Below are 493108 nucleotides of genomic sequence, written 5' to 3'. Positions count from 1 at the left end.
CTCACTTCCTAGGCTCAGAAACATTGTTTTGTATAGGCAGGAACGATGGCTGGGGAATGGAGACCAGACTTTCTCCAGGGAGAGCCATTGATTCTGACTCTAGAATTTGCTTCCCCCTTTGATCTAATTGAACCTAAGGACCTGATCCGCAGCTTTCCCAGAGTTCTGTTTACTGCAGATGACAAGACAGAGAGGGTAAAAGAGGCTTTAGCCACCTTTGAGCTTCCTTGATCCCCATGGTAACCAGTGGCTGGTTAAGCCCTCAGCATAATTTAAAGCTGCCTTAGGGCTGCTCTAAATCACACACTATTGTAATAATCCTTAGAGGCTGCAATGCTGGTTAGGAATCAGTGAAATGGAGCATGCTTCAGCCACAGCTCCTGGGAGGTGGTGAGGTGCCCATGTTGTTCCAATGTGAACGAAAAGTGGAAAGTAACAGATAGTTAAAGAAAAGGGGTTTAACATTTCAAAGCTAAGATCTCACTTAGCTCAGAAGTGTTTTCAGTATTTTTAGCTGCGACTTTCAAACTTCAGCGAGGCTGCCAAATGTAGCTAAAAACTGTTGAGCAGGATGACTAATACTTTCAGCATTTCTACAGAACTCGCTGTTAATGGAACTCAATGTGGCAGCATACCAGAATCACTGGCAACTATTTCATTGTAAATTTCAGCTGGCTTACATGTCTCTGCAGCTTTTCTTCCATCGTACATTCGCTGAATAGCCTCACTGCTAAAATTAATGGCAGCACCATCGAAAGAACACAGTGTTTGTAGATGACCTTTACTTCCTACCATATTTTCAAAGCTCGCCCCCTTCTATTGACAACAGACTGGCGCTCAAGTTGGCTACTGTGCATTACCATTTAAATGCACAGAGGGCCAGGATGAAAAAACAAACACAATCCCCAAATCACCAATACAAACACAGAAAAGGAAAAGCCATGAATATAACTTTAGGCTCATAGCGAAAAATGGTACGACTGGGAATGCATATGATTCAATTTTTATTTTTGTATCTGTGAGCCTGTGACTCAGCTGGTGCAGAATAAAGATGGATCTTTTAAAATAGATCCCTCCAAAGTCAGTTGTGTGTATTATTTACTTGGTTAAAGCAGGAAACCAGTACAGGAGGCAAAATTCTCCTTTGTAGGTCCACTGAAACCAAATGAAGCTGGACTACTTTAAGTCACAGAGAGGATCTGGCCTTATTTTATATGGCATTGTGGATCATCGGATTTTTTTTTTCCTGATGCAGAGTTGAGTTGTTTCAGTTGAGAACGGTGGCTTTTCATGTTAAGATATAAATCGGTGTTGCTTAGCAGTGGTGGATATGAAAGATTCCTGATAACATCTTATTCAGCCCTGCTCGTTCTGAAAGATTCTCGATAAAACTTTGAAAACAGAAACTGGCTCATGCTTCAGAGAGAACCTGTCAAGGCCCTTTGAGAGAATGATCAGATGTCATAAGTCATGGGGGAAAGAGGGGTTATTTCACAAGTCACCTATGGCAAACACACCACATTTCATAGTGTCACTCCCCTCCTGACCATCAGTGGCATAGAGTGAGAAACATATATCTCCAAAAAAAGCATCCTTAGCTCTATTAACATAAGGGTCTTGATTCTGCAAACAGTGGTGTTCCGATTTATGCATGTACTCAATGGGACTACTGACCTGAGTCAGGTGAGCAGGATCTGGTTCTACCTCAGACATTAGATACCAAGAATTCATATAGGGTTTAAGGAACTCTTTATTCCAATGTCCAGTAAGAAAACCAAGTAGCGCCCAGAATGACCAGCATGATGCAAAATTACATGCTTCTGACATACACAGGAAAGCCCTTGTGGAAGGGGTTTTTAAAATACATCATTCCGAAGTCAGTTGTGTGTGTTATTTACCTGGTCAAATGTAAAGCCTATATCACATGGTGACTCAAAAATGACTTATGAAAGAAAATGGATAAAAGTTTACATGGGGGAGATATAACACCAGCATTGCTGTATTGGCCACATACTGCCCTCAATCCAAGATGGCAGTCCCATTCATATCAATGTTGGCATGGGTGTAGGGCAGTGGTATAGCAGACATTAAACCACTACTAAAAAATCCACATAGCTATTCTTGAAGTGCCAGCAAGCTACAGCCGCCCTTGTATTTCCAGGTCTGCACAATTCTACTTTAGGGCCATCATCTTAGTAACAGATGTGTGATGCCTACTGCACAATGTATCTTGAGGAATCTGCTACTGATGTTCATAACACATGCAATAACCCAGGGATCCCTTTGGAAAGGACAACCGAGAATAGAATCTGGCTTCTGAAAGAACCAGCAAGAGGTAAAGCTTTTTGTTTTGCAGCTGTGGAAGGAAACGAACAGTTGCTGGGCAGTGCTGCCGAAGTGCTGCAGACGGATGCCCATTGAGCATTCTGTTCACTGCCTCCCTCCCTCATTCATGCACTGCACACTTCCTGACAGATCAGCAGGCAGTCTTTCCAAATAAGCGTTCCTTGTTAACTTGGTTCATTTAAAACTGCAGTGTCCCACAAGAGGAAATTATAGAGTCCCTGTCATCAAAAAACACATGTTGGCATGTCAGGAAAAAGATACAAACCTTCTTTCATACAGCGATGTAGGTGTACTTAAAATATCAATAGCCGTAAGCAGGATTTTGCTATACTCTGTATAGTAAGAATAAATATGTTCTATCAGCATGTCTCCCTTCATGAAGGAGTTTTCCCAAGCAAAGCAGTTATTAGAAGATCAGAGTGTGATATCACATAAGACAAGATAACATTGAGGCAGAAGTGCCTAGCAAGATTCACAAAAGGATTAGACATTTATATTGATAACGAGAACGTCTGTATTCAGAGTGGCAGCCGTGTTAGTCTGTATTCGCAAAAAGAAAAGGAGGACTTGTGATACCTTAGAGACTAACAAATTTATTTGAGCATAAGCTTTCGTGAGCTACAGCTCACTTCATCGGATGCATTTGGTGGAAAATACAGAGGGGAGATTTATATACACACACAGAGAACATGAAACAATGGGTTTTATCATACACACTGTAAGGAGAGTGATCACTTAAGATGAGCCATCACCAGCAGCAGGGGGGGGAAAGGAGGAAAATCTTTCATGGTGACAAGCAAGGTAGGCTATTTCCAGCAGTTAACAAGGACATCTGAGGAACAGTGGGGGGTGGGGTGGGGGGGAGAAATAGCATGGGGAAATAGTTTTACTTTATGTAATGACCCATCCACTCCCAGTCTCTATTCAAGCCTAAATTAATTGTATCCAGTTTGCAAATTAATTCCAATTCAGCAGTCTCTCGTTGGAGTCTGTTTTTGAAGTTTTTTTGTTGAAGGATAGCCACCCTCAGGTCTGTAATCAAGTGACCAGAGAGATTGAAGTGTTCTCCGATTGGTTTTTGAATGTTATAATTCTTGACGTCTGATTTGTGTCCATTTATTCTTTTATGTAGAGACTGTCCAGTTTGACCAATGTACATGGCAGAGGGGCATTGCTGGCACATGATGGCATATATCACATTGGTATATGCGCAGGGGAACGAGCCTCTGATAGTGTGGCTGATGTGATTAGGCCCTATGATGGTATCCCCTGAATAGATATGTGGACAGAGTTGGCAACAGGCTTTGTTGCAAGGATAGGTTCCTGGGTTAGTGGTTCTGTTGTGTGGTGTGTAGTTGCTGGTGAGTATTTGCTTCAGATAGGGGGCTGTCTGTAAGCAAGGACTGGCCTGTCTCCCAAGATCTGTGAGAGTGATGGGTCATCCTTCAGGATAGGTTGTAGATCCTTGATGATGCGTTGGAGAGGTTTTAGTTGGGGGCTGAAGGTGATGGCTAGTGGCGTTCTGTTATTTTCTTTGTTGGGCCTGTCCTGTAGTAGGTGACTTCTGGGTACTCTTCTGGCTCTGTCAATCTGTTTCTTCACTTCAGCAGGTGGGTATTGTAGTTGTAAGACTGCATGATAGAGATCTTGTAGGTGTTTGTCTCTGTCTGAGGGGTTGGAGCAAATGCGGTTATATCGTAGAGCTTGGCTGTAGACAATGGATCGTGTGGTATGATCTGGATGAAAGCTAGAGGCATGTAGGTAGGAATAGCGGTCAGTAGGTTTCCGATATAGGGTGGTGTTTATGTGACCATCGCTTATTAGCACCGTAGTGTCCAGGAAGTGGATGTGTTGTGTGGACTGGTCCAGGCTGAGGTTGAGGGTGGGATGGAAATTGTTGAAATCATGGTGGAATTCCTCAAGGGCTTCTTTTCCACGGATCCCGATGATGATGATGTCATCAATGTAGCGCAAGTAGAGTAGGGGCATTAGGGGACGAGAGCTGAGGAAGCGTTGTTCTAAGTCAGCCATAAAAATGTTGGCATACTGTGGGGCCATGCGGGTAATTACATCTGTAATTACATTAGACAAGATACAAAAACATGCTCAGAGATATAAACCTCAAACATCAGGACAGAAGGCAACTGCTAACTGATGTGTTGTGAAGAAACTTCCCCTCTCGGCAGGTTAGTCTATAATACTCCACTATGAAGTTTCTTACAACTTCCTTTGAACTATCTGGTGCTGGCCGCTGTCCGAGCCAGGGCATCAGGCTAGATAAAAGCAGTGGTTCATCTGACATGGCAATTCCTATGTTCCTCTCAATGGTACAGAGGTGGATGTAGGTTTTGGAAGCATGTTATTTACTTGTGTAATTTGCTGTGTTAAATGGGATTTGGGATTGACATAGCTGCAAACCTCTTTGAAAATGCACTGTACTGTAGGCAGACGATTCAGATCAACAAAATATTTTGCAGCAAAGTCATGCTTTTTCAACCCAGGCATTATAATGACTTTTCTCCCCCCTGTTCTGCTTCATAATGCACATACAGAACAATATTTAATAAAATATGTACAGCTTGTAAAGTCCAAAACCTTGAATTTTTTGATCATTCAGTGCATAAGCATATAAAGCATTCTTTGGACAAACCTGTCTAGAGGTTGACATTGATTTCCAATGCTGAAACTATATCTAGTTGATTTAAAACACACACACACACACACACACACACACACACTGATATACCTCCTTTATAGAAGAATATAAAAGCTTTCATTAAGATCTTGCTATTATTTAGGGCCTGATTCAAAATCCACTGAAGTCAATGGAAAGACTCCCATTGCTTTCAGTGGCCTTGGATCAGGCCCTTAACAACAAACTCACCATTTTGATTTACAATTCTCCATCCCCTTATTAGATTCAAATACTGTAAGTAAGTCTTTGTATTTTGTGAGTTGTATGAGTGATCCTACAGACATCAGTCCAAGGACTGATAGTCATGTGAATTTCTGAAAAAATATTCCTAACTAGAATCTAAATGCCAAGGAGATGAAATAATTCGGCATTTACTGTATTGATAGCAGTTTGAAAGAGCAAAGAGAAAAGAATTTGAAACAGAAGCAGCAAGGCTTAGGGTGTGATTCTGATTTCTCATCAGTGCAAATCAGGAATATAACGCCACATCAGACAATGGAATTTCAGATCTCATGGACACCATTGTGTCAGGCCTACAGTGCATAGACCAGGTACACTAATTTCAGTATATATAGGGCAAGTACTTTGTTACCAGAATACCATGCACCAGGAGCCATGTCGGTCAGATTTCCAATCCAAACCAGTTTTGGATGATGAGTAGGTTTAACTAACCCTAGATTTCAGTGATGTTACAAGCTCTCTATTATTTGCTGACACTGATGACAGCTATTTCAGTGCACCTCAGACTGTGGGGTAGAATTTTTGTCCCTATCATGACCCAACCTGCAATAAAAAGTCACATGATTTTATACACCTAGTGAGAAAATAAATAATATTTTGTTCTCTGCAAAACTTCTGCAGTACTAGGCTCATTTGCTCATCCTGCAACACAAATGCCAGTCAACAGAAGAGGAGTCTCCTCGTTTGCAAGGGGAAAACACTGACTCTTGTGAGAAAAGGCCATGAAAACAGATAGTAGTCAAGATATTGCAGATACAATGGCAGTTTGAAAAGAGAGAGAGAGAGAGAAAGAGAAGGTGGAAAAATTGTTACCATTTCTGAGTCTGAAAAGATTCTCCTCTCCTCCAGGCTTTGTAACAACCTGTACGATGGAAATATTCTGACCCAGTGTGGGAGATACCATTGACTAGTAATTAAAATGGGAAACAGACTCAGGCTAACAGACCCTGCCTCTAACTTACTGTGACCTTGGCCAAGTCACTTAACTGTCTGGACTTAGTTCACCACCGGTGTAATTCCAGTGAAGTCAATGAAGTGAAAAGAGTAGTAAATTTGGTTCTCCATGCTCATTTTACCCACCTGAACATGACAGAGGCGTCATGAGGCTAAGTTAAGTTTGTGTAAAGTGGTTTGAACACCTCGGATGGAAGGTTTTAAGTGCAAAGTACTTAAAGTGCAAAGTACTGTTATGATTAAGTGTATGAGTAGAACACCACTCTTTGGTTGCGCTAGTGCCAAATCCGAGCAAGTAGTGCTGTGTTACATGGTGGGCAGTTGCACATTTTCCAACCCTACAGCCCCAGGCAAACATTTCATGTAATTCCAACCAGGCGAACTCCACCCTGTTTTCATCTATCAAATAGGCTGGGTTCTGTCACTGGCAAAAAGAATTCTGATGGTAACTGATGGTCATTCTGAAGGTAATAGGAAAGAGCTTAACTGAGGGACTCAGTACTTGGTCGATCCCATCTATTGAGAGCGACTAAGGGCCTAATTCTCAGCTATGACCAGAAGAAGAAGAGAGTGTGAAATGTTCATTCATTTGTGTTCCTACGTTGCAAGGGTATTGTGAGGTTTTAATGAATTAATGTGTATAAAGCTTCTGAGGTATCTGCCAGGAAGATGCTATATATTAATTATATTATATTATATTATATCATATTATATTATATGTATAGAGCCAAAAATGTGCTGTATGCTTTACAGACTTTCAATAAGAGAGGCTACACTGCTGTAAACATTTTAAAGTATAAAATAAGTAAATAAACGGGGGTGAGGGTTTTTTTTTTAATTTGTCTTCTGGTTTCTGAGCCTTTAGGGTGCACCCATGGGTCATATTTTAAAGCTTTTCTCTGCAACCATAAAAGCTAGAAACTTGCTTTAAAAAAATGTAAGCTGAGGTTCTCATGTAGTTCCCTTTTCCCAAGCGCTGGGGCTTGAAGTAAAATATGAAATATCACATGATTCATGATGAAATCAAGGAAGCTGGCAGCACTGACATATCTCAGATGAAAGTCTTTCAATTGCAAAGACTCTTAGGATGAAACATACAAGTAAAACACCAGACTCTTCTGCAGCACATGGCTTGAATCCAAAGCAAGTGAACCTGTGTTAAATGGCATCCGCACACGACAATTGCACATGTTCCAATCCTATGTCCCACTTCCACAAGCACGTGCTTAATTTTAAATGAATAAGTTGCATTATTGACTTCAGTGGGGTTACTCACATGAATAAAATTAGGTCTGTTCATAAGTGTTTGCAAGGTTAGGGGACTATTGTCCCAGGAAGCCATATTCATGCAATTGCTGTTGGTAACAAACACAAGGATTGAGTTACATATCAAATCCCAGTGTTCTACTTTCTGGTGATAAACTGGGTAAACTACTGAAAACAAAATCATTGCTAGGGGAATGAGCACTTAGAAGATGATTGTATAGAAAGAATCCACCTATACCACCAGTCTCCGTATCAGGGCACAAAGAAAGAGATAACTCTGGCCTCATTATCAGCTACATCAGCACAGTAGAATAAATATGTTTGTGAACCAGATTTTAAGACATTAATTTTGCCTGCAGTGATGTATGTGGACAGATTGGAAGTTTTTCAGGAGTGTCCTATATGCTTTAATGTACAATACATGCTAGAGGATTTTTTTTTTTACATACTGTTATGATATAAGTCACCAGATGGCGCTGTTACACACAGTTTTACAACTAAAAGAAAAGGAGTATTTGTGGCACCTTAGAGACTAACAAATTTATTTGAGCATAAGCTTTCGTGAGCTACAGCTCACTTCATCGGATGCATTTGGTGGAAAATACAGAGGGGAGATTTATATACACACACAGAGAACATGAAACAATGGGTTTTATCATACATACTGTAAGGAGAGTGTTTCACATTTGGGGACAATGTATACCTTCAAATCAGCGGCACTGCGATGGGTACCCGCATGGCCCCACAGTATGCCAACATTTTTATGGCTGACTTAGAACAACGCTTCCTCAGCTCTTGTCTCCTAATGCCCCTACTCTACTTGCGCTACATTGATGACATCTTCATCATCTGGACTCATGGAAAAGAAGCCCTTGAGGAATTCCACCATGATTTCAACAATTTCCATCCCACCATCAACCTCAGCCTGGACCAGTCCACACAAGAGATCCACTTCCTGGACACTATGGTGCTAATAAGCAATGGTCACATAAACACCACCCTATATCGGAAACCTACTGACCGCTATTCCTACCTACATGCCTCTAGCTTTCATCCAGATCATACCACACGATCCATTGTCTACAGCCAAGCTCTACGATATAACCGCATTTGCTCCAACCCCTCAGACAGAGACAAACATCTACGAGATCTCTATCATGCAGTCTTACAACTACAATACCCACCTGCTGAAGTGAAGAAACAGATTGACAGAGCCAGAAGAGTACCCAGAAGTCACCTACTACAGGACAGGCCCAACAAAGAAAATAACAGAACGCCACTAGCCATCACCTTCAGCCCCCAACTAAAACCTCTCCAACGCATCATCAAGGATCTACAACCTATCCTGAAGGATGACCCATCACTCTCACAGATCTTGGGAGACAGGCCAGTCCTTGCTTACAGACAGCCCCCTAACTGAAGCAAATACTCACCACACAACAGAACCACTAACCCAGGAACCTATCCTTGCAGCAAAGCCCGTTGCCAACTGTGTCCACATATCTATTCAGGGGACACCATCATAGGGCCTAATCACATCAGCCACACCATCAGAGGCTCGTTCCCCTGCGCATCTACCAATGTGATATATGCCATCATGTGCCAGCAATGCTCCTCTGCCATGTACATTGGTCAAACTGGACAGTCTCTACATAAAAGAATGAATGGACACAAATCAGACGTCAAGAATTATAACATTCAAAAACCAGTTGGAGAACACTTCAATCTCTCCGGTCACTCGATTACAGACCTGAGGGTGGCTGTCCTTCAACAAAAAAACTTCAGAAACAGACTCCAACAAGAGACTGCTGAATTGGAATTAATTTGCAAACTGGATACAATTAACTTAGGCTTGAATAGAGACTGGGAATGGATGAGTCATTACACAAAGTAAAACTATTTTCCCATGTTATTTCTCCCCCACCACCCCACCCCCCACTGTTCCTCTGATATTCTTGTTAACTGCTGGAAATAGCCTACCTTGCTTGTCACCATGAAAGTTTTTTTCCTCCTCCCCCCCCCCCCCCCCCCCCCGCTGCTGGTGATGGCTTATCTTAAGTTATCACTCTCCTTACATACATCCGATGAAGTGAGTTGTAGCTCACGAAAGCTTATGCTCAACTAAATTTGTTTGTCTCTAAGGTGCCACAAGTACTTCTTTTCTTTTTGCAAATACAGTCTAACACGGCTGCTACTCTGAAACCTGTCAGTTTTACAACTGCTTTTCTTCGGCTTGTGAGCACTGTTCAGTGTTTGAATAAAAGCAGCCTATTTGTTAGTTGGGTGATGCAGTTTCTTTTTGAGAGTTATTTTTGTAAGCAGTAGGAGAGCTTGCTCTCCTCTCTAATCTCCCTGACAACAGTGAATTCTTGTGGCAGAGCTTCTCCTGGGGAACTGGGTGTTGGCGTTTTGTCTGAGTCTCCTGAAAGAGAGGTTTACCTGACTGCCACTTGACCTCCCTCTGTTCAAGGACTGATATATACATAGCATGAATAAAACAAGTTACACAAAGAATACCCAGATTCCCTGTCACTGATTTCTCTCAACCTGCAAGGCCCACCTCTGGGCCGAGAGGTGGCAACTGTAAGTACACCAATGCAGACAGTACTGATGCTTTCATTGACTCATTTAAATCAACTTTCTCTGGGCAACATGATTAGACATCAGCACGTCACAAGATTACAGTCAAGCTATCACTAGTGTTTATGGAGTTTCCAGCTGATATCACAGTGATTATTGTCTTCCCAGCTGTGCTGATGACGTATGGATTACTGACAGTTTGATTCTCAATTACTGCCTTGAAATTTCCAAACTCACTCCACACGCATTCACCACGGGATATTAAAACTTAGGTGCTCTCAAAGAAGTAGAAGTATAAGAACACAAAACAAAAGCTCCGAGTCTTGGTCTGCTGCTGTGTCAGATATACAGACTGTCTGCCAAAGGCACCTCAAAGACATGCCAAGAAAATGACATTGCATTTTAGGTTCAATGCAACCAGTTTGCTTTAAATTGTTATTTATGGTCAGGATAATTCAGCCAGCTGTACTAGAAATATGCTGTTGCAGGATGTCATAACCAAAATACTTAATTAGAATAAGAGTGATGAGATTATTACCAAAGCAGGATTTAAAAGGTCAAGTCATTCCCACAGGGAATAAAAATCTCTTCCTACTGCAAATGTTAGTGTGAATAGAAGGAAAATTAAAAATCAGAATAATAGAATTTAGATATGGAGAAGGCCTACTAGATCATCCAGGTTGCCCCCTACTTAGGTAAGCTCGATCCCTACAACACATTTCCTAGTGTTCTGACCAGTCCAACTTTAACAGCCTCCAACACAACCCTTAGGAATATATTCCATGGCTTGTTACTTCTTAATTTCATCCCATTAGTTATAGCCATTTGATCAATTCTAAATAATTCCTTTTCCTCTTTGGTGTTTATAACCTTCATGTATTTGTAGACTGTTACCATATTCTCTTCTTTTGTCACCAAAGGAAAGCTGTGTATATTCATTCCTCTTAAATCAATCTTCTTATGACCCTAGTCATTTTCGTTTTTTGTCTCTGAGCTCCCTACATCCACTCAGGATCTTTCTGGGAGCAATGATATAATGTCATAGGATAAAGGCACCCCATACTGGTGCTCCCTGTCTTAGTTTCCATTCTGGAGATGGGTCTCCAGAGTCACCACATACCAGACTGAGCTGGAGATGTGGCCTAGCCCTCCAGCCCAGTCACAAACAAATGTAACGCCTTCCAGGGTACCAAGAGAATGATAAAATGAAAAAGTTCCAAGAAACAGAAAGATTCTTCTGCCCTTCAGGGACTTCTCTTCAGCCCCACTTTGGACCATGTTCTCTGACCCTTTCTAAGCTACTTCTGAGAGTCATTCTGGCTCTGGGATAGAGCACTCAGCCCACTGGGCTCCATTCCTGGCATCCTTTCCTGCTCTGGTATAGAGCACTGAACTTCCAGGCTGGTTCCCACAGAGTATCTGGCCACCTAGCTCAGGGCCTTCCCCAAGAGTTTACCTGCATCCTGTGGTTCCAACTTCCAGCCTGAGCTCTCTTAGCCCTTTCCTAAGGCTCAGCTGTCCATTAAGCTATCCCCCATCTCCTTAGTTCCACCTCCTGCAACAGGCTGGGATGCAGCTAATTAATTGTGGCCTGGCTGTGGCTGCTCCTATATCCCTTTAAAGGGGCCAGTCACCCTGTGACATGTAAAAAAACATGCGTTAAAATTACAGAGAAGGAATAGGAACATGACAACGATGGTTGTTAAAGCTGATTGGTGCCTTATTTGTATATCGATTGTAAATGCTTGTGGTATTCGCATAAGGACTGTTTCTTCTGGATCAATCTGCCTCCTGGCTTGAGATATCTCCATGCATAGCTGCTTTGGAAGCAGAAAGTGTGCTGCAATGGGACTACATTTTTTTTAAAGCTGCTCAATAATCGGTTGTTTGACAGTCCACAAATCTGGGCAACAACATGACCTGGGTTGTCCTGAAGACCTCAAATAAGTGAGGTAAGATAGCTTTGAATGTATACATCTGTGTCATGTAAGATAGGGAAAGACTGGGGAACAGCAACCACTATTTCATGCCTGAATCAGAGAGCAGAGTGAGGTGCCATGGCCACCATGAATGGATTGCTTCTTTGGTTAGTTGTTAAGCAAACAATCATGAGACAAACAGTGTAGGAGAGCAGGACATAGTAGCAGGGGAAAGAGAAATACCATTCTATGAACCAGTAGGGGGAGGCAGACTTCAGTCTCAGGATACATGAAAGGAAAAAACCCAAGCGAGTATTTCTTTGGCAGACAAGAGAGAACTGTAGCTCAGAGGGAACAGATGACAAAAAATTATATTTTTTCAGGGAAGAAATGCAAATAGCAATGCATTTCTAGCAGACCTAGACTCATTTAGAGATGGAGCGGAGCTACAATGTTTTGATGCAAAACAGAATGTTCCCACCAGGCTTGGTTACACCAATGCAAAACCAGTGTAAGTAAGAGGCGAATCAGGTCCACAGTATTTAGATCCCGAAGTTTGATTTAGCCCACTGTGGAGATAGGGATCAACTGTGACGTTTGGATCAGATTGAACATGGAAAGGTGTTAGCAAGACATCTTCTGTAACATGACTGAAGACTTACTGAGGCTCCACTTCAATAAGCTTAGAGGCAAATACGTAGCATTTTGCAATACAATGCATATGTGCAAAGGAACAGAGATGAGACTGCTGTGTGAACCTTAATGCTGCGTTTTCTGACTTCTGTGCAACTAAATTTCCAGGGTCAGATCCTAGTTTCTATAAATCAGCACCACTCCATTAACTTCAGTGGTGATATGCCAATGTATGCTAGCAGAAGAGCCGTCCCTCAATCTCAGTATTGCCAACCCCAAATATTCAACAAAATTAATCAGTCAAGACCCTAAAATCATGAGATTGGCTTTAAAACAATGAGACTTTTAAAAATAATACATTCTAGGTTACCTGAATTTACCTTCTGGTTCCTGGGTCCGTAGGATACACTTGATTCAGGAGGGCTAGAAACTGACCTTTGTTTTAAATGACAGATAAGATTCTCTCAGAATCACATTAATACAGAAGCTGGAGCTTTAAGAAAAGTTGACAATACTACGACTTCTAGTGTTGCATTAATATGAATGTGACTAAATCATAAGTGTGAAGGAGGTGCAAAACTGTTGGTTCCATTGTAGTTGTACCTGTTTTATAACAGGTTTACATTTGGTCCTGGGAGTCCAAAAAAAACAAAAAGAAAAGGAGTACTTGTGGCACCTTAGAGACTAACAAATTTATTAGAGCATAAGCTTTCGTGAGCTACAGCTCACTTCATCAGATGCATTTGATGAAGTGAGCTGTAGCTCACGAAAGCTTATGCTCTAATAAATTTGTTAGTCTCTAAGGTGCCACAAGTACTCTTTTTCTTTTTGTGAATACAGACTAACACGGCTGCTACTACAAAAAAAACAAATCACAATTAAATTCTTGCACCTGTTAAAATAGTCAAGGGACTGCTAAATGAAGTTGTTACATCCATTCTTAAACCAAAAGACATTTTAAATATACAGTAGATGCTGCCCTTCAGCTTGCATATCTTTCAAACCAAATTCTAGCAGCAGCATCCACTTAACCATGTCAGTAACTGTTAATTCATGTAATGTGCAATTGCATAAGACAAATTTTTAAAAATGAACTTTCCAGCTGATAAAGCTAATAGACTACCCAATCCCCAAATCTTTTGAAATATTAATCTTTTGTTTTGTTTGGCTTCAGAAGTTAATCTCAACTACAAAACGGTTCTAGCAACCCAGGTTAATTGTGCATAGTGAAAAGATTATGCATCAAGCAAAAAAGAAAAAGAAAGCCAGATCCCAGCACAGAATCAGTTTATTGTAACTTGACTCAGGTTTACTTTGATTTTTGTCACCTAGACCGTGGAACAAGTAAGCTGATTCTTTTCCATTGGTCCTTTTTGATAAAGCAGAGCGCTGTCTTGTGAATCATTACTGTGGAAATGAGCTAACCGGAACACTCTTAAAAGTCTAGAACACAGGAAGCACTGAATTGTTTGCTTACCTATCCAGAGAAACTAAGCAAGAAACTAAGTCATCTTTTATATCAAAATAATTGCACTGCCAAATTTTTCTCCAAATGCACAATAACTAAAATTCCAACACCTAATCTTATCACCAGTTTCAGTGGGAGTTTCATGGCCATGACAAATGCAATATTCCAATTGTAAAACGACTTTCAAAAAACTAGGGGCTTACACTAGCAGATAGTTCCCAGTTCCTAACTATTTGTCCCAGGAAAGGAAGTGGAGAGAGAAGAGAGAAAATATTACAGTCAACCTTGAAGATTTAGGACCTGATTCTGAAGTCATTGCACATGCAAAACTCCACCTGACTTCAATGGGAGTAACATATCCACCAGGGTTATGGATCAACAGACTTACTAAGAACCACATAGTGTCCTCGATATGTATTCATAGCTGAGAGTTCAAATAAGCACATGGATAGAGCATTACTCTGGCTAGAAGAGATGATCTGTCTGGGGCTCAGATGTTGAACACTGAATGAAAGGAATTCCCCTTTCCACTCAGACTTCTTGCCACAGATTAAAGATCTGATCCTGGAAGGTGCTGAAGACCTCATACAAGGTGCTGACCACATTCATCTGCCTTCGATGTCAGAGGGAATTGAACGTGTTTATCAGGAAGCACTCTGGAGCTCTCAAGGTCAGGCCCTTATTAAACTAACTTCTTTGTTTCAGGTTTCAGAGTAGCAGCCGTGTTAGTCAAAAAGAACAGGAGTACTTGTGGCACCTTAGAGATTAACAAATTTATTTGAGCATAAGCTTTCGTGGGCTACAGCCCACTTCATCAGCTGCATGCAGTGGAAAATACAGTAGGACGATTTTATATACACAGAGAACATGAAACAATGGGTGTTGTCATACACACTATAAAGAGAGTGATCAGTTAAGGTGAGCTATTATTAGCAGGAAAGAAAAAAAAAACCTTTTATAGTGATTATCACCCAGTTATAACCTGTGGTATTGTATAGCCCCATTATAATACTGCTTTGCTCCTTTGCAGGTAGCCTTGCAAGGATTCCCCTAGCAGAGAATTTGACTAGGAGCTCTTAAATTACTGATCCCTGCAGCAGGCAGTAATTTCCCAGAAGATGCCAAGAAAGATTGCTGTTCCTGCCTCCAGGTCAGCATGTACCTACATGGCCCAAAAGGCCTGCATCATTTTCTAATTCCCTGTCATTCAATAGCCCAAATGCCTCTCTTTTGTCTGACTCTCATGCAGGGAGATTCACTGGTATTTTTTTTTCTTCCCCTCACTTCACATTGACTTTTGTGTGAATTCAGTGCTTGTGAAAGGCGATAGTTTTATATCCCCTGGAGGAGGATGTTCTCTGTTTATCCACAGAACAGGAAGAGCACAGCCAGCTGCACAACTTCCCCACCAATCAGGGACACGTGGATGAGACTGCCAACAAAGTTGCCAATCAGTGCCAATGGCGGTGGTGACTTGTGTGATGTGGGAAGGTTTACTAGACACTGAACTGCAGCCATCAATCCCATTTCACACAGGCCATCCAACAGCCAAAATCTTTTGGCCACGGCCAGCAGGGCCTGGTTGCACACAGGCAACCCAGAAGTGAAATGGCATATATCCTATTATCAGTCTCCTAGTCCAGCCAGTCTCTTTGGTTGAGTCTCTTGTGAAGATGACAGATAGAACCTGCCAGGATCTATTGTGCTTCTCATGCAATAACGGCGTCTGTGGGAATCACAGTAGAAAGATGTCTCCATGTACAAAGCAACTTCCCTCTATTTTTTTTTTGAATATTCAAATCTTTCTTCCATGAAATGGAGGCTCTAGCTTCCCCAGTGGCTCAGCTTTCCTTCAGTTAAGTGTAGACATTTTCAACAATGAGGACTAGTCAGTTTGCAGCGGGTGGAGTGGTAACTCTTATCTAAAGATAAGATGGAAAATGGAAAGGGCCAGTACCAGGAACTGCATGTTAACAGACTATGTGACTCAAACCTATGTACACTGAATCACACTCAGGAAGGTCCACTCTTAAATAATTCCCATTTAGAAACTCTAAAAACACAAGTGTTACTCGTTAAAAAACAAAACCCACTGCCACATACTCATGGGAAGGTAGCAGGCCGTCCAGCCAGCCTCCAGACAAGCACTTACATGATACTTCAAGGCTGGTTATTTCTATATGAAGCCATGGCTTTGACTAATTAATAAAACTTCCTGAGTAACTCCACGTTTGGCTGGACTAAGCTCTGCAGCACTTTAAGCCCTTTGTGTTTCTGAAATATGCTAAATAAGTTATTCCTCAAAGACACCAAAAACAGAGTACAACTTGCTTCACAGAGTTCCCAAGTTCAGTATTGTATCTGATTGCAGTGGATGAACAGAAGAATTTAATTAAGTTTATACAAGTGCAGAAATTGAATTTCTTTAAGCCCCTAAATCCATCATTAGGTTGACCTTTCAAATGCACATGACAGATTGCTACTGTACAGCATCATTTGATGTCTAAAAAAAAAGTCTTATATCATGGTGCCAAGAGTGTTCTTTACCTCAAGATGGTGTGGAGTTAACTGATTAAATGTTTGGTAGCTCTCTAAAGACTGATGATCAGTAAATGATCTGATTATACAAACCATGTATTGTGGGCAGCACCAAGCTAGGATAAGTCAAAATGCATTGATCAGAAAATATTTAGTTCTATGCAATACTTTATCATTTATTCTTGTTGCATTTGATTAATATTTATAATGTAACTCCTCATTCTTGAAACACATTGCAATGTATTATGATGTGTGGGCTAGTGTGTACATGTAGCCCTGGCTTCTACTCTATGAAATCAGAATTTCTCACTGGCATATCATAGGCTGAATGCTGCTAACATCGACTGGAGATTCTCCTTTAGTTTAATTGGCAGGGACCCTGTGCTTTTGGAGCTGGAGAATCTGGGCTTTGATCCCACTTCTGCCACAATGTTCCATGTGGCTGTGGTGTGCAGCAAAGGGGCAGCTGTGAAGCTTCTAGCTGACCAGTGGTTAGTTACAGTATCAGAGAGGGACCCAAACCAGAACCCCAAATCCAAACCCTCCTAGGCTTCTTGAATCCAACTTCATCCCTTTAGCTCCAACTCAATAAGTATCCTTGGAACATCCTAAATCCTAGGGGCTGGGGAAGGTTTATATCAAGGCCCAAACCTTTCTCTGCGGTTTTTAGCCCATCACTAATAATTATGTACATTTTTTCTGTATCCTAAAACAAAATAAATACCAGGCCTAAACTGGGGGGGGAGGGAGCAGGTTGTGTATTGGGTAATGAATGAAGCTATTTCTTCTGCTCTGTTGTAATATCTTTTCCACTGCTCTGTGTGTAATATATTAAACAAACTGTTTTATTGTCATCTATAATTGCCTTGGTAGCAGTTTTAGCCTCTTCATTTAACACCACAGAGAGCTCACCTTCATCCTTAGAGGTGGCTCCTCCAGCCTAGCATTGAGACACACGGGCAAGGTAGCAACCTGCCCTGGAGCTGCCCACGCTATACCTGTTCTGTAGCTAAATCAAAGTCTTTGTTTTCCAGGGCTGTCATGTTAAGATTTTCATTGGCACAAATGGCAAGGAGGCGCCTCACTCTCATGGCCTTGCAATGGAATGTAGATCCCCCCCCCCGTACCCTGGCTCTAAATTCCTGGTTTAAAATGTGTTTTTTTAGTAAATTAGTCAAAAAAATCACCCACTAATAATGCAAATGTCTGAAATGCTTTCAATACAGTGGGATACACTAAAATAGAGAGTGTTTTAGAAACTAACGGGCCTGATCCTGGAGGGTGCCAAATACCTGTAATTCTCCTTGAAGTCAATGGAGGGTGCAGATGCTCAGCACCTCCCAGGATCGGGCCCTGTGTGATCTCTTTTGACAAGCATCAACTTGCAATTTCTTTAGGAAAAAGTCTTGCAATAGATTTATATTTAGTCTTGCTGGAAAGAAGCTGCAACATGACACTCACTCACCAGAAGTGTCTCTAAGAGGACATGCTTTCTTTACCTTTCTACTTTGGTTTAGTCCACCAACAGAAAATGAGACCCTCTCAGAGAGGAGTTCAATCATGTTGTCAGGCTATAGGGTGTTTGTAGCTTTGCTCCCTCCAAACTTGGTAGGTTCCTTCATGTCATTCTCTGTAACGCTCTGAGCCAGCGTATCAGAAGTGGGGTTTCTGGGAAAGGCTGAGCAGTGTCTGAACATGGACACCAGTGCCATTTCTTGCAATATTGCCTTCCAGAGACTGCTGCTGAAAACTACATGAAAGCTGCCAACACCAGCTGACTGGGGGGCATGCAGTGTATTTATGAATAAGTTTACCCAGGTCTCTCTTCCATTCCCCCCCGCCCCCAATTATTAATGTTATCCCAAAGGATAACCCTCACAATGTCATGAGCAGCTCTGTCACCTGGTGATGCATTCCAGCCAGATCTCATAACTTAAGCAGGGATGGGACAGTGCTTTCTTGGAGCAAGGTTCACCAAGAAGCACCAAAGATGGTATGGGCAATTCAATAGATGAGTCAGTGCTGAACCAATGGCCCAACATGATACTCAGGGGCACTGCAATGTGGAAGGTAGCATCTTTTCCCTGAGACATATTTGCAATCCTGCTGAAATGTAAAATGTTATTCAAGATTCCACAGTAATTTTAGCGTTGACTTCAGTGTTCTGCCCAAATTTCAGCTTGAGGTAATAACATTTTGGTCTTTAAATTCTCCCTGCACTTTCAGTTGGATATAACATTCTTCTTCACTTCCTCTCAGAGACTGTTGCTGTGTGCTGTTAATCATCATGTTTCACCTGAGAGGTGGCTGCCATTGAGTGGTGTGAGAAGCGTAGGTATCTTTTGTCCACTTTACAGTTGGGATTAGAGATTTACCTCATTACCTCATCAAAGCACTTTGAGCTCTTTGGATTAAAAGGGCAGTTGAAGTGCAAATTATTACTGCTCGTATAAATCCAGATATGCCCTTACTGGCAAGTAAAGTCAAGGAAAAATTTGCTCATGCTGAGATATATTGTACCCTCCTCCTTCAAAGTCAAGGACTACGTTCTTCTCCTCCAAACCAGGGAAAAGGGACAGATTGCAAACTTTCAGCTTGTTTGCTGATCTAACTGTGAAGGCGCAGCTAACCAAGCCAGACACAAAACAAAATGAAACCAACCTTTTCCTCAAAGAAAAACAGCGGAGCCTACAATCACCTCCCACAATGACAACGTCTCATCTTCAGATGGCAGATGTCCCTTGCCTTTGGAATGCGCTTCGTTCTCTGGTCCATCAGGTCTATTAACCTTCTGGACACACTGCAAAGCAAAATTTTCTCTTGAGATTTGGGGAAACAGGTGACTAGGAGGTAAAAGTTATAAATGAGAGTCCTTCGATTATTGATGAGCACTCTGTTATTATCTTCCGTTGTATTTTAATGAGTGTGAATTGCAATTGTTGGGAAAGCTCAAAGGCCTGGCTGGGCATTTATCATTGTTATTTATCAAAATAAATAAATGAAATCTGCGTGGAATGCAGACCCATAGAAATGTGTCCCTGCTACTTGTGAGTTTGGACAGATTAGAGCTTTATCTCTTCCCATTACTCATTATCTGTCTGGTAACCATTTTGAACCATGCATTAGGCTTGAATCCTTTCACAGAATAACCTTGTGTTTATCATCCCTTCTTTGCTACTACAAGATAATTGGCTTTCCCTGGATCTTAAGTATAATTTAAAAGAGGACACCTCCCCCCCCACACCCACCCACCATATTTTGCTGATATCTGTTGCTACTTGCATAAAACTTGCCAGGTTACATCAGGGCTTGGAATGCACAAGGAAGTACTTCCACCTGTTAAACTGTTGAAACAAAGAAAGAACAGGAGTACTTGTGCACCTTAGAGACTAACAAATTTATTTCAGCATAAGCTTTCTTGGGCTACAGACCACTTCATCGGATGCATGCAGTGGAAAATACAGTAGGACGATTTTATATACACAGAGAACATGAAACAATAGGTGTTATCATACACACTATAATGAGAGTGATCAGTTAAGGTGAGCTATTACCTTATACCACAGGTCATAACTGGGTGGTCATGTAAGATCCTTTGTCAGGATGTCTGCTGCTGCGAACAGGTACCAGTAACAATAGCATAGGCTCAGTCCTTAGCATGTATTCTGCCTAAAGTATGCACCAGCAGATCCTATGAAAGTCAACAGGTACTTAGGAATGGGTCAATATCTTGAACCTGAACCCTTTTATATTTCGGGAGGGACTTGGGCTGAGATTTGAATCCCAGAATCTACAGCTGCTCCTCTAGGTCATCTCTTATCAAGTCACTGTTCCAGGGATAAAATGGGGAAAATATTGCTACCCTGTAGGAAAGTTGTGAGGAGCACTAACTAGGAAAAACAAACACTTTATCCAGTACTTATAGAAGTGGTCCATACAAGAATAATATCAAATCCTGACATTTGTCCAGAGCATACTCAAAGACAGAGCAAAAATGTGTGTGTGTGTGTGTGTGTGGGAGGAATATTCATGCATTTTTCAGCCACAGAAATATTGGAACATAGAATACAATTCACTTAACTTGGTCAGATCAATTGTCTTATCAAATTTGATCATCTGTAGTGATAGGCATAGATTATCAAGCATGCCCGCAGAGCCGTGTATTCACAAAGTTTTGGGGAGGAGCTTGAGTCTTGGGGTTTGGTTCATGCCCGCTTCCAGTACCCCATCTATACATGTGGCCTTATACATAGGAGAAAGGCAGCACCGCCCTCTGTCATGCATCCACCTAATATACAATGTTGCTTAAGTGGAAACAACTCTAATCATTGCGACTTGTGATTCTGAATCAATATCAACCGAAGTGGATGGAATAAAGAATGGAGAGCCAGGTCCTGCAAGAGTTGGAGCACACACAGCGCCTCATGAATTTCACTGACTCCCAGGAGGTGGTCAGCCCTCAGCAGGATCAGGCCCCTGATCTCGTGAATCATTATAATTAATAGAACACTCAGTGCTCTTATAGCACTTTGCCACCGCAGAACGCAGTGTTTTACAAAGAGGAGTGATCATGGATAGCCCCATTATTACACGTGGGGAAACTGAGTCACTGGGACATTAAATGACTTGCCCAAAGTCACCAGCAGAGCAAGAAACAGAACCCAGGTCATCAAGTCCTAAACTCTGTTCACTGGACTATCCTGCTTTTTCTACTAAGTTCTGTAGGTAGTGGATATAGATTGAATATCCAGCCAGACTCTCTTAGGGACCTAGATGGAGAGCTTGCTCTGCAAGGAGGCTACGTCCCTTTGGGATTTACCTTGATGATGATGATAATTTTGTTAACTCTTCATAACAAAACAAAGTCATAGTGCAATTTTCTTATCAAATTTGTTAGCACCATCCAAGTACATGGATCAAAATTGATTATATTCCATTATTTAAAAAAAATAGGCTCTTTTAATTTTATTTTAGGCTGTTGTCTCTTGTATGGTCTCCCTGTAGATGTTTCAAAGCAGAATTATGCATGAGAGCACAGTGTAGCATTTCTATATAATTACGTGTTTCCATTTTTCAAACATACTCAAAGCATTAATCACCACAGTATCCATTTTTCAAAACAAATCATAGAATTTTTTCTTAAATTCTGTCACCCTTATTCACCAGGGGCTAGATTCTGCTATCTGTACTCATGTTGAGTAGTACAAGGAGTCCTACTGGAGTCACTGGGAGTACTTGTGAAGCCAACGACTGCCTTGGCACGAGTAATGGTGGTAGAACCTAGTCCTATGTGATTTGCGGAATTCTAGGGTTTATTATTAACAAGTGTCTCAGGTGCACACGCCCCATGAAATGGTTTCAACTGAACAGTTACACACTACTCTGAGAAAGGTCTATAGATGATAAAGGAGGAAAACGAAAAAGCCTGTTGACACGTTGAGACGCTGCTGATAAGGGAAACAAAAAACCCACTTAAAAAAAAAACAGTTGAGTTTTAGTCCATGTAAGCAGCAGCATCTGGGTTCTTTTCTCTCCAGACTTCGAGAAGATGTTTGCAACAATGCTGAAGATATTTGCAATTATAGCAGCCCTTTCAGGTGAGAAAAACAAAGGACATAAATAAAATAGCAGGTGAGCTTTGCCAGCAAAGTGGGAGTACATCAGAGATTTACTTCTAGCTGGAATGAAAACTGTGGAGATGATCCAAAGAAAATATCTTGTGGAATCGTAACAGACAGAATAGTGATTTAGTATTTTGTCTTAGGATACTATTTTAGCATTGCCTACTGTACATTAATGCTTTGTTGCTGTAAATTAAATAGGAGGCAAGAGTAAGCGTTAGAGTTTTCCAGACATCTCAAAAGTAGATTTGTTCACGCTCTTGTCTTGTTTCTATGGGTTATATCTTTGGGAAATAATGACATGGTGACGTTGGGCCCATGTTTCACTTTAAGCATGTGAATAATCCTTTGGACTTTATTGGGTCTATTCCTATGCTTAAAGTTAAATATGGATGCAAAGCTTTGTGAAATCTGGGATTTATATGATATATTAAGGCTTATACATTATTAATGCTTAAAGGAAGTTTAGTTACACTGAGCATTATTTTTAAGACACATAGAAATAGACATTAAAAGCTTGGTCCTGTGAGCTTCCAAGTACCCTCAACTGTTACTGAAGAAAATGTAAGTTGAGGGTGCTCACCACACCACAGATGCACCTTGCAACATAAAAACTTAGATATGTTATTATTTCTTCTGGAGATCACATGAACAATTTAGGCAGTTACTCCTGACTTTTGTTTATTATACACAAGTCTATTTTTCTTCTAAGCATAGCTAGTTACCTTAGAAGTGTTAAGCAACTCAGTGTTAGTAGAGGTGTTCAGTAAAACTATTTGGTTTAAATTTTAAAACTACAGATTTAGGTTTCAAATGGCGCAGATGTTCAGTCTGGAAACTTGGACTGTGTACATCAGCAGTGCAGACCTCTGCAATTGCCAGCATCAAGATACCAAAATTACATTTAGTTTGTTAGAGACCAGGTGGGTGAGGTAATATCTTTTTTTGGGGGGCCAACTTCTGTTGGTGAAAGAGACAAGCATTCGAGCTTCACAGAGCTCTTCTTCAGGTCTGGGAAAGGTAATCAGAGTGTCACAGCTAAATACAAGATGGAACAGATTGTTAAGCATAAGGAGTTAACTCGTTGCAAAAACCCATTCAAATGAAGTGGGCAATTAACATCTCTGTAGTCATAGGACAAAAGGAGAGTGAGGCCATGTCTGTACTACCACTTTTGTGGATATAACTTATGTTGCTCAGGGGTGTGAAAAAAATGACAGAAGTGCCGGTATGGACAGTTCTGCATCAGTGGGAGAATCTCTCCTGCCAGCACAGAGCAGCTATACTGTAAGCTCACTAGTGTACACCTGGCCTTAGTGGGTTACAGATTGTTGTAATGAGACATACTGTCAGTGTCTCTATTGCATCCATGATTTTTTAGCATCTAGCAGAGTGTTTGGTTTCCCACTTAATTTATTTTGTTACCATTAAAAACTATATATTAACTTGGTAGCAAGGAAATCTCTCATAGTTATGCCATAGAGCATATAAACAGATTAAATACTTGTAAGGAAAGGCTTGCAAGATCAAGCACATAAGCTTTCTCACATGAGTAATTCTTACTCATAGTTTGTCTCATTGACTACCTGCATGAGCAAGGGCTTTATTGGGTTTACTTTATTGGGATTGATCCTGCACCTACTGAAGTTAATGGCAAAGCTCCTATTGACTTCAGTCCTGCTGGATCAGGCTCTTTGGGTCCAGCCCTACAAACACAATAGTGAGCACTAGTTTGCTACCAGCACTGGCTAGGAGTAGTCTCAATGGATGAGAAATGCTGGCAGGATGGTGGTTAATAGGGCAGGTTGGAATATTTCCAGCTAAACGTATTTTCATTAAAATACGCTAATTCATCGCAGCCAAAACATTGTGCGGAGATGTATCGATTTCAACAATGGTTTTGACAGGAAGGTTTCTGAAGTCCAGTTCTCTCTGGGCCCTTCTGACCACAGAGACAGAGAGACAGAGATCCAACACCTGACCTTTTCAATCGGCATTTTGACACAAGGCTGTTTTGTGAAAATGTTTGAAAGATTTTGGTTTTGTTCTCATGTAAAATGAAAACCAATTTTAAAATATTGAAAGTTGTCCTGGAACAGAATTGTCCTCCTCCAGCCAGCTCTAAGGGTTAATACCAAAGAGGATAGCTTAACACAAACACCCAGAGTGGTAGTATTATTTAATATTTATTTTATGCTCATAGAGAGGCCCCAGTCAGGATTAGGACCTCAGTGAGAACAGTGCTGTAAAAAGTAGGAAGACAGGAAAGCCCAGCCTTGAAGAGCTTAGAATCCATTTATAAAATATTTTCACTCATTGCAGTGGTTGATGAAGAAAGAATATTTATATCAATAAAATATATCAGAATCTATGGTATTTCTTTTCATACTATGGATCGTATCATACTATGGATTATTTGAGCAGAATACCCTAGTTAGTGAGGACGGAGTTCTGTTTAAAAATTGGTAACCGCCCCCTAAGAAAAAATGCACAAATATTCCTTCAAAATAAGAATATTTTGTACCTGGTATCTTGATCAATTGTAAGTGAAACAAGCCCCTGGGGAGCATTATTTTCTCAATACAAAGTTTTCACACCTAATTCTCACATAGGAAAGTACAGGAACCTTATGTTTTTCTTAAATGTGGAACATTTTAAGAATGGTCAGATGCACCATCAGATTCCTAAAGCTGTAGTTTGAAAATTGGATTCAACAATATAACAAAAACCCCATTATGCTGAAGTCCAGACTGCTTTACTTTAATGATTTCTTTTTGATTGACAGACGAAATTCACATTAGCTTATTGCCTTGTATAACCTTTAGAGACCAATTCCACATTCCTTTCCAACTCTGATTAACTTCAGTGTGATAAATAGGTGCATAAGAAATATATGATCCTTCCTAAGCTTTGAAGGATTAGATTTTTATTTGTAAATGATGGTAAATGTCAATTTCACCATACATGCACAAACCAATGAAAAAAATATTTCCCTCTATACTAATTGAAATTTACTGATAGGTAAAGAAAGAAAAATACTGCTTGAGAACTTATTTTGAATCTCAACATCTACTGTCAATACATAACTATTGTCTGACCTCCCTATAATTTCCCCACAACCGTGGAATTGATAAAAATAGAAAATAAATGCTTATAAATAAACCTCTGTTTTAATTATAATACTTATTTTAAAAAAAAATCAAATTTTGCCAAGCTTATCATACCTATTGTGCACCAGTAATGTATAAATTATACAGGCAAGAATTATTGTCAGAATTACAGGAAAGTATGCAAAGAATTGTGTTCGAACAGCCAGTTATTATTTTTAATTGCAATAGACATCTTTAATGGTGTACTATATATTAAATATTTATTTTTGATCTCCACTCCATTTGTTTCATGTGGTATGTAGGTTGATCAGTTTTACAGAATTTCGTTTACCCCAGAAGGGGAAAACAATTCCAAAGATGATAACTTGACCATAAAAATAAATCCTAGTCTCACTATAACACAATATATCAGCTCACCCTATCCTCTAGAACGGCATAGGCAACCTATGGCACGCGTGCCAAAATCGGCCCATGAGCTGATTTTCAGTGGCACTCTCACTGCCCAGGTCCCGGCCACCGGTCGGGGGGGCTCTGCATTTTAATTTAATTTTAGATGAAGCTTCTTAAACATTTTAAGTAAACCTTATTTACTTTACATACAATGATAGTTTAGTTATATATTATAAACTTATAGAAAGAGACCTTCTAAAAATGTATTACTGGCACGTGAAACCTTAAGTTAGAGTGAATAAATGAAGACTCGGCACACCACTTCTGAAAGGTTGCTGACCCCTGCTAGTGGTAAATAATACTTAGGGTTTTTTACATTTTTAAAGCACCTAATTAGCTCTTGCCACTGTTGCCCCCAGATTCCATTGGGGAACAGCGCAAATACATAGAGGTGCACCAGAGCCTTGAGAAGCACGTCAAGAAGCTAAGCTATTAGAGGGGAAGAACTGAGAAAGGATGCTTGGATTCTAGGAATCTAGGCTCCACAATTTAGAGGAACCAGGTGCAGCAGCGAGTGAGAGTTGGGACTGGCCTATCTGACCCTTGGGGATAAATATTAAAAAGGGCCATACTGTCTGGGGTTGACTGTGCTGAGTGGTACCACTTGGGTGAGGAAGAGCAAGGAGCTATGATGGTGGTTGTGAGGAAGAAGTGCAAGGAAGCAAGGGAGAGCTGGAAAAACATTGATTGCACAGGTGCTGGAACTAGCGGTATGGGGGTTGTGGGAGGGGATGCTGCCACACCCTCTGGCTTGAGGAGGTTCCTATTATATACAGTGTTTACAGTTTGGTTCAGTGGCTCTCAGCAGCCCCACTGTAAAGATTGTTCCAGCACCTCTGATTGAATGATCTGGCTGGGAAATAAGAGTTCACGTTCCAGGCAGCAGTGAGCACTCAGCTGGGAAAAATGTAACTGTGTAGTGTAGACCAGGCCTAGGAAACTTAGATTTATTTTTCTTTTAAAAGAGGGCATGGAATTTGAGTGGATCTGGGTCCTATTTCATCTTCATCCCTCCCCAGCTACTAAATCTAGAACACTCATCCGATCACCAGGGAAAAAGTTTTTGAACAGAGTGAAAAGGGCTATCACTTGTCTCCTGCAGAGCAGGGGGTGGGCAGGGGAACCAGTCCAACAGAACTCAAAGCAGTGTTTCTTCCTGTGCAGCAGCCCCTGACTGATCTCCCTTCACCATGCGTATTCCCTGCAGGCCACATCAGCAGCGTGACTGTGACAGCTCCTCAGAGCACGGTGAACGTCAATGTTGGTGGAAAGGCCACTCTTCTCTGCACATATATATCAGCTGGGTCTCTGGATTCACTTTTCATTCAGTGGAGTTTTTACAGTGCCAAAGAGAAACAACCTCAAACAGTAAGGAGAGATTTGTTTTTTTAAAATGTTTCTATATATGCAGATGTATGTATTGTCTCTCTAATGTCCTTATATGGCCCCTATTGCCATAATATCGGAGAACCTTTAATGGTTTATCCTCACAACACCCCTGTGAAATAGGGAAGTGCTAATAGCCCTATTTTACAGATGGCAACTGAGGACAGAGAGACTGACTTGCCAAAGGTCACGCAGGAAATCTGGGGTGGAGCAGGAAACAACCCAGGTCTCCTGAGTCTCAGGCCAACATCCTAACCCTTGGGCTATCCTTCCTTCTCTGTCTGTCTGATGTTGCTTTCAATGCCATAGGTTGTTATTCTGCTTTCTTAAGATATTGGTAGGATCTAGACATTGAAAAGAACTAGTGGGTCATGTAATAGGAGGCATCTGTGTTCCCCATTTTAAGGGTATAATGAAAGCTCTTTCCCACAGCACTTGTATCTCCATGTCACTATAAGGATGCCTCATAATATTATTCAGTGTAACCCCAAAGGCAGCGTATGCTAACTTCAGCACAGAGTGGGAGAATACTAGTAGGGGTTTGTTCCCTTCAAAAGGACAGAAAACATCTTATCAGCCACTAAGTAAAATTTCATTGGCATGAAAGCCCTGTTAAGTACCTGCCAGCAGCACAAAGGCATCAGAAGAGCAGAAAAATGCAGAGACATAGTCTCATATTGCATAGCAGCAATATTCAGGGACCACCACATCATCTATACATCATACCTACCAGGGTTAAAAGCAAATTACACCTACCCCTCGTTGTTAGGCACATGAAACCTGACAGGCAGTGGAACCAATGAGGTGGAGGGGGAACAGGATGTGGGTGGCCAATGCATTGGTTCTCCAATCTCTGCGTGCCATGGGGCTCCCTGCATCCCAGCATGAAATGTTTTGTGCTGAGGGCACAGATCCAGTCACAATCATGGTGCAGCTGGGGGAAAGGGTGCACAGCAGCCTTTGGTAGCAGTGCAGAGACCATTCTCAGGTCAGGGCACGCACACACACACTTGAACAAACAGATGACACCCTGGACCATGCCTGGTTACTCTCCTCTGCGGCTCTAGCAGATGACCTTGCAGATTGTTTGAGTGGCTAATGATGGGTGCGGACAACTTTCTATCCATGCTTCTGCTGCTTCCCTGGCCTTCTCAAGATGTCAGTTACTCCATCTTCTTTGTAGTAAAACCTAATCCATTCTACACCTCCCTTCCCCCCAGTGTAAAATACAAGGCTGTGGTAGCAGGTGTTTTGTGGCCATCATGAGACTTATTAACGTAATCTGCATATGTCACAGTAACTCTTAGATCAGTGTTTCCTGCTTCACGGTTACGTGCAGGCCCAGTCCTCTGTGTTCCTGAGTGCCCTCAGTTCCCTCTAACTTCAGGGGGAGTTCCCTTTGCTCAGCACCTTGCAGGACTGAACCAATCTGCAGCAGCCTTTTCTCTATACAAAGAAATGGTACTAAATGTGTCAATTCATTCTTTCTGTGCCCATGAAATACCCAGCTCTGGTGCCTTGTCATGGCCACTAGATACCTAGTCCCTTTGTCTTGCACAATTTCACTTTTTCACAGAGTTCTTGCTTTGGTGTTATAACTGAGAGTTGATTTAAACAGATTGACTGATTTAATACAGACCAGTAATATTGTTGTTGTTGATCAGTTTAACTGTTGTATACTGTAAGTGATATGCCAGGAGGTACACCAGCACTGGTAGATCCACAAATAGTACTTGGATCATAAACTCTCTGAGGCAGGAACTGTCTGTATTTTGTGGATTGTACAGAATCTAGCACATCACTGGCATTAAAGAAGAAGAAGAAGAATATACAGGCTTGAAAGAAATAGCAGTTTAATATAAAAATAAGAGAACTATCTGCCATGCTATAGCAGTTAATAATAATTTGATAGCAAATATATCAGTGAGCAATATAAATTATGGCCCAACCCTGCATCCCTTACTCTATCAAGATGTATATACTGTACATTACCAGACTATATGAACTCTAAGAGTGACTAATTGTGTGAGTAAACATTGCTCATACCAGTAATCCTGACCTCGTTAAGACTATTTGCAAGAATAAAGGTTGCTCCTGTAATGGTTGTAGGATCACACTCCATTTGCTAACGCAAGTTGTGTGCATTGCAACCCTGTGTAATATAGTACTGTAATAGTCCATTGTATTCTATTAAAATGTTACTCACATTCAGACAGCAAGCACAGCACTCTAGTAGAATTCAAAAACATCCTTTTAGATTTGCTTAGAAACCACAATCTGTATTTTAGTTCCATTAAATTATTAATACACAAAACCAACAAATAAAATATGTTTTGTGGTTGAAACTAAGAAAAATGAATAGATTGAAATTCAAAGTAACAGCTTTGGGCTTAGGGGCTGATCAGAACCTTTCAAGGGATTCAGACATGTGGAACCATGTGTAGAATGGAACTGGTGGGGAGAAAACAACACCTGAGGTTTCTAATCATAAGATGTTGTGAATGTTCTGAGCTGACAATAACAACAAAGTGACTAAGATCCTAAATGCTCAAGGAACCACAAAGATCAAGCCCCCTTCAGGCTTCATCTGCTCTTATACACTTGGAACTCCCATGGAAGCTTTGTGCCCACCAGGAGAGCTGCATGAAACACGAGTGAGGAAAACTGCATCTGACTTTCGTCCTATAAGAAACCAAATTCATAGTAAATTCATTTTCATGCCATACCAAACCCCCCCCCCCACACACACACACATTTGTAATGGAGGATGTGCAGTTTTGTTACATAGAGTGGAATCTGGAAAGGCCAGAGTTTAGAGGCAAAACATCTTGTGCTTCCATGGTAGTCCAATTAGGGCTTTAGGCACAATCCTGCAAACACATGCAGACTTCCACTGACTTCAGTGATCCTACTCATGTGCTTAAAGAGAAGCATGTGTATGTGCCATTAATGTAAGATTGGGATCTTACTCTTTTTCTTAAACACTTTTAACTGTTTCTTTAACCTTGGATTATTTCGCTGGGGCCCCTCACAATAGCACTATAATACCTTACAGTTTAAACAAATATAATATAAAATTCATCATGCAAATGCAAGTAACAGGGGCAGGAGGAAGGCAGGGAGAAAGGACTCTGACTAAAGCCAGTGGATTTTCACAGAACTATTTGGAATATATATCCTTTTAAACACGCAATTGGTTTTTCAATCTTTCCTGAAGTGTGCATGTATCTTAAATTAAATTTTCACATTATATTTTTATCCTCATCATCTGTTACTGTTAGAAAATGAATCCATGGCAATGATGTGTCAGGTGTGTGTTTTCAGGGTTTATAAGCAGCATATATAAATGGCATAGACTAAGTGGGACAATTTGGGTAATTCAGTTTATGTTCAAAATTCTATAGCGCTAAACTATATCTGTGACACCCCTTTTTGTATAGATTAACCAATTGGCAAAAGTTACCGTAACATACATACAGTAGAATGGTACAATACAAGAGTACATTAAATATACCAGTATTGTAGCTTGTGCTATGCATTATAACAATCACAGAATTGACTGATTGTCAGATTTTAAGTAAAAAAAAATTTCTACCAAAACTTTTTTTTTTTGCACATTTAAAATGGCCTTTTGTCCCCCGAAAAATAATTTTTGTGGAAACATTTTTCATTCAAAGTTTATCATTTTGCAACACCCAACAAAAACTAACCAAACACAACACATAGCCTGGATTCTTTTTTTCCCTCAGTTTTCACATTTTAAAAAAGCCAGAACATTTTTGCAAAAATTTCCCCCCCTTTTTTCAAAAGCATCTGTAGGAAATAGTTAAAATTACAATTGTATGGGGAAAGGTAAATATCTCTGATGTGTTAGCAAATGTTAGATATGGTAGGGGGGACCAAACACCACTGCACTTACTCATGTAGCAGGTCTATTTGTATGAGTAAGAATAGGTACCTTTTGCCTGAAATATATAATATATAGAGAGAAATTATCCTCAGCAGGTGTAAATCAACATAATTCTGTTGATTTCAATGGAACAATGCTGATTTACAACTGGCTCATTGTTTCCACAGTAGCACTGAGTAATAGGACAAATTCTATGGAACTTCAGGAATAATGAAGGCAAATTTGTGTCATGAAACAAGATCAATGTTTCAAGTACATAAGGGATCTTAAAGACCTAACATGATACAGTAATGAGCCATAGCTGCTCTCATTTTAAAAAAGTCACAGTATTTTTCAACAATGGCCCAAATACTACAGCTTACAGCTACAAGGATATTGGAGTGTTTAGGGCTTTACTGTAGAACATCATGGTAACTTTTTAAACTGTAAGGCTGAGTCTGACACTACTCCTAATGAAATCAGTAAGAGTAGGATCAGGAGTGCTGCCAATGTTAATTTAAGGTGTAAGTCTTGTAAGGGTATATAGCCATTATACCTGGCATCAGGGGTACAGAGTGCTGCTGTATCACAGACTATATTCAGAATGATCCTTTAGCTCCCATTGTGCAGTTGCAAGGCTTCTTTTGCTATTTGTTCTGGTGTTTTCATATCCTGTTCTGCATCACCAGCCATATGCAATGCTGGCCACAGGTGCTAGAAAGTTAAAAGCAATGGCAGTTAAACAGGAGAAGATAAAATACCACAAGCAGGCTGCACACAGACAATGCTATGAGTAGGGGTGCAGCAAGCTGTGGAATAACAGGTGTTAGCAATGAGTACTTCATAGCAAAAGCAGCTATATTTAAAGTGTGAATCTAGTTCTCCTTTACTAAGTAGGCCATGGCAAAATATAAAGCCTCACCCTGTTCTTATCCTAAGAAGTTTCTTATCTCTTATGTAGTGTGTTACACCATTGAGTGCAATATGTATGAATAGAAATGAGATGTTGGTTTTTGTACTGATAATATAATTGTAATAGGTTCCCCATATTTCAACCAAACATTGTAAATATCAAATTAACAGTGTGATATCAATGATTCTTCACCTGTTTTTCTCTCTGTTTTCCCCGATCACCATGGCTGCCCAATGACAATACCCTGCACTTTGATAGTGGTTTCCAGGGTATCTTTGAGGATCTGGGCTAGAGTAGTTAACTGACTGACCCCAAGTCACAAATCTTGTCAGCAACACAGCAGGTGTGCAAACCAGAGCCCCAATCCTGCAAAGACTTACACACATGTTTAACTTTACAAACCCTGTGTGTAGCCTCATTGACTTCAACATTAAGTATTTGCATAATGTTTGGAGGAGGGGAACCCAATGTCCGGATGCTGCAATTGGCTCTGCACAGGCAGACTGGATTCTGCCACATGAAGCCAATTGCAGGATCAGGGCTGAAATCTCTTGACTCCAAAACCTATATGGACCTATTCTTAAAGTCTACAGTAATGCCCCAAAACCAGATTAAATATGTGAAAGGTAGAATTACAAAAGAGATTGTGTGCTGTAACCAGTGCAATACTGTTGTTGATAGCAAGTTTAAGTTAAAATATTAGGGGAGTGATGAAAATGAATTTGACACTTGCCATCACATTGCATGTTATGCTATATTTAGTGATAGAGTTTTAATTTTTTACAAAATCAAGCTTGACTGTTTGCAGGTGGTGACATCACTGTCTTTGTAAAGATAGGGCTAAAGGACCAGAAGGGAAATAATTTTAATAGGTGAATTAATAATATTTTACATTTATTTTCTGTATCAACTTTCATCCTGAAAGATAACAAAATGCTTCCTGCATCCCTGCTATGAACAAACACCATCACTAAAACAGAGCCACTTTGGGGGCAAGGGGGACAACTAATTGGTGCACTACCTACTGTGCAATAGCTGGGGAGGGGAGATTTTGATTCAGGACACTGGATTAGGCTCTGACTCCTCTAAAGGATTCCAAGAGATCTTCCAGCAGTGTGCTGTGTGCACATACAAACCACTGAGAGCAAGAATATCTTTCCCCCGACCCCAGAGTGGTAGCAGGGGTGGCCATATCTCCTCCTCCCAAGACCCCATCATCAGTCATCAACTGATGGAGATTGACAGCACTCATTATATAGCCTGTTTGCAGCCTGGTGGGCTCTTTGCTGAGTTACAAGAAACACTCCCTGAGGGGCTAATAATGCTGCCTCCACTTTATGGTCAGTTCCAGTTCAGGGAATGAGACACAACCACCAGGAAATCAGACCAATGTCTCTTGCATAGCTCTGTAGGCAGCTTACTAATTAGGCCCTCTCCATATTATAAGAAAACTTCTCTCGGGCTAAGCTTGAATTTAAAATTGGATTTATCTAATGCAGATTTTGTTGTAATGTACATAGGATTTAGATCACTGAGTTGGCACCCTGGACCGTTCTCTGCAAAGTGGAAACAAAACAGTTTCTAATTATGAGGGATAGGGTCGGATTGGGATCTGAGTTGCAACAGTGTCATTCTGGGATAACGCCACTGCTGGCAATGGAATTATTCTATATTGACACCACCATAACCAATTTCATTCAAACCAGTGGAGTTACCCCTGATTGACACTGGGGGAAAAAGATCAGAATCTGGCCCATAAAACAACAAGAAAAGTGAACCATGGTCTTGGAAAAAAGCAAAAGTACCAAAAGTCTAGAGAGACAGGAATCAGAAAGAGATCAGGACTTATCTGCTGTGCTTAGAGCAAACAATTACAATATGCACTTGGTTTGTGTAATTTTAGACATAACTCAGTAATATCACTATAATGCACCCTCATTCTACAGCTCAAGGTTTAAGACATATTGTGAAACAAGAGTCTGCCTACAAATGCTGCTGAACGACCCCTTTATAACTTTGCTAACTTCACTGACTTATTCAGAGCAGTTGTATAGAGAGGGTGCTCTCATGTTCTGTGCTTTTGTGTGAACATTCAAAGTCACATTAAACTCTTAGATCAGCACATTTCTACTCAAATACAGCATTCCCCATGCCGCAAAATTCAGAGTATGGATGAAAAGTCAGTCAATCATTGTCAAAAGACGGTGTATGTGACAGATGCACGGGGGAGATGTAGCTGGAAACACCAGGTAAGTAAAAATCTTTAAAAATTACATAGTTTCATTTTTTTTACCAGATTGGAGCTAATAGAAACATTGTTCTATATTGAAATCCTAATGTCAATACAAGAACTGAGGTGAAATAAAATAAATGCCCTGTTTTGACTTTTGTTTTTGCCCTGATTTTTATTGCACTTTTCACAGCCAGAACATCAAAGTTATTTGGCTGTAGCTTTTGTTTTTCCCACAGCTCTTCTGTGTGGCTCGACTAGGGCCTCAACTGCATCGTATTCTGTCCAAAGAGCTGTACACCATCAGCCTCCGCACTGTGTCTGAGCAAGCGGGGTTTGAATTCAGATTTCCCTCCCAGGAATCAAGGGTGCACTTTCTGACGAGATAACAGTGCAAGTTGTAAGTTGTGTTGCGTGCTTTCCACATCATTGTGCTAAAGAAAGGCAGGCTTCATCAATGGCAAATGCACAAGAATTGGATGGGGAACTGATGGTCTAACTTTTTCAGTACAATCTATTCTTCAGAACCTTGAAGAGCTGCTGCTACCACACACTCTTGGTACAAATGCTTTACATGGGGCAAGAACTCATTTCTGCTCCCTCCTGCTTACACTCAGAACAGAGCACCATTTGTGGGAGTGCAGTAATAGACACAGGCTGTTGTCCCATGACAATGGAGTTAAGAACATTCACCATAAAACAGGGTGCAAGCTTCACATTCTGCCCTGGCAGAGGATATATATAGAGGAACTCAAATGTGAATGCAGAATTGGTTTCCTCCAAAGTAGCCACAGTAGCTATCCATTGTTCTACCTCCAATGCACACATCTCCAGAACACCATTTGACTTCAATGGGATTTTTCTTCCAAACTGAGCAGGAAATAGCCCACTGTATATCGAAGCTTAATACTAATTTTTAGAGTCCTGCATAGCCAATGTGGAAGAGAAGCCTGTTTGTGCTTGGTGCATTACTCAAGAACATTTCAGCCACAGGTATGTGCTGTATGACAGAGTGAGGGTGAGAAGTGACCTGATCTTCAAGCCTTTCCTGCACCACTGAAAGCTGGCCAAGGGCTGCTTTGATTTACATCGCTAATTTCCAAAGATTTCAGCCTTCCCCTGTCTCCTTGCTGTACTTTATGTTTCCTAAGATGCCTCCCCACACCAATTCTGACAACATGCAGCAGAGACAAGAGGCCTGCAGTCATCATTAATTTTTTTAATTAACCTGCACAAAAAATCTCAGCAATGGATGTATCAGAGTCCTATCATTCTCTGGCAGATCACAGTCTAACCAAAAAATGTGTGGAAAGGAAGCTCAAGTTGCCAAAGGCATTTGGGGCCAGATTTTGATCTCAGGCATGTGATATAAATCCAGAGTAATTCTGCTGAAGTCAAAGGGGCTCTAGTGAAACCAAGGGAGTTAGTGTGGATTTAACCCTATATAGCTGAATTCAGAATCTGGGCCTTGGTCTCTGATTAGCAGTTAAGATCTATGGCATTTGTTCTTTAACTAGTGTGTAAGATATTTAAAGGGAATAATTGCTGAATACATTTTTTTCTTCGCTGTTCTTTAAGTTCTGTTTAGACTCAGACCCTGGAGTGATGCAATGGTGTCAGAATGATAAAGCGGTTGGTATGGGTTCTTCTCTGCCTTTATTTCTGGTGTTGGAAAGAGTCTAGCAAAGTAATTAGAGAAAATGCTAATCAGAAAGTGATGAAACAGTGCAGTGTGGCTGGATCTTCTGAGAGCTCAGTCCTGGAAGTCTGCAGCCTTTGATTATAGTAACATAGATTGAAATAATAAGGGAAGTGCCCCAGTTTTGGTGGTTGTCATCACAGGTAGTGCTGTAGAATGGCATTATCTCGTGGGAACTGGGTGAAGCAAGAGGAAGAGAGTGGGACAAGAGAAGAAAAGTATCATGTCCCCAAGTAAGTCCATAGGGAGCAAAACAGAATATTGGACGAGCTAGGGGTGAGACAGTATAGGGCACATGCCATCCCCAGGCCCCTTTGAATAAATGCTGCAATGTAGACTCAGCTGAGATGGAGAATCTTTATGAATAAAAAATACAAATAAAAAAATGAAGCCAGGGGGTTCCTCCCCTGAAAACAATGAAGTACCTGATGCAACTACTTACATTTGAAGGGAGAGGAAGCTAATGGAGGAAAGTCTCTTCTCTGCTGAAGGGGACAGGAACTCAGCAGGGGTCAGATACACTTGTGAGAGGGAAGAGATGGATAGAGGATTCCGAGCTGAGATTCCTCATTCTCCACCATCGGCTGCTGCTGCCTCTTCTGCTAGCAGGCAGGGAGCCCCAGCAAATCCCCACATAGGCATCAGGTTTGCCTGTTGCCGCAATTCAGATTGAGTCCTCATTTCACTAGCCTTGGAGGAGGGACAGCCAGTATATGGGAGAGATGACTGGCTCCCTCAAGCCAATGCGAGGGAGAAGAGGGAGAAGTTGGGCTTCTCCATGCTATTTTAACCCGTTTGCAGCCCAAATCACATGCAAAATCACAAGGATGAATTGCTACAACAGCCTTGAAAACATACTACATTCTTCTCTCAGTTTCACCAGTGTAAATAGTTCTCTCAGTTCCACCAGCTCCACTGACTTTGGTCAGCAGGGAAGGGAAAATGTTGACTTCAGTTGTGTGGAGTGGAGTTTGGAGAGCTAGACATGAAATCCCTTCTACAGCCGGGCAGATGCTTTCCTAGAACCAGGGTTGTTTGGCAGAAGCAGTGTATGCAGGAATGGACAGATGACAAATATGTCTAAGAGTGACAAATATGTCAGTTTGTTGATTCACAAATGAGTCACCACAAGCATCTGTTCATGTGAAAAGTGGAAAGGCTTCATTTCTATCTGACACTCATATCAGCAAACCAGCCTCCAATAAGAGGCAGCATAAACACAGTGTGTTATGAATGTTTCACTGACAGAGAAGCCATTTCACCAATGCCCACATATTCAGCTCATCAGACCTGACCCAATGTTCCACTGAAGCCTGGTATGGGGCATGCACAGTGGTCTCCTCTAGCTGCACTAAGCATGTTTTCTTTTCTCCTTTTTATGAAAGTAATTAAAACCAAGATGAAGCAGGAAAAGTTGGTGCCCAGCTTGTAGGCACCTATTGCACCACCATGTGGAACAGCCAGCTTCAGGAAGGACCTTTGGACTCCAACTCATCTGATTGGCCAAAACTATCATAGAGAGGGAAGGCCCCAGATTCATGCTTTCTTGAACACCTCCTACTGGTTTATCAGTGGAATGTGATCCCAGGTTTGTTATGTGGCAGCTGATGTGACGGACAAGGAGACAGTGCTCCTACTTCCTGCCAAAATAGGGCAAAGTAGCCTTTGGCCATTTTGTAGCCCAGGGCAAATGCACCACAAAAATGCAGCAGGTTACAGATGTGCCTGTTTTGTTCTTTCATTTTGTTTCTCTGGGAGCTTCATGTGCTCCTGCAGCCACCCCAGCAAACTATTCCATATTTTTTTAGTGGAGAGAATGTACATAATGTCTTGTCCCCCCTCCCCACACACACTGCCTGATTCTCACAGTGATTTTACACTGGTGTCACTCCATCACCTTTATTGCAGTTGTTCCTGATTAACACAAGGGTAAATGAAATCTGAACCAGGCGCTTTGGCTCTGCGTTATGTGTACATGAGATTATCAAATGAAGGGTGAAATTTTATGAAAACTCCATCCTGATCATATAGTTGGATTTAGTTCTTTGAAAAGCCAAAGAAAAAAAGAAAAAGCATATTTTTTCTTATCTATCTCAAGACTCTTACAAAAATATTCAGAACAAGTAGTAGCTTCATTGATTGATTTAGTTAACAGGAATATAAATCTTATTGTATGTTTTGTGGCAGACCAAAGATGCTCTTGTAAGAACCACTATCTCTTAAGGCAAAAGGTCCACCTTCTCCTTGGCCTGGCCACTTTTCCTTTTTGATACTCTCCAAAATGAAGTTTGGCAAGATGCAAGCACAGGGCCAGATTCTCTATGTCACTTTTGTGCTTCCCAATTTCTGGATTTGGCCCCTTGGCTGCTGTAAATTGTGCTGTTTTGCAACAACCCCGTAGGGCCATTATGCTGTTGCAAACATAGACAGCAAGCAGCAAACTGTGGTCCTTTTCTTTCCACAGTACAGCCTCTATTCCACAGGCTGTGGGAAGAGCAACACAGAGTCAATGCATCAGTTCTACACTGCCAAAGGACTCTCCTTATACCAAGGATCTTCCTGGGACCTGGCATATACACAGCAGAATCTAGCCCACTGGAGCAAATTCGGCTTTCAGTTTGCAACAGTAGCCTCAATGAGGTTGCTCCAGATTCACATCAGTGTAACTGAGCATTACATTCATCCCACTAAAGGTATTACAGAAGATTGAAACTTTTGGGTGGAGGTGATCAACATTTTACATACAAAATGTTGTGGGTTTTTTTAATGAAAAATGCCATTTTCATCAAAATGGTAATTTCTGCAGGGAAATGTCAATTTTCAAGGAAATTTTGGGATGGTTTACCATTGAAAACATTAGTCTGAGCGGAAAATGGAAAAAATATTAGCTGGAACAGATGAAAAGTTGCAGTAAAACCAAAACATTTTTCCCCAACCAGCTGTTTTGACTTTCAGTTGCTGAAAACTGAACGAGTTTTTGTCCCCCCCCCCAGTTTTCTAGTTTGTAGTTTTTCAACAAAACCCTGACAAATTTTATACAAAAATGTTGACAAAGAACAAAAAATTGTTTGTTTGTGTCAAAAAATTTCACAGAAAAAAAAAAGAGGGGACCAGCTCTACTTTCAGGTAACTTTGCCATATTAGAAACTTGCCATCAAAAGGGTAGCAGTGCCAGACCAAAGGAAGATCTCAAAAGTTAGATAGGCTGAGATGTACAGTGTGAAATTAAGTTTTGAAAACATTCACATTTGACTTCTTGTAGGGCAGAGATGAAAACCCTGGAAGGACAGCATTAAAAAACAGCATTTTAAAACAAAATATAAAGTACTCATTTTGAATGAACTTGTTTAAAATCAGCAATTAAGTTACAGCCTATCAACTGAATTAAAATTAATTACATTTTAAATGAAGTTTCCTGTGTACAAAATCCACTCATACCTCTGGAATAAAATATAGTTTCTAATTAATCACATTACATAGTCTTTTCAGTATTCATCACCTTTCCTCAGAGTGATAAACAAATGACACAGTTGCTGAGACTGGGAGAAACTGCAGTGAAACTGAGTGCATTTCCTTAGGATCTACAGTTGCATTTATGTTTTACTATAAGAAAACTGAAAGGGTCTGTTCAAATCTGTAAAAAAAAAAAAAAAAAAAAAAAAAAAGTAAATATTCTCGGCTCTGTTGACACCTGTCCCCGATTTTTCTGCATATATAAAATATTTTCTCTGTATTCATTTAGCTACAAAGATAGAACATGGAGGATTAGCTTTTCAAAACATCATATGGGGCTTAGCCACACAACCCCAACTGACTTCAAATGGAGTTTCATTGTTAAAACCACAGCCACGTACAGCAATTTTTAATGTTTACTGCAGAGAATTAATTGTGTGTGAAATTCATGGTCATGTTACTCAAGATTTATTCCTGAGGAAGATGTGACAATGAGGGCACAGAAAGGAGAAGAGTAACTTATACTGATCTGGCATTCTGTGTGGCAACTTCTGACATCATTTACACTGATGAAAATCCTAAGTAGCTCTGAGGTCAACTGAAAGCAGAATTTAGTCTTTTTTTGGTACTCAAGCACTTTGACTGAACATAATGAGTCGGCTGCTCCACTTATGCTGGTGTAAATCAGGAGTAATTCCAGTGAAGTGGTGTAAAAAATAGTGTGAGTGTGGATTAGGCCCAATGTTTCTCATTTTCATCTCACAAGACACTGATGCTATTGACTTAATGGAGCTGTAAAGCCCAGTAACTCCATTAAAATCAATAGAGGAGTGTGAGAGGAGAATGATGTCCCATGCTATTGTTTTTGTAACTACAGCTTCTCAAAGTAAACAATACTGGGCAAAATTTTGTTCTCAGTTACATTGGGCTAAGTCTAGAGGGACACATTTGCTGTTATTAATGTACACCAGTTTAAATGAGGTTGGCCCATTGATACTAGAGACAGGCCTGTATTAAACCACTTTATCCAAACACCTGAACTTTGGGGGCATTAGGATCCGGATTCAGATTCTAACTCTGCAACGCAGGTCTACCTCTAAACATCAGTAAAACATTCTTAATTGTGGTAAAATATGAATCAACATTAGCAGAAGTAGGAAAGCACAGATTCTTCGAGGAAAGCAGGACCCTTAAGGTACGTCTACACTGCAGCTGAAAGCAAATCTCCTAGTCTGGATAGACAGACTCGCACTAGGAAGGGGTTCTTGTCTACTCTCACTGCACTTATCGACTTACTGTATATGTTTCTATCAGCTTGATCAGTTTCCCAGGGATGCCATACTCTCTCAAAACCTATCATAACCCTTTCTACCAAATGCTACCAAAAGCCTGTTTGAAGTCTATAAAGGTGTTGTAGCAGGTTTGGTTGTGTTCTGTGCACTTCTCTGTCTTATCACAAATAGCTGATCTATTGTACTTCATCCTAGTCTAATCTGGTCTCTCCCTCTGCAATCATCACTTCCACCTATCTCTCTAGTCTCCTCTGCAATGCTTTTCTCAGCACTCTCAATACATCGATTTCTCTGTAGTTCTTGCACTCATTCTTATCTCCTTTTTAATAGATTGGTACTATTATAGCTTTCCCCATTCACTCAGCACTTGTTCTTGTTTGTAAATCTTGTTGAATAGCTTGTACATCACGTTTATCCCGTGTCCCTCACCTACCTCCAGCAGTTATGTCATCACTTCTTGGCACCTTTTTCTTTTTCAAATTTCCTATCGAGATCTTTACTTCTAAGAATTCCAGCATCTGCTCTCCCTCATTTGTAATAGAGAGCTTTTCCAGGACCTTTTCATCCACTGTGTTCTGCAAATTGAACAGCTCTTCAAAATATTCTTTCCATTCCTTATTCTTTGCTTATTTGTCCTCAGTTATTTTCCCACACTTGTCTTTCACCACTGATATCTTCAACTCATATATCTTGCTTTGTTCTCTTGTTTTGCTTTGCGTATTCTGCTTATTTACACTGTTCACCAAAGACCGTGTTTTTCTGGATATCTTGCTCCTTCAATTTGTCCATGTGATAGATCTTAGCTCTCAGCACTTTTTTGGTTGCTCCCAACGTCAACCATATTGATGCCAGCACTAATTTATGATCCAATCTGATATTAGCCACAAATGATCGGCACGACAACACACTCAATTTCTATCTGCGAGTCACAAATACAAATTCTGTCATGTACTTCATTTGCCCATCAGGTGATATCCACGCCCACTTCCTCTGCATCTTTATTTGTTGAAATAGCTTGTTGGTTATCACCAGGTTGTTCCTTAGGCAGAAATTTAATAGCTCTTCTTTTTAATTTTCTTCACCAAGTCCAAATCTGACCACTGCTCCAGCCCAGGAATTCTAGGCCGAACCTATTTTCGGATTAAAATCTCCTGTCACCAATAATGTCCGTCTTGAAACGTCTAGTATTGCTTTCTGTAGATTATTATAAAATTTTTCAGTTTCTTCCTGAGTGCTGCTGAGGTCAATGAATATACTTGTACTATTGAGACTGCACAGGATTTGATTCTGAATCCTGCCTTCAACGTACAAGGAGATATCATCTTAAATGCCATAAGAGCCGGTTTGCCGTTGGCTTTGGCACCAATATAACTTTGTCCCAGTGTCCATCATCTTCTCTTCCCAATGTCAATATCCTGTGTTCATTGTAGTAGAATTCTCCTTTGCGTTCCTATCTCATTTTGCATAGACTGACAATTTCCCACTCATATCTTATCAACTCATGCATTATTACTGCAAGGTGCTCCAGCCTGGTATAATGTTCTTACATTCCATGTTCCGATAAATGTCTTCTCCTTTTGAGTCCATTACGTAATTCCCTGTTCTGCATGTAGCTGTGTTTGTTCTGATCACATCCTTTTCACCCCAATTCTATTTCTGAGCAGTGAACACAGCCCTGGTTTGTCTGGGCGACAACCAAGCCAGCCTACTTTTGTTTCTCTTTCCATTTTTCATTCGGTTTGTGTGGTCTAATATTCACAAAGTGTTCAACCACAACTCCTTGGCTTTGTGGTTGACCAGCATATTGTAATCTGATGCATCCGATGAAGTGAGCTGTAGCTCACGAAAGCTTATGCTCTAATAAATTTGTTAGTCTCTAAGGTGCCACAAGTACTCCTTTTCTTTTTGTAATCTGACTGTAACACTGCTCTGAGCTATCCACTAGCTTGCTCCTGTACTGTTTCTGCCAATATTATCCTTTGGAACTTGGTTTGCTGGTTTCACCATAGGAGATTTCATACACTTGAGAGCCAAGCGTGCCCTTTCACTAACAGTTGTTGCCGCTAGCTACCCAATAGGTTTAGCATGCCAGCCTAGGTAAGATTCCAGGGCACTGCAATGCACACACAACTACTTGGATCCACTAGTGAGAGTTGAGTGAGTCATCAGGACTAACTACCAGCAAACCATTCCTTGTGGGTGCAACTGTTTACTACTCAGAGGTGCTACCTTTTGAGCTCACCCCATATACACCCTACTCTGTTACACTGGTGTTAATCAGGAGAGACTCCAAATTCAGTGGCATGACTCTGGTGTGAGACAGGTATGAATGAAAGTAGATTCAAGTTTATGCATGTGCCACCTTTCTTCTGAGGCTATTGAGTGACACTGCAAGGCAGATATGACAAAAGTATCTGTGTTCTGTTGTAACTTGACCTGTAAATATATTTTGAGGAGCTGTAGTAGGTTCTAAGCAAGTACAGTCATTAAATAAGCAGCAAAAATAGAGGCCAGAATGATTTATATGATATATGCACCAGTGGTTTGTGGAGAGAGAGATGTATCGAAAAGAGTTTTCAGTTCTTATCTCACATATATGAATAAGAGCATCTACAGGTATACTGACAGGTTTCAGAGTAGCAGCCGTGTTAGTCTGTATTCGCTAAAAGAAAAGGAGTACTTGTGGCACCTTAGAGACTAACAAATTTATTAGAGCATAAGCTTTCGTGAGCTACAGCTCACTTACTAGCTAAGAGGAAAGAGCAGCAGTCAATGCTCATACTTCAGGGGATACACGTGTAGTCAGGAAGAACTTCCCCTCCCATGACACGGTACTGCAAACGTAGCTATATAATAAGTATTTAAAATCTACCTCTGAAGCATCCACTATTCAATGTCAAACTAGATGCCTCATTAGTCTGTTGCAATAAAACAATTCCTGCATTAATCTTAGTGACCAGGGCTCACCTCATCAGATAACCACAGAAACAAAGAAAAATATTATTTGCATAGATAATGGCCCAGATCTTCATAGATGTTTAATCACCTAAATACCTTTCAGAGTAGCAGCCGTGTTAGTCTGTATTCGCAAAAAGAAAAGGAGTACTTGTGGCACCTTAGAGACTAACAAGTGGGGCCAGGATTTTACCCTTAATGTGTTTTTATCCCTCTTCATAGCTAGAATGAGGATGTTGCATTTATGATAGTGCCATGCTGTGGGAATACAATAGCTGCTATTGCACAGCAGGTACACAGCCTGGGTTTTGACCTTCATTGAAAATCTTATCATTGTATTAAGCAACTGTACTTTGGCAGTTTTGGGGTGTAGCTTGCCTTAAGCTAACAAAGACATCCAGATAACATTGATTAAAGACTTCAGTCAACACTGCATCAGGGTGCACAAGTGTTTGTTTTTTCTTCAAAATACAATCTACGGATCTGCAAGGTAAATGGAATTGTGCTTATTGTCTGGGGGTGGGGATTCATAGCATGAACTAAAGCTGATTGGAAATCTTTGACAAAATAAAATTTTGATGAGTCAGAAGCAAATGGAACTTGACCAAAATTGAACAGCATTTATCAAAGTAGGAACTGAGTAGAGCACTACAAAGCTGTAGCTCCAAGCTGTAGCACTATTATGCAGGAGTATTATTGTTAAACTCTGGATAAAAAGGGCAACTGTTTCAATATGTCTTTCATAGAAGCTGATTTTTTTCAGTACACTGTTTTATAATAGAACTAAACAGGGCTGAGTGTGACTGGTCTATCAGAACTTTGTACATTCCTAAATCACCATGGGGTCTGAGATATCAGTAGTCCTAGATAGTCCTAGATAGACCGAAGGCCTAAGATTCAAACCATCACCATCCACAATGGGCCCAATTCTACATTTCATTCAAATCAATGGAGGTTTTGCTACAGACATTTATGGGAGCAAGTTCAGGTCCATAAGTCTATAGAACCCACTCTGGCTCTCACATTGCTCTAAATCAGAAGTAACACTACTAACGGCAAGAGAGCTCATCTAAATGTACAACAGTAAGTCTCTTATTTGAGGGAAGATGCTGGATGTTTGAAAGACAGATGCAAATCCTCATAATGTGCCCAATATGTCAATAATTTCCCATTAGATGGAGAAGTTATTCCTGACTTACATCCCTAGAGCATATTGGGAAAAGGAAAGAGTTGGGGCCTGCCTGAGGGTCTCTGATAATAGCCCCACCCCTGCATGACACTGATGGGGACAGAAACATTTTGATTGCATGTCTGACACTTTTATTGTATGTATGGCACTCCAATTGCTTATGGTAGATACCTCTGCCTTGTATTGTGATTGCCTCCACATTTACTGCAAACATAGCTGGTCTCTGGTTTGCTTACCCTTGTGTTTTGTCTTTCTGCATTAGCCAGTCTTAACTATCTTTAATTAGATGCACTTCACCTCTTTTACTGCTTGCTTACACTTTCATTTAGAAAGCAGAGTTTTCACTAACCCTGCAAATATCCATTTTTCTTTGCAATGGCAATTCCATTTCTTATGATAATCTTGTAACAGGACGTATTATCAGTTACATTACAAATAATTTGCCCTCTAATTAGCCCTTCTGTTAATTGTACATAACTTAGCTTTATTACTTAGGTGGTGTAACATAATGGTCCATAATCTTGCCTGGCAGTTGGTTTCTTGTAAAGAAAATATGCCTTTCCCAAATATCCCACTCTATTTCTGCAGTTCCCACAGTGTATTAGCTACTAGACACACACCCAGAATGACCCAGTCCTGCCCTGAGGAGCTTATCACCTAAGAATATGATTAGAAATTTAGATTGCAATGTACAGCATGGTTTTAATCACAGCTTTCTTTACAGTGAGGGAATTGGGCATAAGATGGCTTTGCTTCTTTTGAAATTTCTTTGTATTTGACATAGCAACATCAAACAAAATGCAATTAGCTCACTTCTTATTTAACTAACGATCCATTTTGTGTCACAGATCTATTATTTTCAGAATGGACAGGCTTATGAGTATGGAGAGTTCAAGAACAGAATAAATGGGACAACAAACCAAGGAAATGCATCAATAACAATCTCCAACATGCAGCCCTCGGACACCGGGTTCTATACCTGCGAAGTTTTCAATCCACGAGATTCAAATGGACGGAACCAGAAATCTGTGGCTGTCCGTGTACTGGGTAATTTATTTTGCATTGTGTTTTCATGTTGCTTTATCACAGTGTTGAACTGGGATTCAAAAATGCACCACAAGGTACCCAAGAGAATAATGTAATGGGGAGTGGATGTGAACGTTGGCATCTTTTGGTCAGTTAGTTCAGTGGGCCCCCTGGCGCTGTGCGATGCAGTAATCATCATGGTAAAGAAACAGGACTTATTTTAATTGATAGAAAGAAGGGCTTTTTCTGGGCTGCTGGACACAGACAGAGCCAGTGGTGTTCTCCACCTCCCAGACAAACAGCACCTGTGCTGCCTCGTGTAAGCACACAGGGTCTCTGGGTATGTCTACACTGTAGCTGGGAGTAAGCCTCTCAGAGCAGGTAGACAGATTCGTGCCAGAGGGGCTCAAGATGGCATGCTAAAAATAGCAGTATGGACTGAAACCTGTAAGTATGGACATTGTGGCTTGGGCTGGACTTCAGGCTTTCAGGAGGTTCACTCCCAGCTGCATGTAGACCTACCCTCTTAATCCTGGCCTGAATGAAGCAATCATGGAAAGGACTGCTGATTATAGTGCCTATGGAACATTGCTCACCCCTAGCGAATAGGGTGACATGTTTATGCTGAAACCTTTGCTCAACTAATAACTGCACTCACCTGTTCTAATGGCCAGTAAAATCTGAGTCGCCATGGGAGTCCTCCCTGTTAACCTTGCTGCATTATAGAGCCACCTATTATAATGGCCAGAGAAATATACATCCCTCTGGTAGCTGTTACTACCCAGCTTCACTGGGTAGTAATTAAAACACACTTTTAGTTGGGAACCACAACTGCACGCTGAAAACATTACCTGAGCTAGGGTTGCTGGCCTAGGCTTTAAGGCTAAGCCCAATGGTTTAAAATTTGGAAGTCTAAAGCAGCTGTGAAAAGCAGGCCACTTTTTGATATAGTTTTAGGCCCCCACATCTGAAAATGCTGGCCATAGCAACTTGCCTAAGGCCACACAGATAGTCATTGGTGGAGCCAGGAGTAAAATCCAGAAGTCCTGGTTCCATAAACAGTCCAAATACTACCTCTCTATTAAAAAGTCTAATCAATGTAGCTCTCTGTTCTGTGGTGAGTACAGAGTACACATCAGCTGAAAGAAAGCAATAGTTCAACCCTGAACAGATAGTTGAACAAGTATGAAAAGCAATGAGAGAAGAAAAATTTTACTTGCTAACAAGATAAATGTTAATACTAACCCCACCTAACAACTATCCACATACTCTCTGGATAGTTGATTAGAGTGAGGTTTCAGAGTAGCAGCCGTGTTAGTCTGTATTCGCAAAAAGAAAAGGAGTACTTGTGGCACCTTAGAGACTAACAAATTTATTAGAGCATAAGCTTTCGTGAGCTACAGCTCACTTAAAGCTTATGCTCTAATAAATTTGTTAGTCTCTAAGGTGCCACAAGTACTCCTTTTCTTTTTGATTAGAGTGAGAAGTCACTGCATATGTGAAAATGGCTCCAGCTGTACCATTTGTCTATACAGAAGAGACAATTAAAGGCAAATGGAGATAAATCCACTGGAAGAAACAAATTTTCAAAGCACAGATATTAAAACCATCTTAAAAAACAACCCAAGCAGCAGTTACTCTGCAGCAGAATAATAAACAAGAGCATATATGAGTTTGACTCAAAGCTTGAAAAATGGGATTGTAGTTTTCCCTAGAAAAGCAAGCATTACTGCTTGTACTTATACAGACAAAAACTGGGCCAGATTAATCATTGGTGTAATTCCACTGCAGTGGAGTTACAGAAAAGGCCCTCAACAATATGTTTAAATTGTGTTAAATGGGTGACACGAGCAAGCAAATGCAGGAAATTAAAAATAACACAGGTGTAGCTCAGAGTAGGATATGGCTGAGTACCAAAACAGAAAGGTAGCATTTTGCACAGGTGTCAATGACCAACCAGTGAAGAATCAGGCTATAGATCTTTGCACTCATATGGAATAGACTCACTTACACCACATATTACAATCCCATGAGACAGAAAGTGATTTGACTGGGATGAACACTGTGGCCTGCGCTGTGCAGGAGGTCGGACTAGATGATCAGAATGGTCCCTTCTGACCTTAGTATCTATGAAAAGTGACAGTCGTAATATAATTGAAATAATTGATAGTCTTTTCCATCAAGAAGTAATACCTTACAGCCTTTATAAAAGTATTTAATAGGATAAACACCATGAAAGGCAGTAAGAGTTTTCCCCCGACTGTTCACTTTTCTTTATTGCTGCTCAGGTCTATGTGGGAGAGATTGTGGTCAGACTACTGGGCCAGGATCTGATCTATTATTCTGGTGGAAATCTAAAACAACATCACCAAAGTCAATAGATTATTTACACCAGTGTAACAGAGTAGAATTTGGTCGAGCAAGATTTTGGCCCAGAATTTGTACCCATGGTCTAACTATTTTTCCTGCTTTTATTTTACAGTCAAACCTTCACAGCCTCACTGTAGCTTACGGGGAACCCCTGAGACAGGCCACCTTGTCTCTCTCTCCTGCTATTCTCAGGAAGGAATGCCTGTGCCTACATACCAGTGGTATAAAGTATCAGGGGAGACCCTCAAACCCATGACAGAACAACTCAGTGAGTAACATGCAAGACCTAGAGTGTGATGGCTTGAACCGTGCCTTCAATATTCTAGTCAATATAGAAAAGAATGCATTTCCCCCCTTCGTGTGCAATAATGTGGATTGAATTTATTTTTACCTATCAAAACTTACTAATAGCCATTACATAAATGCATTAGCCTGGTTTTGTTGATTTTACAATATATAATGCTGCTGGCCTCAGAGAAAGATAATTATGTAAAAAAAAAAAAATCCCTACCCGTGACACTAATGACACCTCAGAGCATTAAAATGAAAAGAACTACAACAATCTAATTTACTGATTTTTTTTTTTTTTGTAATCTCATTCACCTTGAAGTGAGTGAGATGCAAATTTATACTAAACTTATACTCAGTGGAACTCAAATTGTAGTTTGGTTTTCTAGGCCCCTGCATCATACAGACAGAGAGGACCCTTTGTTTCCCCCCCCCCCCCCCAGCTTTGAAAGTATTTTGTCCAGGTGCCAGTGAGGTTATCTTAGCTTCTTAACCCTTCACAGGTGAAAGGGTTTTTCCTCTGGCCAGGAGGGATTTAAAGGTGGTTAGTCTTCCTTTTATATTTATAACAGCCCCCATTGTGAAAACACTTAAGCATGTGCATAACTTTACACCTGCAAGAGATTCCCATTGGCTTCAATGGTATTACCCAAATGAGTAAAATTACATCCTTCTGTGTTTGCAGGGTAAGGGACCTGGTTCTCATACACTTAATACACAATTGTTTTCAAAGAAGATAAATGGTTCTAAATAAATTTTTTTAAGGAAATCCCTTTATTTAAATGCTGCAAAATTTACAATACAACCTCCCATGCCTTGTACTAATCATTATTCTTATTCAGTAAATACAAGTAATTACCCATATAGTATATAAATATGCATGTTCATATGTTTTCATTTGTCACAGATACAAAAACTGGGTTTTTAATTATTGGTAATCTCACCACCTTTGAAACTGGATACTACCGGTGCATAGCTAGTAACAGCCTTGGAAACAGCAGCTGTGAAGTTGACTTGACTGCAGCACGTGAGTTCATCATACGAATGGAATAAAATGTGCTTTACATACAGCATAATCAGAACGACAAAAAGAGTTAGGTAGACTGTTTTGGAATAAGAACTGGGTTGGTGGTCAGGAGGTCCTCAGTTCTCAACTCAACTGGGCCTTGTGTGGCTTTGGGAAAGTCATTTAACCTCTCTGCCTCCATCTTCCTCCTGTAAAATGGGCGTACTAATGTATACTTAGCAACATATCTCACAGGAGCGTTATGAGGCTTAATTAGTTAATGTTCCTAAACTACTTTAAATAGCTAATACACTATAGAAATGCTAATATAACACCACACCCTGGACTGGGTTGTCAGCAGCAGGGATTTGAATCCAGAACCTCTGGATTTATAACCACGAGCTTCTATAGTATGAGTTAACTGACAGACCTAGCTCTGTTAGATGGAAGGCTGTAGCAGCCTCACAAACCTTTATGTGGTCCAGCCAGTAGAGGGGGACATAGAGCAACACTGAGTAAGCATCCTGAGTTATACACACCTCCTGTCTAGGGAGATCCACCCATTTCAAATCTCTGCATGGATCGCCACTTTGTAATTCTCCATCCCTGGGTGGTTTGTCAGCAGTGAGGATTGAAACTTGTACCTCTGGATCTAAACTCATGAGTCTCTAATTGGCTTTGAGCAACCAGATCCAGGCCTTATATCTACTGACTTCAAGCTCACAATCCCAATGGGGCCTAGAACACTTTACAAACACCATTGAAATGCTCCAGTCTATGGAGTGGAGTGTTGCAGCTGTTTAATAGTGCAACATTAGGCTAGAAAGAAAGAAGAGTACTTTACTCCAATTGTTCTCAACCTGTGACCTATCAGAGCTCTGTGTGATCTTTCCTGGTAGTCAGTAGAATTAAATGTTCTGAGAACGAAGCGATAGGGGCTTGGAGTGGGTCCTTGAGATAATTTCTCTCGTAAGTGGTCTGTAAAATAATAAAATTGCCTTGCTCAAATGAAACTACCAGGGAGATGTTGGTAGATAGACTGTAACAATGTGAATTGGAACTTGGATAGGACACCAAGGCTAACACCCATGAAAATGACCTAGGATCCTTAGTGATCATAGATAGGCAGGGCTTGCATTTTATATCTCAACAGAAAATGGGAGATAGAGGCCATCCAGAATTAAAATCTTGTTTGCAAGGGTTGAAGAACCAAACAGCCCTCCATACTGTCAAACAGCAACCATCTTCTCTCTCCTGTAGCCAGGCATAAAAGTGGGGAATGGATTATTTAGGTTTGTTGAGCCTCTCGCTTCTCTCTCTGCCTGCTTGGGTAGAGAACAGCTAGCAATATAATGCCAGCTAGCAAGAAGCTGGGAGGCAAAGAATAGTGAAAGCCTGACTCACCCTTCCCTAAAAGCATGGATTTTAGTTCTCAGCTCTTTGAGCACAATATCTTCATCTGGTACCCCTTCAATGGGATTATCTCTATACTGGTGGCTTTTTAAAATTAACTCTGTGCACATATTTTTCCAGATTCAGAAGGTGGTCTCATTGCTGGAGCATTAATTGGAGCAATTCTGGGAGCAGTTGTTATCTGCATTATTGTCTGGTTTTTAACCAAGAAAGAGAAGAAAAAGGAGACAAAAGAGAAAGCAGCAAATAGTGAAATGCAGTAAGAATTTTTGTTTGCTTGATTGTAAGACAAACATTTCCTGACCAACCCCCTCAATAGAGATGGTCAAGATGGATCCAAAACCAAAACTACTCTACCGCAAACGTTTCTTTGGAACTAAGTCAAATATGGTGCAATAACATTTACAAAGTAAGACTATTTATTTTTGTCTCACTTTGAAACTGTTATTTATAGCTTCTTGCAGTGTTGGTGTATGTGTATTGATCCCAGGATATCAGAGAGACAAGGTGGGTGAGGTATTCATAGATTCATAGATACTAAGGTCAGAAGGGACCATTCTGATCATCTAGTCCGACCTCCTGCACGGCGCAGGCCACAGAATCTCACCCACCCACTCCTATGAAAAACCTCACCCATGTCTGAGCTATTGAAGTCCTTAAATCATGGTTCAAAGACTTCAAGGAGCAGAGAAGCCTCCCTCAAGTCAACCATGCCCCATGCTACAGAGGAAGGCGAAAAACCTCCAGGGCCTCTCCAATCTGCCCTGGAGGAAAATTCCTTCCCGACCCCAAATATGGCAATCAGTTAAACCCTGAGCATATGGGCAAGATTCACCAGCCAGATACCCAGGAAAGAATTTTCTATAGTAACTCAGATCCCATCCATCTAATATCCCATCTCAGGTGATTTGGCCTATTTACCCTGAATATTTAAAGATCAATTACTTACCAAAATCCCATTATCCCATCATACAATCTCCTCCATAAACTTATCGAGTAGAATCTTAAAGCCAGATAGATCTTTTGCCCCCACTGCTTCCCTTGGAAGGCTATTCCAAAACTTCACTCCTCTGATGGTTAAAAACCTTCGTCTGATTTCAAGTCTAAACTTCCTGGTGGCCAGTTTATACCCATTTGTTCTTGTGTCCACATTGGTGCTGAGGTTAAATAATTCCTCTCCCTCTCCTGTATTTATCCCTCTGGTATATTTATAGAGAGCAATCATATCTCCCCTCAACCTTCTTTTAGTTAGGCTAAACAAGCCAAGCTCTTTAAGTCTCCTTTCATAAGACAAGTTTTCCATTCCTCGGATCATCCTAGTAGCCCTTCTCTGTACCTGCTCCAGTTTGAATTCATCCTTTTTAAACATGGGAGACCAGAACTGCACACAGTATTCTAGGTGAGGTCTCACCAGTGCCTTGTATAACGGTACTAAAACCTCCTTATCCCTACTGGAAATGCCTCTCCTGATGCATCCCAAAACCGCATTAGCTTTTTTCACAGCCATATCACATTGGCAGCTCATAGTCATCCTATGATCAACCAATACTCCAAGGTCCTTCTCCTCTTCCGTTACTTCTAATTGATGCGTCCCCAACTTACAGCTAAAATTCTTGTTATTAATCCCTAAATGCATAACCTTACACTTCTCACTATTAAATTTCATCCTATTACTATTACTCCAGTTTACAAGGTCATCCAGATCCTCCTGTATAATATCCCGATCCTTCTCTGAATTGGCAATACCTCCCAGCTTTGTATCATCTGCAAACTTTATTAGCACACTCCCACTTTTTGTGCCAAGGTCAGTTAAAAAAAGATTAAATAAGATTGGTCCCAAAACCGATCCCTGAGGAACTCCACTGGTAACCTCCCTTCAACCTGACAGTTCGCCTTTCAGTAGGACCCGTTGCAGTCTCCCCTTTAACCAATTCCTTATCCACCTTTTGATGTTCATATTGATCCCCATCTTCTCCAATTTAACTAATAATTCCCCATGTGGCACAGTATCAAATGCCTTACTGAAATCTAGGTAAATTAGATCCACTGCATTTCCTTTATCTAAAAAATCTGTTACTTTTTCAAAAAAGGAGATTAGGTTGGTTTGGCACGATCTACCTTTTGTAAAACCATGTTGTATTTTGTCCCATTTACCATTGACTTCAATGTCCTTAACTAATTTCTCCTTCAAAATTTTTTCCAGGACCTTGCATACTACAGATGTCAAACTAACTGGCCTGTAGTTACCCGGATCACTTTTTTTTCCTTTCTTAAAAATAGGAACTATATTAGCAATTCTCCAATCATTCGGTACTATTCCTGAGTTTACAGATACATTAAAAATTCTTGCTAATGGGCTTGCAATTTCAGGTGCCAATTCCTTTAATATTCTTGGATGAAGATTATCTGGGCCCCCTGATTTAGTCCCATTAAGCTGTTTCAGTTTCGCTTCTACCTCTGATATGGTAATATCTACCTCTATATCCTCCTTCCCATTTGTCATGCTACCATTATCCCCAAGATCCTCTTTAGCCTTATTAAAGACTGAGGCAAAGTATTTGTTTAGATATTGGGCCATGCCTAGATTATCTTTAACCTCCACTCCATCCTCAGTGTTAAGCGGCCCCACTTCTTCCTTTTTAGTTTTCTTCTTATTTATATGGCTATAGAACCTTTTACTATTGGTTTTAATTCCCTTTGCAAGGTCCAACTCTACTCGACTTTTAGCCTGTCTCACTTGATCCCTACATGTTCTGACCTCAATTAGGTAGCTTTCCTTGCTGATCCCTCCCATCTTCCACTCCCTGTATGCTTTCTGCTTCTTCTTAATCACCTCTCTAAGATGCTTGCTCATCCAGCTTGGTCTACAACTCCTTCCTATGAATTTTTTCCCCTTCTATTCTTCTTCTCCCTCCTGGTTAAAAACCTGACAGTAATACAGCTAATAACTCACCCACCTTGTCTCTTTCATTATAGCTTCAACAGGAGAGATTGAGGGAGTCCCACATCAAAATATCCCATAGCTCAGTGGATAGAGCACTTTCCTGAGAGGTGTAGGAGACCCTATTCAAATCCTTTTCCCCTCTGAGGCAGAGGTGGATATTGAACCTGGGTCTCCCATATCCCAAGTGAATGCTCTAAGCATTGGCTAAAAGTTATAAGGTGGGTGGCATCACCACCCCCTCCAACTGAATTCACTGAATAGAAACTGATCCAGTAGGTGGCCTCTGAGCATGCCTACCAGATCACACCCTGCAGGCCAGAGAGGTGCTCCTCTGCCCGTTTTCCTCCCATTCGTGGATCGGGCTGAGGCTCATGCAGGAGACAGGCATCTGGACTCCTAAAGTGAGGCAGCAGTGTGCATGTCCAGAAGCAGAAACTTGGATGCCTAGGGGAACTTTTACCATGAAAATGAAGGTGCCCAGTAGGTTTAAGTGCCTACAGGGTTAGGCAGCAGCCAAGTATGAGCGTTGTGGATCACAGTGCAGCCTAAAACTGGGTTTTAGGTGCCTAAGTGACTTTGTGAATCGGGGCCCAAGTGCTTGACTAAAGCATAACTTCCAGAAAAGCATCCAGTCTTGATCTGATGTGAAGACTTCAGCATATGAAGAATCCCCCACTTCCCTTGGGAGTCTGCCTAATTAGAATTTGTGTAGCTTTAACTTCCAGCCATTGGTTCTTGTTCTGCCTTTCTGCACAAGGTTACAGAGTTCTTTTTGTACCCTGTATTTTCTCCATACAGAGCAATCAAGTCACCTTGCAATCTTCTTTTGAATAACATAAACACATTGATACCTCAAATTTCTCACTAACTCATTTTCACAGCCCTCAAATTACTTTTGTGGCTATTTTCTGTACCCTCTCCAATTTTTCAATATCCTTTTGCAAATGTGGACACCAGAACAAGACACAGTATTCTAGTACTGGTCTCACCGTTGCCATATACAGAAGTAAAATCATCTCCCTTATTCCTACGCAATACCCCTGTTTATACATCCAAGGATTGCATTAGCCTATTTGGCCACGGCATTGTACTTGGAGCTCATGTTCAGTTGTTTGTCCACTATAACCCCTAAATCTTTTTCAGTGTCGCTGCTTTTCAGGATACAGTCCCCCATTCCATTGGCCTGGCCTGCCTGCTTTTTTCCTGGATGTATGACCTTGCATTTAGCTGTATTAAAATGCATGTTTGAATGGGCCCAGCTTACCAAACAATTCCGGTCCTTCTGTCTGACTGCCCTCTCCTCATAATTATTTACTACTCTGCCAATCTTTGTATCATCGGAAAATTGTATCATAACTTTTATATACAATGGGGAGCTCTCGGGGCTAGTGTGAAATATAATCAATCATACTATAGTCATTAGGTCAGGGTTTTCTAGGATGTTCCTTTTGGGAGGCTCTATTATAGGGAGGATTTCGATTTGTTATTAATTAGTCTAACCCCCATCTTGCCTTCCTGCAGACCAATGCCTCAGAAACAACAGGCAAATGTCGAATATGTTAATATACCCACCCAAGAAAATGAGTCTATTGCCACAGCTACACCAAGCAGAGAAGCTAATGCAGCCAATGAATACTCTACTTCTAAGGAAGTTGCTGCCTCTGGAATGCCTGAAAACGATGAGATGCAAGGATTGGAGATACAAACAAGAGCCTAAAAATTCTACTGCAATTTCCTTATCTGCTATGGATCCCATCCTCAAAAATGTTGGTATTGAATTAATGCAGGAAGGAGTGTGGTTATAACCCACACACCTGCATTTGAGGTATTAATCACAAGGCAGGAGTTTGAAGATCATGCCTTCAACCATCCCAGAAGTATGCATATCATGGCCTCATTTTTCAATTTTGTTATTGCACTTATTAACTATCTAGTATGACTGTGTACCAAATATGAATGACAGCATAGCTAATGTCTCCATTTACCCAACCCATCTGAGAATATTAATTTTAAGTGGGTTTGGAAAGACAGACAACACTGGAGCTTTCTTATTGGCTGCTGGCGAAGTTATATGATGGCTTGTAAACACAGGAGTCCCTTTTCTGAAAGAAAACAGTCATTGCCAGCCAATCTGAAGTGTTGCATGTGCTGAGAATGACACAAGATGACTCTCTTAGCAAATATGTTAGTATCTAAGAACCTGATCCCGCACCTTGGAAATCAATGGGAGTTTAGCCACTGATTTCAACAGGTGCAGGAGCAGACTCCTAGAGCATGTGTTCATATCTGCCTGTAGTAGCCAACGCCAGCAACAGTAACAGCCTGCCTCTCACTCGCAGCTAATGCAGTTACACCTTTAACTAAAGAAGTACTTTGGTAGGAATGTTGCTGAAGTTCCTGAGTTCAATTATCACTGATGCTCAGCAGCTGTATGAATGGCTCATTAACCAAAACAAGAGGGTATCAACATTTGAGGCAAACTCAGATATTCAGACTGATAAGGTGCTAATTATGATCTGTACTATAAAAGAAGGTTCCGTTTTGGCCAACTAACATTATTTATGAAATTCCATATCTACCACTTTGCTGTACTCTAGTGAGTTCACTTTATACATACAGACACAAATTCCACAAAGTACTCGGCCCCATTTTTCAGTTTTGTTGCCTCAGTTGAAAATTGACTGGATTAGATGATAGGGGTCAAATCCTGAACTTGCTGAAGTCAATGGCAAAATCTCCAGTGAAGTCAACAGTGCCAGGATTTCACCCTAGCAGGTACCCAAGCCCAAATATCTAAAATGTCTGGGCCAAATCTGAAGTCATTACTCAGAGCTGTCTCAGCAGGCAAAACTCCCATTAATTTTAATGGACATTTTGCCTGAGCAAAGATTGCAGGTTGGGTCCTTAAATTCCATGATCATTATGAGGTTACCTGAAATTTTCAGTAATCTTATTGAAGTTGCCTTGTGAGTATGACAAAAACTACAATACTAAACAATCTCACTAGGGAAAAAAAAAGTAATGAGGCAGTACAAGCTGCTCATTGATTGTCATTCCTCACCACAGATGAAAAGTTTGCTAATGAAATATTTCAAGTGAATTGCCAGACAGAGGGAGCCCTCTACCTAGCTAACAGTAGTATAAACTTTATTAGTAAAAATGTTTCCACTGTAATAGGCAAACCCTATGTAGCATTTTGCTTCTCTTAGCATGCAAAACACAAGTGATTTTATCAGTGACCTTGTTTATAGCTACATGTTTGTTTGTTTTTTAATTGATTTTCTCATGTCTTCAGGTTTGATATGGACATTTAAAAAAACTACCTACTGCCCTTTGGCACTATAAAATAGCATGGTCTTCATTTTTATAAGCATATTGTGTAATCGTATAAATTAACATCTCTTCTTGGTTTTCTTCACCTGATCTCTTTGCTTTTTTTCCTTAACATAGCTTAGTATATTAAGTTACAAGGCCTTATAATGAGAAGAGGTTACTATGATTTCTGCAATAATACAGGTCATTTCAATATTCATGGCACTACCACTAGTCATACATTTGCTGAATATGAATGGGATCTGTAACCTATGTAAAACTAATTGTAAATAAAGTGTGTGACAGCAGTTCTCAGCGAATATAAAAAGCTAACTTCCTAACATCAGCTTTTCTAATGCAGCTCATCAGAATGCTAGATTGACTTTGGGGAAGGGGAAATGGGGGAGGTTTTTCAGACAAAGTAAGTTTACGTGGGTGTATTTTTACTAAGGGAGGTTGATATGTTTCTTACCATTTTGGGATGCACCCAGATATGACTGCAACTGAGCTGGCTTCAACCATATGGGTTATGATGATGTAGGATTATAACTGTGCTTTTGCTTTCCGTGAACATCTTGGCAAATTAAATAAAAAATAATCAATCACGTTTGTACAGCACAGAAACCCCTGAAGAGCTGCATGAGTGGTGGAGGCTATTTTTCAGAACTTCGCTCTGATGCCGTAGACATTTTTTCTTGTGAGACCCAACTATCTTCTTTGGGGAGATGGGGGAACATTATTAGGTACCATGGAGTCACAGGGTCTGGTCTATGCCCCAGCCTGTAACCAGTCTCCAGGGAGTGACCCCTTTAATGGGCCAGGCCTCAAGGACCTACACAGTTCCAAACAGGCAGGTCCATGGCCTCCATGACTCAGCACCAGCAATCCCCGTCTTTCTCCTTGGCTCCCTGCAGCAAATCCAACCAAGCCAGAGTCCGGTGGGAGGCTTGTGCCGGCCCCTTCAAGACACAAGGCTCACAGCAACACAGGGAGCCTTTTCAAACAAGGTAACAGTTTATCATCACCTGGCACAGAGAATCCGAGAGTCCTTATGTTGGCACACAGAGGCAGCAGTTAAGCAACAGTCTATCCTAGTCAAACCAGTGCCCTGATGAGCCCTCTCTGGTCCAGCCACTTGAGTCCCTCTAAAAGACCCCTTCTTCCAGTCCCTCTGTTGATTTGGGTCAGGTCAAGACAGTTTAGTTTTTTTTTTTTAATTAATTAATTCCCTGCTACCCTACCCCTGACAACTCCTGCATTGTTTCAGAGCAGGGTTACCCCCTTTGCACCTACTGGGTAGCAATGCAATGTACAGAGGGAAACTGAGGCATGCCTAGGATTCATAAAATTACAGAAAATTCCCACTTCGTCACACTAGGGAAGCTCCACATAAAAAGTCACACAATGTCTCTTAGCCATTATCTCCTGGCGAAAGCAGAATTCATAGGCTGACAGACAGGAATGCAGCAATGTCTTTGACCTGAATAGATCCCAAGTAGCCATACAGAATTCCATCCCCACCCCTTTACAGCTCAGGATTGCCGTAGTACTACCCTCTCCCCTAGTAGCATGGCTGACGCACAAGTTATGCTATGCTTGGTTCTCTGCTTTCACCCTTGTCCCCACACAGGGGCATAGAAGGGTAGTTGTTGCAATGACCAGCATTAAGCACCTGTTGGAAATACTGCCAGGGACAAAGCAATATAAACCTACTGTCTCTGTTCCCTTCTGTCCTACTGTATCCCATCTCCCCATAGGAGCTGCACCGTTTTGATGACGCACTGGCTTCACTCCTCTCTACAACAGTGTTAGGGGCATTAGAGTAGAATTTCACTCCTTGCAGCAAGGTACTCATATTTATAGATGAGTAACAGACTTCATTATTGACATAAATCCCAAACCAAAGATTACTTTACTGATCTGAAAGCTCAAACCTTGGACATTTTAATACTTAACCCTATCACCACCAAAATCTATACAATGATTTAGAATACGTAATCATTCTGATTTAGTTTGATTCTATATTTCTCTCTATCATAACCCTTTGCAGTAATATTATACAGCTCTGACAACACAGTGGTTAGGACATAAGAACGAAGGTTATAGTTCTTACTTCTGGAAGTTCCTGGAATTTAGTATTTAAGAGATGCAGGTTGAAAAGCATCTTAGCCAAAATCATTGGTTTCTCTCTCAATCAATCAATTTTGCATATCAACAGCTTATTGTTAGAGAGCAAGTTTTGCTTGGACCCTACCACTCTCTCCTAAGAAAACTTAAAACTGCATTTTATTTTCTAGTGTGGAGATCACTTTGTATGAAGTGTTTAGATACAATTTTCTGGTTTGCTTTACAATTGTTGGTAGGAAACTGCAATCTCTTTACTCTCTTATACAGAAGCAGTCATATTGTAAAATTTTTATTATTGTGACTTTTCCTTGTAACTGAAGGATAGACTGATTCTATTTACATGCAGTCTCTCTCTCCCACATCTCAGCTCTGGCAATATTTCAGCTTACTGATTTGTTCTTTTATTTGACTTATGTGCATAAGTGATTTAGCTAATGATACAGATTCTTTTGTTACATATAAGTTTAATAAAGTTTGCCATTACAAAACCTTATTATATTGTTCACAACAGAATTTAGTTAAATAAGCACCCTAACCCCACCCACCCAAAACGGGGGTGGGGGGGGCAGAAAGGGTGTCTAAGAAGTCTCGCTGTCATCTGTTAAACAGTTCCTTGCTGCTAAGTCCTGTGTTCTCAATTCTGTACTTCCCTGATGCCGAGATGCTTTTGCCATCAGTGAATTATGTTAATCATACGCTTCCTAAAGCGGCGTAGGAGCAATGTCAACTCTGTTCAGGAATAACAACAAACTGAACGTATTGGTCACGTAAAAAAGGTTTTCTAATACCCATTCAGTGTTCATCAGCACAAACGTAAGACATAGGACACTGCCAAGGAGAGGAGGAGGAAACCATCGAATGCTTGGTTAGCAGACAAGGCCACAGGACTGCATCACTTCATTGGTTTACTCCTCTGATAAAGAATGGTCCAGAAGGGAGGGGACAGCATGGAATTCATTCACAGTAAAAAGTACTATCTATTCATAGCCTATGAATATAACTTTATGCAACTCAGACGCCCCAAGAAAGGAGAATGTGAGGAGGATACGCTACTCTCCCACTACTCTGAAAGTTCGTATTTAGGAATATGAAATTACTGGAAATTGTCTTGCCATGAAAGTTTCTTTTCATCTGAGTCAAAGCTAACTCCCAGCTAAGTCTGAGGCCCCTCTGCCCCCCAAACAGAAAAGACAAGGAATTAATGGAATGGTGACAGTTTGACCTCGAAGAAGTGTTCCTATTCCAAAAGAGTTCAGCTCCAAGTTATGAATGTGCACTGCTGTGGTCCTCCTAGGAAGAGGAGGACTTTCCAGAAGAACTGGTTTCCAGAAAGACCAGTTTTATTTCATAAGTGTTCATGGGACTAGAAGGAGCTTCTGCTGGAAGGTGCTTTATAGCCATATAATCACAGCAGGGAAAATTCAAAGAAAGCTAAGTAAAGTGATAACTCTCACTATAGGGATGCAACCTCAGGGCACTGCTTGGAACTTTTGTTACAATTATCACCTACAAGACTATTAGTACAAAAACCAGTACATGCCCATGAACACCACGTCTTTCAGTCATACAACAGTTTTATCTTCCTATAACTAAGGAAGCAGAAGTTGCTGCTGGTAAATAAAGGGTGCCCTGGACTATTGATATTAAAAAGGTAAACTGCACATTAAATGTCAGAGATAATATTACACAGTGGGATGCACCAAATCACCAGCATTGACAGCTAAAGAAGGAACTGCAATGAGATTGGAGCTAGTACATCTCGAGGAAAAAATCCAGAACACAGATATTCAATCGGCACAACACCTCTTAAAAGCTGGGATATTAAATAAAGGCACATGATGATAGCAGACAGTAAAATTAGATGGGAGCTTGCAGCGAGACATACAGGGCCAGCAGAAAGCAATGTAATTAGATGACAGTGTCTCTTAGGGGGCATTAGCGAGTCTGCACGTACATTAGTAGACACAGTTTGATCATCTCAGACCCAGGAAGTGTTTGACAAACTGAAGAGAACATCACAGACTAGAGGGCCAGACAGACCAGGCAATAAGGACGTATTGAGAGTGAAGTATTCATAGCTATGCCAAAAGGGGGTCTGACGAATGAAAGGGGTGGCAAATAGAATTAACTTCTAGAAACAGTTGAAATGGTCATGTAGATAACAAGGAGGGAGAGGAATAGTTTAGAGTGGTCTGAAGTGAAATACGAATTGGATTAAACTGAAAAAAACAACTGTGTAATATAAATACCAAGAAGAAAAAAGGAAAAAAAACACCAGCTCCTTTACAAGATGCAGAACTGATTGGAAATTTTCCAACAGAATTTTTTTTTTTTTTTTTTTGAGGACTGTTTTCTGAAGTCCCAGCTCCACTGCAGCCTGCCAGGCAAACTGACCTTGAATTTTGGCTTCCAGAGCTACCAAAATGAGCTCCCTGCGATCCCCATCAGGTGGGCTGCTAAGAAGCCAGCAGCCTGTATGTCCTGGGATCCCCAGCTCCTCGGTAACTCATCTGGGTGGGCAGTCAGGGATTCCAAGAAGCATATTGTGTTTTGGAAACACCTAAAACATTGTAGTTCTATGGAAGTTTTACACAGAACTTCAATTCCATTTTCTGGCCAGCTGTAACAAAAAGCAATATCAGACTGTGGAATGGGCTTCCAAAGCAAACCTCATTTTAAATGGCTCAAGCAACAGGTCTGAACACAATACTATAAAGAAACAATCCCACACGAGGCCCTGTAAAATAGAAAAAAGAGAACCAAATAGGTTGTTCCAATTCCAATTTATAAGAGTAACAATAATTTTACATGAAACAAAACTGCAGGATACTAAAAATACTTAAAAAGTGCTGACTGGTTTAATTAACAGGCAATTAGAAGAAGTGCACTTGGCGGTACAATTGAAGGGTACTGATATATACCACTACATACATTATATATGCACATTATAACAACATTTAAGCCATTACCAGTAAGCTATCAAATATTAAAATAGTCTTAAATGTGTGCATCAGGAATGGCATTCAAGTCATAACTCATCCAACACTGCTAGCCTTCCACCAATCTTTTAAGTACAGTTCCCAGGCCAGCTTTTGACACTTTCAATGGGGTCTTTTCTTCTTTGTTCTCAATGTAAATACTTGCACCATGGGACACCAACAGCTTTGCCTCATCCACTCTCTCTTCATCACAGGCTAAATGGCTGTAACAAGAACAAGAAACCCCTGATTGTTGCCAAATCTACCAAGTTTAAAGTGCCAGACACTAAGGAGTTTATATATAGCCACAATTAAAGAGTCATGGATGTTTCGCAGGGGTAGGAGGTAAAGGAATATGGGGAAAGAACACACAATTCCAAATGTGAACATAGACTTCAAAGCCTATTCCCAGTCATTCCACTGCCATTGGACAGCTTGAGTATTTCCCAAGGCTGCTGTCTTCTCAAGCCCAAGACCATTTCAACACTAGATTGTAGCCCAGCCGAGCAGCCAGCTAGCTTTGGGAAGTCAAAAAAAGCTCCAATATCTGAACCTCAATTATGCAACACACACACACACAGCCTCCACATGCATTGAGATGCCTGCGTTTGGTCAAAAATCCCTCATCAAAAATGGAAAAAAAATACATATTAGCAACTATACCACTTTTATCTGTCTTTGGCCAATTGTCAATTTATTTTTTAAAAATATAATCTGATATTATTGCACAACAATAGCAAACAGAATGCAATTATTCCTTAAACAATAGAAGTGAAATCCTCACTAATATTTTAGTCAAATATTAGTTTTGCCATCAATTTAAATTTTTACTGTAAGAGTTTACATATGGATATTGCCCTAGATGCATGCATTTTGCATTTAACTTCTGCCTGTTTGCTTAATAGAAGGGTTGTCAATTAATCGCAGTTAACTCATGTGATTAACTCAAAACAATTAATAGTGATTAATCGCAGTTTTAGATTTAGACTTCAGATTCTTAAACCTTGTGTCAAGTGCTGTAGCTGTCTTTAGAAATTTCACATGGATACCTCCTTTGCATTTTGTCAAATCTGCAGTGAAAGTGTTCTGAAGATGAACATGTGCTGGGTCATCATCCGAAACTGCTATAAAATGAAATATATGCAGAATGCGAGTAAAACAGCAGGAAACATACAACTCTCCCCCAATAAATTTAATGATTGCATTGTATTTTTACTGAGCGTTGTCAGCATGGAAGTATGGCCTCTGGAATGGTGGCTGAAGCATGAAGAGGGATACGAATGTTTAGCATATCTAACATGTAAATACCTTGCAATGCCAGCTACAAAAGGGCCAAACGAACGTCTGTTCTCACTTTCAGGTGACATTGTAAATAAGAAGCAGACAGCATTATCTCCTTTAAATATACACAAACTTATCTGTCTTAGTGATTGGCTGAACAAGAAGTAGGACTGAGTGGACTTGTAGGCTCTAAAGCTTTACGTTGTTGAGTTTTTGAGTGGTTATATAACCAAAATTTAAAAAAAAATAAAAAAATCTACATTTGTAAGTTGTATTTTCACGATAAAGAGATTGAACTACAGTACTTGTATGAGGTGGATTGAAAAATACTATTTCTTTTATCATTTTTAAAGTACAAATATTTGTAATAAAAAATTATAACATAAAGCGAGCCCTATACGGCTTCGATGAAGTGAGCTGTAGCTCACGAAAGCTTATGCTCAAATAAATTTGTTAGTCTAAGGTGCCACAAGTACTCCTTTTCTTTTTGCGAATACAGACTAACACGGCTGCTACTCTGAAACCTATACACTTTGTATTCTGTGTTGTAATTGAAATCAATAAACATATTTGAAAATGTAGAAAACATCCAAAAATATGTAATACATTTCAATTGATATTCTATTAACAGTGCAATTAAAACTGCGATTATTCGCGATTAATTTTTTTTGAGTTAATCGCACGAGTTAACTGCGATTAATCAACAGCCCTACAGAAGACTAACAGAATAGCTTCGTCTAGCATTTATACTGCTGGCATATTGTCTACTGCAGCGGTTCTCAACCTGCAGCCCAATTACCACACAGCTGTGGCCCAGCTCAGTTGCATGCTAAAGGCTGGCCTGCGTGCCAGGGTCCCAGGCAGAGCGGTCTGGGCTGACCTGCCACCCAATGGGGCGGGGCAGGAGCCGCACGGCGTGGGACAGGGCAGGCATCTAGGGTTGGGGCAGCCGGTCAGCCCTGCAAGCTCCAGGATTGGGGTCTGGGCTGCTGCTGCCCTGCCACCTAGCCCCTGCAGGTCATAAGTTGTGGGCCACATAATAAATTGAGACCATTGGTCTATCCTCTAGGGGCAGTATAGTTGAATTACTGAGTGATTGTTACTGTAACTAGGTTTTATGCTTCACCAGGAAACAAGTCTTAGTATGTATTTGAAAAGAAAAAAAAAAATTAAAACATGGTGACTGGAAATGAATAAGACATCTTGTTACCCTTCTCTAGAGCTTTCTGAAGGAACCGAGAGTTTGAGGATACTTGCATTTAAGTGGAGTTTTCAGTTCAGAGATTAAAAAACAGAAACGTAACATCACTTACAGAGCTGTGTTCCCTTCAGAGTCCTGCATATTCACAGACGCTTTGTACTGCAGCAGGATCTGAATCATTTTTAGGTTTCCTTTAGCTGCTGCTCTATGTAATGGAGTGGATTCAAAGTGGTCTGTTGCGTCAGGATCAGCTCTATTCTGTAACAGCATAACTGCAATCTAAGCATGTGGGGAAATGGGGGAAAAAAATCATCATTTTAATGATAATACAAAGGAAGAGCAAGACCTATTACATATGAAATCATACCTCTTGTCTATTTCTGGAGGCTGCATAATGCAGAGGTGTGCAGCCATTTTGATTAATATCATTCACCTGAGCACCTTTTCCAATCAGAGCTTTCACAATTTCATCATGGCCCGCTGAAGCTGCAATATGGAGAGGAGTCCAGCTAGCCTACAGAGGCAGGAAAAAATAGTTTAAAACCTACAATTGCAAGGAAAAAGCCCACTATAGAGTAAGGTACTAGTCCTGGTAAGAGTGGCAGAAAGGCCTTCTAAAGTTTCTGCAAGTTTATTTTCAGTAGACAGTAGAACACTGAAGAGAACTTGACAACTTCCCCTTCTTTAAAAAGATTATTGTTCTTGCAGTACTGTTCATAATAGACATTACTACTCCAGCTTGTCCACCAACTAAAGGAAAATGCCAGCAACATGGGCTACCCTGAGCACATCAAGCCTATCCTCTGCTCTCTACAACGGCTTCCTGCAGAATATCAAGTCAAAGTTCAAGATCTCAGTCCTTACCTTCAAGGCGCTCAAAGGCCTGGGCTGAGTATATCTAAAAGATCCCCTAAAACTCCAGGATAAAGACAAAGTGGTAGACAATTCTGCTTCTCAGGCACTTTCTACCGTAAGGATAATTCTCCCCTATGCAGCAGACAGCGCTTCTTTGGGGGCTGGTCCAAGACTGTGAAATGAACTCCCACAAGAACTTAGACCTTCACAAACGTTATCACTGTCTGTTGGAGAAGCGACACTTGCCTACCTTCTCCAACACATACATAGCAGCATGTACATTTTACTAAGAACTCAGAAAAACCACACACTACACTGCACAAACAGGTCTCTTTCCAGAAAGGAGATGAGAGAGGCAGAACAAACCATTTGTGACAGATGTTATTCATGTCACTTAATGCACTATATTGGAAGGCAGTCATATATTACAGTAATGAAGAAAACATATAAGTCTATGCAGAATAGAATAAGATTTTAGTTACATAACAAGTAGAACAGTATTCATAGTAATCTATAAATTACTATCCATGGAAATGAGTTTGCTACCAAATCCTTAGGGGGACAGTCTCCTTGTGGAACCTTCCGCCATCACCAGGTGGCTCATTCTTAAAAATGGTGCAAGACTCAGAACTAAACACTGAGAGCACGTAGATTATTAAACCCAAACGATATACCAGCTGTAACAAAGGCATGAGCCTTGGGATCTGGCCAGTTCTACTCACCTCCTTCTCGATTCCTAAAAAATCAGTCCATCAAGCCCAAAGCTGCACAGAACATTCTTCTGCGCTTTCAGGAGTATGTTTCTAGGAATGTACAGAACTTACGTCGTCCTTGTCATTGACAGGCACGCCCAGGCCTAACAAGAAATGCACGACGTCCGTCTGTCCCGCTGAGCATGCCCAGTGCAGCGCTGTTCTGCGATCCTGCAAACAGGAACAAAACACGACATGGGTCAGCTGAGCTCCTAGCACAGGATCCTGAGGGGAGATGGCAGGGCAGGCAGCGGGGAAAATACATGGGAGAGAGCAGGGCCCCAGGTCTCCAGCTGATACAGACTGATAGGACCCCTGTAGTGTAGTAAACTGCTCTGTGTAGGAATGTGCTACTGGCTGCCTATGCCTTTTTGAACCCAGCCCTGGGAAGCCCTGGGATACGGAGACGTACTGTCTGTGAGAGGGGAAATAAAAAAGTCCCTTTGCCCCCCACCATTTTTGCAAACATTGGCGTCTCAGTCCCACTGGGGTAACTCTTGTGCCCCTGCCTGTGCTGGGTTTTGCCCTCTGACACCCCTGCCATCGCCTCACCACGAGCTTAACTCCTGCTCCTCCCGCCAAGCCTTGATTTTGCCCTTTAGCCCCTCTCCTAATGCTGCCTCCAGCTGCTTGACCCCCCTGACCAGTCAATTTCCGCCCCCTGCTCAGACCCGGGCCACCCCGCTACTCCGATTCACCCCCTTTACCCCTTTTTAACCCCGCCAAAAGCAGTCCGCAGAGTCTTATGGGTCGTCAGGGCAGGGTGAAGGGCAGTGGCTTCAGCAGATGTATTGAGCATGCGCAGGACACTCTACGCCACACATCTCCCAAGCCCGGGCCCCTGCCTCCCTCCAACGAGCCGGCCCAGCTGAGGGCCCCGAGCCCCTAACACCCCGCTCCGCCTGACCTGGTCGCTGCGCGTAGCCAGGCCGCGGTCCTCCCTCAGCCGGTCCTGCAGCAACTCCAGCTGCCCCGTGTAGGCCAGGTTACAGACCTCCACACTGGACACCGAGCCCTCCATGCCGACGCCCGGCAGGCGCTCTGCCCGTCCCCTCAGGAAAGGGGGCGGAGCCACAACACGCCCCTCCTCCCCCTCCAGGCAGCCAATCAGAGAAGCAGGTCGGCCCGGAAGGCGCCGGGGCCGAGTGTCCCCCGCCTCACCGCAGAACTACAACTCCCAGCGTGCTCCGCGGCCGCCGCCTTGTTGGGTGTCCGCTGGGAGGATGGTGACAGCGGGAGGATGGAGGCCGGTGAGGGGAGACGGGGCGTAGGGGGAACCGCGGCGGGGTCGAGTGAGGGCGGCGGAAGGGGCGCTGCGGGGTAGTGGCGTGAGGGGCGGGCGGGACAGCGGGGAGGGGGCCCGGCCTAGGGCGCGGGCCGGGTGTAGCGGGCGGTTCAGATCCGGGCCCAGGGCGGCGCTCGCGGGTGGGAGCCCCAGGCCCGGGCGCGTTGCGGGGGGCGGCGGGCGGTGACGCGGCCCGCCGGGCGAGCTCCCGGGAAGGGCAGCGCCGGGCCCCGATCCTCCGCCCGCCGAGCTGCCTTCCCCGGGCGGGGCGGGGTTGGGCGTGGGGCAGTTGTCAGGCCCGCTGTGCCGCGGGCAGGGGCTGCGCTAGAGGAAGGTGGCAGCCGCCGCGGGTCCGTGCGGGTCCGGCGCTGCGACCCAAGCGAGCTGCGAAGTCTCCGTGTGTCAATCCTGCCCTAAGGACACTTCCGAGGGGCTCAGGCCGGGACCTCCGGGAGCAGCGGCAAATCTGTGGGACCCCGGCAGCGAAACCGAGTAATCAGAGCCCCTGAGGGGCCTGCCTAACGCAGGCAGCTGGTCGTGGGGAACTCGCATGGGACTGAAATCGGATTCGCTCTTGGGCCAGCTGGCTGTGGTCAGCAGGTTTCCGTGTCTCCTTGAGTGGTCTTGCCTCACCTCAAACGTGGTTGTCCAGCCAGAGGAAAATAACGTTGATTAAAAACACCACGGAGTTTCCTTAGATCAGTTACTAAGACCATCTTTAGATTATTTTTAAAAAGTGCAGCGTTGATTTCATTTCCAGCCATGCTGTTTACTTTTTGCAGTTCGGTCAATGAAAACACACTTGTGGGTTTCACATTTCCATTTCTGATGTTCTTGACTGACAGTCTTACAGTAGAATGGTTAAATTCCAAACTTTTAACAACAGCTTTAAAATTAAAATATGTTATGCAGTACAGTATTACATGTTTGTGAAACTTCTTTACAGAACCTAAGTATGAAGCCTAAACTAGGTGTTGGTGTCCACTTAATAGAAGTCTTAGGACAAAAAGTAGAGCTGAGTAAATCCACTTGTACAGTTGTCATATTTAGATATGTTTACAGGGTAAATTGAGAAATATTCAAAGCATGTAATTCACCTAAGTCCTGTCACTATACTCATTAAATTGCAGGATCTAGGCCTGGATTTATACTGTAAAAGTCTGCTCTACTGTTGCATGGCTATTTACTTCAAGTTTTTTAGTATAGTGCTGACATCCATTTCTCTGCAGTAGTGAAGCTGATCCCTTGACAGTTGTGACTGCCAACTGGATGGAATAAATAAAATGTGTCAACACAATATGCATTTAATAGATTATGATATCAGAAATCATTTTGATTATGGATGTAAATGTTTGGAATTGCGTGAATCCTTCATTATGGCTCTTGATTTTTCCCATTGGCTCCAGTAGAAGTGTACACGCACTACTTATAGTTAAAGTTCACTGTTTTACAGAAACTAGCAATCATTTGTTCAAGTTGAATAGAAAAATATTATAGATGATGCCTGAATGATAACTTTCTGGTTAATATACCCTAATCTGAGGAGGGTTTGTGTGAAACTCTTGGGTTTTCTAAAGTATAATATTTTTAAAACTGCATGTTTCCTTAAGTATGTTATTTACCTAATATTATTAAAATTAATTTAAAACAGTCAATATTTTTTACTCTTTATGCTGTTTAATGTTCACTCTGCTTACCTTGAACAGTAAAACTTGATCAGTTTCACCTTCTGAGTATAGTCAGTTCTGACTTCTTATTTTCAGGCGCTTAAATGGTGCTGTTTACATTTCAATACTTTAAGAAATGTTTAAATAGTATAAAACTTTTTTTTTTTTACATTTAAAGAAGTCATGAAAAATTTTATTATTAGTTGTGGTAAAATCTTTTTTCTTCAACAAAGAGCCTACATTTTGGACCTAATTTATCTAATAGTTAAAATGGGACTAAGTGTTCTAAAATGTTGGCCAGAATGTCAGCTTTATCTTTTCTGAAGACATTTTGTTCTAAGCCAGTGTATTTTGTAGGCTATTGTGTAAGCACATTTAATTATTTTGCAGCAAGAGAAGTGGTTGGTTGTGTATAGTTGCTATTAATGGCAATTAGGAAAGAAAGACACATGATTAACTTTACACACGTGAGGAGTCCTTTTAAATTCATTGTGATTACTTGCATACAGAAGTGTTTTCAAGATTGGGTCATAGATTGTAAACTCATTGGGACTGGGACTGTATCTTTTTCTGTATTTGTACAGTGCCTAGCAAAATGGGTAATCCTGAGTGGAGCCTATAAATCTTAAGTAATATAAATATTACATGCAACTTAAACATATTTAGCATGTGTGTATATATATGATTTAATTTTTAAACATCAGTTCATTGTGTATTTCTTAAATATGTAATTTGAAAGAAAAAATAATCAAAGCAAATAAAAACAATTACTTAGCTTTACAGCTGAAGAATTATTCCTGTGTTTAGTCCAGGACTGGGACTTAAATTGATTATCTAGACTTTGGGTGAAAGCCTAACCTCATTGAAGTCGGTGGCAAAAACTCCCATATACTTCTGTAGCACCAGGATTTCTTCCCTGGGCTCTAGGGTCCAGGTGCCAGCCATAGTGTCTCCCAGAGCCTCTGGAGAGTTAATATACAAAATTGCAATGAACACTGTCCATTTTAATGGCAGTGCATATTGCTGAGGGAAAACAGGGTAAATGCTGCTGCCAGAATGAAGTATTGGTCAGAAAACCCCAAAACCCTGGACTAGATCACTGGTTGGAGCTAGTTGCAGTATAAGAACTCAAAGTGCTCCAAAAAGAACAAAGGGAGCAAAATGGGGTTTTTAACTTTCTATGTTCCTGTTCAGTTTTATCCAAGTATGAAAACCAGACCACTGTCTTATCGGAATACCTAGAAGAATTTCCAGAAACAGATGGGTCAGTGTGGATCTTGGGAAGGCAATACCACCTTAAGACAGGTATGTTTTATACTGAAAATCCAGCAATAACTTTCATAGTTTATATGCCACAACATTTTCTCAGTGTTCATAACATTATCACTACATAAATCTCTGAGAGCAAAAACTCATTTCTAAAAAGCAGACCAACTGTATACAGTGGTAGTCACCCTAATATGAAATTAGCTGGCAGAAGGTTTACCAAAGTAGGGAGTACAGCATCTGTCACAGTTTCTGCAAACAGGGCATGCTTATCCTGCAGATTAGTCTCACTTTAGATGGGTTATTTCTAGTCATCAAATGTCATGGAATAAATAATTGACTTTTTAAGAAAGATAATATCACAGATATTAATCAATCAATCAGCTATGGAGAAAACATTTTTTACACAGAATCTTCCCACCAAAAAAAGTAAAGTCCTGACAATACCCTTTAAAGTTTCTCCTATAAGAAAGGAGCAGGCAGCTGAGTATCTACTGTAGCTCATCTTAAAATTGGATGTGGTGATGCAGCAAATATCAGACATATCCTTTGTAATTTTGTAAATCAGAAGCATACGCTGAAGTGATAAATTGCATTTTAAAATACGAAGTAAATGCAATGAACCAGCAATTAACAGTATCAGAAGACCAGAAAATTAAGTCTGTACAGTAGTTCAGACAACAACAAATCCACTATGCTGGATGTATGAATTTCTTACAGCATGATATTCTCAGTTGAAAGTTAACGTGGCTTTAAGAATTAAATAGGAAAAAGTTGACATGCTCCCACCTATCCCTGTGGTTAACATTCTCTAAGGTGGTGAAATCCTTGCAAGTGTGAGGGAGACGATACCATGGAAAGTGGGCATTTCACTTTTTCTCCCTGCAAGTCTTGTCCCTTTATATGCAGAAGAGGGTTCAGTGGAGGAAGAAGAGACTATGCACTTAGGTTCATCCTTCCTCCTTCAGACCAAAATTGGTCCCTGTTAGTAGAAATTCTCCAAGATTCTTGTCCTGTGTGTAATTTTGTTCAGAGGGGATAGTTCTGCATAGCAGTAGCTGGTTCAAGTTTATCTTAGCTAATCAAAACAGAAATTCTACTCTCTTAACCTTTGATGGCTAATAATTGCTTTACACTTTCCCAATAGACTTTGTTTAGTTTGTATATATAAAGTGCTCTGAATATTAAAAGTGATGCACATTATTTTTGTATCTGAAAGTAAATAGACATCTCCTGTATATCCTATATGTTTTGTTAATGCCAAATGATCTTTGCAGTTAGAAGTTGGTAGTTTAATATGGCTTTGTTTTTTAATTCCAGACAAATCTAAATTATTGTTGGATGTAAGTGCTCGTCTGTGGTTTACATACAGAAGAAAATTTTCACCAATTGGTGGGTATCTTTAGGGTGAAAAGCCCAATTTTTCTGTATTATTGTCTGGTTGGAAATTAAAATTGTGGGAGGAGTCAAATTATCGTATATGAACTTACTGACTCCTAAACTATTAGAGGACTTAAAGGTATGAGTTTTACTCCTGAAAACAAAAAGGAAATAATGGGCCAAATTCGCTAGTACTGAAAGCTGTGCTCACTTACACCAGTAGAAAATTTGGTCCTTGTGTTTATACTAGCAGTGGAAATAACTTGTGAATATTTCTCAAATGAATGGGAATGCACAGTAGATCTGTTGTGCAAAAAATATGTTTTTAACCTGTTTATTCACACACTAAAAATAAATTTCACATTAAAGGCATTAAAAAAACCTACTTAAATTTTCTGATTAAATTAAATTAATTTCCCAAATCATCACCCAAATAAATGTTTGGACTGAATAAGTTATGGGATTGGTAATGGGATAAAGAGCCTTTACCTTTAGGTTGCCAATTCAAATCTAGCTCAGGTGGGTAGAGTCTCAAACCTCTTATTTCATGGTCTCTGCCACGATTGAAAAAACCACCACCACAATTGGGATGATTGACAACACTACTGGCAATCTTGCTAAAGAGTAAGTACCATTCATCACTAGAGGTAGTCTTTCTACTGCAGGGTTGAGACTGATGGAACAGCATCAAAGATGCTTTCATTGTCACTGTCCATACTCTGCCTGTTCTTTTGATAGATTTCCAGGACAGTCAGTTTAGCATCTTTCTCAAGCACTAAATTACATAGAAACAAATAGAGGAAACTCTTGGAATTTACCGTAGAATCCACTTCTAGATGCAGAACTGTGCTTAAGAATCTAAGCGTTTAGTTTAAACTGATTTATCTTTCTAGCTCTCATGATTGTGAAGACAGCCTTAAAACATAAACAAATAGAAAATATTGTCTTACTGAATCTGCAGATGGTTTGAAGCGATAGCTTGGAGAGCTGTGACCTTTCCTAATAATCTAAATAGGTTTTCATTATTTCACTACATCCAACCAGTGTTCTTAGCTCCACAGATCCAAACTGTGTCCAGTGTTTCACCAGATGCCAAAATCTGTATTTGCTTCCTACCCAAATGCTAAAACCTCCAGCCTCAAATCCTCAAAGCTTATACAGCATATTTACTTATATATATGCACACATATATACTTTTAGTATATTGCAAACTGAAAATGAGGGTTATCGTGTAATATTAAAATTTGGAGGTTACTGTACTGATTGCATTACTCTTTCCATATTGAATTCCATTAGGTCTGCTGCCTACACCTCCATTTTTTGTTTTGGTTTCATAGTGCTCATAGGACCTCACTGCAGAGTTTAGGTCTGGCTTAGCACAGTGTACAGAGTCCTGTGTATAGGCTTGTACATTTTATCCTTGAATTTGGCACAGTTTGGTAAACAGCTTTACATGGTTGCTTCTTTGCTTTTGTCTTGCATCAACAAAGAATTCTGCTTCTACAGAGCTGTGTCAGTACTGGTTTCCATACAGATCTGCTTGGCAGATCCTGAACACTTATCTAGAAGCCTTTCTTTCTGTTTCTCTTCACCCACAGGATGCTTGTTAAAGACCCGAACTTTTCTTGACTACCTAGATTTCAACAATTAGATTTTTGTGGTGCTAATTTCAGTCAAGAACCCATATTAATCTTAATAATTCTTGTTAATAGGAGGCACAGGCCCTTCATCCGATACTGGCTGGGGATGCATGCTGCGATGTGGACAGATGATGCTGGCACAGGCTCTGATTTGCAGGCATTTAGGAAGGGGTGAGCATACTATTACTTTGTGAAATATGTTAGGAGACTCTGTGTTGCTTGGGTGGCATTTAATGTTGGTGTGAAAGCCCAGTACAATAGACATCAGCTGAGAGATGTAGTGCTAAAGTAACTAGTGAAAGTCTCTTCAGAATGATTGGCAGAAATTACTAGTAAATGATGTCTCCAGACAAGAGGAAACTGGTAGTGTTTCATTCTGACCCAGCAGGGGTGAATTGTTTTGGTGGTTAAGCAGAAAAATAAGAACAAAGGGTTTACCAAGTTGGACTCCTGTCTCTATTATTTAATAGAGCTTTGCATGACAAATAACGAAGCTGGTGCCTGGGTGGAAACTGCTGCCGCCTGACTGATTTCCTGTCGTCTTGTTAATTGCTTATGTGGTGCCCAACTTGTACTAATTGCTTTATAGGCAAAATGAAGAATTCTCTGTAGCTTGATAGCTTGGTCCAATAAAAGATATGACCACACCCACATTGTCGCTCTAATATCCTGGGACCAACATGGCTACAACAATACTGCAAATTACAGGCAAATATGCAGATAGCTTCCCTACCTCCATCCTAAGGCCCCAATCCTGCAACAGAATTCACTAAGCGTGGACCCAAACACCTGTATGAGCATTCCAGGATCACAACCAGAGTAATCTTAGGCCTAATATTCATAGAGTTCTTGTATCGATTCAGCTGTTTTGGTTAGGGATGTGAGTTTATACCAATATAGTTAAATGGGTACAGACCCTACTGTGAACACCTATATACTGATGTAACTTAGTCCACAGTAAAGAGTGTGCCACTTTTAACTATATCTCTTTCTAAACTGATACAGTAAAGTGGTACAAAAAATGTGTAGACAAGTTCTTATGGTCTCCTTCTGACTATCAAGATTTTTGTTCAAACATTCTTGGTTCATGTTGTTGTATTTTAGAAAAGCAATCTCTTCCCTTTTTTTTTTTTCTTTGCATTCATGAATAAATTCAGCACCTTTTTTGTGACAGAACACCAAACGTCTTCCTATTGAGAGAAGCTGATGCTATTATTTTACGAAAAGAAAAGGAGTACTTGTGGCAACTTAGAGACTAACAAATTTATTTGAGCATAAGCTTTCGTGAGCTACAGGTCACTTCATCAGATGCATTCAGTGGAATCTTCATGACCTTGTCTCTATTGAATTAAATAATCTCCTGATGCTGCCTCTAAAGAGTTGTTGCCCTCTGGGGCCAAACTTTGCTCAGTAAAACTAGTGTAAATTGTGGGGAAAAGCACCGCTCATGATTGTGTAGTATGAAATGCTAGACAGCGTTTGGAGTATGTTAGTTAATCTATATAACTTTTTCCCTGTAAGACTGGCATTGGGAGAGACACAAAAAACAACCTGAAGAATATCACAAGATCTTGCGATGCTTCATAGACAGAAAAGATTGCTGTTATTCTATCCACCAAATGGGTAAGGGCAGGTATCATCAGCTTTTTATGCCTCAAGTTGCTAATGTGTTTAAGATGTATTAATTTTAAAATATATAATCACAAAACAAAAGAAGGATTGTGGAGACAAAGTAGATAAGTATATATAGAAGATTTAATGCATGCAAATCCAGCATGTATAATAGAAATAACAACTAACTCTGGATAAAATATGTGACTATTAGGGACCAGACTTTAATAATAATAAATTAGTGCTTACTAACATAGATTCTCTTTACTGGCACCCCTCACTACAGTCTATGGGCCAGTGTGTCAGAATGCAGTTTAGAGGCTTCTTTTCAATTACAGAAATTAATCTTCATTGCAGTTGTAAAAAGAGAATAGATAGTATATCAATAATCTGATTATATGTAAATATTTTACAATAGTCTTAGAATGCGTGCAACAAAATATTAATAGGATGTGCCATTTAATATATGTCATCACCTGATATTTGTGTCCTTTTGTGTGTGTTTTGTTTCTAATAAAAACAGCACAGATGGGTGTAGGAGAGGGGAAGTCGATTGGAGAATGGTTTGGACCAAATACAGTTGCACAAGTGCTAAAGTAAGCAAAACATACATATGTATTTAGAATGTACTTACCCTGAATATTTCAATTCAGATGTAGCATAGCTGTCTAAGAGTGATGACCTCCAGTTCTGGATTTTGAAACAATGTAAAGTTTGGAGGCGTTGGCTTAAACCCATGTGTTCTCTAAACTGAGGTCCTGCTTTTACTCAATTATATACAAAGATTATTTGAGTCACAGAGGTCACAAGACTTGTCCATGTCCGACAGGGGCATAGGTAGGACTGTCTCTAAATCAAACATGTGAGATGCGTAAGAAAAATAATGCGTTTCTTCTACAAAAGTTTTATATGAAAAAAATCATGTTTTATAAGTAGGTTAAATTTATTTATTTATGCTGACAGTATGGAGTGATAAAACAAATTATTAGGGCTGTTGATTAATTGCAGTTAACTCACACGATTAACTAAAAAAAATTAATTACAATAAAAATTGTGAGTAATCGTAGTTTTAATTGCTCTGTTAAACAATAGACTACCAATTGAAATTTATTAAATATTTTTGATGTTTTTCTGCATTTTCTTATATTGTATTCTGTGTTGTAATTGAAATCAAAGTGTATATTTTTGCTTACAAATATTTGCACTGTAAAAATGATAAAAGTAGGATTTTTCAGTTCACCTCATACAAGTACGTATTGCAATCTACAAATGTAGATTTTTTTGTTTGTTACATGACTGCACTCAAAAACAAAACACTGTAAAACTTCAGAGCCTACAAGTCTACTCAGTCCTGCTTCTTGTTCGGCCAATCACTAAGACAAACAAGTTTGTTTACATTCAAGGGAGATAATGCTGCTCTCTTCTTATTTACACTTTCACCAGAAAGTGAGAACAGGCATTTGCATGGCACTTTTGTAGCCGACATTGCAAGGTATTTACGTGCTAGATATGTAAAACATATGCCCCTTAATGCTTCGGCCACCATTCCAGAGGACATGCTTCCATGCTGATAACGCTCATTAAAAAAATAAGCATTAATTAAATTCCTGACTGAACTCCTTGGGGCAGAATTGTATGTCCCCTGCTCTGTTTTACCTGCATTCTGCCATATATTTCCTGTTATAGCAGTCTTGGATGATGATCCAGCACATGTTCATTTTAAGAACACTTTCACTGCAGATTTGACAAAATGCAAAGAAGGTACCAATGTGAGATTTCTGAAGATAGCTACAGCATTCAATCCAAGGTTCAAGACTCTGAAGTGCCTTCCAAAATCTGAGGGGGATGAGGTGTGGGGTTTGCATTCAGAAGTCTTAAAAGAGCAACATTCTGATGTGGAGACTACAGAACTTGAACCACCAAAAAAGAAAATCAACCTTCTGCTGGTGGCATCTGACTCAGATAATGAAAATGAATGTGCTTTGGATTGTTATTGAGCACAACCTGTCATCAGCATGACGCATGTCTTTTGGAATGGTGGTTGAAGCATGAAGGGACATGTGAATCTCTAGCACATCTGGCACGTAAGTATCTTGCTACGTTGGCTACACAGTGCTCTGAAACGCCTGTTTCACTTTCAGGTGACATTGTAAACAAGAAGCGGACAGCATTATCTCCTGCAAATGTAAACAAACTTTTTGTCTGAGCGATTGGCTGAACAAGAAGTAGGACTGAGTGGACTTGCAGGCTCTAAAATTTTACATTGTTTTATTTTTGAATGAAGGGTTTTTTTGTACATAATTCTACATTTGTAAGTTCAACTTTCATGATAAAGAGATTGCATTACAATACTTGTATCAGATGAATTGAAAAATACTATTTCTTCTGTTTTTTTTTGTTTTTTACAGTGCAAATACTTGTAATCAAAAATAAATATAAAGTGAGCACTGTACACTTTGTATTCTGTGTTGTAATTCAAATCAATATATTTGAAAATGTAGAAAATATCCAAAAATATTTAAATAAATGGTATTCTATTATTGTTTAACAGTGCAATTAATCACGATTAATTTTTTAATCACTTGAGAGCCCTACAAATTATATTTAATTTTAGCTGCTTTAACTAGAATTTAACAATGAAACCTACATAGCGGTTTACATTGTCAGAGAGCTGTAAGGCGGTATATTCATTTAAGGATGTTCTTTTGAATTACATAAAAATACTATAGCAGACCCAGCATAGTGTCTGTGACTTAACTTTCTCATACAGTTTTTCTTTCTTCACTTGGCTGGGGCTGAGCTTTATGACAGATTTATGGCCTGATCCTACCAACACTTATGCACGTCAGTATTCTCACTGAACTCTGTAGAACTACTCATGCGTAAAGTTACTCGCATGCAAGAGTGGATTGTAAGCTCTTTGGTGCAGGGACTGTCTTTGTTCTGTGTTATACAGCGCCTAACACAACGAGGTCCTGGGCCATGACTGGGGCTGCTAGGTGTGACTGCAACACAAATAATAAAAATAATAAAAAAGTAGCGAGGTTGAAGTGAGTTCGATTGCTTTGCTATTGGGAATAAGCCAAGACATTTGTCACTCAAATTATTTCACCTTCATGCTATCTCTGCATTCTCTTCTACATTATAATTGTACTTTGACTATAAAAAAAATACAATGAATGCTGTTTTCGATAAGCAATTATTTATATATTATTCAAGATCCATCTAATATCATTGAGTGCCAAGCTACAGTTGTGGCTTCTGAATGACAATACAGTTTTTCACTAATTACTATCTTAATGTTTTCAGAAAGCTTGCTTTATTTGATGAATGGAATTCCTTAGCTGTTTATGTGTCTATGGACAATACCGTGGTCATTGAAGACATCAGTAAGTTACAAACACTGGTTCTCACTTTAATTAGAGTTTATTTGCCCAAGTACCCTAAGAAAATATAGTCAAACAAAATGCATTTTTATTTATTTATTATTTATGCATTTTTATTTATTATTATTATTACCCTAACTGAGAAATAAGGTGGGGTGTGTGAGAGAGAGAGAGAGAGTGTGTGAGAGAAAGAGAGTGTGTGTGGGGGGGGGGCCTTGGGATACCTAATACTGTGCATCACCTTGTTACCCCCTCCTCTAGTAAGAGGTATCTTGACCCTAGAAAGCTTAGGGTGCTACATGTTTGGTTAAACATACCTTCATCTAGTAAATTATCATCTCCTAGTCATCGACCTGAGCCCTAACATCTTCTTGTAACCCAGCGCCCTAGTCTGTGCCTACTACAATTACTTGTAATTATACAGCCACAACGTACACACTACCCTCCTTAACATCTGGGACCTTCTGTAAGAAAGATTTCTGAAAAAGCATCTTAATTTCCATTCATTTGAAACATTTATAATATAGTCCTTAGTGACTTGACAAGTCTCTCCTTCTTGGTCCCACAGAGAAGATGTGTTGGTCCCCTCCTCAGAGCAGCAGTGCTGTACGTGGCAGCACACTCTCACACAGAAGTGCTCTCAGTCAAAACAAGAACACAGCAGTGTTTTGCTCAGGCTGGAAACCTCTCTTGCTCATTATACCTCTACGACTAGGGATAATCATATCAATCCGATTTATATTGATGCTTTTAAAGTAGTTGCTGTCCCTGAAATGATTGTTATGCTGCATGTCATTACAAACAGTTTAGATATCTGTGATACAAATATACAGGACAACTAAAATTTCATTTTTCCCCTTTGAATCTCTAGGAATGTTTAAGATGCCACAGTCTTTGGGGGCATTAGGAGGGAAACCAAATAATGCCTACTATTTCGTAGGATTTTTAGGTAAGGAAAAAAATTAATTACAGATAAGTTGATGGCTAAGGAAATGGGCGTGGTCTGAAGAAACATCAGGAAGTGTAAAACTGAAGCCGCTAGGAAATGTAGTTAAGGAAAGAGATAAGGGAGTAGAAGAAATGGATAATTAGATAACTCCAGAATAATACACTATGATCTTTATAGGAAAGGTAGAGTGAAGTTGGTATAGAAATAAGTAACATCAGCAAGAGTAATGTGATATGAAAGGCTAGTTGAATAGTATTTGGCAAATCTATTAGACTGATGTCACTAGTATGTAGTCCTGTATTGTTTCCTAATCTGTAGTCTTACATTTTATTCTTTTGCTTCACATTTTTCTTCAAATGGTATCAATCAGCATTTTCCCTGATTAAAGCTCATTTTTTAAAATTTCTGCTCACTTCTCTAACTTCACTAGATCTTGCTGTCTTTAATGCTAGCCTTGCATCAATGTATTTATCACTTGCCTTTCCTTTGTCAGTTACAGTGCTAGACCTCATTTTTGAAACATCACCCCATTTGATTTGTTATGAATAATTGCTCTATTTATGACCTATCAGTCCATTTTTCGATAAACCTGTGGTATTTTATTCAGACCTCATTATTTCAATCTCTCAGCGAACCTAATATGAAACAATGTTGAACGCCTAACTGAGTTCTAGGTTATATTTGTGGTCATCCTGTGACCTGTAGAATGGCAGAATTTACATTTTAAAAGTTTTAAATGTTATGTTAGATCTAGGAAAATAAGGGTCAAAGTAAAAAGCCTTACAAATCACCACAGTAAGCAATACCAGATATGGTGCCACAATGCATTGCTCTTCCTGAATTTCCCATTTTCAGAACACACAGCTAGCAAAAGTCTAATCTATCTTAATCATGATGATGATTGAAATTCTATCTTGCAAGTCCAGCTTCAATGGTATTACAAACTATTAAATTTGATTAAATATATTTTACCTGCACAGGAAACGAGCTGATCTATTTAGATCCTCACACCACTCAGATTTTTGTAGATTTGGAGGAAAACGGTATGGTTGATGACCAGAGCTTCCATTGTCAGCAGGCCCCACATCGAATGAAGATCATGAATTTGGATCCCTCTGTAGCATTAGTAAGTGTCAAGAAGAAATGTAGCATGAACTTCTATTACAAAACTGCTCATAAGTACTGATAAGGGTAGTTGTGCATTTGCTTGAGCAGAGTCATGAATAACTACACAAATTTTTTCACAAATGCAGACTTTATCTGCACTGGTAAATTATACAGTAATTTTGCTGAGATTACATTAATGTTACCTCCAATAGGAAACTGGATATTTGAGTGGGGGTGGCTAATTATTTTGGTAATAGAGAAGCCTCCACTTTTGCAGAGCCATTGTAGTGTAATGGTTGAAGCAGGGAATTTAAACAGAATTCCTGGATTCTGTGCAAGTTACTTTCTTTCCCTCACGCCTCAGTTTACCACACTAGTAGTAGTTACAGTCCAGGATACTTTACAGGGATATTTACAATGCTTCATGACTCTAATTCTGATCTCATTCCAGTTACACGCACTATTGACATCAGTAAGGTTACTCTTCATTCTCCTCCTCTCTGTAAAATGAGAATTGGCCCAATGTTTATAAAGTGTTTTGAGTTCTTGAATGAAAGATGATGTAAACGTGTGTTATTAATATCACTTTTAGCAGGAAAGTATCTGCTTTTAGTGAGTAACATTTAATTATGCAAATGCTCAAACCATGAAAAAGTACAACCAGTCCATTCAGTAATATAACCAAGAGTTTGATATTCACAGTACAGCCACTCTTGGAAGCGTCACTTATATGGCAGTTCATCCCCGGTGGCACGTTAACCTTGCAGCCAGATGAACAATTGTGGTAAATTGGTATGGCCCTATTGACTTCAGTGGAACTGCAATTATTATTATTTGAATTTTGGTAGACCCTACAGGCCTCAAATCGAGATTTGCTTTAGGCACTGTACAAACATATAATATACTGTCATTGCCTAAAGATTTTATAATCTAAATAGATAAGACAGATGAACAGGAGAGGGGGAAAAGAGCAGAGCATTCAGTATGATGAGTGGCAAATGTCCCATCAATTCCTTGTTTTTTCAACTTTTTTTCCCTGTGCTGTTCATTTTTACTCTAGTTCAGGATCTGGCCCTTAGTCTGATACATATTTTGGGTCTTACAGATGATGATCGTATGTGCTACTGCAAAACAGTGGCTTAATTCTGCCTTATTTGCTAATATTGCATGTAACTTGCAGAGGAAAATTATCTACGTTTTTTTCCCCCTTCAGGGCTTCTTTTGTAAAGAAGAAAAAGACTTTGATAACTGGTGTAGTCTTGTACAAAAGGTAACAATGGGATATTCTTTAATTTGATCTGCATCAGGTTAGGCACATTTACCAACAAAAATGTAAATGAAAACTCCCTGTAAATATCTGTCAGTGTACAGTTGCTAAATGAGTTTTATAGAAGAATATATAAGGAAAGAGAAATGCTGTTGAAGTGCTAAGCAAAGATTATATAGCACTTTAAAAACCAGGATCCCCTAGCATTTGGAAGTGGTGTAAAAATATCTAAAGTAATCTAGTTAGCTGCTAAAAACACACATTATTTTAAAAAGCCAATTCTTACTGAATGACTAATGGTTTGGGCTCTGTCTTGGCTAGTTCCTTTCCTGAGACTTCCCATTGCTGTTTAATAGTGATATATTATTAATATCCTACGCCTTATATTAACTTGCTATACTGAGTCTCTGAGGCCTGATTCTGTGAAGGACTGGATCCCTTTAAGTCATGGGAGCGGAGTGTGTTGTGCACCCTACAGACAGTACTTGGCCCCTTGCAGGACAATGCTCACATTGTGCATGGTCTCAACCAGGGGTGAAAGTAACTTAATGGACTTACCAGTACGCAGGGCAGCTGGGGTTCTGGGTGTGTGTGAGGGGGGCGGCTCTGGACTCCGGAAGAGGTGAGGCCTCAGGCGGAAGGGCCTGGGGCCAGACTTGCGCCGCCTGGTGCTCTGGCGGCAATTTAAAGGGCCCGGAGCCACTGCCCCTTTTGCCCCCGCCCCATCAGTGGCCCTGCCAGTACTGTCGCTTTTCTTACCAGAACGCCATACCAGACAATATCGACTTACTTTCACCTCTGGTCTCAACTTATAGACTCTAAAGCCAGAAGGGCTATCCCATCATACCATCCCCTCCATAAACTTATCAAGCTTAGTCTTGAAGCCAGTTATGTCTTTTGCCCCCACTGCTCCCCTTGGAAGGCTGTTCCAGAACTTCACTCCGCTGATGGTTAGAAACCTTCGTCTAATTTCAAGTCTAAACTTCCTGGTGACCAGTTTATATCCATTTGTTCTTGTGTCCACATTGGTACTGAGCTTAATAATTCCTCTTCCTCCCTGGTATTTATCCCTGTGATACATTTATAGAGAGCAATCATATCTCCCCTCAACCTTCTTTCGTTAGGCTAAACAAGCCAAGCTCTTTGGGTCTCCTTTCATAAGATAGGTTTTCCATTCCTCGATCATCCTAGTAGCCCTAGTAGTAACTTATTGTGGGAAGTAATAGTAGGCTGAAGGCCAAGTAATTCAAACTCTAGAAATATTTATTCCTAAAACCAGTTGATGGTTTCCTCAGGAAGGCAGTTTGTAAACCCATTTAAAAAAAAAAACAGGTTAGAAATAATTCACCAGATTTGAGGTACAGGGAACTTTGTTTAGTAATAACAGAACAAATCAGATTATATCTCAGATCAGAAATTGTCCTTCAAAATCCATTACTTTGTGGAGCTGCTGATTTGTCCTCTGCTCCTATCATCCGACAGTGCACTTAGTAAGGATCTAATTAAGAGTAATTTCTTTGATATATTCAAAGGTAGGAAAATATTTCATGCTCTTAGTGCCCCTTTGCTGCACATACACATACACAAATTATCATTTTGTTTATCAGAGCTAATTATAACATGACTGACAATCTGTGGTAGAGCTTGAGAGATCTACCTTCCATGAATGTTTCTGATCGAAGAAATTCACTATATGTAGATCTGTAAAATGATGACCTTTAATGAGGGTTGCACAAAGTATAACAGGATTTCATTTCATATGGGTATAATTTATTTTATTATTATTTTTTGCATCTTGTAACTATTTTGACTGACCAGCCAAGTAGATCTGTTGGACTTGCCATTAATATGATACATTTTTTAATTAAAAAAGTGCTTTATCCTCAGGAGATTCTGAAGCAGCAGAGTCTTCGGATGTTTGAGTTAGTCCAAATCATCCAGCCCATTGCCTCCTTTCATACCTCCAGCAAAACCAGAAGTGACAACGTCAGGAGCAGGTACAGTGTTGACTTGAGTGGACTGTAGTGCAGCAATATGTTCCTCAATTTACAGGTAGGATAAATAATCACAGCTGGAGCAGCTATGTTTTGCTAAGTGTTTTTTATGCTCAGTGTGATTAGCTAATCCATTCTTTAATACCGGGAGCAACTTGAACACCAGATTTATCAACAAAATGCTAAATGTGATTTCCAGCATACAAAATATCTTGCCCTAAAAAGTCTTCCAAAGTGAAAAGCAATAGGCATGTCTGTTCATATTGTTTTCATTTTTGTTGGCAGAACTTATTGAATCTACTGATAAACTGTTTGAGTTGGAAGAAGAATTTGAAATCCTGAGTATATGAAGGAAGCATGGTGATTCTTTTGTGCTGAACATATTGCATTGACTTTAGACAAACAGCCATTCTAGCCCACAGTGCCTGAAATTATGGACAACAGAGTACAAAATCATAGCAGCACCCAAAACTCAAACAGTGACAGTTTAACCAGATTTTCCCTGGTGGAAGAGAAGCAAAGATCCCATTGTCAGACACTTAAAGGGAATCTCTGCTTCCAGCATGCATCCTATTTGAAGACAAATGGACTTTTTGAGATGAAGACAAAAACAATATATTAAAGACAAGACTATGGTATATCACTGGGCTCTACCTTTGAAGAAAGGGATGACCCAAATGGATATTCTTGCTCTCGTATGCAAATGTGTAGTGCTTAAAGAAAGGCAAAATGGTGTTGAGTTAAGGGAGGATGTTTACTTCTGTTCTCTCCTGTGGCTGCATCATAGGAATAAATTCATCATCTTGTTTAAAAGATCAACTAGATCAGGAGAAAATTGTGTCCTTGTTAAATATTTAACATGTAGTTGAGCAACCACACTTTTATTACAACAATGTTTCTGTAAAAGGAACTATGTCTAATGTATAAATTTGTAATAGTCTTCCTGTTTCTGGGACACCTAAACAACACAGGAGACTCAATTAGTTGATATAGATCACGATCATTGCTATAGTTATGACATATTTCACCTTGACCGTAAACTTAGGTTGATGATTTTGTTAAAACAAGAAGTCAAAGGTGTTTGTTTTAACTGTATCTTATTTATTTAAAATAGATTTATTTACACAAGTTTCTCTGTAACAGCACTTTATCTGTGCAGCTAATAAATATCTTAAGCTTTTCATAGGCTACTTGTTATAGTTTGTGAATTTCCTCTTTGCACAGACCGTAAATATAAAACAAAAAATTATCCCAAACTGATGATACACACAAATTATTTAAGGTCCCTAATTCTGCCTTGTTACCTTATCAAGACTATTTTGGTAAAAGTACCTTAGATATACAAGTCCCTAACAGAGTTATGTGGTTGGATGTTTATTTAAACTGAGGATATCTCTAGTAGCTCTTGAGAACAATGGTTCAGAAATAAAGCCCTTACTGAGTACAAGGGCTTTTAATGAATTCTTGAGTCACATTTTATGTTTCCTAAAAACACAGTTCCCATCTGGATGAGGCCTGGTATGATAGTGCAGTTAAAATGAAAATCTCCCAATTTCATTCTTCACAAATAGATGAGAATACTGGCCTAATCGGAAGATGTGCTGAGTACTTGCAAAGCCCCAGTGAAGTGAGATGCTGATGCTCAGCATCTGAATGGGAAAACATGATTTTCAAACAAAAATAATTACCCAGACCAATAGTTAATGGCTTGTTTGCCTTTATTAACCACAGTTTGAAAACTGAACATTAACAAAAGGAGATGCCACCCCACGCTGTTTTTCTAGTATTCATTTAAGACCATAGCTTAAGACCATAGTGGTGCTTGGTGCCTTCCAGACAAATGAAAATGCAGCCCCTGCTCTGAAAAGCTTACATTCTGAAGGATGACTGACATCTATCCAGAAAAGGGAAGTACCCGTTAGATGACTGAGCAATGAAACTAGGCATAGGTCCTGCTCAGTCCATCCTTTTTTTTTTTTTTAATTGCCCTCCTGTTATCTTTCATTATGTAAACACAAGTCAGAGGGGAAATCTGAAGTTTACAGGCTTCATGGAAAAGTGTGTTGGGTAGCAACTGGAAGGAGAGGGGATAAATACAGGGTTGATTGGAAGCAGCTCTGGAGCCAGGAGTGGAGAAGATCATAGACTGTGGCCCTAATCTTGCAAAGACATGCCTCATGCTTAACAGTACCCATCGGGGTGAAATCCTGGCCCTACTGAAGTCAATGGAAGGTCTGTCACTGAAAGCAATGAGATTACTCATGCCGCATAAAGCGAAACAATTACATAGAGCCTGCTCCTGAAAAGACTTGTGTATTTCAGTCATGTGCATCCAGAGCAGAACCTCCTTTTCCTCACCCTCCCCTCAACATCCAAACAAATAAACTGGAACCAGACCTGATGCTTCTGTTGCTGGCACCTAATGAGCAGAATGAGTGACAAATAAAAATGTTTTCCACAAATATTTGCTCAAATTTTTAAAACAAACACTGGAGCGATTTGAGTTTTACTGACCACAATATTTGCAGAAAGTGAATTTCAAAGTCGCATACCTAAGCATTCACCAAACCCCCATTTTAAATACCATGCAATTTATCAGAGCAGTCCCAACTAAAACATACATTTTTCTATAGTTTTGTCTTTCAATTAAAAAAAAAAAATTTGGAATTTACAATGCCCTTGCTTCAACTCCTCTAAAATGCTGATACCTGTGGGTGTTGTCAACCTCCCTGTAGAAAGAAGCTGAAATTAATAGCTTTAGCCTTAGTTAATTAATTCTCAGAATGGACATACTGTATTTATGGCTCTCTTAATTTCTATTTTCCCATATAGTCTGAAAACCACTGATTGTAATTATAACCTGAAGAAATTGTGTGAATATTTAACAGTGCATTAGAAATACAGTAATATATTTTTTAACTAGTAGAAGTAAAGCCCAGTAGATGATGAATACAAAACAGGTGATTTTAGCAGTAAAAAAATGTACATCCAACAACTGCATGCTTCTGTGTTTCCATAAACTTGATTGCTAAATAATAAGGCTTCTACATTTTAAAATATACACAAATTGAATACTTACAAAAAAAAATTGTTCCAAGGCTACCTCGGAAAGATGATTTCATACGTACATACTAATGAAATTATTCTGTAGGTCACAAATTGCTAGGATGCAAAAGGGTAACGACAAATCTTGAACTGTGTGCTTACATAGAGCACATTTCAATAGTGATAAAGCTGTGCTGAATAATGAAAATGGCTTTAAGTTCAAGTAGAAATCCAAATTTTTCATGGAGGGGAAACGCAAAATCAGTTACAGCTGGTCTGAATTTGGCTCCAAGTTGCTTGTGCATCACTGAAACCAAAGATTATGCCAATTCTTTTAAAAAGCAAAACAAACGAGCTCATCTTTAAGTAAGAACTTCCCAGGGAAGCCAGTTCTCAGTCTCTAATTCTTAATACTCTAAGCACCTCTGCTGCAGTGATTTGTTTTAATTAGTTTAGAGTTAAGTTCCTTTCAGATTGAAAATCCACTTCATTACATATTTTCTCATCTAATCAATGCGTATTCTCCTAGGCCATGCCAAATGCTTTCTGCAAAGACAACTAATCTGTGAAGAGAAAAGGAGTACTTGTGGCACCTTAGAGACTAACAAATTTATTTGAGCATAAGCTTTCGTGAGCTACAGCTCACTTCAAGCTTATGCTCTAATAAGTTTGTTAGTCTCTAAGGTGCCACAAGTACTCCTTTTCTTTTTGCGAATACAGACTAACACGGCTGCTACTATGTAATCTGTGAAGCACAAACTTGTTTAAGAAAATCTATCATTGGCTATAGATGAGTGCATAAAAAGGATGGGTGATATAATATGGAGCGCTTGTCATTCTGCAATCTGAATGAGAAAGGCTCAGAGACTTTCTGAGGTAGCCATGAATAGGAAAACAAACATGAAAGAAAAAGTGTAGCACCATTTTCCACAAAACAGTCAGAGGTTTCAGAGATTAGTCTGTCCCTCCTTCCTTCTGTGTGAAGCTATGTTTCTTATGGATCTAAAACATAATTTCAGTAGTGTTCTGGCTGTTGTAACGTATCCACAAACCACCAGCAGAATGGGTGTATGTGTTTATAGTTCTTCCAATGAATGAGGTTTAAACTCTTAGGTAGCAAAGTTTTATTTGTTTGGGTTCTTTTTGCTACAAGTTCTTCATGCACACTTGGCAACGGCTGACTCGTGTTCGGAGCTGTCCTGCTTTCAGAGTTTCTGAGGGAGGAGCACCAACAAACTGCTGCGTGCGTTCAACTGTTGTCAGCCAGAAGCTGTATTTGTTTGCAAAGTAATGGCAGGTTCCTCTGGCACCATTGCATTCAATGAAAGGAGTAGCACGGAAATCCTCAAGGCAAGAGCCGGGTGAGACAAGGGACTGACCTCCGCCTTCCGCGCCAGCAGCAGTGTGCTAGAATGAATATGGTCATTTAATTGAGTTCCAAAAGAAGGAAATAGGCAGTTACATGGGGACTCCCGGGATACATTTGTTGACATGAACAAAAGGGGGAAATCTAAATTGCTCCTCCAGGACACCTGTAGCTACATGTCACTTGGGTCAGGGTTACGGGGGAAAGCACAAGAATGCAAACCCCGGGTTGAATATAGGATTCTGGTAATATAAAAAAGCAGCTTTTCACTTATGAAGTGAGGAAATTTGAAAACTGAGAAATAATAAAGAACTCACAGTGCTATTTTTAGAATCATTTTGCAATCACACTTTAATGAGCTAGGAAATCTCATTGTAGAACATTCTGGAAAAAGCCATACAGCAGGGAGAAGGGGTTATGTCTGTGCTATAGTTTAATTGCAGTGTTGTAGCCATGTTGGTCCCAGGATATTAGAGATACAAGGTGGGTGGGGTAATATCTTTTATTAGCTCAACTGCCGGGGGTGAGAAAGACAAGCCTTCGGGCTTACAGGCCTGGGAAGAGCTGAAGGAGAGCTCAGCGTAAGCTCAAAAGCTTTCTCTCTCACCAAGAGAAGTTGATCCAGTAAAAGATATTACCTCACCGACCTTGTCTCTCTATAGTTAATTAGCTGTTTCGAGGTTTAAAGGAATCAGTTCTTACAGGCCACTAGTCTCTTTGATAGTATGGAAGTATTCTATTTCTTCCATCCCACCGTAAACTTTATCAATACACTTGAGAAGTTAGCTAAATGGCAACAAAATGGCTGAGGTTATAGTAGCCCTGCTGGTAATACACAAGGAACTCCTTAGATCTGCTCGTTGTGGAGCTTTCAGTTTCTTGGACGCAACCGTCAAAACTAGCGAGCTTAGTGGCAGAGTTTGACTTTGCCACTAAGTTTGCTAGTTTTAACAGTTGCGTCCAAGAAACTGAAAGCTCCACAATGAGCTGACCTAAGGAGTGAATGCTTAGGTTTTAATGCCAATATTAAAACAAGCCTCATATAGCGTGACCGTCTTTGCATTAACAAATTGATTTTCTTACCATTAGGAAAGAGTATCCGATCCACAGGCTGCGCCAGCCCTCGGGGCACTGCGGGATGGTAATGTCCTGGCTATGTACTGCAATAGCCTGGGAAGGTGCTTCACACACTGAGCAATGACTGATGTACTGTGGGATCTCCAGACGGCTCACTGGCATCATGGGGATGGGAGCAGTGGTGGAGAGCCAGTAGGATTTGTCATTTCGGCTGGCATAGTAGCACACCTCATAGATGTTGCAGTAAATAAATGGCATGGTGCTGAAGCGAGGCAAGCAGGAACCAGCAAAACCTGGGTGGGAGGGGGGGCAGGAAGGAGGGGAATGGAGAAGAGAACAAAGGGCTCATCAAGCTGCTGCCAAAAGCAAGAGCTAGTAAAGACCAGACCCAGATGATAAGCAAGTGGCAAGTATCATTGCACCCTCAGTGTCATATTCCACCCTCAGATTCACACCTCTTACAAAGCCCAGTGAAATCAGTGGGAGTTGAGCAGTGCGTACAGGGGAGTGGAATTTGGCCTGCCTCATTTGTGACAGAGACTTTTTGACTCACCGAGATCCTGGTTGTGCGCCTTTTCCTGCCCCTCCACATACAGCAAGCTGTAACCCTCCCAGAGCTTATTCATTCCAATTGGGCATGGTGGGATCTGCTCTGACTGGCTGTGCTTCACCAAAGTGTATCCAACGCCTACACTCCGACCCGGCATTCCGGGCAAACCAAACAGGCCTGGCTTTCCAGAGATACCTGGGAGAGAAAGTCAGTCACATGTTGCAAGTACACTAAAAGTTAGCTGACTTGTGTTTGGGCATTTATGTTACTTCTTTCCTACCTGCAAGCAACTGAATGACAACGTAAAGCTCAAATATTGATGGATGCCATGTGATCGAATAGGCCCGGTTATTCTCAAAGCTGATCAGTACACTATGGTACAGACTCACTTTTCCATACCATTAATTTTTCTGTGTCTCACCCAATCACTGTGGTATGCAGGCACTAGTAACTGTGGTTCATAATACAATAATTCTGCCTTTCCCTTCTGGGTGAGGCCCTCCAGCACTCGTGTTTTACCCGGATGGCACAGAGGTTCAGTAGCTTGTCCCAGGTTACAGAGCTAGTCTGTGGTACAGCCAGGAACAAAACCCAGACGCTTTGACTTTCAGTCAAGCACCAGGATGTGCCTCCCATTCAGCATCCCACTCCAATCACATTTTTCCTCTCTGACTCACTCCTTTTCAAATTCTACAGGGAATGCCATGCTCCTGTGCTTCCAAAGCCTCCTGATGACTCCCTATTTATTACAGCTAGAAAGGTTTCCAGCATCCTATACAATGAATCATCAGTAAGGCCAAGATTTTGTCATGGATATTTTTACTGAAGTCACGGATAAGTCACAAGCAATAAAAAAAAATTCATGGAAGCCCTTGACTTGTCGGTAACTTTTACTAAAAATATCCCTGACAAAATGGGGAGCTGTGGAGTCCCCACACCTCCAACAGCGACTGGGCAGCTGCAGGGGCCCCATCTCAGAGATCTTTGGGCTCCCACCACCTGTGGGGGCTTGGAGCTCCAGGGTTCCCACCGCCTGGGGCAGCCAGGAGTTATGGGGAGTCCCTGCTGCCCACAAGCTTGGCGGCTTGGAGCTCCGGTGGGCCCCTGCCACCTGTACCCAACAGCTCCCGGGCCACCGTGGGCAGTGGGGGACCCTACAGCTTCCAGCCGCTGTGGGCTGAAGTCATGGAAGTCTCTGGAAGTCACAGATTCCTTGACCTCTGTGACAAAATTGTAGCCTTAATCATCAGTAGCGACAGATAGTAATTGTATACGCTAGAGATGCTGCAGTGGGTGAGTTTACTCCCAACCGTCTCACAAAAGGTGAAATTCACATCAATGCAGACACAAGGCACAAGATTCTGGGCACCACATAGGTCCTTCTTTTTTAAGTCTATAATGTAGAATTTCTGTGATGTCTGTGGCCTTGGGCGGCATCCCTGCAATAAGAGACCAGCTGGAATCTTGCTGATTGAGCACTCACAGAATACCAAAAGAACAAATTAAAGACTAAAATTACCTTCCAATCCTGGTGGCCCTGGAATACCTGGGGTTCCTGGATCCCCAGCTGTGCCGTCTGGCCCCGGTAAACCAGGACGGCCCACCTGACCCGATCTGCCTGACAGACCTTTTGGACCTATAATTAAATGTAATGATTATTATTTAATTTGCTTCTCTCATCAAAGCCTTCACTACTAGCATCAACAGGGGGATGTGTCATGATTAGCAATACTGAGGGCTTAAATTTAACAATTCTTGTTACAAATGAATAGCTTGGCACCGTGATTCAATATGACCTACGACATGATGCGTATAACATGTTCAAGCATTACAAATGAACAGAAGAGACAGTGTTCAGATCTGGGTCAGGGTTAGGCTCCAGTGGATTTGAGTTTGAAGCCAAAGCAGCACTTGGATTCAGGTTTGGATATGATGCCACTAAAATTTTATGATTATTTTCATCTGATCTCTCAAGATTTCTGCCATTGTAAACAGAGAAAAGATTACCTGGTCTCAGAAGACCACCACCATTTTTGGGCTAACCCTTACAGAAGCAGCTATCCTTGATTGATTTCAGCCACATCCAAATCAGAAAATTGGCATCCTCCAATTTTGGATCTCATACTCTCCAAAGTTACATAATGGCAAGTTTAGATCCATGGATTTGAATCTAAATTCCCCTCTCCCACCTGCTCTAAAATTCAATTGAATTAGCACTCGAGGTCTCTGTTTAATATTGTAATTTTGTGCTTTAGACCAGCGTGCAGGGAAAAGAGCAGACACCTACTAGGATTCTGTCTCTCCAAGAGCTTGCACCTTGAGAAATTTTGTTAATATTTAAAATTAAGTTATAATCATTTCCCCAAATGACAAGGAACATTCAGCATTGCAGTGGTGGCTATGTAGGACCTGATCCTGCACCCACTGAAGTCAACGGCAGAACTACAACAGTGTAAAATTAGGTTCCTGAAACAATGTGTTACAGTATTTTATGTTGACACAATCCCAATAATTCTCCAAAATGAATCATTCTCAGACTGATTAGATCTGCTGCCAGATCTGCGTTGCCATCATGCCAACTGCATCATGCCCGCTGCTTTCAGTTCCATGAACCTAACGCAAAAGAGACTACAAAATCCCGTGAACATAATGTACAAGAAAATATTTCTAGCTGGTTCTAATAAAAAAAAGATCGATCTGCTGTGGTCATTTCCATTACAAAGCTTCTAAAGAAAAGCATATGAACTTTGACAGCACAATTTACAAAGCCGCTTCCTGTGACTGCAAGAAATCCAGCATTTCAGTTTCACTTATTTGATGCGCTGCTCTTTACCTTGCTGCCCATCTGGTCCCTGAAATCCACGATCTCCAGCATAGCCAGGGACCCCATCAATTCCTGGCAGACCAGGTAGCCCTGGAGGAACTATGACTTCTTCTGGTTTTGGTACTAGGCCTGAAGCACCTGGTAGGCCCGGGAAACCTGTACATATTGCAAATGGCACCCTAAGCACCCCACATAAAGTGCACAGATAGGATGATCTACTAGCACAAGGATGTAGTTCAACAAATTGAGAATGCCCTGTATGTTAGCACTGGGTATATTCCCATGACTTCCCAAGCTCTTGTTAAAAGTCCCTAATTTCCCTAAGTCCTAGCCCCTTTTTTATTTTTTTGGCTACAAATACAGGTTGTTTGGGATCTGGGAAAGAAACAGTAATCCTCCCCCCTCCACCTCCTCCCCAGCAGGAAAGACACAGAGATTGATAGAAAGATCAACACAGAAACAGAGAGAGTTCCAATTTCTGCAAGCAGTTGTCTCCACAGAGAAAACACTAAAGAAGATACATTTTAAGTAACAAAGTTGCAAAGACTGGTTCCCAACGTTCCCAAAGTCTGGGCGTGTTTGGAGCTGGGTTGCTGATTTATGCCCATCCCCATTTAAAAATCACCAAAAGCTCCGGCTTTATACTTGGGTGGAAAAAAGGAACAAACCCCAAAAGAACAGAAACCTGCTCATTGTGCTCCCTGACCTTCCACCCCACAAGCTGTTTGCAAGCGCAGAACAGCTCTCCAAACCATCCTGTGCTCACCTCGACGGCCAGTTTCACCTTTCAGCCCAGGAATTCCAGGGTCCCCTGGAAGCCCATCTTTACCTGGCATCCCCATAAAGCCTGGCTCAGCCTTCACACCTGAGAAGATACAGAGCAAAGAGTAATGGATCTTGAAAACGAATCCCTGGTTTTGTACCTGCGTGAAATACTGGCAGATGCACTGGGAGCAGAGGTGTGGTTCTAAACTACACAGTTGCACCCTCGTGTCAGTTCTGATTCCCAGAACTGACTGGCATCTCCGTGGGGCTGCTTTGTGAGAGCCTCCACTGTAACATTATTAGCGGGGAACCTTACACTGACTCTGAAATCATTGCACACATCATTCCCTCTTGTGGAAAAAGCCATGGGAGGGGGTTTTGGGGAGGAGGTATCTTCCCCATGTGAAATTTCTCCTCACTGACACCCCCAAGGGGGCAGGGTTTGCCCTCACGAATAGGCCCTGGAACCCACCCACAAACCCAGGGAACCTGCCAGAGGCTTCGTGCCCTCACAGCAACTTTGATCTCCAGTGTCCTTCTTCACTTGGTTCCCAAGCTCCATAGCACCCGTAGAATCACGCTTCCTACGGGGGGGACCAGAGGAAGGGTGATGTGCTCCCCCACTGGCCCTGCCTGATTCCCCACAGACCACTCTGTCTCTGCCCCCTCATGGATCCTCAAGTCCATGGTGTGGCCGAGGCGAGGCCCAGAGGATGTGTGGATGGGTAGGAGAGAGCGATGGCAGCAGCTTTTCCTGGCCCACAGAAGAGGGGAGATCTGTATGTGGATCTGGGGATAGGCAATCCCAGCCAACAGCAGCAAACAGCAAGCACAGTGTTCCTGTCTGTGGGTAGCTGTTACCTAAAATAATGAAAAGAAGTGAAAAAATGCAAGGTGGGATTTTCAAGAGTGCTCAGGGCTGGCTGGCCTGTCGTCGCTCCATCCCTGTAGGTAAAAATGGAGTGCTTTGGAGAAACCTACCTTCAGCGTTCCCAGAACAGAAAACAAATCCCAGAGTGACACACACCTACATCAGAGCTGATTTCACAGCTAACATGCTCACAACATGTGACAGCTCTTTATACTCCCAGGGGACAGCTTCAAAACACTGTACAAAAATACCTTTGAGTCCTGAAGCTCCTGGAATTCCAGTTGGACCAGAGAGTCCCATGTCACCCTTTATGCCTGGCAAACCAGGAACTCCAGGTAAACCTGGAAGGCCAGTATCACCTTGATTGGAGGCTGGGCCGGAGAGCCCTCGAGGACCTGGAGGGCCTGGGGGGCCTAGGAACAAAATGGGTGAGAAAAATCAGTTTCTGTAACAGACAGAATGCTGCTGTTATCCTCAGCTGGTCACCCTATGGAATACTCATTCATTCACTCTTTGGCTGCATGGGAGCAAGGTTTCCAGGGTGAGGGATCATCAAAAATATCATTTCCCCTTCATAACAGTCAGCTGAGCAGGCCAGGAGGAGGATTTACTACAAACTATTGTGTTGTAGGTCAAATCTTTATTTATTTTGGTTCCCAAACTGCAAGTGAAGGGAGTTCACATCCCTTCCCCCTGCGAGCGCTGGTGAGTCATGCTGCACTGTGATTGATCAGAGCATTTACAATGATGCTCTTTGCAGCAGGGACTGTCTGTTCTGTGGTTGTACAATGCCTAGCACAGTGAGGGCCTGGTCCATGAGTGGGGTTCCCAGGCACTACCACAGTACAAATAAAAAAGGAACAACAACAGGAATGAGGATGATAACGACGGCATGATGAAATCTGAATACAATAATTAAATCATACTCGTGATTAATGAGAAATTGTTATATTGCATTTATATTGCCACTTTTCACCCAAGGAGCTCAAAGCATTTACAAAGTTGGATAAGCACAGTATTATTATCCTCATTTTACATCAGGGGAAACTGAGGCATAGAGCAATAAAACCATTTACTCCAGGTCAGTGGCAGAGCAAAGAACAGAGAACCCAGACCTCTTGATTCCCAATCCCTCCTCTAAAACACCAGATTAGATTGACTGACTGCTCATAAAATCCAATTTCCCCTTCTCAGCTGTTCACAGGAAATGTATATATGAATGGCAGTCAATCTTGCTATTTCCACAGTTACAGCTACACTAGGGAGGCTCTCATCTCCATACCTGGATTCCCATCCACTCCAGGACGGCCAGGATCACCACGTCTCCCAGGTATATTTGAAGGAAGAGAGATGCCAGGAGGCCCTGGTAAACCAGGCAGACCCAAGGTACCTGGAGGACCTAGAATTACAGATGAATATTGAAAAAAACCAGGCAATGCCTGCATCCCTATTGTGATCATCAGGGATGATCCACGTGGACAGTGTAACATCAATATGGATACAGGATGTTATCCCAAACAATACCCCCTCCACCTACAGGGAAGAAACAAACCCCCTTTCTCATTAGCACCACGAGAGAGCTATAAAAAGCTAGTACAAATTATGCACTCAATCATTTGTCATACATTAGACCATGCCATACCTTTACTTTGTGTTTACAAATCAACAAATCAATGGCCCCTTCACATCTTTATGACTGTGAATTTCCATTATTAAACTACACTGATCCTAAATATACTACTCCCTGCTGTCCCAAGTCTAGATACATTCGATTAGTCAATACAATTCATCTGCTTCCACAGTCGCTATTATTTACCCATGTCTCCTGATGATCCTTTCTGCCCAGGGAGTCCTGGGGATCCTAGGGCAATGCCTGGGGAACCTTCTTCACCCTTAGGACCTGGAAGCCCTGCAGGGCCATTCAGTCCAGCTTCACTCAGACCTAATCAAACATGTTTAAAGGGGACAGAGGAGCCTTTTAAAACTGCTTGATGTAAGTTCGTTTGCATGTTCAGTCAATATACAGCGTTAGCCATTCACCCCTCTGCTGCCTGGAGTTCGGAGAAATCACGGGGCCGAATCTGGTCCCAACTCCAGTCCCTTATATGCTGCTCTGGTGGTGCACAGTGGATGTAAATAAGACCCAAGTGGCTGGGGAAGAATTCTCCCAGCCTAAGAACAGCATAGCCCTATGCTACTCCTTTCATGAGCCCCGGTGTAAGGATGTGCTCATAGTGCTTGGTGCAACAAGGATTCTGGGTTCTAGTGAAGCCCAAAGACAAGCTTGGGAAAGTCAATTTTGCCTCCCATCCCCCTGGATTGTGTCTTCTGTGCCGTTCCTCTCAGGAGACACAATACAGAGTTGAACCCACTGTCCAAAGGATTTCAGACTCCAAGATGGAGGGATCAATCAACATCCACTGCTCAAGAAGATTTGGAGTGAAGCATGAGGTGCTGCAGGATACAGGCAGGGCTCTGGGAGATGCTTCCCATGGTGTGCTTGGCAAGAGCCAATATTATATAGTCTTTCCATTCTCACAGACATGAGAATCAGAAAACAAATGCAAATCATTTGAGTGCTTCAGAAAATATGGCAATTGTCTTTATTTCCCAAAAATAAAGACTTTGAAAACAGGGAAACATGGAGAGCACTAGAGAGATGTTTACAAACTAGAAATTTTATGTTCAGTCTTAATACTGTTTATGTCCAGTAATGGCTGTGCTTCTTTCATTTATCCAGTTACAATTTAAAGTTAAGAAATCTGACATTTGTGATCATTTTTAAAATGTTCAGACTTGGAGGATGATTCTGACTAGATATGCTTCTCTCCCCAAATGTCTTTCCACACCTCTTTGAATTTGTCAAAACATTGTTGAGAAAAAAAAAAGAACTATTTTTCATATTACCATCAAAATATGAAAATCCAGCAGAACATTCCTAAATGCAGCCTAAAGACCTGGTGCTCTTACTCATGTGAGGAAGCCCACAGACTTCAGTGACACTACTCTCATGAACAAGGGCTACAAGCACAGGCCCAGTGTAATTGACATCTATGTGGCAGCTTGTCATCTTTAAGACAAAACCTAACCAAACATCCAAATGTCGTCCGGGTGAAATCAGAGTAACGAAAATGAGGGAGAGAACAGGCCTATACTTTCATCAAATTAACTTCCTAGCGTTTACAGGCTGGTTCAGGTGTTGAGGCAGGACTTACAACCCCAATGGCACCTGCAGAAAACATTCTGCTCTCGTTTTCATGTGTGAAACCCCATTGAATTCAGTGCTAATGCCTCATTATTGAAGCAGAATTTGGTCTCACACATTTAGTAAGAATACTGATGCAAGATGCACAATGTGGATTCCTTGTTATTTCTGTTAAATCCAGAACATGACTAAAATGGAGCCATTTTGTGACAAACTACGTCGTCACTCAAATCCCACCCCTTTAAATATACCACAGCGGCAATTTTTTTACCTGGTGTTCCAGGTGACCCTTTTGTGCCTGGCAAGCCATTCAGACCATTTAAACCAGGAAATCCAGGGAATCCTGAGGAGACATTATAGAAACTTGATTGGACAGTCAATAGCTTGTAGCATATAAGAAGCAGCTAATCTGAAGGAAATATACAAAACAAGGAGACTGTGCATGCGTTTAGTGCTTCTGGAGATCAACGCAAGTAAGATTTTCCTCTAGACACCTCCCATTAATGCAAGATGAAGAGCTTTTCCCATAGTCACTTACTTTTATAGTTTTACCTGCAACAAAACCCTACTAATGACCCAAACCTCAAAAATCAGATCAGAGCCTCTCCCTTTTCAGACATTCTTATGGTTTTGAACAACTGGAGCCAACATTAACACCACTAAGAAATGAGCTGCAGTTACTAATGCACACCAGCCCAAGCACAGTAGACTACAACTGTGCTGTCTGCTATATCCTGCGCACCCAATACACTAGTTTCTTGATTTGACTTTTTCCCCAGTTGGAAAGTTAAAGAAAGATGCACCTTTTGGCCCTGCTATCCCAGGGAGTCCGATGAATCCTACAGGTCCAGGCTGCCCTGGAGAACCCGGGAGACCTGCATTTCCTCGCAACCCAGCAATTCCAGGGAGTCCTGAAAAGAAGTGACAAAATGACAAGGAATGGACTTTCACGCATGTACCAGCACTGTTGAGAGTAAGCATTGGACAACTCTGTTTTACAATTTGCAGTCTTTCACCCTCTCATGGCAATGTAAAGTAGAAGTGGTGGATGAGCAAACTGCTACCTAGACAAAGCAACCCCAAAACGCACACTCTCTATTATCACATATCATCACAACAACAGCTGTAGAATATTTATCAAACAATTTATCTGATTAATTTCACTATTTTTTCCCATATTAATTATTCAACAAATGTGTTTTTCATCATCTGCCCAGATTATAGACTTGGGTAAATAATTCACAGATATATACATTGACTATATACATCGTTAATCATGACAATGGCTGGAGAACCAGCCACGGAGAGCCTGCTGTAAATTACCATCTGTAACTCATACTAGGGATCATTCGAACCCCAGAAACTGCACAGGATCCAGGAGGTGCAAAGCTGGCTAAAACTCAGCTCTCCTCCTCCCCTTTCCCTTTGGCTATATCTTCCGTGCTATGTTACACAGGCGTTACAATGCAGGATCTGCCTCTAGGTTTATCACTACAGAATGTGGTCCCACCTTTCAGACCAAGAACAGAGAAAAATACAGAGTGCCAGATGACAGTGTGTCTGTTACAAAAGGTCTTTTTTGTTTATTTCTCTATTAAGATGAGGCAGCCCTATCACAAGCAACATAAGAACAAAAACTAAAACAACAAAACTATATCTTTGGCCATCCACAAACCTCACTGGTTAGATGCTATGCTCGCTGCCATACCTGGTGGTCCTTCTTGGCCAAGGTCACCTGGGACACCTTTAGGCCCATCCAGGCCAGTGCTTCCTGGGTATCCTGGTTCACCCTTTGGCCCATCTTTTCCTCTCTCACCTTAAATGATAAGAGCGAAAATCATGTTAGACCATATAAAAGACCACAGACCATATCATCATGTATCTGTTATCTAAGGGTTGGGCATGAACTAACAATTCTGCTTTGCAATGTTATGGCCATTGGAGTAGACTATAAGATATTGCTGTTATAATCTCCCAATATCTTTTGTGAGGTCAAGGGATGAGCAGCAATATCCTCTGGATCAGGCTACTGGCCAGAAAGAACATTTGCAACCAATCACAAGTCACTGCCAAGTACTATGAATACAAAAAATAAAAATGGGAGAGAGAGACAGGAAGGTCCTTTCTACTATCAAGAAGTCACAGTAATTTCTGTGTCACTATGGCTCAGTGGGTAACTCTCTCTCCACTGGATCAGAAAGTTATAGAGACTCATTTTAACTGTTTGTGCTCAGAACTTCCGAAAATCAGGCTCTATAAATTCTAACTTCATAACAAGACTTTGCTATCACTGGTGTCCAATGCTAGGTAGGTGCTGCATTTCAGATGAGACATCTAATCACTATCAATTTCTGCCCATCCCTAGAAACTGTGCAGGTGGAAGTTAATGATCCCATGGCTTTTCTTTTTTTTAAAAAATAAAAAAGTGTCCCAGCATCATTCCCACTTTCAGTTGATCCAGTTAATAGTCTTAGGTTACACCAAATCTTAGTGGCATAACAGCTACTTTGTTTGCATTGAGGACTTTATCTCAACGCTCTGTACTGCACTTTGGTTGAGATCCTTTTAGAAGAGGTGCTATGATATATTTCAATAACTTGCCCAAACTCATATGGTAAGTCAGCAGGAAAGGTGACTTTCTGTCCACTTCTCTAACCATAAGGCTACACTGCTTCTTCTCTCTAATCTGGCGGAGAAGCTATACTAGAGAAAGGCCTGAAGAAAATGAGAAGTATATGCATTTCCTGATGCTGCTGCATCAAAGGCCACTGAACAGGGGTCTGGACAATGCTATCAGGGTGCCAGAGTCTGGGTGCTCTGGAACCTACAGAATATGAGAAGTTGGTGGAACCTGAGGGTTGGGATTGAGATTAGGATTTTGGCTGGTTTTGGAGCATTTAGTATTTTTCAGGCTCAGGCATGGGCCAGCTTCTAGTCCCCACATCTCTCATCTGCACGAGAAGACTCAATAAGTGTTTTCAGATAGTAAAATCACAGGCCTGTGTAGCAATGCCCCAGGATAAATCCTGAAGCTTTCATTCCAGAAATTCATAACCATCAAGGGTTACTTTACCTGGGAATCCACGGTCTCCTTGTTCTCCTTTATCTCCTAACCCACCAGAAATTCCAAGTGATTCCCCCGGATCACCTGGTAGAAGTCAAGAAAGGGAAATTTTGCTCTCCGGATTTGATTGTACTTGTAGACCATTCTGTAATTAACCCATTCACTCCTGAATTGTAGCTTTTACATGTTGCTTACTACCCTTTCTCTTGAAAATACACCTTTGCTACAGTTCAAATCCACGGACTCAACAAAGGCAAAACAAATTACTTGCCTGGGGTAAAATAAATCCTTTTAACAATATTTGCATCAGCTTTAGATGCAGAGCTATGCAATGATCCAATAAGCCATATATTAGATCACTGGTAACACCTAGCTTTTCTCCTAGCTTCTAACTTCACAGCTTCTATTTATTTATACGATTGATACAGGATTATTTTCTAGATCTCTGGATGTCTCTGATATTGTGCTATGGACAGAAGGTTCAAAGGTGTGTTTGCTATTTAAGCATCAAATTCCCACTAAATTCCAATGGGAGTTGGGATCCTAATTCCTTTGAAAATCCCAGCCTATCTGCATATTTAGGTAGGTAGTTAAAACAAAGAGCACCATCTACTGGCACACAAGAGTATGTGGCATTGTTCATTGCTTTATGGTCCACTGCAAAAAGTTTCCTGACTGCATCTCTTAACATGTACAACTCTGTTAAAACAACCAGAGCAGGGGACAGTTGAAAATCACCTCGCCTGTCTGCATTGTGATTCTCAGTGAACTAAATGCATTTAAATAACAACAGAGGGAGGAATACACAGAGCAGATTTCTAGCGGATTTACCTCAGAAGATTTCTGGTAACCACTGACTCGTCCAGTCATCCATCCAGTATTTTAAGGGACGTCCCTTATTTGCATGAGAGCTGCTCAGAATATTTACATCCAAGCAAATCAAAAACTGGCAACTTTTCTCCTAACAGTCTCTCACCCACTCTCTTTTGCTGGGTCACACTCTGGAAAAGGCCTGGGGACTGGAAATCAATTTCTTACCCTTTGGACCAGGGAAACCAACAGTCCCTGGGAACCCTGGTGCTCCTGAGATACCCTCTGAACCCTGGAAAAAAAAATATATGATTATCCTCATGCCTACTGCCTGCAGCCTGGGTTATGCTGATAGCAGTGAATTGCACCCCAATCTGTCTGGGGAAAAAAGAAAATTCTGTTTTTCATTTATCAGTGCCAGCTATTACCAGAGGAGAGCTGATTTTATCGATGAGGTGGTGTGGTAGGCAAAAGTACTGCCAGCCTCTGTTGTTCTGATACAGTATGTGGAATTTTTCTAAATGCACTCAGAATGGAAGATGCATATTTACACTTTCTCCTGGAAATCCAGGTAATCCTATGATTCCAGGCTGTCCTTTCTGTCCTGGCAAGCCGGGTGGTCCAGGCAGGCCTGGGAACCCTGCATCACCAGGAAGTCCTCTATCTGTGGCTGGCGATCCTCGTGGACCAGGAAGACCAGGTTGTCCACGGGGTCCAGGGAATCCTTTATCACCTAAATGCATACAGAAAAGAAAAATTTTTTGCCACTTCATCATAAAGACATTCAGCCCAGTCAAGAAGCTTATTCTTCAATGCTCCCTGCAAAGAAGAGGAGGCGATTTCATTATTTCTGCAATAAAGAAGCACAGCTTTGAAGAGCAACTCTTAATTCAAATTCAGAGTGGCTGTGTAGAAAATCTTTGTAGAATCTGAAAGTAACAATACTGCAGGCTGCTAAATGGACAGAACATCCTCTGCCCAGAGCAATCAGAATTATTGGGTGGTTAGTGGTGGCAACTTTCATTTGGAACGTATTCTAATGCTGATAAATACCTCTAGGTCCAGGGAATCCTCTCAGTCCAGCTGACCCAAGATCACCTTTGTCTCCCTTGAATGCCAATGCCAATTCTGGAGGCCTAAGAACTGGGAGTCCAGGGGGACCTCGATCACCCCTGTCACCTGAAGATGTAAGAGAATTAAGCTGTACGAGAGAAGGGTCTCTTAAAAGGGGAGTGTTTAAACTCAAGAGGCCTGGATTTCAGAGCTGCGGACCACCTGTGATGCCCACTGAAGCCATTTGAGCTGTACTCAGCACCTTTTAAAACCAGGCTACAGCTACTTTACACCCCGAATAGATAATAAACTGGCAATCAAAAAACGGAAGCAGCTCTCCTCCCTTGCTGCTCTTAGGCCTAGGGTGATCAGTGAAAAATCAGGACGATGGGTGGGCAGTAATAGGGTCCTATATAAGACAAAACCCCTAATATCAGGATGGTCCCAATAACATCGGGATAACTGGTCACCCTACTTGGGCCCCTTGCTGAAGCAACCCAGTAATTTAGTCACATTTGTTTTTCAGCGCTCACCTTTTAGACCAGTGGGTCCAGAATATCCAATATTTCCTTCCCTTCCAGCTGACCCGGAAATTCCTTTCAGCCCACTCACCCCAGGGATACCAGGCAGGCCTGGCATGCCAGGAAAGCCAATCAACCCGGGAGGACCCTTTTCACCTATTTGGAAAGAAGTTGTAAAACAAAGCGAGAAATTCAGTCTTTACAAGTATTTTTCATACAAATAGAAGTGGAAACTGGGAGCAGGGCAGGTACGGCCTATTGCACAAACCCAGGCAGTCAAAAATCTTAGAGCACAAACGTAGGAGGGATCTGCTAGACGTCTCCATTGCTGTAGTAAGCCTCTATTCACCACCACTTACTCACTAGCTTCTAGTTCACCATCAAGGGTCTATTCCTGTTTCCACTAGAGCACACAATACCAACTGACCCAACTGGAGCAGCGTGTGCTTTCAAATCACGACTGACTATCCTTGTAAAATAAAAGACAGTTACCTTTTTTGTAACTGGTGTTCTTCGAGATGTGTTGCTCATGTCTATTCCACGATAGGTGTCCGTGCTCGCCATGGGCACTGGTGCCGGAAGTTTTTCCCCTAGCAGTACCCATAGTGGGGAGTGCCCCCCTGGCCCCTGGAGTGTCGCCTTCCTGGTGCGGTATAAGGGGAGCTGCGCACTCCCCTCACCCTCAGTTCCTTCTTGCCAGACAACTCTGACAGAGGGGACGGAGGGTGGGATGTGGAATAGACATGAGCAACACATCTCAAAGAACACCAGTTACGGAAAAGGTAACTGTCTTTTCTTCTTCGAGTGATTGCTCATTGTGAATTCCACAATGGGTGATTCCAAGCTATATCTGTTGGAGGTGGGTAGGAGTTCACAAGTTCCCAGGACAGAGGACAGCCCTGCTGAACCTGCCGTCATCCCTGATTTGGGAGACGATCGCATAGTGCGAGGAGAACGTGTGAACTGAAGACCACATGGTGGCCCTACAGATGTCCTGAATGGGGACGTGGGCCACGAAGGCAGCCGACGAGGCCTGCACCCAAGTCGAATGTGCCCTCACAGTGAGTGGTGGGGAACCCCTGCCAGCTCATAACAGGTACGGATGCACGAGGTGATCCAATTGGAAAGCTGCTGAGTGGAAATCGGCTGGCCCCTCGCACGCTCAGCTGAGGCGACAAACAGTTGCGAGGACTTTCTGAACAGCTTGGTCCACTTGAGGTAGAAAGCCAGAGCCCGTTGCACATTGAGTGTGTGGAGATGGCGCTCCCCACTGGACGCTTGGGGCAGAGGACCGGTAGAAAAATGTCCTGACCCATGTGGTAAGCGGAGACCACCTTTGGGAGGAATACAGGGTGTGGACGGAGCTGGACCTTATCTTTATGAAAAACCATGTACGGCGGCTCAAAGGTCAGGGCCCTGAGCATCGAGACTCACCTGGCTGATGTGATTGCAACCAGGAAGGCCACCTTCTATGAGAGGTATGACCAGGAGCACATGACCAGTAGTTCAAAAGGGGGCCCCGTGAGACAAGTCAACCCCAGGTTCAGGTCCCATCATGGGAGAATATGGGAAAAGATGGTCCAATGGCCAGTCATAGCATGGGAAAATACTGTGTGTCCCTGCACTGGCGGATGGAAGGCCAATATGGCTGCCAGGTGCACCTTGACTGATGAAGGTGCCAGGCCCTAGGCTCTCAGGTGGAGGAGGTAATCAAGAATAAGCTGGATTGGGGCGGTCAGTGGAGAGACACCGTGGTCCGCCGACCATCTAGAAAAATGGGACCACTTCGCCAAATAAGAGTGGTGAGTGGAGGGCCGTCTACTTTCGAGGATGCGCTGAACCTGTTCTGAGCACATCCTCTCCTTTTCACCTAACCACTGAGCAGCCAGGCTGTAAGGTGAAGTGCTGCTAGGTTGGGATGGAGGAGGCGGCCCTGGTCCTGAGAGAGCGGGTGGAGTGGCAACAGCCACAGCAGAGCTACCGCCAGGCCCATGGGGGTCCTATACCAATGTTGCCTGGGCCATCAGGAGGACCCGGGCCTTGTCCATCTTTATATTCTCCAGGACCTTGCTGATTAGAGGGAACAGGGAGAAGGCGTAGAGAAGCCGGCCTGACCAGGACAGGATAAAGGCATCAGAGATAGCGCCCCTCCCCAGGCCCCCCTGGAGCAGAACCGGAGACATCGCCGGTTCTCCCGAGTCATGAATAGGTCCACCTTGGGAGTTCCACCAGCTCTTCCAAAGGTGGGGGCCACTTCCAGATGGTGGGACCACTCGTGTTGCGAGGAAAAGTCCCTGCTCAAGCGATCTGCTCTCTTGTTCCAGGAGCCCAGTAGGTGGAAGGCCTTCAGGTGGATGTCATGGGCTACACAGAAGTCCCACAGCCTGAGGGCTTCATGGCACAGGGTAGAGGATCGGGCCCCGCCTTGCCTGTTGATATAGAACATCGAGGCCGTGTTGTCTGAGAGGACCCTGACTACCTTGCCCTCCAGGTGCAAGCAGAAGGCCATACATGCCAGCCGCACTGCCCTGAGTTCTTGACGTTTATATGTAGGGTCAGGTCTTGGGCCGACCACAGGTCTTGGGTCTGAAAGTCCCCCACATGGGCCCCCCAACCGAGGTCCGATGCGTCGGACACCAGCGGCAATGATGGAGCCCTGTCCCTGAACGGGACCCCTTGGAGCATGTTGTGTGGGGCGGACCACCATTATAGGGAGGTGATCACAGAATCCGGCATGGTGAGGACCTTGTCCATCCTGTCCATGGCCTGGGAGAACTTGGAGGCCAACCAGAACTGGAGGGGCCTCATCCTGAGTCTGACGTGATGAACCACGTATGTGCACGCCGACATGTGACCCAAGAGCTGCAGGCAAACCCTGGCTGTTTTCACCAGGAACTTTGAAACCGAGTCAATGAGACCTTTCAGGGTCTCAAATCTGTCTGGCAGGAGAGAGGCTATGGCCGACGCTGCGTCCAGGAGCGCCCCGATAAACTCTGTGCGTTGGACCAGGACTTACGTGGATTTGGTGCTGTTTACTAACAGGAGCTTTGGTGGATTTGGTGGATTTAACGTGGATTTGGTGCTGTTTACCAAGGCGGTCCATGTGAACAGCAGGAGTGCCATGTGATCCCTCACTTGTGACCGGCAGGTGCCCTTGACCAGCCAATCATCCAGAGAGGGAAAAATCTGGACCCCCCCGCGCCGTCTGAGGTAGGCCGCTACCACCGTCATGCATTTTGTAAATATCCTGGGGGCAGTGGACAGACCAAACGGGAGGACAGTGAATTGGTAGTGATTCTGTCCCACCACGAAACGGAGGACGTGCCTGTGCCCCTCAAATATGTAGATGTGGAAGTACATGTCTTGCAGATCGAGGGCAGCATACCAGTCCCGGGGATCCAGGGAGGGTGATGGAAGCAGGGAAACAATGCGGAACTTGAGTTTTACCATGTTCTGGTTCAGACCTTGCAGGTCCAGGATGGGTCTGAGCCCCCCTTTGGCCTTCGGGATAAGGAAGTATCGGGAGTAGTACCCCTTGCCCATGAACGCCTCTGCTGCTCCTAGTCCTAGGAGGTGCCCCACCTCCTGCTCAAGCAGAGCCTCATGTGAGGGGTGCCGGAGTCGGGATCAGCGCCAACTCCATCAGGATGGGCTGGGGCCTAATGTCCCTTTTTCTTTTGGTCCGAGACTTAAACAACTTGCAAATCTTGCACCTTTCACTGATATGGGTTTCTCCCAAACAGCGCAAACAGTCAGCGTGAGGTCATTTCTCGGCATAGAACACCTACAAGAGCCGCACGACTTAAACCCCAGGGCGCAGGGCATGCCCTGGCCTGGGCTTGCTGACTGACTAATCTAACTAAACAGCTAACTAACTACAGGTACTAACACTGAATAAACGAACAGAACTGGGGATCGAGCTACAGCAAAGCTGGAACAGAGTAGTTCTGTCGCACCTTCACTGGTAGCAAGAAGGAACTGAGGGTGCCAGAAGTTTTTCCCTAGCAGTACCTGTAGAGGGGGAGTGCCCCCCCCACAACCCCTGGAGTGGTGCCTGCCTGGCACGGTATAAGGGGAGCTGTGCACTCCACCTCTACGGGTACTGCTGGGGAAAAACTTCCGGCACTGGTGAACATGGTGAGCATGCACACCTATTGTGGAATAGACATGAGCAATCACTCGAAGAAGAACCTATAGCAGTGTCGGCTCTAAATGGCTGTTTTAAGTTTTACTTCCCTGCCAGTTTGTGCTTCGTTTTCTCTTCCGTATGACGTTTCCCAAACTCTTCGTTCTCTCACCACCTATAATTTCCCCCACTCACAATCCCACACTGACTTATCTGATTCTCTACCTATCCCTATGGACTAAGGATCATCTTTTGGCCAGAACTGGGGCTCCCATATGGAATTAAAATGTCTGACTGCTCACCTAAGACACTGCTCCCTACTGAGTGAGTGCAAATCTCACCACATCCATCCCAATGTAGCTCTGTCTTCCCCACCAAGGGGTCACCTGTCTCCTCAGAGAGAATGACAGAGACAGTCAAGAACTTGCCACTCTCCCATTAGGCTGTGATCAGATTAAAAAAAAGTACTGGGTGAGTGGCACTTAAATAATTTTTATCTTTCAAGAAAAATGGTGATACCACATGCAACACATTAGTATTCCTGAAATCATTTCTCCATTATCTACTTCTGATATTTCTGTTGTATCAACTTACCTCAGTTACATGTTAAAAAAAATCACTTCAGAAGGGTTAACTTCTTCAATGTGAATATTAAATGCTATTATAGACGCCCTTTGCTAACAATGACACCAACTTGGATAGTGGTTTCTGTGTGGTGGACCCTAGGAACTGAACTGATATATCCTTTGGCAGGGTCCAATGCAACTTTTAATTAGTAACCCAATCTGCAGTCACATCAGCAATCTAGCAGTGAAATGAATGCATCTGAACACAGGTTCCCTGTAACTTTCCATCTCTTCCAACAAGTAACTTTCCATCTCTTCCAACATTCGTGTTACTTTAGCTGTGCATCTGAATCCAGCCCCGTATGACCATTTCCTAATTTATACACTTACCTTTTGCTCCAAAGAAACCTGGACGTCCATCTCTACCCAAAGGCCCAGGTGTCCCTGGGAATCCTCTGTCCCCAGGTGGTCCTGGAAAACCTTCTAGACCTGGGAAGCCTTTCATACCAGCAGGGCCTGATGGACCAGCATCACCAGTTGGTCCTTTGACTCCAGGAAGTCCTGAATCAATACAAGCAAACTCAATAGCTTTTGTCATATAAGCTTCTGGACAATTTGGTGAACTGTTCTGCATGTTCTTTAAATGTAGCATTGCTTTTAATATGAGAGCTGGACCTCAAAATGATGGCACATGCAGCCTTCTAGCAGGCAGAGTGTTTAGATAGTCAAAAACATTAGTCATCCAGCAAGAAGAGACCTGCCTACGTCACTTCAAAAGTAGCAACAGGGAGACTTTTTGAATTATTCTCCTCCCCCACTTTATCAGCCATTAAAGTGCAGAGCAGCAGCAGGTCTCACCTTTTAATTTCAAGGCAGAAAACCAGACATGGGATAAGGAGCATCAATAATACTAACTTCCAGTCCCTACCACATCATCTGGGTCAATCAAAGGGGTCAACTGAAGAGTGGCCTGTTCTTTCTGCTATTAAGGTGTTACTTCATAAAAGTTAGATCAGTTAGTAATTAAAGGAATGGGCTGCTGAATGTGTTACGATAAAAGCATCTCCAGGATTAACGTTGTTGAAACATTTGTGCACAATTTAGTCTCTACCGATGTCAGAATGTTTCTGGCTGTTTTTACTTCAGAAAAAAACAAACAAGGTAAAGGCTTAAACCATTGAAAAAGGGAATGCTCAGCTACAATGTTAAAAAGAAAAAAAATCAGGTAGCTTCTGAGAAATGGCACATAAAGCACAAATATCAGATGGGCGAGCTTTGTAGTACCCTGGATTTTAGCATTTAAAGGTATAACCTGTTTTTTTAAACATAAAATGCAATAGCTGCTTAATTAAAGAAGAGAAAGACAATGCGTGCTTGAAGTCCAAGAATATTAAAGACTTTTCCTCATGGGCTTTGTTCTTTGTGACCATCTGAGCATACTCGGTGCAATGGTTCTTTGTTCTCTGGTACGGTTAAAATAAGGGGTGCAACCTATAGTCAAGCAATTCTTGTAGCATTAAAAACTAGGTAGTTAGTTCATGACCTTTTATGCTACAGTGGATTTTCTCACCTTGACAGCCTATGTGAAGAACACATAACCAAACAGTATGACGTCAGAAATGGAGAGTTGATGGTAAACAGAATAGAAAAATGGTGAAGGAAAAATAGAAATATGTGAACAGAAAGCACAAGGGCACTAAAGAAATTAATGACTCAGAAAGAATACTGCAGCAAAACCTTAGTCCCTTAAAGTTTATCATCCACCAATTAGTGGGTTTAAAAAATTAATTAAAGGCAGGGGAGTCATCATACAAACTACCAAGAATATAAAACTATACAGAAGAAAAAGCTTCCTCCAACTTAAAAAACAATACTTTTTGGTGTCCACTTTATAATGCTAATCTCAGAGGCAACTCTGAGATTAGTATTTAAGAACACAAGAATGGGCATACAAGGGTCCATCTAGCCTAGTATCCTGTCTTCTGACAGTGGCCAGTTGTCAGATGCTTCAGGCCTATCCTCCCTGAACAGATCTAATTCTCTTTTAAAGCCAGTTATACTTTTGGCCTTCACATCCTCCCCTGGCAACGAGTTGCAGAGGTTGACTGTGTTGTGTGAAGAAGTACATCCTTTTGTTTTAAACCTGCTGCCTATTCATTTCTTTGGGTGACCCCTAGTTCTTGTGTTATGTGAAAGGGTAAGTAACAATTCCCTATTCACTTTCTCCACACCAGGCAGGCTTTCATAGACCTCTACCACACTCTGCCTTTGGTAGTCTCTTTTCTAAAATTAACAGTTCCAGTCTTTTTAATCTCTACTCATTTGGAAGCTGTTCCATGCCCCTAATCATTTTTGTTGCCCTCTGCACTTTTTCCAATTCTAATACATTATTTTTGAGATAGGGCAACCTAAACTGCGCACAGGATTCCAGGTGTGGGGATACCATGGATTTATATAGTGGCATTATTATATTTTCTGTTTTATCATCTTTCCTAATGGTTCCTAACATTCTGTTAGTTGTTTTGACTGCCACTGAACACTCAGCAGTTATTTTCAGAGAACTCTCCACAATGACTTGAGTGGTAGCAGCTAATTTAGATCCCACCATTTGGCACTCCTGTTCTTTTTGTCAATACAGACTAACACGGCTGCTACTCTGAAACCTGCCATTTTGTATGTATAGTTGGGATTATATTTTCCATTATCCATTACTTTGCACTTAACAACACTGAATTTCACGTGCCATTTTGTTGCCCAGTCACCCAAGTTTTGTGAGATCCCTTTGTAACTCTTCACAGTCAGCTTTTAACTATCTTGATCAATTTTGTATCATCTGCAAATTTTGACACCTTACCGTTTACCCCTTTTCCAGATCATTTATGAATATATTATACAGCACAGGTCCCAGCACAGATCCTTAGGGATCCTGCTACTTACCACTTTTCACTGTGAAAACTGATGAATTTATCCCTAGCCTTTGTTTCCTATCTTTTAACCAGTTACTGATACATGAAAGGAACTTCCCTCTTATCCCATGACTGCTTACTTTTCTTAGGAGCCTTTGGTAAGGGATCTGTCAAAGGCTTTTGGGAAGAAGTGAGCTGTAGCTCACAAAAGCTTATGCTCAGATAAATTTGTTAGTCTCTAAGATGCCACAAGTACTCCTTTTCTTTTTGCGAATACAGACTAACACGGCTGCTATTCTGAAATATATCCACTGGATCACCCTTGTTCTCATGCTCTCTGACACCCTAAAAAAATTCTAATACATTGGTAAGGCATGATTTCCCTTTACAAAAGTCGTGTTCACTCTTCCTCAACATATTGTGTTCATCTATGTGTCTGGTAATTCTGTTTTTTACTATAGTTTTAATCAATTTGTCTGGTACTGAAGTTAGGCTTAATGGCCTGTAATTGCCTGGGTGACCTACAGAGACTTTTTTAAAAACAGGCATTGCATTAGCTATCCTCTAGTCATCTGGTACAGAGGCTGATTTACACGATAGGTTACGTACCACAGTTAGTAGTTCTGCAATTTCGTATTTGAGTTCCTTCAGAACTCTTGGATAAATACCATCTGATCTGGGTGACTTATTACAGTTAAACTGATCAATTTGTTCCAAAACCGCCTCTACTGACGCCTCAGTCTGATACAGTTCTTCAGATCTTTCAACTAAAAAGAATGGCTCAGGTGTGAGGATTTCCCTCACATCCTCTGCAGTGAAGACCTATGCAAAAGAATTCATATAGCTTCTTCTTTCTTACATGCTCCTTTAGCACCTTGATTGTCTACTGATTGTTTGGCAGGCATCCTGCTTCTGATATACTTAGTTCTGATGTTCTGATATTCTGATATCCTGTTAGTTTTTGTGTCTTTTGCTATTTGCTCTTCCAAGTCTTCTCTGGACTGTCTAATTATACTTTTACATTTGACTTACCAGAGAGTTTATACTCTTTTCTATTTTCCTCAGTAGAATTTGACTTTTAATTTTTAAAGGATGTCTTTTTGCTTCTAACCATCTCTTTTACTCTGTTTGCCATTGTGGCATTTTTTTGGCTCCTGTTACTTTTTTTTATTTGGGGTATAACTTTAGTTTATTTCTCTCCTCAAATAGTTCTCCAGCTTTGTCATTCTGCAAACCACTGTGTAAGAGACAGATGTTCTCACAGACCATTATTTTCTGCTAAACATCTGATCTCTCCTTTGCTTGATTGTCATAATGTTACATATAGTGCTACCAGGAAAGACCCTGTATAGCGCAACTCAAAAGCCACTGCTCTACTCAGAGTCCCTTGGGCCCATGAAGGAAGGGGAATCAAGATGGTCTTCCATTGTCTCAGGGGATGAAGAAGTATATATAGTTGTGCGAAGAAGCCAAGCAATTTTCAGCCCATCCAAGTTAATAGGATTTTGCCTTCTGACAAGGGTCACTTTTCTAACAATTTGTTATGTATTTGAAATTAAAGCATGAACATCGAGATTCATCATTCATCCAGCAAATATGCAATAACAAAGTAATTTAAAAACTGGTATGTTTAAGATACTTCATTCTATCTTCTCCTCTGATGGCTTATAGCACAACAACACCATTTCTGGCTGCGAGGAATCTATCCCCGAGGCCCAAATTCTGTGATCAGATACACACATCCAGCCCCACTGGGTAGCAACCCCGGGTTAACTCCTAGCAAATAGCAAATCTATTCTAAAATCTTATTAACATCCTGGAGTTTGGTTAAGCCACTCAGCCTCATCGGAGACACTACATACCTGGTGATCCTGAGAAGCCAACTGCTCCCCTGGGACCTGGTTCTCCTTTAATGCCAAATGGACCTCCAGGACCAGGAGGTCCTCGTAATCCATCAATACCTGGGAGCCCTGGATTACCCCGTTCGCCTTTAAAACCCGGTGAGCCAGGCCTTCCATCAACACCTGAGAGTGAGAGGTGGGATGTTACTTCACAGGTGAGAATAAAGTTACCTGCTTTTAAAACTTGTATAAATCATTTCAGAATTACACTAGATGCTCAGGGAAACTTAGTAAATATGGAACTACAAACAGCTCAGAGGAACTGATGAACTAGCCTCAAAAAGATACTAGAAAGTAACATTTTTTTTTGAAAGATAAACAGCTCCAGATTCCAAAAAACAGCAGCAAGGATGCTCACCCTTCTGTCCAGGAAATCCAGGTTCTCCAGCAAGCCCTTTATCTCCTGGGAATCCAGGTCTGCCACGCTCACCCAGGGCTCCTCTTTCAGCACCAAACACTTCACCAGGAGCTCCTTTTGCCCCTGACAAGCCAGGAGCTCCCATCTTTCCAGGGAAACCATCTGTTCCATCAAGTCCTGGAAGCCCTTGTGGTCCCTGATCTCCACGAGGCCCAGGAAAGCCTTAAAGAAAAATCCAGCCAATAATACACAGCAGAAAATACACAGCAGGAGGGAAACAATATCCATATGAATTAAAATGTCTAACAAATGCACTTTTTTGTTTCATACAGAAAAAATTAGTTTTGAAAACAGAAATATTTTTTGGTTTTGAATGTTTAATAAAGGGGTGGAAAAGGACAAAAAGAAGGGAAACTAAATGGAAAACCTTTGGTTTTCTAAACAAGTTCTTTTCATCTTAAATTAGATGAAGGTTTTAGAGCATTTTGAAGTTATAAATGCATACACACTAGCGATCTCTACTGCTTTACAAGTACTGGTTTTACCAGATGGATGTATTGCCTACAACTAAGGCATTACTTACAGTCTGACTATAACCATCGGAGTCTATAAATGGTGTCTCACTAGAAAGGGCAAGTCACAAATGTTGCAGCTGCACTTGTTCACCCAATCCATCTCACTCTATCCTACACTGCAGTGCCTCATGTGTGGCTATCACCCAAAAGCCCTAGCATTTCCAAGGAGAGCATTTGGCACGATGGGGTAGATAATTCAGGAGTCCTAGAACACATTGGTACAACAAAGGCTGGAAAGCATGGTGTGCGGAAGTGCTGAAAGGACACCATCAAGAGTGTTGCTAAACTGCTGCAAGGACAAAACAATTGAGCATTTTCATGTCAGCAAAAGTGTTCACTCTAATTTTTCCCACCCATGTACGGAATTAATTTTGTTATGTGCACAAATATGACGGTGATGTGTCACACATCACCATCATATTGGTGCACATACAAAATTCATGCGCTGGGGGTGGGACCAAGGGGTTCAGAATGTGGGAGGGGGACTCAGGGATGCGGCAGAGGATTGGAGTGCAAGGGGGGGGTGCAAGCTCTGGGGTGGGGCCAGGGATGAGTGGTTTGGTGTGCAGGCTGCCCAGGGGCTACAGCAGGGAAAGAGGACTTCCCCCAGATCTCTCTCCCTGCAGCAGCACCTGGGCTGGGGGGAGGAAAGGTGCCTCTTCCCCAGCCGCGGCAGATCTGTGCTGGGGCCGGCGGGGAGAGGCACCTCTCCCTACCACAGCAGGTCCATGCTGAGGCCGGCACGGAAAGGCACCTCTCCCTACCACAGCCGGTCCATGCTGGGGAAGAGGCATTTCTCCCCACTGCAGCCCTGAGCCCCTGCATGGGGTTTAATAAGCAGCGTGCAGCCGCGCAACTTAGAGGGAATTTAGGTCAGCAATGCCTCTGCAATGATTTCCTCATTTAGGCCAGGTCTCCCTAGGGACAAACAGACAGAAGGAAAACACACTTTAAAAATCCTCTCTTGTGATTTTTCTGCTGTTCTGCATGGCGTATTACTCTGTATGTTTGACTACAAACATCACAAAAATCACAGAATTTAAAAAGCGTTTCAAATATTGTATGCTGATTATCACACTCATAGCCACACCGCCAAGTGACTGGGGTAGCCATGCAGATGCCACACCCATTTTACACTAAAAATCAGTGGTTCCCAAACTGTATTCCATAGAACAAAGGTCACATGGTTGCTGGCTCTTCTCCTTAGTCGTAGCTGCTACATCACATTAAGAACATAAGAACAGCCATACTTGGTCAGACCAAAGGTCCATCTAGCCCAGTATCCTGTCTTCTGAGGGATGCTTCAGAGGGAATGAATAGAACAGGTGATCATTAAGTGATCCACCCCGTCACCCATTCCCAGCTTCTGGCAAACAGAGGCTAGGGACACCATCCCTGCCCATCCTGGCTAATAGCCATTGATGGACCTAATCCTCCATGAATTTATCTAGTTCTTTTTGAACCCTGTTATAGTCTTGGCCTTCACAACATCCTCTGGCAAAGAGTTCCACAGGTTGACTATGCATTGTGTGAAGAAACACTTCCGTTTGTTTGTTTTAAACCTGCTGCCTATTAATTTCATTTGGTGACCCCCAGTTCTTGTGTTATGAGAAGGAGTAAAGAACACTTCCTTATTTACTTTCTCCACAACAGTCATGATTTCATAGACCTCCATCATATCCCCACCCCGAAGTCATCTCTTTTCCAAGCTGAAAAGCCCCAGTCTTATTAATCTCTCCTCATAAAATATGAAAGTCAGCTAAAACACATTCAATACTTCCCAATATTATTTCCCATGTAGCAATGGCTTTAAAATAACAACGATCATCACTAGGATGGGGGAGTGGTCTGAGTGCTCATGAATAGAAGAGACGGGTTTGAGAGCCCACTGATAAAATATTGTACATTAAACAGACAATCTAAAGTTCCATAACTTACTCCTTTCTTACCTGGTGCTCCTGGCAATCCCATTGATCCTGGAATACCTGGTTGTCCTTTGGATCCACGTAATCCAGGTTGACCTGGAATGCCTGGAAACGCCGGGCTGCCCTTGGGACCTGAGGATTAAAAAAATCAATTCAGGATGGGAGACACAAGCATATTATTGTGAAGTGGGATTAGATATTTCATGCAAAGCTAACCACAAAACACCCAACTACTGTACTAATTTAAACTAGTCAATGCCGCCCCAAAGTCTGTGATCATCTCATCAACTGAACAAACACAAAGGGAAATAACAGAATGCCACTAGCCATCACTTTCAGCCCCCAACTAAAACCTCCCCAACGCACCATCAAGGATCTACAACCTATCCTGAAGGACGACCCATCACTCTCACAGATCTTGGGAGACAGACCAGTCCTTGCTTACAGACAGCCCCCCAATCTGAAGCAAATACTCACCAGCAACCCATACCACACAACAGAACCACCAACCCAGGAACCTATCCTTGCAACAAAGCCCGTTGCCAACTCTGTCCACATATCTATTCAGGGGACACCATCATAGGGCCTAATCACAGCAGCCACGCTATCAGAGGCTCGTTCACCTGCACATCTACCAATGTGATATATGCCATCATGTGCCAGCAATGCCCCTCTGCCATGTACATTGGTCAAACTGGACAGTCTCTACGTAAAAGAATGAATGGACACAATTCAGACGTCAAGAATTATAACATTTAAAAACCAGTTGGAGAACACTTCCATCTCTCTGGTCACTCGATTACAGACCTAAAATCCTTCAACAAAAAAGCTTCAAAAACAGACTCCAAAGAGAGACTGCTGAATTGGAATTAATTTGCAAACTGGATACAATTAACTTAGGCTTGAATAGAGACTGGGAATGGATGAGTCATTACACAAAGTAAAACTATTTCCCCATGTTATTTCTCCCCCCCACCCCACCCCACCCCCCACTGTTCCTCAGATATTCTTGTTAACTGCTGGAAATAGCCTACCTTGCTTGTCACCATGAAAGGTTTTCCTCCTTTCCCCACCCTGCTGCTGGTGATGGCTTATCTTAAGTGATCACTCTCCTTACAGCGTGTATGATAAACCCATTGTTTCATGTTCTCTGTGTGTGTATATCAATCTCCCCTCTGTTTTTTCCACCAAATGTATCCGATGAAGTGAGCTGTAGCTCACGAAAGCTTATGCTCTAATAAATTTGTTAGTCTCTAAGGTGCCACAAGTACTCCTTTTCTCTTTGCGAATACAGACTAACACGGCTGCTACTCTGAAAAGGGACAAGTGTTTTGTTTGGAGGAGCTGCATGGAAGGGCAAAAGTTCTCTCCCTCATTAACAATGACTTTCACAGTTATGAATAGGGGCTGCACACATATATATAGACAGCACAACTGTCAGTAGGAATCAAACCCAGCACCTCCAGGAAGCAAACACAAACCCCACCCACCTGAGCTACAGGAGTAATTTATTTAACTGTGATTAAGCAGCAGGATATCTCCTCACTGGAGGGAGACTCATCACAGACAATAAGCCAGTGTATTACATAGAGTATTTAAAAGTCAATCTCCATACCTGGACGTCCTGGTATGCCTGGAGGCCCAGGGGCACCAAACCCTCCAGGAACTACACAGGGCAAGGTGATCCCTAGGAAAAGAAATACGTTGAAACTGCATCTGGCTCCCTTGTAGTTAGCTGGTTATGATGAGAACATTGAATGTCCAGACTAAATTATGAGAAATGATGAGTGAACCTATGCCCTGCAAATCACTACATGTAATGCACATTCACATCTGCCATAGGGTAACAAAATCTAATGTTTTGTGGGACGGTCATGGCTAATGTTGTTGATATTCTAAGTTTACTGACGCTAAACTAAGAAAGGAAGTGTGGGCTAGTGGCTAGAGCACAAGACTGTGAGTTCAATTTATTTTCTAATCCCAGCCCTGACTATGACTGACTGTGTGACCGGGTTTGTGTCCCCACCTGTAAAATGGTGATGAGAACTGAACATAAGAACATAAGAACTGCTATTTATTATTTGTATTATGGTAACACTCAAGAGCCCCAGTCAATGATCAGGGCTGCACTGTGCTTAGCACTGTAAAAACAGACTGAAAAGACAGTCCCTGCCCCAAGGAGTGTACAGTCTAGGTACTGAGTCAGCTTACACTGGGGGAGCTAGTGGGTGCCCAGAACTTTTGAAAACTCAAGTAATTTATTCAATGACAAAAATCAATGTAGGAAGCAAAATTTAGGCACTCATTTTAAAAAATCTTGGCCCTTCTTGACTGTCCCTGTGTTTGTGCTTTCTGCTGGGTCCTTCCACAGGTTTACACTAGAGTTTTGTGTGTGCATGAGTGTATTTGTTTTTAATTCTGCTTTTTCTCCAACTGATTCTTCTATAGTCCATCAGTCTGAAAAGTAACCACACGGCTTAGTTGTTAGTGTACGAGTAGCAAATAGGAATCAGTGGTTGTACAGCTCATTGCGTTCCTTCTATGAGAAACGTAAGTATCTAACTTATCAGTGGGATGAGGTCTGAGTGGCGTTATCAGAGCCATCAGACTATCGAATTTATTTGATAAATCTCTTACATCTGCAATGTTCACCATTGTCAGACTCTGGCAATTTGACACGCCATGGATACAGTAGTGCTAACAACACATGAGGGCTGACATTACTAACTAGGGAGTCCAATCCTGCAGTCCCTTTATATTAAGAAAAAGATCCCACTTTCTTCAAAAGGCATTTGGTTAAGTAAAAGGACTGCAGGGTTAGGGCCTACACTATTAGAGCAGGCTTGGCCTAAAAACTCCTAGAATAAACTAACCTTCTAAAAACAAAACCCTAAAGGATTAAAAAATATATTTTATTTGAATTAATGTCACATCAGAACTGATCCACAGAACACATCAGAGTTAGGTTAAGACCATATTTTTGAGGGGGAGGAAGGGGGACTTTTTTCCTGCCCCTCCCCTTTTGGAGTCTTTCTATACAAAAAGTTAAATAGCTAGTTACTCCACTGATTACTAATACTGGGCCATTAAAATCTGGTGCAATTTTTTCTGCAGGTGCAGTGATTAACCAATCAGGATTTGTGGATTAGCTGCTTCTTGTTTTTTACAACTAATTCTGCAAAAGCTTGCCACTCAATTCCTACTCCCAACCTGATATTCCAGCCCAACTCATGGGCTGCATCACCAGCCAAGGCACTCCAATTCTTGGCTGCATTTCTGCTGCCGTCAGATGTAATGAGTGGACCAGGAAAAGTAAGTCTAGACCTTTTACTGACAGTGGGGTAGTGTGAGCCTAAGACTTCATTTTGTAAACGACACTTTCAAATAATGGCAATTCTCAGATGGCTTCTGAGTTTTATCAATAAAAGACACTGAGACAAAATCATTCCTGGTGTCAATCCAATGAAGACAATAGAGTTACACCAGAGATAATCAATATGGCTCACTTCTTCTTATTTTAATCAACAGCAGGAATAGGGAACCCATGGTGATGAGGCAATGGCCAAAAGAAAGATGAAATGACATAAGTTTTTTATTGATGGGCCAAGAAGGTGGTGTATGGATTCCATTTAGTTTTGAGGCTGAATCAGAGCTAGGGTTAGGGTTCAATCAATGGCATCAAAACCTTGTGGGCTGTTCTCAAGAGAGTCCAGTAAAACTGGCAAAGATCTTGTGAGAGCAGCTTATCTCAGGAGAGGTTCCAGACTGGGTGACCCTTTTCCACTCCTCACCTCTAGATTCCACCCCCAACTCCAAATTCTATGATTTTGTGATTCTGATTCATGTGATCACAAGATGGGGCAGCGGGCGAGAGGAGTGAAATGATCCAAATCACAAATTCTAGTTAATCAGGGCTGCTGGCAGCCTTAACCTCAGCTAATGAGATATGAAGCTGAATGTGCAGGAATGGGGGAGGGAAGGAGAGGTAGAGGGGAAGTGGGGTGTGGAGGTGGGGAAGAAAACCTCCTAGGGCTCTAATGTACTTGTGTTTTGACACTCCTGTGCAAGTACTAGAAGAAACAACATGAGATGTTCTGCTTTGATACTGGAAGACCAAAGGTCAGTGCTCAAATTCATTACTTTTACCTTGATGCGGGGCATTAGTTGATAACAGAATGAATTTCTAAGTGACTAACACCCTGAATAACACACATACAAAACTTTGCAACAACACTTGCATACTGATGCTGTCTTAAAACCAACCACTGCTCTTTCTAGATGGTACCACAGCTCACCTGCATTTTAGACTTAAATCAAGGAGCATAAAAATAGATAAATACAATAAAACATTCACTAGTCTAATTTATATTCAGAGGTAGAGAGATGTGAGAAACAAGTTCTTAGGTTTCAGAATGTTAATGTTCAGTTTGCTGCCTACCTATAGGTACATTTATAGGAGATTACTTTAACTGTTCAGAGGGTAGCAACATTTAAAGATGTGATTTCTCTGCTCAGATCCTGGCATTCTGCATTCCTGAGCCTGACACTGAACATTTTAAAATCCATCTCCCACAATCCCTCCACAATCACAGCATTGTGTAGAATGACATTTTTCAAAAAGGGGATGTCCAATCCATCAACCAGCTCAGAAAGGGCAGTTTAATTAACATTTTTATATTCAAACACATTTTTTTAAAGAGCCTGCTTAAGTGAGTGTCCAGAAAATGACACTATGCAATGCTTTATGTAACTAGCCAGCACTGGAGTGGTAGCACAATGGGAATTGTATTTGTGGAGCAACTGAAGGGCAATGGTAATACGCTAAAGAAATGTTTTTCACGTATTCCTGGGGTCTTGTAGCACAATGAAGTAACCAATGCTTAGTGCCAACCAGCTACTTAATATCCTATGTTCTCACAATACAGACAATGGCCTCCGAAGGCCAGGGGAACAAGTCTATTGTGAAAACATAGCGAGAGGCTTCTGGGAATTGCAACAATGGCACAAAATGGGTAATCCAATAGCATTTCTGAGCAATTTTATAATAGTGCTCACTGACTCTGCAGAAGTATTGTTCTAACACTCTATCCCCTGGTCAAAGACATCAGTTAAAGGCACCTCAAGGAAAATCAATGTGACTACTCACTTGAGTAGCAATTCAGAACATGCAAGAAGGTTTGCATGAACAGGTCCTAATACAGCATTTATTATTTAAATGAGAATTTTAATCTGATCTACTGTAACTGCATTTTGTGTGGTCTTAGGCAAAATTCCTTGATGTTGCCTTGGCAAGATAATTTCAGTAGGTCAAAGTCTCTCTTTAAAAATGTTCTCTGGTCTTCATCATAAAACCTTCCAATAAGTGCAGTATAAACAGCAATCATTTCTTCTGACCAAGCAGATTTCTTTAATGTTAGATGAAGCTTAATACCTCAAAAGTGTTTTTTAAGAAATGCAATGATTTCCAAGTATTAGAGAGATGGTTTTCTCACAGTTTTCTCACAAATATCTGTGCAGGTGTAAATTGAGTTGGCTAATGACTTATTCACACTCATCTACATTCTCTAATTATAGATGCTCTTCTACAAAAAAAGCCATTCATTGTTAGCGAGGCTTTGATGTAACACTCACATAATGTGTTGACTTATGATGCATCCTATTTTATACCCAGTATTCATGAGACTATGAATGTCAGTGCATGAAGCATATTCCCTCTAGTTATCTTATGATGCAATCTGGATTTAGCAGCCCTTGTAAGAGATGTTTTAATAAGCAAGCTATATATACATACTATAGGTTAGCAGAGCTTTTAGCACATGACCTGAGTCAGGAAAAGGCATATATAGAAAGTTCCAATGGGATGCCAGTGTTGGCCATTATAAACCAGCCCATTATAACAACCAAATGCAACACTGGTGTTTTGTAACATGCCATTCTGGGGGTCTGTGCAATGATGGGAAGAATGGGGACTCTTCCCATTGCTATTCTTGCAACCACTAAGGCCTAGCTCTCACCTCCCTCTGTGTCTAAGACTCCTTTACCAACCTTCTCACCGCAGCAGCAGTCACCTATACCAGCCAAGCAAAGGAGCACAGGTTAAACCATGTCAGAAAACCCACACGATCGAAAGCATCTTTTTTTAACCAATAGGCCAAACATGCTCACAGACATTTTCCTTTGTGTACATTGTAGACATGTCTGGTTTCATCCTCAGAGTCAGAAGAATAACTGTATTCAGTTCAATGTCATTTGAGCAGTGACTAGGGTTTTGGGGAAAATATTATGTCTGTGAATATATTTAGTTGTATTACTAATAGTGCAAGCATTGCAAATACAGAAGGTTAAATATACACGAACAAGGTAGAAAACATAATAAAAAGCAGCAGTGGAAAAGGAAAGATATTGCTTTTGTTAAAATCCCCTTAATATGCCAGCTTTAAAATCTAAACATAGGGAATATTTATGTGCAATAGTTTGGTGGTGAAACCATTTTCCAGACTCTAGCATATCTGAAATATCACCTATGAAGCCCAGATTTACTGGATTCTTCACTTGTCATTAAGTGTACCTAGCTCTGTATGGTCCTATCAATTCTATCAAACTAATACTACATCTGCCCTACAACCGTTCTCAAGCTGCACATGTCATGTCTGCTATTTTGGCTGACTCAGCAGGGACTGAACTGGGGAACCGGCAGAGCTAAAAGCATCAACTTCTTCAGCTTGAGCTAAAGAGCTCTGTAGCCAGGGTCTATAGCAACTCATATCTTCTGTAAATTGGCACAGAGTGGAACTTGCAACACACTCATTAGTAGCGTACCACCAGCTAAATATAGGCAGGACTTAGTGAAATCAGTCATAACTGATCCTGGTGTTTGGTTACCATGAAAAGTTCCCAGTCACTGAGTCTTGCAAATATTTTATTATATGTAGCTCTAATATTTATGCCTTTCTTTATCTAAAGCTTTTCATCTTAACCACATCCCTAGCAGAAAATCACTATAGCTATAAAATTAGCTATTGTCAGTCGCCCCATCCTGCACCCCTTATTGGCATGAGTAGTCCATATTCTTGTAAGTAATCTCATTAACTTCAGCAGGATTATGTGGGTGAGTGAGGACTGCAGGATCAGGTCTGACCTGCCTATAGCCTATCCACAAATAATTTTAAAATAGACATCTAGTTTACTGCTTTGAAAATACTAGGATCCCATTATGAAGTGGAGTATTTCTTTGGTTGGCTGGTTTTTAGGGGCATTGCAGCTTTTCTAAATAACAGTAGTCCCTAAAAAGCCTACCTGGAGGACCTGGAAGACCTGGTTGTCCTGGAAAACCATCCATTCCTGGGTCACCTGGAGGGCCGCGAACTCCACTAGGACCTGGGAAACCAATGCCAGGAAGACCGCTTTCCCCACGCCGGCCCTTGGAGCCAGGTAATCCTGGCAGGCCTTTTTCGCCTGGAAAACCTAGTCCACCATCACCCTACATATAGCAAAGACAGTTACAGCTGGGAACCAAGAGAACCTGGAACAATTGTACATTGCCATAGTTTTGACAAGTGTATCAAAATGTTGTTGGGTTTTGTGCTGCTCTAAGTGATTCTGTTGGACACTGTGATGCTAGTGGAGAAGGCTCCAGCCTAAATTCTTAGCAGCAAGTTTCAAATGTGTTGGATAAAGTATATGGAAATCTTGTAAATTTAATGCTCACAATCTTTTCAAATGCAGGAAACTCTACTTACCACTTAAACCACTGCATTATAAATTATATTTGCCAAAATATAAATATTACATGTTTGCCTGTATCTTTCTGCTTAAAATGGTCACGGTCAGCTTTTTCTGTTTTAGTATTCGACTCGTAAAATTTGGTAGATAGTATCTTTTGTTTTTAAAAAGAACAAATCTTAAAATGAAAGTAGTGCCTGTCGCTTGAGAATTCTCTCTCTCTATCATACTTTACCTATAGTTTATCTTATGATTGTGTAATCAGAATTGTGTTGAGGGGCTATTATTAATCTTGAAGGAGAGAGAAATTCCTGTTCAGACGGCGAGAGCCTTTGGAATAGATTTTCCTTAACAAAGTGTCCTGCTTAACACTGCTCAGCTGCACATAAGTGTAAATATTACATCCAGCTGGGCACTTCAAATTCCAAACCAAATATGACTCCTGCTTTGCAATCTTTACCCTCTGGCTCCACTCATTGTCCCATGGGAGCAGTGCCTGAAAGATTTTGGAAGACTAAGAAATTGACTTAATAAGTCAACTTAGAGCTCATGTGCCCTAGAGTTTACTGTTGTGTTAGCTGATGTGTGAAAACATTATTGCAGTCTGTAGTATACACAAGCCTTAACTGGCCAATTGAAGAGGACTATTATTAAATGCATTCCTGTTCCTTCTCTCCGCTACAGTTTATGATAGGTCACATTAGTTACCATGTGTTAAAAGAGGATTGCAAACTGTAGCAAAGACAAGTCCTTAGAAGAGAGCACAGAAATCTTTGTCTGTTAACTCGTAAAGGCAACCAAGAGCTGTCAGGAGTTTGGGGCAGTTTACCCAAACCCTGGGCCAGATGAAGCACTGGAATTCTTATAGCACATTAATCTCATTCCAGATTTGTCACCCTCTGAGTAAGAAGTGTGTGAGGCCCTTTATACTAATTGCTTTGACTTGTTCAAAACACCACCAGCTTGATAGAATATCATTAGCCTGTGCGATGCTGATGGTCATAAATGATGCTGTGGCATCATGCCAATGTGGTTGAAGGGTTAGAGAAGATTCTGCTGCTGTGGGAAACCAAGCCCAGGATTTGTGAGTTGCACTTTCCTTTATACATATACAAGCAGTGCTTGCCACCATCATTTATCCGTCTAATTAATTCCCTGCCATTGGAGGGGCCTCGGCACTTGGGTCTCTCTTGTCCTCTGCCTGTGGCACACAACAGTTTAGTTTCCTTAGGACTGAAATATTTTAGTCTAACTAAAATCACGGGGTTCAATATAGGGCTATCCAAGTAAAATTTACACAGGAGATCAGACTAGATGATCTAATGGTCTCTTCTGGCCTTAAACACCATGAAACGATGAAATTTCTGTCTTGTTAGTATGACATGAAATAAGAGTCTATCCACAGAGTGTCAGTTTATGAATACAAGGCACAGCTTTAGATCTCTGGACACTTAAAGCAGGCCTAATCACGACTAACAATTCAGCCATTTTACTATCATTGTTCCTTCTTACAATTACAATTTTGAAGCATTCTTATTTTTGTTGCATAAGTATAAACTCACTCGAGGACCTGGCTGGCCTGGTAAACCCGGGAATCCATCTCTGCCAGGAGTTCCTGGGATGCCAGAAGGCCCTCTGGCTCCTGTTGCACCAGGATCCCCCCGGAGACCTCTGCCTCTTGCAAAAGATGGATCTCCTTTTTCTCCCTTACGGCCTGGAGAACCTGGTTGACCAGGTGAAGCCTGCAGGCAGAAAGAGAAAAAAGAGGTACATGAACATGCATGGAAACACCTTCACTCCACAGAAGTCTTCAGGAGCAGGAAAAAAATTAATGACAGATAAAATATTTACATAATAAATTAACAACAAATGCATAGAGCTCACTGAAGCTGACACGACTATTCTGAAACATTTAGAGGGGAATTTTCAAAAGTCCTCACAGCTGGCCTATGCTCAGCACTTTGAAAATCTCACTCTTCTTTTTTTCAAAATAAAAGTTCAACTTAAAAATGGCATTAAAGCAGCAGCTAGGGAAGAACTGCATCAGAGAGGCCCACTTACTGTTACTGCCACCAACATGCAAAGAGATCACCATTTTACTGTCTATCTTTTCTTCATCCAAATGCATTTCTCATTTCCAGACCAACCTCTGGTCCAGAGAGAGCTCATAACCCAATACTTATTACTTCCCACTTGACTAGAGTTGTTTAGCCCTATGGTGACTAAAGGTCTCTGCTCTGACAAATGAGTTCTCAGAATCACTACCTTGCATTGGTGCATGTGGTGGTGTTGTAGGCATGCTGGTCTCAGGACAAAAGAGAGACACAGTGGGGGAGGTAATCTCTTTTACTGGCCCACCCTCAGGTGGGCAGAGAGACCAGCTTTTGAGCTTACATAGAGAGCTCTGACCAACAGGAGGTGGTTCATAAAAGAGATTACCTCACCCACCTTCTCCCTCAAACATCTTGCACATTGATGACATTTCTGGGCTTTTACCTTATTCCTACAAATTGTTTTTTGCCTTTTTACCCAACCAAGCAGAAAAAATCATTTAAAAAAAAATCCTTCAGGTTTCAATTTAGACAATTTTGGCCAATGGCTCGAGAACAACGCTTTTTCCTTTAACCAGCGGAGACTGAAGAAATCCTATCCTGACTTACCGGAGGCCCTCGCGGCCCTTGTGCACCCACACTGCCAGGATATCCACTAGAACCCTTAAACCCAGGTTCACCAGGACTTCCTGGTGGACCCAGAGGGCCTGGTGCACCTTTTGGTCCAGCTCCTGTGACTCCTCCATCACAAGCACAATCACCTGGATCCCCTGGAAAATAGAATGAAAGAGAGTCTTTGTCAGCACTGTGGAAACAGATAATTGGATCTCCATTGCCTGAACCTCCGCACACTGCTTTGCACTTGGTGTGGTCAGTTAGTACAAAATGAGCAAAGTGAGCGTAAAGCCACATGACTTTGCACAGGTTTCAATGATGATGCAAGCGGCAAGGTAGGAAAGTTAAGGTAAATTTCACCTTTGGTCCCTTTTAGTCCCAAAACTCCTGGTGGCCCCCGTTGTCCAGGTCTTCCTGGTTCCCCAGGTTCTCCATTGAGGATTTCTTCAGATAGAAACACAGGGAGGAAAGGATATCAGCAAAGACACGGGAAGTCTAAATTTCATTCAGCTCCATTAACCAGCCACAACAACAGCTACTTTGGGCAGACGGCCTGGAGCCATACTGAGTCCTGGTATAAGTGGATGCGACTGCACTGATTTCAGTTCCGTGAAGAACAGAATGTGGCCCAGTACCGTAATGTTGTCCATGTTAAGTTTGCTTTGGCTTGGTAGGGTACCACAGAGACCAGTAGAAGAAGCCCAGAGTATTAATACTCTGGGGTTTTCCTTTTCTCTTGGTCTGCTAGGTACGCTTCTTATTTCAAAAACTAAACAACCGGCACAAGACCAAACCAAGGTGAAACTGAGAGGTTCTGGAGAAGAGTGAAAATTATTCAGGTCAAACCTTGCCTCCCCAAGCCTCCATTTCCACATTGGGACCTGATGTTGAAGAACTCCTGAGGTTTCACTGTACCGAGGAGGCAGGATGCTGGGACCCTACAGAGAGGGTATTCTACGTGCCCTGGGCAGCCATACTTTGCGGGGACTCCCTGCACCCCAATGCACAGGGTTTTTAAGGAGGAGGGGAGAGCGGTAGAAAGGGGGGCAAATCAAGGATCTGTGACTATGCAGTTCCACTGCCATTGCGCTCTTGAGGCCTATGGGAACAGGAACTATCAGGGTTACCTAGTGTTTGTACAGTGGTCTGCTGCTGGTGTGAAGGACTGCATCCCTCACTCCATCCCAGCTGCCTGTCCCCTGCAGAGCTCCCCAGCCTCTCTCCCAGTTACTTTGCCAGTGTGCTGGGACCAGGAATTTATTTTAAAATAACTAAGAGACTGGAAGGCAAATTGGCTATCTGAAGTTAGAGATGAAAAAAATCTGCTCCCTCCCCCCCTACTTCCTCTTCATCACGGCAGGATTATTCCCTACATTGATCTGCATGTAGGAGAAGAGAGTGGAACTTGGGTTAAAGTGAAAACAGAGGGGAAAATTGATTTGAAAATACTACGGTTAAAATCCTTTCCACACAAACTTGGTTTTAGAACAGGGGTGGGCAAACTTTTTGGCCTGAGGGCCACGTCTGGGTATGGAAACTGTATGGCGGGCCATGAATGCTCACAAAACTGGGGGTTGGGGTGCAGGAGGGGGTGCAGGCTCTGGGGTGAGACTGGGAATGAAGGGGTTGGGGTGCAGGAGAGTGCTCTGGACTGGGAACGAGGGGTTTGGAGGGTGGGAGGGGGATCAGGGCTGGGGCATGGGATTGGGGCAGGGGAGAGGGTAAGGAGACAGACTCTAGGCGGTGCTTACCTCAAGCAGCTCCCAGAAACAGCGGCATGTTCTCCCTCCAGTTCCTGCGCAGAGGTGCGGTGAGACGACTCTGCATGCTGCCCTGTCTGCAGGCGTCACCCCTGCAACTCCCACTGGCTGTGGTTCCTGGCCAATGGGAGCTGCGAGGGCAGCACTTGGGGTGGGGGCAGTGTGCAGAGCCCCCTGGCTGCCCCTACGCGTAGGAACTGGAGAAGGGACGTGCCACTGCTTCTGGGAGCTATGCGGAGTGGGTAAGACCCCGACCCCGCTCCCCAGCTGGAGTGCCAGAGCAGGGGAAGTCCCAGTCCCCACTTCCCAGCGGGAGCTCGAGGCCCAGATTAAAACATTTGGAGAACCGGATGTGGCCCCGGGCTGTAGTTTGCCCGCCTCTGTTTTAGAACAAAATTCACCCTCGTCTGACATTTAGTGATTGGCAGGCTTGGCTTTAAGTAGATCCAGTAAAGCCATTTTAAAAGAGCCTATTAGGTCTGAGGTACTGCCTATACTGAACAGCACACACCATCCTAATCGTCCATTCAAACAAATAAAACAAAACTGCTGCAAAAATGTATGAACTTTTTAGCAGCAGTAAAAGGGTCTAATTCTACATATTTGACGGAGTCAATTATTGATAAAGGAGTGGTTGTGCTTTCCCCATTGACTTAATACTGTCAGACAATACCATGTCAACAGACTGAGGGACACCATAATATCCATCACATTTTCATTGGCTGGATTATTCAAGTCAGCCCCATAAAGATCATGAAAGATCAACTTTATCAAGAGGAAGGCAGGTCATCATCACAAAATACCAAATTCCTTACCCAGCATACAAGGCAGTGCTCTAGAATGCAAGATCACTACATAAAAACATAAGAATATAAGAATGGCCTTAGTGGATCAGACCAATGGTCCATCTAGCTCAGTGTCCTGTCTTCCGACAGTGGCCAATGCCAGGTACCCCATAGGGAATGAACAGAATAGGTAATCATCAAGTGATCCATCCCCTGTTGTCCATTCCCAGCTTCTGGCAAACAAAAGCTAGGGACACCATCCCTGCCCATCCTGGTTAGTCTGATGATTGCTCATTAGTCAATGAAATAATCCAAAATGAGTAGACAGAGCTGGTGTTTTACTGTACATGGGGAATGTAGATCAATGCTAGAGTATGTGCTCTTCATGTAACTGAGGCATGTAGCTTAGTGCTAGAGCACATGCCTTGCATGTATGAGGCCCCAGGTTTGATACCCCACTCCTTCTGTTTCTTGGGCCAGTGATTAGAGCGCTAGCCTAGGATTTGGGAATCCCAGATTCAATTCCTCGCTCTGGCACAGATTTCCAGCATGACCATGGGCAAGTTACTTAGTCTCTCTCTGTCTCAGTTCCTCACCTGTAAAATGGGCATAATAGCACTTCCCTACCTCCCAGGGTGTTATGAGGATAAATACATTACAGATTGTGAGCACTCACATATAGTGCTCATGAGGGGCCATATATAAGTACTTAATATAGACAGATGCATATTTTTCAATGGTAAAAAATATACATTTTATATATATATATATATACACATACATACATAGAGAGAGAGAGAGAGAGAAAGCACCCCAGAATATTATTCTGTCTGTTTATATTTCAATCCTGTACAAAAGCAGGTCTAAGAAATGTACATACGTGATGGACCTGGCAGTCCTGGAGGTCCTGGCATACCCGGTAAACCATCTATGCCTGGAGTGCCTGGTAATCCAATTGTTGCTCTCCCTTGGTCTCCTGGTTCACCGGTAATACCTGGAATACCTGGAAATCCCACGAGACCTGGTGCCCCTAAAGAGAACACAGGCATATAATATGTAGTTAGCCAACTCTCCAGCAGCATGTGGATCCAGGTATTTTTCATTTTATGAAGATTACCATTGCACAGTGGGCTGATATTATGTTCATGCAGGAAGTCTTATCATTGCACATAAAGAGAAGACTATTAACAAAGAGCCATCTTTGAGAGTCACATTTTTTTTTTTACTATTATAAAAGGCAGTTGCCTAGGCCAGCGAAAATACTGCATTAGTGCAGAGCCTCAATTAAATCCCTTTGGTTAGTGGAGCATAAATAATTAAGCAAGCTAGTGATTGATTCTGAAAATGTGAAGCACAATATAAAAGCTATATTACTGTTACTGAGTGAATAATGGATAGCGGATAATTTGACAAATATAGATTTTTTTTTCCTTTTTGCAAATTGTCCATGGAGCAAAATAATTTGACAAATAATTCTCAATCTGATCATTTGAGGGCAAGTGTTCAATGTGTGAAATTCAGGTTATATTGATTACTTTTGACTGGACACACCAGATTGTTTCGGTACCATGATTAGCTCATCCATCTCTTAGCTTCGGTTTCCAGGATGAGTACTTACACTCAAAAGTCATTTTTAACAGATTTTCTAGTATTTATTTAGAGTTCTCCATTTCTGTGAACAAAACTGCCAGCAAACTCATTCGCCAGGGAACTCACAAACACAGAAAGGCCATGAACACAGCTGTGTTGCATATTCACAACAAATGCATTAAGATATGCCCTAATTGCTATGGGCTTGATCCTGCTCCCGCTTAAGTCAATGTCAATGACCTCCCAGGGCATCAAATAAAACCCTGCGTGTCTTGCATGGCAAATGAGAAAAAGGCTAGATATTGGTTCTCCCAGGTTATCTGTCTCCATCTCTGAATTAAATTGTTTTCATATAAAATAATATTCCTCACACAGATTACAATATTCTAGCTATTGCGCTTGGCAGAGTGTATCATCAAGGCTGCTTAAGTGAAGTTATGCATGCTGCAATGCCTGAAGTGGGGATTTCAGCACCTTCATTAATAAGCGAATCAACAGCTGATCAATTCATTGTGTCAATAAACAAGCAAAGACAGCTACAAACATGTGGACAAACAGCATGTTAACAGCTTACTCTGAACTCATATTAGCAGATGTTTTACCTCGAACAAGAGCTGAGAGACCTGGGGTGCCAGGAAGGCCTGGTAAACCAACAATCCCTTCATCTCCTCGAGGGCCTGGAGTCCCTGGAATCCCGGGATCTCCTGGCAAACCTATTGAACAAAAATATTAAAAGGAGAAAAATTTAAGAATGACCCTGCAGAGAGAGTACATCTAGTCCGCTCCCCCGTCTCCCACACTGGCCATTGCTTTGTGCTAGCAAAAGGTGCAGGCCCCTTTTTAATATACCTATTCACCCAATACAATAACACAGGCAGAAATTTCTCCCTGTCCCCAGGCAGTGATCATCTTATGCCCCAAAGCACTATATCCAGAAGCTAGCCCGTGTTATTTCTGCCCTCACCAATGGAGCTGCAGACGTTGTTCTCCCCCATGCCTAATTCAGCCCTGGAATTTACTACACTATGCTCCTCAGTAATATCCAGCAACAGCAAGTGAGTGAGAATACTAAAGAGCATTCAGCTTATTTATTTGCAAGAGAGAAAAGGGGGAGTTTTCTCTTAATAGCATTACTACACTGAAATAAGCCCTAGGGGTGGTATATATTTTTCTGAGCTCCAGATACACAGGACCATGCTAACACAGTCAATCACTGATGCTCTAAACACATCACTCCGCCTGTATTCACATAGCATTGCATTTAATTGGGAGAGTTGCAGATATATGGCAAACTCTAAGGCTGCACACACTCGGCCAAATTTATCCCTCTAGTAATACCACTAAGTCAATGTAATTACAACAGGGATGAATTTGGCCCACTGAACAGTGCTGGTGAGTTGATAAGAAAATTTGTATTAACATAAAAGAATAAGAAGCACATAACTCGGAGTGGATTAAAACAGGTGCATTTAAAATTACTTTGCAAAACAAAATCTAAGGAGTTACCTGAGACGAGTCCATCTTCTCTATCGAGAGAAATAAGAGGGCCTGGAGGACCCATTTCACCTAATTCACCCTGTAAATTTAAACAGATTCATATTGTTTTCAAGTTCTTTAAAGATCAGAAAGCAGGGAAGAAAGAGTGCCTGTTATTATGCAAGGATCTGCTTTGGTGGCAAAGTTAATAGTAGTTCCTTGATGTAACAAGGATTCCTTGTTTTAATGAATTATTCCCTTTGCTCTTCTGTTCTTCCTAATGATCTCTGCATTCATGACCTATACACCACTTGTATGATGAAACTAATGGCTGTCCACAGAAAGGTGCTTTTATCCCTTACTTGACTGCATTTTGCTAGCTCTAGAGAGAGCACTGGCATCCTTGTACCATGTTCACACAACATCATTTATCAAACCAACATATGGACCAATGTCAGGTTCATCATCCCTGCTCACCCTGTTCTGTACAACCCCTTGGTAAAAGCCCAGGTGAGTTGTTATTAATACATGCATGTCTAAATCACCCATAACCATCATGATCTACAGTTCCTTCAGCCCTGAAGTTTAGTAACTTTGTGCAGCATGCCAGCCTCCAGCCATACGTGACTTCACCCAATTAAAATAAGCAAGAGTTGGCAATGTCACCCTGCATCTCATCACTAATGCCCTGATGGTTGATGGTTCATCTGCTGATGAAATGTTGTTTTGTTGTCTCTTCCAGCAATAGTGCTCTGAGAGTAGACCAGTATCTCTACTCCTTGTATAGTGAAGATTCACTGGGGTAGATTGAAGGATATGGAAGGGACTGTACTCCCATTTCTCTTCAGCTAGGAAGCATACAGCTATCACACACAAAACGTAGTATTATCAGGACAACTCAGATAAGGCAATTAAAATATGAGGGTTCACCAGAAAACCATAACCACCAATTTAGTACCCTGACAATGAAACAGATGGAGAAGTGACATTAAAGAAAACATCACAATGATACAGAAGAAAGAAAGAGATTTTACTGGAGTAATGACAAATTCTGTAATAGGAGCAGTGCTTTAATGTTGCCATTGGAGAAGTTACCTTCATTCCTTGCATTCCATCCAGCCCAGGAAAACCAGGGAGACCAAACTGACCCTGTAAAACAAACACAACAACATTATCTTATGAAACAAGAAGGGAGGGCCCATGTAGGACTCGTTTTAGTGCTCTCCAATACCTGTGTTTGAATCTTAATCCCAGTATCTTGTCCTGCAGATTGGCCCATGGGAAGAAAAAGCTTGCAGTGGCACTGTCTCAATGGCCCTCTTACTGAGAAACCCATAGTTCCAAAAAGACACTTTTCTTGGCCTACTCAGCTAGAAGGGTGGGGGCGGTGATGGGGTGGAATGTAGGGAAAATCAGGATGTCATCCTCAGGGCTCTGACAGAATTTCTGTGACCGTTGGTGAGGGACATTTGGCAAACCGTGCCCAGTATGTAATTTCTCTCTCCTGCCTCCTCTTCTCCCCCCAAGTCACTTACATTAAACCAGGTAAGTTTAAAATCTTATCTCACTGACTATCCATTTCCCAGTAGTGTATGGTAATACTGTGTATGGTTCAGAGGACTCTGCTCCTGATACAGAGCCACCAAAATTCCCTACTGCCCTTTACTGGAATGACTATCAAACATGCTCCAATGTAGGTCACAAGCCAAGCTGTGGTGGCATTTAAAGGGCATTCTCATAGAGAAAAGTCTATTGGGTTCTATCCCAGCCTGTGATCCTGAATTCCTGGATAGCCACAGACCAGCTCATAAACAGCACGTTTCAGAATCCCGCTTCTCAAGACTCATGACCATTCACTTTAAAGTATAATGGGAAATACTCTCACATGCAGTAACCGTGAAAACAGGGCTAGACAAGAAAGGAGTGAGGATCCAACCTTCCCCTCCGCACCCCCAAGGACCTGCCAACATCTTAGTGTTCAATGCCTGCATATAAGCCGGTGAAAAATGGCTCTGATAGCTGTTCTGTGACCATATTGCACTGGTATAACTGAGGGTGCCAAGGCCTTCACAGCCTTTCAGATACTTAATGCACTGACCATTTGCACCAGTGTGCAGGACACTCTGTGACGGATGGCCCTGACAGAGGAAAAGTGAGAGCGTTGGTTACACTGGGAGGGAGTGTACAGTTTCAAATCTCTGTTGTGTTTACTTTCTAAGCCTCTGGTGGGGAAAATGGTTAGGGAGAGAAAATCTTACATTGGTTTTTAGACATTCTTCTGGCCAACTCTCAATGTCCCAGAAAGGGAAATTGACATGGAGCCCATTAAGGAGGACAGGGGATGGGATAATAGGAGAAGAATCTAGGTGCTCAGATGACTTCTTGAGACGTTAAAAGTATTTCCAAAACTAAACAAGTCTGGTACCTTTCTCCCTGGAAACCCATCAGATCCATCCAATCCCAGAAATCCCTAAAACAGAAAAATACGTGTTATTTAACTTTTATCTTTCTTTCATACTCAAAAGTCACAATCATGTTTAGGTCACAATTTGCTAGGTATTATATGAACACTCACAAATATGTGAATCCTGCTCCTCAGAACTTAACATCTAAAGGTGAAAGCCTGGCCCCACTGAAGTTAATGGAAAACTACCATTGGCTTTAATAGGGTCAGAATTTCATCCTAAATAACTTGAGTATCAAAAGCCATTTCTAGAAGAATTCAATCGTATAAAGGCCAAAAGTTGTCTCATCAGTGTAACTGTTGTCATATTTAGCACAGCTGAAGTGCTTATAAACAAAATCAGTCCTGGTTTCTCAACTTACTGAACCCTTGGTGTCGATTTTCACATTATAAAACTAAGAGATGGGTCATTTTTATCTTGAAAAATAATTTCAAACTTTTGAAGAACAAAAAGCAGCAGAATCCTTTTGGTCTTCATGTTGTACGTGAAAAGCACATCTCTGCAGGCTGTTCATGGCAGTCTGAAGGATAGCTGTGTGACTGTCACCTGATGGGGAGTGGGCAGGTCCTCTTGGCAGATACCATGTTTGATATATATATTCTCAAACCAACAGCACTTCTCAGACTAAGGGACACGGTCACAGGTGATTAGCCCCTTTAAGGGGAGAGAAAGCCAACCACACCTGTGTTAATTAATTAGCTGCTTCCCAGCCTGAGAGAGTGGGAGTAAGGAGGGCCATGTGGAGAGGAACCATGGGGAAAGGACAGGCTCTTGTGGAAGGCTCTGAGCCAGGGTCTGAGAATGGTACACCAGGGGAACCAGCCTGGGGGGCCAAGTGCTCTATACCAGAGCCTGAAAGACTCTTAAAGGTATCCCAGAAAGGTGCTGGGAACAGGGCCCAGAGAGCAGGCTAAACAGAAGCCCCAAAAGGCAGAAGAACCTTTTGTTTGTTGGAACTTATTAGTTTGGACTCTTGCTACCCCAGAAGAGTTAAGTTTGTGCCTTGGCCAGGGGCTAACCACATCTCCAACAGACTAATATGCAGAGATTAGATTTTGAGACCTATCGTTAGCCAGTTTTTAAATCCATGGCAGCGTGCAAATCCAAGTGACCTAAACTGCAGGTGCAAAAAACCTATGGGTTCAAATATCAATGCATGCACAAAAGAAGGCTAGCGAGTAAAGGGTCCTGTATGAGAGGGACTACAATATACAGTGTGTTGGTGCTTATGTTCTTAGGAGAAGAAAAACAATGGGTATTGGTGAAAACAGGAATGTGGGATTGTTAAAATTTAAAATCAAAGAGAAAGGAGGCATGTTGATTTTTCTTTCTCATGATATTTCTTATGTTTGGAGCTACTGTTGTGGTCACATCTATGGAGCAAAGGCACCAAAACTTGACCAGATGAGAAAAGGAACCCAAAGGACCTTATCCTGCCAGCAGAGTCCCTTCAACTCTTACTAACTTCCATTGAAACAGAGGATGCAAAACCCCACAGAAGGTGCTCAGCACTGGATGTCACAGAGCTGTTCATTGTGAATATCAGTTGCCCTTTTCTTCTGCTTGTGAATTGATCTCAAAGGTCTGTCATTTGTAAGGCCAAGGAGGAGACTGCCGTAGTTACGGTCCCAGAATGACTACAGCATGGATGAAAGCTCTGGTGATGGAATTTGTGAGGATTGAGCATGTTCTCAAGAGTCAAGCTGAATGTACATTTGGAAGTATAAATGAGCAGATATGCAAAGTAGGGGAATGGGATTTGCAATGAGTTGAAAACAGGCAGGACTACAGAATAAGAATGGCCAAGTAGCAGTATCTGCTCATGTCCGTTTGAAATGCTGCTGCAAAGATAATTTTACCGGCCTGTCACCTGTGCCATGCCATCCCTCTCTTTGCATCCCTCCACTGGACCCCCTTCTTTGCCACATCTAGCATAAGCTACTTCTCACTTCCAAGGCTCTTCATAGCCTATCCCCACCCTACCAACCATCTCTCATTTGCTGTTTACATATCAACTCTTGTCTTTGATCAGCCTGTGTCACCAGCCTCCATTGTTCATCTGTTACGTTTTCAAACAAGTATCTTCGTGCTTTCTCCCATGTTTGGGAGGTGTGCCTCGTAACACCCACAATACCTACCTCACCATCCTCCTCCAAATTCTCCTTTGCTGTGTGACACTTGTGGAAAAACATGTTAGGCTATTGGTGACTGCTACTTATTAGACTGACCAATATTGTCTCACTGTTTTCTTGAACCCCCTGACCTATCTGTCTGTACCCATCTGTTGTCTTGTGTCTGACACTTAGATTGTAAGCTCTTTGGAACAGGTACCAGCTTTTTGTTCTGTGTTTGCAAAGTGCCTTGTACAGTGGGGGCCTGGTCCAGGACTACGGCTCCCAGGCACTATGATAATACAAATAAAGACACTTTACAAACAAGTTGAAAATTCCAGTCGGTATCTCTCTTGTCAAGAACAGGGTTTTAAGGCCACAGTAAAGTTACCTACCCTGCCACCTGGTAAGCCAGGGATCCCCTTTTCTCCTTTTTCTCCGATACCCGGAAAGCCCTGTGGGAAAAAGCCAAAGTCACATATGTTAACGCCCAGATCTATCTGGAGACAAATGCCGTGTGGACCCAAGGTGAGGTGAATGTATCAACTCTCTGCAAACATACACAAGAGAAGCAAGGTTGGGTTGACACTCTACTGGGCCTCCTAGCCCCAGAAAAAAAAAAAACCTTCCTCACAGACCGCTGACAGTATGTGCAAGCACCCTGCTTGAGAGAGAGTCATGTGTTTTCCTGCTGCCACCTAGGACCCCTTCCCTTATAGTTAGACCTGGATGGAAAACAGAAATTCCATTTTGTGGAGATGTAGTAGGGCCCTTCTCGCTCCTGCCTCTTCTCAAGTCCACAAACAGCTCAGAGACCTTTTTCTGGTAAAACACACTGTGCAATTTATTTACAATAGTTTCCCCCAACCTTTGTACACTAGACAGTCTTATACCTATTGACCTAGGGAGCCCTCAGCTCCAGAGGCAAGCAAGGAAGAATAATCGCTCTCCCCCACTCTCTGCTTCCTCCCATCGTACTTCCTTCCTGTGCCTTTTGTATGATCTGTCTCATGGTCTAATTAGTCTCTGAGTTCTCTTCAGACCATCAATTAGTTCTTCTTAATGAGGTTTGCTCTGAAATAATTAATTAGAGTTTCAGGGACCAGAGGGCTGGCTCAGCAGCTGTTGCCCAGAACTCTGTCACAGGAGGATTTAGATATCTTGAAATTTGATTATTTTTCCATTTAGGAACAAAACCTAAAAAAAATGTCAAAATTCTCTGCAAAATTGCTTAATTTTGGATCAATCACAATATTTTGATATTTTTAACAACAGAAATACACTCTGAAACAGAGAGAGGGGAAAAAACGAAATATTTTGTTTTTTAAATGTTGAAGCAGGATGTTTTGAGATTGTCAGAACTCTCCCCCACAAAATAGAATTTCAGGTAAATCGACACAATTCCAGGAAGCATTTAAACAAAACTGCATTCTCCAACGGAGAACTGTTCTGTTGAAGTTTTTCAGACCAGTTCTACTTATAACCTTAAGGGACAATGGAAGCACTGTGAGTCCATGGTGAATCTTCTTCTCCCTGAGTCCTGTGCCAGGAGAGATCATTAGCAATCATCTGAGTGCCATGTTAAATGCTGCCCACTGACTCACTCAAGGAGAAGAAGTTTGCAGTGATACTGCATCAATAATTCCATGAACAGAAGTTAAAGCAATACAATAACTTAATGAATCATAACGTTACTTGATATTTACCCAGCACTTCTACTTTGTGAATCTCAACGCACTTTAGGAACCTGGGTAAATATCATTAACTCTAATTATGGGTGAGGAGGAGGAGGAGGAAGATGAGGAGACTAAGGCAAAGAGAATTTAAAGATCACAAAATCACACAAATCAGTGGCAAAGTTGGGAACTGAATTTGTCTCCAAACTCCCAATCTAGCAAACTATGCACTGGACTATACTGCCTCTCTTAATAGAAAAAAGTCAACTCTATAAACTATAACAGCAGAACCTTCTGACTGCAATTTGGTATCACATTCACCATTAAAAAAAAGTAGATTCAAATCTATTTCTTAGATGTAAAAAGCTGGTTGAAATTTGACACATAACAGTTCAGTACAGGAATCAGAGAGCCCCTTTGTCATTTTACAGTGGAAAAGAAAACCGACACAGCAGTTTCACATTCAACATTTGAAAACAGCTTTAAGGACTCCCCTTCTCTTCTTCCCCCCCCCCACCCCAAAAGAAAAAAAAACCCAATAGGGATCAAATCCAGGTATGTGCCAAGCCTTGATTTCAGTGAGAGTTGCAGTGGCTAAGAACTTCTTAGGCTTCAATCCTGCAGATGCTTTCCCATATGCTTTAATTTACACACAGGAGCAGTCCCATTGACTCAGACAGGACTACTCGAGGTACACACACACACACACACACACACACACACACACACAAGCTCTCCCTTAACTAGAGGAATGGAATATGTCCAAGCAGGGCTTAAATTCTCAGAGATTATTTTCTGGAGCCCCCCACACCCTTCCCCATTCGGAGCTCTGGGCAACAGCTGTGGGGCAGGGGGTCTCAGGGCTTCTGCCCCATGGGGTGCGCTGAGGCACCCGCGGGTTTGAAAATATTTACCAAAACTCCGCTCTGGATGGCTCCAGCTGAATTTAAGCCCTGTGTCTAAGAAGCCTAATAAAAACACTCTGTTCAGAATAACAGTTGCCTGAAGTACAAATTTTCTTTACACACCATTCTATCGATGTATATTGAAGCGATCTGTAAACAATTTACCCTCTGCTTCAGAAACTTCACAAAATATTTGTCCTTTAAATTTTTACTAAAAAGAGACTGTGTTTACAAAAGGCTGAGGCTGGGGTAAACAACCTCTCAACCGCCTGATAAAGAGGAAAGCTGTTGTTATTCTTCATGCATGACAGTGGGGCTGTTACACAGCACTGAGTGACTGAGTATTAAAGCTCGATGCACTGTAACTTTAAAACTAAATAAAGAAAATCTATGTGTAAGTAGCATTGGGGGGGGAAGAGCGTTTTTAGGGTATTGCAACAGCAAAGAAGGTAGTGATGAGATGGTGATGGTGCCATCTAGTGGCCATATGAAGGGTTGTGATGACTTTATCTTCAGCGTCTCTGCAAACTGCAGATCGAGTGTACAAAATTAAAGCATTTCAGTGACTGTAATATCTGTTGCACAGCAGCACCACTGTCTCAATATCTGTGTAAGAAAGAGCCCCCAGATACATTTCCACTTGAGGGACAAAACCCGCAGGCCTTACAGCAGATTTTCAAAGGCTTGGAGGGGCCTAAAGGTACAAATCAGCATCCAGTGGGATTTTCAAATGCATTGAGGCATCCAGCACCTATTAACACTGAATATTTTTAAAAAAACAGCCTTACCATAGGGCCAAGTAATCCTCTAATCCCAGGGAATCCTTTAGGGCCTGGTTCACCCTGCCAACAAGGAAAGGAGAGACACTGTGAGTGAGTCATAAAAGGGATGAGGTGAAAAAAAGAGGCTTGTCCTGCTCCCTGAAAGTGCATATTGAGATGGACCTTTTACAGTCACCCAGTACACCCTCAGTCAAATGATTTTATAAGATGGAGGCCCATAGCTGGAAGGGAAACTCGAAGCCAAACAGCCAATGCTGCAAAGTGCTCAGCACCCTCATTTATCATGGAAGTTGATAGCAGTTGAGTGTGCTCAGCACCTCCTGGGAGGTAATCAGCTTGGGCAGGATCAAGCCTTACAAACACACATCTTTACAATTATACTTACCATCACACTACAGACAGTGGGACAGAGAAATCCAACAGGAAGCCTGGGTCTGAGCTCACACCAGCATACTCACACCGAGTACGGCGAGTTTCTCCTGACATACAGTTAGAAGTGAGATCAGAATCAGGCCCCAAATGAGACATCCAGGGCCCAAAAATGGCAGCTCTCACTCAGTCCTTGGAAGTTTAGCTGGAGTAAGGACTGCAGGATTTACCCCAGATCCTTATTATATTTGTAGAAATACTGATGAGCTAAATAGATATCTCAATAATTGGCTGGGATAGGAGAATCAAGCACATGAATCTGTTTATTTTGACCAACGTGCAGCATAACAACAACAAAAGAGCTACAGCTTCACTCTTCCTTATTTATTTAACCTAAAAGGATTAGGTTTTCTGCTTGGGCTAATGTGGTTTCACAGTTCACAGATCCAGCAGAAATGAGCTATAGCTCTTTATTTTGTGCATTCATTTTTTTAGCTTTATAAAATTTAGGTAGGCTTAAGATTCCTCTTTCTCGGGGGCTTGGATTCTCTCATCCACTATAATGAACTAAGCCAAGCATCAGGAGATTTCAGTTCAAAAGGATTTAAGGCAGTTTAAAAAGTAGTGCAGAAAAGTATTGATCAGTCCTTCTTCACCTGAAAAAACTAGATCCTAGCTCAGTTTACCATTCATACAGCTGCAGAATCGTACAGCACAGCTAGCTTGAACTGTGTAATGAGTGGCTTTAAAACAAAAAAAACCCCTGAGATATAATCACCAAATTTTATTTTTACTCCAGGCAAACAACCCATGTTTTACAATCCAAAACAATCACAGGAGGGCAAGACAAGTTGCTAATCTTTGCTCTTCCCAAGGGAACAGAAATTAAATAGTATGTTTCCCACAACAGGTGTCTCAACTCTGAGCAAATGTAGCCAATTACTGAAAAAGATTTGACAAATATTGCCAAAGCTGGGCCTGCACCCATGTCGACTGAAGTCACCGGGCGTATCTTCATTCACTTTAATGAGCAACAAATCAGGCCCAGTGTTTGGAAAATGGCTGTTTCTTATTTTGATGAAAAGGTATTCCTTTACACAGAGAATTATTTCCGTTTGAAGAATTTTTCTTCAGGATCCCCAAGGCTTGCTGGGATTGGAAATGGCTGAAGTGAGAGAGAAAACCCACATGTGTGGGAAGAAGAGAGAAATGTTCCCCCCTCGCTGCCCTATTTTGACCCTCCAAGTGAATCTGTAGGGACTAGTTCATTTCTTATCCTCTCACAAACCAAGTCACAGGGTTCAGTCTGCATACACCATCAGGAACCAATCCATGCAGGATGTGAATAGCCCCAGGATTGTCTAGCTGCTTCACTCAGCCTTAGCATCAAGGAAAGCAACAATTCAGCATTGTTTCCAGTAGAGTTGTGTTTACAAACCTTTGCTCCTGGTTTCCCTTTTGGAAATCCCATGAACTCTAGTATCCCAGTGGATGGTGGGGGACCTGCAGGGCCAGGTAGCCCGACATCTCCCTGTTGACAATTGGGGAAGATATTAATGGAAGCAGAACTTCTGAGATCTAAGGTGCATAGCCCATGATTCACTGAAAGCCACTCAACTCAGGCCTTGCATGCACAAGATAAGGTACTAAAGCTGATGTGGATGCTTAGCCATGAAACCCAAAAGGTCAGACTGCAAATTAACAAGAACAAAATGCGTTGTATTAAAGTAATGTGACGTAAAAAAGCATGTAAGTAAAAGAAAGGCCAAGTGATAGAAAAAACAGAAAAATACACAGGAAAGACCTTGAAGCCAGATACAAAAGAGATGAAAATGAAATACAGAAAGGCAAGGCAACTAGAAAGACTGGGATGTAACAAACACAAAACATCATGAAGCAGACGATGTGAGGAGAAGTCACTTCCAGAAGTACAGGAGTGTATTTCCAATCACGTAATCACTCCCCACACTTCCCAACAACCAGGCAGAGTGGGATTTTCAAGAGCACTTAGTGTTGGCCTGACTCTGGTCTCATTGAGGTAAATAGGGATTTTACCACTAGCCACAATGGGAGCAGAGTCAGGCCAATGCTGGGCACTTTTGAAAAATCTCACCCTGTGAGGCTCTAGCAGGTCTAGATTGGCACTTGAGTGCATGCCAGGTATATCCAATGAGGACAATGGGCCTGTACAGAGTTTATGTCAGTCCAGAATATAACCCATTATATTCACCAAGCTAAGTGGGTTTAATTTAACAGGAGAGCTTGCTAAGAAATGGAATGGAAAGAAGGATAAAGATCTGACAGGTGCTGAGGGCCATCATCTCCCAGTGGAGTCCTTCCTTACAGGAGATACTCAGCATCATGCAGGGTCAGGGCATTGAAGAATTTTCTCTCATTCTCTTCTCTATCCAGCACTGCCTTTCCAGCTGTGAGGATTGCCTCCCAAACTCTAACCCCATTCCCTTTGCAATCTTAGCTCTCCTCCTACTCAGACTCCATTTTGTCTTCTAAATATATCTGGATTGAATTCTTGACCATGGTAGTAAGTGTCCTAGTAGAAATTCTTCTTGGGAAATCACCTCCTGTTTGTTTATCTCCCTTCTGAGAACTACCAACACAGTGTCAAATAACAATGCGTAGTGAGCTTCTCAATGCCAGAGCTGAGGACTCATGTCTGAAGGGGATATTTCTAGTGGGCATGTGTAAGATTATGGATAACTATTTTTGTAGTTCTCTACAGAAGTGAATCAGTTCCACTTACCTTTGCACCTTTCTCTCCTTGGAAACCTAATCCCATGTTACCCTGAGGAAAAAACAGTAAGAATTAATGAATAAAGAAGGAAGAAGAAGAAGACGATGACGACAAATTAGCACTTAGGGTCACAATTAGGCAAAGCGCTCAAGCATATGACTTCAATGGGACTTAATCACATGCACAAGTACTTCGCTAAATCCTGGCCTGGGTTAGCACCTTTCATCCAAGGGTATAAAATATTTACATTTAAATGGATGAAAACAGAAACAATGATTAAAAAATAATAAACTCCCCACAAAAAATCTGGAATGTCTCTCTTTAGTACTCAGGTATGAAAAGAAAACATGAAGGGAAGGTACTCACTTTTGGTCCTGGTGGCCCCATTGCACCTGGTGGCCCCTAAACATGAACAAGATCAAGATTTTATTTATTTTAACTTTAAACTTGGCTGCAAACTATGTAAAAAAGTCTGGGTGTTTAACATAATTTTGAACTGTTGCTCAGTTGAGGATGACCCAAGACCCATTGACGTCAGTGGGCCTTGACCTTCAGTGGTTTTAAGTGGCCAGGAAAGCATATTGTCATTGTGATAAATTAAAACAAACAATTTGAAGAAAATTACAGCTCCAAAAAGGGGTGCTGGAACAATTTGTATAGTGGGGGTGCTGAGAGCCATTGAACCAAACTATAAACCCTGTGTATGATGGAAACCACTTCAAGCCAGGGGGTGCAGTAGCACCCCCAGCATCCCTAGTTCCAGCATCTATGGCCACAAATTGTACTCATTTCACAAAAATGACACAGGTATTCTGCAGTTTTTGCATTTTTACATGAGCCAAACTGAAACGGTCTTCTAGTCTCCTGAATGCATCCCTATCACAGGTGATTTTTCAGGTTATTGCATGGGGACTTAGGCCTGAACATGCAAATGCTTAAACTTTTGCTACCATGAGTAGGAACTACTCACATTAATAAATTCAAGCATGCATGTGTTTGCAGGATTGGGCCTTAGGGACTTATACTCCATACAAGGAGCAGAAGTTTTACTCTAGTGCCCGCAATATACTCTGAATTCAAAAATATTCTGTATTTAAAAGTGATGCTGCTGCATTTGCAATCCCTTCTTGTATAAACATGATCAGTTTTGCTCTACAGTGGATCCAACTTCCTCTCCTCCCATTTTGAGTGTTACACCACGCTGTCTTGTCCAGTTTGTACTTACAAGGCCAACTACATATGTTGTTCCCAATATTAGGTTCCATGCAGTAAGTCTGCACTGGAATGGGTTCACCAAGGTGGATGAAGAGAGTGAACGGAGCTTTCCTATTATTACAAATTTGAAATCGTTCCTGTTTTTATTACATTTTCAAAGGCAATGATTTTCACTTCGGTTCCACAGCCATGCAGGTTTTTGTAGTCAAATCACCATTTTCACGTAGGTAATCAAAACAAACAATTTCAGGGATATGAAAATGGACAATGGTGGAAAAATGCCTGTGTACAGCTCTACTTTATTAACAACACTGAATGCAAAGGTGAAGGTTTCCTTACCTGCAAACCTGGCAATCCTATAGGACCCACAGAACCTGCTGGGCCAGGGAAACCTTTTGGACCCTATCATAAAAAGTTTTAGGAAATGTATTAAAGAACTCAACTCTTCAGATCCCACCCTCCCATTTAACCAGATGTCACCATCCTTATCTGCCCTTCACTGATGCCTGATCCCAGTTAATTTAATACATGAGAAAATATTAAGACACAAGAAGACAGACCAGAACAAAACACTGGCTTCTATTCATTAACAAAGCAAATACCCTCACCCCAAAAGCAAACATTAATTTTGTCCGTCACATGAGATAGCAAGTACCTTCGACGAGATGCTGAGTACCTTTAAATTCACTTACTTCCCTGGGAGCTGAGGATGTTCAGCATTTCACAAGACTAGGCTCTTAAAAAGACACTGCTCTGCCATTTTGGAACTTTCCCTCCAAAAAACGTAGGAGGCGGCGCATGGTGACAGATAAGGGAACCATTTCCATTAGCCTTATGTTTGATAAACGTTTGCTTTTACAAAATATTAATTCAAGGCCAAATTCAACTTGGCAGTGTCCCTTTCAGTTCTTCAGTGATGGAATGGGAATCGCAAGGAAGAGCAGATTGAAAAAAATCTACAGAACGACCAGGCCTTTCCTAATGAAATCCTGACAGGCTGAAGGCAGGTGAGTCTTAAAATCATAGACAATATCCCTGGAAAAATGCATCTAATTTAAAACACATAACAACTCATTTGACATTATCAACATTTGTTTATCTGGAAAATCATTGTTACAGAGTTTAGCATTAGAAGGATGTTTGGTTTTAAATGTAAAATTGACTGCAGGTATGGCCAAAATCCAATCTCCTTTGCTATGGTGCAAATCTGGAGTAATTTAACTGAAGCCAGTGGAATTACTCTGGATTTACTGAGATCAGAATTTGGACCACTGAGTAGAAATGTGCCTAAGCTGATTAATGCAAACAGTTAATGTGAGGGAACTGACCTAAAAAACTAAAGTATTATTTTCCTTTTCAGTAATACTCATAAAAACATGATTTCAAAAATAAATTAATTATCTTACAGAAATCCCATCCAATCCAGGAAGACCATTTTCACCCTAAAAATTCAGAAATAAAGTCATGAAAAATACATTATAATAACAAAATATAATTTATGGTCATTATATTTTGTATAAACAGGAATATTTTAGGTACATAAATATTAGATCACGTAATTAGAAAAAATATTTATACTTAAATAATATGTATTTGGATCAGACAGTGAAGGAAGTCCAGAATCCATGAGCCATGGCAACTGCATTCATATATGTCTGAGCAAAGGCAACACTGAGAAAATCAAATCTGTACAGTGAACAGTACAATATTGTATTTTAAAAAATTTTTTTTTAAAAGTGCTGCTTACTGTTAAACATTCGTTTTATTATTAACATTTCAGATGGTGATTATTTTCCATGAACGTCTAAGTTCATGAATAATTATCTATTTAATAAAAATTAATACTTTAGTGTATATAATTGATAGAACTGGTCAGAAAAGTTCAAAACTTTGACCAAAAAAGGAGAAAAAATTCTGTAAAATTTTTTCCACTTTGACTAGTTCTAATAACTTAGTAGTAGTGAGTATCTATGTAGCACCAGAGTACGTATGTACACACACACTCTCTCTCTCGATTACTTGATATATCAAGGGCTGGATGCAGAAAGGTAATGAATGCCTTCAAATCTCTATGGCTTTAATGCAACCCGTTCAGATCCCCACTGGAAGTATTGAGCCCTTTGTAGATTCAGGCCAGATCCTGCATTCCTTGTGCAATCAAAACTCTTATTTTTTACATATATATTTTATATATATATATAAAAAATTCTACTTCAGGTATAAAAACATCTCAGTTCCTCATTAATCACATAAGGTGAAATCCTGACCTAACTAAAGTCAGTGGCAAAACTCCCACTGACTTCACTGGGGCCAGGACCGAGTCCATAATGTTCATGTGTTTAAAGAATATAACAGCTTACCAGTTGGTACATCCCAGTCAAAGAGCAATGGAGATAATAGGTAGTGCTTGGAATCCAACAGCAAGAGTAATGTTAACATACACTAGAGATTTTGCTGGTCGCACTCAATAATGATCCAGTGGCTTTACCTGACTAATGGAGACAGGGTGAAATCCTGGCCCCACTGAGGTCAATAGGAATTTTTGCCACAGGATTTCGCTCTGGAATTCTAAGGACAAGGGCTGCCATTGGCTTTTTATCACAACAGACCTAATGTGAGAGAGAAGGCAACCATGTACCGAGGGGTTGTGGCTGCTACAGAAGGTCTCTTCCATGTTATTCCTGCCCCTAGAAGCTCCTGCCACTGCTTCACACAAGGCAGGACAAGCCTGCAGGAGGTCCCTCATTCTCACTTTGAGGATGGTTGGTTTCTGCAAGTGCAGAAACTGGCATTAGAGGTACCAGGCCCTTAGGTGTGCCCTACAACAATGGTCTACTAACTATACGGGGACAATTGGACATGGTGAGCATGGTCCTGCGGCTGTACATTAGTCTTGCTGAGGGATGAACAATTTGCATCTGTGTTACAAGGACTATGTACTTGTAAAAAGAAAAGGAGTACTTGTGGCACCTTAGAGACTAACAAATTTATTAGAGCATAAGCTTTCGTGAGCTACAGCTCACTTCATCGGATGCATTTGATGGAAAAAACAGAGGAGAGATTTATATACACACACACAGAGAACATGAAACAATGGGTTTATCGTACACACTGTAAGGAGAGTGATCAGTTAAGATAAGCCATCACCAACAGCAGGGGGGGAAGGAGGAAAACCTTTCATGGTGACAAGCAGGTAGGCTAATTCCAGCAGTTAACAAGAATATCAGAGGAACAGTGGGGGGTGGGGTGGGAGGGAGAAATACCATGGGGAAATAGTTTTACTTTGTGTAATGACTCATCCATTCCCAGTCTCTATTCAAGCCTAAGTTAATTGTATCCAGTTTGCAAATTAATTCCAATTCAGCAGTCTCTCGTTGGAGTCTGTTTTTGAAGCTTTTTTGTTGAAGTATAGCCACTCTTAGGTCTGTGATCGAGTGACCAGAGAGATTGAAGTGTTCTCCAACTGGTTTTTGAATGTTATAATTCTTGACGTCTGATTTGTGTCCATTCATTCTTTTACGTAGAGACTGTCCAGTTTGGCCAATGTACATGGCAGAGGGGCATTGCTGGCACATGATGGCATATATCACATTGGTAGATGCACAGGTGAACGAGCCTCTGATGGTGTGGCTGATGTGATTAGGCCCTATGATGGTATCCCCTGAATAGATATGTGGACAGAGTTGGCAACGGGCTTTGTTGCAAGGATAGGTTCCTGGGTTAGTGGTTCTGTTGTGTGGTGTGTGGTTGCTGGTGAGTATTTGCTTCAGATTGGGGGGCTGTCTGTAAGCAAGGACTGGTCTGTCTCCCAAGATCTGAGAGAGCGATGGGTCGTCCTTCAGGATAGGTTGTAGATCCTTGATGATGCGTTGGAGGGGTTTTAGTTGGGGGCTGAAGGTGATGGCTAGTGGCGTTCTGTTGTTTTCTTTGTTGGGCCTGTCCTGTAGTAGGTGACTTCTGGGTACTCTTCTGGCTCTGTCAATCTGTTTCTTCACTTCAGCAGGTGGGTACTGTAGTTGTAGGAATGCATGATAGAGATCTTGTAGGTGTTTGTCTCTGTCTGAGGGGTTGGAGCAAATGCGGTTATATCGTAGCGCTTGGCTGTAGACAATGGATCGAGTGGTATGATCTGGATGAAAGCTAGAGGCATGTAGGTAGGAATAGCGGTCAGTAGGTTTCCGATATAGGGTGGTGTTTATGTGACCATCGCTTATTAGCACCGTAGTGTCCAGGAAGTGGATCTCTTGTGTGGACTGGTCCAGGCTGAGGTTGATGGTGGGATGGAAATTGTTGAAATCATGGTGGAATTCCTCAAGAGCTTCTTTTCCATGGGTCCAGATGATGAAGATGTCATCAATGTAGCGCAAGTAGAGTAGGGGCATTAGGGAACGAGAGCTGAGGAAGCGTTGTTCTAAGTCAGCCATAAAAATGTTGGCATACTGTGGGGCCATGCGGGTACCCATCGCAGTGCCGCTGATTTGAAGGTATACATTGTCACCAAATGTGAAATAGTTATGGGTCAGGACAAAGTCACAAAGTTCTGCCACCAGGTTAGCCGTGACAGTATCGGGGATACTGTTCCTGACGGCTTGTAGTCCATCTTTGTGTGGAATGTTGGTGTAGAGGGCTTCTACATCCATAGTGGCTAGGATGGTGTTTTTAGGAAGATCACCAATGGACTGTAGTTTCCTCAGGAAATCGGTGGTGTCTCGAAGATAGCTGGGAGTGCTGGTAACGAAGGGCCTGAGGAGGGAGTCTACATAGCCAGACAATCCTGCTGTCAGGGTGCCAATGCCTGAGATGATGGGGCTTCCAGGATTTCCAGGTTTATGGATCTTGGGTAGCAGATAGAATACCCCAGGTCCTGGCTCCAGGGGTGTGTCTGTGCGGATTTGTTCTTGTGCTTTTTCAGGGAGTTTCTTGAGCAAATGCTGTAGTTTCTTTTGGTAACTCTCAGTGGGATCAGAGGGTAATGGCTTGTAGAAAGTGGTGTTGGAGAGCTGCCTAGTAGCCTCTTGTTCATACTCTGACCTATTCATGATGACGACAGCACCTCCTTTGTCAGCCTTTTTGATTATGATGTCAGAGTTGTTTCTGAGGCTGTGGATGGCACTGTGTTCTGCATGGCTGAGGTTATGGGGTAAGCGATGCTGCTTTTCCACAATTTCAGCTCGTGCACGTCGGCGGAAGCAGTCTATGTAGAAATCCAGGCTGCTGTTTCGACCTTCAGGAGGAGTCCACCTAGAATCCTTCTTTTTGTAGTGTTGGCAGGAAGGTCTCTGTGGGTTAATATGTTGGTCAGAGGTGTGTTGGAAATATTCCTTGAGTCTGAGACGTCGAAAATAGGATTCTAGGTCACCACAGAACTGTATCCCCGATACTGTCACGGCTAACCTGGTGGCAGAACTTTGTGACTTTGTCCTGACCCATAACTATTTCACATTTGGTGACAATGTATACCTTCAAATCAGCGGCACTGCGATGGGTACCCGCATGGCCCCACAGTATGCCAACATTTTTATGGCTGACTTAGAACAACGCTTCCTCAGCTCTCGTTCCCTAATGCCCCTACTCTACTTGCGCTACATTGATGACATCTTCATCATCTGGACCCATGGAAAAGAAGCTCTTGAGGAATTCCACCATGATTTCAACAATTTCCATCCCACCATCAACCTCAGCCTGGACCAGTCCACACAAGAGATCCACTTCCTGGACACTACGGTGCTAATAAGCGATGGTCACATAAACACCACCCTATATCGGAAACCTACTGACCGCTATTCCTACCTACATGCCTCTAGCTTTCATCCAGATCATACCACTCGATCCATTGTCTACAGCCAAGCGCTACGATATAACCGCATTTGCTCCAACCCCTCAGACAGAGACAAACACCTACAAGATCTCTATCATGCATTCCTACAACTACAGTACCCACCTGCTGAAGTGAAGAAACAGATTGACAGAGCCAGAAGAGTACCCAGAAGTCACCTACTACAGGACAGGCCCAACAAAGAAAACAACAGAACGCCACTAGCCATCACCTTCAGCCCCCAACTAAAACCCCTCCAACGCATCATCAAGGATCTACAACCTATCCTGAAGGACGACCCATCGCTCTCTCAGATCTTGGGAGACAGACCAGTCCTTGCTTACAGACAGCCCCCCAATCTGAAGCAAATACTCACCAGCAACCACACACCACACAACAGAACCACTAACCCAGGAACCTATCCTTGCAACAAAGCCCGTTGCCAACTCTGTCCACATATCTATTCAGGGGATACCATCATAGGGCCTAATCACATCAGCCACACCATCAGAGGCTCGTTCACCTGTGCATCTACCAATGTGATATATGCCATCATGTGCCAGCAATGCCCCTCTGCCATGTACATTGGCCAAACTGGACAGTCTCTACGTAAAAGAATGAATGGACACAAATCAGACGTCAAGAATTATAACATTCAAAAACCAGTTGGAGAACACTTCAATCTCTCTGGTCACTCGATCACAGACCTAAGAGTGGCTATACTTCAACAAAAAAGCTTCAAAAACAGACTCCAACGAGAGACTGCTGAATTGGAATTAATTTGCAAACTGGATACAATTAACTTAGGCTTGAATAGAGACTGGGAATGGATGAGTCATTACACAAAGTAAAACTATTTCCCCATGGTATTTCTCCCTCCCACCCCACCCCCCACTGATATTCCTCTGATATTCTTGTTAACTGCTGGAATTAGCCTACCTGCTTGTCACCATGAAAGGTTTTCCTCCTTCCCCCCCCTGCTGTTGGTGATGGCTTATCTTAAGTGATCACTCTCCTTACAGTGTGTATGATAAACCCATTGTTTCATGTTCTCTGTGTGTGTGTATATAAATCTCTCCTCTGTTTTTTCCACCAAATGCATCCGATGAAGTGAGCTGTAGCTCACGAAAGCTTATGCTCTAATAAATTTGTTAGTCTCTAAGGTGCCACAAGTACTCCTTTTCTTTTTGCGAATACAGACTAACACGGCTGCTACTCTGAAACCTATGTACTTGTAGATTTTCAGTGTAATGATGTTTATGTTGTTAAAAAAAAAGCTATGGCCTGCTTTCATAAGCCATAATTTGTGCCTCTGCATCCAAGCATACCCATGGCACCCTTGCCCAACATTGTGAGTGATTTAACCTGCAGTATCTACCCTGTAACATTCAGAGCGCATGTAGCTTTCTTCTGCTATGTCTTCTCCTGCATGTTGACAGTTCTTACCTTACTTCCTTTAAGGCCACCTTGGGCATACGCAGGTTCTCCTTTGGGACCTTTGGGACCAAAGCGACCCTGTTTTTAAAAGAATGAATTTACAAAGCTATTTTTCTATAATCTGTATTAAAAAAATATTTTTTTCAGCAAAATACACTGAGGCAGACCCCTCTCTATGGAGCTATGCTAATTTATACCAGCTGAGGACCTACCCCTTTATATTTACCTTCTCACACCAAAGCATCTTCATGCTATAATTAAATCAAGCTCTACAAACATTTTATCTGGTATTCTTCCCACTTATTTTAGATTTTTCTCTTATTTTGAGCCTTCCGACAACTGAAAGCTTGTCTACACTTATCGGGGGTTCGACGCGCAGCAATTGATGCATCGGCAGTCGATTTAGCAGGTCTTGACCCGCTAAATTGACCACTGATCGCTCTCCCGTCAACTCCTGTACTCCACCTGAATGAGAAGTGCAAGGGGAGTCGACGGGAGAGCGTCTCCAGTCAACATAGTGTAGTGTGGACCCTGCCGTAAGTAGATCTAAGTACATTGACTTCAGCTACATTATTCACATAGCTGAAGTTGTGTAATTTAGATCGATCTCCCCCCTGTAGTGTAGACAAGGCCTGAGTCCAAGTATTTCTAACATATTCTTTGATAGTATGCAACTCTATTATTAACATCTCTGTTCATACACGTATCTGTTCTGTGATGGGTTGAACCAATCACCACTGAATTAAACTTAATTTAGACACATTAATCATTATGGACAAACTGATTCCTGGGATAACTCCACTGAAGAAACAGCAGTTATATGCAGGATGAATTCATTTTATAGCTCTAGGTTTAGCCATCTGATCTTAATCTTAATCATCCTATTGGATTTATTTTAGGTAATTTCATGTTAATTGCCAATTTAATTTGAAGGAAGATAGCTGAGCCAAACAGCTCTGACGGGCAAAAATATAATCCCACAAGGATTATCAAAAAAAGAAATTTGAACAGTATGTATGAATAAATGGACTTCTCTAGAAATCATAGCTTAAACTTGATCATATTGCTTAGGGTTTTTCAGTGTCCTATGAACTTCAGGTTTCGACACATGCTTACATTTGTAGCACATTTTTTATACAGATTCAGTGTATTGACATTAATAGTGTCACTCGTATTTGCCAACTATATTTTCTTCCTTCTCCTCCATTATTCACATGACTAAGCTTTATTCATGCAATGTAGTTCCACTGAATTTAGGGTTACTCATATGAGTTAAAAGAAAAGGAGTACTTGTGGCACCTTAGAGACTAACAAATTTATTTGAGCATAAGCTTTCGTGAGCTACAGCTCACTTCATCGGAAACATTTGGTGGAAAAATGCATCTGATGAAGTGAGCTGTAGCTCACGAAAGCTTATGCTCAAATACATTTGTTAGTCGCTAAGGTGCCACAAGTACTCCTTTTCTTTCTGCGAATACAGACTAACATGGCTGCTACTCTGAAACCTGTCATATGAGTTAAGTTTGTAAGATCATTTTTCCAGTCCATTCTGTGTCTAGGGTACTGTACAACATGAAAATAATTCCATATCTTTATGCTTTATTTAAAGGCTTAGGGTAAGATTTTAAAAAGTGCCCAAGTAATTTAATGACAGCTTTCAGAGTAGCAGCCGTGTTAGTCTGTATTCGCAAAAAGAAAAGGAGGACTTGTGGTACCTTAGAGACAAACAAATTTATTTGACCATAAGCTTTCGTGAGCTATAGCTCACTTCATCGGATGCATTCAGTGGAAAATACAGTGGGGAGAGGTTCCCCCCCCACCCTGTTCTCTTGCTGGTAATAGCTCACCTTAAGTGATCACTCTGGTTACAGTGTGTATAGTAACACCCATTGTTTCATGTTCTCTATGTATATAAATCTCCCCACTGTATTTTCCACTGAATGCATCCGATGAAGTGAGCTGTAGCTCACAAAAGCTTATGCTCAAATAAATTTGTTAGTCTCTAAGGTGCCACAAGAACTCCTTTTCTTTTTTCCAAATAATTTAGGAGCTTTAGTCCCATTTTCAAAAGTGACTCACACACTAAGGGGCCTAAATACCATTGACTTTCAATGAGACTTAGATGCTTTTGAAAATTTTTACCATTAGTCTTTTTTGCTGATGTTGTTTAGCAAATATAGATTAATGCAGACTTGCATAATGCACTAATGGATTCCCAACAGTGCAATGGAAATGAGCAAGCCAAGACCATAGTCACTGTTAGGCTGTCAAGTGGAATTAGACTAGTCAAAAAGTTTGAGACTTAACCTCTCACTCAGAATTAACTTGAAATCCTTCCATCTAGCCAACCATTGACACATTATGAAAAGGTGCCTTGCAAGGGACTGAAGAGAGTTGGCATCAGCTAGACATATGTTGTGACATACTGCACAAAACTATGTTATGCTACTCATAACAAGAGGTATCCAGAGCAACCATTACAGCTAGTAAATCAATTATTCAGCTTGTTAAACTGCTGGTAATCTTTCCTAAGTATTGTAAGACCTCAATTTCCTGAGTTAGACCACAGTTCATGAAAGCACCCATATACAAGAAGGGTGCTTAAAGTGCATGCTTCACTTTAAGCACATGATTCAATTCAATTAACTCAATGGAACTGAAGCACACACTTAAATGCTTTTCTGAATTGGGGGTCTTCTGGCTGATCCTGCAAGTGCCTCCAATTCCTACTACAGTCAGTCAATGAGACCTCGGGGCGTTCAGCTCCTCGCAGAATTAAACTCATAAGGGCTAGATCCTGTTCACCTTGAAGTCCATGACTGATGGTTCATTCTAATGTGGCAACATACTCACCTTCAGGAACTTTATCTTCTAAAGTTACTCTTTTATTCACTGAATCTAAGAAAAAAAATTCACCTAGAAACAACATGAGTTGATTTCAAATAATACTATCAATGCTCCCCAGGGATTCATGAGTCATTTAGTAAATAGCAAGAGCGCCAGAAAATACTGTTAGCCTGAGAACGTACAGGTGGCCCCTGTGTACCAGGAAACCCATCCAACCCGGAAACACCAGGAGTTCCAATAGAACCATTGCAGCCATCAAGGCCAGGAAAACCTCTGGGCCCTGGCTGTCCAGGGTGGCCCTGTATGAAAGAGAGAGAGAAAGAGAGAGAACTAATTATATACAATATTTTAGCATTAAAAATATTGTCCCACAAATCGTATTGTCTACCACATTACAGCACAACACAAAGACAGTCTAGGGTTCACCCCTGAGTTCTGCCGTGTGGCCAGCTTTCCTCCACTGGCAAAGAAAGTCAAGCCTGCAGAGGGCAGCAGTAAGAGCTTAAACAGCCTGTGCTCTCTACTTTGGAACCTGACTGCAAAACCCTTAGATAAATTTATCTGATTATTAATTAAAATCTGTCTCCCTGGGATGGTGTCGAAAGAAGCACAAACACCTTGTGTTTGTGGGGCCCTAGCAGGGCGGTATTCATGCTACATTACTCCAGCACAGTGCAAGCAATACAGCACACTTGGTAGGAAACAGTGGGCAACGGGCCTAGTGCACAGAGGGGTGTAACTCCTAGTTACCATCAGTGGGAACCGAATGTGTAAGAGTCAGAGCAGGAATAGACCCAACAGTGCTGCGCACTGACAGTTCCAAACTGTTCTACGTTCAAATTATTTCACTGACCCTAAAGCCTTTAACTAAGTGCCTGGAACAAAAGTCATTGTAATGGTCAGTTAATAGCCAGGGAGATGAGCCTGATTCTGATCTCACACCAGTTTTACACTGGGGTAGCTCCATTAACTACAGTAGAGTCACTCTTGATTTACACTGGTGTAAAGAAGATCAGAATATGGCCCTTTTAATTACTTTCTCTTGAGTGACATAGGGGTTGTGTGGACAATACAAGGACAGGCAGACCCATCGATCAAAGAAAATGCCAGGGTATTAAGTGTCTCCTCATTCCATCCTCCTTCCCACAGGAATGAGATTTGTGCCATTCAGAGGCAGAATTTTGTGACCAGACGGAGAGCGGCACATATCTGACAGCTCTGTCTGCCTCCACGGCCCTAGCCCTGAACCATTTCACAAGCCATTTTCAATTAATCCCGAAGATTCATCTTTACGGTACAGCATTAGATACATTAATGACACATCTGAGGGAAGTGAAAAATGAGCTACAGAACGCTGCGTTCTTCATGCCTGACCGTTGGAGCCAAATTCACGTCACTTTCATTCTCATGCCTCACTTAGGGTGACAGGTGTCCGGGTTTTCGACAGAACACCCGGTCGAAAAGGGACCCTGGCAGCTCCAGTCAGCACCACCGACTGGGCTGCTAAAGGTCCGGTCGGCAGTGCTGCGGTGCTAAGGCAGGCCAGTTCCTACCTTTCCTGGGGCACCGCACTGCGCCGGAAGCAGCCAGCAGGTCCGGCTACTAGGCAGGGGGACCAGGGAGCTCCATGTGCTGCCCTCACCTTGAGCACCAGCTCCACACTCTCATTGGCTGGGAACCAGCTAATGGGAGCTGGGGTGTGGTGCCTGCGGCACGCAAGAGCAGCAGGGGAGCGTCTTGCCCCCCGCCTACTAGCATTGGACCTGCTGGCCACTTCCAGGGCACGTGCAATGTGGTGTCAGGACAGGCAGGCAGCCTGCCTTAGCCCCCGCGGCTGTGCCGCTGACCAGGAGCAGCCGGAGGTAAGTCCATGCCCCAACGTCGAGCCCCAACCCTTGCCCCAGCCCTTAGCCCCCGCAAACCTGGAGACCCGTCCTGCATCTCAAACCCCTCATCCATGATGAAACTAGCATAGCAGGGGCACAGAGAGGTTAAGGCCAAGATCCTCAAAGGTATTTAGGCCTCTAACTTCCCCTGATTTCAATGAAAGCTGGGAGCCTCAATACCTCTGAAGATCTGGGTCGAAGAAACTGGCCCAAGGACACGCAGAAACTTAGTGGCAGTCTTGGAAATAGAACTCTCAGGTCTTGTCTACACAGTAAGTTACACTGGTTTAACTAACAATCTGAATTTAAACTGAATTAGTTCAAAAGGTGCAAACCTCTGTGAGTGGCTCACTTTGGTTTCGCTTAAGTCAAAAAGGAACAGGGCTACGTTAAATGGAAATAAGAGTGTCCACGCAGGGTTTTGCACCCCTATACCTAAACTAGTTTAACTAAACCATGCAAAAGTTTATGTGTAGACAAGTCCCCAGACCACCGTTCATACTACAATATCATGCTCCCCACAAAAAAATCTTTAAAAAAATAAAACACTCTAATCACTGTTAATTTGCTTATCTTTGGCTTGGCTGTAACATAACTTGTGTCAACGTGCTACTCTGTAATGAAATACAAACACTGGGTCATGACTGCTCTTATTTTCAAACCCAACACATACTATTGGTTCATACAGCAAATATCCCATGGGACACATTGCTTTTGTGGGGACAGGAAGGGCTTTTGTAAGTTTACCAGCAAAGATTGTTGCAAGTTGACCCCACACGCTATCTTTTCATTTCTATCATAGCATCCTAATAACACCTTCTGTACTGGATGAGCTAGATTCTGATCTCATTCACTCCATCATAAACCTAGACTAGCTTCACTGATTTGAAGCAATGGGGTAGTACAGATGTAATTCAGGACAGAATCTGGCCCTGTGTAGAGGGATCAGGCACTGATGTAGTACTGGTTTAATGCCTTCTTTCTCCCTACAGAAAAGGGACAGTGCAATGGAACTAGCACAAGAAGAGTGAAGTGTATTTAAATGACAGGCAGGGACACAATACCAAGGTGTTAGCACTTGGCGCTTGGAATTTAAATAACAGCATCAGTCTCCATAATGTCCACTTTTCAGAGTAGCAGCCGTGTTAGTCTGTATTCGCAAAAAGAAAAGGAGTACATTTGGTTAATGCATCCGATGAAGTGAACTGTAGCTCACGAAAGCTTATGCTCTAATAAATTTGTTAGTCTCTAAGGTGCCACAAGTACTCCTTTTCTTTTTGCATAATGTCCACATGTCAGATAGTTAAAGCCTCTTCTGAAAAAGCGTCACACACATACATAATACATTCCCTTCAGACTGTGAAAAGCCTAGGATTCCCTACCTTCTGGCTAATCTGTATTCTTAGTTAATTTGTGACATCCTGTTGTAAGGGCTTGATCTTGAGAGATGCAACCACAGCTCTCTTACTTCACTGAGTGGTGCAGGTACCCATCATCTCCCAGGATCTAGCCTTAAATGAGATCTTTTCCCCACTGATCAATAGAGCTCGTTTGGGCTGAAAAATTGTGACTAATTGTTTTCACTGCTCTCTCCTTCTCTAATTCCGGCTATCACATGCTTTGCCAGATCTGCCAGCTCAACACAAAAGATTCCACAACAGACTAAGTCAGGAGAACTTTACAGTCTGTAATTATGGCATGGAAGGGTGGATGATTCGCAGGCTCATGCTAACACAGAGTATGTGTGTGTGGGGAGGGGGAGCTCATAAAGAGAAAGGTTCCCTGGGAAGTAGAAAAGGGAACTGGTTCCTCCAAAGTGACTTGTTCCACTAGAGCAGGGGTGGCCAACCTGTGGCTCCGGAGCCACACGTGGCTCTTCAGAAGTTAATATGCGGCTCCTTGTATAGGCACTGACTCTGGGGCTGGAGCTACAGGCACCAACTTTCCAATGTGCTGGGGGATGCTCACTGCTCAACCCCTGGCTCTGCCACAGGCCCTTGCTCCTCCCCCGTCCCAGAGCCTCCTGCACCCAATGATCAGGGTGGCTGCCAGTGGGTGGGAGGCGCTGGGGGCGGGGAAGCTGATGGGGGGCTGCTGACGTATTACTGTGGCTCTTTGGCAATGTACATTGGTAAATTCTAGCTCCTTCTCAGGCTCAGGTTGGCCACCCCTGCACTACAGCCCTGTTTTCTCTCTCTCTCTACCCTAACACCGTGACTCTGAAGAGCGCTTGCTAAATCAGACAGACTTAGTGCAAAGGCGATTTCAACGGGAGAGTTCAACAAATATTTAAAAGAGGGAAACAGACGCAAACAATAGTGAACCAAAACTAATTTAATAAGCAGCTTCATTTAGCATTAGAGCAAAGGGACCATTCTGACCAGCGCCAAGATCAAAATATAGTCTCTTGCTGCCCAGGTCTGTGTTTCCTGGCACAGACAATGACTCATGACTTGTAGAAACATTTCCTTTTAGAGTACTATATACTCAGCTAAAACCATATAAATCTTCTCTCTCTATTTCCAAACCTTTGCCAGGGATGTATTTGAATCTAATCCCCATGGGAAAAATTAAACATATACAGTAGAGAGGAGGACTTAAAAGCCTTTTCTACAATCTGTCTAAGGCTAACAGTTAATAAACACATGCTGCTGCTGTATGTATTAGATCAAAGGGATGCATCAGCCCAACTGCAACACCATGATTTACCTGCAATCAACATCTCACTGGTGACCTCAGCTGGCCACCACCTCCCACAGGGTCATCATTAGGAGTCCCCTTTGAGCAAACCTCGGGAGTACTGATAAAACACACACTCTCACTTACCCTCCAGCCCACACACATAATCAGAAGAGCAGTTATGGTGTTAACTCTTGTGCAGGCAGAGCAATGTATTTTCACACACACACACAAGATAATGAACGCAGATATGTATTTCACAAGTCGAAGCTTTACCCTATCCTGAAATGCGATTACAATAATATGGAGAACTATACATATTTTTTCAAGTAGCAGGATTCTCTATTTTCACCATGAAAAGGAGCCATTTATCTCAGCAGCAAGAATGAAAACAAAATGCACTGCTTTTAAAGTTTCCACTGCCCCTTCTCTGCATCTGTAAGGGGAAGATGGCTCCAATCCAGTCTGGAGTTAAGAAGAAGGGCCATACTGAATAATCTGTGTTCACAATGAGCAAAATCAGCCTCCTCCAACTCATCCACCTGCAGCATGCTGTAAAGAAAACAGATCAGATCCAGACAGGCATGAGGTTTCAAATCCTCTTTGTCTAACTCCCTTAGCCTTTGCTTGGAATGTCCGTAGCTGCCAGCTTTCTGGCACTCTCCACGACAGTATTGCCCTCTTCCATGTTGGGAATTCCCACTCCCCAGAGCCTTATTTGAAAAAACACCCTGAGAACAGCTTGTTCCCACAATGTGTTCGATTATATTCAATATTATGGGAACAGCTCAGTCTTGTTACAGTTTGAGGATTGGCTGGTGGAAAAAGAAAAAAACTCAGTGGCAAGGGAGCAGAAGAGAACAGAAACCAGGCAAAAGATGAGCAGGGGAAGGAGAAAAGAAAGAAATCGCTAAAGGCAGGGAGAGGACCTTGGGTGGAACAGGAGAGAGCAGAGCATAGCTAGCTCACATGGTCCCGATTGCACATTTCCAACAAACATTTTCAGAAACTGTCAGTTTTTTGAGAATTTAATCAATTCTAGAAAAGAGAGCAAGGGAGAACACACAAGGTGGAGAAAGAAAGGACACAGAAAATGGAAAAAATCAGCAAAGAACAGAAGAGAATTAGAATGCAGAAAGGGAAAAAATGCAGCATGAACCAAATAATGTACAGAGAGAAAAGAATAGAAGGGGGTAGTCTGCATCATTAAAAAAAAAACCCACAAAACCAGAACCAATAAGGAAGGAACCTGGAAGACATCTATGCAAGAAGAGCTGCAAGAAAGAGTGGAGCAAGTCAAAATATTCTGGATTTTGAATTTATTATGAAAATTCAGTTTTTGATAGAAAACAATTTTTTGACAAAAAATGTTCAAGTTCTCTGTCAAAGTTCTAAAGAAAAAGAAAGCAAATAAAATGGATAAGCTGGGGAGAGTTTGTATTTAGCTCTATTATCTGGAAAATGCTGTAGCTGCCTCTTTCCTGTTTTATTGGCAAAATGTTCTGACCAGCCCAGATCCAAATTAGAACTAATTGGCCCCAGGTGATGGGAAGCAAAGAATCTCTGTAGGGTCTCTCAACTCCAATTTAGCAGTTTCACTTGCAACAAGAGTTTACTAGAAATAGTTCTGAACTAAAATGTTGGATGTGAACACCTTCGAACATTGGTGAGGCTGAATTATAGCTGCAAACATGCCTCAGACTCAGTTCTCGTTCTTATACAACATGGATGCATCCCTTGCAAATGTCCATTTATCTGATACTCACCATCAAGATATCGGAGTCCCTTACAAATGACATGGAGCCTCTATGGACTCTAATCAACCCTCCTCTTTTACCCCAGACAGGAGATAAAGTGGTAAAATAATTACATTAACATTATTATAATAAATATTATAGAAAAGGTTTGGGACGAGCCTGGCATTGTGCCCTTGTGCATGCTGGGATGCTGTCTCTGTGCTCAAATGCAATTGCCTTATATTTATATATTTACACACAAAAACTCACCGGAATCCCATTGATGCCTTGAAATCCAGGCACTCCCATTGGACCCTAAAGGAAAGAGGACACAAGTAATACTTTATTTGGACAATCCTGTGCGTCAGTCACACCCGTTTTATTCTTTATATGTACCATATATCACCCAGGTAACTCTTTTACTCTACATCTTGTGAGGGTGGATGATCAAATATCCTCAGTAAAAGGAGTAGAACATCTCATACTAGGCACACAGGCTCCTTCATTTTCATTGCAGTCAATGAGATTGGAACTGAGGATGCTCAGCAGGCAGGCTGCCACATTAATGCCCCCAAAATGTTTTCACTCGGTATTTTAAAAGTGAAACACAAATTGTTATTGTACATCTGGGGCACAGTGTGATGCTAATAATATGTGGCTTTCAATAGAGATGAAATCCTGGCCTCACAAATGTTTCAAGAAATGTTACAATTGGATCTGCGATTTTGTCTGTACCAGCCTATACCATTATTCTCAGATGTTGCCAGTTGAGAAATATGCAAAACATTGTATTAATTTACATTACTCCTGCATCTGTTCCAACTGAATAATGTCTTGTCTCTGCCAACCTGTTAGAGCTGCTGGATGTTGCATGTACCTCCATAGTCAAAGAAAAGGTCTATGATAGTAGCAGCTATCCCGGTGCGGATAAGTGGTTCAATAGTGGTCAATATTTGCTGCCTCAATGGAAGCTCCAGGATAAGTGTCCCTCAGGGAAAGGTTCTTCCTAATACTCGATAGTCAGAGGCTGGCTTCTGCCCTAAAGCAGGAGAGTTTCTCTCTTCCAGAACTCTTGATTATTGTTTTTAGCCCTTATTGTTATAATTCTGGATGTTCTTTTTATCCTTGTTTTGAATCCTGCCCACCTCAGACTCAGCAACACCTTGGAGCAATGAGTTCCACAGGATACTTGTGCACTGTGGGAAGGGGGGTGGAATATATCCTCTGCTCGGTTTTGAATGTTTTGCTTTTCAGTTTCACCGAATGTTCCCTTATTCTTGTCTTAGGAGAAAGGCTGAATAGCCATGCCCTCTCTGTTTTCTCTACACCTGTCATTATTCTGAATCCTTACTCATTTCCTCTCTAAGGTAAACAGTCCCAATCTTTTTAATCTCTCTTAATATGAGGGTTTGATCATGTCTTGTTTCATTCTCATCACCCGTCTCTGAAAGCCCTCTATTTCTGCTGTGTCCCTTTTGAGGTGGGATGACAGAACTGATCACTAATGGCATTATAATATCTTCTGTATTATGTTCCATTCCATTCCTTATATAGCTCATAATTGTGTTTGCTATTTTGGCCACTGCTGCCCGTTGAGAAGATGTTTTCACTGAGTTCAGTAATGTTCCAATCTTTTTACGATATTGTTACAGTTAATTTAGAACCTAATAAGATATAGAAGTAATTTATACATTATTCCCTCATTGTGCATTACTTTGCACTTTCCAACACAGAATTTCACCTCCCAACATGATGATCACTCACTTAACTTTGGTAGGATCTGACTGTCAGAAACAGGTAAAGTTGTTAGATTTCCCTCTAGGGGTATCCTAGTAATGCCCCACCCTTCTTTCATCTCTTCTTGTGACTTATGTCAGGGCAAAATACATTCTGATGGTTATATAAAGCAAAAGACTTCACATGCAATGCTGAAGTCCATTTTGCTGTGAATCAGCCAACAGAAGGTGACAGGCTGGACTGTATACACTATGCTGTATAATTCAGCAACCAAGATTGTCACCCTCAGACTAAACACAGTGGTTTCTCTGGAGATGTTTCTCAAACTTAACAGCAGCGAGATAGTCCAGTACTATTTTTATGCACCCATAAAGAGCTGCTGTGATCACATCTACTGCAGGGAAAAAGAGGAAAGCACTTATTGAACCTACCTTATCTCCTTTCAGTCCAGCTGATCCTGGAGAGCCCACTGCCCCTCTCTCACCTTTTGCCCCTGCCAAACCTTCTGGCCCAGTAAATCCTGGAACACCTATAGGTCCTTGGTTCCCAATAGATCCCGGTCGACCCTGAAAGGGTTACAGTAAGAGGAAAGTCAAATTTTCCATGCTTCACAAATGCCCTGCATGTCTCAAATATAACAACACTGGCCAGAGAACTGTAGGCAGATCAGGAAAGATCTCTGACGGTTCCTCTGTATGTTCTTGGTTATTATACTCATCAGAGGTATTTCAGACAATGTAGAATGAACATAAAGAGTGAATTACACAAATAATACGACACCCCTACTTTTCCAGGAGGATTTCTGGCAATTCATTAGGCTGTAGGAACAATGCAGGCGGATGGCATTTGAAATGAGGATTATTACTTCTAGATGAGGTTGACCCCTCCAGTTCCAAGCTTTAATGATAAGTACAGAACGTCTGTATCAAACTTTTTGGTATCAAACACAACAGAGGGAAGCCAGGAAATGCAATACAATGGTTAGTCTTGCATGGGTCACATGTAATCAGAAACCTTACACTCAGAAAACACATTTATGTTAGGCTATCACCATACTTGGCTCAAGATCAGTGGGGACTCCAATGTCCTCTCCTGTTGCTTGGTAGACAATACATAGATGTTAGATCATGCCCCCTAGCCCTTATGCACCATCATTGTTCCTATACTGACTAACTTTAGGAAGAGAAAAGCCATGAATACCATTTTCCAGGGAAGTGTTCGCCTTCTATAGGGTTTACATAGAAAGAAAACACAGAGCACAATGTTTGTCCTGCAAAAGCTTTAGACAGCTACAATATCATCATCTCCTGCAGGGGAAATGCAGAATCCTGAACTCTGATCTTGCAGCTGACCAATCTGATAAATACTACTGGCTCAATTCTTTGTTCAAATACTCCACTGTAAAGTAGGAGTCACTCCATTTAATTCAAGGGGACTAGGACCCCATCGTGCAAGATGCTGTACAAACACAGAACAAAAAGATGGTCCCTGCCCCCAAAGAGCTTACAATCTAAGCATAAGATAAGAGACAACAGCTAGATACAGACAGATACAAGGGGGAGCACAAGGAAATAATGAGACAAAGTTAAGCATGTGCATAACTGCTTTGCTGGCTGGGGCCAAAGTGTGCAGCACTTTGCATGTTGAAGCCCTATCTGTATTTTTTGTGCTGATACAAGTTAAACAATTTTTTTTAAAAAGTTGCTTCCCACACTGAAGCTCATCTGCCCAAACTCTGGCTCAGATCACATCTACAAATTAGCCTGGAAAAAAGGGTTCAGAGCATAATTGCTTATGCAGCCACAACAGCATATTTGAGTTATAGAGTTTATGGCCAGAAGGGACCACCAAATCATCCAGTCTGACCTCCTGTATGTCATATGCCACCAACACCAGCCAGCGCCTGCATGTTAAATCCAGCAGCCGAAAAGAAGTCCAGTGTATGACAGTCCACAGAAGACTAAACTATGATATGCCATAGGCAAAGAATAGGAGGGACAGTGCTGCAAGGGGCACCAATGCTCAAGGCCCCTGCAATGGCAGGGAAATGACTAATGAGAGATATGTAAGAGTCACTACAAAATAATATTATAAAAGTAAAACATATTTGTCCATTTCCTCTTTCTCATCCAGATAATGTTATTTTGTAGGAGCCAACAAGCTTTTCAACTTAATTCTCAAGAACATGTAGCATTTTTGAAAACTGATTTACAGTTCAAAAGAAAGTGTTACTCTGGTGGCAACTGGAGAGTGTAAACAATACACGATATTTGTGATCTGTGTTCAGACACAATTTGTGCAACCAGAGCCCCGCAATGGCTCCATTAGCAGGGGAAATAATGCAGTAACTAAACATTACCAGAAGATGGCAAACTTTTCTAAAACTGCAGAAACAAATACAGTTTAATATATTTTATTGTTCTGGTATCACCACAGAAATCACAAAGAAGGCTGAGTTATGCAGAGCTGCCTTGTAAGAGTGTGTGTAATCTGAACAGTGCTTAATTTGTAATGAAAGAGGTTCCCGGGGCTCAAGCAATTAGGTGCTGGGCTCAAGCAATTTTTTTACATTCGTAACTGATGCAGCGAACAGAGGTGCCAGGGCTCTGAACTGCCAAGCCCAGAGGTGCCAGGGCTCAGTCCTGCCAAGCTCTGGCACAAATTAAGCACCAAATGTGAATACACTTATCTGTAACTGCTTATAGAGCTTACTGCAGGTATTCTGATGTTACTTGCAGAAGACTGAAGAGGTGTATCAACATTCTGTAGTACGTGTTACATTTTCTCAAATCTAATGACTGTTTAAAAATAGTGGAGAGTGCCTGTCATGCAAGGACACAAAATATTCACAAAAATAAGGTTAAAGACAATCTCCTTTCATTAACTAGTATTGTTTCCCATTTGGAACAACATTTAAAATAAAAGAAAACATGCTTTAGTTCTAGCTACAATGAATATTAGTAAATGAAATCAACAAGATAATTCACATGCTGGTCCGGTAATTTGAGGTAAACTTTTAAATCAAGTCAGGAACTCGATAAGGGCTTGACAATTTTGAAAAGCTGTATTTAACAATAACATAGGCTGATCACATAGGACAAGGTTCTTCTATATTGATAAGCATAATCCATTCTCTTTGCAATTCTCTTTTGGGTATTGGGACACACATATTGATGCTAGTGCCTCACAAGTGTCAACAATGAAATATGAATTTTCTGCAGGTGTTGTGCCTCTTCAATTCATGCCCTGAAAACAAATCTACTGAAGGCAGGTAAAAGCACAACCGGTTGAGAGTAAAATATTCCCATTTAAACTGCTGGCATTAGAGGATACTTGGTAAGAAAACACTTGTTAATGTCACTCATACAACTACAAAAGATTGGATGGCCAGTTCAACCAGGTGAGTGAATGGACATGGAAACTTCTTGCATTAAATTGGGAGTCATGATAAAATAATCTTGGCAACTGTATACTCAAAACCAGAGATTCGTGTTAACATTTGGTAGTATCTAGTCAGGCAATTCAGTGTTAATCCAGAAGAGATAAATGCAGTTTTAAACCCCGTTATCATTTGCACTTTATACATGTGTAGACATTTAGGGCCATATTATCAGCTGGCAGAACTCAGCTAAATTAAATAGAGTTATTTCAGCAAACAATTTGGCTCTAAATTTATAAATATATAGTTTGAAATTTAAAAAAAAAATTAAACCACCTCCTCTTTTAGTTACCTTCTAGGACCTGTGTTCAGATTCTGTGTTTCCCTGGCAAGTGCTGTTAACATTACTAACTCCTTGGAACAAAGTAAGGAATGCAGCTCCCTACTGAGTACCGTTCTCAGGAACTGTTGCTGGAGGCACAAGGAACCCTGACCCCAGGACTTGGCAGGAAAAAGGTTTTGTGGTTTATTTTAAATATATATTTGTTTGTAATTTTAACCTGTTTTTAATCTGGGATTTTAAAAATAATTTTTTATCCATTTTTTTAAGCCTTCCAGTTTCCTTTCCCATCCTAGATGGATCATTTCACCACATACCCCATGATCTTTCTTCATTACAGGGACAGGTGGTGGTGGTTCTTTTTTTTTTTTTTTTTTTTTTTACAGTTTCAGACCCTCACCCTGGTGTTGCAATTGCTTCTTCTTGGTCTTTTGGCTGAAAAGACTTTGCAATCTCTCTCTTATTACCTCATTTTCAATCGGAGGCAAACATCAATGGCATGCTCTGAACTGAAGGCCAGATGATGATGTAAAGGCAACACAGCTGAAATATATGCTGAAAACGGGCACATCACCTCTGCAATCAAGCGGTCATCTACTAACTCAGATACAACAATACTAAGGAAATCAAGGTTTCTTCAAACACTTCTGTGATGCCTTCGCTTGGTGTAACTCTTCACATCATTACACAAGTGTGGAATTCTACCCCTAAATGTACAACTCTTGAACTTGTGGCACCTTAGAGACTAACAAATTTATTTGAGCGTAAGCTTTTGTGAGCTACAGCTCACTTCATCGGATGCATCAAGTGCCACAAGTACTCCTTTTCTTTTTGCGAATACAGACTAACACGGCTGCTACTCTGAAACTCTTGAACTGATATGAAATTACAGTTTAAACAAATATATTTTCTGAGCTATCCAATTTGATAAATGTATCCAGTGGAGGCAGCATGGACCTTTATGCAAGTCTTGTCTCGGTCTGAGTCACTTTGATGAGGGAATTAAATGTGTTCTCTGTGTTCTAATCCCAATGAGTAAAATATTTCATATTTATTTAGCATCCCACAAGGAAGATTTTAATAGCACTTGAAGATGGCTCTGGCATGTCACTAAACTCACAAAGACACAGCAAAGTGCCTCTAATCTCTTCAGTAATGTGATTATACTATGATAAACAGGCTCTCATGAATTCCCATTCCTTCCTTTGAAGTCTGTGAGGATGGAAACAGTGTATTCCATGCTGAAACACATGTCTTGTCTTCACTGCTAAAAAAAGATGCATTTTTTACTGTGGGTTATCTTAATGCACATGAATTATCATACGTTAAGCTCTTCACCACACTCCCCCTGGAGTTGATCTCAGAGAATTTACCCCAACCTCAGGAAAACTAAGGTGCCTTGTCTTCGTTGTATTTTTAGTCTCTAAGGTGCCACAAGTACTCCTTTTCTTTTTGCGAATACATACTAACACGGCTGCTACTCTGAATACTTCGGCACAGTTCCTGCACATTAGTTACCCTGAAGTAGGAAACCCCATAGCTTTTTTGGCAGTGAAGACAAGGCCGAAGAGAAACTTTAAGTCACATTCAACAGTAACTTTAGCAGATCAACAGAGCCCTCTGTTTTTAATATCATTATTGCTCAATATTTATATTACAGTACCCTCTAGGACCCCCAGTCAGAATCAGGTCTCCATTGCACACCTATGCCATGTGGTATTGTTTCTAATTCTTGACTGGATGACAATTTTTTTTAATAAATAGATTTTTAAATAATGGATACCAAACAACACCTGCCAAGTATGGATTTTTGGATGAATAAGGACTTGTGCTAAAACCTCTGCAACTTTTGCGACTTGTGAACATTTTCATGACTACCCAATACTTGTTTGGATACTTCCAAATAGATAAACAACTCAACTTTGTGAATGATAGTGAACCACAACATGAGCTTTCATTCACAAATGTATTTGTATATCTGTTTTTTATTACCCAACCACCTCTCGATTAGGATGTCTGTGTTCTTGGAGTGATGTCGCTGTGGTAGGAACCAAGCAAATGGGATAACTTCATGACATTGCATTTCTCTTGGCATTTCCTGGATTTTGTCCATTTGTGCCACAAACTCAATGTGATTTAAACACTGTTTTATATTTAATTATTGCAAACAGCTAAAAATGCAAAACAAATGGTTCAAACTTTTCATCCACTTGCTAATGTTTTTGCTCTGGTATCTGCCTGCAGTAACCAAGACTGAAAAGTGTCTGTGAGTGATGGGGCCAACATATTCCCTTTGAAGCACCACATCACGGAAGGAAACAATACAAAACTGCCTGAAAAGACATTTTGATCACAGTGCCTTTTGAAATGGAAATCATTTTATCAAATGTGGGCTCCCCCTTGGCTCAGACTTCAATTCACCTGTCTCCTGGACTGTCAGTTTGAAAGGCCAGCACGATGGGCGGCGATGATTGTGCCTCAGTAAGGAATTTACTACCATGCAAACAAAGAAGTCACCATTAGTCTATTGTCCCTGCCCCTTTTGACCACTTTAATATCCCACAGAAATTTCCACCCACTGGACTGGGGCGGCTCCACATAGCTCCGTGAATTCCAAACATACATTTTCCCAATGCTTTTGTTAGATGGAAGAAGAAGAGTCAATTTGTTTACTGTTTTCTCTAATCAAGGTCTGGAGCAGGATCATGCACCTGACAGTGCTATGAAAACTGCTCCTTGATTTCACTGGCACAAAATAATATAAATATTTGCTTATTTGGGGCCCAGGCCTATAACCTTTACTCACTTTGAGTAGCAACTTATTCCAGAATTATTGATTCACCAGCAGGCAAGCAATGAAGAGGGACAAAGTCAACAGGACTCCATGAGATGTAAAACAGAGCAAGTGCCAGGGTAAGTGAAGAAAATGTAAAGTGCTAGGTAGTACTGTTATTTTCTAGTTAAAATTAAGACTCAATGGATTAAATAGTCAATGGGATGTAAGCACATGTTTAAAGTTAAGCATGTGTATTAGTGCTTTCCTGAACTGGGGACTGCATTATTTAGACGGAGTGCTGTTTTCCCTGGCATGACCTGTGATCTTAGCAAGGCAATTAATTATGGCACTGTGTTATTTGTTGTACAGAACTGCAAGAGCCCTTGATTGGAGTGGCCACATTTTTAAAGGGGCCTCACTCTAGCCTGTGTGTGCACTTTTTCTTCCACAAACAAATGTAGGTGTAGTTTTACTGATGCAAAATAATTGCTGGAGCCAGTGATGCACTCCAGAGACAGGTACTTAGAAGTCTAAACTTGTGCACAAAATGCTGCACCCACAATTGACCATAGGAGGAAAACTGACAGCCCTTTAAAAAAAATTGGCCCTAAAAATAAATGTTATAATGTACTGTATAAGCTAAACAGGATGAGTCCTGAAACTTTCCAGGATAATCCAAGGACTGCAGTGCAGGAAGTACTGGTGCTGAACGGGCAATTTCATCATATGCCTGATCTTTAGAGGTGCCTAGTGCCCTCAGCTCCTACTTTGGTCAACGGCAGTGGAAGACATTTCTCATCGTTCAGGATCCAGCTTCAAGCCACTGAACCAATGCTATACCGAGTGATCAGCCATGCTACTGCCGATGCTACCATTGGATGGATGAGATGTAAATACAGAGCTTCTGTCTGCTTGTGGTCATGAATATGATTTGTTCTCAGTGGGAGGCAGCATAGGTTTTATTCCCAGCTCTCCTATTGACCTGCTGTGTGGCAGTGGGCAAGTCACTTCCACTCCCTGCTCCTCTGCTTCCTCCTCTCCCCCTGCCCCTTGTCTATACTGTAAGCTCTTTGGAGCAGTGACTTCTCTTACTACATGCACAGTGCCTAGCACAACAGGTCTGTGATCTCAACTTGGGCCTCTAAGTATTATTGTCATCATTATACCAACAACCACCACCAATTAAAAACCCTTCCAAAAATTAGGGGTCAGACCTGCAGTGTCCTGGTCAAATTCTGCCTAGGGGAATTATATTCTCCCTACGGAAAATCCCTTTGTACTTTTAACGGGATAAGTGTCTTCAATTCCTCCTCTAAAAACTCAGTGAAATACAGGTGCAAAAATGGCTTTCACATTCCTGCCACATAGTTCACTACATTCCTCCCCACAACTTCCATTAGCTAAACACCTCCACTGATCTTAAAACAAGTAATAAAAGTTATACACAGGAACAAAAATTATGGCTAAGAGATAAAAAATCCTGGACTGCTAAACCACCTCACCCTCTCAACACCAACCAGGAGACTCATGTGTTTTTTTACTTGCACATCTATATTTTTCTTTAGATAATTTTTTTCCATATTACAATAAATTATTTAACTTCATGATTCACCTTATAAACCCTATGTTCATGTAAGGCGATACTTGGCATGTTCACATGGCAATCTTTAAAAAGTGAGCCACAAGAGCTTTCTACCTTCTAAGGATCAAATATTTTGCACAATGATGGAAAATTGCAATCTTTATTTTTTTAAATGATTTATTGTCCCAAGTAGCAAATGATGTTACTGAGCCCTTGTTTTTGGAAAACAAAGCAACATTTTGATAAGTTTTCTTTTAAAGTATTCAATCAAAATACAATAAATGTTGCAGAAAATTTTGACAAAAATAGGAACAATTTTTCATTGTTTCATTTTTGAAAAATGGAAAGTTTTTAAATAAAGTCAACAGAGTTTCACAAAGAAGCTGTATGATTTACTACTTGAAGCAGTCAATGAACCTGCATTTCAAAGATATAAATATGAAATATATGGGACAAAACTTGTTTTTAAAAAAAAACAAAATAATATATGTGTATCACATTGACTGATCCTTTGCATGGTTATTGCTCAAAATCATACTTTTCACTTGATCAGCAGCTCTTTATGTTATATGGATCAAAGGAGATGAGATACCAAATAAGCGACATCCCTAAAAATATAGGATGGGCTGTTACCCTGAGTCTTCTAGCATATCCACTCTTCTTTCTTTCTGTTTATTTAGACCAAGTGGTCATGACCACCCAGCTAGCCTGACATCTCAATATCTTTCGGGTTATGTCACAGATAAAACTTGGACTCCTTTCCTTCCCTATTATGCTCACACAAAGGTGTAAAACACATAGTAACTATGCAGCCAGCATTAGAAAATCACTCCCCTAAAATAGCTGTATTGCTCAAGAAAATATTTTTAAAAACTGATATATTTTATTTTTACATGCTTATATCTTTGACTGAGGAAGAAAGTTTTGCGATTGCAAAAGAAAGATGATGCATTTAAGGACCACCTCCCCCTCCCTCTTTTTTAAAGGGAGCCCAGAGCTAGGTGCATATTTGTGTTTGCAATAGCACACTCAATTTGAGTACAGTTACTGTGATGGAAGATGCAACTTGACTACTGACACACATTAGTAACTATTCAGGCATCAGAAATTGTGCATGCACAAATCTAGCATGTGAACAATTGTGACAACTGCATGTGAAAACAATAGGTGTTACCAGTGGGTGAGAACTGTCCATACTTCATGAAAGTCTGGCCCTTATGTTAAATTCATTAATGTCCTAAAAGAAATAAAATTGAAATTCAGAGGGTGGACTAAATTATGAACTCTTACAGCAAGATCACAGCTTATGGGGGTCTAACTGATTGAAAACCCATTTCTATTTTATTTTGGGAACTGAGCACTTTTTCCAAAAGCGCATAGGGAAACAAAAGGTTTCTGAGATTTTACAATCCCTTAATTCTTATTTTCTCTCCTCCTATTTTCAGTGCCCATTCATTACAGATAAAAAATAAAACTAGAAAACCACCCCCTTCACAGCTCCCAAACCTATTTGCTTAGGATAGCAGCTGTCATAACATTTTTCTGCCCTGACCTGACAGAAGGGCACTTATTGTCACCACGAGGTATACAAGTCTTAAGCTGAATTTTCAGTACAAAAGCATCAGTTATCTACAAAGAATATTAACAAAGAGGGGCTACTCCGGGGACTTGCTTATTTCCAATTTTCTGGAGTGTTCTTGCAGATCAACAGAAAGGCAACCCAAGCAGCACATATAAAGTAAAAAACAAACAAAACCACAGGTGTTTTTTTAAAAATTACTCTTCCATCAGAGCCAAATCATGACAATACTCACACAAAATGTACACAAGTACAGCGATTAGGTGAGAACACTGCAACAGGAATTCTGCCACTGCTGCATAGGTTGACGCATGGGGCCTACCAAAAGACTGCTCTTTTATTTCTTAACTCCAGGCTCATGACATGGGTCACAGTTACAAAAGGGGTCAGTAGCATCTGCTGACCCCACCAGCTACTGTTGCAAGGCCTCTCTCTAGCTGGTATGATTCCCAACTACTACTCCCCATGGTATCAACAATTCTCTGCTCTTTCACAGGCTAGCAAAGCCTAGACTTTAGTCTATCTGTTCTGCTATAGCTCTGGTGAGGGGTCATTTAAACTCCCCTCTATCAACTGTTCTTTGGAGACTGGATTTAAAAGCATAATTAAAAAATGTTTGGTTCATGATTAATACATAGTGATGGATTCATTATACACAATTCTAAACTGCCAGAAAGATGGTACGTTTCCCATCTCTTTCCTTCATGTCTCATTATCTGTATTCCCACTAGTTCTTGAAGTCTTATTTACCCTCTAATTAGGTTTCTGTTTACTTTAAAATCTTCATGTGAAAAGACAGACCTGCCACAGAGTAACCTACGTGTATCACAGCTGATCAATTAAACTGGGCCTCCCACTTTTATCATATTTTAATCATGTTATTTTTAAGACCCCTTGACAAATGCCGGAAATTGAAGGGAACCATGAGTTTGTGTCTTTTGCTCTTTACACAACAAATGTAATATGAAGGAACCACACAGGCACAGCAGAGTCCAAATAACCGGGCTTACTATTTATGGCAGAGTCTCTCAACCTTTCCAGACTACTGTACCCCTTTCAGAAGTCTGGTTTATCTTATGTATCCCATGTCACCTCACTTAAAAACTACTTGCTTACAAAATCAGACCTAAAAATACAAAAGTGTCACAGCACACTGTTACTGAAAAATTGCTGACTCTCATTTTGTCTGTATGAAATTTTCGTTTGTACTGACTTCGCTAGTGCTTTTTTTATGGCCTGTTGTATAACTGGGCACATATCTAGATGAGCTGATGTACCCCCTGGAAGACCTGTGTGTATCCCATGGGGTACATGTACCCCAATGTACCCCTGGTTGAGAACCACTGATTTACAGCATACAAGGCCCAGCTACATATACATCCTGCTCTTCCATCAGGTTCTGTAAACAGAGAACACAAAGAGCACCACTAGAGGGCTCACATTCCATTTAAAGGGATACCACCCAATTCCTGTACACTACAATGAGAATACAAAGATATTTATCAAAGTTTCAAGGCACATATATTGCACCTTTTCCTTTTATTCTATTATTTGAAGGATGAGAGAAAGCTGGTCTTGTGGCTGAAGCCCTATATTTTAAGTGCAATTTGCAGCATGCAGTGAGGGGAAAATTTCCATGAACTGGAAGCAACAGTTGGAACTCAGGATTATTCAGCCCATGGAGAACAAACCAAAAAATCGCACAGCGTTCCTAGAAACCTATTTAAAACAAGAGTGGCAATGAACATTTTTCTGCCTCTTCCTCTAGCTGGCATTTTCAGGCTCCCTTCTTCATGGACAGAAGATTCATTGTTGCTAAATGATTTTGGTAAAAAAATTAGTTGTATTAAGTAGTGCATTGAACAAGTGAAAACTTGCAAATAGCTATGTTGTTAAGACTCCTATTAAAGGAGCATTGTGTCTAGTAAGGCAGATAGGGTTCAGCCAGATGTGAAAGTCAGAATCAGATCTAAACTTCCCCAGAGTTTGCTGTGTTCAGATCTGGGGATTTGGTTTGGGCTTGTCTCTAGTTCCTTCTTTTACAATGAACTTCAGTTCAAAATATCTTAAAAGCTTTTTTCTTAGCACAGGTTGTGAGGACTTATAGCTAGGGTTTCCTGGTAAATGTATGGGGATCTGAATTTAGGGCAGATGTAATGGGATGGGCACTTTGTGCTCATTCCTGTACCAGCTTTTTCAAGATAGTATGGCTATTTCTTGGCAGATTGGCAAGATTTACATTTTCACAGTGGCACAGAGGGGCAGTGATGCCGACTTTCACATATCCCACAAAGGCAGTTACTGTCAAAGCCTAATCTGTGTACTGAGAACACAGCTCTTCAAATCCAGAATGAGAATGAGAAGGCTGGACTGCAAAGTGCATGGATCTGTACTAAATAGTGCTTTACATAGAACAGGCTTTCTTCATATGCATTTAAAACACTCATAAAAGGTGGGCTGTAGAACCCTAACACAGCAGGGAAGGAAGTGGTAGATGAATTGGTGACAAGTGAAAGAACTTTTAAATCAACTAATACAGTTTCTAATACAGAGGACGTGTTTGTGCTCCCTTTTGTCTTGCATATTATTACTCTAATAAGATACTATTCTTCTGTCACAATAACCAGGGTTTATAGCTTTTGCCAAAGATGGCAAGAAAATTTTTTTAAGACACCCAAGGTACAGTCAGATTTTATTTAATAAGTGAAATAGCTAGAAATGTGGTTCTCCATGTGGGGATATTTTAATGTCTAAGAGGTATAGTATTAATGTAGTGCATGTTGAACAAGATCGAGCTTTGGGGGTGTGGGATCTTGGGGGGAAGAGGAGAATTATATTATAAAATGTCATGCCTCCTATTATTTTGTCCATCTTTTCCTCCTCCCTTCTCTAGGTATTAATGCTACATCCATCGTCATGATATCTGACACCATCAACCTGTCCAGTAGTTTGCCTAGCAGTCAATGGAAGGACAGCTTCAAGCAGCACTTCAGACCTTGTGAACTTAAACACTGACCTGGCTGCTGGGACCTGTGGTACAGCCTGGAATGCATTAAGGCTGAACCTGAAACATGCATGTTGAAGGGCTGCTACAATGCCTAGTGAAGTATGACACCTTAAGTGCTTTTCTCAGTCTACCTGGGAACAGAGTGCTGAGCACAGACAAGAGAGCTTCCTTGTTGTTCCGTCAATAACTCAGAGACAAGCACCACATAAAGAATTTACCCAGTGGTGTTGGGGTTGGACAGTAGAATGAAGGGAAAGGAAAGAAATAACACAAAACCCTTTTTCTGCATGGGGAAGACAGTGTGTGAACTTCCCCCTGAGGAGGCAGGGTGCTCCTTCCCTCAAACAGCGTAAGCAGATGCAGTTTGAGAGGAGGATTGCATCAAACCTGGGTTCAAAGAAGGGAGAAAGAAGAGAGACTGAATAAGGGATGAGAGGAAGAAAAGCTTGAGGGTTTCAGGGGTTAGGGTAGATGTCAGCTTTACTACATCAGTTATCATGTATGCTGCTTCCTTGACAAAAAGACTCCGGTTTTCCAAAGGGCCTCACAAAAGAGCCAGGAAAACATTTCAGGACTATTTTTATGAAACTTCATCTTGTTGTTCCATTGAAATTTCATTTATTGAAGTGCTTTAACAACTTCTGCAATTAGCCAAACCAACCTCTCAATCTAAACAAGCCGTGGTAATTGCCCTGGGGGAACTCACTGTCACAAGATATCTGAGACCAAGAGTTTGGTAGGATTAAAAAAAGGATTGTACATTCATGTGGAGAACAAGAACATGCAGAGTTACAACATTAAGGATTAAAAAAACAAAAAACGCAGAACCAAGACTTTTGGCAAGAAAATAAACCCTTGTACTTCAGGGCAGAAACCAATCACTAACAGGAGCTAGGAGGAAACTTTCCCTTTGGGCAACTTATTTCATAGCTACCTACCGCAGGATTTCATGAACCTTTCTCTGAAGCAACTGGACAAGGTGGGCAAGGTACTGGCCTGGTCTGATCTAGTCTGGCAATTGCTATGTTCATTAGTTTGGGAAAGTTCAGACCCATATCTGAACCTGAGCCCATTCCCAGTGATCAGTTCCAACTTCATGCTAACCTCTTGCCAAACTTTATTATTTTTAAATCAAATCCATTTTTTAATTACACAAGAGCTTCTCTCTCATTTAAAAGAGAGGCCAATAAGTATCTGTTTATTTTGTGCAGAATCCAAACCAGCCAAAATGCTTTCTCAAAGGCCAAAGCTTTCAGTCTGAATTTGACATTTGTTGGCGTATATAGCTCAGAAATTTACAGTTGTTAGTAACTATAAAAGACTTTCTATGTTTGACTCCAAGAGGCACTCATTATTAGTTGCAGGTTGATACATATACCTCTGAAGAGGGATAGCAGTGAATCACAGTGAAGTGGTATTCTGGAATGTGGTTAGATGGTAGCAGTTCTGCAGAGACAATAGTCAAAAAATTATTAAATTTAATCCAAGTAAAAATTGATATTTTAAGGTAAAAAGCCACCTCAAATGGCAAAAGGACCATTTAGCTTCCATGACAAGGGTTCCAGAATGACACCTTCTCTAAATGGGACATCCTCTAGGATTACCTTAGTAGAGGCATCATAAAAATACCATCTGGCTCCCCCAATTAAAAACATATTATGCTATTGGATGCAAAAATCTTCACTATCTGTAATAAATATTTGAGTGGTGCCACTCCTATGCTGCTGTCCACCTTCTCATTCTGTTTCAGATATAGCATAGCACGCCTTCTAGAACAGAATTCAGCTTGTGGGCAATGTTATTGAACTTTTTATGTAGGTTTAAATATCTCATCACTGTACTATCAGCAATCACAAATGGAATGATTTATTTGCTTAAGTTACTTAGATTCATTGTAGGTGTTCCCTAATCTTTATTCATTACATGTTTATTCTTCTGCAGTTTTGAATTCTAAATAATTTTATGGTTCTTAGGATTATATTATTTATAGTGGCATTAGTCTCTTTTTGTTTAGAACACAGGATTACTGCATTTTATTTTGCATTTAAACAACGGTATTACACAGAAAAGCTGTGTTTTGCAGGAATTTATCATTAAAAAGTTAATATTTGTGCAGAGTAACTATACAGTGCTATCTGAAAGAGCCCAATTTTTCCTTATTTTTAGAATAGGAAATTGCTGTGGTTTCTAAAATACCACAATGTGGTAACTAGATAAAATGAGAGTCATCAAAAAGGCATCATTTATCTTCTCTGATTCCACAGAGGTAAAGTAATGAGTCATTAGAATATAAACAATAGTGACTTTGATCTCAAGAATGCAGCTGGCATTCTAACTTCATATTCAAATGGCTGGGTCTATTTTTTTCCCTCTAAAGCTTTTGCTGCAGGTCAGGTCCAAAAGATGCCAGTTCCATTTCAGATGCAATACTCACATATTACTTCTGCTCAAAATAGCAAAAATCTCAGAACGATAACAGAACTTTAGAGATCTGCAGCATTCCAGATAGAGGAAATTTGAGATCAGATCTTAATGAGATTTTTCTAATTTGTCTTAAGATCTTGAGAGAACAGGTTGTGAGATACTGGAGTTGGTGAATCCAAACCTGAACCCCTGTTCTGATTCAGTCTGGAATCCAAATCACAGTTTAACCTATTCTGGATCAAGATTTCAACATGGCCTTTCTTGGTCCATCTCTATTTCATAGTCTCAGAACACAAACTATACTATTTAAGTTCTGTTGTTACACAGATCATTCATATCTATAAACTGCCATGACTAAGATGATACTCCAAAAATGCAGGTACGTTCTAAATTCCCTTCTGTTTTGAACACATTGATGAAATATCTTTTCCCATACATCATCCAGTCCTTCTTAAAACACTTTTCCTTTTTGGCACTGTTGTGAAATAACCATCACATTTTTTGTTATGCTTTTAGTAGAGCTACTTATATATTGTGACTGATCCTAAGTAGAAACAGCCTCAGATCAAATCCCAAGATCTGAAAACCCATGAACTCTGAGAAAGTTTGAAGCCAAATCTAGAATTGGAGAGAGCCCACCTTGGGATCTCATGTGTGCAGCTTGGGTCCATCTCTAGACCTGAGTACTGAAGTAGCCTTGCTTTTGTGTGTGTGTGAGAGAGATCAAAAGTAAAAGACACAGCAGTGCCAGTCACTGGGCCAGTACTCACCCATTCAATGCTGACATGAAACAAAAGTTCTCGTTAATCACCAAGACCATTCTTTAGAGTTTAATTCAATTCCTAAGGATTCACTGAGTTAAAAGGAGACCAATGTTAAGAAGCAGGCCCACTCAGCAGGTCTGTCCAGCCAGGAGTCAGTAGCAGGGCAATAGGTTCTCTGAGATCTGGGCTGCTAGCAGCTTCCCCAGCAATCTTGCCTTCAGTAGGAGCAAGGGTATTTGAGTAGATTTCCAGGCATGTCCCTGACCCCTCAGGAGGGTGTGAGGACTACGTGGCCATTAACAGTTCCCCCTGCAATGACCTGCTAAAACAAAACCAGCTACTGCAATAATTTTAAAAGTAATACTAGTCAAGACTCAGAAGTCAGATGAGTACTGTTTGCTCCATTCTTTCAAAGATGGGGGGAGAGGGAGAAAGGGGGCAAAGGAGGACACCCCTAAACAAACTTTTGGTAAGATTCCAGTTACTTTTTAGGCATGTTAAACAAAGCAGGTCCAGGCAGAATTTTACTATGGTGCCTGGTAGAGAGCAAAGCCAGTCAGTGATTGTCTGGTAGATAGTGGCAAAGGATGAACTGTCTTTAATAAAAACAACTGTTCAATCCAAAGTCAGTGCGGGGGGGATTTTTCATTTCTCTTAATGAGTGTTACATATTAAGCAGGAAAAGGACAGAAATGAACTGTTCACCTACTGGAATTCCCACTAGCTAAGGTATATAGAATAAATGATTAATTCCAGTGTTGCTTGTCATCACTTAAATTGTATATTTAAATCCTTGGACATTTACACTCCAGAAAGCTTCATTCATTTGTTGGTATAAACTACACTTCCAGTCTGCTTAATCTTTGATGGACAGGCCTCATTGTCCCTGAAATCCCTTGCTACACAATACAACAAAGGCTTAAATGACTCTTTAGGCCTGTACTACTACACACAATGCTTTGTGCTTCCTGCCCATATATCCCTGGAATCCATGACCATGCAGATTACTAAATTACACACTAGGCCAGGGATTAAGTCTGGCTCTTTGTATGGGAGCATCTGAGGTCTAGAGGAAGATTTTACCTGTCACAGTCTGTGCTCATTAGGCCTTGATGAGACAGAAGGAAGCAGAGCTGCAGAAGATCACAAACACCAGTGTGTGATAATCAGCAAACTCAATATGATGACAGGATAACCTGATTACAACTGTCCTGCACACAGGTCTAGGGAGCTTTATATGAACAATAACCAGCACTCTGTTTTCCAAAATAAAGATAGCATAGACAGTAACCACCTATCACTCCAAAAAAAAGGAGTAGATTCAACATTGTGACGAACAGTCAGCAAAATAATTGTTCCTTTAGTATAGTAAAAAAATTTTAAGGGTAGGAATTTACCCCTCAGCTATGTAAAACACTCCAAATAGCCAAATCTAAAGAGCGGAATGTAAGTATCTCAAAAAGTCCTTTAAATGAGTTGTCATAAGAATACACAAAGTGAGAATACTTTACCTTAAAATTTTATAAAAAGAAAAGGAGTACTTGTGGCACCTTAGAGACTAACATTTATTAGAGCATAAGCTTTCGTGAGCTACAGCTCACTTCATCGGATGCATTGAAGTGAGCTGTAGCTCACGAAAGCTTATGCTCTAATAAATTTGTTAGTCTCTAAGGTGCCACAAGTACTCCTTTTCTTTTTGCGAATACAGACTAACACGGCTGCTACTCTGAAACCTTAAAATTTTATATATATAGACTTGAAAAGTGACATAACTTTAGTTACTTCGAAGTTATTTGACTTGCTTTATCTGATTGCTTGCGTATATATAAAAACCATATTGTTTCACACTTGAAAAATGGTATGTTTGTAGTAGGTTCCTACAGTCAGTAATTCAAGGCCTTCAAGCTCTAGGTATGACAAACATGAGTTGTTTCTATTCACTTAAAGGATGCAGGTCAGGTGGCAATGCTGGGTTTGTTTTGCATTTGAGTCAGTCTGGAAGCTTGATGGATACCAGACATTCTCCAATCAATTTCCCACACAAAGACCTGTACTTGGGAGGGAGAGGGATGGAATTCTAGGGCTGACACCCTTATAAGTTTGTCTCAAAAGGTGAACTCTGATAATGAAGACATTTTGACATTTGTATTGGCATGTCACCATGTTGTACCAAAGCACGTATGTTACTGCATTACATTATAATGTGATGATATTTCTAGGCACCAAAAAATATTTCAGGAACTGTGAACATCTTGCTAGCAGCCTGGTAAAAACAGGGAAATCCCAAAATATTAGGATGAGTGGCAACCTTAAATGGAACACCAGTGATCCAAAGCATATTCTCAACAGGACTCTTTGGAGTCATCACTTCTCCTTTTTAGAGTAGTCACTGTTGAACAATACAGAACAACTCCTCTGGCAGAACTCCATATTCTGATAAGGTAGAACCGCCAACTAGGCCCTTGGGGACAATTATTAGAATATTGCTCCTAGAGAAAAAGAAGCAACATATGGTTTAAATGGATACTGAGAAAAGAATGTTTTATGATCATCAGCCAGAGGTGACGCATAGGGAGGCCATGTGGGGTCAAGTGCCCCCCAGATTGGCCTGCCAAGAGCGGGGAGGGAGAGGGACTCTGTCTTTCTCTCCCTGCGCCTCTCTCCCAGCACGTTTGGCTGCTCTCCCTGGCAGCTGAATGGGGAGTGGGACGGAGCCACTTCTGCCTCAGAGAGCCTGGCTGGGAGGCAGGCTCCCTGCCCGGGCTCTGCTACTAGGGACAGGGGCCAAGCCTGGGGGTGGGGGAAGAGGTACCAGTCATCTGTGATCACTGCAAATGATTTTTTTACATGTAATTAATGCACATTTGTGAAAAAGTAGAATTTTGATTTAAAAATTAAACTTCAAATATCGATATTTAATGGTTTTAGATATGAAGAGCTCATGAAGAAATTTGTAAAAAGCCAGCGTTGGATGGTGTGCAGTGGTTGGATGGTGTGCAGTACCCAAGGCCTGTGGTCGCACACTGAATGCTAAGAATAAAAAGGAACATTGAACAGCTAGCTCATTCATGGAGCAGCTCCTAGCCTGAGTGCTGAAGAAGGCAGGGGTGTCCTGTGCAAACAAGGTTTGTTCAGCGCCTTGCTCAGTGGTGCCTAGACCATGACTGTGACTCCTAGGTGCTCCAGTAATACCAATCAGTAATACAAATAATAAACTGTAATTAACTGTAATTAAAGATTATTACAATGTAGATGCACAAAGAGACAGATTACAGATTGCACAGGCACTCTTAAATACTGGCATTTCATAACTGTTGAGTGCTTGATTTTATCACTTCAACAACATCCTTTTTATGCTTTTGGTATGTAATATAATATCCAACACAGCACCTCAGCTCCAGGGGTACCCAGCGCCAACAAATATGATGGACTTAAATGATCTCCCTTCAGACACAGGGTTAAATTGTTCCTGACCCAGGCATTTAAAAGGCTAGTTTTCAAGGTGGCCTTTTCTTTAGTAAGCACCAGCAGGAAAATCTTGAAGATGGCTTTGTGTATCCCCTGTGACATGCCATCTGAATAAACATTTACTGTATTGAGTTTTAAGCAGTCTGAGGGAACTCCGTCTCCTTTCACTCAGACCAACATGAACCAGAAGTGACTTCAATGAAGTGTAAAACTGGTGGAAATGAGAGAAGAAATCAGGCCTGGTATTTTTAATAGTCCTGCCGCAGTTGCTACTGATGATGCAGGCAATCCTTGCTTGGCTGAATCAGCATCAGCAGAAGTGTTGTCTTAAATCTGTCACCTGCTGCACACATATATAGGCTAGAAGCTTAAGAGAAGTAATGCCAATGAAAAGGGTTAAATGGTTGTTGGAAATTTTAAAAATGAGATACAGGAAAATAAGGATGGAAAATAAGAGAAGAAAGGAGATAGACACAATGGAAAAGGAATATCTCTGCTGTCTTCCATGTGTCTGTTGGGTGAAATTCATCCATTGTACAACAGCCCCCCAAAAGCCCACTGTGTCATGGAGCCATCCATGTAGTCATGTGTGGGAGGCCCCAGTACAGCGGCCATGCAGAGACTCCACATGAAGGAGGTAGGCCCTGTGCTAGCTCCCAATCTGTCAGAGGGAAACAGAGCATTGGGGGGTTGTCTGTGGGAGAGGCTGCTGGGTACATGCTCATATGAATCTAGTGGCAAGGAATGGAGGAGCAGTGATAGGCTTAGGAATAGTCACAAAAAGGCTGTACTGCCCCCTACAGCCTGTCCCTAGATAGGCGGAGAGGGCAGAAGGCACTGGATTTCATTTTTGCAATCCCCATACAGAACAGATGCCCATGGAGCTTTTATATGGGTTTCAGGAATCTCATCCTTTCACATTGCTAATGTTTTGCCCACAGAAGCAGTCGATATTTGCCTGGTTTTCCTCCAAGGGAGGTGGAAATGTAACGGTCTATCAACCTTTAGATAAGAAGACAAAGATCTTCACAGACAACCAGAAAGAAAGGGATATCTCCTCTTTATCCATCTCACTGAATGAGAACAGTTATCAGAGAATGTATTTGTGTTCATCAGGTTTCTACAGATCTTGCTTTACCATCACTCCCAACTCACACACGATTGCCTAGTTTCTGCCAACAATGTCTTTATAATCCCTATTCCACTGGAATTTTACTAGGGAACATGGTATTTTTGAAGCCAAAGAAATACTTGCCAAGTATCACTGAATATTTTCATCTACTCATCCATATAAGGATGAGGTAAGGTTCTGTGAAATAAATGTCATAGCATAAGTAATCAACAGTGCTTTAAGGGCCTGTGGTCCTGGTGAAGTGCTGGGTGCCCTTAATTCCAAATGTCCTCAATGGGAGCTGAGGTACTCAGTACCTTACAGGATTGTTCCCTAAATGACTGGTGATATCATGAGGCCACATTGTACCATTGATTTTAAGACAGAACACCCCACTGAAATCAATCATCATGCATTTTATATAAATTATATAATTTAGATATGAGACCATATAATTACCATACTTTGAGGGGCCAGGTCAAAATCCAGAACAGAACTTGTCTTTTGCAGCCTTGAACCCTCTATTTTTTTTGCCAGCTGAGCTTCATTTTACCCTACAATCAGAAACTCAGTACTCAGACTATCACTCTTCGGGGCAGAGACCATCTTTGCATTCTGTGTCTGTACAGTGTTTAGAATAATGAGGTTCAGGTCCATGACTGGGGCTCCTAGGTGTTACTGCAATACGAATAATTAATAATAAAACAAAAGAGACCAGATTCTCAGCATGAATGATCATTGTAGTTAATCAAAGTGATTGCTGTATCAACAAATGAACTGACTCCTCCATTGTCATATTTTTGGGTGGCAGAAGGGTACAATGCTGTCTTTCCATTACTGTTCTGAATCATCTGATTCTTTTACAATGACAATGCAGAAAATCTCTGTTGTATTTGCATATGTGAGTCCTATGTAAGGGAAATAGTGATTTATAAAATAATCTTTCACAATTACTGTTTATGGTTGTGTTTAAACATAAAAGCTCCAAGAAAGTTCTGAAATTTCTGCAGTGACACACAGCTTTTGCACTGCATTTGGTTCGAATACTTTTCCAGCCAAAAAGCCTTTTCAGTTCAATTTTTTTTTTAACAGCTCTCACTATATGGAGACAGCAGCATATCAAACAGTGTAAATTGATGAAAATGAAAATTGATCTGAACAGGCAGTTTGTAAATATACATTTTGTTGAGACTGGAATGCCAACTTTATATGGCACAATCTTCAAAAACAGATTTGCCACAGAGGCAGATTAAGAGTACATTTTTAATATTGATAGTTTTGCTCATCTCCAGAGGTTGTGTAAACCAGCACAATATTTGGAAGTTGACTCAAACATGAGAAACACTGACTCAGAAAAATTCACTGGGGGTGGGGTGAGGTGGGGGAGGATGCACTGCCAGCCACAAACTGATCTCGTTTACTTCCTCTTTGCAAATGATGTCCCTCTTTTGCTCTAGCACTGCAACAGTGGAAACAGGTAGTTCTGCATAGCAAATCAAGATTGAATTCTACACAAAGTTGGTGCTAGGGGTAAATCCTAACTAGTTCTGACAGGCAGGCGGTGCAGGTTCAGATTATGGAATATTTCCAAAAGTTTGCAGCTTCAATGGCTAGTTTAAGCCATGTTTAGAGCGAATTAGGTTAGCATTTCCGGTATATATATATACCACTTCTGGTGGTAGTATTTGTGTGCAAGCAAGGGACAATAAATTCTTGTCCTAGAAAAATGTATGCATTTGCACAGACATCCCATTCATTTAAACCAGTAGTCACTCAATTATAGTACCTGAGGCCACTAAATTTAATTCAGATAAAAGTATGTTCACACCTCAGAAAAGAAGTGGGCAGATGTTTCTGGAAACAGAATACCATCCTGTGCTTCATTCTCATTACCCATTGTTCAAATTTTATCACAGAGATTGGTCCACTAGTTTAGATCAGCACCAATACTTCAACCACTTTGTCGTCTAGACTTGCTTGAAGAAGGATGAGATGGCACAGTTGCAAGAATGCTGGTTGCTGGTCAACACCGGTGTTCTCACTACAGCTAGGAATGACACTGGTACCAGAATAACAGTGGGAGATTTCCCTAAAACTCTCAGTGTGGGTGCAGTTTAGAAAGGACACATCTAAGCAATTAGTTTTCACTTCAAGTAACTATAGTTCCTGTGATAGTGAATGATCAGTAAAGCTTCTAAATAATTCACATTCCTATTTCACCAGATGATTTTGTCATTTTTTTTTAAAAGTGATACAACTACACACCACACAGATGATAGTTCAACACCAGTGACTTGGATTATGTATATATCAAAGATATTCCCTGAAGTTTTAGGCTCTTTCCAGCTTTCTGCCTGATCATGGAGGCCCTTCTAACATGCACTGCTAGATGCTCAGCACCTCTGAATATCAGGCCACTTATTTATATGTCTAAAGATTGGTTTAGGAAGCTAATTTTAGATCCCTGTTTTTAAAAATGTTTGGCTCACATAGCTGGCACATCTACGCTCCTTGGGTCTGCTTCTCCTCTCATTTACTCTGATGCAAATTAAGAATAACTTCGCAGTAGTCAACCGAGTTCCTTATTATACTGGTTTTCCACTGGTGTCGGAAGAATCTGATCCAAAATTTAAACTGAACAGAGAGAAAACTATCATCTAGGATCATTTTTAGGGTAAGAAGTTTAGCAGCAAGATGTGAAATAGCCAGAAGGAAATCTAGATGCTGAATCCATTGATTTAAAAAAAATCTTGTAACAGAATTTAAGAAGCATACCTTGAAGAAACACTTCCAGAAGTATATTCCTTTAGTTAAAACTGAACCTCAGCACATTTGCTAAATGGGTCTTTTTTTTTTTTTTTAAAGTTGGAAAGTTAAATGGAAACTTTCCTAATGCCACACTAAAAACCAGGTGCTACATATCTTAAGAATACAGCTATCTGTTGAGGTTCAGAGTAAACATTCTCATCTATTTATAAATATTAATAGAACACTTGCATCTGGAGCAGAATGGAACTAAGTCAATACTCTTTATTTATAATTAAAACTGATTAGTCTCATGACAGTGTTAGTACAAACTCTCCCTGACCATAAACATTTACTGATGTACTTCACTGATAATGTATAGGAATGAAGGGAGGGGAGGAGGACTGTAAATTTATTCTGAAGCGGCCACATGTATTAACTCCAATTGTGCAGCCACATATCATCTAAGAGCACCTTTTGCTGAAGGATTTTGGCAGGAGAGGCTTTTCTTTGCAGCATTTTGCTCTTTTCCGTGGAGAACAGGAAAATGAGCCCACTTCAAAATCACATAGCAAATGCAGAGAGCTGCTGCTGCTGCTGCATTTCATCAGTCCTATCACAAGAGCAAATTAATTGGTGCTCACAACACTGGGTACTGCAGTAAATTCAGGTCAGGTCAGGTCAGTACAGGACAGGAATTGCAAACTTAATTCCAACAGCACTTTAAACATTAGTACCTAAGACAAGTATCAAAAGTATTAGCGCTTTGAAGGAAAACCAGTACCGAGGAGGACCAAATCCTGCAAGGTGCTGATTGCCACCGGCTCTTACTCTAGTCTTAGTCTCCTCAGATCTGACTGGCTGTAATGTGAGTTGAAGGCACCCAGCATACTACAGAACTGGGCCTGGTGTCTATGATTGTGTGTTATTGGGGCTAATTCTGAAGAGGGCTAGGATTGGCCTGGTAATTCACAGGTACACTGGGTTGATTACATAAAGAAAGCCTGCTCACTAGCGTGTTATGCTCTCCTTGTGTCTGATCCTAGCGGGAATATACCACAAGCCTGCGAGAGAATCAGATGCCATCAGAAAAAGGTCACCATGCCACCAATAGGACTCACATTAAATAGGGTTGCTAAAAAAATTATTGGAGAAATATTAGACTCATTAGTTAATCAAACGAATATCATTTGACCAGCTCTTGCCACAAATCAAAAGTGGGAAGGTTCCTCAGAGTCCCAGACTTAACAAGTGGGACAACCTAGTGTGCAGGCACCACTGGGCCACGCAAATGGAAACACCAACTGAATCGGGGAGTGCTCCACTACCAGTCTTTTCCGGAGTGTCTGATTCAGACTGTCTGTTTCCAAACTTCACGAAGCTTTACCAAACTTCACCTTTGCTCTCCTGTGGGTTGTTGCCGTACATGCAGTCCCATGACACCCCTCCACTGATGTATCCGGGGTCTGAGCCACAGCTCCAGGACTACAGTAGCACCCACAGCTCTGGAGATTCATCTCTAGGTTAATGTAGATCCACTGACCATGCACCTGGCCCTGCCCTGAAGACCACCTGCGTAAGAGAGTGATAGCTCAGTGGTTTGAGCATTGGCCTGCTAAACCCAGGGTTGTGAGTTCAATCCTTGAGGGGGCCATTTAGGGATCTGGGGCAAAAATTGGGAATTGGTCCTGCTCTGAGCAGGGGGTTGGACTAGATGACCTCCTGAGGTCCCTTCCAACCCTGAGATTCTATGCTATGACTTTCCATTCTTGTTCAGTGGAACCGTATCAGTTAAGGCTCTCTGCATACACAGTACTTTGTCCGTACTGCAGTGATCATATCAAATATCTGTTCCATGATAACAAGCAAAAGCACCATAAACCCATTCTGGATTTCACTGCAGGGTGAATGTGCATGAAAGTTAGAGAGTTAATGGGGGTGCAGGGTGGAAAGAAACCTCCCCCTCTGCAAGGCTGTGGCTAGCAGTGGAGAGGTCCCATGACCACTACTTGAGCAAGAGAGATGAAATAGCCTCAGAAACAGCATCTAGAGCTGGACAACAAAGAGGTTAAGGGATTAGGACACCCAAATCCCATTAACATAGGGAACTGGGCATCCAAATCCCATGGGAGGTTTTGAAAAATCTTAGGCTAAATTAAATGACTAATATTATTGATAAGTGATAGCTCAGCCAGCAATGACAGCAGCAAAAGGAATACAGGACATCACAGATGTATTGTTTCCTCCCATGAGGGTTCTTTCTTTCCAGCCTTTCTCCTCTTTAGTGAAAGTTCCCCATTAAGGTGGGTGGCAATGAACTTCCTACCCTGTCTCTCCAAATAATTATTATACTAACGTCATATTCTATTAAACCAGAGCATTTTTGTGTGACCTTGTGGTCTGAGTCAAGGTGGAAAGGCAATAGTCCTGTCTGCTCCCTCTTCCACACAAGCTTTTAATGTCTTTCATTGCCTTTCATTCCTTACATACAGGAAACCCACACCAGCCACAGCACTCATTAACCAATCAAGCACTGATGAAAAGCAGCCTCTCACATGGGTTATTTCTATTGCAAATTCTGTTGGGAGGAATGGCGGGAGAAAAAGGCAGTTAGAAGTCTCATAGGACTCCTCTTACACACACACTTGCCGTTTACTTTACATCAAATTCCCAGGCCAACATTTTTACAAATAAAATAAATATCCTCTCTCATATTTAAACTCCTTGGCAAAGCAACCCAAAGTAAATTAAATATCCCAGGGAGAATTATTTTCAGAAATAACAACCACCACTGGAAATCAGTGGAAAGTAAACTATTTACACTGCTGAGTATCTTGAACAAGGCTAACCAACCTACAGAGGAAGGGCAGGTCATCTGCAGAGCCAGTTTTCCATTGTGTGCACCCATATGTCACAGTAGTTTCTGAGTAAAGCCCAAAAACATAAAACACTGTCATATCAAGGATGGGAATGCAGCACCTCTTTTAGCTCCACTAATGTGTCTCTAGGCATTAATATCACCCACAGCCCTCTCTCTTTGCTGACAACATTCTCATCACTATTTATGGTAGCACCTAGAGCCCCTAATGAGAATCAGGCCCCCAATTGTGCTAAGCACTGTACAAACACAGTGACCTGCACTCTCCAAAGAGCTTTCAGTCTAAATAGACAAGACTGACAACAGGTGGAGGGGAAACAAAGGCACAGAAAAGTGAAGTGAGTTGGCCAAGTTCACATAGGAAGGACAGAAACAGAACACTGGTCTTTTGGTTCACAGTACAATGCCCTCTCTACTGGACCACACTGTCTTTATAACTTAATTGGTTCCCAAACTACTAGCCACAGCTGTATTTTTTTTTTAAATAAAATGGAAATTTACAGAAAAGACAGAAATTTACCATGATTTTGTTTTATTTATGTATCTTTCCCATTATCAAAGATGTAATTTTGATTCTTCTGTATTTCTACTAGACAGAAGCCTTCAATTATACTATGCACTTTCCAGGAGAGGGCAGAAAGAGTGTGCGTGCAGCAGAGGTGGAATCTTAGAAACAGAACTTTGGGCTTTCAGTCAAACATTTTAAATCAGTTAGGCACTTTGCGTCAATAACCTCAAAGTACTAGAAAGCAAACATGAAACAAATGCTGAACTTTTTAGTGGAGTGTAAATGAAAACAAGACCCAGACATGCCAAACAGACCTTATCAGATGTGAATTCAGTATTTCTCAAGCCCCTGTATTTGTGTTTATAGTAGTTATTTATTATTGTGTCCATTTAAATAAAGGAAATTAAATTAGATGTACCTTGAGGATGTTATTTCCTAAAATGAAACATATCCTGTTTCAACTTCCCATATACCACGACATGCAATTATTGCAAAGTGTTGTGAAAATAAAATGAGTCTTCACTTATAAATTGCACATTACTCCAGGTATTTAAATACTGTCCATTCACTAATCATTGAAATTGGTGCACCTGTGCCACTGCAGCTCTGGATCTTGGCATGTTGTGGAAAGTCACATGTTGTGCAAAGGCAGGGCCTCATTTTCACACACACTTCTAATGCTGTGGTAAGTTGTGCTTACAAATCATGGCCTGGAAGCTGCATCTCCCAAAGGTCAGGAAGGGAACACGATTCATTCCCTCCCCCAAAGAGCCTAGTTCACAAGGGAGTCTGTCCAGTGGGCATGCTCTAGGGATGGCACAGCTTGCTCCCTCCCATGCAGTTGGCCTAGGTGGATGGTGCAGGAGATGGGGGGACATTGGAACTATATCCCTGCCCACTTTGGGGCAACATATGCCCCTGGGGTGGATGAAGGAAGCAGTTCCTGCATCCTGGAGCTCAGGGGATGAAATCCTGGCCACACTGAAGTCAATGGCAAAACTCCCTTTGACATTGGTGGGGACAGGATGTAACCCAGGGGGCCTAGAGCTTTAAATCTTACCCTTTTTTTCCCCCACTGCAGCCTGAACAAGTTTGCTCTCAGTCAATTTCCATCTAGTGGCTCTTCTTGATGCTGCCTAGATGCTGTTAATTTGTGAAGAAGATGGCATCTTCCGGTGTCTTGCTGGGCCCAAGCAGGATGTCATCCCTTAGAGCCTCGGCCATGTATTTCTCCGGATGAACAGCTTCATTATTCTGCTTACTTTCTGACAGGGTGAAGAGTGTGGGGATTTTGACAGGCCATGTCAAAGTTATAGACAGGTGTCCTGACAACATCTCTGCATTGTCCCCCAGTCAGGAGCAAGAGATCTCGTGTGTATGGTGTTTAATACCCAGTTCACAACACTGCTCCTAAAACTCACTGGTCAGACAGATTCACCCAGCTGGGTAAAATGCCTTTCTAGAGCCTAAGATGATATAGGCTGCAGGCTAAACTTACTCGAGTAAATAATAATGGGCATATAGCCTTGCAGTGCCCCACCTACCCAATTTGGTCAAAGCTAACTGCCAGAACTGCATTGAATATTTAAGTCTGCATTCAGTAAAGGAGATTGTGCCTAAGCTCGAGAACTCTCTGGGAATTTGCTTTCCTTCAGGCATAGCCTCTTGCTGATATTACACACAGTACCCACATATTCGCCTCTCAAACAAGTGTGGTAAAATCAGGGTACTTTTATCTTCTTTACATTACATTCCTAGTCTAAGGACCATGAAAATGGTGGGAAATTCTCCCCTCCCACTTCCCACACCACTACCTTTTTGTGGCATACAGAAGATCTAATTGGAGGAATAAAGAAAATACTGTCCGTTTGATTTTCTTCAGGCCTGCCACAAGGCTAACAAGAAAATGGCAGTCTGAGAATGGATTCCTAACAGCCTAGAGAACAGCTCACTTGGAGAGTTTGAGGGTCAAATTCTGGCCCCATTGTAGTCAATGGCAAACTCCCACTGACTTCAATAGGGCCAGGATTTCACTCTAAGTGTGTGGCCCAGAGCTGACAGGAGAGCTATGATAGTGCAGGGAGCAGTTACTGCAGACTTCATGGTGCAGTACCTGACTCCACAGTCACGGGCAGAACAGAAATGCTCAAAATAAAGCACCCAGATTAGCAAGATGAGGAAAGTCCTGCCTGCTTCCTTTCACCCAGTGCACAGAATAAAGCCATTCTAAGCACAACTATTATTCATCCAAATGCTCTCAGGATTTAAGACTCATTCCGGCTGATAAAAGGAAAGGAATGGCTGGAACAGATTAGTTCAGGTTTTAGTCATGAAGTTAGAAAAACAAATGAGGTTTAATGATTTCACTTCTTTGTAAAAATTTGGAGATAATACTTAAGTCATTTATTGTTTCCAAGAGAAAATGTTAAACCTTAGGAACGTTTTCCTTTGAACGTCCCAGAAACACTGATCCAAACCTAAAAGAAGCCATTGGATGTTCTGTAAATGGGTTTTATAATGCTGTTGGATTTACAGCTCTTCTGCAGCTGGAGTTACACGGAAAATGACCACCTGGTGCACAAATATTCCGTACTACTCCCACAAACAGTCCATACTACTAGGAGGATATGGCCTAAATAATGAAAACTGGACAAGAAGCATTAGTGTTGGTTTTCTTTTTAATATGTTCCTAAATTTGGAAAGAGGGATATTCCAGGATAATTTTGTTAGATTACTATCAGAGTTCTCTTATAAAAAGCATAATCAAAGTTCTTGATGTTTTTGTTTCTTCAGTTTGAAAGATGTGCTATGAAACTAGCTATTTTCCTGAAAACACATTTTTAAATAGGAATAAGGATCATGAGTGTCTCATTACTTAATTAACATTTAAGATCATTTATAAGTTACCCTTAAATAAGTTCAGACAATTTATTTAGATTGCAAGCATTTCAGGGCAGGGATGGTTTCTTACTATATGTTTGTATACCTCCTAGCACAGCTGAGCTCTGGTCTCAGATCTCACCACACTACAAATAAATGAAACAACTAGGCATTCAGAATATTTAAAAAATATTTTACACGTTATTCAAAATGAAGTATCATATCTTTTAGAGCAATCTTTGTAGCAGTCATATGAATAGAACACCAACCACAATCAATAGAATATCAAGGGGGAAAAACTATCCAAATAATAAGTAAAATCAGTTTACAATTTGCTAGAAATCAGGCATTATTATCAATTTTTCAGCAAATCATTTACTTTATTTCATACACATTTCCTGATAAATACTTATAAAATACATGAACGTCAATGTTTTCATTTTGCCAATGACTTTTAATTAAATGCCTTTCCTTTTAAAACTGGAAATCATGATAATCTAGAGCCAGGTTATAGAAATAATTCATCTAAAATGCAGGTGTGCTCTGAAAAATAACTGTAAAAATGTCACTGTTTTGCATAACAATATGTCTCTCTGTGTATATTCAAAGGCAACCTTCTTGAATAGTATATATATTACTATTCAGCTGTGTACAACCAGTACAGCTATGGGAGAGTGAGCTGGATTCTATTCTCACTCATACATCAATTGAATCAGTAGCTCAGTTCCACTTGTAGGACCTTCAGTTACATCTGTGCAGCTTGACTGAAAAAGATAGCACCTGGATATCATGGAGAGAAAGACAGATGTTGCTAGACTAATAGGATTTGAACACAAATCTGAGAGATTCAGCTTTAAAGTAGACTGCATTACATCAGCTGAGAAGATAACATGAACCCCCTAACCGTATCTCCCTTAGGATTTTAGACAGAGTGAAAGAAGTTTTAGAATACTGAGAATTTACCATATGTTGAGCCATCTATTAGAGATCCTTCTTTGATCATCATTAAAACAATTATAAGAAGCTTTAAAGAACAAACACAGACTTTTTTAAATACCCTTTCAAAGTTAACTTTGTGTTTTGTATTTTGTTTTTTGTGGATTAAAACCAGACACTTAAAATTGCATGGCTTTTATGTTTATTAGTTTTGGCAAGAGTCTGCTGTGTCTTAACAAATAAAAAAAAACAACTTTTCCAAATACACCAGATATTAATAGGCCACTTACATCCAAGCAACTTCACAGACATTTAAAACAGTCCAAAAGTTAGAGTACAGGGTTGTTGTTTTTTCCAGACCAAGTAATTAGATGAGATACTTAACATGAAGGCTCTCAGCTAGGGAACAAGTTTGCCTGCTACAGTTTTCATCTTGACCCTTCAGGTTTGACTGAACTCCCCTCAGCCTTCAAAAGCAAAGGTGCCATCTGATCTGCTACACACAAAAGCAGATGCTCTTATGTGTTTTCCCGAAAACTTGATGAGAAACGACTGATGAGTGGAAGTTCTAGTGCATGCTGAACACTAACTTGAAGAATCTATGCAGCTTTCTTTGCACATGAAAAACAGAATGGGATACACTGAACAAGTTCCAGGAGAAAGCAACCCCTTCAGATTGGTATGTGTATCTTAATGTTATTCAAAAGTAAGCAATATAAAATACACTACCATAAAATGAAGGTAACATTGTTTTTAGGACAATCACATTTTCACAACTGTTTGGAATCAATGGCAATTAATAAAAGACAGTAATGCTTAAATGCTTAATATTTCAAATCTATGTGGATCTCATGCTAACTGAAATGCCTAATGCAATGGCTTAGGAGAAGGAGATAAGCAAGAGTCTGCATCTGAAGAAGTGGGTTTTTACCCACAAAAACTTATGCCCAAATAAATTTGTTAGTCTTTAAGGTGCCACTGGGCTCCTCGTTGATTTTGTGGATACAGACTAACACAGCTACCCCTCTGAGATAAGCAAAGAAGCAAACACTGTTTTTCCTCTTACTCCTTTCTTTGGGGGTGGAAAGAAGCTGTTATTATAGATATCCTTGACTGGTTCTTCAATTGTTAAACTAAAAAGATACCCAGCTGATTCTGCTTTCTAAATTCTTGCATCTTAATTTCACATTTAGGGAATCTGCTAGTGGCACTTTTGGCTAACTCAAGCCTCCTGTGGCTCCTGGTGCAATTGGGGATCTAAAAGCACCACCAGGTTGCCTATCTCCTTGATGAAGGGTAAGGATATACCCTCCATAGCGCAGTTAGGAACCATCCCTGCCAAACTTTAGATGCTTCCCCCAACCAAGTTGCATGATGTCTCTTCTCTGGACTGAAGCTCAGCCATCTCTCTCTCACAGGTTCTGTATCAACCTGGCACTGAGGAAGCACAGATCCTGAATTACTGAAGCTCCGTTAATTTGTAACACCACAGTCCCATCTGCCTCCTTGTCTCGTTCACAAGTCAAACTGAAGCGGTGACAAATTACAGCCTGTGACAGAGTCAGGCCAGAGGGCTGCAAGAGGGTGTGGGAAAGCAGATATGTTAGCCTAGAATGTTAAAGGCCCCCTTCCATATAAGCTGAGAAGGGGTTACCTCAGGTCAACTAGGAACACCTGGATCCAGTTAAGGGCTGCCTAAGACCTTTTAAAACTAGGAGGGAGGGAGAAAGAGACAAGCTGCTATCAGGCTAGTGGCAGCAGGGAAGTAAGCTTCTCCAGGAAGGGAGGCTGTGCTTCTTCCCATAGGGGAAGCAGACAAGCCTGAGTGCCTGCTAGGGGAAGGACTGACATCCTGGGGCAGACTACTGGGTGACACTCAGCCCCAGCAAGGAGGCAGGGGAAGGTATCACCCTTTGATTGTGTTTATGGGACTATTCCCCTTTTGTTTGGTGGAAGATCACCCCTGAGGTCTACCCAGGAAATAAAGCCAAAGGAGCACAGAAGGGGGAGGACAAATGCTTCCCAGAGTGGGGTGGGGCTGATTTACCCCAGGCCCACTATTGCCAGAGGGGGAAGTGCTTGTTCTGGTGAGATGAAGGAGGTGCCTTGCCACACACCCCTCTGCAAGAAACAGCCCTCAGGGCTACGTGATCCAAACAAACTAAAACTTAACCAGAGATAGGATGGCATTTGTCCCCTACACACATGGATCTATCCTCATGGGTACAGTCCAAATCCTTATGTACAGAAATGTCAGAAAATCTTTTGCAGCTAGAAGTATGTTTCCAAGTGACAGCAGTTCTGACTACCAAGCAGAAGAGGTCAGCTGCAGCTTCTGATCATCTTCACCTTCACAACATCTAGGGCATAGACTTTTAAATACTCTCTGTATCACAACTGATCAGATGCTGAATGGAATGACTGCCACCGGTGTCTAGCCTTCACCTACGTGTTTTATCTGTCTCATGTCACCAGTAAATCACGGTAACTGTGAGGTTGATTTATGGGGATAACACGTTTAAGAGTCATATTGATGGCCATGAACAATGGATGATCATAATGTCCTACAAAGGGCTTGTCTATATGACCAGTTAGTGAGTGGCAAGCTGGGAAATAAATCTATAGTGCACTAGCATGCTACCACCTTGATAGCATCACAATCCATGGTGGGTCAATGATGCAGGACCACTGACTCTTCTGCCAGGAGTTACAGTGAGTTCTCGCTAGAAACTGGCGGTGGTGAAAGTCAGACCTATGGATAATGCTAATTTTAGAACAAGGTCCAAAAGGTCCTCTCAAATACACACTTAGTCAGAAACCAATGGGCGCAGGCCAATGGTTGTCATGGTGGCCAGAAGATCTAGGAAATCTAAAAGAAGTGTCATCTGTAGGGACACTAAAGTCATCTATGACTATAAGCATGGACAACTCCAGGATCAGACTGAATGAAACCTTGGCCAGCTCATCTGATAAAAATAAGCGGAAGAATATTCATATAAAGGAGATCAGGTTGTACACTCAGATGATCTTCTCGCAGATCATCAGCAATGAAAACAAATGCCTAAAATACACCTTTTATATCAATCAACCATATTGGGGTCTCAAGACTTAGACTTTCCTCACTGATTTATCTTCCTGAAGTTACCTTTTTCAAAAATCAAAGGAGAATGCATGGGTATGTCCTTACTTTTTAAATCATATGTGATATTACCTCTGAAAAGGAGTATTAACCTACAATTGCTCCCATGTTATTTCCCTTTTTGTTTTAGATTAAAATAAAATTGGGAAACCATATCTAAACAGAGTCTCAGCTTCAGAATCATTAAGAAAGGCACTGTTGCATCAGGGTGCCATTCTGTATCCCTGGAATCTGTGGCTCTCTATTTGGGGATTATTTCTGCTTTGCCTCCAGGCTACTGCTCATTCTTTTTCAGAACGAGCCAGATTAACAACTAGCTGGGGGGGACCCAAGCATTCAGGTTTGCATCTAGCTAACTGGAAACAGAGCTTCTTTTTTACCACGTCAGACAAGAGATTTGCCCAATTAGCCAACTTCACCGTTAAGCTGCAGCTGGGTGCAGTCTTGTCAACTGGAGAACATCCTTCCTATCTGTTACTTTAATTAAGTTTGCCTTGTTGACACAATCTCTCTGCTTTCCTGGGACGTAGGTTGGCTCCTTACTTGACTCTTGGCCCGTTTCCTTGCTGCTAGGCCTTGCTCACTGACTCTTGCATCTGAGACTCTGTTCTATTTGAGGACAAAGGCGGGCAAGGCTTACCATAACAACCAGCATTTGTACATCCTGTCTCAGGACAATCTTTAAAAATTACCCCAGATGGTGCAAGTAGGGATAATAATGTATCCTTGTGATGGGGCAGATAGGCCGCATGCTGGCAAGGAGAGGATTAATGAGAGCCCGTGGGCCCAGTTACACCTATAGCAAATATTAGTACAGAGACAGTAATTAAAAGGAAGAAACCTAGCTCAGTTTGGGGCCGTCCAGGAAAGATGGAAGAGCTCTGCTTCTCCTGAGAGAAGCTTGATTGCAGCCCAATGCTGAGTTAGTTTGACAGCTTTATGAGCCCCTACTAGAAGGGACGAACAGACCATCTGAAGCACAGACTTCCTGAAGGCAAGCCTTGAAGAGAAGGGCAAGTTCCCTCCGAACGTTCATCAGATTACCTTGGTCTGAGTTGTGGTTTTCTGGTCCTGATTTCTGTTGGACCATAGCACCACAGAATGGGTAGATGCCTTGGTGGAAAGTCAAAGCACCAGTGGTTTGAATCTCACAAGAAACAGTGACCTACCAGTAGAGACCTGTGGCTAGATGAGTCATGTCCTGATGGGCCACAAGAAGGTGCTGCAGAGGCAACCTGGTCATGGGCCTTTATTCGCGTTTAAAAACTTTACAGAGATGCATCCACAGGGGAACGTATTGAAACAGGAAGTCCAAGATTGCAAGCAGTCAAAAGTGAGAAAAATAAGAGAAAAGCATCTTATAGCTGGAAGAAAGGGTTTTAAGAAAAAAAATATTGTTGAGAGATGGTAAGCTCTTATCTTGCCTTGATGGCAATTACAGGAAGTGAAGAGTTAATGTGTGAAGGAAGGAAATGCGTAACCAGTGTCTTTGGCCAGGTTCAGGGCAGTACACTGCTCCCTTGTTTGTCTTCCTGGAGAAGAGCCGAGTATTCTTGCTGTTTCTCAATGTACAGAAGGCTCCAAACTTCACTTTTATCACTTATGGGCTTAACACAAGAATCACTGGAAAATTATATGGCCTGTCTTAAGCAAAAGGTCAGACTCGATGATCAGAATGGTCTATTCTGGCCTTACATTGCAATGCATTGGACTCTATTTTAGCTGACCTTAATGACTGAATCACTTAAACATTTATTTATCCTTATCTGTGTTGGACTCTGTTAACAAACAGATTTTATTTTACCCATCTGAAAAGAAGGAGAGCTTCTCTAGGAGAAGTTTTCTTTTTACAGAATGTAATTTTTTTGAAATTTCCCTGGCTGTTGGATAAGGCTGTTGGAAATTTCCCTGGCTGTTGGATGAATGACAAGAGCTCTGATTCACTCTTTTCTCCCAATGTTAGCACCTTGTTAGATTCTTCCTCTTCCGCTGCACTAGAGAAAGATGATCTAGAAGTTGAAAGGCCATTTCAACCCTGCTCTAGTCCTTCTTCAGCAGCAATAAATAGTATTAAAAGTCAGAAAGAGACACCCAGAAGTGTCATAATGCATCTACTGCTTCATCCAATATCTTTGGATTTTCTTTCCCGCATTTAAAGAGCGGGGGGAGTCTGAAACCACACTGTTAAATTCTTTTATTGCCCACCTGGACAAAAGTATCCAAATCAAACAGTTGAGGGGAATTTAGTTTCTCCGAGGATCAGGGATGTGTAGAGTGCTGTAACTACAGAGCTGGAACACAGGATGTGTAGGGCCACTCTTCTGCTGGCAAGGCTCCAAAGAAGCAGGGAGTGGACCTGAGCTTAGAGCAACTGGTCTGGTTCTGATCCCCAGTCTGCCTGGAGTCAGAACATTAAATCCTGACCCTCCACTGACAATGGGAGATAGTGACTTCAATAAGGCCAGGATTTCACCCACAGTACCTACAGTAGGATGGGTACTCAAGAAATAATAGGTAACAACAAAAACTTCTACGTTAGCAGGCCCGTGCATGTGGTTTAAGGTGCCAGCACCAGTAAAATACAGAGTATTGTCATTTAAAACATTTAAAATGCCATCTGTGGATGAGAAGGATGGTGTTGTAGTTGCAGGACAAGACTGAGAGTAAGAGGATTTGGACTCTGTTTCTGACTGCTGCAGACTTGCTGTGTGGCCTTGGGCACGTTTTTTAAGCCTCAGTTTTCATAAGTGTCCACTAATCTGAGATGCCCCAATTTGGGGGGGTGCCCAAATTCGAGACAACCAGGGCCTGGTTTCAGACCAAGTCGGAGAGGAAGGATGCAGTGGTGACCCAGTGGATAGAGTGAGAGTGTAATCTCTTCTCTCACCAATCAACCAACAACAAAAAAGTCATAAAGCATCCCTGCAGGGTGCAGAGAGGTGCTTTAAAAGTACTTAGCTCGCCAGAAAAGCCTCTGGAAACTATAAGAGTCCTGTACTATGCTACATCTAGCAGGAAGCATAGTGCTTGAAGACTGACAGATCCATCACTGTGGATCCGTAGACCATGTGGAAGTGCTCTGTGGAGCACAGTGAGAACCATTGCTCTGGGGTATTTCAAAGGTAAACATTACAAAACATCCTCATTCAGGCCTCTACACCACTGTGTGAAGTGCCACATTAGCAGGCAGATTTTAAAAATGGTACGATTAACAGAGCTGAGCAGCTGTTGCCCCCACCATGCTGGTGACACAACTTTGCCAGCCAATACCATTTTATTTTTAGACAGTTTCCTAATTCAATATGTTCTGTAGTGTAGATGAGGCCTCATTTCACACACAACATAGCCCACATTTTATTTTAGTCAACCCAGAAACAGCAACAAAAGATCTCTTCCTGGACCTCTTCAAAATAGTTTAGTGACTATTACAACTTCCAAGATGTTTAAGCAAGGCAAGATGAATGCCTGTCCCCTTGAGAAGTCTTGACAAATGTATTCAAAGTTTAGACAGCAGATGTCATCCTGTATGTACGTACTGGTTCAGTTTTGATACCCAGCGTATATTATGTGGATACCTACTGCAATCTGAGTGTTTAGTTAGCATATACTCCAGTTCTGGTGAACGGCCAGGGCTCAATGTATTTAATTGAGGTTGGGTCAAGGAGGGGAGAACAGGAAATGTACACTAATTGCTTAATGCCACATTTGGCAGAAGTCAACATTTTTGGAAATAATAAAAACTAAGTCTTGGCGGTTGTTAATAAAACAACATAGGCACGTAGTTTGTTTGATTTACTATTACCTCATTTTCACTCTAAATATTGCCAAAACCATGTTCAATAACAGCGAACAGATGGTCAAGATTTTTTTAAACTTTGAAGATAATCCTCTTCCCAAGTAAAATGGTGGCATTATAATTGTAATGTCTTCCCAGAGGGGAAACTGATCAAGCATCAATCACTTACAATCACAGGCCAATATTTATTAACGCAATATTTATTAAAGCTGAAAGTGCTGCATTACTATCAAAACTACTCAACACATCAAGATAGCTTGAAAAGATTGTTATAGCTACTATGATGGTGTTCGGAGGGGAATGGACTGGGTGCTGCTGATTCTTTTCTCTCCAGTAGCACTCAAAGGCTCATGTCAGTTTGAGGCCCCATCATGCTAGGTGCTATACAGAATAAGAGAACAAGACAGTCCCTGCTTACAATTTAACTTCAGACAAGACAATCAGCTGGTGTAACAAGCAGGGTGGAGAAGGCGAGGAAGGGAGGACAAGGTGATTTGTGGTTACATGGGCTAGATACATGCACAATTTTCAAGTTTGTGGCCTCTCTTGTAGATCTTGAGGGGGAATCTGAAGGTGGAGAAGACGGTTGCTTTGTGATTAGTTCCGGGAAGGTGTTATATGCACAAGAACAAGCAAAGAAGAAAGCTGCCTCTTGTGCATGGGCAAAATGGACATCACTGGTGGAACAGAGTGGAGATGGGAAATGCGGTATGATATAGGAGCAGATATGTAGTGAGGAGCTAAACAGTAAGCACTAGATGCTTGTATTTGATACACAGAGGACAGAGGAGCTAGTGACGGGATTCAAAGAGGTGATATGATCAGAATAACAGGCCAAGAAAATGATCTTAGAATGGACCGGAGGGGGATGAGAAGGGGTCAGAAAGGCCAAAGAGGAGCAGATTGAAGTAGTCAAGACAGAGGTGAAAGGGGCCTAGGCAAAAGTTTTAGCTAGACAGAGAAAAGGCTGGTTTTTGGAGAAATGACAACACTTCAATACAAGCCTGGATGTGTGGGGCTAGAGAGAGAGCTGAGTCAAAAATAACAACTGGCCTGGGTGAGTGCCTGGGAAAAGAGTTGCTGCCAAAAATTCAGAGAATAGAGAAGACAAGAGGACATGGTGAAAGCATGGGAGTTCAGTTCTGCCACGTTCAATGCAGATTGACAGTGAGACATCCATAAGGAAAAGTCCAAGAGAGATGCTGAGATTCGAGGGTAGACGGAGGGAGACTGGTCAGGGATCAAATCTGTGAATCAGCAGCAAGATCATAGCTGAAGTCATGTAAGTGTGTAAGATCTCGTAGAGAAAAGGTGTATAGAGAGAACAGAACAGCAACTTTTGTGACTCCTACCAAAATTGGGAGAGAAGAGGAGAACTCCTCATGATAATGAGACAATGAACAAATGATTAGGGAAGTGGGAGAAGAGTCAGAAGAGAACAGAGCTGAGAAAAATGAAGGCGGGAAAGGGAGAGGCGGGCACATTGAATGTCAAAAGCCACTGAGAGCTCACAGAGAAAAGATGAAATAGGGGCCCTCAGGTTTGGCCAAGAGGTGATTAGAGACTTTGGTAAGAGCAACTTCAGTGGAGTCAAGGGGGGGAAGCCAGACTGAAGAGGGCCTAGGATGGAACTGGAGAGAGGAACTTAAGACTGTGGTTGTAGAAGCTTAGAGGTGAAATGGATAAGGTACATTAGGCAATACTTAGAGAGGAGCAGGGGTCAGATTGTTGGGTTTTTGGTGATGGGGAAACCCGACTTGTATTGTAAGGAGAAGGAACTTGCTGAAAAGGGGTGGGCAAGTGGGAGGAAAAGATGTTAGGAGGCAGGAAGTCTCAGGTTATTTCCATCTTGCCCAAGAAGAACAATTCTATCTAGAAGCAAAAGGCATTTCATTTTCAATGTATCCTTGCTCCTTCCTGAACTCATATTAACTAGAGGACTTATTTCAAAGATCTGTATTATGAAATCAGTGTAATCTGCTGCTGTGCAGTGCCTCTCATTATCAAACTCGATCTAATAATGAGTAGTCACCACTAAAAAGTCAACATTTGTTCTAGGTTTATACACCAGTGTATGTGAGATAACATGGCTACTTCCTTTTTAGGGGGTTGCGCTAAAATCTTTTAAGATAATGTTATCTCAGTATTTACAATTCTCTGGGGATGCCCTACATGAAACATAGGGAATCCCTTGGGAACTGCAAATATTGAGATAATGCTACTTAAAAGATTGCAAGTACTGAGATAACATTATCTAGTCTTCCGAGGCAAAACTCTGAAAAAACTCTGTTGCTCAGCACATTTAAAAACAAAGAAACAAAAAAAAATCAGACTTTAAAATGTTTAAATTTAAAAATTAATTGGGGGGGAAAAATAACACCATGACATTTGTCAATCGAATTTCAACCAACTATCACAAGGGATGTTCCTCTGTGCCTTTAGTGAGTTGGGGATGCTAATCACAATATTAAGGTGAGCCCAGGATCTTTGTTGCCAACATGACCTTAACCCTTGGTAAACAGCAGCTAGGTTACATCTTCCCAAAACGTGGCCTCCAGTTACTGTGTTCAGTCCAAATTCCTTGGAGATATGTCTACCTCTTCTAACTATTTTGGCCTGCAGTGGTTGTATTAAAAACTCATTCATTGCCCATAGCTAATGTACCATGCATTTTCCATAGTTATTCTAAGTTTAGGGTGAAGCTGTGGAATCTCAGATATCTGTGTCGTAGATGCTGGCAAATGTATTTGAGTCAGAAGAGTGAGAGTCTTTACAGCATTAATGGTTTTATAATTGACAGGGCAGTTAGATAAATAACTTCAACTTATCTTAATAGGCTTGCATTTAATCAGGCAGAAGGGCTTTACAGAGCACATGATTTGCAACAGATACATTTATTGACATGACTACAAATCACAGGAATAATTAAAGATAATTAGTAACACCATGAACTAAAGTTTCTTTAAAGTCTCTTTCAGTAAACCTTGGACTTAAAAGCTACATTAGGATACACCATCACTGTATTAATTTTGGGAGCTTTGGGTGTCATTTCAAGTTCTTTCTTTTCCAAAAACCTGACTCTTTTGAGCAGAGACAGAGATGAAGCACCCAGGACCAATATCAGTGGGAAGGCAACAAAATACATCAAGTGATGTTTAGAGAAAGCTGTATTATTGATATAAACTTCCAAGGTAAGTGAGCAGGCATCAGGAGATGGCACACACTCTGCAAATACTATGGCTGGTAGTTTATCTTTGCAAGGGTTTAAAACTAGATGACAAAGTATAAAAACATGAAAGCCAACACCACCATACACAGATGCAATACAAACTGTAGAGATGAAATGTAGGCCTTCTACTGCTCAATGCTTCCAGCTTTGAAACACTGTAGTCATGAAAAATCTTCCCCCATTTTCACCAGCTCACATGAGATGCATGTCTCGGCAATAACGCCATCAATATGGAACGAACTTTTCAAAAGCTCAAAAGTTAACCTTGCCCTAAGCTCTGGATCAAACGCTGAAGAAAGGGGTTGGTGTGGGGGAGGATGAAAAATGTTATTTTAACACAGTAACTTCTGCTGACAGTGTTACGTGCTGATAATGTTTTAGCTGCAGATCAGTCACCAACATAATGGAGAACATGTATTAGAACTACTGTCTTTTCATTTCCCTAAATATGAAAATTTATTTTAATCTCTTTAAATCTGTTAATTTTAAAACTGATCTAGCCAAAGACAGATTTTCTTGGTACCCTTTTCTTCATAAATTATATTTTCCTTTTTGTAGGGTTTGGTTAGTTATCCTTATTTTTTCTAGGCATCAGGATTTTCATTCATTCCCCTTTTTCCGTTACATTTCCATTCAATTTCATATGAGCTAGAGAGGTTTGCTTCATTAGTTGACATTCCAGAACATATTTTTAAAGGAGGATTGCTTTAAAAATGCAAGGGGAGCTGGTTACCTAATTGTGCAAGTCAGATCACACACAAGTACTGTGATTGTGTGTGTAATTACTACAAATTGCACTAATACCAGATGGCATGGAAATACAAGTGCACATTTGTACATGGACCTTACCCTAACCCCTGTCATAAGCCTCCTTTTAAAAACTGAGTCTATATTTATTTGATAGTTGCCATCTTAGCTGACATCAGGGATTGAACTCCAGACCTCGACACTTGAATCTACACAGCTTTACCTAAAGAGCCAGGTTCCCCAATTGGCAGCTGTCACATTCTCTATGAATTGAGCAGAGAGAGGAAATGTAATAAATACTGAACAGTGGGTTACTTTTATGCTGCTATTTATGTTTAATGTTAAACCTCTTGCACAAATCTTAATTTATCATTTATTAACCAAGAGTAATTAAGCAAAATGAGCTGAGCTGATGTGTTTTGATTTTAAAATCAATATTGCCTAGAGGAACAAGAACAAACTCACAGAAATTCTTAGATTTCTAGCAGAATTGTCCATTACAATCTGTGCTAACTACTTATGCTAAACAATCTGTTCCACTTTACATTTCACAGACATTGGGAGTTCCTTTCCCAGGCCTGAAGAAGAACTCTGTGTGGCTCATAAACTCATCTCTCTCACCAACAAAAGTTGATCCAATAAAAGATATTACCCTCACCCACCTTGTCTCTCTAGGTTTATAACTGGCAGAATGAGGTTAATTTATAGAACTGCCTTGGTTGTTTCAACATCTATGCATAATTGCCACACAATGTATTCCATCAGTACCAGGTACAGCAAGGGACAGTGACTTGGCAAGCTTCTCCCACACTGTCTCACAATGCACCACAACTAAACTTTAAAAAAGGGACCATCTCTAAAGACTGGGCAGTTGTTGTGGGTGTGAAAAGCAAAAAAGACACAACTGTAGTCTAGTCTCCTCTCTGTTCATTCTATTCTTGGCTTCTTTATCTGAAAGGCTAGCAAGGCTGCCAGTTGTGACATTGGCTTTCACACTTCTCCCCAGGCATTGGGCTTGTGCAGAATGAATTGAGCTCCACTCAATCAACCTTCATCAGATATAGCAATTTCCAGGGTGGAAACCTCAATCCCCATACTCAATGGGAGTTTTGCCACTGACTTCAATTTAACCAGCTCAGTATTTACCAGAGCTGGATTTGAATCAATGACTGAGATCAAGGGCTCTTCCACAACTGATCTCTCATCCTCTAGGTTTAAAAGTTAACAGGGTCTGAATTAAACCTCACTAAATAACGTAAAAAAGGGAAAACTGTCCCCAATCAACCAACCAGTCACCAGCACTTCCCAGAGTGAATGCAAAGCATAGGGACAGCTGGAGATACAGATGTGGTTTTGCACTTATACGTAACATGACTTGTCACCTTGTTACTGGAATACTCCAGGTGGGTACTAGACAAATATTGCACTGCATTGCCTTCTAAAAAATCTGGATTAGTCAGACAGGTGATCTCTACAAAACCCATCTCCATAGCTGCTCCCTCAAAGATATGGACATCTGATGCTCTTCAAACTGAGAGAACAAGTATAATATTCTCTAGCAAAAAATAAGAGCAGAGAGTTAACATTTTCAAAAATGCCTAAGTGACTTAGGAGCTTACATTACTGAAAGTCAGCGGGACTTGGGCATGTTGGAAATGTTAAAAAGCCAAGTGAGTTCTCAGGTCAGCAATGAAAACAGTCTAAAATCTCTGTGACATCTTAACATGAGAGACACCAAGAGCTTGAACTGCAAGGCCAACAGTGTGGCAGCCAGTTCAAACATCAAGCTGAACAACGGGAATGTAAAGAGACAGCAGGAGGATGGTCCCCACTGACCAAGGGTCAGAGCAATTTATGGGATAGTCAATCCAAGGAGAAAGTCAGGCTTGTGCCTCACTGTCAAGATCTGATCATGCAAGAAGCTGAGTGTGCTTAATTCCCACTGATCTCTATAGGAGTTGAGCTCCCTAAGTACCTTGGAGGAGGCACTCAGCACTTTGCAGGATCAGGCCACTGAATTAAAGAAAGAACGATAATTCCTAGTAGACATTTGAAGAACACTAGTTTGTTCTTTCTCTTGTATCATCTTTGGTTTGTGTAGAAGGCTAGACTCTCTTTATTCCCATCCTCTCATTTCATGCAATATTGAGCACTTGCTTTAAAAACATGCTATATGGACAAACTGCAAGACAAGTCAACTGTTCCAGAAGGTACACTTTACACTGAAACAAGCACAGTCCAACAAAGCTTACACTTGCTTTATGTACTACAGTATCACAAGCACAAGTGCCAGAAAAATGGCTTATTTCTTAGCCTTTATGTTCTATTTATTGTTCACAATAGATAATGCAAAAGATTTGCTTTAATAACTAAAAATTCTTCAGGGTTCTCAAGGACTTTCATGCACTTTGGTGACCTCAAATAATTAAATGCTTGGAATGCTCATTTTATACTCAGTTTACTGGGGTGCAGTGTAGTGAGAAACACAAAGGTGAGTGCTGTGTTTTGCAAAGGTGCTGACCAATACAGCACACACTGCAATCAATGGCAGAGAACATATCATGAATGACTTGTTCAAGGCTACACAGTGAGCCAGTGGCAAAGTGGAAATAAAACCAGCCTCCTGCTCTACCCTTTAAAAAACACTTCCCACTCTCCAAGCGAAGTTCTGAATAATAAACATCCATAGCACATGGAATAACAGTGAAACATTCAAGAATTCAGGATATACTTAAGCACTTGCATAAATCCATCTTAAGTATGTGCTTAAATTTAATCTTGAATAAGGATGTGTTCCTGAATTGAGGCTAAGAAACAGATTCAGCCTCATTAAGTTAATAGGAGAGTGATGACCTGAATTTCTCTACTATGCACAGTTGACACTTGGAATAAATAAAAATGCTGGGATTTTTTTTCTGAAAGGTGATTTTTTTCCATAGTGAAATAACTCATCTCTAACTTGCTAGTATTAAAAACTCTTTTTACAGCTGCTAGTGATTTAATTTATTATTGCAGTTCCAAGGAGGCAGATGTTAGCTGTAAAATACACATTACTCTACCATTCAAGGACTTGCTTCAAAAATATTAAAGGAAGGAGATACAGGCCACAGAGCTTTTGTAGATTGCAGCTTCTGTTATTCTCATTGGGAGATGCACATCAGGAACTGATTATACTCAGTGCAGACTATACTGTATACCTGTCATGTAAATATATTTTTGTTAGCAAAAAATCCAGCTAGGAATTTGGAGAACTGAACTTTATTGTTCTTTCTGCACATTTTTTTTATGAAATGATATCCATAAAACAAATCGGTTGGGAAAAATCAGTAACATGACTGGGCTTTTTCTGCATGATGTAATAAAGATCTGTCATATGGCGGTGCAGGCAGGGGAAAGGAACATGTTCTTTCAGCAAAAATAATTTGTTTGATTACTGATATCCAGGAAGTAATGTAGATACTCAGTGATACTTCTAGAGATAAGGAGATCTTCCAGATTAATTCCCTCAATGCACCAGCAGAACTCTCTCCTAATTCTATTTCCTTCACTAAAATGTGACATGTTATCATTTATTTTGCCTTCTCCTGAATACAATGCAAAAGAGCACATATGCCAAAAAAAGGAGTGCTTGGGAAAAAATTAAAATCATAATTGAATAAAAGGTGAAGCCAAGCAGCTGCCCCTCATCCCAAGTCACACAACAACCAACCACAATCAGACCAAGCTAATAGCCCTCTCCCATTCAAACAGACAATACAAAACCAGGAGAAATTTGGGCAGTTCCTTATTAGTGTTGCTTTGAGATTTGGGATTTGAACAACCCACAAAACTAGGGTTGCCAATTTTCTACTCGCAGAAAACCAAACATCCTTGCCCCACCCCCTGTCCTGCCCCTTCTCTGAGGCCCCACCCCTGCCCCACCCCTTCTCCGAGTCCCTGGTCCCACTCACTCCATCCCCCCTTCCTCTGTCACTCGCTCTCCCCACCCTCACTCGCTCATTTTCACCAGACTGGGGCAGGGGGTTGGGGTGTGGGAGCAGGTGAGAGCTCTGGCTGGAGATGCAGGCTCCAGGGTGGGGCCAGAAATGAGGAGTTCAGCATGCAGGAGGGGGCTCTGGCCTGATGCAGTTCAGGATGCGGGAGGAGGTGAGGGGTCTGGAGTGGGGCCAGGGATAAGGGTTTGAGATACAGGAGGGGGCTCCAGGCTGGGGTGTTTGGAGTATCAGAGGGGGCTCTGGGCAAGGGCAGGGTGTGAAGTGCGGGGGGAGGGGGCGAGGGCTCTGCTGGAGGTACATATTCTGGGGTGGGGCTGGGGATGAGGGGTTTGGTGTGTAGGAGGTGGCTCTTGGCTGGGACCAAGGGGGTTCAGAGGGTGGTAGGGGGATCAGGGCTGGAGCAAGGAGTTGCAGCACAGGGGGCGTGAGGGTTCCGACTCAGGATGCGGGGTTTGGGGTGTAGGAAGTTGCTCTGGGCTGGGACTGAGAGATTCAGAGGGTGGGAGGGGGATCAGGGCTGGGGCAGGGGGTTGGGGCATGGGAGGGGTGCAATTGGGTGGCGCTTACCTCAAGTAGCTCCTGGAAGCAGCTGCATGTCCCCCTTCCGGCTCCTATGCGGAGGCATGACCATGTGGAGCTGCACGCTGCTCTGTCTGCAGGTGCCACCCATGCAACTCCCATTGGCCGTGGTTCCCAGCCAATAGGGAGCTGCAGAGCCAGTGCTTGGGGTGGGGGCAGCATGCAGAGCCCTCTGGCTGCCCCTACGTGTAGGAGCCAGAGGGGGGACATGCCACTGCTTCCGGGAGCCGTGTGGAGCCAAGACAGTTAGGGAGCCTGCCTTAGCCCTGCTGTGCCATTGACCAGACTTAACAGCCCGGTCAGCACTGCCAGAGTCCCTTTTTGACTGGGCATTCCTGTTGAAAACCGGACAACTGGCAACCCTACCCAAAACTCAGAGAGGGGCTAAATCTAAATCTAAACCTATATATATATATATATATATATTTGCATTTTTCTTTCACATGGGCTCTTGCAAATATGTGTGTGTGTGTGTGTGCGCGTGTATATATATATAGATGCATGGTAGGGAAATTCAGGTCATCACTCTCCTGTTAACTTAATGAGGCTGAATCTGTTTCTTAGCCTCAATTCAGGAACACATCCTTATTCAAGATTAAATTTAAGCACATGCTTAAGATGAATTTATGCAAGTGCTTAAGTATATCCTGAGTTCTTGAATGTTTCACTGTTATTCCATGTGCTATGGATGTTTATTATTCAGAACATGTGAAAGAAAAATGCAAAAATACATTCAGCATTACTCCCACCGCACAATAGAATTGTCCAGGCAAAGACCAAAACCAAATCTGTCATTTGCAACCCTGTAGAAGCATTTGCAGTATAGAATGGAAAAGTCTGTTATGGGAGCCAACATTTATTTGATTATTTAATATTTTGTAATTGTCCTTCTAGCTTACGTATATAAAAGCTACTTGACTTTTTAAATCAGCCCTTAGATGACATAATGAAATGACTGGTTTCAGAGTAGCAGCTGTGTTAGTCTATATTTGCAAAAAGAAAAGGAGTACTTGTGGCACCTTAGAGACTAACAAATTTATTTGAGTATAAGCTTTCGTGAGCTACAGCTCACTTCATCGGATTGTAGCTCACGAAAGCTTATGCTCAAATAAATTTGTTAGTCTCTAAGGTGCCACAAGTCCTCCTTTTCTTTTAATGAAATGACTGGTTCCATTAAAGCCTTGTTGCACAGCTAGTGAACATCAACTTTCATAATAGTTTTCAAAAACCTGGCCAGGGCCAGTTTGGATGCAGCTGGTCTGCATCACTTCTCTTGTCTCATGAAGTCATTAGATGGAGGCTTAAGCATATTAACTTTGTTTTTTTTTTTTTTTTTTGAAAAGAGGAGATAAGAGACACAAGGACTGTTTTTCTTCAGCTAGCAAAAGAGCCAACATACCCGAGCACCTTTCTCTGGAAAACATTTGCAGCCCGCGCTGCAATCTCGACCCCCACATGGTCCGTTATAGGATTTCTTCCCACCCTGTAAAAGAAAAAGAGGAAAAATTGAGTAACCAGACCCTTCTGGGCATCTGAGATCCTTCGCAGTCAAAATGCTGTAATTAAGAGCTGGTTCATTTCATTTCATTTCGATGATCTACATTAGTCATGCGGATTTGTTTAACACTAACGAGACAGGCTAACTAACTTGTACCTTTTAAGCAACTGGCTCATTTTCAGAAACACTGATCATCTCAACATGAGAAAATGTCTTTAAAACTGTTAGAGGAAAGACAGATTTATAAGGTGGGCCTGATCATGCAAGGTGCTGAGTGCTCTCTAGGCCTACTGAGTTTCACTGGAGTTGAGGCTGCCTTGGGATAATAAACACCCTACTAGTTTAGGATCACTCTTTGGAACTAAAGCTGTAACTGAACCAACCTCCCACATCCAAATCCCACAGACCTGGAGACAGTTTTGACCAGACATCCCCAAATTTTTCCTCTTGCACACTCCTTTGCCAGTAGCAGAATATGGCCGCACCCCCCTGGACTGGGAGTGGAGTTGTGGCTGGGTGCCGGAGCCAGCAGTCAAGAGTGGGGGCCAGGAGCCGAGAGCAGGGGTTTGGGGCAAGACAACAGCTGTAGCCAGGGGCAGAACAGGACTGGGGACAGAGTGGGGCCAGGGGGGCGCTCCCTCCCAGCCCCCTCATGGGGGCTGGGACAGGGCCCGCCATGCCCCCCAGACATTCCTTTGCACCCCCTTATGGGGGCACACCCCACAGTTTGGGGATCTCTGGTTTAGACCCAGATCTGACCTTTGTGGCTCATGCCCATCTCTATTTGTAACTAGTCTCAGTCTATGAGCTAAACACATTTTTAATAGCAGGGGGAAAAAACCTTAGTACAGAACAGACATAATAGTGTAAGGAGGAGAGTAAGAAATGTAACAGTTTGAATGTACTTGAAAACCTGGGTCTGCAAATGGCATAGTACGTGAACTGGATTTAGAGACAGAGCTGACTGAATACCAGCTCCAACCAAAGAGCAGATCTCCCTCTGACATAACTTGGAATGTTCTTGTTACATTTCCAAATAGCTATATATCACTATAAAATTTCACCTATTATGTTTGTAGCAATGGAGAAATGCAGTTTGCAAAGAATAAGTTACACAACAGTTAAATATGCCATTTGCCCTTCTAGTGAGATGTCCACACAGAGATAAAAAGCCTGCTATAGATTCCTGCTCCTGATACTCCTTTAGCTCGAGTGATAGAGATCCATTCTTAAACCCTTCTTAGAGTTCCTAATTGTACAACATGCACATCACAATCTCGAGTGTATAAGTAAAGATTTGCAGAATGTGTCCCTAAAACAAAGAACGGACAACTGGGAGGCTCGTGTCAATGCAGGGCAGAGATAAGATTATATGGGTGCCCTAACTATGCAGTTCCAAACCAGGGTTGAAGCACACTGCTGGCTCGCTGCAGGAGAGGCTTGCAACACCACTGACAATGCTGTCCCAGTACTAGGAAGAAAACGAGCACTTCATGGCTCTCAAATCTAGTACCTTTAGGAGCAATATAATCATTCCATTCACAAAGAAAAGGGTTTTTTCCGCCCTGTTTAAAAAACAAAACAAAACTTCCTTTCTCTGATGGATGTGCTCAAGTGAATGATGCAAAGGGCAGTCTCCAGGTTTTGAAATGCTGAATGAAATAACAGCTTCATCCCCAGATGACCAAGATATGTATTGAGACAAGCCCAGGCTAGAGTCAAACATTTCCCTACTAAATGCACTCTTGGAAAATATTTCTGAAGCCTTCAAACTTTCCTAACATCTGGAGCATAAGGAAGGAGAAGAGAAAAGGTCACACAAGTAAGCTTCTCACTGCATCTTCAAGAATCCTCATTACAAAGGCTTTCTCAAGACAAAATGTTGCCAGAGAGGGCAACAGTATCAAGTCCAATACAAGGGTGATGTAATGCATTTTTCACTGAAGACTATTTTTAAATAATAAAACTATTCATTTGTTAAAATGTTGATGATCACAGTTACTTTAGCAAGCTACTTCTTATACAGGGTGGAGTGAGCCTATATTACCAAAGAGCTTTAATAGCCAGTTACATGTTTTCTTGCCCTGGAGGTATGTTGCCTTGTACTGCAAATCAGTCATGACTGGGTCCATGCAATTGTAGGTGGCACCAATTCTAAGTGGCTGTTCTGATTTAGGGCCAGTTCGTGCAAAGTTCTTGCACTACCCGCTGATGTCCTAAATGTAGTAGACGTAAGACTTCTAGGATCCTAGCAGCAGAAAGAAAGATAAAGCAAATCAGACAAGAAGACAAGCCACAGGATAGCCAGCTCAGGAGGAATCCTGATTGAGTCAGGAGACTGGGGCCAGGAAACAAAGGTCAGTTTACAATAGCCAGGAAAATGCAGAAAAAGAGAGAATCTCTTTGCAAGTCAACGGGATGCACTCCCATTAGGCAGCAACAACTTTGTGCACCCATCTGCATGCTGTGCAAGGATATGGAGGAACCAGATATATCCAGGTTTTCATCCATTTCAGCCTTAGTTTTTGTGATTGTTTAGCTTCTGTTCCACCCTTTGCACATCTAGTCCTTGCCCCAGTAGCCCTGTGAGCAAGCATGCACTTCCTGAGGTCCTATCTACTTAACATTTTAGTTTTTCCCCCAATGTAAGTTATGCAAGAGAAATTTTTTTTCAATCATAGGCGGCATGGACTCTTATCTAGTCCAAACTGCAGGCGATTGGACTAGACAGGCTAATTATTCTTTCCTAATTTTGTGTGTTTTTCCAAGTAACTTTATTTAGCATATGAACCTGTGTAAGGCCCTAATCCAACTCCCAATGAAGCCAATAGAAAGCTTTCAACTGACTTCAGTGCGAGTTGGATCAAGCTGTAATTGAGGTTTATTGAATACAAATATTAATCTGAAAAATTGGTCTGTGTTTCATGTAAAATGGCATGTTTGTACTGTATTTCTAAGTTTCCTATCCTGGCAGGAGGGGTCGTTCTACTCATTTGTGAATGAAAGAATCTGAGAAGGGAAGAAAGCAAACCAAAACTAGTTGGTTATGGACCAGGTGTTACATGTCACAAGTATTTTATTTAGGAGAAGTAGCTGACATCAGACATTCCCAGGCTGCTTAAATAGCAAATGGCCATGCACATAATATTTATGTGCATAACTTTAAAGGTCTGTATTTAACTTATTAGAATGCATCCATCGCTTCTGAAACAAATCATTCATCCATTTTTCACTAAAAAGGGGGGGAACCCCTAATGTACAAATGTAAGGCTTATTTAAATATTTATAGATGGTTTGAATATGTAAGCATGGGCACTCCAGGCTCCGAGTGTGTGTCTGTATGTGTTTATATTCAGGGAAAAGATCTTTCCAACTGTTCTGCAATATTAAATTTCAGAGTCTGAAACTGACAAGGACTGCTATGAGGGAAACAATACAAGGACTAAAGAAAGAAGGGTCCTGAACATAGTGTGAAGTACTGAAGTTTATAATAATATTGAGTTAAGCTATTTGAATATCAATGATCAGAAGCAGTTAGTTTTTTTAAAAATAGTGTAAATGTTTATTTTTCCATAAAGAATAAAACACATAAAAATTAAAAATGGGCCAGATTCAGACTTCATTTATACTATACCCATTTAAATCTGCAGTAACTCTTTTACCGATTCCAGCTGAGTTACTCCAGATTTGTACCAGTGTAGCTGAGATCAAAATCTGGCCCATAATGTAGAGAGAACATATTGTTTATTTAGGATATGTCTATGAAAGTGAATAATTATTTTAAAAGCCATTCAAAAAACAAATGCTTCTGTAAAAACATAACAGTCTTCCTGTTTTTGGTACATATCTATCAAGCGTGTATGTATAATTGATTTAGTCAGAAAGAATCTGATCCAAATGGAAATCTTTCCATTGACTTCAATGTGCTCTGGAGCAGGTCCAAAGAAAATAAAGGAATATAACAGCTGGGATGCCACAAAACATGCCATCGGATACAGTTCTTGTGCAGCCTCACCAAGGGATTGTTAAAAAAAAATACACAATTATTACATCACCTGCAAAACCAAAAAAAATTATAGCTACAACATGGAAAGAAAACCCCAGCAAATTCAAGAAGTCATTTCCCCATAGAGTGTGGGTTCTCAGCATGGGGTGTGTGTCAAAGACAGGTTTCAGGGAGTTGCAACCACTTTCCTTTTCTTTATGGGAGGGCAGTCCCAAGTTTTTTTTGTTGTAACATAACATCATGGTATGGGAAAGGCTGAGAACACTGACAAAGGATCAAGACTTCTATCAAGAAAAAGGAAACTACACCTCAGCTGAGGCCAAATGTCTGAAGAGAATACAGATGAAGAATCAGCAGTGGAAGAGGCTAAACCAATGCAAGACCTACTATAAACACCAGTCTATTAGAGAATCAGTGGTGGTAACGGACTGTAAATTGGTAGCCTTCTACCAAATTGGAAATGTGGGGAAGCAAAATGGGAGGGTGTGAGGTGCTACAAGACTAGAACACCTCTGTTCATAACAGGACATGAATCTCTGATAAGAAAAAAAAAACCCAGAGGATGGAGAGAACCTAAGCCCTGGTCTACACTGCGGGGGGAATATTAATCTAAGTTACGCAACTTCAGCTACGTGAATAACGTAGCTGAAGTCAACATATTTAGATTGACTTACTGCTGCCGTTCCCCTTTCGACTCTACCTGGGCCTCTTGCGGCGCTGGAGTACAGGAGTCGATGGAAGAGGGCTCGGGGGTCAATTTATTGCTTCTAGACTAGACGCGATAAATCGATCCCCGCTGGATCAATCGCTGCCTGCCGATCCAACGGGTAGTGAAGACATATCCTTAGCTATGGCTCAATACTAAGGCTAGCAGGATTCACCAGAAGAGAAGTAGTGAGCATGAACTGTTTTCCCCTCCAAGACTTATTTCCCACACTGCCAAACTGCAAAGAAGCTGAACAGATTAGGAGAGCTAAGGTTTCATATGGCCCAAAACAGAACTTTGAGGAGAAACTCCACAACCTAGTAATTATATTCCCGAGTTTGCAGGAAATGGATTGCAATAAAAACTTCTGGAACCTGCAAGGCAGCATATTTTCCAGATAGCTTGGGGGTCTCACTATTTATTGCTGATTACTAATTAGAATGTTAAATGTACAGTACAAGACATTCCAATAGTCTAATATTTCACAGTAGAAAAACCTAGCTAGATTAGATAGATATACTGTATACCTAAATATTTAACTATTTGCCATGTTAGCAACTTAAGGCTACTATGAAAACCTTAGTTTTTCTCATTTCCTAACTTTTAAGTATTTAATATTTAAATTTTACATTTATAGAAATATAAATAGTTCATTTTGTCCATTGTTGTATTAATATAGTTGTAAGTATTATATTTATACATATATGTATTTAATCCTCATCCTAAGAACCCTTGCCCATATGATACATGCCATTCTTCATTTAACTAGTTGCACTGAAATCAATGAGCCAAATTCTACTCTGTTACATTGATGTAAATCTAGAATAACTCCTCTGACATGAATGGAGATCTTCAGGTTAAAATCCATAAAACTGTGGATCATTGTTATTATTTATTATCTGTGTTGCAGTAACACCTAGGGGCCCCAGATCTGGACTAGGACCCGGCTGTGCTTGCTGCTGTACAAACACAGAATAAAAACACAGTCTTTGCCACAAATAGTTTGCAATCTAGTAGCGGACAAGAGATGTGGCAAGCTATTCACATTGCTCAGAAAGGGTATAAGTGATCCAGTTAAAATATTGCTATGTCATATGCCAAGCAGATGCATATGATTGTCAAAAGCCAGAAGTAAATTGATAGTCTTGCCAATCCAGCTTTGTGTAGAAACAGTTGCCAGGATTTGCTGGCATCAAAATAGCCAAAGAAGTGGGAATAAAATTACGTTTGTGAGCAAAATCATCAATTAAATTACAGTGCAAACAGAAATTAATTCCGTGAAGGACTCCACATTGCCTGAACTCATTTCAACTTTCTTCCTGGGAGAGTCAAGAGGGGAGTCCCAGCTTGTCCTGACTGCTCAGTTCTTTTTAAAGGACTCCAGCTTCACCTTTTGAGGCAAGTGCCTGCCATCTGCTGGGCTCCAGCCAAGACCTGAAACAAAATTCAACCATTTCTACAGAAAAACACACAGGGGAGACGCCCTGGCTCCACTGAAGTCAATAGCAAAACTCTCATTGAATTCAGTGAAACCAGGATTTCACATGGAAGGGGAGGGGAATATCTTTGAGGTCTCTGTTTTCAAAATCAATACGTTTCTCCTACAAGTTGCTGAATATTTGTAAACTATAAACCAGTTTCAAATTGTGTTGAGCATGACAATTTTTCCCTACTGGATCTAATGGAGTGTATAGAGCCCTATTCCAAAATACTGATCTATATCACAGTAGATTCCTACCTACACACCAGCTCTCATATACGGAATAGACTCAGGGTACATCTGCATTGCAATCAGAGGTGTAATTTAGCTAGCTCAGGTACCAACAGCAGTGAAGCTGTGGCAGCACAAAACTGTAAAATGGATTATTAGCCCTTCACCCTGAGTAGCACCTTATTTCTCACATAGTCCAACTGAAGTAAATGGGCTACTTGCCTCCAGGCACTGCTGCAACCAAAATATTAAATAACAACAATGGTTATCTGATGCCAGTGAGCAGATCAGAATCTGGTTCTGAGCAAGTAGGCTGCTGAACTCTGCTGCTATCTTCCTGTTTTGTTGGTAGGTTGCTATACATCTTTTTTTCTGAACAGTTGATCAGTCTATACATGCGTGGCTGAAACCAGCTTGTTTATTTATGGCCTACATCATCAGGGACGAAATTCAAAGCCACCAGCTTATCTTTTATATGGGGCCTATTAAATGTGAATTTGTAAACTAATTTACTAGTTAATGTTAGGGTTCACCACCTTGTTAGACAAACCGATTTCCTCACACATTTTCATTCCTTTCATAGAACTGACAAATATTTTAACTAGCAGCTCAGGTTAAATGAAAAATATTAAAAGAAACTAACCCTTAGTCAGACTCAAAGTATACAAAGGGAAAATCCTGATCCTATTGAAGTTAATGATGAAACTCTCATTGACCAGAGTCCCCTCGGCCTTTTTTTTTTTTTAAACGTGCTATTGTACTGTACTGGAATTTCATTTTATGTATTCATTTATTAAAATCATACAAGTTCATGTGTTTTTTAAAAAGGCCAAAAATATAGCTGACCCCTGTAAAAAGATCAATTGCTGATAAATTCAATAATATAGTACATTGTGTTTTCTGAGGAGACAAAATTTCCCGTTCATTTAATAAGGCTCTGGGGCAGATCCTGCATTTCATACTCAGGACAATAATTCTTACATAAATAGTCTCACTGGCCAATGGGACCATTCACCTGATTAAGAATTCTAGGACTGTGCCCTTGACACATCTGTCAAAGTTCAGTCTCTTAGTTTTGATGGTTTGATTTTCATGTCTACCCCATATCTCATTTAGAATATCTCTGGAGAATTGCAGCCATGATATCCAAATGATCAGATTCCTCTCTTCTCAGAGACTTGGTGCTTTAGAACAGGCAGCTCTTTTGCATCACTGAATTAGATGGATGTGATCCTCATAGGTTTAAAATTATCCAGTATCCACATGCTAGGGTAAGGTAGTTTTGAGCAATACAGTAACTGCCGGGATTCAGATTTAGTGCTGCCTGTCAGGTGATAAGTGTTTTCTACTTCCAGTGCCAATAAAGTATTTTACTCCCATAGTATCAGCTCATACAGCATCCTTCTCCTCCTCAAATCACCGTGCAATGAACAATATATCTTTTAACCACTGGACACTGGTCTAGGCACATCACTGGAAGAAGAGTAATAAAATGTTTAGGAAAACCTATTAATAACAGCATCTCAAATAGTATCACATAGCTTAGAGAGTCAAAAGCTTTATCCTAGTGGTTAAACACTAGGAATGCCTCTTCATTCATTCTACCAAGGTCTCTATTATTTTCCACAAAGTTGCTAACATAGCCCTTGTTCATCTGCCACAGTGAAAACTGGTCTCTTCATCAGAGTTCACCCTCTTTGCTTGGTTTTAGGAATGTTGCAATTATTCTAAGAGAAATCTTCCTGACATAGTTAACTGGGCCAACTGTTGCATAATTACTACATGTCAGAAAATAAATAGCCTTATACAAGACAGAATTATCACATCTTATATAGTCAGTGTTACGGAAAGAAACACACTGCACCATGATCTGTCCTAATTTCTATACAGACAGTATCCACACCTGAAGCATTTCCTGACCCTTAGGTCTTGAATAGCTTTGCCTTATTGCTTCCAAAACCAGATCCTATGAACCAGACTCTGTGATTTATATTCGATCATTTAGAACCTTTGCAGTCCAGCCACGGACACAAGCTTGGCAAGAAATAGTTGGGTTCTTTGTTGCTGCTGCTGCTGTTGTTTCTTTTATACATTAGAGTTCACACTTTCTTTCTTAGGGGTGAAATTCACGCAGAATATTGCGCTGGCCCTCTGCACTATTTAAATACTTTTGGCAGGTACGTATGCATGCGTTAGAGAGAGACCTCACATGGGCCATGGGGGGAGCCTATTTTTCCCTTCACATAGGGGATGTGGGAGGGAATTCTCCATACAGGCCTCATGCAGGCCAGTGCATATGGCAGCATAGGGGTGGTATGCTGTGTCATGTTCTGGGAACAATGATTATGCAAATGCGTTACCCCCCAAAAGAAGGAGCTGCAGAATTACTGCAACCCATAGTGTGCAGAAGGGATTGCCGGGGGGATGGAGTGCTGGAGCTATACACCTTGACTCCAGGTTGTAGGCAGAAGAAATATACAGAGGAATTGCTTTAACCCTTGGTTAAGAAACTGCTCCACTAATGAGGGGTTTTTATAATGAGATAGGTTCTCTATGAGTAGCAGAAACAGACAATGTGAAATTTACCTGAAGACAGATTTCAGGAACACATGCATGTGTCACCATAGCACATAAAGCTAAAAAACACATAACATTCGGACAGAACGAGACTCTGATTCTCCATTATCATCTGCCTGCCCTCTTTAGGCCACTCTCCACTGAAGATGGGCTGGATGCCCAGTGTGCAGGGACAAGGCACAAGTCTGCAGGGCCAGAAACTATGCCCCAGGACCTCAAGATATGATCCTGGGAATCAAAGTTAAATAAATTATTCGTACCATGCCAGTTCACCAGTAGATTTTTTTCTGCATAACTGCCTCAAAGTCCAGATGTTATACCTGCCTAATAGCTGTGACCACAAACAACCTGCACAAACTCGACATACAGTAACCAACTCCATCCAGAAAGAATTAAAAGATACTGAGAACACACACAACAGAGAGCCCCAATGGAAAAAAAAAAGAGAGGGAAAATAGGATTTTGCAGAAATATTTATGATGGAGCAGAGAAACACTTGCTTCTGCCCAGCACCAACTTATATAGGCAGGCCCCCACCATGCCTCACCCATCCAAATAATTATAAGGAGAGCTCTGGATTAAACCAATGGCAGTTCTTCTAAGAGAAAAAAAATCCCTAATTTAGGATGTGCACTCTCCCATCAAAAGAATTGCTATTCAACACCCTTTCAGTTCTGTATTAATATTTAAGTTCTATAGACAGTATGTCATGTCTTCTTAGAAGGCTGTTTGATACTATATCCATACAGGCTGGAGGTGTGTTCTTAAGAGAAGTACCACTCAATTATGGCAATGTACTAGCTGTGTTTTCACCACTCAATGTGCAGTTTAGTAGCTGAAGCAAACTACGCTTATTTGATTTGGTCGGTTCTCAACTTGTAGACCATGTCCTGATTTGCCGGGCTCATGCTCAGAAAGGGAATTAGAAACACAGGAATTATTTTTGCAAAAAGCCCGTCATTACTCTTCTCATTTCCAAATATCCACAGATTCCAATGTCACAGCTGAACGTGGCTTTCAAGTCCCAGTGCAGATATCGCTCTCCTATGTTATCATCTCTCTTCTTAAGCCATCTTAAAACCTGTCTCACTTCTCCTTATCAGCTGCCAAGATGGGAGCACAAACTTCAGTAACTGTTAAGCATTTGCAAGTAGCATTACATTTCATAGTCAAAACATTCCCAGACTGGCAGAGCATCATACCAAACCACAAACTACTGGGTTTCTTTGCTACTCAATATGGAATTAAGGGTCTCTTGATGAGAGAATGGTTACGTTTTCTTTTTTGGGGGGAGGGAGGAATCTTTCACTGTAATAAGCTTTGTAGGAGCATAACTGGATCATGATCTGTCAGACTTTATGTTGCAAGAAAGGAAGATTTTCAAGGCTACTAAAGCTTTAGAAGCAAAAAAATTGGTCCATCTTAAATTACAACCATGAAGTCCACATTTGAACCAAACAAAGTTTTCCAAATTGAAAAGCAGCCTCTTCTAGAACAAATCTGCAATACAATACCATCACATGGTGAGTCAGGTTTTACCCACCCACTAAAAACTTTTTATCCTAGATGGCATCCAGTAACACAGCTGTTTTAATATGAGGCTAGAAAAATTTAATCACAAAACAAAACAAAAACAGGGAATATTGTGTTTTGGGTTACTTCACCCATTTCAACTCTAACAATGAGTACAGAGGCTGGTGTAGTGTAGGCCAATGCAATCATTACTCACATACAGTTATACGACAAGTTTCTACTCTTGCATTGACTTATGATATTCTTGGTTTGGGAAAAGATTCTGAGTTAGGTGACCCTAACAGTGACATATTTCCTGGGTCTTTGAACCACGTATGTCTCTAAGTTGTATTCAGATGAGAGTTCTAGCTAAGGAAATGGACAACTGAAAATTTCAGCATTGCGGAATAGAAAATGTAAGTGTGACTAGTCGGACTTATCAATGCCTTGTCTGCTTGACTTGCAGCATAAGATAACACCACTCATTTACTTGAGTTACAGTCAGAGTAACTCAATTATGGTGGGTTTCAGAGTAGCAGCCGTGTTAGTCTGTAGTCACAAAAAGAAAAGGAGTACTTGTGGCACCTTAGAGACTAACAAATTTATTAGAGCATAAGCTTTCGTGAGCTACAGCTCACTTCATCGGATGCATTTGGTGGAAAAAACAGAGGAGAGATTTATATACACACACACAGAGAACATGAAACAATGGGTTTATCATATACACTGTGAGGAGAGTGATCACTTAAGATAAGCCATCACCAGCAGCAGGGGGGGGGAAGGAGGAAAACCTTTCATGGTGACAAGCAAGGTAGGCTATTTCCAGCAGTTAACAAGAATATCAGAGGTTTCAGAGTAGCAGCCGTGTTAGTCTGTATTCGCAAAAAGAAAAGGAGTACTTGTGGCACCTTAGAGACTAACAAATTTATTAGAGCATAAGCTTTCGTGAGCTACAGCTCACCATGAAGTGAGCTGTAGCTCACGAAAGCTTATGCTCTAATAAATTTGTTAGTCTCTAAGGTGCCACAAGTACTCCTTTTCTTTTTAAGAATATCAGAGGAACAGTGGGGGGTGGGGTGGGGGGAGAAATACCATGGGGAAATAGTTTTACTTTGTGTAATGACTCATCCATTCCCAGTCTCTATTCAAGCCTAAGTTAATTGTATCCAGTTTGCAAATTAATTCCAATTCAGCAGTCTCTCGTTGGAGTCTGTTTTTGAAGCTTTTTTGTTGCAGGATAGCCACTCTTAGGTCTGTGATCGAGTGACCAGAGAGATTGAAGTGTTCTCCAACTGGTTTTTGAATGTTATAATTCTTGATGTCTGATTTGTGTCCATTTATTCTTTTACGTAGAGACTGTCCAGTTTGGCCAATGTACATGGCAGAGGGGCATTGCTGGCACATGATGGCATATATCACATTGGTAGATGCGCAGGTGAACGAGCCTCTGATAGTGTGGCTAATGTGATTAGGCCCTATGATGGTATCCCCTGAATAGATACGTGGACAGAGTTGGCAACGGGCTTTGTTGCAAGGATAGGTTCCTGGGTTAGTGGTTCTGTTGTGTGGTGTGTGGTTGCTGGTGAGTATTTGCTTCAGATTGGGGGGCTGTCTGTAAGCAAGGACTGGCCTGTCTCCCAAGATCTGTGAGAGTGATGGGTCGTCCTTCAGGATAGGTTGTAGATCTTTGCTGCATTGGAGAGGTTTTAGTTGGGGGCTGAAGGTGATGGCTAGTGGCGTTCTGTTGTTTTCTTTGTTGGGCCTGTCCTGTAGTAGGTGACTTCTGGGTACTCTTCTGGCTCTGTCAATCTGTTTCTTCACTTCAGCAGGTGGGTATTGTAGTTGTAGGAATGCATGATAGAGATCTTGTAGGTTTTTGTCTCTGTCTGAGGGGTTGGAGCAAATGCGGTTATATCGTAGCGCTTGGCTGTAGACAATGGATCGAGTGGTATGATCTGGATGAAAGCTAGAGGCATGTAGGTAGGAATAGCGGTCAGTAGGTTTCCGATATAGGGTGGTGTTTATGTGACCATCACTTATTAGCACCATAGTGTCCAGGAAGTGGATCTCTTGTGTGGACTGGTCCAGGCTGAGGTTGATGGTGGGATGGAAATTGTTGAAATCATGGTGGAATTCCTCAAGAGCTTCTTTTCCATGGGTCCAGATGATGAAGATGTCATCAATGTAGCGCAAGTAGAGTAGGGGCATTAGGGGATGAGAGCTGAGGAAGCGTTGTTCTACTGGGAATGGATGAGTCATTACACAAAGTAAAACTATTTCCCCATGGTATTTCTCCCCCCACCCCACCCCCCACTGTTCCTCTGATATTCTTATTAACTGCTGGAAATAGCCTACCTTGCTTGTCACCATGAAAGGTTTTCCTCCTTTCCCCCCCCTGCTGCTGGTGATGGCTTATCTTAAGTGATCACTCTCCTCACAGTGTGTATGATAAACCCATTGTTTCATGTTCTCTGTGTGTGTGTGTGTGTGTGTGTGTGTGTGTGTGTGTGTGTGTGTGTGTGTGTGTGTGTGTGTGTGTGTGTGTGTGTGTGTGTGTATAAATCTCTCCTCTGTTTTTTCCACCAAATGCATCCGATGAAGTGAGCTGTAGCTCACGAAAGCTTATGCTCTAATAAATTTGTTAGTCTCTAAGGTGCCACAAGTACTCCTTTTCTTTTTTCAATTATGGTGGATATTCAAATACTATAATCAACATGTGTCAGCAGGTTTGAAAAGATTATAGCAATTGTTATCTCTGTTTCATATCCAAATACACTGTTTCTCAATATCTGTGGACTACAAAGACTTGTTATAGAGAAAAGAGGCAACAGTGACCTTTATCAAAGTGAAAAACCAGGACACCAGTTGTGAGATAGGCCCAGAGAAGACAGTCATGGAGAGGTTAGGGTAGTACTCATAGCAAGATATGGCGAGCTTCAAAGTAGAGAGGTAATTGTGCATGTCCTTCCTTTTCCTCTCCAGAGCCAACCTTCAAGTCCTTCCCTGCCACCCTGTGGATTTGACTCTGAGCCAAACCATCTCTGATGTATCTCCATTCACTACAGTGGAGTTACACCATGAATGAATTTGGCCTTGTGTGTGTGTGTGGAACAGCTGTTTTGAGAACTCTTGATGGATGGTGTGAAAATGTGGCAGGCCTAGATGGAAAAGTGGTCCTTAAACCATTTATGTGCTCAGCTAGCCTATTGTAAATTTCACCGGCTCCAATGTCCAGCCAGTATGCATGGGTTATGAAAACCAGGACAAAGCATGGGTTTTTGTAAAACTGACAACAAGGATGATCCCTGTTCTTGGGAATACCAAGTCACCTGAAATCATTAAGGCACCTGAATAGTAACTGCTTACACCAGATCAAGTCAGTTCTGCCTCCAACTCCCTTTCTTTTCTCCTCAAATAATTTCTAATCAAATCTACCAGCTACTCCAAGCCTCCATGTCTCGGATACTGACTTGTTCTGAGGAAAACTACCAGGTGTTTTCTTTCATGTTCTAACTCTTGTAAACTCACTGCACTGCCTGGATCTACCACGGCAGCAATATCATTAAAGGAATTCCAACAACTTAGTGAGGCAGAACTTCCTGCCTCTTTCTGAAATACCCTGACTATCTTGCGCTAAGGAAAGCTGTGTTATTCCAAGTGGTCTTCTACTTGATTTACTTTGTTAAATTTTTACTTTTCCTCTCCTAAAATAAAAAAATCAGTTGCTAAAATAAATTAATCAGAAATCATCCGCTGCTACTTTTTGTTCACCTTTTTCACTCACTGTCATCTATTACAATAGGTCCTGAAAGACGGCATGCATGTGCACACAGAGACAGAGAATATTTATGTCAATGCTTCCTTAAATTCCAACTCTTTAGCATATGTTAGCTTGATCTTTTACTTCCCTAATTAAAATGTAATCTGAACTTTCAAAACCCATTGCTCCTGTTGTAAAATGTTATGCCATGTTCTCGTGCACTGTTAAACACTTTCAGCACAAAGACAGCTAAGGACCCAGTTCAGCGAGGCACTTAGGCACAGACTTAAGGCTTATTGACTTCAATGGGATTTAAGAACCTGCCTAGGTGCTTTGCTGAATAGGAATGGATTTAGGCATGTGCTTAAGTGCTTGCTGAATCAGGGTCTAAAGTAAAGTACCAGAGGCTATGTCTACACTACAGCAGGGATCGACTCTCACCAGCTGTCGATTTAGTGGGTCTAGTAAAGTCCAGCAAAATCGACAGCAGATCACTCTCCAGTTGACCCCGTATTCTACCTCCGATGAGAAGAGTAAGGTAAGTTGACGGGAGAATTTCCCCTGTCAACCCCCCGCAGTAACTCGATCTAAGGTATGTCAACTCCAAGTACTTTATTCACATAGCTGAAGTTGCATAATGTAGGTTGACTTTCCGCGGTAGTGTAGGCATAGCCTAAGAGGCTTCTAGACAGTCTAAGCCTAAGTTTAAAGCTTCCCATCCTGTTAGAAGCTGAACTGCAGCCTACATTCCCATGGTTGGGATGATACTTAGGTTTAGGGTGGAGACAAGGTATCAAGTGCACCACCTGCAGGTATAAACACGTCCATTCACTTTAAAATGGAACAATTATTTTTAATGGTATAGCATCTGTAAATAGAAAACGAAGCATGTGAAACATGCTGCTTTATCAGTTGTTTATATTTTAAAGAAGTCCCAAAATATGCCATGTAGATCTTTGTTGGAATGTTATATACATTTTGTGCAAATCTTGTCCAAAGAATGAGATCAAGCTGTATTTGAAATATTCAGGGTCCCTTCCTTTTTGGAGGATTAAAAACATGTTGCTGAGAGTATGGCAGATCCAAATAAATGCGGAAGCTGTATGAAGAGAGCACTGAAAATATCCTGAATATAACTTTCCTCTATGACTAAGTAGAAAAAAGGATTCCCAAGGTAGCCACTGATACTGCACACTAAACATACTTGGTGTGGGAAAGGGGTGGGGGGACAACAAACTTCCCCTAAGCCCTGCATAACATGGAACAGTAATAAAAATAACTGGTATCTCTTTAAGAAGCCACAGTATTATGTGTCAGAATAATCATCAGAGAGAATGATTGCATTGGAATATAAAAAGTTTGAGTGTCAAATGAAGGACACACCAAGTCCTGGTTTCACCCTAAGGATCACTTTTAGCATTAGTCTGGCAAAAAACTTAGTTTACTGTTCTTGGAAGGAAAGCTTTTAGTTTGAATGATTTGGCTAAGAATGTATGAAAACTTGCATTATGGGAGTGGGGTTTGTTTGGAATACAAGCATTCATTTACAACCAGTTATAAGAGGGATCAATTTATTATTCTGAAATCTTCAGTGAATGGTTTCATGCAATACATTTCAAAGTCTTCCAGTTCCACATCGCCAGATTTACTGGTAACCTCGATTCTGTGACTCGGATGTCACTGTAGTAAGAGTACTACCACTTTACAAAAAAATAATGATTAATAACTGGGTTTACTTTACACTTCTTTCCGACAAGGAGAAACTGATGTATCTGAAGTCCAATCATAAATAATGGAGGTTATAAGCAGATCAGTTATGTATTTCCATTTATATATTAATAGTAAGCTCTGCCCGTCACCCAAACAAATGGTTATGGTTGCAGCATTAGTCTGTTCAGGTTACTCATATACTCAAGCCTAGATTAAGTTTCTAAAATAGGTCAGTACACGTCAGATACAGACAGGGTGGAACTGACTAGGAACTACTTCCACATGAAGGCATGGTTTAGTTACCAAACTATATGCCTCAAAGGAATAAAGTCTACCTACCTTTTTCAGTTCACATACGGTGTCTAAATCAAGGTCACTACATTCTTTTTCTTGGGGCACACTAGATTAACCAACTCAACCAATACATTTTCTTCCAAATACCCTTTAATTTTATTTTGCAAGACTGGAGTTCTATGTGACAAGTCACAAATGGATCAAAATTACCAAGGCAGCTGAAAGTCTACATAATTATAGCTTATCTAAATAAAAACATAAGTAGTCATCTCCTGGAACTGTCATAGAGCTATGAGTTATAGCACCATTTTGAGTTTGTGGACTAGACAGATGCATGTCAAAGCCTAAAGTAACAAAAACTAATTCATGGTTAATAGAAGGAGCACAATAAGAAGTAATCAGTGGCCACTGCATCATCTTCAATCTACTATAGTAACCCAAACTATAGTAACTTAGAGTACTGTGTCCAGTTTTGGGCCCCACACAACAAGAAGGATGTGGAAAAATTGGAAAGAGTCCAGTGGAGGGCAACAAAAATGATTAGGGGGCTGGAGCACATGACTTCTGAGGAGAGGCTGAGGGAACTGGGATTGTTTAGTCTGCAGAAGACAAGAATGAGGGGGGATTTGATAGCTGCTTTTAACTACCTGAAGGGGGGTTCCAAAGAGGATGGATCTAGACTGTTCTCAGTGGTACCAGTGACAGAACAAGGAGTAATGGTCTCAAGTTGCAGTGGGGGAAGTTTAGGTTGGATGTTAAGAAAAACTTTTTCACTAGGAGGGTGGTGAAGCACTGGAATGGGTTACCTAGGGAGGTGGTGGAATCTCCTTCCTTAGAGGTTTTCAAGGTCAGGCTTGACAAAGCCTTGGCTGGGATGATTTAGTTGGGGTTGGTCCTGCTTTGAGCAGGGGGTTGGACTAGATGACCTCCTAAGGTCCCTTCCAACCCTGATATTCTATGATAAGCTATCTTACAACTCATTTGCTGGATTCCTTTCTCCCCCTATTCCACACCCGTATCTGTTTACTTTCTTTATCCACGTCTTTCTTTTCTTTCTACATGCTGCCCATATTAGGGTATGATCCAGGAAACACTAGGCATACAGAATGATCATACATAACTGAAATCAGTGGAAGTTTGCCACTGATTTCAGTGGGAAAAGGATTGAGCCCATAGTTATTACTACCATGAGCAGTCCCATGGAGCATAGACAGTAAACTTTTCAGGGCAGGGACCTGTTCTATTTTAGTAACTTATTCTGTGAAGCACCTAACATATTTCGAGTGCCACTTAAATAATAATATGATTAGAGAGTCCCAGACGAGCATTTTATGCCCAAACCTGGACTTACTTTAAGAGAGGTATAGTTCATTGTGGAATTACCTCTGAATTCTTAAGATCTTTTGGGCTCAGACCGTCTACTCCTCTGTGTTTGTACAGTGTCGAGCACAAAGGGATCCCATACTTGGTTGGTCCTTTGGCATTACCAGAATAAATATGATTAATTCTAAACAAACTATTAATTTTTAAAAATACATCTCTACAAAGCCTACCACACCATCATAGACAGAAAAATTACCTCATTTTGGTACCATCAGGCCAGAATATATAGTTACTTTTCTCAGGACTGTCTAACTAATATTATGGACCTGATTCTCCCTGCTTTGCACCCTGTGTAGTCTTGTACACTTGTGCCAAGTGGGTGTAAGATGCCACCAAATCAGTGGTATCATCTTACTCCCACATTTTACTGACATGCATGATTACACAAGGTAAGGAGCAGTGGAAAATCAGGCTCTATATTTTAATGACAAATAATGAATGGCAAATATGGGTTCGATCTTAAAACTATGCACACCCTTAATGATATTATTGAGAAGGTTGCAAGCATATCACTGACAAAGCAAACAAAATAGCCATGTTGGTCTTCTGCATCCCTACAACCCAGAAAAATAAAAGGTTCATAAAGGGCATGGTCCTACAATCTTCACTCAGTCAAAGCTCCCATTGAAGATAAAAGGGCATCCACCATGGTCCCAAACAGAGGATAAAACTGATGACAACACAATAATTTTAAGCTAAATACAAAGAACGGGCCAAAGGAGGAAAATCAAGAAAAGTAAACTATGTTTAGAAACAGCGGAGAGTATCTTTTGAGATGAATGATGCAAGCATGCGTCCCTGATAGACAAATCAAAAAGGGGCTTTAATTAAAGTGAGGTTCTAACTCTCCCTCCCCTGGACAAAAAACAAACAAGAAAAACACCCCACATTCTGTGGCAGTTAAAGCTATTTCATTGATTTATGGATTCCAAGGCCAGAAGGGAACTACTGTGATAACACAAGCCATAGAACTTCCTCAAAATAATTTCTGGAGCACCTTTCTTAGAAAAACACTCAATCTTGATTTAAAAATGGTCAATGATGGAGAATTCACCACGACTCTAGGTAAATTGTTCCAGTGGTTAATTACCCCCACTATTAAAAAATTACACCTTATTTCCAGTCTAAATGTGTCTAGCTTCAACTTCCAGCTATTGGATCATATTATACCTTTCGCTGCTAGACTGAAGAGCTCATTATTAAATATTTGTTTCCCATGTAGATACAGATAGACTGTAATCAAATCACCCCTTAACCGTCTCCCTGGTTAAGCTACATAGATTGAGCTCTTTGAGTCTATTATTGTCAGGCATGTTTTCTAATCCTTTAACCATTCTCATGGCTCTTCTTTGAACCCTCTCCAATTTATCAACATCCTTGAATTGTGGGCATATGACAGGGTTCTGTTAGCAGCTATACATGGAGACTTTTGGAAGCCAGCATTCTGGTCACTTTGAACACCCAGGATACAAGGTATGATTTGAATAGGAGAGGGTTTGGAAGGTTTGAAGGGATTATTTGCTCCTGAGAGAACCTGGTGAGCTAATGAAGTAAACAAGGCTAGCACCCCAACTCTTTCCACAAATAGCTGTGAATTGTCAATGTGATTTCTCCACCCCCAAGTATCATGCTGAGCTTTACCATTAAGCTATTCTACAGTAACACTGTAGAAGCAGAGCAAAGCACTACCATTCAGAGACCCGAGAGCAGACCCTCTCTGTCTTACGATCTGTCAGGGATAGGAGGAACATCCTGTGTTAATCTGCAGTCATCCAACTGGTAGTTCAGGAGAGTAACTAACTCTTGAAACAGCTATGTTCAAAGGGACAGGAGTCTAGTGGTATGAGCAGGAGGCTGGGAGGCGAGAACTCCCAAATTCTAATCCTGGATCAATCTGTCTCCTAGGGCATATTACTTAAATAGAATCCCCTCTTAATATAGACATAAATTGGATACAAAGCCACCATAAACACCCACTGCACTCCTAACTTCCCCTTCAACAAGGAACTCTTTATTTACTTTTAGGGACCCAGTCATGGCCTCTCTCTTTCTTTAGGACGCCACACAGTTGTCATGGGGGGGGGGAGGAATAATCCCTAGGCCCCAGTGATATGAAGTCCACGGGGTAACCAGGATCTACAGAGGAGCGTGTTTGGGGAATGGGGTGCTCATCTGCACATGAGCTGCGTGCTGCCAGACAGCACTTCAGCCAGCTGCTATGGAGGGATTGCCACATCACTTTAGCATCCCTTGGGCTTTTGGACTCCCTTGGCAATTGGCTGGATATGTGTGAAGGAGGCATACACGGCAGCGAGAGGAGCTTTACTCCAGGGCTAAGGATTTTGGACATGACACATTAAATGAATCAACCGTTTCCCCAGTTATCACAGGAGATTGTTCCTCTTTTATCATACTTTTAACAGGCCACCATCCATCCCCACACTGGCGCAGGAGCAGTATACATGCTAGATATTTGATATGGGCAGTTTTCAGAGTATTCTAGTTTTCTAGGCAGCTCTTTCTTTCCATCCTTCAGTGGGGTTCTGGCCTCATCACAGAGTGCAAGCAGGAACTGTTCCCATTTCATGCCAGAGCAAGGTCCCTTTCCCTCAGTCCACATGAAGGAACCAGCCTGCCAAGTGCCTCCCACGGAGCCATGAAAATGGATTGCTCAAGGATCATGTCAATTCCACACAGTGAGTTCACTGCTACAGTACTTAAGCCACATTGAAATTAAACAGCCATTTAGGAGACAAACAAAGATGTATTCCACATCAGGGGCAAGTCTGTTGCCTTTGTTCTATCCCCTGCTCACCCACTTCCCTAAGGTTAAGAAATAAGGAGAGGTGAAGAGAAAAGATGTAAACTCAGATGAACAAGATTCAGGGAATCAAATTCAAAATGTCAAAGGAGATTTAAGTAATTTCTTTACATAACCAAGTGTTTATTGGAATGTTTGTACCTCATTTAATTTATAGTGACACGTTTAGAGCAGAACAGATCACTTTTCATCATCTGCAGACACTGCAAACTTTTGCCAAGAGAAAATGTACAAACTCTGTCAGAGGATAATCTTACCTGTCTGGACTGGGAAAGGATGGAATTCCTTCTTAAGATTTATCTAGATTAAACAGAGCAGAGTAGGTGCAGCTTGATACAGTGTTAGATGGGATAAGAGTGCATTTTGCCAGGGAAATAACTGATTAAATCTCATGTGATTTGTCTCTCGGTCATTTTTACTAAAAAAACCAAAAAAGGACAAAACTGGAGGTTGGCTGAATACACATATCCCTTTTATTTACAAATAGCTTAATGCTTAACAGATATCTAGGTTACAAAATCACTTCATTATGAGCATGGAACAGTACATTACTCTAACACACAAATAAATTTCATGGTTAATTAGCAATGTGTTGGGGAAGAAAAATGAGGCAAAGGAACTATTTTTAGAAATAGCGGAGCTGAGATAAATGAGGAAAAGATGCTTCCTTGAGACAGTAATATCAAAAAGGTGTAATCCACCCATACTCCAGAGAACACTCTTTGAAGGCAGTATAAACTACTTAAAAATTCTATTGGGGAAAAATATATACATGTTCCTAGAGGCTCCATTTCCTGCATTAATTTGATGTATGTACAAGTGCTTTAAAATATACTCTATGTAAAAAATCAAGCTGAGTGCATGTGTTTTCTTTGCTAAGCATTGTCAAACACTAGTTTTAAGATCTATAATTTGCCACAGAAACACAATACCATCAATGTGATATTGCCTGTGTGCAAGGATCTTCTTAGCATTTTACAGAGTCGGAAAAAACAAGCAACAAAAATGAAAAAAAGATACTGCCTAATGGGCTAATTTCCCCAATTTCTGTTAAATGGACTCAATGCTGCATCTTGTAAAACTTAAAAAAATATGTAAAGCAAGGCATGCCATTCAGTTTACAGATGGATAGTTTTAATATATATTGCACAAACATGTTTTCAGTTGCAAAATGTTCTGTATAATTAAAAAACTTCTGCTGTTGCCATTCTAAAATCATTTCATAACCTTTCCAAGAAAGCTAATCCCAGAAGGCAAGATGTTTTTGACAAAATTCATGTGGGATTTTTATTTTGTTTTAGTCTTTTTCAAACCATGGGGGGAGGGGACGGCGGGGGGGGAGGAGGAGAATCTGGGATCTGTCATCAGAAAGACAAAACCTTACTGTAAAAATAGAGACTTGTGAGTCTGCTCCAATTCAGAATTTTATTTAACATAAGCCCCTGAAAAGATCCAGCAAGCTTCAGAATCCTTTTTGCTATAGACCTTTATCAATAGGTGTGTGTGTGCGCCTGTGAACAACTGGTTGAAAGAGTGAGCAAATTCTTACAAAACGTAACCCTCCAACTTCTACCCAATCCAATAGACATAGCATTCTCTAATGGAAGAATTACAGTACATAGCACTTAGAATACATTAGCAAAAGGAAGAATGATCCAGTGGTTACGGCACTAGCCCAGGACTTAGAAAACATGGGTGTAATTCCCTGTTACGCCACAAATGTCCATTCTGACTTTGGGCAAGCTACTTTGCTTTTCTGTGCCTCGGTCCCCTATCTGTAAAGTCAGATACTAGCACAGCCCTATGAGGAAAAAAATCACATTTAAGATTGTGAAATGCTCAGACACCTGAGAGATGGGAGCTATATGAGTACTACAGATAGTGGCACACGTCTATGGCTGGAAGGAAGAGAACATAAGTGAAAGATTGAGAAAGCAACTCAGGAACCCAGCCTCATAAAGAGGAGGTCAAGGACAAACACTATGGCAGAGGGATTTGATGCAGGGAAATCCAAGAAAGCAACAGGCTTGCAAAGACAGCTTTTGAAAAAACAATGAACTTATGCTGCAAGAGGAAGACTAATTTGTTTTGGGCCTGATCCTGCCTTCCTTGGCCATCCAAACCCTTCCCTGAGAGCACATAGCACTTCACTTGAGCAGCCTCTTATGGCCTGATCCTCCCACTGGAATCAGTGGGATTACTATGGTGAGTCAGGATTATTTTTCAATTGCCCCTAGAGAATTCTTATTCTTGGTGTGCTCATGTACTCCTCCTAGCTGTCAAGTATATTGGTGAAACTACCTGTTTTTGTGCAAGATATCAATAAAAGGTATAGCTATTGCTCACCTAAGCAATGGCGCTGGGAAATACATGTTGTATGCAACACAGAGGCAGTTTACCAAAAACATATGATCAGAATATCCTTGGTTGTTTAGGCTCAATTTTGCACACCCTTCTCTCTAGTAGCCCCAGTGAAGTCAGCAGCAAGAATTGCAATGACGGAGGATTAGACCTGTGAACAAGGTTTTATAGGATCAGGATAGCAATCAACTAATTTTCTAGCTATTGCTCATCTCCATAGGCAGACAGGTGTCACTCTTCAGGATTAGCACTTCTTGCCTTCAGAATAACACCATCCACTTAAAAGGCACACTTATGCCTGAAATGGTTTTAACAACTATTGTCACAAGTAAAAACTTGATGACTATAGCTGAAAGGGATTAGAAAAATAAATAGATATTTTATTTTTTCAGTTAGTTTCTCTATTCATTTGATAGGCTTTCATGTATAGTCTGTTTCTTCTGCTTATATGGGTCTTTCAGGCAGGGAAAAAAAGAAAAAGAATATTTTTTTAAATAGGAAAATATGTTTATACAAAAATCAACAGGGGGGATTTTAAGATGGCTGCAGCTCCTGAAACAACTTTTAACTTTTTTTCATTAATGTCTCTCTTACAAATTGGCTGTGCCCCTTTAAGAAATCACTGCTCCACTTGTTTCCCTAAGAGGCTCATTGGACTCTAGTTTTTAAATGAGACTTCAGTTTAAAAATATGATCATTTATGAGGGTTCTGCTTGGAAGGAACAAAATATTTAGATATTTCCAAATGATACCACAGATCTCCAGAGAAACGATAGTGCAGAGAAAGCAACCAAGACGAATTATATACACATGCCATTAGAGTTCAGTCCTGCACTCCTGACACAGGCAAAACTCCCACTGACTTTGGGCCCAAAGGAACTGATCCTGTGAGGTGCTGAGCACCTTCTGGAGATTCGGCAGGATTGGAGGGCACTCAGCATCTCCTGGAATAGCTCAGAATCCAACTGATTGGGGCTAACAAGACATGCTAGGAAAATAGTCATATTTTTATGAAGGGCCAGGTTGTGGCTTGCGCAAGGAAGATGAGAGGTGTAAGCCTTCTCTCATGCCCTTGCACCAGCTAACTGTACCACAGTCAGCAATGTGCAGAAGAGAGAAGCCTCCATGGGACTGCTTCATCCCATCTGCAAGTGGGCATAAGCGCGGGAACTAGCACATGGGGACCCAGCTGCCAGCACCACACCTGGGGTTCCACTCCTAGCCCTGCACATGGGGTCCCAGCTGCTGGCCCCACACCCAGGCTCCACTCCCCATCCCGCTGCTTGCTGGAGTCCTGGCTGCCAGCTCTAAGCCCAGGGCTCTGCACCTGCCCCCAGATGTGGCCCCAGGCTTGGCCCCCTTACCCTGTCTGAGTTCCCTTCCTGGAGCCACGACCCTGCTCCCAGCCCCAGCTCTAAAGGGCGGGGCACGGACAGGCATAAGGCGGGCATGAGGTGAAAAGGGGGCTTTGCAGTTTTGCTGGCTTTCAGCACCCCCACTATAAAAAGTGTTCCAGCACAATTGCAAGTGGGTGGGAGTAGGCAGAATGGCGAATAGGTGAATAGAATGGCTCCATCCCCTCACCCAACTCCAGCTGGCATTCTGCACTTGACTAGTGCATCAGGATGAGTACGCTTACTGCAGGGAAATTCCCCTGCAGAGCAGGGGAAAACCAGGAGGTAGATTGTGACGCATTGTGCTGGAGGAGCAGCACATCAACACACTGCCCCTTGCTTGGGGTTCCTAGCAACACCACGAATGGGCCTGAAATGATTATACCAAGTTAAAGAACTAGTGACTTTCAAAGCTTATTGTGAACTATGTTAAAGTACTGCACATTTGCTGGCACCATTCACAGGCAACTTGTTTCTGTCCCACACGTTTAACCCAGAAAAGCAGAGAGACTGCCCTGATGTGTGACACACGAAGCCACTGGAGACAGGAAAATCATTCAGGCTTCTAGGAAGGGGTCCTGCACACATCTTGGGTCTGAGCCAGACCCACAGCAAGGTGGGTCATGGTGACCCTTTAACAGATCGCTTACAAACTCTACATATGTTCAAGAAATTAATTTTTTGCCTTAGATAAACAGATTCTATTAACCACGTGTGCAGTATTCTTATATGTTCTACGTGGAGTACCTAGGGAGCTGTCTCATAGGCTGTGTCTACAGAGGATTCCCTGAAATTCTCCAACCTTTGCTCCAGAAGTAGTGCAGCTCCACTGAGTCTGGCAACGATGGCAACCAGTGTAGATCCGTGCCCTGCCATTTTTGCCACAGGTTTGTCTAACCCTTTTCAGAGTGGGTTTAAATGGCCCAGTCATTAAAACACCATGCTGTGCTAGTGCTCCTATGACCACTTGCCCCAGGGCCGGAGCAAGGGCAGGAGGATTCCAGAAAATCCACTATGTAGGCGCAGCCTAAGGCAAGGTAAACCATCTTCAGTCACCGTCTGAGTGGCTATGGGGACAGAGATACACATTTCCTCAGAATATATTATTGTAGTTTAACTCAAAGGAATTTTAAGGAAAATGCAGGATCCAAACTACAGCATAGGAAGGGTGATCTACTGAGTGAAACACTGGCCTGTGATTCAGGATACCGGGATCCAGTTCCCAGCTCCGATGCAGACTTCCTGTGTGAGTTTGGGAAAATCACTTAATCTACCTTTTGGCTCAGTTTCTCTAATCTGTAAAATGGAGATAATGCTACCTTACTTCACAGCAGTGTTGTGAGGATAAAAACCATGAATGATAGTGTGGAGCTAAGATACGATGGTAAAGAGGGCCATAAATGTTTGATAGCATTTGTTTTGTAAATACACCTCTACCCCGATAACACGAATTTGGATATAACGCGGTAAAGCAGCACTCTGGGCAGCGGGGCTGCGTGCTTCAGAGGATCAGCATGTCAGCGTGTCTGGCTCCGACATTAAGGGAGCCAGGCCGGGGCCGAGGGGTTGGATAACGGGCAGAGGGTCTTGGGGGGCGGTCAGGGGACGGGGGGGTTGGATGGTTAGGAGATTCTAGGGGTGGGGTGGTCAGGGGACGGGGAATGGGGGCATTGGATAGGGCATGGAAGTCCCAGGGGGCCTGTCAGGGGGCAGGGGTGTGGATAGGGGTCGGGGCAGTCAGGGGACAGGGAGCGGGGGTGGGGTTTGGATGGGTCGAGGGTTCTGAGGGGTCAGTCAGGGAGCAAGAAGTGACTATTAACAGAAATGCTTGAGGCCAAAGCAAGTTCGATGTAACACGGTTTCACCTATAACGCAGTAAGATTTTTTGGCTCCCGAGGACCGCATCATATCGGGGTAGAGGTGTATGTCTTATATATTATTATGCTTATAGTTCTTTATGCGGTTTTATTGTTCACCTAACATATAAAACACATAAAAAATGGAGCTGGCCAAAAAATTGAATTTCCATCTCAAGGGAAATGCCAAGATTTCAAAATTTAGTTTTGTCCTGAATTGGAACTGAAAGTCAGCATCTCAGATTGTTTCTCAAAGTGAAATATTTCATTTCAACAAGTTCTAAATGTTTCATTTTGACTTTATTGTTTCCACATTTATATTACGAGTTAAAATGTTTGGACTTTTATATTAAATTCTAACGTAAGTCAAAACGATACAGGACAAAACTTTTCAACCTTGTTGACACATTTAATTTACTGCAGAAAATTTCAAAGAAGTTGCATTCCTGTGCAAATTTTTGATTTTGTCAAATCAACATTTTCTGACAGAAAACTGTTCAGTTCGAAAGCTTTCAATAAACTGTAATGAAAAAAGTATTTTTATCTATATTAGTTTGAAGAAAATATGTAAATACCATGTACTGTTTTTATTCAACCAATTGGGGCTGTCGTATGTCCTGCCTGTGCTGCATTGTCCTCTGCCGAGTCAGTATGGTGCTGAACCTATTCCTTTCCTCAGTTTCCCTTCCCAGGAATCCAATAATTCTACTTCAGATACTGTGGATGTTGGAGTCAATATCCCCTCTTAGAGCTTGTTTATTACAAAATCTCCTAAAAAGAGGCTATAACAAAAAGTCCCAAATAAACAAAAAAATACTTCTGGTTTTCAGAGTTCGTCTGAAGCCTGCCCTCTAAGTTCTGTTCCCAGTTCCCTCAGGGTTGTCTCTCAGTCTTTAAACCTCTCCTCCTGGTGGGAGCCTCAACTCTCCGCTTGGAGTTGGGTTACAATTTATCTCCCTCAGCTAGCCTCACTTAGTCCTCAGGCTCAGGGGGTTTAGCAGCCTTCTTCTACTGGTGTCTGCTCCCTTCTAACTGCAGGAGCCTTCTTACTCCTTTCAATGACTGCAGGCATCTGACCTGCTATGAAGGAGGCAGCCAGCATTTATAATGGCTCCTTCTCCCAGGTTGTTTCTTATTGGCTGGGTGAGAGGTGAGCCTTGCCCTGCGCTTTCTGCAAGGCTCCAGGTCCTTGGAGATACAATAACAGGGTTCCTTCTAAATGCTACTTCTTCCCAGAGCCCCTTTCCTCTCTCCCCATATCTCCTCAGGCTTTGTCCTTCAGACCACCCCAAACTCTTAAAAAGGCCATGCCACATTACAGGGAGGACTGACCAGTAGGCAGTACTTCCCTTATGGGGCAGATTGTCCTGTCACAGGTAGTATCTTGTCTTTTAGATCTGTGAGCAGGAGTTATTACCCAATATCTTTATTTCCTTTTTCTGTTATTTAGATCTTTAGTGCCAAAGCTCAACTGTTCGTTTTAAACGCTGAGCTTTAGATGCACCTTATTAATATTTAAACCAGCATGTACATCTAGATCATTAACCTTTCCTTGTTAATAAAGAGGGAAAATATGGAAGCAAGCAGCATTTCTGTTTTAATGTCTTCTCCCTGCTTTAATCAAGGCTTATTCCAGATGTTCTTTTGACTCCACATTTCCTCACCTCATTAACCAAGCAAGTTCTTCACTAGCCTCACGTACTACCCGGCCACTCACAAAGCACCTGTGCTAATTTGCTGAAAAACTTCTGAGATTACTAGCAAGTATAATTGAGAACGCAAAATATGCCAACTCCATGGCAACATGCAAGTCTGTAAACCCACCTTGAAACACGGAAACAATGGTCCCTTTCAGATAACTCCTGAGCAGTGGGGAGGAGCAGGGTCTTATTAAGATGTTGGTTGCTTTCAGATTATTTGCGAAGGGTGGTGGTGGTTAGAAAAGAAAGCTTACTGACTCTACAAAGGTTCACTCAATTTTGGAATCTATTAGCAAGATGTTGACTAACCCATAAACAGATGGCATGTGGTGTGATAACACTGACATTTTGGCATTTTAGTGAGTCTCTCTTCACTGCATGTTTCTTCACTTCACTTCAGGTTCTTCACTTTGCATTTCGATAAACAAACAGTTTTCAACCACAACACACTAAACACTCACAGGGCCTGATCCTATAGCCCTGAGGAAAGAGGACTGAGCTAGTGATTTAATTTTCACACAGAGAAGTGGATTTTGGAAGAGGAATTTGAAGAGTTTGTGGAGAGGAACTTGGAGATTTGTGGAGTGTAGGATGAGAAGTGAAGACAACTCCCACATCCTATAGCTGGGGATGTTACATGGAATTATCTCCAGACTGGAATTTGGCCAGAACAGTTACGCTAACACTTCTACTCATGCAGAAAGTGCCATGGGATCTTTAGTGGCCATGAGTAGTCAAGGAATTTTACATTTCAGTTTAAAGGCTATTATCGTACCACTGCTTTTTGGAGAGCTCTCCCAGAGCTGCACTATTACTCATGGCAGTGCAAGTGTAGAGAGGATGCAGGCATTTGTACATAGCATTATGGCATCTAAACAGCTCAAAGCAGATAATGTCGCAAGGGTAAAATCTCCTGAGAGTCAGACAACACAGTGGCATCAATGCTGAAGCCCTGCTTACACTACGGCTCCCACTGCCAGTTACCTATACTGCTGAACCAGGGTGAGTTTTCCTGAAAAATGTTAGTATAGACATGGTACCTCCAGCAGCACAGCATACCCTAACACTGTACTGAGGCATTAGTACGCTGCTGGCTGGGAAGAGGGCTGCTTACTGAATTACTAACTTTACTTTCGGCAACAGGCCACACCTAATACTTCATTGCTTTGCACCTGGTGTGCTGTCTTATACCTGTGCAGAGTTTTAATTTCCATTATAAAAAGTTTGGTAGCTAAGGGATACTTTTCTTTACATTGATTGTAAGAGTTTGGGGCAGGGAATGTTTTTCTGTAATGTTTGTACAACGCCTAGCACAGTGAAACCCTGGTCTATGACTGAGGCTCCTAGGCATGACGCAATAGTAAGGGTTACCTGAGATCCATTATACATAGATTTAGAAGGGACACACACAGAGCAAGAATTTAAATTTAGACTTGATGTGTGCGCATAAAATTAAAGTTGAAAATATTTTACTCCACAGATCTTCCGGAAATTCAGGAGTTCAGGAAGTTTATGGTTTGGGATGTCAAACAAGATTCTCTCTGCTGGGCAGCGTACCCTATTCCATAGTATTTTGTAGCATTAAATTAAATAGTCTTTTCTTTTAGAGGAGAAGAAACTCATTAATGTGTGCTCTCATCAGGTGTAAAAATCATGGCTAGAAAAGTCATGCAGTTGTAGATGGACCCAGCCACTATCTTACAGTTGAAATTATAGAAGTCTCATCTGTATTTTGAGCTGACCAGGTGTTCTCTGCCAATGAACTCACTTTAGTCAGACTCCCTAACTTCCCTTCTAAATCCAGTTCTCTCTACAGCTCTACCCACACCTTTTTCATTTCAGCTGCAGATGGCCATCAGATATCCTAAGGCAGTATCAAATCCATACAATGCAACCTTCCAATGACTCTTATTGAAGATGGGCCTGGTTGACCATGTTTCAGCTCTGCATTTTGAAGTCTCTAAAAAGTTAGTCCCCTCCCTACCAGATCTTGGATTTTTATTCAGAGCTGTTACAGGGGAAAAGCAGCTGCCACAAAGTTTGGATCTGGATCAAGATTCTAGGTGGTTTCAGATTGCTAACATATTAGAATATAGCCTTTTTGCTAAAATACACGAATTACACTCTGATTTAACATGAAACCTGCACCCCCGTTTTGAGTCTGGAATGGGGTGGGGGGGAAGGAGAACAAAACACACGCAGCAGAAAAAGTCATAAACCTTCATTCTAAAGGGACAAACAGCATATTTGGCCTACAGCCCTGAAGAAGCCAGCAAAGCTCCGTGTCATCCATTCAAATGGAAAAGGCTAGAGTGCAGTAACACAACTGAAGGACTAGACAAGTCAGAGAAAGCAATAATGAAAACATTTCTTGTAGTTTAACTTCTGATTGGATGTACTACTATTGTTGGATATAGCACCATTAATTTACCTGGACATTATTAAGTACAAAGACAATATGTTCCATAACCCAAAGTCCTTACAAAATAGTTAAATATGAATAGGTAGTCTCCCAAACTGATCTAAAAATATAGGGCCAGATACTCATTTAGTGCCAGTTTGCAACAGATCAAGATATGTTCTACAACAGTAGTTCTCAACCAGGGATCCGGGACTCCTTAGCGGGTCACGAGCAGGTTTCAGGGGGTCCGCCAAGTAGGGCCAGCCTTAGACTCACTGGGGCCCTAGGCAGAAAGCTGAAGTCCTGCTGCATGGGGATGAAGCCCAGGGCCCTGACCTCACCACCCTGGGCTGAAGTCGAAGCCTGAGCAATGTGGCTTTGTGGGGGCTCCTGTGGCATGGGGCCCCAGGCAATTGCCCTGTTTGCTACCCCCAACACAGATCCTGGCTTTTATATGCAGTAAAATAGTTATTGTGGCACAGCTGGGCCATGGAGTTTTTATAGCATGTTGGGTGGGGCCTCAAAGAAAAAGGTTGAGAACCCCTGTTCTACAATCAATGCACTGTTTAAACTCACCCCTTCCCTGGGATTTGACTTTAACAACAAAGAAAACAACAAGGTAAAATAGTTCAGCTCAAACCTTTTCCCCAGGCTTGGCTGTTACCAAGGTTCCTCTCTCTGAACTGCTCAGCTCATACTCTAGATCCCCTCTCCCCAAATAACTGCTCCCATATGCCTTATATCCACATGACATATTGAATCACCTGCTACAGCAAGACAGCAGAACTATCTGTAATCTTTCCCAGCAGGCTCAACACCTGCGAGCAGCGTAGGGTGTTTCAGGGAAACACTGCCAGCCAGTTACAATATGTGCAATAAAGTCTGAGTTCCCTCATGCTGGTGAGAATCAAGAGTAAATCCACTGAAGTCAGTGGAGTTGCATGGATATAACTAAGTGGTGAATCAGGTCCATTGTACTTAAAAGGACTGCACACCTGAACTCACTGAGACACTGGGGGAGAGAATAATTTTAATGAAAATAAACTATTTACTAATAAATGGATTTTACTAGAATATTTTTTAAATAAATATTTGGACTTGAGGATTTCCCAACAATTTACCTATACAGCTAGTCTTATAATATTCTCATCATTTAATAGCCATCAAAGTAGAAAAAGTTCAAATGCCTATCAAAACAGATTAATTTCCCTATGACATGTTTTTGATTAGCTGCCCATACAAATATACTCTCTCCCCCTCAACACGCTTACAAGTTATCCAAAGTGATGGAGCTGAGCAATGTTGCAGCCCAGCACACCATCAGTCACATGCAAAAGCTGATGGTTTGGAACCTGTTAGTGAGGATAACAATGCTACTTATAGAGAGCCTTTACTTCTGCAGGATCCCAAAGAAATGCACAAACAAGGCATCACCCACCCACCAGGGAAACATGGCCAACTCTGGAGTGGAACCCAACAGCTGTTGAAAAGCACGCAGCAACACTTCAAAGCAGTTTTCAGGGGAGGAAGTGAAAATCATCCTCTCCAAATGGAATTGTGGAGAGAGGTGTAACATAACTATCCAAGCTGGAATTTTCCCAGGACACACAAATGAACATCTCTGCTCTTGTAAAAAGTACCGTGGGATCTTTTACTGAGCCAAAATGGTGACAAAAGCAGGAACTGTAGGAGTGAGAGCACTTGCAGCCCTCAGAAAGGCATCCAGTTGTGCCCAGAGGCAGGAGTGCATTTGATGTTTTTTTATTCATTTTTACAATGAGCCTGTTACAAAATCTTTTTAAGTAGAAAAACAACTATGGCCCAGTGTCACCAAAAGATTCTTCTACTGTCTTAGCAATATCCCTCTCCAAGAAGTCCATCCTACGCCCTCTTTATCAAGCCACAAGAAAGCCTGTGAATCCTGGTGCACCTCAGTGTCCACAGGAAGCCATCAGATCTGGATCTGGTGGACCAAGTGAAGAATGTGAAAGAATTCCAGAGCAAAGGATGCCCCACTGAAAATACAGTGCCAAAATCAGTCTCCGTTTCATACCAAGAGGGTGTCTCAGGTACAATATACAGTTTTCAGAGACACCAGCCAAAAAAGCATAGTTTGTTTGGGGCATGGACTGCTCCTCTTTGTGCTTGCACAGTACTTTTGAATTTGAAGATTCCTACAGCTTAGTCACTCTTAGTCTGTAGAAATATGACTGTAGTTTCCATTGAAGTCATCATGCATTTGTCCTGACATGATGTGATTAGTATGTTTAGTATCATGAAAAAAATTGTTAAATGCAGACTAAGCTATTCTTTTCAAAATAAGCTTCCTCCATTAGCACCTGGAATGATACGCCAATGTGGATTTCCTTTATTGTTCCTTCCTTTAGCTGAAGCTTGGGGAAGAAGCTGGGTAATGGAGGAGGGGAAAGAATTCAAGCCATGGAATGTTATCTAGAGAAATATTTAAATAGCTTCAAAACATGCTCAGAAAAATAAAATTTTGATTAGGCTTGTCTCAGCCTGATGCAGCTGGAAACTTCTGCAATATTATCCCTGTAACATAAGGGTACGGAAGGGAACTGCTGAGAGAATTTTAACTATTTCTTCACTGGCAAAATACTAATGGGCCTGATCTTGCAGCCCTTCATTCAGTTCTTAGTCAGGCAAATCCCTATTGACTAAGTAACGACTGAGGGCCAGATCCTGCAATCCTTGCTCATGCAAGCAGGCCCATTGACTCAATGGTTTTTGGGCCAGTTTTGAAAAAATGTTGAATTCCCTCAACTCAAACAGCAGTTGCACCTCGCAGGATTGGGTCCTTTTTTCAATAGGACAATTGGCATAAGGGGCAAAGAATAAGGCTCTCTCTAAGTATTTTAGGGTTTAGCTGATTTCTAGCAAGTTCATGGCATCTAAAGTTCATTGATGTTAATAGCAAAACTCCAACTGCAGATCTGAATTTCACACCTGTTGAGAGAACAGATTAATGGGTCGCATGTTCGCCTCCGAGTTTCTCCCACCATCTAGAGGTAAGTAGAAGTGATATTTTATCCAGTGGGTGATTAGCTGCCATGGCTCTAAGTACAATGTGTGTATATTGTGGGCCCAACCTTGAAGTCCTTTTTCAAGCAAAGCCCCATGTGTATTCACCTGCTTGAGAAAGGACTGTTTGGGCTCATGTAATTATTGATGCTTTCACATGCAGAGATGTTTGACAATGACCTCTTTGCTGACACACTAGAGATTGAAACAAAGCCCTCAGACCTAAAAGCATGAGCTGCTACAGTTTCAGCTAAAGATCCAAGGCTCTGGCCGGGGGTTGTAACACCTCAACCTCTGCAGATCAGCAGATGAGGAGCCCTTTAACACTCTCACCAGTGGATTACGCAGGAAACTTCATGTTTAACAGTGGGAGACAAACTATGGGTCTGAAAGATACCAGAGAGCTCTGCAAATAGACCCTCCGTCTATGGAAAGACATAGGTGTAACAAACCCTCCTATTGAGGTGTTAATTTAACTCATGGTGTGAAAGAACTTGTATTTAAATCCCACCTCCATTGGAGTTATCTGGGAAGGGAGCACTAGGAGGAACTCCATGCTAGGGTGCTGTGTATTCTTTCAATACACTAAGGAAGTGGTCTCTATGCCAAACCTGCACAGGCTAGCACAGAGTGTGACAGTGAGGGGTAGTCCAGGGCAATGGCCACTACACATATGTACACAGATCCAATGCCCCCAGACACCATGGTGCAGAGAGGCTTCTGCCACTATTTCAAGGCTGGATTAACCACTGTGTGGGAGCTGCACTCCAGGCCCCTGCCTTGGCCATGTGTTGGAGCCAGAGAGATGGATCTCTCTTCCTCACACAGGCCCTCAATACCACAGACTGTATGTGACTAAAGAGAAATTTCCCCCTACTAACATGTCAGAGGAGCATATGAGCAAGTATCAGGTTATTACAACTGATTATAAAAGAGTAAATAATTATACCGAGGCTGATAAACTTCCCTTGTCTCAGCTGCTGGAATTTAAATCATGCATTAGACTAAACACTTTTTATGGTGTTAGTAAAACTCTCACGCTTTTACTAACATTCCTGTTGTTATAATCAAATAGCCTATAAGCAAACAAGCTTATGGAATACATAAACTAAGGAGACAACATAGCAAAATGAATTCCTTCTGCCCTGGGCTTACGTTTCAAACAAAGGCAGATGTTCCTCAACAGCTGGTCTTTCAAGAGGAAGAACTCCATTTTGAGGTTGCCAAGCCTCCTTCAAGGTGCATTGGTAGGACACTAGTCATGAACAGCGAAGAGCCCATGGTCCTAACAACTTCAGAATTCAGCTGACTCTTACACCAGTTATACCTGGGTGTAAGTGAGGAGTTATTTTATTGGTGGCTTTAATTTCATACACCATGGAAGTAATCATGTCCAAAAATGGAGTCAGGCAACAGATTTAGTGTCAGAAGAAGAGTAAAATGCCTTCTTTCAGGTCTCATTTCACCTCAGATTCCCCATTAAGATCAGTAGATCTTGCCCTTCTTTATGACTCAGGGTGTAGTGGAAGTGGATTGGTCCAGTGCAGCAGCAGAAGAAAGGAGTTTGTCAGGTAAGCACAGTTTTATGAAGGCTCTCTCAAAGTAAAGAACAGATAGTCCTTGTCATTAAAGTTCCAAAATACCATTATCAAAAGAAATTACTCTGGTCTATGTTTTACTTCACACATTTGCTTTTTAAGAGATGATTTTAGAGTTCACTTAAAGGTCTTTCATAAACTACATCAAGGTACTGGATCACAAGAGTAAAAATGTTTATGCTTTATCTTGCAGTTAAAGTGATATTTACCCGAGCACTGTTTCAAGCCCAAATTAAGCCCGCATTTCACTGTGGTTCTACCATCTGGAAGGGTTTATATTCTTATCCTTTTGGGCTTCCAGGAATTTTGACTGTGCCTCTATAAAATGTCCAGTGGAGTTGTGCGTGCCCAGTACCTCTGAAAACCAGGCCCCTTAAGACAAAAGGCTCAATCTTGTGATTCTCAGGTCCCTCAACTCCCATCAATTTCATTCACGTGCTCTGGGGGTTATAGGAGCTTCTTAGTACTGCAGTAGTAATACTTACCTGCAAATGAGTCTGGCTAAAATTGGAGAGGAGGGCAAATTTCTATCTCATACCTCTGTAATTCAGGGGGTTAAAACTGCCATAATGGAGGGGAGAATTAGACCTCCAGTCTTGGGCACTTCCAACAACTTAGCTAAACAAAAGACAGACCCTAATGTATCATGCACAAATGCTGTTGCTAAACAACCCTAAAGCCATACTACTTGCTGTTTCTTTACAGAACTAGGATCAATTGATTGTATATACACATGCACTCATTAGAACCTTTATACATCACACTTTGTTGCAACATCCCAAGCTCCACATCTGTTTCAACAAGCCTAATTATGTACTGATGGCATAGTGCATTGTGGCATGAAAGAAGCAACTTTAATATTCTTCAATTCTTGGGTCAGACTAACTACTTTTAAGTATATCAGCTTCTCTCTTGGCCTGCATGAATAGACTAGCAATGGGAAACTTGCCAGCTACCCCACCAGTGGAAATTTCCATTACCAGCTGTTTTTCAGAGTGCCATCAACAGAAAGCTCTTTGAATAGAGAGACTACACTACAATACCTAATGTGTGGGTGAGGGGAAATTGAGAACAAGTGGCAAGCCAGAAATGGCTGAACAGACGGTGCTTATCTAATTGTTAGAAATCTTCAAACTCAGGCTTCATATGTAGCCTCTCCTGAGGATAATAGTTAGCCTATATGAATAGTGTCACATCTGCAAAGTTCTCTGCAAATAGAGCTAGTTAATCCTCATAACTGGTCAGTGTTATTACTCCCATTGACATGTGGGGAAATGGAGACACAGAAGTGTTAGTGATTCAAGGTTATACAATAATTCCATGACACAACTAGAACTCTGAGTTCCTGGATCTAACCACTATTCTGTACTGCCTCTCTTATAGAGGGTCATCTTCACAGATTTCTTTTAAATCAGCAATGAGAAACACGAAGCGTTTTCTGAAACAGGAACTGATTCGATGGAAACAATAGCAGGAAAACATCTGGGAGGCTGCTATCTTCTGAAGGCATCATACTAAAAAAATTTCCATTCACTCATCCAGAGATTCTGCACTTTCTTCCCCCCATTTTGTTTAGGGGTGTTTCTGCTTTCTTTAGTATACAATGCCTCTTATTTCTTTAAATACATAGAATTTATTGTGTGAAAATCATCTCTGATAAAAGAAAATGAACAGACTTCTGGCACATATGGAAACCTGCTGGTTTGTTACTCTAATGAGGAATTATAAACAGTACTTTGGAATCACTAAAGGGAGACAGTTCAAGGCCCATATAATTTATAATTTGTGGGATCTTAAGCAACGAAGATCCCACAGGGGTTTCAAAAGCACAAGGTCTCCCCATCCAGTTCTAGTGCTGGAGATGCGGAAAATAACTGAACTTTCTGTGCCTGCTTCTTTAGTCCTGATACTAGGCCAGACAGCAAGCTGTTTAAGCTACTGCAGCTGCACACATCCCACATCCTAAAGCATTAGGACCTAAGGCGATGTTTGTCTTGCTTGGGTTTCAGATCCTGGACCACAGATTTAATAATTGAGGCAATCAGCTGACACAAGAAGATTTCAGTATTGGCTATGCTTATGGACATAAAACTGAATACCACCAGCAGAAAAAAGCATTTAAAGATGACAAGCCACTGGAGCTCTTGCATTAAAAAGAGATTTTTTCAGAAAGGGCTGCAAAAACAGCAGCCAACTTTATATTAATACTTATATTCATAAGTTTGAATGGCAAATAAAATGTACTTAAGAACCACTTTAGAAAAGAGGAATAAAAAAAACAGACTTGCCAAAAACACCCAACAAAACTAAAAGCCACTGAATCAAATTCATCCCTGCTTTATCTTCATGTAACTCCACTGAAATCAGTGTAGTGACAGCAGGGATGAATTTGACCCATGTTCTCTTTTCATTACTGTATACACAAGATGATTTATTGATGGCTGACTCTTGACCAAACGTCAGATAAACATCCCTATTGCTGATAAGAAAAAGGTGTCAGAGCTGTAGCTCATGAAAGCTTATGCTCAAATAAATTTGTTAGTCTCTAAGGTGCCACAAGTACTTAACTTTCTATTCGCAAAAACAAAAGGAGTGTCTTCACCCTAACGGTATCTGCTTTTGATTGTGAAATGTACCCAGTACATCTATGATAACCATTTTTTAAAGCATAAAGCCTTCAGCTCGCAATCCTTGAGCACCCTGATTTTCTGAACAGTTTAAAGGGGAAGCATAAAAAGGTGAAAATTTGAAGCCCAGAACTTTGAGGCAAACATTTAGGCACAAGAACTGAGAAAACTTACTCCATAGATTACCTTGGACCATATCAGTCTCTTCTGAAAGAGGCATAAACAAATGGTTGCTTAGAGAAAGCCCTGAACAGACTTCAACAGTCCAGATCTTTCCTCTAATGGATATCTTGCTCCTATCAAACTGGGAAGCACCTTTTAACGTGGAGATATACCTATCTCATAGAACTGGAAGGGACCTTGAAAGGTCATTGAGTCCAGTCCCCTACCTTCACAGCAGGACCAAGTACTGTTCCTTATTTTTGCCCCAGATCCTTAAATGGCCCCCTCAAGGATTGAACTCATAACCCTGGGTTTAGCAGGCCAATGCTCAAACCACTGAGCTATCATCCCCCTGGTGAGATGAACAGTAATCTGAGCACCGAAACTTCTGCCACCCTAGATAACAACTCATACTTCCACGTTCCCCTCTGCTGCCTCTTTTGGGGTGCTCCATGTTGTCTCTTATACCTGCAGTTCCTTTCCTCTTTTGATGTACTATACTTCCAGTTAAAGACCATGGGCAAAATCTGTCATTGATACAACTCCAGCGTCCACAGACATCAATACATATTGAGCTGCACCAAGTTTGTATTTGACCTTATGGCCAAATTCTGCTCTCAGTTATTCTGGTGTACATCCAAATAACTTCACTGACTTCAATGGACTTACTTTGAATTTATATTAATATAAGAGTAAGCTGTATTTGGCCAAATGTTTCAAGATACATTAAAGGTTTTATATTTGATTATAAGGGAAATAAACTGCTCATATGGATGACTCAGAAAATTCCGCACCAAGTCTATTCGTGCACCTGGTTCTCTTGAACACTCCTGAATTTTACATACTCTGTCAACACGATTCTACCAGTAGCATCTTCTGGATTAACATGGAGATTGGTCTGAGATAGAAAACTCATTGAAAGGACCAAAATGAAACACATACAGAAATCCACATAGCAGTAAATTTGGCCCATAATTGCCAATCCAGACCAATATTTCTTTATTCTGTATTTGATACTTAGTGAAAGATGTATGTTCACGATCTCACACACAAAACTGATCACAATGTCTTTAGAGAAACAAGGTAGATAAGGTAATATATTTTATTGGCCCAACTTCGGTGGTGAGAGAGAGAATATCCTGGGACAGACATGGCTACAACTACCCTGCATACTACATTCTCTCTGGCATACTTTGGTAGTGTGACTTACCAGGCTTAAAGTATAGTACCGAACGTTCTCCAGAATATGCCTCCTGATAGTCATTTTTATTCTGTATGCAGGAGAGAGTTCTGCATTTCTTTATATGAGGTCACAGGTTTGTTTGTCATAAATCATGCTACCATGTTGTAATAGGCTGGATGAAGCTATTCAAGACCAAACAGTCTTTCAGTACATCAAAGACTGACCTCTCTTTTCATCTGAGCAACTTCCCACAGCTATACCTGGCCCCCTTAATCTTAGTAACTACAATAAAGGCACATGCTGTCTTTTGTGTGGAATTTCTATCCAATCAGAACTAATCTCTTAACAGATCTAAATAACATACCAGATATCTGACCTCAGCATTACTCTTGGGTCAGTAGATCCTCTGAATCAAACAGAAAGAGAGGTAGGCCACCCCACAGCTTGCATATTGTACACTAGATCTGACTTTGTGCCTTATAAAAATTGCTACAAGAGAATAGAAATAAAGAGAAAAAGATTGAAACACAAAGAACTTGTGACTTTGCACAGAAACTTAGTTAACTAATGCACAGAACACCACTATATTTGTCTATAGGCTGTACTATGCATGCATCCTTTTGAAAGATCATTTGAAATTTCTAGATCAGAACTTTTCTACACTGCAGCTGTCCCTTGCAAATCCTCTTCACCTCTATGGTGCCTGTCATCTCAGAGCTCAATGCACTCTACAAACAGAGCATGGAATTTGAATTTCACAGTCCAGTGATTACCAACTCATTTTATATAGACAACCAAAGAGCCATCAGATGGGAAAGATTTGGTCACAACTCACCAGTTACCTGGCTCAGATTTGAACTAGAGTTGCCAGGCTTGTATTCCATTACAGATTCCCTGAGTTAAAAAACAAAAACAAACAACAAGCCCTTAGAATTCAAAATCGTACCCAAATCAACAGTCAGTCATGACCAAAAGTCTTTACCATCTATGTGAAATGAGTTGAGTGCGACATGCGCTCATATCACAGATCATCCATAACTGGGGTTCTTGTTCACACAGTCAAACAACCAAGCCAGTGACTGAATGAGCATTGAGATGGAATTGCCATTTCACTTCTAGCAGAGCTCAGTCTAGGTCTGGTATGAAACACACTGAGGATAAATTGACACTGTCCACATGTGTTCAATGGATAGAGGATTCCAATTTCCAGTGCTGCTAGTCTGGCAACCTTTCATGAGCACTCAACTTGGTACAGTTTAAATAAATGTCTGTTTACATATGTTGTTTATAACTAGTCTTTGCAACCAGGAAACTGAAATCCATTTTCTCAATCATTCCCCCCCCCCATCTGACTGCTTGCTAAATACTGATGTGTCCTGCATGCTGAGCTGGTTTCGCAAGACCCACACCTGAGATGTGACCTTTGACTTCAACCCAATTGACTTCAGTGGGATTTGTGAGACTGTGAGTAGCTCTCAGATGCAAGTCTATTTTTGGAGGTCAGGGAAAGAAAGAGGGGGAGAGAGTGCATTCATTTGAAAAGAAAAAACAAATTGTAGGCACAAGTTGGGAGGAGGGAAAATGCAGGTCTCGACCTTGGCAGTGTACCTTTAACTGGAAAATGTTGCCTGCACCATCCAAGGCATTTTCATGTCAGATTAAAGATCAAAATGCTTGGTGAAAAGTTATGTTTTGACAGCATCTGTAATGCAAACTTCCTGCTTTCCAAAAAGCCCATCACGCAGGAGTTTAAATGACTCTCTCTGCTTTCAATAGTCCAGTTCCAAAAGCCAGACTGAATGTATTCAGCTGTTCATGGCCTGTTTTCATAAAGACAAAGATAAACTTAGTGCACAGGACTAAGAAAAATGCTGAATATTTGAAATAATGTTTTGATATTAACCCTTTTGGTACTGTCCAATCCTTGGGTGTCTAACACATTCAGGACTGGCCAGTTTCCTGATTTGAGGATGGGGTAGGGAGTGTCATCGTTGGCACAGGCAAGACTCTTTGCATGCTGGGAAGTGGGGCCAGGGTCAGGACTTCTGGATGGAACCATGTCTGAGAAGAATCCCTCCACCTCCTTCCCTGGCCTTCCCTCCTACTCCATGCTGCAGGAGGAGAAGCAGCATGAGGCAGAAGCATCGGTTGCATATGGTCCTGGTGGAGAGCCCTGAAGTTACTCGAAGCAGCTAGTCGGTGGGGAGCATGAAGCATGTTCTCCATTGGCAGAGGTCCACTTCAGGCACTTGTTCATGGGGTGGGCAAAAGACATTAAAGGAGGTAAGAGGGTTCTCTCTGTTTAGAGCGGAGGGGGTAACATGGAGGCAGAGGAGGAAAGAACGAAGAGAGAAAGGAGAGGAGTTTATTCTGGTTCCAATCTTTCCCTTAGAATTCTATAAGGGTGTATTAAACTCACTCTTGGGTCTTTAAGGATGAAAGAAGAGGCTCTTGTTAAATTAAATTTAAAGTAACAGCTAGAGAATCAGGGATAGCTCGGTGGTTTGAGCATTGGCCTGCTAAACCCAGGATTGTGAGTTCAATCCTTGAGGGGGCCATTTAGAGATCTGGGGAAAAAAAATTGGGGATTGTGCCTGCTTTGAGCAGGGGGTTGGACTAGATGATCTCCTGAGATCCCTTCCAACTCTGATATTCTATGATTTCTATGATTTCTTATGATTAATATTCCTGGGGGAATTCTGCGCCACTGCACACGTGCAGAATTCATGTCCCCCACAGATTTTTTTTTCCGACACAGAAAATACATTCTGCCTGAGAGGTGCTGCAGTTGCACCTTTTTGCCCACCAGGGGCTGTTGTGTCACCAGAACAGAGGGCAGTCAGCTGTGGCTGTAACAGCCAGCAGCCAATGGGACGAGAGGCTGTATTCCTCACAGTGTCCTGCCTGCGGGGCCAGGTGAGGAGGCACGGGATATGTGGGGTGGGACAAACAGAGTGGGGCAAACGGGGCTGCTGGGAGGGGGGGGTCACATAGACTTGAGTTCAGAAAGGCTAGTAGGGGGACAGACTGGGGTGGGGGCTGAATGGGAGTGGAGGTGCAGGGCCACATGTGGAAAGGGAGGTGGGGGTTTGCTGAAAGAGGGTGCAGGAACACGAGGATGGGGAGATGGGACACATTGGAATAGTGCAGATGTGCCTGACTAAATGGGAGAGGCTAGGGGTCAGGCAGGGTCTGCATGGGGGAGACTCCCCAACTCCCTAACAATCCCTCCCATCCCAAAAAACTTGTTCCATACTTCTCCCACTCACACCCAGCAACACTCCAGGTTTACTCCCAGGCTTCTGCCCAGCAATTACTTCCCTCTCCCTAAGCTCTTCTGTTACCCTGACTCCCCAAGCCTTTCCACTGCTTCTGAGGGGTGCAGGAAATATATTTCTGTATTGTAGTTTAAATGAATTATTAATCAGAGTTCTGTATTAATATGCCTAGTAAGAAATCTCTTTGTCAGCAAACATTTCCTGAATCTTTTTTGTTGTCTGTATTGTTATAGACATATATGCTGATCCATATTTTGAAATAAATTACCAAAATAATTGAAACTGGCATGATTATGTTGTGTTATTTTGATAAATATAATATGCAGAATTTTGCAGACTTTTAAAATATTGTGCACAGAATTTTAAATTTTTGGTGCAGAATTCCCCCAAGAGTAGATTAAATAAAACCCTTCAAGAAGCAAAGTCCTGCCAGCCTAAGTAATTTGATATTATATCTATCCCTCTGCCCCCTAGAAAGTTAACTTACTCTAGATCTCAGCACTAATTCCTTGAGGTTCGTGCTGTATATCTCAGCAAACAGACTTTGGTTCATACATTCCCCATCTCCATGATAAATGCACTTCTGAGTATTCTTTTTCCAGCCCATTGGAGTAGTAGGAGTACAGAGTGAACGGGGGTGGAGCTTCCAGTCTCACAGATCTTGTCTAACTGTGTGGAGGGATGCATCCTTCCTTTTCCCCATCTGTTTTCCTCCCACACAGTAGACCTAGCAGCCATTCTGCCCCTGGCTAACAGGTATAGATGCATTTCATGACTCCAGACAGAGGAATTATTGAGTGTACAGAAAGAATCAGTGCTGCATCAGGCAGTGTTAACTTTCCACTGACTTTTTCTGGGGTTTGGCTGCAGTCTGAGGAGAGGGAGGGGAAATGACAAAATGCAGCTCCTCCCTCCAATTTTGGCCCCACCTAAAGAGCCCATATTGTCTATTTGCTGTACGGCTATTTTGCAGGGCGGAAGGGCAATAAGACGGTTAATAAGACGGTTATACAACGGGCAGGACCACCCACGTAACCCACATTCACCTTCTACATAGCCCACCAGAGCTTTTTGCTCCCTCTACACTGCATGGTCAGGGACTCGTGGGCCTTTGTTTTGGCATCAGTTGTATCCAAACTCAATTAACAAAGATGCATGAAATAGCACATGAAGTTTAACATAGTTCTTCTAAAATAGCTGTCAAACAGAAACCAAATACTTACTGTAGAATGGGAAACTGAGCCTGTTACCAGGCTGTGAAGCTAACTGTATAGTCAGACTTCATATTTATAGCTAATTGTGATGGAAGGCTGAAGCATAAGCCAGCTGCTTGGGGGTTCAGTAATGGAACTGCATTCAGTGTCCATCCTCCTAGAGATATCTGACCTGGCTAATATCCAAAACTTCATTGACTACAAACATATATTTACTTCTAACCATGCCAGGCACAGTCACCTAAGTGATTTAAGTGGTTGTAGGTTGGGGAGTGGGGGAAGGGGATAGTTTGCTTTCTTCCAAACAAAGAGCACTCAACCTTTAAAAGCCAACATGTGACATTAAATAAAATGCATTCATGTTTGGAAGTGCATTTAAGAAAAAGAAAAAGAAAAATTAAGCAAATATAAAAAAATAAAAATAAAGCACCAATAAAGTTCTATTACATACTTTCCCATGACATACACAATAAAAAAAAAAGTAGAAATTTTGTGTTTGTTTCATTTTTGCAACTCAGAAAATTCTGGGGATTTTTCTTTAAATTGCATGTTAATAGCCCTAATCACTTTCAGTATTCAAAGGTGGCTGAGGAGGGAAACCAACATGCTAATGATAACATAAAAACGTACAAATAACCATACTCAGTCAGACCAATCATCCATCCAGCCCAGTTTCCTGTCTTCCAACAGTAGCTGTGGCAGATGCTTCAGAGGGAATGAACAGAACAGGGAAATTATCAAGTGATCCACCCCCCATCGTCCAGTACCAGCTTCTAACAACTGGAGGTTTTGAGGACACCCAGAGCCTGGGATTGCATCCCTGACCCTCTTAGCTAGTAGCCATTGATGGCCCTATCCTCCATGAACTTATCTAACTCTTTTTTGATCCCATTTATAATTTTGGTCTTCAAGACTTCTCCTGGTATATAGTAAAAGTGATATGACCCATTCCACATAAGCCCTATGAGCCAATTAGTGTCTCCCTCTCAAACAGAGGTAAGGTTTCATCAGTATCATTGCCAGGAAGAAGAGAAAGGGAAACAAAGCTACATGGTGGGTGACCTTTGCTCCCCTTTATAGTGATCCCTTATGCACTCACCAGTTTGATGCCATCCTCACAAGGGAAGCTGAGGGAGAGCATGTTCCTAGGCTCTCTGCGTTATTCATCAGAAAGGGCCAGATCTAAAGTTCACTGAATTCAAGTATGTATTTTCCATTGACTTCAGGTGGGCTTTGCATCAGGCTCAGAATGCCAAATTTACCATGAAACACTTGCTTCGCCTCTAAATATGTTTTTGTCCCTCTCAGACCTAGGACTGGGGGGAATGGAGGAGGAGAAGTGTCAGATTTCAAAGCTAAACATTAAAAGAAAGAATTTCACTTAAGCCAACTATAAAAGTGTTGGGGATTTTAATATTATCATCCTAAATTAGGATAATAATCTCAATCAGTTTCCCCCTGTTCATGAGAGGGGTGTGTGTTTACACTGAATGTTGTCCCCTGAGTAGGTGCTGAGATATATTTTCTGGCCCCAGATTGGTTTCCTGAATTTCTTGGCTACACAGAGAGAGAAAAGCCTGATTAAGTGAAATAATATGCTGTTGGTTGGGAAACCAAAGCTTATCTTTTATGTTGCTGCAGGGAAAAGAAGGAAACTATTCCTACGATTTTCAAAAGATTTGTTCTCTGAGCTATCGCACCAACAACCCGCCTGATAACAAAATATTATTCTCTTTGTTTGTTCATACGCCAATGGTAGAAAGCACAGCTGCACTGTGAGGTCACGATACCGCTGCAAAGTTTATCTCAACCCAGAACAGGAAAAGCAATCTTTAGAGAGACGGAAGATTGCTTTTAAAGACTCTTCCCAAGTAGCTAATTAGCACCACCCCTGCATTACATCCATCACTTCAGAATTAGAAATTGCCAAAAACCTAGATCTAAATAGTAATGGACCTGCTGGGGAAGCTCGGACCTGGATGCAAAACTTGTAGCTCAGGCCTCATCTCATCAGAGAAAGTTGTATACATCCTGACACAAGAACTGCCACAAATAATACCACTTTGATTACACATCCTAGCACAATGTGGTCCTCGTCTGTGACTGGGGCTCCTGGGCACGAAAACAATACAAACAATAACTGTGAGGAAGCAGGATGGTCCGCAGGGTGAGGTTCCAAAATGTGTCATTTGTTGCAGGGGAGGGGAGCCATGTTGATATATAAATCATACACCCGCTTTCACAAATACTTTCTATAACCAGAAAAAAGTTAACAGGAGCTGTCTGAATGCTGAGCGCCCTGGAGGGTGTGGACCTGAGTGGTCCCAACTTCCACTGAAAACGGATGTTCAGCAATTGAGGATCATACTCTGAGAAGGTACTGTTTTTTCCTTAAGGCACAAGGCAACAATTTCACAGAGTGATCCATGCTCCCAGACGCTGCACTTAGAGTAACTCACGCTAGTACTGGTATAGAACCCCCATGCCTCAGTGAGAGAAACAGACCGTCGCTAGGTGTTTAACTCACAAACTACTCTGAATATTGACTCCTCAGAATTCTTTTCAGAGTCAAACAACAGTCTCAGACTAGAAACCAGTGGTTGAATCACTGAGCCCGTATCCTGCCATTCTTCAGATTTTTTTGTGGTACAGGACACAGCAACCAGGATGAAAGGTTATTCTGCAGCAACATTTGTAAGCTGAATTCCACAGAAGACCAAACAAAAGGCTACATGAGTTTTCCCTCATCTACAGATACTGTACTTGTGACACAGTGTTCCACTGAAGGCTTGGCTGCAAAATGCATCTTAACAAAAGCTATGCTCTATGGAGGTTGAGAGCACAAGGGTTTATTAATTAACGCTGGGTTCTAGCAAAGTACATTTACTTGTAAAAGAGTACAAGCTTTTGTTTAATGAAATTAAATGACTGCAAACATATGGTAAAAAATGCGTAAATAATGCATTAAGCTTTCAGTTAAGACAGTCATTTGTAAAACATATTGGGCTCAATAGCAACACACCAGTGAAATAAAGAATGGATTGAAAAGTCAGCTCTGGTTGTTACTGCACTAGGAAACAGAAGCTAGTTCCAGCACTGCTCCTCTGCACCAAATTGCCATAAGAGTCTTCATACTTATTCTGCTAGAGAAATAAAGGCTTTACACTAAACCACGATTTCATACAAGAGGAAAATATTTATTTTAAAATCAGAATTCTGCTCAGCCCTGCCCCAATACACACACACACACACACACACACACACACACACACACACACACACACACACACACACACACACACACACACACACACACACTCTAATGAGATGGTAGGAGCAAAGCAGAAGCCCTTTCCTAGCGTGCTGGCAGTGCCTCACCCTCAGACTCCCACCTCACAACACCTAGTCTCCTGCCCAGTTGAGTGGGGGATGAGGCCTCCTTCCTTCTCGACTAATGGGAATGCTGGCCAAATAAGCCACAGATCAGCTGGGAAACAGAGCAAGCCAGCCCCTAGGGAGAACAAGAGTGGACAGGAAAGAAACCAGGCTTTGCAGGCAGGCAGAGGAATATTGGCCCATCTCCTAAAATAAAGAATTAAAAGATATAAAGAATTAAAGGAGGGTAATGTAATTAATGCAAATCAACATGGGTTTATGGAAAATAGATCCTGTCAAGCTAACCGGATATCTTTTTTGATGCGATTACAAGATTAGTTGATAAACGTAATAGCATTGAGATAACATCCTTAGTACTTCTGTAATGCGTTTCACTGGGAACCACATGACATTTTGATTAAAAAAACAGAATATAAAAATGAATATGTTACATATTAAATTGATTAAAAACTGGCTAACTAAAGGTCTCCAAATGTAACTGTAAATGGGGAATCGTCATTGAGTGGATGTGTTTCCAATGGGGTCCTTCAGGGATCAGTTCTTGGCCCTATGATATTTAACAATCTTATCAATGACCTGAAAGAAAAAATCATCATTGATAAAATTTGCAGATGATGCAGAAGTTGAGGGAGTGGTAAATAATGAAGAGGACAAGTCACTGCTGCAGAGTGATCTGGATTACCTGTTAAACTGAGCTCAAGTAAACAATATGTGTTTTAATTTGACTAAAAGTAAATGTATACATCTAGGGACAAAGAATGTAGGCCATACTTACAGGACTCTATCCTGGGAAGGAGGGTTCAAGGAAGAGCCAAGAAAATGATTAAAGGATTAGAAAATCCTTAGGGTGACAGACTCAGGGAGCTCAATCTATTTAACTCAACAAAGAAGAGGTTAAGGGTGACTTGATCACAGTCTATAGGTATCTACATGGGGAACAAATACTTAATAATGGGCTCTTTAATCTAGCAGAGAAAAGTAGGACATGATCCAATGGCTGGAAGATGAAGCTAGACAAATTCAGACTGGAAATAACCATACATTTTTAACAGTGAGAGTAATTAACCATTGGAACAATTTACCAAGGGTTGAGGTGTATTCTCCATCACTGACGATTTTTATTTCAGTATTGGACATGTGACAGAATCCTGAGGGCTAGCACTTGAGCCTGCACTCTGGTCACGATTAGTACTAATTAGGTTCCCCTGGACAAGGCTTAATTGGACAGATCACCTGTTTGGACAGGTACCTTATTAACAGGCCAGATTGGGTCTAGTGACTCCATGAGCCAACTAGCCCATTAGCAGGGAACCAGTATAAAAGGGCATGGGGGGGGCGAGGAGAGGAGAGAAACGGAAGGCTTGGGGACCTGACACCTAGAGTCCTCCGCGTAGAGACACCTGCCCCCACCTTTTGCAGAAGGGGTTAGAGAGTTAAGACACGGTGTGTAAAGATGTGGCAACACTGCTTTATTATTGTACACTGTATTAGGGATGGGATTAAAATACTACCCCATGGTGTTTACACGCAAGCAGGTCTTGGAGAGGTCTGTGTTCACAGCAGAGGTAGGGGATAGCACGTTGTCCCATCACAGCACGGTTTTTCCAAAAGACATGCTCTAGGAACTATTTTTGGGAAGTTTTATGGCCTGTATCATACACGAGGTCAGACTAGGTCACATTCATCCCTTCTGGCCTTGGAATCTATGAAACTTTAGACTCATATGTAGTATTTTGTATGTATACACTGTACAAATGATCCAGGTTTTATACCAGGCCTCTAACTATGGTATCTGATCACATGGGAGGGACCTCAGGATAATGCATATGAAGAAGTGAAAAATCAAAGGTAACTGCTTCCACTTTGCGGGATTAAAATCTAACACTTAGATTGCAATAATTTGGATTGGTGTGTAAGCGTTTTCTATGAATTAACCAGGAGTCTAGTCACATACATGAGTTAGAGGCATCAAGAGATTCTTTAGGAAACACATGAAGAAGAGGCAAATATCCCTTCATGAAACTTTAAAAGGCAAAACAAAAACAGTTGTTCCAATAATACCAATGTTACAAATTTTAGAATTAAAGTAACCCAACAAAAATGGTTTCAATGAACTGAAGTAAAAACAGTAATACTTTTCACTTCTGTAACACCTTTCACTAGATGATCATAAAAGTCTATTCAAATACTAATGAATGAATGCTTAAAACACCCATGAGAACATCATAAGCAATATTATAACCATTTTACTGATGGTGATAGTAAGACCTATAAAACTTAAGGGACTTGCCCAAGATCACACAGCATGTCTATGCTGGGGGGAAAAAAAACAGTTCTCCTGATTCCCAACCCTGTACTTTAACCATTACATCGGCAAGAACACCAGCTTCCTTCTCTGACCAATATTTGCTAGAAAGATAAAGAACACTATACTTCAGTTTCCTTATATTATAGGTCAGAATTTATTAACGCTTCAGATTTACCAAGAGCAGATAATGTAATGCATGGATACCCAATAACCAGAACCCGAGAAGTCTCACACCTCTCCCAATGTAACTGAATAGACTAACTTTTTATGACCACACAGCTTTAGTAAAAAAACATGATTTTAAATAAAGACTGGATTATTTTTAGGTCAAAGCGTCAAGGCACACTAGGATGAGTTTATTTAGTGTGAGAGTTTTAATTCTCTTTAGCAATTATTCAATTTTACTATAACATTTCAGAATAAAATATGACAATAGTGTTTCTTTTACATTGCAGGAGACATCTACATTATTGTCAAGGGAACGCAGCCTACACCTCAGACAGTAATGAATTAAGGGTCACTCCTGCCAGGCATTAATTCAATTCCCACATTCAATTCCCACTGATGACAGTGGAAGGTGCGAGTGCTTGGCACCTTGCAGGATCAGGCCAATGCATAGGTGCTGGAACTAGGGCTGATACCGCATCCCCTGGCTTGAAGTGGTTTCCACCATATACATGCTTTACAGTTTGGTTCAATGGCTCTCAGCACCCCCACTATACAAATTGTTCCAGCATCCCTGGCCCATTGAGATATATTCTGTAGTCCTGATGTTGGCTTCAATTAAGCAATAGTGTATAGACTACTTGTATTCTTTCTTCCGTTACCTCTCCCTACCCACAACTTTTAAAGGCTCTGATACATTCTTACAGCCTATCTAAAACACTCAGTAAACATTTCAGCTCACACCAGAGCTACCTATCTATATTTAGCCAGATCTCTGTATTCCTGCATACTTCTGGCAAATTTAGAACAAACATGGCTTGAACCTATTTTCAAACACAGACAGAAGCAGGCTCTCACAAACAGCACTGATTAAAAAGGGGGTATTTAAAATTAGCATAAAGATCATTTTGAGATCGTTATGGTGGACAGATTTGCACTGGGCACAATAAAAAGAACAAAGTCCACCACCTGCAAACTAGAGAAAACACTTTCAAAATATCCGTTCTAGAAATTAACCCCTTCTTCACCCTCCCTCAAAAAAAAATGGGCTGATAAAAAACAGCATAAGCCTGAAACCTGTCACCCCCGCAAAAGCTGTTGGATTTTGAAAAGGCCTCATTACAGAAGCAGGTCATGGAGCTAGCCTGTACCTGTGTCTCAATGCACATTCCTCTGCTAATTGAATTTAGGCTGAAACCTGGTACCCTTCTACCTACACAAAATGAGCTCATTACACTGGAATGAGGAAGAGGGAAATAATCTGGTCACTGGAATCTCTTTAATGGAAATTATAGGCTCTTTTTCTGATTAAAAGAACTCTAGAATTGTTTTGCCTCATTGCTATTATGCAATTAGAAATGGAAAAGCGGTCTAAGCAAAATTAATTTACCCTAAGTTCAGTGATATTATAGGACCCCAATCCTGGAGGCAAAACTGCCAGTGATAGCAATGCACAAGGACTGCAGGATCAGCTGGAGGATTCCTATGGGAAAATTTGTAAAACATTTCATTCCCATGTTATTGGGATAACATTCTCCAAGCTGTTCAGATCAACTTCCTGTTTCAAAAGCTGTAAGATAAGAAAAAAGGAGGTAAAGGTATTTGGAGGGCCTGCATCTTGAAGTCACTGGAAGCTGATGGTGCTTAGCTCTTCCCAGCATTAGCCCCTACACTTGCACATTATGAAATTGCTACTGCTGTATTTGGAAGTGAAAAGGGTTACATCCACTGAATGTGGCCGAATGTCAGTTAACTGTTTTAAGATTATCAGAGTTTTATGTATTGTCAAAGCATATTTAAAATCACTGTGTTCTTTTAATACGTACAGGGTTCACAAATATAGCTGCTTCTCCTCAAGTCTATTCAGATTTGGATGTTCGATCCCTATGGATCTCAAAACGCAGCCCTTGATAGAGCTCAAGAGAGTCTTTGCAGGATTGAAGATCTAGTGTAAACATTAATTAATTCTATCCTGCCATTGTAGAATAACTGAGACAAACTGGCTGTTTTTTAAATCATTACTACTCCTTTCTCAAACATGTGCAGAACTTGGCCGGATGGTGTGAAGCTGGAAGATAAAAGCTAGCTAACCCCCTTTGCAATTATCACAGTATCATGCTAGCACATGAAAGAAAATGCAACTGAATGAAGAGTCTTTAGGTGAGGCCACAATTAACTTTTACAGTTTCATGTCTTATTGGTTAAAGACCCAATCCTTCAAGTGCTCCAAATGCTGTCTGTGCATGTATCTTTTAGGCTGAAGACAGCCGTAGGGCATAGATATTAACACTATATATGATGAATTAATACAAAGATGCATAACTGCATAAAGAGGCAGAATTATAGTCACCATACAAAGCATCATTTTGAATTTTTCTGGCATTTATACTTGGTAATGAGGTGTTTTGTCTAGTGGTTAAAGCAGAGAACTAGGCCACAGAACTCCTGGGTTCTGTACCTGACACTGTCACTGACTTTTTATGTGATCATTGGCAAATTCCCTTCCCCATTTGTGAAATGGGCATAATACTATTTACCTATCACATGGAAATGTGGCAAAACATAGTTAAAGGAGGTTTGCAAAGCACCCACAGATGCACAAATGAAAGACACTAAAGAAAGCTAAAATATTACTATGCATTTAAAATTTCAATTGCAACATATTTTATTTTGTATTTATATTGGGGGGGGAAGTGTCAGTGGCTGCAAACAAATTTAAAAAGGTAAATTAATCCTAGGAAAGAGGAAAAAAATCAAATAACTTTCTTGAAACTAGGACATGTATAGTCCTTGCCAGTTCCCCTTCTGCAAGGTGGCATCACATTGGATGATGCTCAAACACCTTATACTCCCAGTGACTTCAGCTGTAGAATGCTCAGAATATCCTAGGAGAGACACAGAACCAGACCCCAATTCTGCAAGGTAAATTTTTTTTAAATACTTCTAGGATCTTACGGTAAACAAACTAAAGATTAGATCCAGCAAGGTGCTGAGTGTCCTCAGCTCCCTCAGGCCTCTATGGCTCTGGAAGATGCATTAATAAAATTCTACAGCAATGAAGTACCCAGGTCAGACCACACTGGGCTGTTAGCACTAATTGTCTGGGTAGATTTCAATTCAATCCTAATAAGATTACACATTCACAAAGAACATGCTGGCTAAGAGCTACTACAGAATAAACTATATAACCACTAAACTGCACTGATGTGGCCAGTTAAACCAGATCACCTTATTCATGGGCACTAACTCATTTTACTTTCACATCTTCTGAAGAATTTAAAAGGGACATGGTCACATTAAAGAGCAAACATCACAAACGATTCTTGTCTCTGTTACTATCTCCACATGGGACTACTAAAGCAGAACGAATTAATAACATCCAAGGTTAGATCATCCCCACTACTTGTGTGAGTGGAGAGGACCCAGGTCTGTTGGATCTGGCTGGAGGATGCAGAAAGAAGTGGAAGAGCCAGATCTCCAGCATCATGCCTACCCTTTCCCAAAAACATGCTCTGTGGGTGCTCAGCAAGGATGGAGATTCTATGGTACAATTTGATTCATTTAAGATTTTTACTTTATTTGAATCTGCACTTTCACATATAGTGACACTATCCCACCATCACAACCTCCTCTGTCTTTTTGTACCCCGATATTACTGTATCCCATTGATTATCCTCATTCCAGCAGGTTTCTGCAATGCGTATTATATCAATATCCTCTTTTAATCCAAGGCACTCTATTTCACCCATCTTACCATTTTAGACTTCTACCATTTGTATATAAGCACTTGTACATTTTGTCAATATTCAGTTGCTTGCCTTCATGTCTTAAACAGTACTCTTATGTTTGACTGTTCCTCTCTGGCTCGTACCTACACTTTACCAACTTCTTTCCTAGCCTCTTTACTAGGTTACAGAGTTCTCCCTTTAATAAATTCATCCCTAAGGGACGTCTCCAGCCAAATCGCTTGCTTCTCTGCACCTGATGGCTTTCCCCTCAACGCTTAGGTTAAAAACTCCTCTCTAACCTTTTAATTTTACATGCCAGCAGTCTGGTTCCATTTTGGTTAAAGGGAAGACCTGTCCTTCCTGGATAGGCTCCTCCTTTCCTTGCTGGTGTTCTCTAGGAACTGAAGGAGTGGAAATCTTCTGCTATTAACTCCACAGAAAGGAAGGGGGATGTGGTTCTGTCACAGGCAATATTTGAAAAAGGGAAAAAACATGAGCCAGTCGCAATAGGAAGGGGTGGTGGAGCACAGAGCATCACCACTGCAATCATTCATAAATGGAGAGAAAATGTAAAAGGGCTTTTTTCTTTTTTTTTTTTAAATAAAAGGAAAATGTGGTTGTAAAACCACTAAAATGGGCAGGGGCAGGAGTACTACCCAGAGCGACATTTAAATAATTTGAATCGATTCCATCTCTTTAAAGCCTAGTGACAGAGCAGCAGGAAGGCCTGGAGAGAACCTTGCAATGTGCCCTATAGTATGTGGTGGGTACAGTACTTTCCAGTCCCACTCCCCAACTCAGTCAAACTTCCACCTTTCTCCCATAGCGCAAATCATACAGCAAATACTTATCAATGTACATGCATTTTACACATGCTGCTCAGACTTTGCAATCTCTAAACACACTTTGCACATATTTTTATTGTAAAACTGAGACATATAATCAAACAGAGTTAAGGTAAAATTTCCACAGACTCCTTTTATGGTATAGTTCTGAATGCTCCTAGAAGTTCTTGATTTTTCCAGTTGCCAAATTGCTTTTTTGCCACGTTTTCCCTTCTCAGACTATGTCCTTTTAGTTATACTCCACCATACTTTATGGATAGGTTTAATCATCATTGTATAATACAATGATTCAGCCAATTATTGTTTTATTAAATGCAGTGATAGCACAAGTTGGAGGTGGGGGAAAGTGTTATGGTGCAAACGCTTTATAGTCACAGTGAGAGTATTAACTGAATTGATGAGGTAGCTTTAGTGTGCTTGCTACCATTAGAATTTCCTAACTGACTGTTAGTGGCATCATATCCATGCCTGGAAAGCCCAGCAAATGCAGTAGTTGCACTGCTTTCTTTATTTAAATGCATTTAGTTAATTTTATAGTAGCAAAAAGATGCTCTGGGACATGCATTTCTGGGAGATTATTGCACTTCTTACAGCTGCCTTTGTCATCATGATTTACGAGTTCAGGCATGCTGTTATCTCTCAGCAAATGCACTGCCTAGAGTGTTGTACTTTTAATAAAAAGTTTTTCCTTTGCTGAATAAACCTGCCTCTCTTCCTAAAGAGACTTGTTTAGTTTCGAGGCTCCTCTTAAGAGCTAGATAAGATTTAATCTCTCAAATGCTTCATTATCAGACCAAAAAAAGTTACATTTGAAAGGACTCAGACAAAAAGGAGGAGAATAACCAGGTAGATTCCAAATTCTGAGCTGACAGGTGAAAAGGCAGAGTACATACTGTAATTAAAACAAGGTTTTGAAAGACAAGAGGCATACTTGGCATCATCTGAGAGCTAAAAAATAGGGACTTTTGGGAAGAAAAATAAGGAGATGCCTATTAGTTCCTTTGAAACACAATGAACTAGAAGAGCTTCTTAGAAGTACAGAATTAATAGGTCCCAGATTCTTCGAGTGCACTTATACCTTCTTCTCTTCTGTTCCCTTCCTAAAAATGGGAATGATTGTCTTGTTTCTTCCATCAAACCTTGTTTAATAATTTTCCTTTCTAGCTAGGTTTTAATGGTTGACCCATTATGTATATGGTAATATTCAGGGTTTTACCTTGATTTATATTACAGTAGAACCTCAGAGTTACAAACACCTCGAGAATGGAGGTTGTTTGTAACTCAGAACAAAATATTATGGTTGTTCTTTCAAAAGTTTACCACTGAACATTGACTTAAACAGCTTTGAAAGTTTACTATGGAGAAGAAAAATGCTGCTTTCTCTCTCTCTTTTTTTTTTTAGTACTTTACATTTAACACAGTACTGTACTGTATTTGCTTTTTTTTCCACTGCTGCTGCTGCCTGATTGTGTACTTCCGGTTCCAAATGAGATGTGTGGTTGACTGGTCAGTTCGTAACTCTGTTCTTTGTAACTCTGAGGTTCTACTGTACTTACATTGGCAAATATTTACATTGAGGATGGCATCATTCGTTCTCAACGTTAATGACAGTAGCAAGGTACATCAGCTGAACCCCTCTGAGTTGGGTGATGCAGATTCTCAAGTAACAGGCGCTGGCACGTTCTCAGTGTAGCTAAGAGTGAGATATCAGAAGCAGCACAAGAGCACTGGCTGCCAGAGGTTCTGTTGGCAGCCTCCCTATTCCAAAGTCAGCACAGTATGGCTCAAAATGGGCACTCTCGACATTAAGGAAGCTAAACGAGAGGAGACTAATACATGTGCTCAGTAGTGGTTCATGATGTAACTGAGGTTGTGATGAAGTGGGAACTTTCTTAAATGTTTCTCATGAATACTGTGTGTGTGTCTCAGTTGGCACAAATATCTAGGTGGTGGGACAAGGGTGTGTGATCTTTGCAGATACCCGAGCAGGCAGGTGTGACTGCCTCTAGTTGCCTGCGCACAGAGAATGGCCGGACACTTCATATCCTGGCAACCGTTGGCTGTTGCAAGGAGCCAGCCAAAGAAGTTGCAGAACAAAGAGGGAGGTGGAGGCCAGGTGACCTGTTTGCCTGGGAAAGAGGTGGAAGACAGAGGAGGGGCAACTGGGCTTGACTGAGAGTGGGCTGCTGGAGGCTAGTCAGTCTCCTGGTTTGGAACTGAGGGACGAGAGCCTCTGGATGCCCCCCAAGACGGACTTTGCTGAACTTTCCTACTTCCTGTGCTTACAAGAACTGTTCTATGTTGTGTTCCAGGTGACTAATAAGCCCTTCTGTTTTACAATGCTGGCTGAGAGTCACTGCTGAATGCGAAGTTGGGGTGCACGGTCCCTTTGGGAGGCATGTTATGCTTCCCCAGGTGTCCTATTCAGGTGGACTCACTGCAGGGAGCTCACGGTGCAGAACAGGGGTGCTGAATGCTCCGAGGTCAGACCCAAGGAGGCGCTGAAGTCCAGGAGGCTTGCCCTAGTGACAGTGTGCCCTGAGGGGTGTCACACAACTAGAGGGTCCTGTCTGAACTTCATTCAGAGCCGTTTCAGAGCACCCAGCCTGCGCAACCATGATAGAGGTTAATCCAGACCCTACGGAAGCAGCTGGAATAGGGTCTGGAACCATGGAGTCATCCTGCTGGCCAGAGGAAAGCAAGGGTTGTACAAAATGAGCAGAAGGACGAGCAGCACTTTATGGAACAGTCTCCCCTGAGCCTGTGGGGGTATGGCTTGCAGCTGGGAAGTAAGAGTTTCAGTGTGGGTAAGGGGACTCACGCTAGCTTTGCTCAAGCTAGTATGCTAAAAAAAAAAAAAAAATCAGTATGGACATTGCAGTGCTGGCAGCAGCTTCAGCTAACAGCCCGAGTCCAAGCTCGGCCAACCCCCTGCGTCCAAGCTCAGGCAGCTAGCCCAAGTCACCACCACTGACATAATGTCCACACTGCTATTTTTAGCATGCTAGCTCAAGCAGAGCTAGTGTGAGTCTGTGTTCCCACGCTGGCAATCGCACCTCCCAGCTGCAGTGCAGACATACCCCGGCAGACCACTGTGTACGTGGCTGGGACTCCACAGGTTTGAGAGAGAAGGTGCTGGGAAAGCAGCTGCCCTGGGCACAAGCTCCCCTGCGACATCAGTAGGAATAATGGAAGATTGGCATTTCCTCCCTTTGTGTTTTCTATCCCTCTCTGAGAGCTGAGAGTTATACACAGCCACTGTAGAGAGCAGCAGTGAGTCAGGCTGTCATGGGAGGGCATCAGGGAGCAGCTGGGTGGCCACTTTGCACAAATACCCTGCCATTCACTGTGACAGATGCAGACTTTTTTCTCCCCAGAGAACTTCAGGCTGCACACAGTTTCTAGACTACGCATGCTTTGAGGGGAGCATGCAGTGGAAACCCGGTATGGTTCCTGACTAATTCTTCCCATCTGGTGGATTTTCTGCAGACATTAAGACCCACGCTTGGGCTTCAGCTTCCCAAGACATTAAAGGGCCCATATTTGTTTGCTGGGGTGTTTCATTTCCCCCGTTGCAGACAACGGAATTCAACAGACATTTCATGCAATTATTAAAAGTGTTCACTGAGCTCGTCTTGGCAAAACCTTGTTAACCATTTTGAGTCTGACTGACAGCCCCTTTAGACTAGTGACATGGCTCTTCACTTTGCTGTTAACGCCCTACTTCCTTGCTTACCTTTCTCTTTCCAGTCTCTTTGATCTCAATGTCACTTTCAATCCAGCAGCACTCCCACTGAAATCAATGGGAGATTTGCCCTTGCAAATAACACCAGCTCCAGTACGAGTTTTTTTTAAATTTGTTAGTCTCTAAGGTGCCACAAGTACTCCGTTTCTTTTTCAGCTCCAGTATGAACCCCTTTTCAAAACACAACACCAATTTGTTTGAAAAGTCCGTTTCACGGGGCAATACCATAACTGCTCTGATTACAGGTTTCTGCAACCTTTACTCATATGAATAGCCCTGATGCAGTTAAGTTCAGACCTTCAGGGGGGCTGTATGTTTATAAATATTTATAAAGTTTCCAAAAACTGATAGTTTGTCCCCCTCTTTCCCATGATCTCATTAATTTAATTTATTCACAGAGATAGGTGCTATCAAACTCTTCTTTACTTCCCGGTCATAAAACTTTATACTTGGCTTCGGATAGGAGCTATTCCATTAGCCTGTTATCTAGGAAGCAACATTAGAAAGCAGGGAACAGTGCCCAGGATCAACTCTCAGCATTAAGTTCATTCACCAGGTCATCTGCCCTTTTCACACATTCCCCAACTGTGGTGACAGAATACAAAGTTTCTTGTTTTTAGAAAGTCATACACTGTAACGATGAAGCACAAGCAATTTTAAAAAAACTTAGATAAACTTTCTCCCCAAAACCAACTTTTTAAAGTATTGGGACATTGATGGAAAAACTTGAAAAAAATCCCAAGAACTCACCATTAAAAAGTGAGGAATTCATTCAACAATACAAAACCACAAATAATAAAAATACTTTGCGTGTACAGAGCATCCTTCATCCAGGGATCTCAAAGTGCTTTCCAAACATTCATTAATAGGACTCAGAGTAGCAGCCGTGTTAGTCTGTATTCGCAAAAAGAAAAGGAGTACTTGTGGCACCTTAGAGACTAACAAATTTATTAGAGCATAAGCTTTCGTGAGCTACAGCTCACTTCATCGGATGCATTTGGTGGAAAAAACAGAGGAGAGATTTATATACACACACACACACACAGAGAACATGAAACAATGGGTTTATCATACACACTGTAAGGAGAGTGATCACTTAAGATAAGCCATCACCAACAGCAGGGGAGGGAAAGGAGGAAAACCTTTCATGGTGACAAGCAGGTAGGCTAATTCCAGCAGTTAACAAGAATATCAGAGGAACAGTGGGGGGTGGGGTGGGAGGGAGAAATACCATGGGGAAATAGTTTTACTTTGTGTAATGACTCATCCATTCCCAGTCTCTATTCAAGCCTAAGTTAATTGTATCCAGTTTGCAAATTAATTCCAATTCAGCAGTCTCTCGTTGGAGTCTGTTTTTGAAGCTTTTTTGTTGAAGTATAGCCACTCTTAGGTCTGTGATCGAGTGACCAGAGAGATTGAAGTGTTCTCCAACTGGTTTTTGAATGTTATAATTCTTAACGTCTGATTTGTGTCCATTCATTCTTTTACGTAGAGACTGTCCAGTTTGGCCAATGTACATGGCAGAGGGGCATTGCTGGCACATGATGGCATATATCACATTGGTAGATGCGCAGGTGAACGAGCCTCTGATAGTGTGGCTGATGTGATTAGGCCCTATGATGGTATCCCCTGAATAGATATGTGGACAGAGTTGGCAACGGGCTTTGTTGCAAGGATAGGTTCCTGGGTTAGTGGTTCTGTTGTGTGGTGTGTGGTTGCTGGTGAGTATTTGCTTCAGATTGGGGGGCTGTCTGTAAGCAAGGACTGGTCTGTCTCCCAAGATCTGTGAGAGTGATGGGTCGTCCTTCAGGATAGGTTGTAGATCCTTGATGATGCGTTGGAGAGGTTTTAGTTGGGGGCTGAAGGTGATGGCTAGTGGCGTTCTGTTGTTTTCTTTGTTGGGCCTGTCCTGTAGTAGGTGGCTTCTGGGTACTCTTCTGGCTCTGTCAATCTGTTTCTTCACTTCAGCAGGTGGGTATTGTTGTTGTAGGAATGCATGATAGAGATCTTGGTGTTTGTAGGTGTTTGTCTCTGTCTGAGGGGTTGGAGCAAATGCGGTTATATCGTAGCGCTTGGCTGTAGACAATGGATCAAGTGGTATGATCTGGATGAAAGCTAGAGGCATGTAGGTAGGAATAGCGGTCAGTAGGTTTCCGATATAGGGTGGTGTTTATGTGACCATCGCTTATTAGCACCGTAGTGTCCAGGAAGTGGATCTCTTGTGTGGACTGGTCCAGGCTGAGGTTGATGGTGGGATGGAAATTGTTGAAATCATGGTGGAATTCCTCAAGAGCTTCTTTTCCATGGGTCCAGATGATGAAGATGTCATCAATGTAGCGCAAGTAGAGTAGGGGCATTAGGGGACAAGAGCTGAGGAAGCGTTGTTCTAAGTCAGCCATAAAAATGTTGGCATACTGTGGGGCCATGCGGGTACCCATCGCAGTGCCGCTGATTTGAAGGAAAAGAAAAGGAGTGCTTGTGGCACCTTAGAGACTAACAAATTTATTAGAGCATAAGTTTTCGTGAGCTATAGCTGGAAGCTCACAAAAGCTTATGCTCTAATAAATTTGTTAGTCTCTAAGGTGCCACAAGTACTCCTTTTCTTTTTGCGAATACAGACTAACACGGCTGCTACTCTGAAACCTATATTTATTTGAGCATCAGCTTTCGTGAGCTAATGAATCGGATGCATTCCGATGAAGTGAACTGTAGCTCACGAAAGCTGATGCTCAAATAAATTTGTTAGTCTCTGAGGTGCCACAAGTACTCCTTTTCTTTAAAACACCATGGGCTATACTTTAGCTGCCCCTGAACGGAAGCCCTAAGGGTGGGGGAGGAAGACACAGTAAACCTTCTCTTTCCCATACATACCCCTGAATGGCACAAGCATAGCATTCCTGCTGCAGTGGCTGCTGCCTGAGCACAAGAAGTATGCAGACAGAGCACCTGGAGTAACCTCATGGCCTCAAGGGGGCTTGGCCATGCAATTCAGTGGAGCTACCCGCTGTGTTGCTATCACAGATCTGTGCAAACATGTGTATATCTACCTCCGCAGATAGTGCTGCAAGCCACCTTCACTCAGCTACTACAGATCCTCATGCACCTCCTGCCCCAAATCCCAGTTGAAGTCTAAGAACTCGGTCCCATTATCCCTACTAAATTCTCCAATTTGCTTTCAGTTCCTTTGCCCTTTTTATTCTATTCCTGGACATTTGCAAATATATAGTACTGTACCAGATCTCGCCTAAGCAGACAGAACTCCCAGTGACATTTACTGTATTAAAGTGATCCTCCTCATCCTCCACTTTGCCTTTATGACACTTTATTCGTAAGACATACTGTATTAGTGTCAAGCTACTTCTCGCCTCCCTTCCTCCCCTTCCACTTCCCCTCCCCCCCAGCATCCAAGATGGCAGCAGTAATAAGACACTTGCACAGATTGTCAGCTGGAGAGCCTGTAAATGAGCAGCTAATTTAAATGCTGCCTGAATTATGTCTTTAAGTGAGGGCCAAACCCTGCATCTCCTACTCCCAGGAGAAGTCCTGTCTCACAAGAGCAGTGTCACTGATTGCACTCGAAACTGCTTGTGAGAGTAAGTAGCCACAGGACTGGGCCTAATTTTCTTATCACAACTTCTTGTTTTTTTTAATCATTCTTGACTATCTAAAAACAAACACCAGATGCCTGGAGTCATCAGAATACAAGTTAGTCTGTATCAGCAAAGAGAACAAGGAGTACTTGTGGCACCTTAGAGACTAACAAATTTATTTGAGCATAAGATGACAGCTGGAAAGAGCTGAAATGCTCACAGTTAACAGTCCTAAGCTTGGGTACTTTTCCTTTACGCAAATTCTGACTTCCCTTGGAAAAATCATCCTGCAAGTAAGTAGGAAAGTTCCAGATACGCTCTCAACAAGTGGTTTACTTTCAGGCAGAACTTTCCTTGGCAGATTGAATGGGAAACTACCAAACAACACTCATACTGTACATCACAATTTCTTTTCTTTTTAAAAAATGCTAAAGGATCACTGAAAGATATAGCAAAAAGAAAAGGAGTACTTGTGGCACCTTAGAGACTAACAAATTTATTAGAGCATAAGCTTTCGTGAGCTACAGCTCACTTCAATGCATCCGATGAAGTGAGCTGTAGCTCATGAAAGCTAAAGCTCAAATAAATTTGTTAGTCTCTAAGGTGCCACAAGTACTCTTTTTTTTTTTGTGAATCCAGACTAACACGGCTGCTACTCTGAAACCTGAAAGATATAGATTTCCCATTTCTGTACTTTGGAAATAACATGCAATCTTTAGTAACTCAGAAAGCTCTGTACAAATTCTGAAATGCAAAGCACTTCTTTAATTCACCAACTTTTGCATTTACACAGCACTTTCCATTTGAGGGCCTCAGTCTGCTTCACAGACAAAGTATTAAGCTGTGAAATAAAAAGAAACATGCTTCTAGCCTTTAGAGTTATGAAGGAAACCTGCAAACGTGAATGGAGGGTAAACTGTTGTAGTACTGACTGCTCATTGGTAAGGGCCCTACCAAATTCACGGCTATGAAAAATGCATCACGGACCATGAAATCTAGTCTCCATCCCATGAAATCTGTATAGTATAGGGTAAAAGCACACAAAAGAGCAGATTTCATGGGGGAGACCAGCGTTTCTCAAATTAGGGGGTCCTGACCCAAAAGAGAGGTGCAGGGGGGGCACAAGGTTACTTTAGGGGGGTGTCACAGTATTGCCACCCTTACTTCTGCGCTGCTACCTCCAGAGCTGGATGGCTGGAGAGCAGCGGCTGCCAACTGAGGGCCCAACTCGGCAGGCAGCAGCGCAGAAGTAAGCGTGGCAATACAAAACCACACCATCCTTACTTCTGTGCTTCTGCTCATGGCGGCTCTGCCTTCAGCGCTGGGCTCCCGGCCAACAGCCACCACTCTCCAGCTGCCCAGCTCTGAAGGCAGAGCCGCCGCCAGCAGCAGCGCACAAGTAAGGATAGCAATACCGCAACCCTCCCACCTACCAATAACTTTGCAACCCCCCACAATTCCTTTTTGAGTCAGGACCCCTACAATTACAACACCATGATATTTCAGATTTAAATAGCTGAAATCATGAAATTTATGATTTTAAAGCCCTATGACAGTGAAATTGCCAAAATGGACTGTGAATTTGGTAGGGCCCTACCAATGGTGTAGATCAGTGATCCGCAAACTGTAGGTGGGCCCCCCTAGGGGAGCATGGAGGAACATTCAGAGGAGTGAACGGCTGGGCCTGAGCGAGCCCCTGGGGGCAGCAGGGAGGTAGCGCCACCCAGCCCCACTCTGCCCTCAGCCTAGCTCCACTCCCAACTGCAACTCTGCTCCAACCCCTACTCTGCCCCCAGCCCAGCTCTGCCCTCGTTCCCTCTCCACCCCCAGGCCAGCTCCACCTCTGGCCCTAGCTCCTCCCCCATTCCTACTTCTGACCCTAGCTCCACCTTCAGCCCAAGCTCCTCTGCTGAGCCAAATGTGCATTGTTGGGGGAGGGCAGGACACAGACAGATTCCATTCCTGGTAAAGGGGATGCGACAGGAAAAAATTGGGAACGCCTGGTGTAGACAGACAGTTTCAGTGACTCTGAGACACTCAGCTTTCCCAAGAGGCCGCAGTATGAAAACGGACCAAAGTTTTGTCAGATTTTATTTCAGCTGCTGAGAATCCTGGCCCCAGTTTAGCAAAGTACGTAAACTTATTTAAGTGGATTGGTTATATGCTTAAAGTTAAGCATGTGCTTGCCTGCTTTAATTAATCCTGGCCCCTGTGAGCTTCTTACAAACAACAGTCAGGTCAATTTCCCTCTGAGGCTGCTTAGGAAATCTACATGCAGAAGAAGAGGCAAGTGCTGGAGATATCCCCTGGGAAGAGACTGAGGAAGGCACAAAGTAGCAGAGATCACTACCCATCTTCACTGCCAGGAGGCTGTGAAGTTGGGCAGAAGATAAGGGGCTATGACCCATCCAAGACCTCCTTGCATACTTTAGGGACTCTAGCCCTACTTGCTAGTGCTAGACTCTCCTCGTCCTTGAAGTCTGGCATTACAGCTGGACCTGCTCAGGGCAGAAGGCACAGAGGGCAACAGGGGGAGAAGATAGTTTGTACCATATGCCTTCTTTCACACCTGTGCATGAGGCATCCACAGTCTGTCCCAAAAAGCTTCTTTATTATATTGCAAAGAAAGAAAGCTAAAGTCCTGGGCATTGTTGTATTTTGAAGGAATTCTTCATTTTTTCTATTATCGAAGTGCCAAATGGAATGCCACATTTTCAACACTCACTGATTTTTAGCATCCAAAAAACTGTCTGTGTATAAACAGCTCTTTGTTCAATAAGAAAAATATCATACACAGTACAAAGAAAAGTTTCCCTGGAATTCTGCACAGGCCTTGGCACTCATTAGAGAACTGGCTTTGCATGACCTCTTATATTTGTATATACTCAGATTCAGTTTTAAATTAGTTTTGTTCATAGTTCTCAGCGTGTTCTTACTGCAGTCAGGAAATAACATAACAGACCTCCTGTAGCAAATTAAGACCCCCAATCCTTTCCTATGGGACTACGCGCACTACATAAAGCCAAACAAGAAGAGGGGCCTCAAGCCCTAAGTATGCCTATGGCTGTTTAGTGACTACCTTGCCTAGTAAATGGATGAAGATTTTGTTTTACATTTACAAGGATATACATTCAAATTTTATATTATTTCTTCTTAAGCTTTCTGTTGACTCTTCCTCCACACAGGCCTCAGCAAAATAACAAATTAATTCTCTCCAGAAAAAGCACACAGCTAGATAAAGGTGTGATAGCTTTTGAAACAGTCAAGCTACCAAAAGGTTAGCCACTTACAGTAAATGATCAAAACAAACAAACAAACAAAAAGTTGGAACTTGATCTCATATTCTAATGACCATAAAACCACACATATAGGAACTATGAATTGTTAGAAGTAGGACTAAGAAAGCCTCTGTTATGTCTTTAGCTTGTTCATTTAAATAGTTAATTCTTCTCTATCGTGACTATTCTCATAGCCATTAGACCACATTATTCCTTGGTGTAACTCCACAGAAAATAAGGAGTTACAGTACAGATTAATTTGATCCAGTATGTCTTAACTACAGTGACACTATAAACCATTTAAAACTTGTACTGCAAACATGTTTATCTAAGGCATAGAGAATCAGCAAGAACACCTCTGCATACAGTAAGGGAGGACAGAAACTGGATCATGTGGCCTAACCATGCCCTGGCATAACCTAGTGCAACTCCAATAACATCAGTGGTGTTGAGTTAGGTATTACAGAACTGAATTTTCCCCTTAACCTTTCCATCAACAAGACATTTGTATTCATTACTTGGATACTGCTGTACACCCTGGATGGTCTGCAGAATAATGTGTTAAATGCTGAAGAATAAAAAGGACATCTGATCAGTCCATATACCCATTTATTATCAAAAATGAGTCTCAGGGGATTAGTAATGACACATTGAGCTTCTATCTTATAAGTAACTGCTTTGAGTCTGAGTCAATCATGTCTGAACGTCCAATGGTTGCTGAAGAACCATGGTTACTGGTAGTCTCAATACGATTCCTAGTGAACAGTGGTCCACATCAAGACTGGCACCTTTCCCAGCAGTCTCAGCAAAAAGATGAATGACTGAAGGGACGTGGAAAAATCAGTTACCATCTCACCTACGGAAATGTGCTCCAGCTGTATTCTCCAAGGATCAGAGGGAGACATGGGGGAAATGCGCTACTAAGGCCAACCTCCTGATACACCCAGGCTGCTGACGTAAGTACTGAAGGGTCCAACCCTGATGTCCTCACCTCACCAGTAGAAAGAAGGGACACCTGCTCCTCCCAAGGGGATGGAGAGCCCTGCACCACTGCCTTCCTAGGTAGGGAGTGAGAGCCCCTATCACTGCCATTCCAGGTAGAGGCATGGGGCAGAGTTGGAATAGGCCCCAGAACATGGTGTACTTAGGGCCCCAGATTGCCTTTATCCAGCTTTGTGCACCACCCCGGTCTTTTCTGTACTTTCTTAGTGAAGGGAATAGCTTCTGTCTCCAGCATGATCAACACAGCACCTTTCATGACCATTATAGTCACTCAATATTATAAACTATCTTAGCTCCTTTGCAAAAATATGTCACAGTACTATAGGTACTTACCAAATTAGTAAGAGCATTGGTGAAATAAGGCTATCAAACAAGTATAAATGTTCCTATGCAATTTGACATATTGTCCACTTTCTTAAGCTTCTCAGTGCTTTAAGGAGGACTTGTGTAGCTCTTAGCCAAACATCCTGGCAGCCACAGAAACTAATAAGGATGCCTGTCTTAAGACATGATCTGTGCCATGCCCAATGAATTGTCTAAGAGGGAGATAATAAAATGAGAGGCGCAGCCAAATTTTCAATTAAAATATAGGACAGCAACACATATCCATTTCTGTAGAGGCAATACATTATGACTCTTCACTCAACAAGACATATTTAACCAAAATATCTTTCTATAGTTCACTCAGCATGCAGAAGAATCATGTCTGACAGTGGACAGGCAGTATATATAGATTTCATCAGAGATATAGACATGTTGCTTTATTAGTTGCACAATACCTTAACAGCTCAAATTGACAAATTAGGGTAATGGAGTCATTTCTTATTAAATAATTTTCTTGTACTTATACTCACAACATCCAGACACCTTAATTTCCTGACCCAATATTATTCCTAATATAAACAAAAAAGCACTTACAAAGAAGCCCTTGAACAGACCTTTTTCTTTGATCTAAGCTATGAACAGTAGAAACTGATCAGAATCAGCAAGGTGATTAAAAACAGTGACAAATAACTAATACAGAAAGAACAGCGCTGAGATATCCCAAGGGTCAGGGGGTAGTTCATATTTCCTGGCCCATAGTGTGTCAGGCCACAGCTGAGATTTTCAAAGCCAGCAAAAGGATTTCAAAACACAGCTCCCATTGAAGTTAATGGGAGTCGTGTGGCTAAATCCACGACTTGACATAGAAAAGTCTCAGTTCAAATGTGTTAAAATGTAGGTACATTACTTTACACAAGCCTATGTTGAAAACTCACATTGCTAAGTGATTAAGACGGTGACATCATTTCTTAGCTACATTCTTTACCTTGTGAATAAAGCATGTGATATCATTTCATTAGTACCTGTTGAAAAAAAATGGTTAAAAGCGACAGGATCAACGCTCAGCAAAACTAAACTGGCCATCTTCTATCGTCGGTAACTCCTGTGAATCCTGCACCTCACTTCAATTATGTTACACAGATGTAACAGTGCACAGCATTTGCTCTAGGAATTTTGAGAGAATATCATCCCCTGAAAAATTAAACTTATGTCTGAACTACTCTACCTACTATTGCTACACATAATACTGAAGATTACAATAACTGAGGGATGAGAGAAAGGTATTCTATTTTTTCAGTTTATTTACTTTGTGCATTTGACATCCCTTGTCTCTAGTCATATCCTTGCACTCATATGGAGCCCCAGTGACTTCAATGGAGCTCTGTAAGGATGCAAGACTCTGTCTGCGCAGATCACCTTGCAGTAGCAGGGCCTTAGTCTGTTTCCTCTATTGACTGCATGTGTTGCTCTCAGAGGAGAGAAGGGGACTCTATTTTTTTTAAAAGTAACATGTGGCTGTAAAATGACACAAAGTGACAGGAGGACTCAGGCAGATACAGTTTCTGAAGTTACTTTTAACTCATTTAAAAAAAAAAAACTGGCTAGACTTCAAGCTGACAACATCCCCTTGAGCTATGCCTCAAAGCTTACAGCAAACCAAATATAACTGAAGTTATACAGTATGAGAAGTTAGAGACCACAATCACAGTTATCTCTAACAACATGCCTCTCAGTTACCAGGCATCACAATTCAAACATATTCATGATTTTTGTGCTAGTTAGAGCTTTACACAACACCAGAGATATATAATTTTAGGGATTGACAATTGATCCAGATTTAATACTGCAAGGTATAAAATCATAAGGTTCTGTACTACAGACAACCAGGGGTATCCCAACATTCTCTGTAAGGGCCCGATCCAATTATGCTCCCATCAATACAAACTCCCAGTGACTTGACTGGCGCGGATTGGGCCATATGTGAACAGAGAATCTATCATTTCAACATGAATTCTACAAAAATTAAATAATTCATGAACACTAGAGGCCTAATCCTGCACTGTTTTGCACCATGCCTAGTCATTTACAGTTGTGAAAACTGGCTGTAAAATGCTACCACCAGTGGGAGTGGAAAAGTCTGATTTGGTAGCATTTTAAACCCTCTGTTTTACAAGTATAAATGACTATGCAATATAGTTGAGAAATAGGCCTTTGAGCCAAATAAATTACTTAACTGAACATAGTGGAGGAAACAGTTTCCACTTAGGAAAAGTAGAATGACCCTGTAATCCTACGTCAACCAGGGCCAAAAAGACATGTTCAGCAAGACTCCTTAAAACTCATTGTTTAACAATTTGGTATGATAGGCTAGAATGGTACTTTGAAGAAAAAAAAAACAGGGAAAATGAACTATTTATTTTAAATTAATCTGATTCTGAAAATCTAGCATACAAAGTGTGCTATTCTCTGCTAGCTAAATTTTGCATGTACACTATATATCTATGGGAATAACGTTATATAAAGATATTATGCTCCACTAGTCTGAAATTTTAATACCATTTTAATACTGTCCAGTAAGTTCAGTCCTTTTAAGTTTCATAACACAGAGTTGCCTATATTTTTGTACATTTAACATCACTTTGTGTATAGTTAGTTAGGACCAAACCCTGGAGCAGTCCCATTAACTACTCACATGTATAAATGGTTGCAGGACCAAGTTATTATTCAGTTTCATACTTATTTTTGTATGGTTTTCACATACAACAACAGAGAGAATTTTTGTTTAAAGAAAATAAGAAAATACTGTTGTCAACCCATAACAAATGGTATGGGGATTCGGGGCAAGGCCTATTTTTAAGAAATAGTATTTTTAAATTAACTAGTTTTCAGGTTTACTGTTTCCCTTTATATACCGCAAACAACCTAATATGCATGAAGCAGAACTGCACAGAGGGACTCAAATTCTGTTCTGATATGTCATTGTAAATCCAGAGTAACTCCACTGACACTGACTGAATACTTCAGATATGCACTGGTGTAAATGAGTGCAAAATTTAGTCCACTACGTTCTGGGTTATTTTGGCGGTGGTGTTCTAAGGCAGGTGCCACATAAGTGTGGTCTCACATATATTCCACTGTACACAGAATTCAAAAAAAAAGTTTGTATTAAACTGTAAGAGGAAAGATAAAAACATAGGGGCTGATTCTGCACTGCCTTGCACCGAGTGTAATCACTTACACCTGTTCAAGGGGAATGTAAAATGCTACCAAATCAGAATGGTAGCATTTTGCAATCACTTGGCACAAGTAAAACTGATTACAGAAGGAGCAAGGCAATACAGTATTACACCCTATGTATTTACAAACAGTGTAAAACTTGTATGTATTTGAAAGAAACAGTTTAGGGAGTATTTGAAAACATTTTTGAAGACTTTAAAAATAAAAAGCTTCTAATCCTTTAAAGATACAACTGTATCTAAATATTAGTGAAGCAGATGATTTTCTTAATTTTACATTGTTGACAGACTGTATCCAGTCAAATCACAAATTCTTATTTTAAAGCTGTTTTTGTTAAATAACTGTGCTAAAATGTGAACTAAATAAAAATATTTTTAAAGTACGTGTTACAAATGTTTTCACAGATTCATGGCAGTATGTGTACTGTAAGTTAAACACTACAAAGAATTGATTCATAACCTTAATTTATATCAACAATATGACAAAAGATTATTTTGAACTACAGTTGGTACATCAATTGGGCTCTAAATTTAAACTCACAGAGTTTACACTTTATGGAATTTTTTAAAGGGATTTTTAATTTAGAGCAGCTAAGTGGACTAAAGAGTTCATTATCTTAACTATATTATTAATAAATGTTTCAACCAAAGTAATGGTCAAATTTATGAGCACATAAAACCAGCATCCTTGATTATTAGGGGTTATCCTTCTTTACACTAACTTCTTACAAAGTTAAACAATGGCACAAAAAGAATAGTCTGTGATCAATCAAGCAGACATTTATTCAGAATTGTTAATCTTGATGTAAAATTTGAGGGCCTGATCCCTTGTGTGACTGTCTTCAATGGGACTGCTTATGTGAGCAAGAATGTAAAGGATTAGCCTTCAACTTGTAACATTAGCATCTGAGGAAAGAGAGGACAGAAAAAAGGCAGAGGCAGCCAGTTTATCCTTGGACAACTATTAAGCCCTGTTGTAATAAAAAGGTCTTACATTCTGTACAAATTGTTTTTTGATGCATAGTAGCTTTGTAAAGAATAATCAAAGAAGACCAGAAGGAAAGCAAAAGAAAACATCAGACTGACTCTTAAGAAAATCATAAAGTGGCATTTTCCAGCTGAGGAACTACAAAAGGTGACAGGAGTGATTAGGCAACTTTCACATCTATTCTTGCATACCTGTGCATTGCTAAAACAGGGAAGCAGAATGGTCAGAACTAAAGCAGGTGTTATCTGTTAGGTTATCTATGTAAATTATGCACATAAATTGCATACTTTACCAGCCCTACATACTTTAACTTTTTACAAATTAGCACACATACAGATACACACTCAATCCAATCCCAAATAATTGGTATATTCGCAAACTGTACATGCCACAAGTTGTCATACCACAGCTGCAAAACAACATCCATGGAATCAATCGATGCTGTGACTTTTAAAACCCACACACACAGGTATGCTCTAAATTCAGCCTCACGCTTACGCAGCCTCACTTTCAGCATTATATGGGGCAGTAACAATAACACCAGGATTGCACTGGATCTGAACCTTACCCCAGTCACCAGTTCCACAGCTAGGCAGAAAGCAACCAGAACAACAAGCCTGCAGTGGGAGGCAAAGGAAACAACATGTTATCCCCTCGGGGCACCCAAAATACAGAGGGCAAGCAGAAGCAAAACCAAACAGACCATCCCCCGACCCCACAGGAGAAGGGCTTGGGACTCACCCTGTGTGCATGCTGCTGCCCTGCCAGTGGAAGTACTTCACACGGCTCCGTTGCTCCGGTTCATTGAAAGCTTCGCTGCCCGGTGGTTAAACTACGGTCTGCAGGGAAGAGGAGGGGGGCAAAGAGCAGGCAAGGGGAGAAGAGGCCGCAAAAGAGGGAAACAGAGACAGATTATATAGATCCATCTGCATTCAGGGGGAGCGCGAGCGCAGGCACGAAGCGGGTGAGAAGCAAGATCATGGTGGAGATAAAAGCGAACTCACCAAAGTTGCTTCCCTCGGAGTGCCCCGCAGCAGGCAGCGGAGAAGAGGAATGGAGGAAGGGGGAGGACCCAGGGCTGTCAGTCACAGGAAAACAGACACCCCCCCCCCCACCCTACACACCTAATTGTCCAGTTCTTCCCATGCACTTATCCCAGATCTGTCCCTACCACGACCAGTGCTGAAGGCGACAGATTCTTCTAACACAAGTGATTTAATGTGGCTCTAGTTAAGATGCCCTGCGATAGAATAGCTTTGTAGGTCTGCCACAACTTCCCACCCCCGTGGTGATCGCTCCTAGCAATACAGCTGGGTGTGTAGCAGGCAACTTTTCTAATCCATATTAGAGCGGCAGCAAAAGGGCATCCTGGTGGGTTAAAACTACAACTAGACACACCTCATTATCCTTTGTTATTTGTGTGGTAAAACTTCTGGTTTTAGGACATCAACTCAGGCTGGTTACTGATGGGCACTTCAAAGGGAAGTTACCTGGTGTTTTCTGCCTCCCATCCCTGCTACCTAGTGTGCTAACAGCTGCAGGTAGAGAGTGACTCCGGTTTAACACTAGCCCGTCTGAGGTAGAACAAGGCGCAACATGCAGCTAGAGCGTCCAAGCATTTCTCTTCTCCTGTCCTCCCCGGCCCCAGCGCTCCTCTCCCCGGGACGGCTCTGCACGTTGCAACCAGGGGCCTCTCAATCTTAAAACCCAGACTCTCCCAAGGGACTCCTCCGCCGCGATAAATAGTCCCCTGCCAAAACAGTGGAATCTCAGTCCGGGGGTGGGGGGGCAGGTTGTTTTGTTTTGTGTTTTTAGACCGGGGAGGAGGGCAACACAGCTGTACACCTCTCCGCCGAACCGCTGTCTGCCGGGCTGCGCGGGAAATGAATGCTCTGAGCAATGCCCCCCCGGCGCAGGAGAGCTCTGCCCCCAGCCAGGTTGCCCATTCGCCAGCCGAGGCTGCCGTGCGGCGGAGGGATACCGCGTGCGTGCTTTTTTTTTGGGGGGGGGGGGGCAAAAGTAGCGCCGGGCGAAGTGGAGTCGGGAGAAGTTTGCCTGGCGGAGTAGAGCGAAGAGGGCCGGCGCGAGGGCGGCTCGCGGGAGGAGGAGAGGAGAAGGGGGGGGGAGGGACTCGCTCCGCAGGCTCAGCCCCGCCTGGCCCCGGGCCGGGCTATGTCAGCGCTGCAGGGCCAGCCCGGGAGCGCGCGCGGCTGCTGAGCCCGGGAGGAGAATGAAGCGGCGGGGCTGCCGCTGCCGCCGCCTGGCCGCCGCCTGCCTGCTGCTGCTGCTGGGGCTCTGGGGGCTGAGCGCGGAGGCTGCGGTAAGTGCTGCCCCCGGGGCGCCGGGCCGCGGGGTTTCCCTCCGTCCCGCTGGCTCCGCGGCGCCTCGTACTTGCAACCCGAAACCGCCGGGACGGGCGCTTTGGGGGAAGCTTTCGGCTGTTTAAAAACAGGGAGTTGCGCCGGGCAGCCGTGGCCGTGCAGCGCTGGGGCTGTGCCGTAGCCTCCCTGTTACCCTAGCACAAAGGTGGAAGGAGTTTAGCTCCCCAGGAAACTCGGTGCGGGGTGGCTGCTCGCTCCCCACCCAGCGCCCTCACTTGCCTCCCGAACTCCTACCCGGAGCTGGGGAGGACTTTCAGGAGGCTCCAGGGCAGGATTTTGCTGGGGAGCATCTTCTCAGGTTGTAACTAGCTTTCCTGGGCATACTTCCGTTCTGCATATGCTGTGTGTGCGTGTGATATATACGCAGATCTCCCAAGGAGATGCTCCGCAGCAAAATCCTGCCCTGGAGCCTATGTATAAACTAGGCTGAGATAGCTGCATGGATGGTAGAGGTGTGCTGCGATCTGGAGCATGTACAGTAGGTGGCTTTGGGAAATGCGATATCCCTTTTGGGGAAGGTACCATACATCTGCCCTGGAATGGTTACGCCTTAAGAATGGGAGAAAAACCACAGGGTTAGTGTCGTTATTTCACCTAAAGTAAATGATAGCCTCGTTCGTGGATAAACTCGGCAAAAGTAGTGTAGCTGCATACAGATACATATGTAGCCAAATAGTACAGTTTATGATGGGGCAAAGAAATGAGACTTATCACAAACTTTTCTCTAAGGTTAAATGCTTAAGCGGTATAATCGTTTCTTTCAGTTAGAGAGATGATGTGGGGGAAATAGTGTATGCTTACTGTTGAAGGAGGCGTACATCCGATGCTATTGCTTAGTTAAACGATCATCTGCTGGCTGAAATCTGAACTCCTGCGATCATGAGAAATGCTCAGAACCTGATTCTCTTCCCCGCCCCCTCCATTTTTCTTAAAAAATCAGAGTCATCAGAATGGCATAGTTGTTTTAAGTATCTTCCTTTAGGATGAAACTTTTAGACATAGCATTGGTTTTCAAAAAAAGTAAAAACTTCATGTTCCTCTCACCTTTCCCCAGGGCTATGTGTCCTAATGAGATGATGATGATGATGATGATGATCAGAGGAGGATCATCATAAAGGGTATGATTTATAGTGTGATCTCAATAGCAACCTTTCTGATAAATACCAGCACTCCTGTTGTTGTTCTGGGAATTTTTAAGCAAGCAGATTTAGTGCCCTGGACTGAAATGGGCTCATGCCTTGACCAAATTTGTATCTGGACCTGTTAGTCTAACCACCTTAATGCATTTTTTTAAATAAAAATAGCACTTTCTCTGGTCCAATGCCAGATTATTGAAATAACTGTGTGTATAGCAATGTACACTGAGAGCAGGGGGAATATATTGGAGTTAGGATGATGCTTCAATTCAGCTATGATAAGGCAGTCCAAATGGCTTGTCCAAAAATGTGCAGCAGAGCCTCATACAACAGCGGAGGGAAGAACTATACTCACTTATTTTGATGATTCATGGACCTCACTGCCAAACTTCCATATCCAGTGCACTTTTGAGTAAGTAATATGAACACAAAATGGATTTGTGATTCATATGCTGTGTTGTCTTCACAATGAATATTGTAAGCCTTACTGGAGAGCAGCTACACTAATATGTTTAACCTATTTTGAAAAAGTGGCATTCAGATACAACAAGATCCAAGCAATTGAGTCTGAAAAAATACAACTGTCTTTAGAGTGGTGAAGCCTGTGTACTATATAGAGTTCTTGGGGGACTTTAAAATAAGGGGAGAAGCTCGGAAGGATAAAATTGGAAACTGAGAGGGAATGTTCTTCTGCTGGTCTCAGATATACTAAAGTATAGCATATGGCAGCTGTCAAAAGTACCCTGTTTTTGTTTTCTTTATACACACGTTTATACAGGCTGAACATTAATATAGAGTGAGGCATATAACTGTTGGAGAACAATGGAAAATTAGCAGGTAGACTGACAGCAGTCATTTGTTAAAGTGGTAGTGAAGTATAGTGCAATCACTGCACATAAAGGATGCTTGCTCTAGAATGAAAATGATATGCTCATAAGGGTATGTTGTCATATTCACCAGAGGTGGGTGGAAACATACTACTCCAAAACAGAGCTCCTTCAAGTAGAGTAGTTTGAAGGAGCTATGTTCCTGAATAAATGCTCTGTTACATGTTTTGGTATTGATGTGCATATGACTTCTGTTAGCAGGTGGCATTTCAGATGCATCACAGCAAATGTAGAATAGGAAAAACATGCCTAATGAAGAACTCTGTGTAAGTGCAAAAGGTTGTCTCTCTCACCAACAGAAGTTGGTCCATTAAAAATATTACCTTACCCACCTTGTCACTACTAATGTGTGACTGTTACAAAACTGGTATAGCTTTTAATTTAAAAACAAAACAAAAACCACAGTTGAAAGCAATAAATGTTGCACTAGTTTTCAACTGGTGGAAAATCGGTGAAATTCTGTTGACATTAACGGACTTGTGCTGGTTTACAGTAGGCAAGAATCTGGGTCTTAATTACCAAAAATTCACTAAAAACATACAGAATACACAAATTGGGTCAACCACAAAGTGGCTAGTGAAGGTAAATTTTAAGTAATTTAGAACTGACTTTTTTTTTAAAGCTACAAATGTGTTGTAATAAGTTTGGGTTTTGAGGTATTAAGTGAAATTAATGCTGTGAATTAAAAGGAGAAGGTGGAAAAACATTTTAAAGACCTTTGTGGTGTAAAAGATGTAGGGAAAAGAAGAGAATAGTACTGTACTATGTATGCTTTGTAAAATAATTTGACCTCTAATGCAATTGACAAAGACCATCAAACTTTCTCTCTCAGATTTCTTTGGTGATTGCAGGGTTGAACAAAGAAATCTCATTTCTACAGACTTATTGCTTTGTTTCAAATGAAATGTTTTGTGGTGGGCTCAAGCTGAGCATTTTTGTGATCTGAAATGAAGTGGGCACTTATAAAATAGCATACAACTTTGTGCTATTGCTGACTAATGCACACATTATTTAGTTAATTTTGTATGTATAATATATAGTGAACAATTGGATGTGGCACGAGCAGACATTGGTAAAAGCTTGAATTCTAAATACAGATGCAAGTAGTAGCAATTGACTTAGGTTCAGACTGGAAGCTGGACTCCATAGGCAGTGGTTTGTGGGGTTTTGGTTTTTTTTTTTTGTTTGTGTGTTTTGTTTTGTTTTTTTTTTTTTTTGGTCAAGTCATTCCTCCCAGTGGAGGTGGTGGTGGTGACGATGATGATTTCTTCAGATGAATATTGGAAAGCCTGACCTAAAACAAGGATGTAAATGTGGAAAGGCATGTTAGCTAGCAAGAATTTAACTGGCCATGCATGGGTCTCAACAGAGAATAACATGCTGCTTATAAAAGTTCACTCTAGGTTTGGGATTTTCATTCAAAAGGGTGTAATATAAAGTCTGTATAAAGAGTATTTTCTGATACAGCTATTGTTGACTTTCAAACACGTAGAAATTCATAACACTTAACCTCCTGGTTTCCTCTCTTTTTAGAGGGATGGGGGATTCTTATAACTATATTTCGGTCTCTGGAGCAGGAACGCGCTCCCCTGGGGCTACTTTTCAGCCTTTTTGTTATCTCCCCTTTATACATGCATGTAGCTCCATCTGACTGAAAGTTACACATACACAAGGAAGAAATGGATACCAAAACTGGTGCTTAGAATTCAGAACACTTGCTGCTGAATTCTATAAATACATATTGATTACTCACCCAAAACACTGCCCATTTTGTACAGGAAGACTCAAACCATAGTTCTCTGTTCAGTTGAAAACCAATTTTACAGTCTGTCAGGTTTGTGAACTGTCATGTATTTTGTTTCTGCCCTCTCACAGATCTTAGCTATTTGAAGATATTAATAGTAAAAGTTATATTTCAGTATGTGCCAGAACTCAATTTTAAAAGGAAAAGGCTGGACTCAATGAACTTTTGGATGCATATGAAATACAGTTTCCAGACAACTTTATTTTGTATTATGGATTTCTACAACCGGACCTTTTGCAGGTAGACATACTGACTGTGTACTACTTTATTTCCTCATATTTGTTTAATTCACTTCTGAGATTCAGAGTAGACCTAAAATCCAGTGAAAACTACTTAATTTTAATGACTTTGGTGATGAGCACTTTATTCCTCTGGGTAAGACTGATCTGTCTAATACCAATGCACCATACACTTTAGAGTCAGATCCATCTTCTTAAGTAGGGAATTGAAAGTGTCTTGTTTCTTAATATCATACATAGCTTTACATATTATCCATCTTTTAAAATTCCAAAGGGAAAAAATATCAGAATTTGATAGCAAATCTTGTGTCTTCGAGCTATGGGAACTTTTATTTAAAAAAAAAAATGTTGGTACAAAGAACTTACTGAAATGCAATAGCATGTCGCTGTTGGTATTACGCGAACGTGCAGAAATCTGTCCACATGGTATCATGTTACAGGACTTATGGTATTAATAGAAATGTAGTATTTAGATTTATTAGGATATTCTTAACTGGAGCAAAGTGCAGTAGATTTGTTCTCTTACAAATACGGTAAAGACAATTGAACAGAGGGCAAAAGAATGCAATATGCTTCATGGAATGTGAAAAAGATTTTTATAGTCAATCCTTTGAACTGGGTGAACTCTCAAATAGATTGCTTTTATATATTTTGCTACGTCAGTGTTCCCAAACTTGGTTCACGGCTTGTTCAGGGTAAGCCCCTGGCAGGCCGCAAGACGCTTTGTTTACATGAGTGTCTGCAGATATGTCGGCTCACAGCTCCCAGTGGCCGCGATTCACCATTCCCGGCCAATGGGAGCTGTGGTAAGTGGTGGCCCAGCCCATGCCGCTTCCCGCAGCTTCCATTGGCTGGGAACCTGAACAAGCTGCAAACCAAATTTTGGGAACCCCTGGTGTAGCTCTAAACAATGTTGTTCTTAGGATGCCCTTTTAAACCAGTGATGATATGTAACAGTTTCATTTTGGAGTAATTTGTATAGCATGAACCCTTCTGAGATGCTGCAAGCTTCAGAGCAATCTTAAAAAATTAAGAATACAGCTTTTTAGGCACTCTGCATTCTCATTGTATACATGCATACTGAGCATTCAGCTATTCCGTGATTGGTCATTGGAATTTTGTATTTGCAAGATAAATAGTAAATTCAGATTCTTCCTGAAAAAATTCTGGTTTTAAGTAATGTCCACTCTGCTTTTGTATGTACACCTGTCTCTTACATTTGGGCCAGATGTTTAAAGCTGTGTTTAATATTTGTGCCAATACTCAAGTTCTGATCACAGAATTGTGTGCAAAGGATGTGGTGGTGGATGTTTCGTCTTCCAGATTGCTTGGTTAGATCAAATGGTAAGCTGTCCTAGATGCTGGCACTGAGCCACAGTTTATTGTGCATGCAGAACCACAGGCAAAAGCAGAGTTTTAAATTGTTCTTCATTCCTAAGGAATGAATTTTGTGTACCACTTTCCCTCTCCCAACAACCCCCTCGTTCCAAGAAGAGGCATGTTGAAATTCCAAACTGGAAATAAGACTAATTATTGGCAACTTCAGAGTACATATAGAGCTCATTACATTTGTATGTTTTTTTTATTTTCTGATCCAGAACCAATGCTTGGGGAAAGTTTGCTGATTCTGACAGCATTTACAATCTGTCAACAATCTAGCCCTTCCAGGTTGAGATATCAGAACTTAACTGTGACCTTTTTGATTAATATAGTACTTATTTTTCTTTAATTCTGAGACGACTAGCAGTTTATTCTATGACTTGCTAGAGTTCGAGATGGATGGATTACTTGTATCTCTCGGGATTCAAATTCCCAGTTTTCTGGCTGTTGTATAAAAACATTGGCTTCTAGCTCTGGTTCTTAAGATAGCGGATGAGCGGCTGCTATGATTATGCTGCATTTAGAAAGAATGCTTCCTGCTATTCCTGGCGTTCTAATAGTATAAAGCATTTGTCGGCTGTTCACAAGTTACTGGACCTCACAATGATCACTGGTACAGCAAATGGTCTTTATTCTGGTACTGGTCCTGTACTTTGGCACTGACTGAAGACAGCAAGTTCTGGACCTGTGTGGCTTCCCTCCTACCAGTCCCCCAAGCCTCACTCCCTGGAAAAGAAAACTTGTGAAGTCAGTGCTACTTAGTGAAGTTTCATTGTGATTTACTAATACACTGTACTTTTAAAAGCAAATGTGTTGTGTTGTGTTTTGGTTAGGTAACGAAAACATTTCAAATTCTGTAGTATGGGGAGAACCTGCATATAACATGGAATTAATAGAATTAACTGAAAGTGTAACAAATCTGTAGCAAAATTAAATCTAATGATTTTAAAAATTTGCTAATTAGGAACCCAGGCTTGTAAGTCTTACACAAGCAACCATAAGATAAGGTATACAAAGTGTAAAGTCTGCAGGATCAGGCCCTAGCTACTTCTCATTATATAATTGCAAAGTTATTAATTGGTCAAGTTGAAACTTAATTTCCCTTTCTCTCCTGGCTGGATATGGTTCTTAGAAAGCAACGGAACAATGTACAAACAAATATTCCTCCTTTCCTAAGAAGAATTTAGATTAGTCTCTGGTTAGAAAACTAAAGTGGAATTTATTATAAAACTTTTTATGTCAGGCCTCAACAACCTACCTTCTTAAAAGTAAAATATATATTATATGGACTCCTGTTCCAAAATGCTGCTGCTCAGATAACTTACAACTTTGTGGTTAGTAACAGTAGCATAACACTGAGCTATAGCTGAAAATAACATTACTATTGACTTTTATTGACAAGTGTCGAGATAACTGCACTTTTTTCTTTAAATTGCAGTTGTGTGGGTTTTTTTAAATGCTGATCTGCTCTGATCTAGCAGCTGAATACCATTTGTATTCTGTTTGTCTAAACAACTATTTGCCTTTAGAGAAGGCACTCTAATCAATTTGCTGTAACAACATTGGGCAGGTGTTGTTTTGCATCCCATTCTTTTTCACCCCAATTCCCTTTTGTACCATATGCCCTGGGTGGCTTTTTTTTTTCCTCATTAAATGACTTTGGTAGCAGAGCTCAATATTCTTGAGACTAGGAAGACATTCTGATTTGGCCTCACCAAATGGTTGTGGTTGGATGTCTTTCCTCCCCCCCCCCCACCATTTTCCTCCTTCCCACTCTTCCCCCAAAGTGTGAGGAATGAAAATAGTTTAGTCTCCTTGTTCTTTCCTGATCTGACAGGCTTTCATCTGTGCAGAATCAAAATGGCTGAGTTGAATTTCAGACTCCTCTTTGCCTGTGTTCTGAAGGGGATTTAGGTGCATGGCACTAAAATTAATCCTAAAATTGGAATAAAATATTTCTGCAAGATGAAGATTCTCTTCCTATTTGTGGTACAAGATCATACCTGTAAAAGACCTTACTGTAGTTTGACTTAACCCAGGCCTACACTAGAAAAGTTTTGCTGATATAGCTACACTAACAACCCCTACCACTTCCCGACATCCCTCCATTTGTATTCATTTGTAGGTATAGCTTATACTAGTTTCCCCAAATAAAATAAGCTATGCTGGCAAAAGACTTTCCCCACCTCCCCCACTTAGGTCTAGTATAACTTCATCTATGCTAGGATTTTTGATGACCTAAACGTGTCAAAGAACCATACCCTTAACCAAAATATTATATAGGCAAGTTTCTAATGTAGATCAGGCTTTCATCTTTATCACTGTGAATCTTATATTAAAAATCTGCAGTTTTGAGAACTTTTGCAGTGCCTTCTTGGATTTAAAAATAAGTCTAAATCCCATAAACTACAAAAATTTCAACTTCAGAGCCTTCAGTTTGCTGCCTCCTTTTTGTGTGCCTTCATTTATATTGTGGGACATAAAATAGGGACACTTGAGAGACAGTTGAGAACACTGTGAGTTCTCAGTTGTATAAAAATGTTTAGTTTAATTTACTTCCTATCTCCAAGTACCACTCCACTTTTTCTCCTCCCTGTTTCACCCACTCCAGTCATACACACAATACCTCTAGTTTTGTCCTTTACCCTTGCTACTATACTTCCAAGATGCAGGAGTGGATATGAGACTGCCATGCTGATATCAAACATTTATACTGGAGTAGCTGTTAGAGGCCAACCAGGTGCTAGACATTGTACCAACATATTCAATGATTAGCTGTATCCCAAAAAGCTTATTGTGTCACTTGAGATACTTGGATGGGAGGTGCTGTAGAAATGCAGAGTTTATTCTCTCTCTCCCTCCATCTTAGTCCAAGTGGTAATTAAGATGTTTGACTGTATTAACTGCTCATTGAGTAGACACTGTGCTAGATGGAAATATAAAAACTTTAAACAATGCACTGAGTTTGGAGTGGCATAAGTGACTTCATTTGGCAGCCACAGTAGTGACTGATTAAACAATGTGGTGGAAATCTTGGCAGTTGTTTATGCTAACATTGTGATGGAAATCTTGATCCCTGAGACTGGGATAACAAAAAAAAAAAAAAAAAAAAAAAAAAAAAAGGCAAGTAGGACTCAGTATCTTTTACATCTGCTGATACCAATGGATCATTTATTCTGACAGGAATAATAAACACTGATTGCACAGGCACCTTCTTATACAAGGATCCTTCTATAGTTTGTGAAACTCCAAGTGTCTTAAAGCAGCAGCAGCATGCTATGAATCGGTGTGGATTTGTAGGTGAGAATAAAGGCATTATCATTTGTGCCTCATTTTTGCTTAATAGCCATGTCCTGTTCATACTTGGTGGTGATATAGCCCTAAAGTTAAAGGCCTCCATTAATCCTTTTATAGTGACCTTGCTAATAAATACTAATTAAGTTCTTTAGGTAAATCCATTTAATACTATGTGTACATCATGTGTATTGACCACATAATGTGTGATGTCAATCCCTCCACTGCATAATGGAAAACAAGTTGATGTCTGTATTGCTGCCCCATGCACCCTCCCTCAAAAAACCCCAAAACTACACATTACCATGCTGACAGGTTTTGGACAACCAAACAACCCTTCATCAAATGTTAAGGAGGTAACTGTTACAGCATTCCCATGACAGTTCGTCTTCTAAAGAAGCTGAGGTGTACTATTACTTTTCCTCCTCATCTATTGGCTTGCTGCCAGCTCTTCAGTCTCTAAAATGGCCTTTTAGTCTAGCCTATTTATTCTGTTTGACGGGCTGGGGGGGAGGAATGATTCCTTCCCAATGGGCCTGTTGACATCTCTTCCATGCTGTTATTGGGCTGCTAACCTAGTGCCTAAGACTTAAATGGTCTTAATTCACTTTAGCTTAGTTCATTTCCATAGTTAAGCTAAAGCACGGGAGGAAGGGTATGATGTGCTTTAAACTATTGTACTTTAAATTCATACCTTTTAGTTAGTTTTGGTTTAACTTCCCACATGGACAAAACTTCAGCCCACAAGTGATTCACCCAAGATAAATCTACTTGACACAAGTGTTGTAAGGCTTTTACCTAATGTTTCTACAGCATTTTTGAATAGGTAAAATTACCTACTTCCCAAATGAACCCTTTCCTTTTTTTTTTAGCACCTCCCTTCGCTTAACTCCCTCCCATACACTCCAAAAAATAACTAAAATGCTTTCACTTGAATCTTTGTTTTGTTACTTTAATGCCAAGTTCTTCTTAGCCTCACCTTGAGAGAAGTTTGAGGCCGAAATGGATTCATTAAGGTCTGGCCAACACAGTGGTACATGAACAATGGATAATAACAGCAGTCAGCTCAATGTACTTGAAGCACCAGTGATACTATGCAAAGGCTCTCTTACTCCCTTATGCACCAAAACATTCCTAATGCCCTTTAGAGGAAGGAAAACCACCACCCAGGCCCAAGAAACTGCAGTAAACTGGAGGGGGAGGGGGAAAAAAAAACACTCCATTTCCACACCTGGAGTGAAAGCAGCAATTATTAGAAGCAACAATGAAGTAGAACAGCCTCTTTTTTTTTTTTTTTTTTTTTTTTTTTGTTGTTGTTTGGAACAAAGCAATGAAAATTAACACTGAACATAGAAACAGGCTCATCCTCCAGAGTACTTGAACCTCTGTCTGCCATTGCACAATTAATATACACATTTCTGCACATCTTTATTCAACAGTTTAAACACCTTGTAAAAAATATTCCACCTATGAAAGAGTATTAGCCCCATTTAAAGGATGTATCCTCTTGAACATGTATACTAGCAAGCAAAGAGAGTCAGAAGTGCTTCTCAAAGTGAAGATAACTTATCCAAATGACTTTTGCAATGATTAAACTCAATAGCCAAACTCTCTTCTTACCCTAGTTATCTCATGGGCCCAAATTATACACCAATTTCAACACAAGACGACCCTGTGCCAGCGTCATCTGACCTGTTTTTGTGTACCAAAAATAAGTAAACCCAAAGTAGCTACAAAGAAACTATATGCTAAGAAACTAGGACAGAGGAAATACTACAAGAAAGCTGAATAATTACCCCAAGTTACAAATATCAGGGATATGGAGGAGAGGGGGACTAGATTTCAGCAAAGAAGCTAGCAACTTATTACTGTAATAGCTATATCATCTGCATCAATTGTATGCCATAATGACCTCTGTGGGTCAGTCATATAGAAGGAATGAAAGATATCTAAACAATTAAGGAGGATGCTGGCTAAGGGCTCCAGGAATGCTTGTGATCGTGCTTGTGTAATGACAGCAGTAGCACTAATTTGTCTTTTCATAGACTATGAAAAGTATAAGGATCAGAAAAAGTGGGCCCCAGGTGGTGGATGCATATCAGTAAGGAGCAGGCCTTTGCATAAGAAAGGGTTAGAACAAGAAATGACCAAAAAGGGTTTGTGTTTTGAGATAAAGTCCTATGCCCAGTAAGGAGCGGAACACAATCTCCAGGTTGTCTGCTCTTACTTCTCAACTCAATATTTCTGTGGTTTTATTAATAGAGACTTTTCAACCAAAAAAAAAAAAAGAGTCAATTTGCATCCTTCCCTCTCTTTCTCCTCTTTCTTCTTCCCCCCGAGCAGGAAAGGGCAGAATGTAACAGTAGACCCTGGAGTTGGCAGATGCTAACTCTGCCATGTGAAAGGGGTACGTAACTTTTTGTAACTTGTATATCATGACATGACTAGCTAGGAAATAATTCTCCTGTGTGTAACACTCCTGCTAGACTGTTGGAAATATAAAATCCAATGCCTAAGAGGGGTGAGGAAAACGCACACACAGCAAAAAAAAAAAAAAAGCAGAGAAAAGACATTATTTATGAGCTGATGTAGCTAGACTTCATTGGATTGAAGGACTAAGGTTTTTGTGGGTTGTTTTTTTAAACCTATTTCTCTCTCCTTGTTTAACTGTTTGTATTTGAGAAGACCATAAAACCTTGAGACTTCTGCAAGTCCCCCATGGAAACCTTCCGGACTGTTCTCAGGGAAGGTCTACACTTAAAACATTGCATCTGTGCAGCTGCAGCACTTAAGTGAAGGTACTCCTACACTGACCGGAGAAGCTCTCCTGTTCACGTAGTTAATCTGCCTCCCTGAGAGGCAGTAGTTAAATCAATGGGAAAAGATCTCCTGTTGACATAATGCTATCTATATGGGGTGTTGAGCAACATAGTTATGCTAACCTAGGGGTGTGGATTTTTCACACCCCTGAGCGATGTAGTTATACCGATTTATAGGTCTGTTGTGTAGACCTGACCTTAGTCAAGTAGCTAATTGTGGAACTCATAAAACACATTTTGTAGCATACTAGCACATGGAATAAAAAAGCACAAATTTAAGTTTTAGCCGTTCTCTGTTCTGATAATCTGCATAATGTACAGTAGAGCTCATTCCCAGTATTAAACATTGTATCAGGCCCTCTTGTAATGGGGACAGAAATGTTGCATTGTAGAAACACTCTGGGCCTGCTCAACGGGCTTTGGAGGCTTTTCATTGATTTCAGTGGTTGAATCAGGTGCTATGTGGGGGGGGAAAAACTCTACAAATGTAGGCATAATTTTATAAGATGGTGGACCTAAGAACATGTGTAACATTACTTAGTTTCCTACCCAGAGTGATCGTGATGATTCATCTCAATAATATTGAAATGGGTGGTATTCTGAGGTTTATTTTCAAAATCCTCAAAAAAACACTCATTTTTATACAAACTTGAGATGTCCACACTAAAGTGGATTCTATATCCTAAGTGCACCTGAAGAAATGTATTTAACATCAGGCTAGTAAGAGAAACTTACTACTGGTGACCTGTCTTTTGATGTCTGCAAAATGTATGATTTTGGAAAGTATACATAAAGTAACTAAACGGGCACTCTCTCAATTTTTTTTTAGAGGCTTTTCAGATGATCATAGTCTGAGGGAATTGGGATGCTAAAACCAGGAAATCAGAAGAGTGGCATAGCAGACCATGAGGACACTGAGAGAAAGTGTTTCCGCATTTCCTGGAGACACTTTTAAACAAGTGTGTTAGATGAAGTGAGCTGTAGCTCACGAAAGCTTGTGCTCAAATAAATTTGTTAGTCTCTAAGGTGCCACAAGTACTCCTTTTCTTTTTGAGTAAGGGTGGACTTAACTATACTAAGACTGATGGTTCGTGGCAAATGTCCTCTTTAATTTTCTGGTTAATGCAGTTTGGCAAGTTGACCAATCTTTTTTAAATGTCTTTGGGGAGGGAAAAGGGAAAACCCTCAAGCCTCTTGGAGACTGTTCATAAGGAGAGCGTGTGTGTGTGTGTGAGAGACCACATGTATGGATGTGTGCATATGCATGTATGGTAATTTTTGTCATTAGACATCAGCATAACCTTTATATTATCTAAAACTTCACTTGCTTGCCACAGCATATACTCTCTCTTAGAAAGAGCATGCCCTCATTTCCATTATAATCCAGATCTACACCATTTTATCAGCTAATGTTGAAAGCGTGTTGTAAACTTGGTCTTCGGATAACTGTTTTATCTTTATTTGCTTTCTATTTTAGGTAAATTCAATCTTGCACACTTAATTTATACACTTTCTCATATTTCTGAGCTGACTAATTATATTTCTGTACCATTTAAATTTGTTAAATTTAAATGCATCACCTTTGTGGAATATAAACTAAGTTGCACCTTTTGACAATGTATCTGCATTGTCTGTCAGCAGAGACTTTGGTAGTTCTCAAACATATTCTCAAAATTTAGAATGCAAACTTAAATCCTGCATAAATAGTGACCTTCCCCCTGGCTGTGTTGCAAAAAAAAAAGATTACAAGGGACACTCTTGCATTTAATTAACATGCTTAACTTTAAAAAAAAAAATAGGGTAGAAGGAGCAGAATCCAAAGTACTAACCATCTATCACCTAAGAAACCATCAGTTTTGACCAGCTCTCTAACTGCTCTTCTGATACATGCAAACTAACTTGGTGCAAAGAAGAATGTTAGTTGTAACAATAATTTGTGTTTGCATATGCTTGTTGCCATGGGAACACAGCTGGCACCTGATCTAAGTAATTCATGTATAACACTCATAATTAAAAAGAAAAGGAGTACTTGTGGCACCTTAGAGACTAACAAATTTAACTCATTAGTTGTTGAGTTAGAAGCTAGCACACAACAGTCCTGCCAGAACTGTTACTTTCTTTAAAAAAGCAAGGTAAGTTTACATATTTTGCCCCCCCCCGGGGGGGAGGGCAGATTATTCTCTTGATGATGTGTGCTCAACTCTAGATAGCATTAGTGTGAGTTGGGAGTACTCACTGAAGCAGGGAGCACAGAAAGGATGCATGCTCTAAAATTGTTGAAGGCTGGTTATTTCATTGTGAAGATACGAATCTTGGTGCCTAGTTTTACTTTTTGCTAATTTTCAAACTAGATCTGTTCTGGAGAAAGTCTCATTTCAATGTTTCTCTATTCTTAATACTACTTCATTTTTAATGAGACTGAGTCTTAGGGCTAGATCCTGCAAATGGATCCACACAGATTCCTGCACCCAATGTACTGCAGTGTATTAAAAAGATATAAAGACTCTGCAATTCATCATGGAATGGGAGACTATCTTTTGACCCATTGTGAGACCATTGGGGAGCACATGAGATCTACTTTGGAGCACTCAGTTAAGGCAACTCCCTGTTAAGTGCCACAGAGATGCTGATTGTGACCAGTTAGGGCCCAGAGAGAGCCAATTGGCCACAAGGAGTAGAAAGAGTAAGAATAATTGAATGACCTTTGTAGTAATGGGTAGGAGAGCTGGTAAAAGCTTTATAACATTCTGGGGTTAGGTTTTTTTAATCTGAGGAGGCACTATTTAAAGAGTGCCCTTTTTAAAATCAGTTTTCTGTAACGTGCTCTTTAAACTAGTAACTAGAAAATAGTTGACTGTATCTGTCTAAAGCTAATAATCATAATACACTGACTGAATATATTTAGAGTAACTGCATTTGCCAAAATCCCACTTAGTTATTCCAACTGTGTGTAGTTTACATAGTCATCAAATCTTACATATGATCAAATCTTAATGAAGCATTTGTCTTACGTAAAACATGCACTATTCCCCCAACAAGGACAGGACACTCCTTTTTGTTTAGCTACGAATTTGAGTTGCCTTTTACATACAGTAAAATATATAAATTGGGAATCATTATTCAAAAACAAAAAGAAAACCCTGTTTAATGGGAATCTGTAATATCAAACTTGGCCCCAAATTTAATAAAGCTAGTTCAAATCCCTCTCTCATCCTCAAACTGTGGAAAAATTCACTGACTTTTTCCCTTTTTTTTCTTTGATCAAATCTGACATGTAATCAGATTTAAAAAACTTGAGCTTGCTCGAATATTTAAGTTTTTTGTAGAAATCTAAAACCAACAGGAAGTATGTAGTGTTCATATATTTTTTTTTTTTCTTTTTATGAGAACTCAAGAGTGAAACTAACAACTGTTTGGGGTGTTTTTTTTGTTTTTTTTTGTTTTTTTTTCCCAGAGTAGCTGAATATGGTAATTTGTGTCTGGAAAACATTGATTAGTAGATGTGTAAAATGGTGAAAAACAGAACCTGTTAAAGCTTTAAATTTGAATGGTCAATCTAATATGTAGTTTTAAAACTGTTTTTAATTTGACAGTTAAGTATGTTATCGGAAGAATGGCTCACATTTTGTGAGTTGTTTTTTGGGGGGGTTAAAGGATTGGTACAAGCTAATTCAATACACATAAGGCACAGTGTGATGGAGATGTAAATGAAGTTTTTAAAAACTTTGAGATCGTAGTATTTAGTGTCGTTACTTTGGGGGTGTATATGCTTTAGTTGATGAAAATGGCAAAAACTTAGTCTATCAATCACTAACTTAGAGCTGGTTTTAAAAATGGTGTAGCTATTTTATGGAGTTCTGTTTGTTCTAAACTTGCTAACTACAATAATCTGGTTCCCACCTGAAACAATTATAGGGATGACATAAGTGTTTTCAGTGACTAGGAAATGTACTTGATCCACCTTGGTTAGGAGCAACCAGTCCAAAAAATCTGACATGACTTTCTTGTTCACAGGTTTTACAGATGCTCTGGGGTGAAAGAGCTTTCCCAGAAGTGTTCTGCTTTTGCATAGCAACATATGTTGGTTAGTGTCAGTGATGATTGCACAGATGGTTCAGCATGTATTACTTTTTTAAAAAATAATACAACAGTTAAATACTTTAGTGTGGCTGCTTTGTACCAGATTATCCTCATGTGTATAAAAATTACATCATCAGAGTCTAAGTGGCCTAGTATTAGCATCTTCATCCTCTAAGATTTTTGTTTAGACCCGCGGGCCACATCAGCCCTCCAACCAGTTTAATGCAGCCCTCAAGCTGCCGGCTGGGGAGCAGGGTCTGGGGCTTGCCCTGCTTCCGCACTCCAGTCGGGGAGTGGGATTGGAAGCTGCTCCACACATGCATGCCAAGGCTCCCAGAAGCAGCAGCATGTTCTCTCCCCCCCCCCCCCAGCTTCTACATTTGGGGCAGCCAGGGGGCTCCATGCACTGCCCCTGCCCCAAGTGCCACCCCTGCAGCTCCCATTGGCCAGGAACTCCAGCTAATGGGAGTTCCTTGGGTGGCACCTGCGGACGGGGCAGCACACTAGGGCCATCTGGCTGCACCTTCGCTTAGGAGCCGGAGGGGGGATACGCCGTTGCTTCCAGGAGCCGCTTTAAGGAACCGCCACCCAGAGCCTGCACCCCTGACCCCCTCCCATGCCCCTGCCCCAGCTCTGATCCCTCTCCCACACCCCTGTCCCAGCCCAGAGCCCCCTCCTGCACCCTGAAATACTCATTTCTGGCCCCACCCCCAGAGCCAGCACTCCAGCCCTCACCATCCTCCCCTCCTGTACCCCAACGCCAATTTCATGAGCATTCATGGCCCACGGTACAATTTCCATAACCAGATGCAGCCCTTGGGCCAAAAAGTTTTCCCACCCCTGGTTTAGGCCCTGTTAGTGTATAAATGAAGAACATCTATTTGTCAGTTCCATAGCCTGTGACTGGTTTTGAGGGGATCTGAGATTTGTCACCTCCAGGTTTTGTCTGTAATGTGATGAATCACATATTGTGCATATTTTAATCTGAATTACAATTTGATTCCTGCTTCTACATGAATGCTTACAGAGAGTGAACAGATGACTGTGTAGGGGCTAATTACTTCATAACAATGTTTTAAGTTCTATACTCAAGAGTATAGTGCTATATTGCAGGCCTACAAGCTCTGTTTTATGTTTTGTAATGGAGATTTATTCTGTATCCTGTGTGCTATCCAAAGGTGCTTACTCTACAGCAGCTATGGTGATGACACTGTCTAACCCAACACTTCAGAGTTGGGTTGCTTGAGCCTTTTTAGCTAATTTCTTAGCTTGAGTCTTAATTGCACCACTTGAAGTGTTTCTGGCTTATCAAGAGTTGTTTATATGCACTTGAACTGTGTGAGTTCTCACCATGTAAAGTGTAATTTTTTTTTTGCACATACCTGTGTGTGTGTGTGTGTGTGTGTGTAATGTAAAAAAAACCTGCACAAGTGGGACTGGCAATGATAAATATCAGTTTATCTAAATTCTCAAAGAAACTGAAATCAAAGCCTGTTTACACTGATTTTTTTTTCTCCTCTTATTTGCCATTTCATGTTGCACCTGAAGTTCACCTGTGCTAATGATATTAAGAATAAATATCCTATCTGTATTCAAGTAAAGGATAGATATTCAGAAAACTCATTCCTCACACTTATGAGTGGGGAATGTGAGTAGTTGTAGTAATTTAGCATTCCAAATGCCATTGGACTAGGTCAGGGGTGGCCGGCATGTGGCTCCAGAGCCACATGCCACTCTTCAGAAGTTAATGTGCAGCTCCTTGTACAGGCACCAGGCAACTTTCTAATGTGTTGGGGGGTTCACTGCTCTGCCACAGGCCCTGTCCCCATTCCACCCCTTCCTGCCCCCTCCCCTCAGCCTGCACTGCCCTTGCTCCTCTCCCTCCCCCCAGAGCCGCCTGTATGCCACAAAACAGCTGATTGGGAGGGAGGGGGAAGTGCTGATTGGTGAGGCTGCCGATGAGTGGGAGGCACTGGGCAGGGGGGAGAAAGCTTATGGGGTGTGGCTCTTTGGCAATGTACAATGGAATATTCTGGCTCCTTCTCGGGCTCAGGTTGGCCACCCCTAGATTAGGTGTTCCTGTAAATACTGCAGTCTGAATACTATTGCTCTTCTCAAAAACACAGGGGATTTTTCACCTGCATATCTTTGCAAGCACCATAACTTGTCTATATATACAGCAGAAGACAGAGGGGAGGAGTGGGAGAAGGCTATATTACTGGTCCATTGAAGAAGCCATCATATTTGTAGAAGCAAAGGATGTCCTAGCTAGCTCCTTTTGTTAGAAGATGGCTTTGGGCAAAGGCATCATACAAAAATAGCTGAAATGTATATATTTTTTTTACTGTAGATAGGAGCTTTTAAAAATGTGAGTCCCCTTCCATGATAGTTTCAGAACAACCTAAGGAACGACTTGATGCCTGTTCTTTGATGCTGTCAACATCAATGCTTGGTCTATTGCTTCCAACATGTAAGTGCACAGTGGTAATGCTTATTTTTTGCCTTTTAACTATTTGTGTGTGTCTACAGATGTGAGGCTTGATCAAGGTCTTCCATGTTCTAAGTAAACATATAACTAAAGAGGAGAGTTAATTATTGGAGGATGTGGGGAGAGACTTATAAGGATAAGATTCCCCCCCCCCGCTCCCCCTTTTTTAGCTGATGGCACAGCACCCATGCATAGACAAGCTTGCTGGTCCTGAATGCTTTCGTATAGGTCCATCAGTACTCATCTGGGTTATATGTTTTGTCACCGATCCTTGTATCTGATCTCTTCATACTGGGTCAAGATTGAATATATTAAGCCTTTGACAAGTGACAAATTAAATTAAATTAATTTCCCCAAGGTGACTTCTTATTTAGCCATCTTTAATACAACCAAGTGTCATGATCCCAGTGTTAAGGTACCACGTCTGGACTTTCCTTTTCACAGTGCAAAGGAATATATTCCATGTTTTCACAAACTTGATTGGGAAGAAAAGGCTATCTTTTTCCTCCCCCAATCTTATTTTAATGAAATTGTCTGAATTGAATATATCAAAGGGATTGTATTTATTTTTTATTTTTATATTTGAATACACCAAAGGGAGTTCCATTTTGTGTGTATGAGAATGTCCCATCTAATTTATTTGGTGGTTTCTTTGATATTCAAGTCACTATTTTGGGGAAGCAATGGTGGGTGGGGGAATCTCATTGGTTTTCCTTGCTGCCTTTTCAGTGTACTTTGGGTGGATTCAATTAATAGGAATGGAAGACTGGTGGATGTGTTGATCCATTTCAGAGCTGGTCTGTATTAGTGTTTTCAGACCTGCTGAAGAGGATTAAGCTCTTCAAGCCCCTATTCTTAAAAGAAAGGTATCTTCTATGGGAGAGTCACATTTTAAAAGCTGAAAGCCTAGTTTGGTAGAAGGGTCAAGTGTTAGGTTTCATTTCTATTAGTGAGCAACCACCCTCATACTGAAAATTAATTGGCTCTCTCAAAGCAGACTAGCAGGCAGTCTTCCCCAGTCCACTTTGCCTCCTAGTGCATCAGCTAAGATAATGCTATAGGCTCCTGGAGTATCTTCCTCCTCCACATGAGGTTACACCTGTGAGGAATTCCCTGAACAGGAAGGTAAGAACTGGGCCCCCAGAACTTTTTTTTTATAAATTACCCAACAGCTCTCCTGTTCCTGATAAAAGATGTAAAGGATGAGTGAGCCAAAAAAGAACCTGCTCAAACTAAACTTCTTGTGTGTCCAAAAGATTCAGCACTCTTCTCCCCACCATTACTACTTTTTGTGATTGTATGTCTCTGCTCTGTTGGGATTGGAAGCAGAGGACTGAGATGGTTTAGTCTAAAGACTCTGGGCTTAATGTAGGGTTATTTGAGTGGAAACTAGTGACTAGTGATGTATAGGAGGTCAGAAGGTATCATCTAATAGTCCCTTGTGGTCATAAATTCTATGAAAGTGATCAAATGGCTTTCCAACTCTGGAGACAAAAGGGCTTGGTCTAGAATAAAAGTTAGATTGACATAGCTACATCAGTCAGGGGTATGGGGAAAAAACACCATGGACGGACGTAGCTATGCTGACCTAACCTCCCACTGCAGACCCGGCTATGTTGATGGAAGAGTGTTTCTGTCGATTGTAGCTAAGGTCATTCAGGGAGGCAGTGTTCCTACAGAGATGGGGGGGGGGAAGGGGGAAATGCCTTCTGTCAGTGTAGGCTGGGCCTACACTATGGAGCCCCTGTACTGGCATAGCTAAGCCAGCATAGAGTAGTGTAGTTACAGCCAATGCATCTCCTATTTTAAGGCCTCTCGTTGCGTGAGGGGGTGGGGGTGGGGGGATGTCCATTTCAGGGTTGGAGAGTACAGGGATGGGGTTGCCTATGCTGCTAACTGCAGGGTAATGTACAGTGAATGTGTTTTTTAATATATACCATGTGTGTAAACATCACTTAGAGGCTTATGCAATCTGGTATATGGGCCCTGGAGCCGCAGTAGCTGGATCAAGAATTTAAGGGGAAAGGAGCACCATCCCTGTCTCCGTTTTCCCTCCCCACTGCCAAAAACTCCCCCACTGCAGACAGGCTAGATCTTCTTCTGAGAGAAGACAGTTAGGAGGGGGTGCTCCTTTAGTGATATAATATCTTAACATGAATCTACTATGAACAGGCTGATTTAAAAAACTGCATAGTTGTTTAATGCTGAGATGTTATCTTCATCATAAATTTTAGTTCTTTCCATGGTTGGAAAATCACCAGCAATCCTATTGTTGACTTTTGTCTCCCCCTGCTGGGAGAAGGCAATAGAGATCTGTCCTTGGTGTCATCCACTTTGCACAGACCACAGGAGAGAACAGTTGCTATGTGTCAGTGGTTGGTAGTCTGTGTTGAGATCCAAAAGATTTACCTGTCCCTCTCTATGAGACATAGATGTGTGAGTACTGTTTGGGAAGGTGCGCAATAAGACATTGTCTAGAACCAAATATTTTTAATGGGAGCCAATGAATGTATTTATTACACTTTAAGTATCAAAGAAAAGGGTTAAAAGGAGACTATTAAATATCTGAATGGGTGGCTTATGGCTGTCTTACCCAGCAATATTTGATACCTCAATAAGCTAGTAGACAGATCTAGATTTGTTACATTTGGACATGGTTATCAAAAGTGGAAACCTCTAATTCCTGTATTTTGGGAAAGGTCCTAAATGGCTAGTAAATCTTAAAGCATATAATGAATACCATATGGAACTTTTACTTGCATCTGGAAGAAATCAAGAAACCTCAAGAGACTAGTGATTAGAGACTTGTGTGTAAAGTTCAAATAAAACTAGGATTTCCTGAAAAGCAAAGCAAGTTACTGTGTGCTTGCTACTGATACGTTTCAAGTGCGTTTCAGTGTGAGTCTTCCGTTTGCAGCAATGTCCAAACTGGACAGCTAACGGGGCATATACTAAATCTTCATTCCTGTCGGAGCACATTTGATATAGATCAAATGTACACTGCTAGTTATAAATGCGGAGATTTTTTAAAATGAGTTTGCACCATTCTGTCATTTTGGTGCAGTGAAATAATGGAACTGTAGCTGCCTATCCCCAACTTTGTTTGGAAGGTCTTTCAGATTGTAAGCTTTCTGGTGCTGGGATGTCTCCTAGCATCAAACACAATGGAGGCCTTGGTCCTGCTCGTGCTCAAAGCCTCTCCCCATCCATATGCAAATGATCAATGGGAATAATGGATTGATTGGAAATAAATTCATTTCAGGAGATTAATGCATTTTTATAACCATTTAAAAATGGACACAGTTGTCTGTTTTTCCATGTATGAGTAAGATGGTTGTCTGCCCTGCTTTCGTATTTTGTTTAAATCACTAATATGGAGTTCAGAGAGAGAAAGCACAGTTAAAGGTGATCTTGAAATCTCCACTTTGAATTTTTATGTAAGCTTCTAAAGTTTTGATTGAATTGCTTGTGGAAAAGGTTGGATATTAAGTTCTGTCCTCGGGATTTGAACATCTTGAGGGTTTAAATCAGAGTAATGTGGTGTGGGCTGCTGACAATGAGAAGCTTTGTAAGTGTCCATCAGCCTGCAACATCAAAGCTGAAAAACCAGCCAACCTAGTTGGTCATTCGGTCATCAGCTGTATCTCAATCTTACTGATCATGCAGAGAAAACCAAAAAGCATAAAGAAACCGTTAAAAATATGTATCTTGATGCCTACAGAAGACCAAATGTATCCTAATCAGTACATCAAATCAAATACGATGCAATTATACATAGTAATATGGAAATAGATGAAAGTTTTTTGGCTACTATCATGGGAAAAATCCAAGTAACTAGTATCCCAAATCTCTGGAGTGTTGTGGTGGTCTGTATGTTTTTGGCATGTAATTGCTTATGCAGAGAGTGGCTGCATCTGATCAGCCTGTCTCTCTTCTTTCCCCCAAGAAAAACAAACTGCTCTTAAACCTGTTTGGAGCTCTTAATACGAGTCCTTTTTGTCTTGGTTCCCCTACAGCCTCTGACAGCTCTTAGAGATGAAAACAGTGCAGACATGCCCAATTCTCATACCAAATGATCCATTGATCTAAGGATAGCTGGTTAGATTGCTAGCTGGAGCATCGGTTAATGAAGATCTACTATGGATATAGTAGAAATTTACAGACTTAAAATTTTCTCGTTTTGGAGTTGGACTTCTGACTGTACAACTTAAACCAGAAGCGCATGTTTGCAAAAGCAAGCGTCTTAACTTGGAGGCTATTTTACTTATGAGACTGTTTTGCATTTTAAATACAGTATTGTTCCCCTCCCCACACTCGTCTGAATTGATGATAGCTGTTATGGCTTTAATTTGAGATGGGTTGTCACTTTGGGTTTCCATATTTCTTGTGGCACAGTATTGTCAACATACATACTTAGAAAATGCATGTTTTTTTATGGCATTAGTTATGCTGAGATTCAGCCACTTCCAATTATACCTTGAAATGTGCAACCATTACATAAGGCTGCAACTGAATATTTCATATTATCTGGGAAACTTAACTTGGTTGCTTAAAAATGAGTCTCTGCATGCCTGCAAGTGTATTGAAAAAGCATGTTTTAAATTAAATGTGGCAGCACAGTTTAGTGGCTTTTATGGTTAGGTTTTATATTGTATGTGGTGACCTAAAATCAACAAGGAATGACATAGGAAACCATTTTACAAGTGTTTAAATCAAAGTGCCTAAAAAGTATTGCCTCTCAAACCTCAGACTGTCCCTATTTAACTCCTCCATCTTCCTGCCCATGCAGCTCTGCTGTATGAAGCAATCAAACGTGTCCCAGGATTTTTTAACCTATCTCCCTGTTGCATCTATGGAATGAGAGAATGTAAAACAGAACTCTCTCTGCTAGTGTTGCGAAAACGTCCTCTGCAAGTCTGAACAGATCTGGCTTTGTGCAGACTTCAAAGAAAGATGGTGCTCAAAGGTATAATAGAACCTCTGCCATGTAATTTAACCTCTTAAAATAACTTATTTGAAGAAATTCTCTTGACCTAATAAGTACTGTTGATTTGAAGAGTTAATGATGAAGCCTTGTTATGACCACAGAGGTTAATGGCAAGACGATGCAAGGTGTGAAGAACTATAAAACAGATAAAATAACTTTATTGATCACACTGTACTTTTTCAATGGATGTTTTTGGATCACCTCAGGCTTTCTTTTCTTGAAGATATCTTGGTGTTTGTATAAGTTGAGGGAAACTATTAATATTAAAGGGGGGGAAATGAGGCCATAGGTCACTTACTCGTAACATATGTATCTGTTAAAATTTACAGAATGACTTGAGTTACAAAATTGTGATGGCTTATACTTGTACTGCCAAGGCTGAATTATGCCATTTATAAATCAGGGACTTGTAAGAACTACAGACTTATACACTTGTTAAGCCTGAAGACTATGTATGTGAAATCCTATATTATAACTTTATTAGCAGCATTTTCTCAGCTTGTCAGAGCTTAGCAAAACCTTAATTTTTGTTTGTTCATGCCCAGGCAAGTGGAAAAATTCTATCTTACAGAAGATAAATTATATAAAATGTTTGACCTGAATGAGTAGTAAATCCTTAACCAGTTAACTGTGCAGGTGTTCAGTTACACAGATCTTGGCAAGCAGAACTGTGTGAGTATATACTTGAATTTATTTTGGTGATGGTACCAATTTGTGTCTGCTCAGGCGCTCAGAAATGAATTCAGGCTAAACTTAATTTTTTCCCCCTTTCCTTGGAAATGGAGACCGAGCTGTAACTATTTAGCATCTGTGACTTACCATGATGAAAGCTCTTTCTAGACTTTGCTATAGGAAATGGCATTTTTTAAAAAAAAAAATTTGCACAGCTGTGTATTCTACATCAGGTAATGAATTCCTCACATAGTTGAGTATCTGTTTCTACCATCTATGGGTATGGTGCTGCACCTCTTTCTCCAGTATTTTGGAATGGATGTGACTTTTGAACCACTTTACTGTAGCTGGGCTTGGTCAACTCCCTAGCTTTTCCTTAAGAGTAAGAAGAGGAATCTTGGGGGGAGAATACATACCAAGAAAGTACTTACTGGTGGGAAGAGAAGGAAATTCACCAAGCAGCAGGTAACTGCAAAATGGTCACTTCAGGACTGCATCTAGTCAACCCTGACAAATTTAATGGGCCAGATTCCAGAAAGGCATGCTAGGAAAATATTTTTGTGAGAGGCCAATTTTGCAGCACGTTGGCAATGTGTTGGAGATGTGCCTTCCAGCCGGTGCTATAAGTGACAATATTGTTGATATACACAGTAGCATGTGAATTATGGGGACTCAATATTTGGTTCATGAGCTGCTGGAAGGTGGCTGTGGCCCCATGCAAATCAAAAGGCATCATGGTAAATTGGTAGAGGCCAAATGGTGTAGGAAAGGCTGTCTTCTCCTGGGAGGCTGGTGTCAAAGGCATCTGCCAATATCCCTTGGTTATGTCTAAGGTGGAGATAAACTGCTTGAGTGGCTGGGTGATGCAGAATTTGTCTACCCATAGCATGGGATACGCATTGAACCAGGAGATGGCATTTATCTTTCTGAAGTCAATGCAGAACCTGACCATTCTATCAGGCTTGGGGACAAGTACTATGGGACTTCGCCACTCATTCCTGGACTCCTCAACCACTTCCAGGGCTAGCATCATCTCTAGTTCCTTCAGCACAACTGCCTACATCTTTTTGGGGAGCAGGCAGTGGTTCTCTCTCACCTTCTGGTCGGGGATGATAGCAATGTGATGGCTTGTCATATTTGTTTTCCCTGGCTGGGCCAACAAGACAGTGGGGAAGGCATATACTAGTAGCCGTAGTTTTCCTGCTGTTCGGGATCAAGCTCCTAGCCAATAGTCACTGGTCCTGGCTCAGCAGATTCATCGGCCAGTGACCCCCAACTTGGGCTCTGGGGAGTACGGGGTGATCATCGGGCCCTCCTGTTCCTTCCAGGCCTTGAGGAGGTTCATATGGTAGACCCATATGTCTCTCCGATGCCCTGGCAGCCATATCTCATAGTCAACCTCTCTGTCTAGTCACCTCAAAGGGACCCTGCCACTTGGCCAGCAGCATAGACTCCAAAGAGAGGTTCTGTTGTTGTTGTTTGTTGTTACCGGTCTCAAAGGTCCTCATCTTCATTACCCGGTTGTACTGGTTCTCTTGAACACATTGGGCCACTAAAAGGTTCTCCTGCATCATGGTACCCAGCTCTTGGAGCTGTTCCTGCAACCATAGTATATAGTAGACAGACCCCCCTGGCCTGGCTTTCCTGTTCTTCCCATCTCTCTCTCTCTCTCTCTCTCTCTCTCTCTCTCAAGATTTAGGAGTCCCCTAGGCTGCCTGCCATAGAGGAGTTCAAACGGGGAAAACCCAGTGGAGGCCTGTGGAACCTCTCGTACAGTGAAGGGGAGTGCGGGGAGCAACTTGTCCCTGTGTCGGAGTCCGTTGTCCACAAACTTCCTCAGCATAGACTTCAGGTTCCCATTAAATCGCTCCACCAACCTATCGGTTTGTGGGTGGTAGACCGAGGTTTTGAGGGCATGGATATTTAGCAAATGGCCTAGCTCTGCCATCAACCTGGATGTTACCAACAGACCAGGGAACTAATGTATCTTGCATGGTAGTCCAACTCTAGTGAAGATCTGCAGGAGTTCGTTAGTGATAGTGGGGGCAGTGGCAATCCACAGGGTACAGCCTTTGGGTACTGCGTTGAGTAGTCCACTACAATGAGGATATACTTGTGGCCCATGCTGCCCTTCTCCAGGGGCCCCACTAAGTGCAGGCCAATATACTCGAAGGGGATCCCGACCACAGTTGAGGGCACAAGGGGGACCCCCAGTACACCCTTTGGGCTGCCTTTCTGACACTCTGGGCAAGAGGCTCAGTAGTCCCGCACTACTTGGTGTATTCTTATTGAGGCTGCAGGAACAAACCATCCCGATCTATAGAAAGGATAGTAAATATGGCAGGCGACCAGCTTGGCTTAACCATGAAATCCTTGCTGATCTTAAACACAAAAATGAAGCTTACAAGAAGTGGAAGATTGGACAAATGACCAGGAAGGAGTATAAAAACATTGCTCAGGCATGCAGGAGTGAAATCAGGAAGGCCAAATAACATCTCTTGCTAGCTGCAACTCCAAGTGTTAAGAGTAACAAGAAGGGTTTCTTCAGGTATGTTAGCAACAAGAAGAAAGCCAAGGAAAGAGTGGGCCCCTTACTGAATGAGGGAGGCAACCTAGTGACAGAAGATGTGGAAAAAGCTAATATACTCTGCTTTTTTTTTTTTTTTTTTTTTGGCCTCTGTCTTCACAAACAAGGTCAGCTCCCAGACTGCTGCACTGGGCAGCACAGCATGGGGAGGAGGTGACCAGCCCTCTGGAGAAAGAAGTGGTTCAGGACTATATAGAAAAGCTGGATGAGCACAAGTCCATGGGACCAGATGCGCTGCATCCGAGGGTGCTAAAGGAGTTGGCAGATGTGATTACAGAGCCATTGGCCATTATCTTTGAAAACTCATGGCGATCGGGGGAGGGCCTGGAAGACTGGAAAAAGGCTAATGTAGTGCCCATTTTTAAAAAAGGGAAGGAGGAGGAGGATCCAAGAACTACAGGCCAGTCAGCCTCACCTCAGTCCCTGAAAAAATCATGGAGCAGGTCCTCAAGGAATCAATTCTGAAGCACTCAGAGGAGAGGAAAGTGATCAGGAACAGTCAGCATGGATTCACCAAGTGCAAGTCATGCCTAACTAACCTAATTGCCTTCTATGATGAGATATCTGGCTCTGTGGATGAGGAGAAAGCAGTGGATGTGGTTTCCCTTGACTTTAGCAAAGCTTTTGATACGGTCTCCCACAGTATTCTTGCCAGCAAGTTAAGTAGTATGGGCTGGATGAATGGACTGTAAGGTGACTAGAAAGCTGGCTAGATTGTCAGGCTCAATAGGTAGTGATCAATGGCTCCACGTCTAGTTGACAGCTGGTATCAAGCAGAGTGCCCCTGGGGCCGGTTTTGTTCAATATCTTCATTAATGATCTGGAGGATGGCATGGACTGCATCCTCAGCAAGTTTTGCAGATGACACTAAACTGGGAGGAGTGGTAGATATTCTGGAGGGTATGGATAGGATACAGAAGGCCCTAGACAAATTAGAGGATTGGGCCAAAAGAAATCTGATGAGGTTCAACAAGGACAAGTGTGGAGTCCTGCTCTTAGGACAGAAGAATCCCATGCACTGCTACAGATTAGAAACCAAATGGCTAGGCAGCAGTTCTGCAGAAAAGGACCTAGTGGTTACAGTGGATGAGAAGCTGGATATGAATCAACAGTGTGCCCTTGTTTCCAAGAAGGCTAATGGCATTTTGGGCTGAATAAGTAGGGGCATTGCCAGCAGATCAAGGGATGTGATCATTTCCCCTCTATTCAACATTGGTGAGGCCTCATCTGGAGTACTATGTCCAGTTTTGGGCCCCACACAACAAGAAGGATGTGGAAAAATTGGAAAACGTCCAGCGGACGGCAACAAAAGTGATTAGGGGGCTGGAGCATATGATTTATGTGGAGAGGCTAAGGGAACTGGGATTGTTTAGTGTGCAGAAGAGAAAAATGAGGGGGGATTTGATAGCTGCTTTCAACTACCTGAAGGGGGATTCCAAAGAGGATGGATCTAGACTGTTCAGTGGTGGCAGATGACAGAACAAGGAGTAATGGTCTCAAGTTATGATGGGGGAGGTTTAGGTTGGATGTTAAAATCTTTTTCACTAGGAGGGTGGTGAAGCATTGGAGTGGGTTACCTAGGAGGTGGTGGAATCGCCTTCCTTAGAGGTTTTCAAGGTCAGGCTTGACAAAGCCCTGGCTGGGATGATTTAGTTGGGGATTGGCCCTGCTTTGAGCAGGAGGTTGGACTAGATGACCTCCTGAGGTCCCTTCCAACCCTGACATTCTGTGAAACGAATCTTTGGGCCACCCCCTGCAGCATTTTCTCCCTCCCCAGGAACCTGGCCCAAGGTACTGAGTGGACCAGGTAGAGCAAGCCTCGCTGGAACTGCTGTGGGACCAGCAGTTGGCACAGGACTTCCTTAGTCTGTAGTTGCTGGACCAACCCATAGAGAAAGTCGTTGCAGATCTCAAACCAGGGTCCTTGGGGAAGGCACTGAGGTTGATCCTCTTTCTGGGTGGAGCCTGCTGCATGCTCCCACACCCAGCTGAGGGTTGGGTCTCCCCTTTGCTCTTCTAGGAAGTCCCAGTCAATGTCCAACCATCCTTGCCTTCCTATCATCAGGGCTTCAGACGGGGTGGCCTGCCTCTGGTGTCCCAGGGTTTCCTGATGGCCCTTCTGTGGGGTCGTTGGGCCTTGGAAGGCCCAATAACATGGGCAGTCTGGCCTAGTGGCCAAAGTCAGTACCCCATCACAGAGGCATAAACAGTTAATTGTTTTTATATGACATTATAAATTTATGATCTTGGTCACCTAGTACATTGAACGGCCAACTAGTCGGTGAGAACAAGGTTGCTGATTACCTCTAAGTAACTGCAGTGGTTACTAGGTGAAATTGTGGGTGAATACCACATGCAGTCCTGGTAGAAGCCAGTGGGATTGCACAGGATGTTAATAGCTGTAGACTTCAGCCCATTGTCTAAACTTCATAATGAAGGGGCCAAGTCCCAGAATGGAGTAACAAACTTCCCCCCTCCCAATGACCCTTCCTTACAAAAAAAGGAGGGGAGGGGAAGAGATCCTGTCCCAATTATTTTGGGATATCAGACCAACGAGCAACCTTTGTATTCTGGACTCTTGTAAGCAGAGAGATTCCCAGAGCTATAACCGCAGGGCACTATAGCTAGGCTGGCTCTTGATGATAGCCAGTCACATGACTACAAAAGCTAAACACTTAGCCTGTTTGCTATCCAAGGAGTTTTAGTCTTTGGTCTAGTGCCAGTGTTCAGAAAAGTTTAATGGTCTACAAAAAGTCTCCCAGTCTGGTAGCCATAAAACATAGGTGTCCTCTAATTTAACACTTCTCTCTGAATTTCGTTGTGGTGTTTAAACACCCCCACTTGAGTTGCTTGACATGATTTATATTTCTGCTGTGGTTCCTTCTCCCACCAAAGTCTAAGATTTAAGCCATGTCATTGTACTCCAAAGTGGTCAGGTTCACTTCTGCTTCTGTTCAATTTAACTGCTTGGCACATCTTACTATTGAAAACAACCAGTGCTATAATGTTTGCAAACATTGCAATAAGAATCCTTAACTTGAAACACTGTGCTGCTATTCATTTTACATGCAAAGCAACATCTTCTAATATTGGCTTTTTATAAAATTGTTCTTAAAAAAAAATCTAATCAGTTCTGCTTTTAAAAGCAGAACTGATCTTTCTCAGATAAGAATGCTAATTGATGGTCTGGAGAGATGTATTTCTAAACCTGGGGTAAGATAGTGAAATCACTAGTAAGGATGTATGCCTTTAGGAAATTTTTTTTCTTTGTTTTAATCTAAAGTATCAGGAAAATCTTGAGCTCTAAGCAGCAGGAGTGGTTTTGCCCTTTATGTGGATCTCCATAGTAGAACTTAAGTTAACTGAGACAATAAATGTTTGATATATAGATAAGAGCCCTTAAACCTTTCTTTGTATGTGAGACAAAGGAAGTATCACTTTTGAATTCTTCAGATAGGAACTAATGTCATAGAACCAGTTTAATGAATGAAGAGAATGTGTCCTAGCAAAAAAAAAAAAAAATACCATTGATTGTATGTTTGAACAAATGTTCATGAGGTCATTAAAAGCCTTAGTCCTGTGGCTTTTTGCAAATATTGACAGAAAACACTGGCACCCTAGTGTAGTATTCATAGATTATGGGGAGAGGAGTCTGCATAGTCCTGCCTGTTTGTTCCCCCCCCCCCCCCCCCCCCCCCCCCGTCTCCACTCTGGAATATGGCTTCAGATTTGGGTAATGCTCTTGAGATCAGGTTTTGGGGTTGTAAACCAGATAACTCGAATAATTCCTCCCACTTAGTTTGAATTTTCCAAGGTGTGTGTTTATTTTGTCACCCTGCTGTAGAATGCTTTCCTCACTGTCACCTGTGTTTATAGTGTAAAGGGGTCAAATGGTTATCTTGCTCCCTGATGGGCTTCAATCTGCATATGAAGCTAGCACATGCATGTTAGTCATAACTTAGATACGCTCTATTGCAAAAGTGCAGAGTGGCCCTTCACTGCCCTGGAGAGTGCAACAGATGCAGCTGTGTTAAGGAACCGTATACTGCAAAAGAGGCAGTGACTCTAGAACTTTCAGTTCTTGGCTGTTCCTTGACCCTTTGCTGTTTCTAATGCTGGATCATTCATGTGCTTCAAAGGGTTTTGGGATTGGGCCCAAACTGAAAACCTGCAGTTACTCGATTCACAGCCTACATCAATATGTTGATAGAATAATGTATCCATATGTTAAAATGGGGAGGAGTGGGAACTTGGAGAATCCCCAAGATAACTGCTTTCGTGGTAAAAATAACACTATATAGTACTAGACAGGAAGATGTTAAGGAAGAATGGATGGAAATAAATGGATGCAAATCTTACAGGTATCCTTGCTAGAGTTTTCCCTAGTTATTCCATTCAATCTGCACTGGATAACTTCTTATCCTATTTGGCATAGGGATTAGAAGGAGCAGAGCATCTCTTTAAGTACAAGTCTGTGTCACTATTTCCACTGGTGAATTAAATATTCTGCCTTTTACATAGGCACAGGCTGTGTCTAAACAGCTGCATCTTTTCTCCTTGTCTAAAAAGACATTTAGAAATCTTTAAAGCTCTGTCACTTGCATTTTTTCCTTGATACTTTGTACAAGGGAATACCTGATTTTTATTCTCCCCCTTCCCCAAGTGCTGTCTTAAATCTGAATAGTAGTGCAGTAGTTTCTCCACTACTCTGATCCCAAAAAATTTCTTTAAATTTCCCTGCACTTGGAGGTTTGTGCCGCTGTAGCTCATTTCTAAAGTAGTGAGTTGGACCTCTGTCTTAATCTCTGGCTGTATGGCTAATGCATAACTTAGACTGTAAATTCCTTTGCCCAGATTCTGATATTATTTGTCATTGTAAAACTGGAATAACTCCACTGAAGTCCCTAATCAGAATCTGGTTTCCTCCCTTGGTATTCTACTGTTTAATTGAATTATCTTGTTAGCATTGACCCCCTCCCCCCCCACACTTGATAAGGCAACTCCCATCTCTTCATGTACTGTGTGTATATATACGTGCTACTGTATTTTCCACTCCATGCATCTGATGAAGTGGGTTTTATCCCACAAAAAGTTTATGCCCAGATAAATGTTAGTCTCTAAGGTGCCACAAGGTCATCTCATTGTAATAACAGCCCTCTAACTCTCCTCCCTCCCCTCATCAAGCACACTTGTTTGTACACAACAAACAGTTTCCTGTGTCAAACTTAATCTCGTCTGTTATCACAATCTATTGTCTTTCTGGAGGTGCTATGCTGCCGTGTGTTGGCATCAGGGGGGTACTACTCCTGAATGAATCTTTAATGGCTCCTAGTGGAGCAGATTACTGTCCTACCAGTGAAAAAGGTCCACAGTAATTAACTTGCATACACTGCAGTTTATTTGAGAAGGAATTACACAAATGGTAAAGGGTTACATTAAACACATAACTCCTATGTTAGACATTAAAGAGCTATACGTTTCTCTTGGTGAGCCTCTCTTTCACAAACATACACAAACAGGCTCTGTGCTAGCCTCACACAATTTCTGCTTGGCAAACAGAGAAGGTGGTTACCAATTCTATGAACGACCTCGTCTTTCCAGGTCTGGTCTCCTCGGTCCTCTGTCTGTCTCGGATTTCCTTGAGGCAAGGCCTTGGCTGCCTTGAGACCCCTCTAGCTCACAGTCCTACTCAAGCCCACGGAGCAGAGTTTTGGCTACTCTGCCTAGCAGCATTGCTTCTTTAAGCGTTAATTAAGGAATCCCCCACAGTAATTTAATTTGCTTGATTTTTATACTCCAAGGAGTCACATGTCTTAAAAGCATGCCCAGTGAGCATGTGGCTACTAATTTTTACCGAATTAATACTTTAGGAGGAAACTGCAGAGTGATGCCAACTGAACATTATCCCACATTCACTCCCTTATCAATCTTTCACTTCAGCCCTCTGCTTGGTGTCCTTGCTGGGTCACTATAACCAGGTCATCCTGTGCTCCATGCTGGGACTTTATGCACGTGATATTTACTTTTGCATGGACCCATATTTGCCAACCAATAGGTTCAATATCGATCACACATGCAGGCTTTGCCAGTCCTTTATCAAATCTGCTTATGCTTAAATGGGCCCTGCTCCCAGGATCCTCTGCAGTTTTTCAGCCATGTTTAAGTCAGGTCAAGTTGTGCTCACAGCATTCATTCAGTATGGCCACACCAATTCGGCACCATCCCAACACGGTGGACTCAAGGTAAGAATAGTGGTGCCATATTAACACTTGTGGCTAGCAAACATTGCTGTGTGGGCTCTGGATAATGTTATGTGACCTCCAGCTCATGAAGGAAGTTTGGGTTTAAACACTCTTGTACTTGCCACAGTTCAAGTGGGGAGGGGAAAAGTAAGACCCTGTCCTCTGCATTTAGAGACTTAGAATTCTGAGGAGCACAAATACATGTTTAGTGTTTTGTATTTTGCCTACCTAACCAGGAGACTGCTTAACTGCTGCAAAGGGGCTCCTAACTTGAGTCTGTATTTAGTAGTAAGTCATGTCCACAGTATCTTATCTTTATACTTGGATTGTAAACTCTTTGGGGCAGGGATTGTCTTTGTTCCATGTTTGTACAGTGCCTTGCACAACAGGGTCCTGGTCCATGAGTAGGGATCCTAGGTGCTATGGTAATGCAAATAAATTTTGGACAGGGGTCCAGGTACATAACTGTTGAACTGAGTTAGTGGTGTTATCACCTGCAAGCCTGTGAGCCAAGGCCCTGATGAGATAAGGTGGGCCCAATTCAGTTGAACAAGTCAACTGCAACAACTTTCTGATTACAGTGCCAGTTTAAGTCCAACTCCAACTGTAATAGGTAGCCCAGAGGGCCTAGTGGGTGCAGGGTCTCGGTCTTTAAGGCGGGGGTGGAGAAGTAGGGGGACCCAGGCCCTCCCTCTCCAGTGGGTCCCAGCCCATGGTCCTGTGTTGTCAACTCCTGAAGAGGGGCAGCCCTCCCAGCAGGGAGTCGGAAAGTAGCCCAGGGCAGCAAATTCAACCAGCGTCTGTTTGGTTTTGGGTGTGGCCACTCTAGTGTACTTAGTTGGGCGGTCTTCTTCCTGTAGGGCCATCTGGGTCTTGAGCAGTGCCTCATCACAGTCCCAAGCTCATTTGGGTGGGTAGCTACCAGTTGGTGAGGCAGAGCACCACAATGTCCCGGGGCTTTGCCCACTCAGTTGCCTCCAGAGCTGGAGGCTCCTAGGTCTCCTTCGGAGTCTTCTGCAGTGGGGAAGACAGTGCTTCCTCTCAGGCTAGTGCTCTTCCCTTTGAGTAGAGAGAAAGCTAGTTCCTGCCCCTTTGCCAGTCAGCCCTGCACTGAGCCAGGCATTCTCCTTTTCTCCCCCCTCCAGGCCTGGCATTGGCTGCAGGCATAATGGGGCAGGGCTAGCTGGGCCCAGAGGCTCTCATTAACCCTTGTTGTGTTGGCTGGCAGTTGCTCTACTTCATCCTATCAACCATCAGAACTTCAGCTGAAACGATTGCAGCCATTCTTTCAATTCTTATTCTGTCACTTATGGGGTTTCCAGTCAGCCCAAGGGAAATGTGCAGGGCAGAGGGCTGGATAGCCTCTGGGCTCCAGACTATTTCTTCAGATGGGTGTCTTACTGAAGGTCAGGTGTCTTTTGGGAAGACCTAGGCTCAGGGTGACCCTCACTGGGGGATGAAAATGGGAAGGGGGAAGAGTTGACCTATAGAACAAGGGTGGACAAACTTTTTTTGGCCTGAGGGCCACGTCGGGGGGTGAAACTGTATGGAAAATCAGGTAGGGAAGGCTGTGCCTCCCCAAACAGCCTGGCCCCTGCCCTCTATCTGCTCCCTCCCACTGACTGCCCTCCTCAGAACCACCGACCCATCCAGGACCCCTGTCCCTAACTGCCCTGACCCCTATCCACACCCCTGCCCCCTGACAGGCCCCCTCCAGAACCTCCGCCCTATCCAACTGCCCCATCCCATGACCGCCCCCCCAGGACCCACTGCCCCTTAACGTGCCACTGAGAGCAGCAGGAGCTTGCAGCCTGGCTGGAGCCAGCCACGCCGCTCACGCGTGGTGTGGCTGCAGGAGAGGGGGAACAGCAGGGGAGGGGCTGAGGACTAGTCTCCCTGTTCAGGAGCTCAAGGGCTGGGCAGGATGGTCCCGCGGGCCAGATGTGGGCTGTAGTTTGCCCACCTCTGCTATAGAAGGTAAATTTCTTAAACCAATCTACAGAAACTCTCAAAGGGGGCTAGATTTATCCACACTTAACAAGACAAGCTGTGCCCCAGGGGGATTCCCACAGGGTTTCAATCCATCCTCCTACAGGGAGGTCTGCTATTGAGTGTGGAGCTTTAGTTTCTGCCAGTGGAGGCTGCAGCTTGGAAGTGCTGAGCCAGCAGATCCTTTTTTGCCATCTGGAATATGCTTCATTCCTGGCCAACACAGCTCCGTTTGAACCTGCCCTAGTAGAGAGGATGTCACAGCAGCTGGCTGCATCCTGGATTGTGCTGGCAGAAACTGTGACCTAGTGTTTTTAATGCACAGTTTTCTGAAAATCACTTTGGTGTACCCAAGTAAAAAAAAAAAAAAAAAAAAAAAAAAAAAAAAAAATCTATTCCTGCTATGCTGGACAGAACTTCTATGATGTAGGTTCCATCGGTAGCATACTTGTTACCACAAAAGCAGATATAGAGGGCCACATCATGCCTACATTATGCTAGTATGACCCCAGTGAAGTCTGTTACTGAGAGCAGAAAGCGGCTCTGAATCAAAATATGTATTTCATTAGAGTGTTAGGACATCCGATGAAGTGAGCTGTAGCTCACGAAAGCTTATGCTCTAATAAATTTGTTAGTCTCTAAGGTGCCACCAGTACTCTTCTTTTTGCGAATACAGACTAACACGGCTGCTACTCTGAAACCTATGCTAAAATCTGTAAGACTGATATCCATGGCATAAAACAGGCCTCCATGCGCTACTTAAGACTCAAAGGATTTCTCATGTCCTACAGGAATTATCCTTTGACCAGAAAACCAATACCAATCCTTCTTGTATACGCTAATGAAAGGAGCTTACTCAGAGCACAGTGACTCAGTTGAGTAGAAGCTGTCGGGAAAGCCCAGTGGAAAGGATTAGCTCGCCTCCAATAAATTACTTAGCCCTGGTCTACACTAGGTGTTGAGATCGAATTTAGCAGCGTTAAATCGATGTAACCCTGCACCCGTCCACATGACGAAGCCCTTTTTTTGACTTAAAGGGCTCTTAAAATCGATTTCCTTACTCCACCCCCGACAAGGGGATTAGCGCTGAAATCGGTTTTGCTGGGTCGAATTTGGAGTACTGTGGACGCAATTAGATAGTATAGGTCTCCTGGGAGCTATCCCAGAGTGCTCCATTGTGACCACTCCGGACAGCACTCTCAACTCAGATGCACTGACCAGGTAGACAGGAAAAGGCCCGCAAACTTTTGAATTTCCATTTCCTGTTTGGCCAGTGTGACAAGCTGCAGGTGACCATGCAGACCTCATCAGCAGAGGTGACCATGATGGAGTCCCAGAATCGCAAAAGAGCTCCAGCATGGACCGAACGGGAGGTACAGGATCTGATCGCTGTATGGGGAGAGGAATCCGTGCTATCAGAACTACATTCCAGTTTTCAAAATGGCAAAACATTTGTGAAAATCTCCCAGGGCATGAAGGACAGAGGCCATAACAGGGACCCGAAGCAGTGCCGCGTGAAACTTAAGGAGCTGAGGCAAGCCTACCAGAGAGGCAAACGGCCGCTCTGGGTCAGAGCCCCAAACATGCCACTTCTATGATGAGCTGCATGCCATTTTAGGGGATTCAGCCACCACTACCCCAGCTGTGTTGTCTGACTCCTTCAATGGAAATGGAGGCAACACGGAAGCAGGTTTTTGGGCCAAGGAAGACGACGACGATGAGGAGAGAGCTCACAGCAAACAAGTGGAGAAATCGGTTTTCCCAACAGCCAGGAACTGTTTCTCACCCTGGACCTGGAGCCAGTACCTCCCTGAACCCACCCAAGGCTGCCTCCCGGACCCACCAGGCGGAGAAGGGACACTCTGGTGAGTGTACCTTTTAAAAATATTATACAAGGTTTAAAAGCCAGCATGTTTAATGATTTGCCCTGGCATTCGTGGCTCTCCTGGATATACTCCCAAAGCCTTTGCAAAAGGTTTCTGGGGAGGGCAGCCTTATTCCATCCACCATGGTAGGACACTTTACCACTCCAGGCCAGTAGCACGTACTCAGGAATCAATGTAGAACAAAGCATTGCAGTGTATGTTTGCTGGCATTCAAACAACATCCGTTCTTTATCTCTGTATTATCCTCAGGAGAGTGATGTCATTCATGGTCACCTGGTTGAAATAGGGTGCTTTTCTTAAGGGGACATTCAGAGGTGCTCCTTCCTGCTGGGCTGTTTGCCTATGGCTGAACAGAAATCTTCCCCACTGTTAGCCACGCGGTGGGGGGAGGCAAAATGCGACCTTGTAACAAAAGCACATGTGCTATGTATGTAATGTTAACAGCAGGGTTTACTGTGAAAGAGTGTACCCATTGTTCTATAAAATGTCTTTTCAAATACCACTGTCTTTTTTTTCCCTCCACCAGCTGCATGTTTCAAGGATCACAAGATCTTCTCCTTCCCAGAGGCTAGCGAAGATTAGAAGAAATGTTCCCTGAGCTCATGCTGTCCTCCCACACTGACAGAGCACAGATGAATGCATGGAGGCAGACAATGTCAGAGTGCAGGAAACCACAAAATGACCAGGAGGAGAGGTGGCGGGCTGAAGCTGAAAGGTGGTGGCAGTGTGATGAGAGGAGGCAGGATTCAATGCTGAGGCTGCTGGAGGATCAAACTAATATGCTCCAGCATATGTTTGAGCTGCAGGAAAGGCAGCAGGAGCACAGACGGCTGCTACAGCCCCTGTGTAATCAACTGCTCTCCTCCCCAAGTTCCATAACCTCCTCACCCAGACACCCATGAACACAGTGGAGGGGCCTCCGGCCACCCAGCCACTCCACCCCAGAGGATTGCCAGCCTTCTGTTACTTGGGCATTCAATAAGGTTTTTTTTTTTTTAAACTTTTAAAGTGCTGCGTGGCATTGTCTTCCCTCCTCCACCACCCCTCCTGGGCTACCTTGGTAATTATCCCCCTATTTGTGTGATGAATTAATAAAGAATGTATGAATGTGAAGCATCAATGACTTCATTGCCTCTGCAAGCGGTGATCGAAGGGAGGTGGGGTGGGTGGTTAGCTTACAGGGAAGTAGAGTGAACCAAGGGGCGGGGGGTTTCATCAAGGAGAAACAAACAGAACTTTCACACCATAGCCTGGCCAGTCATGAAACTGGTTTTCAAAGCTTCTCTGATGCGCACCGCACCCTCCTGTGCTCTTCTAACCGCCCTGGTGTCTGGCTGTGCGTAAACCATCAGCCAGGCGATTTGCCTCAACCTTCCACACCGCCATAAATGTCTTCCCCCTTACTCTCACAGATACTGTGGAGCGCACAGCAAGCAGTAATAACAGTGGGAATATTGGTTTCGCTGAGGTCTAACCAAGACAGTAAACTGCGCCAGCGCGCTTTTAAACATCCAAATGCACATTCTACCACTATTCTGCACTTGCTAAGCCTGTAGTTGAACAGCTCCTGACTACTGTCTAAGCTGCCTGTGTACAGCTTCATGAGCCATGGTATTAAGGGGTAGGCTGGGTCCCCAAGGATAACTACAGGCATTTCAACAGCCCCAACGGTTATTTTCTAGTCTGGGAAGAAAGTCCCTTCCTGCAGCTTTTGAAACAGACCAGAGTTCCTGAAGATGCGAGCGTCATGTACCTTTCCCAGCCATCCCACGTTGATGTTGGTGAAACGTCCCTTGTGCTGCAAGCACTGGTGGATCACTATTGAAAAGTACCCCTGCAGTTTATGTACTTGCTGGCTTGGTGCTCTGGTGCCAAGATAGAGATGGATTCCCTACAGTTAGGGAATCCCATTGCAGCAAAGCCATCCACTATGACCAGCGCATTTCCCAGGCTCACTACCCCTGATATCAGCAGATCTTTGATTGTGTTGGCTACTTGCATCACAGCAGCCCCCACAGTAGATTTGCCCACTCCAAATTGATTCCCAACTGATTGGTAGCTGTCTGGCTTTGCACGCTTCCACAGGGCTATTGCCACTCACTTCTCAACTGTGAGGGCTGCTCTTATCCTGGTATTCTTGCGCTTCAGGGCAGGGGAAAGCAAGTCACAAAGTTCCATGAAAGTGCCCTTACGCATGCGAAAGTTTTGCAGCCACTAGGAATCATCCCAGACCCGCAACACTATGCGGTCCCTCCGGTCTGTGCTTGTTTCCTGAGCCCAGAATCGGCATTCCACCGCATGAACCTGCCCCATTACCACCATGATGCCCACATTGGCAGGGCCCGTGCTTTGAGAGAAGTCTGTGTCCATGTCCTCATCACTCTCGTCACTGCACTGATGTCGCCTACTCGCCCAGTTTTGCTTTGCCAGGTTCTGGTGCTGCATATGCATATGCTGGATAATCTGTGTGGTGTTTAATGTGCTCCTGATTGCCAAAGTGATTGGAGCGGGCTCCATGCTTGCCGTAGTATGGCATCTGCACAGAAAAAAGACGCAGAACGATTGTCTGCTGTTGCCCTGATGGAGGGAGGGGTGACTGACGACATGGTTTACAGGGGTGGCTTACAGGGAATTTAAAATCAACAAAGGGGGTGGCTTTGCGAGAAACTGAATGGCCGCCTCAAGGATAGAACTCAAAACTGGGTTTAGCAGGCCCTTGATTTCATGGAGGGAGGAGAAAATGAATAAAAAACAAATCTGGTCTATTTCTTGTTTTGAGCCACTTCATCTATCTTTATACATCATGCTGGCAGCAGACTGTGCAGTACGACTGCTAGCCATTGTCACCTCCTGGGTGCTCGGCAGAAGACGGTGCAGTATGACTATGGCCATCGTTTTCTGCTAGCTGCAGATTAAAAGACAGTGCACTGCTGGTAGGATTCGATCGCCATGAGACGAAACAAGGGAAATGACCTGGCTGAGTCACTCCCATGTTTGCCCAGGCACCCGGTTAAAAGAGCACCCAGGACTACGTCAACGACAGCTACCAGTCATACTGCACTGTCTGCTGCCAAAAGGCAAACTGCTGCTGTGTAGCAATGCAGTACCATGTCCGCCAGCACCCAGGAGACATACAGTGACGGTTAGCTGAGCGGGCTCCATGCTTGCCGTGGTATGGCGTCTGCAAAGGTAACTCAAGAAAAAAGGCGCAAAACAATTGTCTGCCCTTGCTTTTATGGAGGGAGGGAGGGAATAGGGGCCTGACGATATGTACCCAGAACCACCTGCGACAATGTTTTAGCCCCATCAGGCACTGGGATTTCTACCCAGAATTCAAATGGGATAGCTACCCACAGTGCAAAGGTATGGAAGTTGACTGTTGCCTCGGTACTATGGACACAGTCCGCCGACTACATGCACTTAGAGCATTTGTGTGGGGACACACACACTCGACTGTATAAAAACGCTTTCTACAAAACCGACTTCTATAAATTCGACCTAATTTCATAGTGTAGACATATCCTTACAGCCCTTGATCATGTTTTATTGTCTGAGTCATGGCAAAGGAAATGGCAGGGATAATAAACACAAATTCAGCTGTTTTTCCTACATACCCTTTGGAAACAATGTGGAATCTGTAACCATTGAAACTAAGCATTTCTTGTAATATTTTTACATACTGCTCCCTTCCCCCCCCCCCCCACTCTCAGAGGATAAAGGTTAGAGTGGGCCTGGAGAACGAACTCTTCTCGGAGGTAGATCCTTCAGGTCAAGTCACATTCCTACGCACACAGTCTTTGCTGTTTCATAGATTGATGCTGTCCATGCTGCAGCTGTTATGGTACGCAGAACGTGATCTTGTGACTAAAGCAGCTGACTGGGAACAAAGGCTCCTGGGTTCTGTTCCCAATATCACTGCTGACTTGCTGTGTAATATTGAGTAAATCACTTTTGCCTCTTTGCTTCAGTTTCCCCACCTGTAAAATAGAGGAATAACTACCTCCATGGGGGCTCAGTGAGGCCTGATAAATATTCTTGCAATGCTCCGACACCCTCTGCTGAAAGGTGCTATATAGTTATTTTTTCAATTCATTTTACAGGCCTGCGAATTCAGCACCTTTCACTGCATTATTTCTCACTAATATGTATGCTTTCCCCTTCAGCAGTTATCAACTAGGTCAAGTTGAAGGCTGTAGCCATGCAGAAGACTGACTTTTACCATGCTGACCTTTGTTTCCCCAGGCATGGGAACCCTGATGTTGAGAAAGAAGGCTTGTATTGTAAAAATGGTCCTGAAGCTTGTTTGGAGATTTAAATAAGAAATTGTCACTGTTGCAGAGGAGGAGATATTCCTGGCATAATTGTGGATACTTCAATGACACATGTTAACAGTAAACTTGTGATACCAAAACTCTTCAGGCTCTGGCTTGTAGCTTTAATCTTCTGATTAGTAGGTGTCTGGCAAATAAATAAATAAATAAATAATAAATAAAAATAAAAAAAATTTAAACCCTGGTGTACTGTACAATGTGTTGTATTTCAGCAGCCTGCTTCTTGTGCACACTTTTTCCATTTAGAAGTGACCTTAATATTACCAAAAGAACCTAAACCAACAACTCAGTTTGCAGATGAAATGGGTCTCCTTTGTTTTTTTTCGGTATCTGACTTGTTGGTTATCACCTAACAGATTTCTGTCTTTTTCACCTGGACTACCTGCCAAATTCTAGCTCTACACATCTTGGGGATTAGAATAACCTATAAACAGGAAGATAAGTGAGATTGCTAGGGAAATCTCGCCTGATGCACTGAGTGAATAATTCATACAAGGATTTTTAGTCTGAAATGACTGACATCTGATTGCAGTACCATCTAAAAACTGTTTTCTCTATCCTTCAGACAGGTGTCTTATAGCTTCCTTCTCTTATTCTGAAATTGCTGAAGATCACATTCACCTCAGATAAAGCATATGAACCAGGCATTCAGAACTCACCGTGCCCTTCAATAGAATGTCTAGCCTGGACGCTCGTTACTTTTCTCAAACATGCTAAGTAAAGGTATTGCTCAAAATGGAAGGAGTCCAGCCTTAGCATAGCAAAGGCTCTCGAGTGCAGTCAAAGGCAGAAATGAAGAATTCCTTAATTTTGATCAAAAAGGTTTGTTTGTTTTGAATGTTTATAGCCCCACCATACAAAAAAGCAGATGCGGGTGCGGGGAGACTTTATTTAAAATGGAAGCAGGCTAAGGGAGGGAAGAACCTTTTAGCTCTACTTTAAGGACAGCTTGATGTAGTACACCTTAATAGAGATCTGTTCTAATAAATCGCATTACAGGGAAGGATGTATTTTATCTCTTGGTATCCTGGTTCCTACTGCTGAATACTGGCAATATTATGTCTGCCTTTTGCAAGAACTGGCTTTGATGCCAATTAGCAAGAACTCGTATTGAAAACATGGGATTTCTCCAAAGCTAGTTGAAGTTCAGTCAACTTTCAATCTGGCTCGCTCTGCATATTTTACATACAGAAATTGTTTTGAGGTGTCTCTAGCATTGGTGAGGTGCAATTTGCTTCCTTCCACTGTCTTATTCATAGAGATGTAATAAAGGTATGTCCACACTTAAAAAAAAACTGCAGTGGTGCAACTGCTGCAGTGCAACTGGGGCTCTGTAGCACTTCAGTGTAGGCACCACCTTTGCCAATGCAAAGATTCTCCTGTTTGGCATAGGTACTCCACCTCTAAGAGGAGGTAGCTAGGTTGATGGAAGAATTCTGGGGGTTAGGTCCACTTAACAACACTGCTTGGGGTGTGGATTTTTCACACATCAGAGCATTGTCATTAAACCGACTTAATATTCTAGTGTAGGTCAGGCCTGAGAGGGGGTTGAGACACTCTGCTAGTGATAGGATGGAACCCAGAATTCTCCTTCTACCCTAAACATCCCTGTTCTTCTCACATCCCTGTTGGCCATGTGGAAGACCAAGGTAATGCATATTCCTTTTCATATCCTCCCCCTGTAACCCTCCTGCATTTTGCCATTTAAAAACCTAGGAAATTCCATGGACAAACTGTTTGTTTGAAAGGGACTGAGTTTTGTTGTGTGACAGTTTTTTCTCTCCCTTGCCTCAACCCCAAAACAAAACCTAGCACTTGTGTTATAATGCAAAACCTTAATTATGATTTCATGTGTCCTGTATGCACTAAACCAGCATGCATCTGACAGCAATAAATGTTTGCTACTGTTGCTGAGGTTGGAATTGTTTTTGCATTATATTGTGAGGGAAATTAATGTGCAGTGTGTTCCCTTATCTGTTGGAGGCAGCAGAAAGTTCTATGTTGTGTTATGGAGTTTGCCACTGGAAATCTGCTCTGTGGGCATTTATAGCACAGTTAGATATTCCATAACTTTAGATATCCTTGCTTTTTAGTGCCTGTATTGTGGTGGGGGACAGTAATGTCACATGTAACTAATCTTAATCCCATTTAAAAAAAAATTGATAGTAGAATTAATCTTAAAACTACTTTTAAAAACAAATTTACAGTCTGTGTTCTATTCAGCTGTTGAATAGAGTTCTTGGCCCTTAGGATACTAAATTGCATGATGCGATCCTACCCTAATCAATGAGTCTGATCCTGTTTTACTCAGCTTCTACCGATCAAAGGATTTGAGACTTTAACCGTTCCAAATACAGGAATTACTTATAACTGAAAAATGGAGAACTTGGGGTATGTCTCAGTGACTTAATGCAGTTGTACTAGAATTGTGATAGCTGACACAACCTCAGTTGTCTCACTCAACAATTAACGCCATCCCAGATTAGCATAGCTGCAGGTAAATGAAGTTCTGTTTTTCAGTCTGAGGCTTAATAATCTGTTTAGGCTATGAGCCAGTATGTTCCCAGTGCCAGGTAGGTGATGGGTCATGTTTTAGCAAGGCTCTGATAAGGAAAAATAGTTCTAGCATGGCATACCGAAGGTCTGACACGCAAAGAGCTGTGCCTATTTGACTGAAACTTACTTTGTATAAAATGTTGTTGAAAAGTTGTATTGCAAAGTTTAACGCATGTGCTGTACTTACCTACATGCCTACAGCTTCCGTCCAGACCACATCACATGATCCATTGTCTACAGCCAAGCTCTAAAATACAGCCTCATTTGCTCCAGTCCGTCAGACACAAACGCCTACAGGATCTCTAGCAAACGTTCTTAAAACTACAGTGCCCACCTGCTGAAGTGAAGAAGCAGATTGACAGAGCCAGAAGAGTACCCAGAAGTCACTTACTACAGGACAGGCCTAACAAAGAAAGTAACAGAATGCCACTAGCCATCACCTTCAACCCACAACTAAAACCTTTCCAGCACAACATCAAGGATCTACAACCTATCCTGAAGGATGATCCCTCACTTTCACAGACCTTGAGACAGGCCAGTCCTTTCTTACAAACAGCCCCCGGCCCCCCCAACCTGAAGCAAATACTCACCAGCAATTACACACCACACAACAAAAACACTAACCCAGGAATATCTCCCAGCAACAAACTTTGTTGCCAACTCTGTCCGCATCTATTCAAGAGACACCATCATAGGACCTAACCACATCAGCCGCACCATCAGGGGCTCATTTGCCTGCACATCTACCAATGTGATTATATGCCATCATGTGCCAGCAATGCCCTTCTGCCATGTCTGGTTTGGCCAATATACAGTCTCTACACAAAAGAATAAATGGACACAAATCAGACATCAAGAATTATAACATTCAAAAACCAGTCGGAGAACACTTCAACCTCCCTGGTCGCTCAATAACAGACTTAAAAGTGGCAATTCTTCAACAGAAAAACTTCAAAAACACTCCAACGAGAAACTGAAGAACTGGAATTAATTTGCAAACTGGATACCATCAAATTAGGCCTGAATAAAGACTGGGAGTGGATGGGTCATTACACCAACTAAAAGCTAATTTCCCCATGCTAATTTTTCCCCCTATTGTTACTCACACCTTCTTGTCAACTGTTTGAAATGGGACTACCCTGATTACCACTACAAAAGTGATTTTTTTTCTCCTGCTGATAATAGCCCACTTAAATTGAATTGTCTTGTTTAGAATTGGTAAGGCAACCTCTGTCTTTTCGTGTGTGTGTCTCTGTACACACACACATACCTTCCTACTATATTTTCCACTCCATGCATCTGATGAAGTGAGTTTTAGCCCACAAAAGCTTATGCCCAAATAAATTTGTTACTCTCTAAGGTGCCACAAGTACTCCTTGTTGTTTTTTGTTGATACAGACTAACAAGGCTATCACTCTGAAACCTGCTGTACTTTAGTAATAACATTTGTCTAGAACAAATCCAACTATTCCAAATTGTGACCATTCTAGTGTTACTGCTTGTGATTATCTAACTGTAAAAAAGCTTAACAATCACTACATATCAGTATAGACATGTCATGCTACAAAACACTTCATCTGCTGATCTCCAGCTGGGAGGCAGGGGGCTCCCGTGGGGGAAATTAAAGAACCCACGTGCCAGTGAGTCTAATCATATCTTTGAAAAACTCTGGAGTTCTGTAACAGATGTTGAAGGAAAATAGGTTAGAAATTAAGTGAATGTGATGTAATAGTGTGATCTGGCTTGGGTATCACCAATTGACGCTCTTGCTCAGATCTGAGCAAGAATGAGCTCTCCCCTTTATACCAGAATGACCCTTTGTAGCCTACTTTATCATGCTCTACACAGATACACAGTTGATGGGGATATGCCTGGTGGTATGTTTTTATAGTTCTGATGGTAACTGGGCTGTAGAAGTGGAATTCATCATGTAATAAGTACCTTTCCATTAGCCTCTTGATAAATCCAACCTGTTAAGATTTGGTCTCAGCTGTGTAAATACTGTTAAAGTGCCATCTGGTGGCTGGAGCCCTTACTGAAATGTTCTTCCCAGATCTGGAACCTGGCCAGGAAAGCTATGTTAGTACCTTACTAGTGTAAAAAATAAATAAATAAATCTTAGATTAGAAACTTGCTCTGTTTCCCCAGGCTGATGTCATTGCATGCATAAATTTTACAATATAGGGTACCTCCCACCTTGGGCATGATGTATAAAACTAGTCTGCCTCAAAGCTTTTCATAAACTATATCCAGTTTGACCACATGGGGAGGCTAGATGACTTGTATGGATTTTAAAACTAGTATTTAAGACATTTAAAAATAGTTAGTGCACTCTTGCATAGGAGTAGCGTTCAATCTGCAATTAAAAGCTTTAATGCCTTTTTATTTCTCTTAAGGCTTGCCATGGATGTACATCAGGATCCAAATGTGACTGTAGTGGAGTAAAAGGCGAAAAGGTAAACCCTCTTTTTAAATTTTTCATCTGTTGAAAATAGCTTCTGAAACAGTTGAATTGTTCAGGATTTATGAAGTTGGGTAAAACACTTTAGTAAAACGCTTTTTTTTTTTTTAAACTTAATGTACTGTACAGTGGTGTGAGTGCTGTACTTCTGGGCATTTCTTAGTGGTAATTGGTTCGTTCACACAATACAACACTTGCCTATGTGCTTTTGTTATAACAATAGTAAATCTCAGGGAGTGGGTGAGGCCTAATGGACCCATATATTAGCAGCAAGTTAAGCGGGAAGGGTGGGAGAGAAGAAAGCGATAAATGTACTTGTCTTGGTATATTAGACTGAGAACATTAGGGAGGCAAATTTGACAAAGTGGAAAGTCATGTTCACTACTGTTGCCCAAGTTCCCACCTGCTGTCTTGATATGCAACTAAATCATGGGCTTGCACAAAGCTTTCCTGACAACTAGCTTTCCTGTTTACTCCTCTTCCTTGTTGACTTATCTGTTAATGGAAGATTTCAGTCTGCCTAAGACCAAGCAAGCTGTATCAAATGAACTGGACAGTTTCAATGCTTCCAGCTGCTTCTACTTTTTCTACATCCAAGGAAGCAGCTTTACATTTTCAGAAGCTAGAAAAAACCCTTTAAAAAAGGCGAGCGATGCAATATCAGGAAGGTTTGATGTCTTCCAGGAATCCGTCTTCTCAATTTGAAGCAAACTGGGCTCCCAGTTTACTACTGATGACAAGATCTTTGGCTTAGAGTTCTTTTGGAGTAACATAGCAATATGATGTCAGATTAGCTAAGGAGAACTCCTTATTAAACACTAGGGTAGACCTGGTGGAAAACAGAGAATACTAGGCTTGTGATTTGCAGAACATTCTGAGGGATGCTATCGCCCGGAGGTGGGCAAACTATGGCTTGCGGGCCACATCCAGCCCACAGGACTATCCTGCCCGGTCCCTGAGCTCTGGCCGAGGAGGCTAGCCCCCGGCTCCTCCCTCACTGTTCCCCCTCCCATGCAGCCACGCCGTCGCGTCGCCAAGGCTCTGGCCCACCGCTCTTCCTGTGCAGCGCGGTGGCGTGGCTGACTCCGGCGTGGTAAGGGGATGGGGAGCAGGGGATCCTGGGGCAGCAGTCAGAGGACAGGGAGCAGGGGGTGGTTGGATGGGGTTGAAGTTTTTTGGGGGGGCAGTCAGGGGATGGGGAGCAGGGGGGTTGGATAGGGCATGGGAGTCCCAGGGGGCCAGTCGGGGGTGTGGATAGGGGTTGGGGCAGTCAGGTGACAGGGAGCGGGGGGGGTTGGATGGGGGTGGGGTCCCAGGGGACGGTTAGGGGTGGGGAGTCCCGGGAGGGGGCAGTCAGGGGACAAAGAGCAAAGGGGGTTGGATAGGTTGGGGATTCTGAGGGGGGAAGTCGGGGGGTGGGGGTTTTTTGTGACTGGAACGGACTCACCACTCTCTATGGGAGATGGGTTGGTGGTGATTTGTTTGAAGGGAATGTTCCTTACTTTTTGATCTGAAACTGGCTGGTGCTGGTAAAATGATGGTCCTTTGGGCCATGAACGTCGCTGCCTGTGCTCCTGAAATTCTGATTCGTGGTTGATGAACAACTTATCCTCCCCTCAGAATGCAACATGTTTGTGGAGCAACATGATGATGGGATTATAGAAATAAAGGGCTGGACATACCTGTGCTGCAGCAGGATCAAATAACCTAGATCCTCTCTGACAGGTGTTTGTATAACCTGCTCTTGTAAAGCCTCCAGTGTTGGGATTCTGCAGCCTCCTTAGGTACCCTGTTCCAGTGCTTAACTAGCCTTGTAGTTAGACAGTTTTTCTAGTACCTAATCTGAATCTACCTTGCCATAAATTAAGGGAAGATCCTAATTTAGGGCTAGATCCATATCTAATTGGACCAGCTGAGGATCTGGCCCCCTGTGCCTGAAAAGCCTGGTAATGTTTATATTGATATGTTCCCATGTAGTTTTCTGAATGTCCAGACCTATTGACCACACTTGAGTAACTCCTTGATGCTTTTTATGCCTCTGTGTTCCCATTACTTAATTCCAGGAGCACTGTAGTAGCTGAGTGAAATTTTGCCAGTGCAGGAGCCATACTCTAGGCAACTGCCTGCGTCTTGCTCATGTTACTAGGGAATTTGCAACTAGATTAATGCTAGTTAAAATTATTCAGGGCTTTCCTTCTTCCTTGGACTCCTAACAGGGGAGCTATGTAAACAGTAATAGTTGCCCTGTGTTTAAATGACAGGGTATATAGTAATATCCTGCACACCTTGCCCTCATAAGTGGAGATATTCCCCTAGTCTGTGGCCCTCCAAATTTTTGTTGGTGACATAAAAACATGACATAATAACACAAGAATGGCTGTGTGAGGTCAGACTAATGGTCCATCTAGCCCAGTATCCTGTCTTCTGACAGTGGCCCGTCCACATGCTTCCAAGGGAATGAGCAGAACAGGGAAATTTTGAGTGATCTATCCTCTGTCGCCCAGTCCCAGCTTCTGCCAGTCAGAGGTTTAGGGACACCCAGAGTGTGCAGTTGCATCCCTGACAGTCTTGGCTAATAGCTAGTGATGGATCTATCCTCCATGAACTTAGCTCTAAAAAGAATTGGATAAGTTTTATATTTTTGGCCTTCACAACATCTCCTGGCAAAGAGTTCTACAGGTTGATTATGTACTGTGTGAAGAAGAAATGTTTCCTTTTGTTAGTTTTAAACCTACTGTCTATTAATTTAATTGGCTGACTCCCTGATACTTGTGTTATGTGAAGGAGTAAATAACACTTCCCCATTCACTTCCTCTACCATTCATGATTTTGTAGACATCTATCACATTCCCACCCCCGTAGCTGTCTCTTTCTAAACTGAACAGTCCCAATCTTCTTTTGATCTCTCCTCATATAGAAGCTGTTCCACACCTCAAATCACTTTTATTGCCCTTCTCTATACCTTTTCCAATTCTTATATCCTTTTTTGGGGGGAGGAGGGGATGGGGCAACCAGATCTACATGCATCTGTATTCTAGATGTGGGTGTATCATGGATTTATATAGTGGCGTTATATTTTCTATCCCTTCCCTAAGGGTTCCTAATATTTTGTTAGATTTTTTTGACTGCTGCTGCACATTGAGCATTTGTTTTAAGGGAATTATCTGTGATGAACCCAAGATCTTTCTTGAGTGGAAACAGATAATTTAGACCCATCATTTTGTATGTATAGTTGGGATAATATTTTTCCAATATTCATTACTTTTCATCTATGAATTTTGAATTTCATCTGCCATTTTGTTCCTTAGTCACTCAGTATTGTGAGATCTTTTGTAAGTCTTCACAGGCAGCTTTGGACTTACAAAATTACTCAGGATAGTTATTTGCCACCTCACCTCACCCTTTTCCCAGATCATTGATCATGTTGAACAGCACCGGTCCCAGTACTGCTGGAGGATCCTGCTATTTACCTCTCTGCATTGTGAAAACTAACCATTTATTCCTACCCTTTGATTTTTGTCATCTTTTAACCAGTTATGATTCATGAGGATACTTCCCTTTTATCCATGACTGCTTGCTTTGCCTAAGAGCCTTTAGTGAGGGACCTTATTAAAGGCTTTCTGAAAGTCCAGGTACATTATATCGACTAAATCACCCTTGTCCACATGCTCACTGACATCCTCAAAGAATTTTAATAGATAGTTGAAGCATGATTTCCCTTTACAAAAGCCATGTTGACATGTTCCCAAGATATTGTGTTTATATGTGCCTAATAATTCTATTTGCTATGATTCCAACCAGTTTGCCTGGTACTAAAATTAATCTTACTGGCCTGTCATTTTCAGTATTGCCTCTGGAGCCTTTTTTTTTTTTTTTTAATAGGAATTGTATTAGCTATCCTCTAGTCACCTGGGACAGAAGTTGATTTAAGAGAAATTACATACCACAGTTATCAGAGTAGCAGCCGTGTTAGTCTGTATTCGCAAAAAGAAAAGGAGTACTTGTGGCACCTTAGAGACTAACAAATTTATTAGAGCATAAGCTTTCGTGAGCTACAGCTCACTTCATCGGATGCATTTGGTGGAAAAAACAGAGGAGAGATTTATATACACACACACACAGAGAACATGAAACAATGGGTTTATCATACACACTGTAAGGAGAGTGATCACTTAAGATAAGCCATCACCAGCAGCAGGGGGGGGAAAGGAGGAAAACCTTTCATGGTGACAAGCAAGGTAGGCTAATTCCAGCAGTTAACAAGAATATCAGAGGAACAGTGGGGGGTGGGGTGGGGGGGGAGAAATACCATGGGGAAATAGTTTTACTTTGTGTAATGACTCATCCACTCCCAGTCTCTATTCAAGCCTAAATTAATTGTATCCAGTTTGCAAATTAATTCCAATTCAGCAGTCTCTCGTTGGAGTCTGTTTCTGAAGCTTTTTTGTTGAAGTATAGTCACTCTTAGGTCTGTGATCAAGTGACCAGACAGATTGAAGTGTTCTCCAACTGGTTTTTGAATGTTATAATTCTTGACGTCTGATTTGTGTCCATTCATTCTTTTACGTAGAGACTGTCCAGTTTGGCCAATGTACATGGCAGAGGGGCATTGCTGGCACATGATGGCATATATCACATTGGTAGATGCGCAGGTGAACGAGCCTCTGATAGTGTGGCTGATGTGATTAGGCCCTATGATGGTATCCCCTGAATAGATATGTGGACAGAGTTGGCAACGGGCTTTGTTGCAAGGATAGGTTCCTGGGTTAGTGGTTCTGTTGTGTGGTGTGTGGTTGCTGGTGAGTATTTGCTTCAGATTGGGGGGCTGTCTGTAAGCAAGGACTGGTCTGTCTCCCAAGATCTGTGAGAGCGATGGCTCGTCCTTCAGGATAGCTTGTAGATCCTTGATGATGCGTTGGAGAGGTTTTAGTTGGGGGCTGAAGGTGATGGCTAGTGGCGTTCTGTTGTTTTCTTTGTTGGGCCTGTCCTGTAGTAGGTGACTTCTGGGTACTCTTCTGGCTCTGTCAATCTGTTTCTTCACTTCAGCAGGTGGGTATTGTAGTTGTAGGAATGCATGATAGAGATCTTGGTGTTTGTAGGTGTTTGTCTCTGTCTGAGGGGTTGGAGCAAATGCGGTTATATCGTAGCGCTTGGCTGTAGACAATGGATCGAGTGGTATGATCTGGATGAAAGCTAGAGGCATGTAGGTAGGAATAGCGGTCAGTAGGTTTCCGATATAGGGTGGTGTTTATGTGACCATCGCTTATTAGCACCATAGTGTCCAGGAAGTGGATCTCTTGTGTGGACTGGTCCAGGCTGAGGTTGATGGTGGGATGGAAATTGTTGAAATCATGGTGGAATTCCTCAAGAGCTTCTTTTCCATGGGTCCAGATGATGAAGATGTCATCAATGTAGCGCAAGTAGAGTAGGGGCATTAGGGGACGAGAGCTGAGGAAGCGTTGTTCTAAGTCAGCCATAAAAATGTTGGCATACTGTGGGGCCATGCGGGTACCCATCGCAGTGCCGCTGATTTGAAGGTATACATTGTCACCAAATGTGAAATAGTTATGGGTGAGGACAAAGTCACAAAGTTCAGCCACCAGGTTAGCCGTGACAGTATCGGGGATACTGTTCCTGACGGCTTGTAGTCCATCTTTGTGTGGAATGTTGGTGTAGAGGGCTTCTACATCCATAGTGGCTAGGATGGTGTTTTTAGGAAGATCACCAATGGACTATAGTTTCCTCAGGAAGTCAGTGGTGTCTCGAAGATAGCTGGGAGTGCTGGTAACAAAGGGCCTGAGGAGGGAGTCTACATAGCCAGACAATCCTGCTGTCAGGGTGCCAATGCCTGAGATGATGGGGCATCCAGGATTTCCAGGTTTATGGATCTTGGGTAGCAGATAGAGATCTTGTAGGTGTTTGGTATTCTATCATGCATTCCTACAACTACAATACCCACCTGCTGAAGTGAAGAAACAGATTGACAGAGCCAGAAGAGTACCCAGAAGTCACCTACTACAGGACAGGCCCAACAAAGAAAACAACAGAACGCCACTAGCCATCACCTTCAGCCCCCAACTAAAACCTCTCCAACGCATCATCAAGGATCTACAAGCTATCCTGAAGGACGAGCCATCGCTCTCTCAGATCTTGGGAGACAGACCAGTCCTTGCTTACAGACAGCCCCCCAATCTGAAGCAAATACTCACCAGCAACCACACACCACACAACAGAACCACTAACCCAGGAACCTATCCTTGCAACAAAGCCCGTTGCCAACTCTGTCCACATATCTATTCAGGGGACACCATCATAGGGCCTAATCACATCAGCCACACTATCAGAGGCTCATTCACCTGCGCATCTACCAATGTGATAAATGCCATCATGTGCCAGCAATGCCCCTCTGCCATGTACATTGGCCAAACTGGACAGTCTCTACGTAAAAGAATGAATGGACACAAATCAGACGTCAAGAATTATAACATTCAAAAACCAGTTGGAGAACACTTCAATCTGTCTGGTCACTCGATCACAGACCTAAGAGTGGCTATACTTCAACAAAAAAGCTTCAGAAACAGACTCCAACGAGAGACTGCTGAATTGGAATTAATTTGCAAACTGGATACAATTAACTTAGGCTTGAATAGAGACTGGGAATGGATGAGTCATTACACAAAGTAAAACTATTTCCCCATGGTATTTCTCCCTCCCACCCCACCCCCCACTGTTCCTCTGATATTCTTTTCAGAGTAGCAGCCGTGTTAGTCTGTATTCGCAAAAAGAAAAGGTGTACCCGTGGCACCTTAGAGACTAACAAATTTATTAGAGCATAAGCTTTCGTGAGCTACAGCTCACTTAGAATCATAGAATCATAGAATATCAGGGTTGGAAGGGACCCCAGAAGGTCATCTAGTCCAACCCCCTGCTCAAAGCAGGACCAAGTCCCAGTTAAATCATCCTAGCCAGGGCTTTGTCAAGCCTGACCTTAAAAACCTCTAAGGAAGGAGATTCTACCACCTCCCTAGGTAACGCATTCCAGTGTTTCACCACCCTCTTAGTGAAAAAGTTTTTCCTAATATCCAATCTAAACCTCCCCCATTGCAACTTGAGACCATTACTCCTCGTTCTGTCATCTGCTACCATTGAGAACAGTCTAGAGCCATCCTTTTTGAAACCCCCTTTCAGGTAGTTGAAAGCAGCTATCAAATCCCCCCTCATTCTTCTCTTCTGCAGACTAAACAATCCCAGCTCCCTCAGCCTCTCCTCATAAGTCATGTGCTCTAGACCCCTAATCATTTTTGTTGCCCTTCGCTGTACTCTTTCCAATTTATCCACATCCTTCTTGTAGTGTGGGGCCCAAAACTGGACACAGTACTCCAGATGAGGCCTCACCAGTGTCGAATAGAGGGGAACGATCACGTCCCTCGATCTGCTCGCTATGCCCCTACTTATACATCCCAAAATGCCATTGGCCTTCTTGGCAACAAGGGCACACTGCTGACTCATATCCAGCTTCTCGTCCACTGTCACCCCTAGGTCCTTTTCCGCAGAACTGCTGCCGAGCCATTCGGTCCCTAGTCTGTAGCGGTGCATTGGATTCTTCCATCCTAAGTGCAGGACCCTGCACTTATCCTTATTGAACCTCATTAGATTTCTTTTGGCCCAATCCTCCAATTTGTCTAGGTCCTTCTGTATCCTATCCCTCCCCTCCAGCGTATCTACCACTCCTCCCAGTTTAGTATCATCCGCAAATTTGCTGAGAGTGCAATCCACACCATCCTCCAGATCATTTATGAAGATATTGAACAAAACGGGCCCCAGGACCGACCCCTGGGGCACTCCACTTGACACCGGCTGCCAACTAGACATGGAGCCATTGATCACTACCCGTTGAGCCCGACAATCTAGCCAGCTTTCTACCCACCTTATAGTGCATTCATCCGGCCCATACTTCCTTAACTTGCTGACAAGAATGCTGTGGGAGACCGTGTCAAAAGCTTTGCTAAAGTCAAGAAACAATACATCCACTGCTTTCCCTTCATCCACAGAACCAGTAATCTCATCATAAAAGGCGATTAGATTAGTCAGGCATGACCTTCCCTTGGTGAATCCATGCTGACTGTTCCTGATCACTTTCCTCTCCTCTAAGTGCTTCAGGATTGATTCTTTGAGGACCTGCTCCATGATTTTTCCAGGGACTGAGGTGAGGCTGACTGGCCTGTAGTTCCCAGGATCCTCCTTCTTCCCTTTTTTAAAGATGGGCACTACATTAGCCTTTTTCCAGTCATCCGGGACTTCCCCCGTTCGCCACGAGTTTTCAAAGATAATGGCCAAGGGCTCTGCAATCACAGCCGCCAATTCCTTCAGCACTCTCGGATGCAATTCGTCCGGCCCCATGGACTTGTGCACGTCCAGCTTTTCTAAATAGTCCCTAACCACCTCTATCTCTACAGAGGGCTGGCCATCTCTTCCCCATTTTGTGATGCCCAGCACAGCAGTCTGGGAGCTGACCTTGTTAGTGAAAACAGAGGCAAAAAAAGCATTGAGTACATTAGCTTTTTCCACATCCTCTGTCACTAGCTTGCCTCCCTCATTCAGTAAGGGGCCCACACTTTCCTTGGCTTTCTTCTTGTTGCCAACATACCTGAAGAAACCCTTCTTGTTACTCTTGACATCTCTTGCTAGCTGCAGCTCCAGGTGCGATTTGGCCCTCCTGATATCTTTCCTACATGCCCGAGCAATATTTTTATACTCTTCCCTGGTCATATGTCCAACCTTCCACTTCTTGTAAGCTTCTTTTTTATGTTTAAGATCCGCTAGGATTTCACCATTAAGCCAAGCTGGTCGCCTGCCATATTTACTATTCTTTCGACTCATCGGGATGGTTTTCTATGATTCTATGATTCTATGAAAGGTTTTCCTCCTTTCCCCCCCCTGCTGCTGGTGATGGCTTATCTTAAGTGATCGCTCTCCTTACAGTGTGTATGATAAACCCATTGTTTCATGTTCTCTGTGTGTGTGTGTATATAAATCTCTCCTGTGTTTTTTCCACCAAATGCATCCGATGAAGTGAGCTGTAGCTCACGAAAGCTTATGCTCTAATAAATTTGTTAGTCTCTAAGGTGCCACAAGTACTCCTTTTCTTTTTATACCACAGTTAGTAGTTCTGTAGTTTCCTTTTAGAGTTCCTTCAAAACACTTGGCTGAATACCATCAGGTCTTGGTGACTTTTATTCCTGTTTAGTTAATCAGTTTATTCCCAAACCATCTCTATTGACACCTCAATCTGGGACAGTTCTTCAAATTTGTCACACAAGGATTGGTTCAGGTTTTGGAATCTCCCTCACATCCTCTGCAGTGAAGACAGACACACAGAATTCATTTTGCTTCTCAGCAATAGCGTTGTCTTTCCTGAGTACTCCTTTAGCACTTTGATCGTCCAGTGGCCCCATTGGTTGCTTAGCAGACTTTCTGCTTTTCAAGTACTTAAGTTTAACTAGCTTCCTCACTTTTTTTGTTAAATGCTACTGTGGGGTGTGTGTGTGTGTGTGTGTGTTTTTGGTTATTGGTTGTTTTGCATTTCCCCCCACCTATAGGGATGTTAAATTTAATTACATTATGGTCACTATCAGAGGGGTAGCCGTGTTAGTCTGCATCTGACGAAGTGGGTATTCATCCACAAAAGCTTATGCTCCACGTCTGTTAGTCTATAAGGTGCCACAGACCTCTTAGCCGTTATTATGGTCACTATTACTGAGAAGTTCAGTTATAGTCCTCTCTCAGACCAGATCCTGTCAGCCACTGAGGACTAAATCAAGAATTTCATCACCCCCCTGTGGGTTCCAGGACTAAGCTGCTCCAAATAGTAGTCATTAATGGTTTGTTTGACATTTTTATCTCTGCATCTTATCCTGAGTGCATATACCCAATCGACCTGGAGATAGTTGAAATCCCCCATTGTTGAGTTTTCTGGTTGTTGTTGTAGTAGTAGTATCCTCTTTAATCTCCTTGAGCATTTCACAGTCCCCTCTCTGGTCAGGTGGCTGGTAGTATATTGCTATACTTTCATTGTTCAAAGATAGAATTTTTGTCCATAGAGTCTATATGGTACAGTTTGTCATTTGAGATTTTTACTATATTTGAGACTCTACTTTCTTTTACATACAGTAGAACCTCAGAATTGTGAACACCAGTTACGAAGTGACCAGTCAACTTCGCACCTCATTTGGAACCAGAAGTATGCAATCAGACAGCAGCAGAGACAAGGGGGGGGGAAAGCAAATACAATACTATGTTAAATCTAAACAACTAAAAATAAAGGGAAAGCAGCATTTTCCTTCTGCATAGTAGAGTTTCAAAGTTGTATTAAGTCAATGTTCAGTTGTAAACTTTTGAAAGAACCACCAAAATGTTTTGTTCAGTTACAAACATTTCAGAGTTACAAACAACCTCCATTCCCAAGGTGTTTGTAACTCTGAGATTCGACTGTATAGTGTCATTCCTCAACAGTACAACCTACTCTGTCATTGCCATATACTTTGTACTTCTCTAAATGTAACCCATTGGGGGGTGGGGGTGGGGAACAGGAGGCACAGGGGAGTAGTACACACATTTTTCCTTACCCTACATGCTGGAGATGCATTTTCCCCCTTTTAATTAGCCATGTGTAGGTGGAAAGGGAATGTTGCTCAGAGAGAGAAGGAATTGTTGGTCAAATTGCCAACATGATCCTCACTGTATAGTGAGTTTCTTGCCATTATTAAATAGGGACCTTGTATCTTGAAGAAACTTTGTTCCTTAGACATACTTGTAAATTGGCTTTGTCAATTCAGTACCATTTGAGTCGCAAAACCTTCCCCAAACTCAACAGAGCACTTGCTGATGATATCTGGGTGCCTGGCTGATCATGTGGTTTCCAGCTGCTACATTTAAAGTAATTTTATTGAGGCAGCAACCTGAGGATGACTCTTTGGGGTGTAACCCAGACCAGTAAGGGGTTGTCACCACCTGTCCTGTAACTCTGGATGCCTTCAGTGCTATGCTGCTGTGGCTCACAACTTTGATACAAACACGTATGTCACACCCTGGCTTCCACCGCCTAGTTACTTTTTGCAGGGGGACCCCAACATTCCCCCAGTTCTGAATGTCCCCCAAACCCTCTGCCCTGCAGTGTCCAGTTCTCTGCTGTAACACTCACAAGTTTTAAATTCATTGCTCTTTTAGAAGAGACAATACATTACAGCTCATCAATTTAACTGGGGTTTGAACAAACACTTGTATTTCAGCCAGAGAACTGAAATGGTTCAGAGTAAAAGTGCAACAAACTTATTTAACAAAAAACATAGGATTAAGTGATACCAGATACAAGGCATAAAGAAAGAAAGGGTTACAAGCAAACAAAAGTAAAAATACGCATCTAAAACTAAAACTTAATTTCAGCAAGTTGTAATCTTTTGCCTTAGCAGACTTCTCACTTAAATTTAGTTCAGTCTTCAACCCCCTTTGCTGAAGGACCGAACAGTCTGATTTCAAGAGCTCTGGCTCCTTTGAATCCATCAGGTGATAGATTCCAGAATGACTTTCTGTTTCTGCTTATATCTGCCAAAGTTCATTGACCCTGTTAAGAGGCAGAAAGACTTCCTGCTTTCTTCCCTTCCTATAGATTTTCCCATCCCCCTGCCGATTCATAAATAAATGGGGCTTCCATTGTTTTGATTTCATAATGCTTAATTTATATTGGAGGAAGGTAGATAGTTCCCTTCCCTCCTGCCTGGGGAAAACCCATTTCTCCCTGGGTTTGGTCACAGACTTTAAAGCGTAATATCAGTGAGTATTCATAATTACTCCATGTAGCATAAATGCACACATTTCACTATATTAATCACCAGTGTCACAAGCGTTCATAAATTCACTTATTCGATGCTCTTATTATATAGTTCATTTCAATTGCTTATTATTTGAGTGTCAGACCCCATAGTCTTCATAGTCCAGTAACCTTTGATATATATTATTTGAAAAGTAAGCCCAGACAAAGTATGGTATCTACATCCCAGCAAGATGTAGGAAGCCCTATCTTCCCAAAGTTCATTGACTCTGCTTCAGGAGGCTAGAAGGCTCCTTGGGGGTGCAGTCTCCATCCCCTAGCAAGATTAAGTATTCATTTTTCAATGGCTTTGTTTACTTGCATGTAAATGTACTTTTCTTTGTATTTAGTCACACCTTTACATTGATTACATTTGCTTCAATGTGTCTCCACACTCCTTCTGAAAAAGGCATGGCTTAGATACTGCTTGACAGATATATTTTAAGAACACATTTGCAGCACATATTACAAAGTCCTTTTGTGGGTTTACCATACATCCATGACACAATGATTTTTGGGACCAGCATGTTACCAGTTTATCATGCAAGGTATCATATACACTTTGTAGATAGTGATTGACAACAGCATGTTAGATGTAGTGACCGTGACCGCCTGACAAGAGTTGCTGACCGAATAGTGAACCCCCAATGGACCTTTGTCATGCTGGGTCATTAGTGTCAGGTTCCTAAACAGAGGAATCTTCTTTAAAAGTTACTGAGCATCTACTGGTTTCAGAGTAGAAGCCGTGTTAGTCTGTATTCGCAAAAAGAAAAGGAGTACTTGTGGCACCTTAGAGACTAACAAATTTATTTGAGCATAAGCTTTCGTGAGCTACAGTATCTACTGTTTCTCTAGAATTCAGTGGGATTTGGGTGCTCAGCACTTGTGAAAATCGGCCCACCTCTTTTAAGTTTAGGAGCCTAATTTTAAGCCATTAAATACTTTCCATGTAAGCAGCTGTTGCAATTACCTCAGGGAACACTTTGTGACTGTGAATGGGAAAGAAGGTTGTCTCTGTCTGTGAACACCTCCTATACCCAATCTTGTTGTTGTTGCTATGTAGACTAGGTCAAAGATGTGACCCCCTGCAATAACATCAAAGTCAGAAAGTTACTTTATTCTTCCCAAACGTCTAACTGCTTTCAACATGGATCTAGAGAGGAATTAATAGCATTTTAAGATCACACCATTCAATTCTGACATATCCACAAGTTTCAAAGATTGCATAGTTTTGAGACTTCCTTTGAAACAAGGATGACTTCAATCATGAACATGACCTAAAATAACTTCAAATACTTGTTTGTTTGTCGGTATTACAAGGTTCTGTGTCAGCACATTACAATATACTGAAGTAATTTAATAGGACTTCAAAGATATTTCATGTTAACAATTGTCCAGGATGCCACACCTTGAATCCAGGTGGCTCCAGCAAATGAAATTCCTTGGCAAGTATGCCTGCCATCCCTTAGCTCATGATTTCTTAATTGTATGCTTAAGGAATAACATTCCATATTGGCAACCAGAGTTCTTCAGGTTACTGTCAGTAGCTAGAACTTGGATCTAGCGTTCTAGCTGACAGACTTACTGCCCAAACGGACCATTATGTAGGAGGTCAGACTAAGTGATCATAACACAGCCATAGAATTAATTCTTCTTTAATCTGATGATGCAAGTCTAAAACTCACATAGATTCCACAATACAACCATAACAGATGTGGTTTTAGACAATCCATCCCCAATCCTATTCTGATTGACAGACTAGCACCTTCCTGGGAAAGTCACAGCATGGGCTAACTGAAAGAATGTGTGACTTTAGCTTGGTCAGTATGTGGAGGACTGCATGCACCCACCAGCAGTCACTGAATCTTGCTTACGCAGTCAAAGCTATACCTTTCTCCTGATGATCCACATTTCCTGCCTTCCTAGGTTTGAGTCACTTTGCGCTACTGATGCATTGAATAGCCAGCAACCCTCTGGTGCTTTTCATTGTAACAATGAGGTCCATCCTTTTTAAAAAATATTCTAATTTAGTTTTTCTTTTAGAAACTACTTTTTTCTGGTTCTCTTGATACTCATTCCCCAGAGCTGGATGCAATTATGTAGGAGAGAACTTGAGAGAATAGCTAGGGAAGGACACCATCTCCTCCAGCCACCATCAAATGCAGACTGATCTATTGGTATCCCCCTCAGCTCCAACCTTGAAGGAAACGGAACTTTCTTTCGCTTTATGCAGCACTTCTGATTTCAAAACTTCAGACACACCATCGCCTATTTCTCCTTTCCAGATCAAATAGGCTGCCTCCTGCTGTCTAACACCCCTTCCCCCTCTTCCACATGACTCCCTCCTAGCATCCAGGCTTCCTCTGCTTTCCCCTCTGCCGTCCCTCAGGCTATTTTGACTTGCAATCCACCTAACTGGGGCTAGGGTGGGAGCCTCTGCTTCTGTTGGCTCCTAAACAAACAAGGGGGACTTGAGCACAGGCAAATAGTAAAGCTCTGAAGGCACTGCTGGCAGAAGCAATGGCTACACTATGACTCGGGTGCTGCGGTTCATTAGTAATAGCTTGGCTTGGGATCATGCAGGTACCTGGGTCTGATGGAATAGGACCCAGGCTCTACTTACAGTAGTTTTAAATTGCTATTTTAAAACAAGCCATGTCCCAGGGAGCACTGGTTGGCTGTTGGTGAACTTCTCAGGTGCCAGAGTTTTTAAGACCAGAAGGGACCACTTGGCCTTGGCATTTGGCCTTAACCCACACAGCACACCCAACTTCAGTATCAGGAGGTGAATGCACCAGGCTATAGCTTCTTCGCTAACTGGCACATTAATAGCACACTCACCAATAGCACTGCTATCTTTTTTTTTCAATGTCTGCAAATATTCACTATGTGTTTGGGGGAGTAAGAATGCATTTGCAGAATTCTTGTGCTCATGGATGTTACATGCTAGTAAAATTGGTGAGAACCAGCTGTTCCATGAGAAATCTGTACCCCCCATCCCCACACATCCCTGCATCCCATTCCTAGCCTTGAAGCTGCCAGCATCTGTGTCTGAGACACCAGCATCTTACCTCTGGCCAAAATAACCAGACTGTCCAACGTGCAGCACAGAAGTAACCAAAATACTTCATCTTAAGCTGCTCCAATGTAAAGTTGTGGCAGGCAGCAGGTAAGGCAAATTGTCATTTGGCATCTCTCTTCTGGAGATCATGTCTTTCTTTCTTTAAATACCAGTCAACCCTGCAATTGATAAGCAGAATACTTTGCCCACACAGAGCTTGTAAACTTCAATAGAGAGCTATCAATGCCCAAATGTTTAACTAGCTTAGTTTACTGTCCATATTTATGGCACCATTGGATGACATTAAAAAACATTCCCCCACGTGCTCTTGAGATTTTTTTTTTTCCCTTGTCCTAGCGAAGTCTCTAAAGCTATGAGGAGGCTAGCTAAATTTGCTGTGAACTGTATCGGCATGAAATGTTAGTGTATGTGTAGTACTACATCATTAATGCATGGGAGTTCTCAATGGACTTCAGTGGAGACAGACCATAACCATAACCAGATCCATAACCTTCCAGGTGCTTTTCTAGTTTTTTCACAAGTTTTTTCACAAGTTTTTCACAGTACTAAATCTGTATCTTCCAATCCAGTAAAACAAGTCTGTTAATATTTAAAATACTTTGCCACAATTCTACAGATTTAGTCTTGATTCCTAACTGGAAGAGGAATTTTTCATTTGATATGGTGAAACTGATGCATGTGGCAGCCTGCAGACAAGCATCACCTACAACTTAATGAGTTTCAGGAGCTGAACACCTTTCAGTATTAAGTCCTTTAATGCTACTTATGAAATTAGTTTTTGTTTTGGACTTACTTGTATCAGCTGAGTATCTTACCTGTGTCCGTTGTACTGTGTCTGAGTTGTATTGTCTCATTTAGCACGAAGTGGGCTGTAGCCCCCGAAAGCATATGCTCAAATGAATTTGTTCACCTCTAAGGTGCCACAAGTACTCCTGTTCTTTTTACGGAAACAGACTAACACGGCTGCTACTCTGAAACCTGTCATTTAGAAGATGGTTTGTCTTTCTCCAGTTCTCATAACTTAGCATACCAACAGTTCTCACTCAGTACAGTATCTTTCCTGGGAAAGCCCTTGTAAAATGCAGGCAATAGTAGCATCACTGAAAGCGACACAATCTGAAGCAAATACTCACCAGCAACCACACAACAGAACCACTAACCCAGGAACCTATCCTTGCAACAAAGCCAATTGTCAACTGTGTTCACATATCTATTCAGGGGACACCATCATAGGGCCTAATCACATCAGCCACACTATCAGAGGCTCGTTCACTTGCACATCTACCAAATGTGATATATGCCATCATGTGCTAGCAATGCCCCTCTGCCATGTACATTGGTCAAACTGGACAGTCTTTACATAGAAGAATAAATGGACACAAATCAGACATCAAGAATTATAACATTCAAAAACCATTTGGAGAACACTTCAATCTCTTTGGTCACTCGATTACAGACCTAAAAGTTGCAATTCTTCAACAAAAAAAACTTCAGAAACCAACTCCAACAAGAGACTGCTGAATTGGAATTAATTTGCAAACTGGATACAATTAACTTAGGCTTGAATAGAGACTTGGAGTGGATGGGTCATTACACAAAATAAAACTATTTCCCTATGTTATTTCCCTCCACTGTTCCTCAGATGTTCTTGTCAACTGCTGGAAATGGCCCACCTTGATAATCACTACTAAAGGTTTTCTTCCTCCCCCTCCCCCCCTCCACTGGTAATAGCTCATCTTAAGTGATCACTCTCCTTACAGTGTGTTTGATACATGATTGTTTCATGTTCTGTGTATATAAATCTCCCCCACTGTATTTCCACTGAGTGCATCCGATGAAGTGAGCTGTAGCTCACGAAAGCTTATGCTCACATACCTTTGTTAGTCTCTAAGATGCCACAAGTACTCCTTTTCTTTTTGCACCATACACACTGTAACAAGAGTGATCACTTAAGGTGAGCTATTACCAGCAGGAGAGCGGGGAGGGGGAGGGGAGCCTTTTGTAGTGATGATCAAGGTGGGCCATTTCCAGCAGTTGACAAGAAAGTCTGAGGAACAGTGTGGGGGAGGGGGATTAAAAAGGGGGAAATAGTTTTACTTTGTGTAATGACCCATCCACTCCTAGTCTCTATTCAAGCCTAAGTTAATTGTATCCAGTTTGCAAATTAATTCTATGATGATGAAACTTTCCCTTTGTGCCATGCTATCAGGCTTTGTGGCAAATCTAAAGAGCCCCGGTCTCTCCCCACACATTACTAATTTTGGATGACAGACAAGATAGCTGAAGAATTACAGCTGCTTATGATTCAGAACAGTTCTGCCTGTCCTGGAAGTGCCCACAGTACAAAAAGATGTGCTATGATTCAACAGTTCACGCCTTTCATGGCAGGTTTAAGACATGTTAGGAGTGAACCACACCTTTATGGTCTGGGGAAAATATTACTTTTTATCTAGGACGTATGTACAGAAACTCTGTTGCTATATTTGCCTAATAAATTCCATAAGTGTGCCACCCTCTGTGTCAAATAGTGTGGGGATGGGAAAGGAATAAAAATCAGAATTGATTTCTTCTGTGCAGAGTATATCCAGAAAGTAGGCTTCTCTAGTACAGCTGGCATTTTTAGTAAATAGGGGTGTTCTGACATACATATACATTTTTAGTGTGCAGATAGAGTTAAGACCGTCTCTTAACTGCTGTCTGATACACACTAGCTGAGTTTGAGGACCCTTACCTACATATTTCTTTGCAACATTTTAAAGTGTTTTTTAACCCTGGAATCAATCAGAAAAACAGAGCTCTAAATAGCAACATCATGTTCCCTATTTCTTCCCTGTCTGTGATTCCCACAAAACTGTGGGAAACATGCAGACCTTTTTTCATGGCAACCAGCATTATGTCCTCTTTTTCTGTATTCGCCTTGCTAAGTTTCAGTGTCTCCTAGTGGTCTCTATTCACTCTTAGATTTTAAACACTTACCACTGCAGCTGTCCACAATATGATATTCCTGTGTCCACTTCATATGCTTTACTCCAAATGCTTTAATAGACTATACTGACTATCTCTAATGCCCTGACCCAGGACAAGTCATTAACACTGGATTATGACTCCTTTTTGCAGGATCAAACAAACTGAAGAGAGACCACTTCAAACTAATAAGGGATACAGAAAATCACAGGAGAAAATAAATTGCTTTTTGTTTTTACTGTTCCCTCCTGCTCCAGTACTAAATTCCTCTATAGAAACATAGCCTGATGGTTTCTTTATTCCTTATGGGTCAGACATCAAGTTATGGCTTTATCTGATGGTGTGTTCATTTAGGCTATGTCTACGCTGTGCACCTTATAATGGCACAACTGTACTGCTGCAGCCGTACCATTGTAAGATGCGCAGGGTAGCTGCTCTTTGTTGCCGGAAGAGAGCTCTCCCGGCAACAAAATAAAACCACACCAAATGAGGGGTGGTAGCTTCATCCCCGGGAGAGCATCTCCCGCCGACTAAGCACTGGCCACACTGGCGCCTTTCGTTGTTAAAACTTGTCGTTAAGGGAGGTATTTTTTCACACCCCTAAGCGACAAAAGTTTTAATGACAAAAGTAGACATGCCTTTAATTATTGTAACTAAGGTTAAGTCTTCACCAGTTAACTTTAGGTGAGAAGTTGTATGCACCCAGGATAACTGTTTATCTTTCCCCCCCCTCTTCTTGAAATGAGGGTGTCACACTGACAGACCAGCCAACCTGGATATGACCCATAACTTAACAAGAGGCATTGAAATGTAATCAAGATAATCTACTTGTATGTGAATTTCAAAGAGATGTATTAGACCCAAGTCATTAGCCCATTTATTTGTAGTAATAAAAATCAAGGGTAGATGGTACGAGTATCTTGGTCTGTGTTTTGGATGGATGTTAACTTTAAAATCAAAGATGTAAGGTACTGCAGGAAACTAATATCTACATTGTCTTCAGCTTAACTATCTATGCTATAATGAAGTATCAGCTAATTGCCTTATGTGAATAAAAGCAACTAGTATACCTGTGTATGCATAGGAAATAGAAGGTTAGCTTCAAAGCAATAGTCCGCAGACAATCTGCACTGCCTGTTCTTCCTCGAGGGAAGATCCTGCTGTGACAAGAGGCTTGTCAGCTGTCTAGAAAACTATAAGGAAAGCCCTGGGCCTGATCCTGCCATCTCTAATCTGCTTAAACTTTCAACAGAGAAAGTATTAACAGTAAGAAATATTCCAAATTATTTGGAATAACCTGGAAAATGCTTGGAAAGACTTTAACAAGCTTTATATCGAAGCTACCTTTTGGGTTCTGACCTGTTGGGATGATTCCAGAGAGACTTGTACAGGCCAGTAGTTTATACCATCTCTGCTATGAAACTGACCTAAGGACTTTACGTACGTGTGTGTGTGTGTATTGATCTTTTGACCATTTTTTTTAACTTTCTTCTTTCTTTTTCCTTAATTTATTATTAAACCTTTAGTCTTAGTTACATAAGGATTGGCATCAGCATGATTATTGGGTAAATCCAAGACTCATATTGACCTGGGGATAAGTATCCAGTTCTTATGGGATTGGTGAACCTCACATATTGTGAGTCAGGTTTTCAATAACCCTTCACTATATTAGACTTAGCTGCCTAGATGGGACCAAGGGCTGGAATGCTTAAAGAGGACTTGTATTTGGCTTCTTGTTAACTGGTGTATTACAGAAGCTGTTTTTTGTTACTGGCTTGGTGAATCTAATTCTAGAATAAACTACCCGTTTGGGGATTGTCTGCCCTATTCCTTGCAGTCTGCCCTGAGTGTAGCCTTCTTAGTGCGGCCCATCCAGGCACGCCGGTCACAGAAGGGGTGTGTGGTATGTAGTTTTGTTTTACATGGGTTCTCCAGTGAGCATAGTAACTTCAAATATCTCAAACACAGTGGCTAATGCCAAAGTTAGCAGAGAGATACTGAACTGGTTGACAAACACTCACTGAAACAAATCCTTTTCACAAAGGGTGTTTTTGATGTAGTAAAGATAAAGCCAAACTCCTTAATGCTTATGGATAGGTTCTCACACGCTTCTGACTGCAATCTAACTAAAATGGCTTTGGGGGCCAGGTTTACAGACCTACTTGGATGCTTTTTTAATCTTTATAGGCACCTAAATCGAGGGGGGAGAGGCACCTAACCTGTTTCGGAGATTTGCTAAATCCCACTAGGCACATTATACCTGCCCTTGGTCTCTAGGGTGATGTATGTACTTGGGGGTAGATAGTACTGAATCTCATCAGTACTGATTATATCACCATGCTATCTGATAGAGCCAAGTAACATATTTGGATGAAAGGCAAGGTAAATACTAATATAAAGGACGGAAGGGGGAGTCCAATGGCAGTGAGCTGTCTTTCAAGTCTCACCCTTCTGTAATGGCTATAAGCCAGAGGTGGTCACACTACGGCCCGCGGGCCACATCCAGCCCCCGGGAATGTCCTGCCCAGCCCCTGAGCTCCTGGCCCGGGAGGCTCGCCCCCAGGCCTTCCCCACTGTCCCCCCTCTCCTGTAGTCACGCCGCCACGCGCTCATGCAGGGCAGCGCAGCAGAGAGTCTGGCTCCAGCCTGGTGGCACGGCTGTCAGACATGCTGCTCTAAGCAGCATGGTAAGGAGGGCAGATCCAGGGGAAGGGGACGGTCAGGGGAGAGGGGGTGGTTGGATGGGGAGGTAGTCAGGGGACAGGAAACAGAGGGTGGTTGAATAGGGCAGAGGTTCTGTGGGGTGCAGGGGACGGGAAAAGGGGGGTGGGGTCCTGGGTGGCTGTCAGGGGACAAAGATCAGGGTAGGTTGGATGGATGGAGGGTTCTGAGGGGGGCAGTCGGGGTGGGAGGGGTCGGATGGGGAGGGGGCCAGGCTGTTTGGGGAGGCACAGTCTTCCCTATCTGGCCCTCCATACAATTTCGCACCCCGATGTGGCCCTTGGGCCAAAAAGTTTGCCCACCCCTGCTATAAGCACTCTATATCAGAGCTTCATATGTTCATATCTAGTCATTTATTCTATATCAAGACACAATAAATACTATACAACACCTGCAGAACCTCCAGCTGACAGTGGAAGGGTCAGAGGTGCTGCAATAGCATGTGACTAAATTATTCATATGTGGGCACATACAGTTCGGCATCTAAATCAAAGTGGCCTGGTTTTCAGAAGTGCTGAGTCTTTGTGTCACCCATTGCAGTCACTGAACGTTGTGGGTGCTCAGGTTACTTTTTGTTTTAGGTGCCTAACTTTAAAGTCTCTTGTTTGAAGAACCTGGCATTTGTGAACATTTATGCTCCTGCCGGTATTTCTTCTACACTCCATTCAATACAGCAGCACTTTCATTCTGTGATGTATGACATAGGAGATGCAGTCATACGTAGAATCTAAGATTCCAAATGTGAGAGTGCCAATGTGTCTACGCTTCTGCTGAGTGGAGTGGGGAAGACGGCAAGTCTTGGGTTTGTATTTGGGCTAATAGGATTAGCCAGCCTTCATTATCCATGTCTTTCAGCATCCTCCCATTTCTAACAGAAAACGTGTCAATTTTCAGAAAGTTCAGCATCCCCACCTGGTTTCTCCAGCAAGGAGACCCTTCCTCTGACCCTACCCCCAGTATAGGAACTTTATATAATGGGCTGTTACAAAAAACAGGGCCCCTTCCCTGCTGACCAAGGCTGTTTTTGTTTGCTTTATTTCTCTTCCCCAGCCCCCCACCAGCATAAACATATAGATGGCTTTTCTGACAGAAGTTTTGGGCCAAGATTTCAGAAATGTTTTCCGTTTTGGAGCCCACCAACACTGTTTTGAGTGTGCAAGCCAGGTAGCTGGACATCTGCATTTGCCAAGAAAAAGTTGGTTCCTGCAGGTTGGAGGTTTGGGAGCACAGAATAGTGCAACCATAAAGTAGGATGGGCAATTCTGGATGGAAGCTCTTTGAAAATCTGCCCCCTGTATTTATACCTGCTTATATAAAGGTAGCTCACTTGGCCAAAAGCTATCTACCTCTTCCCTTGGCTAGACGCTTGTATCTGTCAAACAGTGATTTTTATGGAGGAAATAACTACTCACGCTGTAATTAGTCTGAAGTAATTCCCTAAGGAAGCATCTGTGGTACAATCCTATAACTATTCCCTAGACCAGTGTTTCAAATCATCTGTTCACGGTTGGGGGCAGACTTGCTAGCAGAGTCTGAACAAGAGTTGCTCTGGCAACAGTTTGCCTCCTGCTAGGTCCGCATTTGCTGGGGTGGTACTTTTAAGTGCTCTTTGAAGCGTATTTGTTTCATAATCCAAACACCATAGTTTATTAGAAGCATCTGCATCTATTTGCAGTTCTCCTGTATAACTGTTAAGCTTCCTATGTCTCTTTCCTTTTCAAATGCCTTGGTCTCCCAATTTAATCTTTGTTTAGAAGTGAGACCCTAAAACATGCAGCTGAGCTTCTGGTTCTAAACATAACAGCGATAGGAATATTTGGGCAATACTCCCCAAAAAAACCAAAAAAAACTAGTTGTGTGGCCTTTTGGCCATGACGAAAACTTTGCAAAGTATCCGTTTACTATCGTCTGCCCTGTATCCTTCGACAGCAGCAGAATATACGTGACCTACCTCTTACTGCTATGTATCCTATTTACATGTTTCAAATTAGTGTTTTGTCAGTAGATATACAATTCCAAATTTTTAGTGCACACAGTGCTGCTTCTTGCAGGAGTAACCTCCTGTAACCTTAATCCAAATAAGAATAACCCAAATAAGATTAGGAGTCATTGTATGGGCTTTGCTAGCAGGTGCTTTTCCTAGCACAGCTCTTGCATATGAACATATTTACTTAATACATAAAAATCTTTTGCCAGAGCTTGCTCCAGAACTTACCTGTTCCTAGTGTCTTCCCTGCAGGGCACACCCTCCAAATTCTTTGTTTCCACATTTTTAGAGACACTCGGACCCTTTTATATCCTGGGTTTGAGTTAATAACACTCATTTCTCTGGCCTTGCATCTAAGGTGAGTCAGCACAATGGTTCTACATCTTCATGCATAGTGCTGAAGCTTGACACCCTATTTATAAGAACAACAAACTGGAATTAAACTGTCAGGCAGTTTTTGTTAAATCCTAAATAGTAATACTTGTTCCTTTAGGAGTATAACTGTCTGTAAATAAATTCCTAGATAAAAGTCAGTGCTTGGGACTGATCTTATTTTTCCAAGAGGGTGCTCCAGCCTGAGGCCTTGCCCACACTCCTTCCCCCAAGGTCCCTCCCCCGCTCCACCTCTTCCCGCCACCTCCCCCAGGCCACCTACCTACCTGCTGCTCTCTGACCTCCCTAGAGCGCCTCCTGCCAGCCGCCAAACATCTAATGGGCCCCAGAGCACCCACAGAGTTGGCACCTGTGGATACAGTGGAATAATGGCCTGAAACAAAAGGGTACGTTTAATTTTTAACTACTAGGAAACCATTTTTTAGAAGGAAGGTCAGTTAGATGTGGCAGTTGAAGTACCATCACTAGCAACTTTCATAGTCTGCTAGGTAAAACATATGTACAGTGAAAAGAAATCCCAACCTAGGATGGTCAGGATTAGACTTTCTGGGTCATCTAGCCCTTGACAGTACTTCCAAATTATTTCTGTAACTTCTCTAACCTGATGGACCAGTAGCAAAAACCAACAAAAACACCCATCTCAAATTCCGAAGGTCTTCATCAGGGTTTTATCTATGAGGGCTATCGGGCGGTGTGTGCAATAAGAGAACTAGCCAATTAAAAAGGAAAAGCTCTCTAGTTGGTAGTGTAATCTATTCCTAAACAAAATACTTCATTTAACATGAGTTAAGGTTGCTCTTCTCAATTAACTAAACCATAAAAATTTAGGAAATACAAAGTTAAAGATTACAAGGTTACAAAGTCCAGTACTCAAGTTAGGAAATGCCAGAAGGACTGTTGCCTGTACAACCTTAATTTGGCCCCCAGTCTGTAGGCCTTTAATTAGATGCAGAAATGACCACCTGTGAAGAGACTGGGGTAAGTGACTTGCCCAACATCATACAAGAACTCCAGTTGAAGAAGCAGGGATAGAATCTAATTCTCCAGGGCAACATTCATTCTGGCATTTTCTAACTTGAGGGCACTTGACTTGGTAACCCTTTAATCCTTAAGTTTGTATTTCCTAATATTTTATGCTTTAGTTGGCTGTTTGAGAATGACCTTAACTAATGTTAAATGGAAGTTTTGTTTTTGAATTTCCTTAGTTTTTCCCCTATTAATAAGTGTACTGTTTAAATAATAAAGCACTTACACATTTTTTGTCGTCAATGTATATTATTGGCACTGTGTTCATTAATGTGTTGGAATTAATTAAATTAAAATTGTATTAAAAAAAAACTAGGGCTGTCGATTAATCGCATGAACTCTGGAATGGTGGTTGAAGCATGAACGGACATATGAGTCTTTAACGCACCTGGCATGTAAATATCTTGCAACGCCATCTACAATAGTACCATGCGAACACCTGTTCTCGCTTTCAGGTGACAATATAAACAAGAAGTGGGCAGCATTATCTCCTGCAAATGTAAACAAACTTGTTTTTCTGAGCGATTAGCTGATCAAGAAATAGGACTGAGTGGACTTGTAGGCTCTAAAGTTTTACATTGCTTTGTTTTTGAATGCAGTTTTTTTGTATATAATTCTATATTTGTAAGTTCAACTTGCCCAAATAAATTTGTTAGTCTCTAAGGTGCCACAAGGACTCTTAGTCTGTATCAGCAAAAACAACAAACACAGCTACCACGCTGAAACCTTTCATGATGGAGATTGCATTACAGTACTTGTATTAGGTGAATTGAAAAATACTATTTCTTTTGTTTTTTTACAGGGAAAATATTTGTGATTTAACAAAAACTGAGCACTTTACACTTTATTCTTTATTATAATTAAAATCAATATACTGTATTAGAAAATGTAGAAAACATTCAAAAATATTTAAATAAATGATATACTATTGTTTAGTAGTGCGATTAATCACAATTAATTGTTTTAATCACTTGACAGCCCTAAAAAATATTTTTATTGAAACTTCTAAATTACAGTTTTTAAATTTTTACAGAAACTGGAATCGCTATCTGTAACGCCCCATGTGTTTTTAAAAAACAAACAAATATTCTGAAAGTCATAAATTCCCAAACTTGTGAGAAACATCTAAACACAATATATGGAAAAAGGATCTGGAATTTTGTATCTTATTTTCATGTAACCCTTTTTGAGCAAGGTAACATAAGAATAGTTGTACTGCATCTGACCTGTGGACTATCTAGACAAGTACACTGTCTTCTGACAGTGGCCAGTGCCAGATGCTTTAGAGGGAATGAACAGAACAAGGCACTTATCAAGTGGTCCATCCACTGTGGTCCAGTTCCAGTTCTGACAGTCAGAGGTTTAGGGACACTTAGCACCCTGTGTTATATCCCTGCCCATCTTGGCTAATAGCGAGTAATGGACCTATCCTCCATGAACTTACCTAATACTTTTTAGAACCCAGTTACTTTTGCCCTTCACAACATCCCATTGCAACAAATCCCACAGGTTGACTGCATTGTATGAAGTATTTCCTTTTGCTTATTTTAAATGTGCTGCCTGTTACCTTCATTAGGTGACCTCTGGTTCTTGTGTTATGTGAGGAGGTAAATAAGACACCCCCACCACTCATGATTTTATAGCCCTTTACCCATGGGCAGTAGGTATTAAAGGTCAGAGCAGAGTAAGCCTCCCCTGACGTAGGTTGTGGTCCCCGGCCCCGTGTTCTCCTGGGAAGCACCTTCCTCCTTCCCCCTTAGTCATCTCTTTTCTAACAAACAATTGCCCTTAGAAAAGGAAGTGTAACCTACTTGAGTACAAATGTGAAGGAACACAGCAGGAGCTTAACCAACTCCAGTCTGCTCTCATTACAGACCTTCCTGGGACCCTTCTTTGCAATAGTGCAATGAGAGTCTGAGGTAAATCAGTTGTCAAAAGCAGTCATTGCCATGATAACTATGGCTCCAGTGACACTCTTCAAAGAGTGATGAGTGGCTGATAATCTTTGATGTCATAATGTTACTGCTCAGGCAGCAGCAAGGGGCAGTAAATTGGTGCTGAGGGAGGAGATGAGGCTTTTCCAGTGTTCCCAAATTTTTTTGAAATTTCCTTTAAATAAATAACATACAAACACGAATGCACATTGGAGAGTATTCCCCTCGTGCATTAATTAGTGACTGAGAATTCATTCAAATTCCCCAGGCCATGTTGACAAAAAAAAGTTCAGATGCTGATCTGCAAATCCTGTAAAAACTGAAAATTATGATGCAGCTATCAGCGTACTCTTGCTACTGAAACACCAAAATACCCTCTGGAGGCTGGAGCTCTTGCTTTCTCAGGTGTTGTGTGTCCCACATTGGTTATCCAAAATTAGTGGACCCTTTTGACTTTACTCTCTCTACCTTAGTTCCCCATCTGTAAAATGAGGGTAATAATAGTCCTTTGCCTCACCGAGGTGTTGAGAAAATAAATTCATTAATGTTTGTCGAGCAGTCAGTCCATAATGAGGGCCACAGAAATGTCCATGACAAAATTAATTGTTCTGTATTCAGCATAGGGTTTGAATAGTGTGCAATAAATAAGGCCATGGTCAACACATTGAACAATGAGGCTAAAACAAAATATTGACTAGCTGCTCATTAAGTGATCACTGCCCATCCTGAGCACTGAAGGAGGCAGGGGTCTTGTGGTAAAAATAGTATGTGATTGTGTAATTGAAGACTATCATAATGCATACACACTAAGGAGCTGAATTAAGATTGCACAGGCAACCTTAATTCTGGCATTTCTCAACTTTTGAGTACTTGAGTTTGCAATCATAATGTTCTTCTAATGTAGGGGTGTATATAACATATAATTCTTCAAATTTCATAATGATAAAATTGTGTACGAATAAATTATGCTGGCAAATTCCAGTTTACCTATGGTGGCAGCGTTGGTATCACCCAGGCTCCCTGTCAGAGAGCAGGACCCCATTGTGCTAAGTACTGTACAAACACATGAGAAATGATACATGCCCCCAAGAGCATATAGACAAAGTATAAGATGAGGCAACAGGTGAATACAACAGACTGAGGAAGCACAAGGAAACAGCGAGATTATGTGCAGCATGATGATTATGAGTCACAGCACAGCAGCTTGCCTAGTTGAGTTTTTTTTATAGGTGTCACAGCAGACGTGACTTTAAAGGCGGGATTTGGAAAAGGACAGTGGTAGCTTTGTAAATTTTTACAGAAAGCTGCTTCATGCACTTGGGAAGCCTGGGAGAAAGCCAAAGGTACTTGTTTGAAAAATTTGACAAATGACCAATCGAGACTGGTTTAAATAATAGATAGACAGCACACTTAATCTATTTAATTGGTATGATTGATACAGAGTCATTGAAATGAGTTGTACGCTCTATTGCCTGGAAATCCCATAGTTAAGTAGTTGTGATGTTTATCAAGAAGTCAGATTTGCTGCCTTAATAGGCTTTAAATCACTCTAGCTGCTTACCTTCTTTCCAGTTCTCTGTAGCAAGCTGAAGTATTGTATTGCCTGAACTTGTAATAAATATCATGTGCAGCGTGTAAAAGTACTTTATTTTCCCTGCTTCCATTTGTAGGGCGAGAGGGGGTTCCCAGGGTTAGAAGGTCAGCCCGGTTTACCTGGGTTTCCGGGACCAGAGGGACCTCCTGGCCCAAGAGGCATAAAGGTAAGTAACAATGTATCCAAACACTATATAAATGTTACCTCTGGTGCAGGCAGTGTCTAGATTTCCTGATATACTGACACAAAATGCATTAGTGCCATCTCCAGATCTCCTGATTTAGAGAGCGTTATTGGGTTAATGTTTCAGTGGTACAGTTCCTGAAAGCCTGTTACATTGTCTCTATTAGTTACATTACTGTCCTGCTGTGGAAGTCCTGCTGTGGAAGGCAATAAACAGTAGGGAAAATATTTTTGCTCCTCAGATAAGCATTCTACCCCTCAGTCGTGCAGGAGTTCTGGAACAATTTGTATAGCGGGGGTGCTGAGAGCCATTGAACCAAACTGTAAACCCTGTATATGATGGAAACCACTTCAAGCCAGGGGATGCTGCAGCACACCTAGTCCCAGCACCTATGCACTAATACACACACTAATTCATTAGGTGTGAAAGTGGCCAGACTGACTGCTCTAAGGGAAAGGGGTTAGAGATCAGGCTTAGTGGCATGCCATGTTGCAGCTTTACTCGGCCATGTAACACACATTGACAAATATCTGAAATCCCCTCTCCCACAGTCCTGTGATTCCATCACTTAGTGAAGTGATGAAGTCGTATCTGTTTGCCAGCTGTGTGAATGGTCCCACTTCTACTCTGCCATGAAGTACAATGTTTTCTTACTGTCATCGTTTTGAGGGGAGGCAAGTAAGGGATTAGAACAAGCCCCTTGTGTGACTCCAAAACAGTAGTACAACATTGAAGAGAAGAGATGAATGCTCTTTAATTCCTGAAGTGCCTCCATTTATAACTGTCTGCTCCTGAATAACATTAAAATGTTATACTGCTACTCTGAAACCTGTGATTAAAATGTTCTAATTCTGACTGTATAGTGTTGAAATACCTCCAACTCTGCTTTTTATTGTACATATATAAATAGATACATTATATAATTTTGTCATCTTTATCCATAATCTGGCTCTTCATTCTGTAAACACGTACGTTATACAAAACAGTCACATTTCAGAAACCACAGGAAAGAAGTTATTGCTTTTCATCATATAGAGGAGGGACTCAAGAAGGGGAAACAGTAAACAGAAAATTAAAAAAGCAAAAATGTTAATAGATGAATCAGATATAGCAAGGGATGGCAAAGAAGGAAAGAGCAAATGGGGAATAAAAGAGGTCAGATGTTTTGGTTATAAAATATAAGTATATTTATACTCTCTCTTTAATGCACTTCTTTGGCAGATGTCCTATTGTAGGGGTGGCGAACCTGAGCCTGAGAAGGAGCCAGAATTTATCAACGTACATTTCCAAAGAGCCACAGTAATATGTCAGCAGCCCCCCATCAGCAACCCCGCACTCCCAGAGCCTCCCACCCACCAGCAGCCCCACCAATCAGTGCCTCCCCCCGCACCTCCCAATCAGCTGTTTCATGGCATGCAGGAGGCTCTGGGGGGAAAGGGGAGCAGTGAGGGCACAGCCGGCTATGAGGAGGGGGGCAGGAAGGGGTGGAGTGGGGGCAGAGCAGAGCCAGGGGTTGAGCAGAGAGCGCTCCCCAGCACATTGGAAAGTTGGCACCTGTAGCTCCATCCCCAGAGGCAGTGCCTATACAAGAAGCGACATATTAACTTCTGAAGAGCCACATATGGCTCCGGAGCCACAGGTTGGCCACCCCTGTCCTATTGCATAGCTCTGAATTCCTGTAACACTCTGAATGTAAATGAAAGAAAAACAGGAGAATGAAGTTTGCAAGCAATCTACTATTATCTTTTATCCACTAGAGCACATATGCTAAAGTATAGCAAGCTGAAGGAAATTAGTAATATGCAGGCAGATATCAAACTATCTGAACAGAAACTGTTAACTATAAGTCCTTGGTTATTAAGTGCACAAAATGCTTTTCAATCCCAACTCAACCTCTTTCTTTCAGATGGTAATAAATAATAGAACTTCTAACAACACTACATGATACTGACAGGATGTACCAGGCACCTTTGTCTTAAATATTTTGACTTTTTATTCAAGCTTTTGGTTTACTTTAGTATGCATAATATTATCATTTTTACCTTTTCCATGTTCTTTACAGGGTGATGATGGCCTTCCAGGGCCTACTGGACCCAAAGGGATCAGAGTAAGTGACACCGCATGTCAGGGTATAGTACATAACATTCATGAATTACTTTGATCTGGAGATATGAGTTACAGAAAGCTAGATGAGTAAAAAATGTAGAGTTGAATCAAAAGAGATTGTATTCTTCCCAATAGGATTTCTTGTCATACTTTTAATAAATTTAGCAATAAAGGCTTATTCAGTCCATCCTGCTATACAGGACTCAAACTAGCTTCATAGGTCAAAATCCAGCCCCTCTGTTGACTTTACTATGAAAGAGAGAGACTTTTATTCTGCTACATAAGTAGATTCCTGGTTTGTCTGTGAATCCTTCAGCTTTTATTTCTGTCTGCTGTACTTTATGGGCAAATCCTCCACTTGTGGAAATCATGTAGTTTCATTGGCTTCAGTGGAGACACATCAATTTTCAACATCTGAGGACTTAGTCCTTAATGTGTATAATGTATATACCCATTAATGTGTCTGCAATTGCTGTCTTTTCTCTTGTGGTTTTGTTTCATGTTTTTTCTGAAACAAATTTAATAAAACATTAACCAAATACTTTAAATTCCCCCCAGTATGTTGTAAAGTACGGTACATGCCTGTGGCTATTTTTCACCGAGGAGTGGTTCTGATGTTTCCATAGTCCTTTACTTACAGAAACATCAATAGGCTATAAATAATGGAAATTCTTTTTAAAAAAACAAATAGCCCCCTCCCACCACCGCACTTACAAATAAATATGGTTATTTCCCCTCCAGGGTCCTCCAGGTCTGCCAGGATTTCCAGGAACACCAGGACTTCCCGTAAGTAGGATTTGGCTTTACAGTTGAGAAGATTATCACTTATTTTTTCTTTTTGCACAGATCATCCTTAGCTAATTGTGCTGTCCTTCCTTCCATGTTCAAGGGGTTACCAGGGCAGGATGGGCCACCAGGACTTCAAGGTATCCCCGGATGCAATGGAACAAAGGTGGGACATGGCCCCTTGGAAATTTCTGAATCCGTAATGATAGCATACTAAAGAAATAGAACTTGTCTTTGTGACTGATGAGAGCAAACGGGAATAGCTTACTGTGCTGGGTAGTGTAAGCTATTACGGGCTACAGGTGGGTCCATATACCCATTCACATCTTCTGAAATGAGAGACAGGATCACACTCTAATTCACATGATCAGGAGCTAGGAAATAGCCAAGATCCAGTCATGGCTCTGACGCTTTGTAGCATTGGGTAATAAAATGACCCTCTCTACCTGTTACTTCTCAGGTAAAATTGCGGATAATAGTAACCGACCAGTGTGTTGCATGATTAGGCCCTAGTCCTGCCATCTGATCCATGCAAGTGGACACTTGCACCATGTGGAGCTCTTTTGAAGTCCATGGCTCTGATTCCCAGTGAATGGGGAGAATCTCAGAACCAAGGCTTCAGCCCAAACAGCAACATCTACACTGTTATTGTTAGCCATGTAGTACAAGTTGCACAGGTCTGAGTCAGTTGAACCAGGCTCTGAGACTCAGTGCCACAGAGATTTTGTTTTGTTTTGTTTTGTTTTGCAGCGTAGACGTACCCTGATTTTGTTACAGTGCTTTGAAGGTGATAAGTGCCAAATATTCTTCTTGTTTATTTGGAGATAGTAATTTGTTGTTGGCTTAGTCATCTTGGAACCACTGTTTGCAATATCGCTGTGATAAGGATAGATCATAAAGTGAAATTGACTAGGTAATGAGTTAATTTATCTCTGGCACATCTATGAAGGTTCATGTTCAAATTGAGATACCTGCCTGCTTCCAGGCAATTGACTTTTTCTATAGCATTGCCAACTATAGTATTTTTTCAGAAAAATAGACCTGATGCACATGGCACTATTTGAGCCCATTGGATGCTTTTTCTTCTGTTTTTCATATCTGTGATTTTTGTTTTGTAAACTGTTTAACCCATAACCTGCTGCAATGCCCCTTTCCCCATTCCGGGTTCATGAGCTTACAATAGTGTTAATTTTTTTAGTATCATCACTTGTTTTGTTGCTGACTAAGCCTCTTCTCTCTGCCTTCTTTAGGGGGAACGTGGATTCCCAGGCAGTCCAGGTTTTCCAGGTTTACAAGGTCCTCCTGTAAGTAAGAGATTTTATATAATCAGATCCGCTGCCTGTAACCCACAGAAAACCCCTTGCCTAGAATTGTGAAACAGTCAGTGCCCAAAATACTATATTAAAATTTCCACAAGTAAATAATTCAATGGAATGTCATTTGGGTGTGCTTCAAGACATCCAGCTTTTCTGGTGTAAGCTATTTGTAAAGCTAATAGGGAATATGATCTCTTCTTTGCTTGAATATTACATTCTCTCACTGCTGAGATGCTGTGCCACTTGCAGAGAAAACAAATATGTCGAGGTGGGAGAAGAGCAATCTTAAGTGATGTTCCCAGGCACATCTGGGAGTGATACTGTCTATTTGTGGATCAGAAAAAAATACAGTGCAGATTTTTCTCTGTAAAATGCAAGAATGTGCAGCGAAGTGATTCCTGCAGGAGCTAAGAATTGGTAAAAGAGAAACAATGAGCATATAATATACAGAATAACAGGAGGCATATTAAAAACAAACCCCAAGTGAATGGGGATTTGCTGTTCTTAATTTAGTAAGTGTTCAGTATTTGCTCAAAATGCTGCCAAAGAACTTTCATCTTGAATAGCAGTGAAGCAGCAGAGGTTTGAAATGTTAGGCTCTCCTTGTTTTGTATCTTTTGTGTTTTTCCTCCCCTTTGTCACCATGCCCCTCTCAGTGAAATCTATTCAGTGTTTTGTGAATGATATGTCAATAATACATTCATACCTTCTTTTTTGTTGCTGATTTTATGATATTTTCTCACCCTTCCTTATTTTTATTTCTTTTAACAAAGGGACCTCCTGGCCTACCAGGTATGAAGGTAAGTGTTCTGTGCTTTTGTAACTAACTGTTAAGCGAGCATGGATGTTTAGTGTGCATCTGACAAAAGTAACCTGTTTGCCTATAATCAAGGTCCTGCATATTCCACAGCAAGCTACTCCTAAATTCTGCACCAGGCTCCTGGTTTCTGTGCCATTCCTTAATGTGACCAATCGGCAACTCTGCAGCATTCGTACTCAATTTAAAAAAAAACAAATGCAGGCCTTTACTGAATTCAACGTGTGCATGAATAATACAATATATACAGCAGCCACCATGTGTGGTGTTCAAATATTAAATTCAAATATGTTTTGGCAACTTAATAGGGTGAGAGGGGGCATTTGTATCTGAAAAGGCATGGGATACAGTTTAGGATTGTGAGAGAAGTACGTTAGTAGGATATTTCAGCTAAAATGATCAGCAATGAAATGCGCGCATTTGAATTGTCATCTGTAGGTTTTAGTTATACCCCATTAAGATGAATGGAGCAGTTTACACCTCTCAGCAATTTTCTGCAGACTCAGGAAAACAACAGCGTGCCAATTAGTTTGCTTAATGGTTTTCTTCTCAACCATGAGGGCTAGCAAGAAGGTGAATGAAATTCTACAGTCATGGGATCATGGAATACACAGGGACCTTCCTATATGCTGGAATGTAAATTGCTACTTCACAGAAAAAAGTAGATGATTTAGTTCTTAGTTAGAATTATCTCTGCTCTTTTATAGGAACTATTTAACAGTATAGAAATGTGTTTTAAACTGTGTATCTTGGTGTATATGCATACGCTCTAAATAGATTAAAATATAGAAAATCCTACAGAATATTTGTCGAGAAATCACTAGCATGACCTTGACAGTTTTTCCATCCTGCCAACTATTTTGACCACATTGTTATGGGCCTCACATATGGCAAAGAGTACACTGAGCTTGCAGGTGGTAAAAATGAAGTAGCTTCAGAGTCCCTTGGTCCTACCCATTCCCCAAAAAAACATGGAAATGGTGATCATCACAGGTGACTAGAATGGGTTCCAGGACAGGTGATAAATCCATAAAATAATAATAATAATAATCCATATATATATATATATATATATATGGAGATATATATATACACACACCCTTCTCCCCAAGACAGGCAGGCTATTAGTGAATGCCCCAGGTGTGTTGTGAGGCATTAGGCTAATAGAAGGCCTAGAACCACCAAGAAGTGTACAAGTAGCTTGCTTGTGCACCCTCCAGTGGCTAATTACTGTTAGAAAATATTACACATCACTTAAATTATCATGGGAAGAGGGGTGATGCAGAGAGTTATATTCTCTTAGGAAACATCTACATGATGGCTAAGAGAGGCACCTTTTTCCTCCTAGTTTAAATATAGTCACATTTTATTATTTTTTAAGCCTTTATTTTTGTTTCTTTGAGCTACTTGAGCATATGGACGGAGAGCCAATTTAAAGATACTTTCTTCTATTAAATAATAAATTTGGACTTAGAAAAGTTCTCTCAAACTGCTGCTGAAAGGACAGCTTGGCACTGTGGGGTCATGGAATGATGACTTTAACACTGCCACATTTTTTTTTCCCCAACCCCATTCCCACTTCCCAACCAAGTTTAAAAAAAAAAAAAAAAAAGCCAAATATCTGTAAATAAACTTATAACAAAGCTACAGAAGAAGCGTTGCTTAAAGATGAGTTATGCTGAATGGCCTAAGGTAATTGCAGACCCTAATGTAATCTCATGAGATAGGGCCATCTTCTGGGATATGTGAGATAGCTGTGTAAACCAATTTTCATTTGTTGCTTTCCAATGGAGATGAAATATTTTTTATTTTTCTTTCATGTTTATTTTAATCCCCTAACCTTTTGAAATTCAAGTTGGGTGCTTGTATCCAGCATGCAGATAAAAATATGGTGTACTTGGATGGCTGGTAAAAGGTTCTAAGCACCGCAAAAACTAATTCTGTAAGTAAATAGGGAACATTTTTTTAAAAGGGTTGTTTATTGGAGAATTAAGTACCTGTGTTATAGAAATAATAGTTCTACATATCTCTGGGCATTAATATGACTCCTCGCTGTCTGTTGAAGCTAGCTTGAAGTGGAAGAATGCAGTGTGGTATTGATTTTTTAAAATCAGTTGTTATTCTTTTAGGGTGATCCAGGTGAAATAATTCTGTCATCACTGTCAGGCCAGAAAGGTGACCCAGGATTTCCAGGACTTCCAGGGTTACCAGTAAGTTGCCTAAGTATTTGTTGATTGTACGCTTTTTGGTAGGGGACAAACTACACTGAACTGAATATTAATTCAGTCTGACAGCATAATTAATGGCTAGAACAATATTCAGTGCTATGAAGCACATGTGTTTCTATAAAAGGAACAGGTCCAACATTTAATGTACTGTATAGTTTTTGGGAAGTGAGGTTGCACATGAGTGAAGAAGCCAGCAGGGGGCCAATGAGGGCCTGGGCCTGCTGTCTTCAGAGTACAGCAGTGCTAAGAGCTGGCTGCCACAGTGTGCTTGTGTATTTCCCTACCCCTCTGAGATGCACTCTGAGTCTGGGCTAGTTCCTGAGTTCTCTACTATTCCTCTCTCTTAGTAAAACTAGCATCTGCCTTGCTGGGCTGTGGATAAGGGGAAATGAGAGCAGAGCCTCAGCTGTTCTCCTTAGGCTGCATCTCCTCAGCAGTCCAGTGGCTCCAGCCCATCAGTGGGTCTTTGCTTCCCACACCTTCCTGTGAAAACAGCTAGTGACACCAGATAGTCCATTCCCCTGTTGAGCCATTAGTAATTTTACTGGAGAGGTGTGGGGAGCAGAGAATGAGAAGCCCATGAGCCTGCACAGGACATGAGCCAGGATACAGTTTCCCGGTGCACTGCAGAGAAGCAAACCACAAGACTAGTCTGATCAGACTGGGCCTTTTGCATCTCTGTTGTTCTGCTCTGTGCCTTGCTACTGTCTACTCTTGGCTGGAAGAGACCATAGAAATGCAGAGTGCCCTGTTATTTTTGCTTCATGTAGGAAGGGAGTAAAAGTGGTTTAAAAAAAAAATCTGGTGCAATCCAAAGAGGTACCTTGAAAGCTGACAGCAAGGCACTTCCTTGTGTTAAGTGGCTGTAAGTTCCCCATGGTACTGGTGGTCTTGAGGCCTTTCCCTTAGAGTGGGCTGTATGTGGACAGGGTCATGGTTGGGTCCTTGGAGTTGACATTTATGGGGTGCTAATTCTTGACTGCATGGCCAAGGCCCTCCCAAACTGATGCCAGCTGGAGCTTTTCATTGAAAGGGGCATCTCTGACTCCTTCCTTCCCTTTCCCAACAGGGTCCACCTGGTCCCTTGGGCGTACAAGGTCCTATTGGTCCCCCTGGGCCACCAGGTTTAACGGTAAGATTCCTTAGCTTATCACATAGAATTAATTCTTTTCTATCCTTAGAAGCAAATTTAGCTTCTCAGCAACAGGGGGAGAGAATTCTCCTTGCCCAGGCCTCCAGCTGGAGGCAGAGCTGCTAAGCAGTAGCTACTGCTGCTTCAGGACCATAGCAATCCCCACAGCTGCTCACTAAGCACCCTCTGGCTTGAAGTAATAACAGTAACTGCATACACAGCTTCCATCCTATACAGGGTTTACAGTTTTGTTCAATGGCTTTCAGCACCCCAGCTTGTTTCAGTGCCCCTGCAGCTGCTGCACCCACTAGATCACCATTTGTGGTGGCTTAAATGCATCCCAGATCCACCAGCCATATTTTCAGTCTGCCCCCAAAGCCCCTTGTGCACCACAGCAGAGGGAGTTCCTGTGCCGTCTCCCCCATTCTCCTACCTGTGCAGTGGAGTGATAATGCTTCTATCCCTTTTGAGCACTATGAGCCTCTGGGGCAGGGGCAAGGTGGGATTTGCACATAGATCAGTGTTGGATTTGGGGTTCCACTTGAACCTGCAACTGGGCAAATTAAATAAGGAAGCAATTGTATATACTAATGCATTGAGTAAAGCTTCTGGTCATGAGGACCATCTCTCAGTGGGAGACACAAATTCCCAGTCAATATGTGTGTAATGTAAATAACTAGGACAAGATACAGGTTGGATCTTTCAGAATTATTAGCAGTGGTATTATTTATTAACATAACTCATCATCATTATTTCCAAAGTGCTTTGCAATCCCCTGAGCAGAAAGTGTTATAACAGAATGATTTTGTTTTGTTTTGTTTTACAGGGACCTCCTGGTCCAACAGGGCTTCCAGGGCCTAAGGTATACCCCCCACCCCCTTTTTTTTCTTATTTTCCCTTTAGTTTTGTTCAGCTCTGTTCTAAGCGTTGATTATTTTAACTCTGTGCAGGGTAATATGGGTTTGAACTTCCAAGGACCCAAGGGTGAAAAAGTGAGTAGAGGATTTTTACTGTATTGCTTTCAGAACAATTCAAGCTTCTTTTATTGCATACTGGCATGGCTCATGTTGTCCATGTCTGTAATAGCCTTGAAGTTTTATATATTTTGCCATCTTTTTGGGTGTTAGGGTGACCAAGGCCTTCAGGGACCTCCAGGGCCACCAGGACAAATTGGGGAACAGAAGAGACCAACTGACATAGAGTTTCAGAAAGGAGATCAGGTGAGTGGGAATGGAGGAAACTGTCCATCTATGGTAGGCACATGTCCAGTTACTTAGAGCTGCTCATTCATTGGAAGCTGTACTACTCAGAATGACATCCCCCAAAGTATAGCTGGTTGGGGGTCCTGCTGCTTTTTCCAAGGCACTGAATTGTCATTTGCCTCAGCCAGGCCTATCCATTTCTCCTATATCAGAGGGTGGGTCAATCATATTGGTTTAGTTATTTCATTTTGCACAATGTCTGAGCCATCTCCACATGTTCCCATTATTTAAAAAATTAAACTACACAAGAAACAATCTCCAAAATGAAATCCTATGGAAACAATAAAAGTAATCAACCTTCCACAGCAAGATTTGAATGGCTAGTCAACTCTAAACATCCAGGCTGAGATTTTTCCAAGCTCTTTCGGGATTCAGTTGCCCAATTCCCATTCATCAGACATCTATGAAAATCTGAGCTGCATCTATCATACTATAATGAGGGGTCCTGTAAAAACTAAAATGCAGCCGACTAACCTCCTTGTCATACAAGACATCTTGAGTCCCTTCTTTCTTTTGGTCTAAATAAAGGCATTTTCCACTTTCTAAGCACCTAAATATGCACATCTGGCTACCCCAGTGAATCTGTAGCCTTGCTGGCAATATTGCTACTGATTTTTAAGTTCCATTTTCCAAACTGTTGCTTTAACTTGTACAGAAACTTCCCCACCCTTAACTGCGGAAGAGTCATTGGGAAAGATGCCAGTTCTGAAGATACTAAATTTGTTTTGTCCTGTCCTGTTGATCCAACAACTTTTCACAATCCCACTTCCCAGATGAGTCAGGCAGTACAAGCAGGGGCATGAGTGCTTTGGGGTTTTTTCCTTTGAAGTTTTGTGATAATGCCAAACACCAGCCTGACCATAGGCAAGGGATGAGGTGTATATTTTGAGGTCCTTCTTCTATTCTGCTTATACTGCACCCGAGTATCTGGTTTTCTCCCGCTGTTTTAGGATTAACACCTTGCTTCATTCTTTCTACCTTTTCATCCTGTTCTTGTTGGCAAACATTTCAGCATGAAGAAAACATTGGTGGTCTGCCCTTAAGTGAGATGTGGGAAGGAGTGCCAGACCTCTCCTCCTTTCACTTTGACCAAAGCAATTTGTCCTTTCCGTCATAAGAATCTTTGGTCCTATTGAAGCATCCTTCAGATCAACTAATACACAACCACCCTGTGGAGTCATCCTGGAAAGGTGGGAGACTCAGGTGTTCTCTGATTCACTGAGCCCAGGGTAGTAGATGAAGAAGCAGAGAACTGGCCATCCCTTTAATTCTAAATTTGTGGGGAAATTCTGGCCCCATTGAGATCAATGGCAATACTTCCATTAACTTCAGGATTTCACCACAGTTTTCACACAGTAAATAAGCACCCCGACTTTCACAATAAGACAGAAATCAAGCTAATCCCATTTCAAAACAAGCCAATCCCTAAGAACCCCAACACTCTATGTGACTAGATTCCTCCCGGCCTGCAGTCTGGGACTGTGGTAGGACCACTGTGCACCCCTGACTCTCTCCCTTCCTTTCCCCTGCTTGCTCCCCCTTGTCCCTGCTTGCTGGGAGCCGATCAAAAAAAAAGAAGCAACAAGCTACAAGCCAAACACTAGCCAAAAAAGCAACTCAGAAGCCAATTAAGCCAAAACCAAACCTAATATCTGCATTTTTTTCACGGGTTTGGCATGTCTAGATTTCTCCTTTGGGGTTTATTTTCAGCTTACACACTATTGCATCTGAGGTCTCTGAAGGTCTAATAATGCCAAAAGGCAGCTGTATAAATATATAAAACGAGACAGTATGACTGTACATTCCTTAGAAAGCACCAAGACCTACAAACACAATCTCCCAGCAAATTGCATTTGGTCTTGCACTAACAATAATTTTAAGGTAAATATTTAGACTTTTGGTGAAAGTAATATACTTGGAAGTGAACTTTTATAGACTGATCACCATCACAACTCAGTTTTTATTCATTCTGTAAAGGAGCCATCCCAAATTTAACACATTTGTAAGCCTGGGGCCATCGCACCTGAAGTTGTGATCTCAGCTAATTGCACAAGCTAAGCAAGGTCAGGCTGGGCCTGTATGTGGATTGAAGTCCTGCAAGAAAAAAGCAAGTCCTGATGAAGTGCTTTGAGGGATTCAGTAGCTGTCCCCTCTAAGTTAGTAATGAACTCGTTATTCAGCATGAGCTACTGAAGGTGCAGCTATAGAAAACAGAGGTCCTACCTTTCACTAAAAATCCAGTAGCATTATTCCCAAGAGTAGAGGAATTAATGGTGTCCTTGCACCTTCAGTAATTACTCTCTGCCCCTTGACTAGCCTCCTGTAATTTCAGCTGGCTAGGTTATTTTTATTTCCTGCCCTAAACTGTTGTGCAGCACAGCTGTGGGCAGCTAGCCAGCCACTGTGCTATATGCAAGAGGCAATTGTATCTCAATGATTCAATGAAATAAATAGATTGATCAGTTAACAAAATTTGTACCAGTACTTTGGGATACACATGGATCAAAGACATTTGATAAGAACCACTAGCACTCATGGCACATGAAGAAGTTTAAATGGCAGCAAAATCCTGTTTAAAACAATTGACCCAATGTTGGGAGGTGAGGGCTTTAATCCCCTTCTCTCTCTTTTCCCCCATGCCTGACAGGGTATTCCAGGAGAACGAGGTCCACCAGGACCCCCTGGGCCACAAGGTCCTCCTGTGAGTAATTCCCACAGTGGCATTTTTTTCTTAGAATAATGTAAGAGAATTGTAAATTCGTTCTGCTCTGTCCCCATGGGCTGAATGTAAGACAATGTTTGTGTGTTCAGGGTCCTTCAGGTGGCATGAAAGGTGAAAAAGGTGAGCAAGGAGAGCCAGGCAAAAGAGTAAGTAACTTCCTTGAACCAAAGATTTATTTTTCCAAATGCTTTTAGCTTTGAGAATTAAGCAGATATTGAATTCAGGCCATCAGACTTTCTTGGTAAGAGATTTTATTTCCTCCAATGATCTACAAGATACTGCAGATGACACTAGTGATTCACTGGTCCTATTCTAGCTGAGTGTAAAAGCACCTTTTCAATGCACCCTAGTGGAATTACCCTGCATGTAGATCTTAATCTTGAGGCAGGAACAAATGGGGTAGAATTTCTGTCATAAGCATTGGACATAAATGCTTTACAGTTATGCATGGAAATTTTCTTTAAAGCTATTGAGGCTGCACAGTTTGAGTGGCAGTTTCCTTTCAGAGAGGGTCTCCATTCAATTACCCTAACAGAATCCCAGTAAGTCGAGCTATTGACACATTTGTAAGCTGGTGCCTGAAAACCCATTCTAAATGGAGTGATCTCTGAGGTGAGTGAGTAGAACAATAGCCTTTGAAAACTATATTAAAAGTTAACTCCTATCTGCTGTCTCTGGAGGAGTTGTTGCTGTGTATATGCAGTCTGGTGAGGGGAAACATAGGCATACCTATGTAACAGCATACCTTGTAGGGATGGCAATAGGTCACTTCAGTCATAGATTCAGAGCCAACTATATACCTTTCTTGAGTCGGGATTGCCTTGGGTATCACAGTTCAGTGTGGTGAGGTAAGATCAGCAGGGGTCCAGTAGGTGGACTGAGGAGATGAAGTAAAGACAAGATGCCATCAGTTCATAAATTCTCTATTGGAAGTTAGTTTCCTTATATAATTCCTGCGCCCACAACTTCAGCTGAGGGCAGTGGGCCCTTCTGAATATCAGACCCATAGGTTTCACAGAGGTTAACCAGATGAGATAAAATGCTTTTATGATAGGTTTCCCCCAGCCCCTGTTTTAAAAAAAGACTGTGCAAAAAGTCCATTTATGAATTCAGCATTCTAGAGTTCTAGGTTTCACTCAGGAAGGGCTTTGTTTTCATTTGTTTTTTGGGCGTAGGATAGAGAGGGAAGAATATAATGCCAAAACTCCCATTATATTTTGCATGCTTTCCCAAGTTGCTTTGCTGGGAGAGGGGACACAAATCTGCATAGATCAGAAAGGATACAAATGCTTGTTTTCTTTTTTCCACCCTAACTTTTAGCCACAGTTATTTTCCCCCTCTGATTTGGGACATTTAAGTTTACTGGGGGCTCGAAATGCAGTTCTGCTGTGAGCTGTGACTCTACAATATTATGTGGGGTTCCATTTTTATTTCATGTGTCTCAATTTCTGTATCAAATGGGCTCTTTTACAAGTATTGAGATAATTTTGTAATTGCCAGCCTCTGAAAGTCAGCCTGGAATCTCAAAGCACTGTTTTTTTCCAGATTGAGCATCATCATTAGTAATAAAAATTCTGCAAACCAACCTTTGTTCTAGTTACACCTGTGTGGCCCTTTTGTCTGCTGTGGGGTTGTTTGGGTGTGACTAAGGGCGAATTTTGGCTCTGTGTCTAAACCTAGTCAACAGTGCCATTGATGACTGAGCTGCAGTAGAATCCAGCTCACTGTCTCCAATATGTGGTGGTGGTGCAGTGGAAACAGTAAAAATGGTGCAAACTCTTTTGTCCTGACAATAATCAGGTATCTGCTGCCTATGTGTATTCACTGTCATTTGAGTATGAAGGTGCATTTTTAAAAAGTCACTTTTCAGACTAGAATCACAATTTAAGCCCTAAATCTATATCCAGGAAAACTTTCAGTGGGGGGAATCAGCACTTGTTAAATTTGAGGTCATTTTATGCTGCATTCTGATAATACTTAGGATTTCTGTTGATCAAGCTTTTGTTACCCTGGTTTTCTATGTTAATCCTCAATTTAATTAATGCCGGCTTATTACACCTCTCTTAATTGTGAGATTTATCATAGGAGTTGCATTCTAGAGAGTCTTTGCTTCATTTATCTACCACAAAGAGAAACAAATCATGCAATTCCTGGCAACGGCTCTTTGCCACTAAAACTTTTTATTTTTCAATGAACATTTGTGTTTTGAAGGGGAAACCTGGCAAAGATGGAGATCCTGGCCAGCCCGGTAGGGATGTGAGTATCTTATACGTTTCTGACCTAAGCCGATTCTTTGTAATGCTCTTGGGATATTTGCAGTGAATATTTTGAGGATGTTTCTTTTCCTTTCCTTGAAGGGTTTACCTGGTGAGCCTGGTTTAAATGGTGTTCCAGGAAGAGATGGTGAAAAGGTGAGCGTGGGTTATTTGTCTTTACTGCTAGAATAGAGTGAAAGCCTGCCTGTCACTGAAGCTTACATACCAATGCCCAGCTCCTACTGAATAGAAATTGCAATGCCTTGTCTTATCTGTTAACCTGCAACAGAATCTCTGCAATCTCTTGTTTCCTGACACATAAGAACATAAGACACTTTTTTGAAAACTAATTTTTTAGCTCTCGTGTTCACAAATATGTCATTCAATAATCTGTAAATATATCATTGGCAGGGTCTGAAAGGTGAACGTGGTCTGCCTGGTCCTCCTGGAGTTGTAAGTTACTTTTGCTTTCTTCTCCTTTTCTTCTGTTTGGTTGGCAGTGCACCATTTTGTCTCCTCATTTCTTCCAGACATTAGTGTCTCCAGTTTATGCTAGTGCCTAAGAGACCCAGCAGGTAGCACCAAGTGTTAGTCACCACAACCCACTGCTCCCTTTCTTTAGAATGTGTCATCTTGGGTTCCAAGGTCCTTCAGTTATAAACACAAGGCCAGATTCATATCTCACTTACACTAGTGTAAATCAGAGGCAAATCCATTGAAGGCAATGGAATAAAAACATCATAAATTAAGATCATAATCAGTAGAGCTGGTCAAAAATTTTCAGTCAAAATGTTTTTCTGATGGAGAGTGGCTTTTTTCAATGAAATTTGAATTTTTTTCCAACCTGCTCTAATCATCCCCACAGTGAGTAGCACCATGAAAATATAAATATCCCCACACTATTATTCATATAATAATCCATATTAATGTAATCCTGTAGGTCATGGAGTGTCTGCAACTGAGAAATTCTAATGACGTCACAGCAGTTCTCACATAGGGTCGGATTCAACCTCACTTCAGAGAGTAGTATCTTATTCCACAAGCAGTCCCCCTGAAACAGAGAATAGGGTCAAATTCTACCTTGTTACAGTGATGCAAATCCAGAGTATCTCCATTGACATATGTGGCATTCCTATGGATTTGCACCATAGTTGAAACTGCAGTTGAATAAATTGTCAGATGGAAACAAAAGGTTTTAAAATACCTGGGGTGAAGATTCTGTAGTTTGGGTGGGTGTATTGTAGGTTTTCTTCTCGCACTGTTTTTGGGAATGGGGTGTGCCTGAGGCTTGGCTGTGGAAATCTTTCTTGCTCTCATTTTGACACCATTTGGTTCTCAAACCACAAGAATGAAGTGTGCACTAGTATTTTTTAGCTAACCATGTGGGAATGCAGTACAGCCTCACAATAATAGTGCACTCTGCTGGAACAGGGGACTTTCTTTTTTTAGCAGACTTTTGTTTGGGATCCCAGTTGCATTAGGAGGATCGTGCCATCGGTTTGAAATGTCTTGAGCTGGCTCTTGTGGCTTTGCTACACAGAGACACACCTCTCTTCACTTTTCTAGTGACTTTTTCTTGGCTTGTTGATATGACAGATCACAGGAAATGGTGTAGAAGTGGGACCAAAAGGGAATAAAGGACTTCCAGGATTTCCAGGACCTAAAGGCGAGCGTGGATATCCTGGCTTGCAAGGGCCTCCTGGCTTGTCAGGGCCTCCAGGTAAGAGTTGAGGTGAATTGCTTGTGTATTTTGCTATCTGGAGAGTTAGTTAGCTTCATGATCTTAGTTCACTGCCTAGTGGGGTGGTGGCAGTGTGGCAGTAATCACCATCACAATTGATACCCTGGTTGACAGATGGCCTGAATGACCAGTAAAGGCAAAACTATTAAGAACTAACTTTGAGCCCTGGAGATGGTCCTCCAGCTGAGGGTTGAGGCGTGAGGACTCTTGAACATTCATGGTCCATGCTTTCGCTGTTCTGTGGTGAATAGAGGATGCTAGTCTTCAGGGCTGTCAATGAATCACCAGTTAAGAATGCTGGAGTAGTAACTTAAGGGTAGTTTAGCCCTTCATTGCTTGCAAGTAATGTATATTATCAGAGTTCCATATGTATGGAGAAGAGTTTGTGTCAAAACTGTTGAGACTGACTGTTAAACATAGGTTTAAATACAGACTGGCCAAGTGCTTAAAGGTGGAGTTGATGATGGACCACACTTAAAAAGGGGTCAAAGGAGCTTGCTAGCCATGTCTATCAGAAAGCTGTACAGGGAAGGAGAACATTAGGTAACTCTAAAGTTATGACAAATAAATACATGTTTTTCCCATTTTTCCTTTCACTAGTCCTGTTACAATTTCTTCCTTACCTAAATTGTTTACTCATGTTAAGTCTTGGGGTCAAGTTTTCAACCAAAAGTCTCTGCAAATGTAATATTTGCCTGCCCCAAATTCCATACTTGTGCACGCACGTGTACATCAGGATGTGCAGTTACCTGGTTTGCATAGACAAATGCGTACACCTGTAATTTGGCTCTCTTTATGGAGGCCTGATGAAAACTCTTACCCCATAATATAACTCCTATGCCATGGTCACATACATGAAGATTTAGAGAGAGGATGTTGCCTATGGTAGTAGCAGCAACCTAGCCAGCTTTCATTGTCACTTTTACAAAAGTCCATGGTTTAAACCAGAGATACTGAAGAATTAACTTTTTTCCATTTTAGGGATTGCAGGTGTAGGCCCCCCTGGTCCACCTGGTTTGCCTGGGGAGCAAGGACAGAAGGGGGATCAAGGTCTACCCGGAGTTTCCATACCTGGACAGCCTGGACTTGATGGACGGCCAGGGCCACCTGGACCGCCAGGTGCCCCTGGACCTCCCGGAACAACTATCCCTCCTAGTAAGTGATATCTTCATTGACCAGCAGCCTTGAAATACTTGACAGATAGATAGTTACTCAGCAACAAGGAAAAGAGACTAAATATCTTGATGTAGGTTTATTTTGTCCCCCTGCTCCAGGGACACAATTCAGCTCCAGCTGAAGTAATGGAGAGACAAAGGTGAAGTAATGTCATCTTTATGCTTCCTTCCCAGCTCCTGGTGCAAGTTAGAGCACCAAAAGGACTGCCCTAACTTTATGTGGTCTGGAAGGGTCCCCTTGCTAGCTAGGAATTATCATCTTGTGTTTCGGTGTGGCCTTGCCATGCCTTTTCCTGGCTCCCGCCAGCCCTGACGTGCCCCTTTGTGTAAAGTGGGCTCTACAAGCTTTATTACAGCCCAGGATTCCCCCATATTGGGGGAATCTCAGGATCTTTAGGGCAGCTTTAAGGTCAGTTTGCACCACTTAAGTAGGCACAGTGTTAATAGAGAAGGGCCAATGATGTGGCCCCAGAGGTGCAGAATAATGCTGCTTCCAACTCCTGCTAACAAATCCCACTTGTTCTAAATAACAAAGTAGTTAAGGATGTGTTGGATTTGCACTTAAATAAGGATTAAGTCCCTCTCTGTCATTCTTTAGAGATTGAGTTTAGTCTCCACATTTGGCCTAATAACTCGTTAGAGGACAATTAAAATTTCTATTTCATTTCAGTAAAATAGTTCATAACATGAAAAGGAAACATTTTTCAGAGTGCTCTCTATATTAAATTTTGTTCCATCTTCTTCACATTTCTTTGGGTCCTCTAACTAAGCAGCCAAAATCTCCCATGAACTCCAACTCCCCTCCCCTACACACACATGCCCCACATTATGTCTTGGGCATAGGCTACTTTGGAGGTTTTTGAATTAAATACATTGTTATTCCCCATATTTAGAATAATTCAATGGACTGGCACAGGTCCATTTGCTACTTTGTATTCTAACTTTGCCAGCCTGCCTCCCAGCTCGAAGGCAGGGAGATAAGCTGAGCAACAGAGAGTCTGGAGGCAGGCTCTGGTGGTCTGTGCTCAGATGAGGGATGTGAAGGGCCAGGCAGAGTGAGCAGGCTTGGAGGGGGAATGCAGGGTTGAGTGGAACTTTGGGAAGGCGTTGGGAGAGAGGGGCTAGCATGGATGTGCAGCGGGGAGTCAGGGAGCAGCTTCATGTCTCTACACTGAGGCTTTTGCATGTCATGAGAGTTCCTCCCCATGGGTGCTGCTGTATATATGGGCACATTTATGAACAGAGTTATGGCTGCATATCGGTTGCTTAGGATGGGGGTGAGGAATGGAAGGGGGAGGATATTGATTGGGGTGTAGATGTAACTGTTTATTTTCTTGTGTTTTATGGTTTGCATTGTTGTACCGTGCAGTGTAGAAGCCACAGCCCCATGTTAGCAGTGTCTGGTGTGGAGCTTCCCCAATCTCTGTTTAGTGTTTCCTGTCTCTGTTTGACTGATAGTAGAGTTAACTCTCTCTCTCTCTCTCTCTCTCTCTCAACTCTTTCACCTTTAGGTGACAGAGTATGTCAGCGAGGGCCCCCGGGTTTTCCAGGACCTCCAGGAGACAAAGGTTTTATGGGAGAGCAAGGCCAGAAAGGTGCAGTGTCATAAGTATGCTTTGTCTCTTTCTTGTTGTTTAAAGCATCTCCCACATCAAAGAGGATAAATTCATGAATACATAGGAAATGCTCAGCTAATACAGTGCTGAGCATCATAGAAAAGCCGGGTGTACATCAATAAAACTGTTAAACCTCTAAAAAACCTTGTAGGCTTTTTTTTAAGAGAGTATAAATAGAATGTTTTTATGCCAGCTGTACTTTACTAAACATTTCCCATATTGGTTGTTTTTTCCTTCTTCCCAATCATGATTAGAACTCTTGATGCTGGCATTTAATGTCTTTTTGAAATCCCAGCTCCTAGTATTGAAAGATTTGCCCCCTAAAGGAGCTAATACCTGGAAAAAGTTCTACATTTGGATTTTTGAACACTGAAAGCGTTTTTGTTTGTTTTTTGTTTTGTGTTGTTTTGCATTTTTGCTAAACAAATTCCATCAGATACATCTGCTCTGTACCATGCGCTCTACCTGAAGTCCTTTTTCGGGTGATAGTAGATCTAAATGCTACTTTGGTTTCTAAAAATCAAGGATGCTGAAAGTGATGTGTATGAGAAGCCTTCTGCTAATCTATTAAGATATCATATAATTATATAAAATTATAATTATCATATGCAATGATATAATATATGGCGAATATAATGACAGGACTATTATGTTGGATGCTCTGTGTTTTCCAGAACTAAATGCTCATATCTGCTTTTATAATGTGACTCTTTCTAGGTGATAAGGGAGAGACGTGCTTTAATTGTATAGGAACTGGCATTTCTGGGCCTCCTGGGGACAGGGGACCACCCGGACCTCCAGGTAGCCCAGGTAAAACAAAAAACAGCTGGCTGCATTTTGTTCTTTATTTTATGGCCCACAAGTGTGGGTATGTTTGTGTGCAAACTCAGACACAAAGCCTAACTCCAATGTGCATGTACACATTACCCTTGTGTGCCCAAGTGATGGGATGCAAGGGCACATGTGAGTTCACTGCTGACGAGTTGAGTATATGCGAAAGTCCACCCATTTTTGAAAATCTGACCCTTAAGAATCAGATTTTTAAATGGTACAGATGGTCCCGCTTGATATTTTCCGCTAGTAAAAGTCAGGCTCACAAGCACTGTGCTTACTTAAATGTACATCTGTTACCTGGTTACCTGGAAGGGAAATGAATTTCAACTCCTTCCTGCTTCAAAAGAAACAGAGAACCAGTTCAGGGATTACTTTAGGGGGTGATCTCTTTCAACATCATTGACATAAACCTCAGGTTTCAAATTAGTTTTACTCACCTAAGATCAAGCTGTCCAAAACAGTGGACTGAATTTGGTCTTGGTTTAAGTGGGCATTTGCTATTTCAGTGACATCAATGGAGCTGCAATTTCGTATGCTAGGGATTAATTTGGCCCAGCAGGTTTTAATAGGACTTGTAATCTATACAGCAGTTTTTGAGTGAGTAATGTCTATGACTTTATCTACTAGATGAGACTGATGTGTTGTAGAGCCATCCTCAATATCAGAGTAGTTGGTGGTGGGATAAGGATCTCATCACCATTTCACAAAATTGTGGTGACTTCAAAATAATTTAAGGTCTAGGGTAACATTTTCAAAAGTTCCCGGGTGACTTTGGCACTTAAGAGTCTGGGTCCCATTGACTTTCAATGAGATGTAGGCACTTAAGTGCTAAGTATTTTGAAAATTAGATTTAGGAGCCTGAGTCACATTGGAACCTTTGAAAATTTTACCCCTGTCTAAATCTTGCCTGCTCTAAGAGATTTCTCCTGCTGCCTCAGCCTTGGCAAGTATGTACATCAAACTAAGTGCCAGATATTCCCAATGCCTAAATCTTGCATTCTTTTATTTAATCAGGATCTCCTGGTTTCCCGGGACCGAAAGGTGAAAAAGGGCTAACTGGCTTAACTGGACTGGTAGGGCCATCAGTAAGTGTTAGTATGTTTCATGGGGGGAATTGAATCTAATTTATCATAAGCGTAGTATCAATTTACTATTAACTACATGTCCTTTCATTTGCACAGGGAAAAATTCCTATTCAACAGCCCTTTTCCATCTCTAATTACTATGAACCTATTGTCATAAAATTGCAGCATTCAGAAAGGAGATGGAGGAAAAACCTAAAATGCTTACTTTTCTTTCCTTAGGGATTTCCAGGACCTCCAGGTGCCCCTGGGCGTCCTGGTTCTAAAGGGGACCCCGGGGACAGCCTGGCTTTCCCAGGACTGAAAGGTGACAAAGGGGACACCGGTTTCCCAGGACCTCCTGGTCTTCCTGGCATAGATGGCTCTCCTGGACAAGAAGGACTGCCAGGTCTTCCTGGATCCAAGGGGGAACCTGTAAGTTGGGTTTTATACTTGGATGAACAAAGTCTTAGGAATGTTGTGAATCCATTCAGAAATGTACAGAGAAGGGGATGTGAAAATCCACTTTTCCCTAAGCATAAGTGTGGCTGAATAAAATAATCTGTTTATTATAAAAGCTGCCCATCCTCAGCCCTGACAGTTATTCTATTTTTGCTTTCCCCTTCAAGCTCTGATTTGTGCTACATGAGGGTGGCAGAATGGGTCTCCATTGATTATCTGTCAGTGCCTCTTTCTAAATGAATAGAGGGACTGCTCTTGAACAATATACAGTGCCAATGCTCACTGTCCTCCCCACATGGCACTTCATTAACCTGCATCAGGGTAGAAAGTTACAAGGACCAAGAGTCGAACCTGGTCTTTAGCATGATGATAGAGGGAGGGATAGCTCAGTGGTTTGAGCATTGGCCTGCTAAACCCAGGGTTGTGAGGTCAATTCTTGAGGGGGCCATTGAGGGATCTGGGGCAAAAATTGTGGATTGGTCCTGTTTTGAGAAGGGGGTTGGACTAGATGACCTCCTGAAGTCCCTTGCAATCCTGATACTCTATGATTCTATGATAACATGCTAGAAAGCTACCAGAAATTCTAAACAAAAATAATTGTTTCACTAGGTTTAAAACTAAACCCTTAAATCTGTTCTAAAGCAAATGATTGCTCTTCTCCCCCACCCTCCTGTTCAGGGTGGTGTTGCTTTCAAAGGAGGAATAGGACCTCCAGGTGATCCAGGAGTGTCAGGTCTTCCTGGAGACAGAGGACCTATGGGGCCTCCTGGTTTTGGCCCACAAGGTCCTACAGGTGAAAAAGGCATTCAAGGTGTATCGGGTCGCCCAGGGCCCCCAGGAGTTCCAGGTGGGTGTATTTTCATATGATATTGAGCAATAACAGCAAGTTGTACCCATTTGGCTCAGCACAGCTTCCAGATCATTGGGCAGGGACAAACATGAAGGCTTTTAAAATTGTACCTGAAAGCAGTAATTAATCTTGGCATTTGTGAGCTTCCCTGCCACTAGCCACGAGGTTGTCACAAATTGCCCTTTCTTCAACAGTACTGAAGTCCAAAGCCAAAGACTCTAAACCAGCTTGCTGTAAAACTGGAAATACCTCTGTAGTCTAAGTGCACCCTGCTAAACCCCATGCTGTGGTAAATGATGTAACTTTTTATTAAGATGATGATCACCAGCAGGGTGCTCAGAAATGTCGGGCTTCATGACTTATTTGAAGAACAATTTATCAATAAGATGAGGTCTGGAAGAGAAAAGTCTTCAAGAGAACATGACTGTTAACTTTTGATATAAGGTGAAAAGAAACCACACTCACATTTAGATTGATAAAGCAGATTTTCCAATTATCCACGTGTCAGACCTTGGACCTGATTCACTGATTTCAATGCTATTTCAATAGTGTAAAACTGTAGTAACACAGTGGTGAATCTACCCCATCTATGTGTAGATGACTAAGGATCTCTCTCCTTATGTATAGAATCTGTAGGCTGTAGAATGATGCATCTGTATCCTATCCACTCTTAGGTCCAAAAGGTGAACCTGGCGAAACTATTACAGAATCTGGAGTTCCAGGCTCACCTGGACCTCCAGGAAGAAATGGTGAAGTAGGACTTCCAGGTAAGAGCATAACTAGACTTCCAAGTAACCCTCTGAGTTTTCACTCTGACTTGCTTTTGCTAATTAAAAATGATTTTCCTCTGCAGGTGATCCTGGTCTGCCAGGTCAGCCTGGCTTGTCAGGCATCCCAGGTCCTAAGGGTGATCCAGGTATACCTGGCATTGGACTTCCAGGCCCACCAGGCCTAAAAGGTATACTTGCTACCACATCTTTGGAGGAGTGAATTATACTGGCTTGGGGCAGTGTCATTTTTCAGGTTTAATCTTTTTTTCTTAGCTTGCTCACATAGTTACATTCTTAAATCTCCGAAGTCTTTAAAAATGCCTACCTAAGTTGCATGCCACTGTTAAAAGCACTGGAAAACCTCAGTTTAGCTATGGTCCTTCATGTCTGTTCTCCTGCACTTTTGTGGAAGCTTAGGCTTTTCAACCCATCCTTGGGGTTAAAACCAAACGGAAGAGATTTTAGACATTGTAGAAGAAGACCGTTCAAGCAGTTTATACCATAAATAACATAATCTCCACAATCAGTCACCTGATTCCATGTTTCTGATGTAAATAATTTGCAGCCACAATGAGAATACCTAAAATGAGGAACATCCTTCATCAGAAGGGGTGATTTGAGAGGCATTCTGGGACTGTGCCATGATGTAGTGGTCCAGATCGATATACAGTGCATTATGCACACTGCTGTCTAAACTGAACTGGGGTGCTTTGGTTTAATAGTGCATTTTGAGCCAACAAGACATAAGGGGGTCTTTTAAAAGAACACTTACACATTGGTTGCCAAATCTCCCTGAAATCTGCTGACACTTGTTTGTTGCCTTACCTCAGTTTTTATCCTAACCTCCTCATTGGGTTGTAGGGTTCCCAGGAATGGCTGGCCCCCCAGGAGCACCAGGAGCCCCTGGACGACCAGGGCTCGAAGGGCCACCAGGACAATCTGGTTTCCCAGGACAAAAGGTCTGAAAATATCAGTCTTTCTTCTAATGGGCTGTGGTTTAAGATCGAAGTTTGTCTCTTCAGCTGTGCCATTGTAAAGTCTCTTCTTTGGTTGGGAGGGTCTGCATCTGTAAGCAGCCCTCACCTCTCTCAAGTCAAAGGACCTATCAAGTCATTTATGTTTCCTTACTCAGTAGATGCTGTCCCCAGTGTTGTGTGTCCAGCTGCATTGCCTTGCAGAGTGTGCTCTAACACCTACAGTGCAGAGTCTCCTGATGTGTAGGACCAGGGTTGCATGTCATAGGGCAGACTTGGATAGGATGCTCTGTGTAGCTGTCCACCTTAAACTGGTGATGGGGTGGGGATGGAATGGTCAACTTTACTGAAAATGTGTACCTCCTTCTTACCCACCATCATTTGTCCCTTCCTCTGGAATGGATGCAGCTGAAAAGTAGGGAGATATTTTCATTTAATCCCTTAAGGCTCTTGCAAATTTGAGTGAAGATACTAGCTAATCAACAAAAATGGTCCTTCATGAGCACCACAAATGGTGTTCTCCTACCAGTTACTCTAGCATCTATGGGCCAACAAATTTGAATAGATTTGTTTCATGAGACTGCAGTCAGGGTGGGTACAATCCCAACCAAGGGCTTGTCCAAGAAGGTTCCCCTGACCCTAAGAAAAGAACTTTGAGTATGATTCAGCCCATGTTTCCTGAGGGGTGCCCCATTTTACCCTTTCCCTTCCTGGACACTTTATAGCTGCAGTACTAGAGCCATTCCTGTAGCCTCTAGGTGTGATGTGAGCTGGCCCTCCACACCATCCATGTCAGGTGGCCCTTCCGTCCTTATTGTGCACTCCCTGCCAGAGGCTGGTCGTGTTTGTATGGTATTGGAGGATTGGAGTGTAACCCTCCAGGGGTATGTCCTGTTACTAGATGGGTGACATGGATTTTGCTGTAATATCAGAAATCCCCCTTTTCTATCAGGTGACTCATGTTGCCTGATCTTTTCCAGAATGATTTGCCTGAGCTGTGTGGCTGTAAATATTTTGGGAATCTTTTTTTTTTAACCTCATGGCTTTTGGGGGGCTGGAGAGGAGGGGGGAATGTTTTCCCCCTTTGCTACTTTAAACATTATCAGAAAGAGCTAACCTGCGAAACCCATTTCTTTTTTCCTTACATCATAGGGGGACCCTGGATTTGGTGTCCCAGGACCACCTGGGCCACCAGGGCCACTGGGTTTTAAAGGAGCTCCGGGACTGAAAGGTGATCCTGGCTTCCCAGGAAACCCTGGTTTTCCAGGGCAGTCAGGTTCTGATGGAACTCCTGGGCCAAAAGGTACAGCTTCATTATCTTCTGTTGAACTCTATGTGACACTGAAAATCAGCCTGTCATTGTGTGACAGTTACTTAGGGCCAGATTTTTAAAGGTATTTAGGTGCCTAATTCCCACTGCAATTATTTCAGTGGGAGTTAGGCACCTAAATACTTTTAAAAACCGGGCCCTGAGACTGCTTTCATTGGGGCTGGTTTTTCCAAAGTGCAAAGCCTGTTGGTATGCATATAGACTATGCCTGTCTAAGTGCACATGGCAAACTGATGTTTATGTTCCCAGGGCACAGGCAGACTGAAGTGCATGCATATTTTTGTGTGTTTTAAAATCTGGCCTCTAACTGATAGAGGCAAATCCCCTCTGGTCAGGGTGCCATACTTTAAATGGAGCCACTTTACAAGTTACATTCTTGTTTACCTACCAAAGTAGGCATTTAAAGTCAAAAGGGGAACTACACAAAAATGAGGAAGCTAGTTAAATGGAAATTAAAAGGAACAGTCACAGGTTGAAATGCCTGAAAACGGTGTGGAGCTATTTCAAAATGCCATAATAGAGGCTCAAACTAAATGTATATCCAAAATTTTAAAAAACAGTAGGAGGATCAAAAAATGCCACATGGCTAAACAGCAGAGTAAAAGTGGTGAATGGTATCAAAAATGCATCCTTTAAAAATTGGAAGTCAAATCTAGTGAGGAAAATAGAAAAGAGCATAAACTCTGGCAAGTCAGCTGCAAAAGTATAAGTGGGCAGGTCAAGAAAGAATTTGAAGAGCAACTTGCTACGGACACAAAAACTAACAGAAAAAAAAATTTAAGTCATCAGAAGCAGGAAGCCAGCCAAAAAATCAGTGGGGCCACTGAACAATCGAGGTGCTAAAGGAGCACTCAAAGAAAACAAGGAGAAGCAAAATGAATTCTTTGCATCGGTCTTCGCTGCAGAGGATATGGGGGAGATCTCCACACCCGAGCAATTCTTTTTAGGTGACAAATCTGAGCAACTCTCCCAGATTGAGGTGTCTGTAAAGGTGGTTTTGGAACAAACTGATAAAATACACAGTAATAAGTCACCTGGACCTGAGGTATTCTCCCAAGAGTTCTGAAGGAAATTGCAGAACTACTAACTATGATGTGTAACCTGTCGCTTAGATCAGCTTGTGTACCAGATGACTGGAGGATAGCTAATGTAATGCTTATTGTTTAAAAAGGCTCCAGAGGCAATGCCGGCAATTACAGGCCAGTAAGCCTAACTTAAGTATCAGACAATTTGGCTGAAACTATAGTATAGAACAGAATTATCAGACAGATAGACATTATCTTCTGGGGAAGAGTCAATATGGTTTTTGTAAAGGGAAAATCATGCCTCACCAATCTATTTGAATTCTTTAAGTATATCAACAAGCATGTAGACAAGGGTGATCCACTTGGTGTAGTGTGCTTGGCCTTTCAGAAAGCCTTTGACAAAGTCCCTCACCAAAGACTCTTAAGAAAAGTAAGCAGTCATAGGATAAAAGCAAGGGTCCTCTCACAGATCAGTAACTGATTAAAAGACAGGAAGCAAAGGATAGTAATAAATGGTCAGTTTTCACAATGGAGAGAGTTAAATAGTGGGGTCCCTCAAGGATCTGTGCTGTTCAGCATCTTTATAAATGATCTGGATAAAGGGGTACACAGGAAAAATTTACACACAAATATAAAATTACTCAAGATAAGTCCAACATTCACTGTGAAGAGTTGCAAAGAAATCTCACAGAACTGGGTGTCTGGGCAAGAAAATGACAGATGAAATGTATTGTTGATGGGGCAAAGTAATGCACTTTGGAAAAATAATCCCAATTATACATATAAAGTGATGAGGGCTAAATTATCTGTTAGCACTCAAGAAAGAGATTGTATAGTCATCATAGAATCAGAGTACTGGAAGGGACCTCAAGAGGTCATCTAGTCCAGTCCCCTTCATACAGTTCACAGTTAATCCTTGGAACTTGTTGCCGTGGAATGTTGTGAAGGCCAAAAGTATAACTGGGTTCAAAAAAGAATTTGATAAATTCATGGAGAATAGGTCCATCACTGGCTATTAGCCAGTCAAGAATGCAACCCTATGCTCTGGGTGTCCCTAAACCTCCAACAGACAGAAGGTAGAACTGGATGTCAGGATGGATAACTCAGAATTGCCCTGTTTTATTCATTTCCTCTGAAGCATCTGTTATGGGCCACTGTCAGAAACAGGATGCTGAGCTAGATGGACCATTGATATGACCCAGAGTGGCCATTCTTATGTTACATTTACCAATTTGATGCAATTTATTTTCACTTAAGCTGTTTTAATTATTTATGAACTTCTGGCATTAGCAATTGTCTGCACTGTACTGCAATATATCTCTGGTTTGCTGTATAGCAAAGGTATTTGTGAACAGTTTGTTAGACTAGTGAGCTATGGCACAAGAACAAGTCTCTGGACCATCTTTCAAAAGTGGCCTCTGAAATTGCATGCACAAGTGGGTTTTTGCACATCTAACTTCCACTTGCATGTGCGCAGGGACCAGATTCCGATGAACAATGTGTAGACTCTTCATAGATGACTTCTGAAAATGAATGTGAAAACCCTGAGATTCCTCACTGTTTAACTAAATTAGAATTTTCTTTAAGGTGACCCTGGAGCAAGCGGGCCACCTGGGTTAGAGGGACCCCCAGGGTTCCCAGGAATTGGTGGTCAAGGTCCACCTGGACAACCTGGCCCTCCAGGACCTGTGGGCCCACCAGGTAAGAGTTGAGTGATTATAATTTTGGAGTTATTGCTGACATGTTGTCTGTCAGGCAGGCAGGCATACCAGCACAGGGTGTGTACAAAAGTGCCAGTAAACAACAAATAGGAAGGGAGGGCTGAAGACTTCATTACTCTCAGTTTGGACAATACCTTTTTCATAATGTGGGCCAAGTTCTGCCTTTATATTCTGTCCCATACAAACCCACAGAAGGAACTGGGGGTTGCACAGTGATGGACATCTGGGAAAAATTTGGCCTGTCACATTTGTTAATGCAGCCCAAGAATGCATATTGTCAGAGTGTTGCCATTTGAGTAAACTGAAGAGCAATCAAGGATGCACAAGCCTGCCTTGGGAGTGGTGTGGAGTCATGCTGCCCCACCAGGAGCTCTAGGAAGCATTGTGCCCCACAGAGAGACAATATTTCCCAAAGCTCCTGTGGAATATATCCATTCTGCCCCTCCTGGCAGAGGGGAGTGGCATGTTAATCTAGCATTTCTGGGTTACTGAGAGGGTAGACAGTATTCCTTCATTGCTATGCTGTCTTTAAAAAGACAAATTATGTGATGCCCAATTCTGGATGTACAGTGTGCTGTCAACTGGTATTGAAGTCAATGGGTAGTGTTGAGGGTGCTCTGCACCTCACAGGATCAGGCCCATAATGTTAAAGGAAATAGTTCTCTCAGCCAACATAATATTGAAAATGTGGTACTTTTATGGACCTTAAGGTTACATTATTGTACCAACCAAAATAACATATTTGTTACTCAAGTGTGCATAAACTATATACTGGAAATTATTTCATGACCCTTAAGTGAAATAAATTGACTTACATGATTAAGTTATCAAGACAATCCTTAACTATTGAAGTAGTTTAACCAACTCGACACTTCATATTCAATTGACAAGACCCATTTTTAAATAACTTCAATTTTATTGTGATCCAAACTTTATAAATTTGACATTTTGTGCCTTGGCCAGAAGCAAACAAAAAAATGCCCTATGTAACAATACTGTTCCTCACGCTACTTCCATTAAAGTTCATAAGTAGACATTCAGGGCATGATCCACTGCTAACTGACGTCAGTGGGAAGTCTTTCCATTCACTTCAATAGGCATTGAAGTATGGCCTAAATCAGCTGAAAAATGGCTTTGTTCCTAGGTATTTCAGAGTGGCTGGTCCATTACTGCATCAGGTAGAAAAAGAACACACCAAGCGCTAGTAGTCTATTGTATGAACAAGAAACTACCAGAAGAAAGGGTTACGTACATTCACTTTATAAACGCACAACTGGAAACAAACTTGTTAATTTTAATTCAGTTTATGATTGCTTGTGACTTCCAGGATGGCCATTTCGATCATGCTCTTCATTCAGGAAAGTTGGGAAGTTCTGGGCCTCCTTGTTGGGTCCAGGTTAAATTACCAAACTAGGAGTCTGCCCAAACTAATGAGGAAGCATGTCTCTAAGAAAGGGAGTTTTGGTAATCTTGTATTTAAAATTACTTAATTTTTATAAAAGGGTTTCCTAGTTCCAACTCTATATATACTGGGGGTAGGGGGAGGAGAAGGGGGTTAAAATTTTGTTCACAAAGTATTTTACTTTGAGAGAGGTTTTCCTAAGTCACTTTCACTGAATGGGATTTCCACTTCCCTAACTCTGTGACTGAAAATGCACAGCAATAACCATAGTGAGAATGTGCTGTATGAACTAGAGAACAACTTTCTTAATGCTGAAATGTTTTGAAAATATACCTAGTCTTTGCTGTACACATATAGATACTGCTACTGCATGACCACTATCCTACATTTCTGATTTGTTTTAGTGATAGCCACCCTAAGTGAAGTGCCAAAATTTGGGCTGGCATTATAGATAGTGCATGGCAGAAAACCCATGGCCAGCAGAGGAGCAAGGGGCAGAGGTACCTGAGCATATACCTAGCTTTAAGTAGAAAGAATGAGGAGTACTTGTGGCACCTTAGAGACTAACAAATTTATTAGAGCATGAGCTTTCGTGGGCTAAAACCCACTTCATCGGATGCATGCAGTGGAAAATACAGTAGAAAGATATACACACACACAGAGAACATGAAAAAATGGGTGTTGCCATACCCACTATAACGAGAGTGATCAGTTAAGGTGGGCTATTATCAGCAGGAGAAAAAAACCCTTTTGTAGTGATAATCAGGATGGCCCATTTCCAACAGTTGACAAAGTGTGAGTAACAGTAGGGGAAAAAATAAACATGGGGAAATAGTTTTACTTTGTGTAATGATCCATGCACTCCCAGGCTTTATTCAAGCCTAATTTAATGGTGTCCAGTTTGCAAATTAATTCCAATTCAGCAGTCTCTCATTGGAGTCTGTTTTTTAAGTTTTTTTGTTGTAGTATTTCTCCTGCTGATAATAGCTCACCTTAACTGATCACTCTTGTTATAGTGGGTATGGCAACACGCATTTTTTCATGTACTCTGTGTGTGTGTGTGTGTGTGTGTGTGTATCTTCCTACTGTATTTTCTACTGCATGCATCCGATGAAATGGGTTTTAGCCCACGAAAGCTTATGCTCAAATCAATTTGTTAGTCTGTAAGGTGCCACAAGTACTCCTCATTCTTTTTGCTGATACAGATGAACACAGCTACCACTGAAACCTAGCTTTAAGTGTGTCAATAGTCCCAATGACTTTAAAGGGACTACTCATATGCTTAAAGTCTGGCATGTGCTTAAGCACCTTGCTCACGCAGGGAAGCTGATCTGCAGGTCCTCTGCCTACAACCTGGTTTCAGTGCCCAGTGCTGGGGATGGAGGTGATCTGAATGACCCATGTATCAGTTCCCTGACCCATCAGAGACCTCTCTACATGCCCCCATGGCACAGACTATGCCTAGTTGTAGTAGGGGGTTTGTTAGATACACAGAGCAACACTGCTTTTTAAGTGTGTGAAATGTGTGTCTTTGGGTGTCCATTATACCTGTTTCCAGGTGCTAGGCAGAGTTTGACTCCATGTGGTTGCTGATTAGCTCTTGGGAAAAGAAATGCTTTGTTGTCTAAGTAAAACAAATGTACCTGTCTCAATGGATCAATATGGCTAATTTTTCATTGTAGCTCTATGTTAAAGATCATTGTGCCTACTAACAGCATGACAACATTGAAACGTAGTGCATGAAACTTAGTGCATGACTGAGGCTTTAAGTAAACCATCTATTTTAATCCTATAGGTGCTGCTACTTTGTCTGGTGCAATGTGCATGTTGCCTCCCCCATCACTCATTCCTGTTTCCCACTGAGTCAGAATAGTCTACTCCTTTTTGTTATAGTAGATTAACTTTCTTGGGATTCTGTTTTTCAGGGGAATTGCAACAATCTTAAGTATTTCTTTGTTCAGATTTTTCTTTCTATGCACCACCATTTATTTAAACAGTTTGCAGTGTCTGTATATTTTGTTCTTACAAAACAAGCTACTCCAGTGTTTATTCCGTAGCATATTTTAGTACAATTCTGATCCAGTCGAACACATTTGAGAAGCAGAAGGGGAAAAATGGGAATGTTATCACAGATTCAAAGACACATTGATTTTACTCCAGGTTCACCTATCAAGAAATATTGAAAGTATTTGTCCCCTTACCAGTTATATACTTCCTTCATAGTTTATTTTGTTTGCTGATAGAATCCCCATAGACATTGGAGCATGGGCCATACCTTCTGGGGATTTGTTTTTCCCCTACAGGAGAACAATTCCACTCACAATACTCTAATTTATTATACATATTTATATAATTTATTATGTTTGTTATGGTAGGAACCAAAGGGTAATTGATCAGTGTAAGCAGATAGGCACGTTTTTCTTTGTGAGTTATAGATGCCTGATTTACCTCTAGTCTGTAGAGCAGGGGTCTCAAACTCAATTTACCTTAGGACCAGTACCAGTCCTCAAGTCCTCCCAGTGGGCCAATAATGTCACTCATGCCACCAAGAACCCGCCCCACAAAACCCCACCCCCACAACCTGCCTAAGGCTCTGGAAGGGAGTTTGGGTGGGGGAGGAGGTCTGAGGTAGGGGGCTAGGGTGCAGGCTCTGGGAGGGAGTTTGGGTGCAGAAGGGGTGAGAGGTTGGGCTCTGAGAGGGGGTCTGTGGTGCAGGTTCTGGGATGGAGTTTGGGTGCTGGGTACAGGCTCGGGGATGGGGGTGCAGGAGGAGGGAGTAGGGTTGCAGGCTCTGGGATGGAGGTGGGGAGAGGGGTGCAGGCTTTGGGAGGGAGTTTGGGGGCGGGAGGGGGTGTGTGGGAAGGGGAGGGGGTGCAGACTCTGGGAGGGAGTTTGGAGGCTGGGGGTGTGGGGAGAGGGTGCAAGCTCTTCGAGGGAGTTTGGGAGTGGGAGGGGGTGCATGGGAAGGGGGAGAGGGTGCAGGCTCTGGGAGGGGGTCGGGGGGTGCGGTGCTTACCTGGGGTTCCAAAGCAGGGTGGGCTGGGAGGCCTCCGTGCGCTGCTGCCCCCAGGCACCGCCCCTGCAGCTTCCCATTGGCCACAGGTGTGCTCGGGGTGGGGCAGCGCAGGGAGGGGCCAGCAGCCACATGGAGCGAGTGCACAGGAAGCCACTCAGTTCCACTGCACTGCCGGTGATGGGCGGGGCCCCGGGCAGTTTTAAATAGCCCAGGGAACATGCGGTGGGGGAGCGCCCGGGGGCAGGAGGTGGGGCCAAGGGAGAGACTCGGCCCCAAAATTGCTGGAGTCCCATGGACCACATTGGGGAGGTTTTTGGGCCGCAGATGGCCCATGGGCTGGAACTTTGAGACCCCTGTTGTAGAGTGAGAGTCTCTAAATCACTCTTGAATCTTTGTACAGTAGCAGCGCAAAGCACTATCAGCTGAAGCATTGGGCTGTCCTACACTACTTGTTTTTTATTGTTCCTGACACTGAATATGTCAAAACAATCTCCATAAGAGAGATTACAGAAGAGGCTCCTAATTAGTGCATTGTATTATCTTCAAACAAACTTGAGACAATGGGGAAAATATTATTTCATATACTATAATACACAACATAAAAATAATTCATGTAGCACCACATCTTACTAAGCTCTCCAGCAGCTTTATAAAGAGCCATCAGTATAGAAACAGTCTGCAAAAGAAATAGGCAGCTAAGCAATCCCAATAAGGGATTCAGTTTTTCTTTATAAAGTGGAAGCATCTTTGAAAAATCCCTTTTGGAGGAATCCTCAGAAAGATGGTGCTCAACAGCCAAATATCAACCACCCAGTAGGGCGCACACAGGTGTCAGTGAGATGAACAGGCCAGCATCGAATGGCTGTGTTGGTGCAAGCAATGTAAAAAGGTGGCTTAAGAGGAGATTTTGGACCATTTCCAAAAGCTTGCTAGGTTAAGAGATAGGAACACAGTCCAATGGTTTGTTTTGTTTTTTGAATGATTGCACTGTAGTATTTAAAAAACTTTCAGTCAATTACTTCTCTCTGTGCAGAATGGTGGCTGCTGTTGAAAAATACCTGTAATGAAATTTAGTTACAAACCAGTTTCTTGTAGCTGTAATACTGTTATATACTTTGTAGTTAGACCTATGCTCAGTAACTTTAGTATAGATTTTGTTCTAATCTTTATGTGCTTAATTTTGTTTCCTAACCTAATGACTCTCTTGCAACTCATTACTTTTCCCTGTGCCTCAACTTCCTGATGAATGCTAACTCGTTGGCTTTTGAACCTCAGGTCCATCAGGTACTGTGATTTCTTCACCAAAGCCACCTTCTTTTTGTCTTAAATTAAGATTATTAGTTTATTTAAACTACATTTCAAGAGTGAAAGTCATCACTTAACTCAATAGGTGCAATCTCATTGAAGGGAGTAGAGTTGTGCCTCCCTACCAGGACTGGTGCCTTTGGCTCAGTCTCACTAATATTAAGTAATGTTACTTTGTTTTTTAAGCAGTTCCCATTGAGGCATATTTTTAATTTAGACAAACTTGATGAAACACAGAACTTGGCTGTCCTTTGAAAATTAATGGCTGTTTGAGGTTATCTTATAACCTAATAGTGTGGGCCTCCCCCATGCAGTTCAACTGGGATTTCATTTCACCTGAAGCCAGGATTTTGCATTTGTGCTGTATTTAGGAATTATTAGGCTGAACCATGAAATAAAAACAAGACTTTGTTAAAATAAATAGTCACCCCGATATTAAAAAAAGCACTTAATTTTTTTTCTGTGGGGGGAAAAAAGGCATTTGCGCATTTAATTGATCAAGTTGTGGGAAATTTAATCTTCTGCACAGTTAATTTGTGAGGAGAATATAGTCTTTAACTCCTACTTTAGTCATGCAATTGAATAAATACCAAAAACAAAATACGGGATCACCAAGGATTATATGTACTGGGCTGCTGACAAACTTTTAGCATCGCCTTATGAAAAATGTAGACTTTAATACACTAGTTTTGCTGCAGGGAAATTGAATCCCAATCCTGCAAGCTCATATGTATGTGACCCCTGAGCCTGCACAAAGTCCCACTGAAATGAATTAAGTCTGCCTGCTTGGATCCCATTGCAGGATCAAGGCTTTGGAAGTCAAAACATTTACCTATTGTGGGAGTTCCATCACGGTATTATGGCAATGTGCTGCCAGTAAAGAGTAGCTATTCGACTACTACTACCATCCCCAAACACACACACCCCTCAGCCATGCCCGATTTCTTGCTAAAGAATGGTGTTTTAATAATGTCTAGGATTACAAGGAGTTCCAGGTGAGAAAGGAGATCCTGGCCCTCCTGGATTTGACATCCCTGGTCCACCTGGTGACAGAGGCAGTCCGGGATTTCCAGGAACACCCGGTCTCATTGGGCCTCCAGGTTCACCAGGACCACCAGGACGAGATGGAATATCAGGATTTCCAGGTAAGTTCAAACATGCCAGAAGAGCATTGTTACCTGTAGGCATATACAGAGGGCTGTGTCATGTGTGTTCTCCACTGTTTGGGCATGCTATCAGCCTTAGTGAGAGATATCATTGAACTTGGGCTTGTTTACTGTACCTTGCGGATGACTGAAAAGCAGTTTATCCATGGGCCCCCCTGTGAGATCCTTCATTGCAATACATCTGAATTAGGGACAAATCCCAGTCTCTAATATTGGATGCACATTTCAGAGTTCCCTAAGAATTTTGGAGGGAGATTGGATGCAGGGCTATTTTGGTGAGGAAGCATCTCTAATTGTAATATCCATTGTCTATCCATCCCCTCCCAATGCAGGGCTTTGCAGTAGTCATTGTGTGTTACAGTCTAAGCATTATAGGTGGGATTTACCACTATAGTGCTCAGGCCTAACTCTACTCCTATTAAAGTCAGTGCTAAAACTCCTGTTCACTTCAGTGTCAGCAGATAAGCAAATGCTGAGCACTTTTGCAAATCCCACCCTAAAACCATGTGTACCACCTTTCTTTATACTGTAATGTTACAGAGATGTTTAAATCTGCTTTGAGGTCATATTTTGAGTGTGAAGTTTGGTAGGTAGGTAAGTATGCATCATTATTAAAGGGACTAAAGATTATTTAGATAAATTAGGTGTACTCAAGTTGGCAGGGCCTGATGAAATTCACCCTAGAATACTTAAGTAACTAGCTAAAACAATCTCGGAATCATGAACTTATGAAGGATGACTGAGGCCCTAGAGGACCGGAGAAGAGCAAACATAGTACCTGCAGCTGGCCCACATGATCGCAGCACCACTCAGGTTTGGCACATCTGCCCCTCCATCTCTGTCTATGGAGAGGCAGACTTGCCAAACCTGAGTGGCACTGTGACCATGTGGGCCAGGTCTCCATACTGAAGCTGGGAGCCAGGCCCAGCCCTTCCAGCCAGGTGCTGCTGCGCGGTGAGTGTAATGTGTGTTCGTTCTCCAACCCTCGCTTCACCCACATACGTGCACCCGCTCTCCCCTCTTTCCATCCCACATGGTGGTTTTCCTGTACCTCTGCTGTGAAATTAATTAAAAATTTCTGCAATAAAATCATAGCCCTAGTAGTAATAATTTACATGGATTTGGCAAGAACAAATCCTGCCAAACCATCCTAATTTGCTCCTTTGACAGGGTTACTTGACTGGTGGATATGGGGGAAGCAGTAAATGTGATATCTTTATTTTAGTAAGGCTTTTGACATAGTCTATAAGCAAACTGGCAAAATGTGGTCTCAATGAAATTACTATAAGGAGGATGCATAACTGGATGAAAGATCATATTGAGGGTAATTATTAATGGTTTGCTATCAAACTGGGAGAGCATAGCTAGTGGGGTCCTACAAGGGCTTGTCCTGTGTTTGGTACTATTCAACATTTTCTTTAATGACTTGGATAATGGAGTGGAGGACATGCTTATAAAATTTGCAGATGACACCAAGCTGGAAGGGGTTGCAAGCACTTTGGAGAACAGGATTAGAATTCAAAATGACCTTGAAAAATTGGGAGAAATGATCTGAAATCAACAAGACAGAATTCAATAAAGATAAGTGTAAAGTACTACACGTAGGAAGGAAAAATCAAATGCACAAATACAAAATATGGAATAACTGACTAAGCAATAGTACTGCTAAAAAGGATCTGGGGGTTATAATGGGTCACAAATTGAATCCAAGTCAATAATGTGATGCAGTTGCAAAAAAGGCTAAAACCGTGTTGGGCTGTATTAAAAGAAGTGTAATAGGTAAGATATGGGAGGTAATTGTTTTGCTCTACTAGGTACTGGTGAGGCCTCCACTTGTAGTATTGTGTCCAGTTTTGGGTGCCACACTTTAGAAAAGATGTAGAGAAACTGGAGTGAGTCAAGAGGAGAGCAGTAAAAATTATAAAAGATTTTAAAAAATCTGACCTATGAGGAAAGACTCATTTTTTTTTTAATATGTTTAGTCTGGAGAAAAGAAGAATGAAATAAAATCTAACAACACTCTTCAAATATGGTAAGGGCTGTTGTAAAGAGGACAGTGATCAATTGTTCTCCATGTCCACTGCAGATAGGACAAGAAGTAGTGGGCTTTAATCTGCAGCAAGGGAGATTTGGGTTAGATATGAGGGGAAATGTTCTAACTATATAAGCATAGCTAAGTTCTGGAACAGGCTTCTAAGGGAGGTTGTAGTATCCCTGTCCCTGGAGGTTTTTAAGAATAGTTTGGACAAGCATCTGATAGGCATGGTCTCTAGGTGTACTTGGTCCTTCCTCAACCTAGGAGGCTGAACTTGATGACTTCTCTATGATTTTTCAGTATTTCTGTTTTACTGCAAAAGGATCTGACTCCACACAATGAAAGCCATTATATTCCAAGAAATAGACTGTTTCGTTCTCCTCAGTTGTGCTTGCGTATTTATAATTACCTCTTTGACTTTCAGTAAATAACACTTTAAATTTAAAATAAATAACTCTCCTTCATGAAATATTTTATACAGGAAGCGGATTTATATGGCTTATAAGAAACAAACACACACCACTCTCTGCAAGAATTAATAATGGAAAAGCCTGCACCACATTCAAGTATAATTATTCTAGGAAGTTATTTTTCTGTATGAGCCTGATCCTCAGAAGGGCTAAGCACTGTAAAACCCATTGAAACCACTGGGATTTACATGGGCTCAGTCTCTCACTGGATCTGGCCCTTTATGTTTTAGGTATAAAATGAGAATTACTCAAGTTAGCAGACTTTGATGTACAGGTTAATACCATAGAAATGAAGACAGGTGAAAGTTAAGTACTGATTGCTTTGGGGTTTTTGTTAAGAATGACATTGGTGGTTCAATGCATCTAGGTGCCAAAGGTGAGATGGGTGTGATGGGAGCTCCAGGTCCACAAGGCCCTCCGGGAACTCCTGGCAGAAATGGCCTTCCTGGTCCTAAAGGTAATATTTGTCTGACTATTTTCAGTGCAGAGCATTTAACACTGCTTATCCTTCAAAGTCGTTGGGAGCAGCTTCTGATGTATTCTTGCTTTTGGTGGGGAGTTGCATAGCATAAATCAGTTCAGAATTTCATCGCTAAGGTTGGGTTGGGTTATCTTTCTGACTTTGGTATTCACAGGTACTTTGTTTAAAGCAGTAGTAAGCTATCCATGTGATATATTGGAAGGGGCATTCTGAGGCTTTAGCTGTTTCATCTTGGAGATCCTTGGATTGAAAACATTAAAGAAATGCAAATGATGATAAAGATAATACTTGTTAAAGTTTGTTTCAGACAATGTAAAAGATGGACTGATGGCTTTGCGTCGTCAGGCCTTCCAGAGTTGGCTTTATGCAGCATGGATGAAATTCACTCCCTCCACATAAAGCCCACATAATCTGGAAGTATGCAGGTGAATTTTGTGAGTTTGGTACGTAGAATCCATCAATCTCCCTCTGCACCAGGCGGCCAACCGACTCGCAAACACTGTTCCTGCTTTGCGATCTATTGATTGAAAGTGCTATGTAACAGCTGCATAGAGGTGGTATTATTACTTTTATTTATTAATGTCAGGTGTGCAATGTGTTGGGACTTCTGGATCTTTGCTTTGTTATACAGCTATCTGTTCCCTCTGTGATGGCCTATTCAAGGCATACAGTCCTTTTCCACATGTAGGCACCCTTATGCAACCATTCCATCTATTGCCCCTCGCTCAGCTCCCTGCATGGTGTAAGGTGGTGTGGACAGCCTTGCAGGAGCTCACCACCCACTGGGTGAATTTCACTACTTGTGAATAGATCCTGGAGGTCAATCATAGCAGAGTGTGATAGAAACATAACTGATGTTAGCCACCCTAAAGATTACACTTTCCTTTTGCTGTCTGTACGTCCTGTAGGCAGTGATGGTTTACCAGGTCAGCCAGGACCTTCTGGACTGGCAGGGCAGAAAGGCACCAAAGGTGAAACAGGCCTGCCAGGTCCCCCTGGACAAGTTGATCCAAGCCAGCTGGGATCAAAAGGAGAGAAAGGCGAGCCAGGCATTCCAGGTGAGGAATTCCATACATGGGCTGGTTTCCTACAGGTGATGGTAAACCGAGATGGATTCAGTTATAATCAGTTAGTTCTTCGCTGCAAGGAAAACTTAAACTGGATGGGGTCAGGGGTCTCTCTTCTTTTTCTTCTCTTGAAGAGAAGGTTTAAAGTGACTACTGTATTTGAGTGTGACTGAGTTACTCCATATAGTCGGTTGCAGTGTCCTTATTAGTAAACTCTTATTATTGTGTAACATTTATATCAGAGAAGTATCCTAATGCCCTGGTCAGGATTTGGGGCCTCATTGTGGTAGGTGCTGTGCATCCCTGCCTTGAAGTATTTGCAGTCTAAGAGTAAAGTCAAAACCACTTGGAAAAGTAGCCCAAATGCAGATTAGAATAAACATGAAGGCTGAACCTATCCCATCCTATTCATGTGAGTAACCAATGCATCAAAATGATCTATTATTGCCATCTATTAACAAAACTAATCTGCTATTCTAGGCCCCAAGGCAAACCTAGGGCTTTTTGTCAGTATGGCTGTGAAGCATACTGTCAATGGCTGATGTCAGGAAGCTTGTATTGCCTCTGCCTACACTGTGTTGTTTCTGTTCTGTAGATATTCATCCAGGGTCTTCATGAACACTGACTTGTGTTCTATGGTACTGTCTCTCGAGTTAGCTTATATGGAGATTTGCACTTGATAAGAGAGAATCCTTACTTGGCATTTTATTCATATATGAGGAAATTTGCTCCTTTGATATAAAAATAAAAAAAGCAGTAATTAAGTTTTGTCCTTTTCCTTAAAGGTATTTCTGGAGTATCAGGCCAGAAAGGTTATCAAGGTCTTCCAGGTGACCCAGGGCCACCTGGATTCAATGGGCAACCAGGTGCACCAGGATTGTCAGGTAAGGTAGAAAACCCTGCCCATGTACAGTCTTTGTAATGAATGACTTGGATTGTAAACATGCACATGCAGTTGGTTTTGTGGCAGCAAAATATGGTTGTAAACCATATTTAGGGAACCTTCAATCCACTGTATCATGGTGTATGCATAAGAGGTCTAGTCAGGTGCCTGGTGAGTCTGCTTATCACTGACAAGCCCAATTCAAGAGCGACACAGCTTGTTATAAATTTCACAGAGCCATGTATTGTCTCAGTGGGAGTCCAAGATTACAGCATGCTGCTTTCTTCTTTCTCACTTTGCTTCCATCCTTTGAATCAAAGCCACTTCGTGCTGAGTTGCACCCAGTGCCTGGTATTCCCTCCAGATTCAACTGGATTCTGCATTCTCCTCCCAGCTTTCTTCACTGATATTGAATGACTTCATGTCATTTTTACTCACACTGTAGTACCATCATAAAGGGCAACCCCACTTTCTAAATCTAAATATCTGCAGACTTTGGAGAACTTGGGATCCCTATCCAAATTGTGGATTTATTATTCCTAGTAAAATACTAGACATACCTGAATCCAATTTTTGAGCTGTTGATCTGGTTGAAGTTTGGGTTTGCTATTGGGGTAGCTGGAAACGAGCTTGCTGCTTAGAGCAACCTGATTGGAGGAGTTGTAAGTAGCCTTGACTGACCTACTTAGTCAACATATCCCTACATCATTAGTCCTTACCTCTACAGTTAGCAACAAACGAAACAGAAGTCTTGGGAAGGCTAGCTGGAAGTCATATCTATACTTTTAGCTACTGCATGGATCAAAAATCTTACTTCACGGTATTTATTCTGCTGCATCTGAAGCCTCTATGTTTTTTGTTCAGTATTTCTCTACCAGCATTGCCTGGTTGCAAGTCTTGCTCTAGGTGTCATATGAGATTTTATGCAATCTTTCAGACAGTCAGGACCCTCAACAGTTCAGGCTTTATCAGTCAAATCCATGGGTTTAAACTCCACTGGGAAACTAAAGAACAACCATTGCAGATTAAGGAGCCACCAGGAGAATGTGCTCTTTATGCGAAGCACTGCTTAAGAAACTGGCAGCCACATTCTGTGCTAGTTGGTTTCAGATGGTTCCCAAGTTGTAGTTATATGTGCAGTCCATTTTTACTCAGGGAGGAAAGGCATAACTAACTGCATCAAGGTCTGCAGCTGAAAGAAAATTTAAATCTTCAGTGCAGATTGGGAAAAAAGGTATCTCAGGGAAGCTGGGCACCCAAAGAAACCCCAGATTAGAAGATGGCCAGATTCATGTGAATAATCACTGTCTCAAAATGATTTGTCATTGCCATCTGTTAACTAAAGTAACCTACTTTCTAGGCCCCAAGGGAGAGCCAGGGCTTCCTGGGCAGTCAGGACCAGCAGGACCTCCAGGACAAAAAGGTGCCATGGGAGAGACGGGGCTTCCAGGTTAGTTACCAAAAGGTATTGGTCCGGTCAGTACGTTTCATCTCTGCAGAATAGAGGCAGATTTGCATTTGTAATTTGTATATGAATGTAAATATACGTAAAGTAGTATGCATATACTTACGTGAAAAGTACAGAAAGAATATATGGTAAACGTCTTGGCATAGAAGATTCAGACTTGTATAATAAAATATTAAACACAGTACATTCATTTTAAAGTACTACAGATACAATGCTGGAAGGCTGTGTTTCTATTGTAGGTTTCATGTGTAGTTCATCCGAGACCACAAATCTGTCTAAGAATCTTATTACAATTTTTATTGGGCCTGGTCTCTCGTTTTTCAGATTCCATCCAACAAAGCAGTTTAGAAATGAAAAGGACTCTGTGGACTAGCCCATCAGAGGGAAAATAAGATGGATTATTTGTTCGAAAGGAAATAGATACAGTAATTCAGTTACTTTGGAAGACGTGTTGGGACAACACCACCAATATTTGGAGGGTTAAAGTAGTAATTGGTTACTGTTTACTATCAAGGGCCTCTTGGTTTTATCAGAGTTTAAAAATATACACACACAGGCAATATTTATATGCATGTGCATTCTGTAAAATTCTTTCCCGTGTATGAGAAATATGCTGAAGCCCTGAGAGATTTTAGCTGTTTGTTTGTTTTTGATTAAAAAAATAAGTCTCAACAGTCATTCAACTCTTCATTAGTCCTTCCTGGTCAGTTTACAATTTGACTGACTGCTCTGAAGCTGCTGCAAAACCATTATGTTTTGATATTTTGGACAGGTGTCCCAGGTATTAAAGGCTTTCAAGGCATAGCAGGACGTCCTGGCCAGCCTGGCCCTCCAGGATTTCCAGGATTAAAGGGGGAGAAAGGCAACCCAGGTCTTTCAGATATTGGAATCCCTGGTCCTAAGGTATATTTCAAAATCCTTCCAAGAAGGCACTGTGGGTGAATGATATTTCTGTGTTAAAGGGTGTTAATTTTTTTTATGTGAAAAGAAAGACACACTGGGATTCAGTGTTTTTAAGATTAAAATAAAGATTCATTTTAAAAGAAAAACAGGTTTTTTGAAAATCTGCATAAAACTCACTTCCCCTGCAGCCAATGGTAGCACTGGCTTTCCTCATAAAAGTCTTTGTTTATTAAGAATTGCTTAACAGAGGGCCATCTACTGAGAGATGCATCTGTGATGTCTGTTTCCTTTGGTAGAGAGTAATATTTTAAAACAACCTGAACAGCTGGAGAAACCCCGATCTGTGGTATTATTAGCACTTGGCAGAAAGTTGCATATGAGACTATCCTAGTTATGGCTCACTTAAGAGTCCCTATAGGTTGTCATTATGTCACTGTTATAACTGGTGACATAATGACAACCTATAAGGAGTAGTAGAATGAACTGCTCCATTCCAATCTCAAGCAGCCACAATTCATTCTTGAAAAATGGTGACTACAATATGCAGAGGTGCCATTTAGAGATGCATCCACAGGGAAGACGCAACTAAAAGGTCACAGTTGCTGCTGCCAAAAACTAAAGCTCGGAAAAAGATATTGGTGCCCAGATTTTCAAACATTCACTACATAAGTGACCAGACTTTATAAAAAAGTAAGCAGCTGTCACTGGGAGCCTTATGACTAATCTTGAGACACAGTCTATTTAGCAAAAGCAATACTTAGATAAAATATCACACACTTCTGTATTTTTCTTCCTTCTACAATGTCCAAGTTAACTGCATGGCAACAGAATCTTGGCTTCTTAAAAGATTCTGTTGCTTCTTTTCCACTTAATGACATAATCCTGTTTGACCTCACAGTTGTTGCTGTGAAAATGATTTTGATGTTTTAGGGAATTATAGGGTGACAAGGTGGGTGAGGTAATATCTTTTCCATTGGTGAGAGAGACAACCTTTCAAGCTTACACAGAGCTCTTCCTCAGGGCTGGGAAGTGTCTGGGGAATTATGACACTTGGGCTAGGAATAAGAACAAGAAGCAGAAGTATGTGTGAACTCGTTGCTACTGCACTGATAAAATAACTAGTAGGGATAGAACTTGTAAAAATATCTCATTGACTTAGCAAGGTATCTGATTGGAAGGTTAAAACTAAGGGGGGCCAAATTTATTTTTTGGTGTAACGACTGGTAACCAGGATAAACGTGGCCAAAGATCTCCTACCTGGACTTGTCTTGTTGCCAATGATCCCATAAATATTTATTTGTAATTTAGAATTAAACTTAGTTAATCTCTTACTTTTAAAAGCATGAGTTGGTGGTATTCCACTCCTTAAACCTGTGCTTATACTATAGGAGTAGATTTGAACAGTTTCTAGCTCCAATTTGAGGAATATGAAGCATTTGCTTAAAATATATTAGTAGCTCAGTAACACCTACTAGGAAGAGTTAACACTTTATTTATGACTGAGATTTTCAGAGCCACCAGTGGGATTTGAATGCCCAGTTCCCATTTTCATGACATCTAGTAAAGCCTAATGGCTGAACAGAAATCTGTAGTTAGTGGAGAGCACTGGAATGCAGTGGGGTGTACAGGTATGAATCTATTTGTGTAAAAAATGTGACAATCTCAACCTTTACTACTGGTGATGATGCATGAGCCAGAAAGAAAACAGTGTTCTTACTTTCAGAGTTGAGGTTCCAGAGCTGATAAGTTAGAAAAATACTCTGTGCCTGTAAACTGAACAGGTTTTACATGGCATTACTGATATGCAATTAGGGTGACCAGATGTCCCGATTTTATAGGGACAGTCACGATTTTTGGGTCTTTTTCTTATATAGGCTCCTATTACCCCTACACACTTGCTGTCTGGTCACCCTAGATCAGAGGTGGGCAAACTACGGCCCGCGGCCAACATCCAGCGCGCGGGACCCTCCTGCCCAGCCGCTGAGCTCCTGGCCCGGGAGGCTAGCCCCCGGCACCTCCCCTGGTCTTCCCCCTCCCCTGCAGCCTCAGCTCACTGCGCTGCCAGCGCAATGCTCTGGGCAGTGGGGCTGCGAGCTCCTGGGGCAGCGCAGCTGCAGAGCCGCGCCCGACCCGATGCTCTGTGCTGTGCAGCGTGTGGCTGGCTCCAGCCGGGCAGCACGGCTGTAATGCCGCCAGCCACTGGTGCTCCAGGCAGTGCAGCAAGGGGGCAGGAGGTGGGGGGGGTGAATAGAGGGCAGAGGAGTTTGGGGTGGGGGTGTGGATAGGGATCGGGGTGGTCAGAGAGCAGGGAACAGGGGGGTTGAATGGGGTCAGGGGTCCCGGGGGGGCATTCAGGAAGGAGATGGGGGGTTGAATGGAGCAGCAGGGGGCAGTCGGAGCGGGGGTGGTGGATGGGGCAGGAATCCCGGGGGGGCCATCAGGGGACAGGGAACAGGAGGGGTTGGACGGGGTGGGGCCCTCAGGGGTGAGAAGCAGGGCGAGTTGGATAGAGATCGGGGGCTGGGCCACACCTGGCTGTTGGGGAGGCACAGCCTCCCCTAACCGGCCCTCCATACAATTTTGGAAACCTGATGTGGCTCTCAGGCCAAAAAGTTTGCCCACTCCTTCCCTAGATGCAATACACTTGGGCTCCCACAATGCTTTTTTTACAGTTGTGTTTAAAATTGCTTAAAAAAAAATAAAAGGAGTACTTGTGGCACCTTAGAGACTAACAAATTTATTAGAGCATAAGCTTTCGTGAGCTACAGCTCACTTCATCGGATGCATTTGGTGGAAAAAACAGAGGAGAGATTTATATACACACACACAGAGAACATGAAACAATGGGTTTATCATACACACTGTAAGGAGAGTGATCACTTAAGATAAGCCATCACCAACAGCAGGGGGGGGGAAGGTGGAAAACCTTTCATGGTGACAAGCAGGTAGGCTAATTCCAGCAGTTAACAAGAATATCAGAGGAACAGTGGGGGGTGGGGTGGGAGGGAGAAATACCATGGGGAAATAGTTTTACTTTGTGTAATGACTCATCCATTCCCAGTCTCTATTCAAGCCTAAGTTAATTGTATCCAGTTTGCAAATTAATTCCAATTCAGCAGTCTCTCGTTGGAGTCTGTTTTTGAAGCTTTTTTGTTGAAGTATAGCCACTCTTAGGTCTGTGATCGAGTGACCAGAGAGATTGAAGTGAACTATGTTCACAACTGGTTTTTGAATGTTATAATTCTTGACGTCTGATTTGTGTCCATTCATTCTTTTACGTAGAGACTGTCCAGTTTGGCCAATGTACATGGCAGAGGGGCATTGCTGGCACATGATGGCATATATCACATTGGTAGATGCGCAGGTGAACGAGCCTCTGATAGTGTGGCTGATGTGATTAGGCCCTATGATGGTATCCCCTGAATAGATATGTGGACAGAGTTGGCAACGGGCTTTGTTGCAAGGATAGGTTCCTGGGTTAGTGGTTCTGTTGTGTGGTGTGTGGTTGCTGGTGAGTATTTGCTTCAGATTGGGGGGCTGTCTGTAAGCAAGGACTGGTCTGTCTCCCAAGATCTGAGAGAGCGATGGCTCGTCCTTCAGGATAGGTTGTAGATCCTTGATGATGCGTTGGAGAGGTTTTAGTTGGGGGCTGAAGGTGATGGCCAGTGGCGTTCTGTTGTTTTCTTTGTTGGGCCTGTCCTGTAGTAGGTGACTTCTGGGTACTCTTCTGGCTCTGTCAATCATGAATAGGTCGGAGTATGAACAAGAGGCTACTAGGCAGCTCTCCAACACCACTTTCTACAAGCCATTACCCTCTGATCCCACTGAGAGTTACCAAAAGAAACTACAGCATTTGCTCAAGAAACTCCCTGAAAAAGCACAAGAACAAATCCGCACAGACACACCCCTGGAGCCCCGACCTGGGGTATTCTATCTGCTACCCAAGATCCATAAACCTGGAAATCCTGGACACCCCATCATCTCAGGCATTGGCACCCTGACAGCAGGATTGTCTGGCTATGTAGACTCCCTCCTCAGGCCCTTCGTTACCAGCACTCCCAGCTATCTTCGAGACACCACCGATTTCCTGAGGAAACTACAGTCCATTGGTGATCTTCCTAAAAACACCATCCTAGCCACTATGGATGTAGAAGCCCTCTACACCAACATTCCACACAAAGATGGACTACAAGCCGTCAGGAACAGTATCCCCGATACTGTCACGGCTAACCTGGTGGCTGAACTTTGTGACTTTGTCCTCACCCATAACTATTTCACATTTGGTGACAATGTATACCTTCAAATCAGCGGCACTGCGATGGGTACCCGCATGGCCCCACAGTATGCCAACATTTTTATGGCTGACTTAGAACAACGCTTCCTCAGCTCTCGTCCCCTAATGCCCCTACTCTACTTGCGCTACATTGATGACATCTTCATCATCTGGACCCATGGAAAAGAAGCTCTTGAGGAATTCCACCATGATTTCAACAATTTCCATCCCACCATCAACCTCAGCCTGGACCAGTCCACACAAGAGATCCACTTCCTGGACACTACGGTGCTAATAAGCGATGGTCACATAAACACCACCCTATATCGGAAACCTACTGACCGCTATTCCTACCTACATGCCTCTAGCTTTCATCCAGATCATACCACTCGATCCATTGTCTACAGCCAAGCGCTACGATATAACCGCATTTGCTCCAACCCCTCAGACAGAGACAAACACCTACAAGATCTCTATCATGCATTCCTACAACTACAATACCCACCTGCTGAAGTGAAGAAACAGATTGACAGAGCCAGAAGAGTACCCAGAAGTCACCTACTACAGAACAGGCCCAACAAAGAAAACAACAGAACGCCACTAGCCATCACCTTCAGCCCCCAACTAAAACCTCTCCAACGCATCATCAAGGATCTACAACCTATCCTGAAGGACGAGCCATCGCTCTCTCAGATCTTGGGAGACAGACCAGTCCTTGCTTACAGACAGCCCCCCAATCTGAAGCAAATACTCACCAGCAACCACACACCACACAACAGAACCACTAACCCAGGAACCTATCCTTGCAACAAAGCCCGTTGCCAACTCTGTCCACATATCTATTCAGGGGATACCATCATAGGGCCTAATCACATCAGCCACACTATCAGAGGCTCGTTCACCTGCGCATCTACCAATGTGATATATGCCATCATGTGCCAGCAATGCCCCTCTGCCATGTACATTGGCCAAACTGGACAGTCTCTACGTAAAAGAATAAATGGACACAAATCAGACGTCAAGAATTATAACATTCAAAAACCAGTTGGAGAACACTTCAATCTCTCTGGTCACTCGATCACAGACCTAAGAGTGGCTATACTGCAACAAAAAAGCTTCAAAAACAGACTCCAACGAGAGACTGCTGAATTGGAATTAATTTGCAAACTGGATACAATTAACTTAGGCTTGAATAGAGACTGGGAATGGATGAGTCATTACACAAAGTAAAACTATTTCCCCATGGTATTTCTCCCTCCCACCCCACCCCCCACTGTTCCTCTGATATTCTTGTTAACTGCTGGAATTAGCCTACCTGCTTGTCACCATGAAAGGTTTTCCTCCTTCCCCCCCCTGCTGTTGGTGATGGCTTATCTTAAGTGATCACTCTCCTTACAGTGTGTATGATAAACCCATTGTTTCATGTTCTCTGTGTGTGTGTATATAAATCTCTCCTCTGTTTTTTCCACCAAATGCATCCGATGAAGTGAGCTGTAGCTCACGAAAGCTTATGCTCTAATAAATTTGTTAGTCTCTAAGGTGCCACAAGTACTCCTTTTCTTTTTGCGAATACAGACTAACACGGCTGCTACTCTGAAACCTTAAAAAAAAATCTCTCCCTTAGAGCTAAAAGAAAGTAACCCCTCCAACTTTTGCAATGCCAAAGAACAATCTTTGGGGAAAGGCTTTGGGGAACGCTATACAAACAAATTGTAGTGGCCACCATTAAAATCTTTACAATTACCATTTTCAAGTAATAAACATTACCAAGGTAGTTCCAGCACTAAGCATTGGTTAACATTAAGTTAGGCAAAAAGAAAAAATGACATTAATGACATTCACTGGTGTCTGATGCCAAGAACAGGAACATGCAAAAAGAGTTAAATGAAATGAATATGAATGGATCTAATTTTTGCCTAATATTTTCCAGGGTGACACTGGTTTCCCTGGATACCCAGGTAACCCTGGCAGCAAAGGTACACCTGGAAATCCTGGTTTGACTGGATTACCAGGTAATCCAGGTGCAAAAGGAGAAGCAGGCCTTCCTGGATTCCCAGGTAATTTTACTTGGAATTTTCACTGGAATTTCCTGTCTTCCGCTCATGCTCTCATGTTTTGGCTTCCATATCCAAAAGCAGGTAATTTGAATGGTAGCAGGCTGCAATTGCTCAGGGTTCTTATCTTGGAGCCAGTTCATGTAATGCTTTGGGAATCATCACTGCAAAGGAATAGAGATACATAATTTTAAACTTCCTTCTAAAATCAATGTCAATTCATTTGCAGTGAGGGGACCAGAACACATGAACATTTGTGAAAGCCAATACTACAGCTTAAATTATCCGCATTGGTCAGATTACTAACTCCTCTGACGCACAAAATATCTGAGTTTGGCTGTACTTTTTTCCTTATGGATTGCTACAACAAAGTCCTTGTGGACCTTGGCTTTTAATATAAATTACTACAAAATCTTGGCTTCTCTAAAGAATTAATTGTAAAAAGGAGATTTTTTCAGTATATACAAATATGAATTTATTATGTTTGGCAATCTTATCTAGAGACTTTTTAATAGTCAATATAATTCAGGCTAAGGCTGCACTACAGAGCTTACAGTGCTTTACAGCAATGATGCAGCTGCGCCGCGGTAGCGCTGCTAATGCTGATGCTCTAAGCCGATGGGAGAGAGCTCTCCTGTCAACTTAATTACTCCAGTCCCCATGAGCAGCAGTAGTTATGTCAGTGAGAGAAGCTCTCCCACTGACGTTGCTCTGTCCACACCTGCACTTAAGTCGGTGTAATTTATCTCACTCAGAGGGTTGACTTATTCACAACTCTGAGCTACATAACTTATACCGACACAAGTTGTTGTGTGTAGACACCCCCGGGGCTCTCAAGTACGAATTTAGTGATACATAAACTAAGGGACCAACCATGATAGGTGTTAAGTGTCCTTAACTCACATCAACTTAATGCTATGGAGGTGAGACCCATGTCCCATTAAGATCTTTTTCTGGAAAGGAGGTAGGGAGTGGGGAATTATGAGTTAGCTGCTGTCCATCGTGCTTTCACTGTGTTGCTCACCAAATATGCTGCTGCTGTTTACTAGGTTATATCCATTTAGATGAAGTGAGCTGTAGCTCACGAAAGTTTATGCTCAAATAAATTTGTTAGTCTCTAAAGTGCCACAAGTCCACCTTTTCTTTTTGCGGATACAGACTAACACGGCTGCTACTCTGAAACCTGTCTGACTTATGTTAGATATGCTATGGCCTTCAGCATTAAGTAATTAAGAAGGTGGGATTCTGAAGGATGACAGGAAAAGAACACCTTTAGGCCACCATGTTTTATATTGATGAACTTCATCTTCTTTAAAGCCCTACTGTCCCTTTAAATGAATGGTTACAAATCTATGTTATTAACAGTTGCAGCATGTATTGTACAGTATCTTGTTACTTTCTTGACACCTTTTACTTGGTCTGACTTGTACCTTATCCATTGCATACCAGTACCTGATAAAACATTGCAGTGTCTTGTTTGATTAACATGTCTCTATTTCACAGGGACACCAGGAATTCCAGGACCAAAAGGTATTGATGGACCCCCAGGTAATCCTGGTCTCCCTGGATCACCTGGGCCACCAGGTAGGCATGAATAGTACAACAAAGTCAAGCTAGAAGAACCATCAGACTGATTGTAGAACCTCAGTTATATTTGTATAGATGCCTGGCTTGTGCTGTTCATCAGAAAGTTCTATGATCTGTAGTAGATATCTGACTCCCAAACTGTGACTTGCAGGATTAAACAGAAAAGAGTGATTTGAAATAGCTTCCAAGCTTTAGTTGAAAGTGAAAGCTATGAAATGCTGTTTGAAAAATCCAAATTCCCTTTCAGAAAAATGTAGGCTGGCGTTATGGGTTCTTTATCTTTCTTCATAATAATTTCTGACATGGAGTCCCATCTTGGATGGCAAAATTCCCATTGATTACAGAGGGTATATGACCAGATCCACTAACGGCAAGTTAGTGTCATGGAAGTTTTGCCTGCAGGATTTGGTCCCATAAACCTTTTTAAAATTTGAAATAGCTTATTTTTTCATATCTTGACAACTGTATTGTTTGATGTATATCTATTCTCATTCTCTCTCACTCACACACACGTGTATGTACAGTGCCCTGAAACCAAACTGCAATAATTCCATTATACTTGAACCTTCCGTTAGCAACCCTGACTACTTGTGTCACTAACGAAGATATCTCATTACCTTTTGAAACTATCAAGTATCTGTAGGCTTTCTTTATATTAAGCATTGTAATAGCTTAGCCTGTGTTTGCAGAAGCAAGAACCTTATTTCACCTCTGAAAGGAAGCATTAGATGGATTTTAATCACCACTAAACTGCTTAAAGATCTCAGTTCTGTGACCTTTTTCTGTGAGTGCAGAAAGCAGAGAAGGGAAGAGTTTTCATTTCGATTGTAAATGTTCTCATTCACATAGACTTGACATTACTTGATCATTCCTTCAGTTTTAGTTTTGTAGTTGGTGTGCTGTTGCTCTAATATGTTGCTATATTTTTTTTAGGTGATGTTGGCCGTCCTGGCCCCCCAGGTCTTCCAGGGGAGAAAGGGCAGCCAGGTCGGGATGGTATTCCTGGACCAGCTGGACAGAAGGGTGAACCAGGTTAGGTTCCTTCCTTTTTATTTTCTGCTTCTAACTGTGTTCTGATTTCTGCTCAGTCCTCTTCCAAAACCATCCATGCTCCCTCAGAATAGCCTCTGTGATTGGGGGTGCACACAACAGAGGGCATCAAGCCTCCAGTGAGATACAGAGCAAGAACTCTCTTCGCTCTTAGACATTTGGCCCTCTAAGACTTTTGTAGTTGAGCACAATCCCTTCCCCTCTAATTTCATTCCAGCTGCCATTGCTTTCGCTCCTCTAGGGATGGGCTGCACACATCCTGCCAGATCACTTTATTTGGCCCATCAACCAGGGATGCGGCCATGGGTGGGCTCATCCAGGTCCACCCAAATCTGAGTGTGAGAGGAGGTGGCTCTGCCAGCACCTGGAGTGAGGGAAGGGGTGAGAGCCTCGGCCAGCACGGAGCTGAGGATGGTGAAAGGGGGTGAGAGGCAGCTCTTCCTAACGCCTGGAGGAGAGGAGGCAGTTCCTCTGCACCTGCTGCAGTGCAGGCTGAAGGTGGCGGCTCTGGTCACTGTGGACTCACTCCAGGATGGACCTGGTAGACAGCTGCCGGGGTTGCTGAATGGAGGTAGCATGTCCCCAGTGGCAGGGTAGTGTCGACGGGCACAAATTCATCCTCCTTTCCAGAGATCATGTAGCTGAACATGGGTGGGCAGGTGTATATAGTAGCGTCATTGTGGGACTCACTGCTCTGATGGCCATTTTCACAGCAGCAGCCAGCAAGCTGCCTTGGGACAGCAAGGGCCTCTTGTTCCTCAGCCACGAAGGCTTCCTCTTCCACTATATCCTTGAGCCTTTTTTTTTTTTTAAAGAATGGCCAACCAAAGCATTTTAGTGGGTTGTGTGGCCCTCTACTACTTTAAAAATGTCCATCCCTGCTCTAGAACCTTCTTGGATTCAGAAGGTACTCTCTTAAAAATAGCTACTATCACACAACTACAAATGCAAATTTACCAACCAAAATTACCCACAATGTGAAAGACCATCTTGAGGATGGAAAGAAACATGCCATGTAAGCAGCGTATCACCTTGGAAGAGATCCCTTAACACTGAGGGGAGATGTGGAAGTGAGCGAGAACCCTATTAGAACCCCCTCATTAAGGAAACCGAATTACCGGTAAGGGATTCTAACTTCTTATCCTTACCCTAGGCTTCCTGCTTCTGGAGATTTGAGCACTCCACATTTGTAAAAAGATTAATCTGTTTCTTTTCAGGTCAGCCAGGTTTTGGGCGCCCAGGACCTCCTGGACTCCCAGGATTATCAGGCAAAGTGGTGTTGTTCTTTTTTTAATAAGGATGTTTGTAAAATGTATATACACACAAAAGGGGGGAAAGATGGTAGACGTTTAGCTGATATCGTTATTCTGTACCAAATTAACAATGTAGCAGTAACCTTTTATCTCATATACTACATTTAGGACCTCTCTAATTTGCATCAGTAACTGAGAGACCCATGTCTCACTATTGAACTTAGTGAATTAATAATTAAGCAAAAACAACAAGATGGTTAAATCGACTGCATCATGCACTGTAGTTTGTTTTACTCCTAACAAATATGGCGTAGTTATAAGGTATGACAATGGGTAAATTTTGCAGAAGCACCTAAGTGACTTTCAAAAGTCACCTGCAAATTTTCAGAAGTGACTTAGACACTTAGAAGTCTAATTACCTTTGACTTTCAAGGTGACTAAAATGCCTAAATAACTTGGGCACTTTTGAAAATTGTATCCTGTATGTCTTAACACTCTGTGCTATATTGTATGAAACTAATAAAGTCTTAATACTGGGGAATCTCACCACAGCAATGTCACTTACATTTGCTCAGAAGTGGGGTTGTGAGACCCTTATGAGTTTGAGCATCAATGGATTTGAAGAGTACCAGAGTGAGATTTAGCAAGGTCCTCTTGCATGCCACAAGTTGTACTTCTTATCCTGCAAGAATTCTCAGCTTTTTAGAGTCTCTGAGCCAGATTGTCCTCTCACACCAGTTTTACATTGGTGTAACTCCATTGGTTCCAGTGAGGTGTGTTCAGATTTACACCTTTATAAGCAAGAATGGAATCAAGTCCTAGTACTTCAACTGAAGTTTGGATATTTTACATGTAACTAAACTAAATACAGCATCCATAAACATGTCTGTTTGGTTTAACAGGGCAAAAGGGCGAGATGGGATTACCTGGCCTTCCAGGAGCCCCTGGACTTACAGGTTTGAAGGGTGAACCAGGTTTCCAGGGATTCCCCGGTCTACAAGGTCCACAAGGTCCACCAGGCCTGCCTGGGCCACCTATGGAAGGTCTTAAAGGTAGTCCTGGTCCACAAGGTGTACCGGGGAGACCAGGTAGGCATGCAGTTCATAACAGTCCATCTCTGTCAAAAATTCTTATTTTGCTGGCAGGTTGTCGGCCTTTAGAACTTCTGAATTTCAGACCAATTCTTTTGATATAGTGTTTGGCTGAAAGCCATGTTTCCATGGTATAACCTTTAAATATTTCTTGGTAACCAAAAGGCTGTCATGCCAAAAGCAACAATGTTAAGAAAGATACTAAAAACAAATAAAAATCTTGATTTCTGCTAGTCTCTTTTTTGAAAGACCCTGCTCATACCTGGCAGCAAAATACAATGCACTGATAAACGTGAGATTCTCAGCATGTTGTCACAGCAATCATCTAGAGAGCACCAAATCAATTTTTGCAGCATTTGCCAGATATGCCTTTTTGCTATTGTCATATGATCAATGAATTTCATCGTGCACAAAAATAAAAGTAATAAACTCCATCGTTCTAGGACCCATGAAAATCAAATTCATAATAGCATCACAGCATGATCAAATTGGATAGTGGTTTCTTCATCTCAGCGTCATGTATGCACATCATTATTCCATCGTGTCACACAGTTCCAGTGGATTCAATGCAACACCATGCAGTCTTCATCTTTCCATTGCATGTTTGTATCTTGTTCCTGCATCTACTAATTCTGGAAATGATGAATTCCATCCTGGGTTAACATCACTGAGCAGATCCCTGGTGTATTGATGAATTAGATTAATGTATGTGTTTATATATTGTTTCATGGAAAATTCATCTATATTAAGATGCCACTTTTGAGCAATTAAGGACTGTGTCAGTGAATATTCTGTCTTTCACCTTTCAAGGCCTTGTCTTATAGTTGTTACTTGGACATGAAATTAATTAGCAGCTAATACTATAAATTGCCACCCAATGCACTTGACATTCATTTTCAAGAGAAGCAGCTTTTTGAAATTAAGTTGTTTGCTTGCTTACAAATAGAAAACACTTTTTTTTCAAACTGAAACTCTGCGAGTATTCTGAATTTGGGATTTTTCATTGGTGAAAGCTCTGGGTGAGGAAGGTAAACATTGAGTTAGTGCATTTACAAAATAACTGCTATCCATATATTGGCAATTTAGGGAGTAGGGGGAAGTTGTAGGGTTTTTTTCAATATACATTTTCTGTGGTCCTTAGGATTGTGAGCTGGGAGCCAAATTAACCTCTGGTGCAAGTAGATGCAACTTCAAGTAAGGGCTGTGATAATCTAGACCTTTGAGATCTTCAGATGAAAAGTGGTATCCAAGTGCAAAGTATTATGATGATGAAACATTCCATAGGGCAGCTGATTGCTGTTCTATAATGATCAGGGCCTTTACTTAAAATAATTTCTCATGCGAAAAGTTACCCACAAAATCTAAACTGTATAAAGTAAAACATTAAATTCTAAACAATTTGTAATCCCATATTTCACCTGTAGCATAGGTATATTTCTGCTGGTCTCTGATCCTGTTTACATGTTTCATATAAACCCTGCAATTATTAACCTAAATCAGTCAGCGAGGTAGAAGACAAGATCATTATTTTGTGCATATTTTAGGTTATCAGTTGGAAAACACCAGTGAAGTTCTGCTCAGGCATGTTTTCTCTCTTTCATCTCCATTTTTGTTGCATGTAGTGTATCAAGTGAAATGTTTGTCTTGCTCATTGTGCATGGACTAATGTGGATAAACCGTACTATTACTGCAGTTCTATTACAATCAGCACTTTGTAGAACAAAAGGACTATAGCCCATCATGGAAATGCTGCTTTCATAACATTTCAACCTTAGGCAGTTAGTCAGAAAAGCAGCTCTGCTGCTGACAAATTATCCCACTTCTAAGGAAATAATAAATAAAAACATGAATCAGATGCATCCGTTGCTTGCTAACTTCTGGGTGTATTTTCAGACTAGTTAAAGTAATCAAATTCAAACCCGGTGTCATTCCACTGACTTCTGCTGAGTTACATCTGGGATGAGTTTGGCCTGATGATAATAGTAAGGGTTTATGAATAGCTACTACAGTAAAGCAGATTCCTAAGAGAATGAAACACTATTTTTAACTCCCTATTTTATTATTGACCACAAACAGTAATAGTTTGGTGTTTGCGTACTGTATGTAAAGCAATATTGAGCTAAATCTAAATGTAAAGGTTTAGTTTAATACATTGACATTTCTAACAGTGTTGATGTTTTTCCCCCTGTTGTAATGATGGCCTTGGTGAACTTTGATCCCTACTACCAGGTCCCTCAGGTTAGCCCCTTAACTCCAAAATAGTACTTTGCATGAAGTTGAATGTGTATACTTTAAAAAAAAAAAAACTTTTTTGGTGTATAAATGTAGAGAACTAAGGTCAGATATACCAAGTCATTCTTCATATGTACCTTTTAATGTGTAGTAGTACAGGAAAGCCAAATGCAGGCTTTCAGCTTCCACTATGCCCATCGTTTGGGGGCTGATCCTGGGAAGTGCTGAGCACCCTTTGTTCCTTAAGTACAGAGAAGTTAAGACCATGTGGCACCTTACTAGTGGCTTTCAGAAGCCTGCAGGATTGCACTCCTGACTGGGAAACATATTTTGTAATATTTCTTCCCAGTCCAATTGAAAGGGGAAAAGTAAGATTTCTCCCACCCTCCCCCTTTAAAAACTGATATGCTGCACAGTGTTCTCATCCCTTCCCCGTAGATCCATGGTTTGCAGGTCAGTCAGATGACAACATTCATTTCTGTAAAACGTGCGGTTATTGATTACAGACAGCCAGGAGTGAGGGCACTGTATAAGGAACACAGTCTGGATTAGCCTTTATAATCTATTAGGTTGTTTCTTTGGAAAAGTTGACAAGCATATATTTTGTATAATCTTAAATGTAGATTTTGAGAGCCAAGAATTCCTTATTTTTTAGATTCTGTGTCCTGCAAATTTAACGTGGCTATCTTGATTGTTGTTTTGAGTCTTAAGAGAAGGAAAACGCTAAATGAAATAAAAGAAGTGAGCAATAGCACCTCATGTGGTGCCTCTGCTGTGATGTTTGTTCTCTGTAAAATATTTGTTGTTCACCAAACCAGTTGGGGTCTGAGGATACCTAAAGGCTTTTTATTTAACAAGCAGCAGGAGGAAGGAAAGTAGATGTATATGCCAGTGCATATAGAAGGGATTGAAAGAAGACTTTTCCAAGGACAGGCTGTGTAAAAAGATGAAGAATTATCCATTCATGCTGTTACACAGTTCTAGTTATTATGAATAGCTCGCTTACAGCTTGTCTACACATGAAAACTTTGCCAGTTATACCAGTTTAACCATATCAGTATAACTGCCTGTGTGGGCCCTCTTATTTTAGAATTAGAGTGGTTTTTTTAAAGCTTAAAATCTTTCCAAAGTTACATAAACTACCCCAGAATGGCCCTCTTGTATGAGAATAAGAGTGCCTACCCAGCGACTATACCAGTATAACTATAGCGCTTCAAATTCACATGTTAGCTTATGCCAGTATAATTTTCCCATGTAGACAAGCGCTTATTTTCATACCCATGTTTCACTTCCATAAAGTCAATGGAACAGAGAGCGGCTTCCATTGCCATATACTAGTCTAACTAAATTGGAGCACAAAGCTATCTCCTCTCTAAGGCTGCAGAAGATGTTTCATAAGTGCTTAGCCATTTTTTTAGATTTATTTAAATCATAATATACTGTGCATGTAGCACTAGCCAGATGATGTAAGTCACAATGTCTGTCCTTAGAATGAAAATGACTTGGCATACCTATGTAATTACAAGTTTATTAAATGAAGTCTTGAAAGTTTTGCTATGATGACCTGTAGGAAACAAACTACTGTGATCAAAGTTCAATAGCAATGAATCAATTTAGTTTTAACTGTGTACACTAAGTGCTGCTAGAGACTTAACGTACCAATCTATGTCCACATCCGCTCTAGCTCATAAAGTATAAAAAGAATGTGGTCTCCTCTTTTTATCTAATTGTGGTTTTGTCTGCATCATAAATCCGTCACACAGTGTGGCTTGAATAGCAGTCATGCTTCATGCGACGCCCAGCGTCTTGGGTAAGCAGTGGGGCTTCAGTTCAAGACGGAGGGCCACATGAGCTAGCCCCCTCTCCATGCTTTGTCTAATACTCTCTATCTCACCAAATTCAGCACAGACGCTCAGCTAGGCATTCATCCTTTTTGGAAATCATAGCAAAACTTGCATAAGAATGAATTACATTTTATAAGAAATTAACATTAGCAACAATATGCTTTTTTTAACCATTATAAAGCTAGTATTAATAAAGTGTCAAAAGCATAGAAAAGCGTAGAAAAACAGAGCATTGAGATAAACCTAATGTGTTTACCATGGTTTTTAGCTGAACGTTGCATGAAATATATATTTAAATCATTTCACTGACATGAAAATCGGTAAGGGGTGATGGATCCAGATTGTCTTAATTCTGGAGGATGTCAGGGAGAAGGTCATTAAAAACTTGCTGCACTGAACAGAAGAACCTTTAAATTGGCTTTCCAAGTGTGTCACAGCATAAAAAAATCTCCCTAAGAAATTAAAACAGACCAATTAGCATTTTGTGGCATTTTTTATCAAGAATAATGCCAACAAGAGAACAGTTCTAACCATAGATGTACATGTCATACTATATATTTTCCTCCAGATTACATTTCTAGCACCTGACCAGTGCACATTTTTAAAAATTTCTTTTGTTCCATTTTTTTGTGTTGCTCACTAGTATTCTGCTCTTCAGCTTCCATTCACAAATGGTGACATTCACATCTGTGCAGTGGGACTTGAGTGGTGATTACATCTTGTGGTAACCTCTGCACAGAGAAGAATTTCAAAAAGAAGATGAAAGCTTCTGAATCTATTAATTAAATTGGATATCCACCAAATTCTAGGCCATGCAGAGGCTGTGTTTTGTCAGTGAAATGGTTACTTAGGACAACCCTCATTTGTATAGGACTAACTGGCAGCAGATTTCACTTGTAACGTTAAAGCAAAAACATACTCTTCAGTAAAGCTTAAGTTTCTGATTTAATGAAGAGTGTCATGTTGGCCTTAGTAGCCTAATCACCAGAATAAGTTGTATGTGAAAATGTATATATTTGCCTACTCATGTATGGTTTTTTGCATGCATGTTGATTATGTTGTAAATACAAAATATACTGGTGAAATGGGTTTTTGTTTAGTGCATATACTATCATCCGTACTATTTCTAACTAGTAATCTTGTTTTGTACTGTGTGATGTCTGATCCTTCTAACATCGATCATTGGGCTTTGGTGAACTCTGATCCTTCCAGGTCCTCCAGGTTAGATTCTTAACTTGGTCAATTTATTTCACTGCATTGCATTTGTCATACGAAAAATTGATGTTTCCCTGTAATTCAAAGATTGTTTTTAAGTGCTGTGGGTACCCTGTAGATGGTACCTGTTGACAGTTAGCATTCCTGAAAAGGTAACCTGTAATTAGTTCTCGTGTGCAGTACCAGACCCAGTGTTTCTTCAGAATAAGCTTGTATGGTGGCATGTGTCTGTAGCAGACAACTGCATGACTTGTTTGATATGTGGCACTAAATTGCTACTGAATTTTAAAAAGAAATGGTTAGGGTTTTATCTTCAGAACTGAATGCAGAAATCTCACTCATCAAATCCATTCTCTGTACATGGCCTCTTTGAGCTCTTTAAAGAGAGACCTTAAATTGTTAAAGGTTTCAGAAGAATTGCAAAGCCAATACACTTACAAAATCTTATTACATGGGTAGAATTAAGGACGAGAAAATCATGAATTCTCCAGCAAAGAGAAGACTCTATTTGTAAGACCCCTTCATCTCCACATATAAAGGTTTAAATAGATATGTGACTTAAATCATAGCAGCACTTTCCATTTTATTTGCCATACGGTTTGTTTGTGTCACACATGAGTAACGATGACCTTGTATTTATCACTGTGGAACAAAGGTGAAATGATCTGATCAGGTGTTTTGTTTTCAATATACTATGAGTTGTTTTTATGAACTTACATGAAAATATCAACAACAGGGTATTTTGCCTTCTGTCTACAAAAGGAAAGAGTAATGCAATCCCCAGGGTTTTGTTTAGGTACCCCCTACTGCTCAGTAGAGAAATTTGTTGAGTGCACATTTAAGAATAAAGTAATCCTGAATGTTAGAGAAATAATTGAACAAATGTCAAATCTCCATTGGGGTTTATATATTGAAATCAGCCTAATTATTGGAGAGGAGATTAAGCAACTGAAAGGGGCATTCACCCCTGAGCTTTGGTTGGGGAAGGCTCTGCTCTTACCCCTACTCCTGTCTCCTCTGCCTCTCCAAGGTGGAACAGTCTCCAAGAGAGGTAGGATTTAGGGACATTTTTTACCTTCCCCAGTCAGGACCAGCACTTTGGAGAGGGGGCACACCAGTCCTGCTTCCCTCAATGGAAACGTCAAACTCTGTCTGCAATAAGGGGCAGCATTTTACTCTGTGACACTGGCTTTCACAATGGAGTTGGTCAATCAAGAAAACACTCAAGAAGGGGAGAACGCTATGTACTCCCATTAGATTGACCCTAGCCATGCACTTTGTATTGATGGTGGGGGAAGCTGAACTAAAATATATATATTTTAATGTAGAGACCACAGTCCTTATATGCAAATCCATAGCATATAAGGACTGCACAGGAGTCATGGGCAGGCTGACTCATACTGATCCATGAACATCTGTTATGTAATATCAAGGTCTGCCAGGGCCAGAAGGTCCACGGGGTCCCCCTGGAAATGGAGGATTTAAAGGAGAAAAAGGAAACCCAGGTCAGCCTGGCCAGCCTGGCCTCCCTGGTCTAAAAGGAGATCAAGGACCACCTGGACGCCAGGTATGATGCTTATTTCTAGCTGGGAGTGTTTTATTTTTAAAGAGAATCAAATATGGAGCTTTCTAGTTGGAAGATGGATTTTATAATGAACCTAAAGCCATACTGTAGTTTCTAACACTCTGGAACAGATCCTGGCTTCTAGTGGGCCGGGGAGGTATAGAGGACATTGGGATCATCTCTAACCCTCTTCCCTCCCACACACACACATGGCTGGGCAGGATTTCTCCATAGTGTTCAAGTGAAAGCAACAGTAGCCAGTGCGCTATCCTTGCTCTGTTGCCCCTTGCCAGTGAGGGATGATGGCAAATCTCCCAGTCTGTGTGTGTGCGTGTATGTGTGTATCAAATTGGCCATGGGTTTTGGGCACCCCGTTTTTTTGGAAGCCCAGCCTCGGACTCCTTTAGGCCTGGCTTTTCAAAGGTGGCGAGCCTCCCACAACTCCCACTCTAGGCCACCCATTGGTCCTGTTCACAGATGTAGTAATAAATGAGCCCTATTGCATGCTCTCCTTTTTTCGCTATGGATTTATCCATTCATGGTGCTGTTTCCTGAATCAAGTTTCTAGCAAGAAAGCTTGGGAATCCTATAGGTTCTTGTTTGTCCCCAGCCCACATTTTTTCTCTCCTGAGACTCAATAAGAGGATTAAATAATTGTGAAGCTACTTCGTTTAGGGTGATCCTGGTCGTCCTGGCCTGAATGGAATGAAAGGTGATCCCGGGGTTCCAGGTGTTCCAGGATTTCCAGGTATTTAAAGGTCATTTCAAACAAAGCCTTTAGAGCTCAGTAATGTCCAACTAGTAAAGGAGAGGAGCCCACTTTGGGCACTCATGCTGTAGATTTTTTCAGGAAGCGAGTACTTTCACTGTGTAACTGTATTGGTTTGGTGTTTTAGGTATGAAGGGCCCCATTGGACCTCCAGGAGCAATTGGTTTTAAAGGTGATCAAGGCCCATCAGGTCCACCAGGTATGAATCATGGTTGATGCTACCTTGCCACTTTCTTGTCTTCAGGAAGGTAGAGTTGGACCCACAGGCATGGAGCCAAGTCCATTCCTGGTGTAACTCACTCAGGTTGGGCAGAGATATCCCAACAATGGAATTTGTTCTTGTTCTGCTATTATATGAACAGCAATTTAAACACCATTATAAAATAACAAACACCATTCATTGTTTTTAAAACTTTACTTCCACTTTCTTAGTAAGGGAAAAGCCACTTAGATTCTATCTGATGTAGACCCATTCCTCTTCATTCACTGGAAAGAAGCTGCTCGCAGAAGCTGGGGGGGTAGCTGATGATTTCCTGTTCCAACACTTCCTCCACTGAGTTTTTTCTATGTGGTTGTTGCGTGTTGACTCAAGGGCACCATGGAGAAAAGGACTTCAGCACAATTTAATGCCAGTAATAAAGCTGACTTTACTCTGTGTTTCCTTGGATATATGGAACAGCCCCATAAGAATCAATCTATCCTTTTTGCAAGGATGCAACTAAGAGCAAATTTTTGCCTTGAACCTCTAGTTGCAGTGTTTGTTCCATTGATCAGATTTCTTGGCTGACGTCATCTTAAAGAATTATAGGTCTGATGAACTAATCAAACTTCCCTTTGAGTCTTTTGGAGTCACCTCCATCTTGGATTGTCTGTCTCTCTAATACAGACTTGCTTTATCCTAGGTCCACCAGGCTTACCTGGCCCTTCTGGACAAACCATTGTAGTAAAAGGTGACTCAGGTCCTCCAGGTCCACCAGGGCAGCCTGGATTGCCAGGCCCATCAGGATTGCCAGGTCCACCAGGATTGCCAGGTATGATCACTGTGGACTGAAGGCTTTATTGCTTATTTTTATAGAAAGTGATTAGTTAACAGGATGCAGTAGACCATTTGCTCTAGAGAGGTTCCTGGGTTTATTTGCTGAGACTTTGGTGAGCTTGCAAGAGTGTAACTTTCATTGCTCCACTTATTTTTCTAGGTCCAATAGGCCTTCCAGGGGATCCTGGGCGAGATGGACTTCCTGGATTTGATGGTCCAGGAGGACGTAAAGGCGAGACAGGACTTCCAGGCCAACCAGGTATAATAAGTACCCTAGATCTGGTGAGAAGAAAGGGGGTTGGTATGTCAAAAAAAAATCTCTTCTTAAGAATGCAGACAAATGTCAGGACTTGTGTTCTGTTGCAATTCGCATGCAACAATATTACATTTTTAGGAATAGGGTTGTGACAGATTCGGTCAGAGAGACCCCCTTAGGACTGTCACCTGATGTGCTGAAACTACCTCTGAGCCCATCTTCCCTGCCAGCTTGGGACTTCAGAACCCTGTGTTGTTGAGCCAGACACACAAGCCTGCTGCAACACAGATCCAGGGTCTGAATCACGCCCCAAAACTGCAGACTTAGCTGAAAACCACTCAGCAGGTTATGTATCTCCAGCACTCACTCAGTTCCCAATGGGATCCAAACCCCAAATAAATCCATTTTACTCTGTATAAAGCTTATACAGGGTAAATTCATAAATTGCCCTCTATAACACTGATAGAGATGCAAACTGTTTGCTCCCCCAGATATTAATCACTTGCTCTAGGTTTACTAATAAACAAAATGATTTTATTAAGTATAAAAAGTAGTATTTAAGTGGTTTAAAGTAATAACGGACAGAACAAAGCAAAATACCAAGCAAATAAAACAAACACGCAGGTCTAAGCCTAATACATTTAAGAAACTGAGTACAAGTAAATCTCACCCTCAGAGATGTTACAATAAGCTTCTTTTACCAACTAGATTCCTTCTTAGTCTGGGCCCAATTCTTTCCCCTGGTACAGTTCTTGTTAGTTCCAGCTTAGATGGTAACTCAGGGGTTTCTCATGACTGGCAGCCCCCTTTGTTCTGTTTCACCCCCTTTTATATCTTTGGCACAAGGCAAGAATCCTTTGTCTCTTTCTGGGTTCCCACCCTTCCTTCTAAATGGAAAAGCACCAGGTTTAAGATGTATTCCAATATAAAGTGACATGTTCACAAGTCCTGTGAGACCCCAAGCCTCCATTCTTTCCGGCCTGACTCACACAAACGCAGGAAGGCCTGCAAGTAAACAGAGCCATTTACAACCAATTGTTCTAGTTAATGGGAGCCATCAAGATTCCAAGCCACCATTAATGGCCCACACTTTGCATAGTTACAATAGGACTTCAGAGTAATACTTCATGTTTCTAGCTTCAGATACAAGAATGATACATTCATACAAATAGGATGACCAGACTCAGTAGATCATAAGCTTTGTAATGATACCTTACAAGAGACCTTTTGCTTAAAGAATATTCCAGTTACATCATATTCACACTTATAAACATATTTTCATAAACATATGGAGTGCAACGTCACAAGGGTTTCCCAGCTATCCTGCTGTTAGATAGTCCAATATGGTGTCTTTGCTGGCAAATGCTATAGGCTTGAAAAGTCATTAGTCTTAAAATCTCTCAGTGGCAGACTCCGTACCAATATTGTTGCCGAATCCAGTCCCTGGATGTTGTTTTATTTCACTTTTGTTTTGAATTCAATAGAACACTCTTAGCAGCCTGTGACACGTGGTGTATAATTAGGACAGTAACAAGCAAAGAGGATTAGAAAGGAAAATAGTGTTATGTTTTTGCATTGAAACAATGGATCAGAAAAACTGTTCTCATGGGGAAAGAATTCCAGCAAGTCAGGTCTGTGTGGAGCAAAGGCACTGAACTGTGGGAGGGGAAAAGTTTAACTAGATACCAGCTAAAATCTACTAAAGCACCAGGACCCAAAGCCCCATAAACTTTCAGTGAGATTTGGACTCTGAAGTGTTTGTCACTTTTGAAATTTTTAGCCATCAACTAGAAATAGAAGGCAAGTGGGGAGTAAGTGGGAATCAAATTATGTAAATAAGATCGTGATCCAAAGTAACAGGCCTTGAATGCTAGAGTCAGAACCCCTAGGGCTGAATCTTCATCTGGAGGAGGTGGAAGTTCTAGATTGTAATTTGTACCAAGTTTTCTAAAAAGCCCTGATACAAACAAAATTAAGGGAAGGAATATGCCTAAAGAAGTTAAATATCAGTGCTGGTGAGAAAAGGTCAAAATTTCAACAACAAAAAGAGGCAAAAATTCCACAAAAACGTTTTTTTGGAATTGTTTGTCCTGTTTTTTTGACCAGCTCTGTGAAATATTCTGTTAGCATAGTTTGAAAACATGCAAGAAGAGAATATCCTTAATAAAGAACCTGGAAGGGAAAAGGTCAAACTTTCTAGAGATTGAGTCTAAAAACTTAGCTAATTAAGAGCAATGACAAAGAGGGGACCCTGAAGTTCCCAGGCACATGTTTTATGCTCTGCTCTAAGGTTGTTATGGCATATTTTGTCTTCCATTCGTAGGGCCTATTCCAAAGCCCATTGCAGTCTTTCCATTTATTTCAGTGGATTTTGGATCTCCTCAAAGAGAGGGAGTGTGTTCTAGTGTAAGACACTTAGCTCAGCTCTGCCATTAACTTGATTTTTGACCTGTAAGCAAGTCAGGTAGGGCTAACTTGCTACGCTGCACATATATGTGTGTGGGTTTGGAATAGCTTACCTACATTGTACATAGCTAACTACAGTACTCTATGGCCCCCACTTACTGTAGTATCTGAGCGCCTCTCAATCACTAATGCATTATCCTCAGAACACACCTGTGAGATATGGCAATACTATTAGTCCCATTATTTTACAGCTGGGGAACAGTCACTCAGGGACTTAAATGACTTGCCCAAGATCACACCGGAAGCCTGTGAAAGTACCCTGGAGCAGGGTATTGCACAAAGGTCTCCCAAATTGCAGACTAGCACCCTAACCACTGGACCAACCTTCCTCCTTGTTGGAGCCATTATGTACCAAGAAGCATTGTGCAGGCTAATTAGACAATCAGTTGTGCTTGTTGTCATGTGCAGTTTAGAACATTGGGCTCTTCTGGGTTAATTTTCAGACATGCTGAGCAATTCTAGAGCCAGCTGAAGTCAATGGGAGTTTGGGAGCTGTGGCTGCTTCCATATCTCTGAAAATCAGGTCCTTTATTTCTACAGGCCTGCACTTATTTACCTTTTTAAAACCCCTTTGAAAACCAGGGAGAATATTCACCTGACTCATAGGAGCGCTTGGGCTTCATGTATGTGTTCAAGGTGTGCTGTGTTCCTTGGATGAAATGTGCTAGAGTAGTTAACAGATATGCAAACAAATATCTGTGCTGTGCTTCTCCTATGTGGACAGGCTTTCAAGGTACGCAGGGACCCCCTGGTCCTGATGGCTTGCAAGGCCCACCAGGTCCTCCTGGAACAGCTTCTGTTGCTCATGGATTCCTTATAACTCGACACAGCCAGACTACAGACACACCACTGTGCCCACAAGGAACAATAAGGATATACGATGGATTTTCTCTTCTGTACGTGCAGGGAAATGAGAGGGCCCATGGCCAGGACTTAGGTGAGATGCATCGTATGCACTATTGGTATGGGTTTTTACAGGGGAAGGAATTATCAGCTTCTTCTCACAATTATCTGATTCTTTGTAATCCCTGAGAATCCTACAGCCCAGGAGGTAATACACATAAGGGTAAGGGCTTGACTGCTGAGATCTGTCATCTCCATGGGCTTGAACCTGCACCTTAAAGATGCGTGGTCACACACTGAAATTCACAGGCAATATTTTGCCTGCATATTGCAGTTTGGCAATCCATGCTGTGCATTCATAAGAGGCTGAGAAGAATATGCAAATAGTGTTTAAAAAACAGGGGTGAGGAGCCTACACTTCCTTTAAGCACAGTAAGATGAGAATTCTTTTCTCTATCATAATTCATATATCTGTATATCTTATTCTGTAGGTACTGCTGGGAGCTGTCTCCGCCGTTTCAGCACCATGCCCTTCATGTTCTGTAACATCAACAATGTGTGTAATTTTGCATCAAGAAATGATTATTCCTATTGGCTGTCCACTCCGAAGCCAATGCCAATGAGCATGGAGCCACTGACTGGGCAGAGCATTCAGCCATTCATTAGCCGGTGAGCCAAAATAGGCTCTGTAAGATTTTGCATGGGATCTGTGGTTGAAATGTGGTTTTGAGCCTGCAGGCTGAATATTCAGACATGGCAAAATGATTAATCATCTGTATGTATTTTCTCTGAGGAATAATAGAACAACTTCTTATTTTAATGGCGGTGAATGTGTTATGTGTGTAATCCAGTCTAGTGCCTCAGAGCAGGGGACTGGCAACCACTACTGATTTGCTACTTTTATTTCCACAGCACCTAAGAATGCTGTGGACATTTTCATTATTTTTCATTTTTATTCCATCTGTTGATCTAAAATCTCATTAATTTTGATGCTTTTAAGGGGTCATCATCGTTTAAAAACATTTAAAAAAACAAACTAATAGGCCAAAAGCTTTTAAATATCTGTTTTTACTTCTCATTTATGCACAGCACTTCTTGCGCTTTATTTAGCATGGACAGTGAAAGTAGACTAGACTAGTTTCCCTTTTTAAAATCATTTTCACCTTCTGGTTCTCAGCAGCATCACAATGCTATAGTATTTGGGTGGCAAACACTGCAGGACAATCCAGGCAAAAAGAGATTGTTTTGAATGGACCTATTTACATTTCTGAAAACATTTCTGTTAATATCAAAGTTTGTGAAACTTGAGTAACAAAGCCTACAATTCTGGGCCAAAATCACTACCTTACAAGTCCTATCAACTCTTCTTTTTGAATAGCATATAATCTTAAATTGTGCATCTTGGCATATTCTTATGATTTATGTAGCATCCACAAAGGACTAGAGGCTATGAACATACACAAGGAGACACAATTTGTGACACAAAGAACTTATAATCATATCTTATGAAGAGAGATAGATGTTTGCATATTTTCTTTCACCCAGGAATCCCAAAGTACTTAGCAAACTTTACAAACTATGAGCCAAATTCTCAGCTGGCAAAACTCCATTGCCTTTGGGGGAATTTTGCCAACTGAAAATTTGGCCCTATATTTAAATATATTGAAATGTAATGTCATACGGGAAACCTTTTAAACAATGCATAGCAGCACTATATCACAGTTCCAGACAGAGAGTGAAGAATGCCTTATCCAGTGGAAACTAGAAGGGAGGGGTGAGCAGAAACTACCTACCAACCTGAAAGTTGGTCTAGATGCAGGATCTAGCAACCCTAGTCTTTTATAAAAGTGTCATGGAATCTTAAATGAGCATAAGTGGTCAGGACCTTGTCCCTACCTTTCATCACAAGCCAATACCGAATTGCTGCTCTTATCTGGCACAAAGACTTAAAATTTTGTGGGGACTGGATGGTTGCTCAAAGGTACCCAGAGTAACTTCCAGAAAAAAAAGCTCTTCCCAGCTTGGGTCAAAAAGGCTTCGTGATGGGTGATCTGGTAGAGATTCTGCAATTCTTTGAGTAGCTGTCCTTATAGGTATGTGCACACGCCTATGAGCGAGCATTCAATCTGAGATTTTTGGTAGCAGTGTCCGTATGCCAGTACCTGCGCTCTACACATCCTCATGCTCCAATCCAAGGGTAAATAGGGGAAGCAGACCTGCCACTGCTCCAGTTCCTTCTCAACCACCTGTGGCTACAGATGGCGAGTTGTATGTCCAGTAGCTTTAGCATTATGTTGCTTGCTTGCTTTTTCTTTTCATTTCTTTAGTTTGTGGTTTTATTTTTTTTTCCCCTGTGCAAGCTCTGTGCTTTTGGGGTAGGGGGTTCCCCCTACCTCTGTTTTCACGGTCAGGACTTCCTGCCTGTCTTCAGCCCCTTTTTGTCTGTGGCCTTCGTGGCTTGTACCCAAAACCCCAAGCTTCAAACCCTGCCAGGCCTTCATCTCAGTGACAGACATTCCAGCTGCTTCCACTGTCTCAATGTATTTCATGTACCATTGAAGTGTAAGGTCTATGTGGGCTGAAGAGCAAACCCAGGAAGCTGAGAGGGGACAGACTCAGATGGCTCCTTATAGAGTGTTCTTTAAGACCCACCTCTTTGGGGTCTGATTTTTTTTTCTTCCCTCCATGCCCAACCCCAGCTGTTGCCCCCATCTCGGCCCCCTTACTCTTGTCTGGGTTCCCCCCTCCTGGAGACATGGCCCTGCCCCCGACCCCTGTTCTGGGTGATGAGGGGGGCACAGACAGGGGTAAGGGGGTGCATGAGATAAAAAGTAAAAACTGCTTTCAGCACCCCCACTATTAAAAGTGTTCCAGCACCACTGCCCACTGTAGATACTTTCAAAGATGCCGCCTGGTTGTCTGTGCACACCTTTTCCCACCACTATGCTAATTCTGCATGCTTCCATAGCAGATGCAGCCTTTGGTGCGGCTGTCCTCTAAACTGTACTAGATCCTTCTCCTCAGCACCCACCTCCATAGTAGGAGCACTGCTTGGGAATCACCTACAGCAGAGCACACACAGGGACAACTACTCGAAGAAGGAGAGGTTAATTATCTGTACAGTAACTGGAGTTCTTTGAAATGTTTTGTCCCTATGGGTGCTCCACTGTCTGCCCTCTGTCCCCTCTACACTGTAGTCCTTGCCATGCCAGATTTTATAGTTGAGAAGGAACTGGAGCGGCGGCAGTTCTGCCTTCCCCTATATGCACTTGAATCAAAGCACAAGGATTTATTGGGCAGAGGCACGGATCCACAGACACTGCTACCAGAAATCTTTGATGGAAAGTACCCATAGGGACAGATTATCTGAATGAACTCCAGTTACTGTATTAGTCAATAACATCTCCGAATATGAGTTTTCACTATTAGATTTGTGCAAAATATTACTGGGCCAATTTCTGCCACTGCTTTTGTAGATACAACTCCACATGAGGATAATGGGAGGTGAAGCCACGTAAGAGAGCAAAATTGGGCTTGAGTGTCCAGCTAATCAAGATGCTGGAACTAGGGTGCAGAAGAGTGCTGCAGCACCCCTCATTTAAAGTGATATCCATTATATACAGGATTTACAGTTTGGTTCAATAGCTCACAGCACCCCCACTATACAAATTATTCCAGCACCCCTGGAGCTAATAATTAATTAGAATGAAAGTGCAAGAACATCTGTCTTTACGGTCACTGTTTCAAATCTTGCCCATATCCGTAGTGTCACTGTCTTTCAACAATTGTTTGTATGGTCTAGATCAGTGGTTCTCAAAGCTGGTCCGCCGCTTGTTCAGGGAAAGCCCCTGGCAGGCCGGACCGGTTTGTTTCCTGCCGCGTCGCAGTTCAAGCCGATTGCGGCTCCCACTGGCCGCGGTTCACACTCAGGCCATGGGGGCTGAGGGAAGTGGCACGGGCCAAGGGACGTGCTGGCCGCCCTTCCTGCAGCCCCCATTGGCCCGGAGCGGCGAACTGGTGCCGGTGGGAGCCGCGATTGGCTGAACCTGCAGATGCGGCAGGTAAACAAACCGGTCTGGCCTGCCAGGGGCGTTCCCTGAATAAGCGGCGGACCGGCTTTGAGAACCACTGGTCTAGATGAGATAAGTTGACATTTGGAGTCTATTACTTTGTGGCTTTTATGATTTGGATACAAACCCACTATGACTGGCATATTTGTTAGCAGTCTCAGATGACAAGCTAATGACTGAGAGCCTGATCCAATGCCCATTTAAGTAGTTGGGAATCTTTCAATGGCCTTTGGATCACACTCAGATTATTCTGAAGACTGAACTCCACGTTCTGACCTGTGGCACTGTTCCCTTGAAATCAGGATTCGTGCACAACGGCAAGGTAGTGTGGCAAGCTAGTTCTACCACAATGTATTTTACCTAGTATGTGGAAAACCAAAGGATGTTAGCTTTCAGTACTTCAGTCTGGCACCTTTTAAGGAGTCTACTGTACTATGTATTTTAAACAGGAGCTCTCCCAATTTTGCCTGTGTAAGGAGTGATTGGATTGGGCACATTAAAGTTATTTTTTTATAGGTACTCAATGCAATAATACAAAAAAAATTCTGATCTATATTCCTATTTGTTTACTGATGCAGTGTGGAATTCTGCATACATATAAACTGTTTGAGGGGTGCAGTAGATCTAAATTGTTACAGCAGTCTCTTCTTACATTTTTTTTCCCAATTTTTCCTGTCATTTCTCTAAATTCTCCTGAAATAACATCAGTATTTGGCTTACTTAATACATTATTGTAATGGCGTGATGTTTCTTTTATACCTCTCCTCATGTTCAGATGTGCAGTATGTGAAGCTCCTGCCATGGTTATAGCTGTCCATAGTCAGACCATTCAAATTCCGTCATGTCCGCAAGGCTGGGACTCTCTTTGGATTGGTTATTCTTTCATGATGGTAAGGGCCTCCTCCTCTCTCCCCAAATTTACTGTTAACTGTTTGTGTTTTGTACTAGCTACTTCGGGATTTTCTGTTACAAAAAACAGTTTGTACCATTAAAATGATATTTACCTATTGCTGCCAACTATGGTAACAGAGATCAGTTATTTCCCAAAATTCAGATGCCACTATAATCAGTAATCCTAGGTAAACGTTATCTATGGCATTGTCTTAACAAACAGGAAAAAAGAATTAACTTGATTTTTTGACACAGGGTGACTTCTCCTAATGCTTATGGATCCCAATTTAACTTACACTTTTCTTTTTTAACTTTTAACTTTTCTAGCACACTAGTGCTGGTGCAGAGGGCTCTGGACAGGCCTTGGCATCCCCAGGTTCCTGTTTGGAAGAATTCCGCTCAGCTCCTTTTATTGAGTGTCATGGTCGTGGTACTTGTAATTACTACGCCAATTCATACAGTTTCTGGCTGGCAACTGTAGAGATATCAGAAATGTTTAGGTAAGAGAGCTTATTTCTTGCACATCACTTATTGTGTACTGAATGCATTGGAAATTGCATTTATTTTCTAAGGACAAATGGTGATTTAGTTCCTTATTTGACGACTTAATTAATCCTTGTAAAACTGGTAATTTGTACCTTTTCCCTCATCTAAATGTGTATCATGCTTTCTAAGACCAGTTTTCCAGGAATTTGTTTACATGGGAAAATCTTTTACATCTTGTCCGAACTTGCTGGGGTGCATTCTATTGCCTGTTTTGCAAGGACTCAGAGCTACTTTCTGCCCACCCTTACTTATATTGACGAGTAGCTTATTCCAAAAGCAGTCCCATTGTAATGAGAGAGACTATATCAAAGAGTGATGTATTTATTCAATGTGAGTAACGATATCACAGTCTGACACAGACTGATCATTTTTGTGTTTTTTCTTGACATTTAGACAGACTCAGATATCTCAAATGTTGTTTGCAGGAGTACAGGTGTGAAATCCTGGCCCCACTGACGTCAATGGAAGTTTTGCCATCGGCTTCTCTGGGGCCATGATTTCACCTTAGAATTTTGCAAACTCTTCAGGCTTGTACTCTTATCACTTCCTTCACAAGTTTAGAGTGGCACCATTGTTCTGTGGAAAAATAACTTGCTTTCATAGAAACAAATTTTATAACCGAATGGTGACTTGTGTCTCAAATGAAAATTAACAGGTTCTGACTGCAGCTTATATTGAAAAATGATAGCTGTCCACTTCACAAATGTCGCACAATGAGCTTTATCCACAAAATATGTTATACAACATTAGTGGGTATCTACAACATGGAAATCAAGTTACTTCCAATTAGAACACCTAAGTAGTACCATTTATTTTTGTATTAGGCAGTCATTATGCCATTGATTTGCAGTTTGGTTGATCAGTGATAATTAACATGTTGTCCTGACCAGTAATAACCCTCATGGATCTTTTAATCTCCTCTTCTTCCTTATCATCGTTCACTATTTTCATTCTCACCCAAACTTAGCTTTCTATTTATTTCTCCTTTTCAAAAATCTGTTTATACCGTTCACTTGAAAGAAGTGGACTACTCATATGTGACCAAGTAATGACAGTCTTGCATGTGATGGCAGGGGCAAGGCTCAACAGCCAGGGGTTCACTTCCAGTTTCTTTCAGGAATATAAGCTCATGCTTCAGGGTTTCAGCCGGCCATCTGCAGGGGTCAGGAAGAGATTCTTTCCCCCGCTCCAATGTGTGGTGTTTTGCTTTGTTTTATTTTATAAATCTCCTTTCTCTGAAGCATCGGGGCTGGCCACAACTGGAGATGATATTGGATGGAGAGAGTCAGACCTCTGAGGTGGCACCGAGCATTATCTCTCTCAGGTGCTTGGCTGGCGGGTTCCTGTTCAAACACTCATGGTCTAACTGATCACCATATGTGGGACAGAAAGGAATTTTCCAAGTCAGATTGGCAGTGACCGTGGGGATTTTTTGCCTTCCTATGCAGTGTGGGTATGGTTCACTTGCCAGGGTTATCTAGATATATCTCACTTTATCATAGTTTCCCTGCCAATGTGCACTCTCCAGAACTGGTGCATCTCGGTCCCGCCTACAGGCTGATAGTAGTCTAGCCTGTGAGCTGTAAAACTTTGGTCTAATTTTGGTTGTTCGGTTTAGTGTGTAAGTGCTGGGTGCCATCGGTGGCCGGTAATATACAAAAGGTCAGACAGATGATGTGGTGGTCTCTTCTGGCCTTAAACTTTATGACCTACTTGGACTTTTTTATATAATCACTCATGTATGTACCCTTACACAACGGAAGGAAATAATTTGTTAAATCTGTCATCTTTACATTTTTACCACATTGGACAGTGACATTTTATTATGAAATAATTCCATTCAAATGAGAAGTCAAAAGTTTACAGATGTAAATTCTTCCATTTTGGGGGGGGGGGGAAGAGATGATAGATCATGTTGTATTTTGTAATTGCCCAACAAATGTCATTTCTAAAAGACACCCTTTACTCATATTGGTGTTTGTGGACTGCCCCCAACTGTCTGGCATGTTGGGCTGATGTAGTTTGCTGGCACAACACCTTCTACCTATTGGTCTAAAACAAACAACTCATGAGGGATTTTAGGGAGAGTAATGAAATAAGTGCTTGATCAAGGAAGGTGCTAAGCACATGCAGTTCCCTTTCAGGAAGGCACTTAACCACATCCTTAAGTCCTATTGATGTGAAAGGCACTCAGCACCTTTCAAGTCCAGGCTCCTGTAAGCATAAGAAAAGCTAACCTTGTGTGTTTGTGTTTCCATCAACCAGTAAACCTCAGTCAGAGACATTGAAAGCTGGAGACCTGAGGACACGTATTAGTCGTTGTCAAGTTTGTATGAAGAGGACGTAACATCTTGGAGAATTTTTGTAAAACAATGAGAATTCCTAGGGTGCACTGTCCTCCAGCTGTAACAATGGTGCTACTGTGCAGAAAGAAAAAAAAACAAAAAACAAATCCAAACTGTTTTAAAAGTGCAGATTCAGGTGTACCTCACTAAAGTGCCAAACAAGGCTGTCTGGTGCATATTTGACAAAAGGACTAAGACAAAGGAATTGATCTCTTGGAAATGGAAAAGACGCTTGAGGTTCACAAAGGATCAGAAGATGAAGTTTTAATTTCTCTCCTAATACCAGAATAGCACTTTTTTGATCAACCAAGAGGAAAAACAACAAAATACAACGCACTGAGTATGTTTAAAATAACAAGACTGCAGTTTTGAAAAACACTTTTTCATGGTGCTACTAACCCTACTGTATCCGAGGTTTTTAATATGAAATGTTAAGCTTATTCTCTTTGTAAGTAATGAAATGTGTATATTGTGTAACAACCTTTTAATTCAAACCTTCAATTATTTAGGCACAAATCAGCCTAAAATCACTCTTCACAAAAAGTGTATTAAAGAAAAGTTTAAATTTACAGCAGTATTTTCTATAAAATCAAGGCTAATGGAGAGAATCTATACCTCTTACACCAAACTACTACTGATTTTTAAAGTTTTGCTTCCTCCCTCAAGTTCCAATCTGAGTTTATTTGGGGAATGTACAATATTTCTCTAGTCATTTTGATCTGGGTTTTAAATGTTTATAATTACACCATGCTATCAATGGTGTTATTTGTGCTTAGAAATCCAAACCATTTTAAAAGGATTTTTTTATTCTGTGAAAATATGTGAAATGATTAGCCATATCTTATGTCATTTTTTTTTAAATGAAAACAAATCATATTCATGATTTAGTAGTAACCAGTTTGCTTCAGCAAAAAATACCCCTTGGAATATCAAATTGCCAAAGCATTAAGGTTATGCTTCCAAAAACTTTCTTTGCTCCGAAGTGGTGTCATATATATTATCCAGAATAGCTGTACACTCTGAAAAAACTGAAATAAAGCAAAAGCTGGCTAAAACCGATCTTTTTCATATTTATAAATGTATCCTCTAATCACTCTTATGTGATTTATATACATCCATGATGGATTTATACAAGGCAGCAGTTTTTGTGTATGCATAATTCAATAAAGACCGTGAAAGGTCATAGAGCTCCTTGTTTCTTGCATCAGTATGTAAGAATCCTACTGTATCTGCCCTAGATTGTCACACGTTTTGCAATAGTTGCAAAGAAATGATCAAATTTTGTACACACAACTGTTTGTGCTTGTTTGATTTCTGTGGTCAATACTATTTCTTGCATTTATATGTAAGCATTTAGCACTCCACAACAAAGTAAGTGAGACTGCGCGTTTTCCAGGTGATCAGCCTTCCTTGATGTATTAATTGTATTTTCCCACCTTCACCATTCATTAGGACAAATGTAGCCTGAGAATTAATATATTGCTTTATAAAAGTGAAGTATATTTCAGCTTATTTTGAGTAAGGCTAACTAATTATCAGTGACATCTGGCTAATGGCTGTTCTGCCTCTGAATTTCTGATGCCAGCTACACATTAGGCTTGTAGCCACTCAAAAAAAAAAAAAAAAAAAAAACCTGCTGAAAACTGAGACAGAGAAATGAGTTACTAGGCGAGGTGGCAAAGGTTAATAAAATGAGATAAGTGGAGGATTAACAGCATTTGTGTAAATATGAAAATGGCAATTATACAAAGGTTTACTCTAAAATATAATAGTGTGTTTTTAAATGTTAACGTAGTCTATGTACGCCTCATGATTTGTTTATACATGTATAACATTGGGGTATTGGACTTGTAATACAGCCACAAGGCTCATATCTACCCTTTTGTGAGTTGCCTGCAAATCCATGCCGGTAGAGAGTGAACAAATCTACCAAACATTCCCTTCTACTTATTTTATTTGGTTGATCTTGCATGTAAAGAAACAAAACTGAACCGGCTGCTGCTAACCCCAAACCAGAAAACTGTTAACTAAAGATGACATCAAATCCCAACTCCTGTCTACCTCCCCAAGAACTAGGGTTAAATAGATGGGCCTTGATCTTTCGGGCCTGGCACAATACATTGAGACTATTTATACCAACACAGCTTGAGTGCTTCTACTGATCACAGCTGTGTTGCGGTATAGCACAGGCAGAGTGGTAGGTTCTCACATAAAAGAACTTGAGAAAGATGAAAAGCAGAGCCTTCCTACATTACGGAGCCTTGGTTTCCACAGTGACATTCCCTGTGGCTGTTGGACTATGCATGCTCTTCCTAGGATCCTGCTAGCATTGCTATATTCTGTGTCAGGAGCTCATGCATCCTCTAGAGCATGTAAACGTCTCAGTGAATACTAGAGCAGCAATTTTCAGTATAAATTATAGTCCCTACTGTAACAATGTATAGGACAGCTATTCCTTGATTCTTAGCACTGTGAGTAGGTCAAATCCCTTACTATCTCAGAACTGCTAGGTAACCAAAATAAAAGAGGGATGTGGAGCAGCTGCATGCTGGTGGATGCTGCTGCACAGCTGCCTCTCCTGTGCATGAGCTGCCCAATCCCATTTTGCATGTTGCTGCTGCCATGCAGTACAGAAAAGCACTTGGATCTTAATAAAATCCATGGTGAGGTTTCCAGCAAGCTGTTCTCAATATTGCTCTATTAAGAAACAACAGTCTAGAAAGGGAAGATGGTCTTGTAGTTTCAGCATTAGGCTAAGATCTGGGAGTTCTTCATTGAATTCCCACCTCTTCCATATACTATTCCCTGTGTTACTTTAGGCAAGTCCCTTAATCTCTCTGGGCCTCAATTTCTCATTTGTAAAATGGGGATAATTCTTTTTTTCCACATCTTTTGTCTTATGCACTTAATTTGTAAGCTCTTTGGGCAGAGGCTCCCTGTGTATGTGCAAAACCTACAATAGGTGCTCAGTCCTGGCTGGGGCCTCTGAGTGTACCGTAAAATAAATACAACTGGCACAACCTTCTGTTCTGCAGATTTTTGATATTACAAGTGGAACAATCCTTTGACCTGCAGGGTGTTGGGAGACAAATCCGCACTGCCAAAACTGCTTTTATCATTTTTTTCCCCCAGGTTGGCTTCCCCGAATCCAAAAGGACCCACTTTTCAGGTCAGATGTGGCCAAAATCTTGTGAAAACGTGTATATAGTTTTGGTGCTGCCAGACCTGTGCTCAAGCTTTAGAATGGCTCAAACCCAAATTGCAGCCTAAAGGTACTCTTGGATTTAAATACTACCACTCCACCCCCTCTGTAATTAAAAATGTTCTGAGTTAGGATTCCAGATTTGAGAGCACTTAATGTAATTGTTTTTCTCAAAAAGAAAAGGAGTACCCGTGGCACCTTAGAGACTAACAAATTTATTAGAGCATAAGCTTTCGTGAGCTACAGCTCACTTCATCGGATCCGATGAAGTGAGCTGTAGCTCACGAAAGCTTATGCTCTAATAAATTTGTTAGTCTCTAAGGTGCCACGGGTACTCCTTTTCTTTTTGCGAATACAGACTAACACGGCTGCTACTCTGAAACCTGTTTTTCTCAAGTAATTCAGTGTTGTAACTGAAGCAGTTGCATTGGCTGTATTCACATAGAGCCTGGTCTATTCCTAGTTTACCTTCAGTAGTAATTATGTGGAAACTGGTTTAGGAGACAGATGACCCTTTGTACAGTCCAAAAGGACTGAAGGTAAAAAATCCATTACAATCTACATACCACACAGACTATGCTGACACACACTCTCGAAACTGCGGAAACACCTGATCAACATCCTCTACAACAACCAGGGAAAGATTAAGAATAAGTTCTCAAAATTGGATACTCTCATAAAAAACCAACCTTCCACACAAACTTCCTCGTGGCTGGACTTTACAAAAACTAGACAAGCCATTTACAACACACACTTTGCTTCTCTACAAAAGATTTGTGTGTTAACCACATGAGGGCACTAGAAGCTTTCAAAGATAATTTAAGAAAAGTTGAGTGCCTACATCAGCAATGGTTTAACAAAACATATCAAAATATGGAGGATGTAGATGAACTTTCTTTGCTCAACATTTGTTTCACTTGCTTTTAAAGGTGAACTGCAAGCAGTTTGCCAAATGGATTGAATTGGTGTCTAACTTCATAATAGAATTGCTGCAAACTAGGCTGACTTGCTAAAGTATAATTTATATAATACTAACATGTAAATCTTTAAAACACTAACAGAGGGAGGCTAGTCCCTGCCACTCTCTTGTACTCTTAAGTGTCAAAGTTGCACACGGGCCTCTGTCCTTACTTCCTTTCCTAGTAATGAGATTCCTGTGTTAAACCTTATAACAAAGCCGTATATTGGCTGACTGTACCTTTAGGCTATTTTGTGGGTATGGAGTGAGATTGATTTATACATCATACTTTGATGGTACGGTTCTCTGAAATTCTTCAAAGTGGATGTCAGTGAAATATTTCAGAACCGTTTGATTTAGGATAGACTAGAACAGTTTATATGGACTATGGACTTCGGATTTAATGACTTCTAGACCTGTAACCAGTGAAAACTGACATCCCCGACGCCAAAGGCTACTGCAGTCTAATGGTAGGGTTTCATCACTTTTATTCTTTTTTTTTTAAAGGTACAACTTTAAAAAATATTTCCTCTTTTAACCTTACAAATGTCAAAATACTCATAGGTCAATGTGTCCAAAAGATCTGAGATCTCAAAAGAGCACTACCTTTGATATGTGTTTGTTTAAATTGTATGGTATTTCCTAATATGCATGCTAGTAGCATGAGTCAGTGTGCTGCCCACATTGTAGAGAAGTCTCTTTTGAGGGGCACAAGAGAGGGAAGTTCATTTTGCTAGATTTAGAACTCTTCTACTTTGAGCAATATATAGTTGTAACACAGATCTTTCCCAGCAGCAACCTATGGTTTACACAACCCCTGTGGCTGGGGCTGTAATACTGTTGCTGCTATGGCTACCTCCACTACAAGCACAAGCTAGGAATTGTGCAAGAAAGATTGTGATATTCTAGTCTTCAGGAATGTTTTATTGACAAAAAGCAAGACAACGTTGCTAAGGAAAGGTAGTAGTGATCAGCTCAGAAATGGAATATAAAGCCTTTCAAAACATCAGATCAGTACGTATAAAACTTGGAATGTGAGGGATGGGTGATGAAATCAGTCATTGTAGCAAACTAGTGATCACATCATAAACCAACTACAATTGGCAGGAGGATAAGGATTAACTGCTAGGTAAATCAAACTATGCAGTATAGGAAGTGCAGGGCACAGATGTTAAACTGGAGGCTTCACTAGTCTCTGTCCCTCCTCTTTAAAGATAAGAATTTAGATTAACTCGATATTATGAGGAAAAACACATCTGAACTAGGTATACATAAAATACTAGTAGAGGGGGTGGTTTGCCAGGACTGAACTGAGGCTTTCTATTAGCCACGAGTTCCTAGCCCCCTCTGAGATGTTCCTTTATGGTCTGTTGCAATTGAGGGAAGGAGAAACTATTGTTTAAAGGCACCAAATATTGTTAATGGAAAAAAGAGGGGAAGAGAATATGGACATAGGTTTTCTCAAGTCTATCAAGCACGATTCACTGGAATTTGAAGGTCACCTTTTTTCTTTCCAAAACCTGGAGAAGTCATAAAGGCAGAAAATAAGCACCGAGAATTGCCAAATATAGGAATTTTAAGGTTGTTCAGTACTTCACTATTTTTCTACCAACTGTCCATGAGCTATCCTGCCACACTGTAAGTATGCTCTTCACTTAAGTATTTCTGTAACAGAGATGCTTTATGTGTACTAGAGTTTTTCGAAAGAATTTTCAAACCAAAAGGCAACTTTTTTCTTTGCAAAAGTGTAACCATTTTTAAAATGTGTAGCTTCATCTTCCACTCCTAGATATGAAAGTAGTGACTAACTGCCTTCTGGTTTTGATCGAGGACTTTCCCTTGTTTCAAAGCTGATAGTTTTGTCTACTTTACCCAGCCAGAGGGTTGGTCCTTGAAAGACTAAAGCATTTCACACAGTTCAGATCCAATAAGCCGTTTAAGATACCTTAAGCAGTTACTTTGTATGGGACTGTTGCAACAGTCTTTATGTTATCTGGATAATTTTCATTATTTGTTTACTTTTGGTATGACTGCTTCTGCCACATACTAGAAGTACTGTTTTCTTTTTCTTCCACAACAGGGTCTGCTTGCTGTAAAATGAGGCCCTGAATAAGGAGCTTAGTTAGGATAATCATTGTCTTACAAAAACTTGTTTAGAGGGACTTAAACTTACTTTCAGGAGTTAATTTAATGCAGTAATATTTTGAACAAAGGGAGTATGACTTGAATTGAGTATTTAAGAAAATTCTGCAGTTACAGACCCTGATCTTAGAAATGTTACTTTTAGAAGTCAAATTCATGGTGAAAGATAAGGAATGTAGTGTTTGATCAATGAGCTCACCAATATATATGCTATATTAAACTAAGTTCTTGCTTCAGTAAATATATGCAGGGATAGGAAATTTAAGAAAGTATGAAATTAGGTGTAGTATCAAAAAGTTCTCATTTAGGTTGTCTTCACTGTAAAAAAATAACCTGTAGAAAATCAGCAGTAACACCATTGCTTGCTTTGTACAATGAGGTGCTAAAGAAAACTAGCCCATTTTCCATGACATTTCTGAGAATTCCATCATATGTTGCAGAGGAGCGGTTGTCAACCCACAACCCAATTAGCACACAGCTGTGGCCCAGCTCAGCTGTTTGCTAAAGGCTGTGGATGATCCCTGAGGGAGGGGTCCATGCTGCCCCACTGCCTAGCATGGGGTGGGGCACGTCAGGCTCCTGGCTGGCCCTGCAGGGATCCAGGGCACCAGCCTGGCCCTGCAAGCTCCAGAGTCTGGGCAGCCATGTGGCTGAGAACCAGGGCAAGCAGCCAGCCAGCCCCATGAGCTCCAGGGCGCCTGGCCTGGCCTGTGGCAGCTGCCTGGCCCCGCAAGTTCCAGCATCTGGGGCAGCCACATGGTGGGGGTCTGGGGCAGCTGCCCAGCACTGCAGGGTCTGAAGTATCTGCACAGTGGGGGACAGGGGCAGGCAGCTGGCCCACCATTAGTAGCAGGGGTCCTAGGGTAAGGGCAGCTACCCACAGAGCAGGGTCCATGGTTGGGGTCTGAGCTCCACTGCCCTGCCATCCAGCCACTGTGGGCCACATGTGCAGCCCACAATATTTAATATGTTGAGAACCACTGTTGTAGAGAATACTACATGTTCTAGTACTGATCATAAGAATGACCATGCTGGGTTAGACCAAAGATCCACCTAGCCCTGTAATCTGTCTTCTGACAGTGGCCAATGTCAGGTGCTTCAGAGCGAATGAACAGACTAGGCAATCATCAAGCAATCAATCCCCCATCCTTCACTCCCAGCTCCTTGCAAACAGAGGCTAGGGCCACTCAGAACATGGAGTTATAGGCCTGCCCCTCCTGGCTAAGAGTGAGTGATGGACCTATCCTCTATGAATTTATCTAGTTCTTTTTTGAACCCTGTTGCAGTTTTGGCCTTCACAACATTCCCTAGCAAAGAGTTCCACAGGTTGACTGTCTAATATGAAGTACTTCCTTTTATTTTTAAACCTGCTCCTTACTAATTTCATTGTGTGAGACCTAGTTCTTGTGTTATGTGAAAGAGCACTTCCTTATTCATTTTCTCCACACCAATAATCACCTCACACAGTAGCTGTTTCATATCCCTAAATAATTTTTGTTGCCTGTCTCTGTCCCTTTTCCAATATATCTTTTTGAGATGGGATGATCAGATGTGCATGCAGTATTCAAAATGTGGGTATACCATGGATTTATAGAGGCACTGATATTTTCTGTCTTATCTATCCCTTTCCTAATGGTTCCTAACACTGTTAGCTTTTCTGACTGATGCTGCACACTGAGAGCAAATGTTTTCAGAGAACTATCCATAATGACTCCAAAATCTCTTTGAGTAGCAACAGCTAATTTAAACCTCATCATTTTGTATGTATAGTTGGAATTATGTTTTCCAATGTGCATTACTTTACATTTATCAACACTGGGCAACAAAATGGCAGAGGAAATTCAGTCACCCAGTTTTAGGAGAGCCCTTTGTAACTCTTCGCAGTCTGTTTGGGATTATTTTAAGTAATTTTGTATCATCTAAAAATTTTGCCACTTCACTGTTTACCCCATTTTGCAGATCATTTATGAATATGTTGAATAGCACTGGTCCCAGGACAGCCCTCTGGGGGACATGAATATGTCCCCACTACTAACAGATATGTCTATCACTGAGCAAAGAAGTCTACAATATCAAGTTCTAGTGTAACCATTCACATTTAAGTCATTTTTCCAGAGTTAGAGAAGACTGTTGGTCTGAGATATGTTCTCCCTTAAAACGGGTTGAATCCACTCCTCAGCAATGTATAAATAGCCCTGTGATGACCAGATGACCATACCCCTTAAAAGAAAAAGATACTGGTGGGCAGGGGGAGGAGAAATTACACATCAGCCAATAAAACAGGTTTGTACAAAAAGAAGAGACCCAGACAGCAGGAGCTACATGAACACATTTACTGCGAGTAGCTCTATGGAAAGCCAAGTCAGATAAATATAAACACTATACAGAGCTTCAAGCCAGTCTCCCAAAACCGCAAGTGCGATATGTTTTACAAAGAAAACAATGCAACAATATTTACAATGGAAGACAAAGCCAGATCAATCAGCTCAACTTTTAAACAGGGCTAAAGCAGAAATAGCAAATATAATGAACAGTTTCAACCATAGACATTTTAGTTTGTACAGACAATAACTGTCCAATATCAAATTAAATTTACAGGACAAACATTGTTCCATCATTGGTATTTTTGTACTATACAGCAGCATAAACGGGTAGCTGGAAGGTAGTATACGTAGTGATATGTTTTACATATTCTGAAAGTGTTCTTCCAGCACAATACTGAATAAATTAGTGGCTGTAAACTAAGATTCAAAAAGATTGCATATTTATTATGCTGTACCTGTTAGTATTTGTACCACTATATTTGAGGTTATTCATTTAGTTATTTATTCAGCATTTATTAAATCAGTGCTGTATATTGTACAATGGCAGCCTCAGGACCTAATATATAAATAAGGTATGTAACATGTTCAATTTTTTCAACACAACCTTTTCTTTTCCCATTAGATGTTCTGAACTATCATCCAAATTTCAATTTGTTTGGAAGAAAAAAAAGCAGCTTTAAAATGGCTGTCTACATATTGCCTTATTAATTTACTACGCTCAAACAAAAACTGTATGGCAAGACAGTGTCATGGTCTATAGAAGTGGTAATATTTTTTAAATGAATTATCAAAGTATGTTTAGCAGCAACTAGTAACTGTACTGACTAACTTCTCTTCCAGATTCAAGAACACATCTGTGCTTTTAAACTCTGCAGCAAGTATTTCTTTCCTGTTAATTTGTAAACTCATATTAAGTTTGCAAAAAGGTCTTTATAATTTTGTGACATGTACATTTTAAGACTACTCAAAAATAGATTTAGGTACACATCACTCAACATCAAAACTGACAGCATCTAATTTGTTATACAAACTGTACTAGTATTTTAAAGGTTGTATGTCATGTGAGGCAGCCCTACAAAACACTTGTACAATATACAATGTAGAGGATTACCAGCTGTGTGGTGCAGTACAGCATGAGGATTTGTGTACCACTTTAAACCCCTTATCAAGTCAGTGCCTTTTATTATTATACATTGTATGTTCCAACAACTAGTGTCATGCTTTTGAAGGTCATAGCAGTGTTAAAAGCCTAAACTGATTTGAACCAAAATCAGTAAGAGTGATGCAGCTAGCTCTGATTTTTTATAATTTATTTTTAATTTGAAATAATCATGGTTTGCAATTTTTCTTTAGGCAGAAAACATTAAGTGATAACCCAATTATTTACTTTCTCATTATGCAAAAAAAAAAAAAAAAATGGTCCCAAATTAAAAGAGGGCTTTGGATGAAAGTAAGATCAGGTAGGGTGGTTTCTCTCTAAAAAGCTACAGCACACATCAATATTGTAAAGCAGAAGTTGTAAAAGACCCTGCACCTTCTCATTTGAGTGCATGAATGGAAACCTCCTTTTATATTTTATACATGTTTATAAACAAATGGTCCGGGATAATTTACGTGTAATCAACAAGACAACCAGCCCTTTAATCTTACCTTATACATATCAGAATTCTGAGCAACAAACTTCAGTATAAGCTCTGACATACAATTAAAAATACTAAGCTCTGTGATCAAAAACTACCTCCTATACTATAAAGCAAAATATCAAAGAGGTATGTCCATCACAGATTTAGGTTCAGTTACATGGTTCTCTCTCAGCCCCCTCAAAAGAAAAAATTTCTGACCTGCCAAAATATTTCTAAGCAATACATGTTTAAGCTAACGTACCAGAGAAACAAAACCCATATTAAATAGACTATCAGCCACCAGCTTTGACTTCTCAATATAAATAAAAACAAATTAGGGGGAGAGGCAGAGAGAAGTAAAAAGGAAGTTGTAGGAATCCCCTCTGCAGCATTCCCAATGCCTCTCAAACAAATGTGCTGTGGAAAAACAAATTCCATCACCAAAACACAGCTATGAAAAATCCTAATTCAAATTAACTCAACTATAAACAGCTGATGTCTAAGCAAAAATCATTACAATGATGTGTGTATGTCTGTGCTGGTGGAAGTGAAAGTAGCTAGCTGGAGTTGAGCTCTGCTTCCAAAAGCACCACACAGTTTCTGGAGATACCAGTAGAAAAGCCGCCTCTTCTAACAATGGTTTCCATGGCAATGCAGTCAGTCTGGAAGAAACAAAAACAACAGTCAGTGATGCTAACAGAAAAACTATTTTCTGTTGAAAGAGGATGTGGGGTTTACCCATCAAAACAAATGACATATTGAAATAGGACAAAGGTGAAGAGTTCTTAAAAGGGGGTTAATTAAACAGATTCCTGCTAGATTCCTCAGAAGGACTATGGGGAAATCAAAGAAGAGAATGCCTCACTTACAGAATCCATCTCAAGCATACACTCATCTCATCGCATTCTGGACAGGACTCCAAGAGTCTAGTCTATTTTGGGTAGCTAGCCCATACTATGCAGATGTGATCAATAAAGCTCATAATTACTTATGTAACTCACTACTAAATTAGGACGGCTTTAAAAGCGATACCTGTGATATGACAAGGATAGGTTATATATATAGCAGCCATTTATTACAAACATCCAATGAAAAAGGTGAATATTAGTGATTCTGTTCACCCAGCTATAATTAAAATTGTGCATGACTGGAGTCAAAATTAAATGTTTTTACAGCAGTTTCAAAGGAGAAAGGAGAGGCCTATGACCGGTGCCAATCTTAACCCTGAGCTTTCAGAAAAATTCATTTGGTCATTAAGTTATCCCATGAGAAACACAGAGTTCAAGTGATATTTTTTGCACTCTTCAAAACATGAATAAAGTGCAATTGATGGATGGCAGCAATACAGATAACCAAGATCTAGTTTTAGTTCAAACTATCTGAAAACATCTATTCTTAGTAAGAATTGAAGAAAGTTCTCTGGGTACAGCAAGATGGGGCACAGTAGAAATACGTAGAGATCACTGAAAAGTCATAGTGGGTGAAGGACTAAATGTTTTAATGATATGTTAAAGTGAGCGTGAAGAGTTATTTAAATATCCTTCTTGCAATGTTCTGAGCATGACCCTAAATGTCACATGATTCTCCCCAAACCTTTCCAACACAAAAAGTCTTTCCTCCTTCACCTCTACGGGTGTAGCTGGAAATTTGCAGCTCTTCAGCCAGTCTACTAGACCTCACCATCTACTCCTGACACCATCCTCTTCCATCGCTTTTCAAACACACTGGTGTCCTGAGCCCTAAACACTTTTCTTGACCTTATTTGCATAAAATACTGCCTATCTCCTTCCTCCCCCTTGCCCTGAAGTTTATCAAAATGTGTCAGCTATAACCATTATCTCAACTTCTTGGATCCCCTACAATTCAGCTTCCCTCTATATTCTAATGAAACAGATCTTACAAAGGTCTCCAGTATCCTACTCCAGGCTATGGGTAAGGGCCTCATCTCTGTACCCATCTTTCTCAATCTACTCTTTTCAATAGTTTCACACCCTCCTTTTCCACCTTCTCTCCCTTGTGTGATATACCGTGTGTCTGCAGACTATTATTGTAGGCTTTTTGGAGAAGGAACCCTGTGTTAAGTTAGTTCAACACCAAATGCACCAGCGCTCAATGAATAAATACTAGTATAAGAGAAGCAGGATTGGAGTGGGGGGATAATTAAATACAAAAAAAGAATACCATTTGTCATAAATCTAAAGGGAAGAGTAACCACCTTTCTGTATATAGTGCTATAAAATCCCTCCTGGCCAGAGGCCAAACCCTTTCACCTGTAAAGGGTTAAGAAGCTAAGCACTGGCACCTGACCCAAAATGACCAATGAGGGGACAAGATACTTTCAAATCTGGGGAGGGGGGACAAAGGGTTGTCTGCCTGTCTGTGTGATGCTTTTGCTGGGAATAGATCAGAAATGCAAGCCTTCCAACTCCTGTTAAGTTAGTAAGTAATCTAGCTAGAAAATGCGTTAGATTTTCTTTTGTTTAATGGCTGGTAAAATAAGTGTGCTGGAGAGAATGTATATTCCTGCTTTTGTGTCTTTTTGTAAGTTAAGGTTTTGCCTAGAGGGATTCTGTATGTTTTGAATCTGATTACCATGTAAGGTATTTACCATCCTGATTTTACAGAGGTGATTCTTTTACCTTTTCTTTAATTAAAATTCTTCTTTTAAGAACCGGATTGATTTTTCATTGTTCTTAAGATCCAAGGGTTTGGGTCTGTGTTCACCTATGCAAATTGGTGAAGATCATCATCAAGCCTTCCCCAGGAAAGGGGGTGTAGGGCTTGGGGGGGGGGGGGGAAGACATCTCCAAGTTGTCTCTTTCCCTGTTCTTTGTTTAAAACGCTTGGTGGTGGCAGCATACTGTTCAAGGACAAGGCAAAGTTTGTACCTTGGGGAAGTTTTTAACCTAAGCTAGTAAGAATAAGCTAAGGGGGTCTTTCATGCAGGTCCCCACATCTGTACCCTAGAGTTCAGAGTGGGGAAGGAACCTTGACACTAGTCTATTTTCACTCTAAACTGAGCAATACTGAACTTTATGATTCAAAGGCCTGTAAATGGACCAAGTCCTTTTAGTATTTAGTAACAACAAAATGCCCAACTACAATTCAGAATAGTTTGATATAGAAACTTCACTTTTTTATTAATCACCGAGATACATCATGGTCTATGGAATGAACATTGGGGAGGGCGGGAGGACGCTTTGGGGAAGTCTCTGTCTCAGTTTCCCATCGATAAAAATGAATATAATACTTATCTCCCTCAAAGGTGTATTGTGAGGATTAATATGTTGTGAATAGTTCAAGCCTTGTGTAAACGCTATGCATTTTATGCAAAGCTATGAGGAATCTATTGTTAAATATACAGAAACTGCACCAAAAGAAGGACAAATTATTCAGTCTGAGACTAAAGTATAAGTGTATAGAACCAATACCAAGCTGTTCTAGAGCCTCAGTAAGTAATTTTTATTTTCTTGGCTTGATGGGAAGCTATTTCAGTTGAAGGAAAATGACAATGTAAATTAAAATCTAAATCACTACAAGAGAAGCATCTTACTAACACTTCAAGTGTGAAGAAATCCTTCTATAGCATTTAAGCAAAAGAAATTGTAGTAACTACACATTCAAGACTGGGTCAGTCACTTAAAAAAAGGTCAATCTCAAAACCCAACACTGCTGTTTCAGAGCTCTTAATCAAACCACAAACTTTATATACAATAATTTCATTTTATACACACTATGCAATTTGGTTAGCAACAGCTTTGAATTTGCGTTTGTTTTGTAAAATAAAGGCAGAGGTTTTTAAATAAATAGTTTTCCTTTTTAAAGTTGGTTTTTGTTTTAGGATCAAAGAATGAAGGAGTTATGCATCACACTTACAGAGTCACAGAAGCTTTTTGTTCAGTGAAGCATGCAACCAAAGCAGCACCTCGTTGCTCACATTAATACAGCTAAAGCTTGCATATTAACCTATGTTCACTAGTAATAAAGGTTTCCCACTCCCTCCTTTGCTTCGTATTTACAAGCTTATATATAAAAAGGAACTTAAGTGTCTGCACTTTTGTCCAATAATTTTTTCTCTACACTTAAGACAAGATACACCTGAAAAATGTTTGACTAGTTATTCTAATCTTTCTAGTTATACCCCGCAAAACATTTTGAACAGTGGCAGCCAGGTTGTTTAATAAGTCAATCCTAATGTCAGACATGACAGAATTCAGATTCCCTACAATGTTTCAAACCTTTTATAAAATCCTGGAATATTCTTTTTTCCACTGAACGCATCCGATGAAGTGAGCTGTAGCTCACAAAAGCTTATGCTCAAATAAATTCGTTAAGTCTCTAAGGTGCCACAAGTACTCCTTTTCTTTTTGCGAATACAGACTAACACGGCTGCTACTCAGAAACCTGGAATATTCTATATGCCAATTACATATAAAAACAAAAAGGGAAGAATTTTATCTTCTGGAAAGAGGAACTTGCTTACCTTGTAATTCTGCTTCTTTGAAGATAGCAGGCCAAATTCAGAGGGAAACCTAAGCAAGCCTCAATCTAGAAATAGTCAAAGTTGGTGAGATTCTTTTGGGACCAAAAGAAAGTGCATCATCGTAGACAATACACCAACTCAGATTCACAGGGTGAAATTCAGCATATTTAATTTAAGTGGAATTTAACTCAGACCCCTGAAAACTATTTATGCCCACTCTACTGCTGTCTAAATTGGTACAACATATATACACTGAGAAGCCAGAAAATGGTGTATTAATGTGTAAAACTAAAGCCCAACTCTACTTCAACTTACACCTTTTTCTGGCATCTCATGACATAAATTACACTATTTTAGATAGATGTGTAGGTGTAAGTAGCTCTAATGGGGTTTAAATGTAAGGGAATTTAAATTACACATTACCTGTGAATTTGGCCTATCATCTCATAAGATTCTCACTCCAGATCTCAAGCCTCCAACCCAAAACTAGGCAGTAGCTTCCAAAGCTATAGCTATCAAGGGCTGAACCCCTATTTCCCCCCCCTTCATGAAGTGGAACATTTCAAACTGGCAGTTTGAGTAGTACAACCCCCTGGGGCCCTCAGTAGTCAGTGCCTTTTTGGGGGAGGGGAGAGGAGGTGTAAAAGCATTAAATTCACTTATGTATTACAAATGTAAAGGAAAAGGGAAGGAAAAAAAAAAACCTCACCACACACCCAAAAGCAAATCCCCTGAACTCTATGGGGAGATGGGAATCTTGCAGGATCTCAGTTATCTATCCATCACAAATTGAGCATATCTGTGGTTACCACAATTTGAATAGGTGGTGTCTGGAAGTTCATTCCTAGCTGGAGATTGACCACAGGCAAAGAGGCCCATAGATCGTCAGTTGTTCACAAGGAATGCAAGAATTCCAATGCTATCTCAAAGTCCACCAAGGTTTCCCCATGCAGAGACATGCTATAAGTACTGTTACCATAGCTGCAGCCAAAAGACCTAATGCGGAGTCTGTTCTGAACTATGATTTGTAAATCACAATTTTCAAATTGGTGATGTCTCCCTGCCAGGCAAACAATGTTTTGAATTTTGTTCTGAACAGGAAGACCTGTGCTGGAATCCACCTTGTAGCGTCCTTTTCATCTTAGCAGTACAATTATCTCTATGCAGTAAATCAGGACCTGGAGTAGTTTATCCCTGAACCCCAATGTTTCTGATTTTCATTTACATGGTAATGTAAAGGTACCTTAACGTGGGTGCAAATATAAGGAACCTTAATAGTGCCAGAGATGTAAGAAAGGCTTAGTGCAAATGAGAATATGGTCCATCTCCTGAGTTGATTTCTCGACTCCTACCATTGCGTTCTGATCAGGAGATCCTCCAGGCAGGGAACTTGGGCACACTTAGTACAGCTGTGAGAAAATGCATGCAATCACATACATTCCTCCCATCCGTGCACACCCACACCCCAAAAATTGCAGTGCACAGAATTTTTTTTAAAAGGAGTTTTTCCTGTTTCCACTGTTTCACTTGTCACTGACGTTACATATCACACTTATGTATTTGGAAGGCTTTTTAAAATACTAGAATTAAGTACTATAGAAAATTAAAAGGAAAATGATAACATCAAGAGCCTATTGTGCTAATTGGGCATATTAGGAGAAAAAAAGCTTTGTTTTTGTTTTGTTTTGTTTTGTTTTTTAACTATCCAGAACCCAAGAGGGGTTGGAAATTTGATAGAGTCATTGGTGATTGTAGCTAGTAGGTGGATCAACTGTCACTAGATGTTAAAGAGAAGGGCGTAAATGGACCATCAGGAAGGTCAGTCTTCCTATAATCCAGAAACTTCTGGAAAATGAGTAGGGCTTCAAATGACATAGTTTAATATAAATCTGACTTATTTTTCTGTCTTTTCAGTATTCAGTTCAGTAGGTATATATGAAAGCTGTTGATCAATACTGCCCCCCATTAGATTTAATATTTAGTTGTTGTATGTTAGTTATTGTATGATTGTTAACTAACATTGAAAGAAGCGATAGGAAACACACACTGAATGGACTAAAGTAATTACAAAAAATTCTTCTAACACAACATAAACACTCTCAAGAGTTAAGTAACCTAGAGAGAAAGGGGTTTATGCTCTCTCAAAGTGCAGAAAATTGATTTCTTTGGAGTCTTCAGATCAATGTGCCACTGAATCAAACTCTCTCTCAAGTGGAAAGGACAGAACATTGATAGATTGATTAGCCTGCAAGTGAGACACTTTCAATCTCAGGTCAGCAAAGTCACTGAAATGTAGCCAAAATAAAAAGTCCCTGTTCCTGACCTTTCAGGAGCTCTTAAAAAAAAATCTGCTTTTCAGAAGCAAGTCTTTCACACCACAAAATGGCAAAGATCCAATTGTTTATTATGACACATAAAAACAGAGGCAAAAACCTGAATTTAAAAGAAAACTGAAGCTTTCCAATTATATTAATAATGTTGCCTTTAGGGTAGCCTTAAAGTGAAAATTTAAAGAAATGCTTGAAGCACCTAGGCCTGGGCATACTTCTCCAGGTATATTTAAACCCTCAAGCCCATTACAATATGCTACAAAGAAACTGCCTTATATCTTGCTCAAAGTGTTATACATTTTTGACTTGGGTCAGATTCCATTTTAAATTTTTTATATGAAAAACAAGAGCCCAGCAAAAGAGTTAAGTATCCAAAAGCTTTGTAAATCACCTCCAAAGTATAGTTTCAGGGATAGATTCACAAAGAGATTTAGGCACTGCAACACCTAACTTTTGGTGCCTTGCCATCCACTGGACCCCGGCACCCCAAGTCCGGGGTCTAAGAATGCCAGCAAGCTGAGCAGAGAGCTGCCTAAGCTAGCCAAACAATTGGGGACTTAGGCACCTAAATCCAAGCCTGAGGAAGGTGCCTACCTGTTCAGGATTCTCAGGCCACATGCTCATGAATGAAAATGTAGATGCCTAGGGGACTTTAATGGTGGAAATTTAGGTGATTAGGGATTTTAGGCACCTACAAGCTTAGGCAGCAGCAGGGTTCTGAGGATCTCAGCAGCACCTAAATGTTGGATTTAGACACCCAAAGTGGCTGTTAAGCACTTAAGTCCTTTTGTGGATCTAGCACTTGGTTTAGAAAATTAAACTATTTCTGTTCACCTTGGATTGCTACATTTTGGTCTTCCAGCCTACCTCGATCTACATATACCAATCAAAACTACTCTTCTCAAAAGTTTGAAACAAGAGGATTCCACTGAGCTGTGTACGGTCTTAAAATGTTCTGAATCAAAGGATCAGGAAGGAAGGAAGGAAGGAGGGACAGAAGAGAAACCAGGAGTAATAAAAGGTCTAAGGTAGAATGGCAGCAAATTGACTGCTTGGACAGTTTTAAAGGGTGTACTTTAAAATAACAAAGCATTGGGATTTTTCTTGTTTACACATAAAATTCTGCAAATTTTTCAGAGAAAGGTAATTTACAGAGCTACAAGATACAGGGAAACAGAACTAGACTACAGTCTTTATAAGTTAGATTCCAAACATGCTGCACTCCATTTGAACAGACTTTGGATGTCTGTATATTTCAATTTACATTTCGTTTCCAGCAACTGTAGAGTTAAGTTCCCACAACAAAGAGAAAAGTCAGGATCCCGTTTAAAAAAAAAAGAAAAGGACATTTTCAACATATAGCAGACTCTTCCACCCTCTAATTACTCCTCAAAGAAACATATGCTAAATTTTCTAAGTTTTCACAGGAGTGGGCATCTGATAATGGAATTTTACAACTCACCTCATAAGTCAACAGAAAACTTGGCTTAGAAAAGATTTTAGTACAAAGTCTGACCATTCAGGCAATCTCCTGCAGTAACCTGGATAAACTTTATTGAATTAAGTTAAACTTCACTAAATTAAATTTAATGCCTTTTGGGTCCATTGTATTAAAAATGCAATTGTTTATGTACTATGGAAATGTATGTAACTTCTCTCCGAAACATGACTAAATGTAAACGTTGGAAAATGTCAGCAACTTCAAGGGACTTTTTGAAACAATGTAAACTTTTAAAATTAAGTGGGTTTCCCAGGAAATCTGTAGGATGAAGGGGGGGGGGTATGCTAACCTAAACCCTCTGGTTAGGCGGGAACTCTGCTGTTTGAAGTTTTGCAGCCCCCTCCCCGGGGGGGGGGCATTTTCTGGCTGATCACCTATTCACAGTCTCTTCAAAGACCCCAAATTGGGGAAAAAGGACTCAGTTCCAGATTCATGGGGGTTCTTGTTCTGAGCAAAGGGTGTTATAAACTTGAAAGCATAGGAAAACCATTGAGTAGGGTTTGAAGAACTGCTCACCGGCCAAAGCCCATGCCGGAGTTAGGTGATCTCTGGTGAACTTATTAGCATACATATAGGTTCTTTTATTGTTTTCTCTGTATTGCTTTTACTTTAAGAATAAAATGAAAATAAAAATACAATACCTTCTTTAGAAAGAGCTGTGTGATAGATTAACTGGGATAATTAGACTGTTGACAATCCTGAAGAGAAGGCAAAAAGGCAACACCTTAAAGGCTGTATAGGCAGCCATCTTTTGCTAGGGATATCACGGAGTAGGATTTACTGGATTCAGCCTGTAAATATCTTGGTCAGAAGGGAGATACATATGTTTCCACCCAAGAAAGGCAATGGCGGGGGAGTCAAGAGTGGATGCCTTTGCTGAACCATAGCAGGTAAATACAGATATCGTTGTTCTCAACTGCGACAGAGAATGAGAGACTTCTGGAAAAAGCTGAACTAAATCCAGATATTAAGACACAGAACCTAAACAACAGAGATGCTGTCATTCACATCTTATCCTCATGAAACATGGATAAGAATCAATTACTTTAAAAAATCCAATTTAAATAAAAAATTTTGAATGTAAATTAAGTTACAGGTTTATTTAAAAAACTATTTAGAATTAATTTTGAAATTGATAACCTATGTTAAGTCCTAACTTCTTATAATCTAAATAAAATCATTTAAATTAAATGTAAAAAATAATATTAAGCAGTTTGCTGCCAAGTTTTAAAGGAAGTCAAACCACTGAACTGGTGGAAGTCACTGGCTAAGCACCTGGAACAGAGTCTGATGTGCTAACCCAGCTCTTGACAGTAGTAGGCTCTTCTGCACATGCAGAGAGAATAGCTTCTTTACCGGAGTTTATTCAACTAGTTCAGTTCAATGCTTAGTTCAGTCACAGTTAAAAAATCAGTTGGGACTTGAAAAAGTAGAAAAGCTTGTTTTCCTCTTCCAATCTATGAATCCAAGCTAGGTATGAGAGAGGGATTTACTAATTCTAAAATCATCAAGGATATGGTGACCAGAAACAATCACATCAATTCATAAACTACAGACAATACTTCCTTTGTTTAAAAAAATCAGTTAGTTTAAATACAAAACGTGTTTTCAAAAATGTTTTCTCTTATGCATCCAACAAATAAGGTACTTTACTTATTTTATTCTTTAGGTAAAATACAAAAAAAAGTTAAATGCTGGTTTGGGGCATTTTATTTGAAATGTAATTTCCATCCAAACAGATTTTGAAACAAATCACACGTAAAAAATGATACATATAGTAAATAAAGAATGCATCATTCATCGTTTTCTAATGTTAAAAATGCAAAAAATTAACAGTCTGAAAAAACGTAAGTCAAGCTACATAATGCCTAAATAAATGTGTACAGATATAAATGTATCCTCCTGGTTAGCAAAATGCATCAAATTTAGTGTAAAGGCTATTCAGATGCAAATGAATATGTTTGAATGGTTATCAACTAATGATTCCCTTCATCTCAAAAAAGATATACTGGCATTAGAAAAGGTTCAGAAAAGGGCAACTAAAATGACTAAGGGTTTGGAACAGGTCCCATATGAGGAGAGATTAAAGAGGCTAGGACTTTTCAGCCTGGAAAAGAGGAGACTAAAGGGGGGATATGATAGAGGTATATAAAATCATGAATGGTGTGGAGAAAGTGAATAAGTTATTTACTTGTTCCCATAATATAAGAACTAGGGGCCACCACATGAAATTAACGGGCAGGACGTTTAAAACAAATAAAAGGAAGTTGTTCTTCACTCAACGCACAGTCAACCTATGGAACTCCTTGCCTGAGGAGGCTGTGAAGGTTAGGACTATAACAGGGTTTAAAAGAGAACTGGACAAATTCATGGAGGTTAAGTCCATTAATGGCTATTAGCCAGGATGGGTAAGGAATTGTGTCCCTAGCCTCTGTTTGTCAGAGGATGGAGACGGATGGCAGGAGAGAGATCACTTGATCATTACCTGTTAGGTTCACTCCCCTGGGGCACCTGGCATTGGCCAGTGTCGGTAGACAGGATACTAGGTTGGATGGACCTTCGGTCTGACCCAATATGGCCATTCTTATGTTAATGAGAATCAACCTTGTTTAGAAAAATAAAGAGTACAAATACAAAACACGATTAAAATCAATGATTTAAATCAAGGTTTCTTGCTTGATTTAAATCATGATTATAAATCAAAGCAACAAATTACTGATTTATCAATCCACCCTGTCCTGTTTCCATCCTCTTTAATGGTTAAAAAAATTCATGTTAAGAATGTAGTAAGCCTTCAAGGGGAGACTAGCAAAGTTTTCTTTTATTTCCTCTACTTCAAATTAGAATTGTAGTTTGATCTGTGTATGATTTGAGGGAATCAGAACTAAGACATCAGCACAGTATTTGTTCCCTTGCATGGTCATGCACTCCAATGCTCATGCTGTTTAAGTAGACCATTGTGTTCTATGCAACCTCAGGACCTGAGACGTACATCCTAGAATGTTCCTTTGCAGGCATAACAGTGGGGGAAGGGACCTCTTAGTGTATTCTGATACAAGTCTTTCAGGTAAGTTTCTCCTCCCCCACCCACTGCCCACAAAAGGGTCTATCAAAACATTTTCTTTACACACTGAGTAGTGGTTGTTTTTTTGAAACACTCCTCTTTCCCTATATTCTATGTTTCTTAGAGCACTCGTTTAAAATGGTACACCTTTAGGGCCTAATCTGCGTGCACCATTTTTATACAATTGCACAGAAAAGATGCTGACTTAATTTGCACACCTAACCACCATGACTACAAAAATGTAAACCAGACAATTCAGCACACGTTTAATTACAGTCATTTGTATGTGCAATTACCAAAGCTGTATATACACATATCAAAGACCTGATTCAGGAAATTCCTATTCAGAAAAGGCAATGAAAAATGTGCTTAACTTTAAGCACATTAACCACATGCTTAAGTGCTTTTCTAAAAGGGGATATATTTAAACACATGCGCAATGCTTTCTGGGGCTCAAAAGACATTTCTAGGAAGACATTTTTTGACACTCCCTTATCTTCTCTTGTCTCCAGACACTTTACTGAGAGTTAGGAAACTTATTGCCACTCAAGACAAGTATAGTTTTGGGGGAATAGAGAAAAAGATGGGGAATGTATAACAATTCAATATACACTGGACACCATAACTACTTTCTCTTAGTTAAAATTCCGCCTTGAGCAGAGCAAAGCAATGTCTACTGAAAATTGATTTACCTTAACTTTGCAAATTTTAAAATAGTTTAGAAATTCAAAACTTCACCTTTTTCAAAGATAGAAAGTTTGAAAAATAGTTTATATTTGCACAGAAATATATATGCTGCTAGCTTTTAAACTACTATGGCCCAGATCTTGAGCTGCAATGAAGATGTATTTGGCAAAGCTTAGGAGAGGGAGTGGGATCAAAGGTGGATTTAAGCCACTCTAGCATTTTGGGGCTCTCTAGTTGGTTCCTAGCATTAAGTAGGGCAATCCGTTTTACAGCCTATACCTACGGCCTCATGAGGCGACTTCAACAATCTGACAGTGTAGGGAGCAATCCCAGCAAAGGCCCCATTCCTGGCTGTGCCCCTTGTATCAAGGGCTGAGAATTTGTCTACATTAGAAATGTCTGCATCCATGTAGCTATACCAGTGTAAACCACCAGTGTAGATGCACTATACTGATGTAAAGTGGGGCTCGCAGCAGTGAGACTTACCTTGGTTTGAAACAGTGTCAGTTTCAAACTGGGGTAAACTGCAGAGATACTACACATCTGTGCTGGAGATTTACACTCGTGTAGCTACACTAGTGAGAAAATTCCTAATGTAGAAAAGTCCTGAGAGCAGAGTCATGATATAGCAACTAGCTGGAGAATCTCCCAGGAAGGGAAAATCCTCAGAAGGCAAAGTCTGCCAAGTTTAGGACTGTTCTGTGCCACTGGAAGATCCAGCTCTGAGTTTTTAAACTGGTTTTTTCTTCCATAATATAGTACTCTTTGGGCAAAGTCCAGTTCTCACTGAAGTTAATGGGAATATGATTGAGTCTATTGAGAAATTAGGTACTGGTAGTTAGTTGATCAAGTTCTCTCACCAGCCAATTTCCTACTTAACTGAGGAGGGAAGTAAAGAAATTGTATAAAATTTACTTTGAAAAGCAATTTCTCTATTATGCTAGCTGATAAATTATGTAATTTGACTTAGTTTCTAGAACTGCAGTTCTTGTTAAATTTCAGTTCGGAAATATTTTTCCTTTCTAAATCATTTAGCTGCCTTAAGTGGTACAAAAGGCATACAATTAAAACAAAACAAAAAAACGTATTTCTAAAAATCTGGGAAATTGTAATTTAGGAAAAAACAGATTTTTGTCTTACAAGCAGCAATCCATAATACAACTATATAATTAACAGATCAAAGATCATTAAAAAAGCTTCATGAGTAACAGTGAATCAGGATTTTTCTGCACATCAACCTACTTTTCTTTAACTTCCTTTATACAGAAAGATATGAGGGTAATCTGTACACTTTTCCTGTCAGCCCAATCCCACACAACAGTCCACCAACCTTGCACAACATTGAAGAATAGGCATCAAATTTGAAATTCACTGCATTACCTGCTCACATCAATGACTAATATTTTTGGATAACATTTTTTACTGCTACTCAAAGGCTACAAGGATTGATAGTAGTAAAACAGACTACAAGATTCACAGTCAGCTCATACAAATACCTAAAGATAAAAGGTACTTGGAGAAATAAGAACTTAAGATGGAACACGTTTCCATTATTTTAGATCACCACTGTATCACAGTAATGGCTGGGAAAACCATTTAGCATTATTATATTTTGTAAGTTTCAGAGTAGCAGCCGTGTTAGTCTGTATTCGCAAAAAGAAAAGGAGTACTTGTGGCACCTTAGAAACTAACAAATTTATTAGAGCATAAGCTTTCGTGAGCTACAGCTCACTTCATCGGATGCATTTGGTGGAAAAAACAGAGGAGAGATTTATATACACACACACAGAGAACATGAAACAATGGGTTTATCATACACACTGTAAGGAGAGTGATCACTTAAGATAAGCCATCACCAGCAGCAGGGGGGGGGAAGGAGGAAAACCTTTCATGGTGACAAGCAGGTAGGCTAATTCCAGCAGTTAACAAGAATATCAGAGGAACAGTGGGGGGTGGGGTGGGAGGGAGAAATACCATGGGGAAATAGTTTTACTTTGTGTAATGACTCATCCATTCCCACTCTCTATTCAAGCCTAAGTTAATTGTATCCAGTTTGCAAATTAATTCCAATTCAGCAGTCTCTCGTTGGAGTCTGTTTTTGAAGCTTTTTTGTTGAAGTATAGCCACTCTTAGGTCTGTGATCGAGTGACCAGAGAGATTGAAGTGTTCTCCAACTGGTTTTTGAATGTTATAATTCTTGACGTCTGATTTGTGTCCATTCATTCTTTTACGTAGAGACTGTCCAGTTTGGCCAATGTACATGGCAGAGGGGCATTGCTGGCACATGATGGCATATATCACATTGGTAGATGCGCAGGTGAACGAGCCTCTGATAGTGTGGCTGACGTGATTAGGCCCTATGATGGTATCCCCTGAATAGATATGTGGACAGAGTTGGCAACGGGCTTTGTTGCAAGGATAGGTTCCTGGGTTAGTGGTTCTGTTGTGTGGTGTGTGGTTGCTGGTGAGTATTTGCTTCAGATTGGGGGGCTGTCTGTAAGCAAGGACTGGTCTGTCTCCCAAGATCTGTGAGAGCGATGGCTCGTCCTTCAGGATAGGTTGTAGATCCTTGATGATGCATTGGAGGGGTTTTAGTTGGGGGCCGAAGGTGATGGCTAGTGGCGTTCTGTTGTTTTCTTTGTTGGGCCTGTTCTGTAGTAGGTGACTTCTGGGTACTCTTCTGGCTCTGTCAATCTGTTTCTTCACTTCACACAACAGAACCACTAACCCAGGAACCTATCCTTGAAACAAAGCCCGTTGCCAACTCTGTCCACATATCTATTCAGGGGATACCATCATAGGGTCTAATCACGTCAGCCACACTATCAGAGGCTCGTTCACCTGCGCATCTACCAATGTGATATATGCCATCATGTGCCAGCAATGCCCCTCTGCCATGTACATTGGCCAAACTGGACAGTCTCTACGTAAAAGAATGAATGGACACAAATCAGACGTCAAGAATTATAACATTCAAAAACCAGTTGGAGAACACTTCAATCTCTCTGGTCACTCGATCACAGACCTAAGAGTGGCTATACTTCAACAAAAAAGCTTCAAAAACAGACTCCAACGAGAGACTGCTGAATTGGAATTAATTTGCAAACTGGATACAATTAACTTAGGCTTGAATAGAGACTGGGAATGGATGAGTCATTACACAAAGTAAAACTATTTCCCCATGGTATTTCTCCCTCCCCCCCCACCCCCCACTGTTCCTCTGATATTCTTGTTAACTGCTGGAATTAGCCTACCTGCTTGTCACCATGAAAGGTTTTCCTCCTTCCCCCCCCTGCTGCTGGTGATGGCTTATCTTAAGTGATCACTCTCCTTACAGTGTGTATGATAAACCCATTGTTTCATGTTCTCTGTGTGTGTGTATATAAATCTCTCCTCTGTTTTTTCCACCAAATGCATCCGATGAAGTGAGCTGTAGCTCACGAAAGCTTATGCTCTAATAAATTTGTTAATCTCTAAGGTGCCACAAGTACTCCTTTTCTTTTTATATTTTGTAAGTATACAATAATGCATCATAAGATGTACTTTAATAATATGACAAGTTTAGCTTAAATAATTACTGAATAACATTGATTCAATCACGTACAAAAAGTTGGGAATGGAAAGGCAAAATGCATTAGTCCTTTTCTGCATAAAAGGGGACATTGTCCACAGAACAGTAGAGTTTACAGGGGAGGGGAAGATCTGTCCTGCTTATCCATCAGTGGCTGCATCTCTGATAAGTCCAATGTGTTTAGTAGCCTATTTTGTAAAAAGGTCTTCTCAGCATATGTCCCTGTCCACAACACTTGCGTGTTAAATCTATGGTAAGTGGAGACAAATTGCCTTTTTTGTACATAAGGAATTATTGGTATGTATCTTAGCAAGTATACATTAGTTAGAATCTAGTGACATATAGGAGAACCTTTCTATTATGTTGTAAATCTAGAATGTAACTGGACAAATGAAAGGCTGATGAAATTCCTAGAAGTGTCATAATAATGAATCTATAGACATCTCTGCACTGGAGAGAGTCTTCCCAAAAGTGAAATAAATACTACAGTGGAGCAGTCAACCTTTAAAATTGTTTAAACCGTTTCTCCTCATGGAATGCAACCGATGAAGTGAGCTATAGCCCACGAAAGCTTATGCTCAAATAAATTTGTTAGTCTCTAAGGTGCCACAAGTACTCCTTTTCTTTTTGTGAATACAGACTAACACGGCTGCTACTCTGAAACCTCTCCTCATGGTGCGATCACGTCTCTCTTTTAGGTGGAGATTCCCTCTAAATTAACATAAGTGGATATTCGCAAAAAGAAAAGGAGTACTTGTGGCACCTTAGAGACCAACAAATTTATTAGAGCATAAGCTTCTGTGAGCTACAGCTCACTTCATCGGATATATTTGGTGGAAAAAACAGAGGGGAGATTTATATACAAACACAGAGAACATGAAACAATGAATTTATCAAACACACTGTAAGGAGAGTGATCGCTTAAGATAAGCCATCACCAGCAGCGGGGGGAGGGGAAGGGGGGGAGGAAACCTTTCATGGTGACAAGCAAGGTAGGCTATTTCTAGCAGTTAACAAGAGTATCTGAGGAACAGTGGGGGGTGGGGTGGGGTGGGGTGGAGAAATAACATGGGGAAATAGTTTTACTTTGTGTAATGACTCATCCATTCCCAGTCTCTATTCAAGCCTAAGTTAATTGTATCCAGTTTGCAAACTAATTCCAATTCAGCAGTCTCTCGTTGGAGTCTGTTTTTGAAGCTTTTTTGTTGAAGGATAGCTACCCTCAGTCTGTAATCAAGTGACCGGAGAGACTGATGTGTTCTCCAACTGGTTTTTGAATGTTATAATTCTTGACGTCTGATTTGTGTCCATTCATTCTTTTACGTAGAGACTGTCCAGTTTGACCAATGTACATGGCAGAGGGGCATTGCTGGCACATGATGGCATATATCACATTGGTAGATGCGCAGGGGAACGAGCCTCTGATAGTGTGGCTGATGTGATTAGGCCCTATGATGCTGTCCCCTGAATAGATATGTGGACAGAGTTGGCAACGGGCTTTGTTGCAAGGATAGGTTCCTGGGTTGGTGGTTCTGTTGTGTGGTGTGTGGTTGCTGGCGAGTATTTGCTTCAGATTGGGGGGCTGTCTGTAAGCAAGGACTGGCCTGTCTCCCAGGATCTGTGAGAGTGATGGGTTGTCCTTCAGGATAGGTTGTAGATCCTTGATGATGCGTTGGAGAGGTTTTAGTTGTGGGCTGAAGGTGATGGCTAGTGGCGTTCTGTTATTTTCTTTGTTGGGCCTGTCCTGTAGTAGATGACTTCTGGGTAATCTTCTGGCTCTGTCAATCTGTTTCTTCACTTCAGCAGATGGGTATTGTAGTTGTAGGAATGCATGATAGAGATCTTGTAGGTGTCTGTCTCTGTCTGAGGGGTTGGAGCAAATGCGGTTATATCGTAGAGCTTGGCTGTAGACAATGGATCGTGTGGTATGATCTGGATGAAAGCTAGAGGCATGTAGGTAGGAATAGCGGTCAGTAGGTTTCCGATATAGGGTGGTGTTTATGTGACCATCGCTTATTAGCACCGTAGTGTCCAGGAAGTGGTTCTCTTGTGTGGACTGGTCCAGGTTGAGGTTGATGGTGGGATGGAAATTGTTGAAATCATGGTGGAATTCCTCAAGGGCTTCTTTTCCATGGGTCCAGATGATGAAGATGTCATCAATGTAGCGCAAGTAGAGTAGGGGCATTAGGAGACGAGAGGTGAGGAAGCGTTGCTCTAAGTCAGCCATAAAAATGTTGGCATACTGTGGGGCCATGTGGGTACCCATCGCAGTGCCGCTGATTTGAAGGTATACATTCTCCCCAAATGTGAAATAGTTATGGGTGAGGACAGTCACAAAGTTCAGCCACCAGGTTAGCCGTGACATTATCGGGGATACTGTTCCTGATGGCTTGTAGTCCATCTTTGTGTGGAATGTTGGTGTAGAGGGCTTCTACATCCATAGTGGCTAGGATGGTGTTTTTAGGAAGATCACCAATGGACTGTAGTTTCCTCAGGAAGTCAATGGTGTCTCGAAGATAGCTGGGAGTGCTGGTAACGTAGGGCCTGAAGAGGGAGTCTACATAGCCAGACAATCCTGCTGTCAGGGTGCCAATGCCTGAGATGATGGGGCGTCCAGGATTTCCAGGTTTATGGATCTTGGGTAGCAGATAGAATACCCCAGGTCGGGGTTCTAGGGGTGTGTCTGTGCGGATTTGTTCTTGTGCTTATTCAGGGAGTTTCTTGAGCAAATGCTGTAGTTTCTTTTGGTAACTCTCAGTGGGATCAGAGGGTAATGGCTTGTAGAAAGTAGTGTTGGAGAGCTGCCTAGTAGCCTCTTGTTCATACTCCGACCTATTAATGATGATGACAGCACCTCCTTTGTCAGACTTTTTGATTATGATGTCAGAGTTGTTTCTGAGGCTGTGGATGGCATTGTGTTCTGCATAGCTGAGGTTATGGGGCAAGCGATGCTGCTTTTCCACTATTTCAGCTCGTGCACGTCGGCGGAAGCACTCTATGTAGAAGTCCAGGCTGCTGTTTCGACCTTCAGGAGGAGTCCACCCAGAATCCTTCTTTTTGTAGTGTTGGTAGGAACAACAAAAAAGCTTCAAAAACAGACTCCAATGAGAGACTGCTGAATTGGAATTAATTTGCAAACTGGATACAATTAACTTAGGCTTGAATAGAGACTGGGAATGGATGAGTCATTACACAAAGTAAAAACTATTTCCCCATGTTATTTCTCCCCCCAACCCCACCCCCCACTGTTCCTCAGATATTCTTGTTAACTGCTGGAAATAGCCTACCTTGCTTGTCACCATGAAAGGTTTTCCTCCTCCCCCCCACCCGCTACTGGTGATGGCTTATCTTAAGTGATCACTCTCCTTACAGTGTGTATGATAAACCCATTGTTTCATGTTCTCTGTGTGTGTATATCAATCTCCCCTCTGCTTTTTCCACCAAATGCATCCGATGAAGTGAGCTGTAGCTCACAAAAGCTTATGCTCTAATAAATTTGTTAGTCTCTAAGGTGCCACAAGTACTCCTTTTCTTTTTGCGAATACAGACTAACACGGCTGCTACTCTGAAACCTGTCATAGGTGGATATTGTGTCAGATAATCCAGCTCTCTATTCTGGACTGCTCTTCCATCTGAACTAAAATTTCAGTCTGTATTTTTGATATCTCCTTGTGATGTCCAGACATCAATGAAGACTTAAAATGAATGGCCAAAATGGAGCTCCCTTTTCTACATCACAGTGGTCAACACCATCGTCCTCAATCACTCAAACCTATAATCTTGGCTCAATCTCTGACTCGGTCCTTTCTTTTGACCCGCACATACACATTGTTTCTAAATCCTGCAACTTCTTCCTATGCAATATCTCCAAGATCTGATCTTTCTCCTCCATTCATACTGCTAAAACTCTTGTCCAAGACCATTTCATCTCACACTTTGACTACTATAATCTTTTTTTCTCTCAACTCGCTATCTCTAATTTCATCCTCCTCAAGTCTGCTCAAAATGCTGTGCAATAACATTATCTTCCTGGCTCATCATTGACTGTCACTTCCCCGTACACATGTTTTTTTGACTCCCCTTTGTCCACCACATCAAGCACAAACTTCTTGTTCTTACTTTCAAAATGCTTTACAACTTTATCAAGCCTTTTCTCCAATTGCAAGGTTGACTCCTATCTTCACTCTGCCAGTAATGTCTGTCAAGGTTCCTTCCCCACTCTGAACTCTAGGGTACACATGTGGGGACCTGCATGAAAGACTCCTAAGCTTATTCTTACTAGCTTAGGTTAAAAACTTCCCCAAGGTACAAACTTTGCCTTGTCCTTGAACAGTATGCTGCCACCACCAAGCATTTTAAACAAAGAACAGGGAAAGAGACCACTTGGAGACGTCTTCCCCCAAAATATCCCCTCAAGCCCTACACCCCCTTTCTTGATAGAAGGGGAAGGCTTGATAAAAATCCTCACCAGTTTGTACAGGTGAACACAGACCCAAACCCTTCGATCTTAAGAACAACGAAAAATCAATCAGGTTCTTAAAAGAAGAATTTTAATTAAAGAAAAGGTAAGAGAATCATCTCTGTAAAATCAGGATGGTAAATACCTTACAGGGTAATCAGATTCAAAACACAGAGAATCCCTCTAGGCAAAACCTTAAGTTACAAAAAGATAAAAATAGGAATATACATTCCATTCAGCACAGCGTATTTTACCAGCCATTAAACAAAAGGAAACCTAATGCATTTCTAGCGAGATTACTTACTAAATTACAGAAGTTCTGAGTCTAAATTCCTGATCTGTCCTGACAAAAGCATCACACAGACAGACAGATCCTTTGTTTCCTCCCCCTCCCGATTTGAAAGCATCTTGTCTCCTCATTGGTCATTTTGGTCAGGTGCCAGCGAGGTTATCTTAGCTTCTTTACCCTTTACAGGTGAAAGGGTTCTGCCTCTGGCCAGGAGGTATCATGCAATTTTTGAAAGCTATACTCATACTGTTGGATACGGCAATTATGTGGGGTTCTATATTTATGGTCCAAGTGACTTACAGATTAAATTTGCTCAGTTTACAAAAACAGATTTCTAGCTGCTCGCCCTGCAAACTCAATTTATAATCTATAGGACAAACTGTTTGCCAGTGAAAGGATAACCACGTCTGATCGCTCTAGAACTATGAAAAGCCAGAAATTCTGGAATTTTACAACAATAATGGATTCTGTGCATCTAATTACAGTTCACTATAGAGCACTACTGCTGAAGAAGACTGCTAAAATTTTTTAAATCACTGGCCTGAAGTGCAACAATTTTCAGTAAGTGGAATGGATTTTCATTTGGCTTTCATCCAGTAATATTTTATGTTTTGGATCCAATTTTTGCAAAGCAAATGCAACAAAATTACGGAGACCCCAGATATTTGTCAACATTTTAAAGAGAACTGTCATTTTAATAAGTAACCATGTTTCTCAGTTTAGTATATCTTATTAATCTTTTGTACATTTTGGTTTTTTCATCTTTATTTAACCCATCTGCTTCATCACATTGTTAAAAGCTCTCCAAATTTTAGTTGTCTAAAAAAGTTCATATAAAAGCCATTAACCATCCCCAACAACAACATTTTAGCTTCTCTTGCTATCTAGTTAAAAAAAATTAGACTGCAAACTCAGCTTTTTAGCAAGAGCTATAAACAATAAAACAAACTGGCTTGGCATGGGTGCGAGCGAAGGACCACACTGTTCCCTTTGGGAAAAGATGTCATTCAGAAGTGCCTCATTGTGTCACTAAAACATGAGTAGTGTAGACAAAACCTAAATGTACAGGCTAAATTTTAACAACCCTCTCTCACACATTTTAGCATTGTTTGTAAGTATATCCATGAATTTTACATTTAATTATTTAGGGAAACTAACATCAACCAGAAAAAGTTTACACAAATTTAACTCTTACTATCCACCAAAAATAGTTGTTACTAAACGCAAACCCCGAAAGGGAAGTCATTACATTTACTGAATTCGCTAACACACTATTGAGTAGTTAGCCTCTATAGTAAAAAAATAATATTTGCACATTTTTATATCAATATTTCCTTAACATTTAGTTATTAACTGAAGTGATACTTTGTATATTTTTATCATTCTATATAAATAGAAAATACAAATAGATGGATGCATTATGAGCTGTGTGTGTTGCTTACAAAACTTAACATTCACAATTCCCATTAAACTGCTTATATCCACTTCACTTACAATTATAATCAAATCCTAAAACAAAAATATACTACTTTAAGTATTAATAACCACTTCCAATTCCTACTCTCTTCACATGTGATAAAAGGGTAGCTTCATGAAAACAGGAAGTGTGAACTCAGGTAACTAGCTGGCATAATAAACCAAATTTTAAGATGACAGAAAAAAATTATGAGATATTCATTCCCAACATAGTAAAAGTGTTACTTCACAAAAAGAAGGATTTCTCAGTTATCCTTCATGTTATCATAGTTAACCCAACTGTCTAGCTGGTGACTCATTTGTTGGATTCAAAAGTCAGATTTTCCAGGAAGTTTTTTCTCTATGTACAGTGTACTTTTTCCAGTTAATTTCTTTCCAGACCACAAAACAGTGACAACACTGTACACCATGAAGTTTCTATAATCACTAAGAAAAACTATCACATGCCATACAATTTATAAATAGCAATGAGTTTTATTCAACTTTTATTTTAATTCTTAGTTCAATTGTCACTATATTCTTTAGTTTAGGTTTCTTGAGGTACACCTAATATTATTTGTTTTATAGTAGTTCCAAAAGGTTTAAGTTCCATTCTGCAAGGTACTGTACAAACATAACAAAAGAGCTTTAAGAGCTTAGAAAATCAGTAGATTTTAGTGTTCAACTGACCATGTGAATCATCAGAACTAAAAATGAAAATTTTACACCACTGGAAACCTGGAATACCTCCACTTTCCAAATCTGTAAAAACATTCCTTTCTAGCCATAGTTGTTTGCAAGAAATTGAAATTAAAATCACATCGGGGGAAGCATGTTCCTAGTGGCTAGAGCACTAGACTGAAATTTGGAAGACCTGGGAGATTCCCAACTCTGCCATTGGCCTCCTGGATGAGCTTGGACAAGTCACTCTGTTCTTCAGTTTTCCCATCTGTAAAATGAGGATAGTGATCCTTAGCTCCTTGGTAAAGCACAGTGATGTACTAATGAAAAGTGTTATATACAAGCTAGGTATTATTCTGATTGGGTGTGGTGGCAAACTTCAATTTAACAAGCTTTTAGTGGCTATATCTCAAGAATTGCTATAATAGAACTAATGATGTACTCTGTCTGAAAGCTTGAAAATGCAGCCTTCAAACAGCACAATTGTTAAAATTTTATTCAAAGGAGCTCACAAGATTATTGATAATCAATATAACATGCTTTTATAGCACAGGAATTTTACTTTTGTTCGATATTTGTTACTAAATATTAACTTCATAAAACAGTTTCACAAAATTTGCTTCAAAAGCTAAAAGTCAATTTTAACAAATGAAAAAAAAGTCCAATATTTTCTCCATTTTACTGGACCAGCATAGCACCTCAAATGTGGAAACAGATCTGCTTATGGTGCAAGTGATCCCGTAAACCTTTACTAAGAGAATAATAATGTGTACTTCTGTCATGGTTAAAAGTTTTGCCAGACTATTGGAGATTTATACTGTAAATATTCAACAATATAGTACAGCAAAAATACTAAAAAATGTTTTAAAGTAGGCAACCCTTTTGCATTAACCTTGTGTTTCATTACCTGCTGGGGGGAGTGAAGAACCTTCTTGCAGACCAATCAACTTTTTCTAAACATTGCTCCAGAACCAGTGATCAAAAGCAAAAACCCTCAAAATCCAAACCCTGACTAACACAACAGCCTTTGGACACCATCATATATTTCAGATTTGTCATCCTGACAGACTTGATGGATCAGACTGATTACCTCTGCCTCATTACAGCCTTCAGCTATCCCACAACTTCCCAATGTTCAAGGGTGTCTCAACTAACATTTCAACTGCTACTAAGGCTCATGAACTTTCTGAGACTGCTTCAGTTTCAACTAGAACAGCTTTTCTTTCTCCCCAGTGAACTTGGATAAGTGCTTGTTCCTTCTCTTCTTGTGATCTGGCAGGCATATTTTAATTCTCAAAACAAATGAGGACAACAGTTGTGTTTCAACCTGTGTAATAGTATATACTGATCATTAGATTGTCTTTAATATGCTAATTAAGCTATATGTGAGGAAAGAAGTCAAACAGTAATTTGCAGGGTGGGCCAATAAGGCAGCTCCCCAGGTCATTACAGCCATTTAAGTATGAGTCACAGAACAGTACACTATCAAAGTAAGAGGACAAATAGCAGTAAAATTTTATCCCCTGCCTCCAAAAACAAAGATTTAATCAATTCTTTCACCAGTTTATTTATTACTCCAGTCCTCTTTTTAGTTGAAGCTCAGTTGATACTCTCCTATATCTGACCAAGATTGTTTTAAATAAAGATTAGACTGAAGATTTTTGTTATTTATTTTACTAGGGAGTGAACTGAAAGAACAAGTGGAAACAGGGGTCTACTGGGAACACAGGAGCTCCTGGAAATCCATAGATACCAAATTATGTCCAAAGAATACAACTACAATTTAGTCTTGCTTATCTCTTATCCAAATCCACACCTCTTTTTCCCCCACAAGTTAATTGACCCAAAATCAGGATGAGTCAAACCTACTAGGTCTTTTTAGAATAAGACAGAGAATTTACTCAGACAGTACTCAGAAAAGTGAACAAGGTGAACTGCACCTATTGCTGCATTCCAGTGAGCATAAGAAAATAAAATAAACAAATGGAGGCAATGTCCAGCAGACTTAGGAGTTCCTGGAAGGATTGGATAAGCTTTACAAGCTTTTGCTCCCACCCACCCACCCACAAGAGGAATAATGTGATTTCTACACCTTCAAATGCAAAATTAGGAAGATAGAGTTTGAAATAGTAGAGGCAATAGTAGAAGGGCAGTAACAAGGCACTAACCTAAGGCTCCAATTTAAGATGAAAGAGAAAAACAGAGATTCATTCAATATTGAATTAAAAAGTAACTTAGCCTCCTCAACAGGAATGGTTGGTTCATTTTCTAGCACGGTTCACACACCACTGAAGTTACTTGTTACAGTACATGCTCCAGATTCTCAGAACTAAATTTTTGGTGCCCTCATTCTGAGGCCACCATCTCTTGCTGATGGCTGCTCTAACAATTTTTCCTAAAATTCTTAGCTTTAGGAAAAAACAAATAAATATGCACATATACATGTCCAAATCATTGTAATTTATTTATGTAGGAGTTTTTTTTGCAGACTCAATAATAAAAATAATGTGGAGTTGTGTCTATTCTTTACTGGACCTAAACAGAATAGAAACAACAATAAGGTGCTTTGCACATTCTTGCCTTTTTTCTTGTTGCTTCTTTTGCTTTTTTCATTGCTTGGTTGTTGTTGTTTTTTTGTTGTTTTTTAAAGACTTGCTAGCTACTAAGTCTGCTGTGAAAAGTGACATTAACAAACATACAAATGTCACTTTTTACAGCACTTAGCCCTGGCAAGCCTGGGGACAAATTAAGCCCTGGATGGGGAGGTGGGGAGGGAGGCAGTGGGGGCCAGGGGTGATGGAGGATGGGTGAGCTCAGAGCCAGAGCCCACCACCCCATGCAGCCAGGGAACTGAGTCCAAAGCCCCATGTCCAAGGGATGGGGCCCAGGGGTGGAGTTCAAAGCCCTGTGGCTGTAGCCTTCCCCCCACCACCATGCTGAAGCCTGACCCCATCCCCACCCGTCCCAGGAAAGCGGGGAACTTACTCTCCACCTGCTTCTCCATCTTGTGTCTCCAGAGGTGGGCAGGGCCCAATCACTGCTGGCAGCCCCAAGGGAGAGGCCACTGCTCTTCCCCTCCAGGAGGCTCTGGCGGCAAGAAAAGCCCCTGTTAGCTGCATGTGGCCACCATGGCTACATTTGGGAGAAAGAGGAAATCTGATTGGGAGCAACAATTAAAGGTACCGGTGGGGAAAAATGTGTGTCTGAAAACTAGCTGCAACCAAGGATTCAGAATCTGCAGTAGCAGTATCAGAATATGATATTTAACAAAAATGTTATATATCACAGTGTCAAAAGAGTTATTTTTCTTAATTCAGCTTTTTTCGTGCTAAGTTACAAGTAAAAATGAAACTGAATTTTGGTCAAAGATATCATAGTTAATTCACTCCTACATGATAAACAGTGAGAGAAAAATCTGTTCTCAAGTGTAGGTGAATGAACTATTGAAAGCAGAAGTGATCCTGTGTATTTTTAAGCATTGCAGCAAGTCACCACGTTGTTAAAATATGTTACCACAAAATTAAAATGTTTCTCGAAGTATTATTATCCCTACCATGCTGACTTCAAAGATCCAGGGTATTTGTCAATGTGAAGACTTATTACAGTAGGTTATTTAAAAAGTTATTTTTAATGGTCTTATGCCTGAACTACTCTGCCAATATAAAACTGCCTCAGTTTGAAGAGAATTTTAAAAAGCCACAAGCCTCAAATCCAAAAAGGGCAGTAACTGGTCAAGTAACTGAAAAATTTTAATTTATTATTAACTACTAAAAGATAGTTAAATAAAACTCCCGATTTGTGAATTTTTCAGAATGACCAATATACATTTCCCATCATGTTTTCATATTTTAGATTTATAAGATACCATGAAAGAAATTAGAGTAAGTTCTATTTTACAGCCTTTAGCCTCCCTTCTAAATCTAGACACTTGCATTTTAAAAGATCTTTTATTTCAAAGGCTCCACACCAGTTAGCATAAAAATGTTACGTAAAACATGATACAAGAGTGGGAGGGGAAAAGGTGGGGTGATATTAAGCTGTATATCATATTTTCTCTGAACAGAGTAATATTTTACCTTGAAGAAACATACTTGAACTATATAGGAAACAATTATATAGTTTATTATAACCCGATTCTCATTATCCACCTCAATTCTACAAGGTGCAATAATAAGGTATACGTTAACAGAACGCTGTTTGAAGTAGCTTTAGAGTTCTGCATTCAAGGACAAAATTCCATGACTCAGATTCATGTAATCAAAACCGCAAAATGCTTGCCTCTTAATATCATAAGACAATTTCAAAAAGAGGAAGCCGTTTTGTTCAATAAATTCCTAAAAATGTAAACATTAGAAATCAAAACACTATATTATTTTTAGTACTATATAGTCTCACCACCTTAGAACCCAATTTTGCTTAGGCCTAAAAAGCTTCAAGGCAGACCAGTTTTCTTTTTCCATCTATTTAGGGTTAACATCCTGCCCCTCCTCTTTCCATTTCATGAATGGGGAAATATGAAGGGTTGTTTCACATCACTAAACCGGATGAAATTTAGGAAGCAGAACTTGGAATCAGTAGTGCATGAGGAAGCACACTCCCTCTCATATAAGAGCTGCAGTTAAAACTATATACCTTAGCTAGATTGTATCTTTACATTTGTTAAATAATCATAATCATTAAACATACTAAACCATTTATAAGACAAATATTTCATTATACACAGGAGTCACCTTAAAAGTGGATTGATTTTTTTTTCCCAGGCAAACACAATGAGTTAGGAGTAGGATTTAAGAAGGGTGTCAGGGGAGGACAGAATGGGAGAGAATGTAAAGCTCAGCCAAAAGTTTGCAAGTGTAGTAAACACATTTATTTGTTACAGAGACAAATCACACTCCTGGTCAGACTTGAGAGGCAGAAATCTTCCTTGTCCAAAATAAAATTTTAACTTTGTTTATAATCCTGTCACAAAATCCATCACTTTGCAGAGAGAAACACTATGCTTTCTTATTCAATATTAAAATCAAAACCTTACCATAACAGAACACGGCAAAGTTCTGTTTAGTGAGTAGGGACTTTATTAATGATCTGTGAAAAAATTAAACCATTTTTGTAAGTCATATTCTTGTTATGGTCCAGATATACACTCTGGATGTGCTGAATGAATGTTAAGACCCCATATCTAACATGGATCAGCAATTTGTAAGTGATGTAGAAATAGATGTAGGAAATTTATCTGAACTAAAATAAGTAAATTATTGTATTATACATTAGTTTGTTCACCACTGAGTCTGTCTGAAGGTCACCCATAAATGAACACACCATCCACCTCACTCCTTTATGTACCATAATTATATTATGCTGCTTTTAGGAGGAAACTGGCTTTTGGACCTTGTTTTGAAGGAGTATATATTTTTAATAGTTAAAGGGCCACCATCAACTTGAAATCTAGCAATATCATGTACTACGCTTGCCTGAGCTGCCTGCAAAGTTTTATGAACACAATCTCTTCTGTTTTTAAAAGCTTTTGCCACTATATGAAAGACTTACATAACAATCCAACTGAATGTACAAGAGAAACACTGAAACCAACTGTATGCAAAGTGCTGTCAAATGCATAAAATAAACAAAGTGGGAGGCAGAAAGGGGGAAGGGATTACAGAAAAAAAACCTTCCAATCACAGTAATTTTAGATATTTTCTGTAATACCAATAAATAAAATGTTTCAGACAGAAGTGCAACTTTTTAGAATCCCATTATATTTGTTTATATGCAAGATTAATAACATGGCCAGAATTGGCTCCTCTAATCTTTCTCCCACTATGTGGGAAATTATACTTTACTGAATATAATTACAACATAAGTTTTAAAGTCCTGTAAGGATGCTAAGATCAGTAGGAGTTTTCATCAAATTGGCTGTATCAACCAAAATTCCTTTGATTTTGTGGGCAGATCTTTTGAAGTTGGAGGCCTTCAGCACTTCAGAAAAAAAAAAAAAGCTTTTTTTTTTCCTTTTTTCTTTTTTTACACTGGCAACTTTCAGAGTCTTCTATATTTGATCCCAACCAAGAAAACAAAGCAAACAAGGCAAACCACACATTTCTGAGAAGCCCCAAGTAGTGACTGCCAGACTTCAAATGGTATGCTATCTGAGTCAGACTTATAGCTTCCAGTATTAAAGGCTCTCAAATTTTAAATTCATATACAATATCTTACAACTAAACTTAAAACACATGTACAGACTTTAAGGTGAAGACAGAAAATAGATTTATTCAACATTACATAGTCCTTTACTGTAATTAGACATACGAAGGTTGCTTTGCATTCCCAAGCAGTGATAAGTACCTGTATAGGATAGCTATTAACACCCTTTCCCCTGTTTTTTCTTTTTCTCTCCTCACTGTTTACAAGAATGGACAAAATACCACTGTTCAGCTATGACTAAATATTTCATCTTAGCAGTCATAAGTTACAGACTACAAATACCACTTTTGCAAAGAAAGAGATAAAGATATTGCTGTTTGCCATCTACTGTTTCCTTCCCTGCGCTGGAGAAGATAATCAGAAATGGACTATCATCAGGGGCTAGAGGAGAATAGGATATACACCTCAAAATATGGATTGTGCTGCTAAAGTAAAGTCTTGAAGTTCTAGGATTTAAGAAATACAGCATGTGGTGGGACATAAATACTAACAGACACTTCATGAGATTGAGGGTGTGGATGGAACCACAATAAGAGATCCAGCTGAGGAACTACCATTTCCTACTGGCTCCAGAACTGTAGAGAGCTTAATATTTCTCTTCTTATCCCTCATCTGCGTAAGGGTAATCAGACAGGAGTTGTCATTTCTCCAAGAGTTGTTTTTGTTTTTAATTTATACATTAGAGATAAATACAATTGATACTTTGATTACCTTAAACTGGTTAGGATTCAAATCAGGAAAACCTGGCCACCCAGCTTTGAAGTTTGCATTCTATTTCCCGATCCTGGGTACAGACTTCAAAACCTGCTGATTGCTCCTATTACATACAATTATCTGGCTTCCCAGAGACTGAATGCCTCAGGAGCTCCTCAGGAAGAGATACAGGAGCGTAGGGATTTATGGGCCTGCCAACCCCTCAGATCCTGCTGGAAACTCATACCTAAGAGAATGGAGTTGGAGGGTAGGGATATCAAGGAACAGAATTACTAAACTTTGCAGGAACTTAGCTTCTTGACATCCTGCTTTCCACAAACTTCTTTTTCAAACCCTCAGAAGATGGATTCTCAGCAGGATAGAGAGATATCAAGAACAGAAATCTCAGGAGAGACAAATTTCTGGGCAACCTAGAGGTCTGGTTAACCGAGGTTCAGAACATAGAGGTTTGACTGTTCTTGAAAAGAGTAGATACCCACATACCATCCATATAAGAACATACAGTTCATTTTTCTTTTTACTTTATTCAAGTACTGTATTTGAAATCCTACTTGGATTTTTAAACCCAATGTAGTGGGTTTTGATCTTTTCCATTTCATTACCCCATGTTACAACAGAAGAAAATTTGGGATCCCTCCTGTCATAACCAAGAGTAGGGTGATCATGACCCTAGATTGAGAAGCTGTGATTTAGAGCATGATTAAGGTTTTATCAAGTTAAAATATTTTATACAGTCCAGCTTGAAGGCAGTTAGACAATACGTTGACCTGCCAAGCAAAACATAACATTTAAGAGTGGGCTAGATAATGTTAAGCTCTTCAGGCCAGAGACTGACTTTTGCATTTCTTCTATGCCTAGCACGCTGTGGTGCTGTTACCAGAAACAACTTAAAATACAACACAGAAATTTACAGTAATATGTCCCCATTTTAAAATATAACTCAATTGAACACTATGTTTGTGTCAATTGTGACACTGAATTCCTGTACTAAAACGTTTCATATGAAAACATTTTTAAAGTTACAAACCTTTTCTTGCAGAGTTACACTTCAAATCATCAGATCTGGTGAAATCTATGCTTACATAAGCTCCACTGTCCAAATTCGAAGTACCATTTTGGAGATGGCAAGTTGGTGTATTAGTGCTTGCCTCACAGTTCATAGAATCATCACGTAAATTCAAAGCTATGTAGTTTAAGCCATTCTGAAATCCAGTTGAAGTATCCCTGGACATCTTGCTTTCGTGACCATCAGAAATGTTTTCGTCAGGTTTCAACCAAACATTGTCAAATGAGGCAGAGCTGTGTCTTTTGCTACTATCCGTAAAGAAAGAAGAGGAAGTAGTCACAGCCCCAGCAGAAGAGAATGTTTCAGAACTATGCCTTCTTCGGCCTTGTGGGTCAGCTCGAATCACCTTAGGTCCCATGGGAGGATCAGAGCTAGGAACAGAGAAGCTACCGCTACCTGAATATCTGTCAACAACGCACAGTCGATTTACAATGGAAGAAGGACTATCAATCTTTATACCATTGCTGGATTCTGCGGTAAAAGGCCCAAGTGGTGTCGTTGCCATGTTGAAAGTCATCTCTGTGTAATCATCAGCCCTACTACTTGTACTGCTAACACAAGCAGTATCAAATGAAAGTCTAGCATAATCATTTGGCTGGTTTCTGGGGATACTGGAACTTGCATAAATTGAAATATCTGTTAAAGAATTTGACAGTTCCTTTGCTACTTTTGGTGACTGCACATCAAGGTCAACACTCATGTAATCAGAAAGTGGTGACTGTCTGTGGTCACTACTCGATCCTAGAGATGATGGAGATCCTTCTGCAGATAAAGAATATGGTGTATTACTTGCTTTTTCACTGAAATCAATATTTATGTATTCACCGGGGCTAGCAGGCTCAGGTGGAGCTGTTCGATCATACATTCTTGGTATAGTATTACTTCCTCTTGTACCTAGGGGAAGTCTTGTAGGCCTGGTAGCCCTGTTCTGTGCAAGGCCTTCATCTGACACTTTCACAACTGATGATTTAGAAATGCCATTAGCTAACGGTTCACTGTTGACACATTTGACATTTTCATGTTCACCATATAACAGTTTTCCAGGTGAGGACATTGGAACATATTCATTATGATCTCCATTTTGTCCTGATAACGTCTTAAAGCTTCGTGGCAGAGAGAAATATGAACTGATGCCTTTGGAAACAGGGTTGATATGAACACAATTTGAATCACTGGGCTGTTTTGGAACTGCTGAATTACCAGGTGACATATCCATATACTCATTTGTCACCTTTTCATTACCCCCTTTAGAAATAAATCCAGCCAATGGACTTCGTACAGGTGAAGAACTAGCCCTGGGAAACATCATCATATATCCTCTGGAGTCCACCTGAGATGACGACCAAGAATTACTAATCTGTTTTGGGACAGACACACTTTTAGGAGTCATTGGCAAATAATCATTGTTGTTTGTGAGTGAAGATGCAACTCCTGGCATCATTGGCATGTATCCATCATCCCTGGCTTTACTTCTGCTTTGGTTACATACAGAATCAAGGGTAGCATCACTGTAGTCAGGTTCATAGTTTTCTTTTAATTTTGGTGATTCTGAACAAGGTAACTGTCTGTGCCTTCCTGCAGAATCTTCATCTAAAGAAGCCGTGGTTTGTGTTGTTTTCTGCTGCACTGTTGCAGAAGTTGGTTTAGTCAGAGAATAAGTTCTTTTTCTGAAGCATTTTTCAGCTTCCATATAATCATCCCTTGAGCTATCATCTGTTTGCTGTTTATTCATGGACATGTATTCACTTAAACAATTCTCTTCTCTGATAGGTGGTGTGTTTCCCAAGGAATCTGGAGTATTACTTCTGACACGAAAGTACCTGAAATCCCCAGGGCTAGAGCCATATTCATCAGAAGAAATAAAGCCCCCATCACTTGGGGACCCACAGACAGATGAACTGGAAGGCCTGGTTAGCGTGTCTGAGGCAGAGCCATGGCCACTACTGGAAGAAACACTAATGGGGCTGGTGGTGGAGGGGAAATGAGACACTGGCAGGGAGGCAGACCTGGTATGATAAGAAGAGGTGAAAGCTGCTCTGACATACCTTCCACTCCCTTCTTGCCGGCCCAAGTTCATCCTTGCAGTGTTCAAATGGATCAGACTTCCAGTCACTGATCTGAAAGGTCTGGTCATTGTCCCTTCCCCTTCACTAGATGTTCTGAAGCGGTATGAACTGCTACTCTTGGTGGTGGGCGGAGTCCCCCCAGTAACACACTCAGTTCTGGATCTTCTCTGCAAGCCAGTCTGGCTAGGAGGCAGGTTGCCCAGATGCCTCCTAGTGGTGATAAAGGAGATAGGATTGGTACCACTGCCACCACCAGATGACTGGCTCTTGCTGCGGGGCCTGAATTCTGTGAAGGCCTTAAGAGCTTTCATGGTCTCTAGGAAGGTCTCATGCATATTCTGGGCAACTACTGAATCATCCACTTGCATCCACAGTTCACCAGGCCCAATAGAAGCAGATCTGCCCACCTCAATAAAGAAGAAGTTCTCCGAGTGCCCACAGCGGCGGATGTTCATTAGCTGCAAGTGGACAGCAGGTACCTCTGAATTCAGCTTGACTAGGTAGATAGCCTTGCTAGATAGGCACAACCTGTACACCCCAGTCAGGTTCTTTGTCTGCCCCAGTCCCTTGGGCTTCACATTAACCTGCCACACCTCCTTGTATATGGTGCCTGGTCTAAGTGCAGCTCCATAATGCTCATCATCTTCATCCATCTGCTGATCTGTCTGGTCCTCCTGTTCTAAGAACCCCCTCTTGCTCTGGTTCATGAGCTCACTGATGGCCTGGTACCAGGCCTCCTGCTCCACCTCATTCTCAGCCAACATGGCAAAGTATTCATCCTTGGTATAAAGGGCAATGATGTACTTATGCTTGGCATCTGCCCTCCGGCTGACTGTGAAGCACTGATACAGGGGGATCACTCGCTTGGGAGGGGGGCAGCAGAGGATGGCAGACCCACTAGCAGCTGCTGCTGCCCTCAGGCTGCTCTTGAACTTCTTCTCACTGTCATAGTATTCAAGCCTCGCTGAGGCCAGGTGGCTCTCGGCCCGCAACACAAAGTAGCGCTTGTGGCCATGCTTCTGCTTCCTCAAGTAGCCACATTTCCTCACATCATCCCCCGCAGGAGCCACGGAGGGAGCAGCTGGCAGAGGAGCTCCTCGTGCTGGGGCGGCTGGCTGGCCACCTCGCCCACCAGAGAGGGCTCCTCGCCCTGTGGGAGCCGCAGCAGCGGGCACCTCCTCCTCCTGCACCAGGCACAAGGAGGCGCTGGGCGATCTTTTCAGCAGCAGCAGCAGGTGGTGGGGCTGAGTGGGCGGGTAGGGGCCGCTCTCGCCCAGCTCCTGCTGCTCCTCAGCCGTAGTAGCAGTCCTAGGCACTCCAGCCCCGTGGCAGGGAGCGACCCCTCCTCCAACGCTCCGGCTGCCCAGCTCCGCCTCGGCGCCCCTGACCGCGGTGCTGCCACCTCCTCCGCCCGGGCCATTCATCCCACTCGCCATCTTAGGGGCCAGAGAGCTGGGGTAGGGGGGAATCCGCCCTCACAAGGGAAGCGTCCTCCAAGCCCGGCTGGACATGAGGCGCCGGAGGGCTCCGCTCCGCACACGAGCTCGCCAGTGACTGCAACGCTTGCCCCTCGCTCACCCGCTCCCGGCCGGTCGCAACGCGCCGGGCTCTGCTACTTTCACTCACACAAGCTGCCTCAGCGGCACCACGGCGAAAACATCACGTGACGCTGCAAGGGAGGGGGAGGACGAGTACAGGGGACGGGGCGGGGCTTCAACCAGCCGCGGGCGGGGTCATCTGTATCCCAGCGTGTAGAGTGAGGGTGAGAATGGGGAGCCGAACGGCCTCTCCCTGGAGTGAGAGAGGAATAAACCAATAAGAAACGGAGACAGCTTCTAGGTGGCCCAATCAGGAATCGGGAAAGGTGGAGGGTCTGTGGGCGTCCGAAAGAGGAGAGGTTCTGATGGATCGGCAGCGCTTTGGACCAATGAAAGTCGACAACAGCCTCTGCCTGTCGGTGACGTGGGGAGAAGAGGGGGGTCAAAAGTTAGGCGGAGCTTAAGGTGACTGGCAGATGGATGGACAACTTGTGTATTGTCCAATCAGCGCTTCACACACAGAGATACGGGAGACGGAGGCGGGATTTGGCGTGTATGTGGAAGAGTGAGTACAACGAGAGGTGAGGATTTAGAGTAATTAGCAGCCGGATATGCCAGTCCGCGCTTGAACTGCCTACTGCCCCGTCCAATCAGTACCTCCGACTGACGTAGCGTATTACAAGTATTTTTTTTGAAAGGAGAACCTCCGCCAGCTTTGTAGTTTGGAAGCAGCAGTGATTGGCTGCTGGGGGAGCCAACCACAGAAAGTGGGGAGGGAGGAGGTGGCGAGGAAGTAAACAACCCGTCAGCGCGCGAGCGACCGTTGGGGTCGGGTGCAAAGGCAACCGTCCCCGCTGCTTCAGACAGGGGAGGGGGCTGGAAGGAAGCCCCTTCCACACGGGCTGAAGAGCACGCGGCCGTAGCGTCAAAGGGCGGAGAGCGTATCAGAGAAGGGAAGAACAAGGAGGGCCCTTCTTCTCCCCCACCTGCAGTGCCCACCTCCGCATCCAGACTTACGTAGTATATTCTTACCATATATACACGCAGTTCCCACGTACATAGGGCACAGGCTGAACTCCCATGCTTGCACCCCACCCACAGGCTCACCTCCCACAAACAACACATACCCCCAGACGTGCAGCGCACGCCACCCACAGGTTCACTTCCCATACACACAGCTTCCCCTGCCCATACGCACAGCGCACCCCACCCACAGGCTCTGCCTTCCATACACATGGCTCACCCCCCAACACACACACAGCACACCCCACATGCACACAGCGCACCCCACCACCAGGCTTGCCCTTTCCATGCACACAGCACACCACCCACAGGCTCACCCCCTCGCATACACAGCACACCCCATTCACAAATTTGGCCTCCCATGCACACAGTGCACCTCACTCACAGGCTCAGCTCCCCCCCCCCCCATGCACACAGCACTCACCCCATGCATACGCAGTGCACCCCATCCACAAGTTTGGCCTCCGATGCACACCGTGCACCTCACCCACAGGCTCAGGCCCCCTCTCCCATGCACACAGCACACCCCATCCACAGGCTCATCTCCTCATGGACACAGAGGACTCCACCCACAGGCTCACCCCCCACGCACACAGCACATCCCACAGACTCAGCCCTACCCATATACACATACATAGTACACACCATCCCACAGGCCCAACCACCCCCATACCCAAGCACCCCTACAGGCTCACTCACTTTATAGACACCACCACCACCCATATATGCACAATGCACACAATCCCCTAGACACCACCAACCTCCCAATACACGTACAATGAGCATACAAGATCCACCTCCTCTACACGCACAATGCACATTATCCCCCAGGCACATAGTCCACATACACACACTGTCTATTCCTTCAGATCCACCCTCATAAACACTCATTTTACCCAACCCCACAGGAACATTGTCTATATAAACAGTGACCATTGTCCCAGGTACACCCCACGTATTACACAGCAAATTCAGTCCTCTATACCACACTAGCCTGACCCCCATATATAGACATCCAATACACCCCACCTACAGAAAACTGAGCCAGCTTTTTCAAATGCAAGGTGAAATGGGTCCCCACAACACCAAATGTATACTACTCAGAGGCCACCAGTACTTCCAAGTAGGCCAGAGCTTAAGCCAAGGGTAGAAGTGCCACAGTGAATCTCAGCAAAATCTTTCCTCAGCTCAGGAACTTGCTGCCCTTAAAAATAACATCATCACACCTCTGGTAAGGAGTTTCAAAGGCACATTGGCATGGTGAAGTGCTGTGATACTGGGCAGTCCTGTTTTAACATGATGTAGCTGTCTATTGATGCTGTGCTAAGAGGTATTGATATGGGTCACCTGTTTTGACGTAGTGTATCATACATAGTCCAATACACTTTTGATAGTGTGCCACAATTTTGATGCTATATAGCACTGCATTAATCAAATGCAGTCATTTTTAGGCACTTGTCACTATTTTGACACAATGTGGCACTTTGGACGCTGTGCTGAAGCGTACAGATGTACTGTGTTCTAACATGGCACAATGCCATTTCATTACAGTGCAACACCCTTATGATATACAGCATCTCCATTTTGATACAGTACCCCCTAGCATTTTGATGCAGTTGTCACTATTTTGGGCAGCACAGTACCAATTTGCCATAGCACACAGGTGTCCACCCTGTGGCCTGCAGGCTGTACATGGCCCACCAGAATATTTCATAAGGCCCATGGCCTGCTTCAACACAATATACTAATGGCTGACTCATTAGCGTTTTATTGTCATGTTTACATAATTTTAGTTTAATTATGTGTTCTTTACTTTTTTTTATAATTCTAATACACATTTTATGCACTGATTTCTTTCTTTTTAAATAGACAGTACCGTACATAACCACCTATCTAAATACTGTATATACGAAACAGAATCTGTTTGACCCTCACAAGGTTGTGCTCAGGTTTATGTGGCCCTCCTGTGTAATAAGGTTGGGTGCTACTGCCATAGCACAATGACATTTTGACCCTATTTAGTTGCATATGTTATTATATTATGATATTTTGATGCAGTGTGATGGCTTGAAGCTATATGACATGGCATGTCAATAACATAACCTAATGAAGCTTTGACTCAACTCCACAAAGTACTGACAACACCTGACAGTAGACTAAGTGAGAATCAAGCACTGGGCAAATGCAAGAAGACAAGTTCTAAAAGGCAGCATTGGGGTCCCTTATCTTGGCATTTATTTTACAATTAAGTCATGGATTGACATTTGTGTCACATAAATTTCAATTCCCTCTTCTTCCCCCTTTGTCTAGATAATATGTCTCTCTGAGTTAAAATAGAGAACCAGAGATTGTCAGGGAGCTGGTCACAGCTTCCTGATTCAAAAGCTGCACTCTACACCAGCTGAGAACAGTGGATCTCTTTCCCACCCCTTACCTGCTTTCATCATGTCCCCTTGCTCTTTCAATACATCCCTTTCTGGGGTGGAGGGAGCAGTCAGTCAGTGTAGGAGCAGGCTGAGCCAGCTTTACACCATCTAAGAATTGCACAATCATGCCCATAAAGTGTAACAGCCAAGAACAGAGACTATTTCAATTCCTCCTTACTATTGTGATTCAGTAATGTGGTATTTGCCTAACAGTGGAGTGGAGGCAAAAGTGTTTCCTGCTAGTTTCAAGCATTCCATAGAGTTCTGGAGTACAGACAGTTGTCATTCTCATCTTTAATATTAATTTCCAGAAATATACTATATTAAAGTATATTTAAAGTTAAGGTTGAGTACATCTCAGTAATATAAGGGTAAAAACAATCCTTCAGAATATCTGCTTATATCTGCTTGTTTATACCTGTTTATGATCTGCTGCAAAGATTATTTTCCTAACCTGCCATTTTGACCATGTTACCCCTCTTTTTGAATCCTTTCACTGTCTCCCCCTTCTCTATTACATCAAACATAAGCGACCTGTCTTCAGTTTCCAGGCCCTTCACTGCCTATCCCCATCCTACCAATCATCTCTCATTCGTTATCAAGATGTCAGCTCCTGCCTGTGATTGGTCAATGATGCCAGCCTCCATCGCCCACTTGTTAAATTTTCCAACAAGCACCTTCATGCTTTTTCTCATGCTTGGGAGGAGTTCCCCGTAAACATCCGCAAAACTACCTCATTAACCTCCTTAAAAACCCTCCCTAAATCTTTCCGTGATACCTATAAAAAACTTGACAGTGGGTAGGCTGCTGGTGTGCTGAGACCAACTGCTGACCAATATTATCTCATTGTTTCTTTGTATCTGGCTGTATCCATCTGTTGTCTCTTGTCTCACACTTAGACTGTAAGCCCTCTGGGGCAGACGCAATCTTTTTGTTCTATGTACAGTGCCAAGCACAGTTGGCTCCTGGTTCCTGACTAGAGCTATTGGCTGTTATGGAAGATGGTCACAGATGAAACCCCATGCTTTGAGTGTCCCTAAATCTCTGACTGCCAGAACCTGGCACTGGATGACAGGGGATGGCTCGCTTGATAATTGCCCTGTTCTGTTCATTCCCTCTTAAGCATCTGGTATCGGCCTCTGCTGAAAGACAGGTATTGGGCTAGATCTGATCCAATATGGCCATTCTTATGTTTTTATGCTAATCTTAAAATATTCAAACATAATCAGATATAGAAATTCACAGCTAAAACACACAAACAACTTTAACTCTGCCCTGTAGTGATGTCATGCATTAACCATACAATTATGATTAGTGCATATCATATTTGTAATCTCAAATTACATTTAAACTGATTTGTAAAGACTCATTCAATTTTTTCATTTTTTTTCTCATAGTGTCATTATAGGATGAAGTTAAGATTGTTTGGATGTCTGAATTGTGCAGTTCTAAACCTTAACATCTTTGGATTTCTTTTGATACTGTAAATGCTGTTTGAATATGAAAAAATATTTTACAGCTATTTTTAATAATATATATATTAAGAGTTTGAAGCTGTGGGATGAGAAGCTCTCTCTTTTTGCAGGCTTCTCATAGCTGGTTGCTCAAAGATATATGTGGGGGAAAGTAAGGAAACACTTTAAAATAAAGGATTTATGTTTTTTTGTTTGTTTATATTTTCTTTGGTCAGAGACCTATGGACTTGTTTGATAGCAACTATGACTAGGCTGTGTCAGTGCATAGCAAAGAGCACTGCATCATCAGTGTTTTCTACTTAATTTTTTTTTCTGTTTATAATTCCTTAGTACTACTATATATCATTCACAATTTCTAGTATAGGTTCAGAAAAATCACATATCCATAATCTATGCAAAATTCAATCATTCTAAATCTTTTTTTAAACCAAGTATGCTCAGGGGAGCAATTGGCTGCACACACAGTGGATGTAATAGAAACGAGCTCTTCTGACAATGTTTCTGTGGCTCAGCGAGAGTACTTGGCCCTCCCTAGACCCTAGGTCCTTCTTATTTATCTATGGATATTGGGGAACATTGAAGTTCGTTTGATAACTAAGTTACATTCGCGTACCCTCACTCATATTAGCAGAAAGAACAACAAGTTTTGTTTTGTTTGTCTTCAGATAGATATTGTTTGGAGCCTTGGGTACATAAAGCTATAAAGTTTGTGGTGGTGAGTTTTTCTGCCTGTTGACTGAACAAAGTTGCTTACCAGTATGTGCTGTCCTTGCATTACTCAAATCAATTTCTAGCTGGGCTTAAATTCTCATAGGGTATTTCCTGGAGCCCCCCACACCCCACCCCAAATCGGGGCTTGTGACTTCAGCCCCGCTGGGTGCGCTGGACTCAGTCCTGCAGGGTACACCAGGGCTTGGGCTTCTTCGCTGCGGCGCACGCCGGAGCTCAGGGCTCTAGGCTTCATCCTCAGGGCCCATGGATCCCCTGAAACCAGCTCACAGCCCCCCAGAGGGCTATGGACCCCTGGTTGAGAACAAACAGCATCAGGCTGGAGTCAAGGGTTGAAAATAATTACCGGGGCTCCACTCTGGACAGCTCTGGCTGAATTTAAGCCCTGATTTCTAGACATACTGGGGTGGGATTTAATTTCAGTACATTACAAGCTATCAATGCAATATTACTATGGGAATTTTCACAAATTATTGTATGGTTTATATGTCAATGTTTTTTTCATCTGTCCGTCCTATTTCCACTGGCTATTAGTCTGGAATGCAGCTTTGTCCTCCTTCAACCATAAAGGTCTACTAGTCAGGACTCACTCTCCAACTCTTAATTTTTATTTCTGTAAGATCAAACTGACCTAAGTTGGAGATAGTGAAAAGCTACATTATCCCATGAAGAGCTTAGGGAAGAATTATGCCTAGTGTGCAGTGGGACTGCTGAGGCTGCAGTATCCTAAAACAATGATGTAACTTTGTTTCATGCAGTGCAGCCAGGCTGTTCTCCAGTCAATGCAAAGGGAATTTAGGGTCCTCTTCTTATCCTCTTTGCAGTGCAGTATGGGAGCAGTTCCTGCAGTCCCTTGAGTGCAGGTGCTGCAGTTATGGTTGTTGTTGTGTTGCAGTAATGACAATTTTTTGTACACTTTTCACACCCCATTATGCACCTGCATAAGTGCTTATTATAAAATGTCCAGAAATTTGGAACTATGATTTTTAGTGTCATTTTCCATAGCTAGTCATCAGTTCTACACAATAGTGTAATTAAGAAATCACTGGTTCGCAGAAATTTCACATTGATCCAAAATGCATAGCCATTTACATCATCTGCTGCAGAAGCAGCAAGAGGCAAATAAAGGGGTCCTGATGTCCATGATGAAATTCCACAAAGAGCAATAATATCAGCTCTATTAAGACATGACCTGAAAACAAAGAATCTGAGAAGCTAAGATGTTGTTAAAGCTAGTAAAGAGTAACAGAGTAAATGCAAATGTATGCAATACTATGAGACTTGGTGATCATTTGGGTTTCGTTCTTTGCCATCTCCAACACTTATCCTCCCTATGCTCAACTGTATGCCTGGGAGTGACAGCTACTGAAAAGCAAAAAAAAGAAGCAAGTCTTTTTAAGTGCTACCACTCTGTGGTCCAAATCAAGTCTCATGAAATGTTCATACAAGAAAACAAATGCACTTCAAATCACCCAGCTGTCTGAACTTGGGTAAGAATATTGCTGAGGTACTATATTATCTTATAGTGCCAAAATCTGGCCTTTAAATTCCACCTGCAGTTCAAGTTTTTACATGGGAAACTTTGGCTATTCATGTGGAAATTATTCATCTTGAACAGGCAAATGCAGTTTACATGTGTCACAGTTGAGGACAACTGCACCTGTAGATCCCCTCAGTTGTCCAGCAAGGACACCCACTTTTAGGCTTCAAGCTCCCCATCTGTTTCCTCTCTTGAGGGGAGACATGTATCCTTGCTTCTGATTGGAATATTTCCAGTCTGCAAAATTCCCTGCCTCTACTGTTCGTTTCTCAGTAAAGATGTAAGAACGTAAAGGCCTAGAACTGAAGTCTTGGGATGGGGGGAGGAGGTGTATATGGCTTTCAGGCGGGTGGCTTCAAAATGTTGATAATGAAGGAAGTATATTAACATCTTCCCTCCCTGCTAGAGAATATACAATGCCACAACAACACAGAGATAATTTCATTTTTAATACATGTCCCAAACGTATTAATCCTAATTTGATACGGTTTAATTTAATTCAGTACAATTTATTTTAGTTCCATCCAGTTTGTTCAGGATAATACAGGATATTGTCAGTCTGTCACAATATATGCATATCTGAGACTTTACACATACAAGAACTTGGATGGACAATAGTACAGATGCAGGTAGTTAATTTTGTTTCATGAAAATTATATTTTAAAGGGCTTTGGAGCGGAGCTCAGAGCTGGAGCGTGGAGCAGTTCCGTAGCAGTGGAGCTGCAGGTTTTTGCCTGGAGCTGAAGCGGAGCCAGAGCACAGCTCCAAAGCCCTGATATTTTATAGCTATTTTTAATAAATTTCTAATATTTTATTAAACGTTTTAATAAACAACACAAAAAACAATGTAACCGTTCATACAAGGATTTAGTCATGGCCAGAACTCTTCACCTTTCAGTCCCATTCTCTTATTGCAGCTCCAAAGTAGCCTGGCCTAGATAACATCTGTACAGTTCTATTCTCAATATGGGTTTAATGAGAACCCTAAGGAAACTATATCAGCACGAGGAACCAAAAGGAAATCAAGATCATGTATAAACATATCACAGACAGGCCATTCTACTTTTAGAGAGAACTGCCCATTATGTCCTAGTGAAGTCAGAAAATGGGGAAATTGTGGCAATATTTAAAAGTTTTAAAACAGAAGTAGGGAGGAAGGATGGCCTTGTGGTGGGCACTGGACTGAAATTCAGGAGATTGTGGTTTAGTTCCTCTTTCATCATAGCCTTGTTGTGTATCCTTGGGCAAATTACCTAATCTACCCTGTGCCTCAGTTCCCCAACAGTAAAATGGAAATGATAATACTTCACTATCTCAAAAGAATGATTGTTAGGTGAAATCTATTAATGCCTCTGAGAGGCTAAGGTACTATATGACAAAGCTATCTGAGGACTTCCTTGTAGTAAATTAGCAGAACTTGTCATCTATCAAAGTCCTTTGAATATGTACTTTTCCTGTTATGAGCTAAAAACTAAAATACTCTTCATTCAACTATTTCATTTATTTTTATTTGTGAGTATTGGACTAATAGAAACCCTCACCTTTAAACCATTTGAAAATATAGGGGTTTGAATTTAAGATTGTATGAAACAAAGAGATTAAAAGTCTGAGCTTTAGAATTGCCAAATTCAACTCAAAGGGAGCTCTGGGTGCTCAGCAGCTTTAAAAATCAGGTCCTAACTGTTTACTTGTTCTGTCATACACCCTTCACCATCTATGTAATCCTATCACGTAATTGTCTACTGAAAATACTCAAATGCTTATTTTCTGTACTGTTTGTATAATTGGGGTTAGTGCCACCATGCAGTGTAAAGAACCACAAACAGTGTGTTGTTTTTCAAAGGCATATGGTCAGATTTACAAAACATTTTCACACTGGATAAGGAATGAATACTAAGATTATTCTGTGTATTTGGTTTTTTATTTGTGGACATTTGCTATTAGATTTTGGGTGATTAGTGATGGGGATCCTGAAATTATTTGGAAGCCTTGTGCAAAGTTTTATTGTGAGAAGCATAAAGGTTTATTTTTGTTTAATTAGTGTCAAATGCAGATTTTTGCTGGATTTTAAGACAGAATGGTATACGAGGAAGGATTTAAACAACCAAACTTTTATTTTAAAAATTTAATATTGTCTCTGGAGAAAAAGCAGGGTGGAAGAGGAGGAACAGTTTTATAAATAACTTTGAACAAAAAATGGTGCACAGTAAATTCCTAATTTTGGGTCAATTTGGCAAATCCTAGTGTTCATGAACAGAAAAAGCTAACAGGACCGGCTTGATACAGGCATAATATGGGCTTCTCCACACAGGTTAACAAATGCACCTTCCTGTTGATTTCCTTTCTGGTACTCGGGCTCTTCTGAACAGATGTTATCTATCATGGGGCCAAATCCTAAGTGTATAATTAACAAAATACCTCTTGGATGTGTGAATCAAACTATTTAAAGACTACAGTTCCGCCCATTCTGTATTTTGCCAGGTAGTTTGGCCATTCCAGTTGTTATTTCAGCTCAATAGATTTATCCTGAGAAATTTACTAAATTTAAAAAAAAAGTGCTTTACCTGTCAGTTTCACTTCTTCTGTGGGGAAGATCCATCAGTCCTACAAGTAAGTCATGTCCTCCCTGCCTGATAGGTGGGAGGTTCATGCCAGGATATGATAGCCTTAGAAAGTCAGAAGTTTGCAAAGTATGTCTAACTTCTTATGCTTTCTTCAGAGGGCAGCTTCAGTTTAAGAGTCTATCTTCTCCTTGAAGGGAAAATGTTCCATTCCCTGGGGATCAGCATGTTTTTAACATGAGATGGCACAGCAGCATCCATCTTAAGGAATTGAGTGTATATGGGCTTGTCTTAGAAACAGTAAAACTTCATGAACTGACAGAAGGAAAAAGTTTTGGTTTGTGGAACATTGGTCCACAATGTGTAGGGAGCAGGCTCTGTAGTTTGGATGGCCTCCACCTCAGTACAAGAAGGACCAATATCCTTGGGGACAGGCTGGCTACAGTAGTCACGAGAGTATTAAACTAACTGTAAAAGGGGAGGGTAAAAGGAGGGAAGATATGAGTACTCAGCAAAAAATCAAGCTGTTGAGAATACAATCAAGGAACCAAAGGACATGAAGTGAAGAAATTCTTGAATTTCCTATACACCAATGCTAGGAGTCTAGGTAACACGAGGAATTGGAATTGCTCATTTATGAGCATAAATTCAATCTAGTTGGTATTACTGAAACCTAGTGGGAAGATTTGGACTATTAGAATATTAAAATCAATGGTCACAACCTATTGAGGAAGGATTGAGAGGGCAAAAGGGGAGGAGAAGTGGTACTGTATTTCAAAAATGGCATTACCTGTCACTGATAATTTTTTCTGAGTTATTTTGAATGCCTTATGGATCTATGTCCTAACAAATAAAGCACAGGATAGGGTACTAATTGGGCCTGCTCTGACCACCAAATCACACCAGGAACAGGATGACTACATTGTTAAGTACCTATCTACAATATGGAGGGGAAAAGGCTGTGTGATCATGGGGAAATTCAATTTGAGTGACATGCTGCCAGTACTAAAACATTACTGGAATTTCTAAACATTAGAGATGACAATTTCCTAACTCAAAAAATGTTGCAGCCAACACAGGGGAATTCTTTATTAGATGGTATTCTAGCAGGTAGAGAGGAATCACAGAACTACAAATGAATGCTAAATTAATGGTACCTTAGGTACAAGCGATCATGATTTGATCACATTTATAATATGCAAGCAGAATAAAGTAATATTCAGACTGGTAATATATATACCTGGTGCTTTAATAGGGGGAACTCAAGTAGGAGTAGAGATGTTATTTTACCTTTGTATTTGGCATTGGTGTGACCACTGCTGGAATACTGTGTCCAGTTCTGGTGCCCACAGTTCATGAAGGATGTTGATAAACTGAGAGAAGAGCCACAAGAATGATTAAAGGATTAGAAAAACATTCATTATCGTGATAGACTCAAGGAGCTCAATCTGTTTAATTTAACAAAGAGAAGGTGAAGGGATGTCTTAATTACAGTCTATAAGTATTGACATGAGGTACAAATATCTAATAATGGGCTCTTTATTATGGGTCCAGCAGTGATTCAATATCTAACATGATTCAATGGCTGGAAGTTGAAGCTAGACAAATTCAGACTGGAAATAGGGCAGACATTATTAATGGTGAGAGTAATAACCTTTTGCAACAATTTACCAAAGATCATGGTGGATTCTCTGTCACTGACAATTTTTAAACCAAGATTAGATGTTTTTTCTAAAAAGTATGCGCTAGGAATTATTTTGGGGAAGTTCTATGGCCTGTGTTACAGAGGAGGTCAGACTAGATGATTACAATGGTCCTTTCTGGTCTTGAAATCTATGAATCTGACTTCAATTTGCAGTTCTTGTTGTGCAGCTCTCATTTAGTCTTTATAACCTCCTTCATTATCTTATTGACAGGAATTCCAACTTCCTTCCTGATACTGGAGGGGAAAAAACTATACCTATTTCATACAGAAGAATTATCTTGAGTTTTGAGTATAGAGATGGCCTCAACATCATTTTCTCAAAACAATTTCAATGGAAACAGTCTCTCTCTGGTTTCAGAGTAGCAGCTGTGTTAGTCTGTATTCGCAAAAAGAAAAGGAGTACTTGTGGCACCTTAGAGACTAACAAATTTTCTCCACAACCAAGTGGCGATCTTGTTAATGGATTATGAACAACTAGAAGAGCAAGATGGGTGGGACTGGCATTTTTTAATTATCTGATTTTTAAAATTTTTGACTTAATTTTGTCTTTTCTTGTCCTTATTAAGAGCATGGACTAGAATCTTATTTGTTTAGACTTGTGTTTCTCATAAAGGACCAAGATGAAATAAGACATGGTCAGTTGAGCTTGAGAGCAGCCTTTACCACAGAAGAAGAGAGACTGACTCAGAAAAAAAATACTTTTGAGAAAAAAACTCCTGTCAGGGAAAATTCTCCTCAGGAAAGGAGCTGGTACTGCCACCTGCTATGCTGCCTTGCAGCAGAGGCAGAGCATTCTGAGCATTCTGCTGGAAAAGTTGATGATCTGGTCTTCCTACTGCAGGGGACCTCTGATTGACAGCTCAGAACTACCTTCAGCTGTCATGCAGCGTCTCACATGACCTACTTGTAAGGATGTTGGACATTCCATCAGAAAGAGAAAATGTTTTAATTTGGGTATTATTATTAAACAAACAGAACAAAGATCCTAGAGTCACCACTGATCCTGAGTAAAGTTTCCACCTTCCTCCAGGTCGTAAGTAATTTGCACCAGCTGTGCTAGCCAGGGTATTGGGAATGCAGAGTCAAAGCTCCATTCCCTCCACGCCATACCCCAGCCCCTCCTTGTCCACATTTCCAGGCAGTGACTGTGTGGTGGCAACTCTCTCCCTCCATGCTGTGACCCACAATGTGGGTTGCCCATGGATGAGAGTAAAGGGGTGTCTTATCTCTTATTCCCTTATGAAGGTACAGAGATCTTGATTTGTCCTTTAATAAATGATCCCCTTGCTTAATAGCTTATCTACTTTTAAAAGCACTAGTACGTACTGTGGACAAAATGCTGGCTAAATTGTACTCTACTCTGCAAGGATGCTAAGAGGGAGCAGTGGAGGCACAAGGAAAGCCACAGTTCTTTTACTCATGGATCACAGAGTCCTCCAGGCTAACAGGTACAGCACTGATAGCCTCCTCAGGGAGAATAGAGAGGTCAGGCCTCACTGATCAACAGACCTGCCTCCACATATATGGTAGTGCATGCTGCACCCCTTCAAAGGATGTTGCAGCAAGTGTGATTCTTTTACGTTACCAAAGGTATTGTACATGACTGAGGCATAACTCCTGCAGGAGCTCCCACTGGGGCTTACAGACACAATTCAGCAAAGTGAAGTTTTGCTATAGACAAGAGGCAGTTAATCCTACAGTATTTTAGTTTAGTATGCCAGGTTTTAGTTCAAAGCAAATTTTTATGGCTGCTTTATAACCCCCTGAAAATAAAGTTTATTATGAAAATACTACAATACAAGGCACTTATGGGTGCCAGTCTAATATAAACTTGCATTCCTTTGAATTTGTCTGTGAAAGCCAGGTTTTTAGTGACAAAAAGCATGTGAGAAACTGTGAAGTGTCCCACAGGAAGGAGGCCTAACAGAAACAATAGTCATGATCATTTTTGCTGGAAACACCTAAAATATGTCTAGATTTAGTGTATATTTCCATGGTTTTTTTAGATTTTCAGAGTCCTACTAAATTTGCAAGGATTATTAAAAAAAATATTTGAGAAATATAAATCAAGACAATTGAAAACTAAATCTCTGATTAGTCAGCTTGGATTTTAATACTGCTTGGAGAAGATACTGGTTGTGCGTTTTGACTAAAGATGCCTCAGAAATTACAGCCAGTTCTAGAGTTTCAAACCAGGATAAGTTGTACCGGTACAAAATCAGCTTCATGCCAGTGCAGCACATCTATACTGAGTATTTACACCAACATAACTACACTGGTGCAAAAATCCTCAATGCAGACAAGAATTAAGAATTAATTCAACCAGGGCTCAAGCTTTTCCCATTTGAGTCAATTACAACATGGTCTTCATAGGGAGCAGGAGCAGGCCTGTGAGGCTATATCTACACTGCAATTAAAAACCCGCAGCTGGCCCATACCAGCTGACTTGGTCTCGTGGGGCTCGGACTAATGGGCTGTTTAATTGCAGTGTTGATGGTTGGGCTGGGGCCTGGACTCTAGGACCCTGTGAGGTAGGATGATCATGTATACACCACAATTAAACAGCCCCTTAACCTGAGCCCTGCGAGTCCAAGTCAGCTGGCATGGACCAGCCAAGGGTGTCTAATTGCAGTGTATACATACCCTAAGACTCCATCCTACAAGGCGCTGAGGCCTTCCAAGTCCCACTGATTTCAGTAGCATTTGAGGTCACTCAGTAAGTAGGAGGCACTCAGCATCACCCCCTAACGGAGTACACTAAGCTTCTTAAAATTTTGACACGATTTGCTAGCTCTTTAACTTGTGTTGTCTCCGTGGCACTGTCAGTTTTGTTTTAAATAGTTCTGAGATGTTGCTTTATCACATAAGAATTGAACTGTTTATCTATCATGGTCTGCCTCTGAATAATAGCTGAGATTTATTTATAGTTCTTGATTACACAGACAATTATTTGTTATGCTTAGCATGAATGATTTATAAAGCTTAGCAATGTTTTCACTGTTTAGGGGAATCTGGAATAGTGGAACAAAGAAACATTGTGGTGCAGTGAGAAAAAGGATGTTCTGAAACTCTTCATTTGCCATAAACATGTTTACAAGAATAAACTTTTAAAATAAATTGTTCCAGTAATTAATTTCCTCCAACATGAGATTTTAATTTATTGATAATATCATAAATTATTGCTAGTTTTTTATTTCATTGTGAATTAAAGTGTGTTTTCTTATTGTTAGCATGTTATTCCCCCACTTCCCTCCAATATCTTTGATGGTTTAAAAATATAATGACCCAAAGTAGCTAAAATTAACATACATTGTCATATTGAATATTAAGGATCTTTTCTGTTATTTGATTGATGATTAAGTGATATAGCTTTTCATGTGCTGTATATATTCTAAACCTTATACCAAGTCAATAAAAGGTTTCAGAGTAGCAGCCGTGTTAGTCTGTATTCGCAAAAAAGAAAAGGAGTACTTGTGGCACCTTAGAGACTAACAAATTTATTTGAGCATAAGCTTTTCGTCCACCGAATGCATCCGATGAAGTGAGCTGTAGCTCACGAAAGCTTATGCTCAAATAAATTAGTTAGTTTCTAAGGTGCCACAAGTACTCCTTTTCTTTTTTTCAGGTCAATAAAGTAAATGTTTTTTAAAATACATGACTATTGTGTTTTAACTGTTAAAAGTCATTCAGAATGGATGGTTACTTCTCTGACATAAAAATCTATTGGTCTTGTACAATTAACTTTGACTAAGATAACTTAAAAAAGGGTGTGTCATTACCTGATGTAAATGTTAAAACTGCTTGTTGTGTTAAATATGAACTAACTTGGAGAAACAATATTTAATATGAAATCATTGTTGATATTAACAGTTCCTCCTGTTGTCACTTCCACTTCTGAAAACCAGTGGAATTTGTCATTTTAGAGTTTTGCCTGTATCATCCAATTGGTGCACATGCCAGGCTTAATTCATAACAGCAAATCCACCAAATGTTTTGGTCTCATTTGCAAGTTTGAGAAATCAGGACTAGATGAAGGCATTGCTAATAGTCCAGAATATGGGGTAGGAATTAGCTGTGCCACTCTAGGAGGAGCTAAAAAAGAAGTTATGACTCAGAAGCAGTCCTTTGAGTCACAATTCCCTTAGGTCCTGTGTTGTGCAAGTGGGGAACACAGTGTGTCAGCCCATTGCCAGACACAACACACTCCCTCCTTTAAGTCCAGTCAGCTCTAATGGCTGGTGCATAAGGGAGCAGAGCTATGTCTTTGCTTACTGTCCACCCCTCTCTGCCCCCACCTTGCCCACTTGCTTGTGGAGAAAAGTAATGGCCCAGTGAAGCCTGCTTTTTAGCCCCATGCCCATGCTTTTAATCTGCGCAAACTTTGTGACACTACATGGGGGAGTGAGGGAAGCCCTTAGACCCTCAGCCTGAGGCCATATCACAGTCGAGTCCATAATAACCAATTGTATATTATATAATCTGAGAATTACTGTACCTGAATTAAAATCTAATTAAATAAGGCTGAGTTCATGTTCTTTTTTCCCAAAGCAAGTTATATTCATTTACAAAAAATGTGCCTTCTGAGAATTTCCTGTGTTCTGTGAATCTAATAATGTAATAATAGAACAACAAAAAATCTGATTAGTTAATTAAACCTCACAATGGGTTCTAACAGGTTCACTCAGTAGATTTTACAGATTAACACTGATTATCTGTAAATAATTAAGTTTAAAGCATTCATTTGTTAGCATTAGATCTGCTAACATTGCAAAGGTCCATTGTTCTTAATGGTCAAGAGAGGTTAATGATTCATGTAGCCTAGTCAGAGTTTAGCGTTAGAATTCCTAATTTGAGAGCAACAGCAATTATAAGTGTTGTGTTGTCTTCTCCTGTATTTACAATGAGGGAAAATCTAAAATGGATTGCACAATGTGTTAGTAAAGTCACCCTTCCATGTTTAATCCTTTGGGTAATTAGATTTTTAGTGATATGTTTACAAAAATTTATAGTATGCATAGTTATAGCGTAATGGACGGATTTTGCACCCACTACTCTGAGCCTAAATTGTGGGATTTCTTGTATAACTAGCTGCTCACCAGTGCTAGTAAGGGTTGCATTATGTAGTTCTAACTATGCAGTTTGAAGCAGAATAATAAATGATCTCTTATTCCTTACTCTTACATTTTTCAGAAAGAGTTTTTGCAGCTTCATACATTGTTTTCCCCAAAAATACAGACTGTTACAAAACAAGCTAGATGGTAAAGAAAAAATATGTTATAATGAGCTGAAACAACAGGGGATTGTGCATCATTCAATATTTACTGCAACTGTAGCTTGAAATTCTGTTGTCAGGGACAACATTTGTTTATTCTTGTTAATCATTTATCCTTGTCAAGCTTTACTTTCCACCAGCTTTATGAACAATGAAGAGCAGAATGTGCAATAATGGATTATAATCATAATGACTAAAGCAATCATATATATATTCTGACAATCATTCAAGATGGTGTTCCCTTAGCATGATCTAGTAGTTAGAACAGGGAGACCTTAGTTCTGTTCTGCCTCTGTCACTGACAAACTATTGTGACCTTGGGCAAGTCTTTTTCTGCCTAATTTTCTCCAGTTCTTATCCACATTTGTAAAACACTTTGAAATCTTGGGGAAAAGGTAATATCTGCAGTAAATGCCAGCTAGTGGTGCTGTTATTATGATTTATTTTATACTCTTATCCCTTTAATATATCAGCAGAGACTGATTCAAAGTTTTATGGAAATGATGCTGTGCTTCAGGATAAGGTTCTGGGGGCAAAAGTGAATTTTACTTTACTTTTACTTCAACATTCTGGCCTCTTCTTTTAAGAAAGAATGGAAGAAAGAAATCAAGAAAGAAAATGTGTATGCAGTCAATTACATCAGTGCAAAATCAACCACTTCCATGATTCAACAGGGGTTTCCTTGCTACTGTGCAAAGGATTATAGGGCATCTCTGCAATCTGTTTAGTAGCAATTCTAAGACTGCAAATTCTTCAGGGCAGGGTTTGTCTTTTTGTTATGTTTGTACAGCATGTAGCATAATGGGATCCTGATCTATGAGTAGGACCCCAGATGCTAACACAATACAAAGAATAGCTAATAATAAACAGGTGGCACAGAGAGTCAGAATCTCTCCCTGATCCCACTTTTGTCATTCAGAGGTGTTAAAAAAACACTCCCCTGAAAGACAAAAGTTTTGTCGACGACAAGCACCCGTGTGAACAGCGCTTTGTCAGCAGGAGTACTCTCCCACTGACAACGTTACCACCACTCGTTGGGGGGTGGAAGTTTTTTGTCATCAGGAGAGCTCTCTCCTGCCGACAAACAGCGACTACACTGTGCGCCTTTTAGTGGCACAGCTGCAGTGGCACAGCCATATCTCTAAAAGCTGCGTAGTGTAGACATAGGCTGTTTCCTTTTCCCCACAAAGACCCTGATTGGATTTGGGCAGATAGTAGCTCCTGTCAGATTTCCTCCAAAGGAATTGTCCCCAAAAACCCCACCCAGAAAATCCTGAAGACCTTGTTAAAGAGGCAATGGAACCTACATGTGTATTGTCATTTCTATCACAAAATATATATCCCATCTCCAGGTAGTTTAAAAAGGGAACATTGTAAAAGATTTTAAAATCCTATCTACCAGTCCAAAGTCAGATTTGAAAATATTGCTCATGTTCCAGTTTTTAGCCTCTATTGAATCTTGCAAAGTGAACCTGTCACCGAATGCTAATCCCCTCAATCCTAGGGCATGTTAGAATGTGATGTGACTGTATTTTGTGCAGTGTCTTACATACAAACTGTGTCCCAAATAGTTTTACAGAGTTAAATGGTTTAGGAAAACAGATGGTACATAAAATAATGTAAAACGGATATAATCTGTTCCTGAACCACTCTTATTTCTGTTTGATTATTTACTTATTATACATTCATTTATTTGTAATTAAAAGGGATAGTTACAGGAAGACATGGAGAATATACAAGTTAATGCTATAAACAGGTACACAGAATACATGTGAAATTCCACAGACAAATGATGTATACAGGAAGCAAAACAGGGATATTAAGCTTCCATTGCTACATTGGTAGTAGGTAGTTAAGCTGGTATTTGTTACAATAAATCAGTGTGTAAACAAGTGACTGGTAGATGTGCAGGAGAACCAGGGCTTGATGTGGGTTCTTTATACATGAGCAAGCACTTAAGATGTGTGGTATGGTTATAGTTTGTCATATTTCCTTGGAAAGCAGATTAACTTAATGTTAGTATTTTACTATAGATACAAAATCTGATTTTTTGTTTTTGTTCCTTTATATGTCAGAAATAGTAATCATACTAAAGCCCATATTGCTATAGCACAGTAAAACAGCAGAAGAGATCACATCAGCCTAATCACATCAGCCACACTATCAGAGGCTCGTTCACCTGCGCATCTACCAATGTGATATATTCCATCATGTGCCAGCAATGCCCCTCTGCCATGTACATTGGTCAAACTGGACAGTCTCTACGTAAAAGAATAAATGGACACAAATCAGACGTCAAGAATTATAACATTCAAAAACCAGTCGGAGAACACTTCAATCTCTCCGGTCACTCGATTACAGACCTGAGGGTGGCTATCCTTCAACAAAAAAACTTCAAAAACAGACTCCAACGAGAGACTGCTGAATTGGAATTAATTTGCAAACTGGATACAATTAATTTAGGCTTGAATAGAGACTGGGAATGGATGAGTCATTACACAAAGTAAAACTATTTCCCCATGTTATTTCTCCCCCCCACCCCACCCCCCACTGTTCCTCAGATGTTCTTGTTAACTGCTGGAAATGGCCTACCTTGCTTGTCACCATGAAAGTTTTTCTCCTTCCTCTCCCCCCCCCCCGCTGCTGGTGATGGCTCATCTTAAGTGATCACTCTCCTTACAGTGTGTATGATAAAACCCATTGTTTCATGTTCTCTGTGTGTGTATATAAATCTCCCCACTGTATTTTCCACCAAATGCATCCGATGAAGTGAGCTGTAGCTCACGAAAGCTTATGCTCAAATAAATTTGTTAGTCTCTAAGGTGCCACAAATACTCCTGTTCTTTAAGAGATCAAATGGCTTCAAGGAAAAGAAGGGAAGGTCATGAAAAGATAAGTTGCATTTTGTAGTAAGGGAGGACCAAATTCAGTCCTGATGCAAGTGGGAGCACCTCAGTGGGATGTTAGTGGAATTTGTTGTCATCTTATAACCCCTTAAATTCAGTTCATGTCCATGGTCATTAAGTGTTTCCCATGGATGCAGAGGCCTTTAGCCCTGACCATAATGTACTTTATGGGAGAGGACCTGTCACTGCACTCTTGGCTGAGAGTCATAAGTACAGTATGTTCTAAACAACCTCCCCTCTCTTCCTCCTCATAGAGCTCAAAGGTTTTTTTAC

The 493108-nt window shown here is 41.5% G+C and overlaps 6 protein-coding genes and 1 long non-coding RNA gene across 21 annotated transcripts; 4 read left to right on the top strand and 3 right to left on the bottom strand.

Annotated features, from left to right (window-relative positions):
* The first annotated feature begins 21999 nt into the window (after positions 1-21999).
* VSIG1 (V-set and immunoglobulin domain containing 1) lies at positions 22000-58386 on the top strand. 5 transcript variants are annotated; one of them, XM_043492143.1, is made up of 8 exons: positions 22024-22236; positions 27028-27188; positions 34150-34257; positions 45675-45873; positions 48335-48490; positions 49418-49537; positions 51050-51188; positions 55395-58386. In XM_043492143.1, exons 1-8 carry the CDS (start codon positions 22188-22190, stop codon positions 55588-55590), a joined length of 1128 nt encoding a protein of 375 aa, XP_043348078.1. In that variant the 5' UTR covers positions 22024-22187; the 3' UTR covers positions 55591-58386. The 5 variants fall into 5 exon arrangements, with proteins under 5 accessions (XP_038272962.1, XP_043348080.1, XP_043348078.1 ...); XM_043492146.1 differs by having other exon boundaries at positions 22136-22270; XM_038417034.2 differs by lacking the exon at positions 34150-34257 and having other exon boundaries at positions 22000-22236.
* On the bottom strand, positions 49632-67516 carry PSMD10 (proteasome 26S subunit, non-ATPase 10). 3 transcript variants are annotated; one of them, XR_006274149.1, is made up of 7 exons: positions 67287-67516; positions 66452-66550; positions 65140-65286; positions 64885-65051; positions 62404-62514; positions 61707-61934; positions 49632-49725 (listed from the first exon to the last, which is right to left on the bottom strand). XR_006274149.1 is itself a non-coding variant. In XM_038417035.2 (6 exons), exons 1-6 carry the CDS (start codon positions 67398-67400, stop codon positions 61889-61891), a joined length of 684 nt encoding a protein of 227 aa, XP_038272963.2. In that variant the 5' UTR covers positions 67401-67516; the 3' UTR covers positions 56818-61888. The 3 variants fall into 3 exon arrangements, 2 of the variants coding, with proteins under 2 accessions (XP_038272963.2, XP_038272964.2); XM_038417035.2 differs by lacking the exon at positions 49632-49725 and having other exon boundaries at positions 56818-61934; XM_038417036.2 differs by lacking the exon at positions 49632-49725 and having other exon boundaries at positions 56818-61934; positions 65206-65286; positions 67287-67460.
* Positions 67517-67520: 4 nt separating this feature from the next.
* Positions 67521-85112, top strand: ATG4A (autophagy related 4A cysteine peptidase). The gene is given in 15 exon segments (XM_043492147.1): positions 67521-67629; positions 70526-70636; positions 71918-71989; positions 73690-73788; positions 75139-75240; positions 75752-75824; positions 78538-78617; positions 79183-79329; positions 79332-79368; positions 79484-79563; positions 80544-80689; positions 81884-81940; positions 83825-83865; positions 83867-83934; positions 84217-85112. Coding segments are annotated over 15 exon segments (1188 nt in total). The 5' UTR covers positions 67521-67619; the 3' UTR covers positions 84282-85112.
* Positions 85113-85631: 519 nt separating this feature from the next.
* COL4A6 (collagen type IV alpha 6 chain) lies at positions 85632-280799 on the bottom strand. 3 transcript variants are annotated; one of them, XM_043492142.1, is made up of 47 exons: positions 280602-280799; positions 279853-279950; positions 279680-279728; positions 209112-209195; positions 162282-162416; positions 160384-160428; positions 153995-154111; positions 150975-151043; positions 145120-145155; positions 144053-144115; positions 142865-142900; positions 142508-142549; positions 141185-141277; positions 139384-139437; positions 136410-136469; positions 133864-133908; positions 132534-132587; positions 131469-131538; positions 130565-130675; positions 129253-129402; positions 126188-126271; positions 125822-125982; positions 124724-124903; positions 122736-122919; positions 121454-121507; positions 117055-117126; positions 115464-115571; positions 112940-113161; positions 112543-112704; positions 108165-108335; positions 103095-103238; positions 102562-102687; positions 102060-102241; positions 101737-101800; positions 100708-100782; positions 99343-99450; positions 98438-98545; positions 97906-97977; positions 96246-96371; positions 95712-95828; positions 94681-94842; positions 93560-93658; positions 92803-92949; positions 91489-91605; positions 89973-90164; positions 89426-89712; positions 85632-88383 (listed from the first exon to the last, which is right to left on the bottom strand). In XM_043492142.1, exons 2-47 carry the CDS (start codon positions 279861-279863, stop codon positions 88123-88125), a joined length of 5109 nt encoding a protein of 1702 aa, XP_043348077.1. In that variant the 5' UTR covers positions 279864-279950; positions 280602-280799; the 3' UTR covers positions 85632-88122. The 3 variants fall into 3 exon arrangements, with proteins under 3 accessions (XP_043348077.1, XP_043348076.1, XP_038272960.1); XM_043492141.1 differs by lacking the exon at positions 280602-280799 and adding an exon at positions 280116-280572; XM_038417032.2 differs by lacking the exon at positions 121454-121507.
* LOC122455719 lies at positions 90393-109946 on the top strand. Its single transcript, XR_006274150.1, has 3 exons — positions 90393-90402; positions 106560-106564; positions 109787-109946. It is a non-coding gene; the product is annotated as an uncharacterized LOC122455719 (long non-coding RNA).
* A 352-nt stretch (positions 280800-281151) lies between the features above and the next one.
* Positions 281152-429904, top strand: COL4A5 (collagen type IV alpha 5 chain). Of its 6 annotated transcripts, none has more exons than XM_043493097.1 (54): positions 281218-281431; positions 327266-327325; positions 354974-355063; positions 357144-357188; positions 357929-357973; positions 358077-358139; positions 359224-359277; positions 360063-360089; positions 362236-362316; positions 363404-363466; positions 364293-364328; positions 364417-364458; positions 364594-364686; positions 367376-367429; positions 367540-367596; positions 369662-369706; positions 369808-369861; positions 370117-370158; positions 371302-371425; positions 372428-372601; positions 374133-374216; positions 374955-375047; positions 376086-376156; positions 376376-376567; positions 377273-377441; positions 378119-378211; positions 378298-378402; positions 379076-379173; positions 380341-380491; positions 383131-383244; positions 388958-388966; positions 389965-390132; positions 393026-393115; positions 394048-394197; positions 394992-395090; positions 396450-396539; positions 397330-397460; positions 403664-403790; positions 405291-405371; positions 406308-406406; positions 407642-407692; positions 408580-408765; positions 410998-411006; positions 414057-414065; positions 415493-415626; positions 416299-416371; positions 416520-416591; positions 417295-417405; positions 417589-417687; positions 420875-421087; positions 421485-421662; positions 425839-425953; positions 426282-426454; positions 428766-429904. In XM_043493097.1, the coding sequence occupies exons 1-54, from the start codon at positions 281342-281344 to the stop codon at positions 428845-428847; spliced, it is 5058 nt and encodes a 1685-aa protein (XP_043349032.1). In that variant the 5' UTR covers positions 281218-281341; the 3' UTR covers positions 428848-429904. The 6 variants fall into 6 exon arrangements, with proteins under 6 accessions (XP_038271627.1, XP_043349032.1, XP_038271623.1 ...); XM_038415695.2 differs by having other exon boundaries at positions 417295-417423; XM_038415696.2 differs by lacking the exon at positions 388958-388966 and having other exon boundaries at positions 417295-417423.
* Positions 429905-437466: 7562 nt separating this feature from the next.
* IRS4 (insulin receptor substrate 4) lies at positions 437467-473465 on the bottom strand. Of its 2 annotated transcripts, XR_006274498.1 has the most exons (3): positions 469556-473345; positions 464599-464736; positions 437467-439755 (listed from the first exon to the last, which is right to left on the bottom strand). XR_006274498.1 is itself a non-coding variant. In XM_038416302.2 (2 exons), the coding sequence occupies exons 1-2, from the start codon at positions 473094-473096 to the stop codon at positions 439751-439753; spliced, it is 3546 nt and encodes a 1181-aa protein (XP_038272230.1). In that variant the 5' UTR covers positions 473097-473465; the 3' UTR covers positions 437467-439750. The 2 variants fall into 2 exon arrangements, 1 of the variants encoding a protein (XP_038272230.1); XM_038416302.2 differs by lacking the exon at positions 464599-464736 and having other exon boundaries at positions 469556-473465.
* Positions 473466-493108: the final 19643 nt, after the last annotated feature.

Source organism: Dermochelys coriacea, chromosome 9 (assembly GCF_009764565.3).
Source record: "Dermochelys coriacea isolate rDerCor1 chromosome 9, rDerCor1.pri.v4, whole genome shotgun sequence".
Lineage (NCBI taxonomy): Eukaryota > Metazoa > Chordata > Testudines > Dermochelyidae > Dermochelys > Dermochelys coriacea.
This window is presented reverse-complemented; position numbering and strand designations above follow the sequence as displayed.

Excerpts from the sequence above, each read along its gene's own strand:
- COL4A5 (XM_038415695.2), top strand. The coding sequence starts at position 281,342 with ATGAAGCGGCGGGGCTGCCGCTGCCGCCGCCTGGCCGCCGCCTGCCTG. Across the intron at positions 378,212-378,297 it reads TGGTGAAGTAGGACTTCCAG|GTGATCCTGGTCTGCCAGGT; the intron begins GTAAGAGCATAA and ends TTTCCTCTGCAG. Across the intron at positions 421,663-425,838 it reads ATTCAGCCATTCATTAGCCG|ATGTGCAGTATGTGAAGCTC; the intron begins GTGAGCCAAAAT and ends CCTCATGTTCAG.
- PSMD10 (XM_038417035.2), bottom strand. The coding sequence starts at position 67,400 with ATGGAGGGCTCGGTGTCCAGTGTGGAGGTCTGTAACCTGGCCTACACG. Across the intron at positions 62,515-64,884 it reads TCTGAAGGGAACACAGCTCT|CCATTTAGCCTGTGATGAAG; the intron begins GTAAGTGATGTT and ends TTCTTGTTACAG. Across the intron at positions 61,935-62,403 it reads ACCCCATTGAAAGTGTCAAA|AGCTGGCCAGAAAATGGAAT; the intron begins AGCTGGCCTGGG and ends GCTTTTTGTTAC.
- COL4A6 (XM_043492142.1), bottom strand. Across the intron at positions 92,950-93,559 it reads AGGTGAAACTGGCCGTCGAG|GTTTCCCGGGCCTACCAGGT; the intron begins GTGAGCACAGGA and ends CAATATGTACAG. Across the intron at positions 89,713-89,972 it reads GGCGCACAACCAGGATCTCG|GTTTTGCTGGTTCCTGCTTG; the intron begins GTGAGTCAAAAA and ends CCTCCCACCCAG.
- IRS4 (XM_038416302.2), bottom strand. The coding sequence starts at position 473,096 with ATGGCGAGTGGGATGAATGGCCCGGGCGGAGGAGGTGGCAGCACCGCG.
- VSIG1 (XM_043492143.1), top strand. The coding sequence starts at position 22,188 with ATGTTTGCAACAATGCTGAAGATATTTGCAATTATAGCAGCCCTTTCA. Across the intron at positions 48,491-49,417 it reads ACCCATGACAGAACAACTCA|ATACAAAAACTGGGTTTTTA; the intron begins GTGAGTAACATG and ends CATTTGTCACAG. Across the intron at positions 51,189-55,394 it reads GCAGCAAATAGTGAAATGCA|ACCAATGCCTCAGAAACAAC; the intron begins GTAAGAATTTTT and ends GCCTTCCTGCAG.